The sequence below is a fragment of the Homo sapiens genome, chromosome 3 (assembly GCF_000001405.40).
Source record: "Homo sapiens chromosome 3, GRCh38.p14 Primary Assembly".
Lineage (NCBI taxonomy): Eukaryota > Metazoa > Chordata > Mammalia > Primates > Hominidae > Homo > Homo sapiens.
Genome location: NC_000003.12, coordinates 121,567,216 through 122,143,931, shown reverse-complemented (window position 1 = coordinate 122,143,931; position 576,716 = coordinate 121,567,216). Strand labels below are relative to the sequence as shown.

General features: G+C 39.5%; 9 protein-coding genes, 1 long non-coding RNA gene, 1 other non-coding gene and 2 pseudogenes across 67 annotated transcripts, besides 39 other annotated features; 6 read left to right on the top strand and 7 right to left on the bottom strand.

The window, feature by feature from the left end:
• CD86 (CD86 molecule) lies at positions 22,796-88,570 on the bottom strand. 5 transcript variants are annotated; one of them, NM_175862.5, is made up of 7 exons: positions 88,429-88,570; positions 52,282-52,331; positions 40,085-40,420; positions 37,432-37,734; positions 34,524-34,667; positions 25,839-25,884; positions 22,796-24,494 (listed from the first exon to the last, which is right to left on the bottom strand). In NM_175862.5, exons 1-7 carry the CDS (start codon positions 88,440-88,442, stop codon positions 24,398-24,400), a joined length of 990 nt encoding a protein of 329 aa, NP_787058.5. In that variant the 5' UTR covers positions 88,443-88,570; the 3' UTR covers positions 22,796-24,397. The 5 variants fall into 5 exon arrangements, with proteins under 5 accessions (NP_787058.5, NP_008820.4, NP_001193853.2 ...); NM_006889.5 differs by lacking the exon at positions 88,429-88,570 and adding an exon at positions 65,887-66,148; NM_001206924.2 differs by lacking the exon at positions 40,085-40,420.
• Positions 39,571-39,640: a silencer, noted in NCBI's record as "silent region_14639". NCBI's record gives its function as "represses an Ori minimal core promoter by ATAC-STARR-seq in GM12878 lymphoblastoid cells {active_cell/tissue: GM12878}" and the evidence as "EXISTENCE:reporter gene assay evidence [ECO:0000049][PMID:35858748]".
• Positions 42,683-42,872: an enhancer, noted in NCBI's record as "active region_20364". NCBI's record gives its function as "activates an Ori minimal core promoter by ATAC-STARR-seq in GM12878 lymphoblastoid cells {active_cell/tissue: GM12878}" and the evidence as "EXISTENCE:reporter gene assay evidence [ECO:0000049][PMID:35858748]".
• Positions 51,439-51,548: an enhancer, noted in NCBI's record as "active region_20363". NCBI's record gives its function as "activates an Ori minimal core promoter by ATAC-STARR-seq in GM12878 lymphoblastoid cells {active_cell/tissue: GM12878}" and the evidence as "EXISTENCE:reporter gene assay evidence [ECO:0000049][PMID:35858748]".
• Positions 62,029-62,078: an enhancer, noted in NCBI's record as "active region_20362". NCBI's record gives its function as "activates an Ori minimal core promoter by ATAC-STARR-seq in GM12878 lymphoblastoid cells {active_cell/tissue: GM12878}" and the evidence as "EXISTENCE:reporter gene assay evidence [ECO:0000049][PMID:35858748]".
• Positions 62,099-62,248: an enhancer, noted in NCBI's record as "active region_20361". NCBI's record gives its function as "activates an Ori minimal core promoter by ATAC-STARR-seq in GM12878 lymphoblastoid cells {active_cell/tissue: GM12878}" and the evidence as "EXISTENCE:reporter gene assay evidence [ECO:0000049][PMID:35858748]".
• Positions 62,279-62,368: an enhancer, noted in NCBI's record as "active region_20360". NCBI's record gives its function as "activates an Ori minimal core promoter by ATAC-STARR-seq in GM12878 lymphoblastoid cells {active_cell/tissue: GM12878}" and the evidence as "EXISTENCE:reporter gene assay evidence [ECO:0000049][PMID:35858748]".
• Positions 66,104-66,283: an enhancer, noted in NCBI's record as "active region_20359". NCBI's record gives its function as "activates an Ori minimal core promoter by ATAC-STARR-seq in GM12878 lymphoblastoid cells {active_cell/tissue: GM12878}" and the evidence as "EXISTENCE:reporter gene assay evidence [ECO:0000049][PMID:35858748]".
• Positions 68,897-69,236: an enhancer, noted in NCBI's record as "active region_20358". NCBI's record gives its function as "activates an Ori minimal core promoter by ATAC-STARR-seq in GM12878 lymphoblastoid cells {active_cell/tissue: GM12878}" and the evidence as "EXISTENCE:reporter gene assay evidence [ECO:0000049][PMID:35858748]".
• On the top strand, positions 82,277-156,609 carry ILDR1 (immunoglobulin like domain containing receptor 1). 7 transcript variants are annotated; one of them, XM_047448044.1, is made up of 8 exons: positions 82,277-83,512; positions 136,771-136,941; positions 138,539-138,688; positions 142,068-142,187; positions 142,478-142,624; positions 149,619-149,750; positions 149,962-150,782; positions 155,524-156,609. In XM_047448044.1, exons 4-8 carry the CDS (start codon positions 142,094-142,096, stop codon positions 155,563-155,565), a joined length of 1,236 nt encoding a protein of 411 aa, XP_047304000.1. In that variant the 5' UTR covers positions 82,277-83,512; positions 136,771-136,941; positions 138,539-138,688; positions 142,068-142,093; the 3' UTR covers positions 155,566-156,609. The 7 variants fall into 7 exon arrangements, with proteins under 7 accessions (XP_047304000.1, XP_011511040.1, NP_001186728.1 ...); XM_011512738.3 differs by lacking the exon at positions 82,277-83,512 and adding an exon at positions 121,685-121,912 and having other exon boundaries at positions 149,962-150,741; NM_001199799.2 differs by lacking the exon at positions 82,277-83,512 and adding an exon at positions 121,685-121,912.
• Positions 112,512-112,731: an enhancer, noted in NCBI's record as "active region_20357". NCBI's record gives its function as "activates an Ori minimal core promoter by ATAC-STARR-seq in GM12878 lymphoblastoid cells {active_cell/tissue: GM12878}" and the evidence as "EXISTENCE:reporter gene assay evidence [ECO:0000049][PMID:35858748]".
• Positions 113,202-113,321: an enhancer, noted in NCBI's record as "active region_20356". NCBI's record gives its function as "activates an Ori minimal core promoter by ATAC-STARR-seq in GM12878 lymphoblastoid cells {active_cell/tissue: GM12878}" and the evidence as "EXISTENCE:reporter gene assay evidence [ECO:0000049][PMID:35858748]".
• Positions 113,562-113,631: an enhancer, noted in NCBI's record as "active region_20355". NCBI's record gives its function as "activates an Ori minimal core promoter by ATAC-STARR-seq in GM12878 lymphoblastoid cells {active_cell/tissue: GM12878}" and the evidence as "EXISTENCE:reporter gene assay evidence [ECO:0000049][PMID:35858748]".
• Positions 121,531-121,690: a silencer, noted in NCBI's record as "silent region_14638". NCBI's record gives its function as "represses an Ori minimal core promoter by ATAC-STARR-seq in GM12878 lymphoblastoid cells {active_cell/tissue: GM12878}" and the evidence as "EXISTENCE:reporter gene assay evidence [ECO:0000049][PMID:35858748]".
• Positions 129,129-129,178: an enhancer, noted in NCBI's record as "active region_20354". NCBI's record gives its function as "activates an Ori minimal core promoter by ATAC-STARR-seq in GM12878 lymphoblastoid cells {active_cell/tissue: GM12878}" and the evidence as "EXISTENCE:reporter gene assay evidence [ECO:0000049][PMID:35858748]".
• Positions 131,038-131,087: an enhancer, noted in NCBI's record as "active region_20353". NCBI's record gives its function as "activates an Ori minimal core promoter by ATAC-STARR-seq in GM12878 lymphoblastoid cells {active_cell/tissue: GM12878}" and the evidence as "EXISTENCE:reporter gene assay evidence [ECO:0000049][PMID:35858748]".
• Positions 137,519-138,020: an enhancer, noted in NCBI's record as "NANOG hESC enhancer chr3:121724759-121725260 (GRCh37/hg19 assembly coordinates)". NCBI's record gives its function as "activates a minimal SCP1, AML or CMV promoter by ChIP-STARR-seq in primed H9 embryonic stem cells {active_cell/tissue: H9 hESC(primed)}" and the evidence as "EXISTENCE:reporter gene assay evidence [ECO:0000049][PMID:30033119]".
• Positions 138,720-138,839: an enhancer, noted in NCBI's record as "active region_20352". NCBI's record gives its function as "activates an Ori minimal core promoter by ATAC-STARR-seq in GM12878 lymphoblastoid cells {active_cell/tissue: GM12878}" and the evidence as "EXISTENCE:reporter gene assay evidence [ECO:0000049][PMID:35858748]".
• Positions 146,297-146,406: an enhancer, noted in NCBI's record as "active region_20351". NCBI's record gives its function as "activates an Ori minimal core promoter by ATAC-STARR-seq in GM12878 lymphoblastoid cells {active_cell/tissue: GM12878}" and the evidence as "EXISTENCE:reporter gene assay evidence [ECO:0000049][PMID:35858748]".
• Positions 146,437-146,516: an enhancer, noted in NCBI's record as "active region_20350". NCBI's record gives its function as "activates an Ori minimal core promoter by ATAC-STARR-seq in GM12878 lymphoblastoid cells {active_cell/tissue: GM12878}" and the evidence as "EXISTENCE:reporter gene assay evidence [ECO:0000049][PMID:35858748]".
• Positions 148,276-148,570: an enhancer, noted in NCBI's record as "tiled region #6303; HepG2 Activating non-DNase unmatched - State 13:Ctcf, and K562 Activating non-DNase unmatched - State 13:Ctcf". NCBI's record gives its function as "activates a minimal TATA promoter and a strong SV40 promoter by Sharpr-MPRA in HepG2 and K562 cells {active_cell/tissue: HepG2 | K562}" and the evidence as "EXISTENCE:reporter gene assay evidence [ECO:0000049][PMID:27701403]".
• Positions 150,663-151,164: an enhancer, noted in NCBI's record as "H3K4me1 hESC enhancer chr3:121711615-121712116 (GRCh37/hg19 assembly coordinates)". NCBI's record gives its function as "activates a minimal SCP1, AML or CMV promoter by ChIP-STARR-seq in naive H9 embryonic stem cells {active_cell/tissue: H9 hESC(naive)}" and the evidence as "EXISTENCE:reporter gene assay evidence [ECO:0000049][PMID:30033119]".
• On the bottom strand, positions 153,353-155,753 carry LOC101927010 (uncharacterized). Its single transcript, XR_241555.5, has 2 exons — positions 154,304-155,753; positions 153,353-154,115 (listed from the first exon to the last, which is right to left on the bottom strand). It is a non-coding gene; the product is annotated as an uncharacterized LOC101927010 (long non-coding RNA).
• SLC15A2 (solute carrier family 15 member 2) lies at positions 199,744-249,531 on the bottom strand. 4 transcript variants are annotated; one of them, NM_021082.4, is made up of 22 exons: positions 249,351-249,531; positions 247,439-247,526; positions 246,403-246,544; positions 232,266-232,358; positions 230,812-230,911; positions 228,615-228,705; positions 228,239-228,316; positions 221,630-221,712; positions 221,071-221,157; positions 220,803-220,892; positions 220,666-220,710; positions 219,549-219,581; positions 218,899-218,987; positions 216,093-216,174; positions 215,377-215,511; positions 214,786-214,950; positions 214,584-214,630; positions 212,982-213,092; positions 212,197-212,293; positions 204,437-204,583; positions 203,444-203,548; positions 199,744-203,101 (listed from the first exon to the last, which is right to left on the bottom strand). In NM_021082.4, exons 1-22 carry the CDS (start codon positions 249,453-249,455, stop codon positions 202,925-202,927), a joined length of 2,190 nt encoding a protein of 729 aa, NP_066568.3. In that variant the 5' UTR covers positions 249,456-249,531; the 3' UTR covers positions 199,744-202,924. The 4 variants fall into 4 exon arrangements, with proteins under 4 accessions (NP_066568.3, XP_005247779.1, NP_001139470.1 ...); XM_005247722.4 differs by lacking the exon at positions 203,444-203,548; NM_001145998.2 differs by lacking the exon at positions 232,266-232,358.
• Positions 204,836-205,416: an enhancer, noted in NCBI's record as "H3K27ac-H3K4me1 hESC enhancer chr3:121657363-121657943 (GRCh37/hg19 assembly coordinates)". NCBI's record gives its function as "activates a minimal SCP1, AML or CMV promoter by ChIP-STARR-seq in naive H9 embryonic stem cells {active_cell/tissue: H9 hESC(naive)}" and the evidence as "EXISTENCE:reporter gene assay evidence [ECO:0000049][PMID:30033119]".
• Positions 250,039-250,571: an enhancer, noted in NCBI's record as "H3K27ac hESC enhancer chr3:121612208-121612740 (GRCh37/hg19 assembly coordinates)". NCBI's record gives its function as "activates a minimal SCP1, AML or CMV promoter by ChIP-STARR-seq in primed H9 embryonic stem cells {active_cell/tissue: H9 hESC(primed)}" and the evidence as "EXISTENCE:reporter gene assay evidence [ECO:0000049][PMID:30033119]".
• Positions 250,572-251,105: an enhancer, noted in NCBI's record as "H3K27ac hESC enhancer chr3:121611674-121612207 (GRCh37/hg19 assembly coordinates)". NCBI's record gives its function as "activates a minimal SCP1, AML or CMV promoter by ChIP-STARR-seq in primed H9 embryonic stem cells {active_cell/tissue: H9 hESC(primed)}" and the evidence as "EXISTENCE:reporter gene assay evidence [ECO:0000049][PMID:30033119]".
• On the bottom strand, positions 257,406-308,723 carry EAF2 (ELL associated factor 2). 7 transcript variants are annotated; one of them, XM_047448576.1, is made up of 8 exons: positions 308,541-308,723; positions 307,676-307,743; positions 307,138-307,287; positions 299,385-299,479; positions 289,109-289,245; positions 286,776-286,921; positions 271,144-271,395; positions 257,406-257,590 (listed from the first exon to the last, which is right to left on the bottom strand). In XM_047448576.1, exons 3-8 carry the CDS (start codon positions 307,274-307,276, stop codon positions 257,544-257,546), a joined length of 816 nt encoding a protein of 271 aa, XP_047304532.1. In that variant the 5' UTR covers positions 307,277-307,287; positions 307,676-307,743; positions 308,541-308,723; the 3' UTR covers positions 257,406-257,543. The 7 variants fall into 7 exon arrangements, with proteins under 7 accessions (XP_047304532.1, XP_016862350.1, XP_005247675.1 ...); XM_017006861.2 differs by lacking the exon at positions 307,138-307,287; XM_005247618.4 differs by lacking the exon at positions 307,676-307,743.
• Positions 308,872-374,171, top strand: IQCB1 (IQ motif containing B1). 10 transcript variants are annotated; one of them, NM_001319107.2, is made up of 15 exons: positions 308,872-308,966; positions 309,453-309,541; positions 314,961-315,071; positions 315,300-315,462; positions 317,752-317,881; positions 334,923-335,016; positions 336,489-336,588; positions 344,558-344,736; positions 346,705-346,814; positions 348,366-348,475; positions 353,717-353,859; positions 355,500-355,648; positions 362,058-362,189; positions 371,219-371,375; positions 373,358-374,171. In NM_001319107.2, the coding sequence occupies exons 3-15, from the start codon at positions 314,972-314,974 to the stop codon at positions 373,585-373,587; spliced, it is 1,797 nt and encodes a 598-aa protein (NP_001306036.1). In that variant the 5' UTR covers positions 308,872-308,966; positions 309,453-309,541; positions 314,961-314,971; the 3' UTR covers positions 373,588-374,171. The 10 variants fall into 10 exon arrangements, 9 of the variants coding, with proteins under 9 accessions (NP_001306036.1, NP_001018864.2, XP_005247968.1 ...); NM_001023570.4 differs by having other exon boundaries at positions 314,960-315,071; NR_134968.2 differs by lacking the exon at positions 348,366-348,475.
• Positions 348,926-348,975: an enhancer, noted in NCBI's record as "active region_20349". NCBI's record gives its function as "activates an Ori minimal core promoter by ATAC-STARR-seq in GM12878 lymphoblastoid cells {active_cell/tissue: GM12878}" and the evidence as "EXISTENCE:reporter gene assay evidence [ECO:0000049][PMID:35858748]".
• GOLGB1 (golgin B1) lies at positions 393,966-480,731 on the top strand. Of its 28 annotated transcripts, none has more exons than XM_047447989.1 (22): positions 393,966-394,086; positions 412,959-413,056; positions 413,915-414,067; positions 414,592-414,744; positions 416,891-417,019; positions 421,554-421,670; positions 424,182-424,286; positions 425,431-425,544; positions 426,793-427,195; positions 428,956-429,071; positions 441,337-441,451; positions 444,047-444,120; positions 445,003-450,191; positions 451,351-453,262; positions 462,067-462,245; positions 466,482-466,647; positions 466,902-467,039; positions 474,577-474,735; positions 475,774-475,871; positions 476,322-476,456; positions 478,901-479,006; positions 479,318-480,731. In XM_047447989.1, exons 2-22 carry the CDS (start codon positions 412,961-412,963, stop codon positions 479,450-479,452), a joined length of 9,792 nt encoding a protein of 3,263 aa, XP_047303945.1. In that variant the 5' UTR covers positions 393,966-394,086; positions 412,959-412,960; the 3' UTR covers positions 479,453-480,731. The 28 variants fall into 28 exon arrangements, with proteins under 28 accessions (XP_047303945.1, XP_047303944.1, XP_011511001.1 ...); XM_047447988.1 differs by having other exon boundaries at positions 424,179-424,286; XM_011512699.4 differs by having other exon boundaries at positions 424,164-424,286.
• Positions 394,224-394,463: an enhancer, noted in NCBI's record as "active region_20348". NCBI's record gives its function as "activates an Ori minimal core promoter by ATAC-STARR-seq in GM12878 lymphoblastoid cells {active_cell/tissue: GM12878}" and the evidence as "EXISTENCE:reporter gene assay evidence [ECO:0000049][PMID:35858748]".
• Positions 394,484-394,533: an enhancer, noted in NCBI's record as "active region_20347". NCBI's record gives its function as "activates an Ori minimal core promoter by ATAC-STARR-seq in GM12878 lymphoblastoid cells {active_cell/tissue: GM12878}" and the evidence as "EXISTENCE:reporter gene assay evidence [ECO:0000049][PMID:35858748]".
• Positions 411,772-412,971: an enhancer, noted in NCBI's record as "MED14-independent group 3 enhancer chr3:121449808-121451007 (GRCh37/hg19 assembly coordinates)". NCBI's record gives its function as "activates an origin of replication core promoter dependent on BRD2, BRD4, P300/CBP and CDK7 cofactors, and independent of MED14, by STARR-seq in HCT116 cells {active_cell/tissue: HCT116}" and the evidence as "EXISTENCE:reporter gene assay evidence [ECO:0000049][PMID:35650434]".
• Positions 482,757-482,806: an enhancer, noted in NCBI's record as "active region_20346". NCBI's record gives its function as "activates an Ori minimal core promoter by ATAC-STARR-seq in GM12878 lymphoblastoid cells {active_cell/tissue: GM12878}" and the evidence as "EXISTENCE:reporter gene assay evidence [ECO:0000049][PMID:35858748]".
• Positions 482,997-483,186: an enhancer, noted in NCBI's record as "active region_20345". NCBI's record gives its function as "activates an Ori minimal core promoter by ATAC-STARR-seq in GM12878 lymphoblastoid cells {active_cell/tissue: GM12878}" and the evidence as "EXISTENCE:reporter gene assay evidence [ECO:0000049][PMID:35858748]".
• HCLS1 (hematopoietic cell-specific Lyn substrate 1) lies at positions 483,029-512,533 on the top strand. 2 transcript variants are annotated; one of them, NM_005335.6, is made up of 14 exons: positions 483,029-483,112; positions 485,585-485,668; positions 486,580-486,653; positions 496,484-496,613; positions 499,004-499,114; positions 500,951-501,005; positions 506,676-506,786; positions 507,443-507,498; positions 508,128-508,197; positions 509,514-509,725; positions 510,761-510,865; positions 511,369-511,600; positions 511,748-511,831; positions 511,950-512,533. In NM_005335.6, the coding sequence occupies exons 2-14, from the start codon at positions 485,585-485,587 to the stop codon at positions 512,084-512,086; spliced, it is 1,461 nt and encodes a 486-aa protein (NP_005326.3). In that variant the 5' UTR covers positions 483,029-483,112; the 3' UTR covers positions 512,087-512,533. The 2 variants fall into 2 exon arrangements, with proteins under 2 accessions (NP_005326.3, NP_001278970.2); NM_001292041.2 differs by lacking the exon at positions 506,676-506,786.
• RNU4-62P (RNA, U4 small nuclear 62, pseudogene) lies at positions 488,328-488,457 on the top strand (annotated as a pseudogene).
• Positions 489,636-489,938, top strand: RN7SL172P (RNA, 7SL, cytoplasmic 172, pseudogene; annotated as a pseudogene).
• Positions 512,858-512,907: an enhancer, noted in NCBI's record as "active region_20344". NCBI's record gives its function as "activates an Ori minimal core promoter by ATAC-STARR-seq in GM12878 lymphoblastoid cells {active_cell/tissue: GM12878}" and the evidence as "EXISTENCE:reporter gene assay evidence [ECO:0000049][PMID:35858748]".
• Positions 512,948-513,097: an enhancer, noted in NCBI's record as "active region_20343". NCBI's record gives its function as "activates an Ori minimal core promoter by ATAC-STARR-seq in GM12878 lymphoblastoid cells {active_cell/tissue: GM12878}" and the evidence as "EXISTENCE:reporter gene assay evidence [ECO:0000049][PMID:35858748]".
• FBXO40 (F-box protein 40) lies at positions 513,637-550,553 on the bottom strand. Its single transcript, NM_016298.4, has 4 exons — positions 550,430-550,553; positions 523,354-523,386; positions 520,589-522,499; positions 513,637-517,237 (listed from the first exon to the last, which is right to left on the bottom strand). The coding sequence occupies exons 2-4, from the start codon at positions 523,354-523,356 to the stop codon at positions 517,022-517,024; spliced, it is 2,130 nt and encodes a 709-aa protein (NP_057382.2). The 5' UTR covers positions 523,357-523,386; positions 550,430-550,553; the 3' UTR covers positions 513,637-517,021.
• Positions 528,124-528,324: a silencer, noted in NCBI's record as "peak4795 fragment used in MPRA reporter construct". NCBI's record gives its function as "represses an SCP1 promoter by STARR-seq MPRAs in K562 erythroleukemia cells {active_cell/tissue: K562}" and the evidence as "EXISTENCE:reporter gene assay evidence [ECO:0000049][PMID:32103011]".
• Positions 528,700-529,200: an enhancer, noted in NCBI's record as "H3K27ac hESC enhancer chr3:121333579-121334079 (GRCh37/hg19 assembly coordinates)". NCBI's record gives its function as "activates a minimal SCP1, AML or CMV promoter by ChIP-STARR-seq in primed H9 embryonic stem cells {active_cell/tissue: H9 hESC(primed)}" and the evidence as "EXISTENCE:reporter gene assay evidence [ECO:0000049][PMID:30033119]".
• Positions 546,243-546,443: a silencer, noted in NCBI's record as "peak4794 fragment used in MPRA reporter construct". NCBI's record gives its function as "represses an SCP1 promoter by STARR-seq MPRAs in K562 erythroleukemia cells {active_cell/tissue: K562}" and the evidence as "EXISTENCE:reporter gene assay evidence [ECO:0000049][PMID:32103011]".
• Positions 549,881-550,532: an enhancer, noted in NCBI's record as "OCT4-NANOG-H3K27ac-H3K4me1 hESC enhancer chr3:121312247-121312898 (GRCh37/hg19 assembly coordinates)". NCBI's record gives its function as "activates a minimal SCP1, AML or CMV promoter by ChIP-STARR-seq in primed H9 embryonic stem cells {active_cell/tissue: H9 hESC(primed)}" and the evidence as "EXISTENCE:reporter gene assay evidence [ECO:0000049][PMID:30033119]".
• Positions 549,881-551,196: a biological region, named in NCBI's record as "BRD4-independent group 4 enhancer GRCh37_chr3:121311583-121312782".
• Positions 549,997-551,196: an enhancer, noted in NCBI's record as "BRD4-independent group 4 enhancer chr3:121311583-121312782 (GRCh37/hg19 assembly coordinates)". NCBI's record gives its function as "activates an origin of replication core promoter dependent on BRD2, P300/CBP, MED14 and CDK7 cofactors, and independent of BRD4, by STARR-seq in HCT116 cells {active_cell/tissue: HCT116}" and the evidence as "EXISTENCE:reporter gene assay evidence [ECO:0000049][PMID:35650434]".
• Positions 550,316-550,610: a silencer, noted in NCBI's record as "tiled region #577; K562 Repressive non-DNase unmatched - State 13:Ctcf". NCBI's record gives its function as "represses a minimal TATA promoter and a strong SV40 promoter by Sharpr-MPRA in K562 cells {active_cell/tissue: K562}" and the evidence as "EXISTENCE:reporter gene assay evidence [ECO:0000049][PMID:27701403]".
• Positions 550,533-551,183: an enhancer, noted in NCBI's record as "OCT4-NANOG-H3K27ac-H3K4me1 hESC enhancer chr3:121311596-121312246 (GRCh37/hg19 assembly coordinates)". NCBI's record gives its function as "activates a minimal SCP1, AML or CMV promoter by ChIP-STARR-seq in primed H9 embryonic stem cells {active_cell/tissue: H9 hESC(primed)}" and the evidence as "EXISTENCE:reporter gene assay evidence [ECO:0000049][PMID:30033119]".
• On the bottom strand, positions 552,538-552,638 carry LOC124906360 (small nucleolar RNA U13). Its single transcript, XR_007096327.1, has one exon. It is a non-coding gene; the product is annotated as a small nucleolar RNA U13 (small nucleolar RNA).
• A 671-nt stretch (positions 552,639-553,309) lies between these two features.
• On the bottom strand, positions 553,310-575,983 carry ARGFX (arginine-fifty homeobox). Its single transcript, NM_001012659.2, has 5 exons — positions 575,919-575,983; positions 573,116-573,230; positions 567,032-567,148; positions 558,867-559,015; positions 553,310-557,910 (listed from the first exon to the last, which is right to left on the bottom strand). Exons 2-5 carry the CDS (start codon positions 573,216-573,218, stop codon positions 557,332-557,334), a joined length of 948 nt encoding a protein of 315 aa, NP_001012677.1. The 5' UTR covers positions 573,219-573,230; positions 575,919-575,983; the 3' UTR covers positions 553,310-557,331.
• Between the last annotated feature and the right edge of the window lie 733 nt (positions 575,984-576,716).

Sequence of the window (576,716 nt, the reverse complement as noted above, 5' to 3'; positions counted from 1 at the left end):
AAAAAACACCAATGTGAATAGGAACTGATTTGATAACTTTTCAAAGATCTCACAATTTTGTGTTCATCCACATATACTAGTTATGGGTCTTGGTTTCTGTTGGAAATAGCTCAAATCCAGTAGATGTTCCTCTTCCTCAATACAAGTTTTTTTTTTGTTTTTTTGTTTTTTTTTTTAAGGAGGCCAATCACTGGAGAAGAACAACGATAAGTGTAGTGGATTGAATGGCAGCCTCCAAAAAGATTGAATGGCTGACATAAATGGAAATGAAGAAGAGACACTAAAACACTGACTCAAGAAGCTTAATAAAGCCCAAACAACATAAATAAAAAGAAATCCATATCTACACACATTATCATGTAACTTTAGAATTTCAAAGACAAAGAGAAGATTTTAAAAGAAGCCAGAGGCCAGGCGTGGTGGCTCACACCTGTAATCCCAACATGTTGGGAGGCTGAGACAGGCAGAACACGAAGTCAAGAGATCAAGATCATCCTGGCCAACATGGTGAAACCCCATCTCTACTAAAAATACAAAAATTAGCTGGGCGTGGCAGCGCATGCCTGTAGTCCCAGCTACTTGAGAGGCTGAGGCAGGAGAGTTGCTTGAAACGGGGAGGCAGAGGCTGCAGTGAGCCAAGATTGCACCACTGCACTCCAGCCTGGGTGACAGAGCGAGACTCCATCTCATAAAAAAAAAAACAGAGGGTGGAGCCAAGATGGCCGAATAGGAACAGCTCCAGTCTACAGCTCCCAGCGTGAGCAATGCAGAAGACGGGTGATTTCTGCATTTCCAACTGAGGTAACGGGTTCATCTCACTGGGGAGTGCCGGACAGTGGGTGCAGTGCATCGTGCATGAGCCGAAGCAGGGTGAGGCATTGCCTGTCCCGGGAAGTGCAAGGGGTCAGGGAATTCCCTTTCCTAGTCAAAGAAAGGGGTGACAGACTGCACCTGGAAAATTGGGTCACTCCCACCCTAATACTGGGCTTTTCCAATGGGCTTAACAAACGGCACACCAGGAGATTATATCCCGCACCTGGCTCGGAGGGTCCTACACCCACGGAGCCTTGCTCATTGCTAGCTCAGCAGTCTGAGATCAAACTGCAAGGTGGCAGCGAGGCTGGGGGAGGGGTGCCCACCATTGCTTAGTCTTGAGTAGGTAAACAAAGTGGCCAGGAAGCTTGAACTAGGTGGAGCCCACCACAGCTCAAGGAGGCCTGCCTGCCTCTGTAGGCTCCACCTCTGGGGCAGGGCACAGACAAACAAAAAGACCGCAGTAACCTCTGCAGACTTAAATGTCCCTGTCTGACAGCTTTGAAGAGAGTAGTGGTTCTCCCAGCATGCAGCTTGAGATCTGAGAACGGGCAGACTGCCTCCTCAACTGGGTCCCTGACCCCCGAGTAGCCTAACTGGGAGGCACCCCCCAGTAGGGGCGGACTGACACCCCACATGGCCGGGTACTCCTCTGAGACAAAACTTCCAGAGGAACGATCAGGCAGCAGCATTTGCGGTTCACCAATATCCACTGTTCTGCAGCCATCGCTGCTGATACCCAGGCAAACAGGGTCTGGAGTGGACCTCCAGTAAACTCCAACAGACCTGCAGCTGAGAGTCCTGACTGTGAGAAGGAAAACCAGCAAACAGAAAGGACATCCACACCAAAAAACCCATCCCTATGTCACCATCATCAAAGACCACAAGTAGATACAATCACAAAGACGGGGAAAAAAACAGAGCAGAAAAACCGGAAACTAAAAATCAGAGCACCTCTCCTCCTCCAAAGGAATGCAGCTCCTCACCAGCAATGGAACAAAGCTGGACAGAGAATGACTTTGACGAGCTGAGAGAGGAAGGCTTCAGAAGATCAAACTACTCCAAGCTGAAGGAGGAAGTTCGAACCAATGTCAAAGAAGTTAAAAACTTTGAAAAAAAAATTAGACGAATGGATAACTAGAATAATTAATGCACAGAAGTCCTTAAAGGACCTGATGGAGCTGAAAACCACGGCACGAGAACTACGTGACGAATGCACAAGCCTCAGTAACCGATGCGATCAACTGGAAGAAAGGGTATCAGCGATGGAAGATGAAATGAATGAAATGAAGTGTGAAGAGAAGTTTAGAGAAAAAAGAATAAAAAGAAACAAACAAAGCCTCCAAGAAATATGGGACTATGTGAAAAGACCAAATCTACGTCTAATTGGTGTACCTGAAAGTGACGGGGAGAATGGAACCAAGTTGGAAAACACTCTGCAAGATATTATCCAGGAGAACGTCCCCAATCTAGCAAAGCAGGCCAACATTCAAATTCAGGAAATACAGAGAACGCCACAAAGATACTCCTCGAGAAGAGCAACTCCAAGACACATAATGTCAGATTCACCAAAGTTGAAATGAAGGAAAAAATGTTAAGGGCAGCCAAAGAGAAAGGTCGGGTTACCCACAAAGGGAAGCCCATCAGACTAACAGCTGATCTCTTGGCAGAAACTCTACAAGCCAGAAGAGAGTGGGGGCCAATATTCAACATTCTTAAAGAAAAGAATTTTCAACCCAGAATTTCATATCCAGCCAAACTAGGCTTCATAAGTGAAGGAGAAATAAAATCCTTTACAGACAATCAAATGCTGAGAGATTTTGTCACCACCAGGCCTGCCCTAAAAGAGCTCCTGAGGGAAGCATTAAACATGGAAAGGAACAACTGGTACCAGCCACTGCAAAAATACGCCAAATTGTAAAGACCATTAAGGCTAGGAAGAAACTGCATCAACTAACGAGCAAAATAACCAGCTAACATCATAATGACAGGATCAAATTCACACATAACAATACTAACCTTAAATGTAAATGGGCTAAGTGCTCCAATTAAAAGACACAGACTGGCAAATTGTATAAAGAGTCAAGACCCATCAGTGTGCTGTATTTAGGAAACCCATCTCATGTGCAGAGACACACATAGGCTCAAAATAAAGGGATGGAGGAAGATCTACCAAGCAAATGGAAAACAAAAAAAGGCAGGGGTTGCAATCCTAGTCTCTGATAAAACAGACTTTAAACCAACAAAGATCAAAAGAGACGAAGAAGGCCATTACATAATGCTAAAGGGATCAATTCAACAAGAAGAACTAACTATCCTAAATATATATGCACCCAATACAGGAGCACCCAGATTCATAAAGCAAGTCCTTAGTGACGTACAAAGAGACTTAGACTCCCACACAATAATAGTGGGAGACTTTAACACCCCACTGTCAACATTAGACAGATCAACGAGACAGAAAGTTAACAAGGATATTCAGGAATTAAACTCAGCTCTGCACCAAGCGGACCTAATAGACATCTACAGAACTCTCCACCCCAAATCAACAGAATATACATTCTTCTCAGCACCACACCACACCTATTCCAAAATTGATCACATAGTTGGAAATAAAGCACTCCTCAGCAAATGTAAAAGAACAGAAATTATAACAAACTGTCTCTCAGACCATAGTGCAATCAAACTAGAACTCAGGATTAAGAAACTCACTCAAAACCATTCAACTAATGGAAACTGAACAACCTGCTCCTGAATGACTACCGGGTACATAATGAAATGAAGGCAGAAATAAAGATGTTCTTTGAAACCAACGAGAACAAAGACACAACATACCAGAATCTCTGGGACACATTTAAAGCAGTGTGTAGAGGGAAATTTATAGCACTAAATGCCCACAAGAGAAAGCAGGAAAGATCTAAAATTGACACCCTAACATCACAATTAAAAGAACTAGAGAAGCAAGAGCAAACTCATTAAAAAGCTAGCAGAAGGCAAGAAATAACTAAGATCAGAGCATAACTGAAGGAAATAGAGGCACAAAAAACCCTTCAAAAAATCAACGAATCCAGGAGCTGTTTTTTTTTGAAAAGATCAACAAAATTGATAGACCACTAGCAAGACTAATAAAGAAGAAAAGAGAGAAGAATCAAATAGATGCAATAAAAAATGACAAAGGGGATATCACCACCAATCCCACAGAAATACAAACTACCATCAGAGAATATCATAAACACCTCTACGCAAATAAACTAGAAAATCTAGAAGAAATGGATAAATTCCTGGACACATACACTCTCCCAAGACTAAACCAGGAAGAAGTTGAATCTCTGAATAGACCAATAACGGGCTCTGAAATTGAGGCAATAATTAATAGCTTACCAACCAAAAAAAGTCCAGGAACAGATGGATTCACAGCCGAATTCTACCAGAGGTACAAGGAGGAGCTGGTACCATTCCTTCTGAAACTATTCCAATCAATAGAAAAAGAGGGAATCCTCCCTAACTCATTTTATGAGGCCAGCATCATCCTGATACCAAAGCCTGGCAGAGACACAACAAAAAAAGAGAATTTTAGACCAATATCCTTGATGAACATTGATGCAAAAATCCTCAATAAAATACTGGCAAACCGAATCCAGCAACACATCAAAAAGCTTATCCACCATGATCACGTGGGCTTCATCCCTGGCATGCAAGGCTGGATCAACATACGAAAATCAATAAATGTAATCCAGCATATAAACAGAACCAAAGACAAAAACCACATGATTATCTCAATAGATGCAGAAAAGGCCTTTGACAAAATTCAACAACTCTTCAAGCTAAAAACTCTCAATAAATTAGGTATTGATGGGATGTATCTCAAAATAATAAGAGCTATCTATGACAAACCCACAGCCAATATCATACGGAATGGACAAAAACTGGAAGCATTCCCTTTGAAAACTGGCACAAGACAGGGATGCCCTCTCTCACCACTCCTATTCAACATAGTGTTGGAAATTCTGGCCAGGGCAATCAGGCAGGAGAAGGAAATAAAGGGTATTCATTTAGGAAAAGAGGAAGTCAAATAGTCCCTGTTTGCAGATGACATGATTGTATATCTAGAAAACCCCATCGTCTCAGCCCAAAATCTCCTCAAGCTGATAAGCAACTTCAGCAAACTCTCAGGATACAAAATCAATGTGCAAAAATCACAAGCATTCTTATACACCAATAACAGACAAACAGAGAGCCAAATCAAGAGTGAACTTCCATTCACTATTGCTTCAAAGAGAATAAAATACCTAGCAATCCAACTTGCAAGGGATGTGTAGGACCTCTTCAAGAACTACAAACCACTGCTCAATGAAATAAAAGAGGATACAAACAAACAAACAAATGGAAGAACATTCCATGCTCATGGGTAGGAAGAAGCAATATTGTGAAAATGGCCATACTGCCCAAGGTAATTTATAGATTCAATGCTATCCCCATCAAGCTACCAATGACTTTCTTCAAAGAATTGGAAAAAACTACTTTAAAGTTCATATGGAACCAAAAAGGAGCCCACATTGCCAAGTCAATCCTAAGCCAAAAGAACAAAGCTGGAGGCATCACACTACCTGACTTCAAACTATACTACAAGGCTACAGTAACCAAAACAGCATGGTGCTGGTACCAAAACAGAGGTATAGACCAATGGAACAGAACAGAGCCCTCAGAAATAATGCCGCATATCTACAACTATCTGAGCTTTGACAAACCTGACAAAAACAAGAAATGGGGAAAGGATTCCCTATTTAATAAATGGTGCTGGGAAAACTGACTAGCCATATGTAGAAAGCTGAAACTGGATCCCTTCCTTACACCTTATACAAAAATTAATTCAAGATGGATTAAAGACTTACATGTTAGACCTAAAACCATGAAAACCCTAGAAGAAAACCTAGGCAATACCATTCAGGACATAGGCATGGGCAAGGACTTCATGTCTAAAACACCAAAAGCAATGGCAACAAAAGCCAAAATTGACAAATGGGATCTAATTAAACTAAAGAGCTTCTGCACAGTGAAAGAAACTACCATCAGAGTGAACAGGCAACCTACAGAATGGGAGAAAATTTTTGCAACCTGCTCATCTGACAAAGGGCTAATATCCAGAATCTACAATGAATTCAAACAAATTTACAAGAAAAAAACAAACAACCCCATCAAAACGTGGGTGAAGGATATGAGCAGACACTTCTCAAAAGAAGACATTTATGCAGCCAAAAGACACATGAAAAAATGCTCATCATCACTGGCCATCAGAGAAATGCAAATCAAAACCACAATGAGATACCATCTCACACCAATTAGAATGGCAATCATTAAAAAGTCAGGAAACAACAGGTGCTGGAGAGGATGGGGAGAAATAGGAACACTTTTACACTGTTGGTGGGACTGTAAACTAGTTCAACCATTGTGGAAGTCAGTGTGGCAATTCCTCAGGGATTTAGAACTAGAAATACCATTTGACCCAGCCATCCCATTACTGGGTATATACCCGAAGGATTATAAATCATGCTGCTATAAAGACACATGCACACGTATGTTTATTGTGGCACTATTCACAATAGCAAAGACTTGGAACCAACCCAAATGTCCAACAAAGATAGACTGGATTAAGAAAATGTGGCACATATACACCATGGAATACTATGCAGCCATAAAAAATGGTGAGTTCATGTCCTTTGTAGGGACATAGATGAAGCTGGAAACCATCATTCTCAGCAAACTATGGCAAGGACAAAAAACCAAACACCGCATGTTCTCACTCATAGGTGGGAATTGAACAATGAGAACACATGGACACAGGAAGGGGAACATCACACACTGGGGCCTGTTGTGGGGTGGGGGGAGGGGGGAGAGGGAGGGATAGCATGAGGAGATATACCTAATGCTAAATGACGAGTTAATGGGTGCAGCACACCAACATGGCACATGTATACGTATGTAACAAACCTGCACGTTGTGCACATGTACCCTAAAACTAAAAGTATAATAATAATAATAAAAAGAAAAAGAAAAAGAAAAAAGACAGATTGCTTTCAAAGAAGTAACAACTTGTCAGTTGGCTTCTTCATAATGAGGAGTGCTAAAAGACAGTGGAATAATAACCTTCAATGCACTGAGAAAATAATTGCCAACATACAATTTTACACCTGTCATGAATAGGGTAAATACAAACTAAGAGATTTTTCCAACAGCAGACCCTCCCTAAAAGAATTTCTAACGTGTATACTCCGTATATAGGCAGAAAATAATCCTACAGAGAAAGGCTGTAATGTAAAAAGGAATAAAGTGCAGTGAAGAGTAAATATGTGGGTAAATTTAAGGGAAATGAATCAAATCAAGGAATAATGATGTTGTTATTGTTAGCAGAAGAAAAGATATTTAAATACATGAAAAAATAATATGTAAGTTGGAAGGAGTTTAAATGATATTAAAATGTTCTGTGGACCTTGTTCAATAAGAGATAGTGATTAATTGTAGACTTCCATAAGTTAAGCTTGTATGTGGTAATTTCTATAGAAGCCTTTCAAATAATGGAAAGAGAATGTTTAATTTCACACCTAGTGGAGGAAAAAAACTAGTATGTTTTAAAACAATCTAAAAAAAGGCAATAAAAAAAGAGAAAACACACATGGAACAGGTGAGACAAATAAAAAGCATAAAATAAAATGATAGATTTAAGCAGAAATGTATCTGCAATTATAATAAACATAATAATAACTAATAAACAGGTGGTATGGTTTGAATATGTCCTCCAAAGTTTATGTGTTAGAAACTTAATTATCAATGCAACAGTGTTGAGAGGTGGGACCTGAACTTTAAGAGGTGATTAAGTTATGAGGGCTCTGCCCTCATAAATGGATTATGTCATGATTGCAGGAGTGGGTTCATTATTGTGAGAGTGAGTTCTTCATAAAAGCAGATTTGCCCCCTTCTCTCTCTCTCTGTCTCATGCATGTTTGTGCCTGTGTGCTTGTGTGCTCTCTTGCCTTTCCACCTTCCACCATGGGATGACACAGCAAGAAGTCCCTTGCCAGATGAGGGCACCTCAGCCTGGGACTTCCCAGCCTCCAGAACTGGAAGAGATAAATCTCTAATTTTTATGAATTTCCCAGTCTCAGGTATTCTATCAGGTATTCAGTACAAAACAAACTAATACACTTATCCCATTGATACTGTAAAGCCCACTTCTGACATAGAATTTGATACTGTCATTCCTGCCTAGAGATAACAGATATTACTGGATTTTCAATAAACCTTATTCCCCTCCTACCAGGTCCTACAGCTCCTTTGGCATATTTTCTCTCTCTTCCCTTAGCAAGCCTCATACTTCCTCAATCAGGTTTTGCTGATTTTTTTTTCCCTTTCTAACTTTTATTTTAGGTTTGGGGGTACATGTGCAGGTTTGTTATATGGGTAAATTGCATGTCTTGGGGATTTGGCATACAGATTATTTCATCACTTTTTGCATCATTAATAGAAATGATGCAACTATGTGCATCATTTCTATTAATGCACATAGAACCCGATAGATAGTTTTTTGATTCTCACCCTCTTCCCACCCTCCATTCTTAAAAATGTTTCTGGAGGCCAGATGAAAGGTTAGGGCAGATCCTGAGTAGGGTAAGTATTACCTTATAAATAGGGATGCCAGATTTAGCAATAAAAAAACAGGATACAGGAGATTATGATACTGTAATAATTCATGAAAATTTAATAATTATTCACAGTTTATCTGAAATTAAAATTTAACTGGGCATCTTGCATTTTATCTGGCAACTTTATTTGCAAAGCATTGCCTTGTTTGATACCTCTTAATAGCCTTCAAGAAATAGAAGGTCTCTATCTAACAAGGGAGAGTTGGTCACTTCTGCAGACCGAGGGGTTTAGGCAACTAAAAATTCTTACTAAAATCCTCAACCTGATCTTCAGTTGTGCAGCTCTCCTGCTGCAGGAAATGAGTGTCTTTAAATGCTTCCAAGGAGATACTTTGACTCTCACAGTTTGCTTAAACTTTTTTTTTAATTATTATACTTTAAGTTTTAGGGTACATGTGCACAATGTGCAGGTTAGTTACATATGTATACATGTGCCATGCTGGTGCGCTGCACCCACTAACTCGTCATCTAGCATTAGATATATCTCCCAATGCTATCCCTCCCCCCTCCCCCCACCCCACAACAGTCCCCAGAGTGTGATGTTCCCCTTCCTGTGTCCATGTGTTCTCATTGTTCAATTCCCACCTATGAGTGAGAATATGCGGTGTTTGGTTTTTCGTTCTTGCGATAGTCTACTGAGAATGATGATTTCCAATTTCATCCATGTCCCTACAAAGGACATGAACTCATCATTTTTTATGGCTGCATAGTATTCCATGGTGTATATGTGCCACATTTTCTTAATCCAGTCTATCATTGTTGGACATTTGGGTTGGTTCCAAGTCTTTGCTATTGTGAATAATGCCACAATAAACATACGTGTGCATGTGTCTTTATAGCAGCATGATTTATAGTCCTTTGGGTATATACCCAGTAATGGGATGGCTGGGTCAAATGGTATTTCTAGTTCTAGATCCCTGAGGAATCGCCACACTGACTTCCACAATGGTTGAACTAGTTTACAGTCCCACCAACAGTGTAAAAGTGTTCCTATTTCTCCACATCCTCTCCAGCACCTGTTGTTTCCTGACTTTTTAATGATTGCCATTCTAACTGATGTGAGATGGTATCTCATTGTGGTTTTGATTTGCATTTGTCTGATGGCCAGTGATGGTGAGCATTTTTTCATGTGTTTTTGGCTGCATAAATGTCTTCTTTTGAGACTTCAAACTATACTACAAGGCTACAGTAACCAAAACAGCATGGTACTGGTACCAAAACAGAGATATAGATAAATGGAACAGAACAGAGCCCTCAGAAATAACGCTGCATATCTACAACTATCTGATCTTTGACAAACCTGACAAAAACAAGCAATGGGGAAAGGATTCCCTGTTTAATAAATGGTGCTGGGAAAACTGGCTAGCCATATGTAGAAAGCTGAAACTGGATCCCTTCCTTACACCTTATACAAAAATCAATTCGAGATGGATTAAAGACTTAAACGTTAGACCTAAAACCATAAAAACCTTAGAAGAAAACCTAGACATTACCATTCAGGACATAGGCAAGGGCAAGGACTTCATGTGTAAAACACCAAAAGCAATGGCAACAAAAGCCAAAACTGACAAATGGGATCTAATTAAACTAAAGAGCTTTTGCACAGCAAAAGAAACTACCATCAGAGTGAACAGGCAACCTACAAAATGGGAGAAAATTTTCACAACCTACTCATCTGACAAATGGCTAATATCGAGAATCTACAATGAACTCAAACAAATTTACAAGAAAAAAACAAACAACCCCATCAAAAAGTGGACGAAGGACATGAACAAACTTTTTTTTTTTTGAGACTCACTCTGTGGCCTAGGCTGGAGTGCAGTGGCACGATCTCAGCTCAATGCAACCTCTACCTCCCAGGTTCAAGCGATTCTCCTACCTCAGCCTCCTGAATAGCTGGGATTACAGGCACCTGCCACCACAACAGGTTAATTTTTTGTGTTTTTAGTAGAGATTCGGTCTCACCATGTTGGCCAAGCTGGTCTTGACCTCCTGACCTCAAATGATTCACCCTCCTCGGCCTCCCAAAGCGCTGGAATTACAGGCGTGAGCCACTGCACCTGGCCTTAAAGTTGTTGATTAATAGATCTGAGCCTGAGATTTTTCTTTCTGCCATGAATCAATAATAATTAACAATAGCTATCCAATTCCACAATCCTTTCTTGCAGGTACTATTACCCTACAAGCCCCAACTGCCTGAGGCAGTAGTTTCTAAACTTGTCAGCACATAGGAATAAACTGGGAGTGTCTAAAAATACCGGTGCCAGTGTCCTAAACCCAGAGATTGTAATGTAATTAGTCTTAGGTGTGGTCTGGGCCTAGGAATTTTTAAGTTTCCCAGGTGACTTTAATGTGCAGATCACTGAAACCACTAGCCTAGGATATTGTACCAGTTAGCGAATCCCCTTGCACCTGTATCCCGTTACAGCTCACTACAGGTAAAAGCCTTAAAAATCCACTTTCACAGTGTCTTAGTCCTTTTCTGTTGCCACAAAAATGCTTTTTGGTGTGTGGCATGCAGCATCCAGGCAGTATCAGCACCTGGTCCTACTGTTATCCAGCTGGTGAGTAATCCAACGACAAAATCCTCCACTTACTGTCTGCTTCCTAGGACCCTTCCTGGTATCAACTTTCTTAGGTAGGCTTCCCTAGAAGCAGAACCTAAGGCAGGTAATCTTATCCAAGTGATATGTGTGGAACACTCTCAAGAAAAGAGAGTGAGGAAGGCAGGACAGGGTAAGGATGAAAGCAAGAATGTGGTCTTAGCTGGTGACTAGCTTTAGTGCCTGATCCTGGGGCAACTCTGGAACACAAATTCTACTACAGAGTTATCCCTACCTTGAGGCAAGGGGGTGACCTTTTGTACCCCTACATCAGTTAATCATTGGCTGAGGTCTGTCCCTAGAGGGGTGATGGAGGGCTGGAGTATAGCTTCTTAGCCAGGGCCAGGACTAGGGTGAAGTGAGCAGGGTAAAATTTGAAAGAAAGTAAAAAAACTCAACAATCAAGATTAATACGATTTTAATGCAATATATTAAATAAAAATGAATTTAAAAATTCATGATGAACACAATAAAGTTTTAAATAAAGATAGAATTAGGGGAAGGGGTTCTTATTTGGTCAAGGACAAGTCTTACAAAGAGAGCAACTGTAGGTTGTTAACAGTCAACACAGCATCTGGGGGATGGATGCCTTGGCCAGGTAAGGGTGGGGAAACAACAATATCTATTATACCACCTTTCCCCCATTCTATTTATTTAATTTTGGGTTAACTCTATTCTCCTAGGATTTGGGGGAGGGAGCAGAAGAGAAAAATACTTGGTCTTTTTAATAAAGTCAAAAATCTCTGGCCATGGTGATGGCTTTAGGGATGAACTTGTGACCCAAATGAGCCCAATCTGCATCCTCCTCAAGGATGTTTTTGCTGGAGGTAACAGAAAAGATGCTGCAGACAACATACACTGGAGCCATCTGTGGTCATTTTTCCCAGCTGCACAGAGGAATCTTCCTATAATAGGAGACAGAGATCAACATGAAAAGAAAATCTGAGCCAAGAACAAAACCTGAGAGAGAAAGAGGGTGGGCTGAAAATATTGATTGTGCCTTTGGACTCAGCAAGGTCAACACTTTTCCATTCTATAATTTATCAATTAGGAATTATTTTTTTATGGAATGGAAAGCTTGAATTGAGGAGCAAAACCAACTTGGGGAATACAAAGGGAGTTGAAGGAGAGAAGGAGAGAGAGAGCAAGAAGAAAACAGTCTATTGGCTCACATAATGGAAAAGCCCAGGAGTAGATTTGTTTCAAGTGTGGCTGGAAAAAGGTTGTGCATGACATCATAATGATCCATGGATCTTCTTTCTTAGAACTGCCTCCATCTTCAGGTCAAATATGAATTAGACAATAAGCTGAGTGACATATATTCTGGTTTCCTCAAAACTCTACTTATCCACTTTTGACAATGGTTCCGTGATTCCTGAATCAAACATCCATGCCTGGATTCTGCTTTCTTCAGGATGGATTATTTCCTAGCATCCTCCTTTTCCCCACCAGTTTTCTCCTCATGATCACTTATACCTGAATCATAGCAGAGGACAACGTGGGCTCAAATCACACCTCTTCCTCCTGCCACAATACAACAAAACACTAGTTCACTGTTTTGCTGCTCTCATAATTTTTTTCTTCTCTAAATTCTCAGAATATCTCAATTCACTCTTCTTTCCATCTGATTCCCCCTTCTCTTCTTAAAACAACTTTTTAGACTTTTGCAAGATAGCCTTTTTTTTTCTTCCCAAGATAATGTATGTAAACTATTTAACACAGTACCTGGCATATGGTATGCTCAATAAACAGCATTGCGGAGGAGAAGGAGGAAGAAGAGGAGGAAGGGGCAAACAATAATGTACCTTACGTAGGTTTAAGAAGATATAAAATTTTTTTTTGTCTTTGCAACTTTACTACATTTTCTTTATTCAGTCCACCATTCATGGGCATCTGGGTTGATTCCATGTCTTTGGTAATTGTGAATAGTACTGTCGTGAACATATGTGTGCATGTATCTTTATGGTAGAACAATTTGTATTCCTTGTATTCCAATTTGTATTCCAGTTTTATACCCAATAACAGGATTGCTGAGTCGAATGGTAGCTCTGTTTTAAGTTCTTTGAGAATTCTCCAGACTGCTTTACACAGCAGCTGAACTAATTTACACTGCTACCAGCAGTGTACCAGTGTTCCCTTTTCTCTGCAACCTTGCCAGCATCTGTTATTTTTTGGCTTTTTAATAGTAGCCATTATGAGTGGTATGAGATGGTATCTCACTGTGGTTTTGATTTGCATTTCCACAATGATTAGTGATACTGGGCATTTTGTCATATGCTTGTTGGCTACATGTATATCTTCTTTTGAAAACTGTCTGTTCGTTAATGTCCTTTGCCCACTTTTAAATGGGGTTGTTTGGTTTTTGCCTATTGATTTAAGTTCCTTTTATATTCTGAATATTAGACCTTTGTCAGATGCATGGTTTGCAAATATTTTCTCCCATTCTGTAGATTGTCTCTTTTCTGTGTTGATAGTTTCTTTTGCTGTGCAGAAGCTTTTTAGTTTAATTAGGACCCACTTACCAGTTTTTGTTTTTGTCGTAATTGCTTTTGGAGTCTTCATCATGAAGTCTTTGCCAGGGCCAATGTCCAGAACAGTATTTCCTAGGTTTTCTTCTAGGGTTTTATAGTTTTAGGTTTTACATTTAAGTCTTTAATCCATCTTGAGTTGATTTTTGTATATGGTGAAACGTAGGAGTCCAGTTTCAATCTTCTGCATATTGGCTAGCCAGCTATCCCAGCACCATTTATTGAATACAGAATCATTTCCCATTGTTTGTTAATGTTGATTTTGTCAAATATCAGATGGTTGTAGGTGTGTGGCTTTATTTCTGGGTTCTCTAACCTGTTCCATTGGTCTATCTGTTTTTGTAACAGTACCATGCTGTTTGGGTTATGATAGCCTTGTAGGATAGTTTGAAGTCAGGTAATGTGATGCCTCTGGCTTTGTTCTTTTTGCTTAGGATCACTTTGGCTATTTCGGCTCCTTTTTGATTCTGAAGTGGGAGGCAGGACTGGACTCTGGGCTCAGACATCAGGCCAAATTGAGGACTAGCTCAATTGAGACATGCCCTAGGGATGGGGCACAAGCAGCTTTCCATAAGACATACCCACCAGTGTGCTGTGTCAGCTTACAATTTCCATGGCAACACCTGCAAGTTACTGCCCCTTTTCATGGCAGTGACCTGACAACCCAGAAGTTACCACTCTTTCTAGAAATTTCTGCATAATCCACCCCTTAATTTGCATGTAATTAAAAGTAGATATGACTGCAGCACTGCCTTTGAGCTACTGCTCTCAGCACACTGCACATGGGGTAGCCCTGCTCTGCAGGAGCAGTCACAGAGCTGTAACACTGCCACCTCAGTAAAGCTGTTTTCTTCCACCACCAACTCACTTTTTTTTTTTTTTTTGAGACGGAGTCTAGCTCTGTCACCCAGGCTGGAGTGCAGTGGCGTGATCTCAGCTCACTGCAAGCTCTGCCTCCCAGGTTCACGCCATTCTCCTGCCTCAGCCTCCCAAGTAGCTGGGACTACAGGCACCAGCCACCACACCTGGCTAATTTTTTGTATTTTTAGTAGAGACCGGGTTTCACCATAGCCAGGATGGTTTCTATCTCCTGACCTCGTGATCTGCCCGCCTCGGACTCCCAAAGTGCTGGGATTACAGGCATGAGCCACCAACTCACTTTTGAATTCTTTACTGAGCAAAGCCAAGGACTCTCCCAGGATAAGCCCCAATTTGAGGCTCATCTGCCTTGCATGAATTCCATCTGAATTTTAGAATAGATATTTCTAATTCTGTGAAAAATGTCATTGGTTGTTTGATAAGAATAGCATTGAATCTGTAAATTGCTTTGGGCAGCATGGCCATTTTAACAATACTGATTCTTCCTATCTATGAGCATGTGATATATTTCCATTTGTTTGTATCTTCTCTGATTTCTTTCAGCAGTATTTTGTAATTCTCATTGTAGAGATTGTTCACTTCCCTGGTTTAGCTGTATTTTATTTTTTTTGTGGCAATTGTGAATGGGATTGCATTCTTGAGTTGGCACTTATGTACGATGTTACTGGTATATAAAAATGTTACTTTGTACCCTGGATACATTGATTCTGAGTCCTGAAACTTTGCTGAAGTTGTTTATCAGATCCAGAGCCTTTTGGAAGAGACTATGGGGTTTTCTAGATATAGGATTATAGCATCTGAGTGTTTCTAATGCCTAAGACCCTGATGATCAAGAGTTTTCTTATATCATAACTGTATTTCCTGCTGCAAATAAACCACTCCTAATAAGTTCTCCATATAAGTAATTTCTCAGGGAGAATGAAAACTCTTAAAATTCTCATTGCTATGCCATCTTGTTTCTTTCTTTTTTTTTTTTTTTTTTGAGACGGAGTCTCGCTCTGTCGCCCAGGCTGGAGTGCAGTGGCGGGATCTCGGCTCACTGCAAGCTCCGCCTCCCGGGTTCACGCCATTCTCCTGCCTCAGCCTCCCAAGTAGCTGGGACTACAGGCGCCCACCACTATGCCCGGCTAATTTTTTGTATTTTTAGTAGAGACGGGGTTTCACCGTTTTAGCTGGGATGGTCTCGATCTCCTGACCTCGTGATCCGCCCGCCTCGGCCTCCCAAAGTGCTGGGATTACAGGCGTGAGCCACTGCGCCCGGCCGCCATCTTGTTTCTTTAAGTCTTCTACAATATATTTTTTCCCAGCTAAAACACTTTAAACTCTGAGAAGTCACACACGTTAATATGCATGGCTGGTTTAGACACAGGAACAAGATTTATTGTTTTTTAAAAAAGCATTCCTTCCTTTTCTTTTCTTTTTAAATTGATAACAGGAGTCTCAAAAATACTCCCAGACTGTAACTCCAAGAGAGTTCAATAAACACATTGAAAATTGGAGGAAAGCTAGTAAATGTGTTTTTTAAAATATGTGTAAAGGAACTTATTTGATTGGATGGGTTGACTTTTTGAAACAAAAAGTGTAATAGACTTGTTTTTCCGTCAAGTGGACACAGCTCAACTGTTCTTACAGAGGTTGAGACCTGAAACCTGGGGGCAAATACTTGATGTGTGTAGTTAAAAAGTGGCAGATAGACTGGTGGAAACAGCATGTAACTAGTTTGTGTCACCAGTTAGCATTGTAACTATACCCTAATATGTTCTAATAATAAGCTTCAGGTATATGTTCTGGGTTGCAAAATATGAATTTAAGAAAATGTTTTAATTATTTGGCAGTTAGTGATCTGAAAGCAATCAGCTCCTGCTTCTTGCTCCATACTCTGTGCCTCTGGTCTCTCATGCCAGAAATTAGCCCCTACCTCACCCCTGTGCTGGGTCTATGCTAAAGAAAAGGATCTTTTCAACATGGTGACTAAGTAAAAAACTGTGATTCCTAATACTATTTCCAATCTGCTAGCTATGCCTGGGCTATCCAACTTTTCCAACATTATATTTTAGGATTTCTTTTTCCCCATATCATTTGAGTGCAGAAAGCTCCTGTGGTCCATCTCCAATAAAGCAGCTCCTGTTAGTTTCCATTTCCCTCTGATTTGAGTTTACTTTTGTTATGAAGTCTACTTTGCCCTGCTCCTGGTCTGATAAGCCTGGGCACCAGGATCTAATCTAGAAATTTCAGGAGGCTTCTGCTAGTTCAGCTCCTTAGAAATGCCAAACTTGTTGAGGCTAACTATGTCTGTTTCCTAATTGGTATACCTGCCTCCAATTTGCACGGCCCTCCCTGATACAAACCATCCTCTACATGGCTGCTCCTCAAGACAAGGGCTTTCCGAAATATTAACTGGGAGCCTTTGGTCCTTTTTATTCTCAGCTTAACTGCTTAGAATTTCATGTTATATTTAGTAAGGAATGAGCTTCCTGTTATCTTCACAAAGAAGTAGATATTATTGATTGTCTGGAAATAATCTTGACAAAGGAAAGATAAAGGTCCCAGGAACTTGGCTTTGGTCTCAGAAGGTAAAGTTGGAAAAGTTCCACGTGCATAAGGTGAGAGCATGAATCATCTCAGTCCCTAAGTTGAGATCCTGAGAGTGGGACTTCATGTGAGGCTGATGCAGGAGGAGTTGTAGGAGCATTTCTGGCTTTCAGCAGGGTGTTTGGAAGACTTCTGGGCTGAGTGTTATATGAAAGAATCCAAGCCCACGCCTGTTAATCCATGTACAGCCCAACCTACAACTCCTCCTACATCAGCCTCACATGAAGTTGCCATCCTCCCACTACTAATTCTCACTCACCATCCTCAAGCCCACCCTGTTGAAACAAGCTACCCAATTGCTTGTTTGTTGTGGCTCTTTTATTTTTCTTTCCTTTCCTTTTTTAAACAGTATAATCCTTATCTTTTGGATTGCCCTTGATCCTGTAAGGTAGGTAGATATTATTATCCCTATTTTACAAATAAGAAAACTGAAAATCAGAGATTAAGTAATTAGCCCAAGGTCACACAGTCAAGTGTAGTGGTGTCAGGTCTATCTGACCTAAAGTCCATGATCTTCCTTCATTATGCTCTGTTGACACCCATTTTCCAGCTCTTCCAGTTAACAAGAAGTTTAGAGGGGCACAGTGGGGTGGGAAGAACCCTGGACTGAAAAATCAGGAACCTGAGTTCTGGTCATGGCTCTTTTTGGTGTTGGGTGAATTACTCCCTTCTCTGCCCTCATGTACCACATACAATGGGAAGGTTCTCCTCATTGCTTTCTGAATTTCTTCCATTTCTAGTAGACTGTTAGGACAATTTAGTGACTTTTACTTTGTACTTGGTATATTTAGGAAACTGAGTTCACAATGTTTAATCTGAATCAATGTTATAATCAGGTCACGGGAAGAGAAACCACTTTGCCACATGCTACAAGTACGATAGGGCTATCGTACTAAAAACACATGGAGTAAGTACATTTATGCATACTGAATAAGGAATGCAGAGGTTCCATCACTACTCACACCCACCCCTCTTCTCTCACTTGGCTCCCAAAATACTAGCAGCTATACCTCTACCTTCCAAGCAAGATACTGAAAAATTACCAGCTCAAAAAAGAAGATCTAAAAATGATTTCCTAAAAATGTCTTGCTCCAGATCCCTCTACCATGAAGCTAAAGTTGACAAACCCATCCATAAACTCAGATCCTCCAAACTTTTAGTTTTTCACTCTTAATTGTGAACAGACAGTCAAGTATCATCAGACAGCTGGGAATCCTTTAACATGGATGATATAGATCAAAGCAAACAAACAGGAAGAAATAACTTGGAATATAAAACTTTAAAAACAAACAACCTAATCGTTAATATCCTAAGAGAGTTAAGAGATAATATTTCAACCATTAGGAACAGGCTCCTTGCAAAAAGAAACATTCAGAAAACAAAAAGGAGCTCTGAAAATAAAACATGATAGCAGAAGTAAAAAGTACAACAGAAAGGCTGGAAGATAAACTTGAGAAAATCTCTAGGAAATGGAACAAAAAACAAAATATGGGCAACAGGAGAGAAAATAACAAAATTGGAGGATCAGTCTAGGAGATTCAACATTCAGGAATCTGACATTCTAAAATGAGAGACTAGTGAAATAGAGGGGAAAAATAATCAATGAAATAATTCAGGAAAATTTCCCTGGAGGAAAGGACATGAGTTTCCAGAAGAAAAGTCCATCTGAGTGTTAATCACAATGGACAAACAGGCATTTCATGACAAAATCTTAGAACACTGAGCAGATTCTAAAAGCTTTCATGTAAAAAGATAAGGAGTCAGAATATTTGTAGATTTCTCAAGAGCAACACTGGAAACTATGGACAATGAAAATAATTTCCAACCCAAATTTTTATACCAAGCAAAATTATTAATAGTTAAGCAGGAAAGTAAGATAAAGACATTTTCAGATACATAAAATTTCATTAAATATATTTCCCACAGATCCTTTCTCAGAAAGCTGCTGGATCAAGCTACTGAAGGATATGCACCACCAAAGTGAGGGGGTAAATCAAGAAAGACAACTATATGGACATAGGAATTGGGAGATCCCTTCAGGGTAACTGTTGCTCACCAGACCTAGGGTGTAACTTGTTCAGATTGGAGCAGGTTTTAAACTTTGTGACTAAGGACAGTGAAGGATTCTATATCTGTAAGTATCTTTTCTTCTGAAGTGAACAGGTAGACATAATAAAATCCAATGGAATCTCACTTTTATTATAAGATCCACAATGATGCTAGAATATTGGTGAGAATGAAAACTTATACATACAGATGTATGTTTTTAATATGAAGGATTACACTGAAGACTGATGTCAATCATCCTAGCAAGAGTATTCTGATTTCTTTAGACTGTAGTGTAAAGTAAAACCAAATCTGCCTGAGTAAGGGGAATATGTGTATGTGTGTGTACACACACTTAAAAATAGGCATACTGTGACTACGAATGGATACCCAGGAAGCTGGAGATCAGAGTTGTGTGGCTAGGGAAAGGGAATGTGAGGGAGACCTTTTCACTATTTACCTTCTTGTTTCTCTTGGTGTGTTGGACAGAATGAAGGGTAAGAGAGATAGGAGACTGGGATCAGTTGGGAGGTGACTGACATGTTTTTGGTATGAATAAAAAAGGTCCTGAATGAGAAAATAAGAGGTGGGTGTGAAAGTGGGAGGAATGCTTTCCTGGCCTAGTGATGACTGATAACAGAATGAGGCAGGAGCGAAGGGGTGAGCAGTGGGTGCTGAGGGAAAGGTTGAATGCAGTCATCAGAGATGACTCTTTGCTTTCAAGCCTGGGTTAATGTATTTGTTCCTTCTCACACTGCTAATAAAGACACACCCAAGACTGGTTAATTTATAAAGGAAGGAGGTTTAATTGACTCACAGTTCAGCAGGGCTGATGAGGCCTCAGGAAACTTAAATCATGGTGGAAGGGGAAGCAAACATATCCTCTTTCACAGGATGATAGGAAGGAGAAATGCCAAGCAAAAGGCAGAAAAGCCTCTTATAAAACCATCACATCTCATGAGAACTCACTCACTATCATGAGAACAGCAGCATGGGGGTAACTGCCCACATGATTCAATTACCTCCCACTGGGTCCCTCCCACAACACGTGGAGATTATGGGAACTACAATTCAAGATGAGATTTGGATGGGGACACAGCCAAACCATATAATTTCACCCCTGGCTCCTCCCAAATCTCATGTCCTTACATTTCAAAATACAATCATGCCTTTCCAACAGTCCCCCAAAGTCTTAACTCATTCCAGCATTAACCCAAAAGTCCCAAGTCCAAAGTCTCATCTGAGACAAGGCAAGCACCTTCCGCCTATGAGCCTGTAAAATCAAAAGAAAGTTAGTAACTTCCTAGATACAATGGGGGTACAGGCATTGGGTAAATATACCCATTCCAAATGGGAGAAATTTGCCAAAACAAAGGGGCTACAGGCCCCATGCAAGTCCAAAATCCAGTGGGGCAGTGAAATCTTAAAGCTCCAAAATGATCTCTCTTTTGTCTCCATCTCTCACATCCAGGTCATGCTGATGCAAGAGGTGGGCTCCCATGGCCTTGGGCAGCTTGGCCTCTTTGGCTTTGCAGGGTACAGCCCCCTCCTGACTTCCTTCATGGGTTGGCATTGAGTGTCGGTGACTTTTCCAGGCGCATGGTTGGTGGACCTACAATTCTGGGGTCTGGATGATGGTGGCCCTCTTCTCATAGCTCCACTAGGCAGTGCCCCAGTGGGGACTCTGTGTGGGGGCTCCAACCCCACATTTCCCTGCTGCACTGCCCTTGCAGAGGTTCTCCATGAGAGCTCTACCCCTGCAGCAAACTTCTGCCTGGACATCCAGGTGTTCCCATACATCCTCTGAAATCTACGGGGATGTTCCCAAACCTCAATTCTTGACTTGTGTGCACCTGCAGGTTCACTGTGCTGAAGCTGCCAAGCCTTGGGGCTTGCACCCTCTGAAGCCATGACCTGAACTGTATCTTGGCCTCTTTTAGCCATGGCTGGGATGCAGGGCACCAAGTCCCAAAACTGCACAAAGCAGCAAGGCCTCGGGCCTGGCCAGGAAACCGTTTTTCCCTCCTAGGCCTCTTGGCCTGTGATGAGAAGGGCTGCTGTAAAGAGTTCTGACATGGCCTGGAGACATTTTCCCATTATCTTGGCAATTAACATTTGGCTCCTTGTTACTTATGCAAATTTCTGCAGCTGGCTTGAATTTCTCCTCAGAAAATGGGTTTTCTTTTCTATCACATTGTCAGGCTGCAAATTTTCCAAACTTTTAAACATAAGTTCCAATTCCAAACCATATTTTTGGGAATACATAAAACTGAATGCTTTTAACAGCACGAAAGTTACATCTTGAATGCTTTGCTGCTTAGAAATTTCTTCCACCAGATACCCTAAATCATCTCTCTCAAGTTCAAAGTCCCACAAATCTCTAGGGCAGGGGCAAAATGCCACCAGTGTCTTTGCTAAAACATAGCAAGAGTCACCTTTATTCCAGTTCCCAACAAGTTCCTCTTCTCTATCTGAGACCACCTCAGCCTGTATTTCATTGTCCATATTACTATCAGCATTTTGGTCAAAGCCATTCAACAAGGCTCTGGGAAGTTCCAAACTTTCCTACATCTTCCTGTCTTCTTCTGAGCCCTCCAAACTGTTCCAACCTCTGCCTGTTACAAAGCTCTGCCACTTACAAAGTTAACAATGTTGGGTAAATTACTCTGACTTATCTCTGTGTTTATATTTTCTCATCAGCATAATGGGCATAATATTCCATTACCTACGTCACAGGGTCATTGTGAGGATTAAATAGGATAATGAGTTTAAAGGTTTAGATGAGTGACGGGTATATGGTAAATGTGAAATAATGTTAGCTAGTACTATTCTGCCTAATGACCTCTTTCAACCTTCTTTTTCTTTCCCCTAGTCTTAGAATACAGCAGTTCAGAGAATTTAATATACAAAGGAGGGATGTTCTCACCAAAGGGCATGTTAATATTTCATTCAATCTTTAAACAGATATGTTTTGAGAGAACAAAAAAGAATTCTGAAAAGAATACATGATAGCAGAAATAAAAATACAACAGAAGTTAGAAGATAAAGTTGAGGGAATCTTTAAGAAATACAACAAAAGACAAAAAGATGGACAATAGAATAGACAACTATCTTAGTTGTCTGAGGATCCATTGGAGAGAAATTAAACACATTCCTGCCCTCACAGAGTCTAGGTAATTTTCTTTTTTCCAGAGTTTTCCTGGCTCCTCTCACATGCTGTATGTGTATATATGCATTTATTTTATAATCATGGTGTTTTCAAGGAATATTTTTACATTAAGCTTTTGTTTAATGTACATGTAAGTACATAATTAAAAAATTACACACTACAGGTTACAAACTCAAAAGTAAGCTTCCCTTCCTTATTCCAGATTTCTTAGTTGTCCTCAAAAACAACCATTCTTACTTGATTTTTTATGACTTATTACTGAGATAAACATATAGAAGTATACAAGCCTCCTTTCTCAAATAATGGTAGGGAAAAGGGAGGAGGAGAAGATACAGGATGCGTGAGAGGCTTCTAGCCATAGAGATGTAAAGAGAAAGGAAGTACATTCAGAGGACAGAGCAGGGAACATCAGACCACAAGGGTTGAGTAGTACTCTTGAAGCCAAAGCAGAAAATGTAGACTTTTAAATGAATGTAACAAGCATTTATTAAAAACTGTGCTGCACAAAACATGTTAGAAACTAGCCAGGTGCTAGGAGTCTAATCAAGGCAGGGGCAGGGTAAAAACATGGGAATATTACATGGACAAGCTTGTCTAGCATGGCAGTCTATAACCCTTGAGGGTTTACATAAAATAAAGGAACATTTTTGTGGCTCAGGCTCCCCAGAGTTCTCTTTATGTTTGGGCAGAGACTGCCCCATCCCTTAGTGATCCCACCTTAGAGCCAGGTTTTCAAAGTCATTTCTCCCAGTATATCTGTCTCTGTATGCAAGTTTCCTCTGGTTGCCTTGAGCAAAAACAATCATCCAACTCAAATTTGCTAGCCCTATGCTGGGCCAGCCCACGTTCCCGTAGGACATCTGTAGGCTAAGTAAGCCCCGGGTGATCTGTGTCTTGGTCTTCCTAATTCCGTTGCAGCTCTTCCTCTCTCAGCCAGGAGTGGAAAGTCCTAAGCCTCCTTCCATTCATCCCATTATCAAGGTGATGGCTCTCCCTCCCCAGCTCTGCTTCCAGGAAGATGACATCCCAATAACTTGGGTATCACCAAAACCCCTCCCTGACCACCAGGGAAACTGCTGTCTGTCTTATGTCCATTTGGACAGACTATCCATCTGTTGCTTGTTTCAAGACTTGTTGATGGGGTGGACAGACCAGACATTTCATGTATTTCTGTGGATCAAGATCTCTCTTTTTTCTCTCTCTCTCTCTTTTGAGTATTGTGATCTCTTTTGGTTCTTTCACAGCTTCCCCAGGCCATCTCACTAGTCAGTTCTTCAAGAGAAACAGGGTTCACAAGCTCTGGCATTTTCCTGTTTATTCAGTTCTCTCCACTATGGCTTGTTGGGTGGGGCAAGCCTCCTCAATATTAGCAACAGCCCAGATAGAAGTGGCTCCAGGTTCTATCTCTGCCTCTCCTAATTTCCCCAAATTTAGGTTGGTCTGCTCATTGTTGCCTGTACCCTAGGCCACCGTTTTCCTTACTGACCCTGACAGAGGGATGAGAACTCCTTAGCAGGGGTAGACTTTTCTCTAGAGCATAGTAATCACACTATTACAGTACATAGATCTCTATGTTTCAAGATATTAACACTATAAGGTCATAAATACATAAGTCCCACCCAGACTGAGGAGGTAGTTGTTTAGTCACAGGTACACACAAAATTCAGTGGGGCACCAGCTTAGAATTCTGGGCAGATAAAAGGCAGTTTTCCAGAAATTGAGAGGTCTATTTAAAAAAAAAACACAATCTATGAAATTAAGAGAAGAATCTGATCTGGAGGAGGTATTGGTCCTAAATTTTATTTCCAGGTCATGAGCCATTAAGCTGGGCTTGGCCCATAAGTGTGCTCTGAAGTGAAAAGAAGCAGTAAGAGAATTAAAGTCTCCTCTTGGCATACGGAGCAGAGCTGGAGTTACAGGGAGGCTATTCCACTTAGAGGGAGTCCTGGAGCCCCCTTATTACTCATGGTAATGTCTTTTTGCCTTCTGGAAGAAATCAAAAAGGTTGCCCAGGAACTTACAAAGGAAAGGGTAGAAAAAATGAATACTTGTATGGGCTTTACTCTTTAATTAAAAACATGTATCACTTTTGTCGCATGAAGATGTCTTCGAACTTTTAAAAACACGCTGGGCTTCATCAGATCTTTCAGGTATATGGATTTTTTCTCTGGAGAAATAGAAGAAAAGATTAGGTGATATTTCACATTTGAGCTACTTTCTTTTTCTAGATTTCAATGATAGGGCAGAATAGAGGTTGCCATTGGAACAGCAATGAGGAGAAACAAACTATTGAAGAGAAAGGTGGAGAAAGCAAGAGAAAAGAACCACGGTCTACACTGTCATCTATGCTTCAAGAGCTACCCTTTATTTCTGCCTGGCCCTTCCCATGCCCTCTGCCGGTTCTCTGCTGCCTGCCCTCTGCAGGCTCTTCCAGACCATTTCTGAAACTGAGTGTGACAGGGTAGGCAGGATTTCAGCACCCTTTCTCATTGTCCAAGGGTGCCCGGAATTATTAGTTTTGTTGCTAGAATCACAGTGGCTGGTATATCTGGATTAGTGCTGGGTACTCTCGGTTGTCTCTGCACCCTGGGGGTTATGACCCTATCTCTGAAACCAGGCTTGTGACTGAGGGTTGCTTTGATCCTATGGGTATGCAGTCAGAGCCTTGATATTCCTGAGAGCTTAATTTCTCAGGAGGGATAGAGGTACAGACTATCTGATAGCTTCACGTTGTGAAAGGACTGATCACCACGAACTTTTATGTATTCATCATGCATCAATCATTCTTTCAACATTTATTGAGAACCTGCTATATGCCAGGCACCATGCTAAGTGCTAGCAGCACAATGATGAGCTTAACTGGTATGGTCTCTGCTCTTCATAGGATTTAGTTAAGTCTAGTTTATAGAGTTTAATAAGATAATTACACAAATATGTAAGCATAATCTGGTGTTATTAAGAAAAAGCCAAGGGATCCACATGACACTGTAACAAGTTGACATTTTCTAGTTTGGGAAAGGGTTTTTAAGAAAGTGCTGCTTGAGGCAAGATCTGAAGAATGAGGTAAAGAAGTGGCAGAAGAACATCTAAACAGGGCCATAGCAAATACTAAGATGCTCAGGCTGAAGCAAACATGTTATCATTCCCCACTTCTTCATTTATTCATTCCACACATGTAGGATGCCCACTAATCTAGGCACTGTGCCAGGTACTGGGGTTACTGTGGCAGATAAGATGAAGCCCATGTTCACCACCTCTGAAGTCTTTGGTATTGACTTTTACTTGACCATGACAGAGCTTGTCATGCTTTCTGGGCATTGTGCATTGGATACCCTGTCATCCATTATCAGGTTATTTTCTTCCAGTTCTTAACTAGTTTTATTTTCCTCTCCCTCTCCATTAGTTCAGGTTTGCTGAGGTCTCAACATATGTTAGGCATAAGCCTATTCAAGTAACAGGCACTCTGGGGATTATACCTCTCTCTCATCAATGTCTCAGGGTCAGGATTTACCTTTTCTTGGTCTGTTCACTCTCTTCCCTCTCCATTGTGTTGGTTCCTGAAAGACACCAAGAACAATCTTCAAAAATGTATTCCTCCTAGATACCAAAAGAAGGAAAGTTTGAAAAGGCTTCAAAGTTCTGGGACTGAGAGAGAAATTGTTGTGACTTTATATATGGAAGAGATAGTTACTCAAATGATGCAATTTCAGGGGGATTGGGAAGAAGTTTCTTGCATTCAAAAAGTATATGCCTTCCCTTTCTCACTGTGCCTTAAATTCTAACACTGGAAATAGATTTTTCACTTATATCTCTATCCTGGCTAACCAAAAAATACCATTGGGAGGGGTAATATATTTAGTTTTAGCAATCATTTTGTGATTGGAAGAGTTTCTAATCCTTTTCTGAAAGCAAGGTTTATAAGGAGGAGGAGAAGAAGTCTTGAAGATGTTGATGCCTAAATCGGCTAGCCAGATGGTGCTAAGAATATTACACAATGTTGCATGGGCAAGGCCAAGTGGGAAATTTCTAGCCAGCTAGACCTCACAAAGCCTGAGTTGCTATTGATAGGGACTTGCTACTGACACAACTTGGGATGTAAATTTCTCTAGGCTGACTGTTGTGATGATGCTATTGTCCCACGTAAACTCCAACAGGTTGCTAACCTGGGTGTCCATGGAGGTATTTATAGACCACAAGAATCCACTCAACAATACCTCTGATGGTTTTGTGATTCTGTCTTTACTAAATAGAGCATTCTTGAACACTTCCTGTCACTGGAAGTTCTCTTTTATGTGTGTATGTGTGTATTTAAAAACAATCAGCTTTTATGAGGCCACAAAGTCATAAGAATGATATAATGGACTTGGGTACTTGGGGGGAAGAGTGAGAGAGAGGTGGATGAAGGATAAAAGACTACACATTGGGTACAGTGGACATTGCTCGGGTGACAGGTGCATCAAAATCTCAGAAATCACCACTAAAGAACTCATCCATGTAACCGAAAACCATCTGTTCCCCAAAAACTATTGAAATAAAATAAAAATAAAAGATAAAAACAATCAGCTTTATGGAGGTATAATTAATAAATAATAAAACCCAATCATTTTCAGTTTAGAGTTTGGTGATTTTAACGAATATATATAGTCACGTAACCACCACCACAATCAAGATCGAGAACATTTTTATAAGCCAAAATAGTTCGCTTTTCAGCTGATTCCTTTCCCCCATCCCATGGATAACCATGAATCTACTTAAAATAGTTTTGCTTTTTCTCAAATTTCATATACATGAAATTGTATAATGTGTATTCTTCTTGTGCCTGGATTGTTTCACTTAGCATAATGCTTTTGAAATTTATCTATGTTCTTGTGTATTATTAGTAGTCCATTCCTTTCTATAGCTTTGCAGTATTTCATTGTATAAATATACCACCGCCAACTGATGAAAATTTAGAATGCCAGGTTTGGTATTATGAAGCAAGCTGCTATGAACATTTGTGTATGAGTCTTTATATATTTTTAAATTTTTTAAAATTTCTGTTTGGTAAATGTCTAGGATTTCTGGGTTGTATAGCAGTATATGAGAGTTTCAGTTGCTTCATATCCTCTCCAACACTTGATGTTTATCAGACCTTTTAATTTTAGCCATTCTAGAGGGTGTGCAGTGGTATCTCATTATCGTTTTAATTTGTACTTCCCTGATGACTAATGATGTTGTGACTGTGCTCATCGGCCATCTGTATATCTTCTTCTGTTATGTATCTGTTCAAGTCTCTTCTTCTTGCCTTTTATTAAATGGATTGTCTTCTTACTAATGAGTAGCAATATGTAATTATATACTGGATACAAGTCCTTTATCAGATATATATTTTGCAAACGTTTTCTCCCTGTCTGTGGTTTGACTTTTCGTTTTTTAAACAAAGTCAAAGAACAAAAGTTTTCCATATTGATGACATCCATTTTATCTTTTTATGATATGGTTTTTGCTTTCTGTGTCCTATCTAAGAAGACTTGCCTAACTTAAGGTTACAAAGATTTTCTCCTCTGTTTTCTTTTGGAAGTCCTTTCATTTTAATTCTTAATATATAAGTTACTTTGTGTGTGTCTAGGTTCATACTTTTTCCATGTGGATATCTAATTGTCCCAACACTATTTGTTGAAAATACTATCCTTTCTGCATGGAATTACCTTGGTAGCTTTGTCAACAGTGTGAATCTATTTTTGACTCTCTATTTTGTTCCATTGACTGATATGTCTGTCCTTTTACCAATATCACACTGTATTAATTACTATATATAGTAAATATTGAAATTAGGTAGGTTAAGTCCACCTTTGTTCTTTTTTTTTTTTTTTTTTTTTTTTTTTGAGAGGGAGTTTCACTCTTGTTGCCCAGGCTGGAGTGCAATGGCACGATCTCAGCTCACAGCAACCTCTGCCTCCCGGGTTCAAGCAATTCTCCTGCCTCAGCCTCCAGAGTAGCTGGGATTACAGGCATGCGCCACCATGCCTGGCTAATTTTGTATTTTTAACCTTTGTTCTTATTTTTCAGAATTGTTTTGGCAATTGTAGATTCTTTGCATTTCCCTATAACTTTTCGAGTAAGATTTTTAGTATCTATTAGAGAGCTTACCAGGATTTTGATTGTGATTACATTTAATCCATAGATCAACTTGGAGAGAATGGTTATCTTAACATCTAGTCTTCTGATTCATAAACATGGCCTATGTCTCCATTTATTTTGGTTTACTTTAATTTCTCCAGTAGTAATATTGTATAGTTTTCAGTATATAGACCTTGTACTTGTTTTGTTAAATTTATTTCCAAGTTTTTAATATTATTTGATGCTATTATAAATGCTATTAATTTTTTTCAATGTACAATTGCTTTTGTTAGTATATAGAAATAATTGATTTTGTGTATTGACTTTGTATCCTGTGTCTTTGCTACACTCACTTATCAGTTTTAATAGGTTTTTGATAGATTCCTCAGGATTTTCTACAAGCATGATCATTATCTGTGAAAAAAGACAGTTTTACTTCCTTTCCAATCTGTATGTCTTTTATTTCTTTTTCTAGTCTTGTTTCTCTGGCTATGACCTCCAGTACAATGTGGAACAAAAGTAGAGAGAGTAGACATCCTCCCCACATTCGCCATCTTAAGGTAAAAGCAATCAGTCTTCTATCATGAAATATTATGCTAACAGAAGAATTTTTGGTAGATGTCCTTTGTCAGGTTGAGGAAGTCATCTTGTATTCCTATTTTTATGAGAGCTTTTCTTTCCATTTAAAACTATGAATGGGTATTAATTTTGTCAAAAGTTTTTCCTGTATCCATTGACATGATCATATGTTTTTTTCTTTTTAGTTTATTTATGTAGTAAAGGTTATTGCCTGATTTTTGAATGTTGAGCTTACCTGTGTTTCTTGAATAAACCCCACTTGATCATGATGTATTATACTTTTAACATATTGCTAGATTTTAGTTGCTAATTTTGTTAAGCATTTCACGAGAGATGTTTGTAGTTTTCTTTTCTTGCAATGTCTTTTCCTAGTTCAGTATCAGGGCTCCCCTGCCTTCAGAGGGGCCTGGACACTGGCTCCAGGCAGCAAACTAGAGCAATCATAGGGCTTATCTCATTTTTTCTTTCCTTCACTCAGGGACTACAGTTTTCTGCTGTCTGTCATCCGATCTCTGAAAACAGTTGTTTCATATATTTTGTCTGCTTTCTAGTTGTTTATGGAAAGAGGGCAATTCCTATAGCAGTTAATCCTTTGTTGGAGGAAGCAGAAGTCTACTTCTTCTATACAATTTTAAAGACTATTTATTTATTTATTTATTTATTTATATTTTTTAAGACGGAATCTTGATCTTCTGTCACCCAGGCTGGAGTGCAGTGGTGTGATCTTGGCTCACTGCAACCTCTGCCTCCCAGGTTCAAGCGATTCTCCTCTCTCAGCCTCCCAAGTAGCTGGGATTACAGGTGCCTGCCACCACACCCAGCTAATTTTTGTATGTTTAGTAGAAATGGGGTTTCACCATGTTGGCCAGGCGGGTCTCGAACTCCTGATCTAAGGTGATCTGCCTGCCTCAGCCTCCAAAAGTGCTGGGATTACAGGTGTGAGCCACCACCCCTGGCCTAAAAGACCTTTTAATTGTTAGAAAAGTCTCTCTTAATTCCTTATACCCTCTCATAACCTTCATTCATAGAGATGCCCTTCAGAGTCATACCATCAAGCTCAATCTTTGCATCCCATGGTAGCTCTTCAGATATTTGAAGACAGTATCTCTGTTCTCTCCAGGCCTTCTTTCAGGTGAAGCATCATCAGTTACTTGAGCTATTTCTTAATTGACTGAGTTCCCAGATGCTTTATAAATCTGGTTATGTTCTATTTTTGTAAAGTTTCTTCTTAAAAATAATGGTGTTTATAAGGACATGAATAGACAATTCTGAAAAGAAAATATACAAATGGCCAACAAACATGAAAAAAAGTTCAATATCACTAACTATCAGGGAAATGCAAATTAAAACCACCATGAGATACCACCTTACTCCTGCAAGAATGGCCATTATTAAAAAATCAAAAAATAATAGATGTTGGCATGGATGTGGTGAAAAGGGAACATGTTTACACTGCTGGTGGGAATGTAAACTAGTACAAACACTATGGAAAACAGTATGGAGATTCCTTAAAGAACTAAAAGTAGAACTCTACTATTTAATTCAGCAATCCTACTACTGGGTATATACCCAAAGGAAAATAATTCATTATATGAAAAAGACACATGCACACGCATGTTTATAGCAGCACAATTTGCAATTCCAAAAATAAGGAACCAACCTAAATGTCCATCAACCCATGAGTGGATAAGGAAAATGTGGTAAATATCCCTCATGGAATATTACTCAGCCATAAAAAGAAACAAAATAATGGCATTTGCAGCAACTTTGATGGAACCAGAGACCATTATTCTAAGTGAAGTAACTCAAGAATGGAGAAACAAATATTGTATGTTTTCACTGATAAGTGGGAGCTAAACTATGAGGATGCAAAGACATAAGAATAATATAATGGACTTTGGGGACTCAGAGGAAAGAGTGGGAGGGGTGAGAGATAAAAGACTACACACTGGTGCAGTGTACACTGCTCGAGTGACAGGTGGCACCAAAGTCTCAGAAATCACCACTAAATAACTTATCCATGTAACCAAAAACCACCTAGTTTAGTTCAGTAGTTCCCAAAAAACTATTCAAATAAAAATTTTGAAAAAGAATCTTATAAATGTAAAAAAAGGTACTTATAGTTGAATACAGTATTTCAGATGTCTTCAGATTAACACAAAATGAATTATCCTTTTATACCCATGACAAAATAGTCACCATATCAAAAAAAGCCACTGTCAAAAAAATGAAAGCAGACAATTAAAAGGTAGATTCTAAACTTTTAAATTTGCTTACAAATTCAGCATTTTGAAGGGGAAATGTGATGATATCACTAACTTTCAGTCTTTAAGCCTGTGAATATTTCTGTTTAAATGTTGGTTAAAAACGGATCACGAGGTCAAGAGATCGAGACCATCCTGGCCAACATGGTGAAAACCCATCTCTACTGAAAATACAAAAATTACCTGGGCTTGGTGGCACGTGCCTGTAGTCCCAGCTACTTGGGAGGCTGAGGCAGGAGAATCGCTTGAACCTGGGAGGCAGAGGTTGCAGTGTGCTGAGATCGTGCCACTGCACTCCAGCCTGGTGACAGAGTGAGGCTCTGTCTCACACACACACAAAAAAAAAATTAAAAAAAAATAATAATAATTTCTTTTGAAAAAGGCACTTTACCTTTAAGAAATCATTCCTGAAACAGCTGAGACTCCTAGGTTTGTTCTAGGGAGGCAAGCTGTAAAAACCGTTGTTGCTAGGGCATTGTATACAGATTTCAGTCACACAAGACCCAAATGAGGAAGTAAAATTTCAGGGGGAGCTATTTTAGTTTTTCTCCCAATGGGTAAGCTGATAGGGTGATTTCTGTTTGGGAAAAGACAGTAATTCATAGTTATAAATTCTCATGCCTTATCTGCCCTATTTGACAAAACAAAAAAAGAGAAGAGAGATTGGAAACTGGCTAGAATAACTATGGCATTTCCTTTTTATTCATTTAAACAGCCTAAACTGGGTAAATATATACAGTTGAGGCATAGAAAAACTATAATGAGAAAACACTGGATAGGACTTTTGGTGCCAAGTTAGTTAGTTTGAGGACCGTCTCCTCTGAGAAAGGGATTAACACTGGAGTAGGAGGAAGCTCCACTTTTGGAGAAATTCCTACCAGTTATCAGTAAGCTTGTGTCTCTGTGGAGGGATCTGCTGTTTCCACATTGGTCTCTTGGCAGAATTCAGCTCCTTATAGTTGCAGAACTGAGATCCTAATTTCCTTAATGGCTGGCTGTCAACTGAGAGCCACTTCCAGCTTCTAGAAGCTACTTACATTCCTTGGCTCATGGCTTCCTCCTTCCATCTTCAAAGCTAGAAATGCTGGGTTGAGCTTCTCAAGTTTCAGATCTCTCCTTCTTCCAGTTCATTTCTCCATCCCAGCTAGGAAAGGTTCTCTGACTCATGTGATTACATTGGGCCCACCTGGATAATCCAGGTTAATCTCACCATCTCAAGCTTGGTGCCTTAATCACCTATGTGAAGTTCCTTTTGCCATGTAAGATAACATATTACAGGTTCTGGAGTATAGGAGGTGGACGTCTTGTGGGGGGCATTATTTTACCTATCACATAGCCAATGCCAGGAGTACCCACAAAGCAATGGCAGATATTGCTGAAGTTACAGAATCCAAATTTACAAATATATCATATCTATAATGGCATAGTTATACCTGTTGCACCTCCCTCCCTACAGTGATAGCAAGGCTTCTCTCTTTGATCAAACTCAGTGGCATGGATGACTGTCTGAATAAATAACTTTTTCTTACCAATATTCTTCATTACATTCTTAGGGGTCATGTATGTGCCACTCAGCCCAATCTGACCATCTCATCTGTACCTACAGAGCTTATTTAACCACCTTCTAACTTCTCTCATGTGAACACACATATCCTCTTTATCTCCCCTATCTAGTCTCCTGATTTTTTTCTGATTGCCTCATGGAGGAAGAAACATCCTTAATCTTTTTCTCCAACCCTTCTTTGTTTCATTTGTAAGCTGATCATTCTAATGTGAAGAAAAATCTAGCAAACAGCTTATTCCCAAGATGTAAGTCACTTCTTCATATTTGACTAATTTTAAATGGCAATGAGGTTGAAAGAAAGTGAAGCTCAAAACTCTCACCTTGAAAAGTCAAAGCCTGGACAAGCATGATATGTCTTTACATCTGTGCTAGGAATTTTATACTTTTATATCATAGAAATCTCGCAGCACACTCCATACATTGGCAGTTTGAATGGCTCTGCCACATGCTTTGTGTTAATTTATTTAAATTCGATCGTTGCTCCCCAATTTCTTATTTTTAAAGTACAGCAGGATGCATTGAATGACTGCTAATGTCATCCATCTATTTTCTAGTTAGATTTTAAAATCAGTATACTGAAAAACAAGATGCTGGCCAGAGGCAATACTCATCTTGTGCTTTCTACCATAAGTGAGTTAGAAGGTTACCTTAATTATTAGCACCAATCAAACTAATTACTACTGGAGGCAATTACTGAGATAAAGTCCAATCTTAGCTTAGAACCAGACCAAACTACAAAAAGGCATGGCATTATTATAAAGTTAGGGACCACTTTGTCCCCATGAAACATTTTTATAACAGAAGTCAGTGGGGAGGGTGTTTATAATAACAAAACTATTGGACTAACTCAAGTGTCCAAAAAATGAGGTTGGTTAAATAAATAAATTATGGTGTATCCACAAAAGGGAATATCTTGCAGCCATTAAAAATGATGCTGTAGAATGATATTTATGACATTGAAAATTGTCTTGCTACATTTAGTATAACAAAATTAGAACACAGTACATATATTATCCAAATTGTGAAAAATAACCCTTATGATAATCCTAATTATGGAAAACAACATAGATTGATACACAGAAAAATCTTAAAGATAGGCACCAAAAATATTTGTGTAATCATTTTTTCTTATTAGTGGAGTTATAGATTATTTTATTTTTGGTATATATGATAATGGATATGTATTACTTAGAAATTAGTTAAAGTTAATATTGTTTGTTATAAGTCAATGGGCAATAATTCATCTAACTTATTTCATAAGAAACCTAGATTTTTTTAGAGACGAGAAGCTGATTCTTGTGGTCATTTAGCAAATATCCCTGCTTAAACACCACCAGGTCCACAATCTTTAACATTTAGGAGTGGTTTCACCATTTTACTTTATGTATATGTCACAGTAACCTCATGAAGTGAGGTAGATAAAGCAAGTAATAATCAGTTTTCCCTGGAAACCAGAAGTACATTTGTAAACCAGAGGTTAGAAATGTCGCCTTTCTTTGAAGTCCAAGAGCAGCATTATCTGCTACTGCCAGTCTGTATAGGCTCAAAACTCCAAGGGAAAACCTTTTTTCCCAACAACTTCCTGACTTTTTGCCAGTCTAGGCTCAGCCAACAAGCTCCGGAAGGCAGCCAGCCGATTGGGAAGTAGGTGCAAAGTGACAGTCTGTGGGGAGGACAAGGACTCACTCACCACATTTATAAGAGTTGCGAGGCCGCTTCTTCTTCTTCCATTTCCATAGAATTAGACAGAAAACCATCACACATATAATAACTGTTGGAAGTACAGCTGTAATCCAAGGAATGTGGTCTGGGGGAGGCTGAGGGTCCTCAAGCTCTACAAATGACCACAAATTTTCAATCAGCCAGGAGAGTCATTTACAAAAGGTTTCTGCTAGCTGCTCTTCTCTTTATTTACCTGCCAGCCTCTCCCCAGGGCTCTAAGGCCAGAGAAGCCTGAAATCCACAATAGGAGGCCATAGAAAGTCCCAGGCTCAGGGCCTCAGCAGCGACCTAAGAATCGAGCCCATGCCTCTGGCCAAATGCCTGGACTGAGCTGCCATGCCTTCATGGAGGTGGGGATAACACCGACCATGATCAGGAAGAAGAGGGTCAGCCTGGCCCGTGATTCTGGAATCTGGGTGAGGTGTCTGTGCTGAGGCTCTGCACGTGCAGTCATTTGTGCCGTGCCTGCTATCCTGCCCCCCTCTGCAGTCAGTTCCCAGGCCCTGAAGTTCCTCTCGTGATGATTCTTCTGTCCACTATAATCTCCAGACACCTCTCACTTGGACAAATGGAACAGCTTCCACAGGCCCCTACCTCTAGTTTTCATTTGCTTGTTTGTTTAGTTTTTTCCTACTGAGGTCACAGCAGGTTTCCTCTGCATGGCTTTCAGCATATCTCATCTACTGAAAAACCTTTGATGTTTCTTCATGCCTTGAGGAACCTTCACGCCTTCAGGAACTACTTCCTTACATGAGAACTCCTAAGTTTCTGGGGAGTTGGAAAACAGGCTTTGTGGGGAAAACTTAGAACGGAGTCGCCCACTTTAAAGACATTTTTGGGAACAGTTCTGGTAGCTAATCCCAAATTTCAGGAAAATTAGGACCAGCTGATCTATTAGCTTAGCTATAATTTGTAGACACATGCCCTGTTTCTGGGATGTTAAGAAGTTGTTGGCATTGCAGGCCATATTTAATCCCTTTTGAGTCTGTCCCAGTCTATTCCACTTGAGCCAGTTTGGCACTCCCAGTAAAGGGGGTTAGGGGTTATACTTACTAACGTGGAGGCTGCTACCTTTTAACATGCAAAAAAGGCCCCTTGACTCAGGGTCTAACCTATCTCTGATCAAGCGATAGAATGGGAAACCCAGAGAGGCAAGCCCCATCTTCCTGAGGCAGCTAGAGCTGAAACATTTCTGAAGATGGGGGTACCTGTTGAAGTTTGGCAGAACAGTAGTTGAGAAGCAGCAGGAAGGTGAGCCATGATGAGGTTATAGTGGTGGCAAGCCCCTGTTAATTTGTAGACTATGGGAGCCGTAACAGAGGGCCCTGGGGCATGTCATATATGGCCATCTTGTGGCCACCAATCAAACTAATTACACATTGAAGGAGGTACTGAACTTCAGGCATAGCTTGGAGAGGCTTCTATCTGGCCAAGAGAGGATACAGGAGAAGCAACTGGGACAGGACGAGTTGGCTCCACCATTTACTGGATTCTCAGAGGCTGAAGTGTCTGAATAGGAAGAAGTCAGTAGCAGGAGATGAGATTGGCCCAGTTGTAAAGTTGGTTCATGGGGACTGGCCCCGTGGGCTGTTCACAGACCAAGTTATATCTGAACAACAAGACACTGGGAGAAAGGAGGTGACAAAGCCAGGGTATGGAGCAAGGAGTTGGATGGATGTCACTGGAGGGGGCAAGCCAAGAAATCACCGCTGGAGAAGGGGTCAAGGTAAGAAGAAGGCAGATGTGGGTGTCAAGGTCAGCACAGGCAGTGATGGGACAGGGTAGATGCAGACCACCTTTATTCCAGGAGGGAATCTTGCAGTTACAGCTTCTTAAAAGAGGAGTCAAATATAGACACATGCCCTCCTGGGTAAAGCCAGGACTTTAAAATGTCAGGCTCCTATTAGTGGCTACTGCTTAGTTTCAATCCTTTCCTCCACTGAACTTGTCCCTGAAGAATACTTGTGAACACACAAGCATTTCTGCCTCCAAGGCTTTCTTTGACATACCTCCTGCACTTACGTCAGATACAGCTGATCCACTGTGGTCCTCTCACCTGCTTAGCCCAGATACTGTCTCAAATTTTTTCAGCTACGGAAGTCACCACAGTTTTGGGAACCTGTCATCCAGAATGCCCTCCCCTCCTCACCACATTTATTAACCCCAATAATTTATTTTACATGTTACAAGGTACCCCTTCCTTTAGGAACCATTCCCTGACCCTCAGGGATCTTGCCTACCTCTGAATGCCCATAAATCTCATTACCAGTCACTTTTATTTTAAATTTAGTCAGATATTTCCATGGAATAAAATTTAGATTCCAATTCAACCTTTTAAAAATCCAGTTTTTCATGTGTGCACATTACAGGGTTCTGATTCTATTGGAAGGTCCTCAAGGGCAGAGGGGGTGTCATATCTTTTTGTTTTCACTCCTGTGACCAATAATGTCCCAAATGGTTCTATACTCACAATAAATATCATTTGTATGTCTGCATGTATGCATGGTGTGTGTGTGTGTGTGTGTGTGTGTGTGTGCAAGCGCATGTATGTGTTGTAATCAAAGAAAGAATTCTAGCCTGGAGGAATCCTGTATTTTTAAATCAAAACTTCAGAATCCTCCATCCAAAGGTAAACCAAGAGACTGAGTCAGTTTCAGGGCTAAAAGCATATTTCTTCAAGTGCAACATAGGCTCGTAGCCTCCTGGACCCTGCATCACTCAGGAGAAGCAGGAGACCTCCATCTGGGTCCTTCCTAACAGCGTCATAAAATGGCCCAGTTGGAGGTTTCCTAGCAAGTCGGGGACATTGGATGATCTGCCTTAAGCATTTGTGTATAATACCTGCTGAAAGAAATAGTCTTGGAAAACAGCTTTACCTATAGAGAAAGGTGAAGATAAAAGCCGCGTCTTGTCAGTTTCCAGAATACAGAAGATGGTCATATTGCTCGTAACATCAGGGAATGAAACAGACAAGCTGATGGAAACGTCGTACAGTTCTGTGACATTATCTTGAGATTTCTGCATAACACCATCATACTCGATAGTTGAATTCTTGGTTCTTAGCAAAACACTCATCTTCTTAGGTTCTGGGTAACCGTGTATAGATGAGCAGGTCAAATTTATGTACACATTTTCTGTTATATTAGAAATTGGTACTATTTCAGGTTGACTGAAGTTAGCTGAAAGCAGAAGAGAGATAAAAAAAAATCAATCTAAGTTTAGATGTATCTAGGAGGGAATAGCAAATAACTGGGTACTTGATCTGGGGCTCATTGGGGCACACCTGGGAGCCTCAGGGTGTCTAAAATGTGACCCTCAGCCCAAGGTGAGTGCCACATAATGACTTCATGTTTATTTTTCAACAATAGAGTTTGCAGCCATGCTTACTTCCTGCTTATCCAAATCAAAGGGGTGCTCTCTAAGTGACAGGAGGGCTGTAATTGAGTCACCAAAGATTTACAATGAAGCCACTGTTTCCAGGGAGTAGAGTCTTTGGAAGGAGAAGTGGTCTGACTCTAGGGCCCAGGTGTCCCATGGGGCACATTCCAGCTCCCCAGACTAAGAGAGCAGGAAGGAATTGAGCTGGAGTCTCACCAGGAACTGACAGAGTTCATGGTGCTGAGATGCCCTGCGTCATATCTTTCAGAAACCCAAGCAGGATTGTGGTAAGTGAGTGGGTGGATATTTTGGAATTCGAAATTCAGAACACTGATTTTTGGCATGAGCATCAAAGTGTCTTCATAACATACTCTAAGAAGAAGGCCAAATCCAGCTATTTTAGGGAAAAATACATGATCTTAATAAACACAGTGTTTCTCTTGCCTTTGCCATTCTCACTTTTCTGGCTGTTCAGGATCACTGGCATGGAGTCCCTAGACCTGTGTCATGTGCCTTCTGTCAGAAAAAATCCCTTGTTCTTTTATAGTTACTAGGTAGTTTGCAGGTTCTACAAACTAATTTATAATTTAGTGTATTCTTACTAAAAGGTCTGTCATTTGCATGTCATCTTTATAAGTTTTGCTATATCAGTGTACTATTTGAGCAGTCTTCTTGGAGTCTATGTGGCCTGTAGAAGGTGAATTGCCAGACCGTGTTTAGCTTCATTAACAAGATCTGTGAAATCACATGTTGCGTAAGTTAGAGTTTTTCTAATATACATTAAAACAAATACAACATGGCTTTTCAAAATGCTTATCTGTGTCCCACCTAAAACATTTCCAATGGTACCTGACCACATTTTGAAAACACGGATTTAGCACTTGGTTAACTATTCCTAAAGCCCTGCAGCCTAGTTTAAATCACACAGGGTTCAAAGGGAGCAGCTCTCCATTCTATTTTTACTTTTGCTTCTGTTTTACTCTATGGTTTTAGAATAGGTGTTGATCTGCCTTTTCAAGTTTCATCAAAAATTAACCTGGATCCAGTAATACCACACCTGGGTATTTCCTCTAGAGAACTGAGAACTTATGTTCACACAAAAACCTGTACATGAACGTTTACAGCAGCCTTATTCATAAGAGCCCCAAACCAGAAACAACCCAATGTCTTTTACTGAGTTGAATGGATAAACAATAAAATGCTACTCAGCAATAAAAAGGGACAAGCTCGATATGTGCAACAACTTGGGTGAATCTCGAAGGCGCGCTAAACGAAAGAAGCCAGGCTTAAAAGGTTACATACTGTGTGGCTTCACTTATGTGACACTGTCAAAAAGACAAAACTATAGGATGCCCAACAAGGGTTATGAGTGCAGACAGGGTATGACTCTATGAAGGGACAGCCTGAGGGAAATTTTTAGGGTGATAGAAATGCTCTATGTCCTGTGGCGGTTACCTAAATCTATACAAGATCTATACAATCAGTAGAACAGTATATCAAAACAAAAAAAAATAATTTTACTGTGTGATAGTTTTAAAAAAATCTGTAGTGGCATTTAGGCCTTCCAAGGTCTCGTGAAGCAGAGGAGCTGGTTTGTAAGTTTGTGGGTTATGTTTGTTGGGTTTTTTTCCCTTCTGTCTACCAGGCTCATGGTTGTGGCAGCAAACAACTCATAAGCAACCTAGAGGAGGCTGAAGGGAAAACCCAAATGTGTCAGCTGTCCGCTTTGCTAGGAGCTCCAGGCAAAGATTTAGTAGGTGAAAAATCTTGGACCCAAGGAAAAAATGAATGTAAGACATCTGAGGCCTTTATGGTTATATAAACTTTGTGATGGCCAAATTATCCATGGTTTTTACTATAGGTAATTAGCCATATTATCTTTGTTCAATTAGCTCTATTTTTTCCCCAAAGCAGATTTTTACTGATCCTTCAGAAGCAGACTATAAAAAGTACAAAAGACTTTCAGTTCCCTACTCCCAGACTCTACACTCCCTTCAAATGCACTTCCCAGAAGTGGCTGTCCTCTGCCTTCTCTCTATAGACCCCCCTTTTCCCCTGGGCCCCTCAAGTCCCCCTCCAGTGTTTTTCTAACTCATTTGCAGTCTCATCTGAGAAGGCTAAGAATCTGAACACACACCATTGACCACATACCAAGCACTGACAGTTCAGAATTCATCTGGTGGATGCGAATCATTCCTGTGGGCTTTTTGTGATGGATGATACATTGATACAAGCCCTTGTCCTTGATCTGAAGATTGTGAAGTCTCAGGGTCCAACTGTCCGAATCAAAACTTGTGCGGCCCATATACTTGGAATGAACACTGTCAAATTTCTCTTTGCCTAAGTATACCTCATTCAGAACCAAGTTTTCCTGGTCCTGCCAAAATACTACTAGCTCACTCAGGCTTTGGTTTTGAGAGTTTGCAAATTGGCATGGCAGGTCTGCAGTCTCATTGAAATAAGCTTGAATCTTCAGAGGAGCAGCACCTAAAAAAGAAGGTTAAGGATTAGGGAGGGAGAAACAAGAGGAAAGGGGAAAAAACCTCCATTTCTCTTTATACAATACCCAGATACTATCTTATCAGTAATCATGCTGAAGAATAAGATATTAAGCTCTGGAACTGTGCACATCTGCTTGGCATCTGGAGATTAGGACCTTTGTCCTTGCTTCACCGCTGACTAAATGTGTGGCCTTGTACAAACTGCAATCTTTATGAGCCTCAGTTTCCTCATCTGATTAATGAAGTGGTTGACTAAATGTTCCAAGGGTCTTTCTAGTACTGTGGTTCTGTGAATTTAAATTGCAAGACAGGGAAAAACCAGTAGAGTTAGACAACCCATTCACCCACCAGTTACCTTCCTATAACCTTAATTTTAGTTTTCATCACTGTAGCTGTTACAGGTTCCATAACTTCTACACCATCACCAAAAGCTTTCCCCTCCCCTCCCATCCACATATTCCTTGGTCTGCTATGGTGAAAAGATTGCTGATAATGGTAATAAATTATAGCCCCCCTTTATTATACTTCATTAGTTGGGGAATCACGTTGAGTAACATCTTTGAAATTCAAATAGCTCCCTTTACAGAACTTCCCCTATGACTGCTGCTCCCATGGCCAGCACTTCCAAGGATGTCAAATGCTTTAGAAATGACTTCGATAGTGAACCAAGGCCTTTATTTTCAGTGACCTCTCTAAGCTCTTTCAGAGATCAGAAAGAGAACTGGGCAAATTTGATGGCTGTTTTCGGATTGTGGTGGTCAATGACCATTTAAGGCACATGAGTGAAATGCTGAAAATGAATCATAGATGGGCAGGTGAGGATGTGCTTTGGGAGTATTGGGGAAACCCCAGGCACCACAAACTTGCTGCTCCCAGTATGCACTGACCCTGGACAATTTTACAACCATAGACATCATGCTGGAAGGGTTGAGAGAAAGGCTTTAGTCCTTGAGGACACTTTGGGGTTTGTGGGAAGGATGTGGGCCACCCAACTACTTAAATGTGAATGATCACGGGGTTTGTGTAGGACCTTTTCTAGGTTACAGAATTACTTGAGACTTGGCAAAAAAAAAAAAAAAAAAAAAAAAAAAGTAAGCAGTGGTGGGTGAGAAGTGCGGGGGTGGAGAGTGGGAAGGCTGTTTCTTACTTAATATGAAGTTAGATGCCACCTTGGAGAGGAAGTTAGTGTAAGTTCTAAATAAAATTTCATCATTCAGGATTTATGTGAAGGCATGTTGACATTGAGGAGGAAAGGGAGGAGATGGGTTGATGAGAGAGATGAGAGGAGCTTCATTTGAAGAGTTCTAAGTGGGGGAGTAATTAAATTGATGTGGTTTCTCTTGAAAGAGGGAATAGAAGGACAGATAACAGTGACATGCACTTGTCAAACTAAACTGTGTACAGAGTGGCCCAGTGAGAACACATAATCAAGGGGTTGGTGGTGGTCTTGAACTCTTAGGGAAGCAGACAGCAGGCATCAGTGGGAGTTTGCACAAATATGAATCACTGCCTATTTCACTACACTCACTAGGACCCTGTGAAGTACTTGAGGTATAAAATGCACCACCTGTAGAGGATGCGTACCGGTATTGGAGGGAGGAAGGAAAATCTATATGCGTACCCTGACAGTGAAAGGGAGACCTAAGGAAGATTTAGTGTGTTTATGAATCACCTTACAAGGCAAACCTGAGGCTTCTGCATCTTCTTTGCTGAGCTCTTAATGTAATGCAAGAGTGCCCCCTACTGTAAAAGCTTCTAGCATTGTCTCTGAGGAAATACTGGTTTTAGTCTAAATTGTCATGTAATATAGGACAGATGACCTGATGGAGAAACCAAACACACAGTTAAAAATTCTGCCAATTAACAGTCAATGTTATGTTATTACTCAGCTGTCAGTTGTGCCTTCTGGACCTGGAAATGACTTCGTCTTTAGCTGCTTCTGTCTTCTTGATTTACATATATATATATATATATATATATATATTTTTTTTTTTTTTTTTTTCTGTAGAGCCTCACAGTATCTTCTTTCCTTCCCATCCATTCTGTCCACTCACAGACCAGTCTAACTCCGCTGACCCAGGCCCCTTCTCCCAAAGATTACAACGGCTTTCTCTTCCACTCATCGAGTGCTCCCTTCTTCACCTAGCAACTGAAAGTGTGATGTATGGACCAATGAGATTCACGTCACATGTGGGCTGGTCTGAAACACGGAATCTCTGGCCCCACCCAAGACTTACTGATTCAGAACCTCCATTTTAACAAGAGCTATAGTTTGAGCAGCTGTTGTAGAGAATCTCTGCCTCTGTCTCCAGAGTGGATCACAGAAAATGACATGAAAATTTTTTTTCCATCCATCCCTCCTCAGACTCCCTCTCCTCCCCATGGGGTGGAAATCACTTTGAAATCCATTCTGAGTGGAACTGAAAGTATTTTGCAATTTATACTCCATAGCACCTCACCAACCACTGGCTTCCATGATCTCACACAGAGCCAGGCATGGGGGATGCTGCTAATCCTTTCTCTGACTAAATGGGGAAAGTTTGGCTCAAGGTCTGTGATCACCAAATGACTTCAGGCCTTCCATTTTATGACCCCAGACCTCAAGCCACCTAGCAACTGGACTTACTGGGATTCCATAGGTGGGTAAGCATTGAGAATCTCTCCCTTCCCCAGCACTTGGGTAAGAGGAATGGTCGAAGTCTAGTTACAATGGGTTGCTATGATGTCAGGAACAAGTCGCTCAAGAATCCAGCTAGATGCCTTCGTAATCAGCTGAAGGAATTTGTTTCAAAGGATAATTAAGGACTTCCTGAGCAATACACTCTACTGTTGGAATGCCACTCAAAAACTGTAATTTGCTAGCCTTATGAAGTCTCTGACCCCACTGGGACTTCAGTGTTCCCTGGCTGCTATCCCCAAATGCATATCTTATATGTTTAAGAATTATCTCTTCTTTATGTTCCTATGCTTATCTGTACTAAAAAAAATTCCTTCTTTTACTAAACTTCCTCCAAAGTTTTACTTGGCCCTTTGAAAGCCTCATTCCATTACTTACTACAAGGAAACTCTCCCACATCTTTAACCCCTTCATTGACTGTTTCCCTGAGGTTATTATTTCAGTGAAATCTGGCTTCACCCAAAGGAAGCCACTTGCTCCAGCCCCAGCTACTGTTTGTTTTATCACACTTTGTGGGGACTTTGAGCAACACCTTCCCCTTTTGAGGTGTCTGACTTTCTCATTGCTTGTAGCTACTAAGTCACTACCACCTTGCTAAATGAGGATTTTGGCATTAGATGCAAGGTCTTGCTAACAATTTGGGTGACTTCTTCATGAATGAGTCTAACAACCTTGCCTCAAATTTCTTTGATCTTGTCAACTCCACAGGTCTACACCCGCAGACTATTTCAGCAGCTGCCCCCCACCTTCTTATGACATAACCCTGAAACTTTTCACCTGGAGCAGCTCAGTCCCTAGAATCTTAATCTCAATATACTAATCTCCGTCCACAACCTCCTATTCATCCAGGTTTTGCTCTTGCTTACTCCTTCTACAACTGTTGTTCAACTTAATCAAGACCTCAGCTTTATCCAGACCCTGTAGTGCAGTGTTTTCCACAAGAACTCTTAGTGATAATGGAAATGCTCTGTCTCTGTGCTGAACAATATGATAGCCACCAGCCCCTGTGGCTATTGAGCAATTGATACATAGCTAGTATGACTGAGAAGATGAATTTTTAATCTTATTTAATTTTAATTAATTGAAATTTAAGTAGTCACATATGGCTAGTGGTTATTATATTGGACAATGCAACAATAGTATGTCTTTGTAATTATTCCTTTCCACAACTTCAATAAACACACCCCTTTGTCTCTATAAAATTTACCCTGGGGACACTCTACTTTTGGTCTACATATCTGTTCTTACAACTGGGCAATTGAGCAGTTCTGGAGGAAATTATTCAGTTGTGCGGACTGGTGACATTCCAAATCTGCAGTGTCCTGTCTCACTTCACTCGGCCTCCAGGCTATTCACCTGGTTCACCTCCATTACTTCAAACACAAACCTTGTGCTACTGCTTTTAGTTTCTCTTTCCCTTGGAGTCAAACTCCCTGAAAGAGTAAGCAGCAATTGCTGCCTTTATTCCCAGCCTCCCACCCCCACCTCTCTACTGAAACTCCCTGACAAAGGTTGTTGGTGACTTCACACCATGGCCAAGGCTTGAGCTCTTTTCAGATCTCAACTCATTTGACCGCTGTGTCAAATGCAAGTGTTGGCATCTCTCCTCATTGAAATGCTCTATTCTTTCCCAATCTCTGATTTCCTTGTTAATTTTCTCAAATCACTCTTTAATTTTGGTAACCTTGAGTGCATGTTCTTGGTCTTCTTATTCTCCATACTTTCCTGGTTTTTCTCCTCTAGCCCCACGGATTCAACTGTCAAGTAAAAGCTAATAACTCCCAGGTGCTTATTGCCAGCCTATAACTTTCACTAGAGTTTCAGATACCTGTATTCAACTTCCTGCTGGATGTCTCTATCTAGATAGCAACAGGTACTGTCTTCCTCCCCTTCAGCCTTCCTCTACTCTATCTCAAGGAATGCTCCCCTGTCTGGGAATGACCAGACAACCCTCTTCTGTCTACAATCATCTAAATCATCTGTATAACCAAGATGAATCATTTGTGTACCCAAAATACCCAACAGAGGCTCTACACAAGTGTGTCTGAGGAGATCTAGAACTACTACAGCCAGAGCTGAACTCCAATATGTTAAGAAAAGGGTAGAGGAGACTAATGTAATTGTCTCCTAACTCATCTGCCTGCTCCGTCCTTGTCCCCGGGTCTAGTTTCTCAAGCCAAAATGATCCCTTAAAAATACAGCTCCAATCACATAATCCTCCTGTTCAGAAGCCTCTGATGCCTTCCACCAAACTGAAAAATATATCCAGATCCCTTCCCCTCACACTGAGAACTACATCCAAAGTCCTTCCCCTGGCCTTACAAGACCTCATGTAATTGGGTCCCCAGTACCTATCAGGCCTCTTTCCCCTGCTTACTCTCCCCAGCCACACTGCCTCCCTTGACATTCCTCCAAAAGATCACACACTCTGTCTCAAGTCCTCTTCTCATGTTGTTCCCTCTGTCCAGAAGGTTCTTCCTCCAGACAGTCTCATAGCTTCTCCTTCACTTCATGTAGGTCTTTCATTAAATGCTACCTCCCAGGGAGATTTCTCTAACCATTCTATTGAAGATAGCATCCTGGGCATTCTGTCCCTCATGCTGACTTATATTTATTGTGGTACTTATCATGACATGACATGACACGGTATGTTTGGTTATTGTCTGTCTCTCCTGAGATGTCTGGGTTCTGATTAAAAATCTATGTGTGATTTTTCAGACCTGACCACAGGCAATTAAAGAGGCTTAATCTGACAAGCCTTGCTGAGGAAGTTGCCCTTTCTACAGCAGACTTGGTGCACAGTCAGTGCATGGCAGTCTCTGAAGGGGGCTGCAATCAAGATCTCAGCCTCCCGCCAGTCATGCTTTTTCACATACTTGCAATCTTAGCCCAGGCACCCTCATTCTTAGGTCTCTTTATCTGAGGCTCTGGGGTGAGGTCTTCAGGCACCTCTGCTGAAGCCTCCTCATCATAGAGAAGACACTTTTCTCCACTCGGACTCAGTACCTAGCACTTTTCCACTCCCTGCCTTGAAGACACTGTTTTCCACTCTGACTCAGTACCTAGTATTTTTTCCACTCCTAGCCCTAAAGACACTATTCCCCACGCTAACTCAGTACTTTGTACTTTTCCACTCCTAGCCCTCTCACCTCATTTTCCTCATGAATTCTCCCCACCCTTGGATTCCTCCACCCCCAGGTCCATAAAACTGCTAGAGCCTTTCATTTGGGGCTTCTTCAATGGTAAGGCGACCCCCTAAGTCTGCACTGATTACCTGACCCTCGACTGGTATACTCACTCTATGTGGGGAAATGGAACAGGCAGAGTCTGCCCTTCCTCCCATTTTAGCCTCTTGATTATACCGTCGTAGTAAGAGATTAAAAGCTGAACTATTTTATTTTTGTTTTGCTGCTATAATTGGCTCCTCTGACACCTGACAACTCAGCTCTCTCTCTCCCAGCTCAGCTGAGCACCTGACATCTCCCATTAGAATAAGCTCCATGACAGCAGGGGCTTTGTCACTTTTCCTCACTGTGACATTTCCAGTACCTGCAATTGTCCCTTACAAATATGAAGCACTCAATAAGTAATTGTTGAAGAAAGGAAAGGAAAAATCTCAAGAATAACTAGGGAAATGCAATTTAAACCTCAGTGAGAAACCATTCTTTTTGCCCATTTGATTGGCACGTATTAAAAAAAATACTGGTAATACCCAGTGTCCGCGAGAGTGTTAGGAAAATGGGTCCTAACTGCTGAATTTACTGCTGGTAAAATTCTAAATTGGTACAACCTTTTTGGAGGACAGTTGGTAATATGTAAGAAAATTAATTATGGGCTTAAGCATTGACTTAGCAACTCAATTTCTTAAGAATTCATTCTACAAAAAGATACATGTGCACAAAATTAGAGGTACACAGGTATTCATTGTTTATAAGAACAATACACTGGAAATAAGTTAAATGGTTTAACAAATAATGATACATCCATACAAAGTAATGCCATGTAGCTGTGAAACAGAAAGCTATAGGGCAGTACACTATTATAACTAATAGCATGGATTCTGGACAGCGTGAGTTCAATCTCAGCTCAACTACTCACTGCCTGTGTTACCATAGGCAAATTACTTAACTTCCCTGTGTCTCAGTTTCCTCTTGCAAAAAGCAGGAACAATAATGGTACCTACCTCATAGGTTTGTTGTGAGGATTAAAGAAATGAATATTTGAGTTAGTGTTGGATCAAATACTGGCCTGTGGTAAGCATTAATTGATTTACTTGTTTTTGTTTTTTTATTTATTTTTAACATTATTAATGATAGAGAACAATGTCTATCGACATAAAATCAATAATTTATAGATAAATTTACTCAAAAAAAATTTAAATAAGTATATTTAGGATACTTAAAAAGATATTTGAAGTAACATCAAAAAGTACAAGAAATTATAAAACATAAAAATAGATAGGCCATGCCTATAATCCCAGGACTTTAAGAAGCTGAGAAGAGATAATCACTTAAAAGGAGTTCAAGACCAGCCTGGGCACAAAGCGAGACCCCGTCTCTAAAGCAAAACAAAACAACAACAAAAAAAACTAGCCAGGCATGGTGGCATGTACTTATAGTGCCAGCTATTCAGGTGGCTGAGGCAGAAACATCTCTTGAGCCTGGGAATTAGAGGCTGCAGTAAGCTTTGATAGCACCACTGCACTCCTCTAGCCTGGGTGACAGAGTTTTTTGCTTCCATAAATCTCAACAGTACTTCTGGGGACAAAATACCAGGTTACATATTTTGGAAATGGTATTAAAACTCCCCTCTCACAAAGGAAAAATAAGCCACAGTCTCTCAAACACTTGCTTCTTCCAAAAAAAATGTCTGCTTGCCTTGGGAGCCTCTCTGTTCCATACCAATTTCACTCTTGCTCCCAAACAACCCTATACACATCCTATTCAGTGACTGTCTTCCACTAAATCAACTTGTCTGATTGCTCATTTTCTCTGGAACCCACTAAAAGCCCTCCTGAAACAATCAACTAATTTGGGGGTAAGATACTCCCTACTAGATAACATATATCTATTTTGAAAAACACTGAAATGGTGGCTTAACATAAAGGGGTGAATCCAATAGAACTATTAGGCTCCATGACAATTCTTTGGGAATGATAGGTCTCGACTGTCTATTCACCTCCAGGTGATGGTTTTAATGAGGGCTATCAACAACAGCAGGAAATGGGAGTCAAAAGTAACCACCCACGCAGATATCTGCAAAAATCTTGGGAGGAAAACAGTGGACCTTTCCACAGGAATGAGCTTTTGAGCCAATCTTACATAAATCTTAAGGTGGGCCGGGCGCAGTGGCTCATGCCTGTCTGTAATCCCAGCACTTTGGGAGGTCGAGGCGGGCAGATCACCTGAGGTCAGGAGTTCGAGACTAGCATGGCCAACATGGTGAAACCCCGTCTCTACCAAAAATACAAAAATTATTTGTGTATTTTTGTATTTTGTGGTGGTAGGTGTAATCCCAGCTACTTGGGAGGCTGAGGCAAGAGAATCACTTGAACCTGGGAGGCGGGGGTTGCCGTGAGCCAAGATCATGCCATTGCACTTTAGCCTGGGCAACAGAGTGAGACTCCATCTCAAAAAAAAAAAAAAAAAATCTTAAAGTGAAGAAATATTCCAACTACCACTCCAGGTACATGAAATTAACTAGAGGTGTTGTTCAAGAGAAATGAGAAAGCCCTAGGACCCAGAGAACCCTCAGACAAAAAGAGAGCAGCTACCAAAACTCAAACTGGAAAGATACTTCCTCCTGATGTGGGAGCTACTGATTTTTCAAAAACCTCTCTGGCTCCAGCCTAAAAGTGTGATGGAGGTGCCAGGACAGTGGCAAACAGAGCTTGAAAGTTAGAAGTGCCTCTGCAGGTGGCACTAGGAATTCCTTTCGCTTTGTAAATACAAGGCACAAACTGTAACCTAATTCTGCAAGGCCACAGGTGCCCGTTTCAGTCTTAAACTCCCATCCAATTTTATCCTCAAGAGCAGGGGCAGCAAATACTACTGTGTCAAATTTCCATGACAGAGGACACAAAATATAGGGAGGGAAAAGTTAAACAGAATTGCTTCACTGTATTGCTATTTCTATGCCATGAAATGAATTATTCAGCTCTACATTTTGAGGGTGGATTATGTGGGCCAATTGCATCTCCTTTCTCCCTTTGGAAGCCGGCCCTGTGGCTAGGTCACTGTTCACCAGCCCAGTAAGCAGAGGTGTGCCCTGAGAAGAAAGAATTCAAATAGAATCTGATTTTTTGTTGCTTTTCATCGTGTGTGAATTACTGGCAATGTTATTTTCTGATCTGATGTCATGGGCTTTCTATTCCACTTTAAAATTGTACTGCCAAAAATATAGTCACTTATTCTCTCACCACCATAAAACTTAAACGGTTACCATTTGAGGTTGTTGCTTTCAATATTGGTAACTCTTTTCTCAGGAGCTAAGAAACTTCTAAGAAGTGTCAATGGCAAATCAAGGGCAAAAGTGACACCTGAACTCAGTTTTCATAGAGTGTCTCGGCTTTACTTTCTCACTTTCAGTGTGCGGAGTCAGAAAATTTGGTGGGAAATGGTGTTCCAGTTTAGTGTTTTCTGGAAATGTGTTTCCAGGGCATTTTTCTTCCTTCTCTCCCAGATCTTGAGAGCTGGGCTGGTCACTTTGATGAGAAGGGCTTGGGCCCAAGCTCTTGGGTCAACTGAGGTGTCAGCTGCAGGTGATGGGGAGGAGGCACTGGATGAACACGGATGAGGCAGAAGCTATATTATCCACCAAAGCTGTTCAGGCCCCATGGAAGAAGTCTTACCACTTATTCATGGTTTACCACAAGAGTTAGGAGAAGAGTCAAGTGAACGAATGCTAAATCTACATTGCTGGGTGTGAATCCAAGCTCTGCCACTTAGTAGCTCTGTCGATCTTGGGTAAATTACTTCATCTCTCTGGGCTTTAGTGTCCACATCTTAAAATGGGAAATAACAACAAGACCTAAAGCAGAGAGTTATTGTGAGGCTCAAATGAGTTAATATTTATGAGGTACTTAGAACAGTACCAGGCACAAAGTAAGGGATATATATATATATGCATATACTGTCATGTATTGCACAGCCACATTTCAGTCATATACAATGGTGGTCCCATAAGATTATAACACCATATTTTTACTGTATCTTTTCTATGCTTAGATATGTTCAGATACAAAAATACATACCATTGTGTTACAACACCTACAGTATTCAGCACAGTAACATGCTGTGCAGGCTTGTAGCCTAGGAGCAATAGGCTGTGCCAGGTAGCCTAAGTATGGAGCAGGCTATGCTATCTAGTTTTGTGTAAGGACACCCTATGATGATTATACAATGACAAAATCGCCTAATAATGTGTTTCTCAGAACGTACCCCTGTTGTTAAACGATTCATGACTGTGTGTATATATGCATTTATCAAATAAATAAAATAAGTCATGTGCGATGGCTCATGCATATAATTCTAGCACTTGGGGAGGCTGAGGTGGGAGAATTGCTTGAGCCCAGGTAATCGAGGCCACAGTGAGCTGTGACTGTGCCACTGTACTCCAGCCTGGGTGACAGAGAAAGATGCTGTCTCAAAAAATAAAATAAATAAAATAAATAAATAAGAAGTGGGATGAGAAGGGAATCTTACTGGATAATGTTCTCTAGAGTCTTCTTGCCTTGCTCTCTGACACACACATACCTCCCACATCCCCAGGAGCTAAGGTAGCAGGTCATGGGCCCTGGGGGTTGGAAGCTGCTGTTGTTACCTAAGTCAGTGATCAGCTGGCACATCTACAGACCTTGCACTCAAGGACTCCACAAGCTCAAGGTGCTAAGCAGAAAAACAGAAATCTGAAAAGGCTTATCCCAGCCAGCATGGATCTGAGGGACCATCTCTTTGTAGTTCCCTGACTCCTCATCATCCACAGCAGACATGGGGACAGTGGCCAAGGGCCTGGTGTGTGGCCATCTGGAGGAGGTGAACTCATGGCTGGTGGCCTGTGGGTGCTGTAGCCAAACTTCAGGCTCAGTTCACCTCCCTGTCTTAGTGGGGTGGCTTCCCTCTCAGGCCTGCAGGTGGAGACAAGGAGCAGCAGGAAGGGGTGGGCCAGGAGTAACTACGAGACACTGAGTCACAGGATACATGGCAGGGACCGCAGCCAACTCCTGTTTATAGATGAAGAAACTGAAACTCAAAGTGGAACTGTAAACAGGGAAGATCTGAGTTTTGTGAGGCTGGATGCTGTTAAAATTTTGAGGGGAGGTGGTGGATAGTTAAGAAAAAGAATGTAGAATTCAAATACAAAATGCCCCTGACTGCTAACACCACCAGACAGGAGAATGGCATGGAGGGAAAAGTTGCAGAGGAAGGAGACAGTGGTCATAACTTATTGTGGTTACAATATCTTACTTATTCAAATTTTACCAAAGCATAAGACAGGTGACCACACTGCTAGGGGGCCCTTCACAGGGTCTTGAGGGGGATTTAGAAAGGGTTGTGCAAATGGAGGGCTCTGAAGCTTCAGCTTCATTGGCTCCACTATAAATCAGCTGACACAATTAGCTGAACATCCATAGTTGTCAGGAAGCCGTGGCAACCATGAGGTATGTGCATGGGCTGTAGGGAAGGGAGTGAGAGAGGGTAGGGAAGTCAGGGACGTGAAAGCCAGTGCTCCGAATGAAGGGAGACTTTTGGAATTCTGTCAGTTGTTTCCTAGGAGCCTGAGAAAGACAGAAACAGGGTCAGAGAAGACCAGAAGAGAATATGTGTGGAACAAAAGAGTCAAGTCTCAGGGGCCTCAGTGCAGCAGCCTTCCCCCATCCCCATGGGATGGGCCAGGCTACCCTACTCTGAGCATCTAGGCTCACTGATGTGAGACTGCAGAGGAGGAAGAAGCACACGGGGGGGAGAGCTCCATCCCAGCTGCCTGCCATCAGCTGCTCTCAATCATAACACTTCCTTCTTCTCCAGGAAAGTCTTTTTTGCATGTGGTCTTGTACAATGCTCAGTAGAAAGTGAGTAAAACCCACCAAGTCTCAGGCCTGGGCTTGCTGTGGTCAGACTCATCAGGAGACAGTAGGATTCCAGGACTTAACAAAGCTGAAAGGTTCTTACCAGAGAGCAGGAAGGCCATCACAAAGAGAATGTTACTCAGTCCCATAGTGCTAGAGTCGAGAAAAAAAAAGGTAAAACTTGATTAGAAAAGGAAACTGAAAACCGATGTTCACCAAAACATGACCTGGACGTGGAGTTTGGGATTCACTTGGGTTCTCGGGTGTGCAGAGACAATGCCAGGGCTTCATCAAAGCCATTTCCTTTTGCTCTTAGCTCCATCGATAGGTCACATTTCCCAGCCTCCCCTGCAGTTATACAGGCCATGAGACTGGCTTCTAGCCAATGGAATTGTGGGCAGAAAAGATGTTTCTTCCAGATCTGGCTGCTAAAGTCTCTTCTCTTTCCTCCCTCTCCTGCCTTCTTAGCAGCAGGGGATCCAGAGGAAATGTCCAAGGGCCTAGAAAATCGCAAAGTCTCACAATGGAAGAGATCTGGTTTGCTTAATAAACTAATAAAGCAGCTCTCTTTACACCTCTCCCACAACTGATCTACAATGGATTGTGATATTGGCAAAAAATAAAATTTGAGGGATTGATTATTGCAGTAGCTAGTATTATTTATCTTGACCAACATAACAGGCATGATGGGGGCAATCGGTTAGTATTGCATTTACGCTTAGAAATCTGCCTTCCTTTTGTTTTCCTGTGGTTCTCAAACTTGAATGTGAGTAAAAATCACCTGGAGAGTTTCCTGGGCCTCAACCACAGAAAGTCTGGCTTAGTAAGTTGGGATGAAACCCATGAATTTTTATGTTTAACAACATAAGGTGATGACAATGCTGCCGGCCTAAGGACCACGCTTTGAGAGCAATTCACTTAATCTACATGATGAAGCCAAGAAAAAGGATATGCTTTGCTTTATAACCTCTATCTTCTTTCTTCCTCTCCCTCCTCCCTCCTTCACTACCCACGCACTTACCCTAACTAGCACCAAAAAGGCTGCTTAGTGGCTTATAAGGAAGCAAAGAATAAGGAGAGGTGACCAACATTAGATGCGATCAGGCACATTCAGGATGGTATGGCCATACACAGGAAAGATGACCAACATGAGAAACAGGTGGAAAAGCAAACCAAATACAGGAATATGATACAGAGCCAAGGACAAGGCCAGTGCTAAATGCTTGCCCTAGAAATCTGCCCAATTTGCACTGAGGGGGACATAAATTTGGCTTATAGCTTTTTAACAGCCAATGTAAAAAGGAAAACCTAACCAGTGAATTAATTCACAGGTCTGTCCACTAAATTCATAGGTCTGTTGATAAAAACAAATCAATTCTTTCCAGGAAAAGATGCACAACTATTCTTGATCGAATAGCAGAAATGTATGCCCCAGACGGTGTTGTCTAGAAGCCATATGTGTTTCTTTCCTCTGCTCTCATAGCACCCAGTGCAGGACATTGGGCTAGAAGTGTCTGTTATGTTTTTTTTCCTTCTAGACTATACCTTTTCTTTTTTTAATAAATATTTTTGAATAGATCATGGTACTAAATGTAGATGGTACTAAATTTGAAAGATAAAGGTGATAAATAGTGGAAAGCAAGTCTGCCTCCCAGCCTTGTCCCTTAGCTGTCTAGTTTTCTTCCACAGAGGTAACAGGGGTGATCACTGTTACATGTTACCAGTTTCTTGCCTCTACTTAAAGTTACTTTAGACAAAACTAAACAAAAACATTGACCCATATTCTGTTTTCTTTTTATTTTTAAGCACAAATGGTAGCATACTATGTACGGTTTTGCACACATATGACTACCTTGGAGATTATTCTGTATCAGCATGTAACGAGTATCCTCATGCTAAAAGTTGCATATTAGTCTATTGTATTCTATTGGATGACAATAATATATATATATTTCCAGACCACTAGTGATGGATACTTAACGTTGTTTCCAATCTTTTGTTGCAATGGAAAACCTTGATTATATGCCATATCACACAGGTGGGAGTAAGCTATATTCCTAGAAGCAGAATCGTTTGACCAAAGGGTTGAAGAATAGTTGCAAATTGTTCTCCCCTGAGATTATACGTTTATGCTCTGATCAACACAAGAGTGCTTATTTTCATGTACCTTTTGCCAACATGTTTTCTAATTTGTGATCTTTAGCAATAGGAAATGGTGAAATTACATCTCATAAGTTTTAGAAATCTTTGTTATTTAGAAATCTTTATTAGTTTATGAGATTATACGTTTATGCTCTGATCAACACAAGAGTGCTTATTTTCATGTACCTTTTGCCAACGTGTTTTCTAATTTGTGATCTTTAGCAATAGGAAACGGTGAAATTAGATCTCATAAGTTTTAGAAATCTTTATTAGTTGTGGCATAATACACATAAAATTTGCCATCTTCACCTTTTGAGTGTACAGTGGTATGAAATACATTCACATTGTTGTACAGTCATCACTACATCCATCTTCAGAACTCTTTCATCTTGCAAAACTAAGCCTCTATACCTATTAAACAATAACTCTTCTTTCTCTCCTCCTCTCAGCTCTTGCCAACCACCATTCCACCTTCTGTTTCCATGAATTTGACTGCTTAGGGTATAAGTAAACTCATACAGTATTTGTCTTTTTGTGACTGGCTTATTTCACTTAGTATAATGTATTCAAGGGCCATCCACATTGTAGCATGTGTTTGAATTTCCTTTCTTTCTAAGACTAAATGATATTCCACTGTATGTACATACTACATTTTGTTTATCCATTCATTTTTGATGGACATTTGAGTTGCTTCCACCTTTTGGCTATTGTGCATAATGCTGGTATGAACAAGGCTGTATGAATATCTCTTTAAGACTCTGCTTTCAGTTCTTTTGGGTATATACCCAGAAGGGGAATTGCTAGATCATGTGGTCATTCTATTTTTAATTTTCTGAGGAACTGCTACACTATTTTCCATAGCAGCGACATCACTTTACATTCCCATCGACAACTGGAACAAGAGCTCCAATTTCTCCACATCCTTGCCAACACTTGTTCAATTCTCATATTCTGTGATAAGTAGGTTGCTGTTGGTGATTTAGTATGAGGAAGCTCACAGGAATCAGACAGAGAACTCTGTTCCCATACTCTGCGCTTGTGTGGTGTCAGCTTTGGCTCAATAGGTAATGCCCAAACTCTGAAATCTATTGGCTGGAAGGGAGGGAGACAGCAATCAGGAACCAGCTGTTCAGCTCTTACATGGAACACCTACTGTGTATTTCAGCAACTGAAAATATTTGCAACTAGTCACAAAGTATTAATTTTCTATGTATAAAAGAGCTTCTATAAATCAATAAGAAAAAGGCCAAAGACCCAAACTAAAAGCGGGCAAAAGAAATGTACAGATAGTATGTGGAACTGGAAATAACTATCTCATACATTTGAAAAGATGGTCATACTCAAAATAAAAGAAATTCAATATAAAATGACAGTGAGAACAACTTCCTACTCATTAGGCTGGCTACTACAAAAAAAAAAAAAAAAAAAAGAGGGCCCTTTGAATCTGAACTCCCACCTAATATGGGAATCGCTCATGGTTTGCAAACCAAAAAACCATTATGTTCGACCTAACCAAAGACAATTTTTCTTCTGGGGTGGCATGACAAACAGGGACACAAATCAAATTATATTTTACTATAAATTTAACAAATCACCTTTCATTCAAATAATTACATGAAATCAGTATTGCTCTAAGGAATCTTGGACAAATGGCCCCTGTAATTCACACAGTGGGGAGAAGCACTGACCCTGACAAGGAATCAGTACCATTTTTGATTTCTCAGTTTGGAAACTCTCTCTTCCCCTGGGTTAGAAGCTGCTTCTCCTTACCTTCCTTCCGTCAATACTAGTTTTGTCCTCTGAAGCTATCCAGAGTAAGCCTAACACACTTCTGCCAAAGTCTGTCAAGGATTTGGTGACAGCAAACACATCTCTCCTCAAAATCCTGGCCTGGCCCAGGAGTAACAATCCTTCCAGTAAGCTTCACTAATGTTAATTTGGAGACCACACACCATCCTAGAAAACACTCTGGACACTTAGTTTATCAGTGACCCTGCTGTAATAGGATGTTAAAATACTCAAGATTGATATGATTTTCTTTCATGAAGTACAAGTGCCCCATATGAAGAATTTCTCTCCATTCTAGCCATGATGTGTGATGTGTGTGTGCGAGGGTGTGGGCTGGGTTAGGAAGCCAGTTTCTCCAATGTCATTGGCCGTGAAGAAGTGTAGAAATGTCCCCACTCCCTCAGGAATGAACCTCCAACCACAACCAGAAGCCATAACTTTCTCCAGTGGGCCTGTAAAGTGGAAACTCTTGCCTTCGGAGGGAGAGAGCAAAAAGGGGAATGGAAGAGGAAAGAACCTAAGAATTTACCGGGGGGATTCTCTGAGAGGAGATTTCTGTCAGCTAAGCACAGAATAAGGTCTATGAATAAGGTGGGTGAACTAGTCAGAAATCTAAAAAGAGGAGCCTCCATGTAAATGGAGGTTCACTCCAGAAACCAAGAAGAGCACCTGCCGTAATCCACTTTCACTTACTTTGTATGTCTGGCCCATCAGAGAACATGAATAAGAGTTGGCTAAATGATTAATCATATTATTACTGCTCACAACAGGGTGAGATTATTTGTCCCCATGTTACAGATGAAGGAATGGAGTCTCAGAGAGGTCACAGTACTTGCCCTAGGCTGCCCAGCTAGTAAATGGTACAGCTGAGATTTAAACCCATGCAGCCTGTGTTTCTTTCACACACTGGTGTAGCACGTTTAAAAATGCCAACCAGTTTTTGCTCTGCCACAGGAGCCAGTGGAAAGGACTCTGATGTTATCTAGCCTCTGAGACAGACGGGAGCAGCACAGCCTAGGGCCAGGTGTGATGGTGGCTCCTGGAATCGAGAGGACTCTCAGAGAGACAGACTGGGGTGGGAGAAGAAGGGGCCCCAAAGTATCCCTTTGCATCAAGAGGGTTTCTGCCCTGAGCTGCTGTTCATTCTGCAAACACTGCTCGAATACCCACTGTGTGCCAGGTACAGAGAGTACTTCTCCACTTTAACCTGGACAGGCACCAGCTTCCCAGCGTGGATTTAGGCTTCAGGTGCACACTACTGTGGACCATCTAAGCCATATCTAGAAGAGCTCTGGGGAAATATGACTACTTGGGCAGAAAAGGAAGGAACTAAGAAGGGGTATCTTTGTATCTGAGGTCTGAAGGAGCATGTGGGCTCTCATTCAGGCAAAGGGCAGGATGAGGGAGGTGGAATGGCAGCAGCCAGTAATGGGGTGGGACAGGGGAGTGCAGAGAGGATGAAACAGGAAGTGAGAGGAGGGGTCCACAGTAGATGTTGGAGAGCAACAAAGAAAAAGACTTATTTCACAACTTTGTGTAGAATGTTAGTGGTAACCGGAGTATCAGGAAAAATGCTGAGAAGTTTGCTGGTGCCTCAGAAGGTTATTTATTGAGGTAGTCTTTCAGGCAAACATTTGCTACATCTACTCAGTGTCAGACTTGTTCTAGAGATTGAGGGGTTGTAAAGACATGTAGGCCTTGGTCCCCCACCTGGCACTAAAGAGAAGAAAAAGTGTCCACAAATAACTACAATGCAGGCTCCAGGGCCAGTGTGGAAGGTGGTAGGTAGTCCTTGGCTTCTTGTGAGGTATACAAGAGTTCTTACCCTGAGCAAAGCAGGGGACACCACAGTCTCTGTGGAGGAAGGATTAGGTCGGCCTCAGCCCAGCAGCACTCAGGGCCCAGCTCATTGCCTTCTGCCGATTCATACTTGTGGTTGGATAAGCCAGGCCTGCTGGACTGGCACGTCACCAGCTCGCTGAGAGGAGAGTAGAGCTCCAGTGCAACATCAGCTCCCTGGGGCCTTGGTTTGCCTCTGGGTGTGACATGCTGCACAGCGTTACTTCTCAGAGCACCAGGACCTGAAGTTTCATCCTCTGCATTCCGCTGTCCCACCCCATTACTGGCTGCTGCCACCCCACCTCCCCTCATCCTGCCCTTTGCCTGAACAAGAGCCCACACGCTCCTTCAGACCTCAGACACAAAGATACCTCTTCTTAGTTCCTTCCTTTTCTGCCCAAGTAGTCATATTTCCCCAGAGCTCTTCTAGGTGTGGCTTAGACGGTACACAGTAGTGTGCACCTGAAGCCTAAACCCACGCTGGGAAGCTGGTGCCTGTCCAGATTACAGCAGAGAAGAACTCTCTGTACCTGGCACACAGTGGGTATTCGAGCAGTGTTTGCAGAATGAACAGCAGCTCAGGGCAGAAACCCTCTTGAGCAGCTCAGGGCAGAAACCCTCTTTGAGATACTGGGAAGAGTAAGATAGGCTTATTTCCTTCTTTATAAAGTTTCTGAACTACAAAATAAGAAGGTTACTGGGAATCAAATATATTTGAATTTTAGCAAGGCTTCTGACAGAGTATCTTATGATATACGTGACAGCAATATGGAGAAATGTAGGATTAATATTGATACAGTTATTACTCATTCATTCATTTGCTATTGGTTCATTCATTCATTCGTTTCTTCCACAAATATTTATTGAACCAAGCATTGTGTTTGGTGCTAGGAATATAATGAGCAAAACCAGAAACAGTTCCTCTTCACGTGGTTGCCTACAGTTTAGTAGAAAAGCAAGATAGTGATCAAGTAATCATACAGAGAAATGTAAAACTAGCTATGACAAGTGCTACAAAAGAGAGGTTCATGGTACTTTGAGAGCCCATAACAGGACCAGCCTAAACTGAGATCTGAAGAATGATATAATAGATTAAAAAGAAACACATATCCTTGGCTACTCCTCCTCCCATGAAGAGGTAGAGTTGGATCTCCTCTCTTTGAATCTGGGCTAGCCTGAGTGACCTGTTTGACCATAGAATACAGTACAAGGGATATTCTGGGACTTCGAGAGCTTGGTCATAAGAAGCCTCACAGCTTCTACCTGTCTCTCTGGGAGTACCTTATCTGGAGTTCTGAGCCACCACGTAAGATGTCCCACTACCCCGAGACCATCATGCTGGAGAGGACTGTATAGCTGTTTGGGTCAATGGTCCCAGCTGAGCCTTCCACCTATCCCTGCCAAGCCACCAGACATATGAATAAAATCTTGGATCTTCTAGATCAGGGGTCAGCAAACTACAGCCTGTAGGCCAAATCTGGCTACCACCTATTTTTATTAATAGTTGTACTGGAACACTGCTATGTCTATTGTAAATTATTATCTATGGCTGCTTTTGCAGTGCAATGGAAGAGTTGAACAGCTATGATGGAGACTGCATGGCCTGCAAAGCTGAAAACATTTTCTATGTGGCCTTTCATAGAAAAAACTGCTTGACTCCTGCTCTAGATCAGCACTGTCCAGTAAGAATATAAAACAGGCCAGGTGTGGTGGCTCATGCTTGTAATCCCAGCACTTTGGGAGGCCGAGGTGGGCAGATTACCTGAGGTCAGGAGTTTGAGACCAGCCTGGCCATTATGGGGAAACCCCGTCTCTACTAAAAATACAAAAATTAGCTGGGCATAGTGGCGGGCACCTGTAATTTCAGCTACTCAGGAGGCTGAGGCAGGAGAATCACTTGAACCTGGGAGGCAGAGCTTGCGATGAGCAGAGATCTCGCCACTGCACTCCAGCCTGGGCAACAGAGTAAGACTCCATCTCAGAAAAAAAGAATACAATACAAGCCACAATTACAAGCCACAGATATAATTTGAAAACTTGTAGTAGTCACATTAAAGAAATTAAAAAGAAATAGGTGACATTAATTTTAATGACATTTTATGTTATCTGATGTATGTGAAATATTATAATCTCAACATGTAATCAGAATACAAATTATTAACGAATATTTTAAATTTTTTGGTGGCACCAAATCTTCAATAATCATGTGGGTGTTTTATAGTTATAGCACATCTCAATTAGGACTGGCTGCATTTCAGGTAACCAGTGGCTACCAAACTGGACAGTGCATCTCCAGATCAGCCCATCCATCAGCTTAATAACATCAGGTGATATCAATTGATGGCATGAGGAACAGAAAAATCAGCCAAGGCCCGCTCAAATTCCTGACCCCAAACATTGTGAGAGAGGGTAAAGGATTCATTGTTCTAAGCTGCTAAGTTTGGAGACAGTTTGTAACATACCAAGAGGCAAACAGAACAGATTGAATAGGTAGGTGCTAAGTAGGTGAAGGGCTTGGGAGTTGACAGGAAGAGTTCTCGGCAAAGGGAACAGCATATGCAAAGGCGCTGAGGCAGGAGGGCACGTGAGAGAAGGTACGAGGAGGTCCCTGTGGCCAAAATGAAGAGACAGGTGAAAGACAAGGCTGAAGAGGTGAGCAGGGGCCAGATCACACGTGTGTTATTGGTCAGTTAAAGATTTCAGTCTTTATATGTGAACCACCAAAGAAATTAGAGCTGAGACTGATATCATCAGATTTGCATTTTGAAAAGATGACCATGGTTTCTGTGTAGCAAATGGATGATAGGGAAGCCAGGACAGATGCAGGAAGACCAATCAGTTGGCTACTGCAATTGTTTGAGTGAAAGAAGATGGCTGTTTGGTCTGGGATAGTAGCAGGTGAAGTAAGGGAAAAGTGGATAGATCAAGAAATATTTAGAATTATAATTAACAGGATATGGTGATAGATCAATATGGGAAATGAGGACAAAGTATTGTTTGATTTATTCATTTATTCATTTGACTCAGCAACTGCATCATTCTTGTCTAAAAGACTGATCCCACAGTGGATGCTACAAGACTCTGTGTTTCACTATTTCACTTTTATGTATTTAGTAAAACTACTAATAAAAGCAACAGAAATCAAACTTATGCTGTGCAGATGGCACAAAATGAGACAGATAGCTCAAAAATGAGTTAGCTGAATTAACATTCATAAAGCCTGAAAAGAGAGACTAATACTAACATGATGAATCTCCTGAGGGTAAGTGTAAGAATCTGTACTTCAGTTTTGAAATAACAACTGTGTAAGAGGAAGAAGTGGACACAGGAGAAATAGTCTATCCATAGTAAACATAAAAATCACATAAGTGTTAGTGTGGTATGGCTAAGTAAATTTCATCCAATCCTAGTGTAGGATTCATTCACTGAACTCTGTGCTAATCAGACCACATCGCTTGTGGTATCACGTTCTGTGAGGTCAGTTATACTTGAATGACACTGACAAATTCGGTTTATCAAGGGGAAGGGCAGCAAGGTTCACTAGTGAATAATGAAATTATGTCAAATGAAGAACAACTAAAAGGACTAGGGTAATGAACCTGAAGAAGAAAAGATTGCAAGTATATGCTGGGTGTCTGCAAATATGTAAGGGCCCTTCCATGGGAGGATACATACACTGTTGCTGAAGGGCAAGTAGTTCCAATAACTAAAAGTTACAGGGAGCCAGATTTCAGTTCCAGATGATGGAAAACTTTTAATAGAGAGCTACAAGCAATGACTGGATTTTCTTGTGAGGTGATAAGCTCCCTGTCACAAGTACTATTCAAACCAAAGTGGGGGTGATAACACAGAAGAGACATTTTAGGAGCGAATCTCGAATTGAGTAAGTGGTTGAACTCATAACTTTTCAGTTCACCTCTAAGATTCTCATTACATTTCCAGGAATAAGGAGAAATAAAGGAGAACATCTGGACACTCCATCGCTCTCACCCTGAGTCAGTTCCTCTCATTTTTAACACAGTAGACAATATGGTACATTTAAAGGATCCCTGTCTGGGTAGAGTCTGCTGAGCTGGCTACAAGTGATCCAGGGCTTCAGAAGACATGGAGAACAGCAAGCACTCCTACAGCTTGGAAGGGTGGTGTAAAGGTGGTAATAGTTGAGCTGAGCTTTGACAGGTGAGTCAGACTTGGTCTCAGAACTGTACCCTGCATGTTAGAACTTGCACGAGTTGATTTCTGTTATAGCAGATGAAGTTCCACCCTGTATTGGTTTTAAGTAATTAAGTCCACTCATTCTGATACTCCCACTTATGAGGGCTGTTAGCCTGGGCCACTGCACTGTTTAACAGTCTTCCTCTGAGAAACGCTGTCTTCCTTTAACAATAACAATGGTTAATTTCCTAGAACTCAACGTGGTAGCTATCGTCCTCTGTCCTTGAAAGGCTTTGCAAGCTTCCAATAATTCTTCCCTAGACAGATTCCTGATAATATATAACCCTGCATCCGAGGCATCTGTTTAATGGGTCTCAAAGAACTGATGCTTCCGAAAGAACCACTTTTTAGTGTTGATTGAGTTTCACTGGATAAATATTTCAGCCATATTTTTGATACACACATAACATCAAGTATAACCTTTTTGATGCTTTTCATTGGTATATATTCTTTGACGACTTTCTGAGACACAATCAAATAACAGTTTTTAAGGACACATGGAAATGGAGGAGTGACCATGGAATTTTTACAGGACAGTAAGAAAAGCTGACTGGCCTGCAGCAGAGGTTGTCTTTGGATAAATAATGGGAGATTAGTTTCTATAAGTAAAGCAAGGAGCAAGATAGCCTAATAGGGCATGGAAAGTCAAATAAGGAATTCATATTTAATTTAACAGAAAATTGGAAGTTTGGAATTAATAGTTTGGGAGCAGAAAAATGGTGTAATGACAGCTTAAAGAAAATAAGCCTGTCAAGAGGTGACGGCTGGTATCAGGGTGATCAAGAAAGCCAGTATTACAGGCTCGTCGACTTGAGATGGTGAGCCTGAAGCAGTAAAGAGGCAGTCGGCATGATGAGGAAGGGATGGGTGTGAGGGCTGCCTCGATGGAACATGAACACTTCTTGGTGTCTGGTGGACAGAGGACATGACTGGAGGTGGAGACGTCCTCCATCCTGAGCTCTGTTTTCCTCAAGCTCCCACCAGCCATGTCTCCTTCTAGCTTAGGCTGGATTTTATGTCTGACTTGGTTTCCAGTCTCTCCTTGGAGCAAATCCCCCTTATTCCCCATTTGTGGAGATTTTTCTGACCGAATGCTTGTTTTCTTTCGTGAGTTGTTCTTTCTGAAACTCATTTGAGAGCACAGTGTTTCCATACAGACATGAGGAGAGCTGCATCAAGGATGAGTAGGTGCAGAGAAGAAATGTCTTCGCAGATTTAGAAGGAGCAGAGGGTGCTTTTATCCACCTTCCAATATTGTAGGCAACTGAAATATTAAAATGAAGAATGCGTTCCCCTCACTGGCCTAGAAGAAGGAGCATAGCATGGCGATAGCATTTAGCTTTTCCGGTCCCCCAAGAGCAAATCTGTGTACAAGACACGCCTAGTTCTCCGAGTTGTATCTAGAATCGAAACTTTCTGAATCAAGGCACACCCTATTTCAAACTATTGATGAATTTGAGAACGATTTTTTTTCCTTTTTGCCAAAAAGGTAAGGATCATGCAAAGTTTCACAGTGCTTCTTCTAGTCTGTGCTCATCCACTCGAGGGCTCTGACTGTCAGGTATGAGGCTCATAGAACTCACTAAAAGGGAGCCATGCCCATCCTGGTCCCCTAAGGTAGCCTGATTCTTGTTTTCTCAGAAACAGCATCATGGTCAAAGAGAGGAAGCCAACATTTCAGGGCCACAACTTGAGGGGCCTTCTCTCCCCATACTGTGCACCAGTCCTACCCTGCTGCTTGGAATTCCCACATTACTCATTCCTTGGGCTAAGGCATTTTTTGAAAGCCCCTGTTAAAATGCAAATGCTAGCTGGAAGGAAGAGGGTTTTTTTTGTTTGTTTTTAAGCCATTAGGCATTAGGTTCAAGTTAATTTATCTAAAAAGGACATGGAACTTAGAAAGGAATCATATCCGTCCATGAATAAAGGAGGACCGATAGGGAACGAGATGCTTCCCGGTGTTGAGGTCTCAGGGCCGTGATGGGGAGGTGGAAAGTGCTGAAGACACACTTTTCTTCCTCCACACATATTCAAAATGGCGCCTATTTCCCAAACCTCAGCCCGAGTGTAAGCCAATGTACAGTTCGGAAACAGCACTGTATAGGAGAAGAGAGGAGAGATAAGGGCCAGTAAAGGGCTGTGTGCCCAGCCTATGGCCCTGTCCTTTCTCCCACCCCACAAATACTCTTACCTGCCTGGCCATGAAAGGTGGATTGCCAGCACTAGAATGGACTGTGGAAAAATGCCCAGGGACCTCTCTGCCACTCTCTGTGCTTGCTTTTGCTCTAGTTTTATCTCTTTGAAGCTTCAATCCCCTGGCCTAGGGACCCCTAACCTCAACTCCCACCTCAGTCTGATTTTTGAAACATGGTATTTCAACCTTGATTTTTCTGCTGAAGAATCTGGCTTGGCTTATCTCTTCATCTTTCTCATGTTTTCTCCCTACCTGCCCTAGCCTCAACTCCATAAAATCCCATCCTCACCCCCACCCAGGAAGAGGCATATGAAATTCAAGAAGAATAGACTAACCAAAATATCAAATGCAAAGGCTTGGTAATTAATCAGCTGATATAGTCACATAGAACAATTTCCTTCCCTTTAAAGCACTATTGCTATGTAGTCATGTTTAGTGTGATTAAATTAATGTGATTTCCCCACTAGGCTAGAAAACAAGAGTGCAGCTTTTCCTTATGTCTTTTATGCTACCTGTTAAGTCCCTAGTACCTGGAACATAGCAAGCACTTAATAACTATATTAGGAATAAATAAATAGAGATTTATAAAAGCTTCCATTATACACAGGATAGCTCACATAAATAATATTAACGGTATCTGCAGCAGCAGACATAACACGAACTGCAAGTCTGAGCACATAAATAGACGCATTTTAGTACAGGGCCTTAGTCCCAAGATTGAGGTTACATGTAAGATAAACAGTTCATTTCCTTCATTATTACAGTTTAAGGGGAGTAGGAAGTTCCCTTTGTCAAAAACTATTTTCACCTGGCTCTCCAGAACCTTAAATTGCTATTAATAGAGATGATATTTTAAGCCCGTTTGCAAATGCAAATGCAAATAGGTTCACCGTATGTGAAACACATTATGTTCAATCACTTGCTTGGGCTCTTTTTTGACCCAAGAATATTTCTTTTTAAATTAGATCTTGGTCTCTGGTGCCAAGTGGGGCTAATATTGGGATGGGGCACTTGGATGGGAAGAAATATTGGGGAAGGGTCTCTGGACCAGAGAAGGGAAAGGTCAAACAGGAAAGCCAAGTAAGTCCATTGCAGAGAGGCTGCAAGAGGAGGAAATCCCCCTTCTCTGGATTTCCCACTGGCACAGGGGACTCAGGCGAGGCGAGCTGACATCTTTGGACTGCTTCTTCTAGAGCAGAGGCTGCTCGGAGACCCCAGCACCCCAAAGCCAAGAACAGCTGCCAATTATTTGGTAAGTGGCACCTTCTATTTCCTGCCTATTTTGTCTCTTAGCTCACGAAAAACAGATGAAGGGATCTGGCAGGAAGAGACAGATTTTTGTAATATCCCACCTCCAATGTAGTCAATCTGAGAAGCAAACCTGATGGTCAGAGGTTTTAAGCATGCTCTCTGCAATCCCTTTTACTCATTCTCTGGCCGGCCATTAGCACATCAGCATTTCTGCCCCAGATGCAGCTTGCAGCTTTATCTCATGCCACTCCCTAGGCGTCTGAGCCTCCACAAACATACCTGTCACAAATGCCTGTCCACTGTAGCTCCAAAAAGAGACCAGATGCATAAGCACAGCAGCATTCCCAAGGAACACAGAAGCAAGGTGGTAAGAATAAACCAAAAGGAGTATTTGCGAGCTCCCCGTACCTCCTAAGGCTCCTTGTAGAGAGAGAAATAATGCCAGGACTGACGGTAGAACTCAAATACAGAAAGGGGAACTGACTAGAGAAACAACACCACAGCCAGGGACAGTGCTCTTGCTTGGTTCCAAATAACTTCTGCCGGCAGGTGGGCATTTCCACTGATGAGAATGACTACAAACGTACCCTCGGAGCATGAGTGTAAAGCCCTGGGAAACCCCCAAAGGGAGCCCCATCCACAAACATGACAAAGACACCTTCCCTGACAGATTCCCAGAGATCCCAGAGTACACACAGCCTTTGAAGCCCATAGATGAAAATGCAGTTCAGTTCAACAAATGTGGGCAACCATGTGACAGGCACTGAGCTCCACGGGGCTTCAGAAGACAGCCTTCAATGAGTGAGGGCAGAGAGGCCATGTGCTTCACTTCTAGCCCTTCCCCAAAATCATTCATTAAGTACATCTCTCCACCCATCCTGTTAGAAGGCAATTGACATACACAACCTTCATTTTCAGATGATCCTAATCTAACCCCAATTGTATGAATCTAGAATGTTTCTGTTACCTTGGTACACTATTCCTGGAAGTGGGTGGTACTCTTGAGTTTGGCTACAAGTCATAAGCAGAAGTGGGAAAGGTGTGTAAATGCCCAGTAGATTTCTCCAAACCTAGTGCTTCAGCGGGGACAGGTTTCACTCGTATGTGATCCTCCCCCAGGTGCATGCCTCCTTTTTCTGCCCTGATCAGGCACTGCAAAGTCCTCTGCTCAGTGTGGGGGACATTTATGTGCCTCTGAGGTCTGTGGCACTTGAGCTTCAAAAGAGAGAAGCAGCACCCTCTGGGCATGCCTCCCTGATCTCTTGGAGGCTAGCTGTGTCCTGTGAAGCAGGAGACATTAAAAGTGACAAAGTGACAGTTTGTTGTTGACAGGGTTGGGGAGGCTCATCCACACAAAAGCGTGTGGTGCAAGGGAAGGGGTGTGGGTTTGGAACTGGTGGTCCGAAGTCCAGTCCTGGCTTGACCACTGGACCCTGGGCCAGTTATTGAACATGTTTGAATGTCAGTCTTCTCACTTATGAAATGTGACTCATAATCACTTCTTTGCTGCATTGTTGTGAAAAACAAAGGAAACCTTGCCTGTAAATCATGTGGCAGAGTATGCCAAGTAGTTATTTCATCTTCATTATTACTTTCCTGTTTTCTTTTCAGACTTTCCCAATTCTTACTTTGACCTTTGCACAAAGATCTCCCTTCTGTCACTACAGAGGTCTGTAAACAGGCCTGTAAAACCCTTCACCTTTCACCCAGGGCTTCTCAAACCCACAGGGCTCCCCCAGGGTCCAGGGTCTTGACTCACAGGGTCATCACTTCCTCTCAGCCATTCTATGTTCAGACCTTGGAAATTTCATCCTTCATACAGATAGATCCCACCTGGGGTTTTCCTCTGGATTTTACAATCACAGATTTTGCTGTTGTTTGAAAGGGTTCATTTGATTTTCTTATTGTGACATATGATCAATTACCCACCTATCAGAGCACAGGGGAAGTAACTCATATTTCACTTAATTTTCATGTTTCCTTCTTTTCCTTGTACTCAGCAGTCCAAATATAAGACAGGCTAAATTGAAAGGCTAGCTATCAAAATATTTGGAGTAGTATTCCCCAAACTTTCATCATTCTAGCTACTAGTACCACTTCATACTCATGTAAAATCTGTTTCATTATTTATATAGTATTTTTATAACATACTTTAAGTAAATCTATTTAGAAAAAAATCTTTGTGTTAATACTAAATTAGAAAGCAGTATCATTTTCCATAAACAGATCAGTAAAAATAACATATCACACTGCACTTTGGAGTCATAGAGACCTGTGTTCAAACCCTGCTCCACTACTTAATGCCTGTGTGTTCTTGGGGCAGTTATTTAACCTCTCTGAGCTTTGGCTTCCTCACAGAAGTAATACTAAATATCTCATAGGCATGTCATGACGGTTAAATAACATGGCATATATATGGTGCTTAGCACAGATCCTGGCAATAGTAGGCTCTTAAAAAACAAGTTGTTTTATTGTTTTCCCTTCCATAGCACTTCTTTAATCTACTTATTTCAGTTCCTATTTAGAGCAGCCTCCTCCAATGCTGTAACGTAGAATGATATTAAAAGGAGTAAAGAGAGATGAATGGTGAGGCAGGCAGCAGAAATGAGGGGGTGATATGGTGTCATGGAATTCTCTTATTCTCCAACTTAGCTAGAGTTGCTGGACTGTAAGGGACCTCAAAACTCATCATTCCAGTCTCTCACTCAAGCAAGGACCCCTTCAGTGTCATGACAGATGCGTGTCTAGCCTGTGCTTTCTTACTTGTCAGGTTGGGAAATTCACTATTAGAAAAGAGAGTTAACAGAAAAATGTCTTTTTTATAAATAATCCCCAAACTACTGCCACTCACTCCTCCAATCCATAAGTACCAGCTACTTGTCTCTGTCCTGTTTTCTAGAACTACCAGAACATATTATTTTATCCTTTTATATAAACCCTTCCAAATAGCTGAAAGCTGATTTTGTAAATTTTATTAATAGTCTCTCCTCTCAGCTAAATACTACAGTGTTCTCAACTGCCCCTCATGTCGATAGTCTCTAGGACCCTCACCCATTGGCAGCTCTGCCACCAGCACCCTTCTCCCTGAGTCAGTCAACCTACCTCCTAGCAGAGAAGGCTCTCAGGGCAGAACAGGCAGTGAACAAGATCACTTTTGTTAAAGAGTCAGAGATTGAATTAGCCTTTCAACAGTTGCAGGGGGTTGCTGACCACGGCTTTTTTTTTTTTCACATGTCAAGTCATATCGCAACCCCCTTGCCCCATCTTGTTTGTGTGACAGGCCAGCAGTCAGCCAATCAAAATTCCTCTGACTCCCACATATGTCATCAGAGCCAAGGGTGGAGTGGGGCCAACCGTGATGGTGGTCAACAGTGTTGTCCTTGGCTGACCAGAGGCCGAGCCCAGTGGAGAAGATCAGTTCCTTGTGTTTGGTGAGGAGGAAGTTGCTGAGGTTACTTCAGAAACTGCTTTCTGTGTGGGGCTGCTTCCTCCACTGCCTCATTCTCCAACGCTCTCAGGACTGAAGAGGCCAAGGCTGCAAGTAGAAGCAACCAGAGGAGGACAGGCTACACACAGTAGCTGGTGTGTGTGGGTGTGGAAGTTGACCTCACCAAACTTCACCAGAGAGAGTCCCCTGAGGACCACACAGTCAGGATCTACTCCATGTGCCAGAGCCAGAAACCCGTGGGAGTCTAGAAACATCTGAACATTTAGCTGAGTTTTCCAATTTCAGCCATCTGTTTGTTGTTATATGGAAGTGGCCTCCTGCGGCCAGTGGTCAAGTCTAAAAGCACTCTAGGAGGCGGTGCTGATGGTAGTTCTAATACAGAATAGTTTCCACAAATAATTAGAGCAGCATTATTTATTGAAACGTTAATTAGTGTTTGTTTTCTAAGCTTTCTTGATGCAAGGGGGAAAGCAGAAGAGATACAAGTTCAAAGGTTCATCCAGACTTTTGTGAAAGCCCATGGAAGAGATGATACCGGTGGCTTAGAGGTGAAAAGAGAGGAAGAGAGTGCTTTTGAAGTGCAAGAAGAAGGGAGGGCAGGGGATGGTTGTCTGGGTCCTGTGAGCAGTAGAAACCCAACTGCCCCTCCATCAGTGCTCCCGAGGGGGTAGCAACCTCAGGTGTGATGGCTCATGCCTAGAAAGGCAGCATGCTTTGCTCATGGGGCCCAGCATCAGTAGATATTCTCATTCCCCACTGTGGCATGGGGGCAGGGAGCTGCCGGACTTCACAGACCACTATGGGCTCAGATAGTAAGGGTGCCAATGGCAACCAGGACAGACTAGGGACTTGAGGCCCTTCCATCATTTTCCAGTTACCAGGTGAACTTCTTGAATTCTGACTGGGCTGCAGGAAAGGAAGGAGACTCCTGCATGACCCAGTTACAGTCTCTTTTTCAACTGGCAGGATTGAGGCTCACCAGTGGGATTAAGTTGAGTTAAAGGAAATTTTCAAAGTGATGATTTCATATATACTTGGATTCATGGACAGAAATTCATATCCTATGCATAATATAATCTATGTGAGAAGGGCCAGGATTTCACCGTAAACACAGTTCCTGAATTATTCTTAATTTAGAAGTGATGCAGCTCAGGACTGGGTTGTCTTCTTACTCCCAGCCCTGCTGCACAATTGCCAATAAAGGAGGATTGTCAACCACAGCCCCCAGGACTTGACACTCCCCTTTAATTAAACCCTGCTGGGTCCATAGTTCCCTGACATCACCTGAGAGTGAACATAAGACATTTGCAATAAATTTTTATTTTTACTGCTACTGTAAATTGTATTTTTAAAACCCTTCCTCCTTAAAGCAGAAACATGTATCAACCATTATATGAATAAAAAGACACGCCAAAGATTGGGGAAAAAATATTTGCAAAAGATATATCTGATAAAGGGCTGGTATCCAAAATACACAATGAACTCTTATAACTCAAAGATAAAAGAACAAACAGCCCAATTTAATAAGGAGCAAAAGATCTGAACATATACCTCACCAAAGAAGGTACACGGACAGCAAATAAGCATATGAAAAGGTGGTCAGCATCATACCTCATTAGAGAATTGCAAATTAAAACAGTAAGATACCACTACACATCTAGTAGAATGGCTAAAATCCAAAAATCTGACAATACCAAATGCTGCTGAGGATGTGGAGCAATGAGGCTTCCTGTTGCTCCACATCCTCAGCAGCATTTGGTATTGTCAGATTTTTGGATTTTACCCATTCTAGTAGATGTATAGTGACAGAGCCCTCAGAAATAAGGCCGCATATCTACAACTATCTGATCTTTGACAAACCTGAGAAAAACAAGCAATGGGGAAAGGATTCCCTGTTTAATAAATGGTGCTGGGAAAACTGGCTAGCCATATGCAGAAAGCTGAAACTGGATCCCTTCCTTACACCTTATACAAAAATCAATTCAAGATGGATTAAAGACTTAAACATTAGACCTAAAACCATAAAAACCCTAGAAGAAAACCTAGACATTACCATTCAGGACATAGGCATGGGCAAGGACTTCATGTCTAAAACACCAAAAGCAATGGCAACCAAAGCCAAAATTGACAAATGGGATCTAATTAAACTAAAGAGCTTCTGCACAGCAAAAGAAAATACCATCAGAGTGAACAGGCAACCTACAAAATGGGAAAAAATTTTTGCAACCTACTCATCTGACAAAGGGCTAATATCCAGAATCTACAATGAACTCAAACAAATTTACAAGAAAAAAACAAACAACCCCATCAAAAAGTGGGCAAGGGATATGAACAGACACTTCTCAAAAGAAGACATTTATGCAGCCAAAAGACACATGAAAAAATGCTCACCATCACTGGCCATCAGACAAATGCAAATCAAAACCACAATGAGATACCATCTCACACCAGTTAGAATGGCAATCATTAAAAAGTCAGGAAACAACAGGTGCTGGAGAGAATGTGGAGAAATAGGAACACTTTTACACTGTTGGTGGGACTGTAAACTAGTTCAACCATTGTGGAAGTCAGTGTGGCGATTCCTCAGGGATCTAGAACTAGAAATACCATTTGACCCAGCCATCCCATTACTGGGTATATACCCAAAGGACTATAAATCATGCTGCTATAAAGACACATGCACACGTATGTTTATTGTGGCACTATTCACAATAGCAAAGACTTGGAACCAACCCAAATGTCCAACAATGATAGACTGGATTAAGAAAATATGGCACATATACACCATGGAATACTATGCAGCCATAAAAAATGATGAGTTCATGTCCTTTGTAGGGACATGGATGAAATTGGAAATCATCATTCTCAGTAAACTACCGCAAGGACAAAAAACCAAACACCGCATGTTCTCACTCATAGATAGGAGTTGAACAATGAGAACACATGGACACAGGAAGGGGAACATCACACTCTGGGGACTGTTGTGGGGTGGGGGGAGGGGGGAGGGATAGCATTAGGAGATTTACCTCCTAATGCTAAATGATGAGTTAATGGGTGCAGCACACCAACATGGCACATGTATACATATGTAACTAACCTGCACATTGTGCACACATACCCTAAAACTTAAAGTATAATAAAAAAAAAATAAAGAAAAGAATGCAAAATGGTAAAACTACTTTGGGATATAGTTTAGCAGTTTCTTAAAAAAGTAAATATACTCTTACCATATGATCCAGCAGTCACACTTCTAGGTATATTTACTCAATTGAATTGAAGACTTATGTCCACACAAAACCTACACGTGAATATGTATAGCCACTTTATTCATAATTAGCAACTAAGATGCCCCTCAGTTGGTAAAGCTGTGGTATATCCAGACAATGGAATATTATGTGGTAATAAATAGAAATGAGCCATCAAGATGTGAAAAGACATGGAGAAAACTTAAATTCATATTGCTTAATGAAAGAAGTCAATCTGAAAAGGGTACATACTGTATGATTCCAAAGATAGAACATTCTGGAAAAGGCAAAACTGTGGAGACAGTAAAAAGATCAGTGGTTTCCAGGGGTTGGGGAGGGGTGGGAAGGGTCAACAGGCAGAGCACAGGGGATTCTTAGGGCAGTGAAGCTATTCTGTATGATACTATAATGGTGGATACATGACATTGTGTATTTGTCAAAATCCATAGAACTGTACAACCCAAAGAGAGAAACTTAATGTAAATTATGGGCTTTAAATAATAATAATAATGAAGCAACAATGGCTTGATCGTAAGAAATACATCACACTAATGCAAGATGGTAAAAATAGGGGAAATTGTGTTCCACAAAGGGAGTAGATGGGAATTCTCGTACTATGTGCTCAATTTTTTGAAAATCTAAAACTGTTCTAAAAATAAGTAAAGTCTGTTAATTAAAAAAAAACACACATGCTAACCACATACACGGATTTCTGGTAAAGTAACTAAATTAATAATGTGACATTTTAGAGGGCTGCTAGACTAGTGGGAAAGAAAATTAGCATCAATTTCACAGTCCACATGTTCACTTCCCTATGTTGCACCCTTGGAATCAATGCTATACATAGAACGTTGCTGCAAAAAGTCTCCTTTTGTATTTCTGCCTTTTATTTTGACACTTTCTGCATTTTTCTGGTGCAGAACCCTAGACTTTTATGTCAATTCCTTAGGTAAATTAAAGAAAAGGCCCCAGTTTTCTAAGGGCCAGATCAATTTTTAAAAATAGCTTTCAGTTCCATGTTTCTGAAGGAACATTCTTAGAAATGTAATGAGTTTCTTGTTTCTTTGAGGGGCGATACAATTTTAACTTGTACTTTAAAAGCAAATTTTACATAGTTAAGCATTAGAAGTTGAGTATTTTTCTTTGTGTGAGCCAAAATTTTGCATTTATACCATACCAGTGAGTTACCGAGGTGGGGTAGGATGGACCCTCACTCTCATAACCTCTAACATGTCCTCCACTCCCATCCTAGGCTGGCTTTTTCTGCCTCCCTAGCTGCCCTGGGGAATCTTCTTTTATTTACTTTCTCATGATGCAAATTCACACCTACCATTCATGCATGCTAAGGAAGAGGCAATGTGTATTGTTTTCTTGCATTCGATCAATTTCTGAACCCAGAAACTAGGACCCAGGGACACATTTTTGTCTAGATGTCTTCAAGCAAGAAGTCAGAAAGGCAAGGGACACCAAGAGGTATTTTCAGGATTCTACAAGTGAATGCAGAAGACTGTCTGTCTTCACTATCTCTCAAAATCACATGGTGGCTTCAGCAGCAAAATACACTTATTTGAATTGAAGACTGAATTTGCTTATATTAAAAGGTAGGTTCAGGAAAAAATTGTCAAAAGGGTAAGCATTAGGGTGTATGCATTTTAGAAAAAGTACCATTGTACTAGGGATAAGTATAGCCTTCAGATGTGCAGTTGCTTTAGCAGAAAGGGCAATGAGGAAGATGAGAAGGATGGACAGAGCTCAGGATAGAGCTCAGGCTAGTGACAACCGCAGCAAGTGGAGAACCAACAACCCCATACCCAGGGTCTAAGTGAGGTCTCTGGTCTGATGGAGACAGGGCAGAGTGGAGTTGCGGTGTTCTGGGGCATGCCTAGAATCAGGAGCTCCTGAGAAGTGTGTGGAGGAAGGTCCATCTCTGGAGGAAGGCCACAGGGGCCAGGGGTAACCTGGACCACAGGACAGGGAAGGAAGGCTAAGCCAGAGAAGGACTGTAGTGTGGGAAACTGATGGGCTCACAACTCACCCCATGGACATGGACACTAAAGACCACAGTCTAGCGGCAAGACTACATCCAGAGCACCCCTCCTTCCTCACCTGCCTGTCGTGTATCTCAACACCTAATGGCAGGGGTTGGCCAAGGTTTCAGAGGTGGTGCCAGGGCTGCATAGGAACTGGCAATCACTATTGACTCTAGCAACACACAAATATGCACATTTTCATGCTTTACCTTTGTTCCTATCCATCTTCGAATCTCAGTAATTTTTCCCATTTTCCAATAACACCTTAAAATTCACAGATGTAATTGCACAATTTGGAATTTCTAGTTTTTTTTTTTTTAATTTCCTTCATTCAATTAACAAATGCTTAACTAGCTCTGACTGAATGAAGGCCTTGGACTGGTCTTGAGATCCAAGGTGAGCTAAGAAGTGTGGTCCCTGCCCTCCTAGAGACCATAGTTGAATGCAGGAGACCTACACTGATTTAATAAAGTCAAGGTACTTGCCACCAAAAGATGTTCAACATTATACAATTTCAGTTATGTATGATATCCTCATGATTAAACACCATCTTAAGAGCATGAGGTAGATTCTAGCTAGTTGTGTAGGTTACAACTAAGAAAAGTTTTCCCCTGGTCTCTTGTCTCAGGAATAGTTTTCTCGATATATCTCTTCTCCTTCTCTTCGTATTTTAAATGGTTAGGGTGCCTGCATAAACATTTGTCATGGATAACACTGTAGAGAGGACTTCCTGGGGGAAGGACGGTCTAAGTGATTTAACTTCCTTTCCAATTTAATAATTCTGTATTCTAGTTATGCAATAGGATTTACAATCTAATCTTACAATCTCAGAACTTCTTCTGATAGGTTATACAAAAGATGGTCTATTATTTAACAAATAACATAACTATGTAACATATTTCTAATCAAATGAAATATATACAGCAGCACATTTAAAAATTAAATATCAATAAACTACCAACACCTGTGATGTCACCTTTCAGAACTCAAAGTAAACACCTGATTCCAAAACTTGTTATCCTTTCAATCTTTATCTGAGAATATTAAACCAATATTCAAAAGACTGTGATTCTGAATTTAAGTGGCCTATTTGTCTAAGGGTGTGCATTTACGTATTCTGAGAAACTGTCATTTCTTTACAAAGCACATGACATTTGCCATTTTCTTTATAACCTCAGTTAGAAGAAATAAAATGAGGTAATATTCTAAACGTAAAACTTGCTTGAAGGTTAAGTTCATATTTTTTTTTTCTATGTGTGCAGGGGAAGGGATATAATACATAACAAAACTAACACATTTTAACAAATGGGCAGCATATTTAATATTTAGGGAAGCATGAAGGTCCGTGAAAGCACCTTATGTAAAATATTTATTTGAGTATAAATTAAATGTACACTACAAAGTAAAATAAAATAGATTGGGGTATATAGAACACAGGCAATATGACTAAACTTGTTAAAAAACAAAACCAGTGGTTTTTTAAATCAGTGATTTTTTTTTTAAAGTTTCCATTTCACAACAGAGCTGGGGACGGGGCACTGCACATTCAAAAACTTACTTCCCTGTGGCAACTTTGTGACCAAAGCAAGGCACTTAAGACTTCTCTGAACACTTAAAATGTACATTTGTCAACCTGGGCTTGTAGTTTTCAAGTCGGTGATGCAGAATCATAGAGTTGCAATTTTTGCAGCTCCCTGCTACTTCCATCACATGCTTTATCTGGAAGACTTGAAGGGTCTGCCACCACACAAGAGGCATTACTCCCTGAAAGAAATTTTCTGATAAAAGAAGGTGTCAATCTTTCTACTCTTCAGCAATGTGAGTAAGGGATGGCCTCTTTTGAAAAGTGTCTCAATTTCAGCTTTACTCAAATCTTATTTAAGATTGCAAACAATCTTAACTTGCACTAGCTGGCTACAGTTTTAATGTGAGGAGTTGGAATTTTTAAGAAGGACAGCATTTGTAAACCAATTTGATCTTTGCATTTGGTGGACTGCAGATAAAATATTGCATTTGAGTTGCATTTTCACTGTGGATGGCCTATTTGCATACAAACAAAAGAGATTATTTTTAAAAGAGATTTTCTGTGTTTTTGTTTTGGTCTCTTGGGATGACTGTGGTAAGGACGAAGGGACCAGGCCATTTTCATACCTTGGATTTTACATATTGTGTTTATGTCACCCTGTATTCTTTCTTCCTCACCATCCACTTTCAATTCATTGGTGGCCAGTTTTAGAGTCTTTGTCACCTCTTGTTTGGACGATTGATTGCAACAGCCTTGTGGCTGGCTCCCTTCATTATCTTTCATGGAAAACAATTTGATTATGAAACTTCCTTCCTTTAAAGACCCGCGCCTTACTCCTCATGAGTTAGTGTTCACGCTTCTCAGCAAGACACACAAGGCCTTTCAAAGCGTGAATTCAATTTTTCTCTTCTGATTTTATCACCCAACCCATAAAACTGCCCTCACAACCCATACAACAGTTTCACTTGAACCATTCACTATTCCGTGACCATCTTCCCCACCATCCCCCACCCCTAGAACCTTTGAAAACGTTTTGCCTTCTTTACCTCTGTGGAAGCTGTTTCTTCTGCCTGGAATGTCTTCCCTGCTTTCTCTACTGCAATTCTCTACTCTTCCTTGCAGATCTAGATCATGCCACAGTTGGAGCCTGAACCCTCTTTTTTTCACCATATCTTTATCTTCCTTAGTCCCTCTTCACACTATTTATTTTTCCATTATAACAGTTTCCTCATCGTGTTAAAAATCTACTACTCATATAGTTGGCCTGCTCTGAGTTCCACAAGTTTGGGGAACGTGTTTCATTTCCCTTTGCACTCCTGGTACTTAGCATAGTAACAGGCCCAGGGTGGAGGCTCAGTTAAGTATCTATTTATTAAAGTCAATATCTATTAACTGATTACTATGAGCTACGAACTGTGCTGGAACTCTAAGGCACCCTAAGTATTTTAAATGCATTACTTCATTTAATCTTCACAATAAATATTTTTTAAAAAATTTATAGGTGAGGAAACTGCCTTTCAGAGGGTTTTGGCCAGCTGCCAAAGATCACACAGCTAGTGTGACCCTCAAGCTTTTAGCAGGATATAGAATTGAATCTGTTTTCATTTCTAGCTGATAATGCTATGTGACTGCTGTTAGAATGCTGGAGAGATGTCAGTGTCCCTTTTTTGGACAGAATGCTGAGCAGCTGGGCACCTTTTGAGTAAGTTCTTAGCCTTGTCCCTGGTCACTTCTTTCTTCCTACTCTGAGCTATGCACTTGATATTTCTTCATTCACTCTCGTATTCCTTACCCTCAGAATGTGGAAACCATTCAACCTTCTAAGTGACAAAGAAACTGAGGCTCAAAGAAGGTAATAACCTGTCCAAAGTTCCTTTAATCATAGGAAATATTTTTCTTAAGGCCCCCAAAACTGAATGGTTCTTGACTGGGACCCTCAGCCAATGCCTGAAGAGTGTGTAAAGGGATTACTCTGCCTGATTGTTTGAAAATAAAATTAGAAACATTTAAGGAGCTGGGTTTTGGCTTGTTTTTCTTTTTTTCTAACTTTTCCCCTGCAACCATGAACACTTAACAAGCCAGAGAGGTCTTCTGGAAACAGAATCTTGGGTCAGCCATAGAATGGACACATTAACTTTTCTACTGCCTGTCATCTAAACTCTCTGTTTCCTTCAAATTTACATGTCTGTATTGAGCCCCCAGTCAAGTTTCCCCCTCTCCCCCAATTCAGTTTCTTCCAACACCCAGAGATCTTGGAGAGCAGAATGCAAACGGCCTTTTCCTTAGAATCTTATTTCCTCAAAGGAGTTGGAATGGCTGGGTCCAGACTTACAAATAACCTTCATTTCTGGACTCCCAGTTCTCCTTGATCCATAGGTTATTCCTTCTTCCTTGTTAGGGCCTCACTTTCCAGACCAAAGCTCTTAGATTCAAGCATCTGCAGCATCCAAGCAGCTCATATAAATGAGGCAGGCAGGTTGCATAGGAAGAGGAGAGCTTATACACCATTGGAAGCTGGGCAGCCTCTGCCAGATTCACCAGTTGTTACCATGTGGGATTATTAGCACACTGTTACTAGATATTCTAATTCTCCAGAAGAGCTGGAAATCTAAACTTATGTGAATTCTCCAGACTTTTGAAATATTGGCAATTAATTATGATTAAGGTTTTTGTTTTGTTTTGTTGTTTTGATGACTCTCTGTCTATGGACCATTTTTAGTCCACCAGCTTTTACTTTTCAATCTCTGGCTTTTACCTTTATCGTATGGTTGCCAAAAATTGTTTTGGACATGGCTCAACACAGCTCTCTCCAAGCTCAAATCTTTTCATCCACAAATGTTTCTTGCTGCTAGAAGTAATGTCTTCCTTCCCTGATCTGCCATAATATATAGCATGGTTGTTCATAGCTTGGCTCTGGGATCAGACTGGCATTTGGAATCCTGGTTGTGTTGTCAGCTATGTAACTAAGAGAGACTCAGTTTTCACTTATGGAAAATCAGGGATAATACTACTTACCTCCTGCAGTTATGATGATTAAATGAGATCATATATGATACAATATAGTTTGCCATAATTCCTTTTAGAGGCTAAGACATATTAGCTATGGTGATATCTCTTCCCATAGAAGCTTCTAAACAGGATTTCTATCTGATTCATCTTCATCTTTCCAACATTAAATAAAACTTTATTGAATAAATTAATAGTCAAATAGTTTCAGCCCCCTACTTTCTCGCTCTGACTCACTAAAGCCTGGGCCCCAATATAATAGTCCTAAAATATTCCATTTACAATTTTCTCACTCTCTCCTGAACCTCTGATGCATTAACAGAGGTCAGAGGTAAAACTGGTGATTTATACCAAACCAGCCCCTCCAGATATTGAGCTATTATATAAATATTAGGATTTCACTGGTAAGTTTGTCTTTCTGGCTCCTCTTGAAATATAAGACTTGGCTGTTCTGAACCACATCCTTATACACAGGACAACAGAGTGGTGACCAGAAGCACTTCTTGAAATGGGGCTCGCCTGTGGACATACACAGCTTCTGCCATTCATACGTCATGGAGCTGTACGTAAACCACAGGCCTGCATCACTCACTTCTGTCATCTGAGGATCTATGTTGGCCATTTGCAGCATACGGGCTGTACCTCACTACTAGATTACTTTTCAACTTGATTTCATCCTGCTCAGCAGAGCAATGTAATTGTACTGAAGATCTGGCAATTTTAGTCAAAGAAATAACCCTATTTCCATAATCCCATCAATCAAGAGGTAACTACTATGACTATCTTATTTTTTACTATGCTATCTTATTTTTATGCTTTTTTTTTTTCCTCTTGGTGCTCCCCCTTGCTCCAGCATCATCCCCACCTTAGGAGCAGCTACCCTTCGTTGTCCTGCTTTGTCAACCCTGTGTCACAACTGTCTGGTCTGGATGGTGCAGAGGCATGGTTTATGCACTGCCTCAAAAGCTGCCTGTGAAAAGACACTTTCCCTTCCCCTTTCTCTCTTGTTTGGCTGATTCATCTGTCCTTGGATGGTTTTGCATGAGCTGACTTTTTGGAGTTGTTGGGCAGCTCCTGATCCAAGATTAAAGGACATTACTTTGTTTGTTTGTTTTGTAAACCAATATTTATGCCAAGATTTTTCTGTGCAAATATATTCTCAATTAAAACACCGGCTTCTCAATTCCTGATATGGAGCTTTCTTTCTAAAATTCTTCCTAGGCCAGGTGCGGTGGGTCACACCTATAATACAGCACTTTAGAAGGCCAAGGTGGGCAGATCACTTGAGGTCAGGAGTTTGAGACCAGCCCCATGATGAAACTGTGTCTCTACTAAAAATACAAGAAAATTAGCTGGGTGTGGTGGCGTGTCCTGAACCCGGGAGGTGAAGGCTGCAGTGAACTGAGATTGCACTACTGCACTCCAGCCTAGGTGACAACGTGAGTGAGACTCTGTCTTTAAAAAAAAAAAAAAAAAAATCTTTCTATGTACTTACTTAGTTTTAGGAACCATTTACCAAAATAAAACACACATTCTGTGGATTATTTTCTTTACAATTCTGTATGTAGCCTTATGTTGTCTTCTCTCATTAAGGAGTCATTATTAACTTCATTTTTAACTTACTTACCTATTCTTCTACTTATTTAGGTTGATTCTTATTTTTCATTACATTAAATAATGTAATAAACATTTTGGTGCACAAATATGTTTCCGTAGCTCTTGTTATTTAACTAGCTAGATCCCTAGAGGTGAAATTATTAAAGCAAGATATATAAACATTTTTATAATTAAAAAATGGTAGTTTATATATCTTCTAGAATTAGAAGTGTAAGTTTGAATACAGTTCATGATTACTAATGAGCAAAAAAATCTTTGTAAATGAAAAGCAAACTTAAAATATTTGAAGTCCAGAAAGCGAAAAAGAAAGTTTTCATAGACAACTTCATGAAAGCACTTACGTGATTACAGTTATAGAATAGAATTTTATTTTAATGATTTTGGCACCCTACCTTACATAAAATTTATTTTAGGCAGCTTTGTTGCTTGACTTTCACCTGATTCAACTGCATTTGGCATGCCCTTCTCTTATCTATAGTTAGGAGGTCTACTATAGCAACTTCTAGGTTATAGGTAAGAGTCCATCTGCTGGAAATCAATCAGAAAAGGCAGAGCTAAAGAACTCTGACAATTAAAAATATAGGAAATAATAGATTTTAAAGCAAAGAATGTGAGTCCTAAAATATCTTATATCCATAGGACTTCCTGTCCATTATAAATTGTTATATTCCTCATGGCATTGGCAAGTGCTTAGTAGCCTCATCTTACAGAGGACACTGAAGTTCAGGAAGCTAATAGGCTTCCCAAAGTGATACCACTAATAAATAGAAGATGATTTATTAACTACTTATTATTTGATACCAACCAAACTAGCTCAAAACCCTGGCATTTATCTAAGACATCATACTGCCTACAGACAAATAGGAAACAGCTACCTTCATGCTCCTATGAAACGTCACACCCTGTTATAAAAAACTCTTATAAAAAATCACCTTTGATATATTTACCACAAAACTGAAATTCTTGAGAACAGAAATCATGTTTACTCATACTCATCTTTGGTGTATTTTTAATGTTTAGCACAGTGCCTGGAACAAAGATGCTGAATGAACTGAAAAAAAATGTACTAAGGACATGGAGAAATTGGCAGTGCCCAGAATGGGTGTCTGCTTGTACAACCATTTTTAAGACTCTTGATATTGTTGACATATTGCTTTCCAGAAATGTTCTCCCCATTCATATTCCCACAATCAGTAGTATACGAAAGTATCCTCTTATTGCATACTTATTAGCATGATTACTCCCAACCCTCCCAAAATCCATATAAATTGTTAATTTGTAAAAGGAGAATATCTTGTGTTTGAATTGGCATTTTTTTTAATATTTAGTGAAGATGAACATTTTTAGTTTTTGTTTTTTTTTTTTACTTTTTAAACTTTTCATTTTTAAATAATTATTGATTCAAAAGAAGTTGAAAAAATGTACAGGGAAGTCCTGTGTACCTTCACCCAGCTTCCTTCAGTGGTAACATCTTGCACACACAGTTTGTGTTACGATTCACCCACTGAGGGACTTTTTTCCCCAGTTTTTTACTATTATGAATAAAGCTGGTATAAATATTCATATACTGATTTTTGCAGGAGCATAGGCTTTTATTTCTCTGGGATCAAAACCCAAGAATGCAGTTGCTGGGTCATATACTAAATGCATGTTTGGTTTTATAAGAAACTGCCAAACTGTTTTCTAGAGTGGCTTGACCATTGTACATTCCCAACAAGCAATGTATGCATGATCCAGTTTCTCCGCATCCTGCCATCATTTGGTGTTGTCATTATCTTTTATTATTTTAACCATTTTTATAGGTAGGTAGTGGTTTAATTTTTTCATAAAGGCAAATGATGTTGACTCTCTTATATGGTTGTTCACCATCTGTATATTTTCTTTGGGGAAATGTCTTTTTATATCTTTTGCCCATTTTTCTGATTGGATTGTTTGTTTTACTGTCTAATCTGATACAGGAAAATATCTCATTGGTGTTTGAATTGGCATTTCTTTAGTATTTGGTGAGAATGAACTTTTTGTCATGTTTATTTCTTTTTAAAAGTTACTGAATTATTAACTGCATTAATTGTTTTTGTCATTTCATAATTGTGGGTTTCTATTTCTAAATAGACTTGAAAAAAAGTATCAGCAATTTCATTTGTATTCATCACAGTACCTTAAACTATCAGGCTCTTGATAAAGATTTATTGTTTAGTTGGTTGAAAATAGTTGTAATATTGGGGTGATAATCTAGGTTGGCCTTGATTAATCTAGGTAGTTGAGTATTTTAGGTTTATCCAGTTTTACCATTTTCTGGCGTGTATTGACTAATTGGTTCACTTAACCAAATGTTCATTCCTTTTATTTTTACTTGATGTTTTAGTGCAAATCTGATTCGACACCTAATAATATAGAGCTGTGACATTAGGGTTGTTTGGCTTATCATATTCCTGCCACTACAGAAAGATTAATTTTGACTCAAAGCTTTCTAAGAAAGTGTTTTAATACTTCTCTATTCCAAACTCTAATGGGTTTTTTTTCCCATTCTGTTTATTGATGTAAATTATAAATGATCCCTGAAATTCCTCTTGGGCTTGTTTTCTTCTTTATCTCACCAGATTCACCAGAGGCTTTACCTCTGCGAAGCCTCAAATCTCAACTTGCCTCTGAACTGATAATACAGAATAGAATCTGTATGTTATGTGCACTCAAAATCCAACATGTAAAATGACTGCAAAAATTATTTTCTTCCAGAAATCCTTCCCAAACTAGTTTTGGGTGGGAAAAATAAAGTATTGGATTTTATTTTTGGTTAGCCTTTTTTTTTAATTTAAATTAAAATTTTTTTAGGAATGGGAGTCTCGCTATGTTGCTCAGACTGGTCTTGAACGGAACTCCTCGCCTCAAGCCATCCTCCCACCTCCGCCTCCTGAGTCACTGGGATTACAGGCATGAGCCATTGACCTCAGCTCTGTTTAACCTTTAAAATGGAGGAAGGAAGAACTCTGGGTCTGGCTGGCCTGACTCCAGATTATTTCCACCGACAGCAGAGGTGAGTTTACTCCAGTGAGGAGGTCTCATTTTATCACCAGACTTTCTGCAGGAGACCATCTGTGCTGCCTCCATTTTCCAAGCTCTCCAAAGTCTACTGCCTCCACTCAACTGGGAGTGTTCTGCAAAGGTCAAGGTCACTGAGGGCCTCTGGACTGACATTTTCAGTCATTCTCCTACTTCGCCTTTCTGCAGAATTTGACCTGTGACTACACTCTGCTTTGTGAAATGTTTCTACTCTTAATTTAAGTGATGTAATCCTGTTTTGGTTTCTTTCCCTCCTCCCTGATGCACTTATTCACAGCTTCTTTCTCTGGCTGTATGCACTCTCACCAAGTGTATTAGTTTGCTGGGGCTGTGGTAACAAAGTACCACAAACTGGGGTGGCTTAAACAAAAAAAATTTATTTTTTTTCTGGAAGCCAGGAGTCCAAACTTAGGGTTTCCACAGGGTTGGTTCTTTCTGAAGGTTGTGAGGAAAGAATCTGTTGCGAGCCTTTCTCTCTGGCTTGTATGTGGATGGCCGTCTTCGCCCTGTGTCTTCACACCGCTTTTCCGCTGTGTGTTTCCCTTCCTTACAATAAGCACAACAATTGTCTTGGATTAGGACCCACCCTAATGACCTCATTTAAATTTTATTATCTCTGTAAAGACCCTATCTCCAAATATGATCAAATCCTGAAGCCCTGGGAGTTAGGATTTCAACATATGAATTTTAAGGGAGCCACAATTCAACGCTTAACATGTAGTCACTACAGTTACCTTTCATGTCACATCTCATGTGTTCAACATGGAAAGCTTGGTAAATATGCTCTTTCCATGAATGCATTCTCCTCTTTCTTGCATCCATCTCCCCACTTGATTTCTTTCTTTTTTTTTTTTTTTTGAGACGGAGTCTCACTCTGTCACCCAGGCTGGAGTGCCGTGGTGCTATCTCAGCTCACTGCAACCTCTGCCTCCTGGGTTCAAGCTATTCTCGTGCCTCAGTCTCCCAAGTAGCTGGGACTACAGGCCCACTTGATTTCTATGACACCACTTTTCTCCTGGGCTGCTCCAGTCTCTCTAGCCCCTCCTTAGTATCTATTGTAGATTCTTCTTCCTCATCTCCCTCCTTAGATGTCAAGGTTTTCCAGGTTCTGTCCTTGGCTTCCTCTCAATCCTCCAACCTCTCTGCTACTGAATTGACCCACAATGAGAATTTCAACTGTCAACCATACTTATGCAGAAGACTCTTCATGTGCATTCCAGGCCATCCCTCTTTTTTGAACTTGCACCTAAATATCTACTTGTCTGCTTGGACATCTCTATCCAGCTGCTCCACAGGCACCTCAAACTCAACATGTTAGAGAAGGAATTCACCATCTGTCTTTTCTCTCTGCCTGGCGCAAACCCACTCTGCTTCCTATACCTTCCATTTTGTGAAGGATGCCACTATGCACTTAGATCTCTCCTCCTCTCCCAGTGTCTACATCTGTCAAAAACCAAATTCTGTCAATTCTGGTGCTAAAATATCTCTTAAATGCATCCTCTCCAGTCTGATCCCACCATAACTGCCCTGGTTTCATGCCCTCGCCATTTCTCCTTGGCTTACTCCAATAGTCTCCTAAATGATCTCCTTGTCACTCCAAATCAGTTTTCATTCTTCTGCCAAGGGATTTTTTTTAAAGTAAATTTTATCATGTCTCTATTTGTTTATGATTCTTCAAACTTAGGCTGTTCCTTTAGGATGATCATAGCTGGATGCCTGGACTGTGGGCTCCTTGTTCTGGCCCCACCCAGCTTCTTTCTCTATTATTACTCCCCATTAGGCATCTTCTCAAAGCTATACTTAAAATTCCCCCATGCACCTAGACCCCATTTGTCTATTTAATTACCCAGGTCTTGAGACTTTAAACCACATTAACCTCCCGTGAAGCCCATAGCTGGTGGCCTACAAAAGCCCCAGTAGCTCTGAGTCATCTGCTCTCTCTTGCACTAGCTCTTTGCTCCAGGCTTCATTCCTGCTCCTAAGTTGACTCTCAGTTTCCTTAACTTCACCTGCCTTTCTACCATTTGGCTTCCCACTGTCATCAGTCACTCCCTGGAGGCTGGCCTTGTCCTGGGTACTGCTTGTTTTAGATCAGCTCCTCCATCCCAAAAGCACAACTTGGGGTTGTCCTGCCAGGCACAGAGGATACTGAACATTTCTGCTGGAAAAAACCTTCCTCCATTCTGTTCTTAGTAATGCCATTAAGTGGTTGTATAATCTTGGACAAATCACTTTTCCTCTGTTTCTTAATCCAAACAGTAATAGTAATAAAAACTACTAACAATTCCTGAGTACTTAGCAGGATATGGATTATCTCATTAAAATCTCACAACTACTTTACGACATATTACCATACTCCCATTTTACAGACAAGAAACTGGGAATTACAATGGTTAAGCAACTTGTCCAAAATCACATAGCTAGGAAGTTGGGGAACTGGTATTCAAACCCCAGCAGCCTGGCTTCAATGTGCGGCCACTTAGCCACTGCACTGTCCTCCCTCTCAATATGCAACTCACCCTAGAGAGCCATGCAATCACTTCTGTAAAATAAGGGAAGAGTGCTGCAGCCTGTTCTAAATATAAAATTCTATCAGAACATGCCTTTCAAGATCTAATGAGTTATGGGTAGAGTGGGTGTATTTTGAAGAGGATTCAAGAGATGAAGAAAGATAAATGCAAAGGGCTAAAGCCCTAACTATGGAATCTCACAACTTATAAATTATCACACATCACTAGATGGTTACTTCTCTGAAAAAAACCAGCTATTGTTTTTTTTAAATCTTAAATATTTAACTTTATTTTTCTGCCTACAGATGGGATTCAAATTGAAAAGCACACAGTAGAAAATACAAACTACCTATATTTCTGATTAATATTGTTTGTATACATGTATCATGTATAAAAGTGATAGCACTGTTCGTTCTGCATTTTTCCCCTTTAACTAAACACATTATGAATTGTTCTACAGTGGAATTTTAAATAATTACATGGTATTCCATTATGGATGTTCCATAATCATCCAATCACTTGTTTTTAAACACGTAAATTGTTTCTAAGATTTTCCTTATTAGAAACAATAGCAAGAAAAATATCCATCACTAAAACTTTACAAACATGTATTATTATATCTTAGAATAAATTCCTAAAAGGTGAATTGCTTGGTTAAAGGGCATATACATTTTAAAGGCTTTTGATATGTATCACTAGATTATTGTCCAGAAAGATGATATCACCACTAGTGCGCAACTAGGGTACAAATAATCCTCCCTTCTTAGCAAGATAGAGGGTTCTTGATTGCTTGCTTTTTAAAACTTAATATTTATCTCTTTGATAGAGAAAAAATGATACTTCACTGTTGTTTTAATTTGTATTTATTTCATCTCTTATGAGAACAGACATTGTTTAATGGCTATTACTGGTTCATGACCAATCTTCAGGCACTGTGAAACAAAAGGAATCTTAACAAGTTCAATATAGACAGCAGCCTATGGTTTTTTAGACCTCTGCAGACAGTGCTAGCATAATTAAGTAGTATCCCCTCTATGGTACCACAAAAATTATAAATTTTGAAATTCTTTTTTTCTTCATACAAGTATAACGCTTCAAAATTCCACTGGAGCAAAAGGAATCTTTACTGGAAAATTAAATTTTAATCTTCTGAAATAAAAGCAACAAAGCTTTTTCTCAAACCAGTAAGCACTGGGTAGATGAAAGTTACTTCGATTTTCAAAGAACAGTAATTATAAATACATAGTGACGGCCGGGTGCGCGGTGGCTCACGCCTGTAATCCCAGCACTTTGGGAGGCCGAGGTGGCCAGATCACAAGGTCAAGAGATCGAGACCATCCTGGCCAACATGGTGGACCCCGTCTCTACCAAAAATACAAAAATTAGCCGGGCGTGGTGGTGGGCGCCTGTAGTCCCAGCTACTCAGGAGACTGAGGAAGGAGAATCGTTTGAATCCGAGAGGCGGAGGTTGCAGTGAGCTGAGATTGCGCCACTGCACTCCAGCTTGGCGACAGAGCGAGACTCTGTTTCAAAAATAAATAATTAAAAATAAATAAATACATAGTGACTGGCGCCAGCTGCCACCACCCAAGAGAAGGGCGGGTGTGACTCCTTCCAGGAAGTCTCCACAGCATGGAGAAACCTTCTGGCGCACCACGAAGCGGGCAGGAAAGATTTTAGCTCTACCCCTTATGAATAGTGTGAACTTGGGCAAGTTTTTTAAGCCACAGTTACCCCATCTGTCAAAAAGAATGATGATGTCTTTCCAAAAGTCATTGTGAAGAATAAAATTCAATGAAATAGCACTAGTAAAGTACCCAGCACATCATGCATGTTCAATACATGGTAACTAATTTAATCACTCTACCTCCTTCCACTACCCAACCCTGCCCAGAATCTCCCATGGCCTGATTATGACATATTAACTGAGTTTTGCATTTTCTCCTTATACCTCTTTTTTCTCTTTCTTTTTCTTGATCTCTCTCCCTCTACCTTCTCTATCTCATTCCTCCACCCTCAGACCAAACTGACCCTGGTAGACAAAAAACATATTCCCTGTTATTTGTCATTCTTATGCAGATATTTTAAAAATTCCTGATTCTTCACTAAAATCAATGACTGTAACATTCAGTATTTGAATAACAGATTTACAAAACCAAAATTAGGCACCTAAAAATATATATAACTACCACCAATGAACTGCTTTGGGCATTGCAAATAATTCTTGCCTTTATGTGCCAAAGATCTTTTGTAGAAAAAGAAAGCTTCTCCACTTAGGAACTAAGTGAAGGACACACATCAAAGCACCATCTTCAACCTCAGCCTTTCACTGCAGTCACAACTCATAACTTCTCTGCAAAGAATAAGAATTATTACTCACCACTGGGGATCCATTTTGGCTGCTTCTGCTGTGACCTAATATCTGGAAATGACCCCACTCATCCGTGTGTCTGTGCTAGTCCCTGTTACAGCAGCAGAGAAGCAAAGCTTTCACCCTGTGCAAGCCTTCCTCGGCAATGACTGTATACCTACCCAGCTAACTTTCTTTAAGAGAAGCTGTTCCTCTTTTCTCTACAGATTTTGACCACACTTGAGGAAGAAATTTAACCCTTTCCTTGCAGTTTAAACTCATTGACGTAGGTCTATATGTATTAAAGAATATATAATTCAGTAGCTTGAGTTCCAGACATGACGTTAAGATGAGCCTGAATAAAAAATCTCCCCTCTTGAAATTCCCTCAAAAAACCTAGAAAATAAAATAATTAGAAAGAGAAAACAAACCTCCGCAGCAACAAAATAGAATAAAGAGGCATTCTACAGATTTTGATAAGATAATAAAAAGTGATTTATTGTGGATGTGGATTGGGAGTGAGTAGCCACCTAACCCTGCCAATTTCCACAACCAAAGTGTGGAGAGTTTCACTGAGCTGGGGTGGGGGGATGGGAGATGGGGAGATGTTCTGTAAGGACTGCATAACCAAGGAGGGCAGACAGAAGCTACTGCTTTTATTATTTCATTCCTACTATAGCCAAGGATTACATTGATGAAAGCGAATATTCTGAAACAGAAGTCTGAAAAAAAGGCAGCATTATAAAATTAATAGATGTCCCTAAGAGACAAACATAGAATTAATCAAGCAGAAACTATACTAGAAGATATTTCCTCGTATGAATTAAAATGGGCATCATCTAGAAACTCAAACTGTTTAGTGTATCAAAGCAAAAGTTATGAAAATCGATTCTCATCCAGACAAATCATTTTGAACATTTTAAATTCCAAAGGCAAAGCTAAAAACAAAATGAAAACAGAATGACTACAGAGAAACAAAAAACAACTTGGCATCTTACTCAACCCTAAATGGCAAAAAACAACAGAACAATATCTGCAGAATTTTGAATTAGCATTATCTACCTAGATAAGATGCCAGTTAAGTGTCAAGTCAATAGAAATATGTCACCAAGCAGGCAAGAAAACAACAACTGCAACAGAAATACCACCACCAAGACAGCCTTCCTAAATAAATTATTTAAGGATATATTCCAGAATAATAAATGAATTAAAATAGCCTTAAAATGGAGAAGCCATGGCTGAAAACACCAGTGCTGAGCTTTAAAGCAAGTTAAACATGGAGAAATAAGGCTAAATAATTATAAATTAGTTTAGACCAAAATGCTAAATAAGAAAAACTTATTAGAAGTAGATTACATATATTATTTCAAGGAAGTTTAAAAATAGCAGATGACATCACTGCTAACTAGAGCAAGGAAGCAAAATCAACACAATTATTAATCTTCAAATAAGAAGATAGAACAATGATTATTTTATCAACTTTGATAATTTCATCTGGATTTGAGAATTTTAAAAAATGAAGACAGCAATAATATAAGTTATCTATCTTCAAAATTATTGCAGAGCAGGAGTGCAAATAAAATAGTATTTATAACTACATAACACATCAGAAATAAGATGAGATAAAAAAATCCATGTAAACCTCATTTGTTATAAATATTAAATATTAAAGGTATGGGATGTCATTTTTCAGTTTCTTGGTAGCAGTGTACACACTCAAATTTCCATTTCTTGGTATCAATGCATACACTCAAATTTTTATTTAAGATAGCATAAGCATTTTCTCCTGTTATCATAAACTTTTTAGTAGTCATTAAATAGTACATTAATAGTACATCAAGTATACACTGTGAAAGCTGGCTGTAATGGCACATACCTGTAATCCTGGCTACTCAGGAGGCTGAGGTGGGAAGATTGCTTGAACCCAGGAGTTTGAGAACATCTTGGGCAACATAATGAGACCTTGTCTCATACACACAAAAAAGGTATATATTGTAGTAAAATTATCTTCCTAATATCAGACAGTTTTAGCTTTTAGTATTTTTATATTACAATTTTCTAATTAATATATTTAGTATATACATTTAGGAGTTTTTAGTATTTATTAGTTATCCATTGCTGTATAACAAATTATCTCAAAATTTATTTCCTTAAAACAATAAATGTTTAGGGATTGATATCCAGAATATATGATTAAAAAAACTCCTACAACTTTGCAGAAGAAACAACAAACAATTAAAAAGTAGGCAAAAGAGTTGAACAGACATTTCTTCAAGGAAGATATAGAAATGGCCAATATCACATGAAAATGTGCTCAAAACCACTAGTCATTAGGGAAATGCAAATCAAAACCACAGTGAACGTCAGCAAGATGGCAGAATGAGAAACCCCAGCCTGTGCTCCCTCCCAGAGAGACACTAACTTAACTATACACAGACCAATTCCTTTTGTGAGAAATCCAGAAGCTGGCTAAGAGGCTACATCACACTAGGTGAGCAAAAAAAACAACTGCACTGAAGCCAGTAGGAAAATTCACGGTATACCCTCACCATAGTCTGTCCTCTCGGCACAGGGCCACATGGTTAGGAGGAAATTCCCAGTTTTTGGCTTCTCCCTGAAGAAGAAATGAGAAGACTAGACCATATATCCAAAGTTCTGACTTTTTGGCCGGGCGCGGTGGCTCATGCCTGTAATCCCAGCACTTTGGGAGGCCAAGGCAGGCGGATCACTTGAGGTCAGGAGTTTGAGATCAGCCCGGTCAACATGGTGAAACCCCATCTCTACTAAAAATACAAAAATTAGCCAGGCATGCTGGCACATTCCTCCCAGCTACTTGGAAGGCCGAGGCAGGAGAATTGCTTGAACCCGGGAGGCGGAGGTTGCAGTGAGCCGAGATTGCGCCATTGCACTCCAGCCTGGGCGAAGAAGCGACGCTCCGTCTCAAAACAACAACAACAACAAAAAACCAAAGTTCTGACTTTCCTGGGGGCTGCCTGAGGGACTAGCCTCTGTCTTACCTGTCTTAGAGAGTTTATAGGACCCACCATACTCTAGATGCCTGGGGGACACTGAGAACAAAAAAATACTGGGTGATATATTGCTGTCCTAGAGGGTTCTTGCTACAGCAGATACAGACTGATACAGTTCAGTGGCCTATCCCTAGGGGACATGGAAAAGAGTGAAGCATGCAACCAATATTCCTGCTTTTTGGGGAAATGGGGAGATGCCCATAGGATTGGTTTCTTTCTTGTCTGTCTTGAATCACTGGCATACTCTAGATGCCTGGGGCCCCATGAAAAGAAACCAAAGAGCTAAATAGCATGATGCTATTTCAGAGGACCTGTGGCACAGCAGAGGCCAATACAGCTCAGTGCCCTCTTCTTCAGGAGGGCAAGAGAAAAATAGAACATGTGTCCAGAATTCTGGCTTTTCAAAGGGCTGCCAAAGGGACTGGTTTCCATGTAGCCCCACTTAAGGCAGAGAAGGTCTAACATACTCTAGAAGACTAGGGGCTGCCAAGATCAAAAAAAAAGAGCTGGACAGTGTGCTGCTACTTTGGAGGACACACACTATAGAAGATAGACAACAGATGGAGCAAGAGATAATGAACTCTTAAAAAAGAGAAGCCAGAAAATCTCTCTACTTAGGAATCTACGTGCATAAGCCCAGAGAAAACGTATCCACAGAAAATGTTTGAGAGGTCCCCAGAATCTTTAGCCAGGCTAAAGATTATGAAGGTCTTTCCCAGTACAAAGCCGGCTGGTAAAGACTGGAAGAAGTGGCTGGTTTGTTGTTGTTGTTGTTGTTTGTTTGTGTGTTTTGTTTTTTAATATGCAGATACCAACACAAAGTTCTAAGAAATATGAAGAAACGGGAAATGGTCAAGTCAAAGAAACAAAATAAGTCTCCAGAAACAGATCCTAAAGAAACAGAGGTATATGAATTATCTGACAAAAAATTCTAAATAACCATCATATTGATGCTCAATGAGTTCAGGAAAGTGATGCATGAACCAATGAGAAATTCAATAAGGATAGAAAATATTAAAAGGAACCAAATAGAAATTTTGGAGCCAAAGAATGCAATTTTAACTGAACTAAAACATTCACTAGAGGGGTTCAACTACAGACTTGATCAAGCAGAAGAAATAATCAGCAATTCAATTACAAGTCATTTGAAATTATCCAGAGGAGCAAAAAGGAACAATAAAAATAGCAACAAAGAAAATAAGTAAAGAAAGCCTGAGAGACTTATTGGACACCATCAAATGTACCAATATATCTATTAGAGCAGTCCAAGAAAGAGAAGGGTTGGAGAGCTCATTTAAAGAAATAATGGCTGAAAACTTCTCAAATCTGAGGGAGAAAATGGACTACAGATCCAAGAAGCCCAATAGGCCTAAATAAGATGAACCCAAACAAATAGACACTGAAGCACATTATAATCAAATTGTCGAAAGCCAAAAAGAGAATTTTGAAAGCAACAAGAGAAAAGCAGTTCATTACATACAAGGACACTCCTATAAGATTAGCAATGGATTTCTTAGCAGAAACTTTGAAGGACAAAAGGGAATGGGATGAGGTATTAAAAGTGCTGAAAGAAAAGAACCAGCCAACCAAGAATACTCTCTCTGGCAAAACTAGCCTTCAAAAATGAGAAATAAAGACTTTCCTAAACAAACAAAAGCAGAATAAGATCATCACTAGAGTTGCCTTTCAAGAAATGCTAAAGAGAGTCCTTGAAGTTGAAATGGAAAGATACTAAACAGCAATACAAAAACATGAAAGTATAAAGCTAACTGGTAAAGATAGATATATAGACAGGTACAGAATACTGTAATAGTGTAACAGTATTGTGTAAATCACTTAATTCTGGTATAAAAGTTAAAAAAAACAAAAGCATAGAAGTAATTATAATTATAAAAATATATTAATGGCTGTACATTATTAAAAATATAATTTGTGACATCCATAACTGTGGGGGGGGGGAAGTAAAAGCAAAGTTTTTATATGAAGCTGAATTTAAGTTTTATCGGCTTTAAAAAGATAGTTATATCTATAAGCTGTTTTATGTAAGTCCCACAGTGAGCACAAAGAAAATACCTATGGAATTTCCACAAAAGAAAGTAAGAAAGGTATAAAATCATGTCACCATAAAAAATCCATGAAACACAAAGGAAGATAGCAAGAGATAAAAAGAGCAACAGAATAGCTACAACACAAAAAACAAATTTCAAAATGTTGATAGTAACCCCTTTTCTATCAATAATTACTTTAAATATAAATGGACTAAGCTGCCCAAATGACATAGCACAGTTGAATGAGTTTTAAAAAAATAAGATCCAACTATGCACTGTCTACAAGATTCACTTTAGATTTAAGAACACACATAGGCTGAAAGTATAAGGATGGAAAAATATTCCATGCGAATGATAACCAAAAGAGGGCAGGAGTAGCCATACCTACAAAAGATAAAATAGACTTTATCTTCGTCTGTTTGTGCAACTGTAGTAAAATATCTGAAACTGGGTAATTTATAAATAACAGAAATTGATTTCTTACAGCTATGGAGATTGGGAAGTCAAAGGTTCTGGCATTCAAGTCTTGTGAAGGCTTTCTTGCTGTAACCTCACATGGTGGAAGAAGGACAAAAAGAGATGAATTGCTGTGTCCTCACATGGTGGAAGAGTAGAAGAGAAAAAAGGGCCTAAGCTAGTTCTGTCTAGGCATTTGATGAGGCTATAATCCATCCATGAAGGCAGATATTTCATTATTTAATCACGTCCCAAGAGGCTCCACCTCTTAAAACCACCACAATGGGGATTAAGTTTCAACCCATGAATTTTTGGGGACATTCAGACCATAACAGACTTTAAATCAAAAATTGTCAAAAGAAACAAAGAAAGACATCATATAATGATAAAAGGTTCAATTCACCAGAAAGATATAACAATGATAAATTTATATGCACCAACATCAGAACACCTAAGTATATGAAGCAAACATTGGCAGAACTGAAGGGAGAAATAGACAGCAACATGATAATAATAGAGGATTTTAATACCCTAGTTCCAATAAAGGTTAGAACATCTAGACAAAAGATCAATTAGTTAACAAGGGGCTTGATCGACACTATAGACCAAATGGACCTGATAAACATACACAGAACATTCTACCTAATAGCAGAAGAATTCACATTTTTCCCAAGAACACACAGAACATTTTTTTTTAATAGATCACATGCTGGATCACAAAACAAGTCCTATCACATTTAAGATTGAAATAATACCAAGTACCTTTTCCAATCACAATGGAATGAAACCAGAAATCAATATTAGAAGGAAAATTGGAAAATTCACAAATATGTGGAAATGCAACAACATACTCTTGAACAAATGGGAAATTAGAAAATATCTAGAAACAAAGAAAATAACATACCAAACTTTATGGAATGCAGCAAATGCAATACTAAGAGGGAAGTTGATAACAATAAACATATTAAAAATATCTCAAATAAAAAATCTAACCCTACATGTTAAATAACTAAAAAAAGAAGAACAAGCTAAGCCCAAAGTTAGCAGAGAAAGGAAATAATGATTAAAGCGTAATGGTGGCTTATGCCTGTAATCCCAGCACTTTGGGAGCCCAAGGTAGGAGGATCACTTGAGGCCAGGTGTCCAAGACCAGCCTGGGCAACGTAGCAAGACCCTGTCTCTATAAAAAAAAAGAGAAGACTCAGATAAGATGAAAAATGAAACAGGAGACATTGCAATTGATGCCACAGAAATTAAAAAAATATTGTAAGAGACTGCTGTGAACACTTACGTTCCAACAAATTGGATAACCTAAAAGAAATGGACACATTCCTAGAAACAGAACCTACCAAAGCTGAATCATAAAGAAATAGATAATCTGAACAGACCTGTAACTAGTAATCAGATTGAATCATCAATCAAAAGCTTCCCATTAAAGAAAAGCTCAAGACCAGATGACTTCACTGGTGAATTCTATCAAACATTTAAAGAAGAATTAACACTAATCCTTCTCAAACTCTTCCAAAAATTTGAAGAGGATAGAACACTTCCAAACTCATTTTACAAGGCCAGTGTTAACCTGACAGCAAAGCCAGAAAAAGACACTACAAGAAAAGAAAACTACAGGCCAATATCCCTGATGCAAAAATCTGCAATAAAATACTAGCAAACCAAATTCTATAGTACATTAAAAGGATTATACTCTATGACCAAGTGGGATTTATCCCTGGAATGCAAAGATGATTCAACATATGAAAATTAGTATGGTACATCATTAAAATCATATGGTCATCTCAATAGACACAGAAAAAATACTTGGTAAAATTTAACACTCTTTCATCATAAAACCCTCAACAAACTAGGAATAGAAGGAAAGAAGGAATTTACCTCAACATAATAAAGGGGATATGTGAAAATCCCACTGCTAGCATCACACTTAATGGTGAAAAACAGAAAGCTTTTCCTTGATGAGGAACAAGGTAAGTCTGCCTACTTCATCACTTCTATTCAACACAGTGCTGGATGCCCTAGCCAAACAATTGGGTAAGAAAAAGAAATAGGTGGGAGGAGCCAAGATGGCCGAATAGGAACAGCTCCGGTCTACAGCTCCCAGCGTGAGCGACGCAGAAGACGGGTGATTTCTGCATTTCCATCCGAGGTACCGGGTTTATCTCACTAGGGAGTGCCAGACAGTGGGCGCAGGCCAGTGGGTGCGTGCACTGTGCGCAAGCCGAAGCAGGGCGAGGCATTGCCTCACTTGGGAAGTGCAAGGGGTCAGGGAGTTCCCTTTCTGAGTCAAAGAAAGGGGTGACAGACGCACCTGGAAAATCGGGTCACTCCCACCCGAATATTGCGCTTTTCAGACCGGCTTAAAAAACGGCGAACCACGAGATTATATCCCACACCTGGCTCGGAGGGTCCTACGCCCACGGAATCTCGCTGACTGCTAGCACAGCAGTCTGAGATCAAATGCAAGGCGGCAGCGAGGCTGGGGGAGGGGCGCCCGCCATTGCCCAGGCTTGCTTAGGTAAACAAAGCAGCCAGGAAGCTCCAACTGGGTGGAGCCCACCATAGCTCAAGGAGGCCTGCCTGTCTCTGTAGGCTCCACCTCTGGGGGCAGGGCACAGACAAAAAGACAGCAGTAACCTCTGCAGACTTAAGTGTCCCTCTCTGACAGCTTTGAAGAGAGCAGTGGTTCTCCCAGCACGCAGCTGGAGATCTGAGAACCGGCAGACTGCCTTCTCAAGTGGGTCCCTGACCCCTGACCCCCGAGCAGCCTAACTGGGAGGCACCCCCCAGCAGGGGCACACTGACACCTCACACGGCAGGGTATTCCAACAGACCTGCAGCTGAGGGTCCTGTCTGTTAGAAGGAAAACTAACAAACAGAAAGGACATCCACACCGAAAACCCATCTGTACATCACCATCATCAAAGACCAAAAGTAGATAAAACCACAAAGATGGGGAAAAAACAGAACAGAAAAACTGGAAACTCTAAAATGCAGAGCGCCTCTCCTCCTCCAAAGGAACGCAGTTCCTCACCAGCAACGGAACAAAGCTGGATGGAGAATGACTTTGACGAGCTGAGAGAAAAAGGCTTCAGACGGTCAAATTACTCTGAGCTATGGGAGGACATTCAAACCAAAGGCAAAGAAGTTGAAAACTTTGAAAAAAATTTAGAAGAATGTATAACTAGAATAACCAATACAGGGAAGTGCTTAAAGGAGCTGATGGAGCTGAAAACCAAGGCTCGAGAACTAAGTGAAGAATGCAGAAGCCTCAGGAGCCAATGCGATCAACTGGAAGAAAGGGTATCAGCAATGGAAGATGAAATGAACGAAATGAAGCGAGAAGGAAAGTTTAGAGAAAAAAGAATAAAAAGAAACGAGCAAAGCCTCCAAGAAATATGGGACTATGTGAAAAGACCAAATCTACGTCTGATTGGTGTACCTGAAAGTGATGGGGAGAATGGAACCAAGTTGGAAAACACTCTGCAGGATATTATCCAGGAGAACTTCCCCAATCTAGCAAGGCAGGCCAACGTTCAGATTCAGGAAATACAGAGAACGCCACAAAGATACTCCTCGAGAAGAACAACTCCAAGACACATAATTGTCAGATTCACCAAAGTTGAAATGAAGGAAAAAATGTTAAGGGCAACCAGAGAGAAAGGTCGGGTTACCCTCAAAGGGAAGCCCATCAGACTAACAGCGGATCTCTCGGCAGAAACCCTACAAGCCAGAAGAGAGTGGGGGCCGATATTCAACATTCTTAAAGAAAAGAATTTTCAACCCAGAATTTCATATCCAGCCAAACTAAGCTTCATAAGTGAAGGAGAAATAAAATACTTCACAGACAAGCAAACGCTGAGAGATTTTGTCACCACTAGGCCTGCCCTAAAAGAGCTCCTGAAGGAAGTGCTAAACATGGAAAGGAACAACCGGTACCAGCCGCTGCAAAATCATGCCAAAATGTAAAGACCATCGAGACTAGGAAGAAACTGCATCAACTAACGAGCAAAATAACCAGCTAACATCATAATGACAGGATCAAATTCACACATAACAATATTAACTTTAAATGTAAATGGACTAAATTCTCCAATTAAAAGACACAGACTGGCAAACTGGATAAAGAGTCAAGACCCATCAGTGTGCTGTATTCAGGAAACCCATCTCACGTGCAGAGACACACATAGGCTCAAAATAAAAGGATGGAGGAAGATCTACCAAGCAAATGGAAAACAAAAAAATGCAGGGGTTGCAATCCTAGTCTCTGATAAAACAGACGTTAAACCAACAAAGATCAAAAGAGACTAAGAAGGCCATTACATAATGGTAAAGGGATCAATTCAACAAGAGGAGCTAACTATCCTAAATATATATGCACCCAATACAGGAGCACCCAGATTCATAAAGCAAGTCCTGAGTGACCTACAAAGAGACTTAGACTCCCACACATTAATAATGGGAGACTTTAACACCCCACTGTCAACATTAGACAGATCAACCAGACAGAAAGTCAACAGGGATACCCAGGAATTGAACTCAGCTCTGCACCAAGTGGACCTAATAGACATCTACAGAACTCTCCACCCCAAATCAACACAATATACATTTTTTTCAGCACCACACCACACCTATTCCAAAATTGACCACATAGTTGGAAGTAAAGCTCTCCTCAGCAAATGTAAAAGAACAGAAATTATAACAAACTATCTCTCAGACCACAGTGCAATCAAACTAGAACTCAGGATTAAGAATCTCACTCAAAGCTGCTCAACTACATGGAAACTGAACAACCTGCTCCTGAATGACTACTGGGTACATAACGAAATGAAGGCAGAAATAAAGATGTTCTTTGAAACCAACGAGAACAAAGACACAACATACCAGAATCTCTGGGATGCATTTAAAGCAGTGTGTAGAGGGAAATTTATAGCACTAAATGCCCACAAGAGAAAGCAGGAAACATCCAAAATTGACACCCTAACATCACAATTAAAAGAACTAGAAAAGCAAGAGCAAACACATTCAAAAGCTAGCAGAAGGCAAGAAATAACTAAAATCAGAGCAGAACTGAAGGAAATAGAGACACAAAAAACCCTTCAAAAAATCAATGAATCCAGGAGCTGGTTTTTTGAAAGGATCAACAAAATTGATAGACCACTAGCAAGACTGATAAAGAAGAAAAGAGAGAAGAATCAAATAGACACAATAAAAAATGATAAAGGGGATATCACCACCAATCCCACAGAAATACAAACTACCATCAGAGAATACTACAAACACCTCTACGCAAATAAACTAGAAAATCTAGAAGAAATGGATAAATTCCTCAACACATACACTCTCCCAAGACTAAACCAGGAAGAAGTTGAATCTCTGAATAAACCAATAACAGGAGCTGAAATTGTGGCAATAATCAATAGTTTACCAACCAAAAAGAGTCCAGGACCAGATGGATTCACAGCCGAATTCTACCAGAGGTACAAGGAGGAGCTGGTACCATTCCTTCTGAAACTATTCCAATCAATAGAAAAAGAGGGAATTCTCCCTAACTCATTTTATGAGGCCAGCATCATTCTGATACCAAAGCCGGGCAGAGACACAACCAAAAAAGAGAATTTTAGACCAATATCCTTGATGAACATTGATGCAAAAATCCTCAATAAAATACTGGCAAAACGAATCCAGCAGCACATCAAAAAGCTTATCCACCATGATCAAGTGGGCTTCATCCCTGGGATGCAAGGCTGGTTCAATATACGCAAATCAATAAATGTAATCCAGCATATAAACAGAGCCAAAGACAAAAACCACATGATTATCTCAATAGATGCAGAAAAAGCCTTTGACAAAATTCAACAACGCTTCATGCTAAAAACTCTCAATAAATTAGGTATTGATGGGACGTATTTCAAAATAATAAGAGCTATCTATGACAAACCCACAGCCAATATCATATTGAATGGGCAAAAACTGGAAGCATTCCCTTTGAAAACTGGCACAAGACAGGGATGCCCTCTCTCACCACTCCTATTCAACATAGTGTTGGAAGTTCTGGCCAGGGCAATCAGGCAGGAGAAGGAAATAAAGGGTATTCAATTAGGAAAAGAGGAAGTCAAATTGTCCCTGTTTGCAGATGACATGATTGTATATCTAGAAAACCCCACTGTCTCAGCCCAAAATCTCCTTAAGCTGATAAGCAACTTCAGCAAAGTCTCAGGATACAAAATCAATGTACAAAAATCACAAGCATTCTTATACACCAACAACAGACAAACAGAGAGCCAAATCATGAGTGAACTCCCATTCACAATTGCTTCAAAGAGAATAAAATACCTAGGAATCCAACTTACAAGGGATGTGAAGGACCTCTTCAAGGAGAACTACAAACCACTGCTCAAGGAAATAAAAGAGGATACAAACAAATGGAAGAACATTCCATGCTCATGGGTAGGAAGAATCAATATCGTGAAAATGGCTATACTGCCCAAGGTAATTTACAGATTCAATGCCATCCCCATCAAGCTACCAATGACTTTCTTCACAGAATTGGAAAAAACTACTTTAAAGTTCATATGGAACCAAAAAAGAGCCCACATCGCCAAGTCAATCCTAAGCCAAAAGAACAAAGCTGGAGGCATCACACTACCTGACTTCAAACTATACTACAAGGCTACAGTAACCAAAACAGCATGTTACTGGTACCAAAGCAGAGATATAGATCAATGGAACAGAACAGAGCCCTCAGAAATAACGCCGCATATCTACAACTATCTGATCTTTGACAAACCTGAGAAAAACAAGCAATGGGGAAAGGATTCCCTATTTAATAAATGGTGCTGGGAAAACTGGCTAGCCATATGTAGAAAGCTGAAACTGGATCCCTTCCTTACACCTTATACAAAAATCAATTCAAGATGGATTAAAGATTTAAACGTTAGACCTAAAACCATAAAAACCCTAGAAGAAAACCTAGGCATTACCATTCAGGACATAGGCATGGGCAAGGACTTCATGTCCAAAACACCAAAAGCAATGGCAACAAAAGCCAAAATTGACAAATGGGATCTAATTAAACTAAAGAGCTTCTGCACAGCAAAAGAAAATACCATCAGAGTGAACAGGCAACCTACAAAATGGGAAAAAATTTTCACAACCTACTCATCTGACAAAGGGCTAATATCCAGAATCTACAATGAACTCAGACAAATTTACAAGAAAAAAACAAACAACCCCATCAAAAAGTGGGCGAAGGACATGAACAGACACTTCTCAAAAGAAGACATTTATGCAGCCAAGAAACATGAAAAAATGCTCATCATCACTGGCCATCAGAGAAATGCAAATCAAAACCACAATGAGATACCATCTCACACCAGTTAGAATGGCAATCATTTAAAAGTCAGGAAACAACAGGTGCTGGAGAGGATGTGGAGAAATAGGAACACTTTTACACTGTTGGTGGGACTGTAAACTAGTTCAACCATTGTGGAAGTCAGTGTGGCGATTCCTCAGGGATCTAGAACTAGAAATACCATTTGACCCAGCCATCCCATTACTGGGTATATACCCAAAGGACTATAAATCATGCTGCTATAAAGACACATGCACACGTATGTTTATTGCGGCATTATTCACAATAGCAAAGACTTGGAACCAACCCAAATGTCCAACAATGATAGACTGGATTAAGAAAATGTGGCACATATACACCATGGAATACTATGCAGCCATAAAAAATGATGAGTTCGTGTCCTTTGTAGGGACATGGATGAAATTGGAAATCATCATTCTCAGTAAACTATCGCAAGAACAAAAAACCAAACACCGCATATTCTCACTCATAGGTGGGAATTGAACAATGAGATCACATGGACACAGGAAGGGGAATATCACACTCTGGGGACTGTGGTGGGGTGGGGGGAGGGGGGAGGGATAGCATTGGGAGATATACCTAATGCTAGATGACGAGTTAGTGGGTGCAGCGCACCAGCATGGCACATGTATACATATGTAACTAACCTGCACAATGTGCACATGTACCCTAAAACTTAAAGTATAATAATAATAAAAAAAAAAAAGAAAAAGAAATAAAGGGCATTCAAATTGGAAAGGAAGAAGTAACATTATCTGTGTTCACAGATGATGTGATCTTATATATAGAAAGCTCTAAAGATTCCACCAGAAAAAAAAAAGTTAAATCTAATAAATGAATTCAGTAAAGTTGCAAGATACGAAATCAACACACAAAAATCAGTTGCTTTTCTATACACTAACAATGAACAACCTGCAAAGGAAATTAAGAAAACAATTCAATTTATAATAGCACCAAAATTTCTTAAAAACTTAGGAATAAACTTAAACAAAAAGGTAAAAGACCTATATGCTGAAAACTGCAAAGCATCAATGAAAGAAATTAAGAAGACAAAGATAAATGGAAAGATAGCCATCTTAGTCTGTTTTGTGCTGCTATAACAGACTACCTGAAACTGTGTAATTTATAAACAATAGAAATTTATTTCTCATGGCTTCACATGCTGGGAAGTCCAATAACAAGTTGTCAGCATCTTTCAAGGGGCTTCTTGCTGCATCATCCCATGGCAGAAGGCAGAAGGGCAAGACAGGGAGACAGTGAGAGAGAACAAAAAGGGACCTAATTCACTTTTATAACAAACTTATGGCAGTGATAACAAACCCACTCCTGTGATAATGACATTCATCCATTCATAAGGGAGGGAGTCCTCATGACCTAAAATTATCCCATTAGGCCCCATCTCCCAACACTGTTACATTGGTAATTAAGTTTCCAACCCTGGCTTTTGGGGGGATACATTCAAAGCACAGCATTTGCCATCTGCATATCTTCTTTGGTAAGGTGTCTGTTAAGGTTTTTGACCCATTTTAAATCAGTGGTTCATTTTCCTATTGCTGAGTTTTAGGAGTTCTTTATATATTTCGGATAACAGTTTTTTAAAAATTAAATATGTCTTTTGCAAATATTTTCTCCCAGTCTGTGTCTTGTCTTTTCACACTCTTGATGGTGTCTTTCACAAAGCAGAGATTTTTAATTTTAATAAAGTGTAACTCATCAATTCTTTCTTTCATGCATTGTGACTTTGGTGTTGTACCCACACAGTCATGAATGGACCCAAGGTCATCTATATTTTCTTTTATGTCATCTTCTAGTATTGCAGTTTTTCATTTTAAATTTAGGCCTATGACCCATTTTGAGCTAATTCTTGTTTTTTTTTTTTCTTTTTTTTTTTTTGCATCTGGATTTCCAGTTGTTCTAGCATTATTTGTTGAAAATGATATCTTCTTCATTGTATACCATTTGCTCCTTTGTCAAATATCACTTGACTGTATTTTTGTAGGTCTATTTCTGGGCTCTCTATTGATCTATAATCTATTCTTTTGCTAATACCACACTGTCTTGACTACTGTAGCTTTATAATAAGTCTTGAAGTTAGGTGTATCAGTCCTCCAAGTTTACTGTTTTTCTTCAGTTTTCTAAGATATTATTTTTTATATTTTCCTTTCCAAACATGTTTGCATTAAGACATTTTTTAAATTCAGATATTTTATATATTTTTAGTAAAACTATGGATATTTTTTATGCAACTTCTTCCAACCCCTTTGAATCTGACAAAACCCATTTCCCAACTTGAAATAAAATTTTTCAATTTTATCTTTTTTTGGTTTCCAAGATTGCAGTTTTACATGTAACTTTATGTAAAATTGACTTTACTAAGTTGGTGAGGTGAGAATGTAAATAAATCCTTTCCCTCATTTTAAACCAGTTGTTCCCTTGTTATTTGTTTAATTCTGGTTTACTCCTCCACTGATTTGTGATGTTTTCTTAGTAATATTATAAAATCTTTCATGTATGTGAAATAATATACAGCTTGGGGGCAATTATGTATCATACTCTTAATTAACATAGATTTAAAATATCTTATAATAATTTTAGTATCCATTAAGGCTATCTCTTATTAATTTATTTTCAAAATCTTCAAAAGTCATAGTAATTATTCTTTCTATTTACATTCTGAAGTAATTTTATGGTATTTTAAAAAGTAGTCTCTCTTTAACTGAGTCTTTTAAGAACTTGTCAGTAAATTTTACAATTGTGCTATTATCATTTATTTTATTTTTACCCATGTTATAAACACATAATACATTGTTATAATTTTGCTTTAAACAATCAATTCTTTTAGCACATTGAAATATAAGTAACAATAAATTTTATCTTACCCTCATTTATTCTGTTTTCAAATCTCTTCATTTCTTCGTGTATATTCTAGTTTCTAACCCATATTATACATCATATTTCTTCTGCCTGAAAAACTTTTTTTCTTTTAAAATTTCTTGCAGTGTATGTCTGCTGGCAATGAATTTTACCAGTATTTGTCTGAAAAAGTCTTTATTTCTCCATTGCTTCTGAAAAATATTTTTGCTGCATAAAGAACATGGGGTCAACAGTTTTCTTTCTTACAGCACTTTAAATATATCCCTTTACTGTCTTCTTACTTACATGGTTTCTGGAAGAAAATGTCTGCTGTAATTCTTATCTTGTTTTTCTACGTGTAATATCTTTTTTCCTCTACGTGTAATATCTTTTTCTCTCTGGCTACTTTTAAAATTTTCTGTCTTTGGTTTTTAGTGGTTTGAATCTAACGTACCTAGAAGTGAGTTTTTTGCTTTTGGTTTTTGGTATTTATACTTCCTGGTGTTCTCTGGGCTTCTTAGACCTGTGGTTGGAGGCATGCTATTAATTTTAGCAAATTCTTGGTTATTATTTCTTCAGATATTTCTTATGTCTTATATTCTGTCTCTCTGATCCTCTTAAATTTCAGTACGTGTATGTTATATCACTTGATGTTTTCCTCCAGCTCTTGGTGGTTCTGTGTTTTATTTTCACTCTCTTTTTCCTCTCTGCATATCTGTTTGTGTAATTTCTGTTGACCTATTTTCAAGTTCTCTTTCTTTTTAAAATTTTTTCAAAATTTTATTTTTTAATTGGCAATTAATAATTTTACACACAGGGTAGATAACAATATTTTGCTACACATAATGTATGGTGATCAGATCAGAAGTTCCCTTTCTTTTGCTCTGGTCTGACAGGCTGGTTTAAGGCATTATTTATTTCTGTCCATGCAATTTTTTATATCTAGCATTTCTATTGATTCTCTCTTATAGTTTTTGTCTTTCTGCTGAAAATATCTGTCTGAGCTTACATGCTATTTACCCTTTCCAATAAGTCATTTGATATATTAATTATAGCTATTTTAAATTCCATGTCAGTTAATTCCAACATCTTTGTTATATCTGTATCTGATTCTGATGATTCCTTTGTCTCTTCAAATTTTGTTATTTCTTGCCATTTTGTGTGCCTTATAGTTTTTTGTTGCAAGTTAGACGTGTTGTATAAGATAGTAAATACTGAGGTAAATATATTCTATGCTGCAGATAAACATGCCTTTTCTTCTGCAAGGCCTTTAGTAGTATGGGGATTTACATTAATTTAGCGTGGAGTTCAGTTGGATTTGAAGTTTGTTGTTAGTATCATTGACCTCAGTGCACTATAGGCTTCAAATTTCTTTAGTAATACCTGTGCTAGGGTATGGGCTATTTGCCAGAGTGTTTCTCTAAATGTCTGCTCCCCACTTGGTTTTGTGTTTCCCTGCTTTGTTTTGGATCTTCCCTTCACACTGCTCCACAGAATGAATTTGTCTCTTGCAACTCTCTGAGCTATATTCTGTTCTTATTTTACTTGGTTTATTAGAGTGGTTATGATGGTGGGGGAAAGTTCTCTGATGTTCTGATCAGGTTTTGTAGTAGTCCATTTTCACATTTCTATAAAGAACTACCTGAGACTGGGTAATTTTTGAAGAAAAGAGGTTTAATTGATTCACAGTTCCACAGGTGTATAAAAGCATGGCTGGCAGGCCTCAGGAAACTTACAATCATGGTAGAAGGTGAAGGAGGAGCAAGCACATCCTACCATGGTGGAAGAGGAAAGAGAGAGAGAGAGAGAGACAGAGACAGAGAGACAGAGAGAGAGAGAGAGGAAGTACCACACACTTTTAAGCCATCATACATCATGAGAACTCATTCAATATCATGAGAACAACAAGGAGGAAATCTGCCCCATGATCTAGTCACCTCCCATCAGGCCTCTCCTCCAATTCAACATGAGATTTGGGTGGGGACACAAAACCAAACCATATCATTCTGCCCCTGGCCCCTCCAAAATCTCATGTTCTTCTCACATTGCAAAATACAATTATCCCTTCTCAGCAGCCCCCTAGTCTTAACTCATTTCAGCATTAACTCAAAAGTCCACAGTCCAATGTTTCATCTGAGACAAGGCAAGTCCTTTCTGTCTACGAGCCTGTAAAATCAAAAGTAAGTTAGTGACTTCCAAGATACAATAGGGGTACAGGCCTTGGGTAAATGCTCCCATTCCAAATGGGAGAAATTGGCCGAAACAAAGAGGCTACAGGCCCCATGAAAGTCTGAAACCCAGCAGGGCAGTCATTAAATCTTAAAGCTCCAAAATAATCTCCTTTGATTCAATGTCTCACACTCATGGCACACTGATGCAAGGGGTGGGCTCCCACAGCCTTGGGTGGCTCCACCCCAGTGGCTCTGCAGGGTACAGCCCCTTTGGCTGCTTTCATGGGCTGGTGTTGAGTGCCTGAGGCTTTTTCAGGTACACGGTGTGAGCTGTTGGTGGGCCTACCATTCTGGGGTCTGGGAATGATGGTCCTCTTTTCACAGTTCCATGAGGCAGTGCCCTAGTGGGGACTCTGTGTGGGGGCTCCAACCCCACAATTCCCCTCTGCACTGCCCTAATAAAGATTCTCCATGAGGGCTCCACCCTTTCACCAGACTTCTGCCTGAACATCCAGGCATTTCCATACATCCTCTGAAATCTAGGCAGAAGTTTTAAAACCTCAGCTCTTGCCTTCTGCACACCTGCTGGCCTAACACCATGTGGAAGCCACCAAGGCTTGGGGCTTGCACCCTCTGAAGCCATGGCCTGAGCTGTACCTTGGCCCCTTTTAGCCATGGCTGGAGCTGGAGCAGCTGGGATGCAGGGTGCCATATCCTGAGGCTGCACAGAGGAGTTGGGCCCTGGGCCTGGTCCATGAAACCATTTTTCCCTCCTAGGCCTCTGAGCCTGTGATGGGAGTGGCTGCTATGAAAGTCTCTGAAATGCCCTAGAGACATTTTCCCCATTGTTTTGGTTATTAACATTCGGCTCCTCTTTACTTATGCAAATTCCTGCAGCAGGCTTGAATTTCTCCCCAGAAAATGGGTTTTTCTTTTCTACCACATGGCAAGGCTACAAATTTTCCAAATATTTATGCTCTGTTTCCTCCCTTTTTTTTTTTTTTGAAATGGAGTCTTGCTCTGTCACCCAGACTGGAGTGCAGTGGCATGATCTCGGCTCACTGCAAGCTCCACCTCCCGCGTTGACACCATTCTCCTGCCTCAGCCTCCTGAGTAGCTGGGACTACAGGTGCCCACCACCATGCCTGGCTAATTTTTTGTATTTTTAGTAGAGATGGGGTTTCTCTGTGTTAGCCAGGATTGTCTTGATCTCCTGACCTTGTGATCTGCCCACCTCAGCCTCCCAAAGTGCTGGGATTACAGGCATGAGCCACCACACCTAGCATCTGCTTCCCTTTTAAATATGAGTTTCAGTTTCAGATAATCTCTTTATTCATGCATATGAATGTACGTTTTTAGAAACAGCAAGGTCACCTCTTGAATACTTTGCTACTAAGAAGTTTCTTCCACCAGATGCCCTAAATCATCTCTTTCGAGTTCAAAATTTCACAGATCTTTAGGGCAGAAGCAAAATGCCACCAGTTTCTTTGCTAAAGCATAGTAAGGGTGACCTTTACTCCAGTTCCCAATAAGTTCCTCATCTCCATCTGAGACCACCTCAGCCTAGACTTCATTGTTCATGTCACTATCAGCATTTTGGTCAAAACCATTCAACAAGTCTCTAGGAAGTTCCAAACTTTCCCACATCTTCCTATCTTCTTCTGAGCCCTCCAAACTGTTCCAACCTCTGCCTATTACCCAGTTCCAAAGTCACTTACACATTTTCAGTTATCTTTGTAGCAATCCCCCACTTTCCTGGTACCAATATTCTGTATTAGTTCATTTTCACACTGATCTAAAGAACTACATGAGACTGGGTAATTTTTGAAGAAAAGAGATTTAATTGACTCACTGTTCCACAGGCTGAACAGAAGCATGGGTGGGAAGCCTCAGAAACTTACAATCATGGTGGAAGGCAAAGGGGAAGCAAGCACATCTTACCATAGTGGAGCAGGAAAGAGAGGGAAGAGGGAAGTGCCACACACTTTCAAACCATCAAATCTTGTGAGAATTTACTCACTATCATGAGAATAGCAAGGAGGAAATCTGCCCCCACGATCCAATCACCTCTCACCAGGCTTCTCCTCCAATTTGACATAAGATTTGAGCAGGGACACAAATCCAAAACATATAAGGTGTCTTTTTTTTGGGGAAAAGGCATACAGATTTATTAATGTATACATAGGGAGAACCATAGAGTGATTATCCTAGGTTTCCATTCTAATCAGGCATTGTGAACCTGCTTCATGGGGGGCCTTCACTGGTGTTACAAGCCCTCCTCTAGCTCTAGTACTAAGCCTAGAACTTATACTTGCCCTTCTCCCAGGGATAAACTTTTTTTTCTTGTTTTCCTCCCCCAGTGGCAATGGGTTGCCACAAGCACCCTAAGAACGAAATTTTTGTTTCCTTTATGCCTACAGAGTAAGCGTTCTGTTCCATAGGGAAGATAGAGTAGATGAGTCTGGGCAGAGTTTTGGCAGTAGTTGCTGTCCCCTCACCAAGCCAGCCTGGTGATGAAAACTTTCTAAGAATTTTTTCCAATTTTTCTCTTGAGCTCCTAGTGGGATTTGATATGGTTTGGCTGTGTCCCTACCAAAATCTCATCTTGAATTCCCACACGTTGTGGGAGGGACCCAGTGGGAGGTGACTGAATCATGGGGGCAGGTCTTTCCCATCCTGTTCTCATGACAGTGAATGAGTCTCACAACATCTGATGGTTTCAAAAAGGGGTGTTCCCCTGCACAGCTCTCTCTTTGCCTGCTGCCATCCACATAAGATGTGACCTGCTCCTCCTTGCTTTCTGCCATGATTGTGAGGCTTCCCTAGCCATGTGGAACTGTAAGTCCAATTAAGCCTCTTTCTTTTGTAAATTCCCCAGTCTCGGGTATGTCTTTATCAGCAGCATGAAAACAGACTAATACAGGATTCTTATAGAAAAAACAACAACAACAACAAAAAACCTGCGAGAAAGTGTGAACACTAAGGGGTTTACTGTATTACACTAGCCCATACTTAGCATTTAAAAATTTATTAAAGTTTTCTAGCTTGATTCTTGTTACTGGCTTACATGGCATCTGGAAGCATCAGCTAAGGTAATAAAATGCTCTGGTCTTGTTTTTCTGTATATGAGCTTGCTTTTTCCAGATTTTGTTGAATTTTTGCCCTGTGACCTCAGTTCTCTTAGGGATTCAAGAAATTTCATTTGTTTGCAGTTTGTCCAGGATTTTCTTGTCATATGGATGAAAATAACTCTCTTTCTAGCTCTCTACATCTCTGAAGTGAAATCAGAACTAATATCTATAACTTTTAATATATAATTTCTAGAACTCAATGAAAATTAACCAGACACAAGAAGTTACTGGATTTAACCTTGTGGTCAATATATTTAAAAATCAACTGTACCTCTATATACCAACAACAAATAAAATGTTAAAAATTAAACAATACTATTTAACATAAAGGGTATGTGAAATTTCTTTTAAGTTCTTACATTGGAAGGCTTAATAACATAAAAATTCCAATTCTTCCCAAATTGATCTATTGATTTAATGCAATCCCAGTGAAAACCCTAGCGATTTTTATGGAAATTGACAAGCCAATTCTAAAATCTATGTAGAAATGCAAAGAACCAAGAATAGTTAAATCATTCTTAAAGAAGAAAAATGAGGTGGAAGGACTTGTTCTGGTAGATATCAAGACTTTTGTAGAGTCATAATAGTTAAAAGAGTGTGATACTGGCACAAGGACAGGCAAATAGACCAATGGAAGAGAATCCAGAATCAGATTTACACATGTATGGTCACTTGATTTGGGGTAAAGGTGACACTGCTGGGCAGCAGGGAATAAATTTCATTTTCAATGAAAATGTGCTCAGAAAATTGTTTATCCATAAGAGAAACAATAATTAAACTTAACCCCTATCTCACAGCTCAGTTCCACGTGGATTGTAGATCTAAACGTAAGAGGCAAAATATAATAGTATTAGGAGATACTAAAGAAAAAAATCTTCATGACCTGGGGAATACAGCATTCCTTATATAAAACACAAAAATCTTGAGGACTTTAAAGGAAAAGATTGATAAATTAAACTTTATTAAAATAAATAATAAAAATATCTGTTTATCAAACAATAGCATTAAGAGAGCAAAATGGCAAGTCACTAATTGAGAGAAGGTACTTTGAACTTGTAAAATCACAAAGGCACTATATCCAGGACACATAAGAAACTTCTACAAACTCCAGTAAGAAAAAGGAAAGTGAATAAATAAAAAAACAAAAGATTCCACCGAGACTCAAGAAAGGATATCCAAAAGTTCAAGAGTCCAATAAACATGAAGTGTTCAATGCTATTAGTCATTAGGGAAATGCAAATTAAACCACAGCAAAATACCATCTCACACCCACCAGCAGAGCTATAATTGAAAAGACTGTTAGCTCCAAATGTTGCCAAGGATGTGGAACAACTAAAAATCTCAAACACTGAAAATGTGTAGGTAAATTTGGAAAAATCTTTGGCATATCCTACTAAGTTTGAACATATGCATACTACATTGGTTATCTATTGCCACATAACAAAGTACCCTAAGACTTAATGATTTAAAACAACAAACATGTTTCCTCACTGTTTCTGTGTGTCAGGAATTTGACAGCAGCTTGGCTGTATGGTTTTTAACTTAGTGTCTCTCATGAGTTAGAAGTCAAGGTGGCATTTCTTCCGAAGACTGGACTGCAGCTGGAACATTCCTTTTTAAGATGGCTCACTCCCTTGATTATTGGCAGAAATTCTTGGTTCCTCAGATGGGAGTGAGCCATCCTTTCTCACCATGTGGACTTTCCATAGTACTGCTTGAGCATTCTCATGACATGGCAAATGACTTTTCCCAGAGTGGACAAGGAAGAAGCTATAGTACCTTTTATGACCTAGGCCTGGAGGTAATACACTACCACTTCTGCTATTCTATGTACTAGAAGCAAGTCACTAAGTCCAGCCCACACTTGAGGGTCATGGATTTAGTCTCCTCCTTTTCAAGGGAGGAGGGTTGAAGAATTTATGGACATATCTTAAGATCACCATACATATCCTATGACCAAACAATTTTACCCTGAACTATAGAAGCAAAAATGGATGGATGGGTGACCCTCAAAACAATGTAACATGTCAAAGAATGTTTATAGCATCATTATTCATAATAGCCAATTAGCAGAAATCAAATGTCTGTCAATAATAGAATGGATAAACACATTGCAGTATATTCTAATACAATGGAATACTATTCAGAAATGAAAACAAACTACAAATACATGCAAAACACAGAAGAATCTCACCAACATATTAAGCAAAAGAGATAAACCCCCAGAATGTGTACTACATTGTTGTTTTATATAAATGTTAAAAGGAGGCAAAGCCAATCTAAAATATAAGAAGTCAAAATGGTGGTTACCTTTGGGGAGAAGCAAGGAGGGAATAATTAAGCAGGGTTACAAGAGAGTTACAAGAGGGAGCTTCTGTTCTATATTTTGTCCTGAGTGGTGGTTGCAAAGGTATATTTACATTGTGATGGCTCATTCAGCCATGCATTACTGATTTGTACATATTTCAGAATTGCCTTATACTTCAATTTTAAAAAATTGTTAAGATATCAAGGAAATAAACAGTACTCATCCAGCAAGAAAGAAAACAAGTATGTGTGCAATTTGGCATGAAAGTAGCCAGTGTGTAATGTCTGCTTTAGACCCAGGGTTGGTGTCCTATTGCATTTGGGCTGCTATAAAAAACTACTATAGACTGGATGGTTTATAAACAACAGAAATTTGTTTCTCATAGTTCTGAAGGCTGTGAAGTCCAAGATCAAGATTCTGGCAGATTCAATGTCTGGTGAGGACAGACTTCCTGGTTCATAGATGGCTATCTTCTCTCTGAGTTCTTACATGGCAGAAATGGTCAGAGAGTTTTTTGGGGGTCTCTCTTATAAGGGCACTAATCCCATTCATGAGGGCTCCAACCTCATGACCTAATCACTTCCCAAAGATCCCATCTCCAAATACCATCACCTTGGGGACTAGGTTTCAACATATGAATTTGGGGGCACAGAAATATTCAGTCTCTAGCAGTTGATAAATGTAATCTGTGGCAGGCCTCAAAGCATATAGTTGTGGTAGACTTTGGTGGTAAGCATCAGTCTATTCCCACAAAGTCTGAGTTGTAGAATGTTGGTTCTGAAAAGAACTTCTGGATCATTTGGTCCAGTGATTTTTCAAACTGACCTCCCTGGCAGAGACAACCCCTTAGGTACTCCACAGGATGTCAGAAATTCTCAGAACACAGTGTGAAAACTACTGATCTAGTTAACTCCCTGGTGCTACAAATAAAGAAACTAATATTTAGAGAGACTGTTACTTATTTAGAGTTATGCAGCTACTTGTGGCAATGTCCGGAGATTCATTCCCATCTGAATGTAATATCACATGTTATGCTGTTCTGGTGGAGAAGGAAGAAAGGGGAAATGTTACACATCTCAGGGCCATGAGCTTTGGAGTAGATACTCTCCTAGTCTGTCACTCTAGGCGACGAAAAAGAGAAAGTTAGCAAAGAGAAGCTGAGATAGAAAACATGTTAGAAAGTGTTCCATTTAGGGGCTGCCCTGGGGAATGCCCTATTTTGTCACCAAGATGCAAGACATTCTCTCATTCAACTCATGCTTTAACTAGCTTCTCAGCTCTGGCTGCAGATTAGAACCACCTGGGAACTTTAATAAGCTACTGCTTCCTGGGCCTCCCCAAATACTAATTGAAACAGACTTTCTGGAGTGAGCTGGAAAGAATAGGATATTTTGATCCTCATTGAGCTTAACCGAGATGTATGTGGACTGACCTCATAATTTCAGAGTAGTTCTGACTCTGAACATCAAACTGAGCCTTGCCAGAAGAGTAAGAAACACTTAGAGAGAGAGAGAGAGAGAGAGAGAGAGAAAAACCCTTGCCTCTTTGTTCTGGGACTGAGCTCACAGAGATAATGAAAGGGAAACCATTAAAACCATCCATAGTTGGCTGCAGAGTGGTGGCATGATTCAGCAGAAGGAATTCACATCCACCAATCACAGCCTCTTGCATTTTGGTCAAGAAGAGGTGGCAAAGAGATGGGGGAATGTGGGGACAGTGGCAAGTGGCAATGACAGGGAAGGGGAGAAGCATGTGGCTGAGTGGTATTGTGTCTGTTTCCATACTGATTAATAATTTTCTCTCTCTCCCTCCCCTCCCCCTGCTTCATGTTGTCAAAGGAGGTGGTGGCAAACTTCAGACACTCTACCTTTGTTGCTATGACTTGAGGACTTGAACCTCTTCTCTGCGGCTCTAGTCCTAGGAATGCAGCCCCCATTTGTCCTTGGTTTCTCCCCTTATAATAAAATGTTGAAAGAATTAGATTCTTAGGCTGTGCATGGCAAGTGCAATTAAAGTTCCTTGGTTTTATAAGTGGCTTTTGGCAGACCATGGAGTCTACACTTCTACTTAGAATGGGTGGATCCTAGCAAGACTTTTCTCTGAGAGAGGTCACCCTTAAAGATACTTTAGTTCTCCATTCCTTTTTCCAGCTAAGGGAGCCTGACATCTTCCTAACCTGGATTCTTCTCCCCTCCCCTTTGAAGTGTAGAATGCCAGAAGTGAAAAGAACCAAAGAGATTATTACATCCAGTTTCCATTTTGTAGATTAAAAACACACTTGAACAAAAGTGATTTATGTAAGGTTACCCAGTATGTCAGGGGAAATGTCAAGGCACAAACATACTTGGTTTAATTCTATAGTAAAAGGTCACTAGTTTTTGTCTTTAAAATATTTATAATGATAAAATATGCCAAAGATACATAAAACTACATAAAATAATAGGCACCATCTATCTTATATCACCTAAATTTAAATGATTTTGCATGTCTAGTGTGTTTCATATGTTTGTAAAAAAATAAAATGTTAAGGATTCAGCTAAAGCACCCGCTAATCCATCTCTCTCCTCTCTCCCTCCTCAGGAGTAACAACATTTAAGACTGGTGAGTCCCATTCCCCTAAATATATATATATATATATATATTTTTTTTAGACGGAGTGTCACCTGTTGCCCAGGCTGGAGTGCAGTGGCTGGATCTCGGCTCACTGCAAACTCCGCTACCTTGGTTAAAGCGATTTTCCTGCCTCAGCCTCCTGAGTAGTTGGGATTACAGGTGTGCACCACCACGCCTGGCTAATTTTTGTATTTTTAGTAGAAACGGGGTTTCACCATGTTGGCCAGGCCGTTCATGAACTCCTGACCTCAAGTGATCCACCCACCTCTGCCTCCCAAAGTGCTGGGATTACAGGCATGAGCCACCACACCCGGCCCCCCTGTATATTTTTATACTTTGTTCTACATACATATGTATCTTCCATAATACTATACGATATTGTTTTGTGTCTTAATTAGCATAATGCTTTAGTCTTTTACAGCTTCTTTATTCACACAACATTATATTTTTAATATTCACCCATGTTGTAAATCTAGTTAATCCACTTTAACAGCTGCATATTATCTCACTCGTGAATAAACACCACTCTGTTTGTCTATTATTCCTCCATTGTAAAGTTGTTCCCAAGTTTTGCACAAATCGCTTTGCAATGAACATCCTTGCACAGGTACCTGTGTCCAAGAATGAGTTTCTATAGAGTAAAGACCTTGAAGGGAAATTACAGGGTCCTAGGATATATACACCTTTAATTCTACAAGATATTGTCAAATTGTTCAACAAAGTGGTTGACTCAATTTACACTTCTCACATGTTTGCCAATACTTAGCTAGCTCAGACTTTCACATTTTAACCAATTTGATGGATATGAAATACCATTTGTTGTTTTGGTTTCCATTGTCCTGATTACCGGTACAAGTTGAGTGTCTTCTAATGTTTAATAGTGAATCAGATTGCTTCTTATGTGAATTACATGTTTATCTGCCTTAGCAGAGGGTTGTCTTCTACTGATTTTTAAGGAGTTCTTTATATATTTCCAATTATAACTTTTTTGCCTTTTTCATGCACAGCAAATATCTTTTCCTAGTTTGTGACTTTTAAAAAAATTTTATGTAGTCTTTTGGTTATAGAACTTTTTAATTTAATATAGTTGAATGAGAATAACAAACTGTTTTTCCTTTCACACAATACTTCACTTCTGACACAAGATATGAGGGTATTTTTTCCATACCAAGCAGTTTTCCTCCTTTTTTTTTTTTTTTTTTTTTGAGATGGAGTCTCGCTCTGTTGCCCAGGCTGGAGTGCAGTGGTGCGATCGCGGCTCACTGCAAGCTCCACCTCCCGGGTTCACGCCATTCTCCTGCCTCAGCCTCCTGAGTAGCTGGGACTACAGGCGCCCGCCACCACGCCCAGCTAATTTTTTTTTTTTTCCGTATTTTTAGTAGAGACAGGGTTTCACCATGTTAGCCAGGATGCTCTCGATCTCCTGACCTAGTGATCTGCCCGCCTTGGCCTCCCAAAGTGATGGGATTACAGGCGTGAGCCACCGCGCCCGGCCAGTTTTCCACTTCTTGGTGGACATCAAGTGAACATCCTACAATTTTACTCAATTCTAATACAATTACCTGGAGATAGCATCAGATCCCAAAGATTAAGGGTTCAGCCCCATGAGACTGTCCCTTCCAATTTCAGATGCTAATTGCGAGTCAAGGTTATCACCTATGTCTCTGACCGTCTGGCTATAAATTGGAGGTACTCACAACCCCCTTGTCAGGTTCAATAATTTTCTAGAATTGCTAACAGAACTCAGGTAAACAGTTTACTTCCTAGATTACTAGTTTATTATAAAGCATACAACTCAGGAACAGCCAGATGGATAATGCAAATTATCTCTTTCTTCTTCTTCTAAATTGTCTTGTCTATTTACTACCTTATAATTTCCAGTTAATTTTAGAAACGGTTTGTAAAATTCTGAAAAAATTTCAGATTCTTATTAGAAATACGTAGAATTTGTTAATTTGGGAAGAATTGTCATCCTTAATGATACTGAGGGTTCTTATCCAAGAACACAATATATCTTTGCATTTATTTAGGTCTTTAAAAAAAAAGTTTCAGGCCAGGCGCAGTGGCTCACTCCTGTAATCCCAGCACTTTGGGGGTCCAAGGCGGGTGGACCACCTGAGGTCAGGAGTTCAAGACAAGCCTGGCCAACATGGTGAAACCCCATATCTACTAAAAACACAAAAATTAGCTGGACGTAGTGGTGGGCGCAGGTAATCCCAACTACTCAGGAGGCTGAGGCAGGAGAGTCTCTTGAACTTGGGAGGTGGAGTTTGCAGTGAGCTGAGACTGCGCCACTGCAGTCCAGCCTGGATGACAAGAGTGAAACTCCGTCTCAAAAAATAAAACAAAAAAAATGTTTTCATTGAGAATGCTGGCTTGATACTAACTTAAAACAGTAACAAAAAAAGAAAAAAATGTTTTCAGTAACGGTTTACAATTTTCTTCATTAAGCTATTCCACATATTTTGTTGGACTTATTTCTAGTTACTTAATAGATTTATTGTGTATTTTAAAGTCATATCTTCCAAATATATGTTGCTGGTATATTCAAATGTCAGTGACATTAATATATTGATCTTGTTTCCAGCAACCTCTCTTGTTAGTCCTTATATATAATGTATAGATTCTCTTTATATTCTGTGTAGATAACGTAATATTATCAATAATATTTTTACTCTTCATTTTCAGCCTTTTAATTCTATTTTATAATTGTGTTGGCTAGAATATCCAGTATAATGTTAAATAGGAGTTGTAATAATAAACATACTTGTTCCCAGACCCCTTTCATTAGCTTCCACCACCTCCTGCTTTTATCCTTACTCCAGATTGTTTTGTTCTAGGCCACTAGCCAAGAAGTAAGTCTCTCAGTCCCTGCCGACCCAGACTTCCCTGTACAGGCATGCAGCTCCTACAAACCTCATTCAGCCAGTTGTGCTTAATAAAGGTGTCCAACCATCCTTAGGAGTTTTATTTTGGTGGTCCAGTACTCTCTAGCGCAATGTGTCTGAGGTGCTTGAAAACATTTTATTCTTTCTATATGTTTATGTTCATTAAAGGAATCACTATCTATCTAGGGTCAATAGTCAGAAACCTATATCCTTGTCTCAACCCCCACACTAATTGATCATCAATTATGTCAGTTCCACATTCTACATAACTGTCAAAATATTCTCTCTGCTCCATTTCCAACACCAGTTATTGACTTGGGCCCTCAGTTCTCCCACCTTAACTATAGTAACAGTTTCCTAACTAGTCTCCCTGTCTTTCATCTAAGTTCCCAAACACCATTCTTCTCACTGCTGCCAAGTTTATCTTTCGAAAATGCAATTCTCATTATGCCTCTCCGGATTCAAAATTCTTCATTGGCTCTCCATTGTCTCCTGCATGAAGTCTTAGTTCTCCAGCTGGTCATACAGACTCTTTATTTATTCTGGCTAGCTCTCTAACACACCAGCCTAGCAAAACTTAAGTGCTTATTGTTCAGCTATGCTGTTTATTGGTGCTGTGATTTTTGTATAGGCTGGTCTCTCTGCTTGGATTGCTCTGGCAAAGTCATATTCATTTTCAAACCTAGAGCAGATGTCCCTTCCTCCAGGAATTATTGATAAAGAGTGCAACAAATATTTATTGAGTATATCTATATTTCAGATACTATGCTAGATGCTGGGAATACAAAATGCATAAGACATAGTCTGAATCTTCTAGTGTCAATCAGCTACTTACACTTCTTACCTCCCTTTAGCTTTAAGTAGCTGGTGCATGATTTTTACTTACCTGATTCTTCATTCTTTTCCCTGTATGTCTACAAAATCTTCTCCATTCTTGATAAATACTGTACACATATAAATGTACAAATATTACATTATTCTAACACAGATGCACATATATAGTATTCAGAAAACACACAGTGTTCAGAAACATTCATAGACACAGTTTCAACTAGGAAGTATGATTATAAATGATGAGATAACAGCTTAGTACTTTGTGGTCAGATCCTAGCTCAGTCAACACACAGAAGCATTGTACAGCTAGGGTGGTGAAGGGTATTGTGTTCTGAAAATAGATTGCCTAAATTTGCATCTCAGCTCTGCTACTTACAAGCTGGGTAGGCTTGGGTAAGTTAATGAACCTTTGCACCTCATCTGTAAAATGGGGACAATGATGATCCCTGAGTCATAGTGCTGTTCAGTACAAATTATTGAATTTGTATTTACTTCAATAATGAAAGTGCTTGGAAGCTAGTTTGAGCGTAGTGAGTTATCTCAATTGGTTATTCCCAGTCAGCTACAGATGGAACTCCTTGTTGTCTTTCCCCCATTCTCACTAGCACATTTAGCTAGCATTTTTTTAAAAGTGCCTAGAATAGTGCCTAAGACAATGTGTTTAATACATGGTAGCTATTATCATAACTTTGTATAGGAGGAAGTCACTATCAGCAGGTCAAGTGATTTTTACTTTATATCTAGCAATGAAAGAACTGCTGTTGTTCTGAGCCACGTACATGCTCTTATCTAATCTTTATTGGACGAATGGCACATGTGGGAAGAATGACTGGCCCAAGAGAGCCCAGAGCTGTGGGATTCAGTTTTCCCTTATGTAGAGCTGAATAACATATGTGGAAAGAAATTGTATTAGCACACATTGACAGAGCCAGCTAGCTGTAAACACAGACAGATGGAAATATATTAATAGCTATGTGAGGGTCTATAGTGTTTCAGCTAAGAGCACAAACTCTGGAGTCAGATCACCTCACCTAGGCTCATTATTCTGCCATTTACCAGCATCGTAACATTGAGCAAGTTATCTCTTTGTACCTCGGTTTCCACATCTATAAAATGGGATTGATAATAATAGCCCTTATTTCATGCAGTTATTGTAAGACTTTAATTAAATAAAGCATGTGAAGCACTAAGAACATTGCTTGGTACATAGTACATAATAAATCATGAAGAAAAAAGATGCACACAGTAGACAGAGAAGCAGGTGAAAATAAGTCATCTAAGTGTTCACTTCAAGAGAAGCCATGAAGGTAGATGTTCAACTGGATAAGTAATTCCCAAGGGAAAAATAAGGAAATTCTAATTCTAATGCACTTGAGATAAACTTTATTAAAGCTATTTTTCATTTGTTTACATAGAAGTCTCCAACTTATCTTCCCTATTATGTTTGGTTTACAGCACCAGTATTTCCCAAAATAAGTTCTGTGGAGCATCTGCCCTAAACCATATGTGAGAAAAAAGGGTTTTGTGGCTGAATGACTTTGGGGGAATGCTGAGTGCCATATTTCTTTCTATATTCAAATGTACATTAACACTCTAAGGTTTAATATGTCCTGAAAAATTGTTTCATTTAGTTTAATCCAGCATTTCTTGAATTGACTTAATAATAGAGCCCTTTTTTCATATACTGTGTATTAACATTCCGGGGAACTACTGTTCAACGGAACAAACATGGGAGAAATGCTGGCTTAGATGAATATTAAAATGGCCTTTATACCAAAGCGGGGGCTGAGGGGTATGGGGGGGAGGTATGGGAAAGACAGGGCTCACATGTCTTTTTAGACTGGAATTGAGCACTTGCCGAAGACTATTCACAAACCCGGAAACTATGCAAATCCCTCAGGATCACAGACATCCAAACATACACAGTGTTGCTGGGAGCATGTACAGGGTCTTTAGAGGGGGTTGAGGGACCTGACCCTCAACCCTCACACTGCAGCTTCCTCCTGCTGCTGCTGCTGCTGCTGCTGCTGTGCTAGGATCCCTCCACGGAAGACCTATGAGGCTCCTAAACATTTTACCATCTATCTTTGGCCACTTACTTCCTGAATTTACTCTCTGGAAGAGAAGAGGCCCACTGGGGAAAAGAGAAGTCAGATCCAGGAGGGAACCGGAAGAAGGAAAGACAGGGAGAAGAGACTGGGTTAAGATCCCGCATCAGATCTAGGACAAGGATGCTCCTCTGGGTAGAGGCGAAATGAAAGATATCAGCAACGCAGGGTAAGGGGCCCCCTCACAGCAGAGCAGGGCATGACATGCGCTCAGGAGAAAAAATATCGACTTCTAAGGTTAGTGACCAGAATGGGAGCTTCCTGAAACTGTGTTTAATGAATTTAATGAATTTTTATTCATTTATTTTTCTTGAAGAAAAATGTGATGGCTGGTGGGCTTCCTGCCGTGGAAGGAGAGACTGAGATTACATGCTACGTGGCCTGGTGCAAAGAGACCTAAAGTCTTTGCAAAGCAAAAGGTCAAAACCTTGATCTGGCAAGGTCAAAACCTTGGTGGGGGTTGAGGTCTGTGAGTGGCTTCTCAGTGACAATGAAGGATAAGAAAAAATAAAATAAATATGTACCTACTTATAATATTTTTATAAGAAAAAATAAATAAACATTAGAATATTAGAATAAATAATAGAATAAATAAATAAATATACCTACTTGAACAGTGCCTAGCTATGGAAAGCTGCAGCAGGATTTTTTTAAACTCCCATAACTTTTTATTTTTCTATAATATTTTACTTTTATAGTTGTAGAAACTTGAGTCAACTTCTCTAGTTTATCTCTACCTTCTAGAAACAAATATTTATTTATTTATTTATTTATTTATTTATTTATTTATTTATTTTCGAGACCGAGTTTCGCTCTGTCGCCCAGGCTGGAGTGCAGTGGCGCCATCTCCGCTCACTTCAACCTCCGCCTCCCAGGTTCAAGTAACTCTCGGGCCTCAGCGTCCCGAGTAGCTGAGATTTCAGGGGCGTGCCACCACGCACGGCTGTTTTGTATTTTTATTAGACAGGGTTTCGCCATGTAGGCCAGGCTGGTCTCGAACTCCTGACCTCGGATGATCCACCCGCCTCGGCCTCCCAAAGTGCTGGGATTACAGGCGTGAGCCACTGCGCCTGGCCTAGATACGAATCTTTATTTCCTAGAAAATCTGAACAGACATTACGTGTAAACTTCATATTACTGTGTTTTTAGTAAAACAATGTTTTGCAAGTATTTATAAGGGAATGGAAATATAACGCAGGAAACACACCCTAGAAAGTTATATCCACATAATTCTAGAAGGAGAGGGGGATACATTTGCAGGGGATGAGATTTCCCGAGAACTTCTGGAGGAAAGTGGGAATCTTCTCCGTCAGCGGGGTGGGGGACGGTGTTTCAGCGAGCAGGAGGCGGCAGCAGGTAGGGAAGGTGGCCGCAGTCCCCCGGGAGGCGGGGGCGGAGCAGGAAACGGCGGCGCGCGGGGCGGGAGGCGGAGCCGTGGGGAGCGCCGCAGGTGGGGACGAGCCGGGCGGCACCTGCCCCGGGACCAGAGCGGACGCTCCCTCCCCGCTGCGCCGAGGGAGGGGAAACCCGAGGGGTTCCTTGGAGAAGGTGGTGCGTCCTGGGGCGGCAGCTGAGGAAGAAAGACGCAGTGCCCCGAAGCCCCTGAGCTGAAAAGGGCCAGAAAGGGGGCGGCATGGCATGGCCCAAACTGCCCGCACCTTGGCTGCTGCTCTGCACCTGGCTCCCAGCAGGTGAGCCTTGGAAAAATGGTACCCACCCTGGACCCAAGGAGACAGGAAGCCATTGTGGCGTGGCCTTGCAGAGCTGGCCGCGGGCAGGGCAGTGGAGGCCTGGGCCGCGCTCTGGTGGCGCTTGGCATGGGCGCCAGGAGGTGCGGGGACTGGATCGAGTTTCTGCCTGTGGGAACCTGTTGCTTTTCTCTTTTGTTAGTCCAGGCCCTTCCCAAACAGGTGCAACTGAGAAACCTGGAGCCTTTGAACTTTCGTTCCTGCAGTCATTAGGCAGTTCTTGATCTCTGAAGCTGAACTGATAGGGGCAAAAGCACCGTTCTTTAAAATTCCTAATTACTTTTTCCTTTCATCTGATATGGTGACAACCATATTGGCCCAGAAGTGCATATATTTCATTTCTGGGAGGTTATAATGTGTCCTCAGTATGTAAAGCAATGTTTGGCCAGAATCTGAATCTACTGTGCAGGACCACAACATGTACTTCTGGGCTAACCATGTTCAATGTCACTTTTCTACTTTCTCTGTATCCAGTCACTGCCCTAACTTTACCCCTTGCTCATCCTGCATCAGGTGTCCAACCATCTACCCTCTCAGGCTTCATTCTCTTACCCTCCACACCAATCTCCTCTCTGTTTTGGAAAACATGATTTTGTGTATCTCTGTGTGTGTCCTGGAAATCTGACAGAAGTGTGTATCTCCACGAGTGAAACCAGGTAGGAAAGGGTAGCTGAGGGACAGAATGGGCAGGCTCTTTCAGCTCTTTTCCAATTAGGATGTAGGTGTGACCTTGCAAAGAAGAATTTATAAGTTCCCTTGGAAGCTCCACCCTGTTTTATTTCATTTTACCCCTCCCCTCCCTTTCAGAATAGCTGCCCTCTTACCTCTAAGTTGTCAGTGGAAGGTCAACTTAGAGTTTGCTCACAGACCAATTTGAGTCTTGTATTTTTAGGTTGGGAACAGATGCAATATGAAGGTGTGTTGGCAGAATGTTCTTTCTACAAGCTCCATAAGACATAACGAATTTCTCAGGTATAATCAAATCTTATTCAGACAGGATTCTACCATAACTTAAGCGTAATGCTGAGAATAAAAGGGAGAGAGGCTTGCAAAAGGGTAGGGAAACTAGAAAATTGATATCCCCCAAGGCCCTCTGGCTTACAAGATTTTCTACAGGATATAGACCCTAGAAACTGTCTGAAGTTGACAAGACTAGATGTTGGACACCCACGATGCACAGGGAAATAACTAAACCTCACCTCAATTTGTGTCCAAAATTTCACCAAACACCATCTTAGGCTATGAATGCAAATTTATAAAAATCCCACAGCTTTGCACAGTCTTCTCTCCTGTGGCTCCCCTGCTCATCTCAAACTCCACAGCAGCTGGGGATTTCTGAAGCTGCTTGAGCTACCTTTTTAGAAAAAATAGAGTTCTGCTCCCACCACTGCCCCTGGGTATTCTATCCCCAGAATTAAGACTTTGTAATCCTAAGCAAACCTCTAAACTCACGTTCACTTTATAGATGAGAAATTGATATTTCAACTGTTTGACTCCAACACTTGGAGGGGAAATAGCTATTTTAGCAGATAGTTTTCCTATGTGTAGAAATGTAAATAAACTACATTCAGCTATTTAATGTGGTTTGTGTCAATGATGTTTATGTGACACTGGGCAAGTTACGAAACTATTCAAAGCTTCCAGTAAATAGCAATTATTATAGTACATATCTCATACAGCTTTTGTGAGGATTAAGTGAAATTAAGGTTTTAAAGTGCTTAATAGAGTGCCTGAACAAAGTGAGGGAAAGCTTAATCAATATTAGCTAGGGTGATAATAGTAGTCAGGAATTAGAGCCAGGTAGGATTGTTTAAAGCTAACTTTAAGGAAACAAGTTTCTCTATTCCTCCTTCCCCTATGGCTAAGAAATGTGAGCTATAGTAACAGGTGATTATCAGGTTGGAATTCTGAATCTCCTTCTTACTAGTTGTGACTTTGGATGGATTACTTAAACTGCCTTTGCCTGGAAAACAGGTGAAATTCCTGACAAGCCAACTCCCTGTGCCCTCTCAATAAGGCCAACTATTGTTGGGTGGATTAAGGTCAAGCACAGTGTCAATGACACGCTGCAACTGTGATATGCACTTTGGAAAACCCTGTACTAGAGTGTGTTCATTTTGGTCCATCACCTTGTTCTCTCCTGTCTCTGAAGAAGAGTCAACCCAATTCTCTGATTAGCCTCCAAGTTCCCACAATTGCAAAGTGTGAGGCAGTAGTAAAATTGTGTCATATTTAGGTATTTGCTGGTCACTGTGGCTTGGGGCCCCTAATGAAGCTTCTGAGGCCAGGGAGTCTTGTGATATTATCACAGTCCTTGTGCTCTGAGCTGTGTAGAGATCACTTGTCAGAAGTAGGTGTGTGTGGTCTTCACTCAGGAAATACTGGGCATAAGTCCTTCTCTACTCCCCCACCTTTTCCTTAATTTTTAAGCCAAACTTCCCAAAGTGTCTGTCAAGATCAAACTGAAGATCAAGCTTCCTCTCTTGCTCTCAATATCTATCAAAGCAGTGGTTTCTGATTTTTTTTCACAGCTCCCAGAAAGATCCAAGTACATTGTGACATGTATGCACACATATACAGTTTATAAAATGGAAGCAAAATGATCACAAAAATTTTATTACTAAGTTGAATAAAATAATAACAATGGATATTACATATTATCTTACTGATATTAAAATTCATTTAAAAAATCATCCCCACATTAACAATATCACAAGTGATATGTGAATATCTGCTCCTTAAAACATTAAAATAAGGCTAAAGTAAGTACCATTGTTGGCTAATAGCTCTAGTTGCCTTCATCCAATGTCAAAGTTTATTCTCAGAATGAAAGTTTAGTGTCCCTGCCGATCCCCCAAACTCTAAAAGGATGTGTGTCATTTCTGCTTTAGTGAATTTTTTTTAACATCACAGTGTGGTGTTAACTTGCAGATCCACACAGCTATCAACTTGTATTATCATTCTTTGGGAAATCAGACAACCGACCCCTAAGTAAGAATATCCTTAGAGAGACAGCATCTAGAACAGTAATTTTTCCTGGGTGGTGGGGGTGGACGTATGGACCATACCGTAGACTTAATGAAATCTTACAAAGTTCCCTGATATATCTCAGGGTGAGGGGGTATGGGTGATGGATGGGAGACTGTCCACTCAGCTGCTCCCTTGTCTCCTTGGGAGCTCCTGAATACCTCCCCAGAATCCCAGAGCTCTGTTGAACACAGGTAGAAATCACTCCCAGCCTTTATCTTCCCCTCCCAGCCAGTTTTACAGATAAGGAAATCTGGACCCAAGTCATGTGTCTCAGGTTGACAGAGTGGAGTTAGTTTGAGAACTGGGACCAGAACCCTGGTGTCTTCACCCTTTCTCCATTGCTCTCTCTCCTATTTCATACTGTGGAGCAGGTTTTTTGTTTGTTTGTTTGTTTGTTTTAATTATACTGGGTTACATGTGCAGAACGTGCACTTTTGTTACATAGGTATACACGTGCCATAGTGGTTTGCTGCACCCATCAACCCATCACCTACATTAGGTATTTCTCCTAATGTTATCCCTCCCCTACCCCCCCCCCACCCCAACAGGCCCTGGTGTGTGATGTTCCCCTCCCTGTGTCCATGTGTTCTCATTATTCAACTCCCACTTATGAGTGAGAACATGCGGTATTTGGTTTTTTGTCCTTGTGATAGTTTGCTGAGAATGATGGTTCCCAGCTTCATCAATGTCCCTGCAAAGGACATGAACTCATCCTTTTTATGGATGCATAGTATTCCATGGTGTATATGTGCCACATTTTCTTAATCCAGTCTATCATTGATGGACATTTGGGTTGGTTCCAAGTCTTTGCTCTTGTGAATAGTGCTGCAATAGACATATGTGTGCATGTGTCTCTATCGTAGAATGATTTATAATCCTTTGGATATATGCCCAGTAGTGGGATGGCTGGGTCAAATGGTATTTCTAGTTCTAGATCCTTGAGGAATCACCATACTGTCTTCCACAATGGTTGAACTAATTTACACTCCCACCAACAGTGTAAAAGCGTTCCTATTTTTCCACAACCTCTCCCGCATCTGTTGTTTCCTGACTTTTAATGATCACCATTCTAACTGGCATGAGATGGTATCTCATTGTGGATTTGATTTGCTTTTCTCTAGTGACCAGTGATGATGAGTATTTTTTCATATGTCTGTTGGCTGCATAAATGTCTTCTTTGGAGAAGTGTCTGTTCATATCCTTTGCCCATTTTTTGATGGGGTTGTTTGCTTTTTTCTTGTAAATTTGTTTAAGTTCTTTGTAGATTCTGGATATTAGCCCTTTGTCAGATGGATAGATTGCAAAATTTTCTCCCATTCTGTAGGCTGCCTGTTCACTCTGATGATAGTTTGTCTTGTTTAATTGAATTCTAGTATACAGAAATAGAAACAGGTGTCTGCTTCCTGGATGTCTAACTAAATGCTAATGTTTAAACATCTTGCCCCAACAACAATGCAGTGAAACAAGCCGTTGGGTGATTAGTGTACAGTCTACCTGGGTTTCTTTTACCATAATAATTTATTTCATTATCTGAAGTCCTTGGTGGAAAATAAAATTGTGTGTTTTAAGAATTGAGAAGACTCTGGCCGGGCACGGTGGCTCACGCCTGTAATCCTAACACTTTGGGAGGCCAAGGCAGGTGGATCATTTGAAGTCAGGAGTTCAAGACCAGCCTGGCCAACATGGCGAAACCCCTTCTCTACAAAAAATACAAAAATTAGCCCAGCGTGGTGGCAGATGCCTGTAATCCAAGCTACTCGGGAGGCTGAGGCAGGAGAATCAATTGAACCCGGTGGGGCGGAGGTTGCAGTGAGCCGAGATCGCGCCATTTCACTCCAGCCTGGGCAAAAGAGACCCCTTCTCAAAAATAAATAAATAAAATAAAATAAAGAATTGAGAAGACTCTGGCCATGTCCCCAGTTCTTTCTAGATCTCCCAATCTGCAACTCTTGAGATAAGGAGGGATCAGAGGAAAGCAATTTTGACACTTTCTTTATTTCTCATAACCAGGTAATCACTGAGTTCTGTTACTTAGTCCCAGGATCTGCCCCTTCTTTTCTATTTTGGGTGACAATTCTTATACTAGCCTACTTTAAGCATCTTCTTGCCTCTAGTCCTGCTACTTCTGTCTACTTCCAACCATTCTCTATGCAGATGATAGGTTAAACCTACCTGAGTTAATCATTCCCACTTTCATTTTAATCTTCCATCCAAAGAAGCTCCATTAGATCCCTATAGCTTATGAGACTGGGCTAAAGCTCTTTGTTTGAAATTCAAGGCCAACTAATTCTGGGCTCACTACTTTGGGAAGCCTTGTCCCCCCAGATACAGGCATGGTCTTATTGTATAACCTTTCTCCTCAACACACACCCTTCTTTCTTGCTTTTTGTCTGGCTGTACTAGACATGGTTAATGTTAACCATTTTTTTGAACTTTTAGGGCACTTAAAATTTGTTCCAAGCAATTTAGTCTATCTTGCATGAATGTATCTGTTCTTTTGTTTAGCAAATGTTTAATGTGCACTTGGTGCAAGACCTCGTGCTGGCAAACAAAAGCCATCATGGCCCTGGCCCCCGTGGTGCTTATTGTCTAAAGGGAATTCAAGTGAATGTAGAAATACAACTGTGACAAGGCCAGGAAAGAAGGATACAAGGTACCACAAGAGCACTTAGTAGATGGATTTTGCTCAGTCAGAAGACCCTCCCTGAAGGGATGATGCATGAGTACTGAGGAACGATGAATTCAAACCAAAGTAATAGCATCTGCAAGACTGCTGGATAGGAGCTTAGTGTGTATGAGAGATGAGAAGAATGTTAGCGGGACTGAGTGAAGGAAGCCACAGGAAGAGTGGTGGAGTTGAGGCCAGAGAAGTGGGTAGGACCAGATGTGCATGGCTGCATGGGTCATGGTAGGAAGTTTTGTGTTTATCTTAACAGAAATGGACAGCTGTTAGAGGTTTTTAAGGAGGAGGAATTGGGAGACTAACAGCAATGTGGAATCCACCTAGCAGGGGGAACCAGAGCATGCATGAGTACAGTACTAGGTAAGCACAGGTGATATGGAGGCTGGACATAATAGTAGCTTGTGCTAGGATAGTAGTGAAATTGGAGAGAGAGAGAGATTCTGGAAATATTTCGGCGATAAATAAGCCCAATCTGATTGTAGACTGTGTATTAGTCCGTTCTCATGCTGCTATAAAGAACTGCCTGAGATTGCATAATTTATAAAGGAAAGAGGTTTAATTCACTTACAGTTCTGCAGGGCTGGGGAGGCCTCAGGAAACTTATAATCATGGCAGAAGGGGAAGCAAACATGTCCTTCTTCACATGGTGGCAGGAGAAATGATTGCCCAGTGAAGGGGGAAGCTCCTTATAAAACCACTGGATCTTGTGAGAACTCACTATCATGAAAATAGAATGGGGAAACCACCCCAAGATTCAATTATCTCCACCTGGTCCCTCCAACAACACATATGGATTATGGGAACTACAATTCAAGATGAGATTTGGGTGGGGACACAGCCAAACCATGTCAGACTGTATATGAAGAGCAAAGGAAAAAAAGATACCAGGATGATTCCTTCCTAGTTTTTGGTCTTTTCCATTCACTGAGATGGGAAATGTGGGAGAGGCCCAAGTTTGTATGGAAGGATGATGATTTAGATTTTGGGCTTGATTTAGAACTTGAAACAACCAAGAAGAACTATCAGGAGCATTTGGATACATGTGTCTGTTTTAGTCCCTTATTGTACAGGAGTAAGATTTAATATTCAATGCTCTCGTAGTTTCTGATCAATGCTTTAAAACTCATCCATGACAGGAACTACTTTGTCTGTGTGTTTACTTGTTTATCATTGACTCTCCTACCAGGAGCACAAGTTCCAAGAGTGCAGGGACCTGTATCTCTTATTTTCTACTAATGACTGGCTCAGAGTGTGTACTCAATAAATGAATGAATGTGTGTGTTCTGGTCATGCCTAAATTTGCATGTGCTCTGAGATTAGTGTGTGGAGACATGAGTCACTAACCTGGGTGAATGACTTTGGGAAACCCCAAGCATCTGCCCCTCAACCAGGTCTTGGCCTCTCCCCCGGTAACCAAAAGGATGTTAAGTTCAAACCACCTGAGTGGCTATTTATTTCACTTAGTAGTTTATCAAAAAAAAATTTAAAGATTGATATTTTCCTCTTTTGAATAGGTTGTGGTGAAACATGGGACTGTCACTGGCTATTTATGGGAATATACATTTCTTTCCTGAAGTATCTATTCGAATAGAAAAGGTTTATTCCCTTTAACTCACTTTGAGATATATATTCTACTGGAATAAAAGAACGCATGTGAAGACGTACTTATATAATCATATTCATTTCAGTAATTAATGCCAGCATTGCTTATAATACTTAAAAGTCAGAAACAACCTAAATGTCCATAATTTGGAAAATGTGTAAATAAAAGTGGCTCATTGATGGAGTGAAATGTTCATGCAGTTACTAAAAAAAAATAGATCTGCATATACTGATATACAATATATCATTAGTTTGAAGAAAAAGTCACAAATCAATGTACATAATATGATTAATTTAAAAAAAACAACATAGGAAAAGATGTGAAGGGATGTAGACCAAATTGTCAACAGCAGTACCTCTGGAAAGTGGAATTCATGGTGAGCAAGGAGGAACTTTTTACTTGATACCCCCTCCACTGTTTGAAGTTTCTCACTTATTTATTTTGTATTAACAAACAAAAAGGAAGAAGAGCTTCTGTACAAAATGATTAAAATAAATTTGTGAATGTCCCTTAAGTGCGTGAATATTCCTCAAAGGGTTAAATCTCAACCATTTAGAAAACTTATCCAGAAGACATGGTAGTGTAGTGGAGGTCTAAGCTTAAATCCAGCTTTGCTACTTTCTAGCTGTGTGGCCTTAAGCAGATTACTTAATCTCTCAGAATTTTCCTCATCAATGAAATTGAGAGAAAGTAAAGCTTATCTCATCAGTTTCTTGCAAAGGTTAAATGAGATAATGTATAATAAAACACCCAATACCGTGTCAAACAACATAGTAAGTGCTCAGCACATAGCACTTTCCTTCTCGGGGTGCTGCACTGTTAAGTGTTGCATGCCAGACCTTGGGTAAACACACAGTACCTAGACATCATTCCGCTCCCCACCCATCTGCTTTCCTGGTCTCCTCTCTCTGCTCTCCCTATCCTTTCCTTCTTGTTCGTGACCACTCCCTCTTGTCTTTGTCTCTTCTTGTCCATAGCTAGTCACTTCTTGTCTTGCTCCTTCTTGTTCATAGCTAGTCCCTCTTCTCCTTGATTCCGCTCATATTTGCACTGTTATCTGAGGAAATGTAACAGGCACTGATGGTAAATATGCTTGGTGAGATAGCCTGCTCAGCCATAAACTCTGATAGCATTGAACCTGTGTGCATTTTGTTAACCTGCCACATGGAGTCAGGGTGCTTGTATACCTGAAAAACACTCAGGAATCAATTCCTGTCAGTCCCAGGCCACTGCCCCTTGCCGGCAAAGACCTGCCTTCACCCTCCTGCCTACCATCCCTTCCAAGCAGGCCTGTTCATAGGAAAGGAGGGGAAGTGCCATCTAGTCCTTCAAAATAGTTCTTAATTTTAAAAATATTTTAAAATATATACCTGTATTCCTATACTGTGTGAGTATCTTCTACAAACTAAAACTCCTTCTTGCCAAATCTAATACTACACAGGAAATGAGGAATAAAAAAATGTGCAAAGATGTGCATGTATTTAGGAACAGATGACATTTAGTTGTAAAGATACTCTGCCCTGGTTGGTGTGTTTCCTTCTGTTTTAGTGTAGGATGGTAGTCCCCACTCAGCACAGCAGCCTGGCCTTGGAAAGTACCTGATGGCGGGAATCAGAGAATCCCCTTCCCCTTCTCTCCTTCCCATGAGCTCTGATATCTCATCTGAAGTTTCCTTTCTACCCATGTGACAGGTCTCCTTCCCTTCTTTCACAGAGCCTGGCAAGCTGTGAATGAGTCCACCAGGGTACAAAGCTATGAAACTTTTGAAGCTTTTGAGGCACCAACTCATTTTGCAAAGAGAAGACAATCATGATAGTTTACATTTGTATCATTTTTTCAAAATGCTTTTACATGCTAGTCTCAGTGGATCTGGAACTCCTGAAGTAGTCAAGATAAGTACAAATGATACAAATGATAGCTTAGGTTTGTTGAATGTCTATATGTGCCAGGCTCTTTGCTAAATGGGGGACATTTTTTTATGCTCACCACAACCCTCTGAGGCAGGTATTATCTTCATCTCAGTTTTGCATACAAAGGAAAACAATAGTTTGGAAATAACTTGCTAGGTCAACTTCTGACTCTAACCAAATTCCCTTTTCTGACCCCCAGCAACTAATGTTGACTAGAGTGTTTAATAAACTGCTGTTTATATTACATTACCATTCAGCTGTTAGGGATTGGAGACAGAATCTGAACTCAGGGAGTCAGGTTCTAGAATTAACATTTTTGAGAGAAAATGATAGAGACAGCTAGGAAATGAGGAGTCAATGAACTGGGGAGGAGAAAATTCCACAGGATAAAGGAATTTTAAGAATAGAAAAAAAATTAAGAATTTGAAAACTTGTAGTAAGCCTGAAAGAGCAAAGTTGCAACCAGGATGACTACAATCAGGACGTTTCTCTTTTTTGATCCTGTTCACATTTTCAGCCTGATTTGCTGCTTTGGGTCCTTTCTTGAAAACTCCACCTGCTTAGTTCTGTGCATGCCCAGTGTGGTTAGGTTTACAGAGAAGTTAGAGGATATAGGAAAAGAAAGTGGGTGATTTTTGCCTTTGAGATGGACTGTCTTGCTACTGCCTTTCCTTCCCAATCTGGAAAATCTGACTGCTTTTTAAGAGCCTGGCGCCTGACTTCTACTTTGGAAGATCAAGCTTGCTTGCTTGGGAAAAATTGGGATTTGTTGTCAGCAAGGCCCAAGCTCAAATCCTGATGCTGACACTTTTTAGGTATGTGATGTTGGACACGTGGGGGTGTGGCTTATACTCTGAGCTGAACTTCTGCCCACCTATATGAGCAGGGCTGTTGCCTAGCTGAGGGGGTTTGTGAGATTTAGAGACCAAGAATGTACATCACCCGGTGCATAATAGATGCTAAGGACCCACAGCAACAACTGAGATATGGGAGAAGAGTTTGCTGGGTTGTTCAGTACCTCTTCTCCTGGGACTCTTCCCGTGTGTGTGTGTGTGTGTGAAAGAGAGAGAGAGAGAGAGAGAAAGAGAGACAGGGCAGGGGGTGGACGTTTGAGGTCTGCACAGGATGCTGTGGGGCTGGCTGGCAGACCCCTGGAGAGAGTGTGAATGAGCTCAAGATGGCCAGAACTTGTTGAACCTGGCAGATATCAAGGCTTGATATTCACACAGGGATGAAATAGAAGAGAAGATAAAAGAGTACCCAAGCAGCAAAGTCAGTGCTGACGTTGGTAAAGGTGAGTTTTGTCACCCCAAATGTGGTTTGTCCACAATAAGGGCATTCATGGAAGGGGAGCTGAGTGATCACCTTTCTCCCCATTTCCCCTCCTCAAGGGTGTCAGATTCTGCAATCTTCAAAGCTACCCCACAGCAATTTCTGACTCTAACCAAATTCCTTTTTCTGACCCCCAGCAAACCTGGTCTCCCTGCTCCCAAATGCGCTACCTCTATACAGGTGATATTGACTAGAGTGTTGATTAAACTGCTATTTATATCAAATTACATTCAGCCAAATAAGGAGCCTACATGTTCTTTATTTTACTGTGTCAGAGTGACTGCACCAGTTATATTTTAATTATTGCTCACATAGCCTGGCCCCCAGCTCAAATTATTTGCAAACTTGTGAATACCAATTATCTTTTATTTAAAGAATAGCCAAGCTGAGAGGCAGGAGCACTGCTCAGGGACAGAATCTCGACTCTGACCCCCTTAGAAAAAACGAATGACCACAGACAAGTCCCTTAAATTTCCAAGCCTCAGATTTGTTGTACAGGAAGTGAGCACAGCTAATCTTCTCCCAGGTATCACATTTAGTATATAAAAGAATATATTTGAAGATGCTGTTGAACCTAAGATTTTATTTAGACCAATATCAGTGTTTTCCTCTCTCTTCTCATCGGTATGTGTGTTATGGAACAAAATAAGCCAGTGTTGACAATGGCAACCTATTCATTGTGAAAATCTTATCTGTGGCTGCTTCTACTATTCAGATAAAACTGTGGTTGGTGAGATCTCCAAGGTCTATTTCAGGTCAGTTCTGGAAGAAAAGAAACAAACAAACAAAAAACAAAAAACACACAAAGGGGTAGTCACAGAGAAAGAACAAGAACCAAAAATTAGATTAAGAAAGCCATGTTAGGCTTGAGATGCTGGTCACCGGCCCTTCCATTCTAATTGGCCTGATTTCTGGGACTCTACAGCTTACGGAGACAGCAGCTTTTTTTCCCAAAACCACTCAAGGTTTATTTTTAAAATGATATATATTTTTTTTTCATTTACAGCTGAGTGGGGAAGTCATCTATCTTCCTAAAAACACCACTTTCACTGTATTACTGTTCTTCAGAAAAGACTTCAGTGATGATCCATGGACAAGAAATTGAACTGGATTGTGATTTAGACTTCACCCCATCGCCCCACCTCCCACTCACCACCACCAGCCCCGCCTTATTTATCTTCTCTGTTTTCCATAAAGCTGGAGACACAGCTAGATTGGTTTCCCCCAGGTTACCCAAGTAACTGCCCCTTCCTAATAAGGCTCTTTGCTCCCTCCTTTCTTGCTTACTGAAACAATGAGTTTCTCTGCCTTCTTCCTACTTCTCATGCGTGATCTTAGTTCTACCTGCTTCTTGGAGCCTAGGTTAAATCATTTCCTTTCATGAAGTCTTCCTGCCCACAGCTCTCGCCTGCACTGCCGCAGAGTCTCTATCCAGCACATCTGCCATGGGGCATCTGCATCACAGCCCAGTCCTGGAGATAGGTGGTCAGGTCATTTCTGTGAGTGCCTGTCCTGAGCAGCATTCTGCTGTCTGTCTATGGATGTGAGAAACCCAGATGCAGGTGCCTATCAGAAGTTTAAGGGGACAGTCTTACAAGGGCTGTGACCAGTAGGTCAGGCAGGACCCAAGAATCATGTGCTCTAGCGTTCAAGACAGGCCCACCTAGCTGCTCCGTAGGATAATAACTACATTTGTTTTGTTTGTGGGAGTACCTTGGTCAAAATGAAGGTGGCTCCGTTTGAAAACTCTGTTGGAGAAAACCCCAACTCCAACCTCTTTCTCCTTGGCCCTCGTAATAAGGGGAAAAAAAGGAAGAGACTCACATACTGACACTAATGTGGCAGTGTATGTGCAAGGCTTCATGCCAAGGACAGTAGATTATCTCATTGCATTCTTGCAAGGACCTGATAAGGCTAGCACTATCATCATCTTCATTCATGGCTGAGAAACTAGCTCAGAGAGAGAGTAAATAACTTGTCCAAAATTCAAGTAAATATTAAAGTTTAATTTGAACCCAGCTGTATCTGAATCTAAAGCCTGTGTGTGTGTGTGTGTGTGTGTGTGTGTGTGTGTGTGTGTTTTAAATTGAGTCTACACCAGTGGTTCTCAGAGTATGGTCCTTAGAGCAGTAGCATCAGCATCTCCTGGAAATTAGTTAGAAATTTATATCAATTGCTGTGTGCAGTGGCTCACGCCTATAACCCCAGCACTTTGGGAGGCTGAGGCTGGAGGATTGCTTGAGGTTAGGAGTTCAAGACCAGCCTGGGCAACATAGCAAGACTTCATCTCTACTAAAAATTTAAAAAGTCAGGCATGGTGGTGCATGCCTGTAGTCTCAGCTACTTGGGAGGCTGAGATGGGAGGATCACTTGAACCCAGGAGGTCAACGTTGCAGTGAGCCATGATTGCGCCACTGCACTCTAGCCTGGGCAACAGAGCAAGACTGTATCTCAAAAAAAAAGAAAAAAAGAAAGAAAGAAAGAAAAAAAGAAGGCCAGGTGCAGTGGCTCAGGCCGGGCGCAGTGGCTCACACCTGTAATCCCAGCACTTTGGGAGGCTGAGGCGGGTGGATCATTTCAGGTCAGGAGTTTGAGCCTAGCCTGGCCAACATGGTGAAACCCTGCATCTACTAAAATACAAAAATTAGCCAGGTGTGATGGTAGGCGCCTGTGATCCCAGCTACTTGGGAGGCTGAGGCAGGAGAATCCCATGAACCCGAGAGGTGGAGGTGGCAGTGAGCTGAGATCGTGCCATTGCACTCCAGCCTGAGTGACAGAGCGAGACTCTATCTCAAAAAAAAAAAAAAAAAAGAAAAGAAAAGAAAAGAAAAGAAAAGAAATAAAAAATGCGTGTCTCTGGGCCTCACCCAAGTCCTACGGAACTAGAAACTCCTAGCATAGGGTTCAGTGATCTGGGCTGTCACAAGTCCTCTGGTGATGCATACTCAAGTTTGAGTACTAGTGCTCCACACTAAACCTCCCACTAGAGAACCCCTTCACAACTTGGCCTAGAAACCAAACTAACATAGGAATGTTCCAAGGTGCTGGTTATGTCTGGACCCCTGACTGTGCCAAAGTCCCACCTGACATTTTGGTGCTACCTAATCCCTTATCAAGGCACACCTGGAGCTTTAAGTATGCCTGTAGGTTTGGAGGGTAGGGAGAGGACATTTTTTAAAAGGAAAAATCTCCTCTTAATTTCTTCAAGTCTTTCTTGATCCAGTTTGTCACATCTGTTTTATTTGCTCTATGCTTATGCTCACTGCCTGTACTGCTGAATTTCCACTGGTTAATATATTCTTAGTCATTCATTCCATCATTTATTCAACAAGCATTTGTTGGGTGCCAAGTAGGTGACAGGCACAGTACTGGGCACTGGTATTTGAGCAATGACTTTGAGAAGGCCGACTGCGTTTTTCTCTGAGCCCACAGTTAGCAGACCATCAACAAGAAGCATGAAAAGTGCTGCCTAGGGGTAGGTTGGCGCACTTAGGAAAAAAATAGGGAGGCCCCTCTCCCAGATTTGCAGACAGGAGGGCTGCTGGAGAAGGTAGGGTTACAGACACAGAACCCTGTCTATGGGGTAGACAGAAGTAGAAACCCTGTTCAGCTGAGGTCCCAAGGCACGAATCATAATTAGCCCAGGGAAGAGAGTGGAGCAGTGGCAGGTGATGTGGAAGAGTGCTCCAGGCTGAAAGAGCTGCACCTGGAGAAGAGAATGGTCTTAGCATGGGAAGGACTGAAGAAAGCTCAGAATGGCTGACCCCTCGATGGGACGTGAAGGGACACGGGGCAGACGAGAAGGGCAGTAGGCTGACCTAACGGGTTTCGTAGGCCTGGTTAGGGAGCTTGAACTTTATCCTTAGGAAACGGGAAACCATTTTAAGAAGAGACATGATGTGAGGAAAAAAATATATTAGCAGTGTCACTTCTGTACAAATGTGGCTTTATTTTGATACAATCCTTATATTGTTGTTGGATATGTCATCACTGTTAATGCACTGTAAATTCCTGGGAGTTTTCCTCACTCCTTTCTTCCTATGTCCCTCTGAGGCTGCTGAGTGCGTTCTCACCCCACCCCACCCATAGCCTGCCCAGGTGAGTAAGAACCCAGACTCTGTCTGTGAGCTCCTAGCCAGGTCAGGCAGGATGGCAGGCAATATCTTTTGCCCATTTGCATTGTTTTTCTTACCCATGAGCAGAGTAGGTCACCTTCAGCATTTTCTCCTGCTCTTGGCTTTAGGGTGCCTGTCCTTGCTTGTGACGGTCCAGCACACAGAACGCTATGTCACCCTGTTTGCCTCTATCATCCTCAAATGTGACTACACCACCTCTGCCCAGCTCCAGGACGTGGTGGTGACATGGCGCTTCAAGTCCTTCTGCAAGGACCCTATCTTTGACTACTACTCAGCGTGTGAGTATCCTTACCCCCTTGGCCCTCTGTGGGTCCCAGACACCTCTGTGACATACTGCGGTTAGGGTTGAGGGATTATTTAGGATTACAAATCTTGGTAGTGAGGAGAAGACACAAAGATCACCTAATGTAGTTCCTCTGTTTTATAGATAAACAAACGGAGCCCAGGTAGATGAAATAATGTATTCAAGGTCACATACTAGTTTATTTTAAAATTTTTTCCTGCTTTGTTCTCAAAAAAATTTAAAGAAACTTAAACATTAGGGAAAAGTCCTGCCTCCCTGTCCATTCCTGGTTCCATGCCAATGTGCTGAGCTGATGATGCAGGCCCGCCTCCCCTCACCCCCACCACCTTAGAATGCAGGCAAGAAGACTCTACACTCAGCACAAATGATGAGTGGTCATTTGTGAAGTCTCTTGCTCCTTGCTATATTCCCTTCTTCAGTATGCCTTCGGGAAGATGGTCATTCCTCTGCTGACTAAGCCCTCCAGTGCCCCCCCAGGCAGCCCTTTAACTGTGGGAAGTCTCTTAGTGCTACACAACTCCTCCTTAGAGTTGGCCAGTCCTGCCTTTCAGTAACAACTGCCCCAGGCATATGGGTTGTGCTGTCTGGATCAGAGCCCTTTCCTAGTTGCCCATTTCTGCCTTCTCTCAAAGAACAAAGGAACCTAGAACCACCCCACTGTTAGCACCAAGACAATTAATTTTTTGGAGATTTTGAGAATAGAAGTAGACACCCTGTTCATAGGGAAAAGTGAGCCTCCTGAGAAGAAGCAAATGGAGAGGGAGGCATTAGTCTTCACCTTTTTGAGCCCTTGAGCTAATGTCTCACAATATGATTTGAGTAGAACCTCAAGAGCTGTCTGAGCCACCCACTGAGTCTGCCATTGTCCCCAAAAGACTCCTCTCTAAATTGAGGCATTGTTTCCTGGGGGTTACTCTTAAAATGCCTGGGTTAAGTGGCCAGGGAGGAGAGGCTAGGGTAGCAGGCATTTGCCAGGGGCAGATTTAACAGCTCTCAGACCCTATATTTTCTGTTTTGGTTTTTTTTTTGTTTGTTTGTTTTTGTTTTTGTTTTTGTTTTTGTTTTGAGATGGAGTTTCGCTCTTGTTGCCCAGGCTGGAGTGCAATGGCGTGATCTCAACTCATCGCAACCTCTGCCTCCTGGGTTCAAGTGACTCTCCTGCCTTAGCCTCCCGAGTAGCTGGGACTACAGGCATGTGACCTTATGTTTTAAGGGCAGGTGGATGAATTCCATGGGAGCAGAGAGAGGCTGGGGTGACTCTGAAAATGAGACAAAGGAAGTTGGAATAGGAGATGGGGAGTAGAGCCGGCATGAAAATGATGGTCAGGAGTCTGGCTGCTCAAAATGTGGTGTCTGGTATCACACAGATTCTCATTAGAAATGAGAATCTCAGACCCCACTCTAGACCTGCAGAATCAGGATCTTCGTGATTAACAAGAGTCCCAAGGGATGAATAGTCTTGGGAAAAATTGAGACACTTCACTGTGTCTCACGCCCGGAGCAGGAAGGGAACCTTTTTTTTGTGGGAACCCCCTATTGCTGTGTGACTCTAGTGTGCCCTCTCTCCTCAGCATACCAGGCAGCTTTATCCCTGGGCCAGGACCCATCCAATGACTGCAACGACAACCAGCGGGAAGTTCGCATAGTGGCCCAGCGGCGGGGGCAGAATGAGCCCGTGCTGGGGGTAGATTACCGGCAGCGCAAGATCACCATCCAGAACCGTGAGTGCGGGGGAGGTGTCAGGGGAACTGGGGGTGGGGGGAGGTGCAGACACCAGGCCTGGCAGGCTGAGTCAGCATGGGATTTCCCATTTCTTTCTGCTGCCTGTTGGTCTACTTGGTCACTGTCATTGTTTGAGGAAAGTGCCAGCTTCATAGAATGTGCTGCACCAGCTGAAGTGACTTCCCTGGAAGTTGGTCTCTGGACCAGAGGTTGTTCTGTTGCTATCTATAGCTTTGGCTAAAGGTCTAGGGGTGAATGGTTCCCTTTGCTTTCCTGAGATTCAGGGCTAAGTTGTGGATCAGGTTTCTTTGATTCCTTCCACAAATTGCTCTCAGGGCCTACTGAAACCCCAGGTCCCTGAGTTTCCTTCCGGCTATTCCTGTTGTTCACATGGAAGGAAATAGGGTCCTCTGAGCAGATGACCACCTTGAGACCACTGTCCTCCACTGATAGAAGAAAGAACACTGGGCTTGGACTAAAAAGCCCCAAGTGAGAATCCTAGTGCTTCCTCTCACTAGCTCAGTGACCAGTGATCAGTTATTTTCTTTGGCTTCTGTTTCTTCATCTGAACGACAGGCATCATGGTATCTTCCTCCCTACTCCAAAGTGAATATCTAGCGCGCTATGTGAGAGCTGTGTCTAAAGCCTATCTATTCTCTGTGCCCAGTGCAGGGAGTAGTGGTGAGAGCCCTGACTCTGGAGTCAGGTGCGGGTGTGCATCCCAATTCTGCATTTACAGGGTATATGAACCTGGGCAAGCCTCTCCAATTTTTTCAGCCTCAATTTCTATAAAATGGGACTTGCCATAGTACCTAGCTCATGGAGATTTGTGGGGACTAAGGTAATATGTATAAAGCATTTAGCAAACAGGAAGTGGGCAGTAAGCATTAGTTATCACTCCGTGTACTTTTGGATAAATGGCTTAGCTTAGCTCCTCATATTTCTATTGTGTAATCCACAGTTGCTGCCATAGAGTAGCACATAATTCAGAGCCTATTTCAATGGGCTTTATGTGCTGTGTTAAATAAATATTTGTTAGTTAAAAGGGGAAAAAGGGAAGAATACACCCAGTGGGCCACTCATGGTGGCCATCGCTACAATATCAAGGAATCAGTGAATATTCTGACTGTTTAAAGGTAGGTCACTTAAGGGGAACCAGTTTAATAATTGCTTTCAGTTTTGTCTATAACACTTAAGTCTGATTTTTTTTTTTTTTACATTCGGCATCTGATTTTCCCCAAGCCAGCCCTCAGTTTTAGGGTACATCTGTCCTTCTTTTCTAGTCTTCAGGGGCATCTTCAAAGATCCAAGGTGGTTCTGCCTTTTCCAAAGCCAGCAGAATTTGTTCTTATCTGACCTCAAAGTTTCAAGCCTCTTTAATTAGCAAATTACCTGAACAGTTTCTGAAGGATGGAAATCCCCATAGTAGCTAGTCCCTGCTCTTATTATTTTTTTTTTTCTAAAAACGTGAAGGTAAATACCTTCCACTACTCCCACTCCCAGCCACCTTTGGCTCAAACCCTGCTTCATTCTTACTACCACAGGAATGCATTAGTATTCTCCTCTGTTTTTATTTCTGTCTCCAGGCTTGTTGTGACTTCCTGAAGCCCTTGTTTTCTGACACTTTTTTGCCTATGCCTGCATCATTTGAGATGACCCTGTCAAATCAGTCCTTAGATCCTTTAAAATATTAACATATCTGAAAACTCTTCTTACTCTGACACCCCTAAAATACTCTTTATGTCACCAATAAAAATTAGAGCAGATTTACAATACACATCATGCCCTGAGGGGGAGTTTTTTAAAAGCACTTTCATCATTTTTCCAAGTCTGGGGTAAGCTTATTTCTGGGAAAGGTAGTGGGTTTGGAAAATAGCGGGTAGGAAAAAAATTGTAGATATTGACGTAGAAAGAGAAGGAAACAGAAGTCAAAGTTAGGTCCACTGGTGCGTGACCTTGCATTTTTGTTTCATTTCCTCAATAAACATTTCTTGACAAACAGATAATAAAGAATTGCAGATATTACCACCAACCTAGCAGGAGCAAGTCTGTAATGCTAAGGTTCCGTGGCATTTACTGTGGGTGGGGGAGCTGGAACTGCCTGCCGCTGCACTTCACACGGAGGCTGCCCTGATGCCTTTGACTGGATTTTAAACCCTTTCAGGACAGAAGAGGGTCTTGTTTCTCTTTACATCTCCTCGGTGCCTGACATAATGCTGGACCCACAAAAGGGCTTTAGTGAATATTTATTGACTTTGCTAAACTTGAACATAAATATTAACCATTCATTTTAAATTCCTTGTAGATGCTGGATATTAGACATTTGTCAGATGGATAGATTGCAAAAGTTTTCTCGCATTCTGTAGGTTGTCTGTCCACCCTGATGATCTTATAAGTGGAAGCTGGATGACGAGAATGCATGGTCACATGGGGGGAACAATACACACCGCGGCCTGTTGGAGGGTGTGGGGATGTAGGAGGGAGAGCGTCAGGAAGCACAGCTAATGGATGCTTGGCTTTATACCGAGGTGATGGGATGATCTGTGCAGCAAACCGCCATGGCACATGTTTACCTGTGTAACAAACCTGCACATATACCCCTGACCTTAAAATTAAAAAAAAAATGAATGTACAGCAAATATATATATAAACCATTCATCTATCCTAATGGAGGTACACAAAAAACCTGAGTGCCCACTAGAACTGAAACTCTTCTTGAGTTACATTTACTTTTAAAATACTGGCATTTTATCTTTATTCAAGTTCATCTCATACCTGTCCTTCAGGATCCAGAGATAACTGCTCATTTTAGGCTGATAAGGGACCCAGAATGTGGAGTTTTTCCACCCAATTTAGAGAAGACAGGAAAGCTTGGTGGTTAAGAGTACCAGCTTTGAGGCAGAGAGATGTGGGTTTGAACCTACCTCTGATGAGCATTGTCTCCATGTTATTAGGCCAGTTCCTTTGAGTCTTGATTTTCTTCATCTGAAATGCAGCTAAATAATCATTTCCAGTGTACCAGTTAGGATTAGGTTTGATTGCGAGTAAGTAAAAGCCCCATATACTGGCAACTTAAACAGTATTTTATTTTTAACTTTTTTTTGAGATAGGGTCTCACTGTGTTGCCCAGGCTGGAGTGCATTAGCACACTCATAGCTCACTGCAGCTTCAACTTCCTGGGCTCAAGCGATCCTCCCACCTCGGTCTCCAGAGAAGCTGGGACTATAGGCACATGCCACCATGGCTGGATAATTTTTTTTTTATTATTTTTTGTAAATACAAGGTCTTGCCATGCTGCCCAGGTCTTGAGGGTGTCATGGGTTAGAAACCAGTGCTCTCTCCTCTGACACTGGCACTTTCTCCCTCCTTACTGTGTAGGAGCAGATCTCGTGATAAATGAAGTGATGTGGTGGGACCATGGAGTGTATTACTGCACCATTGAGGCTCCAGGGGACACATCAGGAGACCCCGATAAGGAAGTAAAGCTCATCGTCCTACGTAAGTGCTACTGGAGCTTTCTATTCAGTCACCCTCACTGCCGTAACACTTTTACTCACAGGAAAAAAAAAAAAAAACCAGAAATAAGCAAGCCTAAGTTCTTGTCATTGGATTATCAACCTCTAAAGTTCCCTTATCAAAGCTAAACTTTTACCTTTTTGCCAGTATATTGCTCAACTTTAACCTGTAGGTCAAGAGCTGTGTTTATGAGACCTCTAGGATATCAGAACTGGAAGTATTCCCTCCCCCTGAATATTTAGTTCAACCCCTGCTTGGCTTCTCCCCTGCAGACTGGCTGACAGTGATCTTCATCATCCTGGGAGCCCTCCTCCTCCTGCTGCTGATTGGAGTGTGCTGGTGCCAGTGCTGTCCTCAGTATTGCTGCTGCTATATCCGCTGTCCCTGCTGTCCTGCCCACTGCTGCTGTCCTGAGGAAGGTGAGAGGGGACAGACAAGCAGTGGAATGGAGTGGATTAGGGACCAGGACGTCAAGCAGATCAGCTTCAAGTGCCAGGTCAAAGATTCTTCCAGGTTCTCCTCCATGCCCTTCTCCCATCATAGGGACAGAGGACATTAGCCTCAGCCCTGAAAATGATGCCTGGGGAGGCTAGGTAGCCACATGGAAGGACATTTGCCTGTCCACTCCTCAGGCTGCCTAAAGCATCTCTCAGATAGCTCTGCCTACTGATGGCATTTCCTCTGCAGCCCTGATGTACCTGTGCTTCGATCTTCATTCCTAGCACTGACCTCATTTAGACATAAGGTGGGCTGGAGCGAGTGGTTTAAATAAGCCAGTAAGAGAGAAGGCCACTTGTAAAGGAAAACAAAACTGTTTTTTCCTATTCTCACATGCCACTCGATACTTCTGACACCAAGTGTGTGTGTGTTTTCCCCACACAAAAAGGAATTACTCAGCGCACACCAACTGAATGTCCTATAATTTAACTCAATTCTGATGCTATTTACCTGGAAATAGCACCAGACCCCACAGGTGGAAGGCTTAGTCCCACAAGACTGCCCCCTACTTCAGATGCTAATTGCAGTTGCAACTAGTAGGTTGTCACCTGTGCTTCTGAGCAAATGGCTATAAACTGGGAGTTACAATGACCCTTTCCTCCAGTTCAATTAATTTGCTAGAGCAGTTCACAGAATTTAAGGAAACAGTTTACTTATGTTTACCCACTTATTACAAAGAATATTTAAAAGAATACAAGTGAACAGCCAAATGAAGAGATGTATAGAGCAAGGTATGTGGGAGCGGGGAGGGGCTTCCATGTCCTCTCCAGGTGTGCCACCCTCCCAGGACCTCCGTCTTCAGCAGCCAGGAAGCTCCTTGAACCTAGTCCTTTTGGGTTTTTATGGAGACTTCATTACATAGGCATGATTGATTAAGTCATTGGCTATCAGTGATCAAGTCACCTTCAGCCACTCTCCCCTCTCCAGAGGTCAGGAGGTAGGGATGATTTCTGTTTTTTCTTTTTTTTTTTTTTTCCTCCTTAACTTAATTTTTGGCTGCCATCTCCGTTTTCTGACTCAACCTGTCTGGGGCAGGACCTGAGAATTTTTATTTCTCTGGCAATCAAAATGAGTGACTGAGGCATAAGTCTCAGATCATTGAGGTTTATTGAGCTAGCTTGAGGGCATACCCAGGGAAAAAACATAAGTCACAGATGCATCTGTGGCTGTTTTTTTTTTTCAAAGAGGTTCCCAGGAGGTTTAGTATTTATACATTTTCCTTAAGAAGTGGGAGGCAGCAATGAAACAAATGATTATATACTTGTGAAACTTTAGTTAGTGCCCAGCAAATCTATATTTTACATAAGATAAGGTGAATATTAGAAAAGGGGAAAAGAAGAATTAGACCTTATCTTGCCTTTGTTCTGTACCTGGGAAGATAAACTAGTAATTGACATTATCCACGTGGAGTCTTTTGAAAGGGGTGGTCACTGTGAGAGGGGATATAATGAGGTGAGTCTGACCTCCCATCCCGTCATGGCCATGAACTTAGCTTCCAAGATTTCTCTGGGGTCCCCTTGGCCAAGAGGGGGTCTGTTAGTCATTTGGGGGCTTAGAACTTTATTTGTATTTCTTATCTCAAAAGTTTCCAGGTGATGTGCTGCTGCTGGTAGAGGAGCCACACTTTGAGAATCCTTGAGTTAGGGCAAGGGAAGAGGGAGCAGATGATCTTGCTTTCAATGTGATCTTCCTTTGGACTAACATCTGATCCTTTAAAACAGAGCTATAACAGAATTATGCCCTAAAAAATGTTGGCTACAGAATACATGGTAAAGGCAAAATAATACAAAATTATTCTATAAAGTTATTTTCTTGGTCAAATAGATGGAATAGCACCAACTGCTTTAAATAGAAGGTTTTTAATTTTTTTTGGCTTCTATTTTCAATAACATTTCCTCTTCCAGATGATCTAAATAAAGTACTATATTGTAGGAAATTTGAGAAATTCAGGAAAATGTAATGACTCATCTGAGTACCCAGAGATAACCACCTTTATCAGTTTGATCCATTTGAAAGGAAATTTTTTAAGGGAAAAATAATGAATGACCTATTAAGATAGAAACAAAACCTGATCTACAATGTGAAGAAAGTCGGTGGCCTGAGTCTGGTTTCAGGCCTGTGCTCTGAGGTTGCTGTCTTACAGGAAAAGAGAACTAACTTTTATTGGATGTCTGATGTGTAGTCCCCTTGCATACGTTTCCTCACTGAATCCTCACAACCACCCTAGAAGGCAGAAGTCATCTCTTTTAAAAGATGGGAGACCAAAGGTCAGAAAAGCCCCACAGCTAGGAAGTAGCAGTGGTTTTGCAGAGTTGAATCCATGTTCATCTGACTTGTGAGAGTCTGCATTCCTACAGCAGAGACTGCCACAGCCTCTGTAGGTGGATCACTGTGGGATTGGCTAAGACACCGTAGGAGGGGAAAAGTCGTGGAGGATGCAGCATTGGACTGTGGGGCCCCCTACCTTTCAGGGATCTTAGGGAGGAGGCCATGGAGAAATCACTGTCACTGGAGTAATAATATGCAGGATGAGATAAGAAAAACCCGCCCAAGATGCCTGCTTAGACTCCCTAGGTTCGTGGGGCACTAAAAGCAGGCAAGACTGGGGACAAAGCTAACACAAATGATAAGTGCACCACTTATTAGTAAACTAATAAATGGAGGTTCTGCGGGAGAGTTGTTTCTCCTGAGGGATTAGGTTCATTTTAAAAAACTAGTAAAATCAAGAAATGTAGATTACAAAGATCCCTGAACTTGGGCCGATGAGGTCACTTTCAAAGTGAGTCACTGGGGTAGACTGTCCTGAGAAGTTTGTTGACAAGAAGAATTGCATGGAAGGGCATGAGTTATTAAAGAAAGCTCTTTGGTTAGAGGAGTAAGGAGTTATTGTTGGTGTTTGTAGAATAAGGTAATCCTAAACATGTTTATAAGCAAAGAACCAAGGTTAATATCAAATGAGTAAAGTGAAGCATTAAGAAGTGAGGTCACTGATGAGTGATGAAGCTGGTAGGAGTGGCCTCAGCCCTACAAGGAAAGAACTGGCCTTAGAAAGGGAGCGGAAGGGAAAGGGAAGCAGCCTGGCCTCTGAAGACAGAAAGGAAGTCATTAAAATGTGGAGGATGATTAAGATGTAAGGGAGGAAGCTGAGGGAGCTCACATCTGCCTGACTCGATTTCAGCAAATCAAAATTCTAGATGCAGAAGGAAGCTTCAAGAAACATGTCAGTGATTCTTGAACTTCTTTGATCACATCCCACCTCCCCAACCTGCTCCCACTTTCTAGTGAGAGTTAAAAAAGGATTAGAGAGGAGAAAAATGAAAATAAGACCAAATTTTAGTAACCCTTGATAGTTCACCTAATAGTGGTAAACAGCCCTCTGTAGGACTTAAAGATAGACATTTTTGAAATGGAAACGTATTTTTTCCCTAAGAACTGGAGAAACGGCTTTCATCCCTAGAGCAGTTACTGGCCCTCCTTACTGGAGAACCTCCAGGCATGCCCAGCAGTAGGCCACAGCCACAGTGAGACTCTCTGATCTCTCCTGCCCCATCTCCTTCTGCCTCACAGCTGAGGGAAGTGAAGTCGAGGGAGATTTTTCCACAATTACTTGTTACAGCCTGTTAGCAGTGGGCCCTGGACTAAACCTAGGTTTCTTGGCTCCACGTTCAGGGCTGGTTCCTCTTCATCAATAGAGATGAAGTCATCAGCAGAAAGTTCACAGGCAGGGGAAGACCTAAGAGGTGGGGAATGTTTAACCTGCTGCTATAGAGGAGGGAATGCATGTTTGAGAGGTCAAGAAGGAAAGCCCTATTGGGAGGAGGGCTATTTGAGGTCAATTGCCTGGTTGGGACCCAGAAGCATCTGCTGGTAGTTTCCTAAAGCTAAAATGACAAGAGTTCAAAGGGGCATCAGATTCTAGGAAACACCTGAGGATGTCCCAGAAATGACTGGTCAGTCAAATCAGGGAGGACTGGTAGTTTTGGAGAAAGCAAATAGACTAAGTGACCATAGGTTAAAAGAAGGGCAAGGGCTGGGCATGGTGGCTCATGCCCGTAATCCCAGTACTTTGGGAGGCCGAGGCAGGCAGATCGCCTGAGGTCAGGAGTTCAAAACCAGCCTGGCCAACATGGTGAAACCCTATCTCTACTAAAAATACAAAAATTAACTGAGCATGGTGGTGGGCGCCTGTAATCCCAGCTACTCGGGAGGCTGAGACAGAAGAATCGCTTGAACCCCAGAGGCGAAGGTTGCAGTGAGCCGAGATCGTGCCATTGCACTCCAGCCTGGGTGACATAGCGAGACTCCATCTCAAACAAAACAAAACAACAACAACAAAAAAAACAAAACAAGGGCAAGAATGGGTTCTGTAAGAGTGGAGAGGGGATGGTAAGGAATGGTGACCAAAGGGTTGTTGAGAATCCTCAGCAGTCAATTCCAAGTTGACTCCTACATTATTGGAACAGGGAGCTTGTTGAAAATACAAATTTTCTTGCCTTGCATTAGACCAGCTGAAGGAGAGTCCCTGGGAGTGAGGCTCAGAAAGCTGTATTTTTAACAAGCTCATTAAGGGTGACTAAGGCAGATTTTACTCCACTGAGGTTAAAAGATAACTTATTGGGAGTCTTTTGCAGCTTTGTTGCCTTATCCAGGTTTCCTACTTTTATTGCCTATCTGATTCCCCATTAGGTGAGCAACAGATACCCCTGATAGCCTAGACATCCCGTGAGGCTGTTTTCAGGGATGCAGGGGAAGGCACGCAAGAGAAAAGCTCAAAGGCTGTGTCTTCCATCCTGTTTCATTAGTTTTAGTGCAAGAAGGAAGGGTGAGACCCTGGAAAAATGGTGTGGCAGCTAAGGGAGCAGGTGAATTAATCTCTGGACTGTGTGAAAAAAACTCAGGGAAATGTCAGAAACACTCATGGAGGATCTGGAAGGGTTGTTAGAGAGTTATTTGTGGAAGGAGTCCCATTAGTGAAAAAATCATTTGAGGAGCAAAGAGGAAGCACAACTCTGCCTTTCTCCCTGATTGAAGGAAGCAGGAGGAGTGGCTAAATGGGAATAGGACCATCTGGAAGAAGCTAGGATTCCATTAAAGGGGTACAGTGGGTAGGGTTGTTCTCCTTGGAATCAGATGTCCCGAGGCTATGGAAGGAGAGACTAGTCTGGAGTGGACTTTGAAAGGTCTGGAGCCGAGTTAGAGAGAGGTAAATTGAGGAGGTGCCTGCAGGGAAGGTTTTTTGCTTCATCACAGAAAATAAAGGAGTCTGGGGACTTGGCGGTGCGGCACACAAAGAGTGTAGGCTTGAGCGTCACACAGGTTCACACCCTGGCTCTGCCAGTCGCTAGCTGTAGGACCTTAGGCTGGGAAGGTAATCTCTCTGAGCCCAGCTTCCTCATTGGATTCCCACGTGAAGAGATTTTTCAGAGAACTAGTTAGCTTATGTAAAGTAAATTACATGTATAAGGCTGGGCATTCCAGTATGTGTGTTGGTGGTGGCCAGAAGAGGGAGCTAGGGAGAGGCATCTCTGCAGAGGGAGAGGGCAGTGCTGAGCCTGTGGACCTGTCTTCAGGGAGGCTCCAGGTGATCAGCTGGCATGAAGGTGTAGCTGCTGGGGGAGCTGCTGCAAGTTTGCCTCTGATTTCTTCCAGGCTAGGCTGTGACTCACACTGAGGGTTGGAGCTCCGGACATTTCTGGGGACTCTGTTACAACCACTTCCTGTTGTGCTGGAAGTTTCATACTGGAATCACTGAGCAGCCCACTGGATGACCCCTTTGCTGCTGGCCTTGGCAAACCCTACACCCTATGTGGCTGTGTTCAGGATGCCAGCTTTCTGCCCCCTTCTACTGTACGTGGCCCTGCTGTTTTAGGGGTGGCCACAGGGCCCAGGGAAGCAAGGAGGAACTGAGAATGCCAGGCTGGGGCCTAACCTCGTTCACACTGAGGCTGGCACTTCCTGCACTTAACGTACAGGCACACGTCCAACACGCGTGGATAGGCAGAGCCCTTAGGAAACATGAGGCACTCAGCCACAACTACCCCAAAATAGAAAAGCACAAACAAAAACAACGAAATGCTTTTGTTTTTAATTTGTACTCACTGCGGGTTGTATGCCTCAGACCAGCCCCACCTAAGGGGCTGGAGTGACATTTTTATGGATCCCTTGCACTACTTTTTTTATATGATTTTCTTTGCCATAAAAGGAAATAGTATTTCTCATCTCCCTTCCCTGCTTCCACCCCACCCCTGAGAAATTCCCCTACTTAGGGACAATCTCAATACTTAATAAGGCGGGAAGAGTAGAAAGGACTCACTGGAATCTACTTGAGCTTTTTGCACGCCCTTGCCTTCTTCCCACAAACTTTCTTCCACCCAGGGTTGGCATGCCAGCTAGAAATACTCTTCCATGCAATTGCCAAGTAATTCTGCCCATTATCTTCAGTATCATGCCCTTCCCTTTTTCCTTCACTCTGAGCAGATGCCCCCAGCCCCTGACTCACAGCATCCTCTAAGTCCTTCGCATCTGGACCTTCTGTTTCTGGCCTTTGGCTTCTAGTTTTATTGGCCTATGGCCCACTTATTCATTGTATGCTAGTATCCATGAATCTACCTATGCATTTTGGGTGACCTTAGGAATGGGCAAGATGATGAAATGATTTTGAGGCTAGGAAGTCAAGTTTTAAGAATATACTTTACTGGGGTACAAAAGTTGCAGTCTTGAAGATAATTTAATTCCAGCTCCTCGCCAGGGGGACAGTTAATTTACTACCCCCTTAACCCTTACTCCCATGCAAAATAGGTGAGAATGGACAAGAGAAGCTGGCCTCTTGCAAGGCCCCTAGGTGGAAAGAAGTGAAGTGGGAGGTGTGGGGCTTGCCCTGGCTGAGGGCCTGCATTTCTCCTTCTTTCCCTGCAGCCCTGGCCCGCCACCGCTACATGAAGCAGGCCCAGGCCCTAGGTCCTCAGATGATGGGAAAACCCCTGTACTGGGGGGCGGACAGGAGCTCCCAGGTTTCATCTTATCCAATGCACCCGCTGCTGCAGCGAGGTAAACTCTTCCAGAGATTTGGGATAGGGGAGGGCAGAGGGCAAGGGCGGGAACATGGGCTACATCAAGACCTCTGTGACCGATGCGGCAGGCATCTTCATGATGGAGATGGGAGGGATTCATGCTAACCAATGTCACATTTTGATGTCCTGATTCTGAGGTGTATGTTTTGGGCCATTTGTTCTATTGTCCTGTCCTTGTTTCCATTCAGATTTGTCCCTGCCGTCCAGCCTCCCGCAGATGCCAATGACCCAGACCACCAATCAGCCTCCCATCGCCAATGGTGTCCTGGAGTATTTGGAGAAAGAACTGCGGAACCTCAACCTGGCCCAGCCTCTGCCCCCTGACCTCAAAGGCAGATTTGGCCATCCCTGCAGCATGCTGTCCTCCCTGGGCTCTGAGGTCGTGGAACGCAGAATCATCCACCTGCCCCCACTGATCAGAGACCTGTCATCCTCAAGGAGGACCAGTGACTCCCTGCACCAGCAGTGGCTCACCCCAATTCCCTCCAGGCCCTGGGATCTGAGGGAGGGGAGAAGCCACCACCATTACCCTGATTTCCACCAGGAGCTCCAGGACCGGGGGCCAAAGTCTTGGGCATTGGAAAGAAGGGAGTTGGACCCATCGTGGAGTGGAAGGCACCGTAGCTCTAGGCTGAATGGGTCACCCATACACTGGTCAGACAGGGACAGCCTAAGCGATGTCCCCTCATCCAGTGAGGCACGCTGGCGGCCGAGCCACCCTCCTTTCAGGAGCCGCTGTCAGGAGAGGCCCCGCAGGCCCAGCCCCCGGGAGAGCACTCAGAGGCACGGGAGACGACGCAGGCACCGCAGCTACTCTCCTCCCTTGCCCTCCGGCCTCAGTTCCTGGAGCTCTGAAGAGGACAAGGAGAGGCAGCCCCAGAGCTGGCGGGCCCACCGCCGCGGCTCGCACTCCCCACACTGGCCCGAGGAGAAGCCGCCTAGCTACCGCTCACTTGATATCACTCCAGGCAAGAATAGCAGGAAAAAAGGGAGTGTGGAGAGGCGCTCGGTGAGCCTGGGGCATCCTGCTGAGGGTTGGGCATGGGCAGAGAGGAGCCTCCAGCCAGGCATGACCACAGCCAACACAGGCTGCCTCTCATTCCACCACAGAGGGTGCCTCCTCCCTGTTTTGCCCAAATTACACTGTGGGCTAGGTGGACTACCTCTTGTCAGAGCTAAAGAAATCAAGCGAGTGCAGAGGGCAGGGGAGAGTTCGCTGCCTGTGAAGGGCCTTCTCACCGTCGCTTCGGCTGTCATCGCAGTCCTGTGGGGTAGGCCAAGCGAGGTCACAGGAGAAAATGAGGCTCAGCATGATTAAGCACCTTGCAAGCCATGAGCTAGGACTTGAATGCAGGCTGTTGTGGCTAGAGCCTCACCTTCCTTCACAGCTGCTTTGCTTTCTTTACTTAGCAACCCATTTCCATACCCCAAATTAGAACACTGGGCCTGACAGAAGACACTTGTTAAGTCAGCATTGCAAGGCCCTGGTATATATGAGGTTGGGACCCTCTGAGACATCCCCTGGAAAGGACCATTAAACTGATTTTTAAAACCCTGATATTCCATATATGGGCCAAAACATTAAGATTCTGTGAATAGGCAAGATGCCAATGGGTGCCAGACATAGTTAAAAGGGGAACACAGAAGGAAGTAGGCCTTTAGGGCCCCTAGAAACAGATCTTTTGTATTTTTTTAAAGAAGTGACTTTAAAAATTATTTGGGGCTGGGTGTGGTGGTTCATGCCTGTAATCCCAGCACTTTGGGAGGCCGAGGCGGGTGGATCACCTGAGGTCAGGAGTTCAAGACCAGCCTGGCCAACATGGTGAAACTGTGTCTCTACTAAAAATACAAAAAATTAGCTGGGTGTGGTGGCGGGTGCCTGTAATCCAAGTTACTCAGGAGGCTGAGGCAAGAGAATCACTTGAATCTGGGAAGAGGAGGTTGCAGTGAGCTGAGATCGTGCCATTGCACTCCAGCCTGGGTGACAAGAGCAAAACTCTGTCTCAAAAAAAAAATTTATAATTAATACATCCAAATGACAGCAGTCCTTTAATGTTGCCACTTTGCAAAGATATGTTGCCATTGCTCAAAAACATTAATAAACTGCCTCAGAGCCAACTTACAGGCTACCCATGAAGATCTTTTCTCTATTTGACCAAAATCCTTTTCTCTTTTGCTTCTGTTGAGATAGTCAAAGGTATATGCAGTAACTCTGAAATAAGTTCCCGGAGCAGAGAGATATTATAAAAGAAGAAGTGTAGTCTGTCACAGGCTTTGAAGGATACAACTCTCATTTGGAAGTACATGTTCTGCTGTGAGTTTTTTAAAAACTCAATCACATACATGGTGTGTGCAAAGGAGCAGGCCTCTTAGGAGAGCCACACTGCTGCTCTTTCTAGAGCAGAGCCTTGGTGAGAGAGTGATTTGTGAGGAAGGTAGCAAAGACCAGCAGACATTTCTGTAATAATTAATGGCAATTATGTCATCTTCTCACAGATGTCCCTTGAGTGACAAGGATCAACAAAATAGTGAAAATAGCTACCCCTTGCTAAGCGGTACTGAGTTATAGACATCTTATATAACATCTTACTTAATCCTCACAACAACCCTGTGTGTTTTGTACTATTATCCTCATTTACAGATGATACAACTATTTCTTCCGTGTTACCAGTAAGAAAATTACGTCCTGAAAGAAAACACAATCACACTTCCTTTACTCATGTAGTGACTAAACCAGGTCTCTTCATTATAACAACAACAACAAAAAAAGTTAAGATCCAGTTTTGGGCCCCAAATCTACATGCTATCTTCTTCTAAGTTAAATTATTTTCTTTTCATTTTCTGTAAGTTAAATTATGTGACTTCTTGTAAGTGAGAAAAGGGTGAGGAACACCAGTTACATTCCAGACACTGGATAAGCCCTTTAAGCCCTTTCCAGGCTTTCTTTTTTTTTTCTTTTTGAGACAGAGTCTCGTTCTGTCACCAGGCTGGAGGGCAGTGGTGCAATCTCGGCTCTCTGCAACCTCTGCCTCCCCAGTTCAAGCGATTCTCCAGCCTCAGCCTCGTGATTAGCTGGGACTACAGGCATATGCCAGCACACCCAGCTAACTTTTGTGTTTTTAGTACAGATGGGGTTTCACCATGTTGGCCGGGATGGTCTCGATCTCTTGACCTCGTGATCTGCCCGCCTCGACCTCCCAAAGTGCTGGGATTACAGGCATGAGCCACTGTGCCTGGCCTCCAAGCTTTATTTCATTTAATCCTCACAACTATGGGAGCCTCTGAGAGGTTGAGTAGCATGCTCAAAGCCACACAGCCAATAGGGAGTGAAGCTTAGGTTTGAATTGCGCTTTGATTCTCAAGCCTGTGCCCTTTCAATAATTCATGCTGCCTCCTTAGAGAGAAGTATAGTCAAGTGCAGTGGCATGTACCCGTAGTCCCAGCTACTCAGGAGTATAGGAGGATCACTTGAGCCCAGGTTCTAGGCTCAGTGAGCCATGATTGCACCACTGCACTCCAGCCTGAGCACAGAATGCGACCTTGACTCAGAAAAAAAAGGAAGAGAGAAAGAGATTATCATTTGGAGTCAATGATATCTTCTGGTGACTTTATTTCTTCCTAATTTTCTGAAAATATCACAGCTTCCTTTACCACCTACCACAACCAAACCAAATTTTCAATTGTAAAGTTACTCCCAAGAAGCAAAGATTTTGTACAAGAAATTGTAAAAGCCTCCATTGTTTGGAATCTCTTTGAGCTTATCTCCCAAGGAGTTATCACTTTACTTATCACATTCAACTTTCCATTCATATTCTGACAGTGAGCAGAGGCCCAGGATCAAAGCTTGATTTGGCAGATTGCTCAGTTTGAAGGCACTGTGTTTAGTTTGTTTTGTTTGTAACTGGAATTTTGAATGCATTTACTGAGGCAAAGTCTGCAGGGCCAAAGTCTTGCTGTTCCCTCCTCTCCTTGGGGCTGGCTGCTGCTTCTTACACAGGCTGCCTTCCTAGCCTCTGGAGTCATTGGAGCTTGTAGTGAAACATCCTAATACAATTGGGCCTCTAGATGGTGACCTTCCATCATGCAGCACTGGAAGTTCCTGTTTACTGCTTGAGTTGATAAGATGTATCACTATTTTCCTAAAGCAGGCTTTCAGCAGCTACAGCTTTACCATAACTTTTTATAAAATGCTTATTTAAAATACTTCATTTGGCATTTAGAGAAACATAAATGGAACAACTTTTTTTGTTGTTGTTCATGTGGAACCTTCTCTCTCAAGAGTAATATTTGACAAATAGATATTGACAAACAAGGGCTTCCATGCAGATGATTTCATGGTAACCTGAAATAGATAGGAACGATATGTTACACAGTGCCCATGAGAAAATGGAGGTTATATTGAGGGATCTTCCACCCAACTTCAGAACCAGGATTCCAGCCAAGATCTTCTCAATTCAGGTCTGGTGGCGTTTTCACTCCACTGAAGCTATAACCTCAGAAATATAAGGGGCAAAAACTTCAAGCTTTTACCTTCAGTGAGTACAGACTTGAGTGGCCCAGGCTCCTGGACTCCTTCCAATGAATTATCTTTCCTTCTAATCTTGTCCTAAGACATTCTCAAGGTATTTCTGGCTTCTTCCAAACTTGGCCGGTATACACCTGTTCTAATACAAGAGAAAACCACTGTGTTCTTTCTTCTCCAAGCTAAATTCAAACTTTCTAAAGAGAATCCCAGCTTTTTTCTTGACTTTTTGATTTAATGTTTAAAAAGTTTTATGTCGGCATTCTTAATCTCCTACTTTCAACAAAATGTCTACTCCTTGATCATGTCTAGGTTTTCTTTTAGCAAACTTGGACAAGTTCCTTTTACCACATTTCATTGTTTTCCGTTATGTCAGAGAACATTTATCCTGCAGTATTTTGATTAGAAATCATGACCCCTAAAACTCACTTTCCTGATAAATTGGAAACTTTTTTTTATAGCAACATGAATGTACATACATATGTGATCCCTTTTGAGCAGTATATTTTAGGACAGATACTTCGTTTTCTTATTTCAAATAAGATGAGGAAGGTTACATTCATGGACCACAAGTATAAGTATTCAAAACTTAAATAAAATGATCCCCTACCGTAGCTAGAAAAATATGAGAAATGTAAACCACAGTTCTTCACCCTCACCGAGGAAGTGGAAAAAGCCCAAAGACCAAGTAGAGTGGAATAACTTCTGAAAAAAAGCCACTGAGTTTGGTCAGGAAGAAGTAATTAGTGATCTCTGAAATACAACTTCAGAGAAATACTAAGGTTTGAAGCCAAACTTTTTAGAAAAGGGCTGGGAAGGAATGATTCAGGAGATTATAAAAAGGAAAAAGAGAACTGAGCAATGTCTTCATGAATGAATGGGAGAGAGATGGACTGAAGAATGGAACAGGGTACCCCTTTTTCAGTCTAAGGGAGACTTGAAGGTATTAGAAAACAGAGCAAGAGGCAGAGTGAATTAGACTGGAAGAAATTTTCAGAAATTAAAGGTATTTGAGGGAGTCTCTAGAGAGGTAAGCAAGAAAAACCTAAGCCTGGGGAGAGAGATTGGTTTCATGAAGAGTAAAGAAATACTTTTTAGGTTCAGATCTGCTGTCCTGGCAGCCACCACCCACTTAGGATTTGTAAATCAAGAGCACATTATGTGTTACATGCATAGACGGATTGCACTGACTGGATTTTTTTTGTGTGTGTATTCTTCTATTTCCCAGGAGAAAGACAGCTCTCATAGTGGAAGGAGTGTGGTCATTTAGTCACCAAGCACAGCACAACTTCTGTGGCTACTTCTCGGCTCCTGTGTGTCATCAGCATCACCTAGGTTTCCAGCTGACTTGGGAACTGCAAGTCTGAGTCTAACAGTTTTTGGCTTAGATTCTGAGAATCAAATAGAAGAATTTTAAATACAAGAGTTTGAGATTGGGTATAGTGGCTCACACCTGTAATCACAGCACTTTGGGAGGCTAAGAATCACTTGAGACTAGGAGTTCAAGATCAGCCTGGGAAACATAGTGAGACCCCGTCTCTACAAAAAATATAAAAATTAGTTAGGTGTGGTGGCATGCACTTGTAGTCCCAGCTACTCAAGAGGCTGAGGCAGAAGGATCCCTTGAGCCCAGGAGTGCAAGGCTGCAATGAGCCAGGATCCCATGATCACACATCTGTATTCCAGCCTGGGCAATAGAGCAAGTCCCCATTACTAAAAAACCCAAAAGGCCAAAAAACAAAAAAGTTAGAGTTCGAGGAATTACCAACTGTAGTTTTAGCCTTGGTTCATGCTCTCTTGCATATTTATATAATCTCTGACTTGTAATGGACCCTGACTGGAATGTGATCCCTCAGGAACTTAGTAGCCTGAGTCTTTCAGTAGACTACACTGCCCAGAACCCTGGCCATTCTCAAAATGAGAACTTGGGAATGTTTAAGAAGAAATCAAACATGTTTCAGGAAAAGGAAATCTATGGAGTATTATAGGGACATTCCCATGGGAATGTATCTTCCTCCATGGCATGTCTTGAGGGTCCTTTCTTGTTAGGAGTTTATCCTGCCAGCCCATAAATGGACTATTTATTGTAAGTGTAGAAAATCACAGAGAAGCAGTTTTGCACCAGCCTTATTCCTGTGCCTTGTTTTCCTCTTGCTCTTTTTTTACCTGTATATCTAATTTATATTTTCATATATATTGTGTATTGATTGAAGTCACTTTAAATCCTTCTTGGGAATGACACAGTATATAAATAAGGAAGAAAGAAAACATGCCAAGCTGAGCATGCTGCTCCAAATAAATATCTGCTTTCCTACTTTGGTGCATTTGATTGGATTAAGCCACCTTCACCACTAAAGTTCAGAGAAGACCCCGACCAACCTAGGGAGTTCTGGAGCTACCATTCTCCTGGCACTACTCAGCCTTTCAGAGTTGAGATTTCCCAAGCAGAAGCATCCAGGCAGGTCTTGCCACTCAGAGGGCCCCAGGAAGAAAGGACTGTATTTTCACTATAATAGGCTCTACCACCCCCTCCCATTTTTCGAAGCCCCTTTGGAGGCTTCATGAATCCATCTGTGCTTGACGGAGAGATCCACACTGAGCAGATTGGAAGGAGGTGGCCTGAGTGAAGGAGAGTATGTGTGTATGTTCTTTAACAGTATATCCTTACGTGCTCACTTTAGATCCCATTTATTGACACATCCATTTTCCCCCAGTCTCATTAATTTAATTACATGTGGAGAAAATAGGTTAAATTTCTGCATTAGGTAGACTTCTCTGGGATTTTTTGATTATTCATATTTAATTGGATCTAAATTAGCGAAAATATATATATATTTACAGATAATGTAGACGTAACATTCAGTAGGTGAGAGACTTCTGGTCTGGACAAGATGGCATTGTCCCATTTCCCCTGCTATGCCCTGCTAAGCACAACTTAATAAATTTTGGAAATGGTACAAGAGAAAACCAAAGGATTCTAAAGGGTGTTAAGAAGAAAGCAGGTTGGTTTGAAAACCCAGGACCAGAAGAACAGCACAGAGGCAGGGCATTTTATATCCCCCTATCAGAAGGTATTTCCTGACTTTCCATCTAGCAGCAGAAGGTAGCCCAGTAGCTCATTCTTCCCCCTGAACCTAATGGAGTCCCTCTGGCAACCTCAGGCAAGGGGACTGATTGAGAGTCCTACAAAAAAATAAGTGGACTGATTGAGAGGCCTACAAAAAAAATAAGTGACCAGGGGAAGCACCCTTATTCCCTGCTGGGTCAGAAACTCCTCTTTTCCAAGAAAAGATACTGAGGTGGACAGGAGGAGCTAGTAAGAGAAACCTAGGAAAAATAGGTGGTCCAGTTGGGGAAGCCTTTTTGCACAGGCCTAAGACTGTCCTCTCCTGCCCAGAGATACTAGGATTGGCTGGTAGAACCAGGAAAAGGGACCTGTCACAGACGACATCTCTGAAGCCAGCAACCTGGTCACAGAAGCCACGATGTGGAAGCAAGACTCTCCTCCCAGGCCCAGAGAAATCTGGGCAGCTAGAGGCATCTGCAGGATTTATCATAGCCCACCCTCACCAAGAGACACTTGGCAACCCAGCCAGGGAAATTCCTCCTGCCCTTTCAGGCAGCAGTAACAGAGACCAGTGGGAGCCCTACATAAACCAAGCAACTAAAATAACACTGCAAGGGCTCTGAAAATTAAGCTGCCATTAGAATTACAGCCCACAAAAGTAGGCTAAAACTGTATGCTAAACCTAAACAGAGTGATTCCTTGCAAAACAAAATATTTAAATAGAAATCAGTCTCCTAACATAATAGGCAAAATGTTCAGAGTGCAAATCAAGAAACAATAAAATCACAACTTGAGTGAAAAAGGAAATCAATGGATTCCAGCATTGAGATGAACCAGATATTGGAAATTATCTGATAAGAATTTTAAAGCAGACATCATAAAAATGCTACAACAATCAATTACAAATTCTCTTGAAACATGAAAAAACAGAAAAACCTCAGAAAAATAGAAATAGAAGTTTTATCAAAAGGAAACATGAAAATTATAGAACTGAAAAATACAAAAACTGAAAACTCACTGGATAGGCTTAATGGTACAGTAGAGATGATGGGGGATAAAAATCTGTGAACTTGAGGACAGAACAATAGAATTTACCCAATCTGAACAATAGAGAGAAAATAAACCGGAAAAAATAAACAGACCTCAGGGACCTATGGAACAATAACAAAATATCCAGCATTCATATTATCGGAGTAACAGAAAGTAAAGGAGAAAAAGGGTAGACATGAATATTTGAAAAAATAAGGCTGAAAACATTCCAAATTAGATAGAAGACACTAACTTAGAGATTCAAGAAGCCGGATGAATCCCACAGAAGAAAAAAAAAATCCATGCCCAGGCACATTATAATTTTTTGAAAACTAAAAACAAAGTCCTGGAAGCAGCAAGTGAGAAACAGTGCATTACTTGTAGGGGAACACCAATTTGAATGGATTTCTTATCTGAAACCATAAATAAGGAAGTGGCCAAATATTTTTTAAGGGATGAAAGAAAAGAATCATCTCCTATAATTCTAGATCTAGCAAAATTATCTTTTGAAAACAAACAAAACATTCTTAGAAATGAAGGGATTATAAAAACATTAACAGATGAATGAAAACTAAAAGATTTTGTGACTAGCCAATCTACCCATAAAAGACTAGCTAAAGGAAGTTCTTCAAATTATAAAAGAAGGAAACTTAGAACATCAGGAAGGAAGAAGAAACAATAGAGCAGAAATACTGGTTCATACAATAGACAATTTTTTCCTTATGGGTTTTAGAGAATATATTTTATGTTTGAAACAAAAATTGTAACACCATCTGATACTTAAAACAATGATATTTAAAGGTGGGGAAGCCAAAGAGACCTGAATGGAAGTGAGGTTTCCACACTTCATTTGAAGTGGTGAATATTGATACCAGTACATTGTTATAAGTAGCATGTGTAACACCCAGAGCAACCACTATGAAAACTATACAAAGTGACAAACTCAGAAGTATTACAAATAAATCAAGATGGAATCTAAAACATGTTTAAATAAGCTGCAGAAAGGCAAGAAAGATAAATAAGAACCAGAGGAGACAAATAGAAAATAAATAACAAAATAACAGACTAAAGTGCTAAAATATCAGTAAACACTGGACCTTAAATGTAAATGGTCTAAATATACCAATCAAAAGACAAACATTGGTAGACTGAGTTAAAAACCATCCATAATCCTATGTGCTGCATATAAGAAACTCATTTCAAGTTCAAACACAGGTGAGTTGAAAGTAAAAAAGGGTGGAAAAAGATATATCACATACACATTAATACTTTTTTAAAAAAACAGGAGTGGCAATAGTAGTGTTTGATAAAGTAGACTGCAAAGCAAAGAAAATTGCCAGAGACAAAGGGGATATTATATAATGATAAGAGGATCAATTAGGAAGACGCATTATACTAAATGTGTACAAACTAAACCACAGAGCCTTAAATACCTGAAGCAGCAATTGATAAAGCTGAAATGAGAAATAGCAGAATCTGTAATTATGGTTGGGAACTTCAACATCATTCTCCCCTTTCCCCAGTAACTAATAGAACTATGAAGTAGAAAAATCACCAGGATATGGAAAATCTGAGCAACACAATCAATCAACAGGGTCTAATTAACATTCATAAGACATACCACCTAACAATACATTTTTCTCAATTGCCCATGCACTAGTCATCAAATAGAAAAAGACATAAAATATATAGTAAAACAAACTTGACAAATTTAAAAGAATTGAAATCATGTGCTCTGGCCATAATGGAATTAAACTGAAAATCTCTAACAAAGACAACAGGAAACTCTTGAAACACTTGAAAATTAAATAACACACTTCTAAATAATCTATGGGTCAAACAGGGAGTCTCAAAGGAAATTAAAAGGATAAATGAAAACATATCAAAGTATGTGGGATGCAGCTAAAGCAGTACTAAGAAGAAAATTCATAGCACTATATACTTACATTAAAAATGAAGAAAGGGGCACTTGGTCTCTCATGTTGCCCACTTGGCCCTCTTCCAAATGTACTTCCTTTCATTCCTTCTCTAAAGCTTTTTAATAAACTTTCACTCCCCCCCCAAAAAAAATTAAGGTGTCATATCAATAATTTAAGTTCCTACTTTTCCTCAAAAAGAGGAGCAAAATAAATCCAAAGCAAGCAGAAGGAATAAAGTAGTAAAGAGCAATGAAATTGAAAACAGGAGAATCTTACCAAAAAATGCAATGAAAGGAAAAGATGGTTCTTCAAAAAATTGTAATAAAATCAATAAACCTCTAGCAACATTGACAAAAATAGAAAATGAGTCACCAATATGAGGACTTGAACAAGAACTCTCATTTCAAATACTGCAACCATTAAAAAAAATAGTATTACATATGGCTTTATGCTCAGAAATTTGACAATTTAGAATAAATGGACCAATTCCATGAGAACCACAAACTACAAAAACTCAGATGAAATAGACAATCTAAATAGCCCTATTATTATTAAGGAGATTGAATTTTTGATAAAAAGTCTCTCCAAAGGCCGAGTGCAGTGGCTCACGCCTGTAATCCCAGCGCTTTGGGAGGCCGAGGTGGGTGGATCACAAGGTCAGGAGATAGAAACTATCCTGGCCAACATGGTGAAACCTCATCTCTACTAAAAGCACAAATTAGCTGGGTGTGGTGGCACACACCTGTAATCCCAGCTACTCAGGAGGCTGAGGCAGGAGAATCACTTGAACCCAGGAGGTAGAGGTTGCAGTGAGCTGAGATCATGCCACTGCACTCCAGCCTGGTGACAGAATGAGACTATGTCTCAAAAAAAAAAAAAACTCTCCAAAATAAAATCTCCAGGCCCAGACCCAGATGGTCTCACTGACTAATTCTACTAAACCTTTAAAGGGGAATTAACACCAACTTTATATAATCTCCTCCAGAAAATAGAAGAGGAAATATTTCCTAATTTATTTAGAAGGCCAGTACAAAGCCAAAGACATTACAAAACAACAACAACGACAAAAAAAAACAAACATCTCTCCTAAAATTAGAAGCAAAAATCCTTTATAGAGCATTAACAAATCTTGTAATACACCATGAAAAAGTAGGATTTATTCCAAATAAGCAATCTTAGTTCCCAGAATAGACCTAACAATCTTGAAAAATCTTGAAAAATAAAATTGGAGGATTTACATACTTCTCAACTTTATAATGTACTATAAAATAATCAAGATAGTGCAGTATTGACATATTGATCAATGTGACATAAATTAAGAGTCCAGAAATAAACTCCTATACCTGTGGATAAATTGATTTTTGACAAAGCTGCTAAGGCAATTCAATGAGGGAAGGATAGTATTTTCTATAAATGGTGATGGACCACTTGTTTAGTCATATGCAAAAAGATGGATTTAGACTCTTACACCTTATACAAAAATTAACTTCAAATGGACAATAGACCTAAATGTAAGAGCTAAACCCCAAAAAGTATAGAAAAATCTTTTTTGTCCTTAGGTAAGGCAGAGTCCTTAGATATGACACCAATAGCATAATCCTTAAAAGAAAAAATGTATAAATTGAATTTCATCAAAATGTAAAACTTTTTTATTTCAAAAGAACACCATTAAGAAAACAAAATACAAACTACAACCTTAGAGAACATATTTGCAAATCATATTTCTGATAAAGTACTTCTAACCAGAATATATCAGGAGGGCTTACAACTCAATAATAAGACAAACCCAACTTGTTTTAAATGGGCAACGTTTAAATAGAGACTTCATCAAAGAAGATATAAAAATTTCCAACAAGCACATGAAAAGATGATATACATCTTAGGGAAATGCAAATTAAAACCACAGTGAGATACCACTTCATAGCCACCAGAATGGTGAGTTAGTCGGCTAGGGTTGCCATAACAAAATATCACAGACTGGGTGGCTTAACAGAAATTTACTTCTCACAGTTCTGGAGACTGGAAGTCCAAGATTAAGGTGCCTGCAGATTTGGTTTCTCCTGAGGCCTCTTTTCCTTGGCTTGCAGATGGTAGCCTTCTCACTTTCTCTCTCATATGTCCTGATCTTTTCTTTCTAGGACACCAGTCAGATTGGAGTAGGACATACCCTAAATATCCTCATTTTAACTTAATGCCCTCCTTAAAAGACTTATTTCCAAATATAGTTACATTCTGAGGTACTGAGGGGTTAGTGCTTCAACATATGAATTTGGGGGACAGGGACACAATTCACTCCATGATGTGGTAGGCATATCCATGGACTTCCGTAATAAAAGGGAATAAATTACTGACTTGCTGCAACACGGATGAGTTCAAAAACATTATACTAAAGAAAAGAAGCCAGATACAAAAACCACATATGAGGTGATTCTATTTGTACGAAATGTCCAGAAAAGGCAAATCTACAGAGACAGAAAGTAAATTAGTGGTTGCCCAGCACTGGAGTGGGAATAGAGATGGTAAGTGAACATGAGGGTTATTTTCAGAGTGATAGAAATGTTCTAAAATTGGTTGTTATTATGATCAAACAACCTTGTAAATTTACTAAAAATTGTTAACTTGTACAATCATAAGAAGTGAATTTTCTGATTTGTATATTACACCTCAATGAAAATTTTAAGCATAGTAAATGAACATCATTCCAAGTATTTTTTTCTCTGCTTATACAGAATGAGAGCAATAGATAACCTTTTAAAATGTGTTCATATGAATGCTACTAATTTTAGTCAAAAAAAAACCAAAAAACTTTTGCTGGCTGTAGTGGCTCACACCTGTAATCCCAGCACTTTGGGGGCCAGAGGTCGGGGGATTACTTGAGCTCAGGAATTACAGACTAGCCTCAGCAACATAGCAAGACCTCGTATCTACTAACAATAAAAATTTTTAAAAATTAGCCAATCACGGTGGCATGTGCTTGTACTCCCAGCTACTTGGGAGGCTGAGGTGGGAGGATCGCTTGAGCCTAGGAGGTCAAGGCTGCAGTGAGCTATGACCGTGTCACTGCACTCCAGCCTGGGCAACAGATTGAGACCTTGTCTAAGAAAAATAAAAAATAAAACCTGTTTTGCTGGATTTTAACAGAAGAAAAGTAAATTGAAGGGAAACTAGAGGAATTGTTAAACTTTAAATCTTTCATTTCAAGAGATTTTATTTCTTAAGGAACCCTCCTAGATTATGAAAGAAGACAAAGGAAAACATGATGAAGTTAGAATCATTGTACTTTAAACCCTCAGGTTTCAAATGGACTTCCTGGTATTGAAAATGAAAATACTGGCACTCTCACACTTCCTCTAATATTACACCTCTGCATCTCTCAACTTAGTTTTGTTGTTACAGTAAACAAAACTAGTTATGTTTATTTTAGAAAACCCAAAAAAGATAATTTTTATTCAAAGTTATTTTCCAACTTCCACAGAAGGGGAACAAAGAATTCTGATGGTCATCTTAAAAATCAAAGCTATTCTGATCTTTTAGGATTCTGCAGAAAAAAAAGCTGCACTTTTTTGTGGGAGTTTTTATAGAGGACAGTGTTCATAGAGTTCACTTGAAGTTCAGATACATACATACATGAACTAGCCAAGCCTTCAGATTTATTTTAATCATCTCAAACATATTTCACAATTTTTGACAAATATAAAGGCTTACATTTCAGATGAGTCAGACAGTTTAACAGCACCAGAGCCTTAATTTCTTTAGCTTGAATGAAAGGAAAGTAGGCAGAGAAATATAGTAGTAGGTAAAGATAGAGCATTGTCAAGTTTTATATTACTGGAAACCTCATCTGAACCTGAGGTTAGTAAATATAATCTGTATAAGTCTGTTTTCATGCTGCTGATAAAGATATACCTGAGACTGGGCAATTTACAAAAGAAAGAGGTTTAATTGGACTTACAGTTCCACATGGCTGGGGAAGCCTCACAATCATGGCAGAAAGCAAGGAGGAGCAGGTCACATCTTATGTGGATGGCAGCAGGCAAAGAGAGCAGTGCAGGGGAACACCCATTTTAAAACCATCACATTTCGTGCAACTCATTCACTATCATGAGAACAGCACAGGAAAGACCTGCCCCCATGATTCAATCACCTCCCACCTGGTCCTTCTCAAAACATGTGGGAATTCAAGACAGAGATTTGGGCGGGGCCACAGCCAAACTGTATCATTCTGCCCCTGGCCCTTCTGAAATCTCATGTCCTCACATTTCAAAATCAGTCATGCCTTCCCATCAGTCCCCCAAAATCTCAGCTCATTTCAGCATTAACCCAGAAGTCCAAGTTTAAAGTCCCATCTAGACAAGGCAGGTCCCTTCACCTATGAGCCTGTAAAATCAAAAGCAAGTTAGTTACTTCCTAGATACAATGGAGATACAGGCATTAGGTAAATACAGCCATTCCAAATGGGAGAAATTGGCTAAAACAAAGGAGTACAGGCCCCATGCAAGTCTGAAATCCAGCCGAGCAGTCAAATCTTAAAGTTCTAAAATGATCTCCTTTAACTCCACGTCTTGCATCCAGGTCACACTGATGCAAGAGATGGGTTCCCATGGTCTTGGGCAGCTCCACCCCTGTGGCTTTGCAGGATACAGCCCCCCTCCTAGCTGATTTCATGGGCTGGCATTGAGTGCCTGTGGCTTTTCCAGGTGCATGGTGCAAGCTGTCAGTGGATCTACCATTCTGGGGTCTAGAGGACAGTGGCCCTCTTCTCACAGCTCCACTAGGCAGTGCCTCAGTAGGGACTCTTTGTGGGGGCTCCAACCCCACATTTCCCTTTTGCACTGCCCTAGCAGAGGTTCTGCATGAGGGCCTTGCCCCTGCAGCAAACTTTTGCCTGGGCATCCAGACATTTCCATACATCTTCTGAAACCTAGGCAGAGGTTCCCAAACCTCAATTCTTGACTTCTGTGCACCCACATGCCCAATACCACATGGAAGCTGTCAAGGCTTGGGCTTGCACCCTCTGAAGCCATGGCCTGAGCTCTAAGTTGGCCCCTTTCAACCACAGCTGGAGCAGCTGGGACACAGGCCACCAAGTCCTTAGACTGCACACAGCATGGGGACCCTGGGCCCCGGCCCACAAAACCACTTTTTCCTCCTGGGCCTCCATGTCTGTGATGGGAGGGGCTGCCATGAAGGTCTCTGACATGGCCAGGAGAGATTTTCCCCATAGTCTTGGGGATTAACATTAGGCTCCTTGCTACTTATGCAAATTTCTGCAACCGGCTTGAATTTCTCCCCAGAAATTGGTTTTTTAAAAATTTTCTATTGCATAGTCAGGCTGCGAATTTTCCAAACTTTTATGCTCTGCTTCCCTTATAAAACTGAATGCCTTTAACAGCACCCAAGTCACCTCTTGAATTCTTTGCTGCTTAGAAATTTCTTCTTCCAGATACCCTAAATCATCTCTCTCAAGTTGAAAGTTCCACAAATCTTTAGGGCAGTGGCAAAATGCCGCCAGTCTCTGTGCTAAAACATAACAAGAGTCACCTTTGCTCCAGTTCCCAACAAATTCCTTATCTCTATCTAGACCACCTCAGCCTGGACCTTATTGTTCATATCATTATAGGTATTTTTCTTAAAGCCATTCAACAAGTCTCTAGGAAGCTCCAAATTTTCCCACATTTTCCTGTCTTCTTCTGAGCTCTCCAAACTGTTCCAACCTCTGCCTGTTACCCAGTTCAAAAGTTACTTCCACACTTTTGGATATCTTTTCAGCAACTCTACTGGTACCAATTTACTGTATTAGTCCGTTTTCATGCTGCCGATAAATACATACCCAAGACTGGGCAATTTACAAAAGAAAGAGGTTTAATTGGACTTACGGTTCCACATGGCTGGGGCAGCCTCACAATCATGGCAGAAAGCAAGGAGGAGCAGGTCACATCTTATGTAAATGGCAGCAGGCAAAGAGAGAGCTGTGCAGGGGAACGCCCCTTTTTAAAACCATCAGATCTCATGAGACTCATTCACTATCATGAGAACAGCACAGGAAAGACCTGCCCCCATGATTCGATCACCTCCAATTGGGTCCCTGCCACAACAGGTGGGAATTCAAGATGGGAGATCTGGGCAGGGACAAAGCCAAACCATATCACAACCTTTCTTTAGACAGCCAGGTCATAAATATACTGTAACCCCTAGATCCTATTATCAGAAAAAAAAAAGTGTGACTATCATCTTATGGCTTTTGCAAAAGGTTCTCTAGAAGGCAATGTTCCTAGAGTCTGTTCATGTTTATAAAAGCTGTTGGTGGACCTAAAACTTCAACTACATCTCAGTATAAGTTTCTATTTAGAATATTATCATTTGGTATTACATGTTGCTGTGGAAAAAACTGAGGACAGTCTATTTTTTTCTTCTTCTCTTCTGTAGATCAATGGTTCTTAAAAGTATGACATGTTGCTGTGGAAAAAAACTGAGGACAGTCTTATGTTTTTTTTTCTTCTTCTTCTTCTGTAGATCAATGGTTCTTAAAAATATGACCCCTGGATTAGCAACATCAATATCACCTAAGAATTTGTTAAAATGCAAATTCTCAGGCCCATTTTATGGCTACAGAATTAGAAATTCTGAGTATAAAGTTGAGTAGCCTGTTTTAACAATACATCCAGGTACTTCTCATGCACACTAAAGTGTGATAACTAATTAAATATTTACCTTTTCTGCCTGAGTGCTTGAAGAAGTTTTGCCTTGAAATTCAATAACCTAATCCAGGATATAATTGAGAGCTCTTTATCAAAATTTTCTATATTCATCTTTGAATATGTACTCTAGCTGGTAAAGGATGCAGAGTGAACAAATAAATCACTTGGCTTTTATGACTGGATGACCGTACATTTTCCCAACATGTTTATTACTAGTGCCTCCTTTCACTCTCAAAATTGTTCTAGTTGGAGTGATCAATTATATTATATGGTCACCCTACTTATGACCAGTGATTCCAGTGGTTTTCAAAATATGTATGGCTAATCAAGATGCTGGGGGATTCTGTGGAAACCCTGATAAGAGAATTAGAGGAGAGGCCCATAGCATTTTGGAGCAAAATCGTGCCTGATTTGAAAATTAATTGCCCTCATTTTGAGAGATAGCATTTGGCTTGCTATTGGGTCATAGTAGAGACCAAACACCTACTTGACTGTAGGACAGGAGGACAGTCAAGTCAGTTCCCCACATGAATTTGGTGTCTTATCTATCACCATAGAGTCCGGCATGGCAGCAACACTCCTCCAGCATGTGGTATATTGACCTTAAGCAGGTCCTAAAGTCAAGAGTAAATTGGATGAACAGGTGGCTATCATTCCTGGTGTGCCTACTGCCATCACACTGCCATCTTACTCTCATCTATACCTGAGCTACATGGAGTGTTCTCTATGATCAGTTGATTGAAAAAGAAAAACATGTGAAGCTAGTTTATAAATGGTTCTCCATGAAAACTGGAGATAAACTTCTGCAGTGCAGCAGCCCCACCAAGGGGTGGAATTCCTTCCAATGGGCAGAATTTTAAGCAGGCTATCTCACTGCCCATTTTGCCTAAAAGAGAGATGACCCAAGAAACAGATCTACAGTAATGCAGGGATTGGGGCTAATGATTGGCAGGTCAGAGATACACAAGGAGTAAGATATAAGGATGTATAACAAGTTGGCCTGAAGAAAGAGGTATGTGAAGGGATCTCTTAAAGTAAACTCAGAGTGTGAGAATATTTGTGTCCTATGTAAATACTCACCAAATGACTTTTATTGCAGAGAAAACATTCTTTACCCAGGTAAACATGACTCCCTTCCAATTTCCGCATGCAGGGCTCTATGATCAATTATTCAATGACAAAGATTCCTGTGGGTCAAATCATTATAATTACCCTACCAGCCTTTCTCCTATTAAAATAAGCAGGCCAAATTGTTTCTGGTATATTGGTGTAATTCATTAGTCTCTGCCACCCTGAGATGTCATCATTCTTATTGAAATCATAGAGACTATTTCAATATTGGTATTTTCCAACTTCATCTCTGGCATACAGAAATCAGCCACAATGGTGCTTTTCAAATATGTTGGTACTACCTTCATTTATGCTTTTCTCTATGCTCTTATTGAAACTGCCTTTGCAAAATCATGACAGTAAGAGAAATTTGACATAGTTGACTCCATCTTGCTTCTGATCTCCAAGCTGTCCTTGGTCATTGCTGGGCATAGGCCAAGCTAACTTTGGAAATGATTTATAGTTTTACCCAAAACAAAGATTATAATAGTCCTTTCCAAAACTAAACTGCCTTTATAAAAGTAATGAAAGTCCAGAAGGTTGGGATTGTGAAAGGGGCCTGAATTCTGAAAAGATAGGCATAGTTTCTGTAATTCCTTACTGCTCAGGGGTCATGTAGCCAGAAGTCACAAGACTTGTGACTTTTCTAACTGTTCCTATAAGTAATATCACTATTGTACAACCTAAGATTGTTTTTTTAAGATGCTTTTCAGACTGATACCACCTGGACTCATGACTTATGACTCAGCGAATCCTATTGCCCCAAACAGAGGTGGACTCAGCATGTGAAGATTGTTTTCCACACCCCTATGATTTCATCCTCAACCAATCAGCAGCACCCATTCCCTAGCCCCCGCCCACCAAATTGTCCATAAAATCCCTAACCTCCAAGTCTTTGGGGAGACTGATTTGAGTGATAAATTTGTTCTCCTGAGTCAGCCAGACTCACATCAATTAAACTCTTTCTGTCCTGCAATGTTGAGGTCTCAGTGGGTTGATTTTTATCTGTTCAGTGGGCAAGAAGAACCCATTGGGTGATTACATTATGACAGGTATGTCTTCAGGGATGGAATGGCTGAGTGAGTAACACAAAACAAATTCACTTTAACATTCTGATAAAAGAAAAATAGCTCAGGGCAATGGCAAGATTTAGCAGGCCCAGAGAAACACTGGTATGGGACTTTAGTCATACCCCTTACCCATGTCCAAAGGCAATTACTTAAAGACATTTTGTTCCTGATAGCTGCCTCACTCATTATCTTCAGGTTCCTGGAATTTGTGATACAAAGAACAGTGTACAGCCAATTAATAGCTTGCATTGTTTTAAGGTAAATTGTTTGTAAAGAACTCAGGAACTGCCTCTTCTTTTTTCCTTAAAAACCTACTTGTAACTGCTGTGAATCAGAGTGTATATTCAGGGCAACTTGAATCTATGCTCCCTGGTGGCCATCCACAAGCTTTAGGCCCAAATAAACTCTCTACTTAATCATATTTTCTGAATCTAGTTATTTAAGGTTGACAATTCTTATCTCCCTAAATCTTTCTTTCTCTACGAGGGATTTTTGAAGTCTCAACTCAACATAGGCCAAAGTAAATATAATTTTCAGTCTACCACCAAAAAACAAAAAACAAAAAAAAAAAGAGAGAACTCTTCCAACTGTGTGTGTTAGACATTGAAGGCAGAATCTTTTGTAAGTGCACCTATATAATAATTTCAACCTAATGTAATCACCTCATGGGTTCTTCCTGCCCACTGCACAGACGAAGCCAATTCACTGAAACCATGGCATTGCAATAAATAGAGTTTAATTGACATGAGGCCAGCCATGCCACATGGGAGATGGAGTTATTACTCAAATCAATCTCCTGGAAAATTTCAGAGGCTAGAGTCTTTCCAAGGATAGTTTGGTGGGCCCAGGAGTCTGAGTGGGGCCATAGAAGTTGTTGACAGGTGGCCAGTGGAAACAGAAATGCAAAAACCTGAAAAGACATCTCAAAAGGCCAATCTTAGTCTCTATAATAGTGATGTTATTTGCAGGAATAATTGGGGAAGTTGCAAATCTTGTGACTTCTGGAGTATGGCTGGTAATCCACACCTTAGTAGAATTCAGGCTCCTTTTATCTTCCTAACCTGATGGCCTTTCATTAGCTTTAGAAAGGCGATGTAGCTTTGGAGAAGGGCTACTATTATTTAAACTATAAACTAAATATCTCCTAAATTTAGCCTGGTCCAAGCCCAAGAATGATTAAATTAACCCTTTTCCCCTTTAGAGAAAAAAAGTGCAGCTCACTGCCAGCACTCATTTAATTTTATATAAACACGCTCTTTGTGGCTGAAGCAAATTTGACTGATTTTCAATGTGAAAATAAAATATAAAGACTGTTTTTGGAGTTATTTCTAAACAGAATTAACATCAGAATCATCTGAATCATAAGAATAATCTATTTCAGAAAAATCGGATTCATCAAATGAATCTTCAGCTGACAACTGTTTGAGAACGATGTTAACATCATGCATAGGAATGCTACATTTTCTAGAATGTGACATTTTCAGCAATTGAGAATTACTATATTTTGTAAATGGAAACACCACTACTAAAAACAGAATACTATAGAGTGATGTCTTTTGTTTCCAAAGTTGATATACTAGAGCGATCCAAAAATAATAATAAAAGTGAGATATTTTGTGGCAAAGTTATCTCGCGGTAAGCACTGCAGCTGCAAGCGCCACCAGCAAGTATTCTTAGGGCAAAGGGGAAAAGGGTTAAGGACAATTTGGAGGTTAAAGACAAGATGGGGGTTGGTTAGATCAGATCTCTTTCACTGTCGTAATTTTCTTAGTGTTATAATTTTTGCAAAGGCAGTTTCACTAACTTAAATTTATATCCCTGGGGCATTACCCTTATAATTCCATTTCATGTATATTCCCCCAGGTTTTTACCCATAAAACCTACTTCTGTTTGGTAAATTTTTTGCTATATAGGCCCTCTTGTTGCAAATTTGACTTTGTAAATGGCCCTTGGGCTCTGGGAGGAAAGCAACTGTTGGGCCATGTGGTTGTATCTTTAGTTTTGTAAGGAATTGCCAAACTGTTTTATAATGTGGGTATATCTTTCCACACTTCCAGCACAATGTATGAGTGATCCAGTTTCTTAGCACCATAGTCAGAATTTACTGTTGCTACTATTTTTTAGCTATCCTGATAGATGTGTAGTGATATTTTATTCTGGTTTTGAAGCAGTGTCATTGTCTGGGGTAAATCCTTGAGGTTTGTTGTCTCATGTCAAGGGAATCAAGGACATGGACACACAAGTAGTGAATTTAAGAGTGGAAGTTTAATAGGTGAAAGAAAGAGAACAGAGAATAGCTCTCTCCCCTGCAGAGAGAGAGGGGTGCCCAGGTGGGTCTTCTGGTTCCGTGGTGAAGTGCATGGGGTTTTATAGACTGGCTTGAGGAGGCAGTGTCTGATTCACATAGGGCCCAAAGATTGGTTGGACCAGGTGTGCCATTTACATAGCAAGCGAGGAAGGTGGCCACCCCACCCTAATCTTTTATAATGCAAATGGGGTCTCTTCCTGGCTGGCGCCATGTTGTCTGTTCCTTACGGTACACATGGTTGGTAAAGAAAAGGGGAGATGGAAGTGGCACGTTGAACATGCCTAGCCCACAGGTAGCCTTTTCCTATTGGCACGGCTGCTGGCATTCACCCATGCAAGCTTCCAGCTTGCTTATCTATGTCTGCAGCTTGATTTTACAGGCTGCTCTTTATTAGAAAAATGATTTGGGGGCTGCTTTTCATTAAAAGGAAAACCTTACCGAGAACTTCCTTACCCTCACTATCTGTCTAAATAATTTCTTTTTAACTCTTATATATCAGTTTTAATTTCTACTTCCCTAGTGGCTAATGGTGTCAAATATCTTTTCATGTGCTTACCTATTATCTGTATGTCCTATTAAGAGATGTCTCTGCATGTCTTTTGCCTATTTTCTAAATGAATTATTTATTTTGTTAGTGTTGAGTTTTTGAGAGTTCTTATTACAGATACTAGTTCTTTACTGAATATGTGGTTTGCAAATGTTTTGATCAGCCTGTAGTTTGTCTTTTAACCCTCTTTATATGGGCTTTCACAAAGAAAATTTTGATGGAGTCCAACTTATCAATTTTCCCTTTTTAAAATTATGCCTTAGTAACAATTCTTAAAAACTGCCTAACTTTAGACCCTGAAGATTTTCTCCTACTTTTTAAAATAAAGTTTTATGATTTTATGCTAGACATTTAAGTCTATAATGCATTTTGAGTTAACTTTTCTATAATGTATGAGGTTTAATTCGAAGTGTTTGTTTTCATTTTTTGTTTGTTGGTTCAGTTTGTTTTTTGGTTGTTTTCATGTGTGTGGACAGGAGGCCGTTTGTTTTGGATTTTTTAACCTAAGAATGTCCAATGGTTCCAGCACTTTTTGTTGAAAAGGCTGTCCTTTCTTCATTGAATTGCTTTTGCACCTCTGTCAAAAATCAGTGTAATAATCAACACAACACCAAAGAAGAAAAAATTTGGAGGACTGACACTACCTGATTTCAAGCCACACCATATAGCTACATTAATCAAGTTTGGCATTAGCAAGAGAATAAACAAATAGATCAATTGAACAGAATAAAGAGCCCCAAAATAGACCCAACAAATACAGTCAATTCATCTTTGACAAAGGAGCAAAGGCAATACTATGGATCAAGGAGAGCCTTTTCAATATATGGTGCTAGAACAACTAAAAATCCACATGCTAAAAACTGAAAGTAGGCCATGCATGGCAGCTCATGCCTATAGTCCCAGCACTTTGGAAAGATGAGGTGGGAGGATCCCTTGAGCTCAGGACTTCAAGACCAGCCTGGGCACATGGCAAGACCTTGGCTCTACTAACAACAACAACAACAACAAAATTAACCAGATGTGAAGGTGCACACCTGTAGTCTCAGCTACTTGGGAGGCTGATGTGGGAGGCTTGCTTGAGCCCGGAAGGTCAAGCCTTCAGCGAGCCATGATTGCATCACTGCACTCCAGCCTGGGCAATAGAGTGAGACCCTGTTTCAAAAACAAAAACAATAAACCAAAACTGAAACTAGACACAAACTTTATACCTCTTACAAAAATTAACTCAAAATAGATCATAGACCTTAAAGTAAAATGCAAAAACTATAAAATAAAACTCCTAGCAGATAACAGGAAAAAGTCTAGATGACCTTGAGTTTGGTAATGACTTTGAGACATAACACCGAAGGCAAGATTAATACAAGAAATAATTGATAAGCTAGACTTCATTAAAATAAAAAACTTCTTCAGGCAAAGTCTGATGGAAAGTCTTTGGCTTGGCTTCTTAGTCTACAGAGGCTTTTAAAAAGTCAAATCTCAGATTTCCTGTTAGAAGTTCCAGTAAAGCAAACTTAAAAGGAGCCTTTATGGTTAATCACCATTCTTGCTGCACTTATGTAAATAATCAGGTCATGTTTAATGAGACTGATTTATTTTGCAAACAAATTAGTTTTACTACAATTGTCTTTGGCAGACATGCGGGTGACTATAGAGAGAAAAATGTTTCAGTAGAAAATCCTAGTGTACTATGTGTAACATAGTGTACTATCTGTAACAAGATTAGATTATCAGATCTAGCACTATTCATTGTCTTTGAGGTTTTGTTAAACTAAACTGGATCCTGAATTTCTGTAGTTGCCTTGAATATCTGACTACAACTCTCCAAGCTAGCATTTCCAATTGTCTCCCACCTTTCTGACTTAAAACCGTTAACAGCTGACTGCCCTTTTCCTAAAGTTCTGAAAGCTAAAGCTGGATGACTTGATATAAATTTCAGATAAATCACCACAAAAGCTCAAATACAGACAACCTTGATGTCTGTTGCTGTGTGGGCCACTCAGAAAGTTCACTAGAACATGCTATGATATCACCAGAGATAGTCAAACCACAAACCAGGAAAACCCATTAGATTTAAACTGCCATCCTCATTCCACCATCTAAGAGGCTTTGAGATCAAATCTAGAACTCTCCACGTGACTGCCTTATGGACTCAGAAGCTGATTTATCATTTTTTTCCAGTGATTAACCTTTAGTTTTTTTGTGTCCATAGAATGACTCTACTTAAATACTTGTTTGCTTGCACCATACAGAGGCCTAACTTTGATGGGAACCCACCTGCAACACTGCCACCTGAAATGACACACAACTTTCTAACTCAGTTGACCTGAGTTTAACTGAACTCAGGACTAAGAGACTGGCTCCATAAGATATGGGGCTGCGAATTCAGCTTTTAATATGTGAAACTTTCCAAAAATAAAGTTCAAAGGGAGGACTGTAAGTGACTAGAATATGCCACTTTGGCATAAGGATTATTTTGAGCTGAAGACAAGTGGGAAAAAGCAGATATAAGAAGAGTTCTCTGCTCTTCCACTATTTGCCTAAAAGCAGGACATAAATTCACCAATGTGTCTGTCCCTCCTCCCCTTTCTACCAGGAAGGACAGCCCCTTACCAGCCTGGGGATCAGCACCAGAGGAACCTAGGTACTGAGCTTTATTAACTAGTCTGTATCTACCATTTATTTGCCTTTCTATAATTTGCCACCCTTAGAGACTCAAAGTCTTTTTCCTTTGTCTTGTCATTTCTCTAAATTTGCTATTGTTTGTTGAAGATGCTACATAAGCTGGAATTCAAAGCCACCTCTGAGATATACTCATTTTTGTGAGTATCTCCCACATATACATAAGGTACACATGTTATTAAGCTTTATTTGTTTAAAACGAACACAGCCACAGACTGGATGGAACTATTTGCAGAATACATATCTGATAAATGACATGTATCCAAAATATACAAAAAACTCTTCAAACTCACAATAAGTAAACAACCAACCCAACTTTAAAATGGACAAAATAGCTGTATAGATGGCAAATTCACCAAAGAAGATATGCAAATAGCAAATAAGATCTAAAATAGGAAAATAAGCCTATGAAAACATGCTCAATATTATATGCCATTAAAGCACTGAAAATTAAAACAAGATACTTCTACACACCTATTAGAACGGCTAAAATCTGAAACACTGAGAACACCAAATGCTGGTGAGCATGTGGAGCAACTGGAACCCTCATTCACTGTTCAGGAGAATGTAAAATTGTATAGCACTTTGGAAGATAACTGTGGTAGTTTCTTACAAAGCTAAACATAGGCTTACCATATGATAGAGAAATTCTGCTCCTAGGCATTTACCCAAATGAACTGAAAATGTGCGTTTACACAAAAACCTCCATAAGAATGTTTATAGCAGCTTTATTCATAATTACCAAAAGTTAAAGGCAACCAAGATGTTCTTCAATGGGTGAATGTATAAACAAACTATGGTACATCTATACAATAGCATATTTCTCAGTGATGAAAAGAAATGAGACCGTATGCAGTGACTCACGTCTGTAATCCCAGAACTTTGGGAGGCCAAGGCAGGATGATTGCTTGAACCCAGGAGTTTGAGACCACCCCTGGCAACATAGTGAGACCCCCTGTCTCTATAAAAAAAGAAAAGAAAAAAGAGAAATGAAGTATCAAGCCATGAAAAGACATGAAGGAATGTATATTGCTAAGTGAAAAATAGCAGTCTGAGAAAGCTACATCCTGTATGATCTCAACTATATGACAGGCTGGGTGAGGTGAAACTTAGAAACTGTAAAAATTCACTGGTTGCCAAGATTTTAGGGTAGGGGGAGAGATGAATAGGTGGAGCACAGGTCATTTTTAGGGCAAAGAAAGTCTTCTGTATGATACTGTAATGGTGGATATATGACATTCCCACATTTGTCAAAACCCATAGAACTATACAACACAAAGAGTGAATCCTAATGTAAACTATGGATTTTGGTTAATAATTATGTATCAATATTGATTAGTTAATTATAATATTATGTGCAACCCTAATACAAGATGTTAATAACAGAAGAAACTAGGGGTGGGGCAGGGAGGGAATGGGGGTTTATGGAAACTCTACTTTCTTTTTTATTATTATTTTAAAATTTATTTTTAATTTTTGTGGTGCATGGTAGGTGTATATTTATGGAATACATGAGATATTTTGATACAGACATTCAATGTATAAAAATCAAATTAGGGTAAATATGGTATCCATCACCTTAAGTATTTATCCTTTTGTTGTTTTACAAACAATCCAATTTTACCATTTTAGATATTCTGAAATGTACCATAAATTATTGTTGACTATAGTTGCTCTGTTTTGCTATCAAATGCTAGATCTTATTCATCCTAACTATATTTTTATACCCATTAACCATCCCCAGGTTGAATAGGAGGGATGAGAGAAGGCACCCTTGTCTTATGCCAGCTATCAAGAGAAATGCTTCCAGCTTTTGCCCATTCAGTACAATGTTGTCTCTGCGAGGTTTTGGTATCAGGGTGATGCTGGCCTCATAGAATGTATTGGGGAGGAGTCCCTTCTCTTCAAATTTTTGGAATAGTTTCAGTAGGAATGGTACTAGTTCTTCTTTGTACATCTGGTAGAATTTGGCTGGGAATCCATCAGGTACTAGGCTTTTTTTGGTTGATAGAGTATTTATTACTGATGCAATTTCAGAGCTAGATATTGGTCATTCAGGGAATCAACTTCTTCCTGGTTCAGTCTTGGGAGGGTGTATGTGTCCAGAAATGGATCCATCTCTTTTAGATTTTCCAGTTGGTGTGCATAGAGGTGTTCATAGTAGTTTCCGATGGTTATTTTTTATTTCTATGGGGTCAGTGGTAACGTTTCCTTCATCATTTCTAATTGTGTTTATTTGCATCTTCTCTATTTTCTTCATTAGTCTAGCTAGCAGCCTATCTTATTTTTTTTTCAAAAAACCAACTCTTGCATTAGTTGAACTTTTGAATGAATTCTCTTCTTTTTCAGAGATGCCAGTAATTCATAGATTAGACCTCTTTACATAATTCCATACTTCTCAGAGGTTTTGTTCATTTCTTTTTATTCTTTTCTTAAATTTTATTTATTTTTTTTTTTGACTGTCATATTTCAGAGAGCCTACCTTCAAGTTCTGAGATCATGTTTTGTGTCTTGATTTCCTTCAGGTTAAGCTATGAATTTCCTTCTTAACACTGCCTTAGCTGTGCCTCAGATATTCTGGTATGTTGTATCTTTGTTCTCATTAGTTTCAAAGAACGTATTGATTTCTGCCTTAATTTCATTATTTACCCAAAAGTCATTCAGGAGCATGTTGTTTCATTTCCATGTAATTGCATGGTTTTGAGTGATTCTTAGTCTTGACTTCTATTTTTATTGCAGTGTTGTCTGAGAGTGTGTTTGGTATGATGTTTGTTCTTTTGCATTTCTGAGGATTGTTTTATGTTCAATTATGTGGTTGATTTTATAGCATGTGACATGTGGTGATGAGAAGAATTTATACTCTGTTGTTTTTTGTTGGAGAGTTCTGTAGAGGTCTATCAGTTCCATTTGGTCCAATGTTGAGTTCAGGTCCTGAATATCTTTGTTAATTTTCTACCTCGATGATCTGTCTAATACTGTCAGTAGAGTGTTGAAGTCTCCCACTATTACTGTGTGGAAGTCTATATCTTTTTGTAGGTCTCTAAGAACTTGCTTCATGAATCTGGGTACTCCTGTGTTGGGTGCATACATATTTAGGATAGTTAGGTCTTCTTGTTGAATTGAACTCTTTAGCATTATGTAATGCCCTTCTTTGTCTTTTTTGATCTTTGTTGGTTTGTAGTCTGTTTTGTCTGAAATCAGGATTGCAACTCCTGCTTTTTTCTGTATTCCATTTGCTTAGTAAATTTTTCCCCATCCCTTCATTTTGAACCTATGGGTGTCATTATGTGTCCAATGGGTCTCTCAAAGACAGCATACCATTGGGTCTTACTTTTTTATCCAGCTTACTGCTCTGTGTCTTTTAAGTGGGGCATTTAGCACATTTACATTTAAGGTTAGTATTAATATGTGTGGATTTGATCCTGTCGTGTTGTTAGCTGGTTATTATGCTGGATTATTCATGTGGTTGCTCTATAGTGCCACTGGTCTGCGTATTTAAATGTGTTTCTGTTTTAGCTGGTAGCACTATTTCCTTTCAATATTTAGTGATCCCTTCAAGATCTCTTGAAAGGCAGGTCCCTCGACATTTGCTTATCTGAAAAGGATCTTATTTCTCCTTTGCTTAGGAAGCTTAGTTTGGCTAGATATGAAATTCCTGGTTGAATATATTTTTTCTTTAAGAATATTGAATATAGGCCCCTAATCTCTTCTGGTTTATAGGGTTTCAGCTGAAAGGTCTACTGTCAGCCTGATGGGGTTTCCTTTGTAGGTGACTTGCCCTTTCTCTCTAGCTGCCTTCAACATTCTTTCTTTCATTTCAACCTTGGAAAATCTGACAACTATGTGTCTTGGGGATGATCTTCTTGTGTAAAATCTTGCAGGAGTTCTTGTATTTTCTGAATTTGACTGTTGGCCTCTCTAGCAAGGTTGGGGAAGTTTTCATGGAAGATATCCTAAAATATGTTTTCCAAGTTGCTTACTTTCTCACCCTCTCTTTCAGAGATGCCAGTGATTAATAGATTTGGCCTCTTTACATAATTTCATACTTCTTGGAGGTTTTGAACATCCATTTTTATTCTTTAATTTTATTTATTTTTGTCTGACTGCCTTATTTCAGAGACCCAGTTTTCAAGTTCTGAGATTCTTTCCTCAGCTTGGTTTATTCTGCTGTTAATACTTGTAACTGCATTGTGAAATTCTTGTATTTGTGTTATTCAGCTGTGTCAGATCCATTAGGTTCTTTTTTATATCAGCTCTTTTGTCCTTCAGCTCCTGTATTATTTTATTGTGATTCTTAGTTTCCTTGGATTGGGTTTTGCCATTCTCCTGATTCTCGATGATCTTCATTCCTATCCATATTCTGAATTCTATTTCTATCATTTCAGCCAGCTTGGCTTGGTCAAGAACTTTTGTTGGCAAACTGGTGCAGTTGTTTGAAGGACATATGACACTCTGGCCATGAGAGTTACTGGAGTTCTTGTGTTGGTTCTTTCTCATCTCTGCATGTGGATGTTCCTTTAACTGCAGTGTAGATTGAGTCAATAGACCTCTTTTCTGTATGTTTTCACAGAGCCAAGACTTTGTGCAGGTTCTTTATTTGAAGCTGACTTCTTGTCTTTGGTTTCAGAGTGGGGTATGTAAGCGAGGTATTTGGGGTGTTGAAGTTTTGGGTTGTGATCCAGTAGGTGGCACTTACATGTATTGGTCAGTTGATAGACTCTTGCTCAGTTGTATGGCTCCCCGAAAAACCTCCAAGAAGTATGAATTATGTAAAGAGGCCAAATCTGTGAATCACAACTGCACTCCTCATTGTTTCCTCACAGTTGCAGCCATGTTCTCTCTCAATGCTCTGAAAGGGTGGGTCCCTCTCCCGCTTAAATGCTGGCTGTAGATCACAGCTTGGCACTCCTGGGCTGCCCACTGAAGCTCTGGGGCAATTTCAGTGTTTATGCTCCCCAACTTGGAGTTGCAGTGTTCCCCAACTTGGAGGCAGCAGAGGAAGGATTCTTAGTAGCAGTTATGGCCAAGGGTATTTTGCTTGTCTCCTGGGGGCTCCACCCAGAAATATGTAGGTCAGCAGTTGCTCAGTGCAATCAGCCCAGGATGGAAGGTCTGTGCTGTGGGCCCACGCTGGAGACCTCCTGTCTGGTGATGAGCAGGGAGGCTGGATGAGTCCTGTAGGAGACAGACTGGCCTCCTCTTCTTGGGTCTACTGCAGCTTGTTGGAGTTGTGGATAAGGCCTTAGGGTCTTTGCTCCTTTGTTAGTACGAGGGTAGCAAGGGCAGTTCCACTGCAGAAGCAGTGACAGAGAGGCTTTCATTTTCCCTGGGGGCTTTGTTCAGGGAGTTGCAGGGCTGCTACTGGCTTGATAGCTCTGGTGGTGGATGGCTGGAGGCCAAGGCCTGGAGGACCTGCCCAGTGAGGAGATATGGAAATGGGGATCCACATAACCATCTGGCCACTTTTTTATAGGGCTGCTGCAGTGTGCTGGGAGCCCACTCCAGTCCCTAGTCACCTTGGATTTTCCAGTACCTGGAGGTATCAACAGTGAAGGCTGTGAAACAGCAAATATGGTGGCCTGCCCCTCCCTCTGGGAGCTTTGTCCCAGGGAGGTACAGACCTATTGCCAGCCTGAATGTACCTGTAGGATGTGGCTGGAGACTCCAGTTGGGAGTTCCCACCCAGTGAGGAGAAACAGGATTGGGGACCCACTTTAAAAAGCAGTCTGGTCACATTTTTGTAGGGCAGCTGTGCTATGCTTGGGGTCTGCTACTGCCCCTGGTCACCTCAGATTCTCCTAAGCCTGAAGGCCAGAATGGTTAAGTAACCCAAACAGGAAAGATGGCAGCCTGGCCCTCCCTTTGGGAACTGCATTCCAGGGAGGCTTTAAATCTCTGTCAGCTGGAGAGCACTGGTGAGGGTAGCTGGAGACCCTGGTTGGGAGGTCCCACTTAGTGAGGAGGAATGGGATTGGACACCTGCTTTAAAAAGCAGTCTGGCCATGTTTTTGCAGAGCAGCTATGCTCTGCTGGGGGACCACTTTCATCCCCCAGGTGGCCGGGACTCTCTAAACCCTGAAGGCTGGAATGGCTAATTGTCCAAAGAGCAAAGATGGCAGCCCACCTCTCCCTCTGGGAGCTCCATCCCAGGGAGGTTTTAAATCTCTATCAGCCAGAAACTACCAGTAGGGGTGGCTCAAGACCCTGGTTGGAGGTCCTGCCCAGTGAGGAAGAATGGGATTGGGACACGTTTAAAAAAGCAATCTGGCCATGTTTTTGTAGCACAGCTATGCTGTGCTGGGGGACCACTTCAGCCTCCAGTTGGCTTGGACTCTCCAAAGCCCGAAGGCTGCAACCACTAAGTTGGCCAAATGGCAAAGATGGCAGGCCACCCCTCCCTGCTAGGAGCTCTGTCTCAGTGAAGTGCAACAGTGCTATCAGTGGCTGGTTGGAGTTCCAATTTAGTGGGTCTTCTCCTATGAGGTACCTGCAGACTATGCTGCTCAGCCCTGTGGATTCAACCATTTTCCTAGGGATGTGTACAGGGGTCTAACCTCTCACTTTGCTGACATTGCAGTTACTTTTGCTGTGAATCCTGGAAAGCCCAGGTATCCAAGGCTCCCAGATCTGTTCATGTGCCTGAGTGGCTGCTCTGCCAAGACTCCACATAGCTCTTTGTGTCAGACTGAAGGTCCTGGTGGAGTGAGTTCAACCCAAGGGTTGTAAAGATCCATGGGAGAAGTGTGGGTTCCCAGGGTTACACATTCACTCACTGCTTTCCTGAGTTGGGGAGGGTCCCCTGGCTCAGTATCTCTCCCATGCGGGCCATCATCCTGCCTTGCTCCATGGGTTGAGTTGTTTCGTTGATTAGTCCTGATGCATATACCTGGATGTTTTAGTTGAAGGTGCTGTATTTATTTGCCTGTTCCATTCTTCTCTGTATTAGTTTGTTTTCATGCTGCTGATAAAGACATATCCAAGACTGGGAAGAAAAAGAGGTTTAATTGGATTTACAGTTCCACATGGCTGGGGAGGCCTCAGAATCATGGAGGGAGGCAAAAGGCACTTCTTACATGGAGGTGGCAAGAGAAAAATGAGGAGGAAGCAAAAGCAGAAGCCTCTGATAAACCCATCAATTCTCATGAGACTTATTCACTATCACGAGAATAGCATAGGAAAGATTGGCTCCTGTGATTCAATTACTTCCCCCTGGGTTCCTCCCACAACACATGGGAATTCTGGGAGATACAATTCAAATTGAAATTTGAATAAGGACACAGCCAAACCATATCACTCTCCATGAGAGCCACACACACCAGCTGCTTCTAGTCAGCCATCTTGAAAACCCCCTTGTAGTTTTCAAAGTAGAGATCTTTCACTTCTTTGGTCAAGTTAATTCTTAAGTATTTCATTTTATTTGTAGCTATTGTAAGTGAGATTAGTTTCCTGATTTCTTTTTCAGATGGTTTACTTTTGGCATATAGAACTGCTACTAATTTTTATATGTTGATTTTGTATCCTGCAACTTTACTGAATTTGCTTATCAGTTCTAATAGTTTCTTGGTGGAGTCTTTAGGTCTTTCCAAATATAAGATCATACCATCTGCAAACAAGAATAATTTGTTATTCTTGTTTCCATCCCTTTCCAATTTGGATGTCCTTTATTTCTTTATCTTTTCTAATTGCTGTAGCTAGGACATCCAGTACTATGTTGAATAACAGTGGTGACAGTTGGCATCCTTGTTATGTTCCAGATCTCAGAGGAAAGGCTTTCAGTTTTTCCCCCTTCAGTATGATACTAGCTGTGAGTCTGTCATATGTGGCTTTTGTTGTGTTGAGTTATGTTTGTTCTATATTCAGAAGGTTTTTAGCTTCTTAATTTTTTTATCATCTTGATTTCTTCATTGACCTACTGTTCATTCAAGTGCATTAATTTCCATGTGTTTGTATATTTTCCAAAATTGCTCTTGTTATTAATTTCTAGTTTAATGATCATTTGGTTTTTGTTCTTCATGCTGTTGATAAGATGTATCACATTGATTAATTTGCATTTTTTGAACCATTCTTGCATCCCTGGGATAAATCCCATTTGGTCACAAAAAATGATCTTTTAAATGTATTCTTAAATTCAGTTTGCTAGTACTTGGTTAAGGATTTTTGCATCAATGTTCATTAGGGATATCGGCCTGTAGTTTTCTCTTTTTGATATGTCTTTGTCTGATTTTGGTATCAGGGTAATACTAGCCTCATAGAATAAGTTTGTAAGTATTTACTCCTCACCTATTTTTTTGGAATAGTTTGAATAGAACTTCTATTCATTCTTCTTTAAATGTTTGGTAAAATTCAGCAGAAAACCCATCAGGGCCCAGGCTTTCCTTTGCTGGGAGACTTTATTACAGCTTTGATCTTGTTACTTGTTATTGCTCTGTTCGGGTTTTGAATTTTTTCATAGTTAAATCTTGGTAGGCTGTAGTGTTAAGGAATTTATCCATTTCTTCTAGGTTTTTCCAATATATTGGTTTTTCCAATTTATTAGAGGCTACTGCTCCCAATATACACTTGAATAACCAATAGCCTCTAATAATCCTCCTAATTTCTGTGGTATTAGTTTTAATGTCCCTTTTTTAATTTCTAATTTTATTTATTTAGATCTTCTCTCTCTCTTTTTTTAAGTCTGACTAAAGGTTTGACTTTCTCTTTTCAAAACACCAACTTTACATTTTGTGGATCTTTTGTATTCTTTGTTTCAATTTTATTTAGTTCTGTTTTTATCTTTTTTAATATTTTCCCTACTAATTTTGGGTTTCGTTTGCTCTTGCTTTTCTAGTTCTTTAAGATAAATCATTTTTTTATTTGAAGTTTTCCTACTTTTTTGATGTAGGCACTTATAGCTACCAACTTTCCACTTAGTACTGCTTTTCCTATATCCTACAGGTTTTGGTATGTTATGTTTCCATTATTATTTGTTTCAATAAATTTTTAAATTTTCTTCTTAATTTCTTCATTGACCTACTGGTCATTCAAGTGTATATTGTTTAATTTCTGTGTGTTTGTATAGTTTCCAAAATTCCTCTTGTTATTGATTTCTAGTTTAATTCCATTGTGGTCAGAGAATATACTTGACATAATTTCAATATTTTTTGATGTTTAAAGACTGGTTTAGTGGCCTAACATATAGCCTATCATTAATAATGATCCATGTGCTTAGAAGAATGTTTATTTTGCAGCCATGGGATGAAATGTTCTGTAGATGTTTATTAGGTCCATTTGGCCTAATAAGATTAAGTCTGATGTTCCTCTTTTCATTTTCTGTCTGGTTGGTCTGTCCAATGCTGAAAGTGGAGTGTTGAACTCTCCAGCTATTATTGTATTGAAGTCTAGATCTCTCTTTATCTATAACGATATTTGCTTTATATTTCTAGGTGCTCCAATATTGGGTGCATATGTATTTTCAATTGTTATATCCTCTTGCTGAATTGACCCTTTTATCATTTTATAATTACCTTCTTGGTCTCTTTTTATAGTTTTTGTCTTGAAATGTATTTTGTCTGACATAAGTCTAGCTACTCCTTCTCTTTTTTGGTTTTCACTGGCATGGTATATCTTTTTCCATCACTTTATAGCCAGTCTATGTATGTTTTTATAGGTAAAATGTGTTTCTTGTAGGTGACATATTCTAGGTCTTGGGTTTTTTTTCTTTTTTTTTTTTTAAATCAGTTCAGCCACTCTATGTCTTCTGATTGGAGAGTTTAGTCCAGTTACATTCAATGTTATTATTGATAAGAATTTATTACTGTCATCTTGTTATTTGTTTTCTGGTTTGTGGCCTGCTCTTCCTTCTTTCCTTTCTCCCTGTCTTCCTTTTACTGAAGGTAATTTTCTCTGGTGGTATGCAATGATACTTGCAAATATCTCATAATCCATTATTTTAAACTAATGACAACTCAACACTAATTACATAAACAACAAAAAGAACTAACAAGGCAAGAGCATACTAATGAAAACTCAACACTTTAACTTCATCCCCCAACTTTTTAACTTTTTGTTGTTTCTATTTACATCTTTTTGTACTGTCTATGTCTTAAAAAGTTATTTGACATGGTTTGGATTTATGTTCCTGCCCAATTTCATGTCAAATTGTAATCCCCAATGTTGGAGGAGGGGCCTGGTGGGAGGTGATTAGATCATCGGGGCAGACTTCCCCATTTGGTGCTGTTCTTGTGATAGAGTTCTCACGAGATCTGGTTGTTTAAAGTGTATGGCACCTCCCCCACTCTCTCTTCCTCTTGCTCCAAAACCTGTGGAACTGTGAGCCAATTAAACCTCTTTTTCTTTGTAAATTACCCAGTCTCAGGCATTTCTTTAGAGCCGTGTAAGAATGGACTAATACATTATTTTAGTTATTATTTTTGATCAGTTTATCTTTTAGTCTTTCTATTGAAGATATGAGTAGTTTACACACTGCAATTACAGTCATAACAGTCTGTGTTTTTCTGTGTATTTACTACTACCAGTGAGTTTTGTACCTTCAGAGATTTATTGTTCATTAACATCCTCTTCTTTTGGACTGAAGAACTTTAGCATTTCTTGTAGGACAGGCCTGGTGATGATGAAATCCTGCATCTTTTGTTTGTCTGGGAAAGTCTTCATTTCTCCTTCATGTTTGAAAGATATTTTTGCTGGATATACTATTCTGGAATAAAAGTTATTTTCCTTCAGCCCTTTAAATATGTCATGCTACTTTCTGCTGGCCTATAAGGTTTTTGCTGAGAAGTCTGCTACCAGACACATATTGGAGCTCCATTGTATATTATCTGTTTCTTTTCTCTTGTAGCTTTTAGGTTTTTGTTTTTTTTTTTACTCTTTTCTCCCCTCTTTTCAAGCAGAAGAAAGAAGTCTCTCCCAGAGCTGCCAGCTGCACTGCTTGTGTTTGGAGGAGGATGGCACAGGCATTCCCTTGGCTGCCTTGGCCGGTGTCTCACTAGGTCTCCTGCCCCCCAAGTCCACTGGCTCTGAGCCCAACACAGCACCAGGACTTGTCCAGTAATTGCAGTTCTTGAAGCCTAGACTGACTTTCAAATTTATTTAGGACCCATAGCACTTTAGCCCATGGTGGCAAGACTTGCCAGAACTCAGGTTCCAAACACTGGGATGGATGATTTGCCTCTGGCATAGCTGGTCTAAATACTTTCTGTGTGGGCACCAGCAGATTTCTGCCCAGTATGACTTTCTACTGTGACAGGGAAGCACTAAGTTTCAATGCAAAGATCCCACAATTACGGTGCTTTCCCTTCCCCAAGTGCAGATTTCCTCTCTGCATCATGTGGTCACTGCCAGGGGATGGGAGAAGGGTGGCATCAGCAGTTCAAGACTTTCTTTCCTACCCTCTTCAGTTCCTCTTTCACTAATATGAAGTCAAACCAATTACTGTGCTCACTTACCTAATGCTTCATTCTTATGAAGGTGCTTTTTTGTGTGGATAGTTGTTAAGTTTGGTGTTCCTCTAGGGAGGACAATCAATGCAGGCTTCTGTTCAGCTATCTTGCTCTGGCTGTCTTGGAAACTCTATTTTCTGTGCCATTTTTCTTTAAAAAAATTATTTTTAGTTTCAATAGCTTTAGTAGTACAAGTTATTTTTGGTTACAAGGTTGAATTATATAGTGGTGAAGTCTGTGATTTTAGTGTACACATCACCCAAATGGTGTATATTATACCCACTAGATGGTTATTCATCCCTTAGTCCTCTCCCACCCTATCCCCTTCTGAGACTCCAATGTCCATTATACCACTCTGTATGCCTTTGCATACCCACAGCTTAGGTCCCACTTATAAGTGAGAACACATGGTATTTTATTTTCCATTCCTGAGTTACTTCACTTAGGATAATTGCCCCCCGTTCTATCCAAGTTGCACAAAAGACACTATTTTGTTCTTTTTAATGCCTGAGTAGTAGTATTCCATTATATATCTATATCTGGATCATCTATCTGTCCCTCTCTCTATCTATCTATCCATATATATCTCACATTTTCTTTATCCACTCATGGATGGGTATTTAGGTTGATTCTGTATCTTTGCAATTGTGAATTGGGCCGTGATAAACATATGAGTGTAGGTGTCTTTTTTATATAATGACTTCTTTTCCTTTGGATAGATACCCAGTAGTGGGTTGTTTGGATCTATGTATTTAATAAATAGAACAATTGAGTATTTCTTTTGGCCTAGAGCATAAAATAGTTGCTGAGACACAAAGAGACCCAAGAAAGTTGAGGAACCTCTGATATAGCTTCATGAAGGGCCAAAAATTTTGACAGAAAAGAAACTTTATACTCAACATTGTAGGCCAGATATTTGTTTTTGGGTAATGCAATATAGTGAACAAAAACAAGAAGGAGGAAGAGGAGCGGGAAGGGAAAGGAGGAAGTAGTAGAATAAGAATGGCCATTAACTGAGCACTTAACTAAGTGCCAGGCTTTGTGCTAAGCATTTTACCTACAATAATATTTTTCAATATAAGGCCTGTGCCATCATAGTACATATTGGATTTTCTCTGTTCTCGTTGGTAAAACAGCCATTACCCAAAGCAACCTTGGCAGCCCTGTGCCTCTTCCTGCCAGGCGCCCCCTGGACTTCCCTACAAAATAGCAACTTAATGAGCCAAGCAGGGGACCTTTATGACCTTGCTCCAGCACCATGGCTGATATTTGTTATGCTTAACTATTGCTTGGCCTTCCTAATGTTAAATATTTAGCATTCCACCCTTGTTCAGTCCTCACAGCAACACCTTTGGGGATGCCGATTCCAATGGCCCAAAATATATCTTGACCTTGCAGCCAGTTTATATTTTTCTTGATGTGAGAGACAACCCTAAATATAAGGAGATCTTTCTCTGAAGTTTGATCAGCTGACACAAATTTCCCAATTTTCAAGGACACTACCTAATATTTTATTCGAATTAAGAAAATCAACAAATATATATTTTGCAAGAGGCAAATCTGTGTGTGTGTGTGTAATGTAATGTAATGCCTAGAGCAATCACTTTAAAAAGCTGCATAAAGAGATGTACTCACAAACACTATAGATAAAACAAAATAGAATTCTAAAAAAAAAAAAAAAGTTGACATAACCCACAGGAAGGCAGAAAAAGACAAATAGAATATGCAGAAAAAAAATAAAATGGCAGACATAAGTCCTAACATATCAGAATTACATTAAAAGTCAATGGGGCAGGCCGGGCGCAGTGGCTCACGCCTGTAATCCCAGAACTTTGGGAGGCCGAGGCGGGCAGATCACGAAGTCAGGAGTTAAGACCAGCCTGACCAACATGGTAAAACCCCGTCTCTACTAAAAATACAAAAATTAGCCAGGCGTGGTAGTGGATGTCTGTAATCCCAGCTACTCAGGAGGCTGAGGCAGGAGAATCACTTGAACCTGGGAGGCAGAGGTTGCAGTGAGCCGAGATCGTGCCACTGCACTCCAGCCTGGGTGACAGAGTGAGACACTGTCTCAAAAAAAAAAAAAAAAAAAGAAAAAAAAAAGTCAATGGGGCTGGGTGCAGTGGCTCACACCTGTGATACCACCACTATGGGAGGCCGAAGTGGGAGGATCACTTGAGGTCAGGGGTTCAAGAACAGCCTGGGAAACTTAGCAAGACCTTAACTCTATGAAAGAATAAAAAAAAATAGCCAGGTATGGTGGTGTGTGCCTGTAACCCCAGCTACTCAGGAGGCTGAGGCAGAAAAATTGCTTGAGCCCAGGAGTTCTAGGTTACAGTGAGCTATGATCATATGACTGCACTCCAGACCCTGTCTCCAAAAAAAAAGCCAATGGGTTAACTACCCCATAATAACAAGCTAAACAAGAAAAGTTACATGATCATATTAATCAAAGCAGAAACAAATTTGACAAAATTTAACACTCATTCATGATAATAAAAAAAAACTTTCAGGAAAACAGGAATAGAAGGGAACTGCTTCAAATTGATAAAGATCATCTACTAAAAACATACAGCTATTAATAAACTTAATGTTTATAGATGTTGGTGGGGATGGTAAAAGGGGAATTATTATACACTGCTGGTGGGAATGTAAATTAGTACAACCTTTATGGAAAACAGTATGAAGATTTATAAAGAACTAAAAGTAGATCTACCATTTGATCCAGCAAAACCAAGATGGTGACAAGAGTAACCTCTTGTTGTCCTCACTGCTACACTCTCACCAGTGCCATGACAGTTTACAAATGCCATGACAGTATCAGGAAGTTACCCTATATGGTCTGAAAAAGGGAACCATGGATAATCCACCCTTTGTTTAGCATATAATAAAGAAATAAGCCTGGGCGCAGTGGCTCATGCCTGTAATCCCAGCACTTTGGGAGGCCGTGGCGGGTTGATCATGAGGTCAGGAGATCGAGACCATCCTGGCCAACATGGTGAAACCCCGTCTCTACTAAAATACAAAAAAAAAAAAAATTAGCCAGGCGTGGTGGTGGGCGCCTGTAGTCCCAGCTACTCGGGAGGCTGAAGCAGGAGAATGGCATGAACTCAGGAGGTGGAGGTTGCAATGAGCCGAGATTGCGCCACTGCACTCCAGCCTGGGCGACAGAGAGAGACTCTGACTCAAAAAGAGAAAGAAAGGAAGGAAGGAAGGAAGGAAGGAAGGAAGGAAGGAAGGAAGGAAGGAAGGAACCATAAAAATGGGCACCCAGGAGCCCTCGGGGCTGCAATGTCTATGGTGTAGCCATTCTTTTATTCCTCTACTTTCTTAATAAACTTGTTTTCACTTTATGTACTCACTCTGAATTCTTTCTTTCTTGAGACCCAGGAACCCTCTCTTGGGGTCTGGCTTGGGACCCCTTTCTGGGTAACATCTTTCTGGCAACGAGGAAGGGACGAAACTGAGGAGATCCCCCAGGAAACAGACTGTAGCACTGATTGGTTGACTTTGGGTAAGTGGTGGTGAGGCAGGAAAATAGGGTCTGGAGACAAGGAACATAAGGCCGATTCACACTTCAGCTATGAGAGGAAATAACCTCTCCATGAGGCATACACCAAATAAATGACTTTGTAACTTTACTTCATCCTCTCCATTTATATAGGGCATACCCGAAGAAACCAATGATATCTTCTAGGGATATCTTTTTTTGTTGCTGTTGAGACAGGGTCTTGCTCTGCCACCCTAGGCTGGAGTGCAGTGGCTCACTGCAACCTCTGCCTCCCAGGCTTGAGTGACCCTCCCACCTCAACCTCTCAAATAGCTGGGACTACAGGTACACATCACCACACCTGGATAATTGTTGAATTTTTTTTGTAAAGACAGGTTTTTTTTGTTTTTTTTTTCATGTTGCCCAGGCTGGTCAATTCCTTTTAGACCTACACTTGGAGTAGTGTGATGTTGGCTAATCTATTTTGGAGGAAAACCACTGTTTTTGATAGAATTAAGGAATTCTAGAATGCAAAGAAATTTTTAGGTAACCTAGGGCTTGCTCCTAGGATTTTCTCCTTATTTTGCTGATGAGGAGAGGTAGATAGCATGTAGTTGGATCCTGTTTTTTCATCCAATGTTATAATTTTTCACTTCTGATTAAAGGGTTTACTCCATTTATATTTAATGTTGGACTTATATGGTTTATATTTAATGGTTGGATTTATAGCTGTCATTTGACTGTGTTCTACATGTCTCATGTTTTTGGTTGCTGTATTGCTTCTTTACAGCCTCCGTTTGTGTTAAATATGTATTTTATAATTGCATCATTTTACTTTGTTGGTGTTTTAGCACTAGTCTTTTGAGTAATATTCTTAGTGGTTGCTCTAGGAATTGCAATATACATGCTCATTTGAAACAATCTAGCTTTGATTAATACTAACTTTAGTATATAGAAACTTTGTTCCAATATAGCATCATTTTCTCTCCCCTCCTTTGTATTATTGTAATAGAAATTATATTTATATATGTTATAATGCCAAAATAAACTTATATGATTACTGTTTTTATTCAATTGTCTTTTAACTCCATTTAGAGAAGAAAAAAGTAAAAAGTATATTTATACTATTTCTTATATTTATCTATATAATTACCTTTATTGATGCTATTTCTTTGTAGTGATTCAAGTACTATCTTCCAGTTTCATTCCTTTTCAGTCTGAATGATTTTCTTTAGAATTTATTTAAAAAAAAAACAACAACAACAAAATAAAACTAGAATCTTGCTCTGTCACCTAAGCTGGAGTGCAGTGGCGCAGTCTTGGCTCACTGCAATCTTTGCCTCCCAGGTTCAAGCTATTCTCCTGTAGCTGGGATTAAAGGCATGCACTAGCACACCCTGATAATTTTTGTATTTTTAGTAGAGATCGGGTTTCACCATAGTGGCCAGGCTGGTCTGGAACTCCTGACCTCAAGCAATCTGCCCACCTCAGCCTCCCAAAGTGCTGGGATTACAGGCATGAGCCACCGCACCCAGCTAGAATTTCTCATAGGACAGGTATACTAGTGACAAACTATCTTAATCTTTCTTTATCTGGTAATGCCTTTATTTTGCTTTCAATTTTGAAGAATAGTTTTTCTGGATATATAATTCTTGGTGGTCAGTTTCTTCTTTTTCTTTCAGTACTTTGAATATGTCAATTTATTGACTTCTGAGCTCCATTATTTCTGATAAGAAGCAAGTTGTTAGTCTTACTATTTCTCATATGTGAATAATTATTTTTTATTTTTGCTACTTCTAAGATTTTCTCTTTTTATTTGACTTTTGATGGTTTGACTATGATATGTCTAGGTGTGGATCTCTTTATGTTTAGGCTACTTGGAGTTCTTTAAACTTTTTGGATGTGTAGATTAATGTTTTCCAGCAAACTTGGGACATTTTCAGCTACTGTATCTTCAGTAGTTTATTTTTCTTCTTTCTCCCTTCTCTCCTTTTGGAACTTCTATTTTGCATATGTTGGCATGCCAGTTGTTTTTCATTGTTTCTGACACTCTGTTACTTTTTTAAAGTTCTTTTGTTTGTTTCTTTAGACTGGATAACGTCTATTGACCTATCTTCAAGTTCACTGATTCCGTTTTTCAGCCTAAACTTGCTGTTGAACCTTCTATTAAGTTTTGTATTTGTTACTGTACTTTTTAATTCCATAGTTTCTCTTTGGTTCTTTAATTTCTGTCTTTCTTTTGATATTGTCTGTCTAATGAGGCATTGTTTTCATACTTGTTTTAAATTATTTAAAAGTGGTTTTCTTTAATTTTCCAAACACATTTATACTAAGCTGATTTAAAAGTTTTCTCTATTAAGTATGCTCTTCAGATAGTATGGGCCACAGTCTCCTGTTTCTTTGCATGTGTTGTACTTTTTTGTCAAAAATTATACATTTTAGATTTTTTTTTTTTTTGCTAAACACCAGAGTATTTTAATGACTCTGAAATTTTATTACCCCACCCACACCAGGGTTTGTTGTTGTCTGTTTAGCAATTTACATAGGCTAGTTCTATAGAGTCCCTGCAGTATGCTGCCACAGAAATCTATGCTCACTTTTTTAAAAATTCTTGTTTCTATTTTTAAGCCTAACTTCCTAAGGGTTCCCCTGTGTTTACATACTTCAGGGGTCAGACAATGATTGGTTAGAAGGTTTTCTTAAATGACTTGAATAAGTAAATCTTCCGCAACTGGCTGAGAGAAGCTGTTTATGAGTTTCCACATGCCTTCAAAGTTCAGGCAGTTTATAAATTTGCCTTAGGTTTCATTGCCTGCTTACACTGAGCTCCAAGGTCAGTAAGAGATGAATAAGTAACTTGGCCCCTGTTGGTATTTCCTGAACATGCATGCAGCCTTGAACATGCACACAACCTTCTAAATTCCCAGGAACATTACAGACATATTATAGAGCTTATCAAAGTCCCTTGTGGCTCTCTTGTTTCTCAGGTAACCCTATAAAATATTTGCTAGTCTCTTGGTGCCTCAACCTATATTGCAGCCCTAAGCAGTTGCAATGCTGACTTTGAGCAGATTGCTTCTAATTGCTATTCTTTTCATGAATATCCAGAGATAGAGCTTTTTTGAGGTTCTCCAAGTCAGATCAGTTCCTTCCAGCAGACACAAGTCCTCAAGACTACCTTATCACAGAGCTGACACTCAGAGAGGGAAAAAGATGGAAAATATAAAAAAGAACATAAGAAACGTAAGGAATAACATGAACAAATCTAACTTTCATGTAATTGGAGTTCCAAAAGGATAGCAGAGAGAGAAAGAGAGAATAGGGAAGAGATGATCTTTGAAAAGTTAATGGCTAAAATTTTCCCAAAACTAATGAAAGACATAAAGCCACTGAGGCATGAATTCCTGAAAATCCCAAGCAGGATGAATATAAAGAAAGTCACATCTTGGCACATTACAGTAACACTAATAAAAACCAAGGTCAAAGAAAAAAATTTATAACAGCCTGAGGGGGAGAAATATTACCTTCAGTTTTTAATTGATTTGGTGCTGACTTTCAATAAAATGGTGGCAGTGAGAATATAAGTAGTGAAGAAAGTAACTGGTAATCTAGAATTACAGACCCAGAAAATACACCCAGCAAAAACATCCTGCAAAAATGAAGGAGAAATGAAAATGTTGTCAGAATAACAAGAACAGATAATACTTCCTAAGCAGAATTACACTAAAATTACTATAAAAGGTAGTTCTTCAGGCAGAAGGAAAATAATTTCAGATAAAAGCCTAGAAATTCAGTAAGGAGTGAAAGACAATAGAAAGAGTAATTGTATGGATTAATCTAAATGAATATTGAGGATATGCAACACTAATATATTGTCTTGTGGGGTGTAAAATATGTTTAGGATTACAATACATGAAAACAATAAAACAAAAGGTAGAAGAGACTAAATGGAATTATAATGTTCTAAAATCTGAGCATTGCTAGGGAAGAGGTTAAATTAATCATGTATATTTACTATAAGAAGTTCAGGATGTATGTAACAACCCAAGGGTAATCACTTAATTAAAAAAAGAATATATAATAGAAAAAGTTAATAGTGGGGTAATGAAACTAAATATTTGATTAATCCAAAAAGAAGGCATAAAAGAAAAGTAGGGCCAGACATGGTGGCTCATGCCTGTAATCCTAGCACTTTGGGAGGCCGAGGGGGGTGGATCACTTGAGGTCAGGAGTTTGAGATCAGCCTGACCAACATAGTGAAACCCCGTCTCTACTAAAAATACAAAAATTAGCCGGGCATGGTGGCACATGTCTGTAATCCCAGCTACTTGGGAGGCTGAGGCAGGACAATTGCATGAACCCAAGACGTGGAGGTTGCAGTGAGCTGAGATCACACCACTGCACTCCAGCCTGGGTGACATAGCAAGACTCTGTCTCAAAAAAAAAAAAAAAACAAACAAAAAAAAAAAAACGAAAACACCAGAAAAGTAAAAGGAATATAAAAGAGGTTAAATAGAAAACAAATAATAAGATGGTAGATAAAACCTAAATATTATCAATAATTCTACTAAATTTAAACAGACTAAATATTCCAGGTGGAAGACTAAGATAACCTGAATTTTTTTTTTTTTTAGACAAAGTTTTGCTCTTGTTGCCCAGGCTGGAGTGCAGTGGTGCAATCTCACCTCACTGCAACCTCCACCTCCCAGGTTCAAGCAATTCTCTTGTCTCAGCCTCCCGAGTAGCTGGGATTACAGGCATCTGCCATCATGCCCAGCTAATTTTTTGTATTTTTAGTAGAGACAGGATTTCACCATGTTGGTCAGGCTAGTCTCGAACTCCTCCTGACCTCAGGTGATCCATTTGCCTCAGCCTCCCAAAGTGCTGGGTTTACAGGTGTGAGCCACTGCACCTGGCCGATAGCCTGAATTTTTAAAAAAGAAAACCTACATGGTGCCTACGAGAGACCACACCTTGAAGATAAAATTACAGAAATATGTAAAGTAAAATGATTGAAAAAGATATCCCATAAAAGTGTAAAGGAAAATGGGTTCAGCTACATTAATATGAGATAAAGTAAATTTTAGGTAAGAAGCTTTGTAGAGATAAAGAGGGGTATGATATAATGATAAAGGATTAATTTGCCGTATATCATATAGCAATTTAAAATCTATATGTACCTACAATATAGCCTCAAAATATATAAAGCAAATTTGACAGAAATAGACAAATCTTCAATTATATTAGGAGACATTTGCTCTAGTTGACATATAGAACATGTCACACAACAAAATACATACTTTTTTTTTTTTTTTTGAGAGGAGGACTTGCTCTATTGCATGGGCTGGAGTGTAGTAGTGCAATTATAGCTCACTACAGCCTTGAGCTGCTGGGCTCGAGCTATCCTCCCACCTCAGCCTCTCAAGTAGCTGGGATTACAAGTGTGAGTCACCATACCTGGCAAAATACATATTCTTTTTTTCAAGTATACATGCAATATTTGCATAAATGTATCTGGATAGAATACTAAATCATAGGCCAGATGCAGTGGCTTATGGCTGTAATCCCAGCTTTTTGGGAAGCCAAGGTAGAAAGATCACTTGAGCTCAGGAGTTGGAGACCAGCCTATTCAAGATAGTGAGACCTGGTATCTACAAAAAAAATTTTAAAAAATTAGTTAGGTATGTTGACACACACCTGTGGTCCTAGCTACTTGAAAGGTTGAGGTGGGAGGATTGCTTGAGCCCAGGGAAATTGAGGCTGCAGTGAGCCATGATTGCACCACTGCACTCCAGCCTGGGCAACAGAGAAAGACCTTGTCTAACAAAAAAAAAAAAAAAAAAAAAAAAAAAAAAAAAAAAAGAAGAAGAAGAAGAAGAAAGGACTATAAAACAAATTTGTTGCCTCAAAAAATTTCATAGGATTGTATTTCCAACAGAATGTGTTCTCTGATCACAGTAGAATTAAGGTAGGTATTAATAAAAAAAGAATAATTTAGAACACCTTTGATATTCTTAGAAATTAAGCAATGCAGTTCTAAATAACCCATAGATAAAGAGGAAATGAAAAATAAATTAGGAATCCTTTAAAACTGTTGGGTGGATCACTTGAGGTCAGGAGTTCGAGACTCAGCCTAGCCAACATGGTGAAACTCCGCCTCTACTAAAAATACAAAAATTAGCTGGGCATAGTGGTGGGTGCCTGTAATCCCAACTACTTGGGAGGCTGAGGCAGAGGAATTGTTTGAACCTGGGAGGCAGAGGTTGCAGTGAGCCAAGATCGAGCCACTGCACTGCAGCCTGGGCAACATAGTGAGATTCCATCTCAAAAACAAACAAACAAACTGGATTATATTTAAAAATTGCATTGTAATGAAAATGCAACATGTCAAAATGAATAGGATCCTGCAGTTGAGCAAAGGAAATGAAACACTACAATATACCTGTGATACAAGGTAGAAAATTATGAATGTATTCACCAAATAACAAATAGAGCTCTACTGAGGTTTAGAGGTAGGAGCAGGTGTATCCCAGAGGTGGACTACAAAAGGCCTCATAGAAGTGGTGACATTTAAATGAGGTTTTAAACAAATATGATGTAAAGTTGGAGCTACAGAATAGAGGTAAGAAGAAAAATGTCTAATAGGTTGCAGCTCAAGTTGTGATCACAGAAAAATTAATCAAATTTTAAAAATTAATTGCCTAAGTACACATATTATAAAAAGAATAAAGGCTGAAAAATCAACCCATCTTAAGAAATTAGAAAGAGAAAAGCAAGTTTGAAAGACTCAATATTGGAAAAGATCTATTCTATAGATGTAATGCAATCCTGATTGAGATCTCAACAAATCTGTGTGTATATGTGTTGCATATATGCAACTTGACAAGGGCCATAGCAAAGATAAGGCTAGATAGGTAGGTAGGGGCCAGGGCAGATAGGGCACTGTTGATCTTATTATGGAGTTGGAAGTTTATCCTTAAAGTAGGGAGCAATGAAGGGTTGTTACGCAGATGAGCTATATATTAAAATATATCACATTGATAACAGCTTTAAGAAAAAATAGATTAAGCATAAAAGGTTGTTGTAAAAATCTAGAGATATAATGGTGATTTTGATAGTGGCAATAGGAAAGGATAGAAGTGGACAGATTTGAAACCTATTTAGTAGGTAGGTTTCAAGACTTGTTACTAGAGTCAATGGATAATGCCTATGTTCCTAATTTGGAAAATGGGTAGACGGTATTGAATTTTGAACCATATAATCGTACTCTTGTGATATTCTCCTGCAGTTCCAGGCACCCCAGAAAGAGCAATAGAAATAATATAGATTTGTGTAGTGGTACAGATTAGCAGAAATGATGAAAGTCAAGAAAGGGGAAAATTTTGAGGTGGTAGCAAACAAAGAGCTAAAATAATTGACCATGGTGTCCCGGTTAGTTTCAAGACAAATGAAACCATACTGGAATGTAATCTGAGAGAAGTGAGACATATCAATTGAAGATTACAATAAAAACAAACAGTGAGTTCGATTAAGAGGAAGGAGAAAAGTAAACGTGCAGAAGATTAATATTAGAGAAGATTTTTTAAACGGAGATCTTGCAGGTAGCATTTTTCAAGGCATATTTAAGTGTGACATATAGCTTAGTCTGAGGACGATTGAGTTATCTTAGGTAAAATGGAGGTCATGGAATTTCAAAAGAGGTCAAAGAATTGTGAGTCCTGGATGTTAATGGTTTCTGTTAATGGATGTGGGAAACACCAAAAGTGATTGTAGAAGACAGAAAAAGATTGAGAGTCAGATACTACAATTAGAAAAACACAAAGCTTTTGATAGAAAATTTCTGAAAATTGAAAAACTTTTGAGCTCATTGATGGCAAGAATTGTGTTTCATTCATCCTTGTCTTTTTTGAATATAGCACATCTAGAACATAGCAAGTGCTCAACAAATATTTGCTGGTTGAACTGACTCCATTGCCTTTTATTCCTCAGAAATGTGTATTTGCCCATGATATGCTAGATAGCTATTTCAAATGGAGAGATCAGGTGATGAAGAGGTGATCTAAGAACTGAGTGACAATAAGAGTCAACCCAAGATCAGGGTAAAGAATATTCTAGGCAGTGGAAAGATCTTGTCAGGAACAATCTTGGCATGTTTCAGAAGCAAAGATTGCTAGTGTAGTTGCAGGTTATTGGTCAAGGGAGAAGAAAATGATGAATGTGGCTGGACACAGTGGCTCATACCTGTAATCTCAGCACTTTGTGAGGCCGAGGTAGGGGGATCACTTGCATCCAGGAGTTTGAGACCAGCCTGGGCAACTTAGCGAGACTTAGTCTTGACAAAAAATAAAAAACTAATTGGGCATGGTGGCACATCCTGTAGTTCTAGCTGCTAGGGAGGCTGAGGAGGGAGGATTGCTTGAGTGCTGGAGGTTGAGGCTGCAGTGAGCCATGATCACACCACTTCACTCAGCTTGGGTGACAGGGTGAGACCCTGTTTCAAAAAAAAAAAAAAGAAGGAAGGACCATCAAATTGAATTAAATTGTGGAGGAAAAAGGATTTAGGCAAACATACATAGAAATTACCAGAACCCAGGTTTACTAATAGGAAAAAGTACTTTCTTTAGGTCAAAGATAAAAATTCATTTTTATCTAATTACAACACAGAGTGTGTCATTTATATTAAATTGCATTCTCCTGAGTTTCCTCATATTTCATAGGTCACCCATCTCATTGCCTTTGCTGCATCCTCCTCTTCTCCAAACCTCCAATGTTGGAGGACCCCCAAGCTCAACCATTCCTTGACCATTTCTCTCACTCTCTCTCTCTTTTTTAGAGATGGGGTCTCACTCTATGGGCCAGGCTGGAGTGCAGTGGTGTGATCATCACTCCCTGTAGCCTCAAACTCCTGGGCTCCAGCAATCCTCCTTACCTCAGCCTTCTGAGTAGCTGGGACTACAAGTGCACACCAGCACACCCGAACCTACATGATCTGATCCCTAGCTTCCTTTGTATATTTTACCTCTTTGCCCCTTATTCTTGTCAAACTGTCCTTCTTGCTCATCATTTCTCTATACACATTCACTTCTTGGGAAATCTCTTCCAGTTTGATGGCTTTAAATACCATATATATGCTGATGATTCTCAAGTTTATGTTTCTAGCTCCAACCTCTTACCTGATCTTCAGACTCATATATGAAACTGCTAACTTAATGTCTCTAATTGGATATCCATTAGCATGGGTAGAAGCTCAACATGTCCAAAACAAAACTCATACCAGAAAACTTTTCTTATCCTAGTCTTTGCTATTTCTAGAAAATTGCATCCTGATTCATCCTTACTACTTAGGACCAAATCTAGGAGTGAGCTTTTTTCTTTCTTTCTTTTTCTTTTCTTTTTCCTTCCTTCCTTCCTTCCTTCCTTGCTTCCTTCCTTCCTTCCTTCCTTTCTCTCTCTCTCTCCACCCCCCACCGCTTCTTTCATTTTGAGACAGGGTCCTATTGTCCAGGCTGGAGTACAGTGGTGTGATCATAGCTCATTGCAGCTTTAAGCACCTGGGCTCAAGGGATTGTTCTGCCTCAGCCTCCTGAGAAGCTGGGGTTGCAGGTGCACACCACCACACCCGGCTAATTTTTTTATTTTTATTTCTTGTAGAGAGGGGGTCTCATTATGTTGCCTAGAGTGGTCTTGAACTCCCGGCTTCAAAGAATCTTCCTGCCTTATCCTTGCAAAGAATTGAGATTACAGGTGTAAGGCACCACATCTGGCGCATTTCTTTCTTTTAAATTGTGTATCCAAACTACACTCAAATCTTGTCAGTTCTAGCTTAAAGTTTAATTCCAAGTCAAACCATTTCTCTCCACCTCCACTACTATCACCTTGTCCAAGTCACTACCATCTATTGCCTGAACTATTGCAAAAGCCTCCTAACTTAACTCCTTACTTCTTTTCCTTCCTGACTATAGATAATTCTCCCCTTAGCAGCCAAAGTGATCTTAAATGATCACATTATGTCACTCTCATGTTCTAAACTTCCAATGGTTTAACATGTCACTTAGAATAACATCAAAATGTCTTACAATGGTGACAGTCATATATGTCCATATATAGTCAGAGTCTTTAATATGCAAATGTTAAGAAAAACTCTATATTGCAGTTTCAGTCAATGACAGACCAAATATGTGATGGTGGTCCCATTAGATTATAATACTGCATTTATACCTCTTTTCCAATTTGTGTGTCCACATTTTTTCAAATGAATTATGTCATTCACTTTTTAAAAAATTGATACATAACAGATATAGACATTTTCAGAGCACATATGAATAATTTGATACATCTATATAATGTGTAAAGTTTTTTGTACCGTTTCTATGTTTAGATATGTTTAAGTATAAAAATACCATTGTGTTACAATTGCCTACAGCATTTAATACAGTAACATGCTGTGCAGGTTTGTAGCCTAGGAGAAACAGTCTACACCATATAGCTGGAGAAACAGTCTATACCATATAACTTAGATGTGTAGTAGGCTATACCATAGGTTTGTGTAAGTACACTCTATGATGTTTGCATAATGACAAAATTGCCTAACAATGCATTCCTCAAATGTATCCCTGTCATTAAGTGATAAGTGCTAGAATGTAAGCCCACATTATGATGTAGTTTCCAAAAACAACTCATGTTACCTTACACTGCATTAACAGAAGTGCATTGTTTGAAGAAAGGCAGGTGCTAGTTCTTCCAGTCAGACTACTTTGGAATGTTATATTTGACTCCAGGCACTTCATATTAAGATATCTTAATATTAATTGCTGTATTTCAGATAAAGAATGTTTTTCAGAAGACAGAAAGTAGGATGGTAAAAGGACAAATTATGCCTGGTGAGGAACCATTACAGGAACCGAGAATCTTTACCTTGAATACTTGATGATTAGGGAAGAGCCATGAAAGTTCTCCCCAAATAGCTAAACATCTGCCACATGAAAAAGGGGGTATACATATTCTTTTCTTTTTTTTTTTAGATGAAGTCTCACTCTTGTCCCCCAGGCTAGAGTGTGATGGCGTGATCTCGGCTCATTGCAACCTCTGCCTCCCGGGTTCAAGCAATTCTTCTGCTTCAGCCTCCCGAGTAGCTGGGATTACAGGCACCTGCCATCACACCTGGCTAATTTTTGTACTTTTAGTAGAGACACGGTTTCACCATGTTGGCCAGGCTGGTCTCGAACTCCTGACCTCAGGTGATCCACCTGTCTCAGCCTCCCAAAGTGCTGGGATTACAGGCATGAGCCACTGTGCCTGGCCGGCTGTTATACTTATTCTTGTTAGCTACAGGGGAAAAAAAACAATGGTAGGAGGTTTCAGAGAGGAAGCTCAGCACTTACAAGGAAGAACTGCTCAACAGTTTTTTCCAAACCAATGTTCTGCAGCGTACATGTTAATTTAAACAAGGTATCTTGTGTCTTTACTGCAGGATATCTCAGAGTCTTTAATATGCAAATGTTAAGAAAAGGATACAGTATGCCACATTTCCCAAACTTATTTGTCCATAGACACTTCTATTTACAGAACTGTGTTAATGTCTCTTGAAACAATGGTCATAGAACAGTTTGGGTTAAAGCTATTTAAAAATGAACAGGCTGTCTTCTAAAGGAGTAGGGTCAGGTTCACATCAAGATATCTGGAAAAACTGGTTGGTCTGGCTGCCGCTCTTATATTTCTGAAATGCTTGTCATTAAAACTGAAGTATATAAAGTTTGGGCACTTAGAGCAATTTCTCTTACCTGTTAACAGTAACATTATCTGTTAATATTAACAGGTGCCTGTTAACATGAACATTGTTACGTATTAACATTAACAGTATGAGACCCAACACTGTTCTACATGAGAATAATGTTTTAAAACCAATGGAAATGAAGCTCTCTAGAACAGTGATTCTGAACTTTTTTCCTAGTAACACACTGCACAGTCGTGCCATTCCCGTGTCTGTCCTCTGATTCATTCATTGTGTATGAGGTAATGTTTCTCAATTTTTTTTCATGACCATACACATACACAAACAAAACCCTCATGCTCTACCATCCCTACTCCCACAAATTTTGATAGGAACCTCACATAGGACCATGCTCCTCTATTGACATTTCCATTTTAGAACCTCAAACCTAGAGCATTAATGTAACTTTTTTTGAATAAAAAGAAAATTTCTAGGCTTCAAGGCAGAAATGGTATTTAAAACTTATGGGAAAAGTAAATCAGGAAAACAACATCAAAAAGGAACTACTTTGATATTTTTGAGGCTAAATGGAAACATTAATAAAGGAAGTTGGACTTATAGAAACATTGTTGTTATTGAATATTTGCTGCAATAAGCAAGACAAGGTGTAATAATAAGAAAAAGCTGGATCAGCAAGGTTGACAAGACAAGGTTGCAAATTATAATTATTGTTTATACAACTGTTCACTGAAGGGCATAGACCAGCGCCATAGAGGCTAAGAAGAATGTACTCTGTAAAAGAATGACTGGCTCTTCAGGATTTCTACAACTTACACCTGTTCCTGTTCTCCAGAACAATGTTTACTAATGCTTACTATCTCTAATCTGGTTTCCATGATCTATCCATACTGAGAAAGGAGGGTTTGGATAAGTAAATAAAATACTATCATAATCAGAGAGATATAACTTCTCCTGTGTTTTAATAAAATGGCATTCTGCTTCCTACCATCTATATTGACAAATTTACTAAAGTCATATCAAACCTAGAGAGCTGACAAGCCAGGCCCTGGCTGGACCAGATCACATCATACATACCAATTCTTGAGGCCCCTGTGAATAGCATAATTACATTGCTTATAAAAAAAAAAACTTGAAATACCATTTCTTTGTTATTCTGCAATTTTGCCTCTAAATCAGCACCTCAAAAATTAGGGCCATCAGTCCTAAATGGCAGTTACCTATAAAGGAATTCCCATAACTTTGCATACCCACAGAGAATGATCTCCATTATACGTGTGTATTTTCATGGTCATTTGGAGACACCAGGCCAGCTCCAGCAACACTGCACAAGTTTTAATGAGTTCACTGATGGACGGGCAGACATAGAGTCTCTGGGGCCTTGTTTAAAGATGTACTGGAAAACCAGTCCTGGAACTTCTGTCATTGGAGAAAGGTGGAGGAGATCAGCTCTGATATGCTGCTATCTCTCTTGTCTAATCCAGTAGAAGAAAAAAAATGCTTCAAGACAGGGCCAGGAATTGGGGTCAGGACAGAATCTAGGGAGTCATCAGAGTTTTGTCTTCTTGGTCTCTAGTTTGATCATGTTCCCCTGGATGTGAGGAATGTGCTTATCTGCTGGACCCCGCATATCCTCTGTCTTTACAGGAACATAGTAGTAGCCCATGATGGAGAAGATCAGGCAGATCACCAGCAGGAGGCAGGAAAACAAAATGAATTCGGCCCACTGCAGGGGGAAATAAATATGAGAAGAATATGGAGAAACCTGAAACTAAAGAGATCTTTACAGGATGAGGAGTGGGGAGCAGACTGACCTGGGATCACCAGTTTAACCAGACTTTTGCTGGACAAAGACTGGGTTCACTGGCCTCTCCTCACATAGGTATATTGTAGTCATTATTGCCACTTACATATGTCTATTTTCCTGGTAAAGTCTGTATATCTAACCCATTTCATGTCACAGCACTGAATGGGGAATGTGGGAAGCAGAGAGATGGGGGAAAGGGAGAAGAGAAAGCTGGAGGAAAAACTTGAGTAGAAATGAATCCTGCTTCCCTCAGATCCATACCTGTACCAGGCCACTGAACTGTGCCACAACAAGCACGATGATATTCCCAACTGCAATTGTCAATAGCCAAGCTGCCTGGAGCACAGATTTCATGCTAGAGGGAGCCTGGGGATGACACAAGTTTGAAAGTAAACAAACCCCCTTCACTGCCCTCATGCCCCATGCATCCAGGAAACTTCTCCCACAAAAGCTTCCAAGTTAGAACTTCTCTTATTAAGTTCAGCTATCACATTGATTCAGAGGGTGTTAATAATGTAAACAGTAAGAATAAGATGAAGCTCCTAACTGAATATATTTAAACTCATTATGTCATATAATCTTCATTACAATCCTAAGAGATAAGTTCTATTCGTATTCTTATACATTTAAAAAATAGTATTACAGACTGGGCGCAGTAGCTCAAGCCTGTAATCCTAGCACTTTGGGAGGCCAAGGTGGGCAGATCATCCAAGGTCAGGAGTTAGAGATCAGCCTGGCCAACATGGTGAAACCCTGTCTCTACTAAAAATACAAAAATTAGCCAGGAATGGTGGTGTGCGCCTATAATCCCAGCTACTCAAGAGGCTGAGGCAGGAGAATCGCTTGAGCCGGGGAGGCAGATGGAGTCTCGCTCTGTCGCTCAGGCTGGAATGCAGTGAGCTGAGATCGCGCCACTGCACTCCAGCCTGGGCGACAGCATTACAGAGATAGTAATTTACTTGCTCAAGGTTACACAATAGGTCATGCAGCCAAAATTTGAACACGGGAAGTCTGACTCTGCAGCTCTTCATTTTAATCTTTAATCTCTTTCCTAGAACCCCAAAATCATAGACTCCCATGCTGTACTGTCATGACCTGGGGAGTTAAGATGTTCAGGTCATATATGTTCAGGGTCATAAATAAGGTACCCAAGGCCAAAAGAGATAACATACCTATTTAAGTCAGTGCTAGAATTAAAATTCATTGTCCTTCAAGCAATGCCTCAATTTCTACCTTCTATTTGCAAAAACTTACCTGAGAATAAGAAAACTCAAGACCTGTGACAGAGAACATGACCTCCCCAGCTGTAACCAGGGCATATTGTGGTAGCTGCCACGCAATGGACATTTTGTTGGCTGGAATGTCTTCAATCTTCCAGGCCTGAAGACCCTGATTGGTGTTCTTAGGGAAAGAGAAAATGGAAATGGACTTGTCAGTAGTCTCAAGTAAATATTTCTAACTACAGCATTCTACGATCTTATATCCATCCTTTTTGTATTTTCATTCTTCAGCCATTTTCAGGAAATTGAGCATTTCTACACAATTCCAGCTTTTCAAAACTTCTTTTCGTAATATTATGCTCACTCGCCTAGATTCAATCAGATATCATTATTGACAGAGACTTTAAATAAGAGAATATTTTGATATTGCAGTTTGGATTTCCACCGTTTTGCCCTATCAGGCATTTTGATCCTGGACAACATTTTAAACATAAAATGGCATCTGAATTACACAAACAAAATAAATTTTCAGATAATTCCCTTGGTAAGGGTGTGTTTATTCTTTGAGCAGAGATTATACTTCTCAGGCTATGCCCAGGCCTGCTATGGTTATCAGCCTGGTAGAAAAGAAGTAGTGGAAATTGAAGAAAATGAACAAGATTAGAAGAACAGATTCTTTTGCAACAAGGGTTAAAGTGTTGCTGCTTTTGGCCAGGAGGGTTAAAAGAGACATGGAGGTGGCTGGAGCCAAGATGGCCGAATAGGAACAGCTCCGGTCTACAGTTCCCAGCGTGAGCAATGCAGAAGACGGGTGATTTCTGCGTTTCCATCTGAGGTACCGGGCTCATCTCACTAGGGAGTGCCAGACAGTGGGCGCAGGTCAGTGGGTGCAGCACACCGTGTGCGAGCCAAAGCAGGGCGAGGCATTGCCTCACTCGGGAAGTGCGAGGGGTCAGGGAGTTCCCTTTCCTAGTCAAAGAAAGGGGTGACAGACGGCACCTGGAAAATCGGGTCACTCCCACCGGAATACTGCGCTTTTCCGACGGGCTTAAAAAACGGCGCACCACGAGATTATATCCCACACCTGGCTGGGAGGGTCCTACGCCCACGGAGTCTCGCTGATTGCTAGCACAGCAGTCTGAGATCAAATGCAAGGTGGCAGCGAGGCTGGGGGAGGGGCGCCCGCCATTGCCCAGGCTTGCTTAGGTAAACAAAGCAGCCGAGAAGCTCCAACTGGGTGGAGCCCACCACAGCTCAAGGCGGCCTGCCTGCCTCTGTAGGCTCCACCTCTGGGGGCAGGGCACAGACAAACAAAAAGACAGCAGTAACCTCTGCAGACTTAAATGTCCCTGTCTGACAGCTTTGAAGAGAGCAGTGGTTCTCCCAGCATGCAGCTGGAGATCTGAGAACGGGCAGACTGCCTCCTCAAGTGGGTCCCTGACCCCTGACCCCTGAGCAGCCTAACTGGGAGGCACCCCCCAGCAGGGGCAGACTGACACCTCACATGGCCAGGTACTCCAACAGACCTGCAGCTGAGGGTCCTGTCTGTTAGAAGGAAAACTAACAAACAGAAAGGACATCCACACCAAAAACCCATCTGTACATCACCATCATCAAAGACCAAAAGTAGATAAAACCACAAAGATGGGGAAAAAACAGAACAGAAAAACTGGAAACTCTAAAAAGCAGAGCACCTCTCCTCCTCCAAAGGAACGCAGTTCCTCATCAGCAACGGAACAAAGCCGGATAGAGAATGACTTTGATGAGCTGAGAGAAGAAGGCTTCAGGCAATCAAATTACTCTGAGCTATGAGAGGACATTCAAACCAAAGGCAAAGAAATTGAAAACTTTGAAAAAAATTTAGAGGAATGTATAACTAAAATAACCAATACAGAGAAGTGCTTAAAGGAGCTGATGGAGCTGAAAACCAAGGCTCGAGAACTACGTGAAGAATGCAGAAGCCTCAGGAGCCGATGCGATCCACTGGAAGAAAGGGTATCAGCAATGGAAGATGAAATGAATGAAATGAAGCGAGAAGGGAAGTTTAGAGAAAAAAGAATAAAAAGAAACGAGCAAAGCCTCCAAGAAATATGGGACTATGTGAAAAGACCAAATCTACGTCTGATTGGTGTACCTGAAAGTGATGGGGAGAATGGAACCAAGTTGGAAAACACTCTGCAGGATATTATCCAGGAGAACTTCCCCAATCTAGCAAGGCAGGCCAACGTTCAGATTCAGGAAATACAGAGAACGCCACAAAGATACTCCTCGAGAAGAGCAACTCCAAGACACATAATTGTCAGATTCACCAAAGTTGAAATGAAGGAAAAAATGTTAAGGGCAGCCAGAGAGAAAGGTCGGGTTACCCTCAAAGGGAAGCCCATCAGACTAACAGCGGATCTCTCGGCAGAAACCCTACAAGCCAGAAGAGAGTGGGGGCCAATATTCAACATTCTTAAAGAAAAGAATTTTCAACCCAGAATTTCATATCCAGCCAAACTAAGCTTCATAAGTGAAGGAGAAATAACATCCTTTACAGGCAAGCAAATGCTGAGAGATTTTGTCACCACCAGGCCTGCCCTAAAAGAGCTCCTGAAGGAAGTGCTAAACATGGAAAGGAACAACCGGTACCAGCCGCTGCAAAATCATGCCAAAATGTAAAGACCATCGAGACTAGGAAGAAACTGCATCAACTAACGAGCAAAATAACCAGCTAACATCATAATGACAGGATCAAATTCACACATAACAATATTAACTTTAAATGTAAATGGACTAAATGCTCCAATTAAAAGACACAGACTGGCAAATTGGATAAAGAGTCAAGACCCATCAGTGTGCTGTATTCAGGAAACCCATCTCACGTGCAGAGACACACATAGGCTCAAAATAAAAGGGTGGAGGAAGATCTACCAAGCAAATGGAAAAAAAAAAATGCAGGGGTTGCAATCCTAGTCTCTGATAAAACAGACTTTAAACCAACAAAGATCAAAAGAGACAAAGAAGGCCATTACATAATGGTAAAGGGATCAATTCAACAAGAAGAGCTAACTATCCTAAATATATATGCACCCAATACAGGAGCACCCAGAGTCATAAAGCAAGTCCTCAGTGACCCACAAAGAGACTGAGACTCCCACACATTAATAATGGGAGACTTTAACACCCCACTGTCAACATTAGACAGATCAAAGAGACAGAAAGTCAACAAGGACACCCAGGAATTGAACTCAGCTCTGCACCAAGCAGACCTAATAGACATCTACAGAACTCTCCACCCCAAATCAACAGAATGTACATTTTTTTCAGCACCACACCACACCTATTCCAAAATTGACCACATAGTTGGAAGTAAAGCTCTCCTCGGCAAATGTAAAAGAATAGAAATTATAACAAACTATCTCTCAGACCACAGTTCAATCCAACTAGAACTCAGGATTAAGAATCTCACTCAAAACTGCTCAACTGCATGGAAACTGAAAAACCTGCTCCTGAATGACTACTGGGTACATCACGAAATGAAGGCAGAAATAAAGATGTTCTTTGAAACCAACGAGAACAAAGACACAACATACCAGAATCTCTGGGACACATTCAAAGCAGTGTGTAGAAGGAAATTTATAGCACTAAATGCCCACAAGAGAAAGCAGGAAAGATTCAAAATTGACACCCTAACATCACAATTAAAAGAACTAGAAAAGCAAGAGCAAACACATTCAAAAGCTAGCAGAAGGCAAGAAATAACTAAAATCAGAGCAGAACTAAAGGAAATAGAGACACAAAAAACCCTTCAAAAAATTAATGAATCCAGGAGCTGGTTTTTTGAAAGGATCAACAAAATTGATAGACTGCTAGCAAGACTAATAAAGAAAAAAAGAGAGAAGAATCAAATAGACGCAATAAAAAATGATAAAGGAGATATCACCACCAATCCCACAGAAATACAAACTACCATCAGAGAATACTACAAACACCTCTACACAAATAAACTAGAAAGTCTAGAAGAAATGGATAAATTCCTGGACACATACACCCTCCCAAGACTAAACCAGGAAGAAGTTGAATCTCTGAATAGACCAATAACAGGATGTGAAATTGTGGCAATAATCAATAGCTTACCAACCAAAAAGAGTCCAGGACCAGATGGATTCACAGCCGAATTCTACCAGAGATACAAGGAGGAACTGATACCATTCCTTCTGAAACTATTCCAATCAATAGAAAAAGAGGGAATCCTCCCTAACTCATTTTATGAGGCCAGCATCATTCTGATACCAAAGCCGGGCAGAGACACAACCAAAAAAGAGAATTTTAGACCAATATCCTCGATGAACATGGATGCAAAAATCCTCAATAAAATACTGGCAAAACGAATCCAGCAGCACATCAAAAAGCTTATCCACCATGATCAAGTGGGCTTCATCCCTGGGATGCAAGGCTGGTTCAATATACGAAAATCAATAAATGTAATCCAGCATATAAACAGAAACAAAGACAAAAACCACATGATTATCTCAATAGATGCAGAAAAGGCCTTTGACAAAATTCAACAACGCTTCATGCTAAAAACTCTCAATAAATTAGGTATTGATGGGATGTATTTCAAAATAATAAGAGCTATCTATGACAAACCCACAGCCAATATCATACTGAATGGGCAAAAACTGGAAGCATTCCCTTTGAAAACTGGCACAAGACAGGGATGCCCTCTCTCTCCACTCCTATTCAACATAGTGTTGGAAGTTCTGGCCAGGGCAATCAGGCAGGAGAAGGAAATAAAGGGTATTCAATTAGGAAAAGAGGAAGTCAAATTGTCCCTATTTGCAGACGACATGATTGTATATCTAGAAAACCCCATTGTCTCAGCCCCAAATCTCCTTAAGCTGATAAGCAACTTCAGCAAAGTCTCAGGATACAAAATCAATGTACAAAAATCACAAGCATTCTTATACACCAATAACAGACAAACAGAGAGCCAAATCATGAGTGAACTCCCATTCACAATTGCTTCAAAGAGAATAAAATACCTAGGAATCCAACTTACAAGGGATGTGAAGGACCTCTTCAAGGAGAACTACAATCCACTGCTCAAGGAAATAAAAGAGGATACAAACAAATGGAAGAACATTCCATGCTCATGGGTAGGAAGAATCAATATTGTGAAAATGGCCATACTGCCCAAGGTAATTTATAGATTCAATGCCATCCCCATCAAGCTACCAATGACTTTCTTCAAAGAATTGGAAAAAACTACTTTACAGTTCATATGGAACCAAAAAAGAGCCCGCATTGCCAAGTCAATCCTAAGCCAAAAGAACAAAGCTGGAGGCATCACACTACCTGACTTCAAACTATACTACAAGGCTACAGTAATCAAAACAGCATGTTACTGGTACCAAAACAGAGATATAGATCAATGGAACAGAACAGAGCCCTCAGAAATAATGCCACATATCTACAACTATCTGATCTTTGACAAACCTGAGAAAAACAAGCAATGGGGAAAGGATTCCCTATTTAATAAATGGTGCTGGGAAAACTGGCTGGCCATATGTAGAAAGCTGAAACTGGATCCCTTCCTTACACCTTATACAAAAATCAATTCAAGATGGATTAAAGACTTAAACGTTAGACCTAAAACCATAAAAACCCTAGAAGAAAACCTAGGCATTACCATTCAGGACATAGGCATGGGCAAGGACTTCATGTCTAAAACACCAAAAGCAATGGCAACAAAAGCCAAAATTGACAAATGGGATCTAATTAAACTAAAGAGCTTCTGCACAGCAAAAGAAACTACCATCAGAGTGAATAGGCAACCTAAAAAATGGGAGAAAATTTTCGCAACCTACTCATCTGACAAAGGGCTAATATCCAGAATCTACAATGAACTCAAACAAATTTACAAGAAAAAAACAAACAACCCCATCAAAAAGTGGGCGAAGGACATGAACAGACACTTCTCAAAAGAAGACATTTATGCAGCCAAAAAACACGTGAAAAAATGCTCATCATCACTGGCCATCAGAGAAATGCAAATCAAAACCACAATGAGATACCATCTCACATCAGTTAGAATGGCAATCATTAAAAAGTCAGGAAACAACAGGTGCTGGAGAGGATGTGGAGAAATAGGAACACTTTTACACTGTTGGTGGGACTGTAAACTAGTTCAACCATTGTGGAAGTCAGTGTGGCGATTCCTCAGGGATCTAGAACTAGAAATACTATTTGACCCAGCCATCCCATTACTGGGTTTATACCCAAAGGACTGTAAATCATGCTGCTATAAAGACACATGCACACATATGTTTATTGCGGCATTATTCACAATAGCAAAGACTTGGAACCAACCCAAATGTCCAACAATGATAGACTGGATTAAGAAAATGTGGCACATATACACCATGGAATACTATGCAGCCATAAAAAATGATGAGTTCATGTCCTTTGTAGGGACATGGATGAAATTGGAAATCATCATTCTCAGTAAACTATCGCAAGAACAAAAAACCAAACACCGCATATTCTCACTCATAGGTGGGAATTGAACAATGAGATCACATGGACACAGGAAGGGGAACATCACACTCTGGGGACTGTTGTGGGGTGCGCGGAGGGGGGAGGGATAGCACTGGGAGATATACCTAATGCTAGATGACGAGTTAGTGGGTGCAGCGCACCAGCATGGCACATGTATACATATGTAACTAACCTGCACAATGTGCACATGTACCCTAAAACTTAAAGTATAATAATAGAAAAAAAATGGCACACCAAAGGGATCAAGTTAATTAAATTAATTAATTAGTAAAATAAATAGAACTTTGTAGATTGGGTTCTCATCAAACCTCTAGAAATGTTCTCTCTTTTTTTTATTCACTATCTTTTAGTCTTTAATACAGTATGAATAATAATGAAATAACAAAATTAAAGTCAAGATTGACATCAAAATTAAAATCAGTTACTCTGCCCTGACTGCTAGGACAATTGTTTTTGACAGATCACAGTTAACTGATCCCCAAACTTTGTGTAGGGATTGACATTATTATCAGTTTCAGTATTTCAGACTGTGACATGCTAGCAGATCAAATTTCCAGAGAGTGAGAAGATCTGCATATGAAGCTGGCCAAGAAGACATTAGTACTTTTTCATAAATAACTTGTGTTTGATTGGAGACATAAAAAGACTGGAGCAAGCTGTGGCATCTCACAGTGATGGCTCAAGATAAATTATGTTTCTCCTTCCCCAAGACCCTTTGCTTGTTGTTGATGTTATCTCTTAACAACCCCTACAGAGACAGTGGGCTTTCTAAAGTCACTGTAGAGCCAGGTGCGGTGACTCACGCTTGTAATCTCAACACTTTGGGAGGCTGAGGCTGGTGGATCATCTGAGGTCAGGAGTTTGAGACCAGCCTGGCCAACACGGCAAAACCCCATCTCTACTAAAAATACAAAAATTAGCTGGGCATGGTGGTGGTGGGTGCCTGTAATCCCAGATACTCGGGGAGGTTGAGGCAGGAGAATCACTTTAACCCGGGAGGCAGAGGTTGCAGTGAGTCGAGATGGTGCCACAGCACTCCAGCCTGCGCGATGAGAGCGAAACTCTGTCTCAAAAAAAATAAAAATAAAAATAATTAAAGTCACTGTAGAACCTGTCATCTTATGCTAGAAATAAATATACGTGTCTGCTTTGCCACAGAGTCTTCTCTTTTGTTTTCTGCCCCTGCCTAGAGGATCTCAGGAGATATATGTATATGGAGAGAGGGTAAAGAGGTGGCTGTGAGCTACTTACATTAGTAATAACAAACAGATATGCTGCACCAAAGTCTAGAAGACCCAAATTCAGAGAAAAGTTCTTATCTTCTGTTCTACAGTGCACTGCAGGGTATCTGGAACAGGATGAATTTAGGTTAGAATAAATATCAAGGCTTGGAAAAGCATTCCCATCTCCAGGTGAAAGTGATCTCATCTCTCTACTGATGGTGAGGAAAGCAGTGAAGCCACTAATTATCTTTGAAGAGAAATGTTTCTTGGAGTAGGTTATTTTCATGCCAGGCTTCTGTCCCTGATTTGAGCTCTTTATTGCTTGTCAGGTATTTTCTAAAATATTCAACCTAAATAAAGAAGTTACAAATCATATTCTTTTGTTAACTTAAGTACCATGTGAATTTTCCTCATGCAAATCTTATGACTTAGTAGAACAGGCTATAACAGTGAACCTGAGAAGATAAGCTCTAAGTAATGAAGTGCCAGTGTAAGGTACCAAAGTACCTTCTTTAGTAGAAATGGAAACCAATAATAAACTTTGAGAAACTCACAGAGACGGACTGTGTTAACTATACAGAGATGGGCTGTGTTAACTATATAGTGTGGTCTTCACGGCAATCGTGATCTCAACATATCTGTGCAGAAAAAAAGTGAGACTGAGGGAAGGAAGCAAGAGTTGGAAAAGATCAGTAGTGCGTCTATACTCAAAATTAGACCACATGCACCTAAGTTCCCCACCTATATACAAAGATAGCACTTAAAAAACAATTATTGACAAAAGTAAAATGTCCACAGGGGCAATGCACTTACTCTCCTCTTTGCACAGTTCTATAAGCAGACACACCATAGTCTTCACCAACATTGAGAGAGGTATCTGTACTCAGGGAGATGTTGACATCTTTATGCAAAGTGTTAACAAACCTGAGGGTAGAGATATTATTTACATATCAAACAAACAGGAACACCTGATAAAAGAGGTTAGGGGCCTTTTATGTTTTGGGTATAACTATATCCCCAGTGCCCAGGTGCCTAGGATAGTGGCTGGCACATAAAAGGTACCTAATGTATATTGTTAACTAGACGAATGAACCCACACGTAAAAAGTAATCCATAGTCTTAGCTGTCCCTAAGTTTCTTTTTCTTGAACTTTTATCTGCCACATCCTCACCAGACCTCTAGCTAGACGGACACTATCATGATCATTCATGGAAATCTGAGTTTCCTCACTAATCCAGCTTAGGTGCATCTAATTTATTTCCCTTATAATGGTGGAATCTATCAACTGAGACTTTACTAAGAAAAATAAGATAATTATGCATATATAAAGATATGATAGTATTTACATAAAACTGATATCTTATCCTCTTATAAATGAAGTCCAATGTGACCTATGCAAAACTCAGACTCCCAGCCCAGAGTAGGTTATTATAATTGTTTTGGAGTCTGCAGAAACTTTGGACCCTTCCAAGACCATCTTTCTATTTTTCTGAACCTGGCACCTAGATTGTCCTCTCAGGATGGGTTTTGGTACATTTCTGTTTTGATAGCTTTTGATTTGGTCTCTGGCCCCAGGAATAAGAAGGACATTTCCCTTTAGAGTCCTGAATGTTGATTCCTAGACTTTAGATCATTCTACACTGACCTAGAAAATGCCCCTTCTGGGGGCCCATGGCTCTCTGACCTCACATTGTCTTATTTTGAGCTGTTTACTTTTTTTGAAGCATATTCAAAAGCAAGTTATTATGACTGTCCCAACCTTCAGTGAAATCCAGACTTTTCACTAAAAGTTCTCCACTAAAATGCTATTCTCAACAGCAACCACTTGACCTTGGTGGCCATAGACCTGTGTATCTGTCCATTTCATATCTAATACCAGCCACAGAGAACACATGTCCTCTTGGGTACTCCATCTCTGTAACTGTCCCTCACCATTTGACAAGACCCTTCAGCCTTATCTGGATTCAAAACTAAGTCTTTTGACTCCAAATGTGTGCTATACCATGATGCCTCTACAGGCTTATAATAAAAACTATACTTTAAAAGATATATATTCAACTATCAAAAATGAAGGGAGGATTATTTTCTCACTTCCAAATTTCTCTCTGGCGATCACAGAGAGAAAAGTACTCAGTTATTTTCCTGAGAGCAAGATAAATAGATAAAATTCAGCAGAAAGGATTTATGCCCCAGAGTACAGGGGGCATACACAGATAGAGTCATCTTCGAATCCCACATGAGAAAAGAAGCCTATCTGCCTCTCACTGTCCTAGAAAATGCCTTTTGACACCAGTGCCCCTGGCATTCTACGAGAGGGAATTCCTGTTCAGAACAAGTAGAATGCAGCCCCAAAGATTAGAAGAGATCCAAGATTCAAGAAAACAGAGTGGCCTGGAATCTCATTGACATTCAAACCTCACGGTTGTCATCCCATTGGTTGTTCTGCTTTCTGTATCCTTTACCTACAACAGAGGAAAGTAAAAATCAGTAACAGCTGATGAAATAAGACCTATACTCAGAAAATTTGATCATCAGGCAGATCCTTGGTAAGATGTTGATGAGACAGTCATATTACTTTGAGATGACAACTGAAAACACAGGCAATTCCTCAAATTACCATCATGCTGGAGATACTGTTCCCATCTTCACGAATGACAAGACTGTACCAGTTCTTCTCCTGCACAGAATGCTCAGTGTAGAGAGACAAATTGTGATATTTCAGGTGGAAGTGAAAATCCTGGCTTTTTGTTTTCAGGTGCAGTTTGGAATAGTGTGGTGTTTTCTGTAAAATGAAGAATATAAAATGAAGGTCACGTACACCTTCTACTGCATATTGGACATCACGATGTAGCATCTCAGGGTAGGTGACCTCATCAGACACTTTCAACCTAGTAATTCCTTTCTTTAACCTAGCCATTTTATTTCTTGGAATTTACCCTAAGAAATAATCAGAGCCATGCATAAATATTTATGAATAAGAATGTTCATTGTAGGATTATGTATAATAATAAAAACGGAATACCTATGTGGAAATGTCTAAATAAACTATGGTATATCTATAGAATGGAATATTATATGCCCATTAAAATCATGTGCTCAAAGATTATCTAAAGACATGGGAAGATGCTTATGATACAATTAATGTTAAGGAAAAATCAAGATCAATATAGCATACAGAGTTTCTAATTCATTCAGGTACACACCTCACCTGAAAGGATTTGATGGACTCTATCAACAGAGAATTGTTTTCATTTCCCACCACTGTCACCTTCACCTCATCATCTGCCAGATTCAAGACTTGTAGGAAAACCTCCTGGGGACCTGGCTGGGCTGGGGCCATTTCCTTAGAGCAAAGAACACATGTCAGAATCACCAACAAATAATCCTTCAGATACAATGGCAACACATATCTCAGTTGTTTCTGACAGCCTAGTCCACTAGCCAAGTAGACATAGTTTTCTCCCTCTGAAAAATATTTGGCTTAGAAAACTCTAAAGGCAGCTTGGAGAGGGAAACATCAGCTCATTGTAGCAAGTACCAATGCCAGCTTACAAACTCGATGCTTTTTGACTCAGCTGTGGCCTCATCCGTAATAGTGGCTATTCAATCTGCCAAAAGGTTTTTACTTGAGTATGTAGAAAGGCATCACATAAGCCTGTGTTCCCTAAGGAGAGGGCTCTCTTGGATATTAGTGTTTGAGAATTCCCTGAAAATACATTCTGAGTCACTCAGGTGGGAGGTGGGCCTCATTTTGCATTGCTGTTTTACCCCTGTATCTACTTATTTATCACAAATACTTATGATGCACCTCTTATAAAACAGGTACTGTGCTAGGTCCCAGGGAATCATGACTGAACAAGTCAAAAGAGCAAATAAGAAAGATATGATCCTGCCCTCATAGAGCTTAAGAATTACTGAACTCACATTTATTTTTATCTCTACAGCTGCCGCAACTGCAAATGCCAGGCATGCTAGGATCATACCAACAGCCATTTTCCTAAGTGATCTGTGGTGGAAAGGAGAAACAATTATATCTAAACTTTAGACTCTAAAGGATGAAATCCAAACTCTGTAGCCTATTATTAAAGACTGCATTAGACTGTTCTTGCATTGCTGTAAAGAAATACCTGAGACTGGGTAATTTATAAAGAAAAGAAGTTTAATTGGCTTATGGTTCTGTAGCTTTACAGGAAGCACAGTGCTGGCATCTTCCAGCTTCTGGTGAAGCATCGAGGAGCTTTCAATCATGGGAGAAGCCAAAGGTGGAATAGGCATGTCACATGGTGAAAGCAGAAGCAAGCGAGGAGATGGGAGGTGCCACACACTTTTAAATGACCAGATCTTGTGAGAACTCATTCACTATCATGAAGATAGCACCACAGAATGGTGCTAAACCCTTCATGAGAATTCACTCCCATGATCCAGTCATGTCCCACCAGGCCCCACCTTTATCACTGGGAATTACATTTCAACATGAGATTTTGGCAGGGACAAATATTCAAACCATATCATTCCATCTCTAGCCCCCCAAAAATCTCATGTCCTTCTCACATTGCAAAATACAATTATATCTTCCCAATAGTTCCCCAAATTTTAACTCATTCCAGCACAAACTCAATCAAAAGTTCCAAGTCCAAAGTCTCATTTGAAATAAGGCAAGTCCCTTCCACCCATGAGCCTATAAAATCAAAACAACTTATTGACTCCCCAAATAAAATGGGGGTATAGATACTGGGTAAACATTCCCATTCCAAAAGGGAGAAACTGGCCAAAACAAATGGGCTACAGGCCCCAGGCAAGTCTGAAACACAGCAGGGCAGTTATTAAATCTTAAAGTTCCAGAATAATCTCCTTTGACTCCATGTCCCACATTCAGGGCACACCAATACAAGGGGTGGGCTCCCAAGGACTTGGATAGCTCCACCCTTGTGGCTTTGCAGAGTTCAGCCCCTGTGGCTGCTCTCACAGGTTGTTGAGTGCCCGTGGTTTTCCAGGCCCAGGGTGCAAGCTGCCAGTGGGTCTATCATTCTGGGGTCTGGAGGATGGTGGCCCCCTTCTCACAGCTGCACTAGGCAGTGTCCTTGTGGGGACTCTGTGTGGGAGCTCCAACCCCACATTTTACCTCCACACTGCCCTAGTAGAGGTACTCTCTGGGGGCTCCACCCCTGCAGCCGGTTTCTGCATGAACACCCACACTTTCTCATACAGCCTCTGAAATCTAGGTGAAGGGTGCCAAGCATTCTTCATTCTTGCACTCTGTATGCCTGCAGGCTTAACACCATGTAGAAGCCACCAAGGTTTATGGCTTGTACCCTCTGGAGAAACAGACATGTCACATGGTGAAAGCAGGAGCAAGTGAAGGGTAGGGAGATACTACATGCTTTTAAATGGTCAGATCCCACTAGAACTCACTATCATAAGGACAGCACCAACGGGATAGCACTAAACCATTTATGAGGAATTCATCCCCATGATCCGACTACCTCCCACCAGACCCCACCTCCAACATCCAACATTGGGGATTACATTTCAACATGAGATTTGAGTGGGTACAAATATTCAAACTGCATCAAAGACTTTTCCTGATTTGATCCCAATTACTTTCCTTTTTTAAATCCATGTTTCCATGACCAATTACTTTTCAAGGGATTTCCTAGAACTCCCCTTCATACATTCTTCTTTCTTCTTGTTCTTGAGTCACATTGAACTGCTCTTCTCTGTGATACACCACATTTACCCACCTCCATCTTTGCTTATGATGGTTTTTCTATTCGCTATGTCATAACACCAAAAATAATGGCAATACAATCAGGTTTATTGAACAAATGCCATATGCCAAGTGCTGTACATGCTTTACCTCACATTCCTCTGCAGAAATCTGTTGGCTTTGGCAGGGGAGGGACTTTTTCTTTTCTACCTCTCCTTGGCACTTGATCTTCCCTTCTTAGGACACTTATTTTACCTGTGTAGTAGTTGTATTTTATATATATATATATATATATATATATATATATATATATATATATATATATATATAGTCTAGCCCCTTTACTAAGTAATAAACTGTTTGAGGGAAATGTTGTTTTTTTTTTTGCTTGATTTATATTTTCATGACACTTGGTCCTAAACTTCCCAACATTTGCTCAATGAACAAATGACAAAGGGCCATTTTCATCTGGTAAAGTGGTCATCACAATGAAATTGCTATTAAATCAAGAATGAAAGAAGGCTTGAAACTTTCTTTTGCCAAACTCTAAAAAAGACTAGTCCTTCTATTTAGAAAAAATTTCAGGCAGTAATTGGGAATAATTCAGTCCCCAGTCCTACTAGGTTCCCCATTTGTTTTGTAGGGACAACAGGAGATTTAAAGGGATTAGTAGTCATCAAAGGCCTTGAGTTTCTTTGAAGAGACAACATTCAAGAACAAAGAAGAAAGTTGGTTTAGGAGCTAAATTTCACATATTTTTGGTTTGGCATGAAACCTAGACCTGCCCCTCCACCACCATTACACAGTTAAGTCCACAGTAATGGCTTTGACTCTCATTAATTATATCTAATTCACATTTTTCAGGGTCAATAGGCAGTTAGTCTAACATGGAAAAATAGAAGCAGATAGATGATAAACTAAAACCAATCCTCACTAAGAAAAATACTGACATTGAATCTTTTTCAAACTGGGCAAAGACTGAGTCAATTTAGAGTAATCCATACAGACATAGTGAACACTTACGAGAAGTTAATTCCACACTTGGAGACCAGACGATAAATGACAAAGTCAAACAACGGGATGAAGATAAGAACCAGAAGGGGATTTAGAACCTGTAACACCATGATAAAAAGGATTAGCTACAAATATTCTCCTATCATGAGTGTGAGCACTGCACTCATTTGCTTGTTTACACTCTGTCTCACATCTACACACACTTTTGTCATTGTAAGTACAGAATGACTCCACATTCCTCAGTCCATTTACACCCAAGACCCTATTTCCCTTGCATAGCATTTTAGCTTTCAAATATCCCAAGGGACAAGTTTCACTCTGAGCCTGTCTTTCTGCCAGCCTTATTGTGAGCTCTTTCCTCTCATGACTTCATTGCTCACAAAATAAGCCTTACAATTTCTTTTACAAGATTTTGATTATACTATCTTGACTTGGAAAAAAATCCAATGCTTACACTTAACCCGTTGCAAGTTAAGTACTTAACAGGGGATGTGAAGGAGAAGGGTGGGGCTTAATGGGAATGTTTTCATGTCGAAGCTTGGCCCTTATCAGCGTACAAGGAGAAAAGCATCAAATTATGGTTGTTAATCGTAATACTGCAGGTGGAGGCATAGATAAGGAAACAAATAAGTCCCCATGGCTATAGAAGAGTCACATACCTGCATCTGGTCCGGCTGAAGCACAAAAAACCCCTGAAACATTTTAACAAATTAATTTAGTTGATGTCTGAAGAAAAGAAAAAAAAATGTTGGCCTAGATCAATAATTTTGCTAGTTAGCAAGTGAGAAACATATGAGAGAAAATTCATCAGGTCTTTGGTTCAGGGCCACTATTTTGCTGTTAAGATTATTTGGGGGATGGGAACAGACTTGGGAAAGCTTCTGGCTATGTTTGCCAGGCAGATGGGCCTAAGGGAGAAATTATTTTCTATGTATTATGCTTTCCTTAACTTGAAAGAGAATAGAGTCAGTGCATTTTTATTGATCTCAGCAACTGCAGTTCTAGGTTGTAATAATATGAAGGGCAAGACATCATGGTTAGGGTGAAGACTCTCCCTGACACATAGTGTTTCCAAAGTTGTTCTCCAGAGGGTCAACAAGAAGACCACCATGGTAAATAAGAGACAGCCAGAGGAAGGGAAAAGGTAAAATTATATTTTGCAGGCTCCAAATAGACTGACTAATAAGACCCTGGTATCATTCTACTCTGTCTTTTCAAAAACTGAGAAGATAGAAAAATAATACACTAATCTAGGAAAAGAACAATTGAGAGTAGAGATGGTACCTTATTTGAGTGGGCTAAAGAATGGAGTTTGGAAAAAGAGAAAATAATACGTATAACCTTCTCATTCTTTCCATATCCATACATACAAAATATTCCATTTCCCACAGGTCCCCTGCTGTGATCCTTGTTGAAGAGATAGACCAATTGCGTAGTAGTGCCACTCAAACCTGTCCCTGCTGTACTCTGGGATAGGCTTAGACAGAAGAAAATCACTATCCCAGGTTACGCATCACATCATTTGCTAGCCTCTCAATACTTCCTTGTATACATTGAAACTTTCTCATCCTTATGTTCCTGATTTCTAAAGAGAAGATTCTGGTTTTTATTTCTAAACTAGCTTTCTTTATCTTTGCCTACACGGTACCTTCAGGCTAAAAGCACTTCTCTGAAGATCTTGTTAGTTTTCAGGCAAAATCACAAAGAAATTAATTTTTCCCCAATATGGATGATGAAGAAAATAATAGACTTCTCTGGAAAATCTCTTCTACTCACCAAATTCCTATTCATCCTGATGGCTTGCAAAGTCCATCGTGAACCCTAGGGCAAACAGATCCTGTTATGAGAAATCCCTTTCCTGTGAGAGGGAAGTGGCTGTAAGGAGCGGTAATGTCCAAAAGAACTATTCTTACCTGCTGATCCAAAAGAGCCCAGAACATGGGCAATGGGATATAAAGGAATAGTACCCTGGTCAGTGCCTTTACATCCATAATGAGCTGCTTCTGCGAAAAGGAGGAAGAATGGGCAGAAATGCTAGAAGTTCTGTACATGGCTTTCTTGCTTAAAGTAGAAGTGTCCAAAAAACAGTAGAGAGGAGGTTGAATGCAGTAGGATAGAATCATTTTGAACATTAGGAAAGACTCTATCAAGCCATAAGATGTTTCTGCATTTCCAACTTACTGGATATTTCTCAGCCGCCCAGTCTAGCCAGTGCTGTCGCTTTGGAATGTCTCCAGAACGGTTCTTGAAACGATTGGAAATAGCAAACTAGGGCAGAGAGTAGACATCATGGGAGAGACAAAGAGAAAAACATCCTCTGCCTTTTCCAACTTATTATACCTTCCTTCAAACACCATACTTCTAGTGACTTATTCCAACTCTTTGACCTAATCAGGCATTGAATTTCAGAATATTTCTGATATAATTTTATCTATCACTTTAAGAAAGAACTTGCCATTCAAAACAAAAAATAACAACAAAAAAGAAAAAATGTTATCTGTCTATATATAATTACATTTCAGAAGATTTTTGCCAACTTAAAAAGATGATTACTTTTTTTAACTTAATGGTTAAGTAGAGGCATAAGAAGAAGACTGGTTAATCTTAGCTTGTTAAAAAACATGAAAATAGAATAGAGGTCATTGAGAAAAATGTATGCCCACGTTTGAAGGCCCATATTCTCAGCATAGCATCTCTTTCTTTTGATTGAAAAAGGCAAGAAAACAATTTATGGACTTACCCAGATACATTTGAAAACTTGAGCCACTATGTTTCCTTCAGGGGGTGGTTTATTGTATATTTTGCTTCCCATTGCAAACACAACTGCAGTTGATACACAAACAAGGTTCTTAGCTTCTCATTTATTAGGTTGGTGCAAAGGTTATTGCAGTTTTGCCATTACTTTCAATGGCAAAAACCACAATAACTTTTGCACAAACCTAAATAGCACATTCAGTATATCAGCGCTAAGGACAGAATGCTGAACTGTGGGAGTGGCTGGCAAATCTCATAAAGAGGGAGCTGACTTACATTTCCTGACTTTTGGAGTTATCAAAATTGCAGGAGCCAAGAGAAGACAAAATGGTATGTTGTTAAGAGAGATATCTATTGAGACTTTCATGTAATCACAGAAGTGGAAGTCATCTTTGACTTCTTACTCTTCTTTCTCCATCTCCATATCTGAAATGTTACCAAGTTTTATTGGTCCTCTTTCTTTAACGTATTGCCTATTTGCCCCCTCTTTCACTTTACTACTGCTACCACTCTTGTTCAGGACTTCACAACTTGTACTTTGGATTATTAAAATGGCCACCAACTAGTTTCTCATTCCCTAGTCTCTTCCTTCTTTAATCTGATGCCAAATGTTTCTTTCCAGGATCTATTAATACTTACCTGACCCAAACTCCTGGCATGAAAGACCTTCCCAAATTCATTGTTATCCTAATGGTTATTGTTATCCCTAACATCTATTTGAAGGTTTATCACATGTAACTTGTTAAGCATTTTACATACATTAATTGATTTAGCTTGACAAAATATGTACCACTATCTCTATTTTATACATGAAGGAATATTAAGGAAATTAAGCACCTTGTACAAGGTTACACTGCTAGAAGATACCAGAACTGGACTTTTGACCTGAGGCTTGACTGACTCAAAAATCTATGTATTTAATCCTTATAATGCATCTCACTCACTAATTCTTACACCACATACTGTACTAGACACTACTGGTAACACAGGTGAAAAAAACAAGGTCCCTGTCCTCAAAGGAGTTCACCTCAACCTGCCGTTTCCCACTTTATATTTCATCTATCTTTTTGAGATACCCTATGCTGTAAACACTATTCATCATTTATACAAACACTTCTGTTCTATACTATTTCTGTTCTTGAGCTCATTCTGTTTCTTTCAGCCCATATCTCTGTCCTTTAACCACATATCCACAGCTAATTGTAAGGGAATTTCATTTCTTTAATTTTCCTTTTATTTTCCAAATTAACAATGAGCTGGTATTACCTTTGTAGTTATAAAATAGTGGTTTTTTCAATTTCATTCAATTAAAATCAGTAGAAATACTCCATCTTGGTTCCCTCCCAGATGCACTTTCCTCCTTAACGGATTTCCCAGCTTCAGCGTGATGCCCCTCTAGTAGATCCTCTGCTAAAGATGATTTTCTCAGTGACAAGTAGCATTTTCCAGTATCCTTACACATCAGAATGCACAAATCACTTTACTTTTCTCTCCCATCACTTTTTAATATCTCCATTCGTCTCATTTAGATTCACTCTACCACTTTTTCTCATTCATCCTCTCAATTTCCCCAAAGCTTCTCCAAATAGCATCCTTTATCTATAATACCCTTCTCATGGTTGATAGAAAAAATAGTTCAGTGGAGGAATGCTAATCCTGAGAGTCAAGTGGGCAGATAAAAAAGTACCTAGACGGCTGGGCGCGGTGGCTCACACCCGTAAACTTAGCAGTTTGGAAGGCTAAGGCGGATGGATTACAAGGTCGAGAGATTGAGCTGACCAACCTGGCCAACATGGTGAAACCCCATCTCTGCTAAAAATACAAAAATTAGCTGGGCGTGGTGGTGCGCACCTGTAGTCCCAGCTACTTAGGCGCTAAGGCAGGAGAATCACTTGAACCTCAGAGGCGGAGGTTGCAGTGAGCTGAGATTGCGCCACCACACTCCAGCCTGCTGACACAGTGAGACTATGTCTCCAAAAAAAGTAAAAAATAAAAAACAAAAAAAGAGATACCTGGACAAAGGAAAATTTTGGGTAGGGAATAAACTGCTCCTGAAACTAAGAATGATCCTAGAAAGAGGCTGGACACCACAGGAATGCTGGTTGCAATAGTGACAGTGGAGTGATAATAGGAAGACTTATGTAATCAACTAAAGTCATACTTACATGTCAAAGACACTTAACTAAAGAAGATGAGTATAAACCTTGAATTTCTCTACTATCTACTCCTTCTAGTAGATGATGTTGCCTCTTACTTCACAAAGAAAATGGAAACCTTCAAATGGAAACTCCTTCAACTCCCTGCCACCAGATCTATTAATTCTTGTATCCACACTCATCCTGTCCTCCCTCCAGGTAGGTGAAGGTGATATTCCTCCTCCTATCCGCAGCTAATTTGCTCATATGTGTTTTCATACTGATTATACTGTCTTTATCTTGTATCTTCAACCTCTTTCTCCACTGGATTATTCCTAATAATATTCACACATGCTCAATATCCTCTCTTGAATCCATGTCACCTTCCAACTATAAATACTATTTCACTTTCTTACTGATAGTGACAAGAGACAGATAAATTCCTAGGCAGACACGGACGGGTCCCAGTGAAACCCGACCTTCAAGCCAAAGACAGTTTAAAGCCTGAAAACCGACTTGCCGGTTCCTGATAGAGTCCATGACCTGAGTGAGAACTTCTATCTCCGTCTTATCCTCTCTCTCCATTGGTTCCTTTTGGATGATGCCTTTTAACCAATCTAGTGGTACTTTTTCCAAACCCACCCATGGACCAATCAGCATGTACTCCCCCATTCAAAACCCATAAAAAACCCACACTAAGCCTCACAGACGGCTACCTACTTCGGGTCCCCTCTAGGAGCTCAGAGCTTTCCTTCTGCCACTCAATAAAATTCTTCTCTGCTTTACTCACTCTCTGGTGTCCACACACCCCATTCCTCTTCATCATGGGACAAGAACCCGGAACTTGCTGAGCTGTGGGTGATGGGAATGAAAGGGCTGTGACACCCCTGGGCAGCTCGCCAAGCTATGGGCAGCGGGAATAAAAGAGCCGTAACACGCTCCCGCTCGCTAGACTACAGGAGAGAGTTGTAACATGCTCCTGCTCGTTGAACTACAGGAGTGAACAGCTGTAACATTTCTGGGGGCTCAGACCTTGGGACTCCCTGAGCAGGAGCTATAACACCTCTTAGGACTCTGCAATTGCTAGCATCTCCGAGTTTTTGGGCGCCACCGTGTTCCCCTTGTCTAGATGCCGCACCCAACACAGAAGCTGCTCGCTACATGCCCAGTCCAGTCGCAGGCTGAGCGAGCCCAGTGGGCCAGAGCAAGGCCCAGACAGAGGCGGTAGTGGCCACAGAGATTTCTGGCTGACAAAGCAGCACTGAAGGAATCCTGTAACATTTACTTCTCAGTCTCCTCCAATCAGTCTTCAGCCTCCACCATTTACCATAACTGATCTAATCGTATCAGTGACCTCCTTGTTGTTGTATTTAATAGACATCTGTCACCCTTATCTTAATCTCCCACTCAGGAACATTTATCACTCTAAATGAATCTTTTCTTGAAATCTTCTTCATATCCAAGATAACGCTATTACCACTTTGGCCATTCCTTCTTAGTCTCATTTGTGGGCTTTTCCTCTTTGCCTGTCTTTTAAATCCTGGCGTTTCTTGAAGTTTGAACCTATCCCCCCACCCCACTTTTTTTTTTAACCTTACTCTTCTAGCTTTTAGTTATCTATCTTCATTTCATGGTTTATTGCTACCCATATACTAATGACTCCAGATCTATATCTATAGTGCAAACATTTCTTCTAAGCTCTAATCCTGTATTTCCAAATAACTGTTTGGTAACTCCAATTAAATATTCCAAGAACATATAAAATGCAACATGTTCAAAACTAAATTTATCAACATTGCCCCAAACTGGCTTTTCCTCACTAGCTCAGTTAATAACCCCACTACCTACCCAGTTGTTCAAGGTTCAGAACACTACATTAAACCTTGGCTTATCTTCTCCCTCACTTAACATATCTAACCATTCTAAGGTTTGTTAATTCAACCAGGGCCAGATTAGGGTAAACTGAGTGAAGCACTCATCTCAAGCACTAAATTTAAGCAAGTATCAAAAAATTCGGTAATCAAAATAAATATTATCTTTGCCTCACTCCAACACAATCCTTTCTCTACATTATAGAAACATCATTGAAAAATTAAAATCTAGCAATTATTCCTCTGTTAAAATGTTTTTAGAGTTCCCCACTCTCCCTCACAATAAAGTTCTAATTTCTTATTGGTTTAAAAGGCCCTTCATTATCTGGTTTCTGGCAGTTTCTCCTCTTTATCATTCTTTTTTATGCTTTAGGTAATCTGAATGCCTTTAAAACCTTTAAACATGTCATGCTATTTCTCAGCCTCTTGTCTTACAGCTACTGTGTCCTCTTTCTGCATCACTTATAATTTCTTTATTGATTAATTGCTGTTTGGCCCTTAGGTCTCACCTTAAATGTCATTCCTTTAGGCAAACTTTTTACAATCCCCAAAGTATTATTTATTTATTTATTATTTTATTCATTTATTTATTTTTGAGACAGGGGCTTGCTCTGTTGCCCAGGCTGAAGTGCAGTGGCTCAATCATGGCTCATCGCAGCCTTGACCTTCTGGGCTCAAGCGATCCTCCCATCTCAGCCTCCCAAATAGTTGGGATCATAGGTGTGCGCCATCATACTCGGCTAATTTTTAAATGTTTGTATAGATGGAGTCATGCTGTGTTGTCCAGGATGGTCTCAAACTCCTGAGCTCACGCAATCCTCCTGCCTCGGCCTCCCAAAGTGCTGGGATTACAGGTGTGAGCCACTATGCCCGGTCCCTCAAGGTCTTAATTAAACATTGCTTCTATGCATTCCCATAGCTCTCTCTGTACTTTCCTAGATCACACTATATTGATCTGGGAAATACTGATCATACCATATTGTAAATTCCTTTTATTTGTTTGTCTTCCTTTCCCTACTGAACTATATAAGTTCTTTGGGAACATGAATGCTCTAGGTATCTAATTCACCAATGTGATCCCAATACCTAGCACATAATATGGCACACAATAGGTTCATTAAATGTTGGTTAAAAAAATGAGTGAATGAAAAAATAAATTAATTGGCTGGGCGTGGTGGCTCACACCTGTAATCCTAGCACTTTGGGAGGCTGAGGCAGGCAGATCACAAGGTCAGGAGATCGAGACCATCCTGGCTAACACGGTGAAACCCTGTCTCTACTAAAAATACAAAAAATTAGCCAGGCATGGTGGTGGGCGCCTGTAGTCCCAGCTACTCGGGAGGCTGAGGCAGGAGAATGGCGTGAACCCGGGACGTGGAGCTTGCAGTGAGCCGAGATCATGCCACTGCACTCCAGCCTGGGCGACAGAGCGAGACTCCATCTCAAAAAAGAAAAAAAAAGAAAAAAGAAATTAATTACAGTAAAAGATCAGAGAATTGAGTTATTGATTAGCACCCAGAAAACTGAAGCTGCTGACTAATAATGACAGCTAGCACTTGTTTAACATTTCATAATTTATGAAACATTTCATTTATAGCATCTCTGTTTTATCTTCATAATTACTCTGTTATGTAAATATTATTATCATGCAAATATTTGGGAAAATATTTGGCTTTGAATGCAGAAGGAAGTAAAGAATATATTATCACAGCTCACCTATAATAAATTTCCTTGGCATTGGGAATTCTGAGTACTACTATCAGTGCCCTCCCATCAACTCCCTGGTAGAAAATACACTGAGCATTGAGTCTGTAGGCTGTTTTTCCTCTGTTGAGCTCTTTATGGGTTTGCACTGGATATCTTCCAAGGGGGTGTCACTCTGAGGCTCAGAGTGGAGAACAGGTTTCCAGGTCAATGATTAGAAATAATCATGCCCAAGTTTTCCCTTAGGCTATGTAAAATAAGGAACACCACATCCCTCTTCTCTTCCAGGACTGGGTTCTCAGGGATAAAGAGAATGCCACTTGATTTAAGTTGCATTAATTTTCACCTATTTATCCAACTCCTCTTATTCTCTTTACTCAAGGGCAGACCCTTTGGGGGCACTACAGAGCAGGGCAGAAATAGCTAAACCTAGAAGCTGTTTTAAAAGGCTTGGAGAATTTAAAATCTTTTCCAATTACCAGATAAATAAGTATAATATGAAGTAAACTAATTTGAAAGAGGATTATCTTCCTTGCTTCCCTATATATTGTAGTGTAGAGCAGTGGATCTCCACCTTGACTATACATTAGAATGACCCGAGATACTAAAAAAAAGCCCAAGTCCCTGACTGGCCCAGAGTTTGGACTTTTTAAGGCTCCCCAGAAAGCATCTTACTGGTTATGCAACCTTAGGCACTTTTTTCTTAAAGTTTCTGACTTCATTCAGAATTTACCTCCAAAATTGAGGGGAAACCCTTACAATAACAGTTACCCAATAGGCCTGGTGTGAGGATTGAATGAAACAGCTTGTGTAAAGTGCCTACATGATGCTTTACATGTGTCAGGTATCAATGATTATTAGTTTCCTTTGCTTCACTGCACTTACCAAGTGCAATTACCATGAGCAGTCCTGGAACTCCAAAAGCCAATGCATAGCAGTCTTCTCCAAAACATTGCACATCTCCTAAAGAAAATGGGATGGGAGGAGGAAAGTAACTCTGAGTCTTGAATATTTGATGTTTTATTCTACAAGCTCAGGTTGTTGAATAAACCTGAGCTTGTAGAATAGACATAACCACCCTCTTTCCTCCCATCACCTAATCCATAGTTCTTCTTTTGGGCCAGACAAATCAAGACTAAAATAAATTTTCACAGATTATCAAGCTCTTATAAAAGGAGATGATAGACAGGAGAAAGCCTTGAACAGCTTTTTGGCTGACCAGAGCAAAGCCTTATACAGGGCCCCTCAAAAAAATCCTAACCTCTCAGCATGGGTGTGATAAATGTAGAAATCAAGCTCCCTGCATTGATGGACAGGTAGAAGACTGAGAAGTATCTAGTCCGTTCCTCTGCCTGAAACAAACAGGATAAATCATCAGTGCAATGTGTCCCCTAGCTCCAGCCCCACTCCACGTTCAGATTCAGAGCTGAAGGTACACACAAAGAGAAAGATTCAGATATTGCCTCCACAATACCTGAATTTCATATTATTAATAGATATTTAAAAACATTGCTGGCTGACCCCAATCATTTACTCACCTTTCAAACTCCAGAGCAGCTTTAGCATTCTTTTCCTCCCTTTTCATAGGTTAAAAATAATCTTCCTGTCTTCAGTGCCACTACCGTATCCTGTATATAGCTATTCTAATATTAATGTCTTTGCATTAAATGTCTGGGTTTTTTATTTCATGTGTGTGTTTGTGGTTTTTTTTTTTTTTTTTTGAGATGGAGTCTCACTCTGCCGCCCAGGCTGGAATGCAGTGGCGCAGTCTCAGCTTACTGCAAACTCCGCCTCCCGGGCTCAAGCCATTCTCCTGCCTCTGCCTCCCGTAAGTGTCTGTTTTTTCAGTATGTTGTGAGTTTCTTTAGAGCAGAAATTTTATCTTACTCATTTCTGTAATCACCAATACCTAGCACAGCATCCGACATATATTAGGGACTCGATAAATGTTTATTGACTGTATTAACTAAGTGAATGCCTGATTTAGTTAAATAATAGATTTTGTGGTAGGAGTGTGTGGTAGGAATAGTACCAGAACATAGGACAGTGGAGTCAACTGTTAATGAAGGAGGATAGTTCACCTAGTGCTTAACGGAGATTTGCCAGAGAGTCTAAAAAGAAATCATCTGGCTTAGAAGTGGCTAGTGGAAACCTGGAGGCAGATTTGTCTTACTAATTGAAATATCTTTGTGGAGCAGTTACCAAATGAAACAACTTTCAAATAAAGTTGCTGATGTTTCGTTCATTATACACCGACATGCTTCATTCTGACACCCCAGATCTCTCCCTGCCATATTAGAACAACGAGTCCTTCCCCATTTTCTATTTATAGTGTGTTTTGTTTCCTCTCCTGGTTTCAATTTAAACCTTATTCCACTTATCTAATTTGTATAGTTCATCATACACAGGATCCCACTTGCCAAAAGTTGGTTCTTTCTCCAAAGTCAGCAAGCAATTATGATCTATGGACTCTTTGACAGATAAAGAGTATAAAATAACCCAAATGGTCTGAAAGGTAAGAAAAACACTGGAAGACAGGACAGGATAGCAGAGGCAGAAGGAGATAATAGGCATTATGTCAGGGTGGAAGAGGGAAGAGGAAAGAGAGAGAGAGAGAGTGGCGGGAGGTGGGGGGGAGAGAGAGAAAGAGAGAAGGAGTGGGGGAGAAAAAGAGAAACTGGAAAAAAGATAAACAGTTATAGAAGAGAGAATGGATACATGAAGACAGACAAAACTGAAAACTGGAAGCAAAACTGAGGAAGCCAGAAATGTTGACAGATCTAGAAATAGACTATTTCCTTGCCTATTTGTCACTGCTTTCTCATAAATGCCCATTTATTTTTCACCACTGGTAATGGAAAGTATTTAGGAAGAGAGGGAATGATCAGTCAGGGAAATTCATCTATAGACATTCATTACGTTTCCTTGCAATTTGTCACTTTCCCATTTCATGGAATCTCAAAACAAGATGCTAAAATCATCTCTATACTACTTATCACCTCCCATTGCCAAAGTGCTTACCACATTTCTTTCTAAATACCTCAAGTTAGAGTAAACTTACTACTTCCAATTGTTTGAAGTTTTTCCACCCATCAAGCAAAACACTGGCTTCTTGGAGGCTTTCACTCATTGGTCTCAGGTTTAATCACTGACATCCTTCCAGCATCTATAAGCAGCTATAGTATTCTCCTCAATTCTTGTCCAGGCTAACTATCCCTATTTCCTTCAATCTTTCCTCATAAGACATACCTTTTAGTTCATCTACCACCCTGGTCTCTTTCCTTTGAAACTGTTTCAGTTTTCCTCACTATTAATGGCCAGTATCCAGCATTGAATACAACTGCTCAGATAAGATCTGACCAGTACATTACTTCAATCTTGGCAAATGGCTACCTGCCAGATACCCCCATTAATGCTGGCTCTATATTCTTGAAAATACAAAATAACAGGATTCTTACATGTTTTTCTTCAAACTGGTCTCCACCAAAAGCTGCCACACAGGGTTTGATGCCTCCTGTCCCCAAAGCTATTAGACTCAGGCCGATCAATGATAGGACTCTGAAATGGAGAGGTGAGAATGCCAACCATGTTGATACTAAATGCACCTGTAGAGATGGACTACAGAGCTGCAGAGGGGAAAAAATGTGTACAAGGGCAAAGATCCCCTTCACATTTCTACCCCATGGGTACTTTCCATTTGCCTTTATTCCTAGGAGGTATTCATGGTCAATTACCCTATTTATGATCCTTCGGCCTCTGCAAGAAAGTATGCATTATGTGGGAAGATTTCATCCCTGGTAGTTCCATTTACCCCTTATGAGCATCCGATAGAAACAGATACTGAAGGAACTCCAAAGCTAACACACTGGTTCCCAATCTTGTTTTGGTCAAAGGAGTACTTCAATGGAAAGACCTTTAAGGACCTGATCTCACATATTCTTACCAAAATTTAAAAAAAAATGTTCAAATTCATCATAATTAATAGCAACAGTGTCAAAGATTTTTGACGGGACACCAATAAGAAAGTAATATTTATTAAATATCAAGGCCAGGTGCAGAGGCTACGTCTATAATCCCAGCACTTTGGGAAGCTGAGGCAGGTGGATCACCTGAGGTCAGGAGTTCAAGACCAGCCTGGCCAACATGGTAAAACCCCATCTCTACGAAAAATACACAAATTAGCCGGGCGTGGTGGCAGCCGCCTGTAATCCCAGCGACTCGGGAGGCTGAGGTGGGAGAATCACTTGAACCCAGGAGGCAAAGGTTTCAGTGAGCCAAAATCACACCACTGCACTCCAGCCTGGGCAACAGAGCAAGACTCTGTCTAAAAACAAACAAACAAACAAACAAAATTTCTAACTCATAGGATAAATACATGTACACAGGCACACAGGCACATTATAATATGAATACATATAAACTGCTTTGTGAACAGCTGTAATCCTCTCTACTGACTGAATAGACAGACATCAGAATTTATCAAATGCCTCTGATCCCATAAACATCAATAGCAACTGAAATATATGGAACTACACATAAATGTAAATATTCAAAGCTTTGAGTATGACTTCTACAATTAATTATAAGGAAACATTATAGAGTTTTTTTTAACCCTGGTAAAGTATAGATGCATGGATGAATAAAAAGGTGAGGGAATATGTAGGGTATGAAGGTTTTGATTATTTTCAAGCATATGAAGAGGATACTAACTAGGCATTCTACAAGTCCCAAAAACAGATGAGCTCAGATAAAGTAGGAAAGAGTTCAACTGGTCATAAGACTGTTTTTCTTAACCAGTTTTGTAGTAAACTGTAGATTGAAAATAAAGAGACATCTCTGGTAAGAAAACAGAAAATAATTTGTAACAAATGTCTGAGAAAAGTAGTTTAGTTGATTCCATGATTTTACTCACGTGTGTACCACTTGTCCTCCCAGTATTGGTAAGGCACCCAAGGACTTGATCACATGGCCAAGCACATACACCAAGGAGAGATAGATGATTGTCCTGTTGAGAGAGCTAAATCAGTCAGTCTAAAACCAGAACTGAGAGATTTGAATAATACAGACTTAGGGTTCATACTGTTCTCAGTGTGGGGATAAATGGAGGAGGAGGAGGAGGGAGGAGGAAAGAATTATCTGAGAAATCCAAATAGAGACAATAATGGTGAATGAAGTGAACAGACTAGGAAAAAGGAGTGGAATTCTTCACTCTTTAGTGTTAGAGGTAATAGACATTCCCTTCAAGTTCCCTTCCTATACCCACCTTCCCCTTTGCCTCTACCCGCTCACTCCACACACACACAGAGAAACCCTACTTTGTACAGACATGACAAGAACAAGGTGGATTTGTAGCAAAAGTGACAGTGCTTTAAATTGGGAGAACCAGTAGAAGAGGATATTTGGACCTTAGGTGTTTTTCTCAAGGAATATCTTCTGCTGTAGAGAGCAAGAAGGGTCAAGGAAGAACTCCAAGTAAACAGGAATGGCTAACCCAAACAACTTCCTCAAAACTCAAGAAGCACTGGGAGGTAAAAAGCTCTCAGGTTCAGCCTGGGTAACTTGGACTCTTGGATTAATTGTAATCCTCACCACAGTTTCCTCAGGGACAAGTTAACAAGGGTAAGAAAGGAGCCAGGGACTTAGAATAGACTGTCCAGTGACAAAAATCATGCAGTTGGAAGGAACATCCTGTTGTATTGTTTTCTCAAAGAACTTGAACAGCAAATAGAAAGTAGAAGAATAAGGAACTCCAGTAAGAACATATAGAGAGATTCACACATTGAAATATGGCGCACTACAACATATATTCCTTATGTGTACTACCACACCAGCATTCCCACATATAAGTAGAATGTTAGCATTATAATGAACCTTGGAAATTACAGTTTACACCTGCAATTTTTAAGGTGTTTTATGCTAATGTGGAATAAAGAGAATAGAATGGAATAAAGATAGCAAAGAGAGGCCAGAGATGTCAGAACTCTCAGGATGTGGATTTCTCATTCTAAGTGCCTAATCCTTGGGTTAGCTTTCTAGGGAAGGGAACTTAAAGTGTATGGCGGGTAGCGGACAAGAAGTTAGGTGACTAGGGCACGGTGGCTCACGCTTGTAATCCCAGCACTTTGGGGGGCCAAGGTGGGTGGATCACGAGGTCAGGAGATCGAGACCATCCTGACCAACATGGTGAAACCCTGTGTCTACCAAAAATACAAAAATTAGCTGGGCGTGGTGACATGCACCTATAATCCCAGCTAGCGGGGAGGCTGAGGCAGGAGAATCGCTTGAACCAGGGAGTCAGAGGTTGCAGTGAGCCGAGAGATGGTGCCACTGCACTCCATACTGGCGACAGAGCAAGACTCCGTCTCAAAAAAAAAAAAAAAAAAAAAGTTAGGTGACTAATCTAGGACTAATTAACATCAGGGGAGGGAACAACTTTCCCAAAAGATCTTGTAACATCTTCTAGAGAAAGGTTCTCTTTGTTGTAATAAAAAGAATAAATAGAAAGGGAATAAAAAGGAACAGAAAAAAAAATGCTAGCTATCATGAACCCCAAACAGATGATCTATGTTAGATCATCATAGAGGAAAAAAAAAGGAGTTTGAGCTGGAGTGATATAGTCTGGGTAGTAAGATCGGTATCCAATTGATGGACTAAATCAGGGGTGTCCAATCTTTTGGCTTCCCTGGGCCACATTGGAAGATATATTGTCTTGGGCCACACATAAAATACACCAACACTAACAATAATTGGTGAGCTAAAAAAAAAAATCTAATAATGTTTTAAGAAAGTTTATAAATTTGTACTGGGCCACATTCAAAGCTGTCCTGGGCTGCATGTGGCCTGCAGGCTGCAGGTTGGACAAGCTTGGACTAAATGAATGAAAGAAGTGTAAGTGGTTTAGGAGGAAAATAGGCAACTTATAGATTAAAAAAACAACCAAAAAACAAACAAAAACAACAAACAAACAAAAACCTCATAGGAAATAGTTTAGCTATGAGGGATATAAGAGAGGAAACTAATGGCAGGAAACTAATAGGAGGAGCAAGAAGTCAAGAGACCTGAAAATTCTGCATTTGAAACGAGATATTAGGGTCATTGTAATCCCAACCATAGCACACAGAAATGCTTTAGGTTGACTTCACTAATCCTTCAATTTTACAAATCAAGAAACTGAAATCCAGACAGGTCAAATGACATTTCTAAACAGTGACTTTTGGGCCAGTTGCAGTGGTTCACCCCTGTAATCCCAGAACTTCAGGAAGCTGAGGTGGACGGATCACTTGAGGTCAGGAGTTCAAGACCAGCCTGGCCAACACAGTGAAACCCCACCTCCACTAAAAATACAAAAATTTGCCAGGCATGGTGGTGCATGCCTGTAATCCCAGCTACTTGGGAGGCTGAGATGGGAGGATCACTTTAACCCAGGAGGTGGAGGTTGCAGTGAGCTGAGATCTCACAACACTGTACTCCAGACTGGGAGACAGAGCAAGACTCCATCTCAAAGAAATAAAAAATAAATAAATAAATAAAAATAAAAATAAATAAATGAACAGTGACTTTTTTTTTATTGTAGAGATGGGGTCTTGCTATGTTGACCAGGCTGGTCTCAAACTCCTGGCCTCAAGCAATCCTCCTGCCTCAGCCTCCCAAAGTGCTGGGATTACAGGCATGAGCCGCTACATCTGGCCCCAAAGTGACATTTTAATTAGTATTAGGGTTAGGTGTAGAGCTTCTATATTTAACTCATAATCCAGCATTCCTTTGGTTTTATCATGAACAAGTTAATGTGGAAAAAGAAAATGGAAGAGAAAGAAGTAATACATTTTATTTCACCATATGAATATAAAAAGCCAGAGCCATTTTTAATAGGCACTTAGGAACTAAGAAGAGGTATATACAGAGGCTGAGAGTGTGTAGTGATGGCAGAGGAAGAGAGCTTGCATGAAGAAAAGAAGGTCAGTTCTGATCAGACAAAAAAGAGGAGAGAGAAAGGACATACTATACAGACCCACTCAGAGAAAGAGAAAAGAGAAGTGTGGAGAGGACATTCAAAAGCATAATAACTCCAAGATGGCTGAATACGAACCACTCCGGTCTGTAGCTCCCAGCGTAGTTGATGCAGAAGATGGTGATTTCTGCATTTCCAACTGAGGTACCTGGCTCATTTCATTGGGACTGGTTGGACAGTGGGTGCAGCCCACAGAGGGCGAGCTGAAGCAGGGTGGAGCATTGCCTCACCCAGGAAGGACAAGCGGTTGGGGGATTTCCCTTTCCTAGCCAAGGGAAGCCGTGACAGACTGTACCTGGAAAATCGCAACACTCCCACCCAAATACTGTGCTTTTCCAAAGGTCTTAGCAAACGGAACACCAGGAGATTATATCCTGCGCCTGGCTTGGTGGGTCCCATGCCCATGGAGCTTTGCTCACTGCTAGCGCAGCAGTCTGAGATCGACCCACGAGGCAGCAGCCTAGTAGGGGGAGGGGCATCTGCCATTGCTGAGGCTTGAGTAGGTAAACAAAGAAGCTGGGGAAGCTTGAACTGGGCAGAGCCCACTGCAGCTCTGCAAGGCCTGCTGCCTCTGTAGACCCCACCCACCTCTGGGGTCAGGGCATAGCGGAACAAAAGGCAGCAGAAACTTCTGCAGACTTAAACGTCCCTGTCTGACAGCTCTGAAGAGAGCACTCGTTCTCCCAGTAGGGTTTTTGAGCTCTGAGAACGGACAGACTGCCTCCTCAAGTGGGTCCCTGAAGCCTGTGTAGCCTAACCGGGAGACACCTCTCAGTGGGGACCAACTGACACTTCATTACAGGCGGGTGTCCCTCTGGGACGAAGTTTCCAGAGGAAGGATCAGGCAGCAATATTTGCTGTTCTGCAATATTTGCTGTTCTGCAGCCTCCACTGGTGATACCCAGGCAAACAGGGTCTGGAGTGGACTTCTAGCAAACTCCAACAGACCCGCAGCTGAGGGACCTGACTGTTAGAAGGAAAACTAATAAAAAGGAAGAAATAGCATCAACATCAACAGAAAGGACATCCACACCAAAACCCCATCTGTAGGTCACCAGCATCAAAGAACAAAGGTAGATAAAAACCACAAAGATGGGGAGAAACCAGAGCAGAAAAGCTCAAAATTCTAAAAACCAGAGTGCCTCTTCTCCTCCAAAGGATCGCAGCTCCTTGCCAGCAATGGAACAAAGCTGGACGGAGAATGACTTTGATGAGCTGACAGAAGTAGGCTTCAGAAGGTTGGTAATAACAAACTTCTTCAAGCTAAAGGAGAATGTTTGAACCCATTACAAGGAAGCTAAAAACCTTGAAAAAAGATTAGATGAATGGCTAACTAGAATAAACACTGCAGAGAAGACTTTAAATGACCTGATGGAGCTGAAAACCATGGCACGAGAACTATGTGATGCATGCACAAGCTTCAATAGCTGATTCAATCAAGTGGAAAAAAGGGTATCAGTGATGGAAGATCAAATAAATGAAATAAGCAAGAAGAGAAGTTTAGAGAAAAAAGAGTAAAAAGAAATGAACAAAGCCTCAAAGAAATATAGGACTATGTAAAAAGACCAAATCTACATTTGATTGGTGTACCTGAAATTGACAGGGAGAATGGAACCAAGTTGGAAAACACTCTTCAAGATATTATCCAGGAGAACTTCCCCAACCTAGCAAGGCAGGCCAACATTCAAATTCAGAGAACACCACAAAGATACTCCTCGAGAAGGGCAACCCCAAGACACATAATTGTCAGATTCACCAAAGTTGAAATGAAGGAAAAAATGTTAAGGGCAGCCAGAGAGAAAGGTCGGGTTACCCACAAAGGGAAGCCCATCAGACTAACAGTGGATCTCTCGCCAGAAACCCTACAAGCCAGAAGAGAGTGGGGGCCAATATTCAACATTCTTAAAGAAAAGAATTTTCAACCCAGAATTTCATATCCAGCCAAACTAAGCTTCATAAGTGAAGGAGAAATAAAATCCTTTACAGGCAAGCAAATGCTAAGAGATTTTGTCACCACCAGGCCTGCCCTAAAAGAGCTCCTGAAGGAAGCGCTAAACATGGAAAGGAACAGCTGGTACCAGCCACTGCAAAAACATGCTGAATTGTAAAGACCATCAATGCTAGAAAGAAACTGCATCAACTAACGGGCAAAATAACCAGCTAACATCATAATGATTGGATCAAATTAACACATAACAATATTAACCTTAAATGTAAATGGGCTGAATGCCCCAATTAAAAGACATAGAGTGGCAAATTGGATAAAGAGTCAAGACCCATCAGTGTGCTGTATTCACGAGAACCATCTCATGTGCAGAGACACACATAGGCTCAAAATAAAGGGATAGAGGAAGATCTACCAAAGCTACCAAGTAAATGGAAAGCAAAAAAAAAGCAGGGGTTGCAATCCTAGTCTCTGACAAAACAGACTTTAAACCAACAAAGATCAAAAGAGACAAGGAAGGCCATTACATAATGGTAAAGGGATCAATTCAACAAGAAGACCTAGCTATCCTAAATATATATGCACCCAGTACAGGAGCACCCAGATTCATAAAGCAAGTCCTTAGAGACCTACAAAGAGACTTAGACTCCCACACAATAATAATGGAAGACTTTAACACCCCACTGTCAGTATTAGACAGAACAATGAGATAGAAGGTTAACAAGGATATACAGGACATGAACTCAGCTCTGCACCAAGTGGACCTAATAAACATCTACAGAACTCTCCACCCCAAATCAATAGAATATACATTCTTCTCAGTACCACATCACACTTATTCCAAAATTGACCACATAGTTGGAAGTAAAGCACTCCTCAGCAAATATAAAAAAACAGAAATCACAACAAACTGTCTCTCAGAACACAGTGCAATCAAATTAGAACTCAGGATTAAGAAACTCACTCAAAATGCACAACTACATGGAAACTGAACAACCTGCTCCTGAATGACTACTGGGTAAATAACAAAATGAAGGCAGAAATAAAGATGTCCTTTGAAACCAATGAGAACAAAGACACAACATACCAGAATCTCTGGGACACATTTAAAGCAGTGTGTAGAGGGAAACTTATAGCACTAAATGCCCACGAGAGAAAGCAGAAAAGATCTAAAATCGACACCTTAACATCACCATTAAAAGAACTAGAGAAGCAAGAGCAAACAAATTCAAAAGCTAGCAGAAGGCAAGAAATAACTAAGATCAGAGCAGAACTGAAGGAGATAGAGACACAAAAAACCCTTCAAAAAATCAACGAATCCAGGAGCTGGTTTTTTGAAAGATCAACAAAATTGGTAGACCACTAGCAAGACTAATAAAGAAGAAAAGAGAGAAGAATCAAATAGATACAATAAAAAATGATAAAGGGGATATCACCACCGATTCCACAGTAATACAAACTACCATCAGAGAATACTATAAACACCTCTATGCAAATAAACTAGAAAATCTAGAAGAAATGGATAAATTTCTGGACACATACACCCTCCCAAGACTAAACCAGAAAGAAGTTGAATCTCTGAATAGATCAGTAACAGGTTCTGAAACTGAGGCAATAATTAATAGCCTACCAACCAAAAAAAGGCCAGGACCAGACGGATTCACAGCTGAATTCTACCAGAGGTAGAAAGAGGGGCTGGTATCATTCCTTCTGAAACTATTCCAATCAATAGAAAAAGAGAGAATCCTGCCTAACTCATTTGATGAGGCCAGCATCATCCTGATATGAAAGCCTGGCAGAGACAACAAAGAAAGAGAATTTTAGACCAGTATCCCTGGTGAACACCAATGTGAAAATCCTCAATAAAATACTGGCAAACCGAATCCAGCAGCACATCAGAAAGGTTATCCACCATGATCAAGTCGGCTTCATCCCTGGGATGCAAGGCTGGTTCAACATATGCCAATCAATAAACGTAATCCGGCATATAAACACAATCAACAACAAAAACCACATGATTATCTCAATAGATGCAGAAAAGGCCTTCGACAAAAATCAACAGCCCTTCATGCTAAAAACTCTCAATAAACTAGGTATTGATGGAACGTATCTCAAAATAATAAGAGCTATCTATGACAAACCCACAGCCAATATCATACTGAATGGGCAAGAACTGGAAGCATTCCCTTTGAAAACTGGTACAAGACAGGGATGCCCTCTCTCACCACTTCTATTCAACATAGTGTTGGAAGTTCTGGCCAGGGCAATTAGGCAGGAGAAGGAAATAAAGGGTATTCAATTAGGAAAAGAGGAAGTCAAAATGTCCCTGTTTGCAGATGACATGATTGTATATCTAGAAAACCCCACTGTCTCAGCCCAAAATCTCCTTAAGCTGATAAGCAACTTCAGCAAAGTCTCAGGATACAAAATCAATGTACAAAAATCACAAGCATTCTTATACACCAATAACAGACAAACAGAGAGCCAAATCATGAGTGAACTTCCATCCACAATTGCTACAAAGAGAAAAAAATACCTAGGAATCCAACTTACAAGGGATGTGAAGGACCTCTTCAAGGAGAACTACAAACCATTGCTCAATGAAATAAAAGAGGATACAAACAAATGGAAGAACATTCCATGCTCATGGATAGGAAGAGTCAATATCGTGAAAATGGCCATACTGCCCAAGGTAATTTATAGATTCAATGCTATCCCCATCAAGCTACCAATGACTTTCTTCAGAGAATTGCAAAAAACTACTTTAAAGTTCATATGGACGCAAAAATAGCCCACATTGCCAAGACAATCCTAAGCCAAAAGAACAAAGCTGGAGGCATCAGGCTACCTGACTTCAAACTATACTACAAGGCGACAGTAACCAAAACAGCATGGTACTGGTACCAAAACACATATATAGACCAATGGAACAGAACAGAGGCCTCAGAAATAACACCACACATCTACAACCATCTGATCTTTGACAAACCTGACAAAAACAAGCAATGGGGAAAGGATTCCCTATTTAATAAATGGTGCTAGGAAAACTGGCTAGCCATATGTAGAAAGCTGAAACTGGATCCCTTCCTTACACCTTATACAAAAATTAATTCAAGATGGATTAAAGACTTACATGTTAGACCTAAAACCATAAAAACCCTAGAAGAAAACCTAGACATTACCATTCAGGACATAGGCATGGGCAAGGACTTCATGTCTAAAACACCAAAAGCAATGGCAACCAAAGCCAAAATTGACAAATGGGATCTAATTAAATTAAAGAGCTTCTGCACAGCAAAAGCAACTACCATCAGAGTGAACAGGCAACCTACAGAGTGGGAGAAAATTTTTGCAATCTACCCATCTGACAAAGGGCTAATATCTAGAATCTACAAAGAACTTAAACAAATTTACAAGAAAAAAACAACACCATCAAAAAGTGGGCAAAGGATATGAACAGACACTTTTCAAAAGAAGACATTTATGCAGCCAACAGACACATGAAAAAATGCTCATCATCACTGGCCATCAAAGAAATGCAAATCAAAACCACAATGAGATACCATCTCACACCAGTTAGAATGGCAATCATTAAAAAGGCAGGAGACAGCAGATGCTGGAGAGGATGTGGAGAAATAGGAACACTTTTACACTGGTTGGTGGGACTGTAAACTTGTTCAACCATTTCAACCATTGTGGAAGACAGGGATCTAGAACTAGAAATGCCATTTGACCCAGCCATCCCATTACTGGGTATATACCCAAAGGATTATAAATCATGCTACTATAAAGACACATGCATACATATGTTTACTGCAGCACTATTCACAATAGCAAAAACTTGCAACCAAGCCAAATGTCCATCAATGATAGACTGGATTAAGAAAATGTGGCACATATACACCATGGAATACTATGCAACCATAAAAAAGGATGAGTTCATGTCCTTTGCAGGGACATGGATGAAGCTGGAAACCATCATTCTGAGGAAACTATCACAAGGACAGAAAACCAAACACCACATGTTCTCACTCATAGGTGGGAATTGAACAATGAGAACACTTGGACACCAGGCGGGGAACGTCACACATGGGGGCCTGTCATGGGGTGGAGGGCTGGTGGAGGGATAGCATTAGGAGAAATACCTAATGTAAATGGCGAGTTCATGGGTGCAACAAACCAACATGGCACATGTATACCTATGTAACAAACCTGCACGTTGTGCACGTGTACCCTAGAACTTAAAGTATAATAAAAAATAAAAATTAAAATTAAATTAAAATAAAAAAATAATAAACACGTTTAAGAGAGTGGTTCTAAGTGATTGCCCAGGTCAAAAATCAAAACTGATGAGCCTGGGTAATAGGATATAAAATCTAGGAACTATGACTAAAAATGTTTTCCTTTCTTAAAACCAACTTGACACTACAAATAGCATCCTTGAGAAACCAATATGCATGTTTAATAATTTTTGTTTTCCCACTGCGTACCTATTGATTAGTCTTTCCTGTATGTAGCTCTGAAGGAAGCCTCACTTCTTTCCTGGCATAGGGAGTTCCTTAAACAAGAGTCAGGGACTCTGGATGCCCATTTCCTCTTAACATATCTATTATTCTGGGATAGCAAACAGAGGAAAGATTTTTAATAGAAGTTGTTTACTAACTTCAGGAAATTGCCCCTTCAGGGTTTGAACAATCTTTCTAATGTTAGAGAAGGCTTTTCACCCTCAAAGTAACACGTGAATAAAAGTAAACACACCACACACACACACACACACACAAACACATACTCAGGCAGAGAAACATATGAGAGGTGGGGAAGAACTTAACGGTTTGAAACAAAAATCTATCCATTTTCCTCTAGCAAATGAAGAAAATAGGCTACAGGTTCAAATTAGAAAAGACAGTAAAGGAAGAGTCTTGTCTTTTTTCTGATTTTCCAACTTAAGGAAGGGTAGTTTTAAATACTTATTCCCTTTTGTTGCTGTTATCATCTGTTTGTATATGTTACACACACATGCACACGCACACACACACAAACATGACTACAGGAGAACAAGTTACCCACATTTTCTCAAACTACTCCCTTTGTGAAAGAGATACAAATCACCCCCAAGTTTTCTTATTTAAAAAGCAACCAAAATACCCACAATAAAATAAAAGTAACCTTCATGCCTGTCTACATCTATCTGCAGTCATGTGGCTACATTTGAGGGTCTGAGGGTGAATAAATTTATGAATTCGAAGATTTACTGTGGGCCTATCTGCTAGGCACTATTCTACGTGCTCTTGGATAAAAATATAAATCACAGCCGGGCACAGTGGCTCACACTTGTAATCCCAGCAGTTTGGGAGACAGAGGTGGGTGGACCACTTGAGGTCGAGTTCGAGACCAGCCTGGCCAACATGGTGAAATCTCATCTCTACTAAAAATACAAAAATTAGCCGGGCATGGTGGTACATGCATATAATCCCAGATACTCAGGAGGCTGAGGCAGGAGAATCGCTTGGACCTGGGAGGCAGAGGTTGCAGTGAGCCGAGATTGCATCACTGCACTCCAGCCTGGGTGACAGAGCGAGACTTTGCCTCAACGACAAAAAATATGTATATTATATATATACTTATATATTATACATATTATATACATTCATATAATATATAAATGACTGGGGTGGGTGGGGAAAAATATATATAAATGACTTTGTCCTCTAAGTGTTTGAAAGAAGATATCAGATTCATATATAAATAATTAAATAACTATAATAAGATAGAGTTTAGTAAATGTCATATAAGGGTGAGAAAACAAAGAACTCAGAAAACACTATATTACTTCCAGCTATAGTAAAAGGTGAGGGGGCAGAGAATACTCCATAGCATAGGTGGTATTTGAGTGAGCCTTACGGGGTTTGGACATGAAAGGGTGGGGAAGAAGGGGTTTCCATGAAGCAGAAACAATGCAAACAGACATGAAAAAGAGATGTCATTGGATATGATTACAGAAATATTAGTATTACATTTTCCTCTAGTGGCCATTCTCGAAAGGAGATAAGTATGACAGTAAGCACAGAAAAGTCAGTTGGAGTGAGATTAGTAGACAGTGATTTAATAGTCACCAGAAATTGCTGAGCAGAGTAGTAATGTGATCAGGATTTCTTTTAGGAAAATTAATTTGGCAGTAGCATATATGCTCAATTGTAGGAAAAAGAGATGGGAAGCAGTAAAAACATTTTAGATGTCCATTTTAATATCTCAATTTAAAGACATTGAGACAATGAAGACCAAAACTGGGTGATGGCAACTAATGCAGTGGATGTTGTGCTGAAAAGGGATAAATGTGAGAGAGATTGTGGCAAGCAGAATTGGTAGAATTTGATAACTGATTGAAGGTGGGAATGTAGAGAAGACAGAAGAAAGAACAGATTTGTGGAGGTGAATGCCAATATGTAATTCACTGGAATTTGAGGAGCCATCTGCATATAGCTAATATCCACACCACAGAATTTGCTAAGGAAGAATCTAGAGAAAGAGAAGAGGGTAAAAGTTATAACCTGGGAAAATGCTTACACTCAGGAAAGAGTGAAGTAAACAAGAGGCAAAAGAGAAGCCAGATAAGTAAGAAAAGATATAAGAGGACGAGAGTGAGAAAAATATACTGTAGAGAAGGCCAGGGAGTTTCACAGAAATGATAAACAGACTGAAATGTTAACAACAAGTTCAAAATGAGTAAGAATTTAGAAAAGACCACTGGAATTTGCTAATGAAGAAATTCTTACCAGTGATCTTAGGGAGTAATTTCAGAAGGAAAAAAGATGATTTACAGTATATCTTATTGTACTACAATATGATCTGTATTAAAGCTATTTGAATATGAACAATATGAATTAGGTAGTATGTGTAATTCACCTCTTCATCCTCCATGGTTCCTTGGACAAACAGAAGGTGCTCAATAAACATTTATTGAATTAAATTGGGTCAAATCAAATTAAATTGAATTGGATTATATTGCATTATATTATATTACTCTACCATAAGAACTGATAATGAAGAGTGAGAAAGGCAACACATACAGAGGATTATTTTTATAATATGGGGTTAATGTAAAAGGAGAAAAATGATAGGAAAAGAGAGTCAAGATGAGTTTTGTTCATTTAAAGCTATTAAAGATTTGCTCCTGCTTCTAGTTGAAGGAAAAGACTCTGGTTCTCTGGGAGAATTTGAAGGCAAGAGAGGGGAATAGTGAGGGTACAGAGACCCTAGGGAGAGTGATCTAGGTGATGGTGATACATACATAAAAACTGATCAAGGTGTACAGTTAAGGCTTTTGAATTTGTGTACTTTATGTAAGTTATATCCCAATAAAAATAAATTAAAAACAATAATAAATACATCAAGAAGGATTGATTTGAGAGCACAAGTAGAGGTTGTTAAATTTTCTCTGAATTAACCAGGAAACAATTGCTCACCAAATCCTGTAACTGTACTTCTTCAATCTTAAAGGAAGTTATTTTTAAAATAAATAAAAGTGGTATGTCATGTATATGAATCTTTATTCTACAACTGAATAAATAGATTATGGCTTGCACTTTTTATTCTGCAAGTAGTGCCAATCTCCTATCTAGATAAACTTGGTGACTACTACTACATATGTAGCAAATGTAGATCTCAGCTACTCACCCACCATTCCTCTCCCAAGTCAAGAAACTGTTCAGTACTGTGTTATGTCTATAGATATATATTAGGTGCTGATTAAACACTTATAGAATAATGAACATATATCGGCCAAAGTAAGCTATAAACCATTGTTTACTAAAGAGAATTCCTTGGAACACTGGGTCCACAAAATATCCAGAAAAAATATTCCATAGTCAAACTGGTTTGGGAAACACTACATACTACAACCTTCTATGGAGATTTTATAGTTCATATTAGCGTATTTAAGGCTATAAGAAGTCATGCAGTAAGGGAACATTTTTAGCTTTGCTCAGCCTAACAGTTTCCAAACTTGTTTGACCACAAGAGCTTTATTTTCCCACATAACTTATTATATTTTATAGTTTTGAACAGAATGCCCTTTGAGAAATGCTCATTTAGACAAATCTATGGATGACAGGTCCATAGAAAATAATTGGGCAGGGGATAACCACGATCCATTTCTAAGCTTATCAGTTTAATGTTATAGGGGACAATTATAACATTATACCATGTTATATCTCTTGGTGCTGTGTTCAGGGACTTAAAAGATACTGAACTGAATGAACCAATAGTCTAACTCATGAAAATATTAGATTCATAAGAAGGAAACTACAAAAGACATTAGAGAAGAGAAATAGATGGTAAAAGAGCTGAAAAGAGACACTCATAAGAAGATCCTAAAGGAGGTGGGATAACTCAATCTGGAGAAGAGATGGAGAAAGTATCAAATAACTACATAAAAGCATCAAAATTTCAATTTTTTTTTTTTTTTGAGACAGAGTCTTTTTCTGTTGCCCAGGCTGGAGTGCAGTGGCATGATCTTGGCTCACTGCAACCTCTGCCTCCCATATTCAAGCAACTCTCCTGCCTCAGCCTCCCAAGTAGCTGGGATTACAGGTGCCCGCCACCATGCCTGGCCAATTTTTGTATTTTTAGTAGAGACGGGGTTTCACCATGTTAGCCAGGCTAGTCTCAAACTCCTCACCTCAGGCAATCTGCCCGCCTCGGCCTCCCAAAGTGCTGGGATTACAGGCGTGAGCCACCGCACCTGGCTAAAATTAGAAATTTGCTGGTGGATAGTGCTGTCTATCTCCAACAAGATCAGAGCAAGATTTAATATTAAACTATGGAATGGAAGGTTAAAATTAGTTTTAAGGAACAAAAGATACCGCAACTGAAGAGGATGTAAACACATTGGAAAAATTGATAATGAAAAGAATAGCCTTTCCTTGTTACCACAGAGATTCTTTTTTTTTAAATTTCCCACACTACACAGATGTACAGAGATTCTTATTTTTCACGCATGACATAGGTATGTTCTTACTCAGAAGCAAGAGGCTAGAAGTGATAGCCTTCTGCACAACCTGTGAAACTTGTAGGGATGTGACCTCCCATCTTCCTTACTTGAATTTTCCCAACCACGAGTCAGCAATGGCTGCTCCCAGGATGGGAGTAAAATAACAGAGGCTGCTGAAGGCATGGTATATAGATGTGGAGGTATCTTCATTCCAGTGCAGGAAATACAGGAAATACAGGATCAGCACAGCTGTAGTGGGAAAAAAAAGGAGGCGTGGGGAGACAAAACAAGATAGATGCATTAAAGTGACTTATGGAAAAAAATATTTAATCTCTGGTCTTTATAATGTGATTTTGGCCTTCAGCACTCCTATCAGTGACATGACTGAGAAGTGACTGCCAGGCAGTAGAAGCAGGGCCCCATGGGAGTTGTGGGAGTGAATGGGACTATGTTGAATGTACAAATATAATACTCCTCCCTTCAGTCTATGTGCACCCCTAGCATCATTTAGGCCAACCATGAACATAACATGGTGCTTCCAATATCCCTTCCCTCTCCTCTCCTTCCCAGCAACAAGATGATAAGACCTCTTATCTGAATTCCATTCTTCATACCTGTTCCTCAGGTATGAGCCCTTAGCCAAGAGCTGTTAGCTCATACCTGAGGAACAGGTATGAAAAATGTAACTGAGATAATGAGAGCTTTCCCTCCCCCCCCTTTTTTTTTTTTTTTTTTGGAGATGAGTTCTTGCTATGTTGCCCAGGCTGGAGTGCAGTGGCCATTCACTGGCACAATTACAGGTGCCTGATAACCTTGAACTCCTGGGCCCAAGCAATCCTCCTGCTTCAGCCTCCCAAGTAGTGGCGACTACAGGCACATGCCATCATGCCCAGCTCCACCCACTTACCCATTCTCAAAGTCTATGTTCTGGTTTGTCTCAGGCCTTTCTGATCTTGGCCTACATATTAGGTGAAATCCTATGAGAGATTTATTGGAAGTCTTGGCCAAAGTAAAGGACCAATTTGGACCAAGGCAGAAAGAGTGGACTCGGGAAATAAGTGCATATAAAGAGACCAGGCTGTCACAAACATGGGGTGAGGGTGGGTGGAGGAGAGTAGGTAGGACTCTTGGACACAAAATTACCTTTCATTCCATAATAGGAAAAGCGCTCGCAGAATTCATTCACCACAATGAAGGCAATGCTCAGTGGATAGTTGGAGCCACAGATTGTCTATTCAACAAGAAGGCAATGATTCAAGCATGAGCTGTTTTTCCCTGTTTCAACAATTAGATTTCTTCAAAACTGAAAAATTCATTTATTTCAAATCATCTTGGTAGGTAATGGAGCAATGGTCTCTACTCTTCATGACACACCTATTAGGTAACACTAAAAGTGCTTATATTACTGATTTAGAAATAATAGAAGCTACTCTGAATATTATTTTGTTTCTTATTTATTTTACATGGACTTGCTCAAATATTCCTTGGACCTGCTCATCTTCCCACAACTACTAAATGAAAAGCCTAGGGCTCTGGGGCAGAAGAATGGTGATATTTACTTCCTAGGAACAGAATAAAGAGGTAGCCTATGGAATACCTGATATCCAAGCAGTGAGATTCAGATGTCAGTCTCTGCTTAGCCCCACTATGGGGACTCTTGTCCCCAGCTGTTCTGTTTGCCATGCTGGGAGGAATCCTGGCAATATGATAGCTTCTACTTCAGAGGCTGCTGGAGTCAGGCACAGAGCCCAACATGGAGGACAGAGATTCCTAAGGGTAAGCTAATTGATCACCTTGACTTTAGGCAGAGTTCTTAAATCCTGTAAAATTAAATGTCTACTCTTCCTACTAAAGAGATTCTATAACATTTTCATGATAATCCTACTGGACATTAAAAGAATTATGCTTTTCATGTAATATATCAGTCAGAATATAAGGAATGTTATGTTTTATTTTAATTCCCTATCTATTACAATAGACCAACTAACATGAGAAGAGACATAGAGGTATCTGTCCTCAGTACAGTCAAATCTTGTAAGATTTATATTGCCTCATTTCATGAGAAGTATATACATCTTTGCAAGTAGCCCTAAATTCTTTGGGACCAGAAGAGATATCATTAACTAAAAAAATAGGCAAAATAATAAAGTAATGTATTATTCTTTTAACCCTAGGGATATATATAAATGATCCTCCTAAATATTAATATATTTTAATGTTTTATAATAGCTTGTTTGAAACATACAATGAACTGGGCTTCTTACCTTTGCAGCTCACAGCTTGAGAATTATGCAATCTGGAGTTTAGCCGACACACTGTTAGCTAGTTAGGCAACACTGCCACTGGCTGTGTTAACATACTGATACTGGCATTGTCACTACACCTGTCTCAAAACCTCTGTTCTGTTATTCCAAAGAAATGAGAATAACATCACCTTTTGGCCCACTGTAAGAACTCAGTAAATTTTGGCTATCATTACTATATCCTCCCCACTTACAGAATTTTAGTGTAAGAATTGACTGAGATGATGAGTTTAGAAGTGCTTTAGCGAGTATATAAATGCAAAACATTACTATTCTCTGTTTCTCTGTCCTATCTCCCACAGTAAACTGGGAACACATAGTAACAGAAATTGGATCTATTCTGAAACTTCCATTGGTGTTCAGCAGAAGACTCTGCACACAGGGAGAACTAAGGGCAGAGTTTTTATATTGGTAAAGAAAGAACAATCACACACAGTTCTTCAGACAAGAATGCTTGCCAAGTTTCCCTGGACATTCGAATTGCTTTTTTCCCCCAGGGAAACAGAATATGCAATGAAATTCAGCAAGTCCCTGGATCCCAACTGAAGAACTTTGACTACCTCTTCCTGCTGCTTTGTCTTCTTATGTAAAGGAAGCTTCTGTTTAGATTTGGTTTCAGGTGAATTCTAAATCCAAGAGAGAAGCATTTTAATACCCTAATACAGCTCAGCTGGAAGCTCCAGAGCCCAAGGAAGAGAGCCAAAAGAGGGAGGCCATTCCTCTCAGAGGCAGGATTGAATCTAAGGACTCACCGGAGATGGCTTCTTTGGAGGGCTAGGTGGTCGAGGTGGTACCTCTTCAATGGAGACAGGTGAAAAAAGAGTTTCCTTGGACTCATTTTTCTGGAAAGGATTCATGGCTGGCTCCTTACTCTCTCTCTCTCCTCAAGCATTTGGCTTTAGTAGGCAGTTAGGACAGCTGCCAGCCTACTCTGAAAAGAAGGACTGGGAGGGGGAGCTGGTGGCTTCAGCAACTCAGTTTAACTCTGTGGGTGTCAGCTTCAATAGCTTCCTGATCCAGAGCAAAGCAGGAAGCTATAGTTAAAAAGAATGTGTAAAAGTACAGCACAGCAAAGTGAAAACATGCCAAAGACAGAATGAAACAATGCTAGAGAACTGATTAGAAAGTCTATGTTTAAGAAAGATTATCTTTGCAAAGGAGTAGAAGATAGTTAAGAACACAACACCTCGAGCACAGATTGAAAAACTGATTCCATGGTCAGGCGCGGTGGTTCACGCATATAATCCTAGCACTTTGGAAGGCCCAGGCAGGCGGATCGTTTTAGGTCAGCAGCCTGGCCCACATGGTGAAACCCCGTCTCTACTAAAAATACAAAAAAAAAATTAGCTGGGTGTGGTGGCGGGCGCCTATAATCCCAGCTACTCAGGAGGCTAAGGCAGAAGAATCACTTGAACCTGGGAGGCGGAGGTTGCGGTGAGCTGAGATTGCACCATTGCACTCCAGCCTGGGCAACAAGAGCGAAACTCCATTTCCAAAAAAAAAAAAAAAGAAAAACTGATTTCAGGGTAACAATAGCTGTAATTTATTGAACATCTACTATTGAAAGGTTAATATATATGAATTACATCTATGTTGTATATCTATAACATATATATTTATTCTAATTCATATTACTATCCCCATTTTATAGAAAGTAATGTTCCCAGAGGTTAAGAAATTTGTTCAAAGTACCTGTCCACTAAGTGGCAGATCTGGAATTTTCACTATGCCATGACAGCTGGGAAAAGTGGAGTTAGTGTCAGTCATTATTCAGGTATGGAGGTTACATAAATGGAATGTAGGAATGCAGAGGATTAAAATGCATTGGAGAAGGAAAGTCATCATAAAACTGAGTTTGGAAGATAAGAAAGATGGTGAGTTTTGGCTGGGTGCAGAGGCTTACGCCTGTAATCCCAACACTTTGGGAGGCCGAGGTGGGCTGATCACAGCTCAGGAGTTCAAGATTAGCCTGGCCAACATAGTGAAACCCCATCTCTACTAAAAATACAAAAATTAGCTGGGTGTGGTGGCACGCGCCTGTAGTCCCAGCTACTCAGGAGGCTGAGGCAGGAGAATCGTTTGAACCCAAGAGGCAGAGGTTGCAGTGAGCCGAGACCCCACCACTGCACTCCAGCCTGGGCGACGGAGCAAGACTTGAAAGAAAGAAAGAAAAGAAGGGAAAGAAAGGAAAGAAAGAAAGAAAAGAAGGGAAAGAAAGGAAAGAAAGAAAAGAAAAGAAAGGAAGGAAGGAAGGAGACTTTTGTTTTCAACATCATAAAAGTTCAGCTAGAAATAGCCTATAAGCAATTAAAGAGGTGGGGCTAAAGAAAATGAGAGAAAAGGATTGGTGATATACATTTGGGAACCATTGTTCTTCTTTGCTAAAGTCACTCCTTATATTTTCATTTTCTCACTTCAAGATTAATCTATTCTTTCATTTAATAAATAAAATTTAATTTGAGCAAAAATTGTGAACCAGTTACTTTCTAGGTACTGTTGTGAACACCATTTTCCTTAATTATACATTTAGTCCTTATCAGAAGAGGAACAAGAACAAACATCATAATGCTAGGTGCATTTTATGCTGTGTTATTTTTGTCAAGCCAAAGAAGTAAAAGGATAAGAAAAGAGCATGGTGCCCCTCTAGTTGTTTGTCAAAAGAAAAGGGAAAAGAAAGGCTAGAGAGCTATAAAAGAAATAAGAAAAATGAAGACTAAATCAACAAGGTCAGGCAACATCAGAATGAATTATTTTATTTGAAAATACAAGAGAGAAAACCTATAACTCTATCCCTCACAAAATTTTTACTTTAACTATTCAAATAATTTATTGACAAATAGGGCCAGGATAAACTGTCTTTTCCTCTCTAAACTTTAACTCAGACTTTGACCATATCTTCTCAGCTTCTATTACACCCCTCATTTCTACTGTCTCCCACCAACCTTTACCCAAAGAAGAGTCCAGCTTCATTTCTGACTGTGGCATTAATAATTAAGGTATAGTTATTCTTTCAGGAAGCACTGCCATTTCTGAATTGGTTTGGTTAATGACTTTGGCTGGAAAATAAATGGTCAGAAGTTACTAGTCAAGTTAACTAGCAGAGGCACAGATGCCTTGAAGATCCACTTATGTTGTGGCTTTCCTTGATCTGGCAGAGTAGATGGAATAGCACCTGTATGCAATGTACCAATTTATTTGTGCTCATAGGTATCCCAAATACTAAACTTTGGAGTATTGGCAGTGGTTTTCTGACACTCCTTTGTTTAGACAAAATTCTTCTTTTGATTATGGCAGTATAATGATAGTATTCACAGAATCGAATAATATCAGAGATGGAAGGAATCTTAATCTTGTCCTATGTGAGTGAAACTTCCCTGAGGATAAGAATCATTTTCCTTTGGAAATTCCAATTCAGTAGATCTCGGTAGGGATCTAAGAATCTTTGTTTTCAACGAGCACCTCTAGCAATTCTTACGCTAGGAATTTGGGAAACACTGGTCATAAATTCTCTCCTATTCTATTTCAGAGGAACTCAGAAGGGACAAAGCAAGGACTGGAACCCTAGGCTCCCAAGGCATAGTCTTGAGCCATTTATATAATATTAAGATGGCTCTTAAATCCTATTATTTTGCTAACATCAGATAGAAGGAGAAAGAGAAGAGATAAAAAGAAAGCACCTCCCAGACAGAAATGAGCACCAACTATTCTGAGACAAACAATAAAAGTGAAAGAATCTAAGTATCAGTGATGAGTAAAGAATATTTGTGTCCTTAGTGATTACAACATCAGAAAACATTTATTATGACATATGATAAAGTTTTAGTTATATATACACAAAAGTAGACTGCTGCTCTAAGTTAATAGAATCTAATATAGTCAGAGAGAAGAGGAAAATATGAAATTAAAAGGGAACATATATTTAACAAGTTCTCTAAATTAAAATACACAAAAATAAATTGTATCAAACATCAGTCACAAAGAAATAGAAAAGGGAAATCTAAGGAATACATTTATATATTTATTTATATAAATAGATTTAGGAATAAATCTAACAAAAGATCTTCTAGACCTCAATATTAAAAACTATAAAATTTTACTGAAAGAAATTGAAGAAGATCTAAATAAATGGAAACATACCATGCTTATGAATTGGAAGGCTCATATTGTAAAGATGTCAACATTTCTCAAAACATTCTACAGTTCTAAAACAAAATCCCAGCAGGTTTTGTGAGTATAGAAAATGACAAGATGACTTTTTAAAGTCAACTTGGAAGTGCAAAGAGCCAAGGATAGCAAAGTCAATCTTAAAGAATAATGGTGGAGGATTGTATTACCCAATCTAAGACCTATTTTAAAGATAGTTATTATATCAGAGTGGAATTGACACAGATAACATAGGGCAACCAATGAAACAACACAGCGTTCAGAAAGTGATTCACACACATAATGTATATAACAAAGATGATGCTGTAATACAGTGAAGGAAATGATGTTGATTTCAATAAATAAACACCATTTGAATATCCATACCCCCTAAATTATTTTGACCCTTATTTTACAACATACACAAAAATAATTTCTATATAGATTGCCTATCTAAATGTTAAAGTAAAAAAAAATGTCTTTAGAGGAAAACATAAGAGAACATCTTTATGATTGTGGAGTAAGTCAGCATTTCTTTTTTTTCTTTCTTTTTTTTTTTGAGACGGAGTCTCTGCTCTGTCGCCCAGGCTGGAATGCAGTGGCATGATCTCACTGCAACCTCCGCCTCCCGGGTTCAAGCTATTCTCCTGCCTCAGCCTCCTGAGTAGCTGGGATTACAGGCACGCGCCACCACGCCTGGCTAATTTTTGTATTTTTAGTAGAGACGGGATTTCACCATGTTGGTCAGGCTGGTCTCAAACTCCTGACCTCGTGATCAGCCCACCTCGGTCTCCCAAAGTGCTGGAATTACAGGCATGAGCCACTGTACCTGGCCAGCATTTCTTAAATAAGATATAAAATATGGTAACCATGAAAGAAAAAAAAGAGATGTTGGACAATATTAAAATTAAGAACTTTTGTTGACCACTCTGCAAATTGTCAAAAGACAATTTACAGAGGGGAAGAAAATATTTGTGTTACATATATCTGTCAAAGGATTTGTGTCCAGATTATATAAGTAACTGCATAAATCAATAACAAAAAGATTAATAGGTAAATGGAAAAATATTCTTTTGCCTGGGCGACAGAGCAGAGACTCCGTCTCAAAAAAAAAAAAAAGAAAGAAAGAAAAATAGTCTCCACCTTTCTGGACGGAACTAATGTATTTCTTACATATATTGATTGATGTCTCATATCTCCCTAAAATGTAAAAAACCAGCTATGTCCCAACCACCTTGGGCACAAGTCATCAGAACTTCCTGAGGCTGTGTCACCAGCTAGTCCTCAGCCTTGGTAAAACAAACTTTCTAAATTAACTGAGACTGCCAGGCCTGTAATCCCAGTACTTTGGGAGGCTGAGGGGGGAGGATCACTTGAGGTCAGCAGTTTGAGATCAGCTTGACCAACATGGTGAAACCTCATTTCTACTAAAAATACGAAAACTGGCCAGGCGTGGTGGCCGGCGCCTGTAATCCCAGCTACTCTGGAGGCTGAGGCAGGAGAATCGCTTGAACTGGGGAGGCGGAGGTTGCAGTGAGCCCAGACCCCGCCATTGCATTCCAGCCTGGGCAACAAGAGCGAAACTTCGTCTCAAATAAATAAATAAATTAATTAATTAACTAAGACATGTCTCAAATTTTCAGGGTTCACAGTCTTTTTCTATTATAAGTAATACTGCAATAATAATATTGCACAGAAGTTAAATATATGTGTAGGATAAATTTCCAGAAGTGAGAATGCCGAGCCAAAATATATGCTTTTATAATTTTTGGAACTGCCTATTCATTTTCTTTGCCCATTTTTCTAGAGTCGTGTGTCCCCTTCTTGTAAATTTGTAAGGTCAATTTAAACATTATTGATATTAATGTTCTGCCATCCTCTATATTGCAATATTTTTCCTATTGATTTTATTTATGGACTTTTAAAATTAAATGTACTTGAAGTAAAATGCACAAATCTTAAGTGTACAGCTCTGTTAATTTTTATATATGTGTAACTCACACAAGCACTACCTAGATAATGTTAAAAAAATTTCTAGCACGTCAATGCCAAAAGTTCTTCAGAGATAATACCACTGCCTCCCTTCTGCCTCCCAGTCAAACCTTCCTCCCTCAAGGTCACTGTTCTACAAAATGGTACTCTGAGTGGCCAAAGACTGGACAAATATCATATCCAAACCACTTTGAGCCAACAAGACTTTGTCCTTTGCTAATGGATCTGTATGTGTAAGGGAATACATTCAAAGAACATGTTATTTTCAAGTCTTCCCAAGTTCTATTTTTCATCAGGCCCTTTTGCGTTTACTATGCACATGCCTCAGGGTTGGTCAGGAGTGTGTGAATAGTTTAGGCCATCTCTAGTCTCTGCTGCACATGTACCCAGTCTCAGCCTGAAACATGATTGCCCCAACTAGGATTGCAGCCTCAGGGCCATAGGGTGAATAAGCTCTTGGCCTTCTCTCCCTAGTCAGCATCCCAGAAGTCACTTTCCCTTAAAATGTTTCTGGGCATGAGTGTCAACTACCCCTTCAAACTGAGTGAGTTTCCTTCAGGAGACAGAGAAGTTGCCAGTCCTGAAAATATTAGTTATCAATCTTTTCATAATATATTTTTATTATACTTCTTTTCCATTCTTGAGTTCCTAATTTTGGTTCATCTCTTAATAAATTAGAAATTACTACAATAATTATTATAGGAATGGTATATGAATGATAGAATTCCTGAATTCTTATATGTCTGAGAATACCTTCTTACCAAACTATGGATGACATCTGATGAATACATAATTCATAGGTCACATTAATACCCTTGCACAGATGCAGCTTTATTACCTTTAGATTTTAGTCTTATAGAATAATTCAAAGTCCTTTGATTTTTGTTCTTTTGTAGCCAACTTACTTTTTCTGCTTGCATGCTTACATTACCATCAGTATTTTTTTTTTTTTTTTTGAGACGGAGTCTCACTCTGTCACCCAGGCTGGAGTGCAGTGGCGAGATCTCTGCTCACTGTAAGCTCCACCTCCTGAGTTCACGCCATTCTCCTGCCTCAGCCTCCCGAGTAGCTGGGACTACAGGCGCCTGCCACCACACGCGGCTAATTTTTTTTTTTTGTATTTTTAGTAGAGACAGGGTTTCACCATGTTAGCCAGGATGGTCTCGATCTCCTGACCTCATGATCCGCCCGCCTCGGCCTCCCAAAGTGCTGGGATTACAGGTATGAGCCACCATGCCCAGCCTACCATCAGTTTAATCAAACCATTCAGTATGGATCAAACCAAAAGTGTGTATGTTTAGAATCACATCAGGATCATCAGTTGTTTCTGGCAGAGAACCTTTTATCTGAGAACTTATCTAATCCACTAGCTCCCTACATTTTGGTATCTGAAAACACATCAAATAAGGAGATACAAAAGCATGGGAGATACTATTTCATTCTTCTCTCTCTGAGGTACTTATATATACCCTTGAGTGGTATAAAGAATGATATACTATGTATTCGATCCATAAAAACAGGTCTTTAAGAATGTTTCACTTATGAGGGATATAATAAGGAGGGGAAATGATGTACTGAAGATGTACTGTTCAGCTTGCCGGAAGTTTGAAAACATAATGCATGTTATACAGCCAGCTTTATCAGCTCATATCACCATGTAACCAATTCTGGTAGTGTTAACACCAAAAAGAAAACTCAGCATAACAACTTTCAGTAAAAACCATTATAATTACTATATTAAAATAAGCATTTTACTAGCCACTTTGAATTATGAGCTTGCTTATTAATTATGAGTTAAGTAATAAATTACATAGTTGTAGTTCTTGGCTAAGTATTGATAAATAAAATAGAAATAAAAATGAAGACAGATTAACTAAAGTTAGGCTAGAAAGAGAAAAGGAGAAAGCAAGATTAAAATAAAAACTTATAAATTAAAAAAAAACTACACAAATTCCAAAGGTAAGAAATTGAATTTAAAAATTTTTCATTATTGACGAAACTTGGAAGCAACCAAGATGTCCTTCAGTAGTTGAGTTGATAAACAAACTGTGATACATTCAGACAATAGGAGAGTATTCAAACTTAAAAAAAAATGGGCTATCAAACCATGAAAGACATGGAGGCACTTAAATGCATATTATTAAGTGAAAGAAACTAATCTGAAAAGGCTATGTTCTGTATGATTCCAACTACATGACATTCTGGAAAATGCAAAACTATGGAGACAGTAAGATTAGTAGTTGCTGGGAGTTAAAGGGAAAAGACGAATGAATAGGCAGAACAAAGGATTTTTAGGGCAGTGATACTATTCCGAATGTTACTAAAATGATGAATACACATTTGTCAAAAATCCATAGAATGCACAACATCAAGACTGAACCCTAATGTAAACTATGGACTTAGTGTAATAATGATCTATCAATGTAGGCTCATCTATTTTAGCAAATGTGCCACTCTGGTGTGGGATATTGATAATGAGGAGAGAAGAAATAAGACCTTCTCAACTTTGTTATGAACCTAAAACTTCAACTTTGCTATGAACCTAAAACTGCTGTATTTAATTATATATATATATCTTCATATATAATATATATTTATATATAAACTGTCTAAAAAACAATAAATAAATTTATATAAATAAACTGTCTAAAAAACAAATACATAACATCAACTGAAATTTCTGAATCAAATTTAATTTCTTTTATCATCAAAAGTTAAGACATATTTCCCTCAGTCTTAGGAATTTTTATTGTTAATACAAAATAAATTATACATGCTGTATAAATTTTTATTTATAGCTAAATATTTCTTCAGTCATCACTGTCACTTCCTGATTCACTCAGCTGCAAATCATTTCCTAAAATAAGAAAGAAATAACAAAACTGTAGTAATTAAATATTTAATATTATTTTTGCATAACACAAATTTTACACAAAATATAGCCCCCAAGCGTGATTCTGTTTACCTAGTATTTTGCTTATTCTGTAATTCAGTGACACAATTAGTAACTCAAATAATACTGTGTGTAAAGAAAAAATATACCACTAAACTTCAGCAGTTTTAGTATTTCCTGGCATCTATTTTAGTCTTCTTTCACATATCCCCATCACTCTTTTTTTTATATCACTGATTTAATTAAATCGGGAAATGAGAAAAATGTAGTTTAGAAGATTAAACTATATCACTTTGAAGAGTGAAAAAAATGTTATTTTTTTTTTACTTAAAATGGAGTCAAAATCATTAAATAATATATGTCAAGGATAATTCACCATTGATTCATTTTGTAATTCATCTATGTACTTACAGTCATGGAGCTTACAGTCCAGTGGGGGAGACAGACAGTAAACAAATAAACAAATATATAACATAATGCCAAGTAGGGATAAGTGCTATGGAAAAATGAAAATGGGTATGGAGATGGCAGTGGCAGGTGCTATTTTAAATAGGGTAGTTTTGAAGGCCTTTTTGAGGGGTGACATTTGAACAGAGATCCAAATATAGGAAGAAAGTCATAAAAAATGGAGAATGTGGAGGTGAAGTGACCAGGCCAAAAGAACAGAAGTGCAAATGCCCCAAGGCAGGAGCATATTTGTTGCATTCTCTGACTTGCAAGAAGGCCACTGTGGGTGGAATGGAATGAATAAGGAAGATAACAGTAGTAAATGAGGTCAGAAAGATATCCACAAGGTCATGGTAAAAACTTTGGATTTTGTTTGAAAATGTAATGAGAATTCATGAGAAAATTTTAAGCAGGCAACTAACTTAAAACCGGTTGTAGATCAGTAAATACGCCATAATGGTGTGGAAGAAACACAGAAACAAGAGAGAAGTTGTAAGTCTAATGCAGTCTCTCATGTAAGAAATAATGTTGGCTTTGACTCAGGTAGTCTGGGGGAGGTGAGGCTAAGTGGTCAGATTCATAATGTACTTTGAAGACAGAGTTTATAGGACTAATTAAAACATTGAATTTAGGGTACAAGAGAAAGAAGTGAAGAATGACCCCAAGGTTTTTGTTGTGAACAACTGGATAAATCATTTACTGAGTTATCATTTACTGAGATGAGAAACACCAGAGGAACATGGTTGTAGAAGAAAAATCACAAGTTCAATTTTCATGTGGTAAATTTGAGATACCTAGTAAATACCCAAATATATATGGTACTGGCAGTTGGATATACAAGTCTGGAGCTAAAGGTAGAGGCTGGACCTAGAAATAAAGATTTGAGAGTCATTGATCGTACAGGTTTATCTGAAGCAAACAGACTGAATGAAATCACTTAGGTAGTAAATTACAATGGTTAAAAAAATTCTTATATTTTTTAACTAATCCGCAATCAAAAAAGCTGGCATGTTTTGAAATCAATACCTAATTTAAGAAGAATAGTTTTTAGGCCACGTATAAATTATAAGATGTTTCAGTCTTTTGCATGAACTGCAGAACTGATAACATCATTTGATAAAGAAATCTGCGAGGTCGGGCACGCGGTGGCTCACGCCTGTAATCCCAGCACTTCGGGAGGCTGAGGTGGGCGGATCATGAGGTCAAGAGATTGAGACCATCCTGGCCAACATGGTGAAACCCCGTCTCTACTAAAAATACAAAATTAGCTGGGCATGGTGGCACATGCCTGTAGTCCCAGCTACTCGGGAGGCTGAGGCAGGAGAATCACTTGAACCTAGGAGGTGGAGGTTGCAGTAAGCCGAGATCACGCCACTGCACTCCAGCCTGGCGACAGAGTGAAACTCCTTCTCAAAAAAAAAAATAAATAAATAAATAAGAAAATCTGCTAAAACTTCTTCTGTGCATCTGGTTCTCATGACCATCTCATCACTTTCATTTCTTTTTTTTTTTTTTTTTGAGATGGAGTTTCACTCTTGTCACCCAGGCTAGAGCACAGTGGCGCTATCTCAGCTCACTGCACCCTCTGCCTCCCTGGTTCAAGTGATTCTCCTGCCTCAGCCTCCCGAGTAGCTGGGATTACAGGCATGCGCCACCATGCCTGGCTAATTTTTTTGTATTTTTAGTAGAGTCAGGGTTTCACCATGTTGGCCAGGCTGGTCTCGAACTCCTGATCTCAGGTGAATCACCTGCCTTGGCCTCCCAAAGTGCTGAGATTACAGGCATGAGCCACCTTGCCTGATGCATTTCATAATTTTCAAGGATTAAGTTTCCACTTACAGAACTATTATATGACATAAGAATGTTATATGATGCCTGTAATATGAGTTTTTCAAGCGACACAAACCCAAACGTACTCAGAGTTCCATTTTGCCTTTCTAGACTTTATGCTGTCAAGGTTAGGAAATATTCAGTCAAGTTTTGAAGATATAAGATTAGCCTTTGATTATGAGTTGCTTAGTAAAGAAAATATGTTTTCAATCATAGCTGTAATTATGACTCAGAAAAAGAGAGTTTACCCATAGAAATATATTCAGGCATTTAAATCAATAGTTATCACTGAGAGTAGTACTGCCCCCCAGGGGATGATACAGAAATTTACATGAGGGGTTGCTTGTCCTGTTGGCTGTAGATTGCTAATAGCATTTAGTGGGAGGGGAGTTTAGGAATGCTAAATGTCTTGCAATGGATGAACCAGTCTTGCACAATAAAGAACTCTTCTACATTCTGTGAAATTTTTGAAAGTCGGGTGGAATATGTACTTGGAAGATCTGTTTATAAATTTAAAACCAGAGCTGAAATACATTTTCATAAATTCCAAGTATTGTTTTGCACATATTTAATTGAAACTTACAAGTATGCAGCTATCATGTAAACTGAAGATGATTTTGTTTTGTATTTTTTAAAAACTTTTCAAAAATTTTCTTTTAAAAATAGTTTGGGGCAACACATTAGTAACATCAATGCTGCTCATTGTATTTGGAGCAGCAATACGCATAACAATAGTTGTCTGTATAGGCAGCTGTAGACGCAATTTTTTAATATATATGCATATACTTTTCTAGTCCTTATTTCTACAGGTTAAATAAAAAGAAAAATTGTTGATAATATGAGTTGAATGTTGTTTTGTTTTTCTTAAATCCAAATCTATGCATTAAAAGTAACTGCAAAAACATGGTTACTTCATTGTATCTTCTGATATAGCTATTCTTTAACATTTACAAAGTTAGAACACATATTATTATAAATTTGTTTTTCTTTTGCCTTTATATTAAATTAAATTAATGCTTTTCAAAGATGTATGTACACAGATTATATTAAGCTATGAAATTCATTTCAAAATAGTAAAGGAGAATTAAAAATATCTGTTACAAAAGGGGGTGTTGGGTCTCATAAAGCTGAGCAATGGGATGATTGCAGTAATGGTCAGAGATGGTTTATTTCATTAGGAAACTCCTAGTTTAGATACATCAGGAAAAGAAATTTCACTATTTTTACTTAAAAAAAAAAAACCACCACCTCCCAAGTGGTTATTACTGATAGACAAAAACACTACGGACTTTACTTTCGCATATATCTTTTGCATCTAGTAATCTTTCCAAATTATTTTATTAGTTCTATCGTTTGCTGATTCTTTTGGATTTCCTATGTAGATAATTTACATTCCTACAAATTAAGAGTATTTTATTTCTTGTTTCCAATTCTTATATCATATTTCTTTTACTTGTTTTATTGTATTTGCTAGCAAATTCAATAGAGTGCTCAACAGAAATAACATTAGTCCTCTTTGTCTTGTTCCTGAATTTAACGGGAATGCTCCTAAAGTCTCTATTAGTATGATGTTTGTAGGAGTTCTGTTTTTTGGTAATTAACTTTTATAAAGCTAAGAAAATCCTATTATATTCATCCTTTGGTAAATGTTTTTATTTATTTTACTTTTTTTTTTTTTTTGAGACAGAGTCTCACTCTGTCCCTCAGGCTGGAGTGCAGTGACATGATCTCAGCTTACTGTAACCTCCACCTCCTGGGTTTGAGCAATTCTCATGCCTCAGCCTCCTGAGTAGCTGGGATTATGGGTGTGTACCAGCATGCCTGGCTAATTTTTGTATTTTTAGTAGAGACAGGGTTTCATCATGTTGCTCAGGCTGGTCTTGAACTCCTGGCCTCAAGTGACCCACCTGCCTCGTCCTCCCAAAGTGCTGGGATTACAAGTGTGAACTACCATGCCCAGCCTCAAGTACATGTTTTCAAATTAATAAATACTGAATTTTGTCAAGTTATTCATTTGTTGAAATGATCATATGGGTTTACTTCTATAATCTGTTAATGTGGTGAATTAGATTGATACCATTTCATATGTTTAACATTTCTTACATTTCTGTGATGACCCTTATTTGGTTGTGATTTGGTAAATTATACTTTTTCTACAAAACCATCCGTTCCTATGTCAAATTTACTGGAATAAATTTTTTAATAAAATTATAATTAAGGCTGGGTGCATTGGCTCACACCTGCAATCACGGCACTTTGGGAGACTGAGGTGGGTGGATTGCCTGAGCTCAGGAGTTCGAGACCAGCCTGGGCAACACAATGAAACCCCATCTCTACTAAAATACAAAAAAATTAGCCGGGTGTGGCAGCATGCGCCTGTAGTACCAGCTACTTGGGAGGCTGAGGCAGAAGAATTGCTTGAACCTGGGAGGCAGAGGTTGCAGTGAGTTGAGATTGTGCCACTGGACTCCAGCCTGGGCAACAGAGTAAGACTCTGTCTCCAAAAAATAATAATAATAATACTAATTTTTTAAAAATAACCAATTGGAAAACCTAATGATAATTGATAAATTTGTGGACATATACCACCTACCAAGATTGAACCAAGAAAAAATAGAAAACATGAACAGGTCAAGTACAAGTAATAAGACTGAATCAGTAATAAAAAGTCTCCCATCAAAAAAAAGTTCAGGACCTGATGGCTTCAATACTGAATTCTACCAAACATTTAAAGAATAAATACCAATTCTTCTCAAATTCTTCCGGAAAACTGAAGAGGTGAGAATTCTTCCAAACTCATTCTATGAGGCCAGCATTACCCTGTTACTGAAACCAGACAAGGACACAACTATAGGTCAATGTCTCTGATGCAAATACATGCAAAAATCCTCAACAAATAGTAGCAAACCAAATCCAACAGCACATTAAAAGGATCATTCACCATGATAAGTGGGATTTATCCCAGAGATGTAAGAATGGTTCAACATACCCAAATCAATAAATGTGAAATATCACACCAACATAATGAAGGACAAAAACCATATGATTATCTCAATAGATGCAGAAAAAGCATTCGATAAAATTCAACATCGCTTTATGATAAAAAACCCTCAACAAACTAGGTCTAGAAGGAGTGTACCTCGACATAATAAAGGCCATATAAGAGAAACCCACAGTTAACATTATACTAAATGGGGAAAAGCCGAAAGCTTTTCTTCTAGGAGCTGGAACAATATAAGGATGCGCACTCTCACCATTCTTATTAAACGCAGCACTGGAAGTCCTAGCCAGAGCAAAGAAACAAGAGAGAAAAATAAAGGGTATCCAAATTGCAAAGGAGGAAGTCAAACTGTCCCTGTTTGCAAATGACAAAATCTTATAAAGAGAAAACCCTAAAAGCTCCACAAAAAACTCAGGATTGATAAACAATTTCAGTAAAGTTGCAAGATACAAAAATCAACATACAAAAATTATTGGCATTTCTATAAACAAACAAGAAGAAATCAAGAAAGCAGCATTCCCATTTATAATAGCTACACACACACACACACACACACACACACACACACACACCCCAAAACACTAAGGTCCAGGACAGTGACTCATGCCTGTATTCTCAGTGCTTTAGGAGGCCAAGGAAGGAGGACTGCCTGGGGCCAGGAGTTCAAGACCAGCTTGCACAACACAGTGAGACCCAGTCTCTATTAAAAAAAAAAAAAATTAGCTGGCATGGTGGTGCACACCTATAGTCCCAGCAACTTGGGAGCCTGGGGAGGGAAGATCACTTGAGCCTAGGAGTTCAAGGCTGCAGTGAGCTGTAATCATGCCATTACCTTTCAGCCTGGGCAACGGAGCAAGACCCTGTCTTTAATTAAAAAACAAAACAAAACAACAACAACAGCAACAAACCTAGGAATAAATTTAACCAAGAAGGTGAAAGAGCTTCACAAGGAAGACTATAAAACACTGATTAAAGAAATGGAAGTGGTCACAAAAAATGGAAAGACATGCCATGTTCAAAGATTGAAAGAATTATAATGTGAAAATAACAATACTACCAAAAGCAATCTACAGATCCAATGCAATACCTATCAAAATACCAAAGACATTCTTCACAGATACAAAAAAAACATAAGCTTCATATAGAACCACAGATGATGCCAAATAGCCAAAGCAACCCTGAACAAAAAGAACATAGCTGGAGGCACCACACTACCTAAGAAAACAGCATGGTATTGGCATAAAAATAGACACACAGACCAATGGAACAGAATAGAGAACCCAGAGATAAATCCACATATTTATAGTCAATTGATTTTTCACAAAGTCACCAAGAACATTCTGTGGGGGAAAGGACAGTCTCTTCAATAAATGGTGCTGAGAAACTGGTTATCCTTAAAAAAAAAAAGAAAGAAAGAAAGAAAAGAAAAGAAAAAAGGAACTAGACCCCCATTTCTCACTATAAACAAAAATAAAATCAAAATGGATTAAAGACTCAATTCTAAGACCTGAAACTGTGAAACTACTAGAAGAAAACATTGGGGAAACATTCTAAGAGATTAATCTGGGCCAAGATTTTTTTGTATGTAAGACCTGAAAACACTGACAACAAAAGTAAAAGTAGACAAGTGGGATCACATCAAACTAAAAAGCTTCTGCACAACAAAAGAAACAATCAATGGAGTAAAGAGACAATCTACAGAAGGGGAAAAAATATTTGCAAATTATCCATCCAACAAGGGATTAAAAACCAGAATATATAGAAATTCAAACAACTCAATGGCCAAAGAACCCCCATATAATACCAATTAAAAATGCGCAAATAAACTGAATAGATTTTTCTCAAAAGAAAACATTTAAAATCAATAATTTTAAAAAATGCCCACAGGCATATGAAAAAATACTCATCATCACTATTAGGGAAATGCATATCAAAAGCATAATGAGACATCATCTCACCCCAGTTAAAATGGCTATTATTGAAAAGACAAAAATAACATGCTGACAAGGACACAAAGGGAATGCTTGTGGGAATGTAAATTAGTACAGGCACTATGGAGAACAGTATGGAGGGTCCTCAAAAAACTATATAGATCTACTGTATGCTCCAGCAATCTCACTGCTAGGTATATATCCAAAAGAAAGGAACTCAGTATATCAAAGTGATATCTGCAAGCCTATGTTTATTACAGCATTATTCACAAGAGCCAAAATATGGAATCAACCAAAGTGTCCATTAATGGATTAATAAATAATTAATATACATAGAATGTTATTCAGACATAAAAAGGAATGGAATCTTGTCATTGGCAGCAGTATGAATGGAACTGGAAGTCATTATGTTAAGTGAAATAAGCCAGGCACAGAAAGAAAAATATCATATGGTTTCACTCACATGTGAGAGTTAATAAAGTCTATCTCATGGAGATAGAGAGTAGAATGATGGTTACCAGAGGCTCGGAAAGGTGAAGACAAGGATAAACAGAGGTTGGTTAGTGGGTACAAAAATACAGTTAAATAAATTTAATAAGTTCTAGTGTTCAATAGCACAGTAGGATGACTATAGTTAACAACAATTTATTGTATATTTCAAAATAGCTAAAAGAGAAGATTTGAAATGTTCTTAACCCCCCAAAAAGGACAAATGTTTGAGGTAATGTATATCCTAATTATCCAGACTTGATCACAACACATTGTATGCTGGTATCAAAATATCACGTGTAAGTCATAAATATGTATATTGTATATCAATAATTTTTTAAAATATAGTTATAATTTTAACTTAATTTTCTTCCTTAATATTGTCTATTTGAGATTTTTCTATTTTTCTTCTCAGCCCTTGTTAAAGATTGGCCTATTCTATTGGTCTATTTTGTTAGTTTTCAAAGAAACAAATTTTTAGTTTTGTTGATTTTCTAATGTTTCCTCATTATCTATTACATTAACTTCTATTCATCCATATTATTTTCTTTCTCTGCTTTAAGATGTTATTGTTTTTCTAGTACCTCAAAATGAACCTTTCACTCATTTATCTTCAATTTTTTTTAAATAACATTTTGAGGTTATAAATTTCCCTATAATGAGCTGGACACAGTGGCATATGCCTGCAGTACTAGGTACTGGGGAAGCTGAGGCAGGAGAATCACTTGAGCCCCTGAGTTCGAGGCTGTAGTGCACCATGTTTGCACCTGTGAATGACCACTACACTCCAGCCTGAGAAACAAAGCGAGACTCCATCTCTAAAATAAAGTTAATCAATTAATTAATTAATTAAATTTCCTATTCTCCTTTAAGACATTTCCTTGGAAGTACCAAAACTGCTATTTTATTTATTATTTATTATTTTTTATCTTCATAACAGTATTCAATTTTTTAATGTTCAATTATAAATATTTTGTAATCTCATTATAGTTGCCTTTTAACATGTAAGTTATTTGGCATGTGCTTTGAAATTTAGGTCTAAACTTATTTTAAAGTAATTTTTATTTATTTATATTTTCATATTATAATCATAATATGTTCATTTAAAAAGTGAATTCTTTGAAATCTGTTATTGCCTTTGTCCTAGTAAGAGGTAAATTTCTGTAAATGTTTCAAATGTACCTTAAATATGACCACTCACTTTGCATTTTTGGATTGTAGGATTCTATGTATTCACTATTAGAATAGGTATGTCTATTATGTATTTACAGATTTCATACCCTTACTGAATTTTTTCTGCTTGATTACAGATTCATAAAATCTCCCACTAAAATAGACTTGTCAACTTCTACTACTTCTGTTATGTTTTATACATACACACACACACACGCACACACACACATACATAGTGAAGATATGTTATTACATGCATACAAATTCAGAATTGTTTATCTTCCAGGTGAACTGAACATTTTCTCATAATTTACCAAGTCCCTTTATCTCTAGGAGTACATTTTGCCTTAAAGTGTATTATTTCTGATATTGATGATCCAGATTTTTGTTATAATTACTACTTAGCTAGCATCTTTTTTTCTATCTCTTTATTTTCCATATGGTTTTTAGACAATTTGTTATAATCAGCATATGGCGTTTTAAAAAAATCTAATCTGATAATCTGTTTCTTATTAGGTGGATATAATGCTTTGCTTTTGTTATTACTGATATACTGAGATTTATTTCTACTTCATATTTTCTGTTTTGGGTTGATCAATCACTTTCTTTCACTTCTCCTTCTCTGCTTTCTACTAGATAAAGTTTTCTATGTTCCCTGGTTTTCCCACTGATGATGTGGAAACTATAGATTGTATTTATTAATTAAATGGTACCCTTAACATTTTAGGATACATAACTCACTACAAATTTATCTAATAAAGTCAGATTCAGTGTATCTATCCTCCTAACATGACATGGATCTCAGCATACTTAAACTACTGATTGAATACTCTCTCAGCAACTATTGTCTAGAGTTTTAGCTTTAATCTTCAAAAAAAAATTTTCCAAATGTACAAACATCTAAAACAGACTTGTTATCTTTATAGTCAAAGGTTAATCAAATTTCCTGACATTTTATCTATTTTTTTGTTCACTACTGTTTCTCATATTCCACACTTTCCTTCTGTTTTCACTTTTCTTTCTGCTGAAATATATATATAACATATATATATGTCTGTTAATAATACATTTGCTAAATTCTACAGACAATAAGCTGTTTTCGTGTGCCTGAAAATTATTTTACTCTTGAATGACATTGTGTTTGGGTATAAAATTCTAGGTAGAATTATATTCCTTCAACACTTGAAAAATATTTCCCCCACTATCTTTTGGCTTACCTATCTAGCTAAGAGTGTCTGCTGTCAGACTATTCTTTTGTAGTTTGTCTTCTCTGTAGTTTTTAAGGTTATTTCATCCTTGATGTTGTGTAGTTTCACTATCATGTTTTGAGGTCTAGATTTATTTTTATTTACCCTGCTTATTAGCTGAAGTAAAAATTCATGGGTTTCTTCAATTCTGGAAAATTCTCAGGATTAAGTTTTTACACTATCTCCTCCATTCTTTCTTGGACTTCCTATTGTGTAATGTTTAGTCTTCTCAATCTTTTCTATCTCTAAGCTGGTCTCTCATTTTATTTTTCTGTCTCTCTTGTATTGTGTTCTGGGATAGTTCCTCAATATTATCTTCTATTTCACCAATTTATTCATCAACTGTATCCAGTCTACAGTTTTTCTTATTTATTGGTTTTTTAAAAATGTCAATGACCAGTCTAATTTATTCTTTTTTATAATCTATTAGATTTGTTTCATTTCTTCCTGGCATTGTTTTATCATTCTTTTAAAAGCTGTATCTTCATTTATCTCTTTGAATGTTTTTAGCGTACTTATTTAAATGTCTTTGTCTTAATTGCTCTGTAAAAAGATTTTCATTTGGAAAGAATCCCTGCTCTAACTGTTAATTTTGTTGGCTGACTTTCTTAGCATTAGACTTTTTTCTTCTGTTTTAGAATTAAGTTTGCTCATTTTGAGTGGAAAATTTCTGTTTTTCTCTATCCTCACACCACTCTGACAGGGTTTTGTAGTTCGTTCCACCTAGTCCTCTGAGCTCCATTACCAGAAACAGGTTTCATAATCACATTTGGAGATTGTTATCCTCTGGGTATATTGGAGATATGCTAGATCCCTTCAAGGAGTCAACGGATATCAAGGTTCTACAGACCCTATGCCCACACCTTCTAAAACACAGTAGCCTCAGTCAATATGTAAATGTCTATTTCTTCCAATCTCTTTTATTAATTGGCTATTTCTTCCAGTCTCCTTTTATTATTTATCCCCACCTCTATCAACCCTCTCTCCCTTTCCCCACTACCCCTCAACAACATGCATTCTCTAGCTTCAAATAGAAAATATGACTCAGGTTCACTGAATCAGAACATTTAAACTATTAAAACTATTAAAAGTTCTGATTATATTATTATAACTTTCCCTGAAAGTTATGATTATTTCCCTAAAAGTTTCCCTAAAAGTTCTCATTATATTATTATACCTTTCCCTGAAAGTTCTGATTATTTCCCTAAAAGTTTCCCTAAAAGTTCTCATTATATTATTATACCTTTCCCTGAAAGTACCAAGATCCTTACCAATATCACCTTCTTTTGAACTCAGATCCAATGGCTTCAGCTCCACTAAGCCCACTGTTTTGTGTTTATAGTCCAGTTCTTCTCTTTAGAGATGTTTATCTTATATTTGATTCTGGCCATGTCTGGGTTTTACCTTTTAATACTTTATCCATTGTTCCTATTTGTTTGGCACAGAAGGGGTTTTAAAAACACAAATTCACTATGCTATGTTTTACTAAAAAACTATTCTAGATTTAAAAAGAAATTCTAAAATATAAAATATCCTGAACCCCTTCAAAGTTCTACAAGGCAATGTGACCTCTACTTTCAATGAGGAAACTGAAGTTACAAGAAAGTTAAGTGTAGTGTTATTAGTTACATAGCTAATAAGTGATAAGGAAGTCAGGAATATAATACTGATATGCTGATTCCTAGACAGGTGCTCAATTTACTATAGAACTTATTAATTACTGGAAAATTTTTTCTAGCTTTTACTCAGATTCTCATTTAGTACAACCAAGCTGAGTTTTCTCCATGTTCTCTTGGCCATTCAAAAAATCAGATTTTCCAATATTACTTCCCAAGTCAAGAATAACACTAAATAACTGGAAATTCAAAGTATCTTTGCTGGTCCCTAATTAACCCATAGTTTACCAATTCTCTGCCTCTCAGTCTTGGCTTCTCCCTTCTTTAGTTCTATTATTAGGCTAAAGCTAGTCAGTCTTTCCTAGCTGCTTACTTTTTTCATTATTAATAAACATAGTGAGATTAATTTTAAATATACAGAAAATTCCATTCTCCCCAGGTAATACCAACCTGCATGCCTTTATTAAAAAGTATTTGCTGAGCATCTATTATGTGTCAAGTACCATGTGCTAAGTGCAAGAATTCAATGATAAGCAAAAACAAACAAGGTCCTTGTTCTCATGGAACATTATACTCTAGAGAAAGAGAGCAAATCACACAAATTAATGTAAATTTACAACTGTCAAACAATTGATATAAAGAAGACATATCTGATATTCTAAAGGTCTGTAAAAGATAGGAGCTTGTGGTGAAGCTTCTTAGCTTCAGAAAGGTGAAGACTTTCTAGAGGAAGTAACTTTGAACTATAATCTAAAGGAGAAAAAATTATGTGAAAAGAAGAAAGTGTTTCTGGCTGAATGGACAGCATGTATAAGGGTCCTGATGTGAGTGAAAGTATTTGAATATAGTGGCAAAAAGAAAGCACATGTTGTTAGAAAAGAAAAATCAAGACGATTATGTTAAGGTGTTTTGCCTCTATATTAAAAGAAATTACAAGCTATTAAAAAGTATAAAGCAGAAGAGATGACAAATTGTATTAGAATTGTGAAAAAAATCAATATGGCTACAGTGTACATAATGGATCAAAAATGGGCTTGACTACATAAAGGGGTGAACCAGTTAGGTCATTGTAGTAGGTAAGGCAAGAAATAATAGGTTGAACTACTGTGATAGTGGTGGAGATGCAGAGAAGCAGATGACTTTGAGAAATATAGAGGAGGCAAAACAAATAGGACTTGATGAAGGAGTGGCTACACTGTAAAGAGGAAGAACTTCAGCCATTGAAAATAATTAGACTTATGATTTGCATAATTAGATGTATGCTACCTTCACTAAGAGGTAACACAGTGAGCCAAAGATTGATTATGAGTTGGTTTTGGACAAAGTAAATTTGAAGGTGATGAGATGATGGGAGATGATGTTAAACATGTGTCTAAAGCCTAGAGGTTTGAATCAGAGATATAAATTTGCAAGTTACCTACACATAAGTATTGACTGCAACAGAAACATGGAGGAAGTTATTTAGGGAGAAATTGTAGAATGAAAAGAAAAAAAGAACCCAAAAGTAAGCCTTGAGAAACTCCAACTTTAATGACTGAGCAGAGGATCATATAAACTTGAAAAGGAGTGAGAGGAAAGATTATCTAGAGAGATGGGAGAAAAACCAAGAAGGCATTATGTCACAGATTCAAAAGAAAACCATAATTCAATAAAAATGTAATTATTAATAGTATCAAATGCATAAAATAGGAATCTTTTTCTTTATCCAAATATTAGGTCACAATCAATATGGCTCCACTATAAATTCTTACTTTTCCAATTGCCTGTGTTTATGTATACTTACTTAAAGTATTCATCAGAAGGCCACTGTTGTCTCGAAATCTATTATGACTGGCATCTATATCAGGAATCCTGTACTGTGTCATGGTAGGATGTCCTGAGACACAATTCCCTGTATCAGAAGTAGAGGATTTGCAATCTTCATCTTCTGAGTCACTAGAACTATCCTCACTACTTGAAGATGATGAACTTTTGGAATCTGATGAACTATCACAACTACTCATCTGGTCCATTAGACTAGCTTCTGCCTTCAGTTCTGAAAATAAGACAGAAATGAATAGATAGGTTAAATAAAAAATGCTAAATAAATATAATAAAAATTGAATGTATTAGTTTTTAAGAAACTGTTGAAACTAAAATCAAACATACATTTACAGTACTTGAAGCATTTTATTAAAAAACAAAACTCTTCTACCATCAAGCCATACTTCAATGATTGGATTACAGAAACTAAAAGGGATAGACAAGGTCTAAATCTAAACTCCACATTTATTTAAACCATTGTACTTAAGTATACAGGTAACTCAAATATAAAGTAAATACTGTGAAAAACTATAAAAATTAAAATCTATTTTGGCAGAAACTGTCTTCTGATTATTTTTTGTTCCTTTAAATACATATAATATAATGTGATAATGTAACAGATGAACTTCATTCTTTTCCTGGTTTTCCTAGAGAACATTTTGATGAAGCATCTATAGGTTTCCCCCCTGCTCCCTTAATAAGGATTTAAAATATTCTAAGTATTTTTGAAGAGCCAGTTCCCATTATAACTTTGGCTATAAATATTTCTGTAGATAAAAAGAATAATAATGATGTCTTCTTTTGTTTAGCATTTTTCAAGTTCTAGATACACAAAAAAATTATAGTTGGGAAGGTCTTCAGCTACCATTTAGAACAACTTCATAATTTTATAAATGAGGGAATGAAGATCCAGAAATGTCAAAAGCTGTCAGTTATTTATGAGTGGAGGCAAATCTACTGACTTTTAAGTCAATATTTTCCCATATGATACAAATGTCAAATAGTTGAACAAAATTTTTTAAACCAAAAAATGCTAAGTGAATAATACACTCAGTTAACACATTGACATTTGATATCATCTTAGTACACTGCTACATTAAGTTAACTGGTAATTTTTAGCCCACTTCCTCATTCTCCCTATTATAGACACACTGGCTTTCTATTATTTGACCACATTAAATCCATTTCCAGGCTATGTTCTTCGTACTAGCTGTTTCCTCTGCCTGGTATATTCTTCACCCAGATCTTTTGTTTGTTTGTTTAATACATAATTTCCATAAAGTAAAATGTACAGCTAGATAAATTTTAGCATGTATAAAACCTGTATATCTACCACTGAGATCAATATATAGAATATTTCCATTCCCATGAATATTCTCCTATGCTCTTTTCCAGTCACTAATCACCATTTTGACTTTTATTACCAAAGATTTTTGTCTATTCGTCTATTCTTGAACTTCATACAAATAGATTCACTCAGCATGTACTTTTTGGTCTGCCTTCTTTCAACATAATGTTTTTATATTTACTCATGTTATTGAATTAATCTGTAGCCTATTCTTCTCTACTGCTATGATATTATATTATATTATATTATATAAATATACCACAAGTTAGTTACCCATTTTCTACTTATGGATATTTGGGTTGTTTTCAGTTTTTGATATTATTAATAAAGTTGTTATGAAAATCCCTTTACAAGTCTTTTTGAACTTATATACACATTTCTCTTAGGTAGAAAGAGAGAAATTGCCAAGTCACAATAGGCATAGGTTTAATTTCATTAAAAACTCCCAGTTTTCAAACTGATTTTACACTCCAACCAGCAAGGTATGAGTCACAGATGCTTCATATCTTCCCTCACTAGGGCACACACACACTTGGTATAGTGAGTCTGAAGGGTGTACAATGGTATCTTCTTGTAGTTTTAATTTTCATTTCTTTGATGTGATAATATGAAGCAGTGTTTTTTTATATGCTTACTGGCCATTTGAATATCTTTTTTGAAAAGCCTGTTCAAATCTTTTGTCCATTTTTATATTTGTTTGTCTTTTTCTTACTGATTTGTAAGAGTTCTTTATAGCTAATTCTTCTGGCTATGAGCCCTTTGTCACACTTTTGGCATTTGTGAATATTTTTTCCAGGTTCCCCCAAGTCTGTAGCTAGGCTTTTCATTTCATTAATGGTGTCTCTTGAGAAGATTCTAGATCTCTGAAAGGCTGGCTCCTTCTTGAATCGGTTTAAGTGTAACCTTCTCAAAAGTTTCCTTCTTCTCCATTCTCCAACCCCCATTGCTTAGTTTAATTCTCTTCAAGACACTTATTTCTGAAATTCATTTGGATACTTATTTGTTTACTGCTTGTATCTTCCCTACCCTCCCTCTCACCCTCATCCATACTCCTAAATAAAATGTGAGAATAGCAATGTTGTCTTGTTCATGTTGCATAATTATTGTTATACAATGTTGGATTCAATTTGCTAATATTTCATTGATAATTTTTGAGTTTAAGTTCATCAGAGATATTGGTTCATAGTTTTCCTTTTCTTGTACTGTCTTTATCTGGTTTGGGTATTAGGGGTAATACTGGCCTCATAAATGAGCTTAGAAATATTCCTTCCTTTTCCTTTTTCCAGAAGAGATTGTGTAATGTTGGTGTTAATTCTCTTTAAATGTTTGGTAGACTTCTTGGTCTGGCTATTTTTGGGGTGGGTGCTTTTTAATTACTAATTTAATTTATTTAATATTGATAGCACTATTCAAGTTGCTTACTTCGCCTTAGTTGAGTTTTGGCAGTTTTTAGCTTTTGAGGAACTAGTCCATTTCCTCTAAACTGTCAAATTTATGAGCACAAAGCTATCATATTTCTTTTCTCTTCTTTTTAGATAGGGTCTTACTCTGTCACCCAGGCTGGAGTGCAGTGGCACAATTATGGCTCACTGCAGCCTCAACCTCTTGGGCTCAAGCAATCCACTCACCTCAGCCTCCTGAGTAGCTGGGACTACTCAGGTGCACACCACCACGCCTGACTGCCTGAGTAATCTAAAAAAAAAATTTTTTTTTTTGTAGAGACTCTGTATTGCCTAGGCTGGTCTCAAACTCCCGGGCTCAAGCAACCCTCTTGCCTTGGCCTCCGAAAGTGTTGGGATTACAGGTGTGAACCACCACACCCAGCCTACCATTTCTTTATAATACTTTTAATGGCTACTGGATCTATAGTAAATTCATTACTTTCCTGATTATAGATAGAAGTTGTACTTTACATTCCTGATATTCGTAATTTGTGCCTTCTGTCTTTTCATTTTTATCAATCTTACTAGAAGTTTATCAACAGTGTTCTCCGATGACTGCCTTTTTGTTTCATTAATTTTCTCTACTGTTTTCAATTTCATTGATATCACTTCTTATTTTCATTATTTGTCTCTTTTTGCTTGCTTTGGGTTTAATCTGCTTTTCTTTTCCTAGTTTCCTAAAAAAGGGACTTAAATTAATTAATATGATAACTTTCCTCACTTCTAATGTAAGCATTTAGTGCCATAAATTTCCCTCTTAGAACTTCTTCAGTTGCATTACACATATTTTGGCATGCTATGTTTACTTAATACATTTAGCTGCATGTATTTTTAATTTCCTTTGATGATTCTTCTTTAACCCATGGATCTTTTAGAAATGTGTTTAATTTTCAAGTGTTTAGAGATATCTCCTGTTGTCTGTTATTGATTTTTAGTTTGAATCCATTATGGTCAGATACATAGTCTGCATGACTTCAGTCTCTATAAATCTATTGAGATTTGTTTTATGGCCCAGGATATGGTCTATCTTAGTAAATATTCCATGGGCACTTGAAACAAAATGTGTATTCTGCTGTTGTGTGGCATGTTACATATCTGTCAATTACATCGTGTGGGTTGATTGTGTTACTCAGATCTCCTATGTATGTGTCGATTTTCTGTCTAGTAGTTCTATTAGTTGCTGAGAGCAGAGTGTTGAAATACCCAGGCATAATTGTGGATTTGCAGATTTCTCTTTTCAGTTCTAGCAGTTTTTGCTTCACGTTTTTCTCAGTTCAGTTCAGTTGTTAGATGTATACACACTTATGTCTTTCTGGTAAATCAATACTTTAATCATTGTTAATGTACCTCTTTGTAGTAATTTATTTATTTATTTATTTTTGAGATGGAGTCTCACTCTGTCACCCAAGCTGCAGTGCAGTGGCGTGATCTCAGCTCACTGCAACCTCCGCCTCCCAAGTTCAAGCGATTCTCCTGCCTCAGCTTCCTGAGTGGCTGGGATTAAGGTGCGTGCCACCGTGCTTGGCTAATTTTTGTATTTTTAGTAGGGATGGGGTTTCACCACGTTGGCCAGGCTGGTCACGAACTCCTGACCTCAAGTGATCTGCCTGCCTCGGCCTCCCAAAGTGCTGGGATTGCAGGCGTGAGCCACTGCGCCTGGCCTATTTTGCTCTTAAGTCATCTTTATCTGATATTAATATGGTCACATGTTTGTGCTTTTTAAAATTAATGTTTAAATGGTATATATTTTCTATTCTTTTACTTTCAAGCTACATATTTCATTAATTTCTTATAAACAGCATATAGTTGGGTGTACTTTTTATACAGCCTGCCAATATCTGCAGTTTAATTGGCTTATTTAGACAATATATGTTTAAAGTAATTATTGATATATGTTAGGGCTTAAGTGTGTCAATTTGTTATTTGTTTTCTGTTTGCTTCCTCTGTATTTCATTTCTCTGTTTTGCTTGTCTTGCCTTTCTGTGGGTTACTTGAAACATTTTAGAATGCCATCTCAATTAATTTATAAAGTTTTAAAAGGTGTCATTTTGTTTATTTTTCTTAGTGGTTGGTTTGGGTTTTTCAATATACATACCTGACTTGTCAATGCATTCCCATTCTAAGTAACCTCATATCCACTTTGAAATATCATTATTTTGGGAATCAGAAGGTATTATCATTTTTGTTTCAGTCATCACATATGATTTAGAAAAGTCATGAGGAAAATCATAATCAATTGTACTTATTGATATGTTTGCTCTTTCTGTTGCTGTTTCTCTCTTCCTGATACTCTAAGATTCCTTCATTTAACGTTTCTCTTCTGTCTGAATGACTTTATACAGCCAATATTTAAGGATAGTTTCCTAGGAACAAATTCTTTCAGTTTTCCTTTCTGAAGCAGGCTATTTGCCCCTCATTACTGAAGAATCATTTTGGTAGATACAGAATTCACACTTAACATTTTTTTTCTTTCAGCACTTGAAATATATTATGCCACTCCTTTCTGGGCTCCATGGCTTCAGATGAGAAATAGGATGTTAACCAAATGGTATTCTTTCATAGGTAATATGTCATTTCTTTCTTGCTTTCAACCCTTTTCTCTTTGCCTTTAGTTTTCAGATGTTTCATTATGATGTACCTTGGCATCAATTTCTTTGGGTTTATCCTATTTGGGGCTTGTTCGGGTTTTTACATCTGTGGGTTTATGTCTTTCATAAAACTTGGGAAGTTTTTGCACATATTTATTTAAATACTCTTTTAACCCTGCTCTCCCTCTTCTTTGAGACTCCAATGACACAAATATTGGATATTTTATCATTCTTCCACAGATTCTTGGGGACATGCTCATCTTGTTTCAGTCTATTTTCTATTTTCAGGTTGAGGGGATTCTATACATCCACAAGTAAACTGATTCTATCCAATCCCTAGCACTGAGCCCATCCAGTGAGTATTTTTGTTGTTATTGTATTTGTCAGTTCTATAATTTCCATCTGATTCTTACTTAAAACTTCTATTTCTTTAATGTGATTTTCTATTTTGTTTTTCATTTGTTTCAAGGGAATGTATAACTGAACGATATTCGTGATAATTGTTTAAAGATCATTGACAGATAATTCTAACATTTGATTCATCCTCGTGTTGGTGTCAGTTGATTGTCTTTTCTCATTCACGTGATTCTCTTGAATCACAAATTACGGTACGACAGGTAATTTTATTTTCTTTTTCTTTTTATTTTTTATTTTTTTTATTTTTTTAAGATGGAGTTTTGCTCTGTTGCCCAGGCTGGAGCGCAGTGGCACTATCTTGGCTCACTGCAACCTCCACCTCCTGGGTTCAAGCAATTCTCCTGCCTCAGCCTCCCAAGTAGCTGGAATTATAGGTGCGTGCCACCACACCCAGCTAATTTTTGTATTTTAGTAGAGACAGGGTTTCACCACATTGGCCAGGCTGGTCTCAAACTCCTGACCTCAAGTGATCTGCTTGCCTTGGCCTCCCAAAGTGCTGGGATTACAGATGTGAGCCACCGCACCCAGCCAGGACAGGTAATTTTCTATTATATCTTGGATATCTTGGTTTTTATGCTAGGGGAGATCTATATCTTATTCAAATTTTTAATTTTAGTAGGCAATCACTCTGTTTAGGTTTAGCATGCATATTCTTGCCTACTGTTGTGGGCTGTAGTTTAAATGACAATCTCGTTTTCAGAGTTTTTACAGTATTGTCTTGGTCTTCTCAACTAAATCTCCAGCAGCTAGGGTCCCCGATGATCCCTGCTGGTGCCACGTGAAGGAAAGAAGGGACTTCACCAGGCAAGGAGATGTGGTGCGTATAGGTGAAAGGGAGTCTCTTGCCTGGGATAAAGAGTGCTTCCTGAACCAGGCAATTTTTTGTTGTGATTGGCTCCCCTGCTTGGAGAGGTGGAGGAAAGGAAAGTGCTTCATAGCAAAGTGTTTGTTGTGGCAGGATCCCCTTTATTGGTGCGATCCAGTCTCAAGATGTCTTTAGATGAGAGAGAAGAATCTTAGGTTAATAGGGCAGGGGGGCAGGTCTGGGAGGTAGAGTGGTGTAAACAGTCTTCCCAGGCTGAATGCTTATTACAGTAGAATTCTACTTGCAGGGACCTTCTGGCCATAGAGTGTCTCTGATGGAGGAAGGGAACCTCAGGCCAGGCATGCAAGGAGAACACTTTGAGGAATGCAGTCACTCACTGTGGTATCATCCTATTTGTTGGTACTCCCAGCTGTGAGTTGTCTCCGGGTAGGGGAGTAGAATTTTAGATCCATCTTATTTCTTTTTTAAAAAAATATTTTTTTTTATAGAGATGGGGTCTTGCTATCTTAAACTCCTGGCCTCAAACGATCCTCCCACCTCGGCCTCCCAAAGTGCTGGGATTACAGGTGTAAGCCACTGCACCTAGCCTCTATCTTATCTCCCAAACTCAATTCTAGATAGCTCAAAGATGTAAATGTAAAATTTAAGCTACAAAAATATTAGTACAACTGCCAGACATAAACCTGAAAAGGTGATTCAACCATTTTAACAGTAGTCAGTGGCACAGTAGGGTCAAGAAAATATTTTATAGAATGCAATCTAAGGAATATGTTATACAAATATCTCAAGGTAAATGAAGTTCCATTCTCATACTAAGTTAGAAATAGAAAGCTTTATGGTTGGAGATTGTGTTAACCTCTACAACTTTCTTTTTTTTAACTTTTAATTTTTACAATTTTTTAATTGAGATGAGGTTTCACCATGTTGCTCAGGCTGTTCTCAAACTCCTGGGCTCAAATGATCCTCCCACCTTGGGCCCCCAAAGTGCTGGAATTATAGGCATGAGCCACTGTGCCTTGCCTCCTCTACAACGTTCTTTTCCCTGAGTTATGCTTTGATACAATGCTTTTATTAAGGCCTCTATTAAAAAACTACCACATGGAAGAACTTCTACTTGTACTGTAAAATTATTGTTGAGAATACTATATAAAGTTTAATGCTCCCTAGAAAAAGGTTCCATATGATGAATTCCTTTTAGAATTTAGTAACAGGAAAAAGTCTGATTCTTTGTAACCTATCAGATGATACAACATATGCTGCTTGTGTCTCCCTTATGTCTTGGTGATTAGAAGCTCAGAGCTAAATTATTATTACTATTATTATTATTTTTTGAGACAGAGTCTCACTCTGTCACCCAGGCTGGAATGCAGTGGCACAATCATGACTCACTGCAGGCTTGACCTCCCCATGCTCAAGTAATCCTCCCAGCTTAGCCTCCCAAGTAGCTGGGACTACAGGCATACACCACCACACCCAGCTAATTTTGCATTTTTTTGTAGAGATGGGGTTTTACCATGTTGCCCAGGCTGCTCTCAAACTCCTGAGCTCAAGTGATCCATCTGCCTTGTCCTCCCAAAGTACTGGGATTATAGGTGTGCACCACCATACCCAGCAATTTAATGTGTTAATGATTAGCAAATTTGCCTTCCCTTCCCCTTCAATATCTTGATTTTCTGTACCAATATTTTATTGTATTCATGTATATAAAGACATCATAATTCAAATCCATTTGGAAGCAGGCATGATGTAAAAAAAAATAAAATTCAAGACCCGTTGTATCGCCAAGGGTTCTGGACTTGTCTTTTTTATTGTTTGTATAGGAGCTACTAATCGATTAGAGAATGAATACTCTACTGGGCTTAGAAGGGAACACTGAAATTGGACAGCTATGTGAAAATTTTAAGAAGGCAAAGTGTAGAAGCAAATATGCTTTAGTGACCAGGGTCTCACTGCAGCCACAATTACTACAACATTGATAACCCACACTGCAGCTAGAAAAAAAATGGAGATTTAAGTTTTCTTACTTACAAAAGGACTGTATGTACTTCCCCAAAAATACCTCCCTTCTGAGAAGTAAGCAGCAATTCAGAAAAAGTTGCCTGCTTATTCTGCTTACTATATTTCCTCATTTCCCTATGGAATTGGTGACATCTTAAATATCTACAGTCTGGCCATACATAAAAAATTTTGACAGGAAGATGCTGTGAGGAATTGAATTTGAGTCATCACAATTGCCAAAAAGAAGAAAACTCCAGTTACATATATCTAAAGAGTCATTTTTTTTACCCTGAATAGTAATTTAAAATGATACAAGGGGAGGTTCCAAGATGGCTGAATAGGAACAGCTCCAGTCTACAGCTCCCACCATGAGCCACGCAGAAGATGGGTGATTTCTGCATTTCCAACTGAGGTACTGGGTTCGTCTCACTGGGGCTTGTTAGACAGTGGGTGCAGCCCACAGAGTGTGAGCTGAAGCAGGGCAGGGCATTGCCTCACCCGGGAAGTGCGAGGGGTCGGGGAATTCCCTTTCCTAGCAAAGGGCAGCTGTGACAGACAGTACCTGGAAAATCGTGACACTCCCACCCCTAATACTGTGCTTTTCCAATGGTCTTAGCAAACGGCACACCAGGTGATTATATCCCGCACCTGGCTCGGAGGGTCCCATGCCCACGGAGCCTCATTCACTGCTAGCACAGCAGTCTGAGATCAAACTGCAAGGCAGCAGTGAGGCTGAGGTAGGGGCGTCCACCATTGCTGAGACTTGAGTAGGTAAACAAAACAAAGCAGCCTGGAAGCTTGAACCAGGTGGAGCCCACCGCAGCTCAAGGAGGCCTGCCTGCATCTGTAGACTCCACCTCTGGGGGCAGGGCATAGCTGAACAAAAGGCAGCAGAAACTTCTGCAGACTTCAACGTCCCTGCTGACAGCTTTGAAGACAGCAGTGGTTCTCCCAGCACAGACTTTGAGATCTGAGAACGGACAGACTTCCTCCTCAAGTGGGTCCCTGACCCCCGAATAGCCTAACTGGGAGACACCTCCCAGTAGGGGCTGACTGACACCTCATACAGCCAAGTGCCCCTCTGAGACGAAGCTTCCAGAGGAAGGACCAGGCAGCAACATTTGCCCTTCTGCAATATTTGCTACTCTGCAGCCTCCGCTGGTGATACCCAGGAAAACAGGGTCTGGAGTGCACCTCCAGCAAACTCCAACAGACTGCAGCTGAGGGTCCTGACTGTTAGAAGGAAAACTAACAAACAGAAAGGACATCCACACCAAAACCCCATCTGTACGTCACCATTATCAAAGACCAAAGGTAGATAAAACCTTTATCTACCTTTTGGGATAAAAGATGGGGAGAAACCAGAGCAGAAAAGCTGAAAATTCCAAAAATCAGAGTGCCTCTTCTCCTCCAAAGGAATGCAGCTCCTCGCCAGCAATGGAATAAAGCTGGACAGAGAACGACTTTGACGAATAGAGAGAAGAAGGCTTCAGACAATTGGTGATAACAAACTTCTCCAAGCTAAAGGAGGATGTTCGAACCCATCGCAAAGAAGCTAAAAACCTTGAAAAAAGATTAAACAAATGGCTAACTAGAATAAACAGCATAGAGAAGACCTTAAATGACCTGATGGAGCTGAAAACCGTGGCACGAGAACTACGTGATGCTTCCACAAGCTTCAGTAGCCAATTAGATCAAGTGGAAGAAAGGGTTTCAGTGATTGAAGATCAAATGAATGAAATGAAGTGAGAAGAGAAGTTTAGAGTAAAAAGAGTAAAAAGAAATGAACAAAGCCTCCAGGAATACGGGACAATGTGAAAAGACCAAATCTACGTTTGATTGGTGTATCTGAAAGTGACAGAGAGAATGGAAACAAGTTGGAAAACACTCTTCAGGATATTATCCAGGAGAACTTCCCCAACCTAGCAAGGCAGGCCAACATTCAAATTCAGGAAATACAGAGAATACCACAAAGATACTCCTGGAGAAGAGCAACTCCAAGACACATAATTGTCAGATTCACCAATGTTGAAATGAAGGAAAAAATGTTAAAGGAAGCCAGAGAGAAAGGTCGGGTTACCCACAAAGCGAAGCCCATCAGACTAACAGCAGATCTCTCGGCAGAAACTCTACAAGCCAGAAGAGCATGGGGGCCAATATTCAACATTCTTAAAGAAAATAATTTGCAACACAGAATTTCATATCCAGCCACACTAAGCTTCATAAGTGAAGGAGAAATAAAATCCTTTACAGACAAGCAAATGCTGAGAGATTTTGTCACCACCAGGCCTGCCTTACAAGAGCTCCTGAAGGAAGCACTAAACATGGAAAGGAACAGCCGGTACCAGCCACTACAAAAACATGCCAAATTGTAAAGACCATTGATGCTAGGAAGAAACTACATAAACTAACGAGCAAAATAACCAGCTAACATCATAATGACAGGATCAAATTAACACATAACAATATTAACCTTAAATGTAAATAAGCTAAATGCTCCAATTAAAAGACACAGACTGGCAAATTGGATAAAGAGTCAAGACCCATCAGTGCACTGTATTCAGGAGACACATCTCACATGCAGAGACACACATAGGCTCAAAATAAAGGGATGGAGGAAGATCTACCACGCAAATGGAAAACAAAAAAAAAGCAGGGGTTGCAATCCTAGTCCCTGACAAAACAGACTTTAAACCAACAAAGATCAAAAGAGACAAGGAAGGCCATTACATAATGGAAAGGGATCAATTCAGCAAGAAGACCTAACTATCCTAAATATATATGCACCCAGTACAGGAGTACCCAGATTCATAAAGCAAGTCCTTAGAGACATACAAAGAGACTTAGACTCCCAAACAATAATAATGGGAGACTTTAACACCCCACTGTCAATATTAGACAGATCAATGAGACAGAAGGTTAACAAGGATATACAGGACATGAACTCAGCTCTGCACCAAGTGGACCTAATAAACATCTACAGAACTCTCCACCCCAAATCAACAGAATATACATCCTTCTCAGAACCACATCACACTTATTCCAAAATTGACCACATAGTTAGAAGTAAAGCACTCCTCAGCAAATATAAAAGAATAGAAATCACAACAAACTGTCTCTCAGAACACAGTGCAATCAAATTAGAACTCAGGACTAAGAAACTCACTCAAAACGCACAACTACATGGAAACTGAACAACCTGCTCCTGAATGACTACTGGGTAAATAACAAAATGAAGGCAGAAATAAAGATGTCCTTTGAAACCAATGAGAACAAAGACACAACATACCAGAATCTCTGGGACACATTTAAAGCAGTGTGTAGAGGGAAATTTACAGCACTAAATGCCCACAAGAGAAAGCAGGAAAGATCTAAAATCGACACCGTAACATCACCAGTCAAAGAACTAAAGAAGCAAGAGCAAACAAATTCAAAAGCTAGCAGAAGGCAAGAAATAACTAAGATCAGAGGAGAACTGAAGGAGATAGAGACACAAAAAACCCTTCAAAAAAATCAATGAATCTAGGAGCTGGTTTTTTGAAAAGATCAACAAAATTGATAGACCACTAGCAAGACTAATAAAGAAAAAAAGAGAGAAGAATCAAATAGATACAATAACAAATGATAAACGGGATAGCACCACTGATCCCACAGAAATACAAACTACCATCAGAGAATACTATAAACACCTCTATGCAAATAAACTAGAAAATCGAGAAGAAATGGATAAATTCCTGGACACATACACCCTCCCAAGAATAAACAAGGAAGAAATTGAATCCCTGAATAGACCAATACAGGCTCTGAAATTGAGGCAATAATTAATAGCCTACCAATCAAAAAAAGGCCAGGACCAGACGGATTCACAGCTGAATTCTACCAGAGGTAGAAAGAGGGGCTGGTATCATTCCTTCTGAAACTATTCCAATCGATAGAAAAAGAGGGAATCCTGCCTAACTCATTTGATGAGGCCAGCATCATCCTGATATGAAAGCCTGGCAGAGACAACAAAGAAAGAGAATTTTAGACCAGTATCCCTGGTGAACACCGATGTGAAAATCCTCAATAAAATACTGGCAAATTGAATCCAGCAGCACATCAAAAAGCTTATCCACCATGATCAAGTCGGCTTCATCCTTGGGATACAAGGCTGGTTCAACATATGCCAATCAATAAACATAATCCATCACATAAACAGAACGAATGACAAAAACCACACAATTATCTCAATAGATGCAGAAAAGGCCTTCGACAAAAATCAACAGCCCTTCATGCTAAAAACTCTCAATAAACTAGGTATTGATGGAACGTATCTCAAAATAATAAGAGCTATTTATGACAAACCCACAGCCAATATCATACTGAATGGGCAAAAACTGGAAGCATTCCCTTTGAAAACTGGCACAAGACAGGGATGCCCTCTTTCACCACTCCTATTCAACATAGTGTTGGGGAGCTCTGGCCAGGGCAATCAGGCAGGAGAAAGAAACAAAGGGTATTCAATTGGGAAAAGAGGAAGTCAAATTGTCCCTGTTTGCAGATGACATGATTGTATATTTAGAAAACCCCATTGTCTCAGCCCCAAATCTCCTTAAGCTGATAAGCAACTTCAGCAAAGTCTCAGGATACAAAATCAATGTGCAAAAATCACAAGCATTCCTATACACCAATAACAAACAAACAGAGAGCCAAATCATGAGTGAACTCCCATTCACAATTGCTTCAAAGAGAATAAAATACCTAGGAATCCAACTTACAAGGGATGTGAAGGACCTCTTCAAGCAGAAATACAAACCACTGCTCAAAAAAATAAAAGAGGACACAAACAAATGGAAGAACATTCCATGCTCATGGATAGGAAGAGTCAATATCGTGAAAATGGCCATACTGTCCAAGGTAATTTATAGATTCAATGCCATCTCCATCAAGCTATCAATGGCTTTCTTCAGAGAATTGGAAAAAAACTACTTTAAAGTCATACAGACACAAAAAACAGCCCGCATTGCCAAGACAATCCTAAGCCAAAAGAACAAAGCCGGAGGCATCACGCTACCTGACTTGAAACTATACTGCAAGGCTACAGTAATCAAAACACCATAGTACTGGTACCAAAACACATATATAGACCAATGGAACATAACAGAGGCTTCAGAAATCACACCACACATCTACAATCATCTGATCTTTGACAAACCTGACAAAAACAAGCAACGGGGAAAGGATTCCCTGTTTAATATATGGTGCTGGGAAAACTGGCTAGCCGTATGTAGAAAGCTGAAACTGGATACTTTCCTTACACCTTATATAAAAATTAATTCAAGATGGATTAAAGACTTAAATGTTAGACCTAAAACCATAAAAACGCTAGAAGAAAACCTAGGCAATACCATTCAGGACATAGGCATGGGCAAGGACTTCATGACTAAAACATCAAAAGCAATGGCAACAGAAGCCAAAATAGACAAATGGGATATGATTGAACTAAAGAGCTTCTGCACAGCAAAAGAAACTACCATCAGAGTGAACAGGCAACCTACAGAATGGGAGAAAATTTTTGCAATTTACCCATTTTACAAAGGGCTAATATCCAGAATCTATGAAGAACTTACACAAATTTACAAGAAAAAAACAAACGACTCCATCAAAAAGTGGGCAAAGGATATGAACAGACACTTCTCAAAAGAAGACATTTATGCAGCCAACAGACACATGAAAAAATGCTCATCATCACTGGTCATCAGAGAAATGCAAATCAAAACCACAATGAGATACCATCTCACACCAGTTAGAATGGCGATCATTAAAAAGGCAGGAAACAACAGGTGCTAGAGAGATGTGGAGAAATAGGAACACTTTTACACTGTTGATGGGACTGTAAATTAGTTCAACCATTGCGGAAGACTGTGTGGCGATTCCTCAAGGATCTAGAACTAGAAATACCATTTGACCCAGCCATCCCATTACTGGGTATATACCCGAAGGATTATAAATCATGCTGCTATAAAGACACATGCACACGTATGTTTATTGTGGCACTATTCACAATAGCAAAGACTTGGAACCAACCCAAATGTCCAACAATGATAGACTGGATTAAGAAAATGTGGCACATATACACCATGGAATACTATGCAGCCATAAAAAAGGATGTGTTCACGTCCTTTGTAGGGACATGGATGAAGCTGGAAACCATCATTCTGAGCAAACTACTGCAAGGACAGAAAACCAAACACCACATGTTCTCACTCATAGGTGGGAATTGAACAATGAGAACACTTGGACACAGGGTGTCCATCACACACCGGGGCCTGTCATGGGGTTGGGGGAGAGGGGAGGGATAGCATTCGGAGATATACCTAATGTAAATGATGAGTTAATGGGTGCAGCACACCAACATGCCACATGTATACATATGTAACAAACCTGCACGTTGTGTACATGTACCCTAGAACTTAAAGTATAATAAAATAAATAAAATGATACAAATTCTCTTATATGGATATTGCTTACATAAAACTAAAAATCATAAGCTACATCATTACCCAGAAAAATGCGTAATTACAAAAAATATTATGCTCTTGGTAAACATTTATAATTAGTACCACTGTTAATTAAAATGAAAAAATTCATTTAGCATTTTTTTTTCTTTTTTTTTTTTTTGAGATGGAGTCTCACCGTCACCCAGGCTGGAGTGCAGTGGCGCAATCTCAGCTCACTGCAACCTCTGCCTCCTGGGTTCAAGTGATTCTTCTACCTCAGCCTCCCGAGTAGGTGGGACCACAGGCACATGCCATCATGCCCAGCTAATTTTTGTATTTTTAGCAGAGATGCGGTTTCACCATGTTGGCCAGGCTGGTGTTGAACTACTGACCTCATGATCCGCCTGCCTCGGCCTCCTAAAGTGCTGGGATTACAGGTGTGAGCCACCATGCCTGGCCTTAACATTTCTTAATTATCTCTTATAAAGGGATGTTACATATACTTAGATTTTACCTCTTTCGATATCATCTATTGGAGATGCTGGGGACATCTTATCTTCAGATGGAGAATGTTTTACAAGATTGGGAGTCCTGGCTGAATTCCACATTTGTTGTTGCTGTTGTTCTTTACGATACTGAATTTTACTGCTTCCTTCAACTCTGCAATTAAGAATATCAAATATTGAAACAGGTATGACAGCAATGTAACAAAAATTTAACTTACAAAGTTACTAAAACTGACCACTTATTCTTTTCCTAAACATCTTTAGAATAATATTCCATAATTAAAACATTAATTTAGTTCATTATTTAACAAGTATTTATCAAGTTCTATTTCTGTGATACACATGTCCATTGAGGGATACAAACAAGAACAAAAACAAAACCAGTGCCAGGCTTGGCGCCTCATGCCTGTAATCCCAGCATATTGGGAGGCTGAAGTGGGAGGATTACTTGAGGCCAGGAATTCAAGACCAGCCTTGTCAACATAACGAGACCCTGTCTGTATAAAAATAATAAAAATATTAGCTGGGCATGATGATGCACACCTGTAATCTCAGCTATTTAGGAGGCTGTGGGAGGATCATTTGAGCCCAGGAGTTAGAAGCTGCAGTAAGCTATGATTGCGCCACTGCACTCCAGCCTGGGTGACAGAGTGAGACCCTGTCTCATAAAACAAAAACAAAAATCCAGGCTGGTGCAGTGGCTCATGCCTATAATCCCAGCACTTTCGGAGGCTGAGGAAGGAAGATGGTTTGAGGCCAGGAGTTCAAGACCAGCCTGGGCAATATAACGAGACCCTCCATCTCTATTTAAAAATAAATAAAACAACAACCAAAAAAAAAAAAAAGCCATTGCTTAAATTGAACAGATAAGATATTCACAAATGACTAAAATAAAAGGAAAAATATAAGTGTATAACAGGTACGATATATTCCGTAAGTTCTAAGATTATCATTTCTGTTAAAACTAAATCACTTCTAAAGTTTCCATTCATAACTTAAGACAGGCATGATAATAAAGGAGATTCATATACTTTTCTTTCAATATCTTTAAGAAGAGTGTAGTATAATAAAAGTATGCTTGATTTTTGCCTCTCCCATTTCCAGTCACCAAATCCTGTCAGTTCTTCCTTCAAAAAGTCTTTAGAACCTCACTTTCTCTTCATTCCTGCCCTCAAAAATCCTGGTTTATACATTTTTCTGATTCCTACATTGTTTCATTTACTCAGTTTCTCTACTGAATTAATGTTTTAAAACAAAACTGTAAACATGCCAATCCCTGGTTAAAAAGACTTTAATATGTAACGACTACCAGCAAGATAATGTCCTAATTTCTTAGTTAATATTGATGGCACTAACCTCAACCAACAAAATTACAACCTTACCTCTAGCCCAATATCAACATCGCCCCCTACTTTCCAAAACGTATACACAGGTACAGAGACAAACCTCTGCTCCGTTCAAGTAGGTCTTACTCATTGGCCCTGAATAAATCAGATATCAAACTTGTCTTACATTCTCATCTCCTCTCTAATCAATTAAATCGGTATTGCACAAACTTTCTTCTGGTGTGAATCACAGCAGGGCATGGATGGTAGGGGTGAGGGGATATTAAAAAATAGAGTTTCCCAGGATCCTTCCCTGATTTAAGGTTGGATTCGGGAACTAATTTTTAACAAGCACCCAAGGTAATTCTTATGATCCTAACCTCCTCTTAAGGTACATCAAAAAGGCCTCCCTGAATTTTCCAATCTACCATTACTTCTCCTTTTTCTTAATTCCTAGAGCAATTTTTGTCTATACTATTTGCATGGCTTTTAGAGCAAACATCCTTATATTACAGGGTAAGTAATGTGTTACCTATTTCCAAAAAGGATTTGAGATGGGTATATTCTCCTATTGACTTTTTAAATGGAATAGTCTGTTTATCTGAATAAAATGCAGAAGTTTTGAGGTGTTTGCAGAGCAAACTTTCCTTTTTCTAGTACCTTACACATCCTAGGTACTCAATAAATTTTTACTAATGAAGATGAAATTATTTTAGAGAATGTATAATGGCTTCCTTCAATCCAGTTATACAGAAGTATCTACAATAGGATAAAAAGTGTACCTATACCTATAGAAAGCATTTAGAAGCAAAACAAGCTTTTATATATCACAGGGTAATGTGGTAAAACGCTTTTTGCTTAGGATCTCCACCAAATTTAAACTTAGAAAAAGATTAAAACATTTTTGTACCACACAGAAATAACTCCTATATTATAATGTGACTTAATAAATTTTTTATTGACATTTCCTTAGAAATTTATGTTTATAATATAATTTATTTCATTAAACCACATACCTTGTTTTTTTTACAGTGATGTTGCTGCTGAGTTTTTCTAGCCGACATTCTCCAGTATCATGGTTAATAATCAAAATGCATTCTTTTAAGTAAGGTTTTTTTGAACCTTTGAAAACAGTTACTGGTGGAGTTGAACCCTGTTTAAAAAGTTAATTATTATTACTTAAAATTTATCATAGGAATTCACTTGGGAAGGCCTTTGAAATCTTGATTCTGGGTTTCTCCTTCTATGTTATACTTCAAGTCACCCATAAACTACCTAAATTTACTACCCTGAATCCAAAGAGTGTAGTAAAAAAGACAGATGAAGATAGGCTGAAATCTCAAAGCTGCTGTCATTGAGGAAAGGGAAGACAGGAGGTACTCACCTTGGGACAGTAAAGATTTGTTTCTTTGGCCTATAATGAGTAATTGAGATTCAATTCGAACACAACCAATATATTTTATGGATAAGGAAACAGAGCCTTGAATCATATTTTCTATTCCTCCTTTTTTTTTTTTTTTTTTTGAGACAGAGTCTTGCTCTGTTGCCCGGGCTGGAGTGCAGTGGCACGATCTCGGCTCACTGCAACCTCCACCTCCTGGATTCAAGTGATTCTCCTGCCTCAGCCTCCAGAGCAGTTGGGACTATAGGCATGGACAACCACGCCCAGCTAATTTTTATATTTTTAGTAGAGACGGGGTTTCACCATGTTGGTCAGGCTGGTCTCGAACTCCTGACCTCAAGTGATCCACCCATCTCAGTCTCCCAAAGTGCTGTGATTACAGGCAGAAGCCACTGTGCCCAGCCTCCTCATCTTCTTTCTTATTGCTTTATAAGTTTAATTTTTAAAATCTGGCATTTTCTTAAAGCAGTACCTCCCTATGCATATTAAGGAACACCTCTTACACTAAACCCACTAATTAAATTTAGCATAATTAAAAGTAAGATAAGCAGACATTATGTGCTTAATGATGTCATATGAAAGTACACTGCGCCATCCATAAAATACTCTTGCCAAAAACCACACAAAAACCCCAAAGAATTTAATTCTTATCAAACCCCAAAGAATCTGTAATCCAGCCTGCCCTTAGATATATAACTACCAATATATAGAAAATAGAAGGAATAGAGGAACAAGTTAAATACATCCAGATAGAAGTAATTTGAAGTCCAGAATGTAGGTATATTCTCTAGGACAGATAGTACGGTTTTTCCAACAAACCAATGGCATAAAAAAGAGAAGAGAGCCAGGTGCAGGCACTGTAGTACCAGCTACTTGTGGAGGATGGGTGCTGAAGCAGGAGGACAGCTTGAAGCCAGGAGTTCTAGGCTTCAGTGTGACATAATCACACCCGTGAATAGCCACTGCACTCCAACCTGGGCAACACAGTGAGACCCTGTCTCTAAAAAAGATAAATTAAAAAAGGGGTGGAGAAGAAAGGAAGGGACTTTTAAAGAATAAAAGAGACAAGAAATACAATATTCAAATACAATGTAGAAATCTTATTTGGATTCTAGTTAGGACATTTTACAGACAAATGTCTGTAAAAAACACGTTTTTGAGATCATCACAAAATTGTGACTATGGACGAAGTATTATCAATTATGTTATTTGTGATAATAGCATGGTGCTTAGATAGAAATGTCCTTATCAGTTAGAGATACATAAGTAAGCATTGATGAAATGGCACATTGTCTGGGATTTGCTATAAAATATGCCAAGGAAAAAAATGGTAAGACATTAGATTAAAAAATAAAAAGATTAGCAAAATGTTGATAATTGTTAAAGCTCAGTGATGGGTACATGTAATTCATTATACAATTCTGTTGGCAATAAAAGAAACCTAGATCATTACTAATAAACTACATCTACTTACATGCTCCTCCCCTATCTTTTGTCCCTGCTCCATCAAACCTGAAGGAATTTTACGTTTGTCATTCTTTTGCTTTATCCCACATATATGTATTTCTAAACAATTATTTGTGTATGTTTGTCTTTGGAGTTTATAAAAGTACATTAAATTTTAATGGATTTATCATAATAATTTTATCAAATATTACAAAAATAATAAAATAGTACTGTTAGATCAGGTTAGAAAAGGATGACCTCTAAAAAGGCTAAGTGGTGTATCATATTAAAGTTAATCATTAGAGATTTACTAAATGAGCACTAGGAGGAGTATAAGATAAATTAGGTAATTGAAAATGCCATAAAAGATGGGTAGGTTAGAGATTTCTGAAGGTATGGAGGGAAAATTATAAATGTAAAATAAAGGAACAGTTGTTTGTGGGTTTTTTACCTCTCCCAAAGACTAAAGTAATCTACAGAAAATCAAGAATGCACAACACGTAGATGAAGACATGTCTGGGCTAGCTCTAAAACGGTTAGATGTGGAGCACTTAGTTGAAGCCCTGGTAAGCTGGAGAGTCAGGAGCATGATTATAACCAAACAAAGTGGGTCTACTTGGCTGGTAAGTAAATTTTTCAGATGTGTTGACTGAAACAAGTAAGATACCCCAAAATAGTTACCTAAGGACTCCAAATTACAGTTGATAAGAGATTTGTGCAAGATATTCTTAATGATATCTGTACTCTTAATTAGAATGGAATACATCTAAAAATTACAATGTATTATTGTTCTCTGAGCTCCTGAAAATAAGAACTAATCATTAATTTTTAAAAAATTGCTCTCAGCACCTGAAGAAGTATCAAGACCTTTATAAATATTCAATGAAGGTTAAATATGAATAATATAGACAATTTCTGGTCATAAGTAACAAATGAAACAAATCTTTCATAATCTCTACACCTGCCATCTACATTTTGAACAAGTTTTATAAATGTAAACTTTCTCCCTCATTAAATTGAACACCATTCCTAACTTTTAAGCTTCAGTTTCTGTCCATTCCTTATTCAATACCCCAAGAAAGGCAACTACTAAAGTACCAGACAACTACTAAGCATATGAACTATCATTGCCTCTAAATAACTATTGAATACCACCTATCGGCTCCATGTTCACTGTGATGACACACCTTCAATCGTCATTCACCTAGATTATTGTTATTCTCCTCCCTACTCTCTTTCCAATTTTGTTCCCCATTCTGTGAGCAGGCAAATCTAATCGTATTGTTCCCTTGCTTAAAAATCTTTCTGTGCTTAAAAAACTGTGTATTCAGATAAAGCCATATTCCATAAACCTGCACATGGACCCTCCATGATCTTCTCATCTACTCTCCAACTTTCTTAATTTGCCACTGTTTACAAACCACATAGAATTGCTTATAATTGGTTCACATGAATGACTGACTTAGGATTGTCAACCAAAAGACAAAACTGTAAAATAAAATATAAAATAAGTGAGTGGGTCATGTGTGGTGACTCATGCATGTAATCCCACCATTTTAGATGGCTAAGGATCACTTGAGCCCAGGAGTTTCCGACCAGCATGGGCAACATGGGGACAACCTGTGTCCACAAAAAAAAAACTAAAAATTAGCTGGGCATGGTGGTGCACATTTGTAGTCCTAGCTGCTTGGAAGGCTGAGGCAGGAGGATTGCTTGAGCCCAGGAGTTGGAGGCTGCAGTGGGCTATAATTGTGCCACTGCACTCCAGCCTGAGTGGCAGAATGAAATCTTGTCTCTAAAAAATAAATAAAATAAGTGCGTGCATATGTTATTTGAGGGAATAAAAGGACTCTTAACCATACAACAAAGGAATCAGAACCAACACCTCAACATAGGGGAATGAAGAGAAAATATAAATATAAATAAAAGAAGTGATAAAAGAAATCTGGCTATTTATATATACTTAACTTTAAATGGATAAGAATAGACTTGGCCGGGCACGGTGGCTCACGCTTGCAATCCCAGCACTTTGGGAGGCCAAGGGAGGTGGATCATCTGAGGTCGGGAGTTTGAGACCAGCCTGGTCAACATAGTGAACCCCCAACTCTACTAAAAATGCAAAAAATTAGCTGGGCATGGTGGCGGGCACTGCCTGTAATCCCAGCTACTTGGGAAGCTGAGGCAGGAGAATTGCTCGAACCCAGGAGATGCAGGTTGCAGTGAGCCAAGATTGCGCCACTGCACTCCAGCCTGGGTGACAGAGTGAGACTCCGTCTCAAAAAATAATAAAAAAAAGAATAAGAATAGACTGTCTGAGAATGTATAATGTAAGAGCTAAATAAGTATTCTTGACATGAAGATATTCTATAATGTAACACAATATCTTGGCAAAAACTTAGGTGCTTGGCTGAGGTGGAAAGAAAGAGAAGTGGAAGGGAGGAGAAAAAAAGTCTTATTATTAAGGGATAATAAATGTATTCTAAAAATCTCACTTGATAGAGGTAGGAAAATAATGGAGGAACTCAGTTTTCATATAAGAAAATAAAATCATATGCCTCATTATGAACACCAGGAAAAGAAAATAATCAATAATGGAATGGAAAAGTATACTAGTACTCCCAAAGTAATAAGAGTAATCAAAAAAAGCAATGAAAAAAAAATCAAAGACAAAGGGAAAAAAAGAAATGGTTGGTAAAACTAATAAAGAATATAAAAGAAGAAACAACAAATATTTAAAAACTAATAAACTATAAGATAAAAATCAAGTATATCAATTTTGAACTAAATGTGAATAGACTGAATAGACAGTATTCTCCCAATAAAAATAGAAAGTGCCAAACTGGGTTTAAAAATAAAACAGCATACTATATTAACAAAAGATATACTTCATACAAAATGTCAGCTAAATAAAAGGAAGAAACACTAAGATTCTATGAATACACAAAAGAAAAAAAGTAAAGATAGCTATATAAATATCAGCTAAATAAAAGGAAGAGACACTAAGATTCTGTGAACACACAAAAGAAAAAAAGGTTGATATATATATATATACATACATATATATATATATCAGAGAAGTAGGCACTTAAGCTTAAAAACACAAAAATAGGACAAAAATGTTATTTTGTAATAATTAAAGATATACTTCATTAAAAAATATAACTTTAAAACAATGTTAAAATAGGACTCTGGTCCTAAAATCAGATGAGGTCCCAAGAATGTAATGGACTATGTTCCTGTGTCGGCTAAGTAAACCCATTGGAGAAAACCAGACTAGGTTCATTTGGGAAGGGACTTTGCCCAAGAGGGTCATCTGGAGTACCCCTCATACATATAGGAGCCTCATAAGTGTAGGATTTGAGGGTTGAATTATACATAACCACTAGAAATGCATTGCCTGAATAATAGAAGGATAGTTAGAAGTTTGCAGTGGGCTATTTCATAAAAGCCCACAGAAGCACCCCATAAGATAAAGAGTCAATGCCAAAAATATGCCAATCTCAGCACCAATGACAAGTCTTAACAGTCAAGTTAAGTAAAACTTTTTCTTTCAAAATTCGACACTTTGAAATTTTGTAGCAATCATGGAGAACTGTTTGTAAGGAAGAGAGATTCGTAAATGCCCACTATTTAACCAGACTATCAGTGTTCGTTTTTATTAATTTTTTTCTATTTGGTAATACCATAGAAACCTAAGACAAATGGAATTAGAAAATCTACCCTATCAAAGAACCAAACGTACTCTTAAAATTATAATATAATAAAAGCTCTATTTTATGGTCTGACTCTAAGCTTCCTAGGCAGTTATACCAGGATGACGAAAGCAAGTTCATATAAACAATAGAAGAATCTAAATGCCTCAAACTAATAACCATTACATTTCCACAAAAAACCTACAGAATTAAGAACACTGAAGAAAAGCAAACCTCCTACCTGCTTAAAGATGTTCTTTAAGTGAAGGGGGAAACCCCTCACAAAGTCTATCTGAGAATGTAATTTCCATTGTTATTCATGATTGTTCAAGGACTACATACCCAGGAGAAACAATATTTGCTTTTGACAGATGGTGATCTAAATAACTCTTTCATTCTCTTTTTTTTGTGTGGGGGGGGGCTTTTAAAATAACCCTTATTTTTTAAAAGTTAATATGTGCACTATAGGAAACTGAAAAGCACAAGAAGCAAAGAACAAAGTCATTTACAATCACAAGCAGTTTATAGTTTGACATGTTCTTCTAGATCCTGTGTGTGTGTAGACACAACATCCAATTTTATGGGACTGCCATTGTACAGTATGTATCACGATTTTTCACACATCATGAATATTTACCAATTCAAAATCCCAAAGCTATATGAGTATTTTGATAACCAAGAATACACTACACCAACTCAAACTGCTAAAAAAAAAGTGATCCTGCCTTTCTTGGGACAAAAATTTCATAGAAGACAAAAATGGCAACACGCCTCTAGATAAAAGCATTGGCAGAGTTGCGATTTAAATGCTGCATTCCCTTAATGCTCAATTTAAAATGAAACACACAGCAGCAGAATACACTAAGTATAATGTTTTTAAGAGAATTCATTAGCAGATCTATACCATTAAAATATTAGCAAAGTATATTTCCATTGAATTACTTAATGTACTCCTATAGTGCAGCCAAAAGAGATGCATACATCAATGGCTATCAAAATGTAAATATGGACATATATGGACACATCTGCATACATCTCTGCCTGTATACTTCCTTCTGCCCCTCTGCTGCCAACCTAATGAACAAGTCCTGACATACACTGCTCAGAGGCGGCTTAACAATTCCATGTCCAAAATGCATCTTTTCTATCAATTATAACAAAGGTATTTACAAATTGGCTAATTCACTAGCTCTAGTTTTTATCATAAGTTGTCACCCTATTCATAAAGCTTAGATGTTGCAAAATAATGAACTTTGTCCACAATGAACACAGGCACTTTAGTAAAAACGCTCATATAGACCTGTGGTTATCATCTAAAACCATTGTCTAGATATGGAGATACTAGCAAAGAGCCCTTCCCTTCATCCTTCCTCTTCTCCCTCTTCTACCATCCCAGTGACTAAGTATAGGATGTCTAGCTCCAAGAGATGGACTAATAAAGGTCACCCCCAGAAGACAGGCCTTCCTAAAAACTAATAAAAGGACATTCATAAAGGGACTGATTTACTACATCTATTTTTAACATACTTTGAGCATTAAGACTTATCCTTTAATACACAATATTAACTAAAATGCACATATAAAACAATGGTTAGACCATCTGAACTAATCTCAGGAGCACAGAACCCTTCTCCTTGCATACTTCCTCCCCCCCTCTCCCCAACTCTTTCATTTTCACTGTTTAAATGAGTTATAATTAATTTATATTATATAATAGACCCTTTATCAATCTGATTCCTAAATATCTAAATATTACCCTCCTTGTCCTCATATGCACGCCTTTTGACCTAGCCTATATATATGCCTACATATGTAACTACATATATGCCACTAGGCATTATATGTAGTTCTTCAAATGTTTAACAAACTTTCTTTTGTTGTTGTATCTTAGTCCTTGTCTTTTTCTTTTCTCTGACTAAAATGTCCTTCCCTCTCTCCTTTATCTGGGTAACTTTAACTCATCTTCAAAACTCAGTGTGTCCTGATGTCTCCTCCCTGTACCCTGGCTGAGATACCTCTCTTTCCTGTTTCTTTAATATTCTATGTATATCTTTTTATAGTTCTTAGATTTCTACATTTTAATCAGTTATTTCCTGTCTCTCCCATTAAATGATAAAATGTTTCAGGACACTGACTGTGTCTAGTCTACTTCTGTATTCCCAGTGGCAGCTACCTAGAATAGGACTTATCACACAGAATGTCCATGCATATACACACACACAAATACTGAGGCATATTCTTTTTTGGACATATCTGTGGGGGCTTGTGGAAAGGAGCGGTGGTGGTGGTAGTGACTTTTTCCCAAATGATTTCTTTACAATTTCTGAAATTTACAATTCACAGGCTTGAAAACATAGGCCTCCTGTAACTGTGCTTCCTTTAAGACATATTTCAATTGAGACCATAACCAAACACCTGGAAGATGGTAACTCTTGGTTAAAGCAAGATATGAATGAATGACAAGGGTTTATTATTAAACATAAGAAACCTCATTTCTTTGGAGGAGAAGAGCAATGCAAGGGATGAGGATGGGAGGATGGCAACTTGAGAAAACAATATTCTACTTGGCAAAAAAAAAAATCCAACTAAAGTGATTCTGCAAACCAATCATTACTGATCAATAATACTGTATAGCCTGAGACAATAGACTAGTGGTTCCTGTTTGTTGTTGTTGTTGTTTGTTTGTTTTTTGAGACAGAGTTTCGCTCTTGTTGCCCAGGCTGGAGTGGAATGGCGCAATGGTTCCTGCTGTTAATGTGAGGCTTTAACCTCTTAAAATTCAGTGGTTGGTTCAGGTTTTTCTTTAATAAACATCATAAAGCAAAGAAGCCTTAGGTTACTGGAGATTAAATTTCCAAATTGTTTTAGAGATACTAGAACCTGAACAATTTTTCATAACAGAGTAATACAAAGATTAACTTATCTACAACATCTCATACTAAATAGATTTTTCATTTCCTTCAGTTCCAGAGAGAACAAATAGAAATATTCAATAAAAAGCCCATACAAATTTAATTAGCCTTAGGAAAATCTCCAGAGACGGTAACTGACACAGTCTGACATAATAGTGGGCTCTCAATAAATGGTTAACTGATAAAAAATAAGAAAAAGACAGCAGATGAGAGGATAGAGAGTTTACTTGCTATATGTATAACCACGGTAAACCATCTCATTAATGCATAAAGGAGAATGTGGACGGACTAGCACAAAACCACCCCATTACAAAAATTAAACAAAACAAAGAAAAAATCTCAAAAAATCCAGCATTTTCTTTATGTATTAAAGTATAAAGTTACAGTCTTGATTTTTTTCTGAGAATAGACAAAGTCAGTATAAAAGAAAAGAAAAAGAAACTTAAGCTGAATACTCAAAAATTTCTAACTCAAGGACTGAGAAAACTAGAGCATACAACAAAGAACTTATATTTGTATGCGAATAGTATTTGGTACCGTTACTTGGATACATCTGGAAATTTTTTTAATGGACAAAACTTTTGGTTAGGGCCTCCCCTGACAGTCTCTTTCTTTTTAAAACCACTCCTCAAACTCCAGCTGAAGTTCTTTCAAAAACACAATCTAATCATTAGAATTCTAATCATTGGACTTTCAGCCAGAGTTTGAGGAGTGGTTTTAAAAAGAAAGAGATTTTCTAATCTAAGAAATCTAAATCTAATCATGTTACCTCTCTGTATTAAAACTTCTAATGGTTTTTTAATACCTATGGGATAAAGTCCAAATTCTACATTACAACATAAAATATCCTTCACAATTTCATCTTGACCTACTTTTCTAGTCTCTGTTGCTATCAATCATTTTTCTTTTTCTTTTTCTTTCTTTCTTTTTTTTTTTTTTTTTTTTTTGAGATGTAGGAGTCTCGCTCTATCGCCCAGGCTGGAGTGCAGTGGCGTGATCTCGGCTCACTGCAACCTCTGCCTCTCAGGTTCCAGCGATTCTCCTGCCTGAACCTCCCAAATAGCTGGGACTACAGGTGCCCACTACCACGACTGGCTAATTTTTGTATTTTTAGTAGAGTCAGGGCTTCACCATGTTGGCCAAGCTGGCCTGGAACTCTTGACCTCGTGATCCACCTGCTTCGGCCTCCCAAAGCGCTGGGATTACAGGGGTGAGCCACCGCGCCCATCCCATTTTTCATTATACTATGATTTACTACGTAAAGTCACTTATTCCACAAACTCTTTGTTCTTTCGGCATCAGAGCTTTTCACATACTGTTCTGTTTGCTTATTCTACTCCTTGTCTACCCAATAAAATCTTACTTGTCCTTTAAAGGCTCAGCTGAAATATTGCTTGCTTTATGAAGCTTTTTAAGATTCCACCAGGCAGAGTATTTGCTTCTACTTATGTGGTTACATAGAATTTCATATATGCTCTAACTTATAACACTAGATGTTATGTGTCTGTCTGCTATAAAAGATTAGGACTAGAAGGCAAGGGATATGTTACTATCCTAAGGTCAGTGTTTAAAATCTGGCTTATAGTAGGAATTTAATAAATATTTGTTTAGACTCTAATTTTTTTTCAAATCATTTGCTATGATAGTTCTTGGAACTATTAAATGGACTAAAGTATTTTAAGTTTTTTTTGCCTAAAGTAGTTTAAAATATGGTTTTTGCTTATCTGTGCTTACTAATTACTTTAACCAATTATCACTACACAAATTGTGCAATTATTTTCATTTAAATTTACTGAGAATCCCACAAAAGTGATCACTTTAAAGATACAGAAATACTCACTTCTATATTTGGCAGAGTTATGGTCACCTGTTCACCTTCACCAACCTCAAGGTATCCTTCAGAAGAAGTGTCAATAGAAGCAGGTTTGAAGTCATCTAAAAATAGATACAAATACCAATTTTTGTAAAATGTAATGATATTTGGATATAAAAATTATGAGCATGTTTCAGAATGATAAATCATTTTTCAAGAGCTTTGTAATTAAAATGGTTTAAAGTATTCATATTACAAATGAACAAACAAAATACAATCTAGTTTATTTATTTCTGTATGCATAATTCTGAGAAAAAAGAAATAGCTATACTCTAAAACAGAATTACTGACACTCATGCTTCCATAGAATCCTGTTTAGACAAGATGAACCTGACTAACATGTTCTACTGCTAAAAACTAAATAATGTCAGTGTTTTCACAACTTGCTAAAAAACTGATATAGGTAGAATGTTTTCAATTTTCAGTCCTTTTTTCCAATAAATTTTTCTTTTTTATGTCATTTTTAATGGCTGCTGACTTAGTTCATGAATGTTGGCCCATAAATTTTTTTTAAAGCACCTTTGGTGCCTACTACCACTTGTCTGTCATTCTACTACCACTTGTCTGTCATTCTATCCAAACAAAATGAATGAATACATAGCAAATACAGTACATATTAATGAAGAAACTTAAGAAAAAGTAATCTTTCTAGTTTAACAGTTTTTTTCATGAATATGTACACCACTAAATGATGTATAATTTAACCAAATCTGTCACTTTAGAAGATCTTAAAATACAATTTAATTTTGAGTTAAATCATAGTTCAAACGATGCCATTAAAATCTATCATCTAGGAGGAAATTCAGGGTACTAAGATATTTCACATGTTAAACAAGCTTAAAACCCTCTAAGCAATTAAAGCCATTTAAAACTAATTCATACGAATATACATCAACAGCTAATAATTCTGATATATAGTTCCCTGTGTTATATATACATTAGCTCCTTATTAAAATATGGTATAATGCAAAAGAGAACAAAAATTAAGCTTTGACTTTTACACAGTGACACATGTAACCACCAACCAAATCAAGAAATAGAACATTACCAGCTCCACGGAGCCCCCTCCCAGTTATTACCCATTGTTCCAAAAGATTAATCTTCATATTAACAAAAAGGCCCCAAAGACAGAAAGTCTAAATCCAAAGTAATGGATATTTATAAGTGGAATTTAGGGAATTATAATTAGAAAACCTTGGGAAAGGAGAATTTTCCAATAATCATCAAATTATTGCTCTGTAAATAAACAAAGGCTGGCCCTGCTTCACGATGACAATTAAAATAGCTGACATTTATGGAACACTTACTACATGCCAGGCACCATGCTTAACACTTCATATTTACCTCTTATAACAACTCTGAAATAAATGAAATCCATTCCTCTATTCCTTAAATAAACATAAATGCAAATGAATATAAACAATTTACAGAAAGTATTTTTATAATATATTCTTCATGCTGCTTTAATTAAAAATTGAATAAGATCTTGATGCTTATTCCTAGATTTTAAGATACAGTTATAAAAATAACATAAGCAATATGAAAATGTGAAAGAGTTTTGATTTACAGTATATCCCTAGAAAGTATAACTGAAGAGTCAAAGGATAAAGATTAGACTGAAAATAAGTTGAGGAGTTTGTTAGCAGTGGCAAAGTGAGAAAAGTGAAAGGTATAATTAAGGTGTTAAGTTTTAGATGCTTGAAAAAGGGTTTGGACTGAGGGAAATAAGTTTTAAATAATGTCAATTGTTGAAAGGACAGTGCTATTGAGGAGAAAAAAATCAGAACTGAACTTGAGTAAGTATCACAGAGATAAAGTAGAAGAAGCCAGAAAATCTAAGAGAATGAACACAGATATGAACAAAAACAACAATAACAGCTATTACATGCTGATCAATTTTAAAAGTTTTTCCTGATGATTTTTACTTTGAAGCTTCACACCAATCCTGAAAAGTAGTGAATACCCCATCTTACAGATAAGGGAAGTGAGGGTGGAAAAAAATTAAGTTCCTTGCCCAAGATCATGCAACTGTTTTCTAAAGCTAGAAAAACGAACTGCAAAACCCAGTTAGAATAAAAAAGATGAAAGGTTGGCCAAGATATATCAATGTCAACAAAGAGAGAAAAAAACTTTAGTTTGGGCTATCAAATACCATTTATGAATCTAAAATAAGAACCAAAGTCATTTAATATGGATATATACAGTATAAATGAAGTAACTGCCTCATAAAATCTTTCACTATTTATAAATAAGTTATCGTCATGCCCTATGTGGGTGCCTATACTAGTGGACTTTGTTGATCCGCAACTTTATTAATTATTATTATTTTTTGAGACAGGGTCTCACTCTGTCCTGCATGCTGGAGTGCAGTGGCTAGATCTCGGCTCACTGCAACCTCTGCCTTCCGGGTTCGAGCGATTCTCCTGCCTCAATTTCCTGAGTAGCTGGGATTACAGGCACATGACACCACACCCGGAAATTTTTTTATTTTTTTATTTTTTTTTTATTTTTGAGACGGAGTCTCTCTGTCGCCTAGGCTGGAGTGCAGTGGTGCGATCTCAGCTCACTGCAACCTCCGCCTCCCGGGTTCAAGCGATTCTTCTGCCTCAGCCTCCTGAGTAGCTGAGATTACGGGCGTGCACCACCATATCCGGCTAATTTTTGTATTTTCAGTAGAGACGGTTTCACCATGTTGGTCAGGCTGGTCTCGAACTCCTGACCTCGTGATCCGCCCGCCTCGACTTCCCAAAGTGCTGGGATTACAGGCGTGAGCAACTGCGCCCGGCCTTATTTTTTATATTTTTAGTAAACACGGGGTTTCACCATGTTGGTCAGGCTGGTCTTGAATTCCTGGCCTCAAATGTTCCACCCGCCTCAGCCTCCCAAAATGCTGGGATTACAGGCATGAGCCACTGCGCCTGGCTGGTCCTCAACTATCTATTTCTTTCTATCTTTTTTCTTTCTTTCTTTCTTTTTTTTTTTTTTTTTTTTTTTTTTTTTTTTTTTTTTTGAGACAGGGTCTCCCTCTGCCGCCTAGGATGGAGTACAGTGGCGCGATTTCGGCTCACTGTAACGTACGCCTCCTGGGTTCAAGTGATTCTCCCGCCTCAGCCTCCTGAGTAGCTGAGATTACAAGCGTGCGCCACTACAGCCCGACTAATTTTTGTATTTTTAGTAGAGGCGGGGTTTCACCAAATTGGTCAGGCTGGTCTTGAACTCCCGACCTCAGGTGATACGCCCGCCTCCGCCTCCCAAAGTGCTGGGATTACAGGCGTGAGCCACCATGCCCGGTAGTCCTCAACTTTCTAATTGTAACTATCCTTCAAAGTTCTGCTCATCAATCTAAGGATTACTCTAAATATTCCTCTATGTCGTTCATCATTTACATCTAATTATTATATCTTCTTTAATATTTTTCAAAGCCATCCCCTTCCATTCTTGCTGTGGACAAGCTAGTTTTCAATCAGCTAAACTACTGGAACACCTTATGGTCTGCCCTTCTGCTTTTCTCTATCCTTTTGCTCTCTTAGAATTTGAATCCTATTTCAAAGTTCCCTCTTCTCTGAAGCTATTTCAGGGTGCAGTCCTTTCCGTACTACCCAGAATCTCAATTTCTTCTCCATTCCTGTAGCATTTACTAAACCATTAATCAAAACCTATCATAAACTACCTACCTGATATTATTTACCTTTTTTTTTTTTTTTTTTTTGAGACGGAGTCTCGCTCTGTCCCCCAGGCTGGAGTGCAGTGGCGAGATCTCGGCTCACTGCAACTTCCGCTCCTGGGTCCATGCCATTGTCCTGCCTCAGCCTCCCGAATGGCTGGGACCACAGGCGCCCGTCACCACTCCCGGCTAATATTTTTTGTACTTTTAGTAGAGACGGGGTTTCACCGTGTCAGCAAGGATGGTCTCGATCTCCTGACCTCATGATCTGCCTGCCTCGGCCTCCCAAAGTGCTGGGATTACAGGCGTGAGCCACCGCACCCGGCCCGTTTTTTTTTTTTCTTTTTTTTTTTTTTTTTTTTAGACGAAGTCTCCCTCTGTCACCAGGCTGGGGTGCAGTGGCGCGATCTTGGCCCACTACAATCTCCGCCTCCCTGGTTCAAGCGATTCTCCTGCCTCAGCCTCCTGAGTGGCTGGGATTACAGGCACGCGCCACCACAGGCCGCTAATTTTTGTATTTTTAGTAGAAACGGGCTTTCTCCATGTTGTTCAGGCTCGTCTGGAACTCCTGACCTCGTGATCCACCCGCCTCAGCCTCCGAAAGTGCTGGGATTACAGGCGTGAGCCACCGCGCCTGGCTTTTTTTTTTTTTTTTTTTTTTCCTGAGAGAATCTCACTCTGTCGCCCAGGCTGGAGGCAGCGGCGCGATCTCGGCTCACCGCAACCTCCGCCTCTTCGGTTCAAGCAATTCTCTGTCTCAGCCTTCCAAGAAGCTGGATTACGGGCTCCCGCCACCACGACCGCTAATTTTTGTATTTTCAGTAGAGACAAGGTTTCACCATCTTGAACAGGCTGGTCTTGAATTGCTGACTTTCGTGATCCATCCTCCTCAGCCTCCCAAAGTGCTGGGATTACAGGCGTGAGGCACGGTGCCCGACCTATTATTTACCTTTTCGTGGACATGTCCTATTAGATTGTAATTTTTTAAAGCATAGTACTCATACTTTAATTTCTCCACATAGTGGCTCTAGCACAGTGCTTTTAATGTAATGGATACAGAAGAGATCTTGTAGTTCATTCAGGTTCATATTGTTCACTCTTCTCTGAATCACTTCTAAACTTATTTTAAGTATATATAAAGTGTCAAATTATGTGTAAAATACTTGTTTTCTAATTATTTTCTGTGGCTCAGATTCATCTCTACTTCAAAACTCTCAATCTCTTTAGGTTAGACTGCCATTTTCCTTTCATACTTTTCACCGGTATACTTCTGTTCTCATAGACAGCATCCATTATTAATATTTGACAATAAAGAATTTTTTATGATAAATATTTAAAACCTTAGAAATGACATCCCAGAATAAAACTATGGCCCTCTGACTTCTAATATTTTTCTCACAGTAACACAAAGGGAAATACTGGAAGGTATGGTTGTCATTTAACTACAGCTAAATGATGCTTTAGAGAGGCCAGCAGGGTAACCCAGGCAGTCAAGCTGACCAGTGGGAATCATAGTCACACGGAGGATGAATAAACCCAATCTCATAACTCTGCTCCACCCAACTGCTGCCAAGAGAAGATATGGGATCAATGTTGCCAGCTTATCATCTGATTTTTAAAGATAAGCTGAAAATCTAGATTTTTTATATAAAAGGTCCTGAATGTTAGGTATTTGCAACTAACTCAAGATAAAACAACAATGGTGTGGACCAAACAAAGCACTTCTAAAGTCAAGCTCAGCCTATATGCTATTAATCTATAACCTCTGTTTTAGTGTTTATGAAGTGATTTTTTTCTTTACAATATACTATCAATTTTAATCTTCACAAAAAAAATTTTGGGTTGAACATTTTGCCCACCTTTTACTAATGGAGAACTCCTCTAAAGTAATGAAGTCAATAAATGATGAAGTCAGGAACTCAAGCCACATAATTTATCTCCTCATATTATATAGCCTGTTTGTCTTACATCCACAGATCTTAACTTGTATGTATGTGTATGGGGAGCAGTATTAGGAGATGAGAGACAATCATAAATCCATCCCTATGAAAACCTGATGAAAATTATAGACCAATCATTGATCCTCTCCACAGAAAAATACATATATGAACATACATATCAAATACTGTACAATCCCAAGGGGTTCACAGGTCCCTGAAGACTACATAGATGCCTATAGTATATGAGATTATCTGCAAGAGACAAATGTATGCAAAATATCTTTAGCTTTACTTAATGATAAACATGAATTCATAATCAATAAATCTGCCAAAACTATTCTGAATCTATTTACATTTCTAATTATTCTACTGTTAGGATTAATAAACTCTACTCTTTATTACCCATTATATCAAGCAGTGTTGTCTTTTGTCCTCACACACTTTTTTAAAAGTATATAACTTCCGAGTTTCAAGTGGTTGAGTTCCAGAATTAAAGAATTTGCTGATTAATCTCATATTCATACTTTCTGTATGCTTCTAAATGTCAAACATATTCTCTTCCAAGTTGCTATGATTCCAGACTAAATAGTTCATTTCTCAGTTCTCCTTGGTTTGGAAACCCTACCACCAACTTTACCATTTATTTATTCTCTCTGGATTTCTTTCATCTATGCAATTTTTTCAGGTTTACAATGGAATTACTTATTATATTGCATGAAGAGTAGAAAACCATTTTCTACTTTGTATTTAATACCTTTTCTGCCAATGTTTATCGCTTTTCTGATTATTTTAACTGTAACATCACATAATGCCAATATTTTCATAAGAATCCACAATTATTATCATCAGTTTATTTTCCGGGATTTGAATGAATTCAACCAACTCCAAAACCCACACTGCTCATTAGCTCATCATTTAAGGACACAAAAAAGTGGTGTCATTTACAAACTTAGGATTTCACAATTCATTGCCTTATCTGGATATAAATAGTAAAACTAGTACTACTCCCAATTCAAAATTGATTCTAGTAGGTCCTGTTATTGAAACTCTTCTACCCGGTAAAGCACCTGTTGCTAAGCATTCAGCTTATCGTTGATAGAACATCCCATGCCCTTCCTACCACATGCCAGACTATCTTTTTGATAGTTTTTATTGCTAAACTCTGATAAATGCTGTTTCAAAGTCTGACTAAATTACATTCATTAGCACCCCTCGTACACATATGAATATAACTCTTCAACATTAATGGTGACTACTATTTATTCTCTACCCTGTGGCAAATATTGTTCCAGGTTGTTTATGCTATCTTATTTAATCCTTACACAAACCATGAAATGTAAATATTACTATTATCTTTTAGCCATAAGAAAACTGAGGTTGAGAGCTTAGAGAATGTTCCCAAAGTCACATTATATATATAGGTGGTGGAGACCAGGATTCACATCCGGGTTTGCCTGAAGTCTTATATCAGACAGGCAGAATTGCTCCTGTAAATAAAGGCAGAATATTACTTTCTCTCCAATGACATTGGCTTGAGGGTTGGTTATAAATTAGGTCCCCCTTATCTGCATGAACATCAGCTTCATACTATTCTACAATTTTCAAACCTCACTCTGAGTTCTTAAGAGTGAGGATTACATTGGAAATGAACCTGTCCTCAAGAATAATAAACAGTTTTATTTAAATAAATCTAAAATGATTCTGTGCCATTACCACACCTGCTTCAACAACAACAATAAAAGAAAATAAGGACTGAAAACTTTTCTAATAGTTCTGTCTTCCACAGGACTAAGTGTGTATTCAAACATGTATGTTTGTTTATTTATTATTGTCATTATTGTTGTTTTGCTTATTTTTGTTTATTTTCATTCTGGTAGCTGGATCATCTGATCCTCTGACTTTCAAGATACTGGCATTTTCAGAACCTTTATAAATGAAAGGCTGTGAAGGACCTGCAAGATTATTTTCAAAGGCAATTTTTTATTCATTTAAATTGGGATTTGTGCCCTACATAAGAGAATATATACCCAAATCATATAGAAATATATTCTTAAGCAAATTTTTATAATCTTAAGCCCTTGTAACTTGAAAAATTAATATTAAGACTATTGCATACCTGAGAAGGAAGAGAAAAGGAGAGAGTAGATACTATTTGAGAAAAAGGCATGGAAAAACCAGATAAAGACGCATATCACACTTCCGGAAAATGGGACTGAAGAGAGAGAAACTGCAGAGCCAGCACAGCACCATCTCATCGTGGGGAGCTCTGGATGAGAAAGTATATGATAAAGAAGAATAAACAAGGGACACTGTTGAAGAGTTTCTGTTCACAAATATCTCACCCATTTATTCTACCAATTGGATGTTAATTTTGCTTTAAAAAAACCCTTTTAGTAAATATATTCTTGCAGGGTTAAAACCAGTGGTTCTTCATACCTTTACTTTGAGTAACTATAACTAAATTGTCTACAACTTAAATAAACTTTTGGGAGAATGTATGCTTTAATTAGTTGTTTTGATTGAACCATGGAACATTTCAGAGTAAAAACCATAAAGGTCTCTAAACAACCCGAGAACAGAATGACTGAGAAAGGCGGAATGATGAGATATTAAGGAAGGGCAAGGCTGGGGAAAGGAAGTGAAAAAATACTTACAGTTTTACCACAGAAAAATGAGAAGTTATAATTCAGTGATCTTGAAGTTTCCTTCCCGCTCTACAATTCTATGACAGTTGTTATGCAAAAAACGAATGTCTTACACATAAAAACTTATATGCTATATTTTCCTTCCTGGAATCTATATCATCCAACTGCTAAAGCAAAAGAGCTCCTTTTTCTACTCCAACAACATAAAAGAGAATAATTTATTAAAACTAGTTCCAGAGGACATAAAGAAAACCAAAGGGTAGAAATCATAGGGAGGTAAGCATCTTCCAAATAAAGAAATTAATAACACACCCTCGAATACTTTGATAATCAGTATTTGATAACTGAGTGAAATCTGGGGTCCAAAGAGATATACAGATCATTGGGATGGTTGAGAATTTCTCCCTTTGCAAAGAACACACCAAATAAGAACCCTCATCTGCCAGAGGTGAGAAAAAGTGATGAAAAGAGAGAATATTGCCCCACCAGCCTCAAGGCATTCAAGTTCCCCGGCATTCGGTCCTTAGTCCCTTCCCATTTGTCACCTTATTATTTTCCTGTCCACCCCTGCATCATCCACCTGTCACGTCTGTCTCCACAGTCACCTCTACAGACTTTTTTCACACTTTCCCTTCCTGTCTGCTGGTCTCAACGCTCTCTGTCCAGGGTTTACCCACATTTGCTCTACTCCGATTCCTTCCACCGACCCCCTAAGACTCCGAGCAGGTTAGAGGATCGCGCTGCCTCCCCCCTCCCCGCCCCGTAGTCTCCAACAGTGTAAGGGGTACTGTGGGAACAAAACCCAGAGGGGTTTGTGCCTCTTCACCCCCATCCCGGGAGGCTCCCCCTCTATCCCCGGATGGTCCTCACTCACAGCGCACAGTGTGGAAGGCGCAGCGCGGCTGCTTCTCGAAACTCTCCCCTAACTTGAGAACCCGCTCGCGACGGTCTAGGTGTGAGAATCCCGCTGCGCTATTCATAATTACTCTCCTGCTTTGACTTTAACTCCGCCACCAGCGCTCACTATCTGCCACCTCAGCCTGAAGCAGCTGCACTTGATCCCGCCAGCCAAGTCACCCAGACTCCACCCCGCGCTCGACGCGCACCGCCCCACCGGAGCGTCTCACGTTCTGATTGGCTTATTAGCAAAGGGCGCTCCGCCCCTTGACTCCGAGGCTCCTAGTCCCGCCTCCAGGCCCCTTCCCGCGTCGCGACGCACGCTGCCCCGGAAGGCCGCGGCGCTGTAGTGCGGCGTGGGAGCCCCAGGTTCTTTAGTGGAAGAACGCGAAGCGAGGATGAGGTAACTTATCTGAGGTGGTGGCTGGGGAGGGAGAGGGCCCCAGGGCGCCTACCAGGAGGCCAGGACCCCAGGCTCCTGGACGAAGTCAGCCGGCTTGTAAGAGCTCTTAACGGGAGAATCGGCCTGCCCTCACGCCCACTCTGTAGAGATCTGGTGTGGAAACTGAGGCCTGGGGAGGTGCAGTGTCCAGGCACAGGGCCTAGTGTCTTATCCAAGGCCTGGTAGCGCGAAAGCCGGGTCTAGAATCTGGAGTAAAGGAGCCCAGAGGCCCCAGAATCTCGGTCCTTAGACTTGAAGCGACGCTGTTACCTCAGTAATCGTTTTCTGACCTTTTTGTACCAGAGGAAGTTTCTTGTGGTCCTAGGACTGGAGAAGGGGATGTGTAGTGGGGAGGAGAAAGAGGATTCGGAGATAGCAACTGCAGACATTTAGGATCAGCCGCAACAGGATCGCACTGAATTTCCTTTTCATTTATTTTCCTCACAGTGATCCGTGGAGGCAGTAACAGGCGCGGCGAGGGAGAAGTGATTCCCGAAGAATCAAGGCTGGGCCGGACCCGGTGGCCTGGCAACAGGGTAGTAGCCTTAAAATAGATAAATAATTGTCTTTTTGTGTCAAATTTCATGAATTTAATGTAAAGATGGGAGAAGTGTTGAATTATAGGAGAAACACTCGAGAAAGTTTACAGATGGTTTCCATAACAGGTGGTTTTTCAGGGTAATTACGCAATCCAACTGCACTCCCTCACCTTCTGCCTTAGGCACATTTGTCAATTGATTTTGGGGTAGGTGGTTATGTCTCCTTCAACCTGTCTGTGTAAATCCTACCCTTTGAAGGTGTGCCGAAGCTGTTTCATATCGTAGTTAAATGCTTTAAGGCAGATGGTGGCTCTAGTTTGAACCCCTGCTTTATACTTAACAGTGTGACTTTGTGCCAGCTAATTACATTCTCCAGAGTTTAAGTATGCTCATTGTTCAAATTGGGAAAAAAATAATAGTATCTGTTCCTTAGAGTTGTTGGAATGATTAAATGAGTTAATACATGAAAGCAATTAGAACAATTCCTGGAGCATGATAAGAGGTCTCCAAATGGTTATTTAAGGCCCAGCTCTACACTTATACTACATTTTAAGACCATCTTGGTGGCTGCCTTCTCTTCTAAATAGAATCATTCTAGGAGGTAGGAATTGCTATTTTGTTTACAGCAAGAAAAATGGTTCAGAGAAGCCCAGTCCTCTGACTTTATGGCCTGTATTCTTATCTGTGTCATCTATTTAGCATTTAACATATATCTGATATTCTTAAGTATATTTTTTTGTATCTGTGTGTGTGTACACATGTACATAAACATACTTTTCTTTCCCAACCAGAACAATAGCAGAGAGTATGTCTTGTGTAGAATCTTTGCATCCCCTGCATCTACCATACTGCTCTGCACATATTTGTTGATGACAATAATGATTTAGTGATGTTTTATTACGGTAGCCAGGAGGGCACAAACTGTTTTGAGCCTATTTTACGTTAGAGAGGCTTCCAACTATAAATCTGAGCTTTCTCTATTGTAACAAGAGAAAAACAGAAAGTCAAGAAATTGAGGCTCAGAATGCCTGAGGTTTGTGCATTTACTCATACTTTCAACCTGTATTTAGCAAATCCTAGTACGTGCCAGGTACTAGTCTAGCCACTGGGAATACAGTTGTGAACCAAAGATATAAGAAGGCAGCCAGCAAAGATGGTCTTAAAATGTAGTATGATGGTAGAACTGGGCTTTAATAATAACCATTTGGAGAGCTCTTACTATGTGCCAGGAATTGTTCCAATTGCTTTCATGTATTAACTCATTTAATCATCTCTAAGGGATAGGTAGGTTGCCCTCATGAAGCTTACCTTCTGAGGTGAATTTTCTCCAAACATATATTAAAATGAACTATGTTGTACTAGCTCAAGAATAGACAAACAGATTAAATTACTAGAAACTAAGTAGAGTCCAAAAAGATACCCTGTGTATGTGTATGTATACATAGTGCATGAAAATGTGACGTTTCAGATTGTTTCTGTTATGTCTATTCATAACTAGTTACCTTATGAATTTATGACTACTGTGTGCATTTTTTAATCCATCAATAACTTTAACATTAAAAATTAGATTCTTATATGACACCATTCACAAAAATACCTTACTTTAGAAGATATGTAAGGAAAACAAAACCAAAAAAACATGAAGATTTGGAGAATGTTTTTTATCTCTTGGGTTAGAGAGGACCTTTCTAAACAGGACACAAAAGACAGATGCCATAGAGGAAAAGATTGTTATATTTCATATGTAAAAATTGTAAAAATGGCTGGGCGCTGTGGCTCATGCCTGTAATCCCAGCACTTTGGGAGGCCGAAGTGGGCAGACCACTTGAGGTCATGAGTTCAAGACCAGCCTGGCCAACATGGTGAAACCCCATCTCTACTAAAAATACAAAAATTAGCTGGGCACGTTGGCACACGCCTGTAATCCCAGCTACTTGGGAGGCTGAGGCATGAAATCACTTGAACCCAGGAGGTGGAGGATGCAGTGAGCTGAGATTGCACCACTGCACTGCAGCCAGGGTAAACAGAGTCAGACTCTCTCTCAAAAAAAAAAAAAAAAATTGTAAAATTATGGTAAAGACCCCATAGTCAAATTTAAAAAAATAAATGACAAGGAGAAAATTTTACAGCCAATATAAAAGAGAAAAGATTCCTATCCATGTATGAAAAGCTTCTGCAAAAGAATAAGACAAACCGATAGAAATATAGTCAAGGGATATGAATAGAAAATACATAAAAGAAATAATGGCCAGTGAACACGAAATGTGCCTGACATCCCTAATAATCAAAGAAATACAAATTAAAACACAATCATACCAATTTTCATCTAACAGATTGGCAAAAATGTAAAGGATCATGTGTATATTCATTGCAGTGTTGCTTGTAATAGCATACAGCTTGAGTGACCTCCAGTAGAGGTGATGTTTAAATATATTTTGCTGCATTCTTAAAAGGAAATGTAGCATAATGCAGCCATTTGGAGAGAATGAGATAACTATATGCACTCTCTTTGAAAGTTTTGTGACTACTATGTGCCGGGAGTTGCACTGGGCTTTCTTTAAGGTATTTTCAGCAAACCTGTCTTTTAATGATTTATATTGTACCTAATAAGAGATATATGAATGGAAAAACAGTTTTTGCTCTCACATCATGACAATCAACACAAAAGACTTCTGTGACCAAATGTGTGGAGTTTTCTTCCACCAACAAGCAAGCAATCAATTCTGCAGCGGACACCAGCTGGGTATCATCTAATTCAATTCTGACACTGTCTACTTGGAGATAGGGTCAGATCCCTTAGGTTTAGGGCTTAGTCCTGCAAGAGGGACCCCCATTTCTGATGCCAATCCAAGCCCTAAGTTGTTTTACCTGTGCTTCTGACTGACCAGCTACACATGAGGAATCCTATTAATACACACCTTGGGGTGTATTAATTTGCTAGAGGAGCTAACAAAACTGAGGGAAACATGTTTTCCAGTTTATTATAAAGATATTACAGAGACCCTGGGCAACATGGAGAAACCCTGTCTCTACTAAAAATACAAAAAATTAGCCGAGCGTCATGGCTTGCAAGTGTAGTCCCAGCTACTTGGGAGGCTGAGGTGGGAGAATCACCTGAACCTGAGAAGTCTAGGCTGCAGTGAGCCATAATTGTACCATTGTCCTCCAGCCTGGGCAACAGGAGTGAGATCCTGTCTCCAAAAAAAAATACTAGGATACAAATGAAGAGATGCATACTGTGAAGTATGGGAAGGGGCACAGAGCTTCCATGTCCTCCCTGCCTGTGATATCCAGGAAATTCCTCCAGGAACTTCCACATGTTCAGCTATCCAGTAGCTCTTTGTACCCCATCCTCTTGAGCCTTTTATGGAGATTTCAATGGATAGGCATGACTGAAGCATGGACAATCATTTTGGAAATGTGATTGGACAAAAAAGATATGATCTGATACTAACAGACTGAGTGGGGAAACCCAGCAAGGCCTGTCTGCTCAGATTCTTCTTGGCTTCTCTGTTCAGCATTCCTTCCAGGATATAGGGCAAGACCCATTCTGAAACAGGGGTCTTATGACCTACAGCTAGACAAGATAGGTCAGAGAAAGGCAGGGATGATTAGAGTTCTGCTTTGGAGAGAAGGAGCAGGTGAAAGGAGGAGAGGAGGAAGTCAGAAATAGATTCTGTTTTCTGAGGCCTAAAGCACCCTAACATAACAAGACTGTAACAAAGGCTATGGGAGTTATGAGCCAGAAACTGTGGACAAAAACATATATATGTATATGTATATATGTATGTATGGAAATGATCACACGCTCTATCTACTTCATAGCCCTGTTGTGAGGATTACACAAGACAGTGTATAGTATATTAACATAGTGCTTAGCTTATATTAAACAGTTGATACATGTTAGCTTTACTATAAATAAGGAAATACGCTTTTATTATATAAGGATATCTTTGAGCTTCAAATGCTTTAAAACTTTTTTTTTTTAGAGACAGGGTCTTGCTTTGTTGACCAGGCTAGTCTTGAACACCAATTCTCAAGCGATTCTTCAGCCTTAAACTTTTTTTACATAGAGAAAGTTTTAGCAACAAATTAGGATGTGGACCTTGTTTTTTAATGTTAGGAGAATTGATTTTATTCAATATACTATTTACTTATTTATTAATTATTATTATTATTATTTTGAGACAGAGTCTAGCTCTGTCACTCAGGCTGGAGTGCAGTGATGTGATCTCAGGTCACTCAACCTCCACCTCCTAGGTTCAAGCTATTCTGCCTCAGCCTCCTGAGTAACTGGGATTACAGGCACGCGCCACCATGCCCAGCTGATTTTTTGTATTCTTAGTAGAAATGGGGTTTCACCATGTTGGCCAGGCTGGTCTTGAACTCCTGACCGCAAGTGATTCACCCACCTTGGCCTCCCAAAGTGCTGGGATTATAGGTGTGAGCCACTGCCCCTGGCCTTATTCACTATACTATTTAGAAGCAATCTTTGATTATCTTATATTTATGTAACATTTCTGAGCATTAGTGTGTTGAAGGTCAGTGCTTCACTAGGAGGGCTCACAGGACTCAGAATATAGTGTACTTACAGCTATGATTTATTACAGTGAAGGGAAATAAAGCAAAATCAGCAAAGGGAAAAAGCATATTGGGGGAAATCAGGTACAAACTTCTGAGTTCTCTCCCAGTGGAGTTACGTAGGATATGCTTAATTCCTCCAGCAACCAGCTATGACAACATGTTTGAAGTGTTGTCTACCAAGGAAGCTCAACTAGACACTCAGTGATCAGAATTTTTATTGGAGGATGGCCACATAGGCACCCTCTGTATAGGTACTCTCGACTGGCATGTACCAGAATTCTAAGACTCCTGGAAGGAAGGCGGGTATTCAGCATGAACCACATTGTTTTTCATAAACAGTTTTAGGCACAGGGAGCCACTCTTACCAGAGAATGGCAGAAACCCTCCTGAAATCTAAGTTCTAGATGCCAGTCAAAGGCCAACCTTGTAAGCACACCTTTGAAAGTATAGTAGTCTTAGGCCTGTCATGTTAGCTCTTTTTTGCAGTTCTTCTTGTGTGATTAAAGGAAGTTAATTCCTATCCTAGAATTATTGTGCAGATTAGAGAGAGAATGTGAAGCTCCTATCACAGTTCCTGACTCTTAGTGAGTGCACAATAAACAATACCTGCTATAGCTGTTACATGTGAGGTATAGGAATCTTGAGCTCTTTTACACTGGTTAGAAAAACCAGTTTTCTATAAGGAAGAAATGAAAAAATCTACATTCTGCCTCTCAAACAAGGCAAGAAAAGCTGTTTTTATTTATATTGAAATTATATTTCAAACATTATTTAGGTAGTGAACATTTCCTGGCTTTTTGACCTTTATTCTCTGATTCTGTTAAAATATAGGTAATAAGAGAAATGAAGCCAACAGGTACAGACCCAAGGATCTTATCTATAGCTGCTGAAGTTGCAAAAAGCCCTGAGCAGAATGTCCCTGTTATACTGTTGAAGTTAAAAGGTAAGAAAATCTTTTTGTGATTAGATAGCATTTTAAGTGAAAAATGGTTCCATCGTTGGTACAATTTTAACATTTCTTTTAAATTTGTTCAGAGAGGTCTTAACACTATAATAGAACAGTAATTTTTCCTTCTAATATATTTTTAGTGATTATTCAACATATAAAAATACAAATAGCTCCTGGATGTATTAAGCAAAAATAAATATATCTTATTTCCTTTTGCCTTAGAAATAATAAACATCACACCTTTAGGAAGCTCAGAGTTGAAGAAAATCAAACAAGATATATATTGTTATGATCTCATTCAATATTGCCTCTTGGTCCTCAGTCAAGATTATTCTCGAATCCAGGGTGGTTGGACTACAATTTCCCAGCTTACACAGATATTAAGGTAAAATAAAGCAGTAAGTCAGCTGTTCTTGAGGGATGTAGTAGTTGATTCTGATTTTCAACATTTGCTTTTTATTTATCTGCCTAACAAGCATTGGCAACCTCCTGTTGTAGGTTTTGGTTGTACTTTTCCTTCATATTATATGTTATTATTCATAATTTTACTTCAGATTATTTGACTGTCTAAAATTTTCCTCCACAAGCTTAATGAAGATGGTGATCATTTTTTTTCTCACCACTGAATTCCAAGTGCCTAATATACTTTTTATTGATTAAGGAATTTTTAAAGAAGTGAAGAAATTAAGGCACTGGCTCTGTACCTGAGAAACTTAAAATAGAGATTGGGTGACAGTCATGTAAGTATATGATACAAAGCAGAATGAAATCAGTGCTAAAATGAAAGTATGCAAGCAAGTACTATAGGAGAACTGATAAAGAAACATTTTATTTCACTATATCAATGTAGCTATCAACTGTGTATTTCATTAAGCAACCCAAATACTGTCAATAAAATTTAGAAGTAGAATTTACTGATCTACTGCCATGCTAGAAATTAATAGAAGAGAAATAAACATTTTTTAAAGGAGGTAGTAAAATAAACCAGATGTTCTTAGTGCCTAAGCTACTTCCTGATTAATAAGTGAAAGTGTGTATTTACTAACTGGATCCTAGCCTTCTTTTTTTGTTTTTCCTAAATAAGCCATTTGAATTTAATAAGCTATTCCCACTGAAAGGGTTTGTCTTGGATGCTAGATTTCTAAGCTGCTTAATCCTACTGTGTTACTTGGTAAAGGCCAAATTTAAAGCACACAGTTACAAAGAACAGTTGAAAAATATATGTGATATTCTTTTTCATACTTTAATTTTCAAGATTGATTTTCTTAAGTAAATAAAGCCTTATGTTTTTGTTTTGATTCGATATGCTAGTTTATGATGATATTGATTAAGCCAGGCTCTCGGGTGGAATTCAAGACTTAAGAAATTCCCATGTTTCTGAATGCACAAATAAACATAATTTCATTTGTTAATCTTCTCAATCAAAAAAGATACTCTTAAGTAATTAACTTTAGGAACCAAAGAGAAAAGAAAAGCTGATACATGTGAGCATTAGCCCATTAACTTTAGGAACCCAGGTGCAAATAAACAACAACAACAACAAAAAGTGATACATGTAAATATTATCCACTTAGGTTTTTTTTTAACTTTTATTTTAGGTTCAGGGGTACATGTGGAGGTTTGTTTTATAGGTAAATTGCATACTCAATGTTTGTTCTCACTTATAAGTGAGAATATGCAGTGTTTGGCTTTCTGTTCTTGTGTTAGTTCACTTAGGTTAATGGCCTTCAGCTCCATCCATGTTGCTGCAAAGGACATGATCTTGTTCTTTTTTATGGCTGCATAGTATTCCATGGTGTATATGTACCACCCCAAAGAAATATACCATTTTCTTTATCCAGTCTGCCATTGATTACTTAGATTTTTAACATGCTCAATACATAGTTGTTATTGCTTATTAGTGTCCATACATTTTGTTGAAAAGACTCAAACAGCAGTTTTTGTTCATTAGAGTACACACATAGAGACCATTCTTGGGTTTGAGGCTCTTTTGAATGTTAGTTTACAGAAAAACCTTTTATTATTGGGACTTCTGACTTATGTACAGGAAATGACTTTTATGTACAATTTTAAGAGGACCTTTTTCTCTAAGTGACTTTCTCTCCTCTAATGTATATTGTAAAGTGTTCCTACTAGAGTTAGGTTTTGCCGTTTGTCCTTCTGATATAAGGAATATGCAAATGAGTATTTTGCAAAAAGTAGATCTATTGGAAGGTAAAATTGGTATGAAATTAGTGTTTGGTTTCCTTATGTATCCCTTGCAAACAAATCCTACTTGGGCATTTTTCAGCTATTAGGTGTCTAAAATGTATTAGTTAACACAAATGCTTTTCATAAATTAAACTCTCAAGGTATCCTATAGCTTTGAGAATGATTATAGCCAATTCACTGAAAACTTAGCTTCTCTTTATTGTGAGCCAAGTGTCTTTTATTTGCTGAATGAGCTGATATGTAGGTTTTTAGGATACATAAATCCCAGACCTAAGTACAAGCATGGTCCATACCACTGTTTACTTTTCTAGAAAGTTGTTAGACTAATTTTTCAACAAAAATTCTTTATTGTCTTGGTAACAAAAGAAGCATACTAAAAATTCTCAATAAGGCACAGTGTCTCTAGAAGCTTGAGCATTCAACATAAACTTCTAATTAACACGAACTTGTGCTCTTATTTCAGCCATTGCTGTGTGGGCTTGGAGCCAGGAGAAGATGCAGAGGAATTTTACAATGAATTACTTCCATCAGCTGCAGAAAATTTTCTAGTTTTGGGGAGACAATTACAAACATGTTTTATCAATGCAGCTAAGGTATGTGTTTATTTAGTCTTTTGTAGCTAAATCAGTTTAATTCTTAAGAAGCTGTTCTGTTATTTTTTAAATGTGCAATATTTGGCTGAAAGTACAATTAAAGTAGTGAATTTAAACATTTTCAAAGTTACAACCTTCCAAAAATCATCTCTATGTTTGAAAAATTTTTAATGCTGACTGAAGCTTGCCATTTGATTTTTTGAAGGATCTGCCTTGCTACTTTACTTGTTGGGCAGCACCCATAGACAATTATTTCCATAACATCTTTCTAAACATACTTTTTACTTAAATTAACAGTAGAGGAAAGTATGTTCTCTAGGGCTAGGGCTTTTCTAAGTAGCTCCAGTAGTGAAGAATAAAGGTGAACTTCCTATTTGATCTCTCATATCTTCTCCAGTCAAAATATTCAACCCAAACATAGGGGTCTTTTCAAGTATTTCTTGGTTGCATTATGCTAGATGCTATACATGTGCTCTTTTTTTGACCCAGGGATTTAGAAGTGTGTTGCTTAATTTCCAAATATTTGAAGATCTACTAGATACTTTATTGTTATCAATTTCTAATTTAATTATGTTTTGGTCAGATAACATTCTCTATATCATTTCAATCCTTTGGAATTTTTTCAGACTTGTTTTATGGCCCTCCGCATATGTTTTATCTTTGTGAATGTTCATTAAAAGAAACTTTTGTGGGCTGGGCGCAGTGGCTCACACCTGTAATCCCAGCAGTTTGGGAGGCCGAGGCGGGCGGATCACCTGAGGTTGGGAGTTTGAGACCAGCCTGACCAACATGGAGAAACCCTGTCTCTACTAAAAATGCAAAATTAGCCGGGCATGGTGGCACATGCCTATAATCCCAGCTACTTGGGAGGCTGAGGCAGGAGGATCACTTGAACCCAGGAGGCAGAGGTTGCAGTGAGCCAAGATAGTGCCATTGCTCTCCAGCCTGGGCAACAAGAGCAAAACTCCATCTGAAAAAAAAAAAAAAAAGAAAAGAAAAAGAAACCTTTGTTTTGCACAGTTCCATCTTAACTGAAACTCGTGCATGTCAGAACCATGCAAAGGTTTTGATATGCACAGGTTTTATTTAATATGGTGCCATGCAAAAGCTAGGACTACTTGTATACCCAAATGTGAACTCTGCAGTTGTATGTAATGTTCTATAAGTGTTAATTAGGTCAATTTGGTTAGTAGAGTTGTTGAAGTCTTCTAAATTCTCTTTTTTTTTTCTTGTCTACAGTTCTACTTTTTAGTGAGCAAGGGTATTAAAATTTCCAACTATGGTTGCGGATTTGTCTAATTCTGTCTTTAGTTCTATATGTTTTTGCTTCATGTATTACAAAGCTCTGTGATTAGATACATACACATTTAGGAATATTATATCTTCTGGATGAATGAAAGCTATTATCATTATGAACTGGTCTTTTTTTTTTTTTTCAACCTTACTCATGGACTCAGGTCACATGAAATGATATTTATCTCTGATAATAGACCTTATCTTGAAGTCTACTTTGTTTACTATTACGAATATTGCCACTCCAGTTTTCTTATGATTAGTGTTTACATGATACACTTTCTGCAGTTTCACCTTTCATGGTTTCAGTTACCCATGGCCAATAGTGGTTCAAAAATATTAAATGGAGAATTCCAGAAATAAACAATTAAATTTTAAACGGCATGCTGTTCTCATAGCATGATGAAGTCTCATAGTGTCCTTCCCAGGATGTGAAGCACCCCTTGACCAGCATATCAGCACTGTACAGGCTGCCTGCCAGTTGGTCACTTAGTAGCTGGTCTCAGTTTTCAGATTAAAAAAAAAAGTATATATAGGGTTCAGTACTATCCACACCTTCAGGCATCCACTGGGGGTCTTGGAATATGTCTTCCATGGATAAGGGGGAGACTATTGTACATCATTTCTCAACCTTTACTTTTTAACCTCTGTCTTATACTTAAAATGAGTCTGTTTTAAATAGCGTATTGTCAGGTCTTGCTTTTTCATCTAGTCTGACAAGCTGTTGTTTTAAAGGGTATCATTTACTTGCATTTAATCTAATTTGTGCTATGGTTAGGTTTAATTCTACCATTTTGCTATTTTTAAGAAATTTGTTCCCAGTTTCTATCTTTTGTGCTATTTTGTCATGTATTTTACTTTTACATATATTATGAAATCTACCATGTGTTATTTTTACTTTAAATAGTGTATTGACTTTTCAATAATTTAAAGAAATGAAAGAAAAATGATTTTTTTATATCTACTATGTCTGGTTGTCTTTATTCCTTCAAACAGATCTGAATTTTCATTTGGTATCATTTCCTTTAAGCCTGACAACCTCCTTTAGCATATCTTACAGTGCAATTCTGCTGGTAATGAATTCTCTCAGCTTTTTGGTTATCTGAAAATGTCTTCATGATGCCTTCACTTTTGAGGAATATTTCTGTTGCATGTGTATAATTCTACTTCATCAATTTTTTTTCCTCTTTTTGCACTTTAAAGATTTTTTTCCATTGTCTTCTGGCATCTTTTGTTTCTGATGTAAATTCAGCCTTCATTCTTCTTGTCATTCTCCTATACATATTGCACCTTTTTATCTTTGGCTTTTTTAAGATGTTCTCTTTGTTTGGTTTATTTTGTTTTATTTTCAGCAATTTTACTTTGATGAACCTTGTTGTAGATTTCCTGATGTCTATCTTGCTTGGAGGTCCTGAGTTTCATGTGTCTGAGTTAATGTATTCATATTAAGAAAATTTTCAGCTAATATTTTTTCAAATACTTTTGTTTGCCCTATTCTCTCTACCTTCACTCTGGGACTTCTGGTTGTTGAGGCTGCCTTCATCCTTTTCTTGTTGTTGTTTACTTCAGTTTCGATAATTTCTATTGTTCTGTCTTCAAGTACACTGACCCTATCTTCTACAGTGTCTAATGTGCTAATAATCCTACCTAGTGAATTTTTCATTTCATATATTGTATTGTTCTATGATTTTTATTTGCTTCTCTTATTGATTGTTTACCATATTTATTATAGTTATTTTTAAGTTGTTGTTTATAAATCCAATACCTGGATCATTTGAGAGTCTTTTTATTATCTGTTTTTTCTCTGGGTCAAATTATCTGGGTCAAATTTTTCTGCTTCTTCACATCTCTGTTAATTTTTTGTTTTATAATGGTAACTGTGAATGACACATTGTAGAAATTCGTATCTTCCTCTGAAGACTTGAGAGCAGTTAAATTCTGGCAGATCAATTGTTCCTGTGGAGGCTTGGTTTTAGCCTTTCTTTGGAGAGGTTTACTTCAGTTTTGCCATTAGAGTATTGCCCTTAGTCCTGGTTCACAGTCCTTATACCTAAGGTGAGATCCTTCTGTGGTTTAAATGGAAAGCCCACCATGTTAACCCAGACCATCTGACTTGGAAGAACCTAAACTCCAAACTCTGTATACCCAGCACTAGGCAAAAGATGAAATTGCTGGTAATTTCTTTCAGCCTTTCAGCTGTAGATTCTTCTGGGCTCCGTGGAGCCTTTTCTCTCATATGTACAGTTTAAGAGTCAAGAATTCAATGGAAGTTTGTATATAGATTTTGAAGCTCTGTACTTTGTGGATCACTTCTTTAACTGTTCTGGCAGCCCCAAGCTCCAAATTCTGACTCCTCAGCCAAGTTATACTGCAACTTCTTATTTGAACTCTTTCCCTATGTTGATAAACACACACTGGGAAAAGCCAGGCATATTAGTCAGGTCTCTCCAGAAAAACAGAACCAATAGAAGATATATGGAGAGAGAGAAAGAAAGAGAAAGTGCTTGATTATAAGGAATTGGCAATTATGGAAGCTAACAAGTCCTGAGATTTGCAGTTGGTAAGCTAGAGACCCAGGAGAGCTGATGGTATAGTCTGAGTTTAAAGGCCTTAGAATCAGGAGAACTGATAGCATAGTGCTAGTCCAAATGCCAGCAGACTCGAGATCCATGAAGAAGCAGTGTTTCAGTTTGAGTCTGAAGTCAGGAAATACTGATGTCCCAACTCAAAGGCAGTCAGGCAAGAGGAATTTCCCTTTATGTGGGAGAGGGTCAATCTTTTGTTCTACTCAAGCCCTCAACTGATTGTATGAGGCCCACCCACATTAAGGAAAGCAATCTGCTTTACTCAGACTAAAAATTTAAATGTTAAACTCATCTAAAAATACCCTTACAGAAACACCCAGAATATCTTTGACAATCACACAAGATAAATTTAGATTTCAGTCAGTACATTTTATTTCAGGATCATGTCTGTGTGCCTTTGCTTGCTATCTAAAACCTTCAAACAGTTGCTTTTTATATTTTTTCCCGAGTTTATACATTTGGTCAGCAAAAGCTTAGGTCAACAAACTATGGCCTGTGGGCTAAATCCAGCTTATTTTTAAAAATTAAGTTGTATTGGAACACAGCTGCACCTATTTGTTTATATTATCCATGACTACTTTCACTATAGCCACAGAGTTCAGTAGTTTCTAGAGACTATAATGCCTAAAATATTTTCTGGCCCACAACTAACAGGAAAGTAAGTTCTATAAAGGGGAAGAGTAGGGAACAACCAATGTGAACAAGAGTGATTCCAAAAAGCTTTGTGGAGCCAATGGTACCTGGTCTATCTATCTCTAAAGCATGGATGAGATTTGGAAATATGAGGGCATTACAGGCAGCGGAAATGGACAAGACCAGGAAAGAGGAATAAGTATGACATCTTTGAGTCCCAGTGCAGATTCCTACCAGAGTTAGATAGAGTATTCTCATTCAGAAAGATTGAAGGCCAGATGCAGTGGCTCACGCCTGTATAATCCCAGCACTTTGGGAGGCTGAGATGGCAGGATCACTTGACCCCAGGAGTTCAAGACCAACCTGGGCAACATAGCAAGACCTAGCCAAGTGTGGTTGCACATGCCTGTCTTCCTAGCTACTCAGGAGGCTAAGGCAGGAGGATTGCTTGAGCCCAGGAGCTCACGGCTGCAGTGAGCTATGATCACGTCACCGCACACCAGCTTTGGCAACAGAGCAAGATCCTATCTCTTTAAAAAAAAAGAAAAAAAGAAAAAAAAGGAAAAAACAGAAAAAGTTTGAACTTGATTCTACGATAGTGAAGAGGCTTTTTTTTTTGAGGAGACATAAGAGTATGCTGGAGAGAGCGGAAGAAGAGACCATTTTAAATTATTGTAGTAAGCTAGAAGAACTAAGGTAATAAGTGTCTTGACTCACTATGACTTTGGAAAAATAGAGGGTCAAATGAAATATTAAGAAAAAAATTGTAAGAATATAAAAGGTGTACTATCAGACACTGCTTTTATACAGATAATATATAATATATTAATGATGAGTCTAAGTTGAGTCTAAGGTTTCAAGGCCCTACAGATGTTTAAGAGAAGTGATAAGCCAGAGGTAAAAACTGGGAAAAAGGATGCAATCCCTTTGAAGTTAGTTGCATTTTCAAGTGGAAATGTCTAGGATGGAATTGAAGTTGGATTGAGAGATCAGGACTATGGCTATAGGTTGGAAAGTCCTCTTATGAATGCTAATTAAAACTTTGAAGAGGAGCATACTAGAGGATGAGCTTTCCTAGGGATGTGGTGTAGAGATAATATCTGAAGGCTGTGTTCAGAGCCTTAGAGATGTCTGACATAGATGCAATGTATTTGGGCAAATTGAGGAATTATGGCTCAATATGCTAGATGGATGAAGAAAACTGAAGGCAAAGAAGTTGAGGCCATTTTTAATTTTTTAATAAATATTTGTCATCTCGAAGAGATGAATTTGCTAGGTGCTCTACCTGCCATTTAAATAATTTAAGTAGTGATGTCTAGTACATGGCCTCATGGTCTGTTCTGCATGGTATAATATGGTAGCCATTAACCCTGTGTATCAGTTGAGCAATTGAAATGTACCTTTGTAACTGAGACTGAAAATTTTATTTAATTTTAATTATTTTAAATTTAAAAATTGATGATCAATTCTGTTAGGAAACTTAAGTGTGTTTGGAACAACTTGAGTATGTGAATCTACTTTTACAACTGTAAGTTTTATAAAATCTAAATACATACCAAGAATTTCTAATGAAAATTTAGCCTCCAAGTAGAGATCTGCTCCAAGTATAAATATTCACCAGATTTCAAAGAAATACCAAAAATTTTTTATATATATTCCATGCTAAAAATGCTAATATAAAATATATTGTTATTTGTTTTACCTATTTCTTTTTACTCTTTAAAAACATTGCTACTAGAAAACTTAACATTATCTAGATGGCTCACATTATATTTCTATTGGATGGCAACACTATAGAGTTAGATTACTCATGAGTAAAAATCATTCAAAATTCAGCATGATATTTGTTTCAGGTATGCTCATTCTCTTAAAACAAGACTAATAAAGTTGAAAAAGCATAATTATTAATCATTAATTACTATGTTTAATAAGTACATAATTGGGTATAAGATATTAAAAATATGAATAACTAGATACTTTTAGGTACTTATTGCATTATTCTTTATGTCAGGGGTCCCCAGCCCCCAGGCCACAGACTAGTACTCATCCATGGCCTGTCAGAAACCCAGCCACACAGGAGGAAGTAAGTGACGGGCAAGTGAGTGAGCAAAGCTTCATCTGTATTTACAGCCACTCCCCATTGCTCACATTACCGCCTGAGCTCTGCCTCCTGTCAGATCAGCGGTAACATTAGATTCTCATAAGAGCATAAATCCTATTGTGAACTGTGCAGGTGAGGGATCTAGGTTGCAGGCTCATTATGAGAATCTAATGCCTGATGATTTGTCACTGTCTCCCATCACTCTCAGATGAGACTCTTTAGTTGCAGGAAAACACGCTCAGGGCTTCTACTGATTCTACATTATGGTGAGTTGTATAATTATTTCATTATGTATTACAATGTAATAATAATATAAATAAAGCACACAATAAATGTAATGGGCTTGAATCATCCCCAAAACATCCTTCCCCTTGACCCCCTAGTTCATGGAGAAATTATCTTCCATGAAACCGGTCCCTGGTGCAAAAAAGGTTAGAGACCACTGCTTTAAGTAATTTTAAACACAGTTCTCTAACTTTAAGTTGATTTTCCTTATTGAAAGGCGCTTTTAAAAGTTGCTGTTTGCTTCCACCCTCACAACATATTTCCAGTTTATTTACTTAGCTTCAGATTTAGGTCCTCTTAAGCTTTGTCTGAATGCCTAGCTTCTGACTGCCTTCTAAATTTAACTTTTTCTTCATTTACACACTGATTCTAGGTGCCTTTCTGGTTCTTATTCGTGGTCATCTTCTGACCTTTATTGCCTGCACCTGCATGCATTTGACATATAGATATTATAATCTCTCTTTTAAAATCTGTTCAGGTTTTTTTGGTAATACTTATCAATTATCAATCAGTCTCTTGCTTGTTTTCTTGTTTGTTTTTCCTAAAAGTGTTTACTCTCTCCTTTGGGCTCTATCTTCAAGTTGTCTAATAACTACAAGCTCACATGTCTTTAGTACTACCTTGACTTCTAGCTGCTGGGCCCTGCCCTAAGTCCGGTTTACTTACATGCTTCTCTCTTCTTTTGGCATCCCTGTTTGAAGACAGTTTCTTAGCTCCATATGGGGAATGTAGCAGGATTATTTTGCTCCAAGCTGTCATTTGATTTTTTAAAAAATGATATTTCCTCACTAGGTACCCGCAAGTGGGAATCCAAAAATAAGTAATGAGAAGAGTGGAACTGGGCATTAATGAATACATTATATTAATATGCAAACTATTTTTACCTTTTGACAGCAGAGGTTCATCTTAGAATTTATAAGAAGTGATAAGTCTACAAGGCTGAAACTCCTTTACCTTAGAAGAGTTCTTGGCTATATGTACATTTGGGCCTACTACTATATCAGAGCTTGAGCAGATTCACAACTGTTGTCAATTATGGACAGATATTAATAACTCAGTCACTTGACTTACTCTGTTCAGGCTGCTGTAACAAAATACCATAGACTTGGTGACTTAAAGACATTTATTTCTTATAGTTCTGGAGACTAAGAAGTCCAAGATCAAGAAGCCAACAGATCCACTTCCTCATGGGGCCCACTTCCTGGCTTGCAGACAGCCACTCTCTTGTGTGCTCACATGACCTCCTGCTTGTGTTTGTGTGGAGAGGGAGAGGGAGCTCTCTTGTCTCTTTCATGTCTTTTCCTTCTTTCTTTCTTTCTTATAAGGGCACTAATCCCATCCTGAGGACACCACCATCATGACCCAATCTACACCTCCAAAGTCTCCACCATCACATTAGAGGTTAGGGTTTCAACATATGAGTTTTCAGGGACACAAACAGTCCATAATGATCACCAGGTTATATTAAGTTCTATTTATGGTGCTTTGAGTATATAAAGAATAGACACAGTCTTACATTTAAGGAATTCCCAGGCTAATAGAGTAGAAAAGGTCTTAGCCATTTTTAATAGAAAACCTAAAATAGATGTATTTTTAGTTTAAGAATTTTTCTTTAATTAGAAGAATGAAATTGAATGAGAGGTATAATAGTACAGACAACCTGCTGCTTTGAGTATAAGAAATACTGTTGGCAGACAATTTCTTTTTCTTTTCTTTTCTTTTTTTTTTATTATACTTTCAGTTCTGGGATATATGTGCTGGATGTCCAGGTTTGTTACATGGGTATACATGTGCCATGGTGGTTTGCTGTACCCATCAACTCGTCATGTAGGTTTTAAGCCCTGCATGCATTAGGTATTTGTCCTAATGCTATCCCTCCCCTTGCTCCCTACCCCCTGACAGGCCACAGTGTGTGATGTTCCCCTCCCTGTGTCCATGTGTTCTCATTGTTCAACTCCCGCTTATGAGTGAGAACATGCAGTGTTTGGTTTTCTGTTCCTGTGTTAGTTTGCTGAGAATGATGGTTTCCACCTTCATCCATGTCCCTGCAAAGGACATGAACTCATTCTTTTTTATGGCTGCATAGTATTCCATGGTGTATATGTGCCACATTTCTTTGTCCAATCTATCATTGATGGGCATTTGGTTTGGTTCCAAGACTTTGCTGTTGTAAATAGTGCTGCAGTAAACATACGTGTGCATGTGTCTTTATAGTAGAATGATTTATAATCCTTTGGGTATATATCCAGTAATGGAATAGCTGGGTCAAATGGTATTTCTGATTCTAGATCCTTGAGCAGTCGCCACACTGTCTTCCACAGTGGTTGAACTTACATTCCCACCAACAGTGTAAAAGCGTTCCTATTTCTCCACATCCTCTCCAGCATCTGTTGTTTCCTGACTTTTTAATGATCGCCACTCTAACTGGAGTGAGAGGGTATCTCATTGTGGTTTTGATTTGCATTTCTCTAGTGACCAGTAATGATGAGCTTTTTTTCATATGTTTGTTGGCCCCATAGATGCCTTCTTTTGAGAAGTGTCTATTCATATCCTTCACCCACTTTTTGATGGTTTTTTTTCTTGTAAATTTGTTTAAGTTCCTTTTAGATTCTTGATATTTGACCTTCATCAGATGGGTAGATTGCAAAAATTTTTTCCTATTCTGTAGGTTGCCTGTTCACTCTGATGATAGTTTCTTTTGCCATGCAGAAGCTCTTTAGTTTAATTAGATTCCATTTGTCTATTTTGGCTTTTGCTGCAATTGCTTTTTGTGTTTTAGCCATGAAATCTTTGCCTATGCCTATGTCCTGAATGGTATTGCCTAGGTTTTCTTCTAGGGTTTGTATGGTTTTAGGTCTTATGTGTAAGTCTTTAATCCATCTTGAGTTAATTTTCATATAAGATGTAAGGAAGGGGTCCAGTTTCAGTTTTCTGCGTATGGCTAGCCAGTTTTCCCAGCACCATTTATTAAATAGGGAATCCTTTCCCTATTTCTTGTTTTTGTCAGGTTTGTCAAAGATCAGATGGTTGTAGATGTGTGGTGTTATTTCTGAGGCCTCTGTTCTGTTCCATTGGTCTATATATGTGTTTTGATACCAGTACCATGCTGTTTTGGTTATTGTAGCCTTGTATAGTTTGAAGTCAGGTAGCATGATGCCTCCAGCTTTGTTCTTTTTGCTTAGGATTGTCTTGGCTATACGGGCTCTTTTTTTTTTTTTTTTTTTTGGTTCCACATGAAATGTAAAGTAGTTTTTTCTAAATCTGTGAAGAAAGTCAATGGTAGTTTGATGGAAATAGCATTGAATCTATAAATTACTTTGGGCAGTATGGCCATCTTCACGATATTGATTCTTTCTATCCATAAGCATGGAATTTTTTTTCCATTTGTTTGTGTCCTCTGTTATTTCCTTGAGCAGTGTTTTGTAGTTATCCTTGAAGAGGTCCTTCATGTCCCTTGTAAGTTGTATTCCTAGGTATTTTATTCTGTTTGTAGCAATTGTGAATGGGAATTCACTTATGATTTGTCTCTGTGTTTGTCTATCATTGGTGTATAGGAATGCTTGTGATTTTTGCAGATTGGTTTTGTATCTTGAGACTTTGCTGAAGTTGCTTATCAGCTTAAGGAGGTTTTGGGCTGAGACGATGGGGTTTTCTAAATATACAGTCATATCATCTGCAATCAGAGACAATTTGACTTTCTCTCTTCCTATTCGAATACACTTTCTTTCTCCTGCCTGATTGCCCTGGCCAGAACATCCAATACTATGTTGAATAGGGGTGGAGAGAGTGGGCATCTTTGTCTTGTGCTGGTTTTCTAAGGGAATGCTTCCAGCTTTTGCCCATTCAGTGTGATGTTGGCTGTGGGTTTCTCATAAATAGTTATTATTGTTTTGAGATATGTTCCATCGATACCTAGTTCATTGAGAGTTTTTAGCATGAATGGGGTGTTGAATTTTATTGGCGGCCTTTTCTGCATCTATTGAAATAATCATGTGATTTTTGTCATTGGTTCTGTTTATGTGATGGATTACTTTTATTGATTTGCATGTGTTAAACCATCCTTGCATTGAGTGATGAAGCCGACTTAATCATAGTTGATAAGTTTTTTGATGTGCTGCTGGATTCGGTTTGCCAGTATTTTATTGAGGATTTTCGCATTGATGTTCATGAGAGATACTGGCCTGAAATTTTCTTTTTTTGTGGTGTCTGTGACAGGTTTTGGTATCAGGATGATCCTGCTCTCAGAAAATGAGTTAGGGAGGAGTCCCTCTTTTTGTATTGTTTGGAATAGTTTCAGAAGGAATGGTACCAGCTCCTCTTTGTACCTCTGGTAGAATTCAGCTGTGAATCCGTCTGGTCCTGGGCTTTTTTTGGTTGGTAGGCCATTAATTACTGCCTCAATTTCAGAACTTGTTATTGGTCTATTCAGGGATTCAGCTTCTTCCTGGTTTAGTCTTGGGAGGGTGTATGTGTCCAGGAATTTGTCCATTTCTTCTAGATTTTCTAGTTTATTTGTGTAGAGGTGTTTATAGTATTCTCTGATGTTTGTATTTCTGTGGGATCAGTGGTGATATCCCCTTTATCATTTTTTATTGTGTCTATCTGATTCTTCTCGCCTTTCTTTTTTATTAGTCTGGCTAGCGGTCTATTTTGTTAATCTTTTCAGAAAACCAGCTCCTGGATTCATTGATTTTTTGAAGGGTTTTTCGTGTCTCTATCTCCTTCAGTTCTGCTCTAATCTTAGTTATTTCTTGTCTTCTGCTAGCTTTTGAATTTGTTTGCTCTTGCTTCTCTAGTTCTCTTAATTGTGATGTTAGGGTGTCGATTTTAGATCTTTCCCACTTTCTCCTGTGGGCATTTAGTGCTGTAAATTTCCCTCTACACACTGTTCTAGCTGAGTCCCAGAGATTCTGGCACATTGTGTCTTTGTTCTCATTGGTTTCAAATAACTTATTTATTTCTGCCTTTGGTTATTTACCCAGTACTCATTCAGGAGCAGCTTGTGCCGTTTCCATGTAATTGTGTGGTTTTGAGTGAGTTTCTTAATCCTGAGTTCTAATTTGATTGCACCGTGGACTGAGACTGTTTGTTATGATTTCTGTTCTTTTGCATTTGCTGAGGAGTGTTTTACTTCCAATTATGTGGTCGATTTTAGAATAAGTGCGATGTGGTGCTAAGAAGAATGTATATTCTATTTATTTGGGGTGGAGAGTTCTGTAGATGTCTATTAGGTCCGCTTGGTCCAGAGCTGAGTTCGAGTCCTGAATATCCTTGTTAATTTTCTGTCTCATTGATCTGTCTAATATTGACAGTGGGGTGTTAAAGTCTCTCACTATTATTGTGTGGGAGTCTAAGTCTCTTTGTCGGTCTCTAAGAATTTGCTTTATGAATCTGGGTGCTCCTGTATTGGGTGAATATATATTTAGGATAGTTAGCTCTTTTTGTTGCATTGATCCCTTTACCATTACATAATGCCCTTCTTTGTCTTTTTTGATCTTTGTTGGTTTAAAGTCTGTCTTATCAGAGACTAGGATTGCAACTCCTGCTTTTTTTTGCTTTCCATTTGCTTGGTAAATATTCCTGCATCCCTTTATTTTGAGCCTATGTGTGTATTTGCATGTGAGATGGGTCTCCTGAATACAGCACACAGATGGGTTTAGACAGTTTATACAATTTGCCAGTCTGTGTCTTTTAATTGGGGCATGTAGCCCATTTACATTTAAGGTTAATATTGTTATGTGTGAATTTGATCCTGTCATTATGATGCTGGCTGGTTATTTTGCACATTAGTTGATGCAGTTTCTTCATAGTGTCATGGGGCTTTGTATTTTGGTATGCTTTTGCAGTGGTTGGTACCAGTTTTTAATTTCCATATTTAGTGCTTCCTTCAGGACTCTTGTAAGGCAGCCCTGGTGGTGACAAAATCTCTCAGCATTTGCTTGTCTATAAAGGATTTTATTTCTCCTTCATAAGCTTCATAAGCTTAGTTTGGCTAGATATGAAATTCTAGGTTGAAAATTATTTTCTTTAAGAGTGTAGATTATTGGCCCCCACTCTCTTTTGGCTTGTAGGGTTTCTGCAGAGACATCCGCTGTTAGTCTGATGGGCTTCCCTTTGTAGGTAACCTGACCTTTCTCTCTGGCTGCCCCTAAGATTTTTTTCCTTCATTTCAACCTTGGAGAATCTGACAATTAAGTGTGTTGGGGTTACTATTCTCGAGGAGTATCTTAGTGGTATTCTCTGTATTTCTTGAATTTGAATGTTGGCTTGTCTTGCTAGGTTGGGGATGTTCTCCTGGATAATATCCTGAAGTGTTTTCCAACTTGGTTCCATTCTCCCCATCACCTTCAGGTACACCAAGCAATCGTATGTTTGTCTTTTCACATAGTTCCATATTCCTTGGAGGCTTTGTTCATTTCTTTTCATTCTTCTTTCTCTAATCTTGTCTTCACACTTTATTTCATTAAGTTGATCTTCATTCTCTTATATCCTTCCTTCTGCTAGATCAATTTGGCTATTGATACTTGTGTATGCTTCATGAAGTTCTCATGCTGTGTTTTTCAGCTCCATCAGGTCATTTATGTTCTCCTAAACTGGTTATTCTAGTTAGCAATTTGTCTAACCTTTTTTCAATGTTCTTAGCTTCCTTACACTGGGTTAGAACATGCTCCTTCAGCTCAGAGGAGTTTGTTATTACCCACCTTCCGAAGCCTACTTTTGTTAATTATCAAACTCATTCTCAGTCCAGTTTTTGCCCTTGCTGGGGAGGAATCGCGATCATTTGGTGGAGAAGAGGCGTTCTGGTTTTTGGAATGTTCAGCCTTTTTGTGCTGGTTTTTCCTCATCTTCATGGATTTGTCTACCTTTGATCTTCGATGCTGATGACCTTTGGATGGGGATTTTGTGTGGGTGTCCTTTTTGTTGATGTTGATGTTATTGCTTTCTGTTTGTTAGTTTTCCTTCTAACAGGTCCCTCTTCTGCAGGTCTGCTGGAGTTTGCTGGAGGTCCACTCCAGACCCTGTTTGCCTGGGTATCAGCAGCAGAGGCTGTAGAACAGCAAATATTACTCACACCTCCTTCCTCTGGAAGCTTCGTCTCAGAGTGGCACCTGCCTGATTCCTGCCAGAGCTCTCCTGTTTGGAGGTGTCTCCCAGTCTGGAGGCACAGGGTCAGGGACCCACTTGAGGAGGCATTCTGTTCCTTAGCAGAGCTCTAGCACTAACAAATTCAAATTCAGTATATCAACTGTGCTGGGAGATGCGCCGCTCTCTTCAGCGCTGGCAGGCAGGAACATTTAAGTCTGCTGAAACTGCACCCACAGTCTCCCCTGTCCCCAGGTGCGCTGTCCCAGGGAGATGGGAGTTTTATGTATAAGCCTCTTACTGGGGCTGCTGCCTTTGTTTCAGAGATGACTTGCCCAGTGAGGAGGAATCTAGAGAGGCAGTCTGGCCACAGCTGCCTTGCTGTGCTGCAGTGAGTTCCACCCAGTCCAAACTTCCCAGTGGCTTCCTTAACACTGTGAGGGGAAAACTGCCGACTCAAGCCTCAGTAATGGTGGATGCCCTTCCCACCACCAAGCTCAGTTGTCCCAGGTTGGTCGACTTCAGACTGTTGTGCTGGGAGCGAGAATTTCAAGGCAATGGTTCTTAGCTTGCTGGTCTCCGTGGGAGTGGGACCCGCTGAACAAGACCTCTTGGCTCCTTGGTTTCAGACCCCTTTCCAGGGGAGTGAACAGTCTGTCTTGCTGGGGTTTTAGCCACCACTGAGGTACAAAAAGAAACTCGTGCAGCTAGCTCAGTGTCTGCCCAAACAGCTGACCAGTTTTGTGCTTGAAACCCAGGGCCCTGGTGGTTTAGGCACACAGGGAATCTCCTGGTCTGTGGGTTGCAAAAACCATGGGAAAAACGTAGTATCTGGGCCAGATAGCACAGTCCCTCCCTTCCCTTGGCTAGGGGAGGGAGGTCCCCAGCCCCTTGCACTTCCCAGGTGAGGCAATGCCCCACTCTGCTTCTGCTTGCCATCTGTGGGCTGCGCCCATTGTCTAACCAGTCCCAATGAGATGAACTGGGTACCTCAGTTGGAAATGCAGAATCACTGCCTTCTGCATTGCTATTGCTGAGAGCTTCAGACCAGAGCTGTTCCTCTTCAACCATCTTGCCAGATCCCCCTGGCAGAGAATTTAACTCAGTGGTAGAGCATATGTGTTCCATGTAACAGGTTACAAATTCCATTTCTGATATCTCCACTGGCATTTTGTGGGATGTTAGCACTAAATAAATATTTGCTAGATTTAGTTTAATTCAGGTTAGTTGAAGCCACATAAACTATAGGAATTGTGTTGGATTTGATTTCTTTTGCTGGCTGTGCCACAAACTAACTCTAGGTTCTATAGCAAATCACTGGATTTCACTGTATCTCATTTTCCTCATTTGTAAAATAATTTCTGTCCCATTAATAGCTCAGACCATTATGTAAGCTTTATCTTTTCTTCAAAGCACCTTTATTTAATATTCCTATTTAAGAGCATTAATAATTCTTTTTCCTTATATATTATTAAAATTATGTATTAATATGTTATGTATTTGTATATTACTTTCATTATAAATATACTTATTCAGTTAATTATTTTCATTTATAGAATCCTTAATACTTTTCATAATATTTTTCTGTCCTTTATTATTGTATTTTTATTGAGATAAAGATTCTTTAATGTTATCCAAGAATTAATTGGCTACAGAAAAAGTAAGGCCACTTAACCACAGGGCAAAATTAAAACAGGGGCATAAAAAAGATGTGGCAAAAACTTGAATTAATTTATTAGTCTATTTACCTAGGAGCTTTTCAATCAGATTTTTGTTTTAATTAGATAGTACATAGTTAGTAGATCATATGGTGGGACATACACGTTCTGACCTAAAATACAAAGTGGTTTTGTGTGAGTATATGTGAGAATTTCGATTTAAAGGTAAATTTTGTTAACCTGCCTCAAGAACCATGAATTTGTGGGTGACATTATCTAATGTGCATTTTAAGGAAAGTAGGAAGTCTAAGAGTACAACACTATCTTTTGGGATTGACAACAATGAGAATTACCATGCCCTTTCTGATGTATCTTTAGGTAAAACTCTGGCAAAGGTAGCTTCCTGAACTAAAAGGATAAAAGGATTCTTGCTCTAATGTGACGTTTCTTATGGGTTTTTTTTTTTTCCATTGTTATATTCAAGTCAGCACTTGTCCTAGAATATTCCTAGGATATTAGGAAAAAAATACTTTCATTATTATAAAGAATAATCATGGCAATCATAATATTTTTGCGGGTCTCATCATTACTTTTGTGCTATAGTACAAACATTCAGGACATGGATAAGATTAGTGACCTTTATCCAACATTCCACTAAAGTTACATGGCCAATAAATGACAAAATTGTAAATGGAATCTATACTTCTTATTTCTCCTTGTGGCACTCTAATTTATAATAATTTCTCACCCTACTTTCCAGAAAGGAAGAGCCAGAAAAAACTGTCATTTATTTGTTGACTAAATGTTGATTGAACATTTACTATGTGTCAGAACTGTCCTAGAAACTGAGTTTGTATGGGGAGCTAAATGACACGATCTTTGCCCTCCTAAACTTATGAGTAGAAACTGGAACTGAAATACACTATTAATAATGCTTCTCATGCTGACATCTACATTTGCATATTGCAGTTATTTTCACCCAAGTTGTAAAACCAAATCAACCACCTAACTTTGTGCAAGTACAGATATCCAGACTGCCTTTGGAGATTCAAATTCAGTATATTTGAACTAAAGCTTGTGCATAGATGTATTTAAAAAGCTCAACAGGTGATTCTGATGCATAGCAAGTATTAAGACATCCTAGTGTATCAACTTGTAGCCCTTACACTACTTATGTTGTTTTATTTTATCTGGATAACAACCATTTCTAGTAGATATTACTATCCTGTAACCACAAGTTTTACAAATTAAGAAACTAAAGGCAACAAAATCATGTCCCTCATAAATAGCTAAGTTAGATCCAGAAACTGTATCCTCTAACTCCCCAGAGAGAAGTCTCCTTAAAAAAAAAAAAAAGGAAAAAAACTATAGAAAAGTAAACTGGGCTTATCTTTTATGTTAAGGCTGAAGAAAAAGATGAATTACTACACTTTTTCCAAATTGTGACTGATTCTCTCTTCTGGCTTTTGGGAGGCCATGTTGAACTTATTCAGAATGGTAAGAGAAAAGATTTTAATGTAACTAATAGCTATTGTAGAGTCAACTGCTAACAGTTTGATCGTTTTTTCCAAAAACAAATGCCACATGAACTGTGCAGATAACCACACTGAAATGAAACCATGTTGAAATAAGCTCACAATTTTTTAAAATGGATATTCCAGTTTTACATAGCCTACATCAACAATGTGAATATTAAATTAAGGAGAATACTGTTGAAATAAAACTTTAGCTTTTTCTGTTTAGCAAATCTAAGATAAAGACAAATGATAATTTGAGCAGTTTATTCCTAAAAATAACTTTTAAGTTTAAAAGATTACAGTCAGTGTTTTAGACCTATCATGAGAGAAATCCCTATGTTCAGGGTGGATATGATTTAACTCATATAGTCTAACTATCCAAGTAAGAGTAAGCTTTTATTTAATGACCTTTTAGTAAACTTGGAAGTTATAGGATATTTCTGTTTACATTGAGAGATATAAACATGTATGAGTTTTATGTTTTCTTAAGACTGAAAAAATAATTCTTAGTTACATTCATGGTGCTCTCCCTAGAAAAATTTCATCTAATATAGATGTAACACTCTTAAGAATATTTTTTAAGTAATACTTGAACTGAAATTTTACTTTAAGCTTTTCTCCTCAGAATCATTGCATGCACATAATTTAAAGAGTCAAATAGTTCTGTAAGGATCATTAAAACACACACAATCCCTGACCCTCATGCCCACTCCATTTCCCATTTTCCAAAGGCAACTACGTTCAGTTAGTATAACTAATACCTTTGGTAGTTATGCTCAGTTATTGAGCATGGAATGGAATGGAAACTGACATTTATTAGAAATGTTCCCTGTTCTAGGATATTTTACATTAGCTCATGTGAGAGCTATTATTTCTAGTTTTACAGATGAAGAAATGGTTTCTAAGAGGTTAAGCAACTTGTATAAGTATCCAGTGCTAAATCGTTATAACTGGCTGCTCAGAGCTTAAAGATTACAAATCAATAAAAGGAAATTTTTGTAGTTAGCGTATTCATTATTATATAAAACAATATGTCACAAAATTAAATTTTTTAAGGTTGTGAGCAACCAATTATAGTCATCTGTGCCATTTCCGTTTCCTTATATTCTGTCTTTGCAGGAAATTTGTTTTTATTCACTGAAATTCATTGATAGAAGAAAAAGATTCAGATTTAGGATATGATATTTTCAATTTAAAGAGATAACAATAGATTCTTAGCTTAGTATTTATGCCTATTTTCTGACTATATTCATAAAAATGAAATGACTTATTTATCGCTATTTAAAATTGCCATGAATTTTACATCTTAAAGTCTTCTTTATCGTAGAGTCTACAAAGTCAGAAAGTTTAGCAGAGATGGTCATGCTTTGATTTGGTTTGAAAAGAACAAAATCTTCCTTTGTTATCATAAAATCTTTACTTTAATCTTTCTTTTTTTTTCTTTTCCTTTAGTACTACAAAGTGATCATTTCTTACATTTACTGCAAGCTGACAATGTCCAAATAGGATCTGCAGTCATGATGATGCTACAGAATATACTACAGATCAACAGGTGACTTGGTTTTTACAAAATGTTACTGCTTTTTTTTTATCAGAAGCATTACCAATTTTATTCCAATTTTGCTAAAATTGACCGCATATGATTTGTATATAATGTATATACAAGTATATGCACTATATACTCGTATATAATGTATATACAAGTATATGCACTATATACTTGTATATAATGCTGAAGTTCCATCACCATTGTCTTTCAGAAAAATTAATATAAAATACTACAAAAGACTGGAAATTTATTATTAAATTGATACCTTATACCAGAGCTTAAGATTTTTAGCTCAAATCTCAGGCTTAAAGAAGAGAATTAGTGTGATAATCTGAAGAAAAATATTGAGATCACAACAAAAAATGTTTAATCACATTTATTTAATAAACTTCAAGCTTGGTATTTTTACAGATGCTCAAGAAGGGTATAAAAGAAGCAATTGGCAATTATTCAGGGTAACATGGAAGGGCAGAGTATACACAATTGAAATAATCCATTCTTTCAGTTTAGTATGAATTTATTATGCAGCTGCTGTCTGTCATTGCAATTATAGAGTTGATTAAGATATAAACCTTGTCTTCAAAGAGCTTACAATAGAATGGAAAACACAAACATCATTGTATACATTAAATTACAATATTAAAAGTGACCATAAATGTTAAAGGACCTTCTAACCCAAACCGAGGGGAGGTGCTTCCTGGAGAAGGTAATATCTGAGATGAAACTTCAAGGATGGTATATTGGCCAGGGAGGAAGAGGAGAAAGAGAAAGCAGTAATTCCAGGCAACATAAACAAAAGCACAGAGATAAGAAACAACATGCTGAGGATGAAAAGTAGGTACAAATTCATTATTGTTGGGATATAAAGTTCCATATAGGGAGGTGACTAGCAAGCTCGGCTGAGACTCAAAGTCATGAAGAATTTATATGCTGTGTTGAGGAAACGGAGTCTAATCCTATAGGCAACGGGGACCATTGAAGATTTTTAAAGTAGACGAAAGTGGTCAGATTACATTTCAATTTTGTTACTCTGGTGACTATGTGAAGGTAGATTAAGGGGAAGAAAACTCTAGACACAAAAGGCAATCATACTAATCCAAGTGAAGTAATGATAACTTGTCCTTGGGCATTGGTACCTGGGATATGGAGGTTTTAAAATAATGAATTAAAATCATCAGGACTTTACTTCCACTTCTGATCAAGATGGAATAGTAGGGATGCATTTATCCTCCCACCTGAAAAAAAGGACAAAAACATGACACATAATTTTTTGAGAAACTGGGTATCAGTCAGTGAAAGAAAGTAAGCCCAGAGAAAAAGGAATAAACAAGGTGAATCTTACAATTGCTCTAACTTACAGTATTGAGAGAGTTTCCAGGTTGAAGTATAGGGAGAGGCATCCCAGCCAGCTTGAGTTGAAGTGATAGAGCTCAGAGTCTGGAGAGAACAAGATAACTAGAGTTCACAAGTCAGAATACTAGAGAAGAGAGCTATACATGTAGAGAACCCCAGAGATCTGCAGAGGGTATCCTTCAAGTATTAAGTAGAGTACTGATCTGCACATTGTAAGGAATACCCAATGCCAGGGAAAACAATAATCCAAAAGGATTAAAAGGAACAGTGCAAGGAGCTCACACAGGGCCAGAAATAGTGCCTGTTTCCAACAGCCAAACTGGAAAGCCTCATAAACAGTGCGTCATTGGGTAGAGTGTTCAGGAAGGTTTTACTCCAGTAGTGAGGAATAATTAGCATTAGAATGAGCACTATTCCAGATCATAAAAGCAAGACCCAAAAGGGTCAAACTGTTTCCAAGTAACTTAACTGCATGTGGTTATTGAACCTGGCTGTATTTTAAAATTAATTTTATTGTAGGTTATACAAAGGTAGGAAGTTCACTAGAAATGGCTATCCTTCGATTTGGCTTTAAAAAGGATGAGAAAAATCCCACTTGTGCCATCATAGAATATTTGCTTTGATGACTCTTTTTTTCTATTTCTTTATTACTGTAAAATGACTATTTCTTGCAGTTACTGATAACTACTTGCAGTACTGCATGTATCTTGCAGTACTGATACATGATAGATTATACAGTCATGACTATGCTACAAAACATACTACGATTCAACGGGTGATTTGATTTTACTGGTACTGAAGTACTGGGCATGCAAATAAACAAGAAAACAGGATCTAAAATGAGAAGAATTAATCAAGACTGGTACATATGTTGGAATTAACAGACAAGGACACTAGTTATTATAACCATACTCCATATATTTAAAAAGTTGAATACAGACATATAAGACTCAAAGTGAATTTCTAGACATGAAATCTACAATATCTGAGATGAAAAATACACTGGATGGGATTAACAGCAGATTAACATTGCAGATTAGTGAACTTTAAGGCGTATCAGTAGAAACTATCCAAAATGAAACAAAGAAGAAACAAGAGGAAAGAAAAGCATATCAGTGAACTGTGGGACAACTTGAGCAACCTTACATAAGTGTAATCAGAGTACGTAAAGCAGGCAGTAGGGTCACAAAAAAATGTGTGAAGAAGTAATGACTTAACATTTTCCAAATTTGATGAAAACTATAAACATGCAGATGCAAAAAGGTCGTCAAACCCTGAGGGCAATAAATATGAAGAAAATTCCACATTGAGGCACATCGTAATCAAAATGCTCAAACCAGTGATAAAGAGAAAAATCTTAAAAGCAACCAGAGATGAAAAAACATTATATAGAGAAATAGAGATAAGGATGACAGCAACTTTCTTATCAGAAACAACACAAGTAAAAAGACAGTTGAATACTGAAAAAGAAAACTGTCAAATTAGAATTACATGCTCAGCAGAAATATATTCAAAAGCAAAGATGAAATACTTCTTCAGAAATCACCAGCAGACCAACACTACAAAAAATATTCAAGGAAGTCCTTCCATCAGAAGGGAAATTCATCTACACAAAGAAATAGAGTATCGGAAATGGTGATTACATAAACATATAAGATAGTTTTTCTTATATTATTTTAATATATCTATAATATGTTTGCCTACACAAAAATAATGCTGTATTTGAGGAACATATGTATAAGTAGAATGTATTCCAAAAGGGCATTAAGGCTGGGAGGAGATAAATGGAAGTATACTGATGTAAGACTCTTATACTATACATGAAGTGGTATAATATCACTGTGATAAGTGATAAGACTGTGAGAAATTGAAATGTATACTTTGAACCTCAAAGCAGTGAAGAAAATAGCAAAACAAAGAATTTACAGCTGATAAGCCAACAAAGGCAATAAAAATTAATCATTAAAAAATACGCAATCCAGAAGAAGGAAGTAAAAAAAAAAGAAGAACAAAGGAGAAACAAAACCAAGTGGTAGATTTAAACCTATCTATCTTAGATGTAAATGTGGAAAAACTAAAGTTAAAAGACAGATTGACAGATTGGATTTAAAAAGTACAAGCCTACTATATGCTGTCTACCAGAAATGCACCTTAGATATAAAGACACAAGTAGGTTAAAAGTAATGGGGTGGAACAAGATATACCGTGCTTATACCACAGAAAGTTGAAGTACCTGTATTAGTATCAGATAAAGTAAGTTACAGAACAAAGAATATTTCTAGTGCTAAAGAAGGTTATTTCATAATCATAAAAAAAGTCAGTTCATCAAAAGGATGTGTTTATTGACCTAATAGAGTTTTAAAATACACAAGCAAAAATTGACAAGAACTACAAGGAGAAATCCTCAATTAAAGCAAAAGATGTTAATATACCTCTTTTGATATTTAATAGAATAAGTAGACAAAAAAATTAGTATGACCACAGATTTGAACAATAATATCAACCAATCTGACCTGATTGACATTTTACAAATATTCTACCAAACAGTAGCAGAATACATGTTCTTTTCAAATGCAGATGGAACATTTACAAAGAAGGGTGCATATTCCGAGCCATAAATAAAGTCTCAAGAAACACAAAAGGGGCCGGGCACGGTGGCTCACACCTGTAATCTCAGCACTTTGCTGAGGTGAGCAGATCACTTAAGTCCAGGAGATCCAGACCAGCCTGGGCAGCATGGCAAAACCCCATCTCTACAAAAAGTACAAAAAATTAGCTGGGCATGGTGGCAGGTGCCTCTAGTCCCAGCTACTTGGGATGCTGAGGTGGGAGAATCTCTTGAGCCCAGGAAGCAGAGGTTACGGTGAGTTGAGATCACATCACTACACTCCAGCCTAGGCAACAGAGCAAGACCCTGTCTCAAAAAAAAGAAAAAAGCAACGTAAAAGGATTTCAGTTATACAAAGTATGTTCTCTGGCCTCGATGGAATTAAGTTGGAAATTGATGCCAAGAAGATCTCTGAAAAGTCCCCAAATATGTGGGAAATAATAACATTCATCTAAATAACTCACAAGACAAAGGAGAAATCAAAAGTGAAATTAGAAATTATTTTTAAATGAATGGAAATAAAAACAACATGAGAATTTCTGGGGAAATTCTTAATTAAAGCAGAATGATACTTAGGGGAAATTTATATCACTAATGCCTATATATTAGAAAAGAAGAAAAATCTCAAATCATTGACCTCGGCTTTCCCCTTTAAGAAACTAGGAAAAGAAGGGGGAATTAAACTCTAAGCAGAAGAAAGAAAATGATAAAGGTTGAGCAGAAATCAATAAAATTCTAAGCAAACGTGATAGAGAAATAAACCATAAACTGGATCTTTGGGAAGATTGAAGTTTTTTGAGAAAACAAACCATAAACTGGCTCTTTGAGAAGAAACCTGTAGCAAGATTAATATGGAAAGGAAAAGACATAATACAAATGACCAATCTCAGGAATTAGAGAGGTAACATCGTAACAGAGTCTACAAATACTAAAAATATCACAAGGGAATAATATAAACAACTTTATGCTTATAAATTTAACAACTTAGATCAAATGGACAAATTTATTGAAAGACGCAAACTACCAAAATTTACTCAAGGAGCAATAGAGAACCCAAATATACTCTAGATAGCTATAAAAAAAAATTGAATTTGTAGCTAAAAACCTTCCCACAAAGAGAACTCCAGGTCTGGATGGCTTTTTCACTGTGAATTCTATTAAGCACTTCAGGAAGAAATAATAATCTTAAGCAAACTTTTCTAGAAAATCGAAAAGGAGGAAACACTTACAACTCATTCTATAAGGTCAGCATTATCCTGATACCAAAACCAAACAAAGACATTATAAGAAAAGAAAACTACTCATCAGTATATTCATAAACATAGATAGAAATGTTCTGAACAAAATTTTATAAGTCAAATTCAACAATATATTAAAAAGTTAATACGTCATGAATAATTCTGGTTTATCCCGGCATTCAGGGCTGGTTTAATATTCTGAAGTCAGTCATTGTAACTTATGTTAACAAGCTAAAAATGGAAAAAACATACCATCATATCAGTAGATACAGAAAAAGCTTTTGACAAAATCCATTATCTAGCCCTGATTTTAATTAAAAAAAAAAAAAAAAAAAAAGGCCTTGCAGCAAAGTAGTAATACAAGGGAACTTTCTCAGAAAGCAGATCGGTGGTTTCCTGGGCATAGAATGATAGGGAAGGCAACAAGGGAGGAACTACAATGAAATACAAGGAAGCTTTTAGGGGTGATAGATATATTCATTTTCTTGTTTTATGTTGGTGAAACATGTCAAACTGATGAAATTATATGCTTTACATATATGCAGTTTGTTGTATATCAATTATATTTTTAAAAAGCTGTTTAAAACAAAAATTATGATGACTTGGTGAATGTTTTGATATGGGGTAGATAAAATAAATGGTGCAGTCAGATATGATACCAAGTTTTCTGTATTGGGTGATTAGACTGTGGTATGTGGAATATATAAGAAGTTGGTTTTGTGAGACAGATGATTAATTCAATGTTGGTTATGTTGAGTATAGGTAGTTCAACATGCAGTAAAAGTAAGTATCTATATAAAGACTTATACACAAATGTTCATTGAGCTTTATTTGTGAAAAACAAGGACTAGCTAAAACTCAAATGTCCATCAGGTGAATAGGTAAACTAACTTCTGGAAGAGATTGGGACTAGAGTTACAGATTTACAAATCAGCTTATACATGGTAGAGAAAAACATGACAGAAAGTGAGATTAGTAGGAAGTGTGAATACAATGAGAAAATAAATGGCTTGAAAATGGAGTCTTGGGGAATAACCTTTTAGGGTTATACTGGGGAAGTGGAGCCCACAAAGACAAATGAAAAAGAATGGTCAGAAAAGTATGGGTGGAAGGTAGAGGGGAGACCAGAACTTTGTATCACAGAAGCTGAGTAAGTAGAAAGTATCAGATACAAACAAGTCTAGGAAAAGAATCACTTATGGTATATATGTGACTTGACATTTGGGAAGTTATACTGATGAACTTATCAAGGATAGTATAGTGAAATAGTAAAAAATGAAAACTAGATGCAGTGGTTTGAGAAATGAGATGTGAGATAGTGGCAACAGAAATTGGATTAGAAGAGAAGCAGAGAGATAAGATGGTAGTGGTATAGAGAGGATGTCTTTAAGATTAGGAGGTTGAAGAGCATCTAAAAGCATTTAAACTACTGTATTACATTATAGCACAAACTCTTGGTGGGATATGGAGTAAAGATGTGATAAGATTGGGATAGGGATATCTGTAGAAGGCTTTCTGAGATGAGCATATTTTTTAATCTGAGTTTTGAATAGTGTGATGACATTGACTGATGGGACAGGGTGAGCATCCTAGGCATAGGGAATAGCATGTAAGAGACACAGTGGCACAGAAGTAGATGTCACAAAGATTCTCACATATTTTGATTGGATAACTTTATAAAGTCTTTCAACTCAGAGATTTTTACATTTAAGGTATGTTGCTGATCTCTTTTCTCTTAACAAAATTATTTTAGTAACTACTAAAGTACAATTTTCAAAAAGCTCAAACATGAGTCTTATACAAATATAAAATTTGACTGCTCAAAATTTTATGCAACTCATTAATGAGGGAACAAATAAGATATTTATACAGGGTCAAAGGAGAATTTGAGGAAAATAGATTTATGGAGTTGGTTTGTCGAAGAAATGTAGAAGTAAATTTGCTGATAGATTTTTAAAATTTGCTAATAGGAAAATATGACTTATAAAGCAATGTAGCTTCTAGAATTACCTTTTCTACTGGACAGAAATCATTTGTATTGCTTTGAATAAGAGTCTGTTTACATTGCTCTTAGATAAGAATCTTTAGCATTGTTTTCTACCAGCCAACCTCTATTTTTACAGAATTGTAAAGTATTTTAATAGTGAGTAGAAAATTAAACAGAGGTACATACGCCTAGAAAATCACATAACTCCTTAAGGGGGTAAATAAAAGGATACTCACTAACCCTTTCCTTTTGACTATTTCTAAGTTTTAGATAATTTTTCACAACATCAGTAATACAAGATGGGTTGTTAGTATAATGAAGGAAATACCAAGGAAAGATTTTAAGTTTCTCCTATATTAAGCACATGATAGAATTCCTATGGCATTTTTGTCTTTGTACATCATTTAAAAATTAACTGTGTACCTGTCTTGATTTCACTTTTATCATTGCCTTGAAGCTTTTAAATTATTTATTGTTTAGTATTTTGCACATTTATATTTCATCCTTGATTTGATTGCAGGCTTCTCTAAGGAGAAGGCCTTTGGCTACTTTGTATTCTCTATTGTACCTAGCACACATGGCACCTTGCACACAGTAGGAATTCAATAAATATTAAGTGACTGAATATGATATCTTCTTGGAACCAACATATATTTGAAAAAGTGGTTATATTCTTGGATCAGGACACAGTCCGGCATCAAGTTACTGAATCTTATATTTTAGATTTGTTGTGATACCTGTACATCAATTAGTAATGGTACTTTTTTTTTTATTTTGTTCTATTAGTGGTGATTTACTCAGAATAGGAAGAAAAGCCCTGTATTCAATTTTAGATGAAGTTATTTTCAAGCTTTTTTCAACTCCTAGTCCAGTTATAAGAAGTACTGCTACAAAACTCCTACTGTTGATGGCTGAATCCCATCAGGAAATTTTGATTTTACTGAGACAAAGTACCTGCTACAAAGGTAGTACATTCATTCTTTCTTTTCTTGGGATTCTCAAAAAGAAAATTTTTATTGATGGTTTATGAAAAACAAAATTCTTATATTTTAAAGAGTTGATAACTGACCTATGTAGATAAAACTCACAACAGATACCAATTCAGAAAAAAAAAAGTCTTTATATAATCAAGCTATCTTCATGTCACTACAGATAGCATGTGGAAGATACTTTTCTGATCAGGTTGCCATAAATATTTACTCCCTCTCTGACAAAAAGGTTTTGTGTGTTGAATATACCATATAGTATAGTAAAATAATGACCAAAAAGATCAGTGACCTTATCAAGACCAGCTTTAGTGGAGAAAATGGAGCTGTGCTTGAGAGGCCAGTGGCCCTTATGGTATTTTGAACTATCAATAATTACTTAACACTGCCTTTCCTCAAAAACAAACAAAAAAAATTGCCTTACCTCCAAAATCAAATACATATGTGAATTAAAAGTCAGAAATTTTGAGGATAAAAGGAGTAAGCGTATATACATTCTCATATAATAGCTTTCATTTAATTGAGCATTTACTGTGTGTCAGGCACATTCCATATACTTTATATGCATTAAAATGTTTAATCTTTACAACAATCCTATGGGATAGATATTCTTATCCTTATTTTATAGATATAGAAACAGAGACATGGTAATTTGCCCAAGATCACAAAGGTAGTATATATATTGTTTAATTGCCAAGCAAAGTTATATGTTATCTTTGTTTTATTTCTTTGCTGACCAGAGCCATGTATGTATTATAATCTATTTTTCTTATTCAGCGTGGTCAGGAAATGGGATTCTAGTTCATTAAATATACTTATTAACATAGGGTTATACTGTATGGGAATTTTTAAAGGTTAGAATATAATATGATGCATTTAATACCTAAACAACTAGAAAGGTCTTTATCATTCTTGATGATTTTGAAGACATTGTAATAATGTACCTTGAATTAGTCATTACTGAGGGTATTGTAGGAATAGAGAAGGAAAGTACCAGTAATAGAGCTCTTTAGTTGATATTGTGCCAGATAGACATTTTTCAATTCTGTAATTCAATTCCTAAAGAAATGTGAATGTCCAACAGAGTCGTTATAAAGGAATTTTACCTGAATCCTTCTCCCTTTCTTTGACTTATATCTCAATAGCAGAACTTATTCAGATTCCTGAAGATATTTTACAATTATTAATACTGCTGAGAACTTGGGTGTTGAAGAGAGTATAAGGCATTAAAAGATCCATATAGTGGTTTCCCCAATTATACACTACAAGGCAATTTTACCTTATGTATTTATTTTGAATACACACATTATAATACATCATTTCAGTGTACCCTGGAAACAGTACTTACTTTGTACCTTTCACTACTACTATGTATTATTTTGGCATGAAAATGTACTATCCTAGTGTTGTAGCACTTCACCTATAATGTTTTCCCAGGAACCTATTGATTTGCCCCAAATTATATATGTTACCATATGTTTATATTTAATAATCTTTTTCAACTAATAATGACTAATAATAATCTGCATAAGTGCTTCCACAGGGCAAGCATTTACTGAATATGTGTCTGTAGTAATTTATCTTTAAAATGTCTCCATTTAAGTATTTTTGTTCAAATAAAAAAAATTTATCTCTACTTTTTGATTTACCACAGTGATTCCATCCCACTCCTTTTTTTTTTTTTTTATTAAAGAGATTGTCTAGACAGATTTTTTTTTTTTTATCAGATACCACAATTGAGCACGTAAGAATTCTCAGGAGGGAGGAATATCTTAAAGATTTCAACCTGGAATTCTCTGAGAAAAGGAAAAAGAAAAATCATATGATTAATCTTGTTTTCATTTGTTTTTAAGCCAGACTTTTTAGCTTCAAATTAATACTGATTAGATAACAAAATCATATTTTATTATTATAATAATAGTTGTACCTTTTGCTATTCCATTTCAGGACTCAGACGTCTACTAAGTAAACAGGAAACTGGGACTGAATTCAGTCAAGAACTTAGACAGCTTGTTGGCCTTTTAAGCCCAATGGTCTATCAGGAAGTAGAAGAGCAGGTATTAAGTTACAAAAAAAAAAAATTGCATGATATTTGCTGACTATATTAAACCTTAGTTTTCCTTAAATGTTCCTCACTTTCTTTCTCTTAAGATTTCAAGCAAAATACCCCCAAAACAGAAATATCTTTAAATTTTTTACTCAGGAGGTTGAGGCAGGAGGATTGCTTGAGTCCAGGAATTGGAGACTGCCCTATGATCACACCCATGAGTAGCCACTGCACCCCAGCCTGGTCAAAATAGCAAAACCCCATCTTTAAAATATAATGTTACAAAATTGTATCTCTCCGCCATTCAATCTGCTGGAAAACATAATTTCAATCTCCCATTTACATCTGTTTATAAATACTGCCACATCAGTTTCATTCATCATTTCTCATGAAAGCCCCATCTCTGATGTTTATCTTCTTTTATCTATAAGCTATTTAAACTTTTAAAACTGTTTTTCCAAAAAAAATCTCTAATTGTAGCAAACTGTATTTATGGTTACCTATGGCTACCCTTCTTGTTCTTTGAGATACAACAATAATGCCTTTTCCTTTGTGTAAGAAATGGTATTAATAAAATTATTTAGAAATTTGAGGCAGCAAGTTATTGATTATTTCATCATACTTCCTCTAGCATACTCAAAATGATGGCTCTAAATAGCCCATTCAACAGGAAGAGGCATATTGCTTTCTGATTTCCAGATAAAGACTTAAATATGGAAAACATCTAAAATGACTAAAGATATTTTTTAATTTAAAAGGAAAAGGGGACATTGTATATCCAAAATCCAAAACCAAAAAGACAATAAATTTAAAAATACAAGCAGAAACCATGAAAATAAGTCCAGTAAGGCAGGAGAATGGGTTGGGGGAGGCTGGAAGGAAGAGTGCAGAAGAAGGGAATTCCTTTTTTCTGTATATATGAACCATCGTGAGTTTAGATTAATCTCAAAACTATGCATATGCTCAAATTCATATTGATTAGGTAACAAAATCATAAAACTATATTTTATTATTAATAGTTGTACCCTTTGCCATTCCATTTGAGGACTCAGAAGTCTATTAAGTAAACAGGAGACTGGGACAGAATTCAGTCAAGAACTCAGACAGCTCACTGACCTTTTAAGCCCAATGGTCTATCAGGAGAATAGCATATCAAAAGCTTACAGAACTAAACAGAGATTCGAGCAACCATCCACAATGGTCAACAGAGCTTATAGTTTGAACCTAACTAGGTTGATTGCCTATTAAGTAAAAACATTAACATGTTAGCTCAAAAAAGATTATGAAAGGTCAGGCGGACTATGAAATCTTTGAAAAGGAAATGGAAGTGAGATTATTCTGGGAGAATTTGGAGCTAACTAGACTATATCTTGAGTATGTTCTAGAAATTGCCTTACCAAGCCTAACATACCTCCTTTGGGAGGTAAGGTTTAATATTCTTACCCATCTTGTTAGAGCTAGAGATTAATATTTGCCCTAACCTGATACTTTAAGAGGTAAACTTTTTTTTTTTTTTAAAGACCTTCCTAGAGATATCTCTAAATTATTTTCGGCATTTCAGAAACTACATCAAGCAGCATGCTTGATTCAAGCCTATTGGAAGGGTTTTCAGACAAGAAAGAGATTAAAGAAGCTTCCATCTGCTGTGATTGCTTTGCAGAGGAGTTTCAGGTAAAAAAATTTGGTGAGGGGATTGATGATCATAGAATCTTACTAGAGTACAGTTGAATTGAAATTTAGGTGATTTTTTTTTAATTTCCTAGTATGTTTCTTGTTATCTTTTCATTTTTTTTCCATACGTTTCTGGGTACCAACACTCCAGTAACCAGATGCACTTTCAAAGCAAAGGATGTAAGACAGGAATCTGATGTGTCAAATATGCAATCCTATCCACTTAATAAGATATTTGGGGAGGGGCCAAGCCTACAAAGGGAGCCAATGATAGTTATATTATTAAACCCTCTAAACCAACAGTTATCATAATTTCGTGTGTATAATTATAACAATAACATGTATGCGTATAAGAGTTTAAGTCTGTTAACCTGATTTTCCTGAATAAATATGGCATGGATGGATATCTTCATTGAATTATGATATAGTTCGGCATTTATTTCAAGTAGACTGAAAAGGAAATACTGAAGACATAGCCCACTTTCTGCAATGACTTAACCAATCCAGATCCTCCAAGGTCACAGAACAAGAAAAAATAACTTAGCTTCTAGGTAATTTATGGTAAAGAAGATCTGTTTCAGAGGTGACTTTTTCATGCAGCCTAACTTAAAGCCAAGCTTTAGTTTGCTAAAATGAAACTGGCATTTTACAGAAGTTAATTCTTTAAAGAAAACTGAAACTATTCTTTTAATAACTGCAGATGCATTTCTCAGTTATAAAAACATTTAAAAATAGCTCTGGGGTTCAAAATACTATGTAGTCACAGAGTTGAAGACATTGAAATCACTCTAGCTAACTGTGTCTCTTAGTGGGTATCCTATTAATTGATGAACGTTTTCTTCAGGGAAGAATTAAAGATGGATTTTAAATATTATTGGGCATGAATATTGTTGGTAGCAAAGAAAAGAATTAATTTTTAAATATATATCAAATGCCTAGTATATGATATATGTACTAGGCATTTAACAGATTCGAGTTTGTATCTCACTTGAGCAGCTTACTGGTTGAGTGAACTTGGACAATCCCCCACCTCTCTCAGCCTCAAACTTCCAATCTATAAAATGAGAATAATAGTTTATACACTTGTATGATCAAGATAATGTAAAATTTGAGATAATACAAAGTTTTTAGCATATTATCTGGCACTTAAAAAATGATAGAAGGAAAAATGCATATGGCACATTTTCTGTCCTTGAAAATTTACAAATCTAGGTAAACAAATAGATGCATTAAATAGGTAGTACTAATGAGAAGCAAGTATTATCCATCTATTATTACTCAAAGTTTATTGCCTATCTTACAAGCTGTTTTTTTTTTAAAAGCATTTCTGTGGTTAGATAAATTTGGGAAATATTGAGTACTTTTTGAGTCACAGTGTATATTTTTCTACCCAAAGCATCTGAGGTGCTCTTGGTATTGCCTCTGTGGTGAATTCAGATAGAGTAGGTATTACTTATGGATTCCACCTGCTATCATCCTTAGTTACCTGTCATCTTAAATTTAAGGGTACCCTTATACATGGATTCAGAGCATTAATGTTTAGTCCCACAAGAGTTCCCAAATTTGCTCATATACTCTCTCTTTCAATATTAAAATCTCTATTTAAAAGTAGCCCAGGATTACAGATTTTTTTCTACTTAGAAGTGTATCTATGGAATCTAATATTCCATTATTTTAAAATAGAAATTCCATTGCTTTCTTTATGTAACCAGAAGAGTTATAAATACTTCCATTAAAAAGATAAGCTGTGAAGCAAAAATTATTTAAGTCTCACATTTTGTGTTTGTTGCCTTTCCAGTATTTTTGCATTTGAGGTTCCAGAATATACTGAAATGCGGTTCTAACCTGTTGGATTCTATTTAATTTTTTAATTTTCAGTTTTCTCCAGTTCAGCACCTTCGCTCTTCTATTAGTTGTAACAGTTCATGCAAATGTCTCTTGCTTCCTTTGTAGCTTGGTTTTTTTTCAAAGGTTATTTCTGTCTTTTTGTGCTCAGGACTTATCTCAGTAATTTCCCCTTCCCATGGTTTTGGGAGAGAGACTGCCCACTGGTCACACTTATGGGTCCAGGTTGATTAGTGTTCTTTAGATTCAGCAAGAGGCATTCTTTTATAGTCACGCCCTTGCTAATGCACTTTCATAGTGGTTTCTTTTTTATTTAGTCATTTCTCGTATTCAGAAACTTTGTCTCTTAAGTACTCTTATTCAGCAAGGTTTTCTGAAGCGGCTAACAGCTGCTCTAGTTATCTTAGAGAAACCTCACAATTTACCTACCTCTATCATAGTGCTGATTTTTAAGTGTTTTAATTACATTTGTTGATTTCATCTTGAAACTGAGCTTCTTAAATGCAGATAGCATCTTTTTTCTCTCTCTCCCTCTGAGGCACAGTGTCTTGGCAGCAGAAAATTTGGTCAACTCCCACTTTAATGGTAAAAATTCAGATTGATTAAATGTAAATCATGGAATTTACTTATTTCAGAATATGACATCTGATCAGTCATTTCATCTTCAGAAGTGTAGTACAGATGCCAGGTGGTCCAGTGCCTACTAATTCTTACAAAGAAACCAGTTGGAAGAATAATTGTTTGATTTTTGAGTGATTAGAGAAACTCTGAACAAAATAACTCGATGTTATTTAATAATAAATGGGGGAATTACATTCAAAATCACTTCAGTTCCTAATAAATGTTTTCAGATATGAAAGTAAAACATATGAATCCAATAAGCACACCTGTTTACAATTTAGTCCCTATTTAAATCACCAAATCTCACTTTTTTTTTTTTTTTTTTTTTTGAGACGGAGTCTTGCTCTGTGGCCCAGGCGGGAGTGCAGTGGCGCAATCTCGGCTCACTGCAAGCTCCGCCTCCCGGGTTCACACCATTCTCCTGCCTCAGCCTCCCGAGTAGCTGGGACTACAGGCGCCCGCCATCACGCCCGGCTAATTTTTTTGTTATTTTTTAGTAGAGACGGGGTTTCACCGTGTTAGCCAGGATGGTCTCGATCTCCTGACCTCGTGATCCACCCGCCTCGGCCTCCCAAAGTGCTGGGATTACAAGCGTGAGCCACCGCGCCCGGCCCAAATCTCACTTTTGTCCTGTCTTTCTGGTTTGTACTTTACTTCCACCTTCATGCTCCATAGTCTTTTCATTTTTGCCATATTTGATAGCCTACATGCCTAAATTGTTTCCCAAACCCAGTTTTCTGACAGATTAAATATTCTAGCAGATGCAATTTTAATGATTACTATGTTTTTCATACTAATAGTGTAAAATGGTATTTAAAATATTGATAATGCAGTATTAGACATTATAATCTATAGCCAATTAGAAGTTAGAAACAGAGGTAGTTTTTTGTCGTTGTTGTTGTTTTGAGGCGGAGTCTCACTCTGTCACTCAGGCTAGAGTGCAGTGGCACGATCTTGGCTCACTGCAACCTCCACCTCCCAGGTTCAAGCTCCTGCCTCAGCCTCCCAAGTAGCTGGGACTACAAGTGCACACCATCACACCCAGCTAATTTTTGTATTTTTAGTAGAAATGGGGTTTCGCTATGTTGGCCAGGCTGGTCTCAAACTCCTGACCTCAGGTGATCCACCCACCTTGGCCTCCCAAAGTGCTGGGATTACAGGCGTGAACCACCGCGCCCGGCCACAGAGGTAGTTTTTTAAAAATCAGTTTAAAAGGAGGCTCTGTTTAGGGCCTGCTCTCTTTTACCCTCTATGAATGGGTAAGAGATAAAACATTATTATCTGCATGCTGTATAACCCAGAAGTTTTGAGGTGATGGAGTTCTGTAGAACAGGCAAGTTGCTATCAGCTATTCTTTGGGAAGGGAGAGGCCCTTACCTACTTCATTTCCAGCTTTCACAAAGAGCAAGAGACACTTAGAACTATTCAACTAGCCCTAGATCTTCTCTGGAATCTTTTGACACACATACACTTTTGAGGTCTTCTCTACCCTTGATAATAGGGATAAGAAAGAAGTTTCAAAACAAATAAATTCTCTACTCTGCCCTAAGTAGAAAGCTAGAGAAAATTTAAGTTGTAATTGATGGAAGAATTTATGAGAAACAACCACAGGCACACAAAATTTTATCAAAATCAAAATAAACTATTTTGAGTTGAAAATTCAGTTGAAAAATCATAATAATCCTAACTATACTATAATGAAGTCTGACTATTAAGAGTACAAAGCTATAGCCAAGGTACCACATTTGTTTACAGTTTAATTCTAAGAATACAGTTTAAAAAAAAGATCTAAGAGAAAATGTTCTTGAGGGAGACACATGTCAAATTAAGTCTATAGCGGTAAACTAAGTAGTTTATTCTGCCTTTCTTCTTATCCTCGTTTTCTTTTTCTGTGGGTGTCTGAAAGCATTTTGAGTATATTTACTGTAAACTGACACTTGTAGTCTCCTTACATAGTGATATTGGAAGCAACAAAAACTAGATGGGAATGGCTAAGGAGAAATTTTGGTGAATAAAAGCAGATAATACAGAAATTATAATTATATAAAATGTTTGTGGTCACATGAAAATTTTCATAACCAGTTATGAAAGTAATGTTCAGTTGTCAATAATTGAGAAATAGGCATAAGAAGAAAATAAAGATCAACTGTAATTACATCATGCAGTAAAAATCACTTGAAATTTTAATGTTTTTTATTTTTTTTTTGTGTAAGTAAATGTAAGTTTTTTGACACAATTTTGATGTCATTCTTCTATATCCTGATTTTCCTTTTACCTGACATTAGATCATCAGTATATTCTCATGTCACTAAATATTCTTCGAACATTTTATGTTTTCATAGTTCATAGAATCCCATCCCATCAGGTGAATGAACCAGTATCTGTTTATCCAACTCGCTGTTGTGAGACAAAGTTTGTTTTCAACTTGTTACTGTTGTAATACTGTGGAGAACATTTTTGAACATAAATTTTTACATATATATCTGATTATTTCCTTAAGAAAATTATTTGTAATAGAATTAATTGGTCATCACTTTTAAGGCTTTTTATTTATATATTTCAAATATTTTTCCAGACTTTTAATGCATATATTCAAATATTTCTACAGAAAGATTGCACAACAGCAGCAGATGACAAGCTATTTTATCATACCTTATTAACACTAGAAATTATCTTAAAATTTTTTCTGTTTACATTTATTTGATTACTAGTGAGGTTATGCATTTTTTCATATGATTTATGAAAATTATGTATAACACACTGTTTCCATCACAGATCCAAACGATCAAAGATGTTGCTGGAGATAAATAGGCAGAAGGAAGAAGAGGACCTCAAATTACAATTGCAACTTCAAAGACAGAGAGCCATGAGACTTTCCCGAGAATTGCAGCTGAGTATGCTCGAAATAGTTCATCCAGGTGAGTGGCAGTATCAACTTTATCAATATAAGAATATTTAGGTTATCTTTTAACAAACCAACTTTTCTAGCTACGTGATGATTTTTTTTTAAATTTGGACTTTTGTCCTTTTTCTCTGTTTTTCAGATAAACTTTATTAGATCTTCTGAGTTCAAAAACGGTTACTGTTTTTTCAATTCAGACCTATTAGTTGACGATGAACAATCTCCCCACCAGTTTTTTTTCTTATCCTTCAGATAATTTAGTGAAACATAAAAATGTATGCATAAAGATAGCTGTTAGAGACACAAAGATACTTCTTGAACTGAAACAAGGAGTTGGAATATTATTACATTCTGCCATCAGAGTTTAACTCATTCCTTAGTACAAATGTTGTGACATCTTCTTGCCGCCTTTGACAGACTAAGCTGAAATTAATAAGAAGATGTGGTCTGAGAGGTCTTAGTGGTTTCAATATTATCTTCAAATTATTTTACCTGTCTTCTTGTTATTCAATCCAGGGTCCTTCACTAGCCCTTTATTTCACTTCATCTCCATTAAATATAGATGTTTTCTAGGGTTCCATCCTCACCTTATTCCTGTCATTTTTCTCTTCCTGGGGTATCCATCCATAACTGCAGCTCAACTCTCAGCTGAGTGCTGAGCAGTCTCAAATCTGGTCTCCATCTTCACCTACTCTCCTAAGCTCTTAGAGCAAAATTGCCCAAGATAAATTTTTACAAAAATGAAAGGTTGTATATCTGTACCATCCAGTAGGGTAGCCAGTGGCTAGAGATGGCTATTGAGTATTTGAAATATGGCTAGTGCACTGAAGGACCTGAATTTTAATTTTACTTTATTTTAACCCAAGTAGCCACTTGTGGATAGTTTCTACTCTATTGAATAACACACCTCTGTAGCCAACTGCCTATTGGATCCAGCTTTACCTGGATATCCACAGGCATCCCAAACACCAAAGTCATTATCTTACCCCTCAGATTTCCTTTTCCTTTATTCCCCATCTCAGGTAATGGCACCAACAACTTACTCAGTTTCCCATTTGAGACATCCTAGAGTCCTTTCCCTCTTTTACCTCCGTATCCAGTTGATCATTAAATTATATCAGTTTCTTATACTTCCCCAAATACGCCCCCCTTTTTATTAACAATTCTACTGCCTTATTCTGTCACATATATACTGTGAACCCTGGGCTGTATGCTGAGCAACTCCAAGAAAGCAAAAAGAAAGTCATCTGTATAACTGACTGAGTGACTTAAGAGAAATTTGGAAGCATGTAGAGTAGAGAACACATACACACATTTTGCCCTTTCCCTCTGGTGGTACTGAATGACTTCTTAATCATGTACTTAGGAATTTTTTTTTTTTTTTTTAGTGTTCTTTGTATTGGATTTTCAGCCATTTTCTTATTACTCTACCACAAAAATATTATATGAGTTCTTTCTGTGAAGAAGCTGCATAATCTGGGAAAGCTTTGTTTCTAAAATCTTAGAACCATGGTAAAATAGTAGAATTGGGAAAATTAGTGAACAATATTGACAAAAATAAAAAGAATGCAAGATTATTATTATCATTGTCCTGATTCCAGAACTTAAGAAAGCATGGCAGTGAGTATGTTGTAATAGTGTCTATCATCTTTTTAGGTCAGGTGGAGAAACACTATCGGGAAATGGAAGAGAAATCAGCACTGATTATCCAGAAACATTGGAGAGGGTACAGGGAAAGGAAAAATTTTCACCAACAGAGGCAGTCTCTCATAGAGTATAAAGCAGCTGTCACACTTCAAAGAGCAGTGAGTCTAATGTAGTGAAAAGAGCTCTGAATCAAGAGGCAAAAACATGAGTTCAAAACTGACTTTGCTAATTACCTGTTGTAAAGCCTTGGTCAAGACACTTAGTTTTCTTGAGCCTTAGTTTTTTCTTTTGTAAAAGAAAAACCCCTTACCTCTGGCCGAGCTGATTTAGACACTCAGTCCTTAGTACTGCCTTAGAACCTTGTACATCATTTACTATACTGCAATGTTGTTTTGTTAATTATTTCCCTTCTTACTTGGGCTGTGAGTTCTTCAAGAATAAGGAGCTAAGTCTTATTGTTGTCAGCTCATCACATGTGCTTGATGTATGAATAGATGTTTACCCTTACCCTTTTCACTCAGTTGTTATGTGGATCAGATACCCTAATTTATGGGAATGTATTTTGTAAATTACAAAGTTCTGTGCAAGTGCAGCATGTGATATTTGATTTTTTTAATGCACAGATGAGATATTAGGTATATTTAGATCATTATAACATTTTAATTGTAGAATTGTATTTTTTTTTTTTTTTTGAGACGGATTCTTGCTCTGTTGCAAGGCTGAAGTGCAATGGCACGATCTTGGCTCACTACAACCTCCGCCTCCCAGGTTCAAGCAATTCTCCTGCCTCAGCCTCCCGAGTAGCTGGGACTACAGGCATGCACCACCACACCCATCTAATGTTTGTATTTTTAATAGAGACGGGGTTTCACCATATTGGCCAGGATGGTCTCGATCTCTAGACCTCGTGATCTGCCCACCTCGGCCTCCGAAAGTGCTGGGATTACAGGCGTGAGCCACCGCTCCCGGCCTCTTATTCTTAAATAGCAATCTTTCTGTGATCTCTCTAGAGCATAGTACTATTTTGTTGCCTTGGAAAAGCATAGTACGAGGTGGTTTTTTAAATTTAATGACCAGTTTTCCTAACATCCCGTTGTTCTCTTATACATGGTTAACTTTCATATTAGGATTTCAGGTCCTATAGCATTTAGCTTAACAATCCTTACTGAATTTTTAGGTCAATTTCAGTTTTCTACTGTGACAGATTTTGAACAGTCTCTGTGATTAACTTTTTACAAAGTTTTTTTTTTTTAATCATCCAAAAAACATTGTAGAATAAATACTAGAGAAACAGGAAGAGATGCCTGTCTCCTACTCCTTCTTCAGGCTCTTCTGGGGATCTCAGATTGTGTCTGCAACAAACAATCCTGCACCATCACTGTATCACACGTACTCCTGATTTTTACTTTCTGCTAAACAAAGCCATCTAAGGGGTTAACCAGTTGATATTAGGGTTGGAGACACTTCCTTTGGAGGAAGCTTTGGCTTCTTTCTAATACTTTTACCTCATAAATACCTCCTTTTTAAAGTCTTCCCTGTCATAGAAATAGCTGGGTCCTTATTAGGTTGACTTACTACCTTGCCTGATTTAGATGACCCCAATACTTTGTAAAAGTATCCTGTACTGTAAAGTGAAATATCCTGGTTTGCCTACCATTTCTTAGAGAAAAAAGTAGGGGTCATCATAGGAACATATCTGAAGGCTACGAAGGCAAAGTTGTTTTGGCTTTTATACTTTCCATTGGCACGAAAGGAAGATTAGTCACATTTGCCTCATATCTCCTCTAGCTAAGAAAAGGAATGAGTCTCTGTTTAAGAGCAAAAAGGGATGGGTCAAGGTCATGTTTATAGTCTTTGCATCTCATTAATAAAAATAAGATGAAGTCAAAGCAAAGTTAGCCAAAATGGAAAAGGAAATAAGAGGATTACTTTTTTTTTTTTTTAAGAGACATGGTCTCACTCTGTCACCCAGGCTGGAGTACAGTGGTGTGTTCATAGTTCATCACAGCCTTGAACTCCTGGGCTAAAGTGATCCTCCTGCCTCAGCCTCCCTAAGTGCTGAGATTATAGGCATGAACCACCATGCCTGGCCAAGAATTACTTTCAAAGAAGGAAAAGAGAAAGAAAAATGGGAAAGTACACTGAGAAAATAAATAGAAAAATAGAGAAAATTAAAACAAGGCAATAGTCAATAAAGGGTACATTTTGCCATATTTTTAAAGCATCCTTTTCTTTTCTTTTCTTTTCTTTTCTTTTCTTTTCTTTTCTTTTGAGACAGAATCTCTCTCTGTCTCCCAGGCTGGAGTGCAGTGGTGCAATCATACCCCACTGGAGCCTTTATCTGCGAGGCTCAAGAGATCCTCCCACCTCAGCCTCCACAGTAGCTGGGACTACAGGCTTGCACCACCAGGCCCAGCTAATTTTTTTTTTTTTTCAGTAGAGACTAAGTCTCACTGTGTTCTCCAGGGTGGTCTCCAACTCCTGAGCTCAAGTGATCCTCCCACCTCACCCTCCCAAAGTGCTGGAATTACAGATGTGAGCCACTGCGCCTAGCCTAAAAGTATCCTTTTCTAAGACACACTAGAGATCTGCACTGTTCAATAAAATAATCGTTAAGCATACGTAGCTGGCTATGGAGAACTTGACATGTAGCTAGTCCAAATTGAAATGTGTTGTAAGTGTAAAATACCCACCAGATTTTGAAAATGTAGCATGAAAAAGAAGTGTAAAGTATCTCAGTAATACTTTTTTATATTGATTACATGATGAAATACTAATATTTTGTGTATATTGTTGTATGTTTTATATAACTGAGTAAATATTGTTTCGCCCATTTTTTATTTTCTTAATGTGACTACTAGAAAATTTAAAATTACATATATGACTCACCTTACATTTCTGTTGGCACTGCAACTGATCTTGCTAAGAAAAAAATGGGAAATAATTCATTAGCCTCATTGAAAGTAATATACCAGCCTGGGCAATGTCGCAAAACCTCATCTCTACTAAAAATACAAAAATTAGCCAGGCGTGGTAGCATGTACTGGTAGTCCCAGCTACTCTGAAAACTGAAGTGGGGGAAAATCACCTGAGCCTGGGAAGTTGAGGCTGCAGTGAGCTGTGATCACACCACTGCACTCTAGCCTGGGTAATAGGAATAAGACCCTGCCTCAAAAAAAAAAAAAAGTAATATAAAGGAGTAGGAATATCCTTTCAATGAGTGTGTCCCTCAGGAAGAACTGGTTATTAGTGTCCTTGGCAGGAAAAGAAAGGCCAGAACAGTTATCCACCTTCTGTTTCTCTCTTACTTGATGCAAAAACAGAGGCATTGTTTCTCCAGGAGCTAAAAATTGGGGAAATTTGCTAAAAGAGAAAAATCAAGGAAAGGGGAGAATAGAAAGAAAGAAGAGAGTCTCAACAGAAGGATGCAAGCACAGTTGAAAACTCAAGTACCATACTGAAAACAAGGCCGGGCACGGTGACTCATGCTTGTAAATCCCAGCACTTTGGGAGGCTGAGGCGGGAGGATCACTTGAGCTCAGGAGTTTGAGACCAGCTTAGGACACATAATAAGACTCTTTCTCTATAAAAAATTAGCTGGGCTTGGTGGCACATACCTGTAGTCCCGGCTACTCGGGAGGCTGAAGTGGGAAGATCACTTGAGCCCAGGAGGTTGAGGCTGCAGTGAGCCATAATCAAGCCACTGCACTCCAGCCAGGGTGACAGAGTGAGACCCTGTCTTAGAAAAAATACCAAAAAGTAAGAGTACTAGGGAAATTTTCTAAACCGCTTCTTAGTGCCCACTCTTAAATATCAGCTGAAAGATAAGTATCACTGAATATCTAAGGAAAGCCAAAGACAAAACAAATGGAATAAAACTATTTGATAGAATACAAACATTGCAGGTATAAGGAAAAAATTTTTTTAATCTGTTATTAATATCCTCAGAGAGATAAGGAAAGGTAATATATGAAACAAAACCAAGATACCGTATAAAATGGAGCACACAGAATAAAATTTGACAGGGAAAACTGAAAGACTAATAAAAGGACTGTGGGGGAAAAGTTAAAGAAATCTCACAGAAAGCAAGGAAAAAAGATTTTGCCAGTGGCACACACCTGTAATCCCAGCTACTCAGAAGGCTAAGGCAGCAGGATGGCATTAGCTCAGGAGTTCTAGGCCAGCCTGGTCAACATATGAAATATCATTAGAAAAAGAAAAAAAGGTAGAATCTTTAATTAAAAAAAAAAAAGATGGATAGAAAAGACTACCAGTCTAGGAGGTCAAACAGCCAAACATTTGAAATCAAGAACAAGAAAAAACAGAAGATGGAAAATCAAATAACTTAAGATTTCCAAGAAGTGAATGTCATGAATTTTAGATTAAGGGGACCAATTAAGTGTCCAATACAGTGACAGAAACACTTCTACATTTGTTTCATAATACTGTAAGATATACTAGGAACAAAAGGACTTCTTGACAGGAACATTGGAAGCTAAAAAGTATTGAAGTAAGATTGTCACATATTTGAAGGAAAATGATTTCCAACTAGAATTCTATACCCAACCAAATTATTAATTAAAGATAAGGACAGACCAAAGACATTTTTAGATAAGAGGGAATAACCTGAGAAGGAAGGCAACATGGAATCCAAGAAACACAAGGGAAAGATGAAAAGTAGTCACCGAGATGATGGTGAATGGAGACCACAGGATGACAGCTATGCCCAAGGTATAGAGAGCAGTCAATCCAAATTACAGCAGGTCAGGAAGCTCGAGAAAATGTGTCCAAGAAAATGAATTTGATAGAATGGCTGCTGTATTTTAATGTGTAGAAAATTAGGGCAGAGTTTGTAAAATATAATCGGTAGTATGGAAAACAAAGCATGGGAGAAAAGAGAATTAATAATTCCAGAGAAAATAAAAATGTGCAAGGAAGGAAAAGTAATTATAGTGTACTATATTGTTCAAAAGTGAATAGCCTTTATGTGGTCATAATTTTGTAAACATTGAACATTAATTTAACTAAAATTATGATGTAATAATATAGGATGGATGGGGAGTAGAAACAGTGAAAGATAGCTAAATTCATACCTTTCATACAAGAAAATCAATAGATGATACCTATATCTGAAAAAAAAATCACAGAAAAATAGATGGAGCTAAATATCAAAAGAATAACCTGAATTAAATTGTTGCCCTTGAATCAGGGGACAGGGTAAGTGGGTAACTCTAGTAAGAATTCTAGTAATTCTTATGAAACTGACAAATTAAACAATCGCATTCTAGTAATTCTTACAAAACTGACACATTAAACAATAGAGTTACATCAGCAAACTTTTCAGGGAAGGGCTATATAATAAAATATTTTAGGCTTTGCAGGTCATGTAGTGTGTCACATGTATTCAGTTATAGCACAAAAGCAGCCGATGAGCATGGCTGTCTTCCAATAAAATGTTATTTGTAGAGGTGGGACGCGATGGCTCACGTCTGTAATCCCAGCTCTTTGGGAGGCCGAGGCGGGCAGATCACAAGGTCAAGAGATCACAGCCTGGCTAACATGGTGAAATCCCATCTCTACTAAAAAATACAAAAATTAGCTGGGCGTGGTGGTGCATGCCTGTAATCCCAGCTACTCAGGGGGCTGAGGCAGGGGAATTGCTTGAACCTGGCGGGGTGGAGGTTGCAGTGAGCTGGGATTGTGCCACTGCACTCCAGCCTGGTGACAGAGCGAGACTCCATCTCAAAAAAAAAAAAATGTTATTTGTAAACATTAGATTTTGAATCTCATATAATTTTACATGCCACTAAATATTCTTTTATAATTTTACGTGCCACTAAATATTCTTTTCCCTTTAAATTAACAATGTAAAATGAAAAACAAAACAAAACAAAAAAAACAAAAACAAAATCACACACACATTTTTAGCTCTCAAGCCCTATGAAAACAGGCAGCAGGCTGGATTTGGCCTGTGGGCCATGATTTGCTGACCCCTGCTTTAAACAATGTGAACATGTAACTTTGATGAAAATAAAAACTACGAAGACATGAGCAGAGTGAAAACAATTGGAAAGAATAATTGCAAATTTGTCCCATATAATGCCTATTACAAAATTTCTTTTTACCAGAGTCCATTCTGAAGGACATGAGAAGGAATTCAGACAGAAATATACTGTCTCCTTGGTGTTTACAATCATCTAGGCTGTGTAGAATTAAGAACCCTTTTTTCTATAGACATAGAACCTGTCCTCTAGAGATCAAGTGCCTTGCCCAGAATCATAGTTTATAAGGGACTAGAATTGAGACTAGAATCTATTGCTTTTTTTTCCTCTTCATTGCTTACTGCACAAATAATACGTGACTATATCCTTGTAAAAAGCACTACAGAAGACTGTATATTTTAAAAGTCACTGTTCTCCTGCATTTTGTCACAGTCCCATTCCCCTCCTTATACACACTCAGAGTTAATCATTATTGCAATGTGATCACTACCATATGTTGTAGTGAGAAAATAGTTCTATTAGTTAGGGGAGAAAAATCACAAACCTTCAATTTTTTTTCTTCCAGGCGCTTAAATTCCTAGCGAAGTGCCGTAAGAAAAAGAAACTATTTGCTCCTTGGCGAGGACTCCAAGAACTCACTGATGCACGCCGAGTTGAACTGAAGAAACGAGTGGATGACTATGTCAGAAGACATTTGGTATGAAGCTTCTGTACCATATCAGTATTACATTATTCCAATGCATGATATTGATAACTGTACACACACACACATATATTGTGTGTGTGTGTGTGTGTGTGTGTGTGTGTACATTTATTGCTGGTATAAGGTAATGCATTGGCTTTACCATAGAAGTAATGGTATATCTTTTTCTAGTTACATAGCCATAGAGGTATAGTCAGTAGTGAAGGAGACTCTGCTTTAAATCAGTTTTTTCCCATACTATGTCAATAAGACTTGTTCATTGCTTCTTTTGCAATAGTACTGTAAAACTTGGACTATTTTGAACCTTCCAGAAAGAGTATATGTAACTGTCAATCAATGATTATTCATTCTTACATTTGTTGGACTACTAATGTACCTCCAGAAGCCAATAAGATATAGCATTTGACTATTTGCCTCTTATGATCTTACCACAATAATACTGCTAGCACCTTTATCCCAATAGAAATGTCCATATCTTTGACTTTCTATGACCACAGGATGGCAGGTCACCTGTTATTCTCTTCTCCCACCTGAATTCTTGACCATCTACTCCTATGTGTCTTCAAAGGTCATTTCCCTTTCTGCCTTGGGAATAACTCACCACTCCTGTCATTAATTTTAATCACCTGCACCTTTGCTGATTACCTCTACTTTCTTTTCTCTTACTGCTTCTCCCGTGCTTTCACACTTATGTAATTTTATGGAGAAAGTTAGCAGTTTATACATTTCAATCTATCAGAATTATTCCCTCATTTGAACCAAGCACTCATAGTGTATCTTGGTACTTTTCACGAGTTTTGTTGTGATTGTGGTGGTGGTGTTTGTGCCTGAGTTCATTCTCTCTCTCTCTCTCACACACACACACACACACATACACACACACAGATACACACACAGACTTCTAAAATTTGAAGGTTCTGGATAACTGATGTTAGAGGCTTGATGTGATATTTAGGGAGTCCTATCATTCACCCTTTCATTCCTCCAGAGCATCCAAAATGAAAGGACTTTTTGTAACAAACAAACAAAAACTACTGTACAAATGGAAATGAAGTACAAATATATTAGTAGCTGAGCATGTATCTGGTAACCACTGGAACACAGCAATGGTAAAACCTGAATTGGATAGCAAAGCTTAGTCTAGGAAGTGTAAATAAGCCCTCTTACTTTCTGCTTCTGCTAATCTGGATTTAGGGACCTAAAACCTAATGGAGTCTGTGGAGAAAGAGAGGAGGAAAAGACTACCCTTCTATATCAGGCCCTCTGTGATTACCATAAAGAGGTAGACAATGGAAAAAGTTCTGACATTAGTTTCTGGCCAAGATGGAGTAACAGGGACTAGATTTACTTCCTGCCTGAAACAACCAGAAAAAGAAACAAGCAGATAAAATGCATGAAATCGTTTTCAAGACCCTGGACATCAGACAACAAAGAACAATAATCTCTGAGAGGGAACGAAGCAAGCCCTATAATTACCCCAGCTTACTGTCTTGAAAGAGTTTCTAGGCCATAGCTCAAGGAAGAGAACAGAGAAGGGCTCTTTAGAATCCTTGAGTTAAGGAGATGGCACTGAGAGTCAGGTGACACCAAGGGAACTAGACTTCATAGAACAGAGTACCTGAGTAAAGAGAGCTGCAAAGAGAGAGAACCCCAGATATCTACAGAATCTACCCCTTGAGTATTCTCCAGAATACTAATCAGCATGTACATGTGAGGAAATTATCCAAAGCCAAATTATCGAGTCATCTGAAAAGGTAAGACGGAAGTGTGTCTGGAACTCACATAGGTCCAGGAATAGTATCTGTTCCCATCAAATATGCTGGAGAAACTCATAATTCACAGGGTATTGTGAAGAGTACTCAGGAAGACCTTCCCTTAATAGTAGATTATGATTAGCCTAGACGGCTCCATTCTGCCAAACAAATTATAAAATCAAGAGTCAAAAAAAGATTAAAATGTTTTCATGTAATTTAACAGCATCCCAAAAAAAGACTCAAAATTTTAAGAAATATCAAAATATCCAGCACCCAACAAGGTAAAAGTCACAATGTCTAGCAGCTAATCAAATATTAAAGGCATGCATGGAAGTAGGAAAACAGGACCCATAATGAGGAGGATATTCAGTCAAACCAACCCAGAAATTACATAGATGTTAAAATTGGCAGAGAAGGGCATTAAAACAGTCATTATAACTGTATTTTATATGTTCAAAAAGTCAAGTAGAAAGATGAAAAATGTAAAAAAAAATACCTGAATCAAACTCCTAGAGATAAAAACTTCAAAGTATGGTGTGAAAAATATACTTGATCAAAATAATAGCAGATTAGACTTTGCTGGATGGAAGATTAATATAGGTGAAGCCATACTAGTAGATACTGTACAAAATGAGTCACAGAGAGGGGAAAAAAGAGAAAAATATTTGAAAAGACCATTACTGAGCTGTGGGACTGTAAGTGGCCCAGTAAATGAAAACTTGGAATCCCTGAAGGAGATGTAGAGAAAAATAATGGCTGAAAACTTTCCAAACTAAAAATGATAAGCCCATACCCAAACCAGTTAAGGTACATGGAAAAAACTGTGCCAAGGAATATCATAATCAAAATTGTCAAACCAGTGATACAGTGAAAATCTTAAAAACAAAAAAAAATTTTTATATATATACTTTTTATTATACTTTAAGTTCTAGGGTACATGTGCACAAGGTGCATGTTTGTTACATATGTATACATGTGCCATGTTGGTGTGTAAAAAAATTTTTAAATGTTACGTAAAGACAAAGATTACATTGCTCAGTAGGAACAGTGCAAGCAAGAAGATACCTTTTTTTTTTTTTTTTTGAGACAGAGTTTCGCTGTTGTCACCCAGGCTGGAGTGCAGTGGCGCAATCTCTGCAACTGCCGCCTCCCGGGTTCAAGTGATTCTCCTGCCTCAGCCTCCCAGGTAGCTAGGATTACAGGCGCCTGCCATCATGCTCAGCTAATTTTTGTACTTTTGGTAGAGATGGGGTTTCACCATGTTTACCAGGCTGGTCTCGAACTCCTGACCCCAGGTGATCCACCCATCTCAGCCTCCCAAAGTGCTGGGATTATAGGCATGAGCCACCACCCCCGGCGAAAGATATCTTGCTTTAAAGTACTGAAAGGAAAAAAAGTTGTCAACCTAGAATTCTGTACCTGGCAAAAAAATATTGTTAAAAAAAAAAAGACTTTTTCAGACATACAAAAGCTGAAAGACTTGATCACCAGTACACTTGCACTACCAAAAATGTTAAATCCTTAAAGTTGTAAAGGATTTAACATTGCAGAAATGTTAAATTCTTTTTATTTGTGTAGATTGAGGGAGTAAAAATGCACATTTACATGCCTATATTGCAAGCTCCTGCCCAGCAAAATAAACAGTCAACAGTAAACAGCCTATAGAATGGGAAAAAATAGTTGCAAGCTATACATCTAACAAAGGGCTAATATCTAGAATCTACAAGGAACTCAACTCAAGAAGAAAAAGACAACCCCATTAAAAAGTGGGCAAAGCCAGATGCTGTGGCTCATGCCTGTAATCTTAGCACTTTGGAATGCCAAGGCCAGGAGGATTGCTTGAGCCCAGGAATTCGAGACCAGCTTAGGCAACATGGTGAGACCTGGTCTCTACAAAAAATTTAAAAATTAGCCAGGCATGTTGATGCCTGTCTGTGGTCCCAGCTACTTGGGAGACTGAGGTGGGGCGATCACTTGAGCTCAGGAGGTTGAGGCTGCAGTGAGGCATGTTCATGCTACTGCACTCCAGCCTGTGTGGCCGAGTGAGACCCTGTCTCAAAAAAAAAAAAAAAGTGGGCAAGAAACATGAACAGACGTATATACAAGTGGTCAACAAACAATGAAAAATGCTCAATATCACTAATCATCAGAGAAATGTAACTTAAAATCATAATAAATAATCATATTATACCAGTTAAAATGGCTATTACTACAAAGTCAAAAACAACAGATGTTAGCAAGGATGTGGAGAAAAGGGAACACTTACACACTGTTGGTGTGAATGTAAATCAGAAATGTTAAGTTCTTTAAGGTGTAAAAGACTTAACATTTCTGTTTAAAATGATGCCAGGAAAAGATACCAGAGAGAAATCTGGCTCTACATAAAGAAATTAAGAGCACTGGAAATGGTAATTACAGCCATGTGTCACATAATGAATTTTCAGTCAGTGTTGGACCATATATACAACAGTGGTCACATAATATTGTAATGGTATATTTTTACTGGACATTTTCTACATTTATATATGTTTACATATACAAAAACTTACCATTGCATTAAAATTGCTTACTGTATTCAATACAATAACATGCTGTACAGATTTGTAGCCTAAGAGCAATAGGGTATACCACATAGCCTACATATGTAGTAGTCTATACCATTTAAGTTTCTGTAGGTACACTCAATGACATGTGCACAGTGCCAGAATCACCTAACAGCACATGTATAGCAAACTAATTATTGACAGAGATATACAGTTAATGCAGAAAAACTGGAGCAATTGGCTATTCACATGTCAAACAATTGAACTTGAAGCCATACTTCACTTCATATGCAAAATGTAACTCAAAGTAGATCATAGGCCTAAATGCAAAACCTAAAACTATAAAACTTCTAAAAGGAAACAATGGAGAAATATTGTGACCTTTCTTGAATACAATACCAGAAGCATGATTCAAAAAGGAAAATTTGATATATTGGCTTTATTGAAATTTAAAACTTCTCTTCATAAGACACCATTAACAGAATTAAAGAAACAAGGCACAGATTGGGAGAATATCATTGCCAAGCATATATTTGATAAAGGTCCTATATCCATAATATAGAAAGAACTCTCAAAACTAAACAGTAAGAAAACATATGAACTAGTTGTTTTGTTTTTTAAATGGACAAAAGCTTTGAACAGATACTTCACCAAAAGATAGATGACAAATAAACACATGAAAAATGCATCATTAATCACTAAGGAAAATGCACATTAAAACCACAATAAGGGCCCAGCACAGTGGCTCATACCTGTAATCCTAACACTTTGGGAGGCCAAGGTGGGAGGATTGCTTCAGCCCAACAGTTTGAGACCAGCCTGGGTAACATATTGAGACCCTCTCTCTAATTTTTTTAATAAAAATTTAAAATTTTTCAAAAAATAACCGACAGTAAGATACTTCATACCTGTTGGAATTTTAAAAATGGAACATGCCAAAGGTTAGCAAGCATGTGGCAGAGTCACCACTTAGGGGAATGTAAAAGAGTACAACTACTTTGGAAGACAGTTCAACAGTTTCTTTAAAAATTAAACATACATCTATCATATGATTCAGCCATTCTACTCCTAGATATTTACCCCAGAGAAAAAGAAATATATGTCCATATAGACACTTGTACATGAATGCTCATGGCCAAAAACTAGAACCATGGAGTACCATTCAGCATGTATAAAGGAATAAATTGATACTCTCAACAACATGGATGAATCTCTGGCCGGGCATGGTGACTCACGCCCATAATTCCAGCACTTTGAGAGGCCAAGGCAGGTGGATCGCTTGAGCCCAGGAGTTCGAGGCTGCAGTGAGCAGTGATGGCACCACTGCACTCTATCCTGGGTGAGAGAGTGAGACCCTGTCTTCAAAAAAAATTTTTAAAGAAAAAGAAAAAAAAACGTGGATGAATCTCAAAATAATTATGCTAAATGAAAGAAGCCAGACAGAGTAGAATACATTCTTTATGATTCCCTTTATGTAAATTCTAAAAATATAAACCAATCTATAGTAACATTAAATAGATAAGTAGTTGCTTGGGATAAGTAGTTGGTGGATGGGTAGGATGAGGATAAGGGTTTACAAAAGGAAACAAGGAAACGTAGTGATGAACTAGGTATGTGTATGTCAAAGCTTAGCAAATTGTACCCTTTCAATATTTGTTGTTTAGTGTATGTTATTTTTACGTCAATAAAGCTATATTTTTTAAAAGGTTGTTTTAACCTAAATGCTTAAAAAAAAATTTAGGGGTCCTGAGATTTTAAAAATAATCAGCCTGGCCACCAATAAAACATGGCCAATGAATCTCTTCTTTTTAATTATTATTATACTTTAAGTTCTGGGATACATGTGCAGAACATGCAGGTTTGTTACATAGGTATACATGTGCCATGGGTGGTTTGGGACCCATCAACCTGTCATCTACATTAGGTTTTTCTCCTAATGCTATCCCTCCCTTAGTTCCCTACCCCACGATAGGCCCCAGTGTGTGATGTTCCCCTCCCTGCGTCCACGTGTTCTCATTGTTCAACTTCCACTTATGGTTGAGAACATGCAGTGTTTGGTTTTCTGTTCTTGTATTAGTTTGCTGAGAATGATGGTTTCCAGCTTCATCCATGTCTCTGCAAAGGACATAAACTCATCCTTTTTTATGGCTGCATAGTATTCCATGGTGTATATGGCCAGTGAATCTCTTAAGTGCTGATCAATCATATTAGCAACTCCTCCCTTAGCCAAACACCAGAACCGAGTTGGAGAGAGGGGCAGAACCACAACTGAAAGATTTTTCCTGTGAGCAGAGGTAGAATGAAGACAGACAGAAGCATGCCTCCTCTCCAACAAACAGATAATCAGTTCCTAAGCTCTGTAGAGAGGACTATATTGCTTTTAACAGTTTTAATCATTTACAAATTTAATCACCTTTATAAAAATTACATACCCAAGCCCCACACACCCCAAGAAATTCTGATACAGTAAGTTTTGTGTGGCCTCATGTATCTGTATTTTTAAAATTTATTTATTTTCAGGGTGGTAAAATAGATAAAATATAAAAATTACCATTTTAACTATGTTTAAATGTAGTTTGGTAGCATTAAGTACATTCATATTGTTTGTGCAAGCTTCACCACCATCCCATCTTCAGAACTTTTTTCATCTTGCAGAATGGAAACTCTGCATCCTTTAAACACTAACTCACCATTCCCTCACTACCCAGCTTCTGGCAACCACCATTCTACTTTCTGTCTCCATGAATTTGCCTACTCTAAGTACCTCATGAGTAGAATCATACTTCATTGTTTCAGTTAGTATAATGTCTTCAAGGTTCATGTTTTAGCATATGTCGGAATTTTCTACTTTTAAAGGCTGAATAATATTCCATTATATATACTACATTTTGTTTATCCAAGGAACACTTGGGTTCCGTCCACCCTTTGGCTATTGTGAATAATGCTACTGTGACCATGTGTGTACAAATATCTGTGTGTGTACTTGCTTTCAATTCTTTTGGGTGAGTATCCGAAATGGAAATGCTAGATTGTGTGCTAATTCTTTTTAAAAATTTTTTTGAGGAACTGCCATACTGTTTTCCATAGTGGCTGTACCATTTTACATTTCTACCAGTCACACACAGGGTTCCAGTTTCTGTACATCCTTGTCAACATTAGTTATTTTTGTTGTAGTCATTGTTTTTGATAGCAGCTAATAGATATGAAGTTGTATCTTATGGTTTGAACTTGCACTTTCCTAATTAGTGATTTTGAGCATCTTTTCATGTGTTTATTGGCCGTTTCTTTATCTTTTTTGCAGAAATGTCTGTTCAAGTCATTTGTTTATTTTTTTTTCCACAGGGTTATATTTTGTTCATTTTTTAATCAGGTTGTTTTTTGTAGAGTTTTGGGAGTTCTTTATATATTATGGAGATTAATCCCTTAGATGTATGATTTGCAAACATTTTATGCCATTCTGTGGACTGCCAGTTAACTTTCTTGATAGTGATCTTTGGTGCACCAAGGTTTTTAATTTTGATGAAGTTCATTTTGTCTGGTTTTTGTTGTTGTTTTTTTTTTCCTGTGCTTTGGTGTCGTATGAAGAAATCATCACCAAAACCAATGTCATGATGCTTTTCCTGTGTTTTCTTCTAGGAGTTTTACAGTTTTAGCTCTTATGTTTAGGTCTTTGATCTCTCTTTTTCTAATACACTATATGTAGTTCTGATGCATGCTCCTGTTTTTCTTTTTTTAAAGTGCTTCTTTAGCCATACTCTAGTGCAGCTGTTTAAGATCCTGTGGCTGAGAAGTAAGGTTTTAGTGGAACAGGGTCATATCCAGGATAGGAACAGGAATATTTGAGAAAGCTGTGGTGTCAGGTTCTTTATCACCTCCAAAGTTAAGATTATTTCATCCTTGCCCAAACTAATCAGTTAAGTTCCCCTTAAATTAGCTGACTAGCCAAAAGAACATGGTCCTTTGGATGATTTTGTCCCTTGTTCTGTGGATCCAGAAGCAGTTACAACATATGGCTTGGATAAGTTTGGGAGTGAGAATGGGATAAGAAGTAAAACAAAGAAACAAAGGGATTGGCGTTGTTACACCTGTTATAGGCCAGTGTCTTTTTTTTTTTTTTTTTTTTTTTAAGGCAGAGTCTTGCTCTGTTGCCTAGGCTGGAGAGCAATGGCGCAATCTCGGCTCATTGCAAACTCTGCCTCCCAGGTTCAAGTAATTCTCCCGCCTCAGCCTCCCGAGTAGCTGGGATTACAGGCACCCACCATCATGCCTGGCTAATTTTTGTAGAGATGGGTTTTCACCGTGTTGGCCAGGCTGGTCTTGAACTCCTGACCTCAGGTGATCCACCCACCTTGGCCTCCCAGAGTGCTGGGATTACAGGCGTGAGCCACCACACCCGGCCCCAGGCCAGTGTCTTTACGAAACCATTTGTAATTTTTCACTGTGATCTCTCAAGCTTATCTCTTCTCCCATAATTCCACAGTGTCTGAGAAAGTAAAGTATAGGCACATACAAAAAAGAAAGACAAAAAACTTCTCCACCATTATTTTTATCTAAAACTTTTAAGAGACTAATTAATACTTGCATAAGAGTACAAGATAGACATCAATCATAAGATTCAATTGATAAAATGAGAGACAGCTAAGCAGTCTAAAACCTCTGCTAAGTGGTTGGGTACTTTGATACCTATGTCCTCTCTGTGACAGGTTTTTCTGTCCTGTGTTTCCAGGGCTCTCCAATGTCAGATGTGGTCAGTAGGGAGCTCCATGCCCAAGCTCAAGAACGACTGCAACACTACTTTATGGGCAGGGCCCTAGAAGAGCGAGCCCAGCAGCACAGAGAAGCTCTGATAGCACAGATCAGCACCAACGTTGAACAGCTAATGAGTATGTGCTCATTTTACTTTCGTTCTCTAAAAGGAACAACCTATGCGAGGTTTGTGACATCCAAAACCTTTAGAAGGAAACCATTACTAAGCATCTTTAGCTCATCCCCTAACCTCAGGAAATTTCTACATAGATCAGACCAGCACACAATGTTTTCAAATGATGCGGATTTTATAACCACCTTCTTACCTGTTTCCCCAAGCCTTGCCATCATTCATATGTGTCACCCCAAAGTTATTAATTTCAGATGCTGAGCCCTACTAGCCATCTTTTACTAAGTAATCTGAAAAGCTTTTGGTCATATTTTGTAAGTAGATGATGACAATAGTTACAGTGCCATTCACTTGTAGAGCATTTTATAAATTTTTTTTTATTATTATTTTGAGACGGAGTCTTGCTCTGTTGCCAGGCTGGAGTGCAGTGGTGTGATCTTGGCTCACTGCAACCTCCGCCTCCCACGTTCAAGCGATTCTCCTGCCTCAGCCTCCCCGAGTAGCTGGGACTACAGGTGCGCACCACCACGCCCAGCTAATTTTTGTAGTTTTAGTAGAGACGGAGTTTCACCATGTTGGCCAGGATGGTCTCGATCTCTTGACCTTGTGACCTGCCTACCTCGGCCTCCCAAAGTGCTGGGATTATAGGCGTGAGCCACCGTGCCTAGCCTATAATTTTTAATGAAGCACTTTACAAAAATGAATTCATCATAACCACTGATCCATTTAATGAGAGATCCCATCCATGAAGCCCCTGTGTTTCAGTCAGCATCTTGGATTTCTTTAGTATATGTAAACAGAAAGGACCAGTGTTTTCTATTTAATGGCCACTACTTGGTAATTTTATATTCTTAAATTGGATAAATGGCTGAAACTGAGCCTCTCATCTATAGGATGAGGTTCTATTAAAGTTTCTATTCTTTAAATAAACCATCTTGGCTGGGTGAGGTGGCTCATGCCTCTAATCCCAGCACTTTGGGAGGCCGAAGTGGGCGGATCACGAGGTCAGGAGTTCGAGACCAGCATGACCAACATGGTGAAACCCCATCTCTACTGAAAATACAAAAATTAGCTGGGCATGGTGGCGGGTGCCTGTAATCCCAGCTACTCAGGAGGCTGAGGCAGGAGAATTGCTTGAACCCGGGAGGCGGAGGTTGTAGTAAGCAGAGATCGCGCTACTGCACTCCAGCCTAGGTGACAGAGTGAGACTTTGTCTCAAAAAATAATAATATAAATAAATAAGCCATCTTACAAAAATCTACATCTTTTTAAATTCCTTTAAACACAGAAATGGCCGGGCACGGTGGCTCACGCCTGTAATCCCAACATTTTGGGAGGCCGAGGTAGGTGGATCATCTGAGGTCAGGAGTTCGAGACCAGCCTGACCAACATGGTGAAACGCCCGTCTCTACTAAAAATACAAAATTAGCTGGGCATGGTGGCGCACGCCTGTAATCCCAGCTACTCAGGAGGCTGAGGTAGGAGAATTGCTTGAACCCAGGAGGCGGAGGTTGCAGTGAGCCGAGATCGTGCCATGGCATTCCAGCCTGGGCAACAAGAGCAAAACTCTGTCTCAAAAAAAAACAGAAATGGGCTGAATATGTTGACACATGGCTGTAATCCCAACACTTAGGGAAGCTGAGGCAGAAGGATTGCTTGAGTCCAGGAGTTTGAGACCAGCCTGGGCAGCATAGTGAGATCTCTACAAAAAAAGAAAAAACATTAGCTGGGTGTGGTGGCATAGTCCCAGGTACTTAGGAAGCTGAGGTGGGAGAATCACTTGAGCCCAGGAGGTTGAGGCTGCAGTGAGCCGTGATCTTGCTACTGCACTCCAGCTTAGGCAATAGAGCAAGACCCTTTCTCAAAAGTAGTACATTCAGAGTTGGAATGCTGTTTCTGCCTGCAGAGTTACAGCTCTGTAGCTTCCAAGTTCCTACCTGCTTGGCATAGGACTCTTCTGCTCATCTGTTTATTTTCTGTCCACTACAGAGGCACCAAGTCTGAAGGAGGCAGAAGGGAAAGAACCTGAGCTCTTCCTAAGTAGATCCAGGCCTGTGGCAGCCAAGGCCAAGCAGGCCCATCTCACAACCCTGAAGCACATACAAGCACCCTGGTGGAAGAAGCTTGGAGAAGAATCTGGAGATGAGATTGATGTTCCAAAGGATGAGCTTAGTATAGAATTAGAAAATTTATTCATTGGTGGAACCAAACCACCTTAGTGAGTAACCCTAAGAATTGACACAAATCTCATATTTTAGGAGATTATATTGGTTCTGCCTCTGGCATGCTGGTAGACTAGGGCCATCCTAACTTATTATTTTCCAGAGGTTCTCCTCCAGACAAGACCTGCAGTAAGCAAAGAGTTATATTCTACCTCTCTCTCAATTTTCTTTTTCTTTTCTCTGTATCCTCATCGTTAGCCACACACAGATTTGTGTGGCTTTTATTGTAGAACTAAACTTAGCATAGTGTTCTGTTGTTTACATGAAGTGTGTTTTTCTTTGGTTTCTTCTGTTTTCCAACTAAATATTTTTTTCTAAATAAATATTTTCAACAATTGATTTGAAAAATTTGTCAGGATTATTTCAACTTTTCACATTTGTTATCTGAAATTCCTATTTCCTGTTAACATAGGAGGTGTGTGCAGACTTTATTAATGTGAGGAAAAGAAATGCTCAATTGAAGGACATTTCCCTGTTTTCTATAAAGCAATGGTTGAACTCATTTTCTATTTTGTTATTTCTAAAAGGAACTGCATACCAAAAAAATGCATTCTTTCTATTAAACTGTGAGAACTACATAATGTACTGTTTCCCTTTTTGTCTTTTCTCCTAGGAATCTCAAAGCTAAATATAATGTTTAATTTTTGTTACAATCCTAGGTACCTTTATGATTATTTGGTTCCAACCTAATACTTTTCAGTTTCCCTGTTTACTTTAAATATGTTTTAATACCATAACATTGAAGCCACTTCAATTTGTGTTTGTAACAATATGGAATTTAAGTTAAAATCAATTAACAAATCATGACTCCATATCATAAAGAATCTGGAAGATGCTCTTTGTAAAATGAGTGAAAATACCAGTATTTCTGGATGTAAAGACCAAATTGTATAATATTGCGCAATCTCTAATGTTAACTTTAGTAAAATTCTAATCAAAATTCCTATATTTGTACTTATAATTGGAAAAGAAATGTAGAAAAATTATGTAAGAGTGTTGCTCCCAATTTAGCAAAGAAAATGCCAGATAATCTAGAACAATAATTTTTCTTGAGCCCATTAGATAGCTGAGGACTCAAGCCAACCATGTAAACTGGGATAGGAGTCTGTATCTGTGAAATGAAGTATTTCATCTATAGTAGAGCACAAGAGAGAAGTGGCTAGGTAAGAAGAAATCAAACAAAATTTTAGCAAATTCTTAAAGGCCAGGTGTGGGCTAGCACGTCTATTTAGAATATCTAAGAGCCACAGACATAAGAAGTTGGGCCTCTACCAAATGCTCACAAGAAAGATTGAGAGTTAAGGCCAGGCACAGTGCCTCACTCCTATAATCCCAGCACTTTGGGAGGCCGAGGCAGGTGGATTGCTTGAGCCCAGGAGTTCAAGGCCAGCCTGGTCAACATGGTGAGACCCTGTCTCTACTAAAAATACAAAAATTAGCTGGATTTGGTGGCGTGCGCCTGTAGTCCCAGCTACTCAGGAGGCTGAGGCAGGAAGATTGCTCGAGTCCAGGAGGCAGAGGTTGCAGTGAGCTGAGATTGTGCCACTGTACTGCAGCCAGGGCAACAGAGTGAGATCCTGTCAAAAAAAAAAAAAAGGTTGGGAGCAAGGCAAGAGGCCTGAAGAAGACCTTTGGGGTACAGGCAAACATGAAGTGATAGGCTGCTACTGGGTGACATAGGCAAAGTCCCCACTTCCCCTTTTAAAAGTCTTAAGCTGCTAGAGCGAGGGCAGTGAATCTCTCTTACCTTTAAGGCTCAGGCAAGATTCCAGGAAGTACTCCAGGACATTGGTCTGGGCAAAAATTTCTTGAGTATGACCTCAAAAGCACAGGCAATCAAAGCAAAAATAGTTTTACTTTTTTTTTTCTTTTTTTTTTTGAGACAGTTTCACTCTTGTTGCCCAGGCTGGAGTGCAATGGCCTGATCTTGGCTCACCACAACCTCCGCCTCCCGGGTTTGAGCAATTCTCCTGCCTCAGCCTCTCGAGTAGCTGGGATTACAGGCATGTGCCACCATGCCTGGCTAATTTTTTGTATTTTTAGTAGAGATGGGGTTTCTCCGTGTTGGTCAGACTGGTCTTGAACTCCCGACCTTAGGTGATCCACCCGCCTCGGCCTCCTAAAGCGCTGGGATTACAGGTGTGAGCCACCGCACCTGGTCAGTTTTACTTTTTTTACTCAAGATGGTGGATTAGAAACTTTCAGTATGCCTCAGCCATTTGGAAATAGCAAAATAGTGCATAAACTCAGTGCTGGGTGCGGTGGCTCACGCCTGTAATCCCAGCACTTTGGGAGGCCAAGGCAGGCAGATGACTTGAGGTCAGGAGTTTGAGACCAGCCTGGCCAACATGGTGAAACCCTGTTTCCATTAAAAATACAAAAATTAGCCAGGCGTGGTAGCGCATGCCTGTAGTCCCAGCTACTGGGGAGGCTGAGGCAGGAGAATTGCCTGAACCTGGTAGGCGAAGGTTGCAATGAGCAGAGATTGGGCCACTGCACACCAGCCTGGGCGACAGAGCAAGACTCCGTCTCAGAAGAAACAATAATAATAATAATAATAATAATAAACTCTGGGAAGAAAATAGGAATTCATCAGAATAGTGAAGGACACCCCAGACCCTGAGGAGGAGAAGATTAAGCAGCCCCCATGATGGCATTCAGCTGATAAAGTGAGTGAAGCCCCAGTTCATGAAAGAGGCAGCCAATCCCAATCTTCCTGTGTTTCTTACCTTCCTGCTAGTGATCTGTGCAACCCAGGTCAAGGGAAAGCACCCTGTTTCCTCCAAGCCCAGGAGCGAGCTTGGGGAGAGGCTGAGAGACAGAGAGAGGGAAAGACACTGGAAAAAGCTGCAGACATTTTCCCAGACCTAGGACTGAAAGGAGGACGCCATTTTTAATCTGGGCTCATACAAAGTCATTGGCGACCTGGCAACAGCAGCCACTGCAGACATTTTAGTCTCAGGCTAGAGGTTGCTCTGGAGTAGGGGAAAGACCCCCACAGCTAGAACTGTGCTTGCTCTGGAGTGGGGGAAGAAACCCCACAGCCAGAATTGAGCAGTGAGTGTGGGAGCACCCCAGCAGTAGGTACTGAAATTAGGTTCTCTTCCATCTCAGGAGTGGAGTGGGAGGAGAATTGCTGAAGCCAAGGCTTCTCCTGGGTAGGATGACTTGCAGCCAGGGATAGCTTTGTGACCTGGAACCAATCTATGTGTGTCATTACTGCGTACCTTAGCATGCTCCCTTGGTCAGTTTGGGAGAGAGTGCCCCACATGCTCCTAGGGGAGAGAGGGAGTTGTACCCCTACTCACCTGGACATCCAACTCTTGGCATGCACCACCCTTCAGGGTGGAGAAAATGCAGCCCACCAAAGCCTCCCTTGGATTAAAGGAAATGAAAGTGCGGTGCCAGCTACTGAAGGGGGCAACACCAAAGCTCCTGGAGACTTGGAGACGGGGTTATCTCTTGCACCCTGCCCCCATCACCGGTGCACTGCTACAGATGTGGCAGCAACACTTTCTATTGTGGCCCCAGAAGCATGGGCTGAAAGAGGCACTTCTCAGGCTTCTCCAGGGGCTCCACTCCTACCAAAGACCAGTTACACTGGGGAAAGACGTTTTTCACCCTTTTCCGTTCCCTCTGTCCCACCAAGGGTGAGCATGCAGAGTAAGAACCTCTTGGTGGCTTTTACTCTTCAAGCACCATCTATTCGTCTGCAGCTTGAATTATACCACCAAACAAAAATACATTGCTACATGGAGCAACATTTGAGAAAGTCACTGTACAAATCTTTCTGCAACCAAGGAACCTATACAGAGCCCTGGCCCTCTGAAAGCATCCAGAAATGAAGCCTGTCATATACAACATACACTACAGTCATACCCTCAAGAGAAAAAAAGAATAAAAAATAAAAAAGCCTCACCTCATCAAAAAGCTTCAGCTTCACTCACTTCATCAGCTGAATGCCATCAGAGTGGCTGCTTAACCACTTTCTCCCCTTATGCACTATTTTGCTATTTCCAAGTGGCTGAGGCACCCTAAAAGCCTCTAATCCACCATCTTGAGTAAAAAAAGTAAAACTCTATTTGCTTTGGTTGCCTGTGCTTTTCAGGTCTTACTCAACAAAAGAAAAATAAAATCCTTCTCAGACAAGTAATTGCTAAGTGAATTTATCACCACCCTATAACAGATGCTTAAGGAAGTTCTAAACATGAAAATGAAAGAATGATACTACCATAAGAGCACACATAGGCACATAGCCCATGGATCCTGACCCATGTACAAAGCAACTACATAAGCAAAACTACAAATCAAGTAGCTAACAACAGTATGACAAACAAAATCTCACATATTAATATTAACTCTGAATGTAAACAAATTAAATGCTCCACTTAAAAGACATAGAGTGGGAAATTGAATTTAGAAAAACGCCCATCTTTCTGCTGCCTTCAAGAAAATCATGTCACATGTATTGATACCCACAGGGTCAAAGTAAAGGGAGGGAAAAAGATCTATCACGCAAATGAAAAACCAAAAGGAGCAGGGGTTGCTATTCTTGTATCAGATAAAACAGACTTTAAATGTGACCCACCACATAAACAGAATTAAAAACAAAAACCGTATGATTATTTCAATCGATGCAGAAAATGCATTTGATAAAATCCAACATCTCTTCATGATAAACACACTCAGCAAACTAGACATAGAAGGGACACACCTCAAAATAATAAGAGCCATCTACTAAAAACCCATAACCAACATCATACTGAAGGGGCAAAAGCTGGAAGTATTTTCCCTAAGAACCAGAACAAGACAAAGATGTTCACTCTCACCACCTGTATTCGACATAGAGCTGGAAGTCCTAGCCAGAGCAATCAGGCAAGAGAAAGAAAAGGCATCCTGATAGGAAGAGAGGAAGTCAAATTATCTCTCTTTGCTAATGATATGATTCTATACCTAGAAAACTCTATAAAGACTCTACCAAAAGACCCCTAGACCTGATGAACGACTTCAGTAGAGTTTCAGGACACAAAATCAACATACAAAAATCAGTAGCATTTCTATACACTGATAACTCTCAAGCTGAGAGCCAAATCAAGAACACAATCTCATTTACAATATCTACAAAAATAAAATAAAATTTCTAGGAATACATCTGACCAAGGAGGTGAAATATTTCTATAAGGAGAACTACAAAACACTGCTTACAGACAACACAAACAAATGGGAAAACATTCCATGCTCATGGTTTGGAAGAATCGATTTCATTAACATTTTCATAATGCTGAATGAAACCAATCCACAGATTCAATGCTATTTCTAACAAATAACCAAGGCCATTTTTCACAGAACTAGAAAAAAACTATTATAAAATTCATATGGAACCAAAAAAGAGCCCGAATAGCCAAAGCAATTTTGAGCACCAAGAACAAAGTCAGAGGTATCACGTTACCTAACTTCAAATGATACTACAAAGCTAGAGTAATCAAAACAATGGTATTGGTACAAAAACAGACACAGAGACCAATGGAACACAATAGAGAATGGAAAAAAACCTTAGACAAGTTTATATTTTAACTAAGTTTATTTGAGCGAAGAAAAAAAAAACAGAGCAAAACAAAACAAAGGAAAGCAAAATAAAACAAGAATGATTTGTGAATCTGGCAGCCCTTCGAGCCAGAGTGGATTGAGAGAATGCCCATCAATAACATTATCTGACATGAGTTATAGGAAATGAAAGTGCAGTGCAGAGACAACTTAATTGATTACAACTTAACTGGTTAATTGGTTACAGAGCTTCCTGCAATCAACTAAAGCTCAGCTGCTATAGTTAAACTCCATATTGGTTTGGCGTGTTAGACTTAGTGTAGGATCCTAGTCCAAATCAGTGGTCTCTCATAAATTTTATTTAACAGAAGACATGATGACTAAATGTAATGTGCTATCCTGGATGAGATTCTACAACAGAAAAAAAAAGACGGTAGGTAAAAACTAAGGAAATCTGAATAACGTATGGACGTTGGTTAATTTTAAAAGTTACATAAACTTATGGTTAAACACATAATATTTAAAACAAAGTAATATGTTTACTGCATCTGTATGGGGGAAATTGTGTGTGTGTGTGTGTGTGTGTGTGTGTGTGTGTGTGTTCCTGCACATCTCTCCACATTCAATGAAGGCATATTGATAGCTTGAAATTAGACATGGTGAGATGGTGGGAATGGTAATATCACAGAAATAAGTAAACACTACAAGTCCAAAATTTTCCCCTGCAGTAACATTCCTCCTGGTTGCTAAATGCTTACCAGCATATCACTAGCTATAACCCACCTAAATAAAAGTTCTTTGGGTTCCTCATTAATAGTTAAGTGCTTGAGAGCTGCCAATCAAAGATAATCATTTCAGCATTTGTCTTTTATAGCTGGTTCCCTCCCTAGCCTATTGAGAATGTAATAATATGCTATTTATAGATCCTTCATCAAATCATCCTACCTGACCCTTCCCAGAACCTAAAGATAATAATAACAATACTACTACTAATAAATAATTTTTAACATTTGTTGTGTGATATGTACCAGATTCTGTGCTAAGAATTTTACGGTCATTATTTTACTTAATCCTCACAACAACCCTTTAAAATAGGAACATTGATAATTTCCATTTTACAGATGTAAAAAATAAGATGAGAAACAAAAAATGGTCCAAGGTTAAGCTCATTTTATATAACTCTAAAATGAACTGCTTATTCATTTCATTTAATCATTCATTTACTCACCCACTCTTTTCGTACTTGGGTTATGTGTAGACATTTAATTCTTTGTATGCAAATGGTCCATCCACTTTATGGAGGCCCTCTTGAGGGCCAGAATGGTGCCCTATAACTTTTTCTAGTCCTCTTATTATGTACTCTGAGATGCTCAATTAGCTAAGTGACTGAGCTCTCAGTATTTGACCAAGAATCTATTATATCAGAGATATTAAACTCTAAAATACATCTATTCATTCAATGAACATCTATAAGCATTTATAAGGTAAAAGACACTGTAATAGATGCAGAAAACAGGTAACAGTCTCTGCTAGTGGAGGTTTCATCTCAGTAGAAGAGATAAACATTTAAAAAATAAATGTGTGTGTGATGACTATTATTTTGCAGGTAGGGATTTTTGTGTGAGAGTCATTAGCTTAGTCCTGGAGATGTTCAGAGGAAACACTTCAAAGAATGAACTGAAGGATGAACTGACAGTTGAAGGAGTAGAATGGGAATGTTCCAGGCAGAGGGAATGAAAAAAGTATTTTATCTGTTAAACCAGTTTATAATTTAGGAGGCACTCAGTAACTATCTGTTAAGAGTGGATTCATCTAGCACACATGCAAAAATGTACTTGCCCTGTCATTCAGATATCCAAACAACTTTAAGTACTCTGAATTTTCATATAATTTACTCACAATAATAAAAAATAAGCAGAATAGAAATACGAATCAAAATAAGTTAAATGAATTAATATGGAATGAATAAATTCGTTTCACAGAATGCCCATATATGACATAGAGAAGACAAGAGAGTTGAGGCAAGGTCCTCGATGGCCATCTCTAGAATATGCACCCCTCAGTGCCACACAGGCATAAAGAGGAAGTCACATATCTTAATGGAAAAGAATTTTCCAGGGTTAGGAGAAAACACCTGTTTCCTACAAAAGTTTTATAAGACATCTCATTACTAAATCTACGAATTATGCAGCCTTCATTTGTATTAATCAGCCTGTATTTCTTGTGCCTGTCAGCTGAATTAAAATCTGTGTGAAGGAGAGGACTGAGAAGGTTGGTTATCTGGAGGGTTGGGAGGAATAGGGCAGGAGGCAGAGGTTCAGGCTGAATTCCCTTCTGGGGTCAAAAGCGGGTCTGTAAACTGCTGGCTATACAAAACCTGTTGACAACTTGGTTTTGACTCTGGGTTGAATACATTTTCCTAAACAATGTGCTTAGGACCCTAAAGTAGTAAATCTAGAAAATATCCTAAATGTTAAAGATATCCTGATAAAGATCAAGGGGAGTGTAGTGAACAGGACACATCCAGGACAAGGTTAGAGACATTTAGGGAATCCGTAGACTTTCTCACAATATCTGCTCTACATGCAAATCTTCACATTTACTAGTTGTATCAGCAATAGTGGGGAGTGTTTTTAAATCCTGGTGATGTTCTTTGTTAGGGTAAACCTTAGTGGAACACTCCATGGAAGTGCTTTTAAGCATATCTGAGATGTCAGTTTGATATGTAATTTGAGTTACAGTGGCCTCTTTGTGCTGGTATATTAACCCATTAAATAGATCTGTGTCCTGAGGAAACTCTATAATACTTGAGAGCTCCCCAAAGAGGGCCCTGCCACCTATCTCCTAAGATACATGATAATAAATTCCTCACTTTGATGGGCTGGAGAAATCCCCCTCACAAAGCCTGCTTTCAGGACTGTGATTCTTAGATCCTGGATCAAGAATAAGCCACACCAGTGTCTGGCACAAGGTCTGTGCTTAGTTAAGTACTTGTTGAATGAATGCTGAGTAACAGCTTTCTGGTCACACCTCCTAGGAATTTTCTTTGATTTTAGATTTTAGATTCCTTATGACCCTTGCTCTAGGTGCTCCAGGATGAGAAAGTCACCATTGCTCCTCATATGAGTTCTTCATTTATTATAAATGCTCAGTAATGATTCATAGAGTAATAGTGCCTGAGTTCTTATGGAATGAATGCTGCCGCTGCTTCTCCATAGTTCCATTCCCTTTGAAAAGTGGAAATGGCATATGGATCCAAGCATAGAGACTGAGCCCACCTATCTTGGCCTTCTCTGACACATTGCTCATCATGGATGGATTTCAGAGTTTCATTCCTGGCTCCATGAGCTCCATAATGACCCAGAGTCTGCTGATTCTGTTGGGGAAGACTCTTGGAGTTAGCAGATGCCTTGATTTGAGAGCCTAGCCAACTCTAGGCCCTTCAGTCAAATAGTTGTGACATCTCTAGCTCCTGTAGACATGGAGTTTTAACAGGGATTTCTTCACCTCTCAGAAAAGGAGTTCCCAGCCAGAAACCATGCTTGGGAGGCAATCCTTGCCATTCTTCATGCAAGGATGGCTGGCTCCTTTAGCTCTCTGGCTCCCCGATATGCCAGCATTCCTGCTCAGCCCTCCCTACCTTTGGGCAAACTATAGTGATGCTCGAAGATGCTCAGTGAGAGCTGAAAGACAAGCATTGAGGTCTTAACACCAAGGCAGGAGCAGGAGTCTCTGATGCTTCTGAGAAACCTGGAACCATGACATCTATTCATTCTACATCTTCAGCCTTCCTAAGGCTCAATCTGCCATGCTCACTCCTCATTCCAAAATTAATCAAGCAGGAGGCAAAGAAGCACCTTGCCTGCAGCTCCATAGACAGAACAGACCCCCAAATCTCAATCACCTGCACCTCAGAAATGGACTACATACAGGGACCTGCAGAAACCAAAGGTCTGGGCAGCAAAATACACATCAAGGGCTTCTGTACATTCAAAGTTTTGAGAAGTTCAAGAGGATGAAACAAAAATCATCAGGCCTTGCCTCAGTTTCCCTAAAGCTAGCCCAGTTCTCTGTAAACCTAGTGCCTAATTAGGAGGGCCAACATTCCAGAAAGGAAAGTCAGGAGAACAAGAACCCAAATTCCCCTAGAAAGCCTCTTCTGGCATCTGTTTCTAGGAGCCAATTGGTTTGAGGGATGGTTATCAACTATGACATGGAGACAAATGGTCTGAAATCTATCTCATGTCATATTGGCCTCCTTTGAATACCAGAACAGAGCCCACACAATTCACAGAGCAGCAGTGCCTCTGTCCTGAGCACTGATGGGTTCCCAGTTCATATCTGCTGCAGCTGCATTTTGCAGATAGACCTTAGTCAAGAAGAGGGTACCAGTGTGTGACCAGGTATCTCCACATTTTCCAGAGGAGATACCCATGATTCACAAAACTTTTCTTTTGAAGTGCTACCATCATGCTGCCTAACTTCATGCTTAAAGCACCTTACTTTTCAAACTTCAGAGCCTGTCTCCAAAAAAATAAAGGATGGAATCATTGGTTTGGCTCTGGACCTGATTAGGAAGAAATAGAGAACTGATGCAGCCAGTAGTGCCAGATTCTGTGGGAGAATGCTCTGCTAAATGGTTCCATCACCTACTTTTGGAAGCCCTTTTGTTGGCTGTAGATTTTGCCTATTGTGTGACATGAATTTTTCTTATCCCTGATAAGTGCCTTAAAATAAACTTGAGCTTCCTCAATTTAGAGCAAGTCTCTCAAGGGACTTCTCGGCTGAGGCTATGTCTGAATTCAGTAAACCTCCCAAGTAGGCCTCAACTTGCTTAGAACCATGATACTGAAGCTGAATCATTTCTAACTAGCTTCGATTAGAGGTGGTTGAGGAAGTTTCTATTCTGGAAATATGCTGCCTTAAGACAAGCCCAAACCATCAAAATGGAAAATTTTGAAAATTATGAAAAGAGGGACAAGTAGCCTAGTTCCTTTCATAAACCATTCCACTACATTTGATGCCCTTCCTGCCACATCTCCCCTGCCCCACCCGGCTCCCATATGCCCATATGTTCACCCTCTTCCAAACCTTTAATCCAAAGCAATTTCTAAGAGGCAATTCTTTTAAGCACATAACACTCTGACTAATCCTTCAGTCAGTAATGCCTTGAGCTTCTGTACAACATATTTTTTTCTTTTGAACTTACCTGTATACTGCTTAGAAGTTATTTTAAGGCATTGTGTATTTGTGTATATATGTATATATATATACACAGAGATAATTCTCTGAGGAACTGGTTGTAACCTTGCTTCCAGTAGCTATAGTCCTAAAGCTGCCAGGACCCTCTAACTCCCAAAATGCTAAGCTTGCTGCCCTGGACAATAGTAATTCCTGTTTGGAGAGTTCCCATTGCAAATGAGAAAGAGGAAAGGAAGAAAAGATCACAGCAGACTCAAATGTCTGGAGAGGTAAGGTCAGCCTGTGGGCAGTGAGCAGAACACCAGGCAGTGCAGAGTAGTGTTTACATGTCAGAATCTGTGAATATGAATCATGGCTCCACCATTTTACTGAGGATAAAGAGCCTAATCTACATGTAAGGGATTGATGCCTAGCAGCATGAAGTTAACATAACATAAGTTATCTATAAGTCTTTTAGTTTCTGGGAGAGCAGCCAAATTGTGTTGTCTAGTATGATGTCTGATACGAATTTGGGCATTTGAGTTGAATCAGGGGAAGTGTTATGGGGCTGGAGTGGCCCATGATCCAACTTTCAGGTGCCTACCTGGGTGCAGGAACAAAGATGTGCTGCTCTGGCTGGAGATAGCCAGCATGAGTGAGGTGCTGCTTAGTAAGTAAATCTCTGTAGCCCTCACTGAATAGAGCTGCATTGTCTCTGGTGAGGCAGGTGAACTCTGTTCTAAGTCAGTCATGATGACCCCACAGATAACTATTTGGCCATCACAAGAATAAAACTGCTGAATTCTACTGCAGGAAACTGAAATAAATCAAGATGAGTTCAGGGACACAGGAAAGGTTAAGGAACTACAGAGATAACATAAGGGGGCACCTAGATGGTCTCAGGGCATGTATAGCAATTTGGGTTCTATTCTCAAGAGATTGCAGTTGATTATCTCACCACAGGTCCTTTCCTCCCACCCTGAATTCCCCTGCCTTTAGTTCTGAGCTCCAGGGACCTCTAGCTAATCCATTATCTCCTTCTCTTTTTCCCCTAAATTGCCTTGTAATTATGCTCTTTTATGATTCAACTTTCCTCTCCAAAACTCCCCTGGTCCCAAGGGCGGTGGTTCCAATGACTCCTAGAAACAGATGCCACTGGTTAGTGCCTTACAATAAACTTGAACTCCTTCAATTTTGAACAAGTCTCTCAAGGGACAGATGTCCTGCTATCTTTTAGGCATCCTGGACCCTGGTTGTGACCACTAATCCAGCCCTGGTGTTTTTTTGTCCCTAGTGGTGTTCTGGCACTTCAGAGAGACGTCAGATTCAGCCCTACTGACATGGCTTGGCACCCATGGAAGCCTGCCAGAAAGGAAAAATGCAGCTGAAGATTGCTGCATCCATGCCTCAGCACAGGGGTCCCCAACTCCCGGACCATCGACCGGTACCAGTCCGTGGCCTGTTAGGAACCAGGCCACACAGCAGGAGGTGTGCAGTGGGCGATGGTGCATTTCTGCCTGAGCTCCGCCTCCTGTCAGATCAGCTGCCCCGTTAGATTCTCAAAGGAGCGCGAACCCTACTGTGAACTGCTCACACGAAGACTCTAGGTTGCACGCTTCCTATGAGACTCTAACTAATGCCAGATAATCTGAGGTGGAAGAGTTTCATCCTGAAACCACCCTCTACCCCGCCACCTGCCCCTTCCGTCTTCCATGAAACCAGTCCCTGGTGCCAAAAAGGATGGGGACCACTGCCCCAGCATATTCAGAAGCCCAGGTCAAAGGAGATCCAGGAATTTGCTCTTCCAGTCATCACCTCCTTGTCCCCTTCCAGAATGTGCATTTCTTCTGTATTGCTGATAGCAATAATCTCTGGCCCCTCCTACTGCTTCCTGCCCAGCACCAGCCCCTACTCTTGTGGATAATCTACAGTACAAGCATGGGGGTGGGGCTTAAATTCTAGTAGTCCTGCCAGCTTTTTGGTTTCCTGGCATATGAAGGCCAAGGAATTCAGAAAAATTATCTTTCTCAGGCTTGGACTATGTGGTGTTTGGTACACTCTGGATCCTTCTGGGAATTTTGCTCATGTAGGGAAATACAACAGATAAGGACCCAGGGCAGGGCAAGTATACAGAGATATTTTCATACAAAATCCAAATCTCATAATTAAGGTTCATCTTCACCCCAAGAGAATCCTGATTAATGTGGATTTTTTATTTAATGACTGTATGTAAAACTAATTCTAGAGACCAGCTATGTGAGAGACACACACATCATCAGGGAGCAGTGTCAGCTGTTGATGCGGTCCGCTGGGCATCTCAGTCCTGAACAGCTGCAGTTGATATTCAGCAACATTCTGTTGTGCATTGAAGCCCTGGAGAGCCTGCAGAAGATGTTCCAAGCCCTGGCTCATGTCTGGCTTTGGAAGGGCTAGGGCTCTAACTGCGCTATTAGTTTCAGTGGCCCTGCCATGGAGCCATCACTTGATTGCCCACCCTGGTTTTACCTCTTTCTCATTATAGGCCCCACGAAGCTGCCCTGAAAATAGATACTTTTGTAAACAATATCTTTGGCTAGAGTAAATATGGAGAAAGAAAAGTGTAATGACAAAGGTAATCAGTTAAACTACAAAAAGACCTTTTTTTTCTTTTTTCTCTTTTCTTTTTTTTAGACCTGAATTAGCTAGGAAACATTCCATCTGTTCCTATGCTCTGTATAGATTGTATAGCATAGGAAATATCTGTTCCTTGAAAGCTTGTCTTAGTTTGGGATGCTATAAAAATATCATAGACTGGGTGGCTTATAAACAACAGAAATTTATTTCCCATAATTTTGGAGTTTGAGAAGTCTAAGATTAAGGCACTGGTAGATTCGGTGTTGCGTGAGGGCTCACTTCATGGCTCACAGACGCCATCTTCTCATTCATCCTCACGTGGCAGAAGAGGCAAGGGAGCTAAGTGCAGTAGCTCATGCCTCTAATCCTAGCACTTTGGGAGGCCGAGGCAGGTGTATTGCTTGAGCCCAAGAGTTAAAGACCAGCCTGGGCAACACGGCAAAATCCAATCTCTACAAAAAAAAAAAAAAAAAAAAAAAAAAAAAACCCACAAAAATTAGCTGGGCATGGTGGCGTACACTTGTAGTCTCAACTACTCAGGAAGCTGAGATGAGATGATCACCTAAGCCCTGGAAGTTGAGGTTGCAGTGAGCCAAAATTATGCCACCGCACTGCAGCCCAAGAGTGAGACCCTGTCTCAAAAAAAAAAAAAAAAAAAAAAAAACAAGGGAGGACTCTGGGGTCTCTTTTATAAGGGCGCTAATCTCATTCATGAGGTCTCTACCTTCATGACCTAATTATCTCCCAAAGGCCCTACCCCCTCATACTATAAAATTGACAGGACATCAGCATATGAATTTTGCCGGGAACACAAATATTCAGTCTATAAAAAAGCCCCAAAAGCAATTGCCTGAAAAACTGTCTGGATTGTATACTTTTCTTCTGAGATTAACAACTTTTAAATGTTTTTTTTTTTCTAGAAGTTGTCAGATTCCTCTACTTTTTCTTGGGTCAAATTTGGAAATATATGTATACACATACATTCCTTTATTTTTTTGGCACAGTTTTAGATTTACAGACACATTGAGCAGACATACAGAGTTTTATATATTCATCTCATCCTCCCCCCACTTCCCACCTCTCAGCAGTTTCCCCTATTATTACCATGTTTATTACATTTGATGAACCAATATTGAGACATTATCATTAACTAAAGTCCACAGTTTACATTAAAATTTACTCTTTATGTTATACAGTTCTATGGAGTTTGACAAATGCACAATACCACATATCCACCACTGCAGTGTCATACAAAATAGTTTCTCTCCCTTAAAATATTCTCTCTATTCCATATATTAATCCTTCTTTGCCCCTTCCCAACCCCATCCATGACAGCCACTGATTTTCTTTTACTGTTTCTATAGTTTTGCCTCTTTCAAAATGTCAAATTGCTGGACCACACAGTATATAGCCTTTTCAGACTGATTTCTTTCACTTAACAATATGCATTTAACGTTCCTCCATGTCTTTTCATGGCTTGATTGCTCAATTCATTTTATCACTGAATAATGTTCAATTGTATGAAATACCACAGTATATCTGTTTATCTACTGAAGGACATCTTTGCTTTCAAGTTTTGGGAATTACGAATAAAGCTGCTATAAACATTCATGTGCAAGTGTTTTTGTGGACATACATTTTCACTGATTTTGATATATCTAGGAGCATGATTGCTGGATGGTATGGTCAATCTATGTTTAGCTTTGTAAGAAACTGCTTAACTGTCTTCCAAAGTGGTTGTATCATTTTACATTCCCATCAGTAATAGATGTGAGTTCCTGTTGTTCTACATGCTTGCCAGCAGTTGATGATGTCCAGGTTTTGGATTTTTGTGATTCAAATAGGTGTGTGGTGGTATCTTATTGTTCCTTTAATTTGCAATTCCCTAGTAACATATGATGTTGACTTCCTTTCCTTTCCTTTTCTTTCCCCTCCCTCCCTCCCTTCTTCCTTCCTTCATTTATCTTTCTTCCTCTTTCTTTCTTTCTTCCCCTCCCTCCCTCTCTCTTTCTCTTTCTTTCTCTCTCTTTCTTTCCTTCCTTCCTTCCTTCCTTCCTTCCTTCCTTCCTTCCTTCCTTCCTTCTTTCTTTCTTTCTTTCTTTCTTTCTTTCTTTCTTTCTTTCTTTCTCTTTCTTTCCTCTCTCTCTCTCTCTCTTTCTCTCTTTCTTTCTGACACGGAGTCTCCCTGTGTCCCCCAGGCTGGAGTGCAGTGGCGCAATCTCAGCTCATTGCAACCTCCACCTCCCGGGTTCAAGCGATGCTCCTGCCTCAGCCTCCTGAGTAGCTGGGATTACTGGCGCGCGCCACCACGCCTGGTTAATTTTTGTATTTTTTTAAGTAGACACGGGGGTTTCATCATGTTGGTTAGGCTGGTCTTAAACTTCTGACCTTGTGATCTGCCTGCCTCGGCCTCCTAAAGTGCTGGGATTACAGGCATGAGCTATCGTGCCCGGCTGCATTTTTTTGTGTGCTTATTTGCCATCTGTGTATCTTCTTTGGTGAGGTGTCTGTTCAGATCTTTTGCCCACTTGTGAATTTTTTTAATTAAAATTTTTGCATTATAAGAGTTCCTTGTGTATTTTAGGTAACAGTCCTTTATCAAATAGGTATTCTACAAATATTTTCTCCCAGTCTGTGCCTTGTTTTTTTAATCTTCTTAACGGTGCCTTTTGCAGAGCAGAAGTTTTTCATTTTAATCAAGTCCAACTTATTGTGTTCTCCCCCCCGCATTGGCTCATGCTTTTGGTGTTGTATCTGAAAAGTCATCACCAAACTCAAAGTCACCTAGAGTCTCAAATTATCCTATAGATGTTTTATATTTTTACATTTTATATTTACATCTTAAGATCCACTTTGAGTTAATTTGTATAAAAGGTATAAGGTGTGTGTCATTTTTTGCATGTGGATTTCCAGTTGTTCTAGCACCATGTATTGAAAAGACTCTTTTCTCCATTGAATTGCCTTTGCTCCATTCTCAAAGATCAGTTGTCTACATTTATGTGGATCTATTTTGGGGCTGTCCATTCTGTTCCATTGGTCTATTTGTCTATTCTTTAGCCAATACCATGCTGTCTTGTTTACTGTAGCTGTGTAGTAAGTCTTGAAGTTGGGTAACGTCAGTCCTCCAACTTTGTTCTTCTTGAATAGTCTGTGGATTATTCTGGGTCTTTTACTTTTTCATATAAAATTCAGAATTAATTTGTTGATATCCACAAAATAATGTGCTAAGATTTTGATTGAGATCTTATTGAATCTACAGATAAAGTTGGGAAGAATTGACATCGTAACAATACTGATGCTTTCTGGGAATATGGAATATTTCTCAATTTATTTAGATTTTAATTTTTTTAATCAGAGGTTTGCTAGTTTCCTTCACATAGAGCCTGTACATATTTTGTTAGATTTATGCCTAAGTATTTATTTCGTCTTTTTTTTTTGAGGCTAATGTAAATGGTATTGTGTTTTTAATTTCAAATTCCAATTGTTCTTTGCTGAGGAAAGCAATTGACCTTTTACCCTGTAGCCTCGTTAAAATTGCTTATTAATTCCAGGAGGTTTTTGTTTATTCTTAGATATTTTTTACATAAAAAATCATGCCATCTACAAAGACAGTTTTATTTATTACTTGCTAGTATGAATATCTTTTATTTCCCTTTATTGTCTTACATTAGGCAGGAGGTTTAGTATAATGTCACCTAGGAGTAGTGACAGGGGACATCCTTACCTTGTTCCTGATCTTAGAGGGAAAGCATCCAGTTTCTCACCATTAAGAATCTGCAATATTTTTCTATCAAGTTGAGTAAATATCCTTCGATTCCTAGTTTTCTGAGTTTTTTTTTTTAATCATGAATGGGTGTTGATTTTTCTTCTTCCCCCACCTTCCCTCTTCTTCTTTCCCCACCTTCTTTCCTCAGCTTCTTTTCCCTATCCCCACCTTCCCTCTCTTCTTCCCCCACCTTCCCTCTTCTTCTTCCCCTGCCATCCCTCTTCTTCTTTCCCCTTTCCCTACCATCCCTCTTCTTTCCCCTTTCCCCACCATCCCTCTTTTTCTTTCCCCACCTTCCGTCTTCCTTTCCCCTTTCTTTCCTCTCCTTCCTTCTTCTTTTTCCCCCCTCATCTCCCTTCCTCTTTCCCCACCATCCCTCTTCTTCTTTCCCCACCTTCCCTCTTCTTGTGAAAATATTTTTCTTCATTGGTTGATGTGATCATGTGATTGTATATTTTTGCATATAATTGATATGTCTCAAAGTTATATTTTTCAAGACAATTTCTTATTTCTCCAAGATTTTAAGATTTATTCATATAGAATTCTATGTTGGATATTTTATTTAACAAATATTTATTGAGTATATACTATGCTGAAGATACGTTAGGTATGGAAGATACATTAATAAATAAGGCTGCATGAAAGTTTTGGAATAAGTTTGCATTTGGTATAGAGGAAGGTAAGATGATGATGAGGAAAGAACTGAAAAAGGGGAGAGGGAATTGGGCAACAGTAAATCACAGAGAATGTGACATTTCTTGTCTTTCAACTTTTCCTCCCTGTACTTTCAATTAGGGAAATGATCACTCTCTAAGGGACACCTGAATGACTCCACACTTCTGTGATTTCTGCAGTCTCTAACTGCTCTGGAGCTTAGAGTCATATCCAAACCCCTTAGCATAAAATGGCACAATTTTATGACCTACTCTTTGCCTAACCATTCAGTCATATCACTTATGTCAAATTGCCCAAATGGTCCATGCACATGCTGCTCCATCTACCTCCACTATTCTGTACCCTCTTTTTTGCTGGGGCAACCCCTAATTATCTTTTATTATCTTGATCACCCTCTCAGAGCCTAAATTGCTTCCATTAAGTTGCATTCTAAATTATTTCCAGTCCTTCAGTGAACTTAGAAATAATATGTTTTGCTCTTTAACTTCTCCACCTCATTTTCTTCCTTCACACCCCTAGTGTTCACTATAATTCTCACCATACTGTGCTCACCCAATAATAGAAGGTAGAGCTATAAGAAGACCTACTAGACAGAAAAAATTCTAATCTCGTCTCCCATAAGAAACTTTCATTCTGTTAAAACTGAAAGGTAAATTCTAAGGTCGAATGTGGAAATAAGTATGTAGAAAGGTAAATTTTGTGTAAGGGAGTACAATAGGACTCTCAGTGATGGCTTCTATTTTCTCTAAGATAGAAGCAAGTTCATCTGCTAGGAGTGTGAAGTGTAGACACGGGGTTGGGACTTAAAGAGGATGTTAAAGGTTTGAATAATTGTGGCAAATAGGAGAGGAAGCTGAAGACAAGAAGGATTTGGGAGTGTGCTGAAGATGGAGTTCAGCTGGAAACTGAATGTGCAGTGGTCAGGACATTGATGTCACTGATGACATTGTCCTGATGTCTCCTGCAGCATTTTGCTCCCCAAAGGTAGAAGTAGAGACCAATGGTTGGACTGATGCAGGTTTAGGACTTTGCTGGGTGGATACAATCAGGGATATAAGAATATGATGTATTCATTAAGTACTGCAGCATTCAAATTCTGTCTCTGCCCCTCACCATGTGACCTTGTGCAAATTATTTAACCTTCTGAAGTCTTATTGTCTCACATTTAAGATAAGGATAATCATATATACTTTATTAATTTAACAGATATTGAGTGCCCTCCTCTATACTTTTCTGGGACCTGGAGATAAAGCTGAGATCAAAATTACTACCTTCCTGGAGCTTATAATCTAATGAGAAGAGAGATACCAGATAAATGAAATATATAGTACTTTAGATGGCAAAATGCTTAGGGGAAAAAGAAGCAAAGAAGAAGTATATAGTGCATGCAGGAAATTGCAATTTTATTTATGTTTGTATTGATACATATTTGTACATATTTATGGGGTGTGGTAGTTTGATATATGCATACAATGTGTAATGATCAAATCAGGGTGTTTAGGATATCTATCACCTCAAACATTTATCATTTTTGTGTTTGGAACATTTCTAATCTCCTAGTTATTTTGAAATATATAACATATTGTTAACTATAGTCACCCTACTGTGCTATCAAACACTTGAACTTATTCCTTCTATCTACGTTTGTACCCATTAACCAATCTCTTCCCTCCCTCCCCCAACTCCACCTTCCCAGCCTCTGGTACTTATCTCTACTCCATGAGATCAACTTTTTAAGCTCCCACATGAGTGAGACCATGGGATATTTGTCTTTCTGTGCCAGACTTATTTCACTTAGAATAATGACCTCCAGTTCCGTAAGATGGGCAGCCAGGAAAGGCCTTACTTAGCTGATGTTTGAATTGTGAAGTTATGTAATCATTAAGATGAGTATACATACAATGGGCCAGCTGAGTGCACAGCAAGATTCAATAAATTCAAACTAACATTACTCTTATTGCCAAGAGAGTGCCTGAAATGACAGCTCATTGGAAACTGGCTACTTTCCTTCCCTTTCCTTAGGGGTTTAAGGAAAGCATGAGTGATTTCAGTCTTTTGCTGGAGCTCCTCACTGACACTCATTGCAGAGCCTGAGCCCTCAACTCTCAATCTTTGCTTAGGTCCTGGCTTAGGCTCCACTTTGTAAGAGGCACCTTCCTAGTATTCACTACTCTCTCTCTCACAATCATGTCCTTACAGACATTGCTGATCCTCTTTCATACTGACACCGGGTTCTAGTCCGAGTTCCATCACTAAGTCGCTGTTTGACTTTGGGCAAGTTACTTCTGTGGTTAATTATTTTTCATCAACAAAATCAAAAGGTGAAACTAGACGAACAACTAAGAGGCTCCAGTATTTTTTCAATCTAAGAGTCCCATATCCCCCACTCCCTTCTCACAGCTCATTCAACAATCCTAATGGCAGCGGGTGCCCGCAGTCTCAAGTCTCTGCCGAAGCCCAAGCCGCTGTCTCGGTCAGTCACAACCGACGAAGAGGAGGAATTGGAGGAAGCCAGCATAACCACTTCACACTGAGAACATCTGACCTTTCCCAGAACGCCCGCCCACTCGACACTTCCTGTCCCTCCCCAGATCTTGTTCCGGGGCACCTACTCGCGTCTAATCACTCCCCTCATTCACTCTTTAGGGTCCATTGGCTGTTTCTTTGAGGAAGCGGAGCATCTTCTGTCGTTGATTGGTTTCCGTCATTGTTGATAGGTTGGTAACAAACAAGGTGTGCCTGGTCTCCCTGGTAACGTCCTGCCGATAGTCCTGATTGGTCGGTGTCTTAATCCCATCTTCCGTCCCAACTGCTAGTGGCTGAGTCCCTGGCGGGGCGCGGCGGTGGAAGGTGTCGCGTACGGGCTTCCCGAGCTGACGTGGCTTGAATTGGGAGGGGGGCAGCTGGAGCCTCAGGCGGCAGCGCTTCTAGGTGAGTAGGGGACGCTACCCAACTCTTCCCTCTGCGAGTCCAATAACGGTCACCCCCGCCAGAGGGGCCGCGGGAGCTGCCCAAGCAGCTACACCGGAGTCCCCTCCTCGCCCCGCCTCTCCCGGATTCAGTCCTGGATCCGGCCCTTCACCCGCCTCCTTCACCTACCAGGCCTAGTTCTAGTAGCCCACAAGCCTCGGCCTCTCCGGTGGGCCTTCGGGGTCACCCTGCGCAGACTTGGACCACTTGCTCACGGTCTGTCCCCTCCCCGGTACGTTTCTCCTCTGGGAGCGACGGGGAAAAGCGCCTAGGTCAGTCCTGTCCGCACGGCCTTGTTCCTGGAGCGGCCTGCCTAAGTCGGCCTCCGTACGCAGCCGCTGACGTCGGAAAGAACCTGCTGGGCCCCTGTGCTCAGGCCCTAAACAAACTTGGTGTCCCGAAGGGGAGGCGCGACCAAAAGAAATCAAAGGTCTTTAGGGCGGAGATCACAGAATCATTGGAGATATTAATGCAAACGGAGGCCTGTCCAATAATCCTGCTAATGCTAATGGGTTACTGGAAAGATGAGAAGAGAGGAAAGATCCCAACGATCCCGTCAACACGAAAATCCCAGGAATCAGAGGTGGGCAGGCTGTTAGAGAAAAAGGAACCTCTAAGAGAGTTCTCGAGGAAAAATAACTTGGTTTGATGGTGTGGAGTATGTTTAATCTGCACAACCGGAATGTGAAAGGGAGGGTGAGTCCTTTGAGGAATGAGGAATATATTTGTCTGACTTATTTAAAGAGCTCCAGTTGGTCTATGGGGAGCGGACAGTTTGAGAGTGGGACAGGGATATTTACAATCATGGGTAAGTACTTTCACTTTTGGAGATAGTTGGAAGCTGTCTGAGCATTTAAAGGACCTTTTTACAGTTCTGTGCAAGATGCAAGCAAGTGGAGGGCTCTTTACATAAGGGCCAGAGGCCTTTCCAAAAGCGTGAATTGATAAGATTTAGATGGTCAGAATGGTTATGAAGGGGCAAACTCAGGAAATATCCTATTGGAAAAATGGCAGGATTTGGTTTTGGAATAGATGCAGGAAAAAGTTGAAGAGTACTCAAAAGTTGCAGGCATTGTACATTAACTGCTTCATAGCTTTTACTTCTCATCCCTTGACCACAGAATGACCATTTAATGTTTTTCTTTTCACTGCATCAATATTTTTTACTACCTCAGCAGCTTCCAAACCTTTTAATTGCACTCCCTATCAGTAAAACATTTTTGAGCATGCATCTCCCCAAATGTTGTGTGTTTAATTATTTATAGTGTATGACTACCACTGTAAATATGTTGTGTATAATATGAAATATGCAAAAGTATAAACGTAAAAGAATGAAGTTTTTAAAAAGCCTTGTCCACACCTTGGGACCTCCCAACCCAATTTGACAATCACGTAAAGATACTTCCTTGTTTTTCAAGAAGGTCGTTGGCATTTCTGGCATCCAGACTCTGGGATGCAGCCTTTCTTAAACATGATCTTTAGAAGATTTTTTTCAACCTTCTGCTTGAGTTTTATAGGCCCCCTTTCTTTTTCTCCCTTTGATTAATGGATTAATTAAAGGGATGTTGACTTTATCCTTGTTTATAAAATAAATCATTCATTAATTTCTCTAGGTTAATTACTATTAGGAATACCACTGATCATTACATACCAGTCTGTGGTTAGAAACCATTATGTAAAAGGAGACTAAGCTCTATATTGCTGTATTTTTAATTAAGCTATTTTAAAATCAGCTATATGCTTTTGATAAAAGGAAATTTAATACAGAAGGATACAATGTAAAAAAAGTCTTTTTCTTTTCTATCTACTGATCTACCCATCTCCATTCCCCACTTCCCAGAAGTAAGCACTGTAAATAATTTCTTGGTTATATTTAAGAAACTTTCTGATCATAATAAAGCACATGATAATATATACCCCCTTCTGTCTTTCCCACAAGTGGAATCCTAATACACATGCTTTTGCCATTTAGTACTGTATATTAGGCACTTTCAATATCCATGGGTATAAAACTACCTCATCCTTTCCATGGCTACACAGCAGTCCTTTGTAAAAATATAAAAATAGTATTTAGCCTGTCCCCATTGATGGACATTTAGATTTTCAGTCATTAGCCATCAAAACACTGCTGTAGTGTTTTGTTATATAACATCCATGTGTATATATGTATATATATACATATATATACGTATATATGTATATATATACGTATATAGACATATACGTATATATACGTATATACACATATATATACATATATACGTATATACACATATATACATATATACATATATACACATATATATACATATATACATATATACATATATATATACACACATGGATTTTTGTTTTGTTATGTAACATCCATACATAACATGTTTTGTTATGTAACATCCATATATATATATATATATATATATATATATATATATATATATAACATCCATGTATATATATCTTAGGGCCCTTGTGTGAACCTGTCTGTGGTATAAACAATATGGAATTATTTGGGGCCATACTAATATGAATCATTTTAGTTTACTTACTGCTTTAAAAAAAAGTACTTACCTAACTATTAACATAGTGCCTTTATCCCTTCATTCTGTTTTCAACCCGAGTAAAGAATATTGGATAATGAGATTATTCAGAAAATAAAATATTTTCTGTGTATCTTCACCCACCAAGAAGCTTTGTCGAACTATGTGACTGGGGAAATTACTTAACATCCCTCTGCCTTAGTTTACTCACCTTAAAACTGGGAATATTGACGGTACTCCCTCTTGCGGTTGTTTTAAGAATAAAGTGAGTTAGGCCGGGCGCAGTGGCTCATGCCTGTAATCCCAGCACTTTGGGAGGCCAAGGCGAGTGGATCACTTGGAGTCAGGAGTTTGAGACCAGCCTGGCCAACATGGTGAAACCCCTGTCTCTACTAAAAATACCAAAAATTAGCCAGTCGTGGCAGCGGGTACCAGTAATCCCAGCTACTGGGGAGGCTCAGGCAGGAGAATCGCTTGAACCCAGGAGGCAGAGATTGTAGTGAGATCGCGCCACTGCACTCCATCCTGGGCGACAATAGTGAAACTCCGTCTCAAAATAAATAACATTAAATAAATAAATAAATAAATAAATAAATAAAGTGAGTTAAATAACGAAAAGTAAGTTATGTGTAAAGATATTGGAGCAGTGTTTGGCAGGTCACGCTGTGTATGTATGTTATAGCTACCACTTACAAATTCATTTAATTAAAATAGTGGCTTCTGCATCATGAAAAATAGTTGTTCATTTTCTAATTGTAAAATTATGTCATAATATCGAATGTGTTATTTCCAGCTATACAGCACTACCCATTAGCCCCTCAACTTGGTTGAAAATCACTTTGAGATTTAAGGAATTAAGGACAGCTACTGAGGCTTAACTAAATAAGCATGAAATAAGTTTGAGGAGTCACCTCAACTGAAACCTAACCACCTTCTCTGTGTTTCTGTGGGAAAATGTGATTTAAATTCCAAAGTAGATGGCATATATGCATATATACACAGGCATGCACTCACTGTCTTCAGTTATTTTGCTTATTTTCCTGTGCATATTGTTCTGTTTTCGGTGGCTAGGGACATGCTTTATAATTCTTTTTATATTTTTATAGTTCCTAGCATAATGCTGAACACCAGGTGGTTGTTATAAGAATAATCATTGATAACAGTGAAGACTTGGAGAAAATAAAACTTACTTAATTCTGAGTGCCACTTCAACACATAAGTGTTAAGGTCCTGTGGCAGGGTTTGTGAAAGCTGTGACCAGCATAGACTGAGGAATTGTTTTATTTGCCTTAGTGTTTTATGGAATCCCTGGCCTTGGCATGAAGCTCTGTGTTTTATTCTTTTCCTTAGTTGCTATTCATTATTTTGGTGCCTTATAAAATAACAGCAAGAACATTGTCCAACAGTCATACATATTCCTTACATGAATTTATGACTATGAATATGACTATTCCCCTTTATTAATCTTTACATATATGTATACATATACATACACGTATACATATGTATATATATACATACACGTATACATATGTATATATACATACACGTGTACATATGTATATATACATACACGTGTACATATGTATATATACATACACGTGTACATATGTATATATACATACACGTGTACATATGTATATATACATACACGTGTACATATGTATATATACATACACGTGTACATATGTATATATACATACACGTGTACATATGTATATATACATACACGTGTACATATGTATATATACATACACGTATACATATGTATATATACATATACATACATAGATTTATGACTATGACTATGAATATTTTCCCCTTTATTAATTTTTATCTATACATTTGCCCATTTCTGTCCTCAGTGAGCCTAATAGAGGGGAGTACCCATCTTTCTTCATTTAGCTTAAGCATGGCTACTTACTGGCTTTCTTGCCCTGTAGTTCCCAACCTTTGAGCTACCAAAAGCCTACAACTGTGGGTGAGATGCCCTTCCATTTACATTTCCAGATTATTCCTTTAATGTCAACAGCTGTAGAGTAGGGGGCATTAGAATGGTCCTTGTTAGTCTTCATTTTAAGATGAGGAAACTGACGCTTTAAGGTGACTTACTCACTATGATGCAGCTTCTTATTGAGCCAGGACGGAAAACTCAGTTCCTTGGCTTCCAGTTTGGTGCTCTTCCCACTATGTCACCTGCTTTCCTGTGGATCTCTGAGACTGTTGAATCAATCTATGAGAGACTCCTTTTGTCCTGCCTGAACAGTACATCTCTAGCACTCTCTCAGATTTTTATCTCATTTAAATATTAGTCTTTCCTTTCTTAAAATGTACATATTTTTAAATGGTTATGTGAGAAAAGTAATCTATTTTTCCTTTAAATAGCTTTTTGTTTTATTCTATCAATCTTTTTAATTTTTTTTTTTTTTTTTTTGAGACAAGGTCTTGTTCTGTTGCCCAGGCTGGAGTGCAGTGGTGTGATCATAGCTGACTGCACTCTCAAACTCCTGGGCTCAAGTGATCCTCCTGCCTCAGCCTCCCGAATATCTGGGACTGCAGGCATATGCCAGTATGCCCAGCTAATTAAATTTTTTTTTTTTTTTTTTTTTTTGTAGAGACAGTCTCACTATGTTGCTCAGGCTGGTCTTGAACTCTTGAGCTCAAGCCATCCTCTCACCTCAGCCTTCTAAGGTGCTGGGATTACAGGCGTGAGCCACCCTGCCTGACTGCTATTGTATTATATATTTAACTGAGGGACCTTGAAATGTCTTAATTTCTGAGTGTCAGTTTCCCTCTATAAAATGGGGATGATGATAATACTTATCTTACAGATTTTGTTAAGATTAAAGAGTATATAAAGTGGTACAGTCACTTTGCATTTAAATTAAATGTTTCTCAATTGTTGCCATTAATATTATCATTATTATCCTGTGTTCATGTGTATGTGTTCCTCATTTGCTATGATATTCAATGATATTCAGTAGGATGCTGATGGGCACGCTCCTTTCTAGGGAGGGTCAATCAGAAACTCATGTGGTAGTGGTATGGGTTTCCATAATGGATTTCATAATAATTAATGATATTTGAATTACTAGAATAAATCCACTTGGTGATAATATTTTTCAGTATCTAGTCAGATTTAGTTTGCTAATATTTTATTTAATATTCTAATTAAAATTTATTAGAATGTTGTCATCAGTATTCATAGGGAGATGGTTTGTAATTTTTCATTTTCTTTTTCTATGTTTTGGAGCAATATAAACAGCAACTTCTGTAGCACTTAGATTATCTCATTTTTGACAATTTGGTAAAGTTTTCTAATAGCAACTATTTCTGGTGTTTTAGCATTGGTGACTTATTTTATAATTTTTCCATGGAAATATGTGTATTTATAATTTGTATTCCTAGAGGTATTAATTTTGATTAACTGTATTTTTTTTATTATACTTTAAGTTCTAGGGTACATGTGCACAACGTGCAGGTTTGTTACATAGGTATATATGTGCCATGTTGGTTTCCTGCACCCATCAACTCGTCATTTACATTAGGTATTTCTCCTAATGCTATCCCTTCCCCAGCCCCCAACCTCCAACAGGTCCCAGTGTGTTATGTTCCCTGCCCTGTGTCCAAGTGTTCTCATTGTTCAATTCCCACCTATGAGTGAGAACATGCGGTGTTTGATTTCTGTCCTTGTGATAGTTTGGCGAGAATGATGGTTTCCAGCTTCATCCATGTCCCTGCCAAGGACATTAACTCATCCTTTTTTATGGCTGCATAGTATTCCATGGTGTATATGTGCCACATTTTCTTAATCCAGTCTGTCATTGATGGACATTTGGATTGGTTCCAAGTCTTTGCTATTGTGAATAGTGCTGCAGTAAACATACATGTGTATATGTCTTTATAGTAGCATGATTTATAATCCTTTGGGTATATACCCAGTAATGGGATCACTGGGTCAAATGGTATTTCTAGTTCTGATCCTTGAGGAATTGCCACACTGTCTTCCACAATGGTTGAACTAATTTACACTACCACCAATAGTGTAAAAGCATTCCTATTTTTCCACAACCTCTCCAGCACCTGTTGTTTCCTGACTTTTTAATGATTGCCATTCTAACTGGTGTGAGATGGTATCTCATTGTAGTTTGGATTTGCATTTCTCTGATGACCAGTGATGGTGAGCATTTTTCCATGTGTCTGTTGGCTTCATAAATGTCTTCTTTTGAGAAGTGTCTGTTCATATCCTTTGCCCACTTTTTGATGGTGTTATTTTTTTTCTTGTAAATTTGTTTAAGTTCTTTGTAGGTTCTGGATGTTAGCCCTTTGTCAGATGGGTAGTTTGCAAAAATTTTATCCCATTCTGTAGGTTGCCTGTTCACTCTGATGGTAGTTTCTTTTGCTGTGCAGAAGCTCTTTAGTTTAATTAGATCCCATTTGTCTATTTTGGCTTTTTTTGCCATTGCTTTTGGTGTTTTAGTCATGAAGTCTTTGCCCATGCCTATGTCCTGAATGGTATTGCCTAGGTTTTCTTCTAGGGTTTTTTATGGTTTTAGGTCTAACATTTAAGTCTTTAATCCATCTTGAATTAATTTTTGTATAAGGTGCAAGGAAGGGATCCAGTTTCACCTTTCTACGTATGGCTAGCCAGTTTTCCCAGCACCATTTATTAAATAGGGAATCCTTTCCCCATTTCTTGTTTTTGTCAGGTTTGTCAAAGATTAGATGGTTGTAGATGTGTGGTGTTATTTCTGAGGGCTCTGTTCTGTTCCATTGGTCTATGTATGTGTTTTGGTACCAGTACCATGCTGTTTTGCTTACTGTCGCCTTGTAGTATAGTTTGAAGTCAGGTAGCGTGATGCCTCCAGCTTTGTTCTTTTTGCTTAAGATTGTCTTGGCTATGCAGGCTCTTTTTTGGTTCCATATGAACTTTAAAGTAGTTTTTTCCAATTTTGTGAAGAAAGTCATTGGTAGCTTGATGGGGATGGCATTGAATCTATAAATTACCTTGGACAGTATGGCCCAGTGTGCTGTAATTCTTATTCATACATATTCAAATTATCCTTTTAGCCAATGGGAACCTGTGTCCTTTGAAAGCTTCCTATCTTGTATGACAAGATGTTTCAGGATCATTTTGTACATTTCCACTTTAGAAATGGAATTAGCCATTTCTCTAAGAAAACCTTCTTTTAAAAACTTTTTTAAAAATGGGAAAGAGTATTTCAAGACCCCAATCTAGGCACTAGAGATATTCATTGCTTCTCAGTTTGTCATTACTTTTAAGCCTTTTTGGTGGACAGAGCTAGGAAAATATGTGAACAAATATAAAATACTGAATTGTCATTTCACACTGAGTGTTCCTATTCAGATTCAAAGATTAGTTTGTATTTCGGGGTTCTTAATTTCTTCTGTATTACATCTGTATCTTCTTTTCATAACTGAAAATACAGAATTAGTGTATCCATAATTATCATTTGCTTTAATTCTACATTTCACATATAGTAATCTAGGAGTGATGATACGAATATCACCACCACAACCACTTTAGACGAGATCGGGTGTGTTCAGGATGGTATGGCCGTAGACAACAACCACTTTTAATTATTGAAAACTGTTTAAAAATATTTTTTATTTTTTGCATATGCTATTCACATTCTTCCCGATTTTTTTTCATGGTTGTCCTATATATTGTCAGAGCATATAATCATTACATACTATGCTGTCTCTCCTCCAGTCTTTACTTAGTCTTAATTCTGTTAGTAACCGTATATTTAATGCTCACCACTAGTTCTTATAATGATGTTTCTTTAGTCATTTGGATTGCCTCAAGTTTTGCCTCTAGTAAATTCTTTAGGAAAGGCTTAAGGGAATATTCATATTTCATGAATTTTCTTGCTCGTTCATAACATTTTGTCTGTGTTTTTTATATCTAAAGTTTGTGTTTGCCAGAAATAGAATCCTTGGCTCACTTTTTCTTTTCTTGAATATCTTAAATTTGTAACTCATTTTTTTTTTCTGGCAAAAACATTGCTGTTGAAAAATCTAGTGCTTTTTTTTCTTTATCTTACTGGTCATATGATCTTTTAGCCTAAAGCCTAAAGGATTTTTTTAAGTCCAGTAATTTTACTAGAGTGTTTTGTTGGTCATTCTGAGTTGACATTCTGAGGTACATTGTGGGCTCTTTCAAGATGTAGTTTCAAATCTTTTTAAAAAAAATTTTCAAATAAATATTCTTGGATTATGGTTTTTCATATTTGTGCTGTTTCTTTGCTTTGCTTTTCTTCTTCAGGGAATCCTGTTATTCACATTACTTATCTTCAATATTTATCTGTTTCTCGCAAATCCTATGTAACTCTTAATTTCTTACATTTTTTAAAAATAAACAAATTATTAGGAATTATTTCAGATCACTACAGAAAGTTTACTACAGAAAATTTGCAAAGATAGTGCAGAAGTCTGGTGTATCCTTTGCTTAGTATTCCCTAAGATTAACATGTGACATTAGCAGTGTACAAAATTAAGAAACCAACATTGGTACATTAATATTAACTGAACTCCAGACGTTGTTCACATTTCACCAGTTTCTCCATTAATGTCCATTTTCTGTTCCAGGATTCAATTCAGGATATCATGTTGCATTTAGTTCATTTCTTTTTCATTTGTTTTTTAAATATGAAGACAATTGTAGAGTCACATGCAGTTGTAGGAAATAATCAGAGCTCTTTTATACACTTTGTTGTTTCTTCCAGTGGTAACATTTTGCAAAACTAATACATAATATCACAATTAGGATATTGAGATAGATATATTCCCCAGTTTTACTTGTATATTCATTTGTATATGTATGTATGTGTATCATTAAGTTTTGCAGTGTTATATCACCTGTGTAGGTTCCTGTATCCACTGCCACAGTCAAGATATTGAACAGCTGCAACACCACAAGGATCCCTTGTGTTGCCTTGTTATGACCACAGTCACTTCCCACCCCAACCCCTCTCTAACCACTGGTAATCACTCATCTTTCCTCCATTTCTAAAATTTTGTCATTTCAAAAATGTTATAGAAGTATGGAATTGTATAATATGTAACCTTTTGGGACTGGCTTTTTTTCATTCAATGTAATTTTCTGGAGATCCATCTAAGTTGTTGGGTCCATCAGTAGTTCGTTGCTTTTTATTTCTGAGAAGTATGTGATGGGATGTATGTACCAGTTTGTTTAACCATTTGCCTGTATATATCAGTTTGCTTAACCGTCTATTAATAGAAATAAAGCTGCTATGAATGTTTATATACAGCAGGTTCTCTTGTGAACTTAAGTTTTCTTTTCTCTAAGATAAATGCTGGGGAGTGGAATTGAGGGTCATAAGGTAGTTGCATATCTAGTTTTTTAGGTCATTTCTTTTTGATTTTTAAAATTATCCTTCATTTCAACTTTGCTTTTTTTTAATGACATGGTTTGTTATATTTACTCATTTTCTTGTTCCTTCTAGTTTCATCTTCATTTCCAAAATGATTTTTTAAATTTTTCAGTCACTTCTTGTTTTCACTTTATTTCTGGGTTTTTCTATTTCTGATGTTTATTTTTTCACATCTTATGTCATTTTTAATGCCTTTTAGTTCCTTCAGTAGATTTAAGTGGTTATAGTTTTGAACTGTTTTTTTGAGCATGGCTCTCTGACGTGCTTCCATTTTCTGTCGGGATGTTATCATGATCGTTTTCCTCCTTTTTTTTCTTCTAGTAATGTATCTGAATTGTGAGACTTTTCAGTTGCTCTTTTTTTCTTTTTTGTGACAGGGTCTTACTCTATCACCCAGGCTGGAGTGTAGGGGTGTGATTATGGCTCACTGCAGCCTCCACCTCTTGGGCTCAAGCAGTCTTCCCACGTCAGCCACCTGAATAGCTGGACCTACATGCATGTGCCACCATGCCTGGCTGACTTTTTAAAAAAATTTTGTAGAGATGGGATCTTGCTATGTTGCTCAGGCTAGTCTTGAACTCCTAGGCTCAAGTGATCCTCCCACCTCAGCCTCCCAAAGTGCTAGGATTACAGGATGAGCTAGCACGCCTGGCCTCAGTAGTTCATTTTTAATATGAATTTAGTGTTGCTGAACTTTTAGAAAGAGATTTTATACAGCTTTTCTAACTTGATAAGGTTTCCTCTTGTGCTATTTTCAGACATTGTTCAACTATATGGCAGCTGGATTTCTCGGATTTCCTGCCTTTCTTTCCTTGCCACTTTCACCTGCTCTTTATCTGGACCTCCTCTTTCCTTAGTCACTTAATTTTAATTCTCCTCTCAGCAGATTCTCCTCAGTGTGGGACCCTATCCTGGAAGAGAGCCCCAACTCTTCAGTTCTGAGAATTAATAAAGGTCCAGACTGCCTCAGCTCTTTCAGCCCTCGTAGGCCCCTGGCAGGTACCTGTTATTGGAATGGGAAGACCCCTCCTTGTATCAACTACTGTTCTGTAATTGGCTTGGCGCATTTGCCAGTGAATGCCCACTGGCTCTTTTGAGGTCCTCTTGGTGTTGTACTCCTCTGGCTTCCCTCAATTTCCTCCCAGTTGAACACCAGTGACACCCAGATCTTTTGACTATTGGCGGTTTGTCTATATCCACGTTTATTTTGGGGTTTGTAGGAAACTTTGTTAAGTAGTTTTTTGGTAAAGGCTGTCCATGGATCTTTTGTTACCTAGTTGCTTTGTCTGTTTTTATGTGGGAATAAAGGAAGATACAAAATCCATGGGGCCCCTTGCTACTCCCATCTTCTCAGAATCCCATCAGTTGGTTATTTTGTTTTCTTTGTTCCAAAGTGGTCTGAAAAATCTGAAGATAAAGTGATTCTGTTTGATAAGTTAGGTTCCATTATGATTTTCTTTGATTAGCAGAAATCTATATGTTTAAGAAACTCTTTAGTGATGGTATTCATTTCCTTCATTAAAAGTTAACCAAAGAAAATATGATCTCTAAAGTTGAAAAGAAAGTTTAGAATCTGTATACTGCTGAATTGTGATTTTTTAATCCTGACTATAGCTGTGGTTCTCATATCTTGAATAAATAGTTATATATGGCCCTATGTACTCATGTATGACACTGTGTTGCCCTTCCAGTATTTAGATATGAAGTTATATATGATCCTGCGCTGCCTTCCTAGGGAACAGTTCACTTTTTCTATTTCTGTCTCACGTATCTTTTCCAAGTGATGTGCTACTTAGATTACCCAAGACAATCTATTAAAAAAACAGGTATCTCTCATCACTTCTTTCTTAAGAACCATGGCTGCCCTAAACACTATTATTATCCCCAGTAGAAGAAAACTGTAGCAGAGCCTAGTTTCATTTAAGTGTTTATTTTGTACAATAGTTTTTATATTTCTTCTTGCTGAGGTTTTTTTTTTTTTTTGAGACGCGGTCTTGCTCTGTTGCCCAGGCTGGAGTGCAGTGGTGCGAATCTTGGCTCACTGCAACCTCCACCTCTCAGGTTCAAGTGATTCGTCTGCCTCAGCCTCCTGAGTAGCTGGGATTACAGGCACGTGCCACCACACCCGGCTAATTTTTGTATTTTTAGTAGAGACGGGATTTCACCATGTTGGTCAGACTGGTCTCAAACTCCTGACCTCGTGATCCACCCGCCTCAGCCTCCCAAAGTGCTGGGATTACAGGCATGAGCCACCACGCCCGGCCCCTGCTGAGGGTTTTAAAAGCCAAATAACATTTTATCACAAAATGTAAAATTAGGCATAATCACGTAAACTAATGCTATGCATAGTCCAGTTCTATTTTGATTTTTCCTATCAAAGCATTAATATGCTTCTCATTTTCATGGACTTTATGGACTAGCAGTTGACACTGATCTGAATATGTAGCCTACACAGTGGTTATAAAAGTAAATTGATTTTGGAATAACCTTAGATTTACATACAACTTGGGAAGATTAGACAGACAGTTATTGTATACACAAAGCATCCTCTAATGTTAGCATTTTACACAACCATGGTAGCTTTTTCAAAACAGAGAACATAGGTGCAATGCCATAAACTAAACTATAGGTAGACTTCATTCAGATTTCACCATTTTTTCCAGTAATGTCCTTATTGTGTTTCAGAACCTAATCCAGGATACTGCCTTGCGTTTATTTATTTATTTATTTAGAGGCAGGGTCTCACTCTGGCACCCAGGCTGGAGTGCAGTGGTGCGATCTCAGCTCACTGCAACCTCTGTCTCCCAGGTTCAAGTGATTCTCCCATCTCAGACTACCCAATAGCTGGGACTACAGGTGCATGCCACCACACCCGGCTAATTTTTGTATTTTTTAGTAGAGACGGAGTTTCACCATGTTGGCCAGGCTGGTCTCGAACTACTGACCTCAAGTGATCTGCCTGCCTCGGCCTCCCAAAGTGCCAGGATTACAGGCGTGAGACACTGTGCCCGGCCTACTTTGCATTTAATCAGCATGTCTCCTTGTCTTCTCTAATCTGTGACTGTTTCTTAGTTTTTTGTTGTTTTTCATTACTTTGACAGTTTTGAAGAGTATTGGTCAGGTATTTTTAGAATGTCCCTGAATCTAGGTTTTCCCAGTGTTTTCTCATGATTAGACTGGGCTTACGGGTTTTGCAGAAGAATACCCCAGAGGTAAAGTACCCTTCTCATCACATTATATCAGGGGTTACATGATATTACGATGACTTATCACTGGTGATGTTAATCTTGATCACTTGGTTGAGGTGGTGGTTGCCAAGTCTCACCACTCTGATGTTGCTGTTTTTCTTTTTTCATATTCTATTCTTTGGAAGTGAGTCACTAGGTCCAGCCTATACTGAAGGAGAGGGAATTAAGCTCCATTTTTAGAGGGGGACGTATCTACATAAATTATTTGGAATTCTTTTGTAAGGAAGATTTGTCTCTACCATTAATTTATTTAATGATTTATTTATATCAGTATTGACTGATGGGTATTTAATTTTTTATTTGGGTTATAATCCATATAATCCAATATTATTGTTATTTATTCTGTGACTCAAATTATTCTAGCCTTGATCATTGGGAGCTCCTTCAGATTGGCTCCTGGTCACATACCCCATTTTTTTTCTTTTTCTTTTTTGAACACTTCCTTACTTTCTGGCTCTCTGCCCCAACCCTAGATAGGCAGCCATTTCTCCAAGGAGCCCTAGTTCCTTTTATTGGAGATTGGCAATTTAGAAATCGAGATCTGGATGCGCTCATTGCTACTGAGGTGTTACTGTTTCTAGGACTTTTCAGTGGACACGGCTAGAATATATATTTCTCTGTAATAACTGATTATTTATAATGCATACATATCTATACTTATTTCTGCATTTATCTATTTACATATATATTAAAATAAACATGAGTTCATACTGATATCTCTGACTCTAATCCAGTACCATGGGGTTTATCCTAGCTTTCTTGCCTTATTTGTAACTTCTTTCACTGACAGTAAAAAACCTGAATCTCATTATCTACAATTTACTTACTCATTTAACCCTAGTGTACAATGAAGTAGTTTCAGAATTGCTAACCCATACCACTGTGAGAAAGAAATTTACCAAGCAGAGTACAGTGTTTATGTCAGTTCTTTTTGTCTTTATCCTTATAGTACCCAGTCAAAACACCATTTTTGTTTCTTAGGTTAGCCCCATCTCCTTCAGTGAGGTTATATCATATATTTATAATATAGTTAGATCTATTTGTCACAGTCTGCATTCCATTTTTGGAACTCCTGACATCCTGGCTGAGGTTTTAAAAAAATTGTATACAATTATGTTTGCTCTTTGGAATGTACAGTTCAGTGAGTTTTGACAAATGCATATGGTTATGAATTTACTACTTCAAGATCATACAGAACAGTTCCTTCACCTTAAAAATTCCCTTGTGTTGCTCTTTTATATTCAGCCACATCTCCTTCCCTCAAGCCCTGACAACTATATTTGTGTGGGTTAATTTCTGGACTTGTTCAAAATGTTATATAAATAGAATAATATGATGTATATCTTTTAATGTTTAGCTTATTCCATGTAGCAAAAGGCATTTTAGGTTTAAGTATTGTGTTGTGTGAATCAATTGTTCATTCTTTTGCTGAGTAGTATTCCATTGTTTGGATGTGCTACAGTTTGTTATTCATTCACTTGTTGAGGGATATCTTGGCTATTTTCAGAATCTGTGATTATGAGTAAACCTACTATAAACTTGGTTAGATGCCTAGGAGTGGGATTGGTAAATGTACGTTTAACTTTTAAAGAAACTGTCAAACAGTTTTCCGAAGTAGCTGTGCCATTTTGTATTCTAATCTGCAGGCATTGAAAGTTCCTGTTGCTCTATATCCCTGCCAGCATTAAAAAATACATATTTTAGCAATTCTAATAGGTAGATAGTGGTATTTCATTTTGCTTTTAATGAGTATTTTCCTAATGCCAGATTAACTTAAGCATCTTTTCATATATTTATTTACCATCCATCTATCTTCTTTGGTGAAGTATCTATTCACATCTCTTGCACATTTCTTTATCAGGTGTGTTACTTTATTGATGTTGAGTTTTAAGATATTTTTATTGTTTTAGATTCTGGATACAAGTTATTTACTGGATATGCTATTTGTAAATATTTTCTCCTAATCTATGACTTGTTTTTTTTTTTTTTTTTTTCCCGAGACAGAGTCTTGCTCTGTTGCCTAGACTGGAGTGCAGTGGCATGATCTCAGCTCACTGCAATCCATGCCTTCCAGGTTCAACCGATTCTTGTGCCTCAGCCTCCTGAGTAGCTGGGACTACAGGCATGCGCCATCATGCCCAGCTTATTTTTGTATTTTTAGTAGAGGTGGGGTTTTGCCATGTTGGCCAGGCTGGTGTTGAACTCCTGGCCTCAACTGATCTGCTTGCCTCAGCCTCCCAAAGTGCTGGGATTACAGGTGTGAGCCACCACGCCTGGCTTCAGTGACTTGTCTTTTCATTTTCTTAACCTTGTCTTCACAGAGCAAAAGTTGTATGTTTTGATAAATTTTTAATCAATATTTTTTATAATATATTGTGCTTTTTTGGTGTCTAAAAGCTCATTGCCAAATTCAGCGTCACAAAAATGTTCTCCTATGTTTATTTCTAAAACCTTTACAATTTAAGTTTAGGTCTCTGATCCATTTTGAGATATGCTTTGTATAAGGTGTGAGTTGTATGTCAAGGTTCACTCTTTTTCAGATGTCCAATTGTTCCACAACCATTTATTGAAAAGATTGTCCTTTCTCAACTTAATTGCATTTGTACCTTTGTTAAAAATCAGTTGACTCGATTTGTATGTGTCTATTTCTAGGCTCTCCATTTTGTTCCATTTATCTGTGTGTCTATGCTTTCACCAGTGCTGCCCTGTCTTGTAATTGTAGTGAGTAATTTCCACACTCCTTGCCTTTTCATATGTTTTAGAGTCAGCTTTTTGATGTTTACTAAAAGCTTGCTGGGATTAAGTTTGGAATTGCACTAATTTTATAGGTCAAAATGGGGAGAATTGATACTTTAACATTATAGAGTTCAAATACATGTATATGTTTTATTTCTACATTTATTTAGATTTTTTATGTCTTCCTCGGGTTTTCAATAGTTTTCAGCATTCAGCAAATTCTGCATATATTTTGTTAGCTGTTTACCCAAGTCCTGCTCTGTTTATTCAGTGCTGTTGTAAATGGTATTCTTATTGGTTTCAAATTCCTCTTGTTCATTGTAATGGGAATGCAGTTGACTTTTTTTTTTTTTTTTTTTTTTTGAGACGGAGCAATCTAGGCTCACTGCAAGCTCCACCTCCTGGGTTCACGCCATTCTCCTGCCTCAGCCTCCAGAGTAGCTGGGACTACAGGCACCCACAACCACACCCGGCTAATTTTTTGTATTTTTAGTAGAGTTGGAGTTTCACAGTGTTAGCCAAGATGGTGTCGATCTCCTGACCTCGTGATCCGCCCGCCCTGGCCTCCCAAAGTGCTGGGATTACAGGCGTGAGCTACCGCACCTGGCCTGCAGTTGACTTTTATATAGTGACTTTGTATCCTGCAACCTTGCTGAATTCACTTATTCTAGGAGTTGTTTTTTAAGGAAAGTCTACATGGACAATCATTTTGCTAGTTGAGACAGTTTTATTTCTTCCTTTCCAATTTGTATTTCTTTTCTTTTTCTTGCTTGTTGCATTGGCTGGGACTTCCAGTATAGTGTTAGATAGAAGTAGTAAGAGACATCTTTGCCTTGTTTCTCATATGGTGAGAACATTCAGTTTCTCACCATTAATTATGATGTTGGCTGTAAGTTTTTTAAAGATGCCCTTTATTAGGTTGAGGAAATTCACTTCTTAGTTTGCTGAGAATGAATTATTCTTATTGTGAATTCATAATCATGAATAGATATTGAAATGTGTCAAATGCTTTTTCTCAATCTATTGACATTATGTGGTTTTCCTTATTTAGTCTGTTAATATGGTGAATTACATTGATTTTCATATTTTGAATTAGCATTACATTTCTTGAACCCCACTTGGTTGTGATGTATTATCTTTTTATATATTACTGGATTTAATTAGCTAATATTTTATGGACTATTTGAATATTTTGTTGACTGTGACCATGAGGAACATTGGTCTTTAGTTTTCTTGTAATATCTTTGTCTGCTTTTAGTATTAGGGCAATGCTAGTCTGGTAAAATAAGTTAGAAGGTGTTCCTTCCTTTTCTATCTTCTGGCATAGATTATATAAAATTGGTATTATTCCTTAAATGTTTCTTGTTACCTACTAATGAAGCCACCTTGATCTGGAGTTTTCTTTTTTTAGAAGGTTTTTAATGTATGAATTCAATTTCATATTTATATGTGTGTATATATATGTGTGTGTGTGTCTGTACACACACATGCACCCACACATATCTACTCATTTATATTCAGGTTCTCTATTTCTTCTTGAGCTTTTGGTAGCTTGAATCTTTCAGTGAACTGACCCATTTTATCTACATGGATGAACTTAAAAGTATAGGGCTATTTGTAGTGTTTATTATCTTTTAATGTATGTTAGATCATTAATGATGTTTCCTCTTTCATTTATGATGCCAGTAATTTGTGTCTTCTCTGTTTTTTTCTTGGTCATCTTGACTAGAGTTTTATCAATTTTATTGATCTTTTCAGATAATCAACTTTTGGTTTTATTGATATTCTCTATTTTTCTATTTTTATTAATTTCTACTCTGATTTTTATTTTTATTTTTCTGCTTACACTGGCTGTAATTTGTTCTTCTTTTTCTAATTTTCTATAGAAGAATCATAGGTTACTGATTTCTGTCCTTCCTCCTTTTCTAATATATGCATTTAATGCTGTACATTTTGAACAAAGTTTATATTTAAATTTTAGCAAAGCCACATGGTTTATCAAGAAAGCTTTCTGAAAGAATGGGGTTCATGGGGCACATAAAAAGAAAAATGTTGCAGTATCATGGAGTTTATTTGAACAAGTGGGAGAGAATAACAGTCTGACAGAGGAAGAAAGAATAAGACATTCATGTTTGGGCATGTGCCTGTAGTCTCAGCTACTCGAAAGGCTGAGGTGGCAGGATCGCTTGAGCCCAGAAAGCAGAGGTTGCAGTGGGCTGAGATTGCGTCCCTGTACTCCAGCCTGCGTGACAGAGCAAGACCCTGTCTCAAAAAAAAAAAAAGAAAAAGAAAAAAGAAATTCATGTTTGTAAGTGAAACTACTATGAAAGAAGGGCATTAAAGATAAAAACTACCTTTAAGGTGTATTTAACAATTATAGATTGGTATTTAACATTGTATTAATGTTTAACGATTAGGTACTTACATTTTATTTTAGAAATGGTGTTAGTGATGGTGATAACCTCTGTACAATTGCCACTGAAAAGAACAGCGTGTGACTACACTGGAAGTACTCAAATGCCTTTTTGAAGACATCATTGTGCTGCAGACTGTGTCTAATACAAATCACCTGTACAGTATTCTTTTTTCATTCACGGATGATATGGTTATCAATATAGGAGAAGCCTATGTTCATTTTGCTGATTCTTAGGTTTTTTCCCCCCTTCTTTTCCTACAGAAATGCTGAGCCGATTATCAGGATTAGCAAATGTTGTTTTGCATGAATTATCAGGAGATGATGACACTGATCAGAATATGAGGGCTCCCCTAGACCCTGTGAGTAGTTCTGTTCTGATTTAAACTGGTAAGACATATGTTCTGTGTTCTTCTAAGGAAAATAATTTAAGATAGAAGGGTGTGCGAAGCCTCCCTGGTACTAGGTGAAGCGAGGATTAAGAAAAATATTGAAATTTTATAAGTGATCCTTCTCTTGTAAGTTTTTAGCTTAAAAGCCACAGTGATGGGAAACAAGTCCTGGATACAATTTGAAAGGGCTTTCTCATTTGTCTCCCTGGGCCTTGTTTGGTGCCAGAGTGTTTTAAGTCCTTTGTTCTCATCCTTGGCTATTCCTTTTCCACAGGAAAGGTCTAAGTGACAAATGAGGAAACTGGAACACCTTTTGGGTTTCAGAATATCTGTTTGCTTTGTAATTTCATTTACCACTTCTCCTATAGTTTGTATTGTATTTTCTTTTTTTTTTAAGATGATACAAATTGGCAGTATGTATTATATTTTCTGAAGTCCACATAAGGAATTAATAAAACTTCTTAGTTTTCTGAAAAGACAAGAAGTAATGCGTAGTGGTTAAGAGAGTTTTACTTAACTACTCTTAATTTTAACTTTTGGCCTTTTACCCTTACTGGTTTATGATTTTTGCTTTCCTTTATTTTTCTCTTTGGTAAAATTAGGATAATAATACCTTAAATGGGATAATGTTTGTAAAATGCTTAACATTTATAAAATACTTAATATATTGTAATGGCTATGATAATGATTATTATTGGATCAGAGTTAGATTCTTAAGTTAACAAGAATATGAATTGGGCAAAACATAAAAAGTTGGAATGAAGAAACTCCTGTTGGGAAGCTAATACCTTTTCCTGGTGCACTGGCAACTTTTTTCCTAAATATTAGGAATTACACCAAGAATCTGACATGGAATTTAATAATACTACACAAGAAGATGTTCAGGAGCGCCTGGCTTATGCAGAGCAATTGGTGGTGGAGCTAAAAGATATTATTAGACAGAAGGATGTTCAACTGCAGCAGAAAGATGAAGCTCTACAGGTACTATTGTTTTTATCCTTTCTTGTGGAGCATTTGATAAAGGACAGATGATACACTACTCACTTTAATTTTTGTCTCCACTTAGATTATTAGGGAATCTGATTATCTCCCTAGTACTGTAACCTTATGCCTACTGAAAATAACTTTTGGGTCGGTGTGGTAGCTCACACCTGTAATCCCAGCATTTTGGGAGGCTGAGATGGGAGGATTTCTTGAGGCCAGGAGTTCGAGATCAGCCTGGGCAACATAGTGAGACCCTGTCTCCACAAAAAAAAATTTAAAAAAAATTAGCTGGGCATGGTATTGGGCACCTGTAGTCCCAGCTACTCTGGAGGCTGAGATAGGATCGCTTGAGCCTGGGAGTTAGAGGCTGCAGTGAGTTGTGATTGTGCCACTGCACTCCAGCCCTGGTAACAGAGAGATACCCTGTCTCTGAAAGTAATAATAATAAAAATAACTTTTAGTATGTGCTAGATAAGAGGGGAATAAACATTTATGTATTTACCATCATTGTTTTTGGGCAGGAAGAGAGAAAAGCTGCTGATAACAAAATTAAAAAACTAAAACTTCATGCGAAGGCCAAATTAACTTCTTTGAATAAATACATAGAAGAAATGAAAGCACAAGGAGGGACTGTTCTGCCTACAGAACCTCAGTCAGAGGAGCAACTTTCCAAGGTATGGTGACTGGGTGTAGTGTATATTTCCTAAGTTGAAAAAACCTACCAATACAGCAGATCTTCACCAATCACAAACATTTAGGATGCTAAAATGATACAGCACTAAATAATGTTTTGTTTTTTTTTTTCTTATAGAGCTTGTAGTTCAGCTGGACTGTAGGCCACACACAGGGAGAATGAAAGATGTACAGAAAACATGGATATGAAATGCCAGTTGTGACCTGGACTTTCAGGGATTAAAAAAGGCTTACAGGAAGAAATAAGTACTGAAGTGAGGCATTTAGAGAGGAGGGAAACATACCTTTTGGAGGAGTTTCATCATTGATTAGAAGATTAAACTAGATTATCTCTAAGGTTTCTTCCAGCTCTGAAACTTTTTAATTCAATGACTTAACACAGAATATTCTGTGTCCTCATATATAGTCACATAGTGGTGGATTAAAGCTTCATGCATGTGGGCTGAATCAGCTGAATTACCTGGGACTCTCTAAAAGGGAGGCTCACTAGGTTTATGACTGCAGCCAACAAAGCAGTTTAAGGTTGGAGATACAGAGGAGGAATAAGGAAAGTACTGCCCTGTGAGGAATATTGTCCCAGTACTCAAATTTTCATTATCTTTCCTGTATGGTTAAACTCCACATATTCACATTCAGTCAGCTATTTAGAGAACAAGAAACTTCAGTTTTGTGGAGAGTTTGATACAGATTATATGGAGGCAGGCATATCACATGCATACTGTAGTTATAGAGTGAGCCTAGACTTCACCGTGTGTAAGAAATCTTTTTATTTTTTTAGTTTCATTTTGTTTTGCTTTGACCTGCTAGTATCCTTAGTTCTTGGGAAATGAGATTTTAATCAGTTTTCTAGGCACAACCTTTGGGATCGCTAGTTAGTGACCCAGTTCCTGCTTAGTCTTTCCTCTCAGGGCCTAATGATCAGAGAACATTACTTTCCCTGAATTGATAATCTTATTTAACTTCTTGAAGCCTATTTTAAAAGCTTTTCTCAATCTTCTCAAATAATTTCACCTTGATCCTTCTTTTCCTTTTGGTTTTTCCTCTGTCAGTTCTCTTCCCCTCACTGTGGTAGCACCAACCTCTCTCCTCATATTGCTTTGTTCCCTCCAGCTTCTCCTCAGCTATGATGTCAGATTTTTAAATTATCCATTTTATACTCTGCTTTTTAATTTCATTTTTAGCTCTGAGACCTTAAAGCAGTAATGTCTTAGAGTTCATTTTCTTTCTCTGTTAAAGAAATGATTTCTAAGTTTCAGCAATCAGTCATAGCAACCCTTTAACTATTATATACTCAATACAGAGCTAGGTATTCTGTGGAAAGTATAGTTGAAGAAATGACAACAGTCCTCAGGTGCTTGACTGACTTATGTGAAAGTATAAAAGTATTCTTTGTAATTCCAGTAAGCAGAAATAGCTTTGTTTAGGGGGTTGGGAGGGACTAAATTTACAAAGAGGCAGAATCTCAGTCTAAGGGAGAGCTTTTGGAAAAAAAAATAGATTATTGAAAAAATTGGATTTCCCCTCACTGGCTCTTTTCTGATGTGTTGCTTCTCACTTAGCAACAGCTATAGTTTCCTGAGCTCTCTCCTTGATTCTTCAAGGCAACAAGACTTCGGGTTTTCTATTAAGGTTTAGTCCTGCATGGCACTGACTGGTTTTGCCCTCAGAATAAAAGCTGTCAAAATGGGAAACTCGGTACCATTTCTTCCAATTATCACATCCCCTCCAGTATCTTCCTGCTTTTGGTTGCTCTCCAGTATTTTCAGATAGCTGTTTTCTATATTGTCCACAGTTTTGGGTTCACATGCTTGGTGTGAGGGAAAAAAAAAAAAAAAAAAAAAAAAAAAATATATATATATATATATATATATATATGTGTGTGTGTGTATGTATTTCACAGTTTATAGCTATTATGTGAGGGAGGGTAGGTCTAACAGGAACTGCTTGGCCATACAAAAACTGGACAACCCTAAGATTTCTTATTTGTTAGATCAGCTGGTTTTTCTTGCTCCCATCAGTTTAATAAAATTATAACTAAATGGTTGTAAATGAAAAATTAGAAGAAAATATCAAATATATATTAATTGTAATTCTTTTAAATAATGACTTTATCTCCTGCATTTTCAGCATGACAAGAGTTCTACAGAGGAAGAGATGGAAATAGAAAAGATAAAACATAAGCTCCAGGAGAAGGAGGAACTAATCAGCACTTTGCAAGCCCAGCTTACTCAGGCACAGGCAGAACAACCTGCACAGGTAGGGGTGGAAGTTACTTCATAATCATTAGGTTAATGAATCACTAAAACCAATGGATTATTATGTGACAAATACATTTTTCTAGATGCACAATGGGCATTTATCTATGTATATATCAGTCTCCTTCTTTTCTTCATTTCTTCTTGTCTGGTAATTTTATTAGAATATGCATTGGTGTTTGTCATTTTTAGTTGTTATTCATAGATACCCAGTATACTCTTTCAATATATGGTTTCACATATTTTAAGTTTGTTTTTTTGTTTGTTGTTTTATTTCACTTTAGGCCTTCTATTTTTTGTTTGTTTTTGTGTTTTTTCTGTTTTTTTATCTTCTATACTGCAATGATTTTTTCTTTTCTATTGGATTTTTCATGAGTTCAGTCACCTCATTTCTGATTTTTCTAAATCTGATTTATGTTTTTCTCTCATCTCTGTATAATTTTTTTTTCTTTTCTTTTCTTTTTTTTTTTTTTTTTTTTTGAGACAGGGTGTCACTCTGTTGGCCAGGCTGGAGTGGAGCAGTACAGTCTCAGCTCTCTGTAACCTCTGCTTGCCAGGTTCAAGCAATTCTCCTGCCTCAGCCTCCTGAGTAGCTGGGATTACAGGCATGCACCACCATGCCTGGCTAATTTTTTGTATTTTTAGTAGAAATGGGGTTTCACCATGTTAGCTAGGCTGGTCTGGAACTCCTGACCTCAAGTGATCCACCTGCCTGGGCCTCCCAAAGTGCTGGTATTACAGGTGTGAGCCACCATGCCTGGCCTGTATAATTTTCTTAATTTTTAAAAACTTTTTGAAATAGATTGCAATTTTGATTTTTTTTTTTTTAGTGTGGCTCTGGTATGCTTTTATCACCTATAATCATATCATTCTGCTCCTTAGTTTTGTTTTTAATTTATAATAACAGAAATTTAATTTAATTTAAATAAATTTATTTCTTACATTTATGGAGGCTGAGAAGTCTAAAGTTGAGGGACTGCATCTGGTGAGGGTCTTCTTGCTGATAGGGCTCTCAGTGGTGTCGCAAGGCAGCGCAAGTCATCACATAGTGAGGGGGCTGAGTGTGCTAATTTGCCAGCTCAGGTCTCTCTTCTTCTTATAAAGCTACCAGTTCCCCTTCTATGACAACCCATTAATCCATTAATCTGTGAATGTGTTAATCCATTGCTGAGTTCAGAGACCTCCTGAACCAGTCCTTTCTTAAAGGCCTCTTGTCACACTGGGGATTCAGTTTCAACGTGAGTTTTGGAGGGGACATTCACATCATAGCCTTCCACCCTTGGCTCTCCAAAACTCATATTCTTCTCACATACAAATACATTAATTGCATCCCCACAGCCCCAAAGTCTTAGCTCATTCCTGCACCAATTTCTGTGAGCCTGTGAAATAAAAACACATTATCTTCCTCCAAGATACAATGGTAGGACAAGCATAGGGTTCACATTCTCATTCTAAAAGGGAGAACTAGGCAAGAAGAAAGAGAGTAACAGACCCCAAGCAAGTTTGAAAACCAAGAGAGTAGACATTGGGCCTTAAAATTCCAGAATAATCTTCTTTTACTCCATTTTCAGCATCCTCTGCCGGTACAGGGGTTGGGTCCCCAAGACCTCAGGCAGTTCTGTCCCTATGGCTTTGCTGGGCTTAGTCCAGCCAGCATTCCCAGGCTGACTTTGCATTGCACACTGGTAGCTCTATAGTTCTGGTATGGCAGTGGTAGTCCCACACCGTGATTCCACTAGGCATTACTCTAGTGGGGACTCTGCAGGGCAATTCCAACCCCTCATTTCCCCTTGGCATTGCTCTAGTGGGGCTCTCTGTGGTGGTTCTGCCTCAAGACAAGCCTCTGCCTGAGCCCCCTGGCTATTGATGACATCCTTCGACATGTAAGTGGAGACTACCAAGCCTCCACAGCTCTTGCTTTCTGTGAGCCTGCAGAATTAGCACCATGTGGATGTTACCAAGTTTTACAACTCGTACCTTTTGAGCTGTGACATGAGCCATACCTGCGGCTGCTTTGCACTAACCAGAACAGCTGGGCTGCAAGGAGCAGTATCCTGAAGTGGCACAGAGCAGTGGTATCTCAGGGCCTATTCACAGAAACCATTCTGTCCTCTTAGGGCTTTGGGCCTGTGATGGGGGCTGTTGGGGCAGCCTTAAAGATTTCTAAAATGCATTCTGAAATGCCTTTAGGGCTTTTTCCCATTGTCTTAACTGTTAGAAACTGGCTCCCTTTTAGCCGTGTTAATTTCTTTAGCAAGTGGTGGCTGTGCCTTCTTGGATTCCCATCCTGAAATCTTCTCCATTCTTTACCACATGGCCAGGTTGCAAATTTTCCAATTTTTTTTTTTTTTGCTCTGTTTTCTTTTTCTCTGTTCACTGTAAGCAGATAGAAGTAACCACATAGCAGCTCAAGCAGTTTGCTGCTTAAAATTTTCTCCTGCCATATACCCTAGTTCATCACTCTCAAGCTCAGCCTTCTACAAAGTTCTTGGCCATACAAAAACTGGACAAGTTCAGCCAAGTTCATTGCTAATTTATAGCAAGGCTGGGCTTTACTCTAGTTTCTGATACTTTGTTCCTCATTTCTGTCTGAAGCCTCACCAGAATGGGCTTTACTATTTATGTTTCTATCAGCATTGTGGTCACAACCGCTTAACCAATCTCCAAGGAGTGCTAAGCTTTCTGTAGTTGTCTTATCTTCTAAGCCCTCATCAGAATCTAGGCATTTTTTTTTTGAGCTAGTTCCTCAGAATTTTTCCAGCCTCTGCCCATTACCCAGTTCCAAAACTGCTTCCACATTTTCAAATAATCATTATCAACGATGACCCCACTTGTCAATACCAATTTTCCTTTTTAGTCCGTTTTCTCTTGCGTGTAACAGAATACCTGAAACTGGGTAATTTATAAGAAGTTATGGAGGCTGAGAAGACCAAGGGTGAGAGGCTGCATCTGGTGAGGGTCCTCTTGCTAGTGGGGGCTACTCTGTTTTTTTAATAGTAACTTAAATGGGATATGACCTTCATCCTTTTCTGTTCCTTATTTTTGTGTCAAATTTATTCTCCTAAACCTCTATTTGGAAGGAGGCTTGATTCAGGAAAGCTTTTCTTAACAGACTTCCTTTTTCTATTGTTTTTGTGTTGTGTTCAAAGATATGGGAGCCGGATTTCTGAGATTTCCTGGCTTTCTTCCTTCTGCCCTTCACTTGGTTTATGCCAGCACTGTCCAATAGTAATAGGTTTATTTGTAATAATTAAAGACTGGAAACAACTCACATGCCCATCAATAGGGAAATATTTAAACTGTGGTATATCCACACACTGGAATACTACTTAGAAGTGAAAAGGAACCAACTATACAACAATAGAAGGCCTTCATTTTAAATTTTGAAATGTGTCTATATTTATTTTTGAACTTGGAAAATAATTCAATTATAATAAATGTTTATATTGCAATTTAATTATTAGTTATGATTAAATTGGTATCAACTGTTACTAATGCTGTCTGCATTAAGTATACAAATAAACATATTACAGTGTTATATAGGGGTCTAGAAAAATGTTAAACTGAATCAACCCATTGATACCAACTGCATATACACTTGTTGCTTGTGCAGCACCTCAACAGTAACTTACATGATGCAACAGATAAGATGAAATATAGTCATGCCAAAACAAAGTTGTACTTAATGGAAAAATAATCTATATTTCAGTTTTCAAATTAAAATTAAATAATGTTAAAAATTAAAAATATTTCTTTTCTATCAGACCCATTTTAAGCCCTCTATATCCACATGTGGCTAGTTGATACTGAATTATACAATACGTTTGTAGACCTCTTTCTTCTGTCTCTTTAATTCCTTTTCTGCATAATTTTTATTTCACTCCTCGCAGTTTCTTCTTAGTACAGGTTCATGTCTCAGAAGGGAGCCATGATGAGTCAGTTGTGAGAGTTCAGGGGGCCTAGATTGCTCTAGCCCTTTTAGTCCTTCTTACCTTACTGTGCACCCCTTGCATTTACCTAGTATTAAAGAATGGCAAAGCCCTGCCACTATTCTAAAATTGGCCAGCTGTTCATTCCAGCAAATAAATACATTGGCTGTTTAGGGCTGTCCCTTTCTCAGACCCATCAGATTTCACTCTTTTGCTGCCTTCTTTTTCTTACACAATGTAAGACTCTAATACAATGTAGTTCTTGTGGGTTTTGGTGGTTTGTCCTTATTAGCTTATATTTTAGGGTTTTTAGGACGGTCTGCCTAATTTAACTGTAAATGTTATCTGTGGTTTTTTTGGTTTTACTATCTTGTGCTGTCTCTATGTGAGGAGTCAGAGAAATTGAAAAATTGCCACTACTGCTTCTGTCTTCTTCTGACAAATAAAATTTTGATAATGCATGCAATTTCCTTTTGGGTTCAATGGAAACTAGAAGGAAATATGGTAGGCATTTAGGTTAAGCAAGAAAGGGAGGTCAAAGAATTAATAATGCTCATTCTTTTGCTTAAATAATTTTTTTTCCTTCTATGTCTTCGGTTTGATAAGAGTTCTACAGAGATGGAAGAATTTGTAATGATGAAGCAACAGCTCCAGGAGAAGGAAGAATTCATTAGCACTTTACAAGCCCAGCTCAGCCAGACACAGGCAGAGCAAGCTGCACAGGTAGGGACCTCACAAAATTAGGATAAAGAGCTATGAAGTCCAGTGGGTTATTACGCACAAGTCAATTCAGTGAGTCACTTTAAAAAATCCTAGTAGATAAAAGTATAGTAGCATGGGTGTTGCACTAGAAATTAGAAGGATATGTAGTAGAAGAGATTAGGAGATGTGTGGTAGGTAAGTGTGTCATTAGGGAACACCAGAAAACCTCACAATGTGTTATTTACCTTGATGAATTTTCTATAGCCTAATTGATGACTGTTTCTTAGTTCTGCATGTCCAGAAACTTAATTTTAATAGCAGACAGAGATTCAGTCTTTTGGGAATGGACTCATGCTGAGTTCAAAAGAGACCAATAAGTAAACCAAAAGAAATAAAAATAATTAGGTTCATTCTTTCCCAAAATAATATCTATCTTAATAGGAAATAAATTATAGTTAGATTACTTAGTGAGCCTGTAATGAGAAAGTGGTGTAGGTCATGTGATTTTATGTTAAATGGCACCAGTATGTGACATTCTTCTTCCCATTTTTTTCATCTGTCAAGACCAGACCATTTGGATTGGCATCCTCAACTTTTTCTATTTTTCTAGGTTTCTTGGTTGGCCACGCACTCCCACATATTTATTTTTGAAATTGGGTCTCACTCTGTTGCCCAAGCTGGAGTACAAGTGGTACAATCATAGCTCACTGCAGCCTCAGTCTCCTGGGCTCAAGCCATCCTCTCACTCACCTCAGCTTCCCAAGTAGCTGGGACTACAGGCATGTGCCACTGCATCTGGCTAAATTTTTTACATTTTTTGAAGAGACAGGTTCTCAATATGTTGCCCAGGCAGGCCTTGCACTCCTGAGTTCAAGTGATCCTCACACCTCGGCCTCCCAAAGTGCTGGGATTACAGGCACTGTAATTTTTTTTGGGGGGTGGGGGCAGCGGTGGGGGAATGCTTATGAATCATGAAAGATTTTTTTCCCTGAAGTACCTTTGTACATAGCTAATTATCCATTAGGTGTTTACTTTATTAATAATTTGTAGTATTAGTAGTGCCTTCTCTCTGTGGTTGGCCTACTGCTATGTATACAGTTAAAATTGTATATCCTGAAATTCTTGGTTTTACCTATTAGCTTTTATTGTGTCCTTTTTAAATTTTTTATTTATTTTTTATTGTGTCCTTTTTATGTATAAGCACTATATACAGTGCAGGATGAAGAAATACAAAATATGGTTTTTAACCTATGTGTTGCTAAAATATGGAAAGCCAAGATACATACATGTGTTAAGAGATTCATCGTAATTTAAGGCTTTCCGAATAAGTGCCAAAGCAAGCAGCAATACAAACAAAATATTTTGGAAGGCGAAAGAGGTTACTGTGAGTTTGACAGTTAAGGAAAATTACACGGAAAAGTTGGGATTTAGGCAAAACCATGATATATAGATAATATTCCAGACAAGCTGGGGGAGATATTTCAGTGATGGGGAACGGTGTGAGCAAAACTGCAGAGAAGGAAAAGAATATGGAACAGTTATGGGAAAGGAGTTAGAGATGTTTGGCTAATGAAAGACTCCAGTGCCTACACACTTGAAACACAAGAGTCCAAATTCCTAGTGAGGTCACAATTCAGATAATAAAAACATTCTGAGGATTTGTTTTTCTCCTACCAAAAAAGAAAGCCAAAGTTTGATTCAAGGTGTCACAAACTGAGATATCAGCAGTAAAGGACCAATGCAAAATAGGCAAGCTAACAGCTAAGCAGCATGCTCCACCATAGATCTTAAGGAGATGAATAAGCAGATGCACACACTCACAACCTAAAAACAAGACAGAAGCACTGATACTGAGCAGCTCACCATCAGTCCATTTATTTCCATTTCATTCTGTTCAGAGCCAGTTAAAAATGAGCATGATCTAGAAGGCTGCAAGTAATGACAGCTGAAAACAGCTGTCTGGGGAGGTGGTGTGGATTTAGAAGCACATGAGGTTCTTTGGTAGAAGCAATTCTTTGAAAATAAGACTAGAAAGATAGATTGGTATTTCCAGTTGTAGAGAATCTTGAATAAATGATATGTTAGTTTGAATTTTCATTTATAGGGCATGAGAATTTTACTGAAAGCTTTTCAGCCATGAGCAAGAAGTGTCCAGGGTTTAATAGAAATCTAACTTAACTTCACCTTATGTGTTTAATATCTTAATCTTTTTAGAACTTTAAAAAATACACTTCTTGTATATTTAAAACATTTCTAGTAACCATGAACATATAATTTTTGATCAAAATTTATGTTTAGGCTAACTTCTGAATTTGAAAATAGGCTTTCTCTCGCATTTCATAGTTACTGTCCAGCCTATCTCTCTTCCAACATCCTCATCCTTGACAATCAAAATTTCACTTTAAAAAGCTACTATCAAGTCTCAGTGTCTGTCTTGGAAAGTAGTCTGTGAGTTTTATTTGTGCAATATTCGGGGAGTGTAACTTGCATAGTTTCTCTGGTATGTGTCTTCAGTTGAGTTCCATGCAGCAGGTGGTCCGAGAGAAAGATGCCCGCTTTGAAACACAAGTTCGTCTTCATGAAGATGAGCTTCTTCAGTTAGTAACCCAGGCAGATGTGGAAACAGAGATGCAACAGGTGTGTTGCTAAAACTCGGTAGAATGACTGTCATTTTGGTTAATATTTAATCCATCACAGCCAATTTCCTACCCTTACCCACTGCTCTTCACTTGGTGTTAGTGTTTTCCTTATTGGCCTCTTTTGTGTCCTTGTCTTCTGTTGCATAAAAATTATTTATTTTTTCTTATCCTTTTCTTGCCTTTTACCCCTCTAATCAGGTTGTTGGTGCTCAAAAGCTGAGTTTAGTTGGTGAATTTATGTGGTAGTCAAAAATTGGTTTCTCTTCAGTTTTCTGATTATAGCTACCTTTGTGCATTACACACCTAACCCAAAGCTTCAAATCAATGAAGTCAGTTTTAAATATTTAAAAAATTAGAGAAGACAAAGAATGATTTTGAAGACATGAAGTCTTTTATTAGATCAGTAATTCTTTTTTAAAAAAATTTGAGTAGATTTTGAAAATTGGCTTCATTGTATTTGAGTTCACCATCTACTAACTCAAAGTATTTTATTTCACTTAGTGTGTAGTGCATTGTGGTACTGAAAGGCACTTCAGTGATACTTTATGTTTGATCTGTTTAATTAGATTGAAAATTAATTAGAATTAATTAGAACGGAAACTTTTAAGTTCTAAGCAATCTTTCAGAATGCACCACTAAATAAAGTTTTAGAATACAACATATTATTAAGTAGAATACTAATTGTATATGTGTATCATTGCTTTATTTATTCAACAATTTTTTTTCAAGTGCCTGCCCAGTGCATGAAACTAGGAGAAGAGAAATGATTCTTGCCTGCAGAGAATGTTCTCTTGGGTGGGTAAGATGTACATGTACCTATGCTATCTAGGTACAGGTTATTAACTGTATGATTTTGAAGGCAGATATGTGTTATTGTTTTTTCTAATTTTTAAAGAGACTCCCTAATTCAGGGACTTGCTTGTGTCTGGGTCTGGTTGTTGTTGGTGCTCTGGAGAAGACATTTTGGAGACTCTTCGTTGCTGCTGGATGGGGGGAGCATGGCATGCTGGTCTCCCACTCTTTAAACTGTCATTTTCAACACCCCAAAATTTAAGTATACAAATCTACATGACATTTTGAAAGATAAGCAAATACAAGCACTCATTTGTTAGCATATTATGTCTAAAATGTTTTCTTCTCAGAAATTGAGGGTGCTGCAAAGGAAGCTTGAGGAACACGAAGAATCCTTGGTGGGCCGTGCTCAGGTCGTTGACTTGCTGCAACAGGAGCTGACTGCTGCTGAGCAGAGAAACCAGGTACTGCCTTTTAATCTTTACTTCCTGCCTTGGAGGGTATTCATTTCCACTTTCGTTTGCCAGGCAGTAGATATAAAAGCCTATTTAAAGTCTTCAGAGAATTGATGCCATTTATTCATTCTTTCAACAAATACCTCGTACTTAAGTGGTGGGGATGCAGTACAATTATGAGCAAAACTAAATACAGTTCTTTCCCTCATGGAGCATACATTGCACTTCTTTATTGTTGCTCTTTCCCTTTGCCATTTTAGATCTAGGGTCCTAGTTTATCTAGAATGTCATACAGATTGAGTATGCCTAATCTGAAAATCCAAAATGCTGCAAAATCTGAAATTTTCTGAGCACCAACATGACACCACAAGTGGAAAATGCCACAACTGACCTTGTGGAACAGGGTAACAGATCAAAGGCAAATATGCACAAAATCATTTAAAATACTGTATAAAATTATCTTTAGGCTATGTGTATACGATGTATATGAAACAAATGAATTTCATGTTTAGACTTGCGTCCTATCCCAAGATATCCAAGATATTCCACCATCTGAAAAAAATGGAAAACTAAAATACTTCTGGTCCCAAGCATTTAGAATAAGGGATACTTGACCTGTATTATCCTTTAGTGAGTTTCTTTTTCATCAGTTACTCTTCTCTGTCTTGAATGGTTTTTGTGCTTTATGTACAGCCCATCTTTTCTTGTTTTTGTAAATTGACCTTCTGTTAGATTGAAATGATCTCGTTCTGCAATATTCTCTTGAGTATGAAGGTAATCAGTAATGCTGATCTGACTATAATCCATCCTGCCATTTTCTTTCTCATATTGTCCTGATCTTCATTCTCATTGAATTCCATTGAATTCCACTTTGCTTCTCTAGTATGTTAATTCTTCCTTACCCTTGCTCCTTTCTGTGTCCTATATGGACCCATGCTTGACAGTTTGAACTACCTTTTTTCTACCCCTTGGATTCCTTGTGTTCCTATCCTGTCACATCCAAGTAGTCTCATCATAATGCAGAATTGGTGCTATAGTCCACATTCTCTGTTTGTTTTTCTGGGTGCCTGTGTGCTGCTGGGGAGTCAGCCATCTCCTCTCTTCTTAATTTTCAACTCTCCTTCTTGAGAAGGGCTTTCTCTCTAGCATAGAAACATGTTCCCATTTTTTTCCATCCTATAAGAAAAAGCACTTTACAATGCTTGTTGAAATGAAATAATGTATTTATGGCTCATGAGACTTTGTCTTTTTTCTTAGATTCTCTCTCAGCAGTTACAGCAGATGGAAGCTGAGCATAATACTTTGAGGAACACTGTGGAAACAGAAAGAGAGGAGTCCAAGATTCTACTGGAAAAGATGGAACTTGAAGTGGCAGAGAGAAAATTATCCTTCCATAATCTGCAGGAAGAAATGCATCATCTTTTAGAACAGTTTGAGCAAGCAGGCCAAGCCCAGGCTGAACTAGAGTCTCGGTATAGTGCTTTGGAGCAGAAGCACAAAGCAGAAATGGAAGAGAAGACCTCTCATATTTTGAGTCTTCAAAAGACTGGACAAGAGCTGCAGTCTGCCTGTGATGCTCTAAAGGATCAAAATTCAAAGCTTCTCCAAGATAAGAATGAGCAAGCAGTTCAGTCAGCCCAGACCATTCAGCAACTGGAAGGTCAGTAGCTGATTGCTTTTGAAGTCCACATCTCTACCATCTGAGTGGCTTGTATTTCATATTTTCAGGGATCTGTTAATGAAATCTGTACTCAAACCAATTGAACCAATAGAAGGACTGAGAAAAACAGCTCTTCTGAACTTCTTGATGCATTTTTCTTGCCTCTGACTGGCTATAATCTTTCTTAATATTATAATTATCATTACAATACTAAAAATGTGATAGTGATGTTCCAGATATTAAATAGAATGCTATGTTAAATATGACTGATCTGAAGGATTCAATGACTGAAACGAGAAGGATTTGAATTAGTTTTTGGAAAACTCAGGCCAGATCTAGGTGCATAGGTTAGGAGACTAAATTGCATGGAGTTATCCATAAATCTGAAGAAGGATGGATCTCAGTGCTTTTCTTATAGGTGAAAATCTCTTTTCACCTGATTTCTTGTCTTACAGGTGAAAATTTATCCTTTATGAAGGTATAAAGGAAACTTTTAAAAAATGTGTTATTATAAAAGTAATATGTGCCTATAAAAAATTGAACATTTTAGAACTTTATAAATTAAAAAGTGAAACTTCCTCAACACCAATACTCCATCTCACCAATCCTCTTCCCCAAATTATAACCTTTACTAATATATTGACATAGACATAAAGGAAAGATTTTAGAAACAATTAAGTTGAAAATTTGTATTGAATAACTGAATGTTAGCCAGACAGTTTTGTTTTTTGTTTTTTTTTTTTTGTGACAGAGTTTCACTCTTGTTGCCCAGGATGGAGTGCAATGGCATGATCTCGGCTCACTGCAACCTCTGCCTCCTGGGTTCAAGTGATTCTCCTGCCTCAGCCTCCCAAGTAGCTTGGATTACAGGCATGCACCACCACACCTGGCTAATTTTGTATTTTTAGTAGAGACAGGGCTTCTCCGTGTTGGTCAGGCTGGTCTCGAACTCCTGACCTCAGGTGATCTGCCCGCCTCGGCATCCCAAAGTGCTGGGATTACAGGCGTGAGCCATTGTGCCCTAGCCAGACAGTTTTGAAGGGCATCACACAAGACCAGGGTGTTACATGAGCAAGCTGTTCTCTTAAGCATGCTGATGTTTAAAACCATGTGGTGGAATCTTGGTGGGATCCATAATACCTAAGTCGAGAGTGAAGAAAACAAAAACCCTAAAGCCATTTTCAAGGGGGAAAGGGAAAATGAACTTGTAAAAAATGCCTAGGGCTAGGCCTCCCCACGCCTGCTATTCCAGCACTTTGGGGAGGTCAAGGTGGGGGGGATTACCTGAGGTCAGGAGTTCGAGACCAGCCTGGCCAACATGGTGAAACTCCATCTCTACTAAAGATACAAAAAAAAAAAAAAAAAAATTAGCCAGGCATGGTGACGCATGCCTGTAATCCTGGCTACTTGGAAGGCTGAGGCAAGAGAATCCTTGAACCCATGAGTCAGAGGTTACAGTGAGCCGAGATCGCACCACTGCACTCCAGCTTAGGCAACAGAGGGAGACTCCGTATCAAAAAAAAAAAAAAAAAGTGCCTAGGCCTATTTTATTTTACTTTTGAAGGAAGTGATTTACTGAGGTGTCCTTTGGTTCTTGAGAACATTTAACATTTAGCTAATAATAATGTTGTCATTGGCATCATAATTTTAACTAAGGAAACTAAACTAGTAAACAGCATACAGTGTATCTTTAGAAGATAATAATAACTACATTTCAGACTTGAAGCAAATATTACATTTATTTTTTTTCTTTTCCTTAGATCAGCTCCAGCAAAAATCCAAAGAAATTAGCCAATTTCTAAATAGACTGCCCTTGCAACAACATGAAACAGCATCTCAGACTTCTTTCCCAGATGTTTATAATGAGGGCACACAGGTAATTAAATGTGAACTTCTTATGAATATTAACTGTTTGTCTTTGCTGTATCTGTACTTCGGTGCTCTAATGAGGATTTATTCCAGAGAGCTATATAAACCTTCTGTTTTTTCTGCCTGAAAAAATACTTTTTTGAGGACAATTCTATTTGAAAGGAATCATGAAAGGCATTAATGCAGTGTTTCAACAATAAAGAATGAGAAAATAATAGATAACAAATACCATGGTCTCAGAAGCCTTTCTGATTCTAAGGTCTTAACAATTTGTATCGGAGATGAATCATTACTTTTGCTTCTGTAGTTAATTTTCCCAGTTCGGAAGTCTTTTTTTTTTTTGGTAAACTAAGATTTGATCAGGTTTAGTGAACACGAGTCAGTCTAATCAAACTTAAAAGTCTACTATGGAAATCATATTGTTCCCATTAATTAATTAACAGTAAAAAAGTATATAATGGCCAAGTAGCTTCTTATTGGCCAGTATATTCTTTCTTTCATCTACAAAAATCTCTGTAGAGAGCTAGATTGTAATCATCGAAGGCTGATTCAGGCTGATTGAGCCTGAATATCAGAATGAAGGCAGTTAGTTTGATGTTCTTAATTGACTAATGTCAAGTTGAGATAACTAGATTCAGTCATCTCCATTGTAAGATTATACCCTTCCAAACTCACAAACATATTGGTCAGCAGAGTCCTGTCATTCCTGGGCTATGCTGTCCACTGATAAAAATTTTTGCCTCTTGGTTTCTAGCATCTAGGCTTTCCAGTCTCTTCTGTTCTCCCATTCTCGACTTTTTCCTCCAATGTTTTGTTAAGACGTTTTCCAACCATTCGAATAAGTTGCAAGAGTTTTGTAGCGAACATCTGTATACCCACCATCTGAATTCTATCATTAACATTTTAGCACGTTTGCTTTATCAAATGTCTATCTATTTATTCATCCCTCTGCCCATCCATCAGTTCATCTTAAATTTATAATACATTTCACTGTAAGTTGTGGACATCAGTACATTTCTCTCTAAATTTGTCAGCATTCATATCATTGACTATATTTTAATATTTATTTATAATTGTTCTTTTTCTTTTGAGGTAAGATTTACAAACCTTTAAATGCACAGATCTGAAGTATACCATTCCTTGAGTTTTGTCAAATGCATACACCTGTGTTACCCAAACTCCTATTCAAGATATATCACATTACCATCACCTCACAAAGTATCCCTATACCCCTTTACAGTCATCCTCACCCTTCCCCTCCAAAGACAACTACTGATTTTTCACCATAGATTAATTTTGCCTGTTTCACAGCATCATATACATTTAACCATACAATAGGTCCTCTTATGTGTAAAGCTTTTACTCAGCATATTTGGAGATTCATCCATATTGTGCATGTATTATAATTTAATCTTTAATATTGCTGAGAAGTATTTTATTTTATGAACATGCTGAATTTTCCTTTTGCATGATTGTACTGCATTTTCCTATTGATGGACACCTGGACTTTTTCATGCTTTGGCTATTATGAATCAAACTGCTGTGAACATTCTCATACAAATAGTTATGTGGACATATGTTTTCATTTATCTTCAGTAAATACTAGTTGAGGAATTGCTTTGCTGGGTCATAGAGTACCTATGTATTTAGCTTTATAAGGAACTGCCAGGTCTTTTCCCAAAGTGGTTGTACTATTTTTTTTTTCCAAGACGGAGTCTTGGTCTGTCGCCCATGCTGGAGAACAGTGGTGCGATCTCGGCTCACTGCAACCTCGACCTCCCGGGTTCAGGCAATTCTCCTGCCTCAGCCTCCCAAGTAGCTGGGATTACAGGTACCCGCCACCACACCCGGCTAATTTTTGTATTTTTAGTAGAGACAGGGTTTCACCATGTTGGCCAGGCTGGTCTCAAACTCCTGACCTCGTGATCCGCCCACCTCGGCCTCCCAAAGTGCTGGGATTACAGGCATGAGCCACCGCACCTGGCTGTGGTTGTACTATTTTATACTCCCACCTAAAATATATGAGAGTTCCATTTGTTCCACATCTTCTCCAAGATTTGGTGGTGTCAGTTTTAAAACATTTTAGCCATTCTAATGGGTATGTAGTGGTATTTCATTGTGGTTTAAATTTGCATTTCCCTGATGACAAATTATGTTGAACTTTTTTTCTTGAGATTCTTAGCCATATGTACACCTTCTGTTGGTGAAGTGTCTGTTCACATCATTTCCCCATTCTTAAATTTGAGTTGTCTTTTTATTATCAAGTAGGAATTCTTTATATATTCTGAATGCCAATCTATTATCATATATGTTTGGTGAATATTTTCTCCCATGCTGTGGCTTTGTGGCTTGCCTATTCATTTTCATTATGATATCTTTTCATTAGCACACACTTTTAAATTTTGATGAGCTTAATTATTTATCATTTTTTATTGTTTTTTTTTTCTGTGTCCTGTCTGTGAAACCTTTGCTTAGCCCCAGTTTATGAAGATATTCTCTTATGCTTTCTTCCACAAGCTTTATGGTTTTAGTTTTCATTTGAAGTCTCTGAATCTCAAATGAATTTTTGTGTGTGTTGTAAGGTGAAGGTCAAGTTGTTTTGTTTTTTCCTGTACGGATATTTCGTTGTTTCAGCACCATTTCGTAAGGAGACTTTACTTTCCTCATTGGATTCTTTTGGTACCTTTGTTGCAAATCAAAGACTAATACATCTATTTCTGAATTTTCTGTTCTGTTATATTGATCTATCTGTCAGTCCCTATGCCAGTATCACGGTCTTCATTATTGTAGTTTGTTGTTAGTCTTGAAGTCAAGTATTAATAGTATAAGTCCTCCAACTTTGTTCTTCTTTTCAAGATTGCTTTGACTATTCCAGGTCCTTTCCACATAAATTATACAATCAGCTTCTCAAATTCTACTTTTTAAAAAAAGACAGATGAGATTTTGAATTGGTATTGTGTGGAGTCTATTGATCAGTTTAAGAATTGACAACACTACTGTACTTTTAAATCTACGAATATAGTATATCTCTCCATTTATTTAGATCTTTAATTTCTTTCAGCAGTGTTTTGTAGTTTTCATTGGAGAAATTATGCACATTATAACATTTATTCTGAAGTAGTTAATATTTTTGATACTATTATAGATGGAATTATTTTTATTTCATTTTCCAATGTATGCTAATATGTAAGTATACAACTGAATTTTATTAAGCTTATATTCTGTGACCTTGATAAACAAATTAATTTTATTGGTTTTAGTCTCTTTTTGTAGATTCTCTAGGATTTTCTATGTAAGCAATCATGTCATCTGAAAATAAAGACAAATTTTACTTCTTTCTAATTTTTATGCCTCCAGTACACTGTTTAATAGAAGTGGTGAGACTGGACTTTCTTGCATTGTTTCTAATCTAAGAGGAAAGTGTTCCATAATTTACCATTGGCTGTGATACTAGTTTTAGGTTTTTAAGGAATTTCCTCTATCAGATCATCCTCAATCTTGTAGAGGAATTTTTCTCTTAGTTTTTTTGATATTTCTTAATTTTTTCTTAATTTTTAAAATAAACTTTCTCTTAATTTTTTTTTTATATTTCTAGGCTATGTGATTCTTCTATGAGTAATAACAAATGTCTAGTTGTAGCAATCCTCCTAAAAATTTTTCTATTTATTTATTTTTTGAGATGGAGTTTCACTGTTGCCCATGCTGGAGTGCAGTGGTGTGATCTCAGCTCACTGCAGCCTCCATTTCCCAGGTTCAAGTGATTCTCCTGCCTCAGCCTCCCAGGTAGTTGGGACTACAGGTGTCCACCAACACCCCCGGCTAATTTTTGTTACTTTTAGTAGAGACAGGGTTTTGCCATGTTGGCCAGGCTGGTCTGAAACTCCTAACCATACCTCCTAACCATTGGTGATCTACCCGTCTTGGCCTCCCAAAGTGCTGACATTACAGGCGTGAGCCACTGCGCCTGGCCTTTTTTTTTTCTTTTTTTAAAATTTTACTTATTTTTTTGTTTTGAGACAGAGTCACTCCATCACCCAGGCTGGGGTGTAGTGGTGTGATGACAGCTCACTGCAGCCTCAACCTCCTGGGCTTAAGTGATCCTCCCGCCTCAGCCTCCTAAGTAGTTGGGACTACAGGCACATGCCACCATGCCCGGCTATTTTTATGTGTTTGTTTGTTTGTTTATTTATTGGTGGAAATGGAATTTCATCATGTTGCCCAGGCTGGTACAGAACTTCTGGACTCAAGCAATCCCCCTCCCTTGGCCTCCCAAAATGCTGGAATTATAGGCATGAGCCACCACACCCAACCCCAATACATTTGTTGAAAAAAATGTGCATATATAAGTGAACTCATGTAGTTCAAACCCATATTCAAGAGTTAACTGTATTATCCTTTTTCTATAGTACTGAATTTGATTTGCTAATATTTTGTGAAGGATTTTTGTGTTCTTATTTATGAAGGATATTAGTCTACAGTTTTCTTGTTTTATGATATCTTTATCAGGTTTTGGTATTAAGGGTATGGCAGCCTCATAATATGTTCCCTTTTCTATTTTCTGGGAGTGTTTCCTTTCTTTCTATTTTATGAGAGTTTGTATGTGATTGGTATTATTTCGGTTTTTGAAAATAATTTTTTAAATACTTTTTTTTAAAAGAATTCACCAATGAAACCATCTGAGTCTGGAGTTTTAGGAAGGTTTTGATAATGAATTGAATTTCCTTTACAGATATAAGGCTAATAATAAGATTTTTTTTTTTTTTTCCACCCGGTGCCAGTTTTGGTTTGTTTGGGCTTTTTTTTTTTTTCCTGGGGTTTTGTCTATTTCATTGAAGATGTTCTAATGTTCTATTTTTGTCATAATGTTGGTTACAATGTTTACTTTTTATCCTTTTAATGCCTGTAAGCGCTGATCCCTGCTGTTGTTAATTTGTGCTTCATTTTCTTCATCAGTCTATCTAGAATTTATTCAGCTTTTTTCCCCCATCTTTTCAAAGAACCACTTTTGGTCTTGTTAATTTTCTCTGTTGCTGATTATTTTCATTTTCATTGATTTCTACTCTTTAGTATTTCTTTCTGCTTACTTGGATTTACTTTGCTCTTCTTTTTATAGCTTCTTAAGGTGAAACTTTGTATCAAAGATTTCAAGTCTTCTTTTCTCATATGAACATTTAAAGTTAACACAGTTCCCTCTAAGCATAGCTTGTTATGTTGTGGTTTTTTAATCATTTCAGTTTTTGAACATTTTTCTAAGTTTCTCTGTGATTTTTTCATTGACCATGGATTGTTTAGAAGTGTGTTCTAAATAAACACGTTGTTGTAGAATATCCAGATACTTGGTTTTATTTCTAGATATCTTATTGATTTCTAATATAATTTCATTATGATCAGAGAATATGTTTTATGTGACTTCAATCCTTTGAAATTTATTGAGACCTATTTTATGACACAGCATATGGTGTCTTGGTGAACATACCTTGTACACTTGTAAATAGTGTGTATTCTGTAGTTATTGGATGTAATGTTCTACAAATAGCACTTAGATCATAGTATTGTTCACGTTATCTTTGTCTTTGACTTTTGTCTGGTTATTGAAACATTTGCTAAGAGGGGGTTGAAATCTCCAACTATGACTGTGGAATTGTCTGTTTCTCCTTTTAATGTAGTCATTTTTTGCTTCTTGGTAATTGGAATCTCTGTTATTAGTACATACACATTTATTTTTCAGATAAAGTGTTCCTTTTTTCACTTACAAAATGTTACTCTATCTGTAGTAATACTTCTTTATTTACATTTCTCTGTATCTGGCATTAATAAAATAATTCTGTCTTATGTTTATTGCTTGAATGGTATATTCTTTTCTATCCTTTTACTTTTAACTTGTTTTTCTTTAAAGTAAATGTCTTGAAGGCAACATATAGTTGGGTTATACTTTTTTATTTCTTCTCTTCTTTGTGATTGGAGTGCCTAGTCCTTTTAATGTAATTATTGATGTGATTGGATTTAGGTCTACCATTTTGCTTTCTGTTTTTTCCCCTCTGTTTTCCCTTCTTCTTTTTTCCTGCCTTCTATTCGATAATTAGAAGTTTCTTGAATTTAATTTTCATTTATTGACAACTTTTTCTTTTAAACAGCTCTATTAAGTATAAAAAGGTATACTTGACATACAGTAATGTGTACACATTTAAAGTATACAGTTTAAAGAGGGTTTTGTGTGTTTGTTCATTTGTTTTTTGAAACAGGGTCTTGTTCTCTCACCCAGGCTGGAGTGCAGTCACATGATCACAGCTCACTATAGCCTTAACTTCCTGGGCTCAAGCAATCCTCTCACCTCAGCCTCCTGAATAGCTGGGACCACAGGCATGTGCCACCATGCCTGGCAAATTTTTTTTTTTGTAGAGACAAGGTCTCACTATGTTGCCCAGGCTGGCCTCAAACTAACTCCTGGGCTCAAGTGATCCTCCTGCCTTTGTCTCCCGAAGTGCTGGGATTACAGGTATAAGCCATAGCACCCAGAACAATTTGATGACATATAAAACCATCACTACTATCAAGAAAATGAACATATTCATCATCTCTAGAAGTTTTTTCATGTCCTCTTTTAATCTTTTCCCTCACATCTTTCCCTACCTAGACAACCACTGATCTGCTTTCTGTCATTATAGATTTTTAAAAAGTTTATATAAGTTGTATATGCACTTTTGTTGGCTTATTTTACTCAGCATACTTATTTGAGATTCATCCTAATGTTTGTTTAGTAATAATTCATTCCATTGTATTGTTGAGTATGTTGTAAACAGCACAATTTGTGTAACCATTGACTCATTGATGGATAATTTGGGTTGTGGACAGTTTTTGGCTAATACATATAAAGCATTTATGTTTATGTTTTAAGGAGATTAAAATAAGAAAATAAATCTTAACTACCATTGCAGTTACCATTTCTGGTACTTTTCATTCTTCGTTTGTAGATCAGAGATTGCCAATCCTTTTATGTATAGTAAATATTTTAGGCTTTGTGGGTCATACAGTCTTTGTTGCAGGTACTCAACTCTGCCATTGTAAAGTGAGAACAGACATAGAGCCAAGGTAAACAAATGGTTGTGGTTATGTTCCAATAAAACTTTATTTATGCAGGCCTCCAAAGTTTGCCAAACCCTGGCTTCATATTTCCATCTGGTATCATTTTTCTTCTATCTGAAGGACTTTTTTTTTTTCTTTTTTTTTTTTAGTAAGAGACAGGTTCTCATTTTGTCACCCAGGCTACAGTGCAGTGGCATGATCATGGCTCACTGCAGCCTCATCCTCCTGGGCTCAAGCGATTCTTCCATATTTGCCTCCAGAGTAGCTGTGACTACAGGCATGCACCATGCTACCCAGCTAATTTTTTTTTTTTTTGCTTTTAGTAGAGATGAGGTCTTGCTAAGTTACCTAGGCTGGCTGGTTTTAACCTCCTGAGCTCAAATGATCCTCCTGCCTTGGCCTCCCAGAGTGCTGGGATTACAGGTGTGAGCTACTGCACCTGGCTCTGAAGGACTTCTTTTAATTTTTGTGTCTGTGTGTACATGGATGTGTGTGCAAGTCTGCTGGTCATGGGTTTTTTTGTTTGTTTGTTTTTATTTTTGTTTTTTTTTTTTTTTTTGAGATGGAGTCTCACTTTGTCACCAGGCTGGAGGGCAGTGGTGCAATCTTGACTCACTGCAATCTCCGCCTCCCGGGTTCAAGTGATTCTCCTGCCTCAGCCTCCCGAGTAGCTGGGACTACAGGCACCCACCACCACACCTGGCTATTTTTTTGTTTGTTTTGTTTTTGTATTTTTGGTAGAGACGGGGTTTCACCGTGTTGGCCAGGATGATCTCAATCTCTTGACCTCATGATCCACCCGCCTCGGCCTCCCAAAGTGCTGGGATTGCAGGTGTGAGTCACCGTGCCTGGCCAGTCATGGGTTCTAATAACACTTTTTGTCTGAAGACATCTTTATCTCACCATTGTTGTTGAAAGATTATTTTTTGCTGACTAGAATTCTACATTGAAAGTTTTTTTTTCTTTCATTTCTCTAAGTGTATTACTCTACTGTCTTCTTTCTTGCATTTTGTTTTCTTTGTTGGTTTTTTTTTTTTTTTTTTTTTTTTTTGAGACAGAGTCTCAGTGTGTCATCCAGGCTGGAGTGCAGTGGCGCAATCTCAACTCACTGTAACCTCCACTTCCCGGATTCAAGTGATTGTCCTGCCTCAGCCTCCCATGTAGCTTGGATTACAGGCAACCGCCACCACGCCTGGCTAATTTTATATTTTTAGTAGAGATGGGGTTTTGCCATGTTGGCCAGGCTAGTCTCGAACTCTTGTCTCAAGCAATCCACCCCCTCAGTCTCCCAAAGTGCTGGGATTACAGGCATGAGCCACTGCACCCGGCCCTTGCATTTTGTTTTTAATAAGAAATCTGCTGTCATGCTTCTCTCTTTTTTCCTGCTTGCTTTTAGGATTTTACCACTGTTTTTGAGCACTTGAATTATAATGTACCTTGACATAGCATGTTTCTTGTGATTGGGGTTCATTGAGCTTTTTCAATCTCTGTGTTTATAGTTTTGGAAGATTTTCTGCCGTGAATTAGTCAAATATATATATTTTTCTGACTCCCTACTCTTCTTTGGGAATTCCAATTACATTTATATTAGATTACTTGAAGTTGTTCCAAAACTCATTAATGGGCTTTTAATTTTTTTTTTTTTTTGAAATGGAGTCTTGCTCTGTTGCCCAGGCAGGAGTGCATTGATGCAGTCTCAGCTCACTGCAACCTCTGCCTCCGGGGTTCAAGTGATTCTCCTTTGTTTCTATATTTGTTTTGTTAACATATTTTGGAGCTTTTTTTATGCGACTCAGTTAAATTCTTTGAAAAAAACTTGGTCCTTTCAGATCCTGCTGCTTTGATTTGTTAGGAGGGTTCGAATCAGTGCTCAGTCATTCGATACTCCTGAGGCAAGACCTTGCTGAGTATTCTACTCAATGCCCTGAGAAGTGTTTTTTCACATTTGGCTATATAACTGACACTTCCGGGTTTTGTGTGAGCACCAAGTGCTATTCTTTAATCTCTTCAGATAGGTAGGGGTAGTTCAGATAGCCTTGGATGCTTTCCTCACATTCATGTCCTGCCCTGTACTTCACTGAACACTTGTTCAGTCCCTTTGCAGATCTGCAGGGTTTTCTCTTTACGTGACTTTTTCCCATCTGGTATTCTATTCTGCGAACTGCAGCCATCTTGCTCTTTCTTGACTGTCAGCTCTGTCTCATGAACTTAGGGAGTCTACCAGGCTCAGCCTATGTTCCCCCTTCTTGGACCACAGCCTGAAAACTCTCTTAAGGCATGAAGCTTGGTCAGTTTTAGGGATCACTTTGTTTTCTGCCTCTCTCAGAGATAATTATCCTTTGTTGCTTGATATCCAGTATTCTGAAAATGATTATTTATTATTTTGTCTGGTTTTGGTTGTTATTGTTTCAGGTAGGAGGTTAAATCTGTTCCATGTTACTCAGTCTTTAGCAGAAGCAAAAGTCATCTATTGGGTATTGAGCTGTATCTTTTTACAAAAATTTTTTAAGTGGTTATTCTAGGAAGTATAACATATATCCATAATTTTTCAGTCTTCTTGAGTTAATACTGTACTACTTCACTTAAAAGGTAGAATCTTCATAATCATATACCCTCACCCTATTCCTGATGCCACAGTTGTTGTATGTATTATATTAACAAAAGTAATAAGCCTCAGCACACAATTTTAATATTTGTGCTTAAAATGGTTATATATATTTGAAAGACATTAAGAGGAAAATATTGACCTTAACATTTATCCACATATTTACCATTTGTAATGCCCTTTCCTCTCTGATGATCAGATATCTATTTGATACTGTTTTCTTCAGCCTCTACAACAACCTATAATATTATAGTATAGGTCTGTCTGTGAAAAAATTTTCTTAGTTTTTTTCTTATCTAAAAATGTCTTTATTTTACTTTTATTCTTGAATGATATTTGCTACTGGATATTATAATTCTCGATTGACAATTTTTCTTTCAGAACTTTTTTTTTTTTTTTTTTTGAGATGGAGTTTCACTCTTGTCACCCAGGCTGGAGTGCAATAGCACAGTCTTGGCTCACCGCAACCTGTGCCTCCTGGGTTCAAGCAATTCTCCTGCCTCAGCCTCCTGAGTAGCTGGGATTACAGGCGTGAGTCACCACGCCTGGCTAATTTTGTATTTTAGTAGAGACGGAGTTTCTCCATGTTGGTCAAGCTGGTCTTGAACTCCCAACCTCAGATGATCCACCTGCCTCGCCCTCCCAAACTGCTGGGATTATAGGCGTGAGCCACTGTGTCCAGCCTTTCTTTCAGTACTTTAAAGAAGGTGTTTCCCTCTTCTGGCCTATATTTTTTCCCTAACAATTGGTCAGTAGTCATTCGAATTATTGTTTCTCTGTATGTAAAGTATCATTTTTCCATGGAAATTTTAAGACTTTCCTTTTATCCTTGTCTATGAAGTACTTAGTTATAGTTTTCTTTGTCATTTTCTTGCTTGCTTTTGTTGAGTTTCTTACGTATATAACGTTATGTTTGAGAAATTTTTGGCCATTTCTTAAAATATTTTTTCTTCCCATTCTGTCCCTCGTCTCTTCTGGTACTCCAATTACACGTATATTGAACCTTTTAATATTGTCCCACATGTCCCTGAGGTTGTATTCATTTTTTTTTTCAATTTTTTTTATTCTTCTGTCTTCAGATTGGATAATTTCAGTTGATTTATCATCCTCAATTCACCAAGACTTTCTTCTGTCGTCTATATTCTACTGTCAAGCCTATCACATTGAAATTTTCATTTCAGATATTATGTTTATTAGTTCTGGAATTTCAAACTGGTTCATTATTTTTTTTTGTTTGTTTTACTAAGATTTCCTTTCTTCTCATTCATTATGAGCATATTCATTTATGTCCTAAGCATAGATATAATAGCTTCTTTATTAAAATTCTTGTTTGCTACTTACAAAATCTGCATCATTTTATGGCTAGAATCTGTTGATTATATTTTTTTTCCTTGAGAATGGGTCACTCTTTCCTATTTCTTTATGTGTGAATGGTTTTGTTTTGAATTCTGGATGTCGTGTTTTGTTCTCAAGATTTTATTTTGTTATTTCTAAAATTTCAATTACTTTTTATCAGACAGTAAGTTGGACTCAAACCCCAAACTCTGGCCTATGATAGAGAGGCATCAAAACTCAGTTCAGTTATTTTTGCCTTAGCTGGGCTGCTTTAAGTCAGTCCAACAAATACATTGTGCCATTGTTCAGTCAGAAATTTCAGCTAAGTTTATACACAGAATTCAGGGCTCCTCCTTCCTAACTCTTTTTCTTCTCTCTGATCTCCCTCCTCACATCCTGGCAGCTATGTTTGTCCCAAACTCTTCTCATTCTTCAAGCCAGAAATATCTGTGGCTATTCTATTGGAATTTTACTTGCCCTGCATACTGCAAACTGGGAACTTCCCTCAAGATAAAAGCCATAAAAACCCTAAATTCATCCCATGCTATTTATTTTAAACATTGAATGAAGATTTCGGGGTCAAATATGCTGTAAAGACCCTCATGGCTTAAAAATTCTACAATTGTATGAAAATTTTATAGAATAATATCCATGGAGAATAAAAAATATATACAAAGACATAAAACTAAAGATGTGACATAATTAGATATATGCCTATCCTTAGGAAAACCAAAAATTCTGGATGTATAAATTAAGCCAAGGGAATTTTTATTATACTTGGAAAACAAAAAACAATTTTATAAATCTTCTTCCTTTCTTAAGAGGTACATATTCCTTTGCCTCTATTCCTCTTTGTGGAACCTCTCTTCATGTTCATTCTCCTTCAGGAGAGAGACCATGTTACTTGGTGACATTAATCTAATCTTGTAATACTATTTGTTTGTGAACCTGAAAATGTTCTTTCTTATGCTATAGACTTGGGATTTCTATCTTTGTAATCCAGGCTTCAATCTTAAATTTAAAAGCCAATGAACTTGATATTTGTGTGAAATATTTTATTTCTTTTTCTAAATCTTTAGATAAAACACTTTTCTTCAAAGATTACCTAGGCAGATAAGTAGATGTTATTTTTAAAGTATTTTCATGGCTGGAGAACTTCTAGAAGACAAAAATGCTGGAGGCTATCTGGGCGTTAGTGTGAGAATTTTCTGCTGGAGAATCATTAATTTGTTGTCTTTCTACAATTTAGGCAGTCACTGAGGAGAATATTGCTTCTTTGCAGAAGAGAGTGGTAGAACTAGAGAATGAAAAGGGAGCCTTGCTCCTTAGTTCTATAGAGCTGGAGGAGCTGAAAGCTGAGAATGGTATGTATAAAAGAAAACCATAATTCTCTGTCTTCTTATCCCACAAGTGCCTCTACTTTTATCACTAATTATGTATAACATGTAGAATTCTCTGATTCCGTGATAATAAAGATTTAGATAATAGAGCTGGTAACTATCAAAGATAATACACATTAAACAATTAGAGCATAGTATCAGTGTTTACATAAGTATAACATTTTGCAATATGGACTATACATGCTGCAGGATTTCTTTATAACTCATAATCATTTTGGAATGGTCATCGTATCCTATAGGAAGTATGGCTTGAACAGGACCTTAATAAGATGATTTTTAAAATAGGTAAAATGAAGAAAGAAAGGACATTCTGGTAATAAATTTGTGGGATGAGGTAACAGAGATCAGTATAAAGGTTTAAAGGTAGAAACTATGTTGTGAGTGAGTGGTTTATGCTCGTGCTGTACCCTGCTTAGAATCCTGCTCCTTTCCTTTAGTCTGGATGATTGTTACTCATCTTTCAGGCCTCGACTAGCATATTATCTTTTTCAGGAATTTGGTATTGGTCCCCAAAAGTTGGGTTAAATGATTTTTTTGTGCTTCCATAACATCCTTGTATACTTTTAACATTGTATTAAAATGATCTGTTTATATGTTTGTCTTTTTTACTATATTATAAGCTCTTCAAAGTTTAAATATAAGCTCTTCAAGGGCAGGGGCCATTTTTTTTTCCATCTTTGCTTTACCCAAAACTAGTATACCACCTGGCAAATAATGGCTACTGAATAAAGTTTTGTTGGATTGAACTGAACTTAGCATTTTATCCTATTGGATTGTGTGTGAACAGTTAGTGAGAATGAAGACGTGTCTCCTTCCACTTATCATATGCTTCATGTAGACTTTATGGATTTAGTAGCGTGTCGTTAATGCTTTATTGATCTAATTCATCTTTAACTGACTACTACACTTTATCATCTAGGAGTGAGAATGAATAGCAAGTAAAGGTTGTAAAACTTTTATTAAACTCTAGAGCCAGTATTTCTAACTTAACCATTTTACAGTTTTCCACTTAGATCTAAATGGAAGCTTATGCACTTGTATTAGACGATTCCCACTATTTCTAATAAGTAAAGAACACCACAAATTCAGCTCATTATTTAACCCATTCAGAGCACTTCTTTGAGACCTTATCCATGATGCTTATTTTGCAGTTTTGCAAACAGTCTGTATCCTATCCATGTGGCTTCACATGGTTTGGAGGTATTATATGGGTTCCATTCCTTTGCTCTTTCCTGCAGGGATCACTGACCTTAAGGTTTTCTGTATTGGTTTTTGTGTCTGGCCTCATAGATTACTTTTACCTTGTATGTCATGTTGTTTTCAACTCACCTTTTGCACTGACATTTCTACCACTGTACTCCTTTTTCAAGTAATCTTGTGAAATGTCTGAACATATATACTGTCTTGAATTCCCTTGTCTCATCTATGGTGGCTTTCCTATGTGCCAGGCACTATTCCAGTTGCTGGGTATATAGCTATGAACATATTGGAGGGGAAGACAGACTACAAACCTGTTTATACACATAAGAAAATTTCAGAGAATGATAAGTATTAGGCTTAAAATAAAACAGAGTATTTCAAGTATGCCTTGGAGAAGAGGAACGCAGAATTGGAGTAGTGAGAGTAGGCCTTTCTGAGGACTTTAAACCTGAATGATGAAAAGGGGACAGCCATGCAAAGAGGCTAAGCAGAGAGCATTCCAGGCAGAGAAAAAAGCAGTACAAATGTTCTCAGGTGTGAATGAACTTGATAAGTTTGCAGAAGAGAAAACAGACCAGTGTTTTTAGAGCAGAGTGAACAAAAAGGGGGCAATACAAGAAGAGGAGGTTGGAGAATTAGTAGGGTCAAAGCATGAGGGTTCCTGTAGGTCACATTAAGACATTTGGATACAGTGTAAAAAATATATATATTTTTTTCCTTTGGTGTATCTGTGTTATCTTCTCAGAAAGAATATAAGCTTCTTGAGGATATTGATATTGATGCTCAATATATACACATTGTCACAGAACTTGGGTTAAAACTCTGAAGACTTGGATTCTAATCCCAGCTCCCTGAACTAGCTGCGTAACCTTTCGGGTTGTGTCATTTCTTTGTTTCCTTATATGATCATTGAGGAGATAGGATAGCTCCCTTTTAGTGCTAAAATTTGATATCTTTATGAACATTGAAGAACATTGTAAGTGCTATATTAATGCAAAATATATATTACAAACATAGTAGGATTATGGATAAATTATATGTATTGTCCTAGAAGTTCCAGATTATGCCACAGAAATAGCTGCTTTATGTCCTGCATCCTGGCATCCTTCTCCTTTCAAACCTTCCACTATTTAGTATACTTCATTCAGGTTCATTATCATCACCTAGTACTGTTCTATCTTATATCTCATGTAATCATATCCTCTTGCCACTTCTTTAATAAGGCTTTCACCTCTCCCAAGCTATTTTGTTTATTTTTTAAAAAATTATTTCATACAATTCAAATAGCTTCACATGCAATCCTGTTTTTTCACACACTCCACATATATCTTCTAAAGATATTTATTTTGTGACTTTCAGAAAAACTGTCTTCTCAGATTACTCTCCTAGAGGCTCAGAATAGAACTGGGGAGGCAGACAGAGAAGTCAGTGAGGTAAGTGATGTGTTCTTAATATAACCAGAACATGAGCTAGATTAAGAGAAGGTAGCTTCATATGAAAATACGTCCATAATTTTCTAGTGTTGCCAGAGAAGTACATTACCTATAGAGTAAGATCTATTAAAGAGATTCATAATGGTTATTATATCTCATTTATTGTTACTTGTTTCTGAATATTAAAATTCATTGTTCTAAAGCAACACAAATACAGTAGCTACTAATTTGGGATTTGATAACACATTTTTTTATACTGGGTTATCATCTATCTCAACTTCTTTGTTCATCTCAGAAAAGTTTCTCAGTGAAGAGATTAGATAAGACTGGCATAGTTTTACTAAGATTAAATAAAAAGGGATCTTTGGAGAATGATCCTTTTAATAATCTGAAAATTACTATAAGAAGGGTATGGTTGCTTAGTATCATTCTGTTGATTTAAGAGTATTGTTAGCTGCGTTTTGTTTAGTTAGCTGTGTTTTTCTAATCAGTAAGTCAGTGATAGAATTATACATGCCCTTGAGGAGTAATGTGGCTTCCTAACAAAAGTATCTGCTTACTTTTTAAAAAAAATCAATTAGGAGTTTTATTCTGAAGGAAAAAAAGCTTCTTATGTAAGGAATATCTAGAAAATGAATTCCCAATTTCCTTAGGTCTTATGAATAGGGCTTGACTTCAGTGCAGGATTGGCAGAGTGCCCTTGGAGGTCCAGCTGGGAGATACAAACTGATTTTAAAAGGATTTAGCAGTGTTATGGTACAAAGAAGGTTTTGACCAAAAAGTCTGAAGTTTTAGAAGATGAAATACAAGTTTTTAGTTGGGCTATTTTTTTAATGTTATAAAACATTTGATTACAGCTTTTTTTTTCTTTTTTAAAAATAGATCAGCATTGTTGATATTGCCAACAAGAGGAGCTCTTCTGCTGAGGAAAGTGGACAAGATGTTCTAGAAAACACATTTTCTCAGAAACATAAAGAATTATCAGTTTTATTGTTGGAAATGAAAGAAGCTCAAGAGGAAATTGCATTTCTTAAATTACAGCTCCAGGGAAAAAGGGCTGAGGAAGCAGATCATGAGGTCCTTGACCAGAAAGAAATGAAACAGATGGAGGGTGAGGGAATAGCTCCAATTAAAATGAAAGTATTTCTTGAAGATACAGGGCAAGATTTTCCCTTAATGCCAAATGAAGAGAGCAGTCTTCCAGCAGTTGAAAAAGAACAGGCGAGCACTGAACATCAAAGTAGAACATCTGAGGAAATATCTTTAAATGATGCTGGAGTAGAATTGAAATCAACAAAGCAGGATGGTGATAAATCCCTTTCTGCTGTACCAGATATTGGTCAGTGTCATCAGGATGAGTTGGAAAGGTTAAAAAGTCAAATTTTGGAGCTCGAGCTAAACTTTCATAAAGCACAAGAAATCTATGAGAAAAATTTAGATGAGAAAGCTAAGGAAATTAGCAACCTAAACCAGTTGATTGAGGAGTTTAAGAAAAATGCTGACAACAACAGCAGTGCATTCACTGCTTTGTCTGAAGAAAGAGACCAGCTTCTCTCTCAGGTGAAGGAACTTAGCATGGTAACAGAATTGAGGGCTCAGGTAAAGCAACTGGAAATGAACCTTGCAGAAGCAGAAAGGCAAAGAAGACTTGATTATGAAAGCCAAACTGCCCATGACAACCTGCTCACTGAACAGATCCATAGTCTCAGCATAGAAGCCAAATCTAAAGATGTGAAAATTGAAGTTTTACAGAATGAACTGGATGATGTGCAGCTTCAGTTTTCTGAGCAGAGTACCCTGATAAGAAGCCTGCAAAGCCAGCTGCAAAATAAGGAAAGTGAAGTGCTTGAGGGGGCAGAACGTGTAAGGCATATCTCAAGTAAAGTGGAAGAACTGTCCCAGGCTCTTTCACAGAAGGAACTTGAAATAACAAAAATGGATCAGCTCTTACTAGAGAAAAAGAGAGATGTGGAAACCCTCCAACAAACCATCGAGGAGAAGGATCAACAAGTGACAGAAATCAGCTTTAGTATGACTGAGAAAATGGTTCAGCTTAATGAAGAGAAGTTTTCTCTTGGGGTTGAAATTAAGACTCTTAAAGAACAGCTAAATTTATTATCCAGAGCTGAGGAAGCAAAAAAAGAGCAGGTGGAAGAAGATAATGAAGTTTCTTCTGGCCTTAAACAAAATTATGATGAGATGAGCCCAGCAGGACAAATAAGTAAGGAAGAACTTCAGCATGAATTTGACCTTCTGAAGAAAGAAAATGAGCAGAGAAAGAGAAAGCTCCAGGCAGCTCTTATTAACAGAAAGGAGCTTCTGCAAAGAGTCAGTAGATTGGAAGAAGAATTAGCCAACTTGAAAGATGAATCTAAGAAAGAAATCCCACTCAGTGAGACTGAGAGGGGAGAAGTGGAAGAAGATAAAGAAAACAAAGAATACTCAGAAAAATGTGTGACTTCTAAGTGCCAAGAAATAGAAATTTATTTAAAACAGACAATATCTGAGAAAGAAGTGGAACTACAGCATATAAGGAAGGATTTGGAAGAAAAGCTGGCAGCTGAAGAGCAATTCCAGGCTCTGGTCAAACAGATGAATCAGACCTTGCAAGATAAAACAAACCAAATAGATTTGCTCCAAGCAGAAATCAGTGAAAACCAAGCAATTATCCAGAAGTTAATCACAAGTAACACGGATGCAAGTGATGGGGACTCCGTAGCACTTGTAAAGGAAACAGTGGTGATAAGTCCACCTTGTACAGGTAGTAGTGAACACTGGAAACCAGAACTAGAAGAAAAGATACTGGCCCTTGAAAAAGAAAAGGAGCAACTTCAAAAGAAGCTACAGGAAGCCTTAACCTCCCGCAAGGCAATTCTTAAAAAGGCACAGGAGAAAGAAAGACATCTCAGGGAGGAGCTAAAGCAACAGAAAGATGACTATAATCGCTTGCAAGAACAGTTTGATGAGCAAAGCAAGGAAAATGAGAATATTGGAGACCAGCTAAGGCAACTCCAGATTCAAGTAAGGGAATCCATAGACGGAAAACTCCCAAGCACAGACCAGCAGGAATCGTGTTCTTCCACTCCAGGTTTAGAAGAACCTTTATTCAAAGCCACAGAACAGCATCACACTCAACCTGTTTTAGAGTCCAACTTGTGCCCAGACTGGCCTTCTCATTCTGAAGATGCGAGTGCTCTGCAGGGCGGAACTTCTGTTGCCCAGATTAAGGCCCAGCTGAAGGAAATAGAGGCTGAGAAAGTAGAGTTAGAATTGAAAGTTAGTTCTACAACAAGTGAGCTTACTAAAAAATCAGAAGAGGTATTTCAGTTACAAGAGCAGATAAATAAACAGGGTTTAGAAATCGAGAGTCTAAAGACAGTATCCCATGAAGCTGAAGTCCATGCCGAAAGCCTGCAGCAGAAATTGGAAAGCAGCCAACTACAAATTGCTGGCCTAGAACATCTAAGAGAATTGCAACCTAAACTGGATGAACTGCAAAAACTCATAAGCAAAAAGGAAGAAGACGTTAGCTACCTTTCTGGACAACTTAGTGAGAAAGAAGCAGCTCTCACTAAAATACAGACAGAGATAATAGAACAAGAAGATTTAATTAAGGCTCTGCATACACAGCTAGAAATGCAAGCCAAAGAGCATGATGAGAGGATAAAGCAGCTACAGGTGGAACTTTGTGAAATGAAGCAAAAACCAGAAGAGATTGGAGAAGAAAGTAGAGCAAAGCAACAAATACAAAGGAAACTGCAAGCTGCCCTTATTTCCCGAAAAGAAGCACTAAAAGAAAACAAAAGTCTCCAAGAGGAATTGTCTTTGGCCAGAGGTACCATTGAACGTCTCACCAAGTCTCTGGCAGATGTGGAAAGCCAAGTTTCTGCTCAAAATAAAGAAAAAGATACGGTCTTAGGAAGGTTAGCTCTTCTTCAAGAAGAAAGAGACAAACTCATTACAGAAATGGACAGGTCTTTATTGGAAAATCAGAGTCTCAGCAGCTCCTGTGAAAGTCTAAAACTAGCTCTAGAGGGTCTTACTGAAGACAAGGAAAAGTTAGTGAAGGAAATTGAATCTTTGAAATCTTCTAAGATTGCAGAAAGTACTGAGTGGCAAGAGAAACACAAGGAGCTACAAAAAGAGTATGAAATTCTTCTGCAGTCCTATGAGAATGTTAGTAATGAAGCAGAAAGGATTCAGCATGTGGTGGAAGCTGTGAGGCAAGAGAAACAAGAACTGTATGGCAAGTTAAGAAGCACAGAGGCAAACAAGAAGGAGACAGAAAAGCAGTTGCAGGAAGCTGAGCAAGAAATGGAGGAAATGAAAGAAAAGATGAGAAAGTTTGCTAAATCTAAACAGCAGAAAATCCTAGAGCTGGAAGAAGAGAATGACCGGCTTAGGGCAGAGGTGCACCCTGCAGGAGATACAGCTAAAGAGTGTATGGAAACACTTCTTTCTTCCAATGCCAGCATGAAGGAAGAACTTGAAAGGGTCAAAATGGAGTATGAAACCCTTTCTAAGAAGTTTCAGTCTTTAATGTCTGAGAAAGACTCTCTAAGTGAAGAGGTTCAAGATTTAAAGCATCAGATAGAAGGTAATGTATCTAAACAAGCTAACCTAGAGGCCACCGAGAAACATGATAACCAAACGAATGTCACTGAAGAGGGAACACAGTCTATACCAGGTGAGACTGAAGAGCAAGACTCTCTGAGTATGAGCACAAGACCTACATGTTCAGAATCGGTTCCATCAGCGAAGAGTGCCAACCCTGCTGTAAGTAAGGATTTCAGCTCACATGATGAAATTAATAACTACCTACAGCAGATTGATCAGCTCAAAGAAAGAATTGCTGGATTAGAGGAGGAGAAGCAGAAAAACAAGGAATTTAGCCAGACTTTAGAAAATGAGAAAAATACCTTACTGAGTCAGATATCAACAAAGGATGGTGAACTAAAAATGCTTCAGGAGGAAGTAACCAAAATGAACCTGTTAAATCAGCAAATCCAAGAAGAACTCTCCAGAGTTACCAAACTAAAGGAGACAGCAGAAGAAGAGAAAGATGATTTGGAAGAGAGGCTTATGAATCAATTAGCAGAACTTAATGGAAGCATTGGGAATTACTGTCAGGATGTTACAGATGCCCAAATAAAAAATGAGCTATTGGAATCTGAAATGAAGAACCTTAAAAAGTGTGTGAGTGAATTGGAAGAAGAAAAGCAGCAGTTAGTCAAGGAAAAAACTAAGGTGGAATCAGAAATACGAAAGGAATATTTGGAGAAAATACAAGGTGCTCAGAAAGAACCCGGAAATAAAAGCCATGCAAAGGAACTTCAGGAACTGTTAAAAGAAAAACAACAAGAAGTAAAGCAGCTACAGAAGGACTGCATCAGGTATCAAGAGAAAATTAGTGCTCTGGAGAGAACTGTTAAAGCTCTAGAATTTGTTCAAACTGAATCTCAAAAAGATTTGGAAATAACCAAAGAAAATCTGGCTCAAGCAGTTGAACACCGCAAAAAGGCACAAGCAGAATTAGCTAGCTTCAAAGTCCTGCTAGATGACACTCAAAGTGAAGCAGCAAGGGTCCTAGCAGACAATCTCAAGTTGAAAAAGGAACTTCAGTCAAATAAAGAATCAGTTAAAAGCCAGATGAAACAAAAGGATGAAGATCTTGAGCGAAGACTGGAACAGGCAGAAGAGAAGCACCTGAAAGAGAAGAAGAATATGCAAGAGAAACTGGATGCTTTGCGCAGAGAAAAAGTCCACTTGGAAGAGACAATTGGAGAGATTCAGGTTACTTTGAACAAGAAAGACAAGGAAGTTCAGCAACTTCAGGAAAACTTGGACAGTACTGTGACCCAGCTTGCAGCCTTTACTAAGAGCATGTCTTCCCTCCAGGATGATCGTGACAGGGTGATAGATGAAGCTAAGAAATGGGAGAGGAAGTTTAGTGATGCGATTCAAAGCAAAGAAGAAGAAATTAGACTCAAAGAAGATAATTGCAGTGTTCTAAAGGATCAACTTAGACAGATGTCCATCCATATGGAAGAATTAAAGATTAACATTTCCAGGTAAATGAGTAGTGAATTTTTCCTCCTCCAGAGGTAACTTCAAGCAAAGAAAGTCTCTAAACTATTTCTGTTTCCTTTTAGACAATGGGACTAATTTTGGCATAAATGTCCATGGAAGATATATTCTCTCTCACTTCTGACTTTTTTTTGGCAAACAACAATCCTGCTACAACTGCATGAACATGAAAAGTTCGCATCTTCTCTTCCCATCTTTCTATTGAGAGATTTCTGTACTTCTGTTTTGTTTTGTTTAAGATGGAGTCTTGCTCTTGTCACCCAGGCTGGAATGCAATGGCACGATTTTGGCTCACTGCAACCTCTGCCTCCTGGGTTCAAGCAATTCTCCTGCCTCAGCCTCCCGAGTAGCTGGGATTACAGGAGCCTACCAACACGCCCAGCTAATTTTTTGTATTTTTAGTAGAGAGGGGGTTTCACCATGTTGGCCAGGCTGGTCTCGAACTCCTGACCTCAGGTGATCCACCCACCTCGGCCTCCCAAAGTGCTGGGATTACAGGCATGAGCCATTGCACCTGGCCTCTGTATTTCTTTTCATTTCCATTTCAACTACTCTTGCCTGGATTTTTACCACAGTACTCTCAAATTAATTGTCTAGTCTCGTCTTTTCTTCTTCCTTTAGTCCACATTAATTCATACTGCATATACCTCTTAGAGTTATTTTTTCTCAAATTTCAATTTTCTGTCACTTTTTAATCTATAGAACTAATAATGTCTCTCATCCTTTGTATTCCTTACTTCCAATAGGACCCTTCTGTTCTAAAACAGATTTTCTCACTGTCTTTCATATCAAGATTATCCCTTAGAGAAGCCAAACGTTAGCTTGTCTGGAGCAAAGTAGAATAAAATAGGAGAAAATGTTACTTTTCAGTGTTGAAAACCATGTCACTAAAATAAGTGACATATTTTGGAGTTTATGACTTAAATATATGAACCCTTAAGTATGATATACCTTTAATACATAGCACTCAGTAGATAAACATGTAGGTGCAGAGAATTAATACCTCTTCAGTAAAATATTTAACACCTGTTATGAATGTTAATTCATTTGTAAATCTATTGAGTACATGTTATAGTATTTGTTCCTTGGGAAACACAGTTTTTTTCTTGAAATCTGTAACTAATGACCTTCTCTCTGTTTCAGGCTTGAACATGACAAGCAGATTTGGGAGTCCAAGGCCCAGACAGAGGTCCAGCTTCAGCAGAAGGTCTGTGATACTCTACAGGGGGAAAACAAAGAACTTTTGTCCCAGCTAGAAGAGACACGCCACCTATACCACAGTTCTCAGAATGAATTAGCTAAGTTGGAATCAGAACTTAAGAGTCTCAAAGACCAGTTGACTGATTTAAGTAACTCTTTAGAAAAATGTAAGGAACAAAAAGGAAACTTGGAAGGGATCATAAGGCAGCAAGAGGCTGATATTCAAAATTCTAAGTTCAGTTATGAACAACTGGAGACTGATCTTCAGGCCTCCAGAGAACTGACCAGTAGGCTGCATGAAGAAATAAATATGAAAGAGCAAAAGATTATAAGCCTGCTTTCTGGCAAGGAAGAGGCAATCCAAGTAGCTATTGCTGAACTGCGTCAGCAACATGATAAAGAAATTAAAGAGCTGGAAAACCTGCTGTCCCAGGAGGAAGAGGAGAATATTGTTTTAGAAGAGGAGAACAAAAAGGCTGTTGATAAAACCAATCAGCTTATGGAAACACTGAAAACCATCAAAAAGGAAAACATTCAGCAAAAGGCACAGTTGGATTCCTTTGTTAAATCCATGTCTTCTCTCCAAAATGATCGAGACCGCATAGTGGGTGACTATCAACAGCTGGAAGAGCGACATCTCTCTATAATCTTGGAAAAAGACCAACTCATCCAAGAGGCTGCTGCAGAGAATAATAAGCTTAAAGAAGAAATACGAGGCTTGAGAAGTCATATGGATGATCTCAATTCTGAGAATGCCAAGCTAGATGCAGAACTGATCCAATATAGAGAAGACCTGAACCAAGTGATAACAATAAAGGACAGCCAACAAAAGCAGCTTCTTGAAGTTCAACTTCAGCAAAATAAGGAGCTGGAAAATAAATATGCTAAATTAGAAGAAAAGCTGAAGGAATCTGAGGAAGCAAATGAGGATCTGCGGAGGTCCTTTAATGCCCTACAAGAAGAGAAACAAGATTTATCTAAAGAGATTGAGAGTTTGAAAGTATCTATATCCCAGCTAACAAGACAAGTAACAGCCTTGCAAGAAGAAGGTACTTTAGGACTCTATCATGCCCAGTTAAAAGTAAAAGAAGAAGAGGTACACAGGTTAAGTGCTTTGTTTTCCTCCTCTCAAAAGAGAATTGCAGAACTGGAAGAAGAATTGGTTTGTGTTCAAAAGGAAGCTGCCAAGAAGGTAGGTGAAATTGAAGATAAACTGAAGAAAGAATTAAAGCATCTTCATCATGATGCAGGGATAATGAGAAATGAAACTGAAACAGCAGAAGAGAGAGTGGCAGAGCTAGCAAGAGATTTGGTGGAGATGGAACAGAAATTACTCATGGTCACCAAAGAAAATAAAGGTCTCACAGCACAAATTCAGTCTTTTGGAAGGTCTATGAGTTCCTTGCAAAATAGTAGAGATCATGCCAATGAGGAACTTGATGAACTGAAAAGGAAATATGATGCCAGTCTGAAGGAATTGGCACAGTTGAAAGAACAGGGACTCTTAAACAGAGAGAGAGATGCTCTTCTTTCTGAAACCGCCTTTTCAATGAACTCCACTGAGGAGAATAGCTTGTCTCACCTTGAGAAACTTAACCAACAGCTCCTATCCAAAGATGAGCAATTGCTTCACTTGTCCTCACAACTAGAAGATTCTTATAACCAAGTGCAGTCCTTTTCCAAGGCTATGGCCAGTCTGCAGAATGAGAGAGATCACCTGTGGAATGAGCTGGAGAAATTTCGAAAGTCAGAGGAAGGGAAGCAGAGGTCTGCAGCTCAGCCTTCCACCAGCCCAGCTGAAGTACAGAGTTTAAAAAAAGCTATGTCTTCACTCCAAAATGACAGAGACAGACTAGTGAGTAGCTAGTTCTTTCTTTCTGATCTGTTTAAGAGTTTTTGAACCTTTCTTTAAATTTATTTTTATAGAAAAGGATAAACACATTCTTATACATATTATCTGGGAACGCAGGGAAAGTATTATGTATCCCACAGGTTCTGTTTGGTCTTAGAGAAGCACAGAAACATGATTTAAATTGCTAAACCTGCCAATACCATTAGAAAAAAAATCAGAAATTTCCTTGGCACAAAACTCTCCATTGGTTATAAAAGGACTAAGAGGTGGAGAACTGTTTTATATATTTTATATACACAAAGACATGTGTAAATGTTTCCAGAATTTGTCATAGCTTAACTGAAAGAAAGTAAAAGGATCACTTAGTGCCTTCTTACAGTGAAGTATAAGGATCATTTAGTGTCTTGTTTACAATTTAGCAATAGATTATCTGGTAGAATTTGGAGCAGAAAGGACTCAGTTCATCTCATGGGTAACTCAACCCTAATTTGTCAAAAATAAAAAAAAGTGACGTAAAAAGAGTTCCTTTAAATAAGTTGAAATGACTTTTTAGTAAAGTTTTATTTGCAGGCTGAACCATTTACCCACTTCCTTTTAATACCCAACATTTCCAATGGGAGAAAAAGCTAAAGAGGCTTCCTAATGCTGACATTTGACAGCTTTTAGTAGGAGTCAGGAGTTTAATCCAGGTCTCCCAAGATTCAGGGGCAAAACTGGAACTGTATGAGCCAAGCCAGGTTGTCAGGATTCTACTGCTCCTAGGCTCAAGCAGTCCTCCTGCCTCAGCCGCCCAAGTAGCTGGGATTACAGGCATGAGCCACCACTCTTGGCTTGTTAGGGGATTCTACTTGGCAACATTACTGTCTTCACTTTCATGATAGTCTGTTAACTCTATCAAGGCTTTGTATTTGTAGGAAAATAGGCCAAATAGGAAATAAATGGAGTTTTGAAAGGCTAGGCTTTCCATTTTGAAATGTGACCCATACCCAGAATCTGAAAATTCTAATTTTTTTTTTTTTTTTTTAATTGATCATTCTTGGGTGTTTCTCACAGAGGGGGATTTGGCAGGGTCATAGGACAATAGTGGAGGGAAGGTCAGCAGATAAACAAGTGAACAAAGGTCTCTGGTTTTCCTAGGCAGAGGACCCTGCGGCCTTCCGCAGTGTTTGTGTCCCTGGGTACTTGAGATTAGGGAGTGGTGATGACTCTTAACGAGCATGCTGCCTTCAAGCATCTGTTTAACAAAGCACATCTTGCACCGCCCTTAATCCATTTAACCCTGAGTGGACACAGCACATGTTTCAGAGAGCACAGGGTTGGGGGTAAGGTCACAGATCAACAGGATCCCAAGGCCGAAGATTTTTTCTTAGTACAGAACAAAATGAAAAGTTTCCCATGTCTACTTCTTTCTACACAGACATGGCAACCATCCGATTTCTCAATCTTTTCCCCACCTTTCCCCCCTTTCTATTCCACAAAACCGCCATTGTCATCATGGCCCGTTCTCAATGAGCTGCTGGGTACACCTCCCAGACGGGGTGGCGGCCGGGCAGAGGTGCCCCTCACCTCCCGGACGGGGCGGCTGGCCGGGCGGGGGGCTGACCCCCCCACCTCCCTCCCGGACGGGGCGGCTGGCTGGGCGGGGGGCTGACCCCCCCACCTCCCTCCCGGAGGGGGTGGCTGCCGGGCGGAGACGCTCCTCACTTCCCAGACGGGGTGGTTGCCAGGCCAAGGGGCTCCTCACTTCTCAGATGGGGCAGTTGCCAGGCGGAGGGTCTCCTCACTTCTCAGACGGGGCGGCTGGGCAGAGATGCTCCTCACCTCCCAGACGGGGTCGCGGCCGGGCAGAGGCGCTCCTCACATCCCAGACGGGGCGGCGGAGCAGAGGCGCTCTCCACATCTCAGACGATGGGCAGCCGGGCAGAGACGCTCCTCACTTCCTAGATGGGATGGCGGCCGGGCAGAGACGCTCCTCACTTTCCAGACTGGGCAGCCAGGCAGAGGGGCTCCTCACGTCCCAGACGATGGGCGGCCAGGCAGAGACGCTCCTCACTTCCCAGACGGGGTGGCGGCGGGGCAGAGGCTGCACTCTCGGCACTTTGGGAGGCCAAGGCAGGCGGCTGGGAGGTGGAGGTTGTAGCAAGCCGAGATCACACCACTGCACTCCAGCCTGGGCACCATTGAGCACTGAGTGAACCAGACTCCGTCTGCAATCCCGGCACCTCGGGAGGCCGAGGTTGGCGGATCACTCGCGGTTAGGAGCTGGAGACCAGCCCGGCCAACACAGCGAAACCCCGTCTCCATCCAAAAAATACGAAAACCAGTCAGGCGTGGCGGCGCGCGCCTGCAATCGCAGGCACTCGGCAGGCTGAGGCAGAAGAATCAGGGAGGGAGGTTGCAGTGAGCCGAGATGGCAGCAGTACAGTCCAGCTTTGGCTCGGCATCAGAGGGAGACCGTGGAAAGAGAGGGAGAGGGAGACCATGGGGAGAGAGAGAGGGAGAGGGAGAGGGAGAGCGAAAATTCTAATTTTTAAGATGAGCTCTAGTGAAAAGATTATTACCCCTAACTGTAGAGTGAGTTTTTCCTTTTTATTGTAGGTAATTGTATTCATTCCTATCTCACTTAATATCCCATATTTATAGACAGTCTTTCCCCTTTTGTAATCCGAACAAAGCCTCTCTGTTCAGTTATGGTTTTTACTTCCAACATACACATACTTGTTTATATTTTTTAAATAATTTGAGTTTAGCTGACTTTGCCCTGGGAGCTTGGCCTTTTGTCTGTCTTTTCAGACCGTAAATGCAAAAGGTTCTATTCATCAGGATGGTATGTGCCTCAAAGCTGTAATTTATGATATGCTGGTATTGATTATCTTCTAAGTCAAAATCTTTTTTCATGGAGCTGTTAGGATAGATTCTGAATTAGCTAACTATGTTTAATTCAGTGAATTGCTTTATTATTCTTATCTGTTATAAACACTAGGCACTAAACTTTGCACATTTTTGTCTGCTGGATAGTTACAGCCAAGCCAACTTTTTTATTTTCGTGTTTCTGTAATTCAGAGTCATATTATTCTGTTCCCAAATGCTCATAACTGTGATTTTATTTTAACCATCAAGATGTATCACTCCTTTATTCACAGTGTGCCTCAAGTATTTTTATTTTCCATCTTCAACATCCTAAGATAAGCTCTAACACTTTACCCTTAAACTGTTCTAATAATGTTGCTTCCAGGTTATCATCTCACCAGTATTTTCAGACCATCACCATATAAGTCTTTCTGAAACTCTACTGTATTACTGCACTACTCAAAAATATTTAAAAGTTGTACTATCTCTAGAATAGACTTAGTATTCAAACCCCCTTTAGTCTGGCATTTAAGACCCTGTTTTTTTGTTTGTTTGTTTTTTGAGATGGAGTCTTGCTCTCTCACCCAGGCTGGAGTGCAGTGGTGCAATCTTGGCTCACTGCAACCTCCGCCTCCCAGGTTCAAGCAATTCTCCTGCCTCAGCCTCCCAAGTAGCTGGGACTACACCATGCCTAGCTAATTTTTGTATTTTTAGTAGAGATGGGGTTTCACCATATTGGCCAGGCTGGTCTTAAACTCCTGGTCTCAAGTGATCCACCTGCCTCGGCTCCCAAAGTGCTGGAATTACAGGCGTGAGCCACCACACCTGGCCAAGACCCTGTAATTTATCCATACCTTTCCAGCGTTCCCTTTTACTGCTCCCTACTCATACCCTTCATTCACACCAAACTGATCTACTCAGTATGCAATAATCACACCTGGTACTTCCTACTTACCCATATTATCTTCAGCAGCCAAAATGTTCTCCCAATTGCTTTCCTTTTTTGAGTGTCTATTTCCCACTATTTAAAGGTCATTCCAGAGCTCAGATCCTCTTCTTACATTTCGTGATTGCCTGATTGTCTTTTGCCTTTGTACTTCCCTAGTATTTTACTTATCATTTGTCCCATATTGCCTTATTGTGTGTGTGTGTGTGTGTATATGTTTAATTTCTGTACACTATTTTTTATTTCCCCAATTAGATTGCAAACTCCTGGTAAGTGTCATGTCTTATACTTATTTGTACATCTTTAGCATAGAACTGACTAAGCAGATGACATATCTCTAGGGGTGCCTGTATTTATCTATACTCTCCTCATTCTGAAAATGACTTGGGGTAGCATATAAAGATATAAACAATTTTTCAAGATAAAATAAAAGGGACTGAGAAGGAGGAGAAAAAGAGGATAGGCTAGAAAAAGATCAAACCAGGAGTAAGGTTAGTGTCCCAAGGGGAAGTCACCATATCCTGTACTGTGTTAGAAAGAGGGATCCATAGTTTGCTCTGAGGTTTCTATTAGCCATCAGAAAGAGGGAATGAAAACCGCATGCATGAACTGCAGTATTTATAGTCTAGGAGAAAAGGAGAAAGAAAAATCACCTACTCAAGACAAGAATAGTCTTTAAGTATTGAGGCCTGTAAGAAATTTCTTCTGTGTTCCCATAAAGAGAACACTGTGCAGTTGTGAAACATCCATTACTTCTCTACAGTAAATATAATAATGTGTTTTTTAGGGTTTTTATTTAGCTGTCCCTTAATGTAAGTGCAGAGCAAAAGAATTACGTCCAGTTCACTAAAACTACCACTCCAAGGAGCTAAAATGCAGTCCCAGGCACACAGCTTTCTGATGGTCCATTCTAGGATACCTCTAGTCTAGTATCTAGACTAGAGGAGTGAGTGGATTGCATAAAGGAATATGTTTTTACCTTAAATCAAAACAAAAATATGTTTTGGGGTTTGGGTTAAAAATAAAGTTATATGACCCATATTTAATTAGTCACTAAATTCTACAATGTTTGGTGGGAAAAGCTAAGAGTAGCACTACCTCAACCCCATTTCTTCTGAGGCAATTTGCTTTCAACCCTTTTAGCTTATTCTTTCAGTATTTCCTGTGTATGTAAATATCATGCTTATATTGCATTTTTGGCTCTTTGTTGCATCAACTATTGATTTTCTTTACACTAACAGGGTTTAGCTCTCTGTACTCTCCCTGCTTTCACAGTAAACCCTGTTAGTGTATGCACTTTTTATTTATTTATTTATTTATTTATTTATTTATTTATTTATTTAGAAACAGAGTCTCGCTCTGTTGCCAGGCTGGAGTGCAGTGGCGCCATCTCAGCTCACTGCACCCTCCACCTCCCGGGTTCAAGCGATTCTTCTGCCTCAGCCTCCCGAGTAGCTGGGACTACAGGTGCACGCCACCTTGCCCGGCTAATTTTTGTATTTTTAGTAGAGACAGGGTTTCACCATGTTGGCCAGGGTGGTCTCAATCTTTTGACCTCGTGATCCACCTGCCTCAGCCTCCCAAAGTGTTGGGATTACAGGCGTGAGCCACTGCACCCGGCCAGTGTGTGCACATTTTAATACAAACCCCTTCCTCATTTTCTTGATGTAATTTAATTTTAATTTTGGTTAAATCAATTCAGAGTTACATTTTTTATGACTACAAATGCTACTAGAGCGTTAGAGACATGTTACTTTTATTTTCCTGAGTCTTTCTGTTTTTCCCAGATTAATAAGTTTTTGTTATTGTTGTTCCTTAGTTTTCTTTGTACTTAATGTAATTTAACCTCAGATTTACTGCCATTTGTCCACATCTCCTTTCAAGATGTTTATTCCCATCAATTTCATCTTCAGGAAGAAAATTCTCCTGGAGTACCTGATTTGCTCCTATATCAACCAGTGGCCCTGTACTCCTAGGATACCCTTTCTATCCCAGAATATTTCCCTTTACCTTTCTCCTATATTAGATCTCCTATTTTGTCTATTCTATGTATTCCTTTTCTTGGTTTTGTGCCATCTTTTTCCTGGAATAAATCATTCAGTAGATCCCTAAGAAATGGTATGTGGAAGGTAAATTTATTGAAAATGTCTTTTTATCTCTCTTATCTGATTGATAGTTTTGCTGGATATAGAATTCTAGGCTGAAAATAATTTCCCTTCAAAATTGTGAAGACATTGGTTTATTGCTTTTTAGCTTATATGTGGTTCACAAGTCTAAAGCTATTCTGATTCCTGATCCTTTGTATGTGATCTGTTTCTCACTTCCCTTCCCCTCACCCCACCTTCCCTCCCTTTCTCCCCTATTCTGAAATTTTTTGATAGTATAATTTGGTATAGGTCTTTTTTTCTTCATCATGCTAACTAGTCCTTTGAATCTAAGAAATCATACTAGCAGCTTTTTGGAAATTTCATTAAATTATTTTTTACCATTTTCCTCTATCCTTTTTCTCTGTTGTCTTATTTCTGAAATGTTTGTTATTTAGATGTAGGACCTTCTTGATTGCTTCTCTAATTTTCTTAACTTTTCCCTTTTTTTTTTTTTTTGCTGTATTTCTGGAAGATTTTCTTGCCTTCGTCTTTTGATTCCAACATTTTTTTCATTTTTGCCATTATATTCTTAATTTCTAAGGATTTTTTTTCTGTGTCTCATAGACAGATTTTCTTGTTTTTTTTTTTTTTTTTTTTTTTTTGAGACGGCGTCTCGCTCTGTCATCCAGGCTGGAGTGCAATGGCATGATCTTGGCTTACTGCAACCTCCGCCTCCTGAATTCAAGCGATTCTCCTGCCTCAGCCTAATGAGTAGCTGGGACTATAGGCTCCCGCCACCACGCCCAGCTAATTTTTATATTTTTAACAGAGACAGGGTTTCACCATGTTGGCCAGGATGGTCTCGATCTCTTGACCTCGTGATCTGCCCACCTCGGCCCCCCAAAGTGCTGGGATTACAGGCATGAGCCACCGTCCCCGGCCGGTAGATTTTCTTCTCTTTCTAAGGCTAATGGTGGTAGTTTTGTTTTTTGACGTTTTCTTATAATGAGTTTTTCTTTATAATTTTTAATTTATGCTGTAATGTTTCTTATTTACAATGTTATCTCTTAAATCTTTGAGTACATTACATTTTCTCCCCTGATAATCTCTTCTAAATTACCTTCTCTAGTTGGTTTTCTTCCCTTCCTTAATGTTAGCCATTCTTCAGGTGAAGGTTAATCCTCAATGTACTCTTCATGTTTAAGGGGAGGGTCTAAAACCTTGTGGGTAGGACTTACCAACGGAGTTTCATTGCATGATGATCTTATTGAGCTTATTGGTAGCCCTTATCTCAGTATCTTTAGTTTTTCTTGGGCTGGTCAGATTTTCAAGAGAAGACTTTTCATTTCCTTTGTGGAGGGAAAAGGCCTTTTACCAGCACTCTTCAAGCTCAGTAGGGGAAAGACTTCAAGCACTCAGGAAGCATGCATTCACTTTATTTGGAACAATACCCTTACTTGTAACTGTGCCTCAGGTGCCATAGTCCACAGAGACTTCTTTTACCTGTCCAGAGAATAAAATTAGTTGTCTGTTGGGGTAACAAAAAGTGTGGAGCTGAAGAGGGTACCTATAAATGAAGTTGTTTTCTGGCCGGGCGCAGTGGCTCACGCCTGTAATCCCAGCACTTCGGGAGGCCAAGGTGGAGGGATCACTTGAGTCCAGGAGTTTGAGACCAGCCTGGGCAACATACTGAGACTCCGTCTCTCCAAAAAAAAAAAAAAAAAAAAAAAAAAAAATTAAAAGAAATTGCTTCTTAAGCAGCTTTCATCTAGACCTCCTTATCTCAGCTATCACCTCCCTCCCACCCCCATCACCATCTTTTCCAGAGGTGCCTGATGCTGTTAATTCCTGAGCCTTTTGAAGATTCTGCAGAGTAAGTTCCACTGATTCTTGGATTTTCTTACTACCAGCTTTAGATTCTGCTTTCTCAGATCTGTTAAGTCAGTTACCACTTACTCATCTGCTTTTCAGCTTCCAAAATTAATTTTATTGCTGCTGATTCCTCTATTGTTTTTCCTGTTCTTGTGTTTTGTGCTTTAAAAAATGCTATTATTTTAGCTTTAGCGATGTCTCTAAGTGGGTGAAAGAGGTATGTGAACAAGACCCCCATCTTTGCCCAGATGTCCTGATATTATTTCTCCCTTACTAAGCTTTTAATGAGTATTGGAGATAAAGAAGTTGAAAATATATCTGAAATGTAGGTAGGCAGTGTTGTTAATTAAAGGCAAGTCTGTCATCATCACTAACTTTATGTGTGAAGTGCATTAATTTGCTCATTTACTTCTCATATTCTTATGAAAAAGGTACTATAATTATCTTCATTTAATAGATGAGGAAAATTAGCCTGGGCAACAGAGCAAGACTCCCTCTCAAAAAAAAAAGAAGAGTATGAGGAACATGCATTGGGTCACACGTCCAAGAAGTAGTAGGATATCTAACTCCAGAGCCTAAGTGTCCTTAACCACTGAGCAGCACTGCCTTCTTTATAATCAGTATCCGCTAAGCTACAGTTAAGATTGATAGCCCTGTAGGAAAGTTAAGAACCCTAACAAGGACACATGACTAGTTCTTGTTTTAGGATGTGACCACCCACAGTGAAGCTCTAGGTCTCTTAAGTCTACCCCACGTCAGAATTGTAGCCCTAAAGTGAACTTAGGACCTTAGGAGCCAGGGGAAGGAGTAGAAGTTGCAGGAATAGTCACACCCTGTAGCCTTGATGGCAGCTCCATGGGTGATTTCCACCAGCCTAGCTGCATGTATTTCACTACTTTAGAGACTTATGTTGCAGTGATATGTCATCAGTGGACTGTTAGGTGCTGGTTTCATGTTGTGGTGTCTGACTACTTAGTAGGGAGCTACCAATGACTTACAGTTAGATGAATGAGATGTGACAAATAATCATTTTACTTTCCCTTTGGTTAAAGCTGAAGGAATTGAAGAATCTGCAGCAGCAATACTTACAGATTAATCAAGAGATCACTGAGTTACATCCACTGAAGGCTCAACTTCAGGAGTATCAAGATAAGACAAAAGCATTTCAGATTATGCAAGAAGAGCTCAGGCAGGAAAACCTCTCCTGGCAGCATGAGCTGCATCAGCTCAGGTACTATATATAATCCCTCCTTTTCAACTCTTTTCATTTTAACTTTTTATTTTGAAATAATTGTAGATTTGGGAAAATAGTGCAGAGAGCTTCTATGTACCCTTCACCCAGTTTCTTCCAGTGGTGACATCTTACATAACTGTAGCACAGTATCAAAACCAGGAAACTGCCATTGGTACAATTCGCGGACCACATTCAGATTCCACCAGTTTTACATGCACTGATTTGACTATCTGTGTGTGTGGTTCTATGCAATTTTGTGACATGTATATTTAAGCACCACCAAAACCAAAATACAGAGCTACTCCATCACCACAAATACGTCCTTTGTGCTACTAGTTTATAGTCACATTCCTCCCTTCCCTACCTTCCTCACATCCTTAACCCCTAGCAACCACTAATCTGTGTTCAATTTTGTCATTTTGAGAATGTTTTCTAACTGGAATCTTGCAGTATATAACCCTTTGAAATTGGCTTTTTTCATGTGCCATAATGCCCTTGAGATCCATCAGTTTTGTTGTATGTATCAATAGTTCATTCTTTTCAGTATAAATAATGTTTCATATTATGAATATACCACTGTATTCACCTGTTGAAGGACATGCATATTGTTTTTAATTTTTAGCTATTCTAATAATACTACTATGAACATTTGTGTATAAGTTTTTGTGTGGACCTAAGTTTTCATTTCTTTGGGATAATTGCCCAGGAGTGCAAATGCTAGCTCATACAATAAGTGAATGTTTTGTTTTTTAAGAAACTGCAAAACCACTTTGCATAATGGCTGAACATCTTTTTAATGTGTGTATTTGACATCCATATATCCTCTTTGATGAAATATCTGTTCATGTCTTTTGTCCGTTTTCTAATTGGGTTAATTTTTTACTGTTAAGTTTTAAGCGTTCTTTATATATTATAGGTATGCATTCTGTGTTTGATTTGCGGTTTGCAAATATTTTTTCCCAATTTGCAGTTTATCTTTTCATCTCCCTCAACAGGGTCTTTTTAATTTTGATGAAATCCAATTTATTATTTTCTCTTTATCATTCAGATTTGGTATTTTCTATTTGATTTTCAAGTTCTCTGCTTCCTACCTCCATTCTGCTATGGCACCCAGTGAGTTAGCTTTTTATTTTGGATATTGTATTTTTCAGTTCTAAAATTTCCATTCAGTTCTTCTTTATATCTTCTATTTCTTTGCTGAAGCTTTCTATACTTTTTCCAGTATGTTAGTAATCGCTTGTTTAAGCATTTCTATGACAGCTGCTGTAAAATCCTTGTCATATAATTCTAATATTTGTGTCACCTCAGTGTTATAAACTGTTGATTTCCTTTTCTTAATCAAGTTGTGGTTTTCCTGGTTCTTGGTATGATGAGTGATTTTTAGTTACATTCTGGACATTTTGGAGATTATAAGACTTTCAGTCTTATTTGAATCTTCTGTGTTAGCAGGCTTCACTGACACCACACCGGCAGGGGAAGGAAGACACTAGGTGGATGGTGAACTCCAGGCACCCCATTCAACTTTCGTTGATACCCCTAAAAGGAAGGGATGCCCTGATACTGCCAGGAGGAAGTGGAAGTCCATGCTCCCCACATGGCCTCCATTGATACTGTGCTGGAAGGAGTGGAGAGGGGCACCTCATTATTGCCAGGTGGTGGTAAAAGTCCAGGCTATCCGCTTAGCCTCCACTGACACTATGGGGAATGGTTAAGAGGGGCATCTTGTTACCACTGGGTAGTACTCAAAGTCCAGAATCCCCACTTGATCTCTTCTGATACCACCTCTGCAGGGACAAGGAAGAGTGCCTTATTAACCTTGTTATGGTGGAGGGGGATGTCCAGGCCCCACATGTTGCCTCCACTGATACCACAGTGGGAGTGGGGGAGGAGGGGCAGTCGGAGAGAGGCACCTTCTTAGCACTAGGTGATTGTAAGAGTCCAAGCTCCATACCTGGCCTTTTCTGACACTACTCCAGTAAGGAGGGTGAGGTGTACCTTGTTACCACCAGCCAAGAATGTACCTAGCTTATCTACCAGGTCTTTGTTAATGGGAGTGGTGAGATACTGTGTTTTTTCCATGTTGTTTGCCTGGAGTATGGTGGTTAGTATCATTAATGGCTCTGTCTAGCTAGACTGTCCCTTCCTGGTCCTTTGGCAAGACTGAGTAAACTTGGTACTCATTGGTGTTTCCGGGTCATGGAATTCTCCAGTATCCGGTTTGGGATATGCAGAATACAAATGGTAAACCAAAGAACTTGCCACCATGTCATTCCTCAAGTCTGGGGATCCCTAGCTGGTTTGCCACCATCTTTCTAAATTTTCTTATGTTTGTTTTTATTTATAAGGCCCAAGAGTTTTATCTATGCAGGTTAAGTATTCCTTATCTGAAATGCTTGGGATTGGAAGTGTTTTGGATTGCGGATTTTTTTGGATTTTGGAATATTTGCATTATCTAATGAGCATTTCCTTTGAGTGTCATGTCAGTGCTCAAAAAGTTTTGGATTTTGAAGTATTTCTGATTTTCTGATTAGGGTTGCTCAGCCTTAGTTGGAAGAATAAGGAGAAATGTGTCTATTTTATTTTGTCTAGAACCAGAAATCCTAGCTCTTTTCTTTTTAAGGAACAGAACAATAATAATGCTATCATGGCAGAAGAAATTAAGATAGGAGCTATAATTCTGATTTTTTTTTTAATTCAGTTTTTCTGACAAATTTAATCCCAAGATTAAACACTTAGTGTATAAAAACAGGTCTAGTTGTTGCAGCCTCATTTTTGGGAGGTTGTTACTGTTTAACTTAAGATGGTTCATGCTGCCTTAATAAATTCATACTTGGCTGGGTGCGGTGGCTCACACCTGTAATCCTAGCACTTTGGGAGGCCAAGGCAGGTAGATCATGTGAGGTCAGGAGTTTGAGACCAGCCTGGCCATCTCTACCAAAAATACAAAAATTAGCTGGGCATGGTGGCGTGCGCCTGTAATCCCAGCTGCTTGGGAGACTGAGGCAGGAGAATTGCTTGAACCCGGGAGGTGGAGGTTGCAGTGAGCCAACATCATGCCACTGCACTCTAACCTGGGCAACAGAGTGAGACCCTGTTTCAAAAAAAAAAAAAATTCAAAAAGCTTTCAAGATTTGATATTAAAAGGAGAATTACCATGTTGGACATTGCTGCTGATCAAGCAGCACCTGCTTTGTTTCACCAATGCTAGAGGACAAGAGGCAAATGAATACAGAAAATATGAGTTGGAATCTCAATTTCTATCCAGCTTACAAGGGGCCATTAGAATGACAACTGTCAATATAGTATAAATATCATAACATCTCTAAGAGAGTTCTTAATGTTCAGACACAGGAGATTTCAAACCTTAAGCAACATTGATATAGCAAAATGCTTTTTGGAATTTAATGATTTAAACTTTATGGAGTAAAATTACATCTAAAAGATTTTCATATTTAACATCTTTATGGACTTGATTATAAGTGAACATTTATCAAGCTCATTGCATGGAGTTGGCAGCTTCCCCAGATAATACAAGAACAAATTTTTTGTTTAAACAAATGATGATGATTGCAGAGCAAGTAAAAAGAAAATGGCAAAACAACTGAGTTTTGCTCTCTAGAAATATAAATTTGTTTCTTCTTTTGAAATTGAATCTCAAGAGAAAAGATAAATTGCTCCATTTTAACCTCCATTTTTCTTCAGGGAATAGCACCCCAGCTTTATTCTGTTAGAATCTTAATTTATCATCAGAAGTTTAGGTGCTTGCTGTGTCCTTCAGATGCACTTGAATTTAGGGCCCTCCAAAGGTGATTGGTACCGTATCAGAGCATCGCTTGATGCCTCTCATCTTATCTCCACATCACCTAGAACTACAGAAATATTAAAGTGTTCAGCTACTAGTGTAAACCTAAGAAGAGCTGCAAAGCTCTAAAGGCTTATTTCCTGCAGCCTTTCTTCTTTAAATTTCCTCTAATGGCAATCTAAAAGGATATTTATTTTCCTTATTTCCTTATATAATTGACCCTTAGGGAAGAGAAAAGGAGATAGAGAAAAAAAGATTCCTGTTTTTTCCCCCACATTTTCTCTCTTTCCACCTTTTTCTTAGCCTTTCTTTCTTTACCTTCCAGATTTGAGTAACTTTGAAGATAAGCAAAGTGCTGAGGTTACAGGTGCGAGCTACCATGCCCAGTTACAAGTATATTTTTACCTGTGATTGTGTCATGTTTTTTCTAGGATGGAGAAGAGTTCCTGGGAAATACATGAGAGGAGAATGAAGGAACAGTACCTTATGGCTATCTCAGATAAAGATCAGCAGCTCAGTCATCTGCAGAATCTTATAAGGGAATTGAGGTCTTCTTCCTCCCAGACTCAGCCTCTCAAAGTGCAATACCAAAGACAGGTGAGTAATTTCAATGCTGATTGTTACTCAGAGATAAATTTTTAAACAAATGATGATGATTGCAGGGTTTTGTTTTTTTTTTAAGACGCTACCCAGAAAGCATCAGCTTCCTACAAATTAAGTGCCCATCTGCCACTATTAAGTGCCCATAAGCCACCTTATGACTTCTATGGGGCGGACAGGATTTCTAGAGGGAAGGAATTAAGCATGCGCAATCTTAGGAGAGAATCTGATCAATGTTTGTGTCCTGGCAGGCATCCCCAGAGACATCAGCTTCCCCAGATGGGTCACAAAATCTGGTTTATGAGACAGAACTTCTCAGGACCCAGCTCAATGACAGCTTAAAGGAAATTCACCAAAAGGAGTTAAGAATTCAGCAACTGAACAGCAACGTAAGTGTTTCTTGTTAGACTGGAATTCAGTTTCTTTTTTCCATGACTGGAACAAGAAGGCAAGTAGAAGCCAATTCAGCATAGAGTCCCAGCTGTAGCATATCTTAGGGTACAGAAGTTTCACCTTTCTCAGAACCTGGGTGCTTATTCCAAAGCACTGGACACAGGGCCATTTCTTGTCCTTTGCCCTTGGTGAGTCCTTGGGAATGATTGGATAAATCCAGACAGTAAAAGTAAAGAAGCCAACTACTTTAGGAAGCCTTCCCCCTGACCTGTATCACTTGTAGTAATGCTGAGGCTACTCCCTACCCCACCCTCTTAAGAATTGTCCTCCTGTTGTTCACTGACTATTCAAAATATTCTTTAGTGGCACCTGCCCTAGTTCTGCCCTCTTGAGAGGAACTCAGCTAAGTAGTCTATGATAGAACTACAAGATATTTAGAGATCAATCAGAATCAGAAGTCCAGAGATTAGCTTTGAGGAGAGCCAAGAATGCCCAAAAATTGTATGCACAATAGTGTGTGTGTGCGTAAGCTTTTCATCACAAGAACTCATCAGTTGACCAAGGGGTCTGTGATCCAAAAATTAAAAAGATCACTAGGCTGTTTTCACAGATGAGGAAAAAGGCCCTGGAGTAGTAAGTAACTTGCCTGAGGTGTTAGGACGAAGTCAGTCTGAAATAAACGTGATCATGCATGTGGAAAAGCACAGTGCCTGCATATGTAGAGGGTACTTATTAAATGTAGTTAAATTCAACTAATTGACACTGAAGTATCAGAGAGGAGACATTTGCAGTTTTTAAAGTCTGCAGGCCCAAATGAATTAGTTAAACTGTAGACTCTTTATTGGTAGATTTGTCTGGGAGTTTTCAAAGGGACTCCAGAGCAGCTCCCATGGAGTTCCCCTTCCAGCAAATCAGCTATTTCCGGAAGTTCCACCCTTTACAGCTCTAGCCTGTCTCTTTTTTCCGTCAACTAACTCCCGTCTCAGGCCTGTTACATTTGCTCTCCAAACATTAGACTCTGAATCACATTGGGCATTTGTCTGTCTAGGACAGTGTTTTAAACTGAAATTCAGGACCATTAATAAATGATGAAATCATTTTGGTGGGCAACAACTAAAAAAAATTTTTAATGTTTTATTGAAGTAAAACATACAGAAAAGTAAACAAATCATAAGTACAGCATGATATATTTTCACAAAGTGAAGATACCCATATAATCAGCACCCAGATCTAGAATCAGAACATACCAGAACTCCAGAAGTCCCTTGTGTCTTCTGTTCACTCCTACCCACTTAGAACTACATATAAATGGAGTCATACCTTTTCTTTTATATTGCTTCATTTATTTTGTGAGATTCATCCATGTCGTTGCATATAGTGTCATTTTTCCACTCTCATGCTGTGTAGTATTGCATTTTAGGCATATACCACAATCTCTATTCTGTTGAAGGACATTTGGGCTTCTCCAGTTTGGGGCTATTACAAATAGTGCAGTTGGTGTTTTTACAAAAAAAAGAAATGAGGTAAAAACACGTATGTAATATATAATAAAGAATATGTCTGTCTTTGGAAAACTTTAGTTTTAATTGTATATATTTATATACTGGGTTCTAAGTCATAAAGTTGTGTTTTTTAACACCTTTATTGAGATATGTAATTCCACTTAAAGTGTGAGAAACACTGCATAGGTCACTGTCATTCTGAGTGAGAAACAGTTTTTCCTTTAGAACTCAACTGTAAGAAAGGCACCTCAGGCCGGGCGCGGTGGCTCACGCCTGTAATCCCAGCACTTTGGGAGGCCGAGGCGGGTGGATCATGAGGTCAGGAGATCGAGACCATCCTGGCTAACAAGGTGAAACCCCGTCTCTACTAAAAATACAAAAAAATTAGCCGGGCGCGGTGGCGGGCGCCTGTAGTCCCAGCTACTCGGGAGGCTGAGGCAGGAGAATAGCGTGAACCCGGGAAGCGGAGCTTGCAGTGAGCCGAGATTGCGCCACTGCAGTCCGCAGTCCGGCCTGGGCGACAGAGCGAGACTCCGTCTCAAAAAAAAAAAAAAAAAAAAAGAAAGGCACCTCATTCCTAGCCTTATTCAGTCATTAAAACAATAACTATTATTTGTCTTCCATGAGCCTGGCTATATGCTAGATACTGAGGATATACATATTCCTTCATGAGCTTAGCCTCACTCTGAATGAGTCCCAGCTAAATAGGAGAATTGCTTCTTGGGCCCCAGAATGAGATTGTAGTAGATGGGCTGTCAGCATAGATTGTTCTTCTCTAAGCCACTTCCCTAATTCTTTCTTCAGATGTTCAGGTTTTATATTTATAGTTGGCCCTTCATATTGGTAATTTCTGCATTCACAGATTTAACTAACTGTAGATTGAAAATATTCAGGAAAACATGAATTTTAAAAATACAGTATAACAACTATTTATATAGCATTTGTATTGTATTAGGTATTATAAGTAATCTAGAGATTATTTAAAGTATATGGGAGGCCACAGGTAACATTGTACTGAACAGGGAAAAATTGAAGGCCTTTCCTCTAAGATCTGAAATAAGACAAGGATGCCTACTTTCACCACTGTTATTCAATATATTATTAGATACCCTAGCTAGAGCAATTAGGCAAAAACAAAACAAAAAAAAAAGCACATCCAGATTGGAAAGGAAGAGGTCAAATTAGCCTTTTTTGCAGATGATATGACCTTATACTTAGAAAAACCTAAAGAATCCACCAAAAAACTGTTAGAACTGATAAATGAATTCAGTAAAGTTGCAGGAGACAAAATCAACAGGCAAAAATCAGTAGCATTTATATATGCCAACAGCAAACAATCTGGAAAAGAAATCAAGAAAGCAATCCCAGTCAGCCATGGTGGCTCATGCCTGTAATCCTTGCACTTTGGGAGGCCAAGGTGAGTGGATCACTTGAGGCCAGGAGTTTGAGACCAGTCTTGCCAACATGGCGAAATCCCTTCTCTACTAAAAATACAAAAATTAGCCAGCCATGGTGGTGCACGCCTGTAATCCCAGCTACTCGGGTGGCTGAGGCATGTGAATCACTTGAACTTGGGAGGCGGAGGTTGCAGTGAGCTGAGATCGCACCCCTGCACTCCAGCCTAGGTGACAGAGCGAGACTGTGTTTCAAAAATAGATAGATAGATAGATAGATAGATAGATAGATAGATAGATAGATAGCAATCCCATTTATAATAGCTACAAAGAATTTAAAATACTTAGGAATCAATTTAACCAAAGAAATGAAAGATTTATAAAACACTGTGAAAGAAATTGAAGAGGACACTAAAAAAAGGAAAGATATTTCGTGCTCATGGATTAGAAGAATTAATATCATTAAAATGACAGTACTACACAAAGCAATCTACAGATTAAATGCAATCCCTATCAAAATACCAATGACATTCTTCACAAAAATGGGAAAAAAAATTTAATATGTATGTAACCACAAAAACTCCTAACTAGCCAAAGCAATCTTGATTAAAAAGAGGAAAACTGGGTCGAGTGTGGTGGCTTATGCCTGTAATCCCAGCACTTTGGGAAGCCAAGATGAGTGGATCACCTGAGGTCAGGAGTTCGAGACCATCCTGGCCAACATGGTGAAACCCCGTCTCTACTAAAAATACAAAAATTAGCTGGGCGTGATGGCGGGGGCCTGTAATCCCAGCTACTTGGGAGACTGAGGCAGAGAATTGCTTGAACCCGGGAGGTGGAAGTTACAGTGAGCCGAGATCGCGCCACTGCACTCCAGCCTGGGTGACAGAGCGAGACTCCGTCTCAAAAAAAAAAAAAACCAAAAAACAAAAAAACACACAAAACAAAGCTGGAAGCATCACACTACCTGTTTAATGAGCATGATACTGGCATAAAAACAGACACACAGACCACCAATGAAACAATTAGAAACCCAGGTATAAAGCCAGGCATTTAGGGGCAACTTGTCTTTGACAAAGGCACCAAGAACATATGATGGAGAAAGGACAATCTCTCTAATAAATGGTGCTGGGAAAACTGGATATCTATATGCAGAAAAATAAAACTAGACTCCTATCTCTCATCATACAAAAATCAAATCAAAATGGATTAAAGACTTAATTCTAAGATCTGAAACTATGAAACTACTAGAGCAAAACTTGTGGAAATGCTTCAGGACATGGATCTAGCCAAGGCTTTTTTTGTGTAAGTCCTGAAGAGTACAGGCAACCAAGGCAAAAATAGACAAATGGGATTACAGCAAGTAAAAGGCTTCTGTTCAGCAAAGGAAGCAATCAACAGAGTGAAGAGACAATCCACAGAATGAGAGAAAACATTTGCAAACTACCCATCTAACAAGGGATTAATAACCAGAATATATAAGGGACTCAAACAATTAAATAGCAGGAAAACAAATAACTCAACTTAAAAGTGGGCAAAAGATCTGAATAGACGTTTCTCAAAAGAAGACATACAAATGGCCAACAGATATAAAAAAAAATACTCAGCATCCCTAAACATCAGAGAATTGTAAATCAAAGCTATAGTGAGATGTCATCTCACCTTTGCTGAAATAGCTTTTATCAAAAAGACAGGTAGTAACAGATTCTGGCAAGGATGCAGAGAAAGGGGGAACTCCCATACACTGTTAGCAATGTAAGTTAGTACAGCCACTGTGGAGAACAGTATGGAGGTATCTCAAAAAGCTAAAAATAGAACTACCATATGATCCAGCAACCCACGTATCTACAAGAAAGAAAATCAATATATCAAAAAGACATCTGTACTCCCATGTTTATTGGAGCACTGTTCATAAAAAACAAAACATAGAATCAATGTAAGTACCCGTCAACAGATGAATAGATTAAGAATGTGGTATATGTACACAAGGGAATATTATTCAGCTTTTAGAGGTATGAAATTCTGTCATTTGTGGCAACATAGATGGAACTGGAGGACATTATGTTAAGTGAAATAAGCCAAGAACAGAAAGACAAATATCACATTCTCACTCGTGTGGGAGCAAAAAAAAAAAAGTGAATCTCATGAAGATAGAGAGTGCATTGGTAGTTACTAAAGGCTGGGAAGGATAAAGGAGAGGAGGGAATGAAGAGAAGTTGATTAATGGGTGCAAATACATGGTTTGATAGAAGAAATAAGACCTAGTGTTAGGTAAATCAATAGGTGATTATAGTTTACCACAATCTATTGTATATTTCAAAATAGCTAGAAGAGAAGAATTTAAATGCTTCTAGCGTAAAGGAAAGACAAATACTTAAGGTGATGGATATTCCAGATACACTGATTTGATCTTTACAAATTATATGAATATATTACATTATAGCATGTATCCTGAAACTATGTATATCTATTATACATGAATTAAAAAATTTTTTAAGTATCTGGGAGGTTGTGTATAAGTTATATGCAAATACCCTGCCATTATATATAAGGAATTTGAGCGTCCTCGAATTTTGGTATACTGGGAGTTGGGGGTCCAGGGGTGGTTCTGAAACCAATACCCCATAGATAACAAGGGATGACTGCATTTCTACCAGCTGTTTGGATGTTAGTATGTAATGTAAGAATGTGCTAGAAACTTAAAAACATGAGATGGATGATTAGTGACATAATGTAGTCTAAATTGTTCCCTCCTATTTTGTTTTTACAGGTATAGATACAGTGAAATATAGTAGCTTATAAGCTAGAGGAGAGGTCAGCAAACTTTTCCTTCAGGCTCAGACAATATTTTAGGTTTGTTGACTGTATGGTCTTTGTTAACAACTACTCATCTTTGCAGTTGTAACACAAACGCAGCCATAGACAATATAGAATCAATTGGGCTGGTTGTGTTCCAGTAAAACCTTATTTATGATAAAAGGGCAGCAGGCCCTGGATCATAGTTTGCCAACCCCTAAACTAGAAGGATCTATGTTTTTGTTTTTGGTATGGTTTGGACTGTTCATTGTGGCCAGGAAAATTAACTTCCTCTTAGGTTAAGGGAAGAACATGTTGTGCCCTGTCTCAGAATCCAATAGTTGTCATTGTACCCAGTTAACTGTCTTCAAATTAGTATCACTTCCCAAATATTTATATCCTTTCCTAACTATTCCCACCTCCTCCCACACCCCCCCCCCCAAAAGAAAACCCTATGATTTTCTTAGCTTTCCTTGCTAGACTATCAGACTGGACACCATCAGATAGTAGATAGAGCTCTAGACTTGGAATCAAGAACCACACTTGAGTCCTGGTTTGACATCTACTAGCCATTTGTAAACAAGGACAGAAATCCTTTCTCTACCTCTCTCAAATAAGATGATACTGGTGAAAGTACTTTGTAAGCTAACATTGCTCTTCAGAATGACAAACACAAAAAACAACCCTACATCTGAAGAGCAATTTTCAGCTAACAGAGCACTTTTACAAGTATGTATGGATTATCTTGTTCTAATTTTCTATTTGCATCAAATGCCCTTCCTCACAGTTGTCTCTAGAAAACTGTCGTCTCTCCTCTAAAACATTGTTTGTTTCAACTTTTTTTCACAAAAACTTACAAAAAAGAATCATCAAGAAAAAATTGAACATGCAACTGGTATACTGGGTTCCTCTCATATAATGTACATGGTCCTAGAGTAGATAACTTGGAGAGACATCTCCATGGTTATTAATGTACCTGGAGGCTAATCACAGCTAAAACTTAAAACTTGACAGCCTGCAAGTGAGAGAATTATAGTTCCAGAGTACCAAATTCAAATCAATGGGTAGAAGCTACAATAGGTAAATTTTTCATTCAATATAAAAATGAATTTTCAGTTTTTTAAATGGTTTGGGTTGCTTTGTCAGGCAGTGGGCGCCCTGACACTGAACATGTTCAAGGGAAGACTGAACGATGACCTGTTAGTCATGCAGTAGAGGAGAGTCCTGCTTTAAGGGACTGAAATGTTTCTACCTGGGAGAATCTATGCTCTCAACAGTTTCTGACATATACATATACATGTTGGGATTTATTCTGTTTCTCCCTTCTACCACATATTATAATTTTTTATTCTATTCTCTCAGTAACTTATAACTCTTTATGGCATTGAGGAATCTGCCTAGGAATATTATTGCACAGATTTTGGGGTGACAGCTCTCTCCAGCCATATTGAGTTCTGGAGATTATAGTCATTTGTTAGTACCATGAACTTTGACCCTGAGGTACTGCCTTCTCCCTCTTATGTACCCAGAATAGCCTATGTAATTAGATTGCTTATGGACTTCTGCTTCATGGTTTTTCAGTTAATGTACTGGGCACCATTTAAAAAAACAAAACAGAACAAAACAAAAAAACCTTTCTGCTACTCCTCCAGAATTGTTTTCTGTCTTGGTCAAAAAAAAATTATGCTTTTTCCAACTTTGAAGGCACACAAAGTGCTATTGTTGCTGTTGCTGAAACAAAGGTCTTCCATAGGAAAATTAGATCCTGAAAACTCAGAACATTTCACCTCAGCACTGCTTACAGTACTGCAGGATGATGCTTATCCTCGCCTCTGTTTCAGTTCTCTCAGCTACTGGAAGAGAAAAACACCCTTTCCATTCAGCTCTGCGATACCAGTCAGAGTCTTCGTGAGAACCAGCAGCACTATGGTGACCTTTTAAATCACTGTGCAGTCTTGGAGAAGCAGGTTCAAGAGCTGCAGGCGGTGAGTAAAGAGAAGGTGAGAGACTGGGAGAAGTGTGATGAAATTTAGTGCAAGTGGTGAAGCACTACAGAGCAGTATGGAAGAAGTTAATGTAATTAGGGGTCAGGGAAGAAAGTGGGAGAGAAGAAAGAGTTAATTGAGATGGGAATAAGGTCTGAGAAAAATTACAGTGAAGCAATTAGAAGAAAAAAGATCAGTGAGATGGTGGGAGAGAAATCAAAACATGAGTAGGAAACAGTGATGACTGAGACATTTGGTACTCTGAAACAGAGAAAGTGTTGATTTTGCTTTAAGTTATAAGAAAATTGTAGGAAACTTTGGATCTGAGAACAAAACAGGCAGCACTGTTGACAGCCAGGGAGAGGAGTACAGCATTGAAGTTGGAGGAGACTGAGAATTAGTATGGAGACGTATAGGATACGGAGGAGGAAAAGGGGGTTGGGAGGGGCTGGACAAGCAAGGGAAGGATCAAAGTGGCTTCTGGAAAAGCCATAAGCATCCACAGCAGACTTAACTTTTTTTTTTTTTTTTTTTTTTTTGAGACGGAGTCTCGCTCTGTCGCCCAGGCTGGAATGCAGTAGCACGATCTCGGCTCACTGCAACCTCCACCTCCTGGGTTCAAGCAATTCTCTGCCTCAGCCTCCCGAGTTGCTGGGATTACAGGCGCCTGCCACCACACCCGGCTAATTTTTTGTATTTTTAGTGGAGACAGGGTTTCACCATCTTGGCCAGGCTGGTCTTGAACTCCTGATCTTGTGATCCACCCACCTCGGCCTCCCAAAGTGCTGGGATTACAGGCTTGAGCCACGGCGCCCGGCCCAGACTTAACTTTTAAGAGGAGAAATTCAAGAATGAGAATCTGGGAGAAAAATCTAATCAAGACAAGAGTTTTATGTAGGTGAGTAATCTGCTAGAGCAGAAGCTTCTCACTTCTAAATTTGGACTTGAGAATTATAAGCGGGGATAGTCCTCTGTAAACGAGCTCTCATTTTGCTCAAATACACTTTCTTAAGAGCTTTCATCACTGAATTACTAAGCTTATTCTTCTTCCAGGGGCCACTAAATATAGATGTTGCTCCAGGAGCTCCCCAGGAAAAGAATGGAGTTCACAGAAAGAGTGACCCTGAGGAACTAAGGGAACCGCAGCAAAGGTAGGGGAGTGGCTCTCTAAACCCTGGAGCATACACCAGAGTCCAGAAATTGGGCAGTAATCTAGATTTAACTGGAGTCCTTTATATGGATTTAATATGTCTTGTTATCTTATTAGCCTCACAGAAGTGATGTGAGGATCAAATAGTAACAATAATAACTAACATTTGTGTGTGAAAAGTTTGTAAAACAAAAAGAGCAACACCAACACACACACACCACTAACAACTACTCTATGATAGTAAAATGAAAGATAATCAGTTCCTGAAATTTCTTTAGGTATTTTCTGCAGCTTCATTTAATCCCTCTACAGCTTTGCTTTTAAAATATTGTGTTTAGACAAGCTTCTATGGATTTTCTTGCTTTACAACCTTATGAAGACTTTGAATCCCTTGTATTAGCAACTGTTTTCTGCATCTGATGATGCTTTTTGTTTTCCTCTCATCCTAAAGCTTTTCTGAAGCTCAGCAGCAGCTATGCAACACCAGACAGGAAGTGAATGAATTAAGGAAGCTGCTGGAAGAAGAACGAGACCAAAGAGTGGCTGCTGAGAATGCTCTCTCTGTGGCCGAGGAGCAGATCAGACGGTAAAGGCTGAAGGAGATAGCCTCTGTTCCCTTCCGATCCTTTCTGATCAAACTCATGTACATTTCCTGCCAGACTTAGGATTTCTTAAGATCTTTTTCTCATCTTGAGGTAGTTGCTGCAATGAGTTTACCAACATTGTGGTCACCCAAGAGAACACTGTACTTTTGGAGTATAAGAGAGTCAGTGTTTTCTAAAACAGTTGTTCTTAGAGAATAATAATGATATCTACCATTACTGAAAGATATTTTATTTCACCCTAACCATAACTATATGAGGTAGGTGTTGGGTTCTCTAGAGGACCAAATAAGTGACAACCTCATTTTCTACCTGAGATCTGAATCCATGGAAATCTTTTTTAAAAGATTAAAAGATTGAGAGATTAAAAGACTGCTTTATAAATGATGTTAAAAGAATGTAGCTTTTTATTTGTTGGCAAATGCACTTCCTAACCCTGAACTTCCCCTCCCAGTCACAGACAATGTTGGGCCAAGGTAGACCTCCTTCACAGAAAATCCTGCTCTTGCCAAACAAGAGTATTGGAATAACAGAGTGAACTGTGCTTCCTATGAGCAGTTTGCTCCAAGTGTAATTTGGAAGGGCAGAGCTACACATCCCTAGTTCCTTATTCTCATCAAAAGAATCACTATGCATGAGAGGATAGAGAGTTGCTACAAGTATTTTGCTGCTGGAAGTCCCTTTCCACGGAAAATATCGTTAAAAGCAGGCACTTTTATTATATTTTGGGAGAAAGCCACCTATGTATATGATCACTTTCCTCAGAGAATGACATTTCTGATATTAATGCTTTCTTGTAAAGTTTATGTGGCAGAGGTGACAGCCCCATTGAGCAGGTCTTACTTGAGATACCTTTCTTTCCAATCCAACATATTCACAACTTCTTAATTTTCATCACCTATTCAGGCCTTGATATGCAGCTTTGAGGGTGGGCCAGCTTTGCTTAATGCCTTGTGTGGTGTCTTGCCATCTCTGCCGAGCATTTTCAGGCCTGTGCCCTCATGACTGTTTCTCTTCTACTTGCTATTGAATTGTTTAGACCGGTGAAACCTGGCCAATGGGGAGGTTGATCTCCCTCTTGTGTAACTAACCTGTCCCAAACCAACTGAGACTGCATGTGTGGGATGATGACTCTTGAGCCTGTGGGCAAGCCGTATTAATTCAAGCCACAATTCCCTCTTTAGCTCTGATGCAGAATGGAAGTTGGGGTAGCTAATTAAGGGCTGCCTGCCTAGTCCAGGTACTGCCATTGTAATGTTAGAATCTCACATGTACTCTAAAGAGCAGGTGGAACTCAGTGGCCCTCCAGTTTAAAGGCAGCCAGTACCATCTTCCTCATCAATACCTACAGACTTCTCATCCTTCCTCAGCATAGCCTACATTGACAGACTGACCTCCATAGTAACAGACCATGCTGTTCCAGATCAAAGCTGCTTCTGAAAAGCTTATCACATGGAGGAATAGACACAGAAGGTGTATTTTTTAGTCAGCCTGGCTCTCAGGAGGGAAGCAGGAAAGAAGGAGCTAGGCTGTGCATGCTCAGTTCTCTTTCTAGACTCACAAATTGGATTAAGGTGTTTCTTCTCTCCCGGGGAAAAGAATGTGTCCTGCAGAGAGCCCAAGAATATTAAACTAATAGATATCCTTTCAGAAGGAGAAAACACAAAGAGTAGAGGCAAGAGTTTCATCCTCTCTTCCCTATTGAAAAAGTTCATCCCTATAGGCAAATGCTTGATCAAACGTGCTGTGTTACATGCAGCTCCTTTGTTTGTTTGACATAACCATTGAGTGAGTAATGGCAGCTTCTTCATTAAATGGAGAAGTTCCAGTATTAAATAAGCAAATCAGCAAAAACTGAGCCAGAAGGCAGTGGAGACTGCCAATTCAATTTAATTTTTTTTAGTTCAATTTAATTTTTAAAACCCCACAGAAATCTTCTTTGGATGCTTTTGCCTATTAGCCTTTAATAAAAGAAAAAAATGTAATGAGTTTCTCCAAGTCAGGTGTGGTGTGGTGGAAAAAAGAACGTGAGGCTTGAAAGACAAAGTTGGGTATTGAATTCTGGCTCTGCCGCTTACTGGCTGTGCCGCCATGGGCAAGTAATTTAACCTCTGTAAGCCTTAGCACTTTGAAGATAATAAGACCAACCTCAGAACCTGAGGATTAAATGTATGTAAAGCACCCAGCCTAGAGCCTGATACATAGTGAGTAGGCAGTCAATTCCTGATAGTTATTGTCACATTTTGCTGCTGCTGAAGGAAACGTATCTGCTGGTACCCCCCTTGCATGGGTTTGGGTTTATGGGAGCAGCTTTTGCTGCAAGTCTCCTCCTGTGCTGCATTGTGTGGCAGGATGACTGGGAAGACTGGGCCTGATCAGCCTCTCATGCTATGAACCAATGCTATGCCTCTTTTTTTTCTCAACTCAGGTTAGAGCACAGTGAATGGGACTCTTCCCGGACTCCTATCATTGGCTCCTGTGGCACTCAGGAGCAGGCACTGTTAATAGATCTTACAAGCAACAGTTGTCGAAGGGTAAGAGGAAGAAGGATAAAGAGAGGGTGTTTTATTATCTGACAGGGCTGGCTATACTGGGGGCAAGGAGCTGAGGAGAAGGAATGTGGAAGTCCAGCCACTGAGCAGCGAATGAGTCTAAGGCTGGAAGGGCGTGGAAGATTAGAACCTGGTGGAATTTGCCAAGTTGTTGACTCTGAGGCAACTTTCCTCTCAGAATACCCCTTTCTACAGTGGTTGGGTCAGCTTTGCTTAAGTGCAAGACTAGTAGGAGGGAAAGCAACATAGCCCTATAGGGTGAAAACTCTCTGACTTTCACATTTTTCTTTCAGACCCGGAGTGGCGTTGGATGGAAGCGAGTCCTGCGTTCACTCTGTCATTCACGGACCCGAGTGCCACTTCTAGCAGCCATCTACTTTCTAATGATTCATGTCCTGCTCATTCTGTGTTTTACGGGCCATCTATAGACTTAGTTGTTACTCTTTGGACCACTCCCCTCAAAACTTGGAATTCTCTCACCTCTAACATCAGAACATCAATTCCAGTGGAACAGTCTTCCCATTTACAGGTCTTCTCTCCAACTCTTCACGGAAAGTGCCTGCAAAAACAGAGGTGGATACGAGGACAGGTTGGAGCTGCAGGGACTGGCGAGTCTGCTTTCTTCTACTGCCCTGAGCCTGAACGCTTCTGCTTAATCTGAGAATCACATTTGGTTTGTTGAGCCTAATATTTGTTGAGATTTTGCAGGACCCTGATCTTTTGTGGTCCTGTAAAAGATACTGAGGAATGTCTTTCAGCCAAGCCAAGAGGATGGTTTCAATAAACCTAATAATCTGAAGTTCAGTATCATTTTGATTGATAACTTTCTTTGCCTTGTTTGCCTGTATTTTCTCCTGTTTCAGGGGGAAGGTGGCTCTGCCATAAACAGAGTTCAGGGAAATGAACATGTCACCTCATAGGACATCTGATTTAGGTCTCTTGCAGAATAGGGTGGTGAAAGCTGAAGGAACTCCCTAGGGGTTTTAGCTGTTAGATCACATGGGAGGACAGCATCTTCTTCCCTGCCAATTTCAGATATAATTGGAGGGAGAATTTCAGGTCTTAGACTATAAGGATAGAATCCCTTTGCTTTTGCCCTTGATCACATGTATACTAAGGTATTAAGTGGCCCAAGTCTTTCCTTTCACCAAAGGGCAGGGAGAAGTGTCTATGGACAGCAGGGTTCCAATTCTTGTCATTCCAGGAATATCTGAATATTCCTGGAATGTGGACCCTGAGACAGTGCTCAGGGGCCACTGGGAGCCAATATTAGGCATTGACTCTCAGCCAGGAGTCTGACTGGTCTAACACCACACTGCAACTCCTGACCTCTTGAAGTACTAAGCTACTTTGCTGTTAGTGACAGTTATTACAGTTTCTCAGCCCCATTGTCTCTGCCCTCTGTGGCAATGGAAGGAGAATATAGAGAAGACAAAATTAAATATAGATAGACCTGAGAAGGACAGCCAGGATAGAATTCCATTTGTGCCTATTCCCTGCCTCCCCTCCCCTCCCCCATCCTACCAGTTGGTTATTTTCTCATTGCATACGTGATGTGTTCACTGCCTAGCCTCTCCCTAAAGAAGAGAGAAGACAAGTGGGCTGACTGATCTGCTCTAAATCTACTGTGGTGATTAAATCTTGGTTACAACATCCTGGGAAGTTTCCTGAACAACTGTAAAATAATAAAATTATTTTCAGAATGAAGAGTTTGTGTGTATGTGTGTGTACGTGTGAGTGAATGGATATGTGCACAGGTGTTTCGGTACCTGTGTTTGCATGCTGGGGGGTGGAAGGTGGGTAAGGGAAGTAGGGAAAGGAGGTAGCCAGGAATGGTTATAGGGGTAGAAAGCTCTACATATTCAGGCTTTCTTCTCACTGGCCAATATCAGTGACAGCTGCATGCATTTTTCCAGCCTTAGCTGCTAGACCCCAGGTGATGAATGCAGTGAGGAAATTCTATCCTAATACTGAACCAAATAAGCTGGGCCTTAGGGCATGAAATTGATGCAGGTCCATGCATGGTCCTGGGAGAACTCTTGTCTGGCACATAGTGAAAACATTAGGCCCCTAGGGATCCCTCTGGGTGGGAATGGGAGAAGAGAAGCTTAATAGCATGTAGCAGGTTAGATAGGCATTATTATGTTTTGTTTTGTTTTGTTGGGTTTTTTTTGAGACCGAGTTTCACTCTTTCGCTCAGGCTGGAGTGCAGTGGCACAATCTCAACTCACTGCACCTTCCGCCTTCCAGTTTCAAGCGATTCTCCTGCCTCAGTCTCCCAAATAGCTGGGATTACAGGCACCTGCCACCATGCCCGGCTAATCTTTGCACTTTTAGTAGAGATGGAGTTTCACTGTGTTGGCCAGTCTGGTCTCAAACTCCTGACCTTGTGATCCACCCGCCTCAGCCTCCCAAAGTGCTGGGATTAGAGGTGTGAGCCACCGTGCCCAGCTATTATGGATTTTTATATTAAGTTGCTGCTTGAGAGAAGATAGCTCACTTTCTCAAAGTACAATAAGTGGTTTAATTGAACCAAGTCTGTCTGGCTTCAAGGCCCATTCTTTTTCTGTGTGATACACCTCACTACCTCATCAGTAATGAACTTGTGACATTTGCTAAGGAAAGATGGGACTTCTTGGTGTCATCTCTGATTAATTTCTATATTTTCTCTAGAGAACTATGTACCTGGATGGTGTGTCACATCATCTAGTCTAAATCGTATTTTGACACTACATGAGGATTCCAAGTGATTTTTCTCTTGTACAAACGTACTCTTCCTTATCATAACTTTGGTACCACCATGATAAATAGGTAATAAAGTAGAAGGAATAAATAAAGCTCCCCCAGGCATAGAATCCTTAGATTTGGAAGTGACAGAGGCTTCATATTCCTAATGCAGAAAAGTGCCTGTATCATGGGCCAGTTTCATCCAGTCCTGCTTAAACTCCTTGGAGGATGCACCGTTGTGAACAAATCAAGAAGTCCACAATCAAGATTAGGAAAGGCTAGGTCAGATACAATAACAGACACCCTCAAATTCTCAGTAGCCAAAACAAAGGACTATTTTTTAGTGAAAGACTCCAATTCCCCCACATGGTGGATGGGGCTCCACTTGTGTTCTTTCTCACTCAGGGACCCAGTCTGCTGGAGGAGCCAATATGGAGAATTGCAGGTTGCCTTGGGCAGTGGTGAAAGCATGGCAAAGCTTGCAGTGGTCTTACGGCCTCCGCCAGAAAGTGGTATCTGTCACTGGCCAAAACAAGTCACCTGAGTAAGTCTGACTTCAAGAGGGAAGGGAGGGGCAGCAAGTCTTGACACGCAGTAAAACAGGATACCACAAAGACCTTCTTCCATCAGCTGACCAGCACCTGGTTCTTTCAGAATTCTTCCTACGCTCTAGAGCCAAATCTTTAGTTTGTTAGCTCAGACTCCACAGTGCCCCAAACAAGCTAGGAAACTCTCCTTCCATGTCTTGCCTTTTCCCTCATGAGTTATTCTCTTCTGGCATTCAATTGGTCGACGTTTATTTGAACATCTATATGAAAACTCCACTTTTAAGTGCTGTGGGTAATATAGGGGTGAGTTTCTTTTTAAGTCTTATGCTTCAAAACCCACATATAAATCACTTTTCCCATAAAGCCTTTCTTGATGAATACACCCAATACCAAATGCTCTGAATTCCTTTACTGTCTCAAATGTAACTGCCACCCTATTTAGGACACAATGCTGTTCTACAGCATTCTCTAATGTGTTTTCTGGTTGAATGTTTGTTTCTCTCACTGGATTACAAACTCAGAGTCAAAGCAGCATTTTCTATGACTGCTCTATGACCCCCATTGTCAAAACCTTGCAAAAGACCAGGCACAGAAACATTTAATCCTTTTAAAATTTAAGTGTCTAAAGCAGAAGGAACTGACTCAAATTTCAGGAAGTAGCTGTGAGGATGGGGTGGCAGGAAATGACGAAAACCTGAATACGGAACTGAAGCAGCAGCTCAGTTTCTCACTCCGAAGTGGCAGCAGCCAGAGAGGGAGTCGGTGTGGACGCGAGGAGCCGGGCGCTTAGAACAGAGGCTTGCACAGGTGGAGGTGGGTACTCTGAGCCATGGGACAGTTGGGAAACACAGAGTAAGAGTTGAGGAGGAACCTACCTGGCTCTTAGTCCTTGGTGATGGGCAAGGTCACCACTAGTAGGCTTTTATCCTTTTATGGCCAGAAGGCCTGGTTGTGAGTGGTTGTAGCAAATCAGCATCTGGAGATAGAAACAAAAGGGAGGGGCTTAAACCCAAGGCAAGTGTTTCAGGAGCCATCTAGCACCAACATCAAGCAAAGTGTTGCCTGGTTTCTGCTGACAATCTACAACCCACTCTAAGGCCTGTCTCCCCTAGGTACTGAGCTGGGAGGAGGACCACAGGAGACGAAAACAGTGTCTGCCCTTGAAGAGCATATGGTCTCAGGGAAACAAACCCACACAGGAAATGTAACAGATCAGGAAGTAGTCACTGATGTACACTAGCACTGAGTACCAAGTGCTGATGGAGCCCAAGAGAAGGCATGATTGTTCTGCTGGGGCTAGTTTCTGTGTTCGTAGATCACAGAATCTCAGAATGTCAGAAATCAAGGAGACCACAGATGAGCTACGTTAACCCCTTCATTATTTTCCACTGGGAAAATCAGAGATAATTGCTGATTTGCCAAATTATTAAAGTTAGTATTTCTTAATCGCCTGGTCTGATACCTGGCAAATGAGTACCTACTCTGTTGATGCCCTTGTGATGGTCCCTCAGAGGCTTAGTCACAGAGCTGGGGTGACAGCCAGGGCTTCTGACTCCCAGTCTGTGTACTTTGATGCAGGAGGTCAGCATCGCAACAAGGCCTCACCAGATTACTCTCTGGTTCTCACCTCTAGATAGCACTTCTTACCTTTCTGGTTTCTGGTCAATAGGTCAAGGATATTAGATAAATTGTCTCTATTTCAGAAACTCTTTATTTCAAAAATGGGTGAATGGGAGAGTCAGGCTGAGGCCTCAGAGGAGCCACAGGAAGGAGGATGGGACCATCAGTCCTCATTGCTTCCTTATTGCTCATGACTATTTCAGAAACTTCTCCATTCCAGTTTTCTGTGTGACAGTCCTTTTGTTGTTGCACAGCAGCCCAGGAGCCAGGGGATGAGAAGCAGAGGGGTAGTAAGGATGCAGGTAGTAAGGATGTTTTGCTGTCTCCAACCGCATCAGGGAAAGCCAAGCTGCTTTCAGCCATGACTCCCGGCTGACTCAGTCAATATCTCTCCGGTGTCCCCTTAGCATCTCTTTAACTGATTTACCCAGACTTCCCCTGGGCTGGTTTTTAAGAGGTTGCTCAATGGAGAAGATGGAGCTTTCAAGTGGAAATAGAAAACTGGAGAATCTGAAGGCCTAGGTGGAGACAGGAGAACCCGAGGAGTGGTTGTAAAGGGACTCTTTGGAGACGATGGAGAGCATGGGGAAGGTCTCCAATGGGATGAGGTGTCTGAGGAGGGAAGGATTGCCAGCTAGCAAGTGCTGCCAGGGTCAAGAAGTCTCAGTGGTGACCACAGCAGATGAGCATTGTCTGTTGTTACTTCTTCACACCAAATCCACAGATGCAGAGCAACTGTGCCGCTCTTCCTTCTGCACAGTCCGGAAGGCCGTCTAGAACACTGGGAATGCCCCAGCAGAATAAGTTTGGCACCCTTCCAAGCTAGGGTTCTCTAAATATTTCTGCAACATTTATTTAGTTGATAAAAACTGAGTACCTCTTAATGTTCAAAATCAGATTTATTACATATTATTCTTTTTTCTTTTCTACGGTAAATTGTCAACTTGAAAACATGCTATTTTTTGACTTTAGCAATTAATTGAACCATTTTTAAAAAATTGAGTAATAACTGACTTATTCCCAGCAAATAATGCTCTCCCAATGCATTGTTCCATGTGGAAATTTCAGCCGACTGTCGCTGCTGACCTTACACAGCTGTGAGGTGACCAGACTCAGGGTGGAGGTGGGACAGCACTTGGACCAGAGGCTGGAAAAATTCTCAGTGTAGTTCAGCAGGTTGTAAAGAGGGATGTAGATGTTCACTTTGTGAGAAGCAGAACCAATTTGTATTTCAACAGCAACAAAGGAATCATATATAGAAACCTGAGTGAAATAAGGCCATAATTCTAGGGATATTATAGCACCGCTCATTGCCAACCACCTCCAGCCACTGCCTGGCTGGCCTCGGGACACAAGTGAACAATTCCAGCAATTTTGACTCGTGGGTTACCTAGTGTTACCCACACCCATGATGACTTCTCTCTAGCCCCAGGTGGGCCCAGCCCACATCAATTCGTCTTGATTAAAGTCCCATCTCTCATCTTGTAACTGAGCAGAAAAGCCTTCCTACAACTCCCATTTGCTTTGCTTCATTTTCTATTTTCTTCTAAGAAAAAAAAAATGGCAGGAAATATTGGGCTGCTATATTTTGACTTCAGCATTCCTATTTTCCCTCCTCTTGATCCTTTTTTGTCCCTAATTATTCCCATCTCCGGTCACTCTCAGATGTGGAAGTCTGTAGTGGGCCATGATGTGTCTGTTTCCGTGGAGACCCAGGGTGATGATTGGGACACAGATCCTGACTTTGTGGTGAGTTTGGAAGTAGCTTTGCTTGGACAGTGCAGAGGGTGGGGTGAGGAGGGCATCTGGGCCACTCTGTGATCTTTGAGGATGCTTGGAAAAGGGCCTTCTAGGACTGAGACAGCCCTCATACTGGGACTAATTGGTAGGACAATTGGCTGTCACCTGTGGGGCATGCACGATACCTGGTATCAGGGATGAAAAGAGACAGGTGTGGGTGAGTTTGACAGTGTGATTGACAGGCCATGGCAGGCTACACTGAAGGTGAGAAGCAGGTGAACCTGGGTCTCCCCTGGCCCATGATCCAGGATTCAAGCTGGGCATGTGTAATTGGGGGATTAAAAAGCTGTAGGAGACCAGATGGGGTAGGCATGAAGTAGGCAGAGGAGGAACGGAGGTTTCAGAGCTCACTAGTTTAATTCTTTGTGTTTTCTTGTTTGTTTTTTGAGACAGAGTCTCACTCTGTCACCCAGGCTGGAGTACGGTGGTGCAATCTCAGCTCACTGCAACCTCTGCCTCCCAGGTTCAAGCGATTCTCCTACCTCAGCCTCCCAAGTAGTCCCTGCAGTTGGGACTACAGGTGCATGCCACCACACCTGGCTAATTTTTGTATTTTTTTGGTAGAGATGGGGTTTCACCATGTTGGCCAAGCTAGTCTTGAGCTCCTGACCTAAAGAGATCCACCCGCCTCGGCCTCCTAAAATGCTAGGATTACAGGCATAAGCCACCACGCCTGGCCTCACCAGTTTAATTCTTACATGGGGTCAGGATGGGATAAATATAGAGGGGATGTGAATAAAGACCCAGACTGAAGAAGGCAGTGGACACAGGGGACATGGAGGGCATGTGTCAGTTGGGTGGCCCTTCTCAATGTGGCACATTTCTTGCCGTCATGTATTACTGCGTGCTGTCGTTTGCAGAATGACATCTCTGAAAAGGAGCAACGATGGGGAGCCAAGACCATCGAGGGGTCTGGACGCACAGAACACATCAAGTAGGTGCCGAAAGGACTGGAGAAAAGGAAGGGGGTTATGGGAAGAGCCCAAAGAAAACTCGGAGACTTGGGGGAAGGTGAGGGAGGAAAAGGATAGGGTAGTTCATGTCTATGTATTATTGTGTTTGTTTTTTTTCTAGAGTCTGTTCCTGTGTGTACCTGTGTGTCATTGCATATTTCCATTTTATGTCTCTCCTCTTACCCTCCTCAACCCTATTATCTATCTTTTATACCTAACAACTCTGCTATTTCCCCAAGTGGGTCTATTGGATTAACTGCCTCCCTTCCTTTAGTAAGGCATGAGAGATTCATAGAGGAAGTGGACCAAATACTAAGGTCCTCTCTATCTATCTACCTGGCAATCATCTATCTCCTATCTATCTCTTCAGATAAATGTAAATATGTATTTAGAATTCAGGGTGACTTCCTTCAGATGAACTAAGAACAATTCAGTAAAATGTCAAGGTGAAGAACTCAGAATAAATGCTATAAAAAGAGGCCACTTCAGCTCCCATAACTGGCCCAAATAACTTTTAAAATACAGATTTGTACTTAGCTATTTGACAGAAGTTGGAAGCCATGAATGGTAATATGAAGAAATGTAACACTTGGAAAACCTGTTGATAAAAACTATTTTGGCAACGATGTTCAGGGATCTTTAAGATTATAGCCCCATATGCATTTTACCAGAAACAAACAAACAAACAAAACCCTCCGATACCAGAAGATAAAAGGAACTTACAGACATATCCAGGGGTTTCTGTGGGATATGTCATACATTCAGGCTGAGAGATCCCCTTCTCTCTTCCACGGATGATTCAGGATCATCTAACCAGGACCATCTGCTTTGGATAGTATCAGAATGTCAAACATTAGTAGCAAGGTAGACACAATAAATAGTGTAACAAGCAAAAATTCAACAACTACACACAAAATGGCAAGATTAATACAGTTTTAAGCTCCATTTTTAACTCCCCCTACCGCACCCTAAAAGCAGTGTTTTTACCTCTAGATTTTAAAAAGTGTCAGTGGATGACCACATTGCACAAGCAACATACTGTGAAAGCCTGGCACAAGTTTCTACAACTGGATGACAATACCACATTGTTTAATCAGAAATAAATGGTTTCGGCCGGGCGTGGTGGCTCACGCTTGTAATCCCAAAACTTTGGAAGGCCGAGCGAGGAAGATCACTTGAGGTCAGGAGTTCAAGACCAGCATGGGCAACATGATGAAACCCTGTGTCTACTAAAAATACAAAAATTAGATGGGCGTGGTGGCGGGCACCTGTAATCCCAGCTACTCAGGAGGCCGAAGCACGAGAGTCTCTTGAACCCAGGAGGCACAGGTTGCAGTGAGCTGAGATCGCACCACTGCACTCCAGCCAGGGTGATAGAGCGAGACTCAGTCTCAATAAATAAATAAATAAATAAATAAATAAATAAATAAATAAATGGTTTCAATTAAGTAGCTATAATGAATATTATTCTTAAACCATGCCATTCTGGAAAAAGATTGAAACAATGGAACAGGGTCATTCAGGAAGCTTCTGTGATACCCCTCTATAGACTCATAGATCAAAAAAAAAAAAAAAAAAACCACAAGACCCTTTTCCTTTTCTGAATAAAGGCCACTCAACGCTGGTATTCTGGGAATTGTCCAGATGAGGATGCACACTTCATGCCTTTGGTGGTATTGTAGCCAATGAGGTTTATCCGAGGTGTGATTATTGCTAATTGAAAACTTCCCAACACTCCGCCATGACGACTTGCAATATAGTAGGCATTGGCAAAAAAAAAAAAAAAAAAAAAAAAAAGAGCAAGCAACCCTCATAAAAAAATGAAATAACTTAAAAAAAAATAGCCACCCTGAAGATGTATAGTTACAGGTCAATGGGATAGCCAATGTCTAATGCAGTACTTAGCACTTCTGAGCAGCTCAGTGATGTTAGTTTTGTTTCCTGTTAATATAGGTTAGTTTAATCAGATTTCCTTTCTAAAATCTAACAAACATGTAAACAGACAACAGCCCTTTTTTCTCCTAAGTGGTGTCTACCTGGACTGTTGGATTGCACAACTCCTATACACAGATCACTCTGACGGGTGCTGCCTGGAGTGGTACAACATGGTGACCCTGCACATTTCCTTGTTAACCTAACTGAATCTATCAGATAGAATAAACGATGGAGATATTGACAAAAAAATCTCGCTCATCTCCCATTTACCCAGGTTATCAAGGAGTGAAAGCCTGGTATCTGCTGGTAACAGGCCAGGTGGCTTTAGACAAGTCCCTTTTCCTCTCTGATTCTCATTTTGCCCATCTGGATCAAAAAGACCTCTAGAGGACTTTCCAGTAGTAAGTCTCCACTATTTGGGGATTCCCTCTCGTTAGTGTGGGCTAAGTCAGTCTTTAACATCTGATGGGAATCACCATGGTCCTTGGAAAGGAGAGGGAAATTGGAGAGGAGAACAGTAGCTGTAGATGCTAACACTGACAGATCCCAAAATGAAAAAACAAAAAACAAACAAACAAAACAAAACAGTAGCTGTAGAGCTGAGACGACTAAAAGCAGGAAAAGGAAGTGGTTGCAGTTCTTACTAATCTTACTACCTTCCCCACACCGTGATGTCTCTTTTTAGGTCTGTCTTGAATAAATTTAGTTTGGATAGTAATTTGGTAATTCAGTGAATAATTCAAATGGTCCTATGCATCCCTTATCCATTCTGTAAAGGAACTGCCTGGTTTTCAAGAACTATCACCCTTCTCTCCACCTTCTTTTCTCCACTCTTGCCCATTCATTCTCAAGACTCAAGGGTGTCTTTTCCCTTGACCTGTTTGTTTATTTTCAAATCTGTCACAGACTGATACTTTTGTAAAATAAAATACAATTAAGTTTCTGGAAAAATAAATGGTTAAAAATAACATAGACAATACAAACACAGTTTTTATTTTTAAATTCAACAGATATAAAATCACGATGTTGTCAGGCATGCTAGTCTGTGCCTATAGACCCAACTACTCAGGAGGCTGAGGCAGGAGGATCACTTGAGTCCAGTAGTTCTGGGCTATAGTGCTCTATGCTGATTGGGTCTCCACGCTGAATTCTGAATCAATATAGTGACCTCCCACCTCCCAGGAGCAGGGGACCATAGGTTGCCTAAGAAGGGGTGAACTTGCCCAGGTCAGAAATGGAGCAGGTCAAAACTCCAGTGCTGATCAGTAGTGGGATTGTGTCTGTGAGTAGCCACTGTACTCCAGCCTGGGCAACAGTGAGACCCCATTTCTAAAAAAGAAAAAGAAAAAGAATAAAATCACTATGTCAAATTGCTATAAAAGTTTCTAAACACATATTCTCAATTTTTATTCTTATTTCCCTGTGAAACAGAAACAGTTCAGCTTGTGGACCACACACTGAGTGGCACTGCTCTGGAATAATCTTTCAGCACTTCCTGGAACCAGTCTGGCCTTTAGATTAAATCTTTACTGAGCTATAACCATAGGATGTCTGCCTCAGTGGCCCTGTCCTCTTCTCGTGCCCTGACATTTTATAGCAAGTGGAAATAAAGAATGGTGTAATGCCAAGAGTATAGAAATAGAATTCTGGAGCTCTAGGGACTGATTCCAGCTCTGCTGTAAAAAGGCTTATGATGCTGAGGAGAGTAATAATATTTTACCATCCTATCTTGATTTCCAGCGCTGACTGGAGATTATAGTACCATCCCTGTTTACCTCACAGGGGTACTGGGAAGAGCCATGGCTATAACTTAAGAATAATGACTAACATTTATTAAGCTATTATATGTCTTGCAAAACACAGAGTACTTTTTAAAAACAATCCTATATCATAGATGACGTTGGCATCCTGATTTCACAGAAAAGTGAATGGATATATTAATGTTTAGCAATTTGTCCGAGGATACAGAGATACAGGTTGAGCATCCCTAATCCAAAAATTCAAAATCTAAAATGTTCCAAAATCTGAAATTTTTGAAAGCCCACATGATACCACAAGTAGAAAATTCCACACCTGACTACATGTGATGGGTCTCAGTCAAAATACAGGTGCACAACAGTTTTTTCAGCGTCCCCAAGGGAAAAATAAAGTTACCTTCATTTATTTAGTTCTTCTTTAATACCTTCCTTAATATAGTGTATATGACACATAAATGAATTTCCTGTTTACACATGGGTCTCGTCCCCAAGATATCTCATTATGTATATGCAAATATTCCAAAACCTGAAAAAATCCTGAATCCAAAACACTTCTGGTCCCAAGCGTTTGGGATGAGGGATAGTCAACCTGTAGTAATTTGAATTCGGCTCAGTCTGACTCCATGGGCTGAAATCTTAACCAATATATTGTTTTTGTCTAATAAACATAATATCGTCATGTCCGTAATTCTTTTGTTGAAATGAAATGCAAATTCCCATGAACTAAGCTATTGCCAATTCCCTAAGGCTGCTTGCTATTCTGTTTACAGTGACAAAGTACTTGATAAGTTGGCCTTAATAATACTACAATCACTTCATAAACAAACCTCTTTATGAGTGCCCAAAGTCTCTTTCATTTAAGGTTTTCTTCACTTTATTATTTTTCAAAAATTAACTTTGTTTTTTTTGAGACGGAGTTTCGCTCTGTCATCCAGGCTGGAGTGCAGTGGTACGATCTCGGCTCACTGAAACCTCCGCCTCTGCCTCCCAGCTTCAAGTGATTCTCCTACCTCAGCTTCCCGAGTAGCTGGGATTACAGGCATGTGCCACCTTGCCCAGCTAATTTGTGTATTTTTAGTAGAGACGGGGTTTAACCATGTTGGCCAGACTGGTCTTGAACTCCTGACCTCAAGTGATCCGCCTGCCTCGGCCTCCTACAGTGCTGGGATTACAGGTGTAAGCCACCATTGCCCAGGCAAAAATTAAATTTATTGATACCTAATCATTATAAGCAAATAGTTCAATGAGTTTTGACTATATATATATAATATAACCACCAATGCAATCAAGATATAGAATATATCTATTACCATGAAAATTTCCCTGCACCTCTTTGCAGTCAATACACCCCATACTGATCTTTTTGTCACTATAGATTAGTTTTGTCTGGCATAGAATTTCATGCAAACAGAATAATATAGAATGTATTGTTTTGTGTTGTCTTCTTTCAGCATAATGTTTTCCAGATTTATCCATGGTGTTGTGTATATAAGTCTTTTGTTCTTTTATATTGTCATGTAGTGTCCCATTGTATGGATATGTCACAGTTTTATTATTCATTATCCTGTCAATAGCCATTTGGATTATTGACAATTTGGATCTATTACAAATGAAACTGTCATGGGCATTTGGGTACAAATCTTTTTGTTGACATATCCTTATTTCTCTTGGAAAATTGCCAGGAGTAGAATTGCTGAGTCATATAATAAGTGTATGTTAAACATTTTGAGAGACTCTCAAACTCTTTTCCAAAGGGAATTTACCCTCTTTCATTCCTACCAGTAATGTGTGGGTTTCAGATGCTCCACATTTTTGTCAACATTTGTTATTGTTAGTATTTTTAAATTTAGCTGGGTGCAGTGGCTCATGCCTGTAATCCCAGCACTTTAGGAGGCCAAGGCAGGAGGATGACTTGAGCCCAGGAGTTCAAGACCATCTGGACAATGTGGAGAGATTCAGAGTCTACAAAAAAATTAAAAATTGGCTGGCTGTGGTCTGAGCTATTCAGGAGGCTGAGGCAGGAGAAGCACTTGAGCCCAGGGGGTTGAGGCTGCAGTGAGCCATGTTTGCCCCACTGCACTCCAGCCTGGGTGACAGACTGAGATCCTCTCTAAAAGACAAACAAAACAAAACAACAACAACAACAACAAAACCAACTTAACCACTCTTTTAAGTTAATTTGAATTTCTCTGATGACCAGTTTTATTGAGTATATTTTCATTTGCCATTCATATATCTTCATATATCTTCTTTATGAAGTATCTGTTCACATCTTTTTCTCACTTTTAAAGTGAGTTGTTTGTCTTTTTATTAAGTTGCTGAAAGTTCTTTATATATTCTGGATGTAAGTCTTTTGTGAAATATGTGTTTTACAAGTGTATTCTCCCAGAACATAACTTGCTTTTTCACTTTATTGATTGATTGATTGATTATTTATTGATTGATTGCTCTGTTGCCCAGGCTGGAGTGCAGTGACATGATCTCAGCTCACTGCAACCTCTGCCTCCTGGGTTCAAGCGATTCTGCTGCTTCAGCCTCCTGAGTAGCTGGGACTCAGGCGCCCACCACCAAGCCCAGCTAATTTTTGTATTTTTGGTAGAGACGGGGTTTCACCATAGTGGCTAGGCTGGTCTTGAGCTCCTGACCTTGTGATCCACCCGCCTTGACCTCCCAAAGTGCTGAGATTACAGGCGTGAGCCACCACACCTGGCCACTTTTTCATTTTATTAATGGCATCTTTTTAAGAGCAAAAGATCTTAATCCTGATGATGTCTAATTTATTGAAAAAAAATTTATGGGGCTAATGCTTTATGTGTCTAAGAAATATTTACCTACCCCAAAGTTGTGAAGACTTTCTTTGATGTTTTGTCCTAAAGGACTGACAGTTTTAGCTTTTACATTTAAGTCTATGACCCATTTCAAGTAGACTTTTCTGTGCAGTGTGAGGTCAAGATTGAGGTTCATTTTTCTCCATGTGATTATTTAGTTGTTCAACAATATTAAAAGAGTATTCTGTTCCCATTGACTTACCTGGCATCTTTGACCACATACATGTGGGTCTATTTCTGGACTCTATTCTGTTCTGTTGATCTATTTTCTACCCTGACAGCATACCATACTGCACTGATTATTGTAGCTTTATAAGTCAAGAAATTATGTAGTCCTCAACTTTGCTCTCCTTAAAAAAAAAAAAAGAAACAAAAGATTTTACTATTCCAGGACTTTACATTTTCACATAAATTTTATAATTCACTAGTCAATTCCTACAAGAATGCCTGTTCAGATTTTGATTGGGATTGCATTGAATCTATAGATCATTTTAGGGAGAACTGACATCTTAATGATATTGAGTTTTCCAATCCATGAACATGGGATATCTCTCCATTTATTTAGATCTTCTTTAATATTTTCAGAAATATTTTTTAGTGTTTAGGTCTTGCACATACTTTGTTAAGTTTATCCTAAAATGTTTCATGTTATTTCATGTATTTATATTTAACTTCCAGTTTCCAAATGTTTATGGCCAGTATGTAAAAATACAATTGATTTTGATATAATGACCTTGTATCCTGTGACCTAGCCAAATGCACAATGCTTTAGTAGCTTTTTTTGTGTGAATTCTTTAGGATTTTCTACATACATGATCAGGTCATCTGTGAATAAAAACCTTATATTCTGAGTCACTCACATTTGTGCTTTTAGTTTTGTAATAAAAAACAAACACAGATTGAGGAATGAGTCATCTTTGAGGTGCTACATTTTGCTTGGTTCACATAAACTGCATTGCTTTATCAATACAAAGTCTTTTAAAACTTAAATTGGATATCTGAGAGTTAATATGTCAAAAGTTTCTTAGGCACAACACAGCATATTGAATTGGAATTTTTTGTTTTCCTCTCTATCTCTTCTAGCTGTCCTCTATCTCCATACATAAAACATTTTTGTGTCCTCAGAGCCTAACAGTACCTCACACTTAAAAGTTGTTTAGTTAATAGTTATAAAATGAAGGAATGATGTGATTAAGACCTGTTTAGGCCAGGCGTGGTGGCTCACGCCTGTAATCCCAGCACTTTGGGAGGCCAAGGCAAGAGGATCACTTGAGGTCAGGAGTTTGAGACCAGCCTGGCCAACATGGTGAAACCCTGTCTCTACTAAAAATACAAAATCTAGCGGGGCATGACATGCATGCCTGTAATCCCAGCTACTCTGGAGGCTGAGGCAAGAGAATCACTTGAACCCGGGAGGCGGAGATTACAGTGAGCTGAGATCATACCACTGCACTCCAGCCTGGGCGACAGAGCAAGATTCTGTCTCAATAATAATAATAATAATAAAGACCTGTTTAGAATGACTTCCACTATAACCTAAAGAAGTCTGTTTTCTTTGGGCCTCAACAATTTCATTCAAATTATATCATTGGTATGATCCCCTGACTAGTTTTTCTGTTATCCTTTAGATGAATATTTCTGAGTATCATTTTCTAATCCCTTTTAAAAACTTGTTTTAACTATAATATAGTTATAACCCATTTAACAATTATTATATTCATTAAAAAATTGCAGATTTTTTCCATTTGAAAGTAAATTTTGGCCCCATTTTCTTGATCTTTCATCTGAATACTTCAGTTGGAAGATATTGGGCAGGCATTTACATGTCCTTGGTACTAGTAGCTTATGACACAGTGTTGGTGTTGAACTGACAACACAAGATCTCTGCTTTCAACGCTGCCAGAGAGTTTAGAGGAGGCATGGGAACAGGGGGTTCTTCCAGCACTTGGCTTAATTTCATCTGGTTCATAGCCAGCTTTCTAAAATTAACTGCGGCTAAAGCTGAGAAGGCTTTTTAAAAAGACCTTTGGTAGAATTATCCACTAAAGGCCACCAGATGGATCTATTCTTCCTTAAAAGAAGACAATTTCTGCTGTGAGACAGCCATTCTACGTATAACCAATGTGTCTGGTTGTCCTGCGCTGGTAAAGTCCCAGCTCACCATCTAACATCACTATCTTAATACCCTAAACCCTCATTGCTTGCTGCAGAAAGTCAAATTTCTTATTTAGGGTTCTCTTGCCCAAATGTTTCCAAGAATCCCCGGATCCTTATATGTGTCCAAATAACAGATCTGATTGTCACGTGGGGCTGAGCTATCACTTCATATCCTCAAGCCAAAGAGGTTGGCCAAGATGGCTTTCTGCCCTCTTAATTGTTGCAGTCACCTTCATGGTAAAGATGGAAGTGGGTGTGAAGTAAGAAAGATAATGCCTTTTTTGGTGGTACTTTCTCTTAGGGATAGAGGTGTCCCTTCAAATCAAGATAATTTGAGGCTTAAAGTGTTATAGCAATAACTGTGAGTGGATTTTCTTAGTTAGTTTTCATTAGTCCTTAGTTTTCTCAGGTATTATCAGCCTGGGGGGAAGGGGCAGAAGATCTTAATTCATGACCAAAAAGCATAAAAAATACCACTAATGTTTACATAAATTTCCCCAGTTCTGTGTTTTTATAAGCATTATATTTAATGACTTCCTAGTACACTAGTGAAAGGTAGTATTTCAATTTATTTAACTATTATCCAACCATTGGTCATATAGATTGTTTCTTAGTTATTGCTATTATATACGATGCTTCAATGAGTATCATTTAGACATTAAGGACATTAAGCTTTGCCATATTTAAAATCATTTCCCTGGTGTAGACTGCTAAAACTAGAATGTGTAGGTCCAATGGTATGTGAATATTTTTCTGCTTTTTGAGACACATCCTCTAATTGATAGAAAGCAGATCCATTCAGAAAAGAAAATAACTTTCCAGTTATCAGAATATAGGTACCATTGTCCTCTAATATTTAAGAACATGAAAAATGGGACTAAAGATCAGAAGGTTATTTTAGTGAGCAAATAACAGACTAGAGGAAATATTATTGGCCTATGGAGAGTTTAAATCAGGCTATGGTATGCAGGCCAGACTGATCTTTTACTTCCAGACCCATCACTAGTATATTTTGGGGGCCCAGGTTATTACTGAAAGTAAACAGGACAGACTTCAAGGCTTCCATTTTTCTGGGAAGATGGGTTTCTTGATCTCCCTAGGATAGATGAGCCTTGGTCATGTGGTTTCTTCCAGCATCCACCAGCTGAGGAACAAAGTATCAGAGGAGCATGATGTTCTCAGGAAGAAAGAGATGGAGTCAGGGCCCAAAGCATCCCATGGCTATGGAGGTCGGTTTGGAGTAGAAAGAGACCGAATGGACAAGGTAAGTTGAAAGGGAAAGATTTGCTTTAAAAAAATACAAGCCGGGTGCGGTGGCTCACGCCTGTAATCCCAGCACTTTGGAAGGCCAAGGTGGGTGGATCATGAGGTTAGGAGATCGAGACCATCCTGGCTAACACGGTGAAACCCCATCTCTACTAAAAATACAAAAAATTAGCCGTGCGTCGTGGTGGGTGCCTGTAGTCCCAGCTACTCAGGAGGCTGAGGCAGGAGAATGGCGTGAACCTGGGAGGCAGAGCTTGCAGTGAGCCGAGATCATGCCACTGCACTCCAGCCTGGGAGACAGAGCGAGACTCTGTCTCAAAAAAAAAAAAAATAAATAAAATAAATAAATAATACATTAAAAAATTGATATATATACTTATATATTTTGTAAATATGTATAATTATATACTTATATATAATTATATACCTCTATAATAAGAGCCAACTATATATAAGTATATATAATTGACTCTATAATAAATAATTGGCTCTATAATAATTGGCTATAAAATAATTGGCTCTATAAGAGCCAATTATATGTAAGTATATAATTATATAAGTATATATTTATTATATATACTTATATATTTTATATATGTTATAAATATAATATAATGTATATTATATTTTATATATTATATATAAGTGTATATATATTATAAGTATATATAATATAATATATACTTATAATATATAATATATAATAAGTATATATATTAATATATATTATATATATTAATATATGTAATAAATATATATTAATATATATAATATATACTTATATACTTATATATAACAGATACTATATATAAGTATATATAATATATAATATATCTATATTATATATTATATATCATATATAATATATAATCTACATTATTAATACATTATATTACATATTATTACTATGTAATATATTACATAGTAATATATTACATAGTAATAATATGTAATATAATGTAATATATTATATACTATAATTAATATATAATATATATTATATTATATAAGTATATAAAATATAATACATAAAATATAATATATATTATATATTTTTATTTATAAATATATATAAAATATATATAAATATATAAAATATATAAAAATATAAATAATATATTTAATATTATATTATTATATATTAATTATAAGATATATTATATATATACTTATATATAGTATCTGTTATATATAAGTATATATTATATATAAGTATATAATTAATATATTATATATTAATACAAGTATATAATTAATATATTATATATTAATACATTATATATTATATACTTATATAATTATTTATAAATATATTTATAAATATATATTATTAATATATGTTACATAATTATAAGTAAATGTAAATATATAAATTTATATTATGTATATTTTAATATATTATAATTATATGATATAACATATTTATATTATAAATATATAGTTTATTCATAAATATATAGTATATAATATTTAAGTATATTTAAAAATTTTGCTAAAACACCCAGATACTTTTGTTCTAGATCAAAATATATATTTTTTGACTCATTCATTGGTTCATGAGTTAAAACTCATTCAAAAGTACAGTAGTCATTTGGTCTAAAATATAATGTCCACATATTATTTGTATCAAATTTTTCTGATCTCAACACATAAGATATACATGGCAGAAAATAAGAACCAAGATATTAGAACTGCTGGCCTGTTGTAGCCCCAACCACATTGTAACTCCTAGACCAAGAAGACAGGGAGCACAAGTGGAGAAGGAAAAAATATGTTTTAAAATTATTTGCTGCATTTAAATGTTTATGTATTATGTCTATGTTGCAACTTCTCTTTATTATTTTATTTACTGTGTATTTAGTGATTTTTTTTGTATACATGTCCTACATTACATGGTGTATAAAGCTCAGAGTTCACTTCTGAACTTTGATGGCCATACAGGAGCAAAGATCTAGAACAAAATCATTGGCTCTCCTAGTGAAATATTCCATCCCGGCTATGGCGTCCGGTCAGTCCCCTTGGTCTCTCCTCCACACTACCCCACACTACACTCTGTTCTGCTGCACAATGCTCTTGTTTCAGCTCTTTTTGTTTCTGGTTTAAACACTGCTCTGTCTACCTTGTCTCTATCCCCTGGTTCCCAGCCCATCCTATGGGAGTGTTCAGAATGAAGGATTCCTAATGGTATTAGAGAAGAACAGGGATGAGCAGGTCTCCAGAAAAAGTCATCTTGCTCTCCCATCGCGTATTCCTTGGCACCACTGTCAGAGGCTATAGATCTGACCCAGAATGGAATTTCTTACATGCCTACATCCCACTCCATATCTGTATTTATTTTTTTAAGGTCATTTTTATCTTTTCACTCACTCCATCCTTGATTTTTCTCAGAGTGCAGTGGGCCATGAGTATGTTGCCGAGGTGGAGAAGCACTCTTCTCAGACGGATGCTGCCAAAGGCTTTGGGGGCAAGTACGGAGTTGAGAGGGACAGGGCAGACAAGGTAAGTGACCACTCTCTCTCCCAACCACCCACCTCCAGTCCTGTGAAAATTGCCCACGATCACCCCTGGATGGAGGCACATGCTTCTTTGTTGAAAGACAGGACAGTGGATGCTGTGAGGACCTGACACCGTCACAGGGATACCTCCCTCAGCAAGTTCCTTGGTGCCAATGTTGGAAGCCACATGCTGAGCTGAAAGACAGTGATTCAAATAGGAGAAGACTCTCAAACTGTGTGTTTGAATGAATAATTCCTCAAGCCACTGGTTTTTATTATACTCATATGCATGAAGATAGAACAGAGAATCATCTAAGCTCTTCTTTTGGCTTAACATCAAAACCTTATAAATACTCATGCCGTTTAGGAAAACAGATTCATCAGTTTAAATATTATTGCCATAGCAGCAGATAATCAAGTTAAACAACTAATTAGGGTTACTATTTACAGAATTTAGCATCAATCTATGAAGTCCAGATATCTTTAAAGACTCCTTTGTACAAAACAAAACAAAATGTTGTTTTAAAGAGAAAAAAAAGTACCGTATGATTACAGCATCATATCGTTGACAGGAGAGTAAGATTGATAACTCATCGATGTTTTTAGTTCCACGCCTTATTAGGTCGGATTCTTTGAACTCATTTTTTATGGTGCAGAATGGTGTCTCCTGCCCTGCAGCTGCACACAGAGAGAGGACAGCTCCTTCACAGTTAGCTGAGATTTTTTCTTTGTTTTTACCAACAGTTGTTAATTAGGTGGACATGCATCCTTAAAGCTAAGGATTGGAAGCTAAGGCAGCTAAGTTCTAGAAAATTAATTGTTTGCATCATGGGGGGTAAAACCATGAAAAACAAAATCAGGAAAGTTTAAAACATACTGCAAAGCTAAGGGAAGATGTAGAAGGCAATAGTGAAATATGGAGCATGCAGTGTTCTAGAATCAGGATGGAATTCCCTGTTCCATCTTGGCACCACTCTTGCCTGCCTTTGCTTAATCACCGATTCTTACATCTTTTGCTCACAAGCCACAAATGGAATCACCCAGTCAGTGTGTCATGTAAATCAAGAAACAATACATGTTAATTAGTTCTTAATATGCAAAAACCCAGACTTGCTTAGATACCCATAGTTCCTGAGCCAGATGGAGAACAAAGCTCCAAAACTCTGCGGTAATGTTGGGTATCTGGGCAACATATCCAGTCCCAGAGCCAGCTAGGATCCAGACTCTCCTGGTTGCAGTTATCCCACCAAAATCCACATATTTGTGTTTCCATTATTGAGTAATGAAAGAGAAGAGGCACAGCATTATCAACTGGGAATAGGGTAATGTCTCTTCATGAGCAGAGTGCTTTATACTTTACAAGGCACTTTTCTAGGTATCACATTTCACTTTTGTGAGGATTCGTTAGGAAGAAAAGCGCTAAGTTAGTGAATGAAACTAAGTAGACACTTTACCTTGTCCCATTTAGTTCTCATGACATCCCAGATGAAGAGGGATCATTTCTCTCATTTTACAGTCGAGGTAGATAAGGCAGGCATGCCTCTCCTGATTTTATATTGAAAGAGACTGGGGCTTAGTAATATAAAGGAACGTGCTTAAACTTCAACAACTATAAATAGGGGATGTAGGGTTTGAACCTAAAACTGTCTGTGTCCAGGGCCTATGTTCATTGCTCTGTAGTATCCTGTGTCCATACCAGCCTGTTTCTACATTAAACACCTATACTCAGCCTGAAGCCCCTACAAACTACCTCTGGGGCTGGCTGGGAGTAAGGGGAGGTTAGGAAGAGGAAAACCTGTCAGCTCTGACTCTAACCAATTCTGTCTCCTCTTCTCTGTAGTCAGCAGTCGGCTTTGATTATAAAGGAGAAGTGGAGAAGCACACATCTCAGAAAGGCAAGGACACTGTACTTCACTCAGCCTCAGCAATCTGACCGGCAGGCTCTTCTGCTAAGACTTTATCTTCCAGCAGTTGTCATCAGCTTTTTAACTTCCATGACCCAGCGCACCACTATTTTATTTACTTTTTGTTCATTTGTTTGTTTTTGAGACAGGGTCTTGCACTGTCACCCAGGCGGGAGTGCAGTGACACAATCATGGGTCACTGCAGCTTCGACTTCCTGGGCTCAAGCGATCCTCCCACCTCAGCGTTCTGAGTAGCTGTGACTACAAGTGTGCACCACCATGCCTGGCTAATTTTTTATTCTTTGTAGAGATGGAGTCTCACTATGTTGCCCAGGCAGTGTCAAACCTTTTGGCTCAAGTGATTCTCCCCTCTCACCCTCTCAAAGTGCTGGGATTACAGGCATGAGCCACCACACCCACCGCTATTTTACATACTTTTTTATTTTTTTGAGAGGGAGTCTCGCTCTGTCACCCAGGCTAGAGTGCAGTGGCACTATATTGGCTCACCGCAAGCTCTGTGTCCTGGGTTCACGCCATTCTCCTGCCTCAGCCTCCCAAGTAGCTGGGACTACAGGCGACTGCCAGCACGCCTGGCTAATTTTTTTTTTTTTTTTGTATTTTTAGTAGAGACGGGGTTTCACTGTGTTAGCCAGGATGGTGTCGATCTCCTGACCTCGTGATCCACCCGACTCGGCCTCCCAAAGTGCTGGGATTATAGGTGTGAGCCACCGTGCCCGGCCCTATTTTATATGCTTTTTAAACCCAGTGTGCACTTGCTTCTCTTTTTCTCCGTGATCGCTTTCTATAATATTGATCAAGTTTTTTTTTTTTTTTTTTTGCGACGGAGTCTGGCTCTGTCGCCCAGGCTGGAGTGCAGTGGCTGGATCTCGGCTCACTGCAAGTTCCGCCTTCCGGGTTCACGCCATTCTCCTGCCTCAGCCTCCCGAGTAGCTGGGACTACAGGCACCCGCCACTACGCCGGGCTAATTTTTGTATTTTTAGTGGAGACGGGGTTTCACCATGTTAGCCAGGATGGTCTCGATCTTCTGACCTCGTGATCTGCCTGCCTCGGCTTCCCAAAGTGCTGGGATTACAGGCTTGAGTCACCGCGCCTGGCCATATTGATCAAGTTTTTGAATCCCTCTTTTTTCTCTAATGGGTTGAAAATAAGGTATTCTATTCCTTTATTTTAGAAGGTTATTCCTAAATTTTAACATGCATCTTTGACTTAAATTTAAAATTAATCACAATCTCTTCCTGAGTGTATTGGAAACATAGAATATTTTAACTACATTCTTTTTAACCAACCATATTGTTGTTGTTCAGTATATTGGTTCCATCTTATTCCATCTTATTATTGATTCCATCTTATAAACCCCACAAAAATGAATCATTATTATTACTTAGTAAATGCTTATTTAAATTGACCAAGGTATTTACCTATTTCCTAGCTCAACATTGCTTATTGTATTTCATTGTTTCACCTTTGTGTCTTCTATTTCCTTCTTGCTAAAATATTCCATTGATAATTCTTTCAATGAGTCTATGAAAGAACTTTCAGTCTTTGAAAAATGTCTTTATGTTGCATCATTCTTCATTTTTATTTTCCCTTCATCACTTTGAAGATCTTATTTCATCGTCTCTGACATCTCTCTTGTGTCAGACTATCATTCCTGAGTAGGTAACATGTCTTATATCTCCGGGTTTTTTTTAATTAAAGATTTTCTTTTGGTCTCTGATATTCTTCACTATTATTAGGGTGTGTCTGAATGTTAGATCTACTTTTATTATCCTATATGGGACTTACTGCCCTTTTTCAACCTCAGATGTGACTTTCATTATAGGAAGTTCTCAGGCATTTTCTCTTGGAATAATACCTCTTCTCTCTTCTCTTTATGTCCTTGTGCCGCATTCTGGGTTATTCCTTTAGCTCTAGGTTAAGTTCACTAATTCTTCCTTTAGCTGTATTTCATTATTGTTTAAGCTGTCCATTGCATTTTAAACTTTCTTTCAAATATCTTCCCTTCCCTTCCTTTCCCTTCTCTTCCCTGCCCTGCCCTGCCCTGCCCTGCCCTGCCCTCCCGTCCCCTCCCCTCCCCTGCCCTCCCCTCCCCTCCCCTCCCCTCCCCTCCCCTTCCCTTGCCTTCCCTCTCTTTTTTTAGATAAAGTCTTATTATGTTGCCCAGGCTGGCCTCAAACTCCTGGGCTGAAGTGATCCTTCTGCCTTGGCCTCCCAAAGTGCTGGGATTACAGGCATGAGCCACCACATCAGATATTTTCATTTCTGGAGTTTCTTTTGGTTCTATTGCATATCTGCTGATTCATTTTCCATAAGACATTATGGTTTCATTATGGTTCCCTGTGCCACTTCTTTAAGCTGTTTAATTATTTTAAACATGTACTTTGCAGTTTCTTTCATATTTTATATTATTTGCAGTTCTTGGCTGTGCCATTTCTTCTGACTAATCTGCGTTCCTCATGGTTATTTATTTCCTTGATGGTTTGTAATCTTGTTTATAAACTTATTTTAGTGAAGGAGAGGGATATTTGTTTTATGAGAATTTCATGTGCCCTGGGTTTAGTAAGTACCTCATCCAGGGAAATATTGCCTCTACTTCTGGCTCAACTCTAGAGGTCTTAATAGTAACGGACATTTTTTTTCCTTTATTATTATTTTTTCCCATGGAGTTCAAGTCTTTCTGGTTTTTAAGTTGGTTATGGTATGTTGTGCTTTTCAAGGAATTTGTTCATTTTGTCTGTGTTGTCAGGTTTATTGGCATAAATTCATTTATAATATTCTCTTCTTTTTAACTTCTGTAAGATTTCTAGTGATATGAAATGCCTATTTTCATTTCTGATCTTACTTACTTGTGTTTTTTCTCTTTTTAATTATTCTTACTAGAAGTTTATCAATTTTATTACTCTTTCCAAAGAACAAGCTTTTGGCTTTGCTAATTTTCTCTATTATTTACTTGTTTTAAAAAATGTATTGGTTTCTGCTCTTATCTTTATTATGTTTTTCTTCTACTTAGTATTAATTTAGTTTGTTCTTTTCCTAGCCTCTTAAAGTAGAAACTTAGATAATTGATTTTAAGCCTTCCTTTACTATATGGGCACTTGAAAAGCTATACATTTCCCTCTGAACACTACCTTCATTTGCTACAAACATTTGCTACATTCAACAAATATTTGAATGTGTGTGTTTTAATTTTCATTCATCACAAACCCGTGGTCCCAGCTATTCAGGGGACTAATGTGGGAGGATCACTTGAGCCCAGGAGGTTGAGGCTGCAGCAAGCCATGATTGTGCCACTACATTTTGGCCTGGGCAACAGAGTGAGACCCTGTCTCAAAAAACAACAACAACAACAACAACAACAACAACAAAAAATAAAATCATTCAGTTAAAAATATTTTCTTATTTCCCTTGTAATTTCTTCTTTGACACATGTATTATTTAAAAGCTGTTATTGATTTTCTGAGCATCAGGGAAATTTTCTAGATAATTTTATTGGTATTGACTTCTACTTTAATTCTATTGTGATCAGAATATGATCTCTGATATTTCAGTCTTTTGAAATGTACTGAGACTTACTGTCTTAGAGACTTATGGACTGGCACATGGTCTATTTGGTCAATGTTCTATATGCATGAAAAAAGTATATTCTGTAGTTTGGGGTATAGTGTTGTATAAGAGTCAATTAGGTTTATTAGTTGATAATGTTTGGATCTTCTATAATTTTACTGATTCGTTTTTGCCTAAAATACCTATTAATTAATGAAAGAATGGTGTTAAATGTTCAACTACTATTACAGATTTGTCTATTTCTCTTTCTACTTCTGTCAGCTTTTGCATTATTTGTGTGTGTGTGTGTGTGTGTGTGTGTGTGTGCGTGTGTGTGTGTGTTGGAGTCTTGCGATGTTTCTCAGGCTGGTCTCGAACTCCCGGGCTCAAGTCACCCTCCTGCCTCAGCCTTCTGAGTAGCTGGGACTACAGGCATTCACCACACCTGGTTTTTTACATTTTTCTTTTATTTGAGAGCTTCATGAATTTTGGTTCTGTGAATAGGTTTATGCCAGCATACATACTCCTGATGTAAGGTATTGTTCTTTTATCATTGGAGCATGTCTTTCTTGTCTCTTAGAATGCACTTTGTCTTGAGATCACTTTATCTCATATTCATGCCATCTTTCTTATGCTTACTCTTTCCAAAATGTATATTTTCCTGGATCAGTATTTAGTTAATTTCTCAGCTTAGAATTCCTGCATCACATAAGTGGAAAAAAAATGTGTATTTGCATTCTACACTCAGATGTAGGCTTGGAGTTTCCAAGTCTCATAAGCAAATTTTCCCCCTATCAAATATTGAACAGGTTACAAGCCCCCTTCATGATTTTCCTGAGTAAATGAGTAGAATTTTTCTAGCACTCTCTTATAGGAGTGGACAGAGCTTCGTTTCTGGCTTTCTTCCCTCCTCCCCCATTCTTAAATGGAAATTAGAATCACAGAGCCTCGATCCTAATCCCTATTCATTACATTTGGAATTTAAAATCTGACCAGGTGTGGTAGTTCACACCTGTAATTGCAGCATTTTGGGAGGCTGAGGTGGGTGGGTCCTTTGAGCCCAGGAGTTTAAGGCTAGCCTGGGCAACACAGTGAGATCCTATCACTACAGATTTTTTTTTAAATTAGCAAGTCATGGTGGCACCTGCCTGTGGTCCCAGTTACTCAGGAGGATTGCTTGACCCCAGGAGTTCAAGGTTACAGTGAGCCATGATTGTACTCTGCACTATAGCTTGAGCAAAAGAGCAAGACTCTACCTCTAAAAACAAAAAATCCCCCAAAAATGCCCTTGGGTTTTCTGTGGTGTCAGTTCATAATTATCTTCACACATACAGCTTTGATTCATCTCTTTGTCTCTGGTTTCTGGAGCCAGGATTTTTTCCCTTCCTTTCTGCTGAGCTTCACTTTTTTTTTTTTTGAGATGGAGTCTCGCTCTGTCACCCAGGCTGGAGTGCAATGGTGCAATCTTGGCTCACTGCAACCTCCACCCCCCATGTTCAAGTGACTCTCCTGTCTCAGCCTCCCCAGTAGCTGGGGCTACAGACGCACATCACCATGCCTGGATAATTTTTGTATTTTTTAGTAGAGACAGGGTTTCCCCATTTTGGCCAGGCTGGTCTCAAATTCCTGACCTCAGGTGATCCACCTGCCTCGGCCCCTGAAGTGCTGGGATTACAGGCATGAGCACCGTGCTCGGCCTGAGCTTCACTCTTTAAAACACAATTGTTATGTTTTATCTGACATTTCTATGTGCTTATATGGGAGTAGGGGAAAGGCATACATTTCATGTATCTGCCTTTTTTTTTCTGCAATCTCCTCACTCTCTATACTTTCCCCTTCTTGAAGAAGAAGGGAGAAAATGGGAATGTTCTTCTCATCTTGGCATGGAAATGAGAGAAGAGAGGGAAAAAGTAAGCAATATTCAATTAAAAGACTACTTAAGACATGGCTTCTCTTTAATTCCCCTGTATTCAAGCCCTGCTCTTTTCCCAGGCCCCTAACACTCTGTACCCATTCCTGCTGACCTCTCTTCTCCAGCGCTTCCCTGTGTGCTGGAGCCTAAGGGTGGGCTCTCATGACTGCTCCTTCGACCACAGATTACTCTCGTGGCTTTGGTGGCCGGTACGGGGTGGAGAAGGATAAATGGGACAAAGCAGCTCTGGGATATGACTACAAGGGAGAGACGGAGAAACACGAGTCCCAGAGAGGTGAGTTGGGGTTGGAAGGGGGAAGGTCACAGATAGCACAGGGATCTCCTTCCTTCCTTTCTGGAAGCTCACCCGGGTGCCCCAGAATACAGAGGGGCAGATGTGCAGAGCAGGGGGTGCCAGGGCAGTAAGCACATGTGTGGGGACAGGTGGTGGTAGTGAGGGGAGAGAGGAGAGATGGAGAGGAAAACAGAAGGATTAAGAGCAGGGCCTAGGAGGGAGGTGAGAGAGAAGGGGGCGTTGAGGAAGGAATGAGGACAGACAAGCTGAGTGATGGTCAGAAGATGGTTTGCCATGAGTCTTAGAGGGATCTCTGCTGTCCTCACAGAGGATAAAGAGGTTTACTGCTTCCCTGGAACCCATACGGATGGCTGAAGTGCTCTCTGTATTTTTTCCTATTTCTTTTACATTTTTCCTTATCTGTTGCTTTCTGCTTTCCATGTTTCCCTACTTCCATCTTTGTCTTCTCCATTCGCTCCCAGATTTTTTCCCCATCTGTTTCCCTCTCTTCCCATCCATGCCTCCCTCTATCCTCTGATTCTCACATTTCCTCCTACATTTGTTTTCCACATTCCTGTTTTTCTTCCCACTGATTCTTCTCACCACCCATTCCCAGCATTTTGATCTCCTATAACTCAGAACTTTCTGTCCTGCAGATTATGCCAAGGGCTTTGGTGGCCAGTATGGAATCCAGAAGGACCGAGTGGATAAGGTAAAGCACCGGAACACCAATGTCTTAAGAAGAGTTCCCTAAGTTTAGGAAAGTGTGCAGAGAAGAGCGTGAAGAAGGCTGGGAGAGGGAGGGGACGGTGGTGCTGGGCACACAGAGCCTGTCCTGCTGGCGTCCTGCAGTCCCCACTGACTGCCCTCAGCATCTAAGGGGCATGTCTGCCAAAGCCTGAGCTTTGAGGACAGTGGGAGAGGCATACAGAGAGACAGGTAAACCGCCGGGAAAGGTCGTATTGGACTGGAAATTGTATTGATTTCTTGGCATTGCTTAACCCAATCTTAAGTCTCTTCCCACCCCATGCCACTGTCCTCCCTACACTAGTTCCTCCTCATGCATGAGCCAGGGGGCCCTGCTACATTCTAGGCAACTGGGCTTGGAGATGTGAGATTCTAAGGTCACTGAGCTGCTGAAAGGGGGAGCTGAACTCAGCACTTAAGAACTTCTTTACCCCCTCTCTACCACAAAACAACATTGGAACATGCTGTCCAGCTGTTGAGCATCCAATGGTTAGGGATACCTCTTATAGTGGCCCCCAACCCCCAATACTACCTCCAGGTCACCACTACCCTTGCCCCTCTCCCGCAACACACATGCTGTTCTCCTGCCTGCAGAGCGCTGTCGGCTTCAATGAAATGGAGGCCCCGACCACAGCTTATAAGAAGACGACGCCCATAGAAGCCGGTGAGGCTTAGTGATTCACTCTCCATGCACCTCACTTCCTTCTCCCTCATTCTTTTTCTTCCCCAGACTATATCCTCCATGCCTTTAACTACCTAGATTAGCTGAGTTAGACCTGATCCCTATCCTCATATTCCCAGATTCTGTCTTTCCTAGAAAAACCAGGTAAGGCGGAGCTCACATCTGTAATCCCAGCACTTTGGTGGCTAAAGTGGGAGGACTGCTTGAGCTCAGGAATTTAAGAACAGCTTGGACAACATGGGGAAACCTCATCTCTATAAAAAATACAAAAATTAGCCAGGCATGGAGGTGCACACCTATAATCCCAGCTACTTGGGAGGCTGAGGCAGGAGAATCACTTGAACCCAGGAGGCGGAAGTCGGAGTGAGCTGAGATCATGCCACTCAACTCCAGCCTGGGTGACAGAGTGAGACGAAAGAAAGAGAGAGAGAGGAGAGAGAGGAGAGAGAGAGAGAGAGAGAGAGAGAGAGAGAGAGAGAAAAGGGAGAGAAGAGAGAGAGAGAGAGAAAGAAAGAAAAGAAAGAAAGAGAGAAAGTCAAGTGGATAGACAGAGTGACGTCGGGGAAGGAATCGGAGGCAGAGAACACAGTGTGGCTTGGGACAGGGGTGGGGTGGCATGGGAACATTGGTGAGGAACCACTTGGGAAGAACACACAGGGACAGGAGTTTCGGATGAGGTTGAGGATGAGTGGTGGCTTGAAGAAGGCATACAGATTTATGGAATATGGACAGGGGAGGATGCTTTTTGGAAGCCCAAAGTTTACAATTTAGAAAGGACACAAGTCAGCTGGGCATGGTGGCTCACACCTGTAATCCCAGCACTTTGGGATGCTGAAGTAGGATAATCACTTGAACCCAGGAGTTCAAGATGAGGCTGGGCAACACAGCAAGATCCCCTCTCTACAAAAAATACAAAAATTAGCTGGGTGTGGTGGTGCACATCTGTGGTCCCAACTACTCCAGAGGCTGAGGTAGGAGGATTGCTTGAGCCTGGGAGGTTGAGGCTGCAGTGTCCCATGACTGCACCACTGCACTCTAGCCTGGGCTGAGACCCTGTCTCAAGAAAAAAAAAAGACACGAGTCTTAGGTCGTATAGCCTGGCTTTATAAAAATCCAGGCTTCAGGGCTATGCCATCCTCCTATTATCCCTTGTTCCTCTATCGATACCTCTTTACCATCCTGTCCCACAAATCCCTCCTCCCGGATATTTAACTGATTCCCCTTCTTCCTTCAAGTGCCATGCCCTTCCCCACTCTCCAATCCAAGACAACCCTAATTTTTCTTGCCTGTGTCTGCAGCTTCTAGTGGTACCCGTGGGCTGAAGGCGAAATTTGAGTCCATGGCTGAGGAGAAGAGGAAGCGAGAGGAAGAGGAGAAGGCACAGCAGGTGGCCAGGAGGCAACAGGAGCGAAAGGCTGTGACAAAGAGGAGCCCTGAGGCTCCACAGCCAGTGATAGCTATGGAAGAGCCAGCAGTACCGGCCCCACTGCCCAAGAAAATCTCCTCAGAGGTGAGCGCCTGGCCCTCTGGGATCCACATCCAGGATCTCTTGCCCAGACAGGAGCCTAAGGGGTCCAAACCATTGGCAGAAAATAAGGCAAAGTCCTCCCCTGGGTTAGGCAAGGTCTGTTGTCTCTGTCTTTAGAAGACTTCAGTCTGACTGTAATTGGACCTCCTATCAGAATGTTAGAAAAAACCCTCAAGATTTACATAGTACAACAGAAAGCAAGTCACCAGCCAGCACAGCCAATTATTGCTGTAGGAACTATGAGGAAGGGGCCGTCACTTCAGGCTGGAGCCCATCTTGAGGGATGAGTTCCATTTGAATTGGCAGAGAGTGGGAGAGGGTGTTCCTGGTAAATGTAACAGTGAAGACATGCATGGTGTGGTGGCTCATGCCTGTAATCCTAGCACTTGAGGTGGCCAAGGTGAGAGGATCACTTGAAGCCAGGAGTTCTAGACCAACCTGGGCAACATAGTAAGAACCTATCGCTATAAAAACAATTAAAAAATTAGCTGGGCATGGTGGTGTGTGCCTATAGTCCCAGCTACTTGGGAGGCTTAGAGAGGAGGATTGTTTGAGCCCAAGAGTTTGAGGCTACAGTGAGCTATGATCTCACTGTGCTCCAGCCAGGGCAGCAGAGTGAGACCCTGTCTCAAAAAATGCATAAAATAAAATAAAAAGAATGAAGATGGGCCGAGCGTGGTGGCTCATGCCTGTAATCCCAGCACTTTGGGAGGTCAAGGCAGACAGATCACGAGGTCAGGAAGTCAGGAGTTCAAGACCAGCCTGACCAACATAGTGAAACCCTGTCTCTATTAAAAATACAAAAATTAGCCAGGCATAGTGGCGTGTGCCTGTAATCCCAGCTACTCAGGGGGCTGAGGCAGGAGAATCGCTTGAACCTGGGAGGCGGAGGTTGCAATGAGCTGAGATCGCACCACTGCACTCCAGCCTGGGCTACAGAGCGAGAGTCTATCTCAAAAAAAAAAAAGGAGTGAAGATGGAGGCTTGCTTACTTGAGAGATGCTTCATTTTCCACAGGCCTGGCCTCCAGTTGGGACTCCTCCATCATCAGAGTCTGAGCCTGTGAGAACCAGCAGGGAACACCCAGTGCCCTTGCTGCCCATTAGGCAGACTCTCCCGGAGGTAAGCAAACCCCCAAAGATTCTCTGCCCCCACCCCATCTTCTCGAGTCTTAGGAATGTGGGCTGTGCAGGGTGGCCAACCATCCTGGTTTGCCTTGCACTGTTCTGGTGTTAGCACTGAAGACCTTGCCTTCTGGGAAACTCCTCTGTCCTGGGCAAACTAGTATAGATGATTATCCTAGCTGTGGTAGCTCAACAATGTGCTCTTGCTTCAATGTTTTCTTGGTCTCCCAAAGAATCTGACTTGTTTTCTACTTCCCTCCCCTCACACCTTTTACATTCTCTTCCCATTGTCTCTGGAATGTGTTTTGGGTGGGTGGGTGTGGGAGGAGATTGAAGAATGAAGATGGATGAAAGGCTGTGTTCCCCAGGAGAGGCTGTTAGATGGAGGCAAGGGTAGAGGGGAGAAGAGGCAGGGTGGTGAAGGGCGGGGGATCTTATCAGTCCTCCATTGATTCCTCCTGGAAAGTGGAAGTCACAGTGCTCCACACTGTCTCTTCTCAGGACAATGAGGAGCCCCCAGCTCTGCCCCCTAGGACTCTGGAAGGCCTCCAGGTGGAGGAAGAGCCAGTGTACGAAGCAGAGCCTGAGCCTGAGCCCGAGCCTGAGCCCGAGCCTGAGAATGACTATGAGGACGTTGAGGAGATGGACAGGCATGAGCAGGAGGATGAACCAGAGGGGGACTATGAGGAGGTGCTCGAGCCTGAAGATTCTTCTTTTTCTTCTGCTCTGGCTGGTGAGTGATGGGAGGAGAAGCAGGAGAATTTGCTCATGTCCAGGGGAGGGTAAGAGGAAGAAGAATTTCTCTATTGCCCCAGTAGGATCTTTCTCTGTTTGCCTTCTTCATGTTGATGATCCCATGTTTGTGTTTCTCATTATGCAGGATCATCAGGCTGCCCGGCTGGGGCTGGGGCTGGGGCTGTGGCTCTGGGGATCTCAGCTGTGGCTGTATATGATTACCAAGGAGGTAGGTTGGGAGTGGCCCGAGGAGCCTGGTACATGGAGGCCCCTGATATAAGACAGGGGGACATGTGAAAAGAGATTCATGTCTGACCATTCTAATATCCCCTCAACTTTCTCCCCAGAGGGAAGTGATGAGCTTTCCTTTGATCCGGACGACGTAATCACTGACATTGAGATGGTGGACGAGGGCTGGTGGCGGGGACGTTGCCATGGCCACTTTGGACTCTTCCCTGCAAATTATGTCAAGCTTCTGGAGTGACTAGAGCTCACTGTCTACTGCAACTGTGATTTCCCATGTCCAAAGTGGCTCTGCCTCCACCCCCTCCCTATTCCTGCTGCAAATGTCTAACCAGATGAGGTTCTGGACAGACTTCCCTCTCCTGCTTCATTAAGGGCTTGGGGCAGAGACAGCATGGGGAAGGAGGTCCCCTTCCCCAAGAGTCCTCTCTATCCTGGATGAGCTCATGAACATTTCTCTTGTGTTCCTGACTCCTTCCCAATGAACACCTCTCTGCCACCCCAAGCTCTGCTCTCCTCCTCTGTGAGCTCTGGGCTTCCCAGTTTGTTTACCCGGGAAAGTACGTCTAGATTGTGTGGTTTGCCTCATTGTGCTATTTGCCCACTTTCCTTCCCTGAAGAAATATCTGAACCTTCTTTCTGTTCAGTCCTAAAATTCGAAATAAAGTGAGACTATGGTTCACCTGTATGCTGAGGTAAATAGTACTTTTTGTGTGGCCCTCATGGCCTCAAATCTTAAGGCTCCAACCTTTCCTCTTCCAGGCATATCCAGGAAACTTTCTCTTACCACTGCCAATTCCCCTGTACCCTAGATGTCAAAGACTAGGCCTTTTCCTTAGGCTGAACTTTTTTTTTTTTTGAGAAGGAGTTTTGCTCTGTCACCCAGGCTGGGGTGCCGCAGTGTGATCTCAGCTCACTGCAGCCTCCACTTCCTGGGTTCAAGAGATTCTCCTGCCTCAGCCTCCCGAGTACCTGCAACTACAGGCGTGCACCACCATGCCCGGCTAATTTTTGTATTTTTAGTAGAGATGGGGTTTCCCCATGTTGGCCAGGCTGATCTTGAACTCCTGACCTCAGATGATCGCCCCCCGCTTAGCCTCCCAAAGTGCTGGGATGACAGGCATAAGCCACTGCACCTGGCCTCCTTAGGCTGCATTTTAAACCCAGTCCAAAACAGATCAGCCTGAGCAATGGCTGGGCATGGTATTGTGGGCCTATAGCACCAGCTACTCAGTAGTCTGAGGTGAGAGAATCACCTGAGCCTGGGAAGTCAAAGTAAAGGCTTCAGTGAGCTGTGATCACACCACTGCACTCCAGCCTGGGCGACAGAGTGAGAAGCTGTCTCAAAAAAAAAAAAAAAAAAGAAGAAAGAAAGAAAAGATGGAGAAGGCACTGGGATCAAGGAGGAGCTAGAATGGTTGCTAAGACCCACAGTTAGTTGCTCCAGGGCTTCATAGAGTTGGTGAGCTGCCCAGCAGGGTGTCCAAGGGAGAGAATTCAGCCATGGGTTCATAGTTTCTGTTTCTGGTTGGGCCAGTAAAGCCCCTTTGTCATTCCTCTGTTCTGCTTATCACTAGAGACAGAAACTAAAAACCATGGCTTCAGGCTGCTAAAAGCCTAAAACAAAACAAAACAGAACAACAACACAATAAGGCAGGTTGGACAAGTTTGGTCTCAGGCTTGTGCTCTGGTCTTTCTTCATGATACACACTTGGTTTCAGCGACAACTTCTATGCCTGTGAATCACACATCTGTCTCTAGACCTAACTTATAAGATTCACCCAATTAGCCTTTCAGAGTGCAAAGCAGCTTTTATTTCCTCTTCTAGAGATGTTGAGGTTTCTAGTATACAGAGGTCAGTCACCACAGATATACTCAATCTCATTCTTCATTTCAGTTTGATTTGACATCACACATAAATCAGACTTTTATAGTGATTTTCGTGACGTATCTTCAAGTTCCACCTTGCTTTTCACTTTTTCCTTTGTTGTGAGATAGAAACTTCTTTTCCAGACCCTTATGCTACTAAGGCAGTAAGGTCCTCTCTGGCCCAGTTCTACAGACCTCAGCCTCCATATTCGGCTGATCTCTACTCTGGACTGCCTTTCTTGGTGATGATACTCACCAAGGGCTCTGCCCATAGACATCCTCCCTCCCTGTGTACACAGTCCGTCTTTGCTCCCCTCAGCTGTTTCTAAATCTGAAGCCACTTCTAGCTGTCTTGCCTCTGTCAGGTAACACTCGCTGTTCATGCTGTTCACTCCAGCTTCCTCTCACAAATCATTTCTGTCTAATCCATAGTCTCTCTGAAAGGCTTTGGTACCGCTGCCCTCTCACTATGAAGTGTGCTTGTCTTATTGAAGCTCGTGCTTCAGTACGGCTCTGAAGGCAGCAACTGGAGGGGGAGAGTGCGGCTGGAAGTGCACAACCCACAAAGCAGTTGTGGGCAGTGCCACTCTCCTGAACCAAGGCTTCCCCAGCTCACCCAGTTTGGGAAGGGAAAGCCTTCTGCCCTCTTCCTTTCTCTATGTAGCACCTTATTTCTCCTCCATCTGTCGATAGCCCCTGATTTTCATCTCCATTGGTCTATAGTTTCCCTTTCTATTTCTATTAAAATCACAAACCCAGAGTGGACTTTAGGAGCTTTTATCCTCCATGTAGGAAGGACTAGATTCAAAACACGTCGAACTACCACCTGGACAACTCTCTTCCTTCCTTCCCACTGCAGTGTTAGCTTCTTTCCAGTTACTCATCTTCACAGAATAAAACCTTAGGTCACACCCTAGTCATATTTTTAGAAAATGGTGCCTTATATACAAATATGAAATACAAACCAAAGGATGGGATTAGGAAAAATAGAGTGACATTACCAAATAGTACCGAGTGGCACATTACGATGAAAAGATGAGCATGTTTCTGGTCTGGGACTTGCTCTACTGCCTTCTAGACTCTTTTCAGAGGTTTCACCTACTTCATCTACACCAGCTCTGAGCCATGTTTAGAGAGAACCCAGGAAATAAAAGCACCCAGATTGACTAGATTGTTTCTTTTGTTGGCTAAATTCTTTATCCTCTGCTTCCCTACAATGCCTGTCCTTTTCTTTTCCGATTTCCCACTTGCTTGAGGACTGCTAGGACTGCTGGGAAAATGACACCAATTACAGTGAGAGGAATATAAACACAAGGCTAATAACTCAACGCTCCTGGCTTCAGGTATAACCAAAGAGAGCTGAAAGGATACATTCTTGGGGGTGGCTGAAGGACATGAAGCCATACCAAACGAATCATTTCCTTCTGGTTCCCAACTTAAAATCACCACATGTCTAAAACCTATTTCATAAATAAAGAGCTGCATTAAATCATAACTATTGTGGATAGCTATGTGCGATAAGATTTTGCTGTACTAAAAAATAAGCATATCCTAACTTATTGTCACTAGTATGACATCCTTTAGGGATTTTCAACGGGGAGCCATTTTGCTCCCCAATATTTAGCAATGTCTGGTGACATTTTTGATTGTTGCCACTGTGGGGGTGCTACTGACATTTAATGGATAGGCCAAGGATGCTGCCAAGTATCCTGTAGTACACAGAACAGTCCCTTGCAACAAAGAATTATCCAGTTCAGGCAGGGCGCAGTGGCTCACACCTGTAAACCCAGCACTTTGGAAGGCCAAGGCGGGCGAGTCACCTGAGGTCGGGAGTTTGAGACCAGCCTGAACAACATGGAGAAAGCCCGTCTCTACTAAAAATACAAAATTAGCCAGGCGAGTAATCCCAGCTACTCGGGAGGCTGAGGCAGGAGAATCGCTTGAACCCAGGAGGCGGAGGTTGCGGTGAGCCGAGATCATGTCATTGCGCTCCAGCCTGGGCAACAAGAGTGAACTCCATCCCCTCCCCACCTAGAAAAAAAAAAAAAGAATTATCCATTTAAAAATGTCAATAGTTCCAAGGCTAAGAAGCCCTGCTTTAGGGGATGCCAGTTTCTACTGTGTCTTTTTTTCTTTTACTTTTGTTCTTATGAATATTCACTGTTTGTTACCAAAAACAGCAGTATCATCCATTTTTGTCAGACTGAAAGCATGACCAGAAATATGGATGGGTAGGAGCAATTTCAGGGAGCCGTTATGTTCACATGTCTTCCTCTCCAAGACCCCAATGGGGTACCCAAGTGCTGTCTAGGAGCTGGTGACTGGCGCCATAGGAACTGCAGTGGGCCTTGTCTGGACTTTGCCAAAGGTGTGATCTCCCTGGGCTGCCCTGTGCATTCTGGCATGACGCTGAGGTTGGCATTAGTGTATTGAGGTCATTTCAGATAGCACAGGGTGGCCCAGGGCCATGGCTATGTTCTGCCTAACTCAGAACATAATTTTCAGAAGAAAAAAATCTTGACCCTTAAGTCATTATTAAAATGTTACAAAGTAAGTTGGTGACTTTTTGTCCTAATGTTCTCCATAAATATGGTGTCTCCTTTGGACTCCCGATTTATCAAGGCTTTCCTGCTGTATGTTGCCAAGATTCTAGCAACAGACTCTGTGATCCCATTTCTGCCCCTCATGTTTTGGCCTGTGGTGTCTTCAAGGCTGCCATGCTCAGCCAGGGGCTCTCCTATGTCAGGCTGTGTTAGGACTACCCTGGCCTAGAGGCAGTAGAATAACCAAAATGAGCCCTGGACTTGACCGTCAAAACAGACCCAGCTCCAGAGCCTCCAGCTTTGTTCCCTTCACCCTGCGTTCCCTGGGGAGTCCCATCCTGCATTTCCTGTCCCATAAATTTGAAAGTGCTTTGTGAACTAAAAAGCCCATGTAAAAGCACAGGCCTGTACTGGTTATGGAATTTCGTGCTCTCTCATCACTTAAGAAATTGGGCCCATCTTCCAAATGGCCTCAAATTACTTATTTTCTTCTCAGACCAATCTATTTTAGAAAGAAAGAAAAAAGAAAAGAAAAGAAAAGAAAAAAGGAAACAAGTCATCAATGTGGCACTATGGTACAAGACATGGCTTAGGAAATTCTTAGGCCTCGTGTTGAGGTTTCGAAGGACATTGCGTGTTCCAATACACCCCGATAAGCAAATAGGCAGTTTACAGAAGGGAGTCCTCAAAACCACACACTCTGTCCTACTTCAGGAACTCCGAGAAGAAATCCAAGAAGGGTGCATCGAGTGGCATCTGAATTTTTAGGAGACGTATCTTCCTCGTGGTCTGATTCTAAAGGTGGAGACTAAGCTCTCTCGGGCCTGCTCACGGGGCTGACACATGCTAGTCAAAAGAATCGGGTCAGTTTTGTGCTCTACAATGTTGAAAGGACAGGACTTCAGGTGCTCAGACATGGAGGTGACTTCATTAAACTCCCAGCTCTTGATTTTGGAGAAGAGGCTGCTGAACTGCCAGATCTGTTGAGAAAGATAGAAGTTCAAAGGTGAATATAGGGGTGTTACCCTCTGGCTGGCTTTATTTGGGCACTATAAGGAAATATCCTCCTGTTCTTCATATTCTTAGACTCCAGAGTGTTTAGTGGCTCCTGCAGACATTTGGTAGCCCCTCCTCCAGCATCCAATTCCTAGTTCCCCCTGCCAACCAATAATCTTCCCAACCAGCCCTGTAGTTGTGAGAATCACTAACACCAATCAGCATATTGACACACACTCTCCCTTGCTCCTCCACCAGCAAGTGATTAATTTTAAAGTAGATGCACAGTTCAAATCAGAACAATTAGTACCAGTGCAACTCTTATTCCAGAACTTTTGTTGGAGATACCAAAAAGCAGATTCTCTTTTTCTTTCTCTACTTGAACTGCAAAGCTGAAGTCCTAGGAGGTGCCAGCAATCACCAGAGACCACCGAGTGAGCACTATCTTACAATGTAGCCATTATTGAGGAAGTAGAGGTAAAAAATAGAAAGAAGAGATGTCATTTGGGGGCATTTTTTGAGCTGTTAGATCAAGCCTTACCTGAAGCCATTACCTTTAGACTTTTTAGTTACATAGGCCAATAAATTCCCTTTATTGTTTATGCCACTTTAGGTTGATTTTCTGTTGCTTGAAATTAAAGTATTGTAACTCATAAGAGTCTCACTAGAGTGGGAACCCCATAGGAGAATTCTATGAGTTCTGAAATATCTTCTGGTCTTTCCACCTGGGATGTGATGGCAAAGTCACCGTTTTCAAGTCTGGTTATGTGAGTAGGCATAGCCTAATACTCTTTCAACCTGACTACTTCACCTACAGTTTCTTGTCCTTGTTGCTATGTAGGAAAAGTGGTTTTTTTGAGATCTTAGAACTGTTTCCCTTTTTACTTTAAAAATCCATTCTAATGTGAGTATCCTTTAGCCCCAACTAAATTTTCTTTATTTCTTTCTGCAAGGAAATTAGCTCGTCCCAAATAATATCTGAGAGTGGTCAGTCATCATTGAATTGGGGAAAAACTTGAGCCAAAAAATAATTTATAGTATCTAAATTAAATTATTTACATCGGATTTTAGGCGTTTTTAAACAATACGATTCCTGAAGGCAGTGTGTTAGTCTTCATTCATGTTTCTTCCTAATACGTGCTTGGTTGGCAATCAGTGTTTATTTAACACTTGAATGCAGGCACATATACAAGAGAGAGAGTCTTGTAATTACTTTTTGAGGAAGACTGCTCAGGAATAAATAATGGAAAACATACAAAATGTTTTAGACATGATCAATACAAATAGATGCAAACAACTCTAACTCCCCAGTGCCAATTTGCAAATACCACATATTAGGAAGAAATTCAACAGTGAGATTATAGAATTATTGACCTAAATGGGCATCACAAATTCATGGTTCATAGTACCAACAGGTTTACCATGAGAAAGGATGCTACAGGCACTGGGATATGATGAATTAGGTGCCTCACTTCAGTATGGTACAAGCTGGTAGAAATTATAATACAGTTAAACAAACATGACCTACTGGGGAAAAGGAACAAGGTATTTCTGAAGGGAAAGGTTCTTTGATTTATACAGCAGAGTGTTTTTTGAACAATTAAATTAGCACTTGAACCGGGGAAATCAGTGGGCCAAATTCATTTAGAATTTCAAAATGCCTTTATCAAAGCAAAAACTGTTTTAAAAAATTAGTTGACTTGGGACTGAGGAGATTTGTTGGCCTCCTGTATCAATCAGAGTCACAGCTGGGAACAGGCGGCACTCTCAGACCGGGTAATTTGAAGAGATTTTTTTTTAAAGGAATGATTTACAGACACGAGAGCAGGGTATAGGAAAGCCACGAGATACAGTGTAGTATCCAGGGTGAGTAGCTACCTAGAGAGTTATGCCCTGGGCCTGAAGGAGAAGAAGGAAGGTCGTTGGATCCCACAGTGAGTAATTTTGTGTAGAGAGCCGCCTGATAAAGGCACCTTCAGTGGAGGGACAGCACCTGCTCAAAGTGTCACAAAGGGGAGGAACCATGCAGGGGGGAAGCCAGGAGAATAGATACTTCAACGTCATTCTTCCCTTCCTCCCATCTCCTGCTGACACGCTCCATTTACGTTAGCCCCACTGGAAGATGGAGGGTAAGGGAGCCAGCTGAGGCAATCTGTCCAGGCAGCCTCCTGGGGGACAGACAGGGTGGAGAAGGATGGAGAATGGGTCTTGAGAGCAAACAGAAGATATTCAGCACACATACACAGATGAACAGGCACTACCCTCCGGATTGCTATTTATGTATTTATAGGTCTGTCTTTTCTACTAAACTGACCTCCTTGAGTCAGTCTTATTCTCAGCAACTGTTCCCATGCCTAGTACCCTGCTTGGCACATAAAAAGCTCTTTAAGGCCGGGCGCAGTGGCTCATACCTATAATCCCAGCACTTTAGGAGGCTGAGGCGGGTGGATCACCTGAGGTTGGGAGTTCGAGACCAGCCTGACCAATAAGGAGAAACCCCGTCTCTACTAAAAATACAAAATTAGCCTGGCGTGTTGGTGCATGTCTGTAATCCCAGCTACTCGGGAGGCTGAGGCAGGAGAATTGCTTGAACCTGGGAGGCAGAGGTTGCGGTGAGCTGAGATTGCACCATTGCACTCCAGCCTGGGCAACAAGAGCAAAACTCCATCTCAGAAAAAAAAAAAAAAAAAAGGCCAGGTGCAGTGGCTCACGCCTGTAATCCCAGCACTTTGGGAGGCCGAGGCGGGTGGATCACCTGAGGTTGGGAGTTTGAGACCAGCCTGACCAACATGGAGAAACCCCGTCTCTACTAAAAATACAAAATTAGCTGGGTGTGACAGTGCACGCCTGTAATCCCAGCTACTTGGGAGGCTGAGGCAGGAGAATCACTTGAACCTGGAACGTGGAGGTTGTGGTGAGCCAAGATCATGCCATTGCACTCCAGCCTGGGCAATGAGAATGAAACTCCTTCTCAAAAAAAAAAAAAAAAAGGCCTTTAAAAATATTTGTTAAGGCCAGGTACAGTGGCTCACACCTGTAATTTCAGCACTTTTGGAAGCTGATATGGGAGGATCACTTGAGGTCAGGAGTTCAAAACCAGCCTGCACAACACAGTAAGACCCCATCTCAATTTAAAAATTAGTCAGAAGTGGTGATGCACATCTGTAGTCCCAGCTACTTGGAAGACTGAGGCAAGAGGATCACTTGAGCCCAGAAGTTCAAGGCTGTGATTGCACCACTGCACTTTTGCCTGGGCAACAGAGAGAGAACCTGTCTATAAAAAATGAAACAAAAAATTGCTGAATGAGTCAATCAATAAATGAGTGTTTACTTACCTCTCTGTGGACTCTCCAGGAGGTGCCTCCATGGGAATACCTCTTTTTCTTCCATTGCAAAAGGACCATTCCTCTCTCTTGTAACAAAGTGGCACAGATATTCCTCATCAGCACAGACACCTGGGAGAGCTGGGCCAGGCTGACGCTGTCCAAGAACCCAGCAATGTACTTCAAAATCTCCAGGGGCAGGCTGGTTAAAGAATTCTGGCTTTTTCCTCCATGACCCAAAAGATGGTTGTTCTTCCTTCCCTCGCTCAGCTCTGGAGCAACCTCCGGCTTAATGGCAAAGGTCTTGAGCTCCTGGCTATAGATTACTTTTGCCTTTTGCCCTGGGGGACGGAAATGGTTTTGAACAAATGTACATCCCAAGTAGGCGAGGGGGCATCGATGCTGGAACCAGCCATTGAGACATGACTGAATGTCTGTGTGGACATTCTTGAAGTGCAGGGGGAACTCATCCCTCCTGAAGAATTTGTTGCAAGTGAAAGTGAAGGCAGAGCTGCTTTTGTTGTGTCTCCTGGTCACACACTCGCTGTGGAGCTCCACGTGGAGTCCCCCTGGGGTGGCAGCGGTTAGGTCAGCCAGCACTGTCCCAGAGGAAAACTGTTCTGGCTCAAAGTTGTATGTTTGTGTGGCAAAATCCATGAACAGTCCATCAATGCTTCTGGATTCAGAGATGACGTGGCCTTTGAGTTCTCTTTCCAAAGCACACTGGAGGGTGGTCTTGATGAGATCTGATTTGGGCAGGTCCTCCACAGTGATCCCCAAATCTGAAGTATCCACTGCCTTGTGTTCACTTGGCTTACAACTCAACATGGCATCTCCAAGTCGAGCTCGCTTTCCACAGTAGCTCACAGGAACTTTGAAGGTGTAAACAGTCTTAACTTCCTGAGCCTCCAGCTTGCCATAAACAAAGTCTCTCTCCTTGGGTGTACAAGCAGGCATCTGACCAAAGTGTATCAGCATCCGCCCATTGTGCACTAGATACATGTTATAGTCCTTTGCATCCACAGCTGTTTTCAGTCTTTCCAGAACACCATCCTGCCAAGGGGCAAGCCCTGTGGTTTCCATGGCTGTACGAACGTCCTGCTGCTTCTGATTTTCCTGTGGTTCTTTCTTTTTGGGAGCGCCCTCTCCTTCTACCATGTTATGGCCACTGGAAATCTGTTCTTTCTCGGAGTCATTCTTGTTCTTGCTCTCACAGCTCGCTGATGAATTTGTTAAAGCAGAGGCTGCGTGCTCTTTGCTGAAAATATTTTCCCACTGGCCAAACTTGACCAGGTCCATCCCTTCTTTGGTTTTGGCTAGCACCTCCCGTTCTTCTTGACTTAGCTCTGCCATCTCCCCATTAGTTGCTGACAGACCATGTGGTACCAAACCGATATCCACTCCACCCACTGCTCCTCCCATTTCCTCCACACTGGTTTCACCATTCATAGTTGGTTCCTCCTCAGTAGCCTCTCTAGTTTCTGGGAAAAGTTCCACCATTTTCAAGGATCTGAAGAGGACCTTCTGATCCTGCAGGGCCAGGGCTGTGTCCAAACACTCCTCACTGGGGGTCTCTTTCATGATGTTTTCATGAAGGGTGGTTTCAGAGTCCACATTTGGCCAGCGGTTCCACTCCATGGAGCAGCAGACCACGCTGGCGGGGCACACCTGCAGGTGCTTGGCCAGTTTGTGGCGGGACATGGACAGAGGGCAGCCATATTCGGAGTTGAGGCACGGAACCTGCTCTAAAGGGCAGAGGAGCTGGTGCTCTGCCTCTTTGCACATGTGGAAGGTGGCACCACAGAGCAGGTGGCAGCTTATTACCAGGCAGGAGGTGTTGGGTTCCACAGGAATGTGGCAGTGGCGGTTGAAGCATCCCTCACAATGCCTGTGGTGCCCTGGCGGGGATCTGCGGGCTTTCCCCTGGACACACCAAGGACAGGGGGAAGAAAACAAATGAATACTGAGGAGAAGCTCTATGCATGTCTATGACTGTGTTTTAATTGACATATTTCCTGTTTATACCTGCTTTTTGTAGAAACCTTGAAATATATGGAATATCACAATCCCACAATCCAGAAATAACAACTATAAGTACTTTTTAGAATTTTCCAATAGTTTATTATATATATGTAGTAGATGTGTTTAGAATAGGAAAAAAAGAATTGAATATAATGGACTACACTGTTGACAATTGTTATTTTTGAGTTGTGGATTACAGGTTATTTATATCATACGGATAATACTATGAATACAACTTTTCATCCTGCTTTTTATCTTGCTATTAGAACATGAAACTAGATTGTTTTATTAGTTATTCTTTACAAACTTTCTTCATAATGGCAGTGTAACATTCCGGAATATGGGTGTGCTATCATTTAATCAACTACCACCAGAGTGCGGGCTGGGAGGACAGCAGCCATGTCTGGTTTTGCTCGCATTTATGTCCCTAGCATCTAGCATGGGACCTGGACCTTTGTGGGTATTCAATGCTTGCTGAATGAAGGAATTGCTAGCCATTTAGATTATTGCTGGCTTTTTGACTATTTTATTTAAATTTTCACTTAAACTCTTTGCTCAAAAATCCTTCTCAACTGTTTTCCCCTTACTCTGTGTCAATTTCTTCCAAGTTCTGTTCAGCATCTCTAGTTTGGAAAAAAGTTGATAAATATCATCAAACCATAAGAGCAAGTCTGCTAGCTGCTTGGGCTACAGGATAAATGAAGGAAGACCTGGACCTCTCAATGGTGAAGCTTCAATAAGCTCCTGGTGCTTACCATGGCGCCCCAATTTCTTCTTGCTTCTTAGCTCTACGGGAAAATATGAATATAAATAATTAGTAAGAAAAACAGTTAGGTTACCTATATTAATAGAGGCTAAAGAGACTTCACACACTATCTCATTTAATTCCTTCCACCATCCTGGAGGTGTCTTTATCTCCATGTTTGAGTCAAGGAAACAGAAGCTTGAAGGTAAGTAACTTGTCCAAGGTCACACAGCTGCTAAGTGATGGAATCAGCTTTGTAATCCAGGCCATGCTGGCCCATGTTATTTTCACTGACCCCCGCTGCCCTCTGATAGGGCATATTACCAATCATGGGATGTTAACTTCTGCTTCCTATAACTTTCTCCATTGTCTGCTGACAATTATCCTGGCATCCTAAACACTCTGCTACCCACAATCTGGCCTAGGTTACCTTCTAATCTTCTCTTCCACTGGGGCTTCCTGTCCACTTAGAGGTTAGTCTGAGATCTAACTTTGTCTGGGGCAGTGTATAGGTGTCTGTGAAATATCTGTAACATGCCATTTCCCCTGGTATATTCAGCTGTGCTAGAGCAGGGGTCAAAACCCCAAAGGTCCCAGAAGTTGACTGAATGGAGACTCTGGCAAGTGAAAGAGAAAATGCCCTGTCTTCAGGGAAATGAAATTTCTCAGCCCTGGTTAATTGATGCCATGTGGGAATGTGTTGCCAGACCTGGTTTTTCCAGAGACAGTGGGGATGCGGACTTTTGTGAGCTGTGATATGGTTTAGTGGTTAGAAGGCAGACTGCACAGGTTTCCACCCTGGAGCTACAAGTCAGTGGCTGTGAGACTTTGGGAAATTTACTTCACTTCTTCGCTCATCAGTTTCCCCATCAGTAGAGAGAGGATAATAATAGTACCTATCCCATAATGCTGCTGTAAGGAGTAAATGACCTAAATATACATGAAACTCTTAGAACAGTGCTTGTTTCACAGGCAGTGATCTATACATGTTTGCTATTATAAAGTAGTATTTTATATTTCATCACAATGCAAAATATTTTACTACATAATATATCGAAATAAAAATACTCTGAATTTTAAATGTTAACAACTAACTTAATTTAAAACAACACTATTTGAGCCAAGGAAAAATGTGAATGCTGGCCAGATAGGATCTGTAGGTTGCCAGTTTGCAATATCTGGTCTACAGAATTTGTAACATAATTTCAGCACAGTGTTAGTCTGTGATGGAGTGGGGAGGTTAGCATCCAAATGTCAGAAGATCCATAAGTTTAAAATTTGGCCAGGCGCAATGGCTCACACCTGTAATCTCAGCACTTTGTGAGGCTGAGGTAGGTTGATTGCTTGAGCCCAGGAGTTCAAGACCAGTCTGAGAAACATAGCGATACCCTGTATCTACTAAAAAAAAAAACAGTTAAAAAATTAGCGGGGCATGGTGGTGCACGCCTATGGTCCCAGCTACTTGAGAGTGACACTGACGTGGGAGGATCGCTTGAGCCTGAGAGGTCAAGGCTGCAGTGAGCTGTAATGACACCACTGCACTCCAGCCTGGGTGAGAGAGTAAGACCCTGTCTCAAAAACAAACAAACAAACAAAAAACCATTTTACTTTACTTTAGAATTTGCCAATTCATTGTGGGTAAAATTTCCCCCAACTTAAAAAAAAAAAAAAGACATTTCAAATATACAGAAAAGGTGAAGGAATACATACAATGAACACCAAAATATACTTTATCTAGATTCAACAATTGCTAACATTTTACCATTTTTGTGTCCTTTCTTTCTCTCCTCTCTGTCTCTCTCTCAATCTCTCCCTGCCCTCCAACCACACACGCACACACACACATACACACACACACACAGTTTTGGCTGAGCCACTTGAAAATAAGTTGCCAGCCAGGCGCGGTGGCTCAAGCCTATAACCCCAACACTTTGGGAGGCCCAAGCGGGTGGATCACCTGACATCAGGAGTTCAAGGCCAGCCTAGTCAACATGGTGAAACCCCATCTCTACTAAAATTAAAAAAAAAAAAAAAATTAACCGGGCACTGTGGCATATGCCTGTAATCTCAGCTACTCGGGAGGCTGAGGCAGGAGAATTGTTTTAACCCAGGAAGCAGAGGTTGCAGTGAATCGAGATCACGCCACTGCGCTCCAGCCTGGGTGACAGAGTGAAACTCCATCTCAAAAAAAAAAAAAAAAAACAAGAAGGAAAGAAAATAAGCTGCTGATATAAGACGCTTTATCCCTAAGTACTTCAGCTTGTACTTCCTAAGAATAAAGACTTATAATAATATTGTCTCACCTAAGAAAACTAAAAATACTTTTCTAATATCATGTAAAATGCCTATAGTCACATTTCTCCAGTTGTCTCCAAAATGTCTAGTATAGTTATTTTTAAATTTTTAATATTTTTATTTATTAAACATTTTTATTGATATATAATAGTTGTACATATTTTGGGGGTATATGCAATATTTTGATGCCTGTATACAATATGGAATGATCGAATTAGGGTAATTGGGATATCCATCACCTCAAACACTTTTCTTTATGTTGGGAACATTATAATTCTTCTCTTTTAGCTTTTTTTTGACAGAGCCTTGCTCTGTTGCCCAGCCTGGAGTGCAGTGGCACATCACAGCTCACTGAAACCTCCACCTCCTGGGTTCAAGCGATTCTTCTGCCTCAGCTTCCCAAGTAGCTGGGATTACAATCAGGCGCTACCACACCTGGCTAATTTTTGTGTTTTTAGCAGAGACAGGGTTTCACCATGTTGGCCAGGCTAGTCTTGAACTCCTGACCTCAAGTGATCCGCCTGCCTCGGCCTCCAAAAGTGCTGAGATTACAGGTGTGAGCCACTATGCCTGGCCTCTTTTAGTTATTTTGAGATATACAATAAATTATTGTTCATTATAATTTTTCTACTGTATTATCAAATACTAGAACTTATTTCTTCTAACTTTATTTTTTAAAAAATTTTGTTGTTGTTTTTTGTGACAGAGTCTCACACTGTTGCCCAGGCTGGAGTGCAATGGCGCAATCTTGGCTCACTGCAACCTCCGCCTCCTAGGTTCAAGCGATTCTCCTGCCTCAGCCTCCCGAGTAGCTAGGATTACAGGTGCCCACCACCATGCCCAGCTAATTTTTTGTATTTTTAGTAGAGACGGGGTTTCACCACGTTGTCCAGGATGGTCTCGATCTCTTAACCTCGTGATCCGCCCGCCTCAGCCTCCCAAAGTGCTGGGATTACAGGTGTGAGCCACTGTGCCCGGCCCAAAATTTTTTAATTGATACATAGTATTTGTGCATATTTATGGTGTGCATGTGATATTTTCTTATATGCATACAGAATCTGTAATCATCAAGTCAGGATATTTAGGTCATCATCTCAAGTATTTATCATTTCTGTGTGTTGGGAACGTTTCAAGGCCTCTCTTTTAGCTGTTTTGAAATACACAATACATTGTTGCTAGCTATAGTCACCCTACTCTGCTATCAAACACTAAAACTTGTTTTCTCTGTCTGTTCATATCCATTCACCAACCTCTCTTCTTCCCTCTCCTACTATCCCCTACACCCTTCCCAGCCTCTGGTAACTATCATTCACTCTCTACCTCCATGTGATCAACTTTTTTAGTTCTCACATATGAGTGAGAACATGCAATACGTGTCTTTCTATGTCTGGCTTTAAGACCTCTCATTTTTGAACAAGGATCCTTTTAATGTCAATTTGTTCCATTCGATTGCCAAGTCTTTTTAGCCTCTTTAATCTGGAACAGTCCCCCACATTTTCTTTTTCAGGAGAGACAGCCTTAAACCACAAGGAAATTATAGTCTGGTTCATTCATTTATTAGTTCCTCCACTCATTCACCCACTCAACAAACATTTGTTGATTACCTACTACTACTTGCCAGTAAGTGAGCATAAGGATCACCTGGACGGCTTGTTAGAGTCTTAAACACTATTGTTCATTAGAGTCAGCTGTGATGCTTGCTAAACCTATAGATCTGCACTGGTCAATATGAAAGTCACAAGCCACATGTGGCTATTTAAATTTAATCAAAATGCAATAAAATGAATAATTCAGTTTCTCAGTCACGTTAGCCACATTTCAAGTGCTCAATCGCCATTTGTGGCTAGTAGCTCCTCTTTAGGACAACACAGAATAGAACATTCCCATCTTCACAAAAAGTTCCACTGCTACAGATGCTGGCTGTACCCCTGGACCTGAGGGAATGATGGACTCCTGGAATTTACATGCTTAACACACTCCCCATCTGATTCTTATGCACATTAATAAATGAGAACCCTTGTTCTGGACCCCACTGGGGCTACTGAGTGTGAAAGAGGAATCACGGCAGAGTGCTCTATACTCCTAATAGCCCTAGTCAGGGGGCAGGTGAGAAATCGCAAGCAGAAGCATCAAACAGGGTCAGGGCCCAGCAGAAGATAAACAAAGGTGTTAAAGCCAGAGAAGGAGAGGAACAGAGCAGGGTGGCTGAGAGGGTTGGACTGTGCTATGATCTGAATGTTTGTATCGACCCCCAAATTCATATGTGGAAGTCTAATTCCCAGTGTGAGGGTGTCTGGCTGTGGGGCCTTAGAGAAGTGATTATGTTAAAGGAAGCTCTGCTTACCAGGCCTCTGATTTAATAAGACATGACCAGAGTGACTCCATCTTAAAGTGAATAGCGAGGCACTCACAAGACACCTGTAAGGTTAATACTTATGGTCTGAAGATAGCCACATCCCAAGCTGACCACCACTTATAATTACAGAATATTTATGGCCAGACAAAACTTCTCCCACCAAGCCTGCAGAGTGCCCAGATGTCCTGAGAGTGCAGCCCTTTTTACTTAAAGATAATGTTAATGAGCAAGCTGAGGTTAAAAGATTGATGGTGTTCAATAACACTGACAGCTGCTACCTTTAGTGAGCACATCTGCCCATTTCAAGTTTAATTTAGCTCCTTATAGTTTCCTTATAGTTTCTTTCTTTCTTCTTCTTCTTTTTTTTTTTTTTTTAAGACACAGTCTCACTCTGTTGCTCTGTTGCCCAGGCTGGATTGCAGTGGCACTATCTTGGCTCACTGCAACCTCCACCTCCCGGGTTCAAATGATTCTCCCACCTCAACCTCCCAGTAGCTGGGATTAAAGGCGCGCACCACCATGCCTGGCTAATTTAATGTTTTTAGAAGAGACGGGGTTTTGCCATGTTGTCCAGGCTTGTTCCAAACTCCTGACCTCAAGGAATCTGCCTGCCTCGGGTTTCTTATAAGTAGAGACACTAACAAAAGAGGGAGCGTTCCTCCTTCTGCTGCGGACGCCCTAGTCTGTAACAGAGTAGTTTCCAACAAATGTGCTACTTTTTTTTTTTTTTTTTTTTTGAGATGCTCTCTCTGTTGCCCAGGCTGGAGTGCAGTGGCACGATCTTGGCTTACTGCAACCTCCGTCTCCCAGATTCAAGCGATTCTCCTGTCTCAGCCTCCCGAGTAGCTGGGACTACAGGCACATGCCACCACACCCAGCAAACTTTTTGTGGGGGTTTCATCATGTTAGCCAGGATAGTCTCGATCTCCTGACCTCGTGATCCACCAGCCTCGGCCTCCCGAAGTGCTGGGATTACAGGTGAAAGCCTCCGCACCTGGCAAATGTGCTTCTTTCACTTGCCTCAAATCCTTTCCTGTGAGAATCCAAGAACCCACTCTTGGTGTCTGGGTCGTGACCCTCTTTTCCTGCAACATCCTTCTGGTGTCCTTGTATGGATGGACAATAAGAAGAGACTCCCACTCGGAAGGAAAACAGTCTGCGCAGCATCAGTTGGCTGACTTTGGGTAAGTGGGGCTCATTTTAGAGTCATTAAGCTATTCCAGGGGACAAGGATGCTTGTCCACTGCTACTTGAGTTTGAGGCCCAGGGCCCAAGGAGTTAGAAGCCCCAGGGTTTATTTGGAAAACGGATTTGGCCCTATGAGATGTTTGCCACTAACTCCTTGGGAGTAATCCACCTTGTGCTTTCTGTTGCTGGCCTGAGCGTCCTGCTTCTTGTCTCCTGTCGGCTTGCTGCCTTTGTTTCACAGAACCCCTGAGGCTGCCACGGGAAGGATGGCCCAAACAGTTTAGCATTTTCTTTTTCTTTTTTTTTTTGAGACAGAGTCTCACTCTGTTGCCCAGGCTGGGGTGCAGTGGTGCGATTTCGGCTCACTGCAACCTCTGCCTCCTGTGTTCAAGCAATTCTCCTGCCTCAGCCTCCTGAGTAGCTAGGATTACAGGTGCACACCACCACGCCCAGCTAATTTTTTTTTTTTTTTTTTTTTTTGAGCTAGAGTCTCGCTCTGTCACCAGGCTAGAAGGAATGTAGTGGCACAATCTTGGCTCACTGCAACCTCCGCCTTCCGGATTCAAGCGATTCTCCTGCCTCAGCCTTCCAAGTAGTTGGGACTACAGGCAAGCGCCACCACAGCCAGCTAATTTTTGTGTTTTTAATAGATAGAGGGTTTCACCATGTTGGCCAGAATGGTCTCGATCTCTTGACCTTGTGATCTGCCCACCTCGGCCTCCCAAAGTGCTGGGATTACAGACATGAGCCACTGCGCCCAGTCTAATTTTTGTATTTTTAGTAAAGACAGTGTTTCACCATGTTGGCCAGGCTGGTCTCGAACTCCTGATCTCAAGTTATCTGCCCACCTCGGCCTCCCAAAGTGTTGGGATTACAGGCGTGAGCCACAATGCCCGGCCACCAAACAGTTTAGCTTTTACTTTCCTTGCCTCTCCTCTGACTTAATTCGCCACTTGTCTGAGGGACACTGGAAACAAGAAGTCACTCAGGATCTAGTCTTTTTGTACCTTAATTATTGGAAGAGATGGGCAATAACTTCTCCATTACTGCAGTTACAAGTTAAAGTGTGGTATTTAACAGCCATATGTGACAAGATTAGAAACGCCCTTTAAGAAAAAAGCCTCTTTTATGACTTTCCTTGCAAAAAATTAGCCCCAGAATGGAGGACAGGAGACTTTTTCTTAACAGTTTTCTCTTGTCTATTAATCAGAAGATCATCTTTTATTGGCTGGTCACGGACAGCCGGGCCCCGCTTTCTAGACCCAGAATGTCATTTTTGCCCTGAAATAGTTTTGTCAGGGGATCCCAAGTTACAGCTTGCCCACTTCCCTTGTTTGGTTCATCATCTTTTCTTCGCTGGGTTCCTTGTGGCATTGCCTCAGGCGACCATGGGTCTGCTTACTTGTTCTTATTATCTGATATGAACAAGGGGACCCTACTGGCTCCAGTAGTTCCTCCCTTGGCCAAATTGGCACTAAGAATTATCTTGTCCCTTTCAGTGGAGCTCGGCTGGAGGCAGTACAATCTTGCGGACAAGGAGTGGTATTCAGCACCTTCAGTCCTGGTGGAGAACGCAGTACCTATCCTGAAGAGCTCACTGTTAGGGTGCATTTTAACCTATTAGGGAAGGGAAGGTTTAAACTGGATGGGCTTAAGAGAATTTTTTTTTTTTTTTTTTCTGAGACGGAGTCTTGCTCTGTCGCCCAGGCTGGAGTGCAGTGGCTGGATCTCGGCTCACTGAAAGCTCCGCCTCCCGGGTTCTCGCCATTCTCCCGCCTCAGCCTCCCGAGTAGCTGGGACTGCAGGCACCCGCCACCATGCCTGGCTAATTTTTTTGTATTTTTAGTAGAGACGGGGTTTCACTGTGTTAGCCAGGATGGCCTCGATTCACTGACCTCGTGATCTGCCAGCCTCGGCCTCCCAAAGTGCTGGGATTACAGGTGTGAGCCACCGCGCCCGGCTGAGAAATTTTTTTTTAATATAACACTGGCCCCAATATCCTTTGAGAGGACCAGAAAGGTGGACCTCAGGTGTTACAGCGGCCCCTAACACTATACTTCGGCTTGATTTGTTTTGTAGAAGGGAAACTAAGTGTGGAGAAATACTCTATGTGCAGGCCTTCCTAATGGTTAGTCAGGATAAGGATTTAAAATACGCTTGTATATGTTTGATAGAAGGAGAGAAAAATGAAGGACTAGACATAATTCATGACCACTTATGCAAGTGCCTCCTAATCCCAGGCTTCCCCCAGCTGGTTCCAGACTCCCCACTGTAAGTTCAAGTGCTCCGGAGGAACAAAGTCAGACTCCTAGTTCCCCAGAAGTGTCCAAAGTATTATTAACCCCTCCTAGTTATTTGGGGTTGTCCGATGTCCTGCCATCACCTCCTCCTTACCCTTCAAGCCCTGTCTTACATTCGTTCCCCAAAGAGCCTAGCTTCACCAGCACCACTCTTAGTGGGGCCTCTTACCAGCCGTCGAAGTTGACTCTTTGCTGTCTTCAGGAGCTGGCAGATGGTGACAGGGGCACTCTATGGGTACATGTACCCTTTTCTGTGCCTGACAGCCTTATGCCAGAAAAAATTCAGCTGGTTTTTAGAGGGTCTAGGAAAATTCATAGATGAATTTGAGAGACTAACATTGACATATTGTAGGGAAAAGAAAGAGAGATCAGACTGTTACTGTGTCTATGTAGAAAGGGAAGACATAAGATACTCCATTTTGAAAAAGACCTGTACTTTAAACAATTGCTTTGCTGAGATGTTGTTAATTTGTAGCTTTGCCCCAGCCACTTTGCCCCAACCTGGAGCTCACAAAAACATGTGTTGTATAAAATCAAGGTTTAAGGGATCTAGGGCTGTGCAGGACGTGCCTTGTTAACAAAATGTTTACAAGCAGTATACTTGGTAAAGGTCATCGCCATTCTCTAGTCTCAATAAACCAGAGGCACGATGCACTGCGGAAAGCCGCAGGGACCTCTGCCCTTGAAAGCGGGGTATTGTCCAAGGTTTCTCCCCATGTGATAGTCTGAAATATGGCCTCGTGGGATGAGAAAGCCTGACACCCGTAAAGGGTCTGTGCTGAGGTGGATTAGTAAAAGAGGAAAGCCCCTTGCAGTTGAGATAGAGGAAGGCCACTGTCTCCTGCCTGCCCCTGGGAACTGAATGTCTCGGTATAAAACCTGATTGTATATTTGTTCAATTCTGAGATCAGAGAAAAACCACCCTATGGTGGGAGTCAAGACATGTTTACAGCAATGCTGCCTTGTTATTCTTTACTCCGCTGAGATGTTTGGGTGGAGAGAAACATAAATCTGGCCTACGTGCACATCCAGGTATAGTACCATCCCTTGAACTTCATTATGACATAGATTCTATTGCTCACATGTTTGTTGCTGACCTTCTCCTTATTATCACCTTGCCCTCCTACTACATTCCTTTTTGCTGAAATAATGAAGATAATAATCAGAAAAAACTGAGGGAACTCAGAGACCGGTGCCGGTGCAGGTCCTTGGTATGCTAAGCGCTGGTCCCCTGGGCCCACTGTTGTTTCTCTATACTTTGTCTCTGTGTCTTATTTCTTTTCTCAGTCTCTCGTCCCACCCGACTAGAAATACCCACAGGTGTGGAGGGGCAGGCCACCCCTTCAACATATGATTTAACCTGGCAAGATTTGCATATACATCTGTCTACCTGCTTCACAGAAGAAGAAAAGCAGCATATTATGGGAGCTGTTAAAGCATATGCAGATGGAGTGGCAGCCTGCAACCAGGGGCATGACATCTATCCAGTAGGAGGTACAGCAGTTCCTGACTGGGACCTAAATTGGAGTTATTAAGAGGAAGTAAGTTTGGGCAGCCAAGGTTGGCAGATCACTTGAGGTCAGGAGTTTGAGACCAGCCTGGACAATGTGGTGAAACCCTGTCTCTACTAAAAACACAAAAATTAGCCGTATGTGGTGGCATGTGCTTGTGGTCCCAACTGCTTGGGAAGCTGAGCCAGGAGAACTCACCTGAATCTGGGAGGCGGAGGTTGCAGTGAGCCAAGATCTTGCCACTGCACCCCAGCCTGGGCAACAGAGTAAGACTCCGTCTTGAGGAAAAAAACAACAAAAAAAGGAAGTAAGAACCTAGAGAGGAGAAACCATATGATTATTTGCCTCCTTGAAGCAATGAGAAGATTTGTGATAAAGCCTGTTAATTATGATAAAGTCAGGGAAATTACTCATGGAAAGGATGAAAACCCAACCTTGTTCCAAGGGCAGTTAATTGAGGCCTTGAGGAAATATACTAACACTGACCCTGACTCCAAGGAGGGACAGGCATTGCCAGGAGTTCATTTCATAATCCAGTCTGCTCCTGATATCTGCAGGAAGCTACAAAAGCAAACTTAGGCCCCTGGACTTCCATAAATCAGCTTTTAGACATGACTTTTGCAATTTTCAATGGCCAAGATAGGGCAGAGGAGGCAGAGAAAGTAAAGCAAACCTCCCAAAGGCCCAGCTTTTAGCTGCAGCCTTGAGCTCTCCACCCCTTCAGAGCCAGCCCCTTATCCCCCAAGCCCTGCCAGAGGAAGCTAGCAGGCAGAAAGCCCCATTCTGGGCCTCCGAGCCACTGTGCCCTGGGCCACTGTGTCCTGGGTGTAAACCAATGTGTTTTCTGTAAGAAGGTTGGTCACTGGAAGAGGGAATGCCCTGTGTTCCCAAGAATCGGCTCCTGAACCCATAATGGCCCAGCAGACCTAAGAGTGACACCAGCCCAAGACTTCACACCTTATTTCCTGTTGGACAATTAGCCATTGCTCTGGAGGAGACTCAGGTGACTCTTGAAGTGGCAGATAAGATTATTAATTTCTTATTCAATATGGGAGCATTTTACTTTGTTCTGGCCCAGCATAATGGAGCCCTGTCTTCTATAGCTGTACAGGCATTGATGGGCAAGCCCAGAAATGCCACTTTCCTTATCCTTTAAGCTGTCCTTCAGGGACTCTGGTTTTCTTGCATGGCTTTTTAGTACTACCTGCATGCCCTACCCCTTACTGGGGAGGAATTTATTGATTCGGCTGCAAGGCATGGTTACCTTCAGAGAGCATAAAACAAACGAGTGTTACTTTTGTTCCTCTCCCCTGAGGAGAGAAAAAAGGAAGATAAGGATGCATTTTTCTGCACCCAGTGCATCCAGATCCACACCTCTGTTTGACTTTGAAAGGAATGATCCTGATACTCATTCAACCTCACAACTAACCTGGACAGTTCTCCCTCAAGGGTTGCGGGATAACCCACACTTGTCTGGAAATGCTCTAGCTAAGGACTTGAAGAATCTACAACTGCAAAAGGGCACAATTATCTAGTATGTAGATGATTTGCTCATTGCTAGCCCAACTAAAGAGAACTCAGATAATACTACCGTTAAATTGCTAAATTTCCTAGGAACTACTGGATATAGGGTGTCACCACACAAGGCTCAGATTTCTACTCAGAAAGTCAAATATTTTGAATATATCTTTTTTATAAATTTTTTTATTATTTACTATTTGTTTCTCTCTTTATTATTTATAACACTCCTCCAGAATCAATTTGGGTTGCATCTTAACCTCTGGTACCCAAGCAATAGCCTCAGAATGGAAGGAAGCTCATTCAAGAGCCCCATACCAAGAAACCTATGTGGGCCTTTTTAGGGATGGCTGGGTTCTGCCATTTATGGGTGCCTGGATTTGGGCAAACATTTCAAGTCTGTATGTGAGGTTCTATAAAGGACAGATTTAAAACGCTTTGATTGGAATGAGAATAGCAGACAAAACTTCAATACTGTCAAAGCGAAATTGGGCTCTGCTCCAGCCTTAGGAATCCCCAACTTGGATAAGCCATTTTTCCTTTATGTGGCCAAAAAGCAAGGTATGGTCTTGGATGTTCTTGTCCAAAAATTGGGGAATATTCCACAGCCAGTAGCCTATTTTTCTAAGCAACTCGACCATGTGGCTTCTGCATGGCCTGGATGCCTTTGGGCTGTTGCAGCTACTGCTCTTCTGGTAGATGAAGCTAATACGCTAACATTAGGACAGCACCTGGAGGTTTTGACCACACACCAAGTCCAGGGGGTCCTAGAAGCTAAAGGGCACCAGTGGATGATGGGAGGATGTTTATTAAAGCATCAGGCCTTACTGTTAGACACACCAGACATAATTCTTGAAGTTCTCCAAGTAAACCCAGCTGCTTGTCTGCCAGAGTCCACAGACGCTCTAAACCATTCCTGCATACAGGTTATGGAGCAAATTTATTCTAGCAGGCCAAACTTAAGAGATGAGCCTCTTAACAATCCTGAGACAGAATGGTTTACAGATGGAAGCTGAGCTAATTGCTCTTACTAGGGCCCTGCAATTGGAAAAGGATGTAAAAATTAACATTTCTGATGATTCCAAGCATGCCTTTTTAATGCTTCATGGTCATGCCGACATTTGGAAAGAGTGGGGACTTCTCACTGCTAAGGACTCCCCCAGAAAACATCACTCGGATATTTTGAGCTTGTTAGATGCTGTTTTACTGCCAAAAGAAATGGCTGTAATTCATTGCAGAGCACATTTTGATGATATTATTAAATGAAATGCCCTTGCAGATGTGGGGGCCAAGGCCACTGCACTAAAAGAGCCAGTTAACGCTTATGGGCATCCTAGTGCCCACAGCCCCAGACATAGCCGAGCCAGTGTACTCCAAGGAAGAACGAAAATGGGCCAGGGATCACGATTTGGCCCAGGACCCCTCTGGCTGGTTAATGATAACAAATTACTAATGCCAAGTGCCAATCAGTGTAAAATAGTTAAGCATTTTCATAATTCCACTCATTTGGGAAGGGATTCTTTATTTCAGTTGATATCTTATTTATTTATGGGAAAATTTTTCAAGACACTAAAACAGATGACTTCAGCCTGAAAGCTCTATGCCCAAAATAACCCAAGCAGCCAGCCATTGCCCCCACCTCTAGTTAAACCTGTCCAACATAAAGGAGCCTATCTGGGTGAAGTCTGGCAACTAGACTTTATTTAAATGCCTCTATGTAGGGGATTCAAATATTTACTGGTGTTTATTGTTACCTTCACTGGTTAGGTTAAGGCTTTCCCCCACTTGATCCAAAAGAGCTTTAGAGGTCTCGGCCAGGTGCGGTGGCTCACGCCTGTAATCCCAGCACTTTGGGAGGCCGAGGTGGGCGGATCACGAGGTCAGGAGATCGAGACCATCCTGGCTAACACAGTGAAACCCTGTCTCTACTAAAAATACAAAAAATTAGCCGGGCGTGGTGGTGGGCGCCTGTAGTCTCAGCTACTTGGGAGGCTGAGGCAGGAGAATGGCATGAACCCAGGAGGCGGAGCTTGCAGTGAGCCGAGATCGTGCCACTGCACTCCAGTCTGGACAACAGAGTGAGACTCCATCTCACAAAAAAAAAAAAAAAAAAAAAAAAAGAGCTTTAGAGGTCTCTCAATTTTTTTTTTTTTTTGAGATGGAGTTTCACTCTTGTCGCCCAAGCTGGAGTGCAATGGCATAATCTCGGCTCACTGCAACCTCAGCCTCCTGAGTTCAAGCGATTCTCCTGCCTCAGCCTTCCAAGTAGCTGGGACTACAGGCATGCACCACTATGCCCAGCTAATTTTTGTATTTTTAGTAGAGACAAGGTTTCACCATATTGGCCAGGCTAGTCTCAAACTCTTGACCTCGGGTGATCCACCTGCCTAGGCCTTTCAAAGTGCTGGGAATACAGGCATGAGCCACCACACCAAGCCTATCTAAAAGTTTATTAAAAGAAATAATTCCTCAGTTTGGATTACCTGAAAGATTGCAAAGTAGCTATGGCCCCTCTTTCACGGCAGGCATAACCCAATACCTATCCTTGGCATTGGGAATCCAATATCATCTTCATTCTGCATGGAGACCCCAATCCTCTGGAAAGGTGGAAAGGGTTAATCATAGGCTAAAGAGGACTCCGGCTAAATTTGCCAGGAAACATCAGAGACCTGGCTATCTCTATTGCCTGTAGCTTTACTGCAGGTTTGAGCTGCTCCAAAGGGAAACTTATAATTAAGTCCTTTTGCATTAACATATGGAAGGCCTTTCCTAACTGCAAATCTCCTAATAGATGAAATGATTCATTAATTACAAAAATATGTTATCAATCTAGGACAAGTGCAAAATGCATTGTGTGAATATGGATATAAAAGGCTTTCCCTCCCCACATGAGAGGAAAATTCTGTTTCAGTTCAACTAGGGTATTTAACCTTACTAAAGACTTGAATGGAAGGGTCTCTAGTGACCAGCTTTCCCCAATGTGGAAAGGTCCATATCAAGTGCTCTGAGCACTCCAATAGCAGTTAAACTGCAAGGGATTCACAGTTAGGTACATTTGTCTTGAATTAAACCTGTTTCTTATGGAGCCCCACAAGCTACCGACGCCCAGTCTGCTAATCTAGTCTACCGTTGTGAGCCAGTAGAAGGTCTACACTTCTGACACCCAGTCTGCTAATCTAGTTTACTCTTGTGAGCCAGTAGAAGGTCTATACTTCCTCTTCAGGAGAAATCCTTGGAAGCTTCTTACTACAAAGTGATGCTCTGGATAAGCTTGGGGGCAAGGTTAGTCTTCCTGATCCTCCTCCTGGTCGTCTTTTACTTTTACTGGTATGAGTCTGTCCCAGCTCTGGGTAAGCAATATCTATGTCCTTACAGGATATAACTATAGAATGTAGCTTCTCTTTTATTTGTGTCTATTTTGGGGCTTCTATCCTTCCTTTCACTATTGCTGGAGGTTCAAATCTTTTCTTACAATGGGCACAGGACTATGCCGATGTCCTCTTGCTGGATTTGTGAGCTATTGCCCTTCTCTAGCATCTCAGGCTTGCCCTGGTGGATATCCCCCACACAGGGACATGCTTAGATAACTTACAGACATACTTAGAGGGACTTAAACAATGGACAAAAGCACAGATGTCTGGCCTGACTTGGAACAATGTAACCCAATGGCCAATTAATAACAATTTTAGCAATTCTGGGCATAGGAAGCCATTCTCAGTAAATGAGACCACAGAAAAGTTTCTTGCACTGGGCACCTCCTTTCTAGACCCAAAGATAAACATCCAAACTAAAAAGCTCAAAAACTCCAGTTTTGAAGAATGATTTCTTCAGATTTGAGATGGTTTTCTATGACTAACCACCTCTGCAGGACACCTAAGTCAGGTAGTCCCACTGTGTTAGGAACAATGGAATCACTCCCTTGATGCCTTGACAAATGCTACTTGTGTCATGGGATGGATTCCTGCAAGACAATGCCAACATACCATAGTCCTGCAACAAATGGACTTATCTGCTACCGATTGGTCGCAACGACCAAAACCCAACTGATATGCATCCCTTAGGAACTCATTGGATATGTGGCACCAATCTTTGGCCATGATTGCCTTCTGGGTGGCTAGGACATTGTACATGAAGCTTATCTTGACCCCAGGTCACTGGACAAAGACTATTTAAAAAAGCCAGCCAGGCTGGCATGGTGGCTCATGCCTGTAATCCCAGCACTTTGGGAGGCCGAGGTGGATGAATCACTTGAGGTCAGGAATTTGAGACCAGCCTGGCCAATTATCCAGGTGTGGTGGTGCACACCAGTAATCACAGCTACTTGGCAGGCTGAGGCAGGAAAATTGCTTGAATCCAGGAAGTAGAGGTTGCAGTGAGCCGAGATCATGCCACCACACTCCAGCCTCGGCAACAGAGGGAGACTGTGTCAAATAAATAAATAAATAATAAATAAATAAATAAATAAATAAATAAATAAATAAATAAAGCCAGCCAACCTTCTCCACATAACCAGTATGTGGGCCAGATCCATTTTTCATGGGTATAACCACTTGGCCTCACTCTTCCTACCATCTGTTAGATTATAAGATGCTATCTGGCATGTTGAGGTCATTGCCAATGATACCCCATGGGCTGTAAGTAACAGCCTGTGAGATATATCTTTTATAAATGCTGAAATGTATTATATGCATAAGGCTATCATGCAAAACAGAATGTCATTAGATACTCTGACTGCGGCACAGGGAGGAACCTGTGCTATTATCAGAATCAAATATTGTATATATATCCCAAATAACTCAGACAATATTTCTTTGGCCCTCCAGATATGCATCAACAAATTAAAGCCATCTCTAATCCCACACTTTCTTTAGATAATGGCTAACATTGTGGTTTGGGTCAGGGCCATCATGGTGGAAAAAGTTCCTTTTGTCACCCCAGCTATAAAAATTGGAATAGGCATAGCTTTATGTTGTGGATTTTATTGTTGCTGCATGTTTTGCATGGAATGTAGGGTTTACTGGGCCCTATTCTTATTATTAATCCTTAATTCACAATGTATGGTACTCATATATCATGTTTTATAATTATAGCTATAATTCTTATAAGTTTCTATGTTTAGGATATCAACTTATGAGTGACCTACAAACCTACAGACCTATTGCTCCTCCAGTTAACTGCAACAGCTTCAAGCTACCTCTGGTTAAGACCCCTCCCAACATGACAGGTCCCTTAAAGCTAGGCAGAGTTAACATCAATGACGTTTCTCAGCAGGAAGAGGTTGCAGAAGACTGACCTCTGCCCTTCAGTGTCCCTTAGGATTAAGGGTCCACTCATGACAGAAGGGGGAAATATGTTAGAGGAACCCCTATTTACCAGGCCTCTGGCTTGATAAAACATGACCAGAGCTGGGCGTGGTGGCCCACGCCTGTAATCCCAGTACTTTGGGAGGCTGAGACAGGCAGATCACCAGGTCAAGAGATCGAGACCGTCCTGGCTAACATGGTGAAACCCCGTCTCTACTAACAATACAAAAAATTAGCTGGGTGTGGTGGCACATGCCTTTAGTCCCAGCTCCTTGGGAGGCTGAGGCAGGAGAATCGCTTGAGCTGGGGAGACAGAGGTTGCAGTGAGCTGAGATCGTGCCACTGCACTCCAGCCTGGGCGACAGAGTGAGACTCCATCTCAAAAAAAATAAAAATAAAAATAAAATAAAATAAAAAAGAACTATGACCAGAGTGATGTCACCTTTCAGTGAATAGTGAGGCACCCACAAAGCACCTATAAGGTTAATACTTATGGTCTGAAAATAGCCACATCCCAAGCTGACCACCACTTATAATTACAGAATATTTATGGCCAGACAAAACATCTCTCACCAAGCCTGCAGAATGTCCAGATGTCCTGACAGTGCAGCCCTCTTTGCTTAAAGATAATGTTAAAGAGCAAGCTGAGGTTAAAGGATTGATGGTCATCGATAACACTGACAGCCACTACCTTTAGTGAGCACATCAGAGCATGTCTGCACATTCCAAGTTTAATTTACCTCTTTATAGTTTCTTATAAGTACAGACACTAACAAAAGATGGAGTGCTCCTCCTCTTGCTGAGGATGCCCTAGACTGTAACAGAGTAGTTTCCAATAAACTTGCCATTTCACTGTGCTCTGTGACTTGCCTCGAATTCTTGCCTGTGGGAATCTGAGAATCTGCTCTTGGGGTCTGGATCAGGACACTCTTTTCTGGCAACAATTAAGACATCAGGGTAAAACCCTCATGAATAGAATTAGTGCCCTTATAAAAGAAGCCCAAGAGAGATCCTTTGTCCCTTCCACCACATGAGGACAGGAGTAAAAGATGGCAGTCTGTGACCCAAGAAGGCCCTTACGAGACACAGAATCTGCTGGCATCTTGATCTTGGCTTTTCCAGTCTCCAAATAGTTTCTGTTGTCTGTAAGCTGCCCAGTCTAGAATCTTTTGTTATAGAAGCCTGAATGGACAAAAATGGACTGTGATGGAGCAGAATAGGATCCAGCAGGAAACACATCTTTGGGTCCAAGAGCCCAGCTACTGATCTCTTAACATGCAGTGTAATGTAGAGGTAGATTCCTGCCATATTCCAGGTCACTTTTGGAAAAAAAAAAAGAGTCCATTATGGACTTAATGTGGAAATGTTTAAATATTAGGCTAAAGCATCTGGAATTATTTGATACACAATAGGGAGCCATTTAACACTGTAATTGGGGTGTTAAGTAAGAGTACTGGAGGAATAAATGGAGTAGGAAGACCTAGAGTTAGAAACTGCTGTGTAGAGAATGCGATGGAAGCTTGGATGGGTGAGACCAATGACAGTAAAAATAGTCAAGATGAGACACATAGAAGACATTACAAAGGGAGAATCACATTTTTATTTCTGGCTGGGATGGTAAAAAAGGAAACAAAGTTGATGCCAAGATTTCGAACCAGGAAGAAAGAATGTTGGCTATAATTTTTGAGAAAAATAGAGATCTAAAGAGGGAACAATTTGGGGAGGAGAGATGGGTCCTGAAAGTTTAATACAAGTTGCTTGAGAGGATGATAGATCTCATGGATGGGAAGATGAGGGACTGGAATGTGGAGATGCAGATTTGTGAAGTATCCACTTACAAGTGAGAGGGGAAGCCATATGTGGGAAAGTAAAAACAGAATAGAAATTGGAGCCATGAAGTACATAGCCAAGTATGATGGCTTTGGGGGAAATTAGGAAGAAGTAGAACCAGAGACGGAGAGATCAGAGAGCTAAAAGAGTCAGGACTATGTTGTCACAGATGCAAAGGAAAAAGTGAGCTACGGCCTCAAATGATACTGCAAAGTTAAGAACAATGATGACAATGTCACTGCTTATGGCAGGTCCCCAAAGAGCTCTTGCCAGAGCAAGTGTGGCATTTTAGCTGCGCAGTGGGACCCTTGGCCATTGAAAATGTGTTGTTTGCTTGTAGAGGAAGGAAAAGCTATTAAGCATACACTCCATTGTTGTCAGGGCCTGTCCTGGCTGAGAGAATGTGGCCATCTATTTTTATTCAGAAGAGAAATTCACCAATGATGACAAAGTCTGGATAATTCAGAGTCCCCTGCTGCTTTTTAGGTGGGAAAGAAGGGGAAAATCACAAATGGAATAATGCTCTGTGAAAAAAGCTACCAGCTCCAGGAAAGTCTAACTTCATATATGCCAGCCTGTTCTGTCATTAAGTTGAGCTCAGTTCCTGGAAAGGAAAAGAAGGGCTGGCTAGTTCAGTGTGCTTCTATGCGTGCAGTGAGAACTCTGCCCCAGCAGCAGGGCTGTGTCTGGCTGGAGGGACACTGGTGACTAACTCTTAAGCTCTATCATTTCTTACCCTTCAGCACTATGGAGTATGGTTCTTGGGAACAGTATTATTGAAGCTGGAAACATTTGTTGTGCAGCCTTATTGTTCTCCAGCTCCTTGAAGTTACTTGAAAATGTCCCTTTAAGAGATAACAAAGACGCTTTTTTTTTTTCATGTTGCTATTTAAAGCTCTCCTACCAGGCTTTGGAGCTACACCCGATGAGTGACTTTGAGAGAGGACATGTACAGAGCAGAAAGGCACGGTGAGTGGAGACCACTCCAGAGAAGTTTGACAATGAAAGGAAGGGGGAAGATGAAATAGCCTCACATCTATAAACAAATCACATCTGAGCCTTTGTTGTGTATGGGGGGGAAATTGTTCTCACTGATATAAGGGTCAATCTGGAACTCTCGATAGTCTAATCATGGCTGGGTAAGTGTGATGACCAATTTGTCCTGGTTTGCCTAGGACTCTCCTGGTTTAGCACTGAAAGTCCCATATCCCAGAAAATGCCTGAGTTCCGGGCAAATCTGGACAGTTGATTGATCACCTTAAGTAGGAACCAACTGGTGTTGCCCCAAAATGATCAAATTAGATATATCATTGGTTGCCTTGTGATAGAAGATGACCTGTTCTCCCAATCTTCTCTGTTCCTGTGCCCAGTAACAGGATCCTTATCCCCCATGGGGTTTGTGTGACTTTCCTAGATTGAGAGATTTCTCTGCATTTTGGGTGTCACGGAGGCAGAGAAATGAAATTTTAGTGCCTTTCCTATGCTTTTACATAACACCTCATTTAATTCTCACAACAACCATGTGAGGTGGGTACTACCATTTCCAATTTATGAATAAGGATTCTGAGGCACAAAGAGGCCTAGGCCTGTCTGTCTTCAAACTCTATACTCTTTGCTACATCACACTTGGCCCTCAAAGGCCCATGGAGACACAGGTGTTTGATCCACATGGTGTGGGAAAAATGCAAGCCCATCGCTAGAGTTGGGGCACAGAATAGTGTCCACATGTATTATTAATCTTTTCAGGTTGTAAAGGAGCCAGATGCCCTTCCTTAAGAAGCCCCTCCTTCCTTATGGCGATTATTTTGATACTTCTTTGGATCATATCCCATACTGTGCCCTCTCTGAGTACAGAAAACAAAAGGAACATCCAGGCCCAATGGCTTTGCATTTCAGAGGATATAACTGTGAAAGGGAAGGTTGTAGGGTTAAAAACTATGCACTACATAAGTCAGGTGCTGAGGCAAATGTCTGTAATCTCAGCACATTGGGAGGCCAAGGTGGGAGATTGCTTGAGCTCAGGAGATTGAGATCAGCCTGGGCAACACAGCAAGACCTCGTCTCTACTAAAAAAAAAAAAAAAAAAAAAAAAATCAGCCAAGTGTGACACATGCCTGTAGTCTTAGCTGCTTGGAGGGCTGGCACAGGAGGATTGCTTGAGCCTGGGAGATTGAAGCTACAGTGAGCCGTGATCATGCCACTGCACTCCAGCCTGGGCAACACAGCAAGATCCTGTGTGTGTGTGTATATATATATGTGTGTTTAGACAGGGCATGGTGGCTTATGCCTGTAATCCCACCACTTTGGGAGGCTGAGGCAGGCAGATCACCTGAGGTCAGGAGTTTGAGACCAGTTTGGTCAGCATGGAAAAACCTCATCTCTACTAAAAATACAAAAATTATCCAGGCATGATAGTGCACACTTGTAATCCCAGCTACTTGGGAGGCTGAGGCATGAGAATCTCTTGAACCCGGGAGGCAGAGTTTGCAGTGAGTGGAGATTGTGCCACTGCACTCCAGCCTGGGCACCAGAGTGAGACTCCGTCTCCAAAAAAAAAAAAAAATATATATATATATATATATGTGTGTGTGTGTGTGTGTGTGTGTGTGTGTGCATGTGTGTGTGTGTGTGTATGCACTACAATATGGATTCTGATATTTAAAATGAAATACCTACTAGATCAAAGCACTCAGATTATAGAAATTCTTCACTGTGAAAAGGTTGACAAAAATCTATGCCTGAGACAGAGTATGGCTATCCAGGTGCCATTTCCCTTTTAATTACTATGCCTTGTATTCACTTTTTTTTTTTTTTTTTTTGAGTCAGAGTCTCGCTCCTGTTGCCCAGGCTGGAGTGCAGTGGCACGATCTTGGCTTACTGCAACCTCCACCTCCCTGGTTCAAGTGACTCTCCTTCCTCAGCCTCCTGAGTAGCTGGGATTACAGGCATGCACCATCACACTCAACTAATTTTTGCATTTTTAGTAGAGACGGGGTTTTGCCATGTTGGCCAGGCTGGTCTCAAACTCCGGGCCTCAGGTGATCCGCCCACCTCGGCCTCCCAACGTGCTAGGATTACAGGTGTGAGCCACCACCCCTGGCCCCTGTGTTCACATTTAAATTCTTGCTTCTTGTCTGAAAAAGCAGTATGTTCTATCCTCTTAAAAATGAACTACAGTTAAATATATGGTCAACACATTTTCTCCAAAATATGAGTTTTAAAGTTCCCCTGTCTAGAGGAGTTAGCAGTCAAACTAATATAGTTTAGATTTAAATAGTCCCAAGATCTACACGGAATGTGCTGGACGTAGTTTAAATGAAACATAGGCTGGTGGAAGGACCAGGTGTGTGAGCCTGAGGCATAGCTTGTTTTTCAAAGAAATAGGGAAGCATTTAGCACCTGGCAAGGGGGCAGCAACTTGATTTGATGCAGATTGTGGTGCTGTGTGGACCACGCAGAAAGGTGTAAATTGGGCCCAGTTCAGTGGCTCATGCCTGTAATCCCAGCACTGTGGGAGACCAAGGTGGGAGGATTGCCAATTAGGTGGGAAGGCCTTGACAAAAGATCTGGAAAAGGAGTGGGCAAATTCTGCCCACTTCTTTCCATCTCCACCACTGCCCAATGCCAGGCATCATCCTTGCTCACCCGGTGTAGTGCAATGGGTTTATAATCAGTCTCACTCCTTCTATTTTGCACCATGTCTCAGTTCACACACCAGGTCCTTCCACCAACTCATATTCCATTTAAACTACATCTAGCACATCTAGAAAAATCTAGCTCTGTATGAATCTTTGTAGTATTTAAATCTAAATCATATTATGTTGACTGCTAAGACAGGGGAATTTTAAAGCTCCTATTTTGGGGAGAATGGATTGGCAATATTTACCAGCAGAAGGCGTAATTTTTCACAATTTACAAAACTAGGTTATTACTCCCCAACTTAAAACTTCCAGTGGATTCCCTTCACAAGGAAATAAACTCTGAAGTCCTTCTCTTGGCCCATGAGGCCATGCATGAGCTCTCCCTTGCTTGCTCTTTTGCCTGACCTCCCACCCTTATGCACTTTGCTCTGGTCTTGTCACTTATTCCAGCACAGGGCCTGTGTACCTGCTCTTTCTACGAGAATTCTCCTCTTGTTCTGTATTTGCTCTGTGGACTCCTTCTTGCCACTTAGTTTTCTGCTTACATGTTACCTCCACAGAGAGTCCTTACCTGACACCCCCAATATAAAGTAAATCAATGAGCACTCCCATGAATAAGCTGAGTGATTTTTGACAAGTTAATCTACCTAAAGCTAATTTATTAATTCAAAAGTAGGACTTATAAGCAGGGCACGGTGGCTGACACCTGTAATCCCAGCACTTTGGGAGGCCAAGGCAGGTGGATCACTTGAGGTCAGGAGTTTGACACCAGCCTGGCCAACATGGAGAAACCCTGTCTCTACTAAAAATACAAAAAAGTAGCCGGGTGTGGTGTCAGGCACCTGTAATCCCAGACGCTCGGGAGACTGAGGCTCAAGAACCACTTGAACCTGGGAGGCAGAGGTTGTGGTGAGCCAAGATCATGCCACTGCACTCCAGCCTGGGCAACAGAGTGAAATTCTGTCTCAAAAAAAAAAAAAAAAAAAAGGGGGCCTATAATAACCAATAGGGTTGCACAAGGATCCAATGAGATGAAATAGGGAGTGTGTAATAGATGAGTCACTCTATGAGGAAGGTCATTCTCATGGTCACCTCCCTCCTCCAGGCCTTCATGTGTTCCCACTGCCCTCCTGTAGCCATGTCTGGTCTTTCCATTTTCAGTCCCCCTCACTCCAATGTATCTTATATTCCACTGTCAGTTTGATGATATTCAAATTCTATTTTTTAAAAATTATTTCCTCACTCTTTTAAGAATGTAAGCCTCCACACTTCCCCCCACTTTCGGCCCCCTTTAATCACCACGAGCCATTCCTTAAGCACTTAGGAATTCAAATAGTACTGCTTTAGGACTGAAACTTTGTAGATGCCATAAAGACAACTTGAAGGCATCTTTGTTTCCTAGGCCAAAATTTGTAAATTTTTTTGCTCATCTGCATTATTCTGCTCATCAAGAAAAAAGGAAAGTGTGGTCCTTGAGACTTGCCTTCTCTCTTGTGATTGGCTGTGGCAGTTGGCAGAACCTGGCAAAGTTGCTGTGATGGTGAGAATGGTGAGAGAGGTTCCAATGATGGGCACAAGTGTTGTCGCCAGCGAGGTGTGTGCAGGCAGTGGAAGGAGGTCTGACCGGAATATCAACAGAGGGTGATAATACTTCTTAAGGACCCACCAAATGGGCTTCTAGGGACTGAGAGTGAGTAGAGCAAACACTGCCCCCAGCACTCAGTCAACGAGAACATTGAATAGGATTGAACTGAATTAAACTGAACCCTTAAAAAGGCAGCATTTTAAAAGCTGCGAGAGTAATTTGAAACAAATTTAGGAAGAAAGTAGAGTGGTGTCAGATGTATGCTAATTGGGGCTGCTTTTTTTTTTAAGGTGAAAAGGAAATCATTTCAACTTAGGTTAATGTAGGCCTCATTGAAGAAAAGACCTCAGTGGGCTGGATTTATAATAGATAATCTGAGCACTGCCAGATTGTTTGCAGGGGATTAAAGTACTTGTTCTTTTAAACACTTGACAGGCACAGAATCCGAAATCTGGATCAGGCAGATATTAAGAAATCCATATTCCATAGCTTCTCAAACTTCAACATGCAAAGGAATCACCCGGGCAAACTTTTTAAAATGCAGATTCTGATCCAGTGGGACCAGGGTGAGGCCTGAGACTCTTTCCTTGTAACAAAATCCAGATGAAGCTGATGGTCTAAGGACCTCATTTTGAAAGGAAAGGGTCTGTTTTAACCTCCTTGTTTCCTAGAGGAGAAACTGAGGCTCTGAGAAGTGAAATGTCTTGCCTATGCTCCCAGAGTCTCTGGCTCTAGTCACGTGCTTTTTTTCTATTGTGCTTTGATGTTTTATTGAAAGAGTCTGTAGAAATCACAGCACCACACAAAGCTACCTGAGTGGTGACAGCCAAGGCATGTTGGCAGCTTAGATGGTACCAAGGGCAGAGTAGGACAAAGCGTGGAAGAAGGAGGAGGAGGTGGTGACCAAGTGTTGCTGGTCAACAAAGTCATGCTAACACGTATAGCAGGTGTATTTAAATCACTGACTCAAGCAAAAGAGAATGGGATTAACAAACAATAGTTTTAACATTCTTTTCTATAATTTTAAAGTTAGTAGGCAAACAGGGTTGATGTCAGGGAGATATTTTTAGGCAAGGGGCCCTCTCAGCACCCCTCACATGATGTCAGTAACTAAACTATTCTGCCTCCTCATGTGGCTGGCGCTGGCAATAATGATTTATTTCTGAGCTTTAACTTCAGTGAAAGTGACAAGGTTAAAAGTTAAAGGTCAAAGATTTTTTAACTCTTAACCTGTTAACCAGCCAATTAATTAGTTACTTTAATTATGCATTGTTGACCTGTTTCCCTGCTATGGAAATATTTAATTGTAGGGAAAGAAAATGTATAAAGATAATTATTAAAGTAATCTCTTTGCCTTCTTGAGATTTTAACACAATCACTTTGCTGAGGCTAATTCCCACATTGGGTTCCATAATCCTTGGCTTCGACGCTGCGATTCCAGTACCTTCACTGTATCCTAAAACAGAACCACCCTCTCCCAGATCCATTCCACTTCACAATCTGAAGTTTTCCACCTATACTAGAAATCTCTCTAACTTTATACTTATTAGTTATTGAATTAGCTAGTTAATTCTTATATCTGGTGCTTTTGTATCAGTACTATTCTATTAAATTACAGTTGCATTGGCCAAGATAGTGCTAAAGTAACTGGATTATCTAGGGGTAGCTGGGACTCAATCTGTCTGCTTGGTTACTTGTAAGCCAACACACCCTAGTTTCACCAGGACAGCATCCCAGCATACACCTTGGAGACCTTGGTGCTGTGGAGGCCCTGGAAAAATTAAATGAAGTTAGGTGATTATACACAGTGAATTTGCTTGTGCCCAGGAAACAGGCATAATGATAACCCAGACACCTATAGCAGAGTCTTGGGGTACATATGGAGGTTACAGAGACAGGCAGGAAGGAACCAGGAGTTAAGGTATCTGAATAGTTAGTTTAGGTCTCCTTTTACTTGGCATCGGTGGCTTTAGCCTGTACACATCAAAGGTCAGAGTGTACAGAATCCCTTTTGCTGCATAGGCCACTTCCCAGGATGTCCTTAGCTGAACTTTGAACCAGTGAAAAACAAGAAAATAAACACTGCTCCCTTACCTTGCCAATTTTTAGTGCATGCAACACTATACAGTTATTCCAGAAGCGAGAAACTATCTGTCTAAAGTTATAACTTTTGATACCTCAAGTATCATTAGTCATTTTACTTTTATCCCTCTGAATATGCAAAATTGTTCAAGCTTGTAACAATCTTTGGTTTTGGTGCATAAGCCTATATAAGTTTTTCAACTTGAGAAATATTTCACTTATATTTCATGGATGCATTTTGGACTCAAGAGAGCTGGGGAGAAGAGGGCCACACTTAGAGAATATTGTTGGCGAAAAAAAGGTGTTAAACTCTGCGGAGTTTGAATAGTATATACAGAAAATACAGTTGTGCTTATTAACCAGTAGTATGACACAGCAGACGAAATTTTAAGCTACATGAGAATGACTTGCAAGCAAACATAGCAAATGTTGACTGGAGAAAAGATCACAGCATTTAGACTTTAGAAAACAGAAATTCTGATCAGGCACAGCGGCTCATGCTTGTATTCTCAGCACTTTGGGAGGCCGAAGCGGGTGGATCACTTGAGGCCAGGAGTTCAAGACCAGCCTGGCCAACATGGTGAAACCCCATCTCTACTAAAAATACAAAAATTAGCCAGGCGTGGTGGCACAGGCCTGTAGTCCCAGCTACTCAGGAGGCTGAAGCAGGAGGCTCTCTTGAACCTAGAAGGTGGAGGTTGCAGTGAGCTGAGACTGCACCACTGCACTCCAGCCTGGGCAACAGAGTGAGACTCTGTCTCAAAAAAATAATAACAATGAATTAAATAAATAAATAAATAATAGAAATTCTGGGCCAGGCACAGTGGCTCAGACCTGTAATCCCAGCGCTTTTGGAGGCTGAGGTGGGCGGATCATTTGAGGCCAGGAGTTCAAGACCAGCCTAGCCATCAAGGTGAAACTCTGTCTCTACTAAAAAAATACAAAAATTGGCCGGATGTGGTGGCATGTGCCTGTAGTCTCAGCTACTCGGAAGGCTGAGGCAGGAGAATCACTAGAACCTGGGAGGTAGGGGCTGCAGTGAGCCAAGATGGTGCCACTGCACTCCAGCCTGGGTGACAGAGCAAGACTGTCTCAAAAAAGAAAGAAAAGGGAATAGAAATCCTGGATTCTAGGCCTTCCACTTGTTTCCTCACCACCTCCTCCACTTCCCCAGATCCCCCCACCCATCACCATGTTGTAACTTTACAGATATCATAACTACTCTTGTTGATTATAGAAGAAAGAACCTAAGCTGTCAGAAAGCAAGTACTCTACCTGCTCTTGAAATGGAAACAGAAATTTACACACGGCTGGATCTCATTCTCAGTGCCAGCCTTTCCCCCACATCTTTACATAACTAATTTGCTTAACAATCCTCTTCCACAGGACACAAAAGTGATATGCGGCTCAGCTTCATCTGCATATTCACCACTGAATGTCCTCGTCATGGTGCACCTGCTCCTGTTTGAATACTTACCTTAATGGAACAGGCTGAGTCAGCATCTGCTTGCACCTGAACCCTTGATTGCAAGTAAGCGGATTGCCGGGAGGTGGCTGGGTTGCATCAGCTGCAGTAGAGGACAGCGTTCTGTTGGGAAGGCAGGGAAAGGAGAGAAAACTTCAACAGAAATAGTCCAAGTGTTGCGAAGTTAAAAATAAAACGATATCACAAGGGGCAATGTGACCAGGCTCAGCTTACGACTTTTTCCTTCCCCTGTATTTATCAACACTCAGTCTCTACTGGAGTGGCATTTAGCAGGGGAAACTGAATGGGAAGTGAAGTTTTATATCAATAGGTTTTCTTTCCCTTGAGGAAGGAGGAAAATCCTTTTAAGAAGGATCATTTTCAAGGCCAGAACAGCCTCTCAGATTCCTGCATGTGCAGTCGGCAGGCCCAGCTGTGCTGAAGGAGGCTGGCACAGCCTTCAGGACTGGCTGCTGCTCTAATTATAACCATGCTCCTCACCTAAACCCATCACTGGCTGAAGCAGCAACTTGTGCAAATGACATGGTGTCCTGCTTCAGTTTCTCCTATCTCTTGTCGTGACAAGTAAGTGTCTGTCCTCCCCTGGTCCTTTCATCTTTCCTGGAAAAGGGAGAGTTTGTAATTCAGATACCAGGTGTAGAGTAAATCCAGTGTGAGAGAATTAGAGGTTGTAGGAGGCTTTAGCTGTCATTTAGTCCAGCTCCCTCTTTTTACAGATGAGGAGACAGAGATTCAGAAAAGGGAAATTGCTCATCCAAGGTCACACATCTCGTTAGTGGAAGAGCCAGAGGAAAGCCCCAGAGAGCTTGTTTAACTCTCAGTCTAGCGTTCTTTATCTTATCATCTTCAGATAAACTCATTCAGGATCTTGTGAGTGAAAAAAATATAGAATCCCGGCTTTGGTGTTTTCTTTTTCTTTTTTTTTTTTTTGAGACAGAGTCTCGCTCTGTTGCCCAGGATAGAGTGCAGTGGCGTGATCTCGGCTCACTGCAACCTCCACCTCCTGGCTTCAAGTGATTCTCCTGCCTCAGCCTCCTGAGTATCTGGGATTACAGGCACGTACCACCATACCTGGCTAATTTTTGTATTTTTAGCAGAGACGGGGTTTCACCATGTTTGTCACGCTGGTCTCGAAATCCTGACCTCATGATCCTCCCACCTCAGCCTCCCAAAGTGCTGGGATTAGGTATGTGATTTTGACAAATTTACTTAACCATTTTCTATTTCAGTTTTCCCCATTGTGAAATGGCGATGATACTTGGTGCGACCACAGGTAACTGTGTCAGTACACATAAGGCACATGAATGATATGTACCACATGCCAAGTGCTCCACAATGCCAGCTGTTATTTGAATGTATTTGAATGTATTTTGACTAACAGCAGATGTGCTAAATTTGGCTGTGATTAACAGCCATCGAATTAACCTTTCCCCTGGATTCTTCATACATATATGTCCTTGGAGGTAAACTTATTTGGAATGAGCAAATAGCAGTTGAAAATTGTAAAAAATTTCTACACTGATCTTGTATCTTGAAACTTTGCTGAACTGGTTTATTAGTTCTAATAGTTTTCTTGTGGATTCCTTAGGATTTTCAAGACCATGCCATCTGTTAACAAAAATATTTTAACTTCTTTCTTTGCGATTTGGATGCCTTTAACTTCCTTTTCTTGCTGTTTTTCCCTGCCTAGAACTTCCAGCACTATGTTTAACAAGAGTGGTGAGAGTGGCCACACTTCACTTGTTCCTGATCTTAGGGGGGAAGCATTCAGTCTTCCACCAATAAGTACAATGTTACCTGTGGATTTTTGTAGATGGCCTTTATCAAGTTGAAGGAGAGGAGTTTGATAGTTTGTTCTAGTTTGTTGAGTGAATCAAGAAAGAGTGTGGATCTTCATCAAATGCTTTTTCTGTGCCCAGCAAGATGATCATGTGGTTTTTGTCCTTTATTCTATTAATATCGTGTATTACATTGATGAATTTTTTTATGTTGAATCAATCTTCCATTCCTGAATAAACCCTACTTGGTCATGGTATCTATCCTTTTTATATGTTGCTAAATTTAGTTTGTTAGTATTTTATTGAGAATTTGTTTTTTCAAGTCAGATGCATAATGTGCCAATGTTGAAACAAGCTTCGAGGGTAGCACTCACACATCCACGTGAATGCCCAATCATCACATTCATGAACTACAAAAGGATCTTATTGAGGATTTTTGCGTCTATATTCAGAAGAGGTATTACAGGTTGAGTATCCCCAATCTGAAATCTGAATTCCAAAATGCTTTAAAATCCAAAATTATTTGAGTGCTGATGTGACACCACAAGAGGAAAGTTCCACACTTGGCCTCATATGGTGGGTCATAGTCAAAACGCACTCGAAACTTTGTTTCATCCACAGAGTTACTTAAAATATTGTGCAATTACCTTCAGGCTATGTATATAAGGTGTATATGAAACATAAATGAGTTGTGTTTAGGCTGGTGTCCCATCCCCAAGATATCTCATTATGTATGTGCAAATATTCCAAAAACTCCAAATCTGAAACGCTTCTGGTTCCAAGCATTTCCAATAGGGGATACTCACTATAATCTGTAGTTCCCTTATGGCGTCTTTGTTCAGCTTTGGTATCCAGATAATATCGATCTCATAAAATGAGTTCCCTCCTCTTTTGTTTTTTTTGGAAAAGTTTATGAAGGATTGGTGTTAATTCTTCTTTAAACATTTTGGTAGAATTTAGCAGTGAAGCCATCTGGGACTGGGCTTTTCTTTGTGGGAAGTTTTCAATTGTTAACTCAATCTCTGTGCTTGTTATAACTCTGTCTCAGTCTGTTTTTGTGTTGTTATAACAGAATACCTGAGACTGGGTAATTTATGAAGAGAGATTTATTTCTTACAGTTCTGAAGGCTGGGAAGTCTTCCAGTCTCAGACGGAAGATGGAGGGGCCACACCTGGCCAGGGCCTTCATGTTTCATCCTCCCATGGCAGAAGGAAGGGAGAGGAGGAGGTAAGAGAGAGAGAGAAAGATAGAGGTGGGGGTGGGGATAAAGATTTTGGGGAAGAAGAAGGCCGAACTCATCCTTTTATCAGGAACCCACTTCTGAGATAACTAACCCACTCCCACAATAATGGCATTAATCCATTCATGGGGGCTCTGCCTAGTAACCCTTAAAGGTCTCACCTCTCAAAGCTGTTGCTTTGGGGATTAAGTTTCCAACGCATGAGCTGTGGGGGACACATTCATACCATAGCAAGCTCTATTCACAACATCTATTTCTTGTGGAGTCAGATTTGGTATTCTGTGTCTTCCTAGGAATTTGTCCATTTCATTTATCTAATTTGTTGGCATTCAATTGTTCATAGTATTTCTTTCTAATAATTTTTATTTCTATAAGTTTGGTAATAAAATCTTGACTTTTGTTTCTGATTCTAGTAATTTGAGTCTTTTGAGGGGGTGGTCAATCTAGCTAAATGTTTGCCATTTTGTAGATCTTTTCAAAGAACCAGCTTTTGATTTCATAATTTTTTTTCTGTATTGCTTTTCTATTCTCTATTTCATTTATTTCTGTTCTAGGCTTTCCTTCTTTCTGCTTTCTTTGGACTGTTATTATCAATTATTGAGAATGTTCTATGAATATACCACATTATGACTATATATTAGTGAAGTTTTCTTAAGAATTTTAATTTTTGCTAAAATTTGCCTCATATATTTTTGGTATATGTTGTTAAGTATATTTAAGTTCAAAGTTATTATATATTTCAGGTTAGTTGTTCCTTTTGTTGTTGTCTAATATACTTCATTTCTAAAAAAACTGTTTTGGCCAGGTGAGGTAGCTCACACCTGTAATCTCAGCCCTTTGGGAGGCTGAGACGGGAGGATCACTTGAGCTCAGGAGTTTGAGGCCAGCCTGGGCAACATGGCAAAACCTGTCCCTACTAAAAATACAAAAATTAGCTGGGTGTGGTGGCGTACACCTGTAGTCCCAGCTACTTGGGAGGCTAAAGCAGGAGAATCATTTGACCCAGGAGGCGGAGGTTGCAGTGAGCCGAGATTGCACGGCCTGGGTGACAGAGCAAGACTCCATCTCAATAAAAAAGTTTTGCCTTGAAGTTTAATTTGACAGATATTGATAAAACTATGCCACTTCCTTCCTATGTAAAGCTACTTTTAAAAAATATGTATATAAGTATTTGAAGCTATAAATTTCCTTCTAAGCATTGATTTAGCTTCATCCCATGTTTTGGTTTGTTGTGCTTTTGTTTTTTTCAGTTAAAAGTGTTTTCCAATTTTACTCATGATTTCTTCTATTTATTTATTTATTGAGACAGTATCACTGTGTTGCTCAAGCTGGAGTGCAGTGGCACAGTCACAGCTCACTGCAGCCTCGACCTCTGTGGCTCAAGGGATGCTCTTACCTCAGCCTCTCGAGTAGCTGGGACCATGGGCTCTGGCCGTCATGCCCAGCTAATTTTTTATTTTTTGTAGACACAGGGTTTTGCCATGTTGCTCAGACTGTGATTACCTCTTTAACCACTGGTTATTTAGGAATGTGTTGTTTAATATCCACATATTTGTGAATTTCCCAAATTTTATTGATTTCTAATTTCGTTCCATCATGTTTGGAGAACACACTGCATAGTTTCAATCCTTGTGATTCTCCTGCCTCAGCCTCCCAAGTAGCTGGGACTACAGGTGTGTGCCACCATGCCCAGCTAATTTTTTTTTTTTTTTGTATTTTTAGTAGAGGCAGGATTTCACCATGTTGGCCAGGATGGTCTTGATCTCTTGACCTCGTGATCTGCCCGCCTTGGCCTCCCAACGTGCTGGGATTACAGGTGTGAGCCACTGCGCCTGGCCTATTCAAAACATTTTCTATGTCCTTTTTTAAGTTTTGAAGTTTTCTCCACAGAGGTATTAATTTTTTTGTGAATTTCTAGGTACTTTTACATTTTTCATTGAGAGGTACTTATCTTATGTTTCTTTTATTTTTTATTTTTTATTTTTTATTTTTTTTTTGAGACAGAGTCTTGCTCTGTTGTCCAGGCTGGAGTGCAGTGGTGCGACCTCAGCTCACTGCAACCTCCACCTCCCAGGTTCAAGCAATTCTCCTTCCTCAGCCTCCCGAGTAGCTGGGATTACAGGTGTGTGCCACCATGCCTGGCTTTTTTTTTTTTTTTTTTTTGTATTTTTAGTAGAGACGGGATTTCACCATGTTAGTCAGGCTGGTCTCAATCTCCTGACCTCGTGATCCGCCCGCCTCGGCCTCCCAAAGTGCTGGGATTACAGGCATGAGCCACCACCCCCAGCCCTTATGTTTCTTTATTACTGGTGTTCAGAAATGGTATTAATTTTGTAGGTTGATCATGTGGCTGGAAAATATGCTAACTTGTCATTCTAAAAGTTTGACTCTTTATTTTGTGAGTTTTGCAAGTTTATCATCTCACCTTCAAAAATCTGTTTTTATTTCTTCCTGTGATAGTTTTTACACCTCTTATTATGTCTGGACCATTGTACTATATATATATATATTATTTTTTCATTGTACTATATTAAAACTAGTGGTGACAGTAATTTCCCCTCAAATTAGGACTGAAAGTCTCATTTTAAAAAAACCCAAATTCAGCCTGGGCAACAAGGCGAAACCCCATCTCCACTAAAAATACAAAAATTAGCCAGACATGGTGGCGCATGTCTGTAGTCTCAGCTACTCAGAAGGCTGAGGTGGGAGGACTGTTTGAGCCCAGGAGGCAGAGGCTGCAGTGAGCCAAGATGGTGCCACTGCACTCCAGCCTGGGTGACAGAGTGCTGTCTACAAAAAACAAATAACAAACAAAAAATGAAAAATTGGAAACAAAATGTAAGTTTATAACTTTCTGTCATTAAAAGTGGATGATAGTGTACTCACTTCCACAACACATATACTAAAATCAGAATGATACAGAGAGAAAAGTGGATGATGGTTTCTTCGGTTTCCTTGAAAAAAAGTGTTTTTAAACTAGATAACCCAGCCGGGTGCGATGGTGCACTCCTGTATTCCTAGCACTTTGGGAGGCTGTGGCAGGTGGATGGCGTTAAGTCCAGGAGTTGGAGACCAGCCTGGGCAACATGGCAAAACCTCGTCTCTACAAAAAACACAAAAATTGGCCAGGCTCGGTGGCTCATGTCTGTAATCCCAGCACTTTGGGAGGTCAAGGCAGGCGGATCACTGGAGGTCAGGAGTTCAAGACCAGCCTGGGCAACGTGGTGAAACCCCGTCTCTACTAAAAATACAAAAGTTAGCCAGGCATGGTGGCACACGCCTGTAATCCCAGCTACTCAGGAGGCTGACACAGGAGAATCACTTGAACCCCAGGAGGTGGAGGTTGCACTGAGCTGAGATCCCGCCACTGCACTCCACCCTGGGTGACAGTGCGAGACTCAGTCTCAAAAAAAAAAAATTAGCCAGGTGTGGTGGCGAGCATCTGTAGTCCTAGCTACTCAGGAGGCTGAGGTGGGAGGATCACCTGAGCCCAGGAGGTCAAGGCTTTTGTGAGCCGTGACTGTACCACTGTATTCCAGCCTGGGTGACAGAATGAGAGCTAGTTTCAAAAAAATAAAAGTGGATAACCCCCAAAACCACTGTCCTACTTTTAGAAAATCCAAGATAGTTTTGGGAAGGGAATTTTGGAGTCTCATTGGCCATGAAAGGGACTAGGCAGGCTTCTCAGGGAGACTTGTGGGGCTGATTACGTAGTGCCCAGCTCTACTTGGAAAACTCTTTTTGCAACATTTACATGGAAATCAGAGACACAGACCCAGATGTTGGGTTAAAATGAGACAAAGGAAAAAAACAGTCATGTACAAGAGGCAAGAAGACCACTTTTCTAAATGATCTATATTTATTAGTACTCTGGTCAGAGAAATCCCAAGTCTACCATATTGGAGGTTTTCTGGAATTCCAGGCTATCTGTTAGACTGTAGGCTTCAAAGGCTTGGCTTGTCATATTGGGCCAGGTTTGTGCAGGAGATAGGCCTACAGCTGGACCAGCAAAGATGCTGAGAGAGGAACCCTGTCCTCCTACCTGGTACTTTGTGGGTGAGAGATACTGATACAGACAGTGGAAAGAAGAGCTGGATATCTCATTCTCATCAGGAAGATTGTACAGTTCTATGATTTGGAATATGTCATAGGCATCAGAGTACAAAGCAGGAACCGAGGCCACCAGCCTCTCCCACTGAGTATCTTGCATTTGGAAGTCACTGGTAGAACTCTCAGTGAAGGTAGAGTTCCATGCCCAATTGGAAGGGTCTAAGGGCTGAGATGGAAGGGAGCTGTAGAAATCTGAAATCACAGGAGAAAAAGCATAAGGACTGGGGGATGTTCTGGGGGAGGTGGGCACATTCTTCTTGGATGGAAGGATCTGGTTTCGTTGCTTTGCTGATTGCTGCTGCTGCTGCTTCTTCAATTTGAATCGCCGGTTCCTGAACCAAACCTGGGAGTAGGGGAAGAGGGGGAGATTGTGGTCTGTTATTGGAGGAGGCATTGGAGGATTCTCCTGAGTGAAAACAGCCAGGTTATAATCTTCATGTCCTCTCTAATTCACCATGACACTGGGCTCTGCAAAAGCAGAGATGGGCATGACTGGAGTCAGTAGGAGGGATGATGAAGATCAGGTCTGGGACCCCAGAAAGGAAGGAAGCGGGTGTGTTTCAGGGTTTGTGCTGGGTGTTCAGAGATAGGGTCCTGAACTCTAGAGAAGAGAGGCTAGTTTAGGGATCTAGGATCTAGGGAGAGGTGAAGAATTTGAACTGAAGGATTTTTAAGGATTATTTTAGGAGGCCTCTCCTATAAGGAATACTCCAGTAAAAATGTATGGCCAGTCACGGTGGCTCACACCTGTAATCCCAGCACTTTGAGAGTCTGAGGTGAGAGGATCACTTGAGCTCAGGAGTTTGAGACCAGCCTGGGCAACATAGTGAGACCCCATCTCTGAAAAAAAGAGAAAAAAGAAAAACGTCATGGGCTTTAGCAGACTCAGAGGTTAGAGGGAGTATTATTTGTCTGTTGGTAGCATTATGAATAAACAGATTGCAGGGCTTTGCTTAAAAAGACTCTAAGCGAGGAGTCTGTCTGGATGAGCACCTTTCCGCTATTTGAACTCTATAGTACAAGTATTAAAAATAAGATTTCTGGGGTTTTAGTTCTAGCAACACTATTTCTTATCTCTGTGGCCCAGTCACTTTGCCTCTGAACCTCATTTTTTCTCATTTTTCAAACTGCATGAGAGTGAGGCCAGTATTTGCGATGTCCCCAGTTTGATACCGTTTCAGTAGGTACTCAATTAATGAAATATTATTGTGGGGCAGGGGTAGAGGGTGGGGAATTTCCAGGCTGGATAGGTGAATGTGGCTTGGATGGGGGTACCAAGCACACCACAGGGGATCAGACCTTTACTGTTGACTCCGGTAGGTCGAGTCTCAAAGCTAGTTTCTCCTGAAGATTTCTATCTGGGAACATGGTCTGGCTAAACAGAGCTTCTAGCTCCTCATACTGTTGGTGGGTGAAAGAAGTACGTTCTTTATGCCTTCTCCGTATTGCTTCAGGGCAGAGATAAAGAAGGGGTGGTTACATTTACATTACCAATCTCTCCCCCCAACCAAAAAAACAAAAACCAAAAAACAAATCACCATGGTGAATCTCTCATGCCTTTCCTCCAACCAGGCTTAGGATCCAGAAAATGCAGATCCCAGGTCTTGAGTCTGAATGGCTGAGCCCTGTGTAACAATGCTCTGTCCTCCGCTTTCTGAGATTTTGTCTCTGATAGGACATGAGTTACCTCTTCAATTTTCTGTGTACTCAGTCTGTTCACTCTGGAAACTGGCTCCCTTGAGTTTCAGTCTGCCCTGACTGCACTGAAAAGTTTTCTGTTTTACTTTTATTCTCTGGTACTCAGTCTTTCTACCCTACCTAACCTCAGGACAGTGGATAGTAGCTTCTGTCTTCTCATCTTTTTCACACTTTTGTTATTCTAGAAACTAGGAATATTCTGTGCAAGAGCTAGCCAAAAATTTTTTTAATTATGAAATAGAAAAAACTAGGAATAAACCCCATGTCTTTGCAACTGAATATAACCCACTCTTCTAAATGGGTTTCCTCTCTTCATTTATTTGTTCAGGAATCCAGTCCATCTCATCTGGCAAATAGGCTCTTTTCTTTGCTTTGCTTTGCTTTGCTCTTCTTTTCTTTCCTTCCTTCCTTCCTTCCTTCCTTCCTTCCTTCCTTCCTTCCTTCCTTCCTTCCTTCCTTCCTCTCTCTCTGTCTCTCTCTCTTTTTTTAGAGACGGGGTCTTGCTCTATTGCCCAGGCTGAATGCTGTGGCACGATCATAGTTCATTGTAACCTTGAACTCTTGTGCTCCTGCAATCCTCTGGCTTCATCCTCCTGAGTAGCTAGGACTACAGGCACTATCACCCCTCCTGGCTAATTAAAAAACTTTTTCTTTCACAGAGATGGGGTTTCCTTACATTGCTCAGGCTGATGTTGAACTCCTGGGCTCAAGTGATCCTCCTGCCTTGGCCTCCCAAAGTGTTGGGATTACAGATGTGAACCACCGTGCCTGGTAGAGCTTTTTCTTTTATGGGATTTCTGAGGCTCTATTCACTACTTTGGGGAAAAGAAATCAAACGTGGTCAGCACAATGTGCTCACACCTGTAATCCCAGCACTTATGGGAGGCCAAGGTAAGAGCATCACATGACTGGAGGAGTTGGAGACCAGCCTGGGGAGTGTAGGGAGACCCTGTCTCTATGAAAAATTAAAAAATTAGCTGGGCATGGTTGCATGTACCTGTGGTCCCAACTATTCTTGAGGCTGAGGTGGGAGGATTGCTTGAGCCAGGAGGTTGAGGCTGTAGTGAACCATGATTGTCACCGCATAATAACTATTCTTGAGGCTGAGGTGGGAGAATTGCCTGAGCCTGGGAGGTTGAGGCTGCAGTGAACCATAATTGTGTCACTGCACAATCATGTGTCAGCCTGGGTGACAGAGTGAGACCCTGTCTCAAAATAAAATAAAATAAAATAAAATAAAACAAAATAAAAATAAATATGTATAGAAGATTGAAAAAGTATAGTTTTTTAATGGCAATGGAAAGGAAAAGGGTTTTTTCTTTAAAAATGCAATTATCAGCCAGGTGTGGTGACTCACACCTGTAATCCCAGCACTTTGGGAGGCTGAGGCAGGTGAATCACTTGAAGTCAGGAGTTTGAGACCAGCCTGGCCAACACGGCAAAACCCTGTCTCCACTAAAACTACAAAAATTAGCCAGGCATAGTGGTGCATGCCTGTAATCCCAGCTACTAGGGAGGCTGAGGCACGAGAATTGCTTGAACCCTGGAGGTGGAGGTTGCAGTGAACCGAGATCATTGCATTGCACTCTAGCCTGGGTGACAGAGCAAGATTCTGTCTCAAAAAAAAAAAAAAAAAAAAAATCCCGCAATTATCAAAATTTGGCCATGCACAGTGGCTCACACCTATAATCCCAGCACTTTGGGAGGCCAAGGCAGGAAAATTGCTTGAGGCCAGGAATTTAAGACCAGCCTGAGAAATATAATGAGACCCTGTCTCTACAGAAAATGTTTAAAAATTAGGTGGGCATGGTAGCACATGCCTGTGGTCCCAGCTATGGGAGGCTGAGGTGGGAGGATCACTTTAACCCAGGAGATCAAGGCTATTGTGAGCTACTATCATGTCACTGCACTCCAGCATGGGCAACAGAGAGAGACCCTGGCTCTAGAAAAATAAATAAAATAAAAGTAAAAGGAGGAAAGGTCCTCACTTGGACCTCCCTTCTTGTACTTAAAAGTCCATAATACCAATACTAAAATCAGGCAAAAATAAACACTATAGATAAAACTATAGGCAATGCCACTTACGAACGTAGATGAAAATAACCTATATAAAACATATTTAATCCCACTTTAAATGTACATATTTCTAAACTTATAATATCTTATTTTTTCAGTTCATATATATATGTGAAATCCAATATACTTAGAAATATTGATTTTTTTCTGCTCACATTTAATAAAATTATTCTACTCAAACTGTATTTACCTTAGATAGCCATATCTTAAATATTCTGAGCCTGTTCTTTTAATTAAATAACATCGTTTTACCAGGCACTAATTCTTTACTTTCAAATAAGTAGTTTGTGATACAATATTTCTGGAATGTGTCTGTGGAATACTGTTACTGGGAATTTTGTTCTAAGCCACAGGAAACTTATTTATATAATATTAAGATAACCACTTTCCCCCCACACTCATCCCATAGGGGTGCATTTGTGACTTCCATAACCTAACTACTTACTGTAAATTGTTTAAAAATAACAATTTACAAACTGTAAATTGTTTAAAAATAAGAACTTGATTTATTCATTTATTTGGAAAAGCAATATGTACAAATAGTACAAAATTGAAACCATCCCTGTTCCCCAACCACCCAATTACTCTCTAGAGCTGTTCTGTTCAATACAGTAGCCACTGCTTCAAATGACTATTAATCATGGGAAATGTGGCTAGTTCCACTGAGGAGCTGATTTTTTTTTTTTACAGAGTCTCCCTCACCAGCCCAGGCTGGATTGCAGTGCAGTTGCTTGATTATAGCTCACTGCAACTGCCATCTCCCTGGCTCAAGTGATTCTCCCACCTCAGCCTCCCGAGTAGCTGGGACTAGAGGTGCACACACCATGCCTGGCTAATTTTTGTGTGTGTGTGTGTAGAGATGAGGTTTTGCTACGTTGTCCAGGCTGGTCTCAAACCCCTGGGCTCAAGTCATCCTCCCACCTCCACCTCCCAAAGTGCTAGAATTACAGGTATGAGCCACTGTGCCTGTAATTTTTAATTTTATTAAATGTTAATTTAAAATTAAAAACTGATAGTGCAATTATTGGGAAACTAGTATGCTTGGAACAACTTGGGTTCGTCAACCTTTTTTCAACTGTGATTTTATGAAATCTAAATGCAGATCAAGTATTTCTCATGAAATATTTAGCATCTAGACTGAGATATGCAAAGTGTAAAGTATTCACTGGATTTTAAAGTCTTGCTATGAACAAAGAATGTAAACCATCTCATTGGATTATATTTTGTCTGCTTAACAAAATTGTTACATTTTATTAATGTGTTGCATTCAATGTCATATATACATTGTTTAATTACCTATTAAAAGTAAAGTTAGAAGCTTTAAACTTACTATTTTGGCCAGGCATGGTGGCTCACACCTGTAATCCCAGCACTTTGGGCAGACCACTTGAGGTCAGGAGTTTGAGACCAGCCTAGCCAACATGGCGAAACCCCATCTTTACTAAAAATACAAAAATTAGCCTGGAGTGGTGATGTGTGCCTGTAAGCCCAGCTACTTGAGGCACGAGAGTCGCTTGAACCCGGGAGGCAGAGGTTGCAGTGAGCTGAGATCATGCCATTGCACTCCTGGGCAACAGAGCGAGACTCGGCCTCAAAAAAGAAATAATAATAATAAACTTGCTATCTATTTGTGTGTATCTAAACACAACATATAATAAAAGTAAATTAAATAAAAAACATATAGATGATACAGTAAAGGAAGCAGTGGGTTTTTGTGTGTGTTTTTAGCTTTTTACATACTTTTGAATCATTAGCTTGCTTCTGTATTTATTCAAAATGTCCCTTGAAATAGGACTGTCTCTACTAAAAATACAAAAAATTAGCCAGGTGTGGTGGCACACACCTGTAATCCCAGCTACTCAGGAGGCTGATGCAGGAGAATCACTTGAACCCAGGAGGCGGAGGTTGCGGTGAGTCAAGTCCGCACCACTGCACTCCAACCTGGGCGAAAAAGTGAGACTTCATCTCAAAAAAAAAAAAAAAATATATATATATACACACACACACACACACACACACACACTTTTCTTTATAACTCAAAATTATGATTTATGAATATATAGAGAGTAGACTACAAAAATTATGAGAACCTATTGCAATGACAACCTCAGAGAGGCAGTAGAATGGAACTGATAGAAATGGTTGAGTACTTTTGTTTTACCTCCATTATCTTAATTTATTTTGTTTATTTATTTTATTATTATTTTTAGAGATGAGGTCAGGTGTTCGAGACCAGCCTGACCAACATGGTGAAACTCCATCTCTACTAAAAATACAAAAATTAGCTGGGCATGGTGGTGCATGCCTGTAATCCCAGCTACTCGGTAGGCTGAGGCAGGGGAATCACTTGAACACGGGAGGCGGAGGTTGCAGTAAGATAAGGTCTTGCTCTGTCTTAGGAGTTCGAGACCAGTCTGGACCACATGGTGAAATCCCGTCTCTACAAAAACATGGTGAAATCCCGTCTCTACAAAAAAGGGTGTAGTGGCACGCACCTGTATTCCCAGCTACTCGGGAGGCTGAGGTGGGAGAATCAGTTGAACCTGGGAGGTTGAGGCTGCAGTAAGCTGAGACCGCGCCACTGCACTCCAGCTTGGATAACAGAGTGAAACCTGTCTCAAAAAAAAAAAAAAAAAAAAAAAAAAGAAAAGAAAAGAAAAGAAAAAGAAAGAAAGAAAGAAAATATAAATTTGATTTTGGAAGGCCAGGTGCGGTGGCTCATGCCTGTAATCCCAGCACTTTGGGATGCCAAGGCGGGCAGATCACGAGGTCTCGCTATGTTGCCCAGGCTGGTGTCTAACACCTGGGCTCAAGGGATCCTCCTGCCTCAGCCTTCACAGTAGCTGGGACTAAATGTGCACCACCATACCCAGCTCATCAGCCTCCTGATTCTATTCCAGGAAAACCCATCTCAATCAAATATGACCAACATACAAGATATTTAGTCCTAGATTTAGGTCTGTTATATTCACACCTGGTAACTACCCTCTTAGGGAAGGACAAGTGGGCTCCCTGAGAAGAGATACAGACTACAGAGAGGGCACAGGGGAACAGAGCTTGCTGGAACTGGCTTGGTCCTGTGGTATCAAGGACACGCTGGAATCACTGATGCTGATTAAAATATGTGGCTGAGGAGTCACAAAGGATACCCTATTCATCAGAGTACTGTGGAAATAAACATTATATACTTGAAAGTATTTTCAGTCAGCCTTGGCTAAAATGAAAATTAAAGAAACTATAGATCAGTTTGGTATCAGATAAGGAAAAATAAAAAGCCTGGAACCAGGATATACTTTGTGTTACAAATACTTCAATAATTATAAATGCAGACCTAAGTTATTTTTTAGGGCAATGTGATAAGGAAGATTAAGTCAAGGAAACATCATATATGGACAACTACCAATAATATCCCAGGAAAACTCACATCCATGTGGGGCGCATTTCTTCCAGAAATTTAAATGTATACATGCTGTCTTCTGAAAACTTTGATCTATTTCTTATTCAATTAGCTCAAGGAGTCCATAATATGCAAGTTGCACTGTGGAAAAGTTTTAAGCAGTAATCTTGATATATGTTCAACAGTAGAAATTTTGCTTTTAAAACAGTACTTTTCAGGCCGGGCACGGTGGCTCACGCCTTTAATTCCAGCACTTTGGGAGGCCAAGGCAGGTGGATCACGAGGTCAGGAGAACAAGACCATCCTGTCTAACATGGTGAAACCCCATATCTACTAAAAATACAAAAAAAAAAAAAATAGCTGGGTGTGGTGGCGGGTGCCTGCAGTCCCAGCTACTCAGGAGGCTGAGGCAGGAGAATGGCATGAACCTGGGAGGCAGAACTTGCAGTGAGCCGAGATCGCGCCCCTGCCCTCCAGCCTGGGCAACAGAGCGAGACTCTGTTTAAAAAAAAAAAAAAAAAGATAAAACTATACTTTTCTAGGAATGTGATTATGAACCTATTACCCAAACTCTTCACCTCAATTTCTTTTTTAAAATTTTTTAATTTTTTAAATACAGATGGGGTCTTGCTATGTTGCTAAGGCTAATCTCAAACTCCTTGGCTCAAGTGATCCTCCGCACCTCAGCCTCCCAAAGTGCTAGAATTATAGGTGGAAGCCACCACACCCAGCCCACCTCAGTTTCATCAAGCATAAAAGGGGAATGTGGCCAGATGTGGTGGCTCACACCTGTAATCCCAGCACTTCGGGAGGCTGAGGTGGGTGGATCACCTGAGGTCAGGAGTTCGAGATCAGCCTGACGAACATGGAGAAACCCCATCTCTACTAAAAATACAAAATTAGCCAGGTATGGTGGCGCATGCCTGTAATCCCAGCTACTCTGGAGGCTGAGGCAGGAGAATCACTTGAACCTGGGAGGCAGGAGGTTGCAGTGAGCCAAGATTGCGCCATTGCACTCCAGCCTGGGCAACAAGAGTGAAACTCTGTCTCAAAAAAAAAAAAAAAAAAAAAAAGTGGGGTAGGGGGAATGTTAAGAGTACGTACTTTTGGCCAGGTGTGGTGGCTCACGCCTGTATTCCCAGCACTTTGGGAGGCCAAGGCGAGCGGATCGCTTGAAGTCAGAAGTTTGAGACCAGCCTGGCCAACATGGTGAAACCCTGTCTCTACCAAAAATACAAAAATTAGCCAGATATGGTGGCAAGCACCTGTAATCCCAGCTACTCAAAAGGCTGAGGTAGGAGAATCGCTTGAACCCCAGGAGGCAGAAGTTGCAGTGAGCTGAGATTATGCCAGTGCACTCCAGCCTGGGCAACAGAATGAGACCTTGCCACACACACAAAAATGAATACCTACTTTATAATAGGGTTTGTAAATTTATTACATGAATGTATTAATGTAAGGCACTAATTATATTGATTTATTAATGTAAAGGCATTAATACACTACAATAATGTGTGGCACATTGTATGCACAACATACCTCTCTTTTGTAAATTAATTTTATTTTAGTTTAGAGTATGTCACTGAAAATGAAGTCTTTTCAGCAGGGTAATGTGACATGTAAAATATACTTTTCTGGCCAGGTGTGGTGGCTCATGCTTGTAATCCCAGCACTTTGGGAGGCCAAGGCAGGCGGGCGGATCACTTGAGGTCACGAGTTCAAGACCAGCCTGGTCAACATGGTGAAACCCTGTCTCTACTAAAAATACAAAAAATTAGCTGGTGTGGTGGCACACACCTGTAATCCCAGCTACTCAGGAGGCTGAGGCAGGAGAATCGCTTGAACCCAGGAGGTGGAGGTTGCAGTGAGCCAAGACCACGCCACTGCACTCCAGCCTGGGAGAAAAAGTGAGACTCCATTTAAAAAAAAAAAAATATATATATATATATATATATATATATATATATGTACATGTAGATATATATATATATACATACACACATACATATATACACAACACACTTTTCTTTATAACTCAAAATTATAATTTATGAATATATAGAGAGTAGACTACAAAAATTATGAGAAACCTATTGTAATGACAACCTCAGAGAGGAGATAGAATGGAACTGATAGAAATGGTCATCAAGTACTTTTGTTTTATCTCCATTATCTTAATTTATTTTATTATTATTTTTAGAGACAAGGTCTTGCTCTGTCTTAGGAGTTTGAGAACAGTCTGGACCACATGGTGAAATCTCGTCTCTACAAAAGAGGGTGTAGTGGCACGCACCTGTAGTCGCAGCTACTCGGGAGGCTGAGGTGGGAGGATCAGTTGAACCTGGGAGGTTGAGGCTGCAGTAAGCCGAGACCGTGCCACTGCACTCCAGCTTGGATAACAGAGTGAAACCTGTCTCAAAAAAAGAAAAGGAAAGAAAGAAAGAGAAAAAGAAAGAAAGAAAGAAAGAAAGAAAGAAAGAAAGAAAAAGAAAGAAAGAGAAAGAAAGAAAAAGAAAGAGAAAGAAAGAACAATGAGAATATAAATTTGAGTTTGGAAGGTCAGGCGTGGTGGCTCATGCCTGTAATCCCAGCACTTTGGGAGGCTGAGGCGGCTAGATCACAAGGTCAGGCATTTCAGACCAGCCTGACCAACATGGTGAAATCCTGTCTCTACTAAAAATACAAAAATTAGCTGGGCATGGTGGCGCACACCTGTAATCCCAGCTACTCGGTAGGCTGAGGCAGGGGAATCACTTGAACTCAGGAGGCAGAGGTTGCGGTGAGTCGAGATCACACTACTGCACTCCAGCCTGGGTGAAAGAGCAAGGCTCCATCTCAGAAATAAATAAATAAATAAATTGAGTTTGGAAATAGACACACTTTAGCCACTGGACCATCCAAACCACCATAATCTCAGGGAACACATATGTCCATTATTATTAGAAAATTTGGTTTGGGCACTGTTGATGACATCAGTAATTTCAGCATTTAGGGAGGCAAAGCATTCTGCTTGACCTTGGGAGTCAAGACCAGCCTGGACAACATAGTGAGACCCCCATTCTCCACAAAAAGGAAAAAAAAAAGGAGAAAATTTGGCAAAACATAAATGTCTGTTTACGTGGAGGGTCTCAGTTTTCACATTTATAAAATAAAAAAGAATAGCTTTATTTTATTGAGTCACTTCACAGATTATGTACAATGAGACCTTATTTTCCTCTTCCTTTTCTCTTTGTCCTACATTTATTTCATTTATTTTCAACCACACTTTTTTTTTAATGTTTGAGACAGAGTCTCACCGGAACACCCAGGCTAGAGTGCAATGGCTCAATCTCAGCTCACTGCAACCTCCACTCCACAGGTTCAAGCGATTCTCCTGCCTCAGCCTCCCAAGTAGCTGAGACTACAGGCGCTCACCACCATGCTGGCTAATTTTTTTACTTTTATTAGAGATGGGGTTTCACCATATCAGCCACACTGGTCTCAAACTCCTGCCCTCAAATGATCCACCCACCTCGGTCTCCCAAAGTGCTGGGATTACAGGCATGAGGCACTGTGCCCAACCTAGCCACACCTTCTTAATTGAGCCAGAGAGTGACACTCTGAAGTGATGATGCCCCCCACTCAAGAGGCCGTGCATGCTTCTGTGCTCGCTCTCATGCCTGCCCTCTCTCTGTCTCACCCACTCTCTCCCTCCAAGCCTGGACTAGCCTTCTAGAGGATGAGAGACTATAGCGAAAAGAGCTCATATTCTGCAACATAGGCTACTTTAAATGAGTTTACAGCTAGTCAACCCTCAAGCATGCAAGAGATGCCAGCCAAGATCAGAAATGGCCAGCTGGCTTGTAGATTTTTTTCTTTTTCTTTTTTTTTTTTTTGAAATGGAGTCTCGCTCTGTCGCCAGGCTGGAGTGCAGTGGCACGATCTTGGCTCACTGCAATCTCTGTCTCCCAGGTTTAAGAGATTCTCCTGCCACAGCCTCCTGAGTAGCTGGGACTACAGGCACACGCCACCACGCTCAGCTAATTTTTGTATTTTTAGTAGAGATGGGGGGTCTCACCATGTTGGCCAGGATGATCTCGATCTCTTGACCCTGTGATCCGCCTGCCTCGGCCTCCCAAAGTGCCGAGATTACAGGCGTGAGCTACTGCACCTGGCCTGGCTTGTAGATTGATAAACAACAACAAATACTTATTTTTTTAAAACCACTGAAATTGTGTGAAACAGCAATGACTAATTTGTACATACATTTGGTCTTCAAACATATCAATTTTCTGAACTTTCTTCTGTTCTCTCAGTTCTCACCATGTTCCTGCAGCCTCTATTTCCACATTACCATTCTGCTGGGGATTTTCTGCAAAATTCTTAGCCATGTACTGTGTGAGATGTAAGAAATAACAATTCTATTTGGTGTGTAACATATTCTTCCACATCTCCTAAATCCGGGGTCCCTAATCCCCTGGGTCACAAACTGGTATGGGTCCATGGCCTGTTAGGAACTGGTCCGCACAGCAGGAGGTGAGCAGCGAATGAGTCAGCGAAGCTTTATCTGTATTTACAGTCGCTCCCCATAGCTCACATTATTGCCAGAGCTCCGCCTCCTGTCAGATCAGCTGGTAGCATTAGATTCTCATAGGAGCATGAATCCTATTGTGCACTGCACAGGTGAGGGATCTAAGTTGCATGCTCATTATGAGAATCTAATGCCTGGTGATCTGTCACTGTCTCCCATCAGCCACAGATGGGAGCATCTTGTTACAGGAAAACAAGCTCAGGTCTCCTACTGATTCTACATTATGGTGAGTTGCATAATTATTTCATTATATATTACAATGTAATAATAATAGAAATAAAATGTGCAATAAATGTAATGTCCTTGGATCATCCCAAAATCAGCCCCCCAACCAGTCCGTGGAAAAACTGTCTTCCACAAACCAGTCCCTGGTGCCAAAAAGGTTGGAGACTGCTGCCCTGAATGCTTCTGGAAAGAGCTTTTCATACCTTTCAGTAAATATATTTATTTTATAAGATGGGGTCTCACTATATTGCCTAGGCTGGTCTTGAACTGGTAAGTCTATTTTTAATTTTTGAGGTACCATCATACTGTTTTTCACAGCGGCAGTGCCATTTTACATTCCTGCAAACATTCTGATTTCTCCCCATCCTCACCGACACTTGTTCTTTTCTGTTTCTTTGATAGTTGTCATCCTAACGGGTATGGTTTTGATTTTCTTTCCCCTAATAATTAATGTTGCTGAGCATCTTTCATGGATTTGTCCATTTGTATATCTTCTTTGGAGAAAGATCTATTCAAGTTTTTTGCCTTTTTTTTTTTTTTTTTTTTTTTTGAGATGGAGTTTTGCTCTTGTTGCCCAGGCTGGAGTGCAATGGCGTGATCTCGGCTCACTGCAACCTCTGCCTCCTGGGTTCAAGTGATTCTCCTGCCTCAGCCTCCCGAGTAGCTGGGATTACAGGCATGCACCACCACACCCAGCTAATTTTGTATTTTTAGTAGAGACAGGGTTTCTCCATGTTGGTCAGGCTGATCTTGAACTCCTGACCTCAGGTTTTTGCCCATTTTTAATTGGATTTTTTTTATTGTTGTTGAGTTCTAGTTTTGTATATATTATAGCTATTAACCCCTTATTAGATAAATGCTTTGCAAATATTTTCTCCCACTACATAGTTTGCCATTTTACTTTTTTTTTTCTTTTTTGAGACAGAGTCTCTCTCTCTCTGTCATCCAAGCTGGAGTGCAGTGGCGTGATCTCTGCTGCAGTCTCTGTCTCCCAAGTTCAAGCGATTCTCCCACCGCAGCCTCCCAAGTAGCTGAGATTACAGGCGCCTGCCACCACGCCTGGCTAATTTTTGTATTTTTAGTAGAGACAGGGTTTCACCATGTTGGCCAGGCTGCTCTAGAACTCCTGACCTCAGGTGATCCACGCATCTCGGCCTTGCAAAGTGCTGGGATTACAGGCATGAGCCACCATGCCCGGCCCCATTTCACTCTTTTGATTGTGTCCTTTGATCATACAAGTTTTTATTTTTAATGTAGTCTAATTTATCTATTTTTATTTTGTTGCCTGTGCTTTTGGTGTCATATCCAAGAAACCATTGCTAAATCAAATGTCATAAAGCTTTTCCTCTATGTTTTTTCTATGAGCTTTGCAGTTTTAGCTTTTGTGTTTAGGACTTGATCCATTTTAATTTTTGCATGTGGTAAGGTAAGGATCCAGCATCATTCTTTCACATGTGGATATTCAGTTTTCCCAACACCATTTGTTTCAGAGACTGTCCTCTCCCAATTGAATGGCCTTAGCACCCTTGTTGACTATATGTGCAAGGACGTATTTCTGGACTTTGCTCTCTTCTATTGGTCTATATATCTGTCTTTATGCCAGCACCACACTCTTTGATTACTGTAATTTGTAATAAATGTTGAGATTGTGTAATATGAGGCCTCCAGCTTTGTTCATCTGTTCATCTTTTTCAACATTATTTTGGCTATTTGGGATTCCTTGAGACTTTATATAAATTTTTGGATAGACTTTTTTTAGTTTCTGCAAAAAGCACCATTGGGATTTTTATAGGGATTGCATTAAATCTTTAAATTGCTTAGGTAGTATTGACACATTAATAATATTAAGCCTGGCCGGGCAGTGGTGGCTCATGCCTGTAATCCCAGCACTTTGGAAGGCCGAGGCGCGTGGATCACCCAAGGTCAGGAGTTCGAGCCCATCTAGCCTGATCAACATGGTGAAACCCTGTCTCTACTAAAAATACAAAAATTAGCCGGGTGTGGTAGCGCCTGCCTGTAATCCCAGCTATTTGGGAGGCTGAGGCAGGAGAATCGCTTGATCCTGGGAGGCGTAGGTTGCAGTGATCCGAGATCGCTCCATTGCACTCCAGCCTGGGCAACAAGAGCGAAACTCCGTCTTTAAAAAAAAAAAAAAAAAAAAACAACAATAATAATAAAAATATTAAAGCTGGCCAGGCGAGGTGGCTCATGCCTGTAATCCCAGGACTTTGGGAAGCAGAGGCAGGCGGATCACAAGGTCAGGAGTCAGCCGGGTGTGGTGGCTCACGCCTATAATCCCAGTACTTTGAGAGGCCAAGGCAGGTGGATCACCAGAGGTCAGGAGATCCTAGACCATCCTGGCTAACACGGTGAAACCCCTTCTCTACTAAAAATACAAAAAAATTAGCCAGGCATGGTGCCACATGCCTGTAATCCCAGCTACTCGGGAGGCTGAGGCAGGAGAATTGCTTGAACCTGGGAGACGGAGGTTGCAGTGAGCTGAGATCGCACCATTGCACTCCAGCCTGGGCAACAAGAGCGGAAACTCCATCTCAAAAACAAACAAACAAACAAAACCCTAAAGGTCAGGAGTTTGAGACCAGCCTGGCCAATATGGTGAAACCCCATCTCTACTAAAAATACAAAAAAAAAAAAAAAAAAAAAAAAATTTGCCGGGCATGGTGGTGCATGCCTGTAGTCCCAGCTACCTGGGAGGCTGAGGCAGAAGAATCACTTGAACCCGGGAGGTGGAGTTTGCAATGAGCCAAGATTGTGACACTGCACTGCCAGCCTGGGTGACAGAGCAAGACTGTCTCAAAAAATAATAATAATAATAATAATAATATTAAGCCTTCCCATTTATGCACATGGAGTGTTTTTCCATTTGTGTCTTTATTTCAGCAACATTTTATAGTTTTCAATGGACAAGTCTTTCACATCCTTAGTTAAGTTTATTTCTTAGTACCTAATTATTTTTGATGCTATTGTAAATGGAGTTATTTTTATAATTTTCTTTTCTGATTGCTTATTAGTGTATAGAAAAACCAGATTTTTATACAGTTTTACATATTTTTAAAGGTAAACATTGTATACAAACAATGTTTGGGAAATCTCCAGGATAAAATATCAAATAACAAATATATATTTCAGAACAATTCACTAAGATCCACCTTATATAAATGAATCTTCTTATACATGTATACAATACTACTCTGAATAATGAGCTTTTGTTTGTTTGTTTGTTTTCATTTTCCTTCCATATTGGGCCACAATATACCTGCCTTGGAAAAGGAGATTTCTCAGTTTCTATCTGTCTATGTTTCAGATCTTTTCTCCTAGAAAAACATGCTCACTTGCTCTATATATTATATTCTTAGCTTATCTCTCATAATTTGAATCAACCATGGGCCAAAGGCCCATTTGATTTGAAATGTATTTCTCCTTTTATGATGGGAAGACTTTTTGAATAGATTTTTTAAAACAATCAATAGCTGCCTTAAAACAAATGCAAAATGCAATTGTAGGGCTGCATGAGAATGGGGCAGTAGAAAAGGAAAGAGGACAAAGAAGGATGATACTCACTGGGACTAGCTGGATCCTGTGGTGGTATCACCTTCATGTTGGAATAATTCCTATTGATGAAAGGGTCTGGCTGGGGATTCTCTGGGGCCATTCTGTTCCTCATGGTTTCTGAAATCTGAGATGGAAGGCCTATGAGATAGGGAATGCTGATGAGGAATTCATTCGCTGGATAGCAATGTTTTCAAGGAGCCTGGGCTTGATGTATGACCTCTGGCAAGTGAGGTTAACCCCCAATTCCTCTACCTCAGCTGGAAAATGATTCATATTTTATACCATAGAGAAATACTCTAGCTGTACTTGTCAAAAATGAAACTTTAGAAATAACAAAAGAAATCCTGTGTCAATATCTTTGTGACTCAAAGTAGAGGGATATTTCTTTGATGAGATTGTTAAAGTGCAATCTATACACGAAAAGATAGAGATCAAATGACCACAGATTTCTCATCAGAAACAAAGACAGTTCTTTTAGCACTTCAAAGATTTTGTACCACTGTCAACTTAGATTGTTTTTTACACCACTTGCCATCACTCCCAATCAACTCAGATTCCGTATCCAGGGAAAATATCTTTCAGGAAAGAAGGTGAAATGAAGACATTCTCTGAACTATGAGAATCTGTGGCCAGTAGTCCTGTTCTGTGGAGTATTAAAGAAAATTCTTCCTAAGAGGGAAAATTGGAACTTCAAGAATAAAGGAAAAGCCACACATATGGTAAATATCTGCTTACATATAATAGGTCTTAAATGTTTAAAAGCTATTTGGAATATATATGAAGATTGAAAGCAAAAATTACCATGTTGTTTACTGGTTTTGTTTTGTTTACTTTTAATTTTGAACTAATTTCAGATTCACAAGAAATTGCAAAATAATATATATGGTTAAGGTGCTGCACACACTTCAGCTAGCCTCCCTCAATGGTGACATCTTGCATGTTATTTTACTTTTTCACTCTTATTCTATAACAAATGTACAGGGGAATAAATTTAGAAGAGCTTCTTAATTCATAAACCAATATTTTGCAAATGACCAGTATGTAATGTTACAAAATCCTGCATGGGTAAAAGATCCACTCAAAGTTCAATGTAGACCAATGGATTTTAATGTCACAGAATTTGGAAAGTTCATTCATATGATTTCAAATTTCACATTGCAGGACGGGCATGGTGGCTCACGCCTGTAATCTCAGCACTTTGAAAGGCCGAGGAGGGTGAATTACTTGAGGTCAGGAGTTTGAGACCAGCCTGACCAACATGGTAAAGCCCCATCTCTACTAAGAATACGAAAATTAGCTGGGCGTGGTGGCACGCACCTGTAGTCCCAGCTACTAGGGAGGCTGAGGCAGAAGAATCGCTTGAACCCAGGAGGCAGAGGTTGCAGTGAGCTGAGATCATGTCACTGCACTCCAGCCTGGGCGACAGAGCAAGACTCCGTCTCAAAAAAAAAAAAAAAAAAAAAGTTTTCACATTGCAACTCATCTTTAAGAAACTGCTACTTGTTGAGTTTGTGTTGTAATTTCAAAGAATATCCACAATTATTTCAAAGGCTACAAGAATACTCCTTTTTCTAGCATCATATCTGTATGAGGTCAGATTTTCTTCTTACACTTCAATAGAGTAATGCATCAGAAAAGGTGACTGCAAAAGCAGGAGAGAATTCTGCCATCTTCCATTAAGCCCTAAAGTACTAAAATGTAAAACAATGCCATTGGTCTCACAATTTTTTTTTGTGTGTGGAAAATATAGTTAACACGTCACGCATTTATCATTTTATTTTGAAAGGAATGAATAAATATATTTTAATCTCAGTTTTCACTTTGAATATGGTAAATATCTAGGTATATCCTATAGAAACAAAAGTTCTTTGGAGTCCTTAACAATTTTTAAGAATATAAAGAGGTTCTGAGACCAAAAAATTGGAACAGCAATAACAACAGATGGCCTAAGGCTTAGCATTTAATTGAAAAGAAATTAAACTTCACTAAGCATCTGTTCTTCAGTACAATCCTAAGAGTAAATAAATGATGCAGTAACATTCAGTAGCAACATTAGGATACCGTCAGACATCCAAGTGCTTCATATACATGATTCATGTGATCCTCGACAAACACATGGGGTAATGGACAATTATTATCAACCTCTTAAAGATGAAGAGACATGAGATCTAAAAGTTTGGCCAGGTAGAGAAGAAGCATAGCTGGGAATGAATCAGGTCTTACTGACTCTTGTACACACAGTCTAAACCCTGGCCCACTTTCCTGGGATGGGCATTGAGAGTCTGTAGCTTAAACTAGCATATTAAAGAAACAAAGAAGCAAACGATTCAACTGGTCTACAGTGCTTTCCCTGATCGAGGCTATCAAGAGCATAAGGCAGAATTGCCACTAGCAGAACCACATTTACTCAGCAATTTTTTATTGCCTTCTTCCTACAAATGGGCACTTACATAGGTCTGTGGATTCTGCAATGAACGAAGTACACAAAAATAGTTGCTATGATGGAGTTTACATTCTAATTAAGGATTTCCAAAGGCCTGGCTAACACAGATGGAGAAAGTTTGGGAGCCCTGCAGAACTGACAACCACACTCAGTAAGTAAGGAGTCTCACATTCACTCCCTGATTTTCATGAGGTGAACAGTCAGTCTTTCTGACCTTCCTTCTGTCCCCAACCATCTATATCATGTCCCTCTAATGTGAATGGGCTGAGTGGTTTGCATCCTTTAATATTGCTCCTTTGATTTTTCAAATCCTCTTTGAGCACTTAAAGCCCCACATTCTGGCTACCCTCCCCGCTCCCCCATGCTTACCTGTCACGAATCCCCTTAGAGTAACCATTTTCAGTCCTACGTGGTGTGTCTCTCTCTGGAAATGCAGTTTCCTTAGTGTGTCCTCATGCAGAAGACCCTGTATTTAAATGTAATTTTTATACAATCAGACCTCCTCCTGCCCCTGCACCACCCAGACACACCCTGATGTCCCACCCTTCATTCATTCATTTGTTCATTCAATATAAGTATGCTTAGAGCATAGTGTAACTGTTGCTGAAAATAGTAATTATTCTTTTTTTATACTCAAACTTCCTACCTTTGACAACCCTTCAAGGCGACTCCTGTGCTTTTTGATGCAACCACCTTTTTACTTTTACACTTGCGTTGTTCAAAGTTTTAGGTGTAAAATTCCTCTAGGCGTGGTAACACACGCCTGTGGTCTGAGTTATTCGGGAGGCTGAGGTGGAAGGATCACTTGGGCCTGGGAGGTTGAGGCTGCAGTGAGCCCTAATTGCACCAGTCTACTCCAGTCTGGGCAACAGAGCGAGACAGCAAGACCCTATCTCAAAAAAATAAAAGTAAAGTTTTAGGAGTGTATCTTTAAAATAGTGATCTGATCTAAGAATTTTCTTATGGAATAATCCATTTATGTTTGATAGGATAAGAACACAGTAATCCCACCTTATCCACAGTTTTGCTTTCTGTGGTTTCAGTCAACTGCCACCCAAAAATATTAAATGGAAACTTCCATAAATAAAAAATGTGTTAGTTTTCATTTCTTTTCTTTTCTTTTTGAGACGGAGTTTCACTCTTGTTGCCCAGGCTGGAGTGCAATGG

Bases quoted from the DNA above. Each gene is read 5' to 3' on its own strand.
- HCLS1 (NM_005335.6), top strand. From the start codon at position 485,585: ATGTGGAAGTCTGTAGTGGGCCATGATGTGTCTGTTTCCGTGGAGACC. The intron at 510,866-511,368 runs GTAAGCAAACCC...GTCTCTTCTCAG, and splicing joins TTAGGCAGACTCTCCCGGAG to GACAATGAGGAGCCCCCAGC. The intron at 511,601-511,747 runs GTGAGTGATGGG...CTCATTATGCAG, and splicing joins TTTTTCTTCTGCTCTGGCTG to GATCATCAGGCTGCCCGGCT.
- FBXO40 (NM_016298.4), bottom strand. The intron at 517,238-520,588 runs GTAAGTAAACAC...CTTTCTCAACAG, and splicing joins CCTGGAGAGTCCACAGAGAG to ATCTGGCAGTTCAGCAGCCT.
- ARGFX (NM_001012659.2), bottom strand. From the start codon at position 573,218: ATGAGGAACAGAATGGCCCCAGAGAATCCCCAGCCAGACCCTTTCATC. The intron at 567,149-573,115 runs GTGAGTATCATC...TTTTTGAGACAG, and splicing joins ACAGGATCCAGCTAGTCCCA to GTTTCACTCTGTTATCCAAG. The intron at 557,911-558,866 runs GTCTGATCCCCT...CCCTACTCCCAG, and splicing joins TACCGGAGTCAACAGTAAAG to GTTTGGTTCAGGAACCGGCG.
- IQCB1 (NM_001319107.2), top strand. From the start codon at position 314,972: ATGAAGCCAACAGGTACAGACCCAAGGATCTTATCTATAGCTGCTGAA. The intron at 344,737-346,704 runs GTAGTACATTCA...ATTCCATTTCAG, and splicing joins ACAAAGTACCTGCTACAAAG to GACTCAGACGTCTACTAAGT. The intron at 362,190-371,218 runs GTATGAAGCTTC...CTGTGTTTCCAG, and splicing joins ACTATGTCAGAAGACATTTG to GGCTCTCCAATGTCAGATGT.
- GOLGB1 (XM_011512699.4), top strand. From the start codon at position 412,961: ATGCTGAGCCGATTATCAGGATTAGCAAATGTTGTTTTGCATGAATTA. The intron at 413,057-413,914 runs GTGAGTAGTTCT...CCTAAATATTAG, and splicing joins TGAGGGCTCCCCTAGACCCT to GAATTACACCAAGAATCTGA. The intron at 425,545-426,792 runs GTACTGCCTTTT...CTTTTTTCTTAG, and splicing joins CTGCTGAGCAGAGAAACCAG to ATTCTCTCTCAGCAGTTACA.
- ILDR1 (NM_001199799.2), top strand. From the start codon at position 121,855: ATGGCATGGCCCAAACTGCCCGCACCTTGGCTGCTGCTCTGCACCTGG. The intron at 142,188-142,477 runs GTAAGTGCTACT...TCTCCCCTGCAG, and splicing joins AGTAAAGCTCATCGTCCTAC to ACTGGCTGACAGTGATCTTC. The intron at 149,751-149,961 runs GTAAACTCTTCC...GTTTCCATTCAG, and splicing joins GCACCCGCTGCTGCAGCGAG to ATTTGTCCCTGCCGTCCAGC.
- EAF2 (XM_047448576.1), bottom strand. From the start codon at position 307,276: ATGAGATGGTGCTGTGCTGGCTCTGCAGTTTCTCTCTCTTCAGTCCCA. The intron at 299,480-307,137 runs GTATGCAATAGT...ATCTATTTTTAG, and splicing joins CCTTTTCTCTTCCTTCTCAG to ATGACTTCAAACCTGCTTCT. The intron at 286,922-289,108 runs GTATGTGGTTTA...TCTTAATTGCAG, and splicing joins ATCACTGTAAAAAAAACAAG to AGTTGAAGGAAGCAGTAAAA.
- CD86 (NM_175862.5), bottom strand. The intron at 40,421-52,281 runs GTAAGAACCTTT...CTTCTTTTTTAG, and splicing joins GATGGCCTTCCTGCTCTCTG to GTGCTGCTCCTCTGAAGATT. The intron at 34,668-37,431 runs GTAAAGCTGTTT...GGTCATTTGTAG, and splicing joins ATCTTCACCTTTCTCTATAG to AGCTTGAGGACCCTCAGCCT.
- SLC15A2 (NM_021082.4), bottom strand. From the start codon at position 249,455: ATGAATCCTTTCCAGAAAAATGAGTCCAAGGAAACTCTTTTTTCACCT. The intron at 247,527-249,350 runs GTGAGTCCTTAG...CTTGTTGAATAG, and splicing joins CTCCAAAGAAGCCATCTCCG to ACAATCTGTGGCTCCAACTA. The intron at 228,706-230,811 runs GTAAGAATCCTG...TGTTTGTTTCAG, and splicing joins ACCAGTTTGAAGAAAAACAT to GCAGAGGAACGGACTAGATA.